Below are 567,111 nucleotides of genomic sequence, written 5' to 3'. Positions count from 1 at the left end.
ATTCATGCTGTGCAGCAAGCACTTTACTGGCTAAATTGTCTCTCCAGTGCCCCTAGTTCATCTCTTGTCCCCCTGTGTCCATTTTAGGACCAGACTCGGACAGGCTTCAATGTTTGATGAATGAGGGGCTACACTCTTAGAGCCTCTGAAGTTTGAAGCAGAATAGGACTAGATGCTCAAGCAGGACCAGACACCTGTGACCTTCTCCTAAGTCTGTCCTGTGATCACAGCCCCACCCTGGCCTGGGGTTTCTGGAACAGTTCCTATTTAAAAAAAAAAAAAAATCTTCCTGAAGAACTTGTCAGACCAGAGTCTGAATGTGGGTTTGGAAATGTCAACCATCCCTTCCCTCCACTACCTGGGAACCCAGATGGGCCATCCCACCCACCAGCCCCCACCCACTGCCCCATCCAGACCTTCTTCCTATGAGCAGGTCTCCAGGGTATCCCTAAGAAAGCAGTCTTAGGAAGCAGGAGGCCTGGCCTGGTAAGGCTGGTCTTTGAGACGGTGCTGCCCTCTGGTGGTGTTTGGAAGGTCGACCGTAAACTTAACCTTTCAGGCCAGTTTCAATCTTCTTTCTACAAACCTTTGTCTGGTATTCAGATTGTGTTGAATTGAGCCAGGATGCTGGCAGTGCAGAGGCGAGAGGACACCATTTCTGCTTAGCTAGACACAGTGCCTCTTAGATCACCACTGGGTGGTTGTAAGTGTTGAAAACTCAATCAGCCCACAAGTCCTGTTCCTACCTCCCCATGAAGCCTCTGCTTTCCAAAACCTCATGAGTCTTCTTCAGTTCCTTTCTTTCTTTACCTTTCCTTGATCTGGTTGGAAAGATGATTCAGAGGTTAAGAGCACGGACTGATCTTCCTGAGGTTCTGAGTGTAATTTCCAGCAACCACACGGTGGCTCACAACCATCTATAATGAGATCTGATGCCATATTCTAGTATTGCATACATAATAAATAAATCTTTAAAAAAAGTATTCTTGCCGGACAGTGGTGGCGCACGCCTTTAATCCCAGCACTTGGGAGGCAGAGGCAGGTGGATCTCTGTGAGTTCGAGACCAAGTCTGGTCTACCAATCGAGTTCCAGGACAGGCTCCAAAGCCACAGAGAAACCCTGTCTCAAAACAAACAAACAAACAAACAAAAAAAGTATTCTTACCTTTCCCTGATACCTATATTACATACCAGCCATCATCTATGTGACTGGCCTCTTTTCAGGTTCTCTGTCTCTCCACTGACTGAATTAAATTCTATCTTGACTGTCCTAAGGCCTGTGATAATGCCTGACCCCTTCCAGTGGGCTATGAAGCCCTGGCCTCTGCATCTCTCAACTGGGCACCCTCCATTCCTTCAGTCTTCGATTTCTCTGCCACTTGAACAAATCTGTTATATTGTCCACCCCCCAGCCTAAGTTAGACAGGCTACCTGTTAGGATCTTGCTCAGCCTGCTGCTTCCTGGGCTGAGATGGTTATGCGTAAAGGGCAAAGGGTTCAGGCATACTGTTCCTGTGCTGCATCCTTCATGGCTAGCATGAATTCAGGCTGGCCTTGAACCTATGACACTCTTCCTGGTTCTGCTTCCCCAGAGATGGGAACCAACTCCCCACTCCCCTAGTGCAGGGAATAGCATTTAGGAGCTATCAGTGCTGGAGAGGTTGCTCAGTGGTTAGCAGCATTGGTTGTTGTCTTCTAGAGGATATGGTTTTGATTCCTAGCACCCACATGGCAGTTCACAACTTTCTGTAACTTCAGTTCCAGAAAGTACAATGCTACCTTCTGACCTCCACAGGCACTAAGCAGTCACACGCATGGTACACATATATAATATAGGCAAAACAAACATACATATGAAATGAAATAAAATAAAATAAGGAATTTAGGACCTTTCACATATAGGCAAGTGCTCTAGCACTGAGAACTATTTCATTTGTTTTATACATGTGTGTGTGTATGTATTATATGTATATATAATTTTTAAAAAGGGTCTTACTATGTTGCTTCACTTTCTTGTCTGGAACTTAACTACGTAGCAGGCTAGCCTCAAACTCACATAGACTCCTTCTTTTGCCTCCCAAGTAGTGCTTGGATAGCAGGCATGCTACCACTAGTGGTGTGCTAGTTCGACTTATGTCAACTTGGCACAAGCTAGAGTCACCTGAAAGGAGGGACACCTTAAATGTCCTTATGATATCCAGCTGTGAGACAATTTTTAGTGGTCAGTGGGGGAGAGCCCAGCCCATTGTGGGTGGTGCCATCCCTGGATTGGTGGTTCTGGGTTCTATCAAAAAGCAGACTGAGCAAGCCACAAGAAACAAGCCAAAAAACCAACACTCCCCCATGGCCTCTGTCAGCTCCAGTCTCCAGGTTCCTGCCCTGTTTGAGTTTCTGTCCTGACTTCCTTCAATGTTGAACAATGACATGGAAGCATAAACCAAATAAACCCTTTCCTCCCCAACTTGCTTTTGGTCATGGTGTTTTGTCACAGCAATAGAAACCCAAAGACACGTGGCATAAAAACTTGTTTGTTGCCGGGCGGTGGTGGCATACACCTTTAATCCCAGCACTCGGGAGGCAGAGGCAGGCGGATCTCTGTGAGTTCGAGGCCGGGCTGAACCGACAGCCTCCAAAACAATACAGAGAAACCTTGTCTCGTAAAACCATATACCCTTGGCTGGCTTGGAGCTTGCTATACAGTCAAGGCAGTCTTGAATGTTCATCAATCCTCCTGCCTCAGCCTCCGAAGTAACTGAGTTACCATACTCTACCTTTTCCCCAAGACAAGATATCTCTATGTAAGAGCCCTTGATGAGCTGGAACCCATTTTGTGGACCAGGCTGGCCTCGAACACAAAGAGATCCTCCTGCCTCTGCCTCCTGAGCGCTGAGATTAAAGGTGTGCACCACCACCTGACTACCATATTCTACTTTTTGTATTGCTTTGTTGTTATTGTTATTATTGTGCATGTGTGCATGACGTGGTTGTGTGTGTGTGCCATAATACATGTGTGAAGGTGAGCAGAAACCTTGTGGGGTTTGCTCTCTCCTTCCACATTTACATAGGTTCCAGGGACCTAATTTATTTCCCCAATCTGGCATGACCTATTTTTTTGAGACAAAGTCAATGTATAGTTCAGGTTGGTCTCAAACTCAAGGTCCTCCTGTTTCAGTTATCCAAGCGCTGGGATTAGAGGTCCCTGACAGCAGGACACAGGTTCTTAGCTCCTTTGTAGATTCTCACGACCCTCTTCCGAGTAGTACCTTCCCTTGGAACCCTTAAAGTCTTGCAGTCCAGTCCTGTCCCGGCCCTAGTCCCAATCTGCTTTTCCGAGTTTTTGCAGAGGCCAGGACACCAGCTACAATCTTCCGAACCTGAACTACACCCTTAGTTTTGGCATCAGCCCGGTCCTAATTTTGTTTCTGCCCAGCCCCGCCCTCCCAAATCCAATGTGCATGCCTTCCTGCACTTCAAGTCAGCCTTGCTGGATAGTGTTCGTGGCGGGCCCTTCTCTCACTGAACACTTGCAACTGGCTTGTGAATGTTTACCATCTCTTAGCCCTCTCGCTGGTATTTGCTGTGGTGCGTTTGCAGCTGGATCTGAGAGCTATATTCTACTAACTCTGTCCAGTGCCTTGGTCAAATTTCTTATTCTGAGTTGGCATTGGTGAATCGGATTGAATCGTGAAGCTCTGGGGTAAGGTAGAATCTCAGCCTGCGGTCTCACTTGTTTTCCAGGCATCCTGTAAAGTCTTTTCTCTCGATTCTCTTTTGCGCTCCACCTGTTACTTACTTTTCTGGATCTCTCAGGGTGCATTACTGTCTTCCAGCACCCCTCTGACTCATTGCAATCAGCAGCTGGAGATCTCTGCTCTCTGGAAAGGGATTGACAGGACAGGGAGAGGCAGGTGACTGGGTCAGAACCTGGAGAGTCAGGCCTGTCTGGCTTCCATGTTGGCACTATATCTGTGTCCTGGAAAAAATGTATGGAAGAGGTAGGGCTCTGCATCCAGTGGGTATGAAGCATAATTTGCAGCCAGTATCCAAGCCACACTTAGCACAAAGTTGGCCTGGGAGGAAATGGGATTCCTCCCCCAAAAGTATATCACTTGAAGGGCCCTATGCAAATAAAATATTAAGTGTCCAGGCTAGAGAGATGGTTCAATGGTTAAGAACACTTCTGGCACAATCATGGGGCACCGAGTTCAGATTCCAGTACCTAACAAGCCAGGAGTCTTACAAATAACCTGTAACTTGAGGTCCAAAGGATGGCCTCTTCTGGCTCCAGAACGCACTGGCACAATACACCTTCCAGCTGACCACACACACACACACACACACACACACACACACTTTCATACATTCAAATGAACAGATTCATAAACACACATATATTTTTTCAAATAGCAGGCTGTAGGCTGGAGAGATGCTCAGTGGTTAAGAGCACATACTGTTCTTCCAGCGGACAAGAGTTGGATTTCTGGCACCCAAGTTCAACAGCTCACAACATCCCATAATTTGAGCTCCTGGAGATCCAATGCTTTCTTCTGGCTTCTGACGGCATTGCATGTGCACAAACCTGCACTCATCCACATACATATACACATAAATAAAAAATAAAAATCAGAGTTTGGTGATATGGCTCAGCAGTTAAGAGCACTGGCTACTTTTCCTAAAGATCTGGATTTAATTTCTAGCATCCACATGGTGGCTCACAGTATCTGTAACTTCAGTCCAGGGGTCTCATTCTTCTGTGGTTTCCATGGACACGAGGCATGTACATAGCATACAGGCACACACAGACACACAGAGTTCTAGTGGTACACAACCTAGCACTTGGGAGGTAGAGGCAGGAAGACCTCTGAGTTTAAGGCCAGCCTGTTCTAGGACAGCTAGAAAAAACAAAACAAAAAACCCTAAGTAAATAAAAAAAAATTGAAAACCTTTTTGAGACCATGCTATTTTGTGTAGCCCTGTCTTGGAATTCACTCTGTAAACCAACCAGGTTGGCCTCGAATTTACAGAGATCCGCCTGTCTCTGCCTTCTGAGTGTTGGGATTAAAGGTGTGTAACATGGCCTGGTCACTTTTTTTTTTGAGACAGGGTCTCTCTGTGTAGCTCTGGCTGTCCTTGTAGTCATTCTGTAGCCCAGGCTGGCCTTGAACTCAATGAGATCCACCTACCGCTGCCTCCTGTGCTTGGATCAAAGGCATGTGCCGCCACCACCTGGCCCTTGTTTTCTATTTTACTTTTTTGTTAGTTTGTTTTTTTGAGACAGGGTTTCTTTGTGGCTTTGGAGACTGTCCTGGAACTAGCTCTTGTAGACCAAGCTGGCCTCGAACTCACAGAGATCTGCCTGCCTCTGCCTCCCGAGTGCTGGGATTAAAGGTGTGCGCCACCAACGCCCGGCCAGGTGCCATCTCTTAAACACAAGTTTTAAGTAGGAAAAAGTACCACCTGGGTCAATCATTGAACTGTTCTTGCTACTGAGTTGGAAATGGAATTGGGACTAGTACAGTAGTTTTCAACCTTTCCAATACTGTGACCCTTTAATACAGTCTTCATGTTGTGGTGACTCCCAACCATAAAATTATTTTTGCTGCTACTTCGTAACTGTAATTTTGCTAGTTTTGAATCATAGTGAAAATAGTCTGTTTTAGGCACTGTCCCTAGATGCTGTTGATGACTTGAGATCCTAGACAGTGGTGGCAAGCCTAAGAATGTGAAACAGAGGGCAAGATATAATGGAGGCAAAACTGACAACTCCCTGTTCTCTGCTAAACCCAAACAAACTCATCTTCGGGAAACTTAACTACAGATCAACTTATCCAATGTCCCATCCGTTTCTGGAGCACACAGCAGACCTTAGCTGTCAGTTCAGGGCAGCAGGATGAGTAGGAATTAAATCTTACTGAGATACAGGGAGGATCTCTGCCAACAGTAAGTGCTTGTCTAGAGGTGAGAATTAGTTCTCAATTTACTAAGCAACAGATCTGGTCACATGGCTAAGCCAGAGAGTGGGGTAAATGTCAATCACAGCCTATCTGGAGGCTTCAGGCTGGCAGTAACCTCAAGCAGGGGCCAGCCTGTGGCTTCAGCAATGTCTTGATTATTGGAGCTGAAAGATGAGAAATGCCCAAGCTGTCCCCAGGCACTGTTCCAATTACTGCCTGTTTACTTTTGGGGATGCTAGATAACCTGAGCACATAAAATACTTAGGCATCCATTAAAAACTTTGCTGTGGGCCAGGCGGTAGTGGCTCACACCTTTAATCCTAGCACCCAGGCCAGCCTGGTCGACAGAGTGGGTTCTAGGACAGTCAGGGCAGTTACACAAAGATATTTTCTCCCCTCCTCCTCCACAAGCGATGGCTCACTGGGTGAAGGCACTTGCCAGAAAGCCTGACAACCAGAGTTAGAGCCCTGGAGCCCACTTGGTGATAAAAACATTCTTCCAAGCTGTCCTCTGACCTCCACAGGCATGCCACAGCATATGTACATGCCTGCAATCAAACACAAAACGTTTTTTAGGTTTTCCTTGAGAAGCAAGCGCAGCCTTTTGACGTTGAGAAAGCTAGTAAGCACACTGATTTTTACCAGTGCCAAGCTGTTTCTGCCCAAAGTGATGGGGCCGGCACTACCTGGTCTTGGTTGAATACCTTTGTCCATATGACCTTCTGAGTCACCCTTTCAGACATACGCATACACCAAAGGAGAAAGGGGTTAGTTTTTGTTTTTAAAGTATTTTTATTTAAAAACAAAAACAAAAAAAGGAAATAAAATCAAAATATTTCCCATAGGAGGCTATTTCTTTCTTTTTTTGTCTTTTAAAAATTTTATTACACAAATATCTCCCATTCCCAAGTGTCAGAAGAAAGACATCTTTGCTCTTTCTAAAACCAAGTGGGGAACTTTTAGAAAACAAAGTCCAACTAGTCTTCCTTCCTTCCCTGACCCAAAATAATGCCAATGTGTCAGCTGGTGGCCAGACTTGCTCCCTTAATGCTTACATTTAATTTAAAAATCTCAGCACAACATTGGAGAGTGACTCTAAATAAGCAACAAAAAAATATATATTTACAATATTTTCCCCCCAAAAAACAAACCTTTTAAACATAGTGACTTTAGGAGTTTTATTTATTGAGCAGTTATTTTTTTAATCACCAAGTGATTTTATATTATATATATATATAGTTATATATATATAATTATCTTCCTTTCCTTTGTGGTTTTTTGCCCCAGTATGTGGAAAGATGAAGGCAGAGGTCTGATCCTACAGTCTGAGGAAGCCAGGCTCTGGCAAGACCACAGCTAAGAGTAGATACAGGACAATGGACTTGCATGTTCTTTGCCCCCAGACACACTCCTCTCCTTTGCAAGGACCAACCCTTACCTCTAAAAACCATTCTCTCTCATAGTCCTAAGAAAAGAAAGACCCAGCAAGGGCATCAGTCCATCTGCCGCCATCCTGAGTTCCCTTTTCAGCTGACGAATCTGTGTGGCAAAACACTTGCTTTTTCCAAACCTAAATGCAAAGACCAAAACCCCAGACAAGCCATCAGCTTAGAAATTTCTGTGGATAAACTCTCCCAAAGGTCAGAGGCACTCTCCCGGCACAATCCCTGCTCTGAAGGGGTCTCTCCACCTCCCCCTTTATAAAAAGACAACAAACAAACTTAGTAATTTTAGTATTTCCACAGGAGCAACCAAAAAGAAAAAAAGAGGCAGGAAGCTTCTAATTATAGGTCATTAATAATATTAATAAGGTTTTTGCTCAACACCCAGGGTTCTTTACAGAAGTTCCCCTAACTGAGGCACTCTGGAATAAGTCACTGGCGTTTCCTCAACATTTCAGGCCCAGAATCCTGGGTCCTGAGGACCAATGGAATGGCAGAGGGTCATGGGAGCAGACTACTGTGTTTTAGGTGCAGACAAAGAGAATCAGCAGATTGGAAGAAACAATGCCACCCCTTGCCAGGACCCAGTTTTCCTGGAAAAAGTCTGGTTAATGCCAGGGTCAACGTTGGGCTAAGTGGCAAAGAGGGGACGCTTCTGCCTCTATTGCTTTGGCAGTGGCAAGGGTGCAGTTAGCATCTCTCCTTGGGCTGTTCACACTTCAGACTCATGGTGCCTGGCTCTGTCCCCTCCTGATGGAGTTTGGGAAAGCCTGAGGCTGGGTTACAGGAAAGTGGGGTGGTGAGTGGCAAAGGGGTATGGCTGGGGGAAGAGAAGGCGGGGCAAGGCTGTGCGATCAATCTCCTACAGATGGGGAGCAGAGTGCAAATTTGCATGTATCACTGACAAACTCTGACCACAGGCCTCTGCTGAGCATCTCCTCACACTCTAAATATTGACCCAGAATAATTCCGACCATTTCTTTTTTTTTTTAAAGTGCAAAAAAGCTCTCTGCTGCCCTAGAGAGAGGATCTTTGGACAGGCCGTTCAATGCGAAGTAAAAGGGGGCAGCTGATGGGGCTTGAAGAAGGGTGGTGGAGAGGGAGACATCATGCTCCCCTCCTTCCCTGCACACACGTGTAGCACACTCAGCCAGACACACAGAGGCACATGCACACACACTTCCAAGGCTGCAGGAAGAGGGCAGGTGACTGGCTTCCAATCAGGGCTCCCCTTAAAAGGTACCAGGTCAGTGAGCTGCTAGGCTCTACACAGGCCTGGGCTCAGAGGGCTATGCTAAATCAGAAGCCTAGAGAAGCCTGGGCTGGAGGCAGGCAGGGACTCAACCAGTCGTCTATTCCCCCAACCTGAGGAAACAGGCTGCTCCTTCTGAGGACATGCATTCTAGGAAAGCCCTGTTCAGGCAGGAAAGAGGACACGTGGAAAAGGGCAGTTGGTAGGAGGCATTGGGGGTGGGGAGGGGAGATGATGCCTGTCTTAGAATATGCCTGGGTGGCAATGAAATGGAGCATCTCTGGGGGTGCAGTTCCAGCTCCTTGGAAGAGCTTTTTTAAATAACCCCAGTAAGTGCAATAAGGAACTCAGAGACTAGTGGAAAATTTAGGGGGTGGTGTCAGGAATGGGGACTGTATTATGTGAATGAGCACGAGTGTTGGACAGCATCAAGCTCGGGGAAAAGAAAAAGGGCTAGTACAGACATGGAGCAAAGCTGAGACATCTCACAGCACCATTGAGACCTGCCAGGTCTGGTGTTCCTAGGGCTGTTAGCCCCTCCTGCAGAAGCCGGGAGAGTATAACGGAGGAGAGACGCAACGGACACCATGAGAAGTACCTGGCCAGGGAGGCAAGGCCACCTTCCTCCCTGGAGTTTGCTCAGAACCAGGCACTGCTGGGGGACCATGGGTGAGAAAAAAAGGGCTCTTGGCCCAGTGCAGGTGAAAGATGCACAAATTCCCCAAAACTGAGAGCCCAGCTTCCCAGCTGGCAGACGAGCAAGCAAGCAGGCACTGGGACAGCACAGCCTGTGCTTTCTCCTTGATCGACCTCTCCTCTCTTTTCCTTGGGAGGGAGAGGAGCAGGCAAGTGACCTTGGTGTCCACCATCCTCTCTGCCCCACCTGTGGGAGAAGGGCTCAGAGAAAAGAGAGCAGAGAGGGAGTGTGTCATTGGCCTCAGAGCCTGCGCAGGGAGAGACTCTCCTTGGTGGGAAGGCAGGGGAAGATTTTCCTGTTCAGTTCGGTCTGAGCATGTCTTAGCTAATCTTCTGTATCAGTTTCTCATCAGACAGGCAGTAGAGGCTGTTGATGGACAAGTCTGAGATGAAGTGCTCACAGGCTTTTCTAGTGATCTGTTTGCATCCTCGAAGGTCAATCAACGTGACATTAGCAATTCGTCTTAGGAAGAACAGGGTCTGGTCTGTCAATTTATTGCAACCTGTGGGCAACATGACCAAGAGAACAAAGATCACAAACATAGCCACAGATGCCCATCTTTGATGTTCAGTTCACCCACATATCTTTCTCCAAAATGCTAAATTAAAGCCCATTTTGTCACATGCTGAGAGACCAGAGGTACCATAAGTACTGCGGCTCTCTGTTTTCCTCCAAGCACTATAAGCAAGTGAGCAGCACAAGGGCCATTAGTTAACCAGACTAGCGCTGGATGGCAGCCACACACACAGGTACCTGAGTTTATTACCTGCCTCAGAGAGCTTTTGGTTAAAAAAATAGAAGTCTCTTGATCTCCTGCAGACATAAACTTTTCGTTTTGAGAAAGAGTCTCTCTGTGTAGCTCTGGCTGGCCTTGAATTTATAGAGATCTGTCTATATCTGCTCCCCCAAGTGCTGGGATTAAAAAAAGGTGTGTGGCACCATAACTGGTCAGGAATTATTCGCTTGTTTTCTGTTTTGAGATATGTTTTGGAACTTACTCTACAGACCGGGTTGAACTCAAATTCAGAGATTTGCCTGCCTTCTAAGAGTTTAAAGGCATGCACCACCACTACCTGGCTCAGATTTTAATTTTAATACTTAGTTTTTTTTTTTTTTTTTTTTTGGTTTTTCGAGACAGGGTTTCTCTGTGGCTTTGGAGGCTGTCCTGGAACTCGCTTTGTAGACCAGGCTGGCCTCGAACTCACAGAGATCTGCCTGCCTCTGCCTCCCGAGTGCTGGGATTAAAGGCGTGCGCCACCAACGCCCGGCTTAATACTTAGTTTTTTGAGACAAGGTTTCACTATGTAGACTTTACTGACCTCAAATTCAATAAACCTACCTTCCTCTGCTTTTAAAACACTAGGATTAGATTAAAGGTGTGTGCCACCATGCCCAGCTGTGAATTTTCAAAAGTTTTGCTTTGCTTTGTGTGTATGCCAACTTGTGTATAGATGCTCTAAGGCTAGAAGGTGTCAGGTTCCTAGGAGCTAGAGTTACAAGTGGTTGTGAGTACCCTGACATGGGGGATGGGGACCATTGAACCAACTCTATCCCCATGCAGATGTGAATCAATAAGTAGACACGGTTTAGTTCAGAAAGCGGGGATATCACAATATCCCAAATATAAAGACAGCAACATACCTGCCATATTGAGCTCTGTGAGAGAGTATCGAGTGGAAGACCCGACAGCAGTGAGTAGGTTGGAGGACTGATCTGTAAGGTGGCTGCAGTGACTGAGGTCGAGTCGAGACAAAAGGGGCATGTGGCGAATGATGAGTCGGAGAGTGGCATCTGTGATGTCAAGTCCTGCCAGCCGGAAGTCTGTCATGTTCCGGAGCTTGCTTCGATTGTCCTGACCTGCACACGCAAGAAACGAGTTTATGCTGGGCGGTGGTGGAGAATGCTTTTATAATCCTAGGCAGAGACAGGTGATCTCTATGAGTTCAAGGCCAGCCTGGTTTACATAGCAAGTTCCAGGATAGCCAGAGCTACATAGTGAAATCCTGTCTGGAAAAAACTAAAAAGCTTAGATCCCAACTTTTAATTCTCCATCAAAGTCCCAAGGTGGCAGCAGTTATGTGATATATGCTTGCTAGAACCCCCTTGATATGATTAAGAAGCAAAACGGTCACACTTTATCCTTCCATGGGAAGTGAACAATATTTCTAGAAAACAAGGTTAGTTTTCTGTCTTCTCAGTGTCAGATTGTATGCTCACTTCAAGGTGATGTGTGGAATGAGCCTTCCTTCCTCACAGTCCTGTGAATCTGTATACCATCCAGTGTGCAAAGAGCTTTCAATGTCCTACACTGACTGAGCAAGACTTTCTCAGGCTTATGCTCTCTGGGCCCAAACTAAATTCATAGAATGGACTGTCTCCTGTTTGTGGGAGTTATCTGCTTGTACATAGCCTCTATATTTTAGCCGTGTACTCTTCTATTCTTCCAGTTTAATTCTGAGACTTTAAGTGTCAAGGTCTGTCCAAAATGGCAGACACAGATCGTCAGGCAGGCCCAGATCATACCTGGTTTATCTGTGGGTGGAGTCAGTAAGTCCCGAATCTGAGGGTCTTTAATTCCTACTGCCCACCGAAGATCAAGTGTCCTGAGAAGGGGGCAGCTAGATGTGCTGAGGGCAGAGACTGCAGACCAGGAACAGCCTGCTAGAAGGAGGTCTTTTAGTCCTGCAACAAATGGAAACAGATATACAACATACTCAGCATATAGAAAGCCTTCAGTTACCAGCTGTTCTGGGAAAAAGGAATAGATCTCCAGTGTAATGGGAGAGGACTATGTTCTAATCTAGTAACCAAGTCTAAAGATTGTCATGGTGTCTAGACCTCCAAGTTTTTTTTTTACAAGACAGGGTTTCTCTGTATTGTTTTGGAGGCTGTCGGTCCAGCCTGGACTCGAACTCACAGAGATCCGCCTGCCTCTGCCTCCCGAGTGCTGGGATTAAAGGCGTGCACCACCACCACCCGGCACCAAATTATAACTTTTACTTTGGTTAAAATCAACTGTTGGTCTACAGAGCTTCCAGAACAGGCTCTAAAGCTACAGAGATACCCTGTCTCGAAACAAACAAACAAACAAAACCCACAAACAAAAAAATCAGCTGCTGGAAATCCAGCTTTAAACCCAGAACTTGGGATCAGAGGCAGGTGGATCTGAGTCCAAGGCCAGCCTGGTCTACAGAGTGAGTTCCAGAACAGCCAGGACTACAAAGAGAAACCCTGTCTTGAAAGGGAAAAAAACAAATCAAACAAGCAAAATAAACAAACAAACAAATAAATCAACCCAAAACAAAATAACCAACTGCTAGAGCTGGGTGTGTTAATCCCAGCACTTAGAAGGCACAGGCAGGCTGATGTCTGAGTTCTGAATAGTTTAAGGACACAAAGTGAGACCATCTCAAAACAAAACAAACAAAAAACAATTGCTGGGTGGGGTGCAGTAAGGGAAATAGCTAAGCAATTAAAACAAGACCAGAACTCATATTCCCAGAAACCACAAAAATGCCAGGCAGACATGGCAGCTTGCTAGTAATCACAGCATTGAAGAGAGATAGGATCTCTATAAACTGTATATCAAGACTAGCCAAATCATATGTAAGCTCTGGGGTGCGACAAGGTACACTTACCCACTTTCATATACACTAAAAGAAGGAAAATAAAGACCCAACTGCTAAATTAGAGCAACAGATGCCGTGTGGCTTATTCTTCTGGAACTTCAAGATGCTGAAGGGCTAATAGGGGACTGATGGAACCAAATATCTGACTCAAATTTCTTCTTCTATGCTCAGAAAATGTGCAGGGCCAGCAGTAGCAACCCAATCATTCTGTGTCTAGTGCAGTCACCAATCCAGCAATGCCTTAGAGAACGGCAGTCACAGTGCCCTAGGTAAGGAGACCTCTTATTATTCAGAAAGACAGATACGGTACATGACTACTGTCTTATACTCCTCTGTATCAGTTCTAAGCAGTGCTGGTCCTCTAGGTCTGGTGCTCACCCACCTGGCAGCCTATTGACCAACCACGTCAGCTGCTTTTTGGAGATGTTAGTCCAACTAAGGTCGAGGCTGACTGGCTGACGCTTGATGATGCCACTAAGGGCTTGGGGTACGATGGCCTTACACCTACTCAAGTCAATTTTTGTCCAGAGTCGTTTATCACAGCACCTGTAAGAGGGAAGAGAATTTAACTAATGATATTCCTGTCAAAGGCACACTTAAGGCACTCTGCTAGAAGGCTTCTGGTAAAGTCAGAATACCTGAAGGCCATTCCTTTAACTTCTCCTGTAAAAAACCAAGGATCACTGTCATTTTGTGCCTCAGAGTCAGGCAAAAACTGCCTTATTCTTTACAAAAACTAGACATTTTGCAAATCTAGGTTAACTAGGAAATGGTTTGGCTAGTCCACACAATAGCATGCTTTTCCTTTCCTTTATACTAAAACAGTGTGGCTTCTGTTGAAAGGTGTACAGGAACATTTAAACAATTTTAAAAAATACTTTGTTTCCATATAGTTTTTGTAATTTTTAAATTTCTTGATTTCTTACTGCCTAGAACTCCTTGGCTTGCTCCTTTCCCTTGTCACTTGCACTTGAGGAAGATGAAGGATGCTACTGAGCATCATTACATGCCATCTTGCCTTGGGCCTATTACTGTCTCGGGCTAAGAGAGACTCTCTTCCACATCTGCTTCCCTGCTAGCTTGACATCTTCTAGGCAGATCAGTCAAAAACTGAATGACAGAGGCCTTTCTACTGCAGTCGACAGATAGCACCGCACCATTCAGGCTTCTATTAAATGTTATAGTATTGGCCCCTGAGCTCCGTCTGCCTGGCAGGGCACAAGGAGATAATACTTAACAGGAGCCTTATGTGTCTTGGCCTGAAAACCAAGGAGTAGAGCCTGGCAGGCCCAGTTACTTGACAAAAAGAAATTAAGAGATTTTGGGTAGATCACATATTAATTCTAATTCAAGAAATAAGCTTTGTATTGGCAGTTATTAAGACACTGATGGCAGGAGTCCTTAAATAAATAAATACACAACATGCCAGAGTACATTGCTAGACCCATCCCAGAGGCTCTGATTTGGCAGGCTTGGGGATCTGCTTACCTTTCTTCCCCGACCCCTTCTTTTTTGCCTGTCTCCTAAATACTGGGATTACGTATGTGTACTATTACACTCTAAAAAAGTTCCCAGATATATACTGCTGGTCAGAACATCAGATTTTGGGAAAAACAGTAATATAGAGCGTGACCAAAATAAAAACTATACACCCTTATAGAAAACCTCACAAGGCCCCACAGCAATTTCCTTCATCATTAGCTCTAGGGATTGTCCCTACTAAGTGTCTGCCCAACTGGAGGAGGAATGGCCCACTAGGAAGGATTATTAAGTCTCAGCTTCAGAAGTGGGCTCTGCTTTTCAGTTGAAGAAAAGAATAAATCAGTTTTGGGGGATAATTCAAACTGCAAGCTGAACACAGAGGGGGAGACCAAAGTGTACTAGAACTGGAAAAATTGGAGCACTTTCAAGTTCATTTTAGAAAGTTCACCCATTCTTCCTGGCACAATCCTGCCAAGAGCACTGGGCCATTACCTAGCTTGTCACAGTCTCAAGCAGCATACAGTAAGTTAAGGGAGGGACGACAGGCTTACAACCCGAGACCCTACATTTTAGAACAAACCATACAAATCCATTCCTTAAATCAGTTTGCTTTTCCCTAGCAGAGAGACAGTGAAACAAAGCAGGGAGAGGAGACAAAGGGTCAAATTCCTCTAACATCTGCAGGTACAATGAAATACATCTTTAACAGCACCCACAGACTAGGACCCTTTACTCCTTAAAAGACTTTGACATGCCTACAGATATCAAGGTGCATACAGAAAGACCTGCCACCTACTCCCCTGCCCCTATTCCTGACCCCCTGAATCCCTGCTCACCATTTATACCATGTCTTGCACACTCGCATACATTCACAAAGTTCTTTGCGGCTGAGGTAGCGGAAGACAGACATCCAGACCTCCCGCTGCATCCAGCTTTCGTCTCCATCCTGAGCCCAACTTCCCCGGCCATTCAGCCTGGCTGCACCCCCCTCCTCTGCACTGTCATCTTCTTCCTCCTCTTCCTCCTCCTCTACCCCCAGCCCCTCCTCATCCCCACGCTGGGGATTTCGAGCTGGGCAGTGCTGCATCAGCACACGGGGGTTAGGGCGGAGGTTGGCAGAGGAAGCTGTGATGGCCTGCAGCTTGGGCACAATGGAGGTCCCGTGGAGCTCTTTGGTGGGCCTCTGTAGCGTGACAGTGAGGTACGATCCCCGGATCTTGGCTTTCTCAACTTCAGACAGCTCCTTTTTGCCGCTGGGATTGTTCTCCTTTTCCCGTACCATGGTGCGCTCTGTGGCTTGTAGGCGCAGCAACTGCCGCCGTTTGAAGCGCTCATCACGGCTGGCACTGTGGTGGTCACTGGGGCCAGCCCCAGGGGATGACCGAGTCACCATACCCCGGGGAGAAACCGGGTCGTGGATGAGCTGCAGCATGGAAGTAGGTGAGTGAGGCGGGGGTGTGAGGGGCTCTTCGCAGCTCCTCAGGGGCCGTAAGACTTTGGCTTGCACAGCTTCTTCATCACTCTCTTCTATTTTCCGCTTCTGCAAAATGCCCAGAAAATAAACACCAGTGCTTCCTTTTTCTACACCTTTTAAAGTAACAAGGAGAACCTGAGAGAAGCCAGGTTGCTGCTGCCTAAGGGTGCCATTTCCTCAGAGCCTATGATTCAGACTGCCAAGATCAGTAACTGAACTCATACCCAGGACATAGAATGCTGATTTCAGAACACAAAATCCGTATATGGTCACTTGGGAAACCAATCTTCAAGAAAAGGTTTGTGTCAAGTACAGAGAAATAAAATCTAGAACACAAGGCTTCTTGATTCTGCACCCTACCATATTAATTGCACCTCAAATTTTGGGTATGTCTTGGGTAAAAATACTATTTTAGCATTACAACTCATCCTTTGTGTAACTTGGCCATTTTTATTTATGTCTCTAATTTAGTTCTTTCACAAGCAAGTGATGCATCCATGTTGATGAGAGATAAACAGTTCATCTAACCATGGACAAAGAAGCAGGGGCAGGAGGGCTGGAAAGATGGCTCAGAGGCTAAGAGCACTGACAACTCTTCCAGAGGACCCGGGTTCAATTCCCAGCAACCTCATGGGAGCTAACAACTGTCTGTAACTCCAAGATCTGACACCCTCACACACATGCAGGCAAAATACCAATGTATAAAATAAGAATAAACAAAACAACAACAAAAATCCCAAAACCAAACAAACAAAAAAAGAAGCAGGGGCAGAGAGTACCAGACTTCACTGCCTCTCCACTGTCGACTCTACAGCATCTCAATTCAACTCTCCATGAGGAACCCTGTCATTTCAGAGATCTGCTTATTATTCAGTGAAGAATCCCACAAAGCCCATGTCTCATCCTGTACTACCTGCACTTTCCAGATGCCTATGCTTTCCTGTGATCACCTTTGCTATGCTGTGACAAAATTCAGTCAACTAAACACTCTATTCATAAATTAGATTTTCCATAAGGAAACATTCTGTCACCAGCAACAGTCCTGGTCTGTATTTCTTTTGCTTTTGACATTCTTCCTCGATAGGGAGGAAATGATCATCTTTGTTCTGGAGCTAGCTTTCATAGGATATTAAAATGCAATAGAAACAGTATTTGCTACCCTCTACTGCACCAGTGAAAACAAATTCAAAAGCTACATGTTCAAGAACATGGAATGAGAACTTAAGTCAGTTCCACAAAACCTCATTCTCAAAAATATTTCAACTAGCCTGACATGGTGCATACAACTTTAATCTCAGCATTGGGGAGGCAGAAGCAGTTGGATCTGAGTTCCAAGTCAGCCTGATCTTCATAGTTGAATTTCAGGTCAGCAAATATATTTGTCTCAAAATACCCAAAAAAAAACCCAAAAAAAACAAAAACAAAACAAAAAAAAAAAACACCTTGACTAAAATTTCAGCTGCCCCAGACACCAAGAGGAAGAAATTTCCTTCATGCTTCTTCCTCATGCCTATGCAGGATCCTTGAAGAACTGACAGGAGGCAGCCATCATCTCCTGCTGTCTGTGCCCTCAGCAGGTCCAGTCTTGCTAACATGAATAATCAGAGTCCTTTTGGCTTGCTGATGTTACTGGTGATCATTAGGGCACAACCTTTGATACCCAGGGCTAAGGTCATGAAGCTGGTCCCCACTCTCTCTGGGGCTTTGGAGTTGCTTCTGAATTGCACATTTGGGTGCATGCCACAGCTAAGGACAAAGGGAAAGATGACCAAAAAACTGTAAACTTGCTTAACTGGACACTCTAGTGTATAAATCCAATATGCAACAGCACCACAGGCTAAGCCTGTCTCTCCCACTAGCTACATTCCTCATGACAAAGTTGCATATCTAATTCTCCAACTCAATAGCTCATGGATGATGGTTCCTGTCTTTCTAGTACCCTACAGAATAAAAATGACACCAGGAATCCCAAGTGGAACAGTATTTAGTACTACAAAAAAAGCAAAAACTTAAAAAACTAAAAGCAAAACAAAACAAAAACAAAAAACCAAACAAAAACTAAAACTCCCAAACCCCAAACAAAACAAAACCTTGGGTCAGAGAAAGCCCGTGAATATTATTGTAAAGTCCAGTGCACAGCAACCTACCAGACTGAACATTTTCTTTACCTGGGCTTTCTCCGAGCTGTCTTCCTGGTAACACTTTGGACACTCCCAGCAATTTGGCAATTCCTCGTTAAGTAACCCCTCTCCATCCATCTACAGGCAGATAGGGATGTTAAAAAATAGTTAGTCTCCTCTGCCTTCTATATTACACACTAACACAGGTAGGAAGAAACTAGAAGAGTACTCTCTCTCTCTCTCTCTCTCTCTCTCTCTCTCTCTCTCTCTCTCTCTCTCTCTCTCTCTCTCTCTCTCTCAGTCACTGGTAAACGAGTGCACGCACGCACGCTCTCTCTCTCTCTCACTGGTAAACTGACTAATTTCATCTACTTTGATTCTAGGCTCCCTAGAGTTTCCTCCCCTAAACATCTCGTGTTAATGGCACCAGACCCTACCTTCCTATTTGGACAAACTAATAACTACTGAGATTCAAGATCAATGGTTTAGTTTCTGTGACTCAGAGTGCTCCACTGTAAAATGTAGATACATGTAACAATGCATCCACTCAATTGCTTGAGATATAGTAACACAAACCCTGGCTTGTGGTAAGAACTAAATTCAAAGTGTTCATGGCTGGATATGGCAGCATTTGCCTGTAATTTCAGCACTTGAGAGGCAGAGGCAGGATGATCTCAGTAAATTAAAGGTCAGCCTAACTACAAAGTAGTTCTGATGAAATAGAACTATACAAGGAGAATGTCTCAAAACAAAAAGATGCTCAGAAAGGTGCTTGGTATTCATTAAACACTATAACAATTTGCCACAGGGAGGGACCACTTTACCAATTCTGTTCTTTTTTCCTCCCGTGCCCTCTTGAGGTAGGGCCTTAAACTTAGAATACTTCTGCCTGAAACTACCAAATATAGGGATAGTGCCACTTACATCTAGCTTTTATCAATTCCAGCACACATATTTTTTTTTTTTTTGGTTTTTTGAGACAGGGTTTCTCTGTGGCTTTGGAGGCTGTCCTGGAACTCACTTGGTAGTCCAGGCTGGTCTCGAACTCACAGAGATCCGCCTGCCTCTGCCTCCCGAGTGCTGGGATTAAAGGCACATATTTGTTTTTTGAGACAGAGTTTCTCTGTGTAACCCTGACTGTCCTGAAACTCACAGAGATTCACCTGCCTCTAGCTCCTGAGTACTGTGTTCAGGGTGTGAGCCACCACCAACCAGCTGTTTTTCACATTTTTAATTTTTCTGAAATTGTGCAGATTGCCATCACTGATAATGTTTTCTAATCACTAGGTTGAAGTCCTTAACTGTTGATACTTTCTATTAAAGTCAAAGTACCAGCACCCATGCATATCCACCTGCCCACCCACTCATCCACCTACTCAACTTTGGGAAGGGGGTCTTATTATGTTAAACTTATAGGCTAAAGCCATTTTCTCACCTCAGAGTAACTGGGACTAAAGGTGTGTCTCACCACGCCAGTCACTCATATACCTGAGACCTAAATTTGACAGATCCAACATCACAGGCTTGTCATAGAGATTTAAGGAAGAAAACAAACAAACAAACATGTAAAAACACGCCTTCTCGTCTTTGGCTATGTATCAGAATCACTTGGGGGCATTCTGGGAATGTAAAATTTAAGGTAGATCACATAACTCCATCTTTGAGGTGGAGTTCTAAATCTCAGCCACAATGAGACACAATAGGAGCTCATATCCCGAGATATAAGGGACACAGCAGAGATGTCTGGGAGCTTGAAGCAAACAAGTGTTTAAGTTTTATGACAATGGCCTGGAGACTTAAAACATATTACCCAGAGGTCTCACTGTTCACTGGAATGTGAACAGGTCTATTTTGTATATTTTTCTGTCCTCAAGAATTATCACACAGCCTGAATCAAAGTAGACATATGAACAATGAGCTAATGTTAAATGGCTCACCCCTATAACCAGGGAGCTGGAAGTCCACAGTAGAAACAGCCTCTACTGACAGGTGCTCTACCCTTCTGTCAAGGGTCTTAAGCATCTCTTTACCTGGAGGCAGCCTGGATGAACTATCTCATTGCAAATGCAGCATTCCATGAGTTTCTTTTCAAAGTCTTGTGTCTCTTCATTCTGATCCACTTCTCCACAGAGGGAACACGTAACTGAATGAGGCAGTCTGGGCTACAAGAGGACAAAGATCAGGAGACCAGATTTAGAACCTTTTAATTTCATGTTCCCTTTAAATGAAGATGGGAGACATAGTTCACCTGGGATGCACAAAGACAAGGTAGTAAGAAGAAACCATCAGAGGCAATTAATTCATTTTTTGTTGGCTTGCCTTTGGTCTCATATAGCCTTTCTTACTAAGGAGGGAACAGAAAACAGTGAACTACTTTTCAAATGCTAGTGGCTCTGTTTGAACATTAGATTACTTTCACTACTAGATACCTTCCTTCTGAATTCAGGGAGAGAGGAACTTCATCTCAGCTGAGTCTCTCTGACTTACACAGAATGAATATTACATAGTCTCTCTGGCATGAATACCACTTCCAAAAAGTCTTTTACCCGGAAGATCACTTACTGCTAAGCACTGTCGGAGGACACAGGATTGCTTCATGCGTCCAGGCCCACCAAACTTCTTCATGTCCCTGCAATAGTGGCAGACCCCACATTCTCCTTGAACGCATGCTTTGCATTTCCTGCAGCGCACTCTTCTCCGCCTGGCTCCAGACACAATGGGGGAGGCAGCAGCAGGCCTCACAGGTGTTAAGCGCGGAGCTGGCTTCATGGTGTGAGGCTTTGTGATGGGAATGGTAGGAACCCTTACCTTTGGCCTGGTAGGGAACTTAAGCTGGAAAAAGAAAGCAGTGAGGTCAACCATATCTGGGCATAATATTACATGGCAATGTACCTGACCTAGGACTTGGCAAAGCCTTGTCTGTAGGCAAATCTGCCCACTGTCTTTTTTTTTTTTGTGGGGGTGGTGGTGGTGGTGGTGAGACAGGGTTTCTCTGTGGCTTTGAAGGCTGTCTGGAACTAGCTCTTGTAGACCAGGTCTTGAACTCACATATTTGTCTGCCTGTCTCTGCCTCCTGAGTGCTGGGACTAAAGGCGAGCACCACCACCGCCCGGCTCCACTGCCTATTTTTAATAAACTTTTATTGGAATACAGCCATATTCATTTATTATTTATTATCTATGGCTATTTCCAAAAGGTATAGAGCTATGACATTGTGACTGCTATATCAATCTACAGAATCTCAAAGTTGATAGAAACATCTGTCAACCCCTGTCCAAACACATACCCCTTTCAATGTAGAGAGCTGTAAGACTTGCCCCTCCCTAAAGCTGTAGGGGTTAAGTGCCTTGTACTGAAACCACCAAAAGGTCCGAACTCTCCATAGTTCTTTAACAGGTTGGCCAAGTCCTGGAAGGTGAAACTAGTCTTATTAATTTATCATTCCAAATGGCAACACACAATTTGTTATACTGCATCTAATAACATTTAAGTGTGGAATAAAGGCCAATGTTTATAATTTTAACACCTGTGTTTATTTACCTTGCTAGGGACCTTTCCAAGGATAAGAACCATATTTTCTATTTCTTTAATTTCTCATCATTTCTTAACAATTTTATAACACAAAATAATCAACAGCCAGAAAATGACTGACTTGTTTTGAGGCAGTCCCTCACAGCCACGTGGGACTCCTACACTGAGGAAGAGGGAGAGGTCTCTTTAAAGACATTATTCAACCCAAAAATGTTAGTGCTCTGCTTAAACACCTCTGAAATGTTAAGTCTTTGCAACTGCCAGCTAGGAAATACTGAAGAGCCTAATTTGGCTCACAGACAGAATATACCAACTCTGTCACAGACAGTAAGGTAAAAGATATACAGGATGTAAGCTACAAGGGCATGAAAACAATAAAAAAGATCATTGACAGTTTATTAGCTGATGGAAATTCTCTTTAATCTTAACTTGGTGTAATGGTAATCTACCTGATCTCAGAACATAGGAGGTAGAGACAGGCCGTGAGTTCAAGGTAAGCTCTGCATACTTTGTGAGACCCCATTTCAAAAGGGGGAGGATGGTGGTGGTAAATCTTGGGATCATGGTCTCACCATAAGAAAAAAACCTTTCAGTCTGCCTGGCATTGGTGGCACAGCATTTGGGGAGGCAGAGGCAGGTAGATCTCTGTGAGTTCAAAGCAAGCTTGGTCTACAAAGCAAGTTCCAGGACAGGCTCCAAAGCTACACAGGAAAAAAAAAGTTTTGGGGGAAAAAAAAAAAAACCAATAACCTTCTAGTCTTAGATACATATATACTGACTTAAATTAGCTTTAAGTCATATTTAGCTGAGTTTCTGGGTCAGAAGAATAGGAGGCTATCAAAGCCTCTGAACCTGGAGAGGGCCAAATACCCTGAACTGTATGAGTCAGAACAGAACCAAGTAATGACTGATTATCAGTATTTTATTTACTTACTCATTTATTGAGAAAGACCTGGAACTTACAGAATCTTTTCCCCTCTGTTTTCTGAGTGCTGGGATCAAAGAAAGGCCTTTATCACCATGCAGGCCTACCAGGGTTTTGTTGTTTTTGTGACACAGGGTCTCACTATGTAGCTCTAGCTGGCCTAAAGTCACAATGTAGTCCAGGCTGGCCTCAAAATCACAGAGATCCACCAGCCTCTATGCCATCTTGCCCAACTCTATCAAGGCACTGAACCCTATCTACCTCTAGCTGTCTTTTCTTTCCAGAACGGATGGTAATGATCAAGCAGAGGCTCTTACCTTATCCCTTTTTGGCCACTGCACTATAGGGACTCCAGTGAGGGCTAACTTGGGATCACTACTAGCAAGTTCCTCCAGCAAAATCTAAGGGTCAAAGAGAAGAATGAAAGGCTGAGTATGGTGAAAACAACATTTTTATTTAGATCTAGCCTTACCCATGCCCACTTCAGCACCACAGACAAGAAGAACAAGTTGGCTGCATTTCCCCTTCATACAGGCTTATTGCAAATCAAGTCAACAACCATAAAAGAGAAACCTTGGACTGCTGCTATCAAGACTTTAACCTTGGCTTGGGTATACTGCCGCATGCAATTAATCCCAGGACTCAGGAAGCAGACCCATATAGCAAGTTCCAGATCAGTCTTGCTACACAGTGAGGGCTTATCTCAAAACCACCAAAGATAGACTTCCTTGCTCAAGACTATATTTTTATATTTTTAATACACTGAAAGCAACTAGGTACTATGGTGTTACTTGTCAAGCAGTTCTCTATATAGGACAGTAAAACTTTACATTACTCCTACACTTTTCTATAGCAGCAATTTGTAACAGTTTTGTCTTTTATTTTCTTTATGCTAGGATCAAAGAAAGGCCTGCACCACCATGTAGACCTATCAGGGTTTTGTTGTTTTGAAGATGTTGCTTTGTAGATGTGGGGAAAGGAGCATCAAAATGAGTTGCTAATATTGATTTAGCAAGACAACATAACCTTAATGTCCTGGTTCAACAGAAGAGGGGGCAGTATTGGGGATTGAACACATAATCTCACACATGCATATTCTAGGCTAATGCTCTACCACTATATACCCAGACACAGACTTGTTCTAAGTCTGATTACAGACACAGACACACAGAATCTGCTTTGCATTTATTAAGGGGAAAGGAACAGTTTCAGATCAACAGTTCTTATGACTTTAATAAAAGTTTGGATGGCTTAGGAAGAAAATGCCACTTAAGTGAATCACAAAGATTAACTTTATATTGAGACAAATCATTTTGTCTTTGAAGGAAACTCTGAATCCCAAGTCCCCTAGTAAAATAAATCCCCCTTTTGATGGCATGAACTATAAAGAAATGCTACAGCATACGAATGGAAATCTAGGTTACCCTTGCCTTAAGTACACACACAGACTGTTTCAGCAAAAACTAAACTTTGACCTAGAAGGAACAGCATACTTGGGTCATCTTTAACAAGCACTTTCATAATCAGAACTTTTGTTTTCATCCTTACCCTAAAGACCATGCTCCAAATTCCAGAAATAGGACTCATAAAACCTGTTTACATTCTGAAAGGTTCCTCTATTAAGATCTCCTTTTGCCAAATCTCCAGATGCCTTACACCTTCCCCCATCTCATTTTCAGACGTTGTATTTACTTCAAGTTGCTATGACACCCTATTCTAGAGCCTCATGTTAGCGCCATACTGTGTGGGGGTGAGAGGCAGGGTGTGGTACCACGTGGGGCAAGGTTCTGGTCCCAGCTCATAATCTCCCTAGGGTGAAAAATTCAAGTCCATTCAAAATGTGCACTGAGGAGTGCCTGGCTCCCTTCCCCCACTTTGCATAGGGGAGGAGTAGGACTCTGCCCATTTCCTCTGCGGGAGAGAACTGAGCTGTCCACAAACAGGGACTTTCCACTTTCAGCAAAGCAGACTACACAGAAAAACCTGTGATTAAGAGAGTAGAAAAGGAACTTAAGTTCACGGGAACAGCCTAATTCTTCTACTTGCAAGACTTTTGTGGGGAGCATAGGAAAGGGTAGAGACAAACTGTGGGTTCCACTGGGTGGGGGCAGTTAACATACACACCACTCAATTACTGGGGTATGTGTGGGTGTGGAGGGAAATGCAGATTTCCTTCCCAGTTTAAATTTGCTGGGGCCGAGTCCGCAACGCTTTCATTAAAAAAAAAAAAAAAAAAAAAAGATTCTAGCAGAGGCCCTATGAGAAACCATAAAAAAAGCCACCACCCCTTGCCAGTGGGGATTTAGGATCAAGGAGCGGGGTGGGGGTGGGGGTGGGTGGAGTACGGAAAGGCTGCTGCTGCCTATCTAGGTTCCAGGCATTTAGGAAAACATTCAAACACAGGCCCACACCCCAGAGAACACAGGAAGAGAAAGGAAACTAAGGACTTTTGGTCAAGGAGTAAGCATCCCCCCAAACCAAGCAATTCAGTTCCAAAGCACATCTTACCAGCTAGAGAAAAAGTGTTAACAACGGCTTAAGAAGCACAAGTAACACAAGCATTGTCCTGGACTCGCCCAGCGGGCAGTTCTGCCTCTTCCAAGAGAAAAAGTCTCTACAGTTAAACACACCCCAAACCAGAAAGGGCTTGCCAACCGACCGCCTGACCTTGCGTTTCTTGTTGCTCTGGAGCTGCAGAGGCTCTTGGGTGAAGTTTCCCCAGCGCCTTTGTTTTGTTTTCAGTGTTGGAAGTTGTGCGGAAGGAGTTAGCTTTTCTGCTTCTAGGAAAATCCTGCTTTACTTGAAAATCCTGAAATCTCCCAGAACATGTGAGGCAGGGCAGTCCAGCTGTAACCCTTCAGGCTACTCAGAGCAGCGTGCACCACTCTGAGCTCCTTCTAAAGCCCTTCAGCTCAGCCACGGCTTCCTGTGCCTGCGAACAATGCTGCTGCGTCACCCACATGCAGCTCCCAGAAATGCTTTGCAACGGAAGATGGCAGGAGGGGGAGCTCAGCTCGAGTGAGCCAGCCAGGCAGAGGGCCTGGCCGTTCTGCTGCAGCACCCGGAGGGGGTGTGTTTGGCAGCCGCTCGCCTCCTTATGATTGGAGGAAGCGCAGCCGGGGAGGTTGGCCGGCGCTGGCCTCAGCTCCTTCCCTCCAACACTGCAACCGGAGAACCAAGGGCCAGCCCCCAGAGGGCTCTTGGTAGCTGACTTCAGGAGGCGCCAGTGGAAGGGAACGCTTAAACTAACTAATGCCTATGTACCATGGCCCATATCTGTCCTTACAGTGGCCCCACACCATTCGCCTTAGGGTCACAGATTTCTTTTTTCTATGAGATCCCATCAAGAGCCCAGTCTCTGGGGAGGAATGGCAGCAGCTTATGATATTCTCCAGCTCTTCTAGAGTCACCTGCCTGCTTGACACATGTCCATACTCACATAACCCCACCCTACCAGCAAGTATTTCTATCAACACCTTCAGAAATACATTACTGGCAATTGAGATAAAATATGGCGCTTCCCATCAACCATACACAGTACATACCCACTTCTGGTTCTGTATAAGCAGTAATCTTTTAGTAGTTCCAATGTGATCAGATCAAGGTACCCAGGTGCAACTTAAGGTCAGAACACTTTATCCTCTTGCCTCTGTACAAGGTACAGTGTCAGGGAATAGGCTTTTTCCCCAGCTGCAACATTCTTTTCTGTCCATCAGGTATCACCCTCTAGATATCACTCCCAGATTTCTCCTTCTCAATCAGCTTTGCCTGTTTCATTCAAATCCTGCTTCAACTTTCCCAGTGCTGGGATTATAGGCACAACTACCTTCTTGATATTCTCTACAAAGAAAACAGCCCTGAGTCCTATTGACACTTCAATGACACCTTCTACATTGTCTAGAGGTCCTGGAGCTAGGGTGAAGTTCAAAATTTGTTCATATACTCTTACTGTGCTATAGCAGAATGGGAAGGTTCACACGTGTCAGAGGCCTAACCACACTGTATATCAGGATGGGAGGAGAAGCTGGGCAGGAAAAGAAGGCTAAAGAGCAGTTTAGATTCAAATGTCTATTTCCCAGATCCTCATAACTGCCAGTGCTACTTTGACATAAACCTCTAGCTCCTACTACCATTCTTTTTCTCCCCCTTCAATCATATTTATTTACTTGTGCATGCATGTGGAGGTCAGAGGACAACTTCTATCATGTGCTAGGCTTGGCAGTAAGCACCATCATCATGTAGCTACCTTGCTTAAGAATAGTTATTTCAATGCATTTCTGAAATAGATTTAGTGGCCTAATAGGCTTTCTAGGATCTGGGCTGGTGTGTCAAGGCTGTGTTTGTAGATACCAATGCCCCCAGACATGTTTTCTCTGTGTAGCCCTGGTGGTCCCCAGAACTCCCCCTGACTGGACTCGAACTCACAGAAATCCACCTCTGTATCCCAAGTGCTGGGATTAAAGGCATGTGCCAACACCGACTGGCTGTGAATATACATTTTGCCAGACAGTTTCCCTCCCTGTGTTGCCTGCCCATGATCAGTTCCAATTCCTGGGGGATCAAGTGATCCTCCTAGATTTCACCAGTAGCTGGCATTCTGCACATGCTGCATGTGCTTATTTCCATACTAGCTGTGCTCTTCATTGAGTTCTTCCAGGAAATGCTTATGTGGTCATCCTGACCTCACATCTTGCTTTAAAGTTCCATTTTAAAACTTAAAGACCAAGCCGGGCGTTGGTGGTGCACACCTTTAATCCTAGTACTTGGGAGGCAGAGGCAGAAGGATCTCTGTGAGTTTGAGGCCAGATCGAGTTCCAGCCTCCAAAACAATACAGAGAAACCCTGCCTCGAAAAACCAAAAAAAAAAAAAAAAAAAAAAAGACTTAAAGACCAAGTGCATTCAGTTTATTTCATATGAAAAGTGAACAATGATCTAGCTATTAAGAAGTTTTCTTGGCTTTTAGTGGTAAAAAGAACCTTCCTGATTGGGCTAGAGAGATGGCTCAGTGGTTAAGAGCACTGACTGCTCTTTCCGAGAACTGAGGTTCAAATCTCAGCATCCACATGGCAGTTTAAAACTGTTCTGGTTTCAGGTGATCTGACACCTTCACACCAATGCATATAAAAGGTTAAATAAATTACTTTAAAAAAAGAAAACAAAATGCTTATCTATCCATCCTAGAGGGATGATAAAGCACTTTAGAAAAGCATATTACTTCAAGGAAAACTGTTTATAGCAAAATCTACCAGAAAAGATAAAGCAAAGACAGGTGGATTTTAATAATCTACCTGGACAGCCTGGTCTATATAGCAAGTTTCAAGACAGCCAAGGTTACATAGTGAGATCCTATCTCAACAATCAAACAGGCTAGGGAGTAAAGCGCCTGTCTTGCAAGTATGAAGGCTCAATTTCAGTTTCTAGCACCCATGTGGGGTGGCTTACTCTAGCTCTAGAGATCTGATGCTTCTGGCTACCAAGGGTACCTGCTCTCCCATATACATATCCACAAAGTCCTGCTGGGCAGTGGTAGTGCTTACTGTTAATCCCAGCACTTGGGAAGCAGAGGCAGGCAGATCTCTGTGAGTTTGATGCCAGCCCGGTCTACAAAGCTACAGAGTGAGTTCCAAGACATCCAAGACAGAGAAACCCTGTCTCAAAATCCAAAACAAACAACAAACAAAAGGGGGGGCATCTGAGGGAGAATACCTGAGAGTTGTCCTCTGGAATTTACACACACACAAACACACCCTGCACATACAAATATCTTGTTAGTGAAAATGGCAAATGAAATTTTATTGTATGGTGTTTTATTTTTAAAATTTATTTATTTTCATTTTGTGTGTATGTATGTTTTCCCTGAATGTATACATGCATACCATTTGCATGCTTGGTAACTGAAGTAGACAGAAGACAGAAATGGATTCTGTAGAACTAGAGTTACAGATGGTTATAAGCTGCCCAATGGGTGCTGTTACTGAAACCTGGGTTCTCTGAAAGAGCTGTCAGCGATCTTAGCCACTGACTGAGCCATCTTTTCAACCCCAGATAAATACTATTTCTATGGTTATTTGACACCATAACTCTGCTTCAGTACTATCACAGTCCTCAGGTGAAACTAGTATACATTTTTAGATAAAAGATAAAAATATTAGAATCATAAGTCAAAATAGCTTGAGTCTACTTATTGCACTACAAAGAACAGTTTCCCAATTTATAAACTGAAAGCTGTTACCATTTATAGAATGCTATTATAATCAATTTTTTTCATCTGCAGGACAGTTTCAGTGGGTATGAGAAAACTGGCACCTCCTCCATACTTAGGATAAGCTCCCTCACTTTCCTTCATGTTTGCTTTGGGCACAGGGCCTGCAAATGCAGACTGTATCTACTTCTTGGCCTACTTCAATGCCCACTCTACAAATGAACTTGAAAGTACTAGAGGCCAAAACCAGCACTGGAATAAATGAATTTCATAGATATGTAACTACTAATAATGTTACCACTTTTTAATCACTAACACTAAGGTTTAAATTTTTTGGTGCTGATACGGAAATACATTCTCTGACTCTGAGCTCCACTCCCAGCCTCTATCACTAATTTTAACAATTCCATAGAGATATTTTAGAGAGAAAGAACTAGATTTCATGTCTCTAGTAACTTAATGTCACAAAGTATGATTGGCAAGTTGATCAAAAAGCTTCTTCCATGTGCATATAACACTGGGAATAGACCAAAACAGATAAAAACAAAGCAATAAAGTCCAATTAAATTCTTCCAGTTGACTGTCATCACCCTTAGATTTTCCTGTTTAAAGCAGCTTAGGATATACCTTTCAAAAACCCTTTGTAATGAGCAAACTTTGATTCTATGAATGGACCTGTACTATACACACTGCATCATGTTCTGCCTTTTATTCAGTATATATATTAAGTTGCTTTAGAAACTAAGAATATCTTACAGTAGGAGAGCTGCTTTCTATATTACATTTTCTCAGGCACTTGAAGCAACTCATACATTTTCTAGTCTTATCCATGCTGATTCACTTTACTAATATGTCAATACTCTTTAAATGTTCTATTTTTCCATGTAATCCCATTCTAACTCTGTGATTGTCTTCAACGCTGTAAAACTTAACATTTTAGGATGTTCAAAGTCCTTTATCACAGCACTAAAAACGACATTTCTTTGGCGATTTCATCTCATCATTTTTCCTTTCATCTATCCTACTCACTGTATTTCTGAGAAGCAGATAGATTATAACAGGATACAATTCCTTTTGAAGAGTAAACTGCTTCCTTTTGTCCCTCCACTGCAACACAACCACAAGCATGAGTGCTAAATTCACCACTGTCATAGAGTTCCTATCTGTGTAGTAAGTTGAAACCTACCCAACCTAATTGTTCTAATGGTATTTGTTTTTGAGACCAAGGTCTCACTCCATAGTTAGGCTGGCCTCAAATTCAGCCTTGTTTCTTCTGTGAGCACCAGCCACCACCTGGCCTTTAAAAAAAATAGTTTACTTTTAATTATGTGTAGAGTATGTGCATGAGAGTAGGCACCTACAGAGTTCAAGTCAGAAGAGAGCACAAAGATCTGCTGGAACTAGAGTTAGAATGATCTGGAGTGAGTCAATCAACATGGGTGTTAGCAACCATATCTGGATCCTTTTGCAAGAGTGGCAAAGTGGCAAGTGCTCTTAAATGCTGGGTCACCATTCCAGCCCTTTATATAATAACTTAAAAAAAAAAAAAGGAGTCTTACTATGTAGCCATGGCTGGACTAGAACTCTGTTATGTAGAATGGGCTAGTCTTGAACTCATAGAAACTGATCTGGCTCAATGCTTTTTTAAGTGATGCTCAAAGCTCCAAGTAACTAAAGAAACACAGGATTAACCCATTTTCTTCTCTTAAATGAAACTACCAGTTTCTGAGCTCTAAATCTGCTATTTTTTGACATCAGCTTAAGTATTTTCTTTTTACTTTTGAAAGGGATCCTATTGTGTTGCCCAGGCTGACCTGAAAAGCCTAGGCTCAACTGGTCCATTTACCTCTATCTCTTGAGTAGCTGTTATTACAGGCAAACAACAATTGTGTATAAAAAGAGGCTGTTGTAGAAAATGAGATTATAATCAATCACCATAAAGGAAAATGAAGTTGGATTTGGTGGCACAAACTTTTAATACCAGGACTGGGAAACTCTATCTGAGTTCCATGCTAACCTGTAGACCAGCTAGGGCTATACAGATACTGCCTAAAAAAATAGGAAGACAGACAAACAGACTCACCACAGTGGAAAATAAAAAATTCAAAAATTCTTTGTTTACTCAAAGGTGTAAAGTGCAATCTAACTTAGAAGCCAAGAAAAGCATAGCTAAATTTCTTTTGCTATACACTAGCAATTTTAGAAATAGGACCACACCAACCTGAAAGCCCTGTCATTTTAATTCATTATACAAAATCAACAACAACACCTGCCTTTACTAAAACAACAAAGTAGTTTTATTCTTCCTATTTGAAATACAGTCTTATTCTATCGTCTGAAACCCATTTTGTAACTAAACTAGCACTAAACTTGCAGCACTCCCCCTACCTTAACTTCCTGAATGCTTGGATTACAGGTATACACTGCCATATCTAGCTTATGATCAAATCCACCCCCCCATCCCCGCCTTGGTTTTTCAAGACAGCGCTGGCTTGTCCTTGAACTCACAGAGATCCCTCTGCTTCTGCCTCCCCAGCACTGGGACCATAGGCTTGAGACACCACCATCGGCTAGCAAATCTTTAAAAATCAAACTGTCACTACTCTTGTAATTCCAACACCTGGGAGGCTTATGTAAGAGGACTGAGAGATCAAGACAGACCCAGACTATATACACAGAAAGACCCTTTACACCCCATTTTAACCTCTGTAATTTTCTCCCTTTTTACTAATACATTAAATATATAAGATGTAATTAAAATGTCAACCCTGAAAAGAAAACATGAGAGTCATCCAAAGTCTTTGCAATTCTTTCCTGAAGTAGCAGAAGTTGGAGAACAACCTAGTTAGATGACACAGCAGCCAAAGAAAATCTGGAACAAGAATTGGGAATGACTCAGCATCTAAGAGCACTGACTGCTCTTCCAGAGGACCCTGGTCCAATTCCCAGCACCCACATGGCAGCTCACAACTGTCTGTAACTCAACTTCCAGGGAGTACCATTACACATATTGTAGGCAAAACACCAGCGCACATAAAAAATTTTTAAAAAGAAGAAAGAACAAAAAAGAATTGGAGAACTAGACAGTCTTAGTGGTACACGCCTCTAATCCCAGTACTTGGGACGCAGAGGCAGGCAGATCCCTGTGAGTTCCAGGACAGTCAGTGCTATGTAGACAGAACCTGCTTCAAAGAGAGATAGAAGGAGATGAATAAAGAGGGAGGGAGGGAGGAAGGGAGGGAGGGAGGGAGGGAGGGAGGGAGGGAGGGAGGGAGGGAGGGAGGGAGGGAGGGAGGGAGGGAGGGAGGGAGGCTGGGTAGAGGCAGGCAAATCTCTGTGAGTTCGAGGCCAGCCTGGTCTACAGAGCGAGTTCCAGGACAGGCTCCAAAACAATAAAATAAAAGAACAAACAGCACTCAGGAGGCAGAGGCAGGCAGATCTCTGTGAGTTCGAGGTCAGCCTGGTCTACAAAACGAGTTCCAGGACAGCCTCCAAGACAATACAGAGAAACCCTGTCTCGAAAAAACAAAAACAAATGTTCAATGAATATTTGAGGTGTCCAAATTCTCAGTCATCAATATAAAGTAAATTAAAGCGCTGTGAGATTTCACCCCCCCCAATAAAAAAGCTATCAAAAAACAAACAAACACCCAATTACTGGAGCTAATTGCAGAAAAGTGCTTATCATGAATTCAAACCCCATTTCACAGCCACACATGTGCCCTCTTCCTACAATAATAATTATCCAAACAAAAGACAAAACAAAACAGTGACAATATGGAGGACCTGTGGAAAATGGAATTCTTGTATGTTGCTGGTGGGACTGTAAACTGTTGACTGGGGAAGTCAACAAGGGAGTTTCTCAAAAAACTAAAAATAGAGGTACTATATTATATTACGGGTATATACCTGAAAGACCCCCAGTCATCATATCACAGATACTTTTTGTTTTTTGGTTTTTTTTTTTTCTTTTGAGACAGGGTTTCTCTGTGGCTTTGGAGGCTGTCCTGGAACTAGCTCTCGTAGACCAGGCTGGCCTCTGCCTGCCAAGTGCTGGGATTAAAGGCGTGCGCCACCACGGCCCAGCTATCATATCACAGATACTTGAATACACATTTTTACTGTGGGACTATTCACGATAGCTAAGAAATAGAACCAGTTTAGATGTCTTTCAAGAGATAAATGGATAATGAAAATGTGGCACAATTACACATTGAAGTTTTATCCAACTGTAATGAAAAATAAAATGGCATTTCAGGAAAATGGATGGAACTGTAGAAAATTATGTGGAATCTGTATTTGTGTGTGGGAAGATGAGATAGAAAGGAAACCATGAGAGGAGAGGAAAAGGGAAGAGGAAAAAACACAGGGTAATAAAATATTTGTGACATGAAAGCAGAAAGGGGGACTATCTGGGGTAGGAAGGAAAATATAGAGGGTATGGTAGAGAAGGAGGGAAATCAGCTTCTGGCCAGTTCTCCTATGTCTGCCTCCCATTTCACCATAGGAATGTAGGAGTACACATGGGCTCTAGGAATTGAACCAAGGTCCTCAAGAGAATTTACCTGCCATACATACCACCAGGTCCCAAATGACCTTATGTTCACTACATTTTTGTTGATTTATTGTGGGAGCTGATCCTCCCCTTTCACCATGCAGGTTCCAGGAATTATACTTAGGTCATCAGGTCTACTCACGGAAACATCTCATCTGGCCCTCCACACTTTCTTTATTTTCGTGGTATGCTTCAAGTTTTTAACACTACATTTAAGTCAACACCGAAGACACAAACATTTCCACTTTCCAAATGGTGAGGTAATGTCAGTCTAGAAATTAAAACAGCACTGACACAAGCACTTATCAACTATCCTGTACTTGAGGCATCCTTAATCCCAATAACTTCTCCCTCCAAATCCAGGAACAACTCTCCTAGACAGGTCAACGGCTGCTTACCTTTACGTCAGCAATCAGAGCATCTTCGTCTTCTATCCCTGTGGGGACACACTTCTTGTGCAGTGGCAGTGACTCTAACTTATCTACAAGACATCGAAGACCTTCAAGCTCAAAGTGGGTCAGATGTACTTGCCTATCCTTTCTAGGGCTACATTGGGGATCCCAAACTTGGCCATTGTGGGATCCCCGGCTAGAGTCTGAGGAAGAGTCTCCAGACACAGTTTTCTTCAGATTTGGAAGACTTCGGCAGCTTTTGCCTAGTCCATCATAATCCAGGTTGACTCCATTAGCAACAGGACTGGTAAGCACAGATCGCTTACTGTTCAAGCGTCGGGCTTCTCTGTCCACCCCTTCCTCGTCACCATTTCCAGAGTCCAACTCATTTAATTCCATATCTACCAATGCAAAGGAAATAAATGCCAGTTGGCCAGTTGATTAATGAGAGAAATAACACAGCATACCCAAAGTTATAAAAGACAAGGTCAATGCTAAAACCATAATTGCAAATAGAAAAATTCCTGGAGTAGCTGGAAGTATAATACATGCCCTTAACTCCCAGCGTACTAGGAAGCAGAGGCAGGAGGATCTCTGTGAATTCTGGGCTACTCTGGTCTACACAGTGAATCCCAGGCCACCTAGAGTTGAGACCCTGCCTCAATAATACAAAACAAAACGAAACTACAATGTTGGGGCTAGAACAATGGCTCAGTGATTAAGAACACTTGTTCCTATTGCAAATGATTCCAGTTTCAATTCTCAGTACCCACATAACTGTCTAGAACTCTAGTTCTATGGGATCTGACACACTCTTCTGATCTCTGCAAGCACCTATAACATATGTGTTACAAATACATACATACAATCACACATAAAACCAATCTAATAAAATAACAAAACAAAAAACTACCATTTATCCAATTAAGCATTTCTCTTGATATTGGGTAAACATTAAAGCACACAGGTTAAAAACAAAGATAGTAGAGTCTGATCAGTCTAGTCCAAGGTATGACTTATAAAAAGTATAAAAATATTGAGTTAAAATTCTCATTTGTGCTGGGTGGTGATGGCATACACCTTTAGTCCCAAGCAGGTCCATCTCTAAGTTTGAGGTCAACCTGATCTACAGAGTTCCATGATAGCCAGGACTACGCAGAGAAACCCGTGTCTTGAAATGAACAAAACAAAACCTCCAAAACAAACAGACCAACAAAAAACACCCCCCCCCCAAATTCTTATTTGTAGAATCAGGCTAATTAAACCTACCACACAGATATATAGTTATGTTACACACATATAATGGCTGGAGGAAGGGAAAGACATAGAATCTTGAAATGCCAGTGGTTATGATTATTTATAATACACAATAACTATACAAGACTGGGCCATCAACTTCCATCACGGATAGGAGGAGATCACAAGACCTCACCTTCCCACAGGGTGGGAGTCAAGTATTGCTAGGGACCCCTATCCTCCCTGAAGATCTTTTGGCAGTTAATGGTTGTGGGGGGAAGGAGAGAAATTTTCCTTATTGGTGTAGCCACTGGTTGCCCATGTATCTGTAAATAATCCTTCACACATGCTTCTATAATAAGTCTAATTATATTAGTTGATAACCCCTCCCCCCCAGAGAGGCTCTCCTAGAGAGATGATGGCTCAGCTGTTAAAAGAACTGGCTGCTTTTCCAGAGAACCCAGGTTCAATACCCACACAGCAGATCACAAGATATCTGAAACTCTAGTTCCAAGGTCTCTGATACTCTTACATAGACATACACGTGGGCAAAATACCAATGTACATAAAATAAAATTACTTAAATTCTCTTTAAAAAAGAGTGGCGAGAGAGATGGATCAGAGGTTAAGAGCACTGACTGCTCTTCCAGAGGACCTGGGTGCAATTCCCAGCAACCACAGGGTGGCTCATTGTCATTTGTAGTGAGATCTGGTGCTCTCTTCTAGCCTGCAGGGACATATGCAGGCAGAGCACTGTATACATAATAAACAAATAAATCTTAAAAAAATACAAAACAAGGCTGGGCGTTGGTGGTACATGCTTTTAATCAACACTCAGCAGGCAGATCTCTGTGAGTTTGAGTCCAGCCTGGTCTACAAGCTAGTTCCAGGACAGCTAGAGCTGGTACACAAAGAAAACCTGTCTCAAAAAACAAAACAAAACAAAACAAAAAACAAACAAAAAAAACAAAAAGTAGAAGGGGACTAGCTAGGAAGAGGAATGTAAATCTGTAGGTGACAATGAGGGTAATGGGGGACAATACATGCATGAAACCCATATGTATAACTAATATTTGTTAATAAAAAACAAAAACAGAACAATGCTATCACTTATCTTGAGGAAATGAATATAGCAACCCAGTCAAATTGCAGACATAAAGTATTTCATTCAGCTTGGTAATTCATATCTAATTGGGTATTTAGTGTTCAATTACAGTAAATCAACTTGGAATTTTCAAACAGACAAGTACAAAAGTAAACAACTCCTCAACTGTAACTACTAAGTGACAGCTCAAGTGTGTCTTAAAAGTTCACTTACCCATGCTGAGGGATTCTTTCTGAAATTCCTTAGTTAAGTGAGATCGGTTGGTTATGCAGTATACATATCGCTCCAACACGTACCAACACATTTCATAGTAAAATGGGTAACGGAATTTATTTGGAACCTATACAGGAAAAGAATTATGAGAAAACGAGAAAATGACAATTTTCAAGGGAAGATAATAAGAAAGAAAATATATATCACCCACACTCTTTATAAACTGCAACTCAAGATAAAAAAAACTCAGGCCCCCCATGTCAAGGTGTCTTCATGAGCTGAAAATGAAAAAGGAATCCCTTTTCAAACCTTTCATCAGGTCGCTTTCTGATCATTAGACAAGAGGCATAGAACCAATGAAGCATATACCCCGACCCAAATCTGGATCTCTTATGTGATTATGGCTTTAACTAAGTTTCTTCTCTCCCACTTAAAAGTCAGTTTATTTCTTGCAAAAACAGAGTGAGGCGCTAAGAACTAATAGGTGCGGTGGTGGCACACGCCTTTAATCCCAGCACTCTAGAGGCAGAGGCAGGCAGATCTCTGTGAGTTCGAGGCCAGGCTGGACTGACAGCCTCCAAAACAATACAGAGAAACCCTGTCTCGTAAAACCACAAAAAACAAACAAACAAAAAAACTAATAGGCATTGGGTCTCCTTAAAACTAAACACAACACACTGTGCTTCTCTGTTGGTCTTTGAAGTATATTAATGCTTTTTGGGAAAGTTCTTGAGTTCAGGACAAGTAGAAATTCTAAAATGCTCAATATATTTGATGAGAACTAATTACCCTGGCACTTAGGATGGAGAGGAAAGGGCTCAACAGGATGGCCTTTACTAGTGGATAAAGTTGCTTGCTGCCAAGCCAGATGACCTCAATTAGATTCCTGGGACAGGGTGACAAAAGAACTGACTTCTGCAAGTTGTCTTCTGACCTCCACACATATGCCTTGGTATAGGAACCTAACATACATGACAAAATAAATAAAATTTACATTTTAAGTCGGGCGTTGGTGGCACAAGCCTTTAATCCCAGCACTTGGGAGGCAGAGGCAGGCGGATCTCTGTGAGTTCGAGACCAGCCTGGTCTACAGAGAGAGAGTTCCAGGACAGCCTTCAAAACAATAGAGAAACCCCGTCTCCAAAAAAAAAAAAGGGGGGGGGAGCTGGTAATCAGATTATACAAATACCTATATGAAGAACTTGATGGAGTTAAAAGTCCCTCAAAACAAGGGTCCAGTAAATTTTTTTTGCCATGCCCTCAAAACAGGTGGAAATTGCTTTTTAACGCAAAGAAAAATCTGTAAAATTGACAAATTATCCATGAATCCCTTCCTGGTGTATTTACTGTATTGGGGGGGAAGGATGATAGCGGTATATGCATATGAAAGTTAGAAGGCAATGTGCAGGTATTGGTTCTATCTTTATACAATCTGTGTTCTGGGGCTTGAGCTTTTGTTATCAAGCTTAGCATCAAGATATCTTTACCTGCTAAGCTATCTCACCCCATGAATCCCTTTTAAACTTGTCTTTTTCTTTTGATACACAGTCTTGCTACATAGTCCAAAATGGCCTCTAATTCACAATCTTTCTGTCCCTGAGTACTACAAAGATTAGAGACATGTGTTACTATACACATCTAACATCTGTCTTACACAGGGAAACATCTTCATAGAAAATTATTATATAAAATTACTCACCCGTGTCCGATCTTCAATGCTATATATCTTTAATTGCATGGGGATGTTGAAACTATGCAAAAAATTGCCTCCAAACACTAATGTGTCTGTAGGAGTATACACAGCATGAATCCAACCTGGAAGACAGGAAATGGAGGCAGGACTGAATGCACATGCTGCAATATGGTTTTCCTCAGAATACTGCAAATCTTCTAGATTATATTCTCTTTTTTTGGAAAACAAGACCTTGATGAATAAATAGCCCAGGCTCAAGTTACTTACCTCTCAAAGCCTCAATTTTCTCTTTAAAACTAGGATATATTGTATTTCATATAATAGTGAACATTAAATGTGAATATATAACTAAGGAACAGGTTTTATTTACTTATTTTAAAGACAGGGTCTTAAATGCTGTTCATGCTAGTCTCAAACACATGCAAATAGTCAGGACTATAATTGTGTGATTCCACAGTCAGCATAAGATGTGTAGGGTGTTTTTTTTTTTTTTGGCTAAAGATATACCACACGCTATTATGCATATGTAACTCTACCATCAAGTTACTTTCCCAGGGCAAGAAACTTTTGATAAATACTGCTACCATTTATTAAAGAACCAACTGTGTATACCGTTCTGTGCAAGATAGTTCATTAATACTCTCATGTAGTCTTTTCAACAACAACAACAAAAAAAAACCAGATTTAAGTATTTGGTCAAAGTAGTATTGGACAAGTAACTGCATATCCAGAAGTCTCAAACAGACCAGGGACCCGAAAATTTATACTCTTTATATGCATTTATTTTAGAATTAGTGATACAATTAAAATATCACTAATTCAGCAATCCCCATTCAGGTAGGGAAAGGTGGTTCTTCACTAGAGAGGATACATCACATGTAAAGTTTTTGAATTACTGGGCTTAACATGTAGTCCAAACAGGTTTATCCTTTGAGAAGCCACCACTGGCAATTCTAATATACTGTGCCAGAATAAAAGCACTGCTTTTATTTCATTTTATTTTGCTTTAAAATATACATTCTCTGCATTGCACTCCATAAAGAAAGAAAAACACATCATTGTTTGTTGCTGATTGTGCATGTATACACATGTATGTGTTTCTGGGGATTGAATAGAGAACCTCGTGCATTCTCAATTTTCTTTAAGAAAGCAAAGAGACTAAGTGCCAGAAAGCTACATACTTTCCCACTTTGCTTACCTGAGGGAATGACGAAGGTATAGCCCTGCTTGAGCTCAATTCGTTGACAATCTGACACCCGGTCACCCAGAAAGATGTCTCCCTGTTTCCCTGACAGCAGCCAATTCTCGTACAGCTCCAGGTTGTGGGCTGTAGGGGGGATGAGCCAGAAGACCTGTGAGTTAAAAAACTTCAGTCTGTTAACAGCCATTGACATGATCCAGTCGTCTCCCTCAACTGATAAACAAGTATAAAGAGGACTGGAAGGTATAAGACAGGCGAGCAATTACCCTAGCCTAAAAGACTTGACTACGTGTAGCTCAGGACCTAAACAAACAGATCTGGTCTCACAACATCTGTACTTCCTGGGATTATGGCTGTAGAAGAACCCAGAACCCATCTAGAATGCCAAGAGAAAAAGGGCCTTGGGCTTACTACCTGGGCAGTTTCTTAAAATCTCTGGCTAGAGGCTTAAGCAGCCCCATTATTTAGGTGTAATTAATAATTCTAAGAGACTGGCCTGGGGCTGCTCTGTCTCAAAGTAGTAACTAAAATCAATAGGACAAAACTTAACAGTTAACACTACAAACCTCTGCTAGTAACTCTAGATTTCAATTCTGAAAAAATGTTTAGAAAAACTTGTGAGAAGATAGGATATAACTCTTTATGACTAAAGGTACCTTTTCTTTTCTTTTTCTTTCTTTCTTTTTTTTTTTGGTTTTACGAGACAGGGTTTCTCTGTATTGTTTTGGGTGCTGTCGGTCCAGCCTGGCTTCGAACTCACAGCGATCCACCTGCCTCTGCCTCTGGAGTGCTGGGATTAAAGGCGTGCGGCCACCACCGCCCGGCTAAAGGTACTTTTTCAAATCCTCAAAAAAGAAATTGTTTTCTTTGGTCACATTTCAGACCAATATCTCTAGGCAGGGAGAGTCGGCTGAATCCTAATTTGCTGGATTTTTGTGTCAATATATCTGAAATTTATGTTCACTTCCTCTACAATACTTTTCTTCTAGATACAAAAAGGATATTTTCCTTCAAGAATCACCTTTTCAATTTTGCTTTGCAGTCTAGAAATAGTACTACTGAGATTTCCCAAGTACTGGGCAAACATTGGTGGAATGACACTGGCCTACATAAATACCAAAACTCCAATGGCCTATCCAACAAAGGCAACTGAATCTACAAATCTCTTTAGATATGAATGGGGGATGTTTCCTAATAGAATGGTTTCTAGATTATATCAAGCATGCAAATTACATAATCTGCTTCTAATTCCAATCCCAAACATGACCGTACCTTTCCACCTTGGTGGATATGATACCAAACAGAAGTACCACCAAAATCCACATGGAAGTCAGTATAGCAGCCTCGAACACTCATTAGACAGTACCTGATCCAAAGAGAAGCAGCACCATTAGTACACTGATAAAGAGAAACTACTGACCAAAATGACATTCTCCTCCCTAGTGAACTCTCCCTACTTTGCAACTAATAAACTCCCAGTAGGTTTTCTTTTTGTTGTTGTTTTAAAGTCTCACTATGCTTCTTGGCTGTCTTGGAACTCAATGCTTAGACCAGGCTGGCCTTGAAACTCAGGAGATCTAGCTGCCTCTGCCTTAAGGTATGAGCCACTATATCCTGTTAAAAAAAAAAGAAATGCAATTCTATGGCACATTTTCAGGACATACAGCTTTTTCCCTTACTCATAAGACCATGTACTAAGTAATTTCTCACAACTTTTGTAATCTATTGATTTCATGATTTAGCACGGAGCAAAGCTTGAAAGGGATGGACTATTCCTTGTTATCCCTTTTAGACCCCCACAGAACACTTGGGAAGGTACACAGGAGTGAATAACTTACTTTTGCACTTTAGGGTACTGCATCTCTAAAATGGCATTTGTTGATTCAGTCTGACTTTCTTTCAAGTGCCTTGGCCACATGTTATCTACCCAGTCAATGAAATCCACCTTCAAAAAAGGAAGAGACATTTAAGAGGTGGGGTTACAGAGAATTTCAAAGTCAAGAAAAAACAACTTCTTTAAATATACACAGCACAGTCGGGCGTTGGTGGCGCACGCCTTTAATCCCAGCACTTGGGAGGCAGAGGCAGGTGGATCTCTGTGAGTTCGAGGCCAGCCTGGTCTACAAAGTGAGTTCCAGGACAGCCTCCAAAGCCACAGAGAAACCCTGTCTCGAAAAACCCAGAAAAAAAAAAAATATATATATATATACACACACACACACACACACACACACACAGCACAAAAGAAAATTTAAAAATCTATGAGCCTTAGAGGCAAAAGACAAGCATTCTGTAAATAGATAAAAATGAGAACAACGACTAATGGTTACATTAACATGACTGTAAAGAAAATATTGGTCAAAATGGATTAAAAACAATAGTTTACAACTAGGAACTTTCTTCTGTCAATACTGGTATGGTAGGTTGAAACTGTGTGAATGTATAAAATTTTTAAAGGGTAGTTTTTGATGGTAACTGGAAACTCACTGTTAGAGCAGCTAAAATATAAAGAGATTTGGGTTGGCAAGATGGTATAGAAATAAAGGCACATGCCACCAAGCCCAACAACATCAGTTAAACTCTGGGTCTCACATAGTGGAAAGAGACAACTAAACCCCCTATATATGTACCATGATGTACACACTTATGCACACACACATACAAGAAGATTTTTTGTTTGTTTTTTTGAGACAGGGTTTCTCTGTGTAGCCTTGACTGTCCTATATCTCCCTCTGTAGATCCAACTGGCCTTAAAAATAAGTTCTTTAAAAAAAAAAAAAAGAGTAGTAGTTGGGCAGTGGTGGTGCACACAATCCCAGCACTCAGGAGGCAGAGACAGGCGGATCTCTGTGAGTTTGAGACCAGCTGGATCTACAAGAGCTAGTTCCAGGACAGCCTCCAAAGCCACAGAGAAATCCTGTTTCGGAAAAGAAAAAAAAAAAAAAACTAAAAAAAAAAAGTATTACTAGGCAATGGTGGGAAGCAGTGGCACGTGGATCTCTGAGTTCAAGGCCAGCCTGGTTCAAAGAGCAAGTTCCAGGACAGCCAGGGCTACATAGAAAAACCTAGTCTCAGGCCAGGCATTGGTGGTGCACCCCTTCCTTTAATCCCAGCACTCGGGAAGCAGAGGCAGGTGGATCTCTATGAGTTCGAGGCCAGCCTGGTCTACAGAGCAAGTTCCAGGACAGCCTCCAAAACAATGCCGAGAAACCCTGTCTCGAAACCCCCCCCCAAAAAAAAGAAAGAAAAAGAAAAGAAAAACCTAGTCTCAAAGAACCAATAATAACAACAAAACAACTAACAATAATAAAAAAACAGAGTATCTAAAAGAAAGGAAAGAAATTCAGTATGGATATAGAAACTACTGCATCATAAGCTCCTGATTTACCAAAATTGAGCTCAAAATAATTAAAATCTTTGAAATAACTGGGTATGTTAGTGCACACCTTTAATCCCAGTGCTTAGGAGGCAGAGGCAGGCAGGTGTCTGTGAGTTTGAGGCCAGTCTGGTCTACAGATCAAGTTCTAGGACAGCCAGGGCTACACAAAGAAATCCTTAGGGGGAAGGGGGGCAAAAGACTAAACAAACAAATAAATAAGTACACCTGCATACCAGAAGAGGGCACCAGATCTCATAGATGGCTGTGAGTCACCATGTGGTTGCTGGAATTGAACCTAGAACCTCTGGAAACGTAGCCAGTGCTCTTAACTTCTGAGCCATCTCTCCAGCCCCTGGTTAAATGTTTCTTTCTTCTTCTTCTTTTTTTTTTTTTAGACACAGGGTTTCTCTGTGTATCAACCCTGACGGTCCTGGAACTCGTTTTTTAGACCTCCAAAACTCAGAGATTCGTCTGCCTCTGCCTCCCAAGTGCTGGGATTACAAGCATGTGTCACCACTAGCCAGCTGGTTAAATGTTTCTAATTCTAATAATCAAGCTTTATATATATATATATATATATATATATATATATATATATATATATATGTAACAATAATTATCTTTAAATTATAATCTAGAACTACTAAAGTAATACCTTTATAAGCAATGCTACTATAATCCTCAACATTGTTTTCTTTTGTTTATGAGACAGCAGCTTATTCTGTTGCCCAGGCAACCCTCCTGTCTCTACCTCTGCAATGCTGGGATTACAGGCATGGACCACTATGTTTTGGCTTCATGTTTCCTTTTTAGCGAATTCTTTATTTAAAATGATTAGTAGCGCCGGGCGGTGGTGGCGCACGCCTTTAATCCCAGGCAGAGGCAGGCGGATCGCTGTGAGTTCGAGGCCAGGCTGGATCGACAGCCTCCAAAACAATACAGAGAAACCCTGTCTCGTAAAACAAAAACAAAAACAAAACAAAACAAAAATGATTAGTAGCACACAGCATTACTCTTAGCACTTTGGGGCAGAGGCAGGTACATCTCTGTGAATCCAAGACCAGTTTGGTCTATAGAGTAGATGCCAGGATAGCCAGGCTACACAGTGGTATCCAACCTCAAAACTGGATGGATGGATGGATGGATGGATGGATGGATGGATGGATGGATGGATGGATGGATGGATGGACGGACGGACGGACGGACGGACGGACGGAGGTGATTCTACTGTTAATAGCCTATTCATCAAAGAAGTCTTCTTCGTCAATCTTCTTTTAAATCCAACCAGGACAACCAGGGTTACATAAGATCTGTTACAGGGCTACATACACCCTGTTACATACCAATAAACTACAGTGATAATATTGCAAATTCATTATTAGGAGGTATATATCATATAAAGATATTGTTTTTAAGAAAATCTCATTTGATTTTACCAATAAAGACTCAGGAGCCAGATGCTGGGGTGAAGAGCCTGCTAGCTCAGAAAGGCAGAGAAAGCACCCAACAAACCAGTAGCCTGTCTCTTAACAAGCCCCTTCTTCTTCCTGTGTCTTCTTTCTTCCTGACTCCCCCCATGTTTTTTTCTTAATAATCCTATATTAACTTCCTGTCAACTGGTTCCTTGCTCTGTCTCTTGACCTATGTATGGTTGACTTAATTTAATTTAATCCTGTTTACAATAGTCAAGATGAAAGCTCTTAGATTAAAGGTAAGTACTAGGGTTGAGCCATACCACAACTAAGAACATGTTTAAGTAGTGAAATCTCAGGTTTCACAGTGGGATCAAATATCCTGCAACAATTATAAGCAATTAACACATATTAATTTTCTAAATCAAAGGGTGTAATTAGGCTTTTAACGGAAATAGGATAAAACACTGAGATACTGGCTTAGACTAAAACAGTCCAATTTCTGTTGTACTAGGTCGAATACCTAAGTGAGTTTTTTTGTTTGGTGTTTTCAAACAGAGTCTCTCTATGTACGCCTGGTTGCCCTAGAACTCAGAGATCTACCTGCCTTCGCCTCCTCATGTCACCAGGAACAGCAAGGTTTTTTTGTTTTGTTTTTCAGATGGCATCTCACTTAACTGAAGATGACCTTGAACCCCATCCTTTTGCCTCTAGTTCATACATGCTGGGACTGGATTACAAGTATGCACATCACTCTGCCCAGCTATTTTTAAGTGAAAGGCCTATATATAGACACATTCCAAAATTGAAGCCAATTCCACTTCCCCAATAGTTTCCTCAACATTAAGAAGATAGCAGCCACTTTACCAAAAGATAAATAAAATAAAAATTCTAGTCAAGAGACTAGAATATCAAAAACAAATGAAACCAAATCATCTATCACTACTAGTTACCTACTTGAACAACCTGTTACATAAAATGCTTACCTGGAGAAGTGGATGGGCTGGGATTACAAAATTTACCTTGCTGTAAACCAGTTTTCCCTTAGATTCTTTTATTTTAATTATTACTATCATCATCATCATCATCATCATCATCATCATCATCATCATCAGAGACAGGTTCTATCTTATGCAGAACATGCTATTCTAGAACTTGCTATGAGGACAAGACGGGCCTCAAACTCAGAGATTCACCTGCCTCTGTCTTTTGTGTGCTAGGATTGAAGGCCTATGCCATCACACACGGCACAATCCCCACCCCACCCCAAAATTCCTTTAAGTTTCTTAGCAAACATAAACCTACAGGACAGAAATTCCTTAAGCAAATTTCCTAGTAACATTTTAAGATTCTTCTCTATCACACAAAGGTCAAATTCCCAAATTAAGTTCTTGGTGATATAAATCAGAATGATTCTAATAAAAATTAACTGATTTCGGAGAATGAAGTCTTTTAAAAATCGAAGTTACCATTATCCAATACTCTTTTTCACATTTAGCTTAATCTTGGCATGTGCAAAGATACAAAACTTCTCCCAATATAAAGACCTTCTGGTGAAAATAAGAATGTGGGAAAATAATAATGACTAACCGTGGAAGGTCGCTGCACCATGTTCTCAAGCCTGGTGTGGCTAAATTCTAGGCTGATGACATTATAGAGTTTCTCTCGCTCCTCCTCTGGGGTCTCATAGTATCGTGTCCATTGAGCCATGGTCATTTCAATGCCCTTCTGTGTGTTCACATCCATGACATCTACCATCCGACGACTCCCTACATGAAAGAAGTCACAGTTACTCAAATACAAAACACAAGTCAAAATGAACTAACCTTTCTTACTTAAGGTAATTAGTAATATGCAAGGAAATTACTTGAGGATGATCATAACCACATCAGAGAATGAAAAGGACAACAGGCAAGGTTAGAAACACCCATTACCATCTAGGCCATGTTTATTACACTGTCAAGTCCTGAATCTTTTATTCAATACCTCACATAATCCTACAATTATACACAGTAAAATGTCAATATTTATTTCACAAGTGATAAAACAGGAATCAGGTAACTTTCAAGACAAAAGACTAAGATATACTGCTTCAGTGACAGTTTAAAGACTGACCTAATCTGTCTCAAGAATGTCAGTTAAAGGCTGGGCGGTGGTAGCACATGCCTTCAGTTCTGGCACTCAGGAGGCAGAGGCAAGCATATCTCTGTGAGTTTAAGGCCAGTCTGGTCTGTTACACAAAAACCCTGTTCTGAAAAGCCAAATAAATAGTTTAAAAATTAATAATATGAGGCCGGGAGTTGATGGCGCACGCCTTTAATCCCAGCACTTGGGAGACAGAGGCAGGCGGATCTCTGTGAGTTCGAGGCCAGCTTGGCCTACAGAGTGAGTTCAAGGACAGCCTCCAAAACAATACAGAGAAACCCTGTCTGGAAAAACAAAACAAAACAAAAAAAATTAATAATATGAGGTAAGGATCCTCTAGTTACTGAATACCAGCAGTTTAAATTTCTATCCTTCAGTTTAACAGCTTGTTTCTCTAATCTTGTCAATATTTTTTCTAATATAAGCCCTCTTTACATTTATTCCATATTTACAATCTGATAAAGTTACTATGTAGACATGAAGTTCCATGTCAGTCTCCTTCAACCATTAACAACAACAAAACATAGCATGTTGTAGAGTACTGGTGAACAACTTTAATCCCAGCGCTCAGTAGAGGCAGGCAAATCTCTATAAATGAGGTCACCTGATCTACAGAGTTTCAAGCCAGAGATACACAGTGAGAACCTAACCAAAAAGACAAAACAGCGAGCTTGTTGCCCAATTTATAAAACTAAACTGTACTATACTAGGTAGCATTAAAAAAAGATGCTGAGTTGGAGAGATGGCGCCGACTGCTCTTCCAAGGGTCTTGAGTTCAATTCCCAGCAACAACATGGTGGCTCACAACCATCTATAATGAGATTTGGCACTCTCTTCTCAGACATGCAGGCAGAATACTGTATGCATAATAAATAAATCTCAAAAAAAAAGAGGCTATATACTAAAAGGTTAAAATAATTCCAAGATTGAAGAGAGCAGGAGGAGAGGAGAAAGGGGGAACCAGCATTGGACTGTAAAAGATAAATTAAAAAGAAAAAGAAAAAGAAATTCCAGATCCAACACTAGATGAATGAATAAATGAAAAAAATTGGTGAATTATACAATAAAAGGGACATAAAAATGGGTAATGGCAGTGTACACCTTTAATCCCAGCATTCAGGAAGCAGGGGCAAGCAGATCTGAGTTCCAGGCCATCCTGGTCTATAGAACAAGTTCCAGGGCTACAGAGAGAAACCCTGTCTCAAAATTAAAAACAAACAAACAAACAAAAATTTGAAGTACTAATCCACACTACCACACAAATAAACCTGGAAAATATGTGAGAGAAGTAATTAGGTGAAAGGCTATATATTGTAAAATTCCATTTGTATGAAATATACATAGTAAACCCAGATGTAGAAAGCATCAGATCAGTAGTTGTCAGGAGAGTGCCAGAGAAGAGAATGAGAAATGACTGCTTAATAGACTTTTGTTTTGGGTATTAAGAAAGTTCTGCAAGTAGACAGTGATAATGGCTGCACACTGAATAGATGTAATGTCACTGAACTGTACAGCTTAGTGATTACAAAAGGTGATTTTCATGCTATATTTAATCACAACTTAAAAAAAATAAGATGGGAGAGATTAAGAGAATGTTACTGCTCTTGCAAAGAACCTGGGTTCAAATTCCAACACCATACATCAGGGGCAGCTCACAAATGTCTGTAGCTCCAGTTCAAGGGTATCTGATATCTCTGGCCTCCTTGGACATATGCACATTAGCACGCACACATGCATACACTTTCTCTTTTTATTAAAGATAAAAAGTAAATGTCTTCCTTCAAGAACTCTCTGGGCACAACAAAATAAGTTTTATTCTCTCAGTGTTACCAGAGATTCAGAACTCTGATGTACAGATCATTTACATGAAGAATACTAACAACCATAGGAATAGCTGGGAGGTGACGGCACACATTCTTTAATCCCAGCACTTGGGAGGCAGAGGCAGGCAAACCTCTGAGTTTGAGGCCAGTCTGTCAAGGCAGCTAGGGTTATATTTGACAGATCCTGATTTATAAATATATAAACAGAAATCTTAAAAGCTAACACAGGAAAGCTGTGGCTGTCTACTGCCTTACTTTCCTAATGGTTGTGGTTAGTTAAGAGCACTGGCTGTTCTTCCAGAGGACCCCAGTCAATTCCTAGCATCCATATGGCAGCTACAAACTGTCTGTAATTCTAGTTCCAGGGGGTCCGACACACTCATGCAGGCAAAACACATGAGAGGCTGATGATATAACTCAGATGCTGAAAGAATGCTTACCTAACATAGACAAAGCCCTGGATTTGATTCCCAGCTCTAAATAATCTGGGTATGGTAGCACATGCCTGTCACCGCAGCACTCAAAAAGTAGGACAGGTAGGTAATATTAGTTTAAGGTCACCCTTGGCTACAAGGAGAGTTTGAGATTAGCCTAATACATGAACCTCTGTCTAGCAATAACAATAAAATAAAAGGGGATAACAAGTGAACTTCTAAAATGGTAAGTACTCACAGAGTATCTAGGCCTCCTAAAGAGTTTAAAAGGCATGGTAAGGATATTGATTACACAACAGATTTACTGAGTACCAGGAAATACATGGGTGACAGGTCCTTAGAATAGCATACAGCATTAGGGAACGAATAATACAGGCATCAGAGAATTTAGCCTGTCTGTGACTTTCACCTTTCAGATTAACCAAGTTTACCCAGCAATTTAACAAGGGTCTAAGTGGCAAGAGGTAGTGTTACAATATTTAATTTCCAAACAAAATAACAGCACTATCGTATACAACAAAATAGCAAGCATCGGAAGAATTCCGTTTTTCCTTACTATGTTTGTAAGAGGCCAAAAGTTTGTTACTCACCCACACACATTTTGACATCATTCACTGTGAAGTCTGGATCTGGCATCCTATGAAATAAACACCAGTAAATGGGAAGCACTACTTCTCTAATCAGTATGAATCTTTTCTTAAAAGTATGGAGAACTCTGTCTACGGCCATACCACCGTGAACGCGCCTGATCTTGTAAAAGTATGGAGAACTCTACAAAAACATCAATCTTCATGTTTTGGTCTAAATGTTTTTAAATATAAAATAATTATGTATGTATATGAGGGCAAAAAGCCAAAATGTCAGTTACAATTATCTAAGAGTAACAGATTCAAGAGACTTAAGCTTCTTTAAGCTCATCTACACTTTTCATTTCTGAGTGTATGAATCACTTTTGAAACAAGAGCATACTTCACAAAGTAATTGGGAAGTTATTTTCAACTAGCTACTTTTCTGGGTTTTCAACCTGTCTGAATCCCTCAGTGTAACAGCCATTTTGTAAACATCTCAGGCCAGCACCAAAGCACTTACTTTATTCCAAGTCCATCAGAATTCTTGAAAATCAGAGGGTCTCTCAAGCCACCCCGCTGGATATACTCTACATTAAAATCTGAAACCACAGGGGAAAAAAATATTAGAGAGGAATCATTGAAAAAAGGTAAAAAGATTACAGTATAATTTTTTGTTTGTTTTTTTTTTCAGACAGGTATCTCTGTGTAATAGTCCTGGCTATCCTGGAACTTGCTTTGTAAAAACCAGGCTGGCCTCAAACTAGAAGACATCCATCTGCCTCTGACTCCCAAGTGCTGGAATTAAAGACGTGCATGACCACGAAAAATTTTAAGTAAAAATGTATTGATGGCATTTGTTACTCTTTGCATACAGTTGTGATCATGTAACTTTTGTGTATTGCTAAAAAGAATATCTTAGGAAATATGGAAATCACACTGAAAATCAGGGTTTGAGGGTAGTACTGTTAATGAGACACTTCATACATCCTAATTAGAAATTATCAACATGCCTCTTAACAGTCAAAATAGTTTGAATGTTGTATGTTCAATATCTTTTTGCTAAGGATCAAAACACAACACATGAGGAATTCCACCTCATAAAAGGGATTTCATTGTACTTTTCTCCTTCTTCCCTTTCACTAAGGTTTCAAGTAGCCCAGACTGGTCTTTATCCATTCCTGATCCTCTTGTCACTATCTACCAAGTGTTAGGATTACAAGCATGTGCCACAATACCTGTGCTATTTTTAATTAATCCCAAGTCAAGAAATGAGAAAAAGGCCTTATTCCCCAGTAGCATTTTTATTCTAGTGAAAGACTACTTCAAATTTAGCAGAGAATGAACATTGAGACAAAATAAATAAATATCCTCAACAGGCAATATTTTAAAGTTGTAAAGATGCTAAACCCACAGTTCTCAGAGTCAATGACTTCTTATATCAAGAGGCTCAGGGTCTGAACCAAAATGATACTGACCTTTTCCCTCCATAAAAGTAACAAAATTGGCATTATATTTGTTGGTGTGGAGCTTCTCTTCCAAGTCAAAAGTTCTTTTCCCTTCAATTTCATCATCTGAAATGCCATCATCTTCATAGCGACGTCGCATGGTACCACGCTGTAAAAGGATACAAGAATGAAATCGTACTTTTCCTTTCTCTCTACCAAGAAGTCACTGCTCCCTAGATGTAGACTATGACTTCCAGTTTTAGTTGCTAGTTTAAATCGTCCACTTTCCTTTCTCCAAACTCAAGATTAACTGATATTCTTAGAATACACAAAATAAAACAAAGTTATTGGGCTTCCAAACTGTGAAGTTTACACTTTGCTTTGTTTCTGTTTCGTTTTTGAGACAAGGTTTCTCTGTTTAGCCCAATCTACCCTGAAACTCACTCTATAGACCAGGGTAAGCCTCAAACTCAGAAGTAAGCCTGCCTTTGCCTCTGGGATTAAAGACATGACCACCATACCCAGTTGAATTTTATTTTGTTACCTCTTTAAGCCCAGAGATACAAATTCCAATAAAAGCATAACCAATTCAGACCTACTAAATATGTATCATGGCTTCTCAGACATTTAAAGACATTCAATTAAAGACTGGAGAGATGGTTCAGTGCTTAACTGCATATTACTTTTTCAGAAGACTTTGATTTGGATACCACTATTCAGGTCTGATAGCTCAACTGCTTTTAACTCCAGCTCCAGAGAAACTAATGCTTGTCTCTGTCCTCATATACCAGCACTCACATGCACAAATTTATATGCAGACACTTACATCCATATCTAAAAATAAATGAGTATACAATTTTAAAGACATTAAAATACATACACAAAATTTCTCATTGAGAAGAAATTTATCTAAAATTAAATTTGTAAAACAATCTCAAGAGTAGTCTAAATTAGGGGTAGGAGAGATGGCTCAGCAGTTAAGAGCAAGCACTGTTTCTTACAGCGTATACAAATTCAATTCCCAGCACCCAAATCAGATAGCTAGCCACTACTTGTAATTCCAGTTCCAGGGTAATCTAATGGCACACGCTGAAAGCCATGCACATATACACCTAAATAAAATTTTTTGCCTGGTGGTGTTGGTGCACACCTTTGTTCCCAACACTCGGCAAGTAAATCTCTTTTGAGTTTCCAGCTTGGTCTACAAAGTTAAATTTTTTTTTTGGTTTTACGAGACAGGGTTTCTCTGTATTGTTTTGGAGGCTGTCGGTCCAGCCTGGCCTCGAACTCACAGAGATCCGCCTGTCTCTGCCTCCCAGTGCTGGGATTAAAGGCGTGAACCACCACTGCCTGGCCTACAAAGTTAATTTTATAGGTCAGAGCTGTTATACAGAGAAACCCCCAAAACCAACCAACCAACCAACCAACCAACCAAACAAACAAACCCCTTGAGATTTGTGAAATTTCAGGTCCAGAAGCAGAAGTATTAGAAAGAAATGATTTAAGATTTGCATTTAAAATTATTCCTCCAAACACATACACTCCTGCCCCTTTCGCCTCTACAAAGGGTAGTTTAGCCAACTTCAGTTTCCTTCTAAGTATTTGTGTCACCCTATTTATACCAACTAAAGTTAAAATAGATAAAAAAAAAACTATGGCTTCATTTCTGAATGGATCTAAGAACTTTTAAAATTTTTGTTTTGTCTTTGAAATAAGATTTTTGTTTATCTTTGAAATAAGGTTTCATCTGGCTGGCCTACAACTCCTGGATTCTAGATTCTGTCTTTAACTATTAATAAGCTATTTAATAATGATGATAAAGAGACCACGATTGCTGGGCATTGGTGGCGCACGCCTTTAATCCCAGCACTCGGGAGGCAGAGGCAAGCGGGTCTCTGTGAGTTCGAGACCAGCCTGAACTACCAAGCGAGTTCCAGGACAGCCTTCAAAGCCACAGAGAAACCCTGTCTCGAAAAACCAAAAAGAGACCACGAAATAAGAGTTGTATTAGGATTAAAAGAGGGAAACAATGTAAGAAAACCATATAGGGGCAGGAGATGTGGTTCGGTTGGGAGAGTAACTTGCCTAGTACGCATGAAACTTGAGTTCTATCCCCAGCACCAAATAAAACCAATCTAGAACTTACAAGGTAGAGGTAGGGGGATAAGGATTAGCCCGGGCTATATAAAACCCAATCTAAACCGGGCAGTGGTGGCACACTCCTTTAATCCCAGTACTCGAGAGGCAGAGGCAGAGGCAGACAGATCTCCATGAGTTCGAGGTCAGCCTGATGATCTACAGAGTAAGTGCCAGGACAAATTCCAAAGTTACAGAGAAATCCTTTCTTGAAAAACAAAACAAACCCAATCTAAACAACAAACGCCCAACATTCAAATATATTAGCAACTGTCATTCTGAACACGAACCAACATTGTACTACACTTCTATTTTGCAAAAAGAATGGCTTAATTGTCTAGAAACAAGTCCTACATCATCTTCTCTCCAAATAGCAGGTAAGATGTCTCTTGTTCCCCCAGTAGGCCTCTAATGCTTTTTTTTTTTTTGAGACAGGGTTTCTCTGTGTTGTTTTGGAGGCTGTCCTGGAACTTGCTCTGTAGATGAGGCTGGCCTCGAACTCACAGAGATCCACCTGCCTCTGCCTCCCAAGTGCTGGGATTAAAGGCGTGCACCACCAACACCCGGCCTGGCCTCTAATACTTCTAAGTTGAGCCCTTATCTTCTGTGAAGATCTTTTATGAAGCTGCATTTAATTTTTTTTATTATTTTATGTGCATTGGTGTTTTGCCTGGATATAGGTCTGTGTGAAGGTGTTGGATCCCCTGGAACTAGACTTACAGTTTTGAGCTGCCATGTGGGTGCTGGGAATCGAACCTGGGTCCCCTGGAAAAGCAGTCATGGTTCTTAACTGTTGAGCCATCTCATCTCACCAGCCCCATGATGCTGTATCTTAAAGTATCCTCGTACCATGTCTAATTAAATTATAAAATTTACTAATTGCAATTTAATATGAAGTGGTCATCCTGATAAGGTGTTGAAAAAGCCCCTGTTTTATGTGGTAGAATTACTCCAGGAGAAGTATACCAAACAAAAATGAAAAGGTTCAAACATTTTAAATCCTGCCTTTAAAGATAACTGACATAGCTGAGCGGTGGTGGAACATGCCTTTATTTAATTCTACCACTCAGGAGGCAGAGGCAGAGGGGATCTCTGAGTTAAAGGCTATCCTGGTCTACAGAGTTGAGTTCCAGGACAGCCAAGGCCACACAGAGAAACAAAAACAAAACAAACACACAAAAGAAAAAGAAAGAAAAAGATAACTGACATATAATTGCACATGTTTCTGTGAATCTCAGAAATCATTTCAGAAGTGACCAGAAGTGAATGCTATGCATTTATGTGGCACTTTTAATGAGAATGTCCACACAGGCTCTTAAATATTTGATTTCCTGCTGGTAATGGGTTTGAGTAGGTTTAGGAGGTATGGCCTTATTTGAGGAGCTTTGTTTTTCCAGGCAGGGTTTCTCTGTGTAGCCCAGGCTGGCCTTGAACTCAGAGCGAAGTGCTGGGATTAGAGGTTTGTACCACCACCACCACCTGATGGCACCAGTCTTTTAAATTCTTAAAAGCCCTGGCTGGGTGGTAGTAGCAAATACCTTTAAATTCTAGAACTTAAAAGGCAGAATTAGGTGAATTTCTGCATTCAAGGTCAGTCTTGTATACAGAGCCAAAAAAACTAAGACTGGTATTATTTCTAGTTTGCTCTGTCTGCTTCCTGCTTGTGGTTTAAGATGTGAGCACTTATCTTGATGCCCCTGTCACTATGCCTACCTGTTATCACATTTCCCCACCATGATAATGATAGATTCTTATCTCTCTGAAACCATAAGCCCAAATAAACTCTTCAATAAATTACCTTGGTCATCATGCTTTATCACAACAATAGAGAAGTACTGATTACAATTTGCAACAGTAAAAAAGTTAATTTGGAGGAATGGAGAGAGAGCTGAGTTGCTCTTCCAGAGGACCTAGGTTTGATTCTCAGCACCCACACAGCAGTTCACAATCTACAACTCTAGTTCCAGTGGATTGGACACTCTCTCTTCTGGTCTACTTGAACATCAGGCACACATATACAGCACACAGACATATATGCAAGCAAAACATACATAAAGTTAAACCAGGAAATGGTATAGGTAAACACCATTTCTGGAAACTTTTATTACAACTGAGTATATCCATGTGTCACTATGTTAAATGCATTACGAGGCTGGGTGTAATTCAATGCTAGAGAATTCCTCTAACATGGGCATGGCCCTGGGTTTCATCCCAAGCAACACTTTGGGGGTTAAAAAAAGTTCTTGCTACTACAGATCAGCAAAACACTGCAATACAACACACTAATCTTCCTAGTCTGTAACTAAGCAAAATTACATATATATAATCTATAATCTACAGACTGAAAATTAAACATTGAAGAAGTCAATTCACCTTATCATATCATCATGCTGTTATTAATGTGAGCATTGAATCTCTTCTGCCACAATCTCATCTATAGCCAATTCAGGGAAAAAGAGGCAAAAGAGGTCATCCAAACCATCAACTACAGATACAGGCATTCTTTCCTCTCCTCCAAACAGATCTTGCTCACTCCATCCATGAAGGGTCTGCCTTGCCTGCATATTGATCAACTATTCACTTTAGAGCTGGCATTAGGATTACTCTTCCTATCCTGATCTTACAAAATTTCTCGGGTCAAAGCAATATTAAGTGCCAAGCATGGTAGAACACGTGTATAATAATTCCCCGTGTTTTTTGTAGACAGCATTTTAAGTTTGAGGCCAGCCTGGGCTACATGATGAGAACAGGCTATCAGATATACATAGTAAGACCCCTGCCTCTTTCTGTCCACCCCCCCCTTTGGTAACATTTAAATAGTGGCTCAATTTGTAGACCTGTTGCTCTTCTGATAACATAACCTAAAATGCAAATGCTCATCCCTTAAAGATAAACACATACTTATACTGATTTCAATGAAGGAAAAGGGTACAGCCTATGAGAATAGAAATCTACTTTTCAATTTAAAAGGAAACTATCTAGCCAAGTTCCAGGATAGCCAGGGCTACACAGAGAAACCCTATCTCAAAAAACAAACAAAAAACAAAACAAACAAAAGAACTGGAGAGAAGCAGAAAACAGTAAAGAACCAGACTGAAATAGGAGGTATTTCAACAGAATGGGAATCATGGGTTAGAAGAAGAAAGATTCCATCCACTATGGAATTAAGACAATATAAGAAATGTTTTTGTATTTTATACCATTACTGAGAAATGAAGGGCCAACAAATTTACACACTTATAAAATTAGATACCTAAAAACAAAACAAAACAAAAAAGAAATGGGGGGTATACTCAGTAAAGAGATGTACAAATAATTTTTTTAAGATTTTACTTATTATGTATACACTATTCTGCTTCCATGCCAGAAGAGGGCACCAGATCTCATTATAGATGGTTGTGAGTCATCTTGTGATTCCTAGGAATTGAACTCAGGACCCCTGAGTGCTCTTAACCTCTGAGTCATCACTTCAGCCCTGAGCAAAGAATTCTTGCATTTCTAAGTCCCAATCCAAATTAAAGGTGAAGCCTCTACTCCTTACTTTAAACAAACCCTCAGTGGTCCCCATCATCACAGGTAAAAACTTTTCAGACAGAATCCCAGAAGTCACAAGATAACAAAAGATACAATCAACTGAACATACTACAGTATAATCAATTCATCTGTATGGCTATAATTAACAAATAAAATAGATTAATAAAAAAAGACACAGGATGATTCTTACTGTTTGCTTTTGAGACAGGGTTTTTCTGTATAGCCTTGGCTGTCTCCGTAGACCAGGCTGGCCTTGAACTGACAGATCTGTCTGCCTCTGGCTCTATTTTTGTTAAAGGCAACACTATACCAGGTGTGGTGGCACATGCCTTTAAGCTCACCCTTTAATCTATACAGCTTAGTTACAGAATAGTCAGAACTATACAGAAACTATCTTTAAAAACCAAAATGGGGAAAAGGAATAAAAGAATAGTGGGTCACAGTAATACAACCCCTTAATTCCAGCACTTGGAAACCAGAGGTAGGTGAATTTTTATGAGTTAGAGGCCACCCTGGTCTACAGAGGAAGCTCAAGGCCATTCAGAACTATACAATGAAACTTTGTTTATGAAAAAGAAAAAGAAAAAGAAAAAAGCAAGACTATAGATTTTAAAAGATAGCTGCTGATGGAGATAGGAAGGGGAAAGCACAGTAGATTTCTAGGGAGTGAAACTACTCTGTATTGTACTATAGTAATACATTTGCCAAAAACCACAGAACTGTACAGAGTCCTTACTGTGAACTTTAGTTAGTAACTTGTTATCAGGGTTGGGGAGACAGTCCAGCTGTTAAGAGTATTAGGACTGATATCAAGAAAACATAGAAAGATAGGCATGGTGGTGTAAACCTATAATTTCAGCACCACAGAAGCCAATGACAGGTGAATCCCTGGAGCTATTCACCTAACCAGTGAGTTCCAGGGGGTAGGGACAGTGGTTGGGTATGCCTTGAATCCTTGTACTTGGGAGACAGAGGCAGGCAGATCTCAGTGAGTTTGAGGCCAGCCTGGTCTACAAAGTGGGTTCCAGGACAGCCAGGAGAGTAACAGAGAAACCCTGTCTCAAAAAGCAAAGCAAAGCAAAACAAAACAAAACCAACAAAGAGCAACAATGAAACAGCAAAACCAAAATGGATAGAGTAACCATCAAGGGAAATTTCTGACCTCTACATATAAGCATATACAAATCCAGACAAGTGGGAACATACATACAAAACTTATCCTAATTGGCCCATCAATTCTAATAAATGTACCACATTAATGCAAGAATGTTACTGGAGGACTAACGGCTAAGTTAAGAGCACTGGCTGTTCTCCCAGAGGTCCTGAGTTCAATTCCCAGCAACCATATGGTTAGTGGCTCACAACCATCTCTAGTGAGATCCATTGCCCTCTTCTGGCCTGCAGTCAGATATGCAGGCAGAATACTGTATTACTAAATAAAAAATCTTAAAGAAAACAAAAAAAGAAAGTTATTGGGGAAAACAGAGTGGGGAAATTGTTCTTTTTGCTCCATTATTCAACATACCTGTAATCCCAGCATTTAGAAAGCTAAAGCAGGAAGATTAATTAAGAGTTCAAATCCATAGGCTAGAATCCAGAGGACCTGGGTTCAAATCCCAGCACCTACATGGCAGCTAACAACTGGCTATAATTTCAGTTTCAGGAAACCTGACACCCTCTTCTAGTCTCTTCAGGCACCATGTATGCACAATATACAGACAAACAGGCAAAAACAGTCATAATAATAAAATATTTTTTAAATTAAAAAATTGTACTAAAAATAAAACAACTTAAGGCTGGAGGGTAAGACTCGATGGTATATCTACTTGTCTACCATGTAAAAGGCCCTGGGTTCCATTCCAAACAACACAGAAAATAGTTCATTAATTTGAAAAAGTTAATGCCAAGGAAAGGAGACACAAGTAGGAAATATTTTAAGCTTCATAGCCTATGTAATACCTATCACAACGCTTCAGCTCAGCCACTGTACCAAGAAAGCAAAGCAGCACAGACAACAAAGAGTATAGCCTTTTATTTATGGATGTTGAAATTTCAGTTTCATATAGTTTTCACGTCAAAAAAGTATGATTTTCCCCCAACCATTTTAAAACATAAGAAAGGAAAGTATTTAAATACATATACACAAACATTCATGGTGGCATTAAATAATCAGAAAGGAGAGAAACTACTCAAATATTCATCAATAGATACATAAATAAACAAGATGTGATTTAGCTACACAGCACATGTTCAATGACTAAAAATGGAACAAAACTTGCAAATGAACCACAAACCCCTGCTGTGTCAAAGAACCCAAACACTCAGCCTGGTCTACAAGAGGTAGTTCCAGGATAGCCTCCAAAGCCACAGAGAAACCCTGTCTCGGGGGGAGCGAGAGAGAGAGCGAGAGAGAGCGAGAGAGCGAGAGAGAGCGAGAGAGAGCGAGAGAGAGCGAGAGAGAGAGAGAGAGAGAGAGAGAGAGAGAGAGAGAGAGAGAGAGAGAGAGAGAGAACCAAAAACAAATTAAAATGGGATTTCAGAGACTAAGGGAGTAATGGAGAGTAGCTGTTTAATACAAGTTTCTTTTTTGAGATGCTTAATTAATGGTTACAAAACTAAATAAATAATGCTGTGAGTCTTTAAAACAACAAAGTAAGGGAGCATTAAGAGGGAGGAAGAGGCCAAAATCCTGGGAAAAGGTACATACTTATAATTCCAGCATTTTGGAGGCAAAGCAGATCTCAAGTTCAAGGCCAGTTTGGCCTATAAAGTAAGTTCCAGAACAGCTATAGCTAGGGCTATATAGAGGAAGCCTGTCTCCAAATATGGATGGATGGATGGATGGATGGATGGATGGATGGATGGATGGATGGATGGAGATATAGAGGCCAAAATTACTTCTGAAGCAGATCTATATATGAATTGACATGGTTTCTTCTCTATGAGGAATTAAATCAAAACTTGACAGTTGGTAATAGTAGGCAAATGTGCTAATTCTAGTAATTAGAGAGTGAGGGTGGCATAGAGGGTAGGGCAGAACATTCAGTTGGGTTTTGCAAGCTGGATTGGAGCTGAATACATACAGAGGGCATGGGTGGAGGGAATGTAAGATAGCATAATCTTGTGTCGTGATGATGATTTCTTTTGTTTAGAGGATACAGAAGTAAGGGTTGTATTTAGTTTGTAAGGTATACCTTGGAAAGTATAGGTTTGACTCAGTTATTGTACTGAAAATGAACAATGATTTTTAGTATATCTCCTTGGAAGATTTGTATAAATTAAATTTCTTACTTGGTGACTGGTTTTCTCAGTTTTGGTTCTGTTGCGTCTTTGAATTGTGCTGTTCAGGATACTAATCGTTAGCCCCAAATTTTGAGAGGTGGAGGCAAGAAGATCAGAATATAGAGAATTTGAGGTTGCTATGGGGTACCTGAAACCTTGTCTCAGAATACAAAAGCAAACATAATACAGGTCCTAGAAAATTTTAAACTGTGGGTATGGTTCCATTATTTTTCTGTCAGAATCCAGTGGCCTAGAACAACTTGCCTTAGAAGTATTTTTTTTTCAGTAGAGCATCTTATGGGTCCTCCAGAGATGATTTGATTTCAGTAAAATTAATTTCTTTCTTTTTTTCTTTTTTGGTTTTTCGAGACAGGCTTTCTCTGTATTGCTTTGGAGGCTGTCCTGGAACTCGATCTGGAGACCAGGGTGGCCTTGAATTTACAGAGCTCCACCTGCCTCTGCCTCTCCAGTGCTGGGATTAAAGGCGTGCACCACCATACCTGGTTTCACCAGCCTCCACTTGATGTTCCCTTATTTAAATGAAAATTCTGAAAGAACAACTAGCTTCAGAGACAGTGATGTCACTTGAAAATCAATCTCCTTTGCTAAGAGGCCTGGAACGCATTTACTAATGTGGACAAGCCACAAGTAAACAAAATACTAAACTGCTATAGTTTAACTATAAAAATAACACAAACACATTTTAAGAATCCATGGGCAAAACATATACACATACAAACAAACATGAATTTAAAAAATAGATGGCTCCTGAGGGATGATACCAAGGTTGGTCTCTGGCCTCATGCCCCACCCCTCCACATACACAGACAAATTTTAAAATTTAAAGTCACATAACTGTGGCCTAAGAATACCAGTCAGACTATATAGTACTGCTAAAGAAATGTGCAGAAACAGAAATTTTGTTTTTTGAGACAGGGTTTCTCCTGTATAGCCCCGCTGTCTGGAAACTAGCTCTGTAGATCAGGCTGGCCTTAAAAGTCAGAGATCAGCCTGCCTCTGCCTCCTGAGTGTTGGGATTAAAGGCATGGACCACCATCACCCACTCAGAAAAAGATTTTTAACTTCTGTTGTTAAAAAGCCAAGAAATGGGGGTTGGAGAGATGGCTCAGTGGTTAAGAACACTGGCAGCTCTTCTAGAGGTCCTGAGTTCAATTCCCAGCATCACATGGTGGCTCATAACCATTTGTAATGGGATTTGATGCCCTCTTCTGGCATGCAGGTATACATGCAGAGCATTCTTACATTAAAAAAAAATAGCTAAGAAGCACCTCTGCCACCCTAAAAGGGAACAAACCAGGGTCTGGCTATGTCGTTTTGGCTGATCTAGAAATGACAGTAACAGGGGTCTTCCAGTGTGCATCACCCTGATCAGCTCTTTTTCTGTTTTTCAAAACAGACTCACCCTCCCTGTAGCCCAGGGTAACCTGGAACTCTGTGTAGTACAAGATGACTTGGACTTATGGCAACCCACCCCAACACACACACTAGTCTCTGCCTTCCAAGTGCTGGAATTGTAGGTATGAGCCAGCATGCCCAGAATATTTTCTTTGTGAAAGGATATAAACAAAATACAATGGTATATATGTATGGAAAGATTATGGAACCCACTACATTGAATATTAACTTAAAAAAACATTCAATGGGAAAAACTTCAAGATACTTTTGTGGATCTAGCAAGATGTCTCAGTATGTAAAAATACTTGCTGTGCAATCATAACAACCTGAGTTCAATCCCTAGAACACATCATGTGAGAGAGGAGGGAGGAGGGAGACGGAAGGGGAGGGGGAAAGGGAGAGATAGAGAGCACTTGTGTGTGCGTGCATGTGTGTGTTGTTTTTAAACAATAAAATACTATCATGGCTAGGTAGATATAGCCTGGTATGCAAGACAATCCCCAGAACTGCATAAAATAACATATAAGGCATGATGATTCATGCCTGTAATTTTTTTTTTTTTTTTTTTTTTTTTTTGGTTTTTCGAGACAGGGTTTCTCTGTGGTTTTGGAGGCTGTCTTGGAACTAGCTCTTGTAGACCAGGCTGGTCTCGCACTCATAAAGATCTGAATGCTGGGATTAAAGTCATGTACCACTACTGCCTGGCACATGCCTGTACTTTTAGCACTAAAGAAGTGAAGGCAGGAAGATTAGATATTCCTGATCATTCTTTGCTACATAACATGTTCAAGGCCAACGTGAACTACATGTGACTCTCTCTCAAAGATGAAACAACAAAAGAAATCTACCACAAATGGAACATTGTTGAACAAAGTTTCCGTCCCAGCTGGTCCTGCAGCTGTTTAGTCCCAAATAAACACAAAGAGGCTTATATTAATTATAAACTGTTTGGCAGATGGCTCAGGCGTCTTAATGGCTAGCTGTCTCTCTTGATTATTAACCCACTTCTATTAAATTGTGTATCTCCACAAGGTCTTGGCTTGCCAATGATGCCTAGACCTCTTGCTTCCTCACAGCTACATGGCGCCTCTCTCGAGACTCCCTCTTCCTAGCTTTTTCCTAGTCTGATAGCCCTGTCTATACTTCCTACCTGACTACATCCTGCCTATCCATTGGCCAAAACAGCTTTAATCATCAGTAAGAGAAACATATATTCACAGCATACAGAAGGACATCCCCTATCACCTCCACTTTTCTGTCTAAATAAAAAGTAAGGTTTTAAGGTTTTAACTTTTTTTTGGGGGGTGGGGGGTTGTAGACAGGGTTTCTCTGTAGCTTTGGAGGCTGTCCTGGAACTTGCTCTGTAGACCAGGCTGGCTTCAAACTCCAGAGATCTGCCTGCTTCTGCCTCCTGAGTGCTGGGATTAAAGGTGTGTGCCATCAACACCCGGTAGAAGGTTAACATAGTAAAATTATATAGTTTACTATATTTATAGTGGTGGCACACTTATCTTTTATCGTAACCAAGGAAAACCATAACCATAGTCATAACTGTCTTCAACTCCATCAAAGACCTCAAAAGGATAATATGTCAATTCTAGAGTTTATGTCATCCAAAGTTTCCCTGTATTGTTGGGGCATCCATCTTCAGCCCATAGGCATTATAGTATCTGGCAGACTTTCTAATGAAGTAGGAAATCTCAAATTCTGTTCTGTCATATATTGGCAAAGTTCATCAGTTGCTTTCTTCTGTAAAGTAGGAATCCTGAAGGACCATCCTGTCTCTTGGAAAGTTCGGCAGTCACTTTCCTCTGTAACCTGCTAGTCCAGTTTGGGCAGCAGTTGAAGCAAGAGAAGTAAGTTCCTTGCCCAATAGGCCAGTTTTGCCACATTGAAGGCAAACTCTTATACCGAGTTTCTTCAATGCCCATCTTCCTCTGACTTAATTGGTGTTGCCAGGAGCAGTTGTGTCTCACTGTCATGAAAAACCCTAATAAACCATTTTAAATGCCATATTCTGTAGGTCTTTGAAAGTTTTGAATACCTATCCATTTGAAATGTATCTCTATATATATCTAGAAAATCTAAGTTTTGACTATTATAGGTGACTACCTACAATCTGTATTTAATGATACATTACATTTTTAAATGAGCTGTATAAACACAATACCTAAACAAGAGTAGAAACACACATATAACAAAATTGACCTTAAATTTGTATCAATAGACCAAAATCCATACAATGCAAAGTATTCATTTCTATATCACAGTCCCTTTTTTTCTTTAGAAAGAGACTGACTGTGATCATTAACCATTTGTAACCAACCCATTTAAATGAAAACATTTTTAAACATATATTCACAACATACAGAAGGACATCCCCCATAAGAGCATTATGATGCTACACAAAAATTATAAAGTTAAATGCATTATGAGGCCTAAGTATACAACAACAAAAATATCTATCACAAGTAGTTAAGTACACAATTGCACAAAACTATTTTCCTTTTTTTGTTGTTGTTTTAAACATCTGCCATGTACCAGGCACTGTTACTACTCTGATCAATAAGATTCATGGTTCTTTTCCTCAAAATATAGAGAGAGCAAGTGGAAAGACAATAGTGGAATTATTTTTTCCTCTGACAACAGAAAACCCACATTAAAATAGTAGAAGAGGAACCTTTATCTAGTAAGAATGAAGGTGTTAAAACTCTCAAGAGGCTACTGTAACATCTTAGCTAACCCTGATGCATACAGTTAAAAAAAGGAAATATAGTCAAATAAGAAGGAATTGCATACATAAAGATCCAAAAGACCGGGTAGAGAGCTTTAGGAAAAAGCAGCTGAGTAAAGTATCATTTTCAGTTAGTGGGAAAAGAAAAAGAGGTAATATGACAGAGAAATTAAACCAAGTAAAAAGACCTAGTTTCTCATCTTTGCCATTCAATAGGTGTTTAACTATTCTGGGCAAGTCAATTAACTTCTCTGAGCCATTTCCCTCAAAAAGACAGCTTTAAGATAAAGATTTTAAAAGCATGATAAAACAATAAAAAAGTATGATTTATTCTGTTTACCATAGCCAAGAATAATGGCACATACCTATCATCACAGTACTTCCAAAGCTAAGATCACCATGAGTTCAATACCAACCTGGGCTTCCCAGTGCTACTAAGATGCTATCTCAAAATAAAAATATAAAACCACCATTGATATGTAGTCAATGAATTCCAGAAAAGAATAAGTTCTACAGACTGGTGACTACTTAGCCAGCACAAGAAGAAAGAGAGGAGGTATCTACTGGTTAAGAGAGATTGAGGTACCAGACATTGATGGTGCATACCTTTAATCCCAGCACTTGGGAGGCAAAGGCAGGTAGATCTCTGAGTTCAAGACCAGCCTGGTCTACAAAGCGAACTCCAAGACAGCCAGCGCTATACAGAGAAACACAAAGAAACCCTGTCTTGAGAAGAGAAACAGACAGAGGCATTTATCAGCCACACAGAATAAGTAGATAGACCCTGACCCCTGGTTTGAACCAACCAGTCACTAGAAAAGTGGCAAATGAGCAATGGAAATATTTTAAACTATCCTGTTTTTCAGTGAGAATAGAATTGTTTTTAAATAACATTTTAAATTATTTTTTATGTGTAAGAGTGTTTCATTGCATGTATGTCTATAAACCATGTGCTTGCATGGTACCCTCAGATAACAGAGGGCAGCTCCAGATGCCCTGGAACCATAGTTAGAGATGGTTGTGAGTGAGCCACTGTGTGGGCTCTGGGAATGGAACCCAGGACCTCTGAAAGAGCAGCCAGAGCTCTTAATTGCTAAGCCATTCCTGCAGCTCCCTAGAATTATGCCTTTTGCTTTGTTTTGCTTTTTGTTTTTTCAAGACAGGATTTCCCTCTGTAGCCCTGATGAGACCTGCCTCTGCCTCAGTCTCCTGGGTGTTGGGATTAATGGCGAGTACCACCACACCAGCTGAATTGTGGTTTTTTGTTTGTTTGTTTTTAATGAAGTAGAGAGGGGTTTATCTGGAAGAGCTTCAAAAAAATTTAAGCACAGGAATTAACAGAGTGCTCAGGGGGAGTATAGGCATCTCAGGATAGGTCACTATGCTAATAGATATTAACCCCCACATACACACCATTTTTTTGTTGTTGTTGTTTAAAATCCAGAAATGGAGATGGTTCAATGACTAAGGGCTTCTGTGTAATTATGAGGGCCTACTCCTTAACCCTTACTTGAATGTACCATGGGATACCAAGTCAGTTAGGTATTGCAGCAATGACCTAACTGACTTGGTATCCCATGGTACATTCAAGTAAGGGTTAAGGAGTAGGCACAGGACAGGAAGATCCCTGAGATTTTGCTGGCTGCTAGTCTAAGAGAATTTGAACCTCAGGTTCAAGGAGAAACCCTGTCTCAAAGGAATACCGGACAGTGGTAAGAAAAGAACACCTCAGGCTAGGGAGTGGTGGTGCAAACCTTTGAACCCAGCACTTGGGGGGCAGAGGCAGTGGGTCTTTATGAATTCAAGGCCAACCTGGTCTACAGAATGAGCAGAATGAGTTCTAGGACAGCCAAGGCTACACAGAGAAACCCTGTCTTGAGAAACAAAATAAGGGAAAAGGGGGGGGATGGGGGAGCACGACACCTCTTCTCACCTCCATGTATCCCTACACGTAAGTGCATACTCATAAAGACCCTCCCCCCTTGCGTTTGTGTATGCACACACAAATCTTAAAAGAAATCCACTGACAGATGTGAGGGCGATCTGGCTGCGACAATGCCTGGCAATTTGAAAATATTTTAAATGAAATGGAAAATGTAGTTGAAAGAAGTTTTTCAAATGACGGCATCTGAGCTGGTGATGGAATAGACTTTTTGAGTACTTTTGAAACAGTATGATGACTGCATTTTGGATTTATTTTCTTTAACTTACATGTAACCTGGAGTGGTGGCACATACTTAGAATCCAGCTTTCAGGAGTCTGAGATTAAAAAGGATCAAAAGTTCCAACCTGGCCGGGCGGTGGTGGCGCACGCCTTTAATCCCAGCACTCGGGAGGCGGAGGCAGGCGGATCTCTGTGAGTTTGAGGCTGGGCTGGACCGATAGCTACCAAAACAATACAGAGAAACCCTGTCTCATAAAAATAAAAAAAAAAATAAAAAAAGTTCCAACCTGGTCTACCTAGAAGTTTCATCAGGACCGCCAAATCTACACAAAGAGACCCTGTCTCTCCAACCCCACCCCCTAAAAAATTCCAGGTCAGCCTGACCCTGTCCCAAAAATCCAAACAACAAACTTTCTAGTATTTATACAATCAGAGTATCTAACTTTCATCACTGGGGATGTGGGAAACAGTGGAAATCCTTTAATCTTCCACTTAAGTGGCCATAAACAGTTTTATGTTTATATTTATGTTTTACCAAATTGATGGAAGGGAGCAAGACAGATCAGTGCTGGGCACTCTGTAAGGGGGGTAGATCTCTGTGAGTTCAAGGCCAGTCTGGTCTACATAGAGTTTCAGGCCAGCAAAAGCTACATAGTGAAACCTTGTCTCACAAAAATAAGACAGAGACAAATTAATCAGCATGGAAAAAAAGGAAACATAATTATAGCCAAGAGAATATTTATTTGAATTTCTTTGAAGTCCTTTCTATTTTCTGTGTACTGAAGAATAGTCTTTCTAGGTGCTAGGGTTAAGAGCATTTAGCGCTCTTGCAGAGGACCCAGGTTTGATTCCCACCACCCACATGGTAGCTCACAACCATCTGTAACTCAAGGGGATCTGATGCCCTCTTCTTATCTCTGAGTATACTGCACATGCACTAGGAACACATACCTACATGCAGAAAAAAAGAAAAAAGGCCCTATACACATAAAAATAAATCTTTTTTTTTTAAGTCTTTTTTGGAGCCAGTAAGATGACTCATTGGTTAAAAGATGTCAAGTCTGATGAACCTAGTTCAAACCTAGGGCTGACATGGTAGGAGAAAAATGACTCTTGCAAACTGTCCTTCCAGCACTGTGACACCCAAGAACATACATAATAAAGTAGGAAAAAGATTCTTCCACATACTAAAAAAAAAAGTCTACTTAATAACAAATCAATTTAGGCTGGCTGTGGTGGCACAACAGTAATCATAGCACTTGTGAATCAGGGAGACAGAAGGATCAGGAGTTGTAGGCCAGCCTAGGCTACATGAGATTCTATCTCAAAAAATAATACTACTCGTCAATATATAATCTTTAAAATAGAGCAACATACAAAAAGAATTACATCTAAAGGAATTTTCCTCAGAAATTGAACAGGGACTATAAGACAGTGCTATTTACAATCCTATCACAAACCTTACCACTTGTGAAATATAGAGATTTCAAAGGACCATTCTATTCACTGATTTTTATGCCTATGTATGTCTGTGAGGTTATGTGCACAGGGTTGTGGAGTCTAGGAGCATATCAGACTCTACCCCCACCTCTGCCCTTGCACACCCCAAAGATGGAGTTACAGCCCCATTTACTATGCTAGGAACTGAACTTGGGTCCTTTCCAATAGAAGCAATGCTCTTAACATTGAACCATTCTCCAGCCAAGGCTCCTATTTATACATAGAAAAGATAAGCCAAGTAGCTTAGACACAATGGCTTCTCAAATCTAAAACTATCAACATGGACTTATTTATGTACCCAAAATACATAAGCAGACTAAGACATCTATCAATGGATTAAAACACAAAGATGGGACATATAAACATTTTCAGCTATAAAACAATAAAATTATAACCCTGAAAACTAAGATAGGCTCAGAAAGACAAGTATCTGATGTTTTCTCTCATTTTTGGAATCTATGATTTAAATTTAGGTAGAAAACAAGAAAAGTAGACAGCATAAATAAAAGTAGAAAGACAGCTGGGCGGTGGTGGTGCACGCCTTTAATCCCAGCACTTGGTAAGCAGAGGCAGGAGGATCTCTGTGAGTTCGAGGCCGGGCTGGACCAACAGCCTCCAAAACAATACAGAGAAATCCTGTCTCGTAAAAACAAAAAAAACAAAAACAAAAAAAAAAACAAAAGTAGAAAGACAGCTGGGTGGTGGTGGCACAAGCCTTTAATTCCAGTACTAGGGAGGCAGGGTCAGGTGAATCTCTATGAGTTTGAGGCCAGCCTGGTCTACAGAGTGAGTTCCAGGACACCCAGAGCTTTACACAGAGAACCCCTTTCTTGGGGGAAAAAATACAAATACAATTTTAAAAAATAGAAAAACCATGAGGGGATTTACAGTCTAAAAGCAGGGAAACAAGGTTACTAGAATTTGACATAACAAACGCAGAAGGGGATATAATTTAGAGGTAGAGAGTAGATTAGTAAGGGAACTGGAGGAGAAAGAGTAAGGCAAGGCAAACTAGAACAAAGGAATACAAGCACTGTGAGGAAAGAACTAGAAGTAGGTAGAGCAAAGAGACAAGTAAATATGTATGATGAGCTAGTTCCAGGACAGGCTCCAAAGCTACACAGAGAAACCCTGCCTGGGGGAAAAGGAAAGGAAAGGGATAGGAAAAAGGAAAGGAAAGGAAGGGAGGGAGGGAGGGAGGGAGGAAGGAAGGAAGGAAGGAAGGAAGGAAGGAAGGAAGGAAGGAAGGAAGGAAGGAGCCCCATATCTTTAATCCCAGCACTCAAGAGGCAGAGGCAGACAGGTATGTAAGTTTCAGAACAGAATGGGTGTTACACACAGAAACCCTCCCTGTCTTTAGGGTGAAAAAGAAGAAAAATTTAAAAGTAAATTAAAAAGCAAAAGGAGCAAATGGGGTAGAAGGTATACATGACTTTAATGCCAGCGCTGGGAGGCGGAGGCAGACTGATCTCTTGTGAGTTCAAGGCCAGCCCAGTCTACAGAACAAGTTCCATGACAGCCAAACAAAACATACAAGCAAAACAAAACATAACTCAAAAACAACATGGGGGCAGTGGTGGCCCACACCTTTAATCCCAGCACTGGAGAGGCAGAGACAGGTGGATCACTGCCTGGTCTACAGAGTGAGTTCTACGACAGGCTCCAAAGCTACATAGAGAAACCCTGTCTGGAAAAAATAGTAATAAAAAAAGCATAACCACTAAAATAATAAAACTATCAAAAAACACTTTTTTTTTGAACAAGGTTTCATATAGCCCAGGCTAGCCTTGAACTCACTATTTATCCAAGAATACCCTTTTGAAATACCCGTTCCTCTGGCTTTCATCTCACAAGTACTGAGATTACATGGTGTATCACATGCTCTGTTGCAAAACTTTTTTAAAAAATATTTTCTACAGCTGGGCGGTGGTGGCGCACGCCTTTAATCCCAGCACTCGGGAGGCAGAGGCAGGCGGATCTCTGTGAGTTCGAGACCAGCCTGGACTCCCAAGGGAGTTCCAGGACAGCCTCCAAAGCCACAGAGAAACCCTGTCTCGAAAAAACCAAAAATAAATAAATAAATAAATGCCTAGAATTAAATATGAAGGTCTTCTAGAGACTGATAAACCCATTGGATTTAACCCATGAAAAAACCAAAAAAAAAACCAAAAAAAATATTTTCTACTTTTTTTGAAGATCTATTTATTATGAATACAGTGTTCTGTCTGCATGCATGCCTTCAGGTCAGAAGAGAGCACCAAATCACATTACAGATGGTTGTGAGCTGCTGGGAATTGAACTCAGGACCTTGTGAAGACAAGTTAGTGTTTTTAACCACTGAGCCATTTCTCCAGCCTCTGTTCCAAAACTTTCGTTTTGACATTTATATTACTATGAACATCAGGCTGGCCTCACAAGAAATCAGATGGAATTCAGGTCATGAGGCTTGGTGGCAAGTGCCTCTTAACTCATCTAACTGGCTTTTGTTTTTGTTTTTTTTTAATTCCCTTCTTTTTCTCTCCCTCCTCACAGTGTTCCCACACACTCATATGACTAAGAGAGGCCTCAAATCTTGTCCTTTGGCCTCCATCTCCTCCCAGGAGCTAGGACTACAGGTATGTGACATTACACCCAGTTATTTTCAATATGTGGTTCATGACCCCATTATCTTGGAAATAGGTAGAAATAAAATGCTCAAATATTGTGCCAGACTTAATCAGAAGTTCTGAATATGGGGACCCAGCAAATCTGGCTAAGGTTGCTTCCAGGTGGTTCTGGTTTGTTTTGTTTTGTTTTTTTTAATAATTATAAATAAGTTATATTCCCTAAATACTTCCTTTTATGGAATCTATGTGGTCATTCTAATAATACATTCAAAAAATGTATGTACTTATGTCTGTGCTACCCTGAGTCAAACTGGAACTTGCAAGGGCTCACAGCAGTAATGAACCAAGGAACTCCATACTATGGGTCACAACTAGCTGTTAACTACCAATTCTAGTGTATCCAACATCATCTTCTGGCCTCTGTAAGCATATGCAGGCAAAACACCATTTTTAAAAAAATGTTTACTGAAGCAGAATTTAAGCAGGCAAGGTAGCTCATGCTTGTAATCCCTACACCAAGGAAGCTGCAACAGGAAGATTATCATGAGTTTTAGGCCACCTCGGGCTATTAAGAGAGCTCTTACCTTTTTCTTTTTAATTATTTGTGTTTGTTTATTCATTTATTTTGTTTTTTTGAGACAGTGTTTCTCTGTATAAAAGCCCTGGATACCATGGAACTCTGTAGACCAGGCTAGCCTTGAACTCAGAGAGATCCACTTGCCTCTGCCTCCCAAGTGAGGTGTTTGCCACCAATGCCTGACTGAGAGGGATCTTATCTTAAAATTGAAAAAAAGAAGGCAGCTAGGTGTGATGATGCTACATGACTTTAATCCTAGAAATACTGGGAGCTGGAGAGAAGGCAGAGGTTAAGAGCACTATTCTGAACAACAACAACAAAAAGCCAGGTGTTGGTGGCACACGCCTTTAATCCCAGCACTCAGGAAGCAGAGGCAGGCAGATCTCTGTGAGTTCCAGGCCTGCCTGGTCTACAGAACTAATTCCAGGACAAGCTCCAAAGGAATACAGAGAAACCCTGTCTTGAAAAACAAAAACAAACAAAAGAGCACTGTTCTACAGTCTGGATGGAATCATGACTTTAATCCTAGTGCTCAGGAAATAGAGGCAGGCAGATCTCAGTGAGTTCAAGGCTAGCCTGGTCTACAAAGTAAGTTCCAGGACTGTCCAACAGAAAAAAAACTGTCTCGAAAAAATAAAAAAAGAGCAATGTTGTTTATCAGCACCCATGTTGAGTGGCTCACAAGCACCTGTAACTTCAATTCCAGAGGGATTTGGGGCCTCTGGATGACAGCCTCAATTGTGGGCTCCTGAATTTACATAGATACACATAATTAAAATATATCCTCTAAGAACCAGGGGGCTCATTTGAGATAGGTCTCACTATTGGCTATCCTGGAACTCTATGAAGTTGGCCTCAAACTCCTAGAGAGCTACCTGCTTCTACCTCTGCCTCCCCAGAATAAAGGTATGTGCCACCACACTTGGCTTAAAAAATGCCAATTACTGTGAATTTGCCGGGCGGTGGTGGCGCACGCCTTTAATCCCAGCACTCGGGAGGCAGAGGCAGGCGGATCTCTGTGAGTTTGAGGCCAGGCTGGACCGACAGCCTCCAAAACAATACAGAGAAACCCTGTCTCGTCAAACCAAAAAAAAAAAAAAAAATATATATATTATATATATATATATATGGGGGCTCAAAGATGATTCAGTTGTTAAAATTACTTATTGTCATTGCAGAGGAACTAGTTCAGTTCCTAGGATCCATAAGGTACTCACAAAAGTCCTCAACTCCAATTCCAGGGCATCCAATGTCCTCTTCTGGCCTCTAAGGACACCAGGTATGCTTGCAGTATACTTATACACAGGCAAAACACTCATACTCATAAAATAAAAAAATAAAATCTTAAAAAAACCATAAAATAAAATAATAATAATAATTCAGATTCTGGTAAGTACTAAGCATAAGAGGTACTCTATGCTATAAGAACTTAACAGGAAGATCTGATGGGGTTGGAGAAGACACTTTCATAGGGCTGGAGAGATGGCTTGCTTAGTAAAGTGTGGAGGAGTAGAGGAAGACCTGAGTGAATGTGTAGGGACAGATTAAGTCCTGAGTATGTATTGTTGACATGGCATTGTTATGTCAAGGACTCAATATCTCAGACCCATGGGAAGGCAAAGCTTCTCCCCACTCAGCAAGGTTCAGAGGGACAACAAAGTCTTCCTCTGGTCAAGTTTGAATGTTGCAAAAACTAAAAAACTCAGCTCCTTCTTCCAATGTTTACAGTCTGTGACAGCTCACCTATAGACATCTACCAAGACTTGCTAACTCACCCTGTTCTGTATATAATAAAGGTGCTAAGATTATGGGTTGCTACATAGTTGGTGTCACCACCACAGTCCACCTGACTCCATCTTTTGTGTACATGTGTATGTTCTTTATTACCTAGAGTAGTCCCAGCCAGAGTTCCAGGACCCAAGGCATACTGATATTACTAGTGGTCAAGAGTGCTTAATGCTCCTTCAGCAGACTTGAGTTCAGTTCCTAGTGCACAAGTCAAGCAGCTCACAAGCACCTTTAGTCCAGCACCTACCCTTTTTCTGATCTCTGAAATCACATGCTCCCCATGCACACACGCACAAATAATTAATATTAAAACAAATTTTAAATATAAAATGCTTAGCTAGGCTTGATGAAGCACATTTTTAAACCAGGCACTTGGCAGGCAGAAGCAAGTGAATCGCTGCAAGTTCGAGGACAGCCTGGCCCATAAAGCGAGTTCCAGGAGAGCTAAGGGTGTTACAAATCCAGTCTCAAAAAAAGGAAGAAAAAAAAAAAAACCAAAAAAATTAATAAGTAAAGTAAAATAAAATAAACTGCTTACTGGGCATAGTGATATACCATTTTTTTTTTTTTTTGGTTTTTCGAGACAAGGTTTCTCTGTGGCTTTGGAAGCTGTCCTGGAACTCACTCTGTAGACCAGGCTGGCCTCAAACTCACAGAGATGCGCCTGCCTCTGCCTCCCGAGTGCTGGGATTAAAGGCGTGCGCCACCATCGCCCAGCTCCAACATGGTAATTTCTATAACCAAAACCACAAAAAAAAGGAATGAATGTAAAGGAGGCGTAGCTGAGTCTAGGTTTACTCTGTGTGTGATGGTGCATGCCTTTAATCCAGCATTCAAGAGGTCTACAGAGTCAGATCTCTAGGAGTTCCAGGCTAGCCTAGTCTACATAATGAGGTCTAGACCAGCCAAGGCTGCATAGTGAGATCCTGTCTCAAAATCAAACAAACAAAAAAACAGAAGGAGGAGGAGGAGGAAGAGGGGGAGGAAGAGAAGGAAGAGCATAGGAAATGCATGCCTGTGACCACTGAGAAGGCACAACAGGTAAAGATGACTAGTGTCAAGCCTGTCAACCTGAGTTCCATCTGTGTGACCCACATGGGAAGAAGAAAATCTTCTTTCACAGGTTGTCCTCTTGTCTCCATATGCATGCTTTGAAATAGCCAAATAAACTGGTGGTGCACGCCTTTAATCCCAGCATTCGGGAGACAGAGGCAGCAGATCTATGTAGTTCAAGGCCAGCCTGGTCTACACAGTGAGTTCCAGGACAGCCTTCAAAGCAATACAGAGAACCCTGTCTCAATAAGCAAAAACAAAATTTAAAAAAAGTGTTTAAAGATTAAAATTATTGTTAAATTGACAATGTTTTCTCCTTTAAAGTACAAAGGAAAGATCTTGGTAGACTAGCATTCAGCTATGCAAGACCAAAAGACTACCATATTAATATCTTCAGGTTGTCTTATACTTCAGTCATGCCTGTCTGCTATCCAGGGAAAAATTTTCCAGCATCAAGGAACCAGGGTAACCAAACTAATTATGACAGTAAACTGAACACAGTAACAGACAAAAGTAACTCAAAGGTTCGAAGAACATGAACAGTCTCTTTCTCTAATGTTCAGAAATGAAGCAAAAGACAACAAATTATCATTCCATGGCACTCCCCTTCCCTTTGACTCTTTTCTGACAACTACTCTCTTGATAATTATAGCATTAGCACCAAGCACTTTACCAGGGAACAAATTAAATTAATTGTGTTACATTATAGTTTGACCTTGGTGTATTCAGTTAACCAGCCAGCAATATGAGAGTTGATATAAATGGTACCATGTTATGTATATGCCATGAAAAAGAATCATACTTGGCTGCAGGAATATACTAAATAGACAAAACTTGAATTTTCCATCTTATATTCAGTTAGATATCCTGAGGCACAGGGAAAACAAGGGTCCAAGAGGTTTCCTTCAATATACAATTACTGAAAATTGACTTTAGAGAATGAAACAGTCTGACATGGTGGCACACACCTTTAATCCCAGTAATTAGGAGGCAAAGGCAGGTAGATCTCTGTGAGTTCAAGACCAGCCTGGTCTACAAAGTGAATTCCAGGATAGCTAGAGCAATACAGAGAAACTGTCTCAGAAAACAAACAAAGGTAAAACAGTGTGCCTTAATGAATGCACTACACTATGAGCCACAAAGGAGGAAACCTAGACTCAGCTACACCTACCTCCTTTACATTCATTCCTTTTTTGTTGTTGTTGTTGGGTTTTTGCAGCAGGGTTTCTTTGTGGCTTTCATTCCTGTACTCTGCCTGGGTTTGTGTAAGTATAGTAACTCCAATCATTTCTGCAATTCAGTCAGATACCATAATCTAAACATTATTACTCTGTTCAGTCCCTGTCTTCCCACCACATCCATAATACTTTGTCAATAGTCTAACTCCTTCACTTACATCTCTATAGTTATACTGACCTTTTTAGTTAGCATTTAATTGCTTGAGAGGTCTCTCAAAAATGTCAAATCCTTTCCAGCTTTAGGATTTTTTTGTATGTGCAATAATCACTCCTCCATTTTGCTAGTTACATCTTTCTCACCTCATCCTTCGGGTCTCAACATTAAACACTCTTAGCAAAAGTGTCTTCTGATACCCCATTACTAAGTGTAGACTAGATTAGGTCACTATTATACACTGACTATGTGCTAGATTACCTTGTAGCCCTCTGTATAACTATAACTAGTACATATGTTTGTTTAATGTTTGAACCAAAGTAGAGATTCCAAGGCAAACAATGTATATTTTGCATATTACTCTATCCTAAGAGCCTTGCATACAGTCTGATACATGGTTAAATGTTACTGATACTTTCTCATTCATTCCTATTTAAGACTTCGAATTAGCTAATTCCACAAGAGTAGCTTCAAGTCTCAATATAAAATGCCATCCTCTCAGAGAATCTTTCACTGACAACCCAATCTAAAAAAGCATTCCCAACTCTACAAGCATCTCATCACCCTCATAACTTATCAAAGTGTTCAGCAGTACCTGACACTACAGTATTTGAAAATTTAAGTGTCTGGCTCAGCATAAGTGCTCAACAAACATTTAATTGAATGGATCTCCTGAAAGAGAAAGATAATTTGGTAAATACCTGAAATTCATTCATCATCAGAACATAGAAAGTACCACCAATAAAGTTGAACAGTTTAGTAGAGCTTAACCAGACTCATCTTTGAATTGTAGCTCTGTCCCTTCTTAGCTAGATAACCCAGGAGAAATTACTTCAGGCAGTATGCCTGTTTCCAAATCTGTAAAAGGGAATCATAGAATCCACCTTAGCTGGGCAGTAGTGGTGCAAGCCTTCAATGGGTGTGTTTGTGGGTGGGGGGGGAGTGTGCAGGCAGATCTCTGAATCTAAGGCCAGCCTGGTCTACAGAGCAACAGCCAGAATAAGACAGAGAAATCCTGCTTTAAAAAAACGAAACACAATCAAAGAATACACCATAAAGGCTGCTGAAAAATAAATTAGCAAATCATTTTCCATCACTTAAAGACAGAGATACACTCTTAAAACAAGACATTGAGAATGTACCCTTAGGTGGGTAATTTCACTATCCTGCTAACATCATAGAGCATACTTACACAAATCTACAGACAATTTACTACACTGCTAACTCATGACAGGTACACAATACACATAGTATATTTGTCTTCAATGTTATTATATGACCTATTACTGTAATCATTAACTGAATTGTATGGGAATCTTAACAAAGATGTCTGTACATGGTCAACACAGACACATTTAAGTGTTAGTGGACCATGGCTGGTTGAATTAGCAACTCATAAAGAATCAACTGCACATTCAACTAATGTATGCTATTAGTCAATAACAATGAATCGTTTTTCCTATCACACTGATACTTCTTTTATCTTTATCTGTAACTCTTTAAGGACAAGAAAAAACAGAATCAGTATTTTCATTTTTTTTTTACATTTAGTGTGTGTGTATGTGTGTGTGTGTGTGTGTGTGTGTGTGTGTGTGTGTGTGTAGCATGTATTGTGTAGCATGTGCATGCAAGAGCCCATGCAGATGTTAACAGGGCATCAGAACCTCTGGAACCAGAGTTACAAGCAGTTGTGAGTCACCATGGGGTGGTGGCTGGGAAATGAACCTTCCTGTCTTAAATTTCACTTAAAAATAGTTTATCAGGACGGGCAGTGGTAACACACACCTTTAATCCCAGCACTCAGGAGGCAGAGGCAGGCGGATCTGTGAGTTTGAGACCAGCCTGTCTACAAGAGCTAGTTCCAGGACAGCCCCCAAAGCCAGAGAAATCCTGTCTCGAAAAACAAAACAAAACAAAACAAACAAAAAAAGTTCATCTTACTTAAAACCCAAGTATAGTGCTTCTAATTCTAACACTCAAGATAGTGGGAGAGGCAGGATCACTACAAACCTACACCAACACAGTGGCTCACAAAAGTCTGTACTCCAATTTCAGGAATCCAGAGCCTTTTTCTGGCCTCTGTGGCATCTGTATGCATGAGACAGACAGACATGTAAATTCATTTTAACTATATGTATTCATAGACAAATATTTGACTGGGTGTGGTAGCACATGCCTTTAATCCCAGCACTCAGGAGGCAGAGACAGGTGGATCTGAGTTAGAGCCAACCTGGGCCACAGAGTGAGTTCCAGAACAGCCAGGACCACACAAGAGAAACCCAGTCTCAAGGGGAAAAAGAAAAAAAAAAAAAAGGATTTTATGCATATATTGTACAAATATTTACTTATGGACGGGCAGGCAGGCAGGCAGGCAGGTAGGTAGATTTCCCCTGGCTGTCCTGGAACTCACTCTTGTAGACCAAAGTTGATCTCTAACTCAAGAGATCTTCCTCTCTCTACCTCCCAAGTGCTGCAGTATTTAAGGTGTGTGCCACCACCACCCAGCATAAAATCTTATAAATGGGTATGTATTTAGGGATATAAAACAAATCCCTGAAACACAACTGACCAGAACAAAACATATGTTAGATATACTTGCCAATACATGTCAAACCGTTAAAAATTAGATATTTATATTTTCTGTGTTTTGCCTTCTTAGTACCCAAGTGGTCAGAAGAAGGTACCAGAGCCTCTGGAACTGGAGTTACAGTTAGTTGTGAGTCTTCATGTGATCCTGGAAATTAAACCAGGTCCTCTACAAGAACAGCAAATGCTCTTAAACACTGAGCCATCTCTCTAGTCTTCCGCATCAAACCTTTTTAACAACAACATTAACAAAAGAAAAAGCAAAAAGAAAGCAGGCAAAGTAGTTCACACCTGAAACCCTAGCATTCATGACATTGAGAAAAGAGGACTGTCAAAAATTCCAGGTCACCCCAGGCTACAGTGTGATAAAGTATCTCAAAAAAACAAATTAAAAAAAAAAAAGCTACAGTGTTTTCTCTAAGAGTGAAGATCATCAGAAAATAGATTAGGGAACTATTCACTCACTTTTCCAAACACAGTCTAAACACAGAGCCAAATAAAACCACATAAATTCTTCACTAATAGTCTAAGTCATTCAGTTCGGCAGATTTCATATACCATTTTGTGGCTCTCCTCCTATTCCATTCTACAAATACATATTTAAACCTTCAAAACAAATACATGGTGAATAATACTAATAAAGGTCTCTATGACTAAGGAGAAAAAAAACCCCACAATTTCTTAAACTCCAATAGAGACAACCCTGAGAGGAAAGCAGAACTAAAAATATCCAAGTGCACGTATGCACATACAAGCTAATCCCTACAAAGTATGACAAAATTTTCTTTCAGTAACATGTCTCATAAATTCTTTCCAAAATATTAAGACACAGAACTTTATCAGCATCCAGTATTGTTCTCAATCAATCCCCTCAACAATCCTCCAAATTTACAAACTGTTAACTTATTAAAATAACCACTGGTAACTTAGCAAAAAAAAAAAAAGCTAATTATTAAACACCTCAGCTCAAAAACTACAAACTTTTAATAGTCAAGTAATACTAATATATTTAATAAAACTAGCCTTCTTTGGTTTGTTCCTAAAATTTACATTTTAATGTAATGTATTCAATTAAATTTACAACAATATCAGTATTCCACATTAATATTAGTCAAGTTGCAATCCACAAAAACCTTTGATTTGCAATATATGCAATGATTTCTATAAAAGTTTAGGCTGTAACTCCATTTCAAAACAGGATGAATTAAGATTCTAACTACTATACAAAAAAACACAAGATAATATTATACCTTCACCCCTCCTTTGGCACACAGCAAAGCCATCTAAAATAACTACTTCCAAAAGAAGAGAGATGAAAATACTAACCAATCTCTGGCTGTAACGAATCCTTTCTTCTTCAGGTTCCATCTCTTACTCTTCAAATGAAAGTACTGTAAAGAAACCACTCAGGGACTGCCTTCCTCTTCTTCCTCCTTAGGAATCAAATTGCAAAGGAAATGAACAGAAATAAGAACTCATTCTCAAACTTATCCTTTCTTCTCATTAAGTTAAAGGCTGAGAATCCTTTTCATGAATTTGGAACCTTTACCCTCTTGGGCAAATGGTGCCATGTCTTGTCAACATTAATCACATCACAAGTATAGGAGGCCTAAGGAAAAGGACACGTTGGTTTCAGTTCCTTAGGACCAGGCCACATCGTTTGTTTCTGCCCATGAGAATGCAGTTAGCAAAACCCTCCTTCCTGGCAACACTAGCAACAAACAAACAAACAAACAAATAAATAAATAGAAGGAGAAAAAAGACGACTCAGGACTTTTTTTTTTGGAGACAGGATCTCTCAACATAGCCTTGGTTGTCTTGGAACTACGTAGATCAGGCTGGCCTCAAACTTCAGAGACCCTACTGCCTCTGCTTCCCGAGTGCTGGGATCAAAGGTGCTCGCCACCAAACCCAACAAGGACTTTTATTTCTAGAGCCTGAATGATCAGTTGGGAAGTACGAACAAAATTAATCCAGATGCTAAACAAATGATTTCTCAAACAAGTAACGACAAACTATGAGCAAAAAGAGCAAGTTACTTTCATAAAAGGAGGGCAAGAAAGGAGGCTTTACAGATACTCCAAACCAATGCCCCACATCCTTCTAGCAAGGCTGTGCATAATTGTTGCTTTCCCAGTAGTACCATCCACCTCAACACAAGGTGTACAACTAGGAAACAAATTTGAGAGTTGCAATACGGCGGCAAAAACACCATCTGATCTAGACGGGTATAAATAATAAATCAAACGACTGAAACATCTATTAAATAAAGACAGGTTGGCGAGCCAATCAATCCATAACACCAAGCAAGGGTTTTCATTTCTCTAAATATTCTTTCTACTGGATAATGGCTTCCATTGGGAATGCAAATGTTTTCCTCTCTTTAAATATATTACGGCCACGTTAACGGAATCCTGTCAGAGGACCCGATGACATAGTTTTGCGAGAGCAGTCCCTGGCACTGCCCTCCTCTGCCTCGGTCGCGAGGGACACAGTCCGACCCCCTGGACGAGTGCCGCCAGGGCTGGACAGGAAAGCAGCAAATCTCGACTGCTCCCCCGGGGAAAAGGCGTTTCTATGGTTCACCCCTTGCAAAGAAATAAAAACTTTACATCAAGTCTTTAGATAAGACAGGGAACCAAACTTCCCAGGGCGGGGGAGGGGGGAAGGGAAATCTCACCGGGAATTTTGTTCTTGAGTTCTTGTCCAAGAGAGAAGATCCAAAACCAGAAAAAAATTTAATCCCTAACGTCGTCTTCGGTTTCTCTGTGTATTAACCCAGTATCCAGAGAAGGGTCAGAGCGACCCGGAAAAGAGGAAACAGTTACTGAATCAAACCTCCTCTTCTGGTTTTACGGACTCGGAGTCCGAGGCGTTAGGAGAGGAGAGCAAGACCACTCGGCGACTCCCCCGGGCCGGCGGTCAGCAGCCCCAACTCGAGACCCGGGCCAACCCGGCCGCGAGGAACACCCTCCTCTGGGTACCCCCGGCCGACCACAGACGCTTCCGAAGCCCAGAAGACGCGGCCGATCAGCTGAGATCCACCCGGCCGACGCTCCCCGCGCCGCCCGGCCCCCCGGAACGCGGGCCCCGGCCCCGGGGGGCGGAGGGGGCGGGAGCAGCGAAGTGCTCTGACTGGGGGCCCCCGGCTGCCTTTGCGTCGTCCCCTAAGCCGGGGCTCCGCGCTGCGGGACGATCCCCCCACCCCCCGGCTACTCCCCAGTCGCAGAGGAGGGACTCCGGGGGATGGGCCCCCGGTCGTTGCCCTTCCACCAGAAGAGCCCCCTGCCCGGGAGAGAAACAGCTGCGACAGGCCCAGGAGCTGGAAAGATGCTCTGCGACCCGCCGCTGCCGCCGCTGCTGCTGGGGAGGGGTGTTGTTTCCCTCACACAGGAGGATCCGCTGAAGCAGCCGCCGCCATTTTGAACCCGTCAGATTCTCACATACACACAGCTCCTCCGGGCTTACTGCGCAGGCGCCTCCCCTCGCCACCCCCCCCCACCCGTCGTCTCTCCACCCCCACCTCCTTCAAGCCTCCCTGCGCTTCTTACCGCTCTCCGGGACGCACGAGAACGCGCACGCGTCACTCCCCTCTAACGCGGACACACCGCCGGCGCGCGCACGCGCGGATGCGTCGGCCTCGAATCGCCCGCGCCCCGCGACGCCGACGCGGTTCCCCGCCCTCCCCACCTCGCGTCAGCCCGCAAGCCCTCTGGCCGGCCTACCGCCCCCGCTCCCTGCCCGCCTCCTTCCAGGTCTCCAGCACGGCTGGATGCCTGCGCCTGCGCGCAAGCTGCGAGCCGCCTCCGCGAGCTCCCTCCCCCACACTCGCACTCAGCACACACGCACACGCGGGCGGACGGGCACGCACGCGCGCGCACACACACACACACACACACAACTTCGCCTGTGACCCCGCCCATCGCCGGCCAGCTGCGCCAGCCGCCCTCCCCCACCACTCCAGGGAGGGCTGTGACCCTCGACCCCCACAAAACACAACATCCCCCCCACAAGCAGTAGGAAGCATCGCCCCTTCCCCTACAGGCGTCTCTGCCCTAGGCAGCCAGTCAGTCAGACGACTGAGGGCCAGGCGGCCTGGGCCAGGGCAGCCGTTGGCCGCCTCAACGCGGGGTGCCCCGGGGTCATGCCAGGGGAGTGGGCCAGACCCGGGCGCCGCGCTCGGGCCTGCTCAGACCGAGGGGGCGCAGAGAAGCACCGTATTCCCGCCGGGCGCCCTCCCTCACGCGCCGGCCGGTGGACCAAGGCCCACCTGCTCGCCATCCCGGAGTAGGCCCCAGCACCCCCGCTGCAGGGCCTGGCCGCCCTTAGCACTGGGGGCTCCTCAGTGCAGCGACCCGGTTCCGCCTCACCCACTCCTTGCCGCTCCGAAGGGGCAGGAAACGGGAGTAGTAGCATGTCTGTCCTGGGCTCGGCTCCCTCGGGGGAGCTCCAGACGCTTGACAAGGGCGTCCACAGGTGCTGTGCGCGAGAGTGGGATCCACGACGGCTCGGGGGTGGCGGCGGCCAGCGCACCCACCGCGGGTCACAGGCGCCTGGGGAGGTGGCCCAGGAAGCCCCCGCTGTTGGCCACGCTCAGGTTTCCGTAACGCCGGTGCCCTCGGCGGCCCGGGTGGGACGTGACCCCGCCCCCGGCGAGTCGGGGCGCCCCCCACTGAGAGGGGCGCGGGCCGCCCCTAACCCAAGGGCCGCGGCGTGTACGGGAGGCCCAGCCTGGAAAATGTCTCCAGTCTGTGTGCGCAGCTTCGCGCGAGGGTCAGCGATGGGGCAGCGGCGGCCCAAGCTGCCCGGCCCTGCCCACGAACGGGCTCCCATGGCTCGACAGCTGCCCGACGGGCTAGCAGGCTTCGGACGTCGACGGAGCCCAGCCAGAGGTAACAGAGCAATGCCATAAGAGCAGCCCAACTGCGCTCAGGGCAGTTCCCCAGCCAATCTCGTGCTTTGAGGCCCGTTTAAATTGTAAATCCCACAAAGGACGGTGGCCTGGACGCTACACATCCAAGTGCTTGAGGTTGGCACCTTCCCCTTGCTGAGTGGTGTCATACAAATCTTTTTCTCCTAGTCTTAGTTTCCGACTCTTCAGCTTGATCCTGATGAGTCTGGAATTGAAGAGCACGGTGTGTATCTACCAAAAACCGTTCATAAGCAGCCTTCTAGGTCTTCTAGGAAGACGTTAGTTATCGACAGTTGGAAAAATGATACTTTCTTTTTCTATCACAGTTTGAACTGGGGTAAAAACACTCCTTAAACCCAAAGTATTATTTAATAAAACACAAGGTTTTGCTAAAGCACACAGGATTTTTACAGGCATTCTCTGCTTTGTTTCACATCTTTGTGTTTTTAAACTTGTTTTAAAGATAGACAATTGGAATATAAGATTAAACCGCAGGCATAATTACTGGAAGAAAGAGGTCCACCGTTTCGCAACTGCCAACAGAAACCTCTCACAGCAAAAATGATTGGTTAGTATGGATTCATCATCTTGCAGCCAGTTACGGAGCAAAGTCTTTCTTTATTCTGATACCAATTGCTTTTCAGACTTAATTTTTTAGGCCATTGCTACTGAGAGATAATTGTTGAAACTTTACCAGATTTAAGGCTTTTTCAGTCTTTAGGCTACAATAAAATATGTTTAAAAGTATTATTCTTACCTAGGTGTGGTGCCTCACAGAGGTTGAGGCAAAAAGATTCCCATGAGTTAAAAGCCAACCTGGGTTAGATAACGAGTTCTAGGCCAACCTGGGCTACATAGTACAACCTTATCTCAACAAAAGACAATGGTCTTTTACATTCAATTACAGGTATAGCCCCCAAAGACATCTGACTTTCTGAAGCTACAAAACAAAAATCTCAGCCACTTGTTTTTTTGTTTGTTTTGTTTTGTTTTGGTGTTTCGAGACAGGGCTTCTCTGTGTTGTTTTGGAGCCTGTCCTGGAACCTGCTCTGTAGACCAGGCTGGTCTCAAACTCACAGAGATCTGCCCGCCTCTGCCTCCCAAGTGCTAGGATTAAACGCATGCACCACCAATGCCCGGCAGCCGCTTGTTTTAAAGGAAATTTTGCTTCTATCAGACTAATTGAGTGTTGGGTCTCATTGCTATTCCCTTTGTTTAGTTCTCTCTATCCAGAAATACTTAATACTTAGAGGGAAAAAAGGAAGAAAGAAAGGCCCCACATGGTACATACAACCTGTAATTCCAGTGCTGGGAGGTGAGTGATGCAGAAGGATCTTCAGTCTGAGCTGCATAATGATTTCAAGACTAACATGGACTGTATATAGCAAGATCCTGCCTCAGAGGAGGTTAGGATCTCTAGATGTAACTCAACTTTGTCTTCCCATTGTAAGGGACCTTTTGCAAGTTTAATTCATGTGTACTGTAGGAAAACCAAGGAAAGCCGGTCAGCGGTGGCACACGCCTTTAATCCCAGCACTCAGGAGGCAGAGGCAGGTGGATCTCTGTGAGTTTGAGACCAAGCCTGGTCTACAGAGTGAGTTCCAGGACAGGCTCCAAAACAATACAGAGAAACCCTGTCTCGGGGAAAAAAAAAAAAAACAAGGAAGGCTCCAGAATAAATTCAATTCAAGCCGGGCGTTGGTGGCGCACGCCTTTAATCCCAGCACTCGGGAGGCAGAGGCAGGCGGATCTCTGTGAGTTCGAGGCCAGCCTGGTCTACAGAGTGAGTTCCAGGACAGCTTCCAAAGCCACAGAGAAACCTTGTCTCGAAAAAACCAAAAAAAAAAAATTTCAATTCATAGTATTTATTTTGAACAGAACTACAAATAGAACAAGGTTTGCCAAATTATATCCCAACTCTTTTTTTTTTTTTTTTTTTTTTTTGGTTTTTCGAGACAGGGTTTCTCTGTGGCTTTGGAGGCTGTCCCTGAACTCACTCTGTAGACCAGGCTGGCCTCGAACTCACAGAGATCCGCCTGCCTCTGCCTCCCGAGTGCTGGGATTAAAGGCGTGCGCCACCAACGCCCGGCTTATATCCCAACTCTTTCAGTTGAAAATCATTTGTTGACTACTCTGCAATAGGGGAATTAACTATTTAAACAAATACACCTAATGATGTCTCTACAGGTTGGCTTGGTAAATGTACCAAAGCAGATGTACAGATAGAGATAGGCAGATAGGCAATAAGAGGTAGGCAAATAGCCAGTCATATCCCCCCCAGTCATAGTGACTCGATGGGTAGGGGCAGATCTATGAGGACAATTGTTTTGGCTTTAAAAAACCATTGTAGAAAGACTAGAGCTGGGGCAATTCCCCAAGAAGGGCACTAGACCTTTGAACTGTGTAGCTTCAACTTCAGCTAAAGGGAGAGGAGATAAGTGGTTTATAAGAAGGAAGGGAAAAAAATCTAGAAGCTTTGAGAAAATAGTTCATCTAGAATGACCTGGTGTCTTAATTTGTAAATTCATTTCTGCTTTTTATGCACACGTGTGCCAGTATCTGTGTTTGCATTTGCTCATAGAAAATATGTACACCCACACACACAATTACCTGTGAGCCTATGTATGGTGTATAGTGGCAAGGTATATATAGAGGACAATCTTGAGTGTCATTCCTCAGGCAGCATCTACCTTGTCTCTTTCTTCTTCTTTTACAGACAAAGTCTCCCACTGATCTGGAATTCCCAAGTAGACTAAGCTGGCTAGCCTGGGAACCCGAGGATATGCTTCGTCCATCAATGGTGGCACTTGACGTTAATCCCAGCACTCTATAGGCAGGTGAATCTCTGTGAGTCTGAAGCCAACCTAGTCTACAAAGGAAGTTTCAGGACAGCCAGAGCTGTGACAGAGAAAGCCTGTCTTAAATAAATAAATAAACAAGCATTCACTTTGAACACCCTTCCCTTCTTATATAGGTTGTGGGAGTCAAGCATAGGTGAGTACTTTATCAACTGAGCTGTCTTGCCAGCTCCAATGTCTGTCTGTCTTTGCTTGCTTGTTTGTTTTCTGAGACAAGAGTTTCTCTGTGTAACAGAGCCCTGGCTGACCTGGAACTCCTGTAAATCAAGCTGGCCTCTGAAGTGTTGGGATAACATATGTGTACCACCACATAGTTTTGTTTTCTCAGAAGTAATACCAGTAAATGCTGATAAGACTATGTGCTGCTCTTGCAGAGAATATCAGTTTGGTTCCCAGCACTCATAACAGCCTGTAACTACAGCTTCAGGGTATCTTGACACCCCCTTTTGGCCTTTACCAGTAACTGCACTCATGTATACATACCACCTCCCAAGACACAGGCATCCAGAGAATTTTTAAAGCTATTTTTAAAGGAAATCTTAAAAATACCAAGGCCACCCACTTTTTTGTGTGTATTTGGGGAAATGAAGAGGTTAAGGATGAAATAAAAGCTTTGTTTCTAACTGTATTAAGCTATTTCTAATTTATTCTTTAATTTTAAAGAGGAAACAAGGCTGTTCCCAAAACAGTAGATCTGATCCAGAACAGAAAAGGTAGCCTTGAAGATTACTCAGGAGACAACATGATCTTCAGTGGCTCAACAGCTCAGAAACAGAATGGCCATCCTGTAGGTTTCTGATACTCCTTCCTAATGAGTCCTTCTAGGTCTCAGTTGTGAAATGAATCACCTCTTAAAGTGCAGTGTCTGCCACATAATAGCTACTGTTCATGATCTCTCTCTGTCATAAAGTGTCACTATATAACTAAGATTAGCCCCAAAGTCTTGGGTTCAAAACATCTTTCTGTCTCAGCTTCCTAAAAAACTAGGATAATAAGCATGTGCTTTTTGTTTGTTTGTTTGTTTTTGTTTTTTGAGACAGGGTTTCTCTGTATTGTTTTAGAGGCTGTCCTAGAACTCGCTGTGTAGACCAGGCTGGCCTAGAACTACATAGATCTGCTGCCGCTGTCTCCCAAATGCTGGGATTAAAGGCGTGCACCACCAGTTTATTTGGCTATTTCAAAGCATGCATATGGAGACAAGAGGACAACCTGTGAAAGAAGATTTTCTTCTTCCCCATGTGGGTCACACAGATGGAACTCAGGTTGACAGGCTTGACACTAGTCATCTTTACCTGTTGTGCCTTCTCAGTGGTCACAAGCATGTATTTCCTATGCTTTTCCTCCTCTTCCTCCCCCTCTTCCTCCTCCTCCTCCTTCTGTTTTTTTGTTTGTTTGATTTTGAGACAGGATCTCACTATGCAGCCTTGGCTGGCCTAGACCTCATTATGTAGACTAGGCTAGCCTGGAACTCCTAGAGATCTGACTCTGTAGACCTCTTGAATGCTGGATTAAAGGCATGCACCATCACACTCAGCTTTTTATTTTTCTTTCCTCTTGTTGGGGAAGAGGTCTTGCATGTCATGAGTGTATGTGTAAGTATACGCTTGCGTATGTGTGTAGGTCAAAGAATAGCTTAAAGAGTCTGCTCTCAGCCAGATGGGGTGGTGCATGCCTTTGATCCCACCACTCAGGAGGCAGAGGCAGGTGGATCTCTGAGTTCAAGGCCAGTCTGGTCTACTGAGTGAGTTCCAGGACAGGCTCCAAAGCTACAGAGAAACTCTGTCTCAGAAATAAAAAACTAAAGTCCCAGGTATGGAACTCAGGTTATCAAGCTTGACAGTAAACATTTTTACCCACTTAGCCATCTAGTAGGCATTCTATGTCTGGCATCTAAATTTAAGGATAGTTTGAGAATTGTTGGCAGAGTATTTGCCTAGTAAGCACAAAGTTGAAGGTTCCATCCTAGCACTTCATAGAATAGGGCAAGATATTGCACACTATAATCCCAGCAGGATTAGAAGCAGAAAGATCAGAAGTTCAGGGTTGTAGTGCCTATGTATAGAGCCAGCCTAGGTTACATGAGACCCTATCTGAAAACAAAACAAACAAAACCAGTGTTGAGTAAAGATGTTTTGTATTTAAGCAAATTGAAGAGGGTTCACATGATGTACAAGCCTTTCTAGACAGCTGCACTCTTCAGTCCCAGTCTCTTTGCTCCCCATACCTTGTACCTGGTCTCCATTTTGTTCTCTTACCTGCCGTCCTTCTTTCCATCATTCTGTACTGTCTCTTTCTTCTCTGTCCATCATCGGACAGGCCTGTATGCCTACTCTCTTTTACTAACTGGTGCACTTAGACAAGTGTTATTTAGATTTGTTAGTGAATGTCTCCCTTTTCTCTCTTTCTACCAGACAAGCTCTTTTTGGAGGTGAACTGAGCCATGTGAGTATCATTCAAAGGCATTAATACTAGGAATAAAAACTGGATGTTGGATGATTGTGACCTAAAAGAATGATGGGTAATTTTCTTTTGCATCTGGAAAAAGAATCTAAAAGGATTGGGAAGAAAAATACCCTGTATCTTTGAACATGGATGACACATTGTGGTGGTTTGAATAAGATTGGTCCCCAAGGACTCATATTTGCATGCTTCATCCCACTTGGTAAACTGTCTGGGAAGGATTAGGAGGGTAGGTTTGTTGAAGGACTTGTATCACTAGGAGTGGGTTTTGAAGTTTCTTTGTTTTGTTTGTTTTTCGAGACAAAGTTTCTCTGTGGCTTTGGAGGCTGTCCTGGAACTCACTTTGTAGACCAGGCTGGCCTCGAACTCACAGAGATCCGCCTGCCTCTGCCTCCCGAGTGCTGGGATTAAAGGCGTGCGCCACCAACGCCCGGCTGGGTTTTGAGGTTTCAAAAGCCCTTATCAGGCCTAGAGTCCCTCTCTCAGCCTGCCAATCATTATGTAGCTCTCAATTACTTCTCCAGTACCATGTGCTTGCCACCATGGCCATGTTCCCCATCAAGATAATAATGAAGTAACTCTGAAACTGTAAACAAACTCCCAATTAAATGCTTTCTTTTCTAAGAGTTGCCTTGGCCACCTTATCTCTTCACAGCAATGAAAACCCTAAGACATACATGAAACTCATAAATTACATGGGATGCAGTTGACCATTTCCTTGAGATTATGAGACTTCAGCTCTCTGTGGCCCAGTGCCTCTCTGCTACTATCTCCTGGTATTTGGCCTTTTCTACAGATTAGCCTCTCTTAACTAGTGGATTGACTTTTGCTGTTGGAGCAGCTGGGCCAGCATCTGAGAGCCACCTGTTCTTTCTACAGTCTTAGCATTGCTTTGGAGCTAGGCTACCCTTACTTCCCATTTCTAAAAGAAGTGCTGCCCTGCCACAGATCATAACTGAGAAATACCTGTTTCAGCCATGTCCCCAAAGGCTACTTGTGCAAGTACTTATCTGTATCCAGACCCTCCTAGCAGGTCAGATCTTTGTGTAGCTTCTTCAAGGGTACAAACCACCTCTCCTCAGCTTCTGCTAAGGCTGCTTCAGCAGCTTTTCTTTTCTTTCTTTTTTTTTTTTTGTTTGTTTGTTTGTTTTTCGAGACAGGGTTTCTTTGTGGCTTTGGAGGTTGTCCTGGAAAGAGCTCTATAGACTAGGCTGGTCTCAAACTCACAGATATCTGCCTGCCTCTGCCTCTCGAGTGCTGGAATTAAAGGTGTGCACCACGAAGGCCCGGTTTCAGCTGCTTTTCAAGGACTGCCTACCAGTTTTGTGTTTTTAACCTCCTGCCTTAGCCTCAGTTCTCTTGAATAAAACAGATACTAATGCTTGCCATTTCCTTTCAGTATCATTGTAGACTCAGTAGACAACTCATGACTGTCCCTTGGCATCTGGAAGACAGCATGTTTATAAGAATTGCTGGTTCTGTCTGGCAGTGGTGGCACACACCTTTAATCCCAGCACTCAGGAGGCAGAGGCAGATGGATCTCTGTTCCAAGCCAGCCTAGTCTACAGAGCTAGTTACACAGAGAAACCCTGTCTCGAAAAACAAAAAATGGCTGGTTCTTTTTGGATTCAAACCTAGGAACTCCTATATGCTAGGCAACTGTGAAACACCCCCAGCCTACATGTGACACATACCCAACCCTGTCCTCTAACATATTTGTTTATATGAGAAAGAAATGGAAATCTAAGGAGATGCAACTCACCAATAAAACAACTAGGGCAACAAAAGCAGATCTAAAAGGAAGGAAAAATCAGAATATGAGCTCCAAGCTGCAGCAAATCAAGTATAACTGCAAAAACTATAATAGGAAAATCTCACCTTAAACACAGTCAATTCTATCTTGCAGTCACTTGCAGTTCCTCTCCAGAGACTGGGAAAGACAGACTGAGCTAAAAAAGACTTAAAACATTCCCGAGTTGTATCATTTAGCAAGCAATTGTATGTGTTTAGGGGGTATTTTATATACTTCAAATATAATGAATATTATTAATTAAAGAGTCATTTTGGGGCCGGGCGTTGGTGGCACACGCCTTTAATCCCAGCACTTGGGAGGCAGAGGCAGGCGGATCTCTGTGAGTTCGAGGCCAGCCTGGTCTACAAGAGCTAGTGCCAAGACAGCCTCCAAAGCCACAGAGAAACCCTGTCTCAATAAACCAAAAAAAAAAAAAAGTCATTTTGGGGAGAAATGACTAGAGGTATTAAGTCTATACTACCATAACAAAAGTCATGTTCTGGGCTAGGGATGGAGTGTTTGCCTGACATGCATAAAGCTCTGTGTTCCATCCTTAGCACTTTATGAAACTTGCTATGGTAGCACATACCTGTAATCCCAGTACTCAGGACATAGAGGCAGGAGGATTAGAAGTTCAAGGTCATCCTCAACTATCTATTGAGTTTGAGATTGGGCTGGGGTACATGAGACCCTGTCTCAAAAAACAAGGCTGTGCATAGTAGTGTATGCCTTAATCTCAGTACTAGGGAGACAGAAGCAGGTGAATCGTTGAGGTTCAAGACCAACCATGGTCTACATAGCCAGTTACAGACCAACAAGAGCTACATAATGAGATCCTGTCTCAAACAAAATAATGAAAGCTGTGCTCTGAAGGGCTGGGGTGTAGCTCAGTGGTATAATGCTGGCTAGTATTTTGAATACGACACAGTGTGGTGGCCCATACCTGTAATCCTACTAGAAAAAGTTTAAATTCAAGACTGTCCTCATTCACAAACCAGTTTGAGACCAACCTCAGTCACTTGAGATCCTATTTTAAAACTCAGAACAACGCTGAATCTTTGGATTGGGGACTAGCTTACTAGCTGAGCACCTGCCTTGCATGCCTGAGGCCTTGGGTTTATTCCTCAGAACAGAAGGAAGGACTCTGGTGTATATCTTATTTGTTTTTTGTTTTTCGAGACAGAGTTTCTCTGTATTGCTTTGGAGGAGATTGTCCTGGAACTCGATCTGTAGACCTGGCTGGCCTCAAACTCACAGAGATCCGCCTGCCTCTGCCTCCTGAGTGCTGGAATTAAAGGCATGTGCCACCAACGCCCAGCTGGTATAGATTTTAAAGATTCCCAGCACCCACATGGCAGCTCACAACTGTCTGTAACTACAGTTCCAGGAGACCTGACACCCTCATGCAGATATATACACAGGCAAAACACCGATGCACACACACAAAAAAAAATCTTAAGCAGAGAATGGTGGTACACACCTTTAGTCCCAGGACTTGGGAGGCCTTAGGAGGTGTATCTTTGTGAGTTCTAGGCCAGCCAAAGCTACACCTTGTTTCAAAACAAAGAATAAAGCAAACAACACCCCACCACCAAACCAAAAAAAAAAAAAACTCTCCCCTAAACCCAAAACCATGCAGGCCTTCTGGTAGGTGGTATACGTATCTATGATCTCAGTACTATGGAGGCTGAGGCAGGGGGATCTAGAGCTCTAGACCACCACTGGCTCCATGACACCTGTGGTAGTTTGAATGTAATTGACCCCAATAAACCTGTAGTGAGTAGCACTATTAGGGGGTATAGCTTTGTTGAAGTAGGTGTGGCCCTGTTGGAGGAAGTGTGTCACTGTGGGGGTGGACTTTGAGGTCTCCTTAGACCTCTTTCTATTGCCTGCAAGCCAAGATGTAGGACAGTTGGCTACTTCTCCAGCACCATGTCTGCCTGCATGCCACCATGTCACACCATGATGTTAATGAACTAATCCTCTGAAAATGTAAGCCACCCCAATTAAATGTTTTTCCTCTATAAGAGTTGCTTTGGGGGGGGCTGGAGAGATGGCTCAGTGGTTAAGTGCACTGGCTGCTCCTCCAGAGGGCCTGGGTTAGATTCCCAGCACCCACATGGTAGTTCACAACTGTCTGAAACTCCAATGGGGAGGGATCTGATACCTTCACACCAATGCACATAAAATAAAGTTAAATAAATTATTTTAAAAAAAGAGTTGCTGTGGTCATAATGTCTGGTCACAGCAATAGAGTCCCTATCTAAGACATAGGGAATCTGAGGCAGAAGACCTAGAGCTCTAGTCCACTACATGGTACCCTAATCTAAAGTTTTTTTCATTTCTCAAATCTTTCTTCAACTATTTAATATAAGGTACTCAGTGACTACAAAAATCCTTTGTGTAGGAAAAAAAAGAATTTGTTGTAAAAATGTATTAAGAAGCCAGGCATGGTGGCACATGCCTTTCAAGCCAGCACTCAGGAGGCAGAGGTAGATGGATCTCTGGAAGCTGGAAGCCAGCTTGGACTACAGGGTTGCAGACCGCCAGAGCTAAACAGTGAGACAATTTTATTGTGTAATGGAAGGAGGTATCCTGTTTCTACACCTCAATTTTTTATTTTCGGAGCTGATTACAGGATTGACCCGTCTATTTTGTGAGTATATATGAAGATGTGAATGAAAATGTATGCTTTATGTAAATATTGATTTTTATAATATATTTAATTCATCTTAGTATTTATTTTTCTTAAAATATATAATTAATATATGTGTGTGTATACACACACGCACACACATATAGTTTTTTATTGTTTAGTGACAGGGTTTCTCTGTAGCTTTGGAGCCTGTCATAGAGTTAGCTCTGCAGACTAGACTAGCCTCAAACTCACAGAAATCATCCTGTCTCTACCTCACGAGTGCTGAGATTAAAGGCATGCACCACCACCCAGCTTATTTTTTAAAAGATTTATTATGTATACAGTTTTCTGTCTGCATGTATGCCTGCAGGCCAGAAGAGAGCACTAGATCTCATTATAGTTATGAGCCACCATGTGGTTGCTGGGAATTGAACTCAAGACCTCTGGAAGAGCAGCTAATGCTCTTTATCTTTGAGCCATCTCTCTAGCCCCCCTAAAATATATTTTAAAAGTTTCTGTTTGTTTGTTTCTCAAAACAGGATTTCTTTGCAGCTTTGGAGGCTGCCCTGGAATTCTATCTGTAGACCAGACTAGCCTTGAATTTAAGAGATCTGCCTGCCTCTGTCTTCCAAATGCTGGGATTAAAGGCATGTGCCACCACCTCCTGGCTTATTTTAAGAGTTTTTATCACCAATAAATTCAGAAGCAAGAGGACTGCAGTTTCAAAGCTAACCTCAAAAACCCTGTCTCAAAATAAAATAAAAATGGGCTGGAGTCTGGGTGGTGACACACGCTTTTAATCCTAGCACTTGGGAGGCAAAGGCAGGTGAATCTCTGAGTTCAAGTTCAGCCTGGTCTATAGATTAAGTTCCAGGACAGCCAGGGCTACACATAGAAACCCTATCTTTTTTTTTTTTTTTTCGAGATAGGGTTTCTCTGTGGCTTTGGAGGCTGTCCTGGAACTAGCTCTGTAGACCAGGCTGGTCTCGAACTCACAGAGATCCGCCTGCCTCTGCCTCCCGAGTGCTGGGATTAAAGGCGTGCGCCACCAACGCCCGGCTTAGAAACCCTATCTTAAGAAACAAAAATAAGCAGAAAAAAAAATGACTTTGAGATGCTGGTTTAGTGGTAGAGCACTTGGTCAACGTGTGTGAAGAATTGAATGTAACCCCAGCTGTCTCCCCCCAATTTTTGTCTGAAAAGCAGACAAATAGAATTCATGATGAATTACTGAGAAAGAATCTGTGGGATTCTCTTTTCTGAGCCCAAGTTATTCCTGGAGACTGTTTCTTCCCATCCGTGCACTTAAGCTGCTCCTAACTGCAGGCACCTGCTCTAGATGCAGCAGATGGTGTAGTGATGCCCAATTCCCAGGACTGGCTCTCTGTTCCCTAGAGTACCTCACTTAAACCTGCTAGCTGATGCCTACCATTTGATGGATCGCTAATGACTATTAGCATCAGCATATGCCAATATCAGGATTTAAAATATAAGACATATAACATGTGGACCCTTTCCTTAAGAAGAGAGGGAAAAAGACTAATCATTTCACAAAATGCGAGCCTAGGTTTGGTGAGGTGACTCTTTGGTAAATGTGCCTGATGACCTGATTTTTATCCCCAGGACCCACATGATGGAAAGAGAAAATCTTGTCCTCTGACCTCCACATGACCACTGTGGAATACATAGCCCCTCCCACCTCCTACCTACAGAATAAATGTAATAAAAGAGTAATTTAAAAAAAACAAGCCGGGCGGTGGTGGCGCACGCCTTTAATCCTAGCACTCGGGAGGCAGAGGCAGGCGGATCTCTGTGAGTTTGAGGCCGGGCTGGACCGACAGCCTCCAAAACAATACAGAGAAACCCTGTCTCGTAAAACCAAAAAACACAAACAAAAAAACCAACCTACACATACACACAAATTGATACCACTCACAGGGGAAAAGTGGGGGAAAAGGAGGCCTCCATATCAAGCATGGAGACAACAGTTTGACAGAGGAAGGACAGGGTTCCTGCCCCACTTCAGAAGAAGCTGTTACCATCTTTCTCTCCAGGACCTGGTGCTACAGAAACCAAAGAGTGTCTGCTGGGTCCACATCTTCTAATGGGACCTTAGCTCTGTAGTCTTTTGGTTTTATTTGCTTAGGTTTTTTGTTTGTTTTTGAAACAAGGTTTCTCTGTGTAGCCCTGGCTATCCTGGCACTTGCTCTATAGACCAGGCTGGCCTCAAACTCACAAAATTCCACCTGCCTCTGCCTCCAAAGTGCTGAGATTAAAGTGTGAGCCACCTCTACCTGGCCAATTTGCTCATTTTTAAAATTTATACTCTGAGGTGCAATATGTTAAAACTCCTGGCCAAGGTCATGTAGCTAGGTTAGTGATACAGTTGTAACCATAAACCATGTCTTGATACCTCTTCCATTGCACCTCTGCTCTTCCTCAAACTGATAGCATTTTCTCACCCAAAGATCAGATATTTATTCATTAGGGCCAGATGTGGTGGTGCAGACTTTTAATCCCAGTACTTGGAATGCAAAGACAGGAGGATTTCTGGCAGCTTGAATCCAGCCTGATTTACAAAGTGAGTTCCAGGCCAGCCAGAGCTGCATAATGAGTTCTTATCTCAGAAAGAATAATAAAAAGTCTGGGGGTGGTGACTCAGACCTTTAACCCCAGCACTACCCCAGCACTTGGGAGGCAGAGGCAGGCAGATCTTTGAGTTTGAGGCTAGCCTGATCTACAGAGCAAATTTCAGGACAGCTAGGGATACACAGTGTCTCAAAAACAAACAGAAAACAAAAAACGGAGCTTAGTTAACTTGGAGAAACTATAGCAAATGATTGGGTCTGTGAATCTTACCAGGAAACTGCTAGTTTATCTGAGGCAGAGACATTGAAACTGTATGACAAAAGGAACATTCCTGGTAGAGAAAAGATACTGGTACACTCAAAAAGCAGCCGGCTGGTGCAGCCGGAGTAGAGTGGTGAAAGGGAATATTCCTATGAGTTACTGTGTGGCCTGACCAGGAGGCTGAGAGGCTCGAAGCCAGCTAAGAGTGGACCTCAATGCAGAACAACCTATGCTCTTAGACACAAGGAAATGACAAGGTCAAGTTTGTCTCAGAACTCTGATACAAAAGCAGAATGCTAGCAAGAAAGGTCTTCTGTTTGTCTCATGAGGGAAGTAAGAAAGCGGCCCCACACAGGACAGTAAGAGGAGAAGGGAAGAAATAAGAACCTGACATAGACCAGTGCCAGAAGGGTCATTGAGCCCAGGAGTCTAGGGTCAGCCTAGGCAACATAATGAGATCCTTGTGGGAAGAGAGAAGGAAGAGGGCTCAGTGAGATTTGTCCACACAGTCAGGCAGTGGTGGCACATGCCTTTAGGATCTCTGTGAGTTTGAACCATCCTGTTCTACAGAGCAAGCTCTAAGACAGCCATGGCTACACAGAGAAACCATGTCTTGAAAAACCAAAAAAAAAATTTTGTTCACACATTTGTTGTATAGAATGTGAAAGAGAGGGAGGGGACATGGGTGACAGTTTCTACATAAAGGACAAGATCAAATGTGTGTGTGAGGACTCTGTGAAACACCTGCTGGTTTTACAAGGATTAGAATGGAAGAAAGTAGTCTGTGATAGAGTAGGAGGTTGGAGACAACATAAACAGATCAAAATTACAGGAGAAATATGGCCTGTATGGATAAAGGAAGGAGGCCAGAATTCTTGGGGCTTGGGGAGGGGCTATAGAGCCCATTGTAGATGTCCTGTAACTGCTTCATGAATTAATGGATATACAAAGACGCCACCAGAGGAAGAGGAGCCTGTGAAACAGCTAAGAAGGAATGACCAGAGAGGTAGAAGAGACAAAAGTACCTAGAGGACAGTAGGAGGAAGAAGAGTCAGGATAAGAGGACCAAGTGTGGCTGTAGCTATTGAGACATCACTTGTAAAATTCCCCAAGCTGGGTGTGGTGGGTGGCACACTCCTTTAATCCCAACAGAGGCAGGTTTATCTCCGTGTTCAAGGTCAGCCTGGTCTACAGATAGAGTTCCAGGACAGCCAGGGCTACTTAGACTCTCTCCAAAAGAAGAGAAGGAAGAAAGGGGGTAGGGAGAGCAACAGCAGCAAGAAGAAGACTGAATAGAATGAGTGGGAAGAAGAGGAACATGAGTTTCCTTTTGAGGAGTTTGGCTGTGAAGAGCAGAGAGAAGAAAAGTGTGAACAGGGGATGGGGCAGGAGATAGTCACTGTTGCAGCATACAGAAGAATTGGGAGCCCTGAGATCCAAGAGCAGCATCAACTAAGAATGGACAAATTGAGCCAGTTGGTGGTGGTTCACACCTTTAATCCCAGCACTTGGGAGGCAGAAGCAGGCAGATCTCTGTGAGTTCCAGGACAGCCTCCAAAGCCACAGAGAAACCCTGTCTCTAAAAAAAAAAAAAAAAAACAGACAAATTATCATAGCTTGGGAGGAAGTTGCCATGACAAGCACATTTTGAAGGTAATGGCATGGGAGACTGAAGGAATTTATCCTTGGAAGCCTCTGTCTGGAATATTCCTAGATCAGTGTCAAAAAAGGGAGTGAACTGACTCTTTTCCGTATTCTGCCATGAAAAGACATATCAAGAAGGCCTTCAGGTATTGGCACCTTGATCTCAGACTTCCTGTCCTCTAGAGCTATGAGGAAATAACTTCCTGTTTTTTATAAATCAGCATGAATAGACTGGGATAGAAAGGGGCAAAGTTCTCCCAGCCCCAGTCCAAAACAGGGTTCCTCTTTGTAGCCCTGGCTGTCCTGGAACTTGCTCTGTAGATAAGGCTGGCCTTGAATTCAGAGATCTACCTGTCTTTGCCTCCCCAGTGCTGGGGTTAAAGGCATGTGCCACCATATCCTGTGGAGAACGCAGTTCTATTGCAAATACATTCTTTTTGTATGCCTGAGTGATATATATGTACCTTGTGCCTGTAGGAAGCCCAAGGTCAGAAGAAAGCCTCAAGTCTCATGGAACTCCAATTGCAGGAAATTGTGAGCCATCATGTGGGTGCTAGGAATCAAATCCTGACCTCTGCAAAAGGAGTAAATACCTAACTGCTGAGCCATTTTTCCAGCCCTGGCAATTCTATTCTCTATAGTCGTGTCATCATCACATTTGGTAGCTTCCCATTTTCTGTCCATAGTCTGTGGACCTGCGGAAGTGAAAGACATGGGTAGGTTTGAAACTCAGTATAAGGAGCCACAGGGAGCTGCCTTACTGTCTCCTCTGCTAGTGTCAGAGGTTCATGAAGACTTGGGCAGGTCCAGGCAGTCTAGAGGGTACCCAAACAGGAAGGAGAGCTGAGTTCAAAGCAGGATTCCCTAGCTCCTAGCAACTGATAAATAGGAATTTATGTCTCCCTCTGAACCAACCTGTACCTTTTTGCATGGGCTTTCTACATAATCTGGTTCTCATCTCCAGTGAAATCCTATGATTCTCACAACTTTAAATGTTGTCTCTGTGGTTTTGACGCCTGTACCTACTATTATGTCACACATGGTCAGATTAAGATTCCCTTGGTCAGCCGGGCGTTGGTGGCGCACGCCTTTAATCCCAGCACTCGGGAGGCAGAGGCAGGAGGATCTCTGTGAGTTCGAGGCCAGCCTGGTCTACAGAGCGAGTTCCAGGACAGCCTCCAAAGCCACAGAGAAACCCTGTCTCGAAAAACCAAAAAAAAAAAAAAAAAAAGATTCCCTTGGTCTCTGTGAAGCCTGGGCTCACCTACACTCATCCTTCACCACCTTCAAACAGGCTTGAGCCATTCTCCAGCCACTTCTTCCTCTACCTCCAAACTTCAGTCTTCAGGCCTCCCTGCTGCCTTTTTGTGTTCTTCTAGCCCTGCAGGTCCATCCTTCTTAGAGTGACATTTAGTGCTGCTTTCTTTTTTTGCTTTTTGACGGGGAGTGGGGGTGTGTTTTGAGACAGAGTTTTTCTGTGTACTCCTGTCTGTCTGTCCTGGAACTAACTCTGTAGACCAGGCTGGCCTCGAACTCACAGAGATCCGCCTGCCTCTGCCTCCTAAGCACTGGTGGTTTTTGTTTTTTTAATTCATTTTTTTTTATTTTTATATGTATGAGTGTTTGGCTTGCATAACCTTCTGGTCACCATTTGCATGCAGTGCCTACGGAGGCCAGAATAGGGTGTTGAATTCCCTGGAACTGGAGTTATAGACAGTTGTGGGCCTCTGTGTAGATACTAGAAATTGAACCCTGGTTCTCTGGAAGAGCAGGCAGGGCTCTTAACTGTTGAGCCATCTCTCCAGCCTCTCTTGTTTTTCAAAGTCTGATATCCCCTTACCAAACATTTGCATCTGAGCAGAATAAAATGCTGAGTAGCTAGAATGCTTAAATCTGGGTGGCTGCTGGGAAGGGTCAATCAATAGAAATGAAGTTGGCAGAAAAGGAGAAAAGGTTGAAAAGAAGGAGCAGGTGGGAGCTGAAGTTCAGGATGGGAACAGATTGAACACCAATGGCCTCCACAGTCTCATAAACTGAAGGGAAGAAGTAGGTGAAGTGATAGTCTTGGCCCAACGCTAGCCACCTGGCAGGCCTTTGCTGGGGTGGAAGAGGTGCTAATGAGCAGGGCTGAAAGAAACTAGAGTGAGACAGTGATGGAGAGATGGAAGAGCTTCAACAGTGGGTAGCAGAGAACATGAAGTAAGGAAGATGATAAATCAGTATAAGCTTTGCCCTGTAATCAAAAGAAAAGGATAGGCTGGAGAAATGGCTCAGTTGTTAAAAGCACTGGCTGCTCTTCCAGAAGACTCAGATTCTTTTTTTTTTTTTTCCAAGACAAGGTTTCTCTGTGGCTTTGGAGGCTGTCCTGGAACTCACTTTGTAGACCAGGCTGGCCTCGAACTCACAGAGATCCTCCTGCCTCTGCCTCCCAAGTGCTGGGATTAAAGGCGTGCGCCACCAACGCCCGGAGATCTCAGATTCCTTTTCTAGCATCCACATGATAACTCACAACTGTCTGTAACTCCAGTCCCAGGGAATCAAACACCCTCTCCTGGCCTCCAGGGGCACCAGGCACATACATGGTTCAGACATACATGCAGGCAAAACAAACACTGAAGTTTTAGAAAAAAAGGATCAAAGCTGGAGTATCTGCTCCACTTGCCTTGTTCCGTGGTCCCCACAATGCCATTCATTCAGTGATGTAGTTCCTACATGTGCCCAGTCTCTCTTTTGCAGATGAATCCAAGATGATCCTGGAAGAATTTAGAGTCACCTCCCTCTGTGTGTGGTAGGAAACTAGCTCCTCCTGGCCCTATCTGGGTGACTTTTTTTTTTTAAGATTTATTTATGACAAATGCCTTTAATCGCAGCACTCGGGAGGCAGAGGCAGACGGATCTCGAGGCCAGCCTGGTCTATAAATCGAGTTCCAGGACAGCCTCCAAAGCAATACAGAGAAACCTTGTCTCGAAAAACAAAAACAAAAGAAAAAATTTATTTATGTATTTTATATACAAGAATTCTCTGTCCAACTGCAGGCCAGAAGAGGGCATCAGATCGCATTACAGATGGTTGTGAGTCACCTTGTGGTTGCTGGAAATTGAACTGAGGACCTCTGGAAGAGAGCAGCTGGTGATCTTAACTACTGAGCCACTCTCCAGCACCAGCTTGACTTGTTTTGACCTAGCAGCCCCTTCCTTCTGGACACTAACTGAGAGGAAGCACAGAACAAGGATCCTATTCACCTCATAATTGCATTGATCCTACTAAGCCTTTAGCTGTGGAACTACAGAAGTCCTTGGCTTTCTGCCTTTCCCAGCTCTGATGTTCCCACTACCACCATCAGCACCATTGCTGCTATAGTTTTTCCACATTTCAGACTGAGAAAATGTTTCAAGGTTACCAAGGGCCCAAGGTCATGTGACTTTCATAGGAAGAACTAGGGTTTGAGTCCAGCTAGTGTGCTCCCTGAAAAGTTATTTAAAACTTCAGTTGGAGGGGTTGGGGATGCACCTTGGCAAGTTAGAGTGCTTATGCTGCATGCATGAAGTCTGGGATTCAATCCTCAGCCCTGCATATAAAAACTGGGTATCATAGCCAGGCTTAGTAGCACACACCTTTAATCCCAACACCAGGGAAGCAGAAGCAGGTGGATCTCTGAGTTTGAGGCCAGCCTGGTCTACAGAGTGAGTTCCAGGACAGTCAGCCAAGGCTATACAGAAAAACCCTGTCTGAAAGTACAAACAACAAAGACAACAAAAGATTATGTTTTTCCTCCATTAACATACAGATGGCTGTGTGTGTTAAATAAGTAACATAAGAAAAGTGTCACGGAAAGTGTTGGGGCTGCTGTTGCCAATGTTCTGAGTGCTGGGTTGGCCAGCTGCAGGTTGAGGGCAGGAGTTCACACTAGGAAGAAGTTTCTCTGGCACCAGACTGGGACAGAGCAGAGCTGAAGGGGACTAGCACAGCTGCTGGCCAGGAAATGAGTTGCCCCATGTGAAAGGGTGGGACACCAGAGACAGGAGTCATCCTGTGTGGGGCACAGCCATCACTAAGTTTGTGAAAAGTAGGAAGGAGTGGTCTCAACTGGACCACAGCCCTGAGCAAGCTGGGATGACTGCTAGAGATAACAGTGCTTCCTCTCTGAAAGCTGGCTGTTCAGAGAGACCTGGATTCTCCTGGACAAGGCCCTGAGACCACTTTATTCAACTTAAGTTCTGGTTGCTTTAGCACTCACACACCATTTCCCTAGCCCACTCAGAGATCACAGCTGGATGGGCCAGAGATTGGGGGAGGTGCAGGCTGTCATCAGGCAGGTGCTGGAGGGTAGCTATGCACAGGAGTTAATCCCAGCAGATTATAACCACAGGGAACCCTAAATTACTCATAAGGGAAAGTGGTTGGTTACCTTTCTCTTTTGACCCTAGCAGCCTCCTCTGTAATTGAGGCACTCCCCTTTCTGTGGGAGTAGCTTTGAGAGAGGGGGCAGGGACAACTCAACCTTCTCCATACTCTAGATCCTGACCAGTCTTCAGTCTAACATAGAATGGACCATTCTCCATCTGGACAAGACTCCAGGTGTGTCCAGCTCTCCTCCATCCAGCTTTGCTGCCCATCTCACACATACATGGTTATCTTTTGCCCTCCACCCTGCTTCAAAATTCCTGCAGTATGCCCTTCCCTGGCTCAGTTAGTAATCTCACTTCCATAGCCACCTTCCCACATCTTGGAGCCTGGCCCTTGCACAGGCTATAGATGTCACAGAGGCATACAGGCACCACCTCAAGCTCCTGGGTGCTAAGATTACAGGTGTGTGCTACCTCACTCTGATGTAACTGCTGATGGCTAGGCAAGCATTCTGACAACTGAGCCACACCCCCAGCCCTCATTGTAACATTTTCTTTTTTCCCATACAGGGTTTCTCTGTGGCTTTGGAGGCTATCCTGGAACTAGCTCTTGTAGAACAGGCTGGTCTTGAACTCACAGAGATCTGCCTGCCTCTGTCTGCTTCCTGAGTGCTGGGATTAAAGGTGTGTGCCCACCACCCGGCCATTGTAACATTTTCATACATGCTTGTAATGTATTTTGATCACATTCACCCTCTGTTACCCGGTATTACCAGCTTTTACCCTCCAGTGGGTTCTTTTTTAAAAAATATTTGAAAGTTGGGCTTGGTGGCACATACCTTTAACTCCAGCATTGTTTGATGCCAGCCTGGTCTACACAGAGGCTAAAGGGTAAAACCCCTGACTCAAAAAAACAAAGAACAGACTGGAGAAATTGCTCAGAGGTTAAGAGCACTGGCAGCATGTTCTTCCAGAGGTCCTGAATTCAATTCCCAGCAACCATATTGTTGCTCAAAACCATCTATAATGAGATCTGGTGCTCTCTTCTGGTGTCTATGCAGGCAGACATGCAGGCAGAACTCTGTATACGTAATAAATAAATCTCAAGAAAAAGAGAACAGGCTGGAGAGATGGCTCAGCGGTTAAGAGCACTGACTGTTCTTCCAGATGTCCTGAGTTCAATTCCCAGCAACCACATGGTGGCTCACAACCACCTTAAATGAGATCTGGTGCCCTCCGCTGGCATGCAGGCAGAAGACTGTATACACAATAAATACATAAAATATTAAAAACAAAACAAAGTCTGGCAATGGTGGCACATCCTTTTAATCTCAGGAGGCAGAGGCAGGTGGATCCCTTTGAGTTTGAGGTCAGCCTGGTCTACAGAGCATATATATGTATTTTCAGACTTTAGTGTGTGCACCATACAATTGCACATCTGTGGAAATCAGAACAACTTGAGGTTCTCTTGTTCCACTATGTGTCATTCCTAAGATGGAACTTGGGTTGTCTGAAGAGCCATCTCACTTGTTTTCTAGCAAGCTTTTAATAACTCATAATTTATTCAGCTAATGACAGGATTTGGTAAGAGGGCCACTTCTCTTGGGAAGGCCTTGGGAACTAAGGTGCCAGCAGTCTAGAACCCTAGGGTTTTATACAGACTGTTATATCTACCCACGGGCAAGACAGTCCCCCAGGCTCCAAATTGAGCTCTTTGGAATAAACTGCTCTGGTTTGAACTCCTGCTCTGGTTTGTACTCAAGCTCTTCCTAGAGCTCTATTCTGGAGGAGATCTTAAGGCTGATCTGCCACATCCATGAGGGAGGGGCTTCCACAAGAGGATCAAGTGGCTGAGTGCTTGCCTAGCATGTTTGAGGTCCTGGGTCTTATTCCCAGCATTGTAAAAATTAATAAATGAATAACAATTTTAGGATGGTCTCATTTGTTTGTTGATTGTGGATGAGCACACAGAGGACAGCTTGTGGAGTGGGTTCTCACCTCCCACTATGTGGGTCCTGGATCATCACACAGGCACCATTAGCCGAGCTATCTTTTTTGGAACTCACTATATTTCCCACAGACCAGTCTGTAGGAAAGCTCACACTGATGGAGGCCAGCCTCTGCCTCTAGAGTTGCCACTACACTGGCCCTCTTTGCATTTTTGAGGCAGAAGCTGTACAACTAAGGCTGCCCTTTGGCTTGGTGGCATCAGCTAGCGTCAGCCTCCTGAGTGATGAGATGGTAGGTATAAGCCACCATACCTGGATTTTCCTTGTTTTCGAACTTAATATTTTTCTCTATTTCATCATTCATTTCTGGTACCACATCACACTTGTCTACATGGTTTTTGTTTCCTTTTGTTTGTCACAATTTCTCAGACTCAGGGCTTGTCCCCCTCTCCACCCATGTTTGTTGGTGGTGAGAAATGTCTTTCTGTAGCCCATGCTGACCTTGAATACTGCACCTCCCAAGTATTACACTTGGTTTGGATGACCTTGACAGCTCTGAAGAGTGCTGGATTTGTTTGAAATTCTTTTGGAAGAAGTTGTGCTTTTGTTTGTTTGTTTTTTGTTTTTTTGTAGTGAGACGGTTTCTCTGTGTAGCTCAGGCTGTTTTTGGAACTGTAGGCTGGCCTCAACCTCAGAGATCCACCTGCCTCTGCCTCCTGGGATTAAAGGCATGCGCCACCACAGCCTGGCAAGAGAGGAAGGTTCTATCACAGGTCAAGTGCTTTGATTAACTTTAAATAAGTTGTTAATTCTCCTCTCTCCTCCTCCTCCTCTGACAGGGTCCCACTGAAACCCAGACTGATCTGGAACTCAGTCTCTTTTCTTTTCCTACATGCTCCTGCGTAGCCCACCACAGGCTCACACATGCCCATCAGGCTGTTCACTGAAAGAGCGCTGGGTCCCAACCAGGTCTCTAAGCAGGGCATGGTAGTACATAGATGTAATCCCAAATCCTAAAAGGCCAGCCCTGTAACTCCTGTCCCAAATAGGCTTTAAGGCTTGGCAGTGGTGGCACAGGCCTTTAGATCCAGCACTGGGAAGGCAGAGACAGGCCTGGTCTGAGTTCAAGGCTAGCCTGGTCTACACCAGGACAGCCAGAGTTACATAGAGAAACCCTGTCTTGAAAAACCAACCAACCCACCAACAAAAAACCAAATATGCTTCAATATCTAATGTGGCTAGTTTCAGCAGAAAAAAAATCAGGTCTAACTGGGTATAGTAGAACACACCAGTAGTCCTAGCTAAGTGGGATCAAGAGTTCAAAGTCATCCACTGGGTATATTCAAAGCCAGTCTGGTATACATGGAATCCTGTCTCCAAAAGGGAAGAAGTGAAAGACCAAGCTGTCTGTGGACCTGCTGTTGTCACCAGGATATTTTATCGTGGTCTGGGACCATCCAAGAAAACAAAAAACAAACAAAGGGGGCTGGAGAGATGGCTCAGAGGTTAAGAGCACTGACTGCTCTTCCAGAGGTCTTGAGTTCAATTCCCAGCAACCACATGGGGGCTCACACAACCATCTACAATTCAATCTGGTGTATATGTAATAAATGAATAAATATTAAAAAAAAAAAAACCTAATCCCAGCACTCGGGAGGCAGAGGTAGGCGGATCTCTGTGAGTTCGAGGCCAGCCTGGTCTACAGAGCGAGTTTCAGGACAGCCTCCAAAGCCACAGAGAAACCCTGTCTCAAAAAAACCAAAAACAAAAAACAAAAAAAACAAACAAACAAAAAAAACAAAAACCAGGGTAATAGGGGCTCTTCTGTGATCCTGCTAAAACCTCCTGAGATTTGAACACAGGTTCAAACTCCAGGGCCGGAGGTGTGGGGCATGTAGTTGAGAGGAATGGGAACTTTATGAGATGAATTGGGGGATGTGACAGGGACAACAGTATTCATCAAGCCATTCTTTTTTGACTCTAGCAGGAAGGACGTAGGGTGGTGAATGAATAGTGTTGGGAAACTGGAGGCTTCTGAAGTGACCAGTTATAGTGGGGCCAGATAAGCAGCATCACCTCCTGGTATGTGCTCTTTGCCAGCACTGGTGGGAGTACAGGAAGAACATTCATGGCCCACTCCAGGAGGCTTTTTTCCAGAACTTCACACAGGTTTATGTGGTGCTGGGAATTGAATACAGGACCTTTTTTTTTTTTTCCCCCGAGACAGGGTTTCTCTGTGGTTTTGGAGGCTGTCCTAGAACTTGCTCTGTAGACCAGGCTGGCCTCAAACTCACAGAGATCCGCCTGCCTCTGCCTCCCGAGTGCTGGGATTAAAGGTATGCACCACCAACACTCGGCTCAGAGCCCAGTTTTTTTTCCCCCGAGACAGCGTTTCTCTGTATTGTTTTGGAGGCTGTCCTAGAACTTGCTCTGTAAACCAGGCTGGTCTCGAACTCACAGAGATCCACCTGCCTCTGACTCCTGAGTGGGATTAAAGGTGTGCGCCACCAACGCCCAGCTGAATCCAGGACCTTAACGCTTAGTAGGTTAGCATTTTACCAACTGAGCTACATCCCCTGCCCAATACAAATATTTCCCTTTAATCCCAGCACTTGGGATGCAGAGATAGGCAGATGTCTGTGAGTTCTAGGTCAACCTTGTCTACAGAGAAAGTTCCAGGACAGGCTGCAAGGCTACACAGAGCAATCCTGTCTGGAAAAACAAACAAACCAAAAAAAAAAAGGGTATACAAATATTTCAATTATCTCCCCAAACTATGTCTCAAATGCTGGGATGAGTTGGGAGTGGACAGGACTAGTGACCCTCAGTCTCTGCTCTCCTAATGTGCATTGACAAAATTAAACTAGTCTGGGTTACCTAAACTCTGTCTGTAGTAGCTAAATGCAGGGTTCAGATTCAAATGCAGAGGCACTGTAGATTTAAGGCAGCATAATGTTCAGTCTAAGTTCATTCTGGACTGACCAACCCACAGGGTCACTCTGGACCTTGGGTAGTTTTCTTCAATAAAGTGTGGTAAGCCTTACCCCTCTGGTGATAACCAGTGGGAATAGTATGCTAAGAAATGAAATGCTGGAGCAAATCACACCTGTACAGGCTGACCTCCTGTAACTAGGAAATGCCATTCTTCTTGGGCCCTACTGCCCCCTACTGGTCCAGATCCAGCTACAATGCCCCAAAAGGAGCTGAGACTTCCTGTCCAGAATCTAAGCACCCAGCTCTGGCTGGCCTCACACTGCCTTTGATAATGTTCTTGGTCCCCCGAACCTTGGTTTCCTCATCTGTAAAGAATTGTGGGTACTGATGGAGACAGGAAGGCAAAACGTCACTGAGGTTGCCCAGCCAGATACAACTAATAATACTCTTCTTGAGTCAAACAGGAACAGCAATTCCAGAGCAATCCTGTTGCAGATACAAGGAGGCATTTTATTCAGTAGGAAGTACCTCCAATCCATCCTGTTGATTTTTGTGCCAGAAGTCAGCTGTGCTGTAAACTGCAGGGCAAATGTCATGCCACAGGCCAATCTGCCGACTGTGATCTTGTCCACAAAGCTTTCATGCAGGATTGAAGATGGGTCTTGGAGGACAAGGGATGTGTGCTGCTGTGTGCACTGCCATCCCCATCACAGTCAATGTTCAGAAGCTGCTAGTGCCTACAGCAGGGAGCAGGGCCTCATGTCCTTTCCTTCCAGAGGCTCCTAGAGGGTCGAAGTATCCTTTCTCCAAGGTAGAGATGAGAGAACCAGCCTTGAACATAGTCATATGTTTGCTATGGTTTCTGGCTTACACAGTCAGCAGCAACCTTGCACAATAAATAATCACATTTATTTTGTATTTCATAACTAGTTACCAGTGTACGCCGGGTGAATAAGTGGACAACACTATTAGCATTAGCTTAGATGTGTCTAATGTATACGGGCGATTTGCCTGCATTCAAGTCTCCTGCACCACATGTGTGCCTGCTGTCCGCTAAAGCCAGAAGAGGGTGTTTGATGCTCTGAACTGGAGCTACATCTAAGCCATCTCTCCAGCCCCACATTATCTCCCTTTGAGATGGGGTGTCTCTGTGAGTCAGGCTGATATTGAACTCCAGATGGTCCTGCCTCTGCCTTCCAAGTGCTGGCATTACAGGGGTATGCAGCCATGCTTTGTTAACTCTTAATTCAACCAGGCTTTAAAAAAAAAAAGAAGAAGCCAATGATGGCAACATACGCCATTAATCCCAGCACTTGGGAGGCAGAGGCAGGCAGATCTCTGTGAGTTTGAGGCCAGCCTGGTCTACAGAGTGAGTTCCAGGACAGCCTCCAAAACAATACAGAGAAACCCTGTCTGGAAAAAGCAAAAGAATAAATAAATAAATAAATAAATAATAAATATAGACAAGGAAACTGAAGAGAGCCTTAGTGACTGCAAGTTAAGAGCTAGAGTCCAGTATGGCAGCAAACATCTGCAATCCGGGGCATACGAGGCTGAAGCAGGAGGGTCTTTGCCGTTCAAGACTACACATAGTGAGACAGTATCTCAAAAAAAGGAATAGAGGAGCTAGAGAGATGGCTTGGGTTAAGAGCGTTTGCTGTACAATCAGAGTTTGGATCTCAGAATCCACATAACAAGCCAGATGTCTCACACACACCTGTTACCGCAGCTCCAAGAAGAGGCAGAGACAAGAGGCCATCTGGGGCTTGCTGGCTTCCCACCTAGCTGAAAAAATGCAAGTCCCAGATTTATTTATTTATTTATTTGAGACAGGGTTTCTCTGTGGCTTTGGAGCCTGTCCTGGAACTCGCTTGGTAGACCAGAATTGGTCTCGAACTCACAGAGATCCACCTGCCTCTGCCTCCCAAGTGCTGGGATTAAAGGCATGTGCCACCACCACCTGGCAAGTCCCAGATTTAAAGAGAGGTATTTCCTGAATGGAAGAGATGGAGAGTGATGGAGAAATCTTAATTCCTCGTCTAGCCTCAAGTAAGTACATCCAACATATGGACACAATAACTACATCTCTAAAAAAAAGAGAAAAGCCCCAACAACAAAAGCACAAAATAACATTAGCAAGGTTTTGAAGTTGGCCAGTTGTGCAGCTAGGTTTTTTTTTAATTTTTAGTGTGTTAGTGTGTGTTCATGTGTCCATCAGAGGACAACTTGAGTCTATTCCTCTATGTGGGTTCTGGAGATCTGGGATTCTGGGGTCATTAGCTTTTGTGGCAAATGTCTTTTGTTTGTTTGTTTTGTTTTCTTTTGCTTTTTTTTCTTTTTCGAGACAGGATTTCTCTGTGGCTCTGTAGTTCTCCTGGAACTAGCTGTTGTAGACCAGGCTGGTCTCGAACTCACAGAGATCTGCCTGTCTCTGCCTCCCAAGTGCTGGGATTAAAGGTGTGCGCCGCCACGGCCCGGTGGTGGCAAGTGTCTTTACCATCTTTCTGGTCCATCCTTTTCTTTTGAGACCAGGTCTCACTGTGTAGCCCCAGTTACCCTCCAGTTTGCTACATGGGTAAGTAGACAAGGCAAGCTTTGAACTTGCAGCTGTTCTGCTCCTGTCTCTCATGCACTAGGACTACAGCCCTATGTTACCATGCTTTGCTCCGGAGCCAGGATTTGAAGCTAGGAAAATCCCTTTCTTTTACCTATCTAACCTATTCCTCAGAAGCATCTAACTGCAGGGTGAGCACCCTCACCCCCACCCTCCCAGTGTAGAAGTGTGTAGTAGGCTGCTCCCATGTTAGATTTCACTGTTCTCTGGCCTGGTCACAGGGTTCTTTAACTCCCTCCCTGGCCTTCAGCTTCAGAATGCCTTCCTGGGGCTGAGTGTTCATACTGGGAGGCAAAAGGAGGCCAGAGAGCAAGGAGTGTGGCATGATCTGCAGCTATTGCTTTCAGCCTGGGCAGAGAGCTTTGTGACTCAGTGTAGGCTCCACCCTCTCCACCCAGAAGATGCCAGGGAGTGGCCTGTCCTGGAGGAGATGACTTGAGGTCTCCACCCCTGTCCCTGCCTTCCAGTAGACGACCCCAAGGCTGGGCTGAGGAACTGTGGTCTGTGGCTTCTGGGTAGCATCGTCTCAGGTTGGGTCCCACTGTCAGGCCCCACCCACCCTGCTAGCTGGGTGTAGGGAACTAACTGAAGTACGGCCCCGTGGGGGTGGGGTTGGTCTGTCCTCATTCTTCCTGAGCCCTGCTTTTACACATGGGATGCCTGTGTAGACATAGACACCTGAAATGCAGACCTGATGGGAAGATGTCCCCACACTGAGATCCCGGGGGATGTTTTTGGTGTTTCTCACCTGGGGGAGAGGCCACATTCTTCCCTCGCTCTCACTACCCCCCGCCCTTCTCACAGTCCACCGTCATACATGGCTTCCCAGCCCAGAAGTCACCAAGCTTTGACTTGTAGTGACTTGCTCCTTGTGTCTAGATGGCTGCAGTTACCCAACTTGTCTCCTGGTATCTTCCTCCACCCTCCCAGACTCTGTCTTGTCCTACTGCCAGAGCTGTTACCTTAGGGAATCCAGCATGGGAAGAAAGGCCCAGAATCCTTAGCAAAGGAGTTTGCAGAGATCAGACCAAGTTTTGGTCTGTGCATGTGTGCTCAGAGAGGGGGAGAAAGTAGCAGGGTGATGACCTCTTGGAGGAGATGGTGTCTGAGTTGGACCCTAAAGAATTTGGTGGTAGAGGGAGGGTAGGACCACACTACTTTGGTACCATATCACTAGGAGGATGTGGGGGCAGCCTGGTCAAAGGCTTTAAGGTCAGTGCCCTGTGGGTGTGGCCCTGTGTGTGCAACTGGAGTAGGTGTGGTCAGGTGCTCTTGGGATAAGGCCAGAAGGAAGTGGACTGGATCCAGATCCAGGACAGCCGAAGGTCCAGCTGGGGACTTTGGGTCTTCTCTGGGTGGGGAGACTGTGTATGGTGTGGTGCAGTGCTTGCTCTGGTAGTAGCTTTGCTTTTTTGAGGTGAGAACCTGGGGACTTGGCATGCCCCAGGCCACAGGAGGTAAGGGCTAGAGGAATGCTGTCCCACGACATTCCTCATTCTTACCACGCAGTAGACATTAGCAATGGGGCACAGCTCGGTATGGTGGCACAGCCACAGCCTGGAGAGATGGCTCAGCAGCAGTTAAGAACACTGCTCTTCCAGAGAACCCAGGTTTGATTCCCAGAATCCACATGGCAGCTCACAATCATCTGTAACACCAGTTCCAGGGGTCCAGTAACCTCTTCTGGCTACTGTGAGCATCAAGCATGCACATGGAAAACACCCCACACAAAAATAATATTTAAAAAAAATCTTAAAAATTATCCAACCATGACAGGAGAGGTGGCTCAGAGGTTAAGAGCACTGGCTGCACTTCTAGAGGACCAGGGTTCAATTCCTAACACCTTGGCAGCTCACAACTGTGTGTAACTTGAAGGATCAGGCACCCTCGATCAGACATGCATGCAGGCAAAACATCAATGTACATAAAAATAATCTTAAGGAAAAAACAAAAACAGGCAGGCAGTAGTGGCACACGCCTTTAATCCCAGCATTCAGGAGGCCGAGGCAGGCAGATCTCTGTGAGTTTGAGACCAGCCAGCCTGGTCTACAGAGAAAGTTCCAGGACAGGTTCCAAAGCAATACAGAGAAACCCTGCCTTGAAAAACTTAAAAAAAAAAAAAAAAGAATAAAAAAAACCAAACAAAACAAAAAACTTGGTAGGTGATGCACACCTGTTTTCTTGGCACTTTCAATGTAGAATAAGGAGAGTCAGAAGTTTAAGATCATCCTAAGAGGGCTGGAGAGATGACTCAGCTGTTAAAGGCTAGGCTCACAACCAAAAATATAAGATCATCCTAAGATACATAAATAGTTTGGAACCAGCCTAGAATAAAACAGAACTAAACAACCCCAAAACTCAAGAATTGGGGGTTGTAGCTATTGGTGGAGTGCTTGCTAGTCTGGCATAGCAAAAGCCCTGGATTCGATGTCCAGCAATGCATAAACCAGGTGATAGGGTGTATCTGTAGTCCCAATACTTTGGATATGGAGACAAAAGGATAAGAAGTTCAAGAAGCTATAGAGAGGTGGCTCAGCTATTAAGAACACTGGCTGGCCAGGCGGTGGTGGCGCACGCCTTTAATCCCAGCACTCAGGAGGCAGAGGCAGGCAGATCTCTGTGAGTTCAAGACCAGCCTGGTCTACCGAGTGAGTTCCAGGACAGCCTCCAAAACAATACAGAGAAACCCTGTCTCGTAAAAACCAAAAAAAAAAAAAAAAAAAAAAAAAAAGAACACTGGCTGTGCTTCCAGAGGACCCAGGTTTGGTTCTCAGCACCTACAAGGCAGCTCACAACTGTAACTCCAGTACCTGGGGACCTGAGACCCTCTTCTGGCCTCTTCAGGGATTCCATACAAGTGGTACACAGACATACATGCAAGCAACATACCCCCACACATAAAGCGCTAAAAAAAATATTTTTAAAAAGGTAATATATCTCTGGGCGTTGGTGGTGCATGCCTGTAATCTCAGCACTCAGGAGGCAGAGGCAGGCGGATCTCTGCGAGTTCGAGGCTGGGCTGGACCGACAGCCTCAAAAACAACACAGAGAAACCCTGTCTCATAAAAACCAAAAAAAAAAAAAAAAAAAAGTAGTATATCAGGAATCTGAGGGATCGGGGATTCCAAATACCCAGTTTGAGATGCTCTGGTTCCAAGGCCCTGTTCATTTTCTTTTCTGAAGTAGATGTAACAAGATACCTCATCAGTCCAGACCCTGGGGTTTGGTAGAACTGTGGTAAATTCCAGCCCATTCACCCTTTCCGCTGGGCTCCTTGAGCATGGCTAGAACTGTTTGTATTTTGGGTTTCTTTGTTTTTATTTGTTCATTTAGTTTTTTTTTGTTTGTTTGTTTTTAAAATTGCATTTCTTTCTGTGTGTCTACATGCTTAATGAGGGCAAGCACAAGTCATAGTAAGCATGTGGCAGCCAGAGTTGGTTCTTTTTCTACCACACCAGCACTGAGTCATCATGACGGACCCTGATGTTTCTGTTTGTTTTGAAGACAGGATCTTGCCCTGTAGCAAATTTGGTCTTGAACCTGAGACAGTCCTATCTCCCTGGTGTGTGCCCAGCAGATGTCTCTTTTTAAGACGGGGTTTCTCTGTGTAACAGCCCTGGCTGTCTGGAACTCTCTTTGTAGACCAGGCTGGCTTCGAACTCACAGAGATCTGCTTGCCACTACTCCTGAGTGGAGTACTGTGCTCCTGAGTGGATTAAAGGCTTGCTCTACCATTACCCAGCTTGGGAATTGAATTTAAAACTCAGGCATGTTATTTTCTAGGTTCCTCCTTCCTGCCCTGCCCCACTCCCAAACTTCCCAAACTGGTTGGATCTGGGCCCAATCACCTGCTTTCTCCAAAGAGGCAGTGGTTGACAGTGGGGAGCAACAGGAGGGAGGAGGCCAAGGTGGGGCTCCCTCAACTGACAAAAGGCAGTTCTGGTTTTTTTCTACCTAAACTGTGAGCTCTTTGGGGTCAAGACACATTGGTATAGGCAGGGCCCAAGGCTGGGGTAAAGGGTAGACACCTGGGGTCAGGGTCCAGGGATGGGTTGGCAGGTCTGATGCAGGTATATTGGACAATCCTGAGATTAATCCTGGCCCAACTCTGTTCCCTCATCTGTGAGGTGGGTGCAGTATGGGCTCTATCATATGTACCCATGAACTTTACATGAGGTATGTCATAGAAAAGGACTGTACAGGGTGTCTGGCACCTGGTGCTAAGGCCTTAAGTAAATATGAATTCAATGTGCTTTTACAACTGATTCTGCAAGAAAGTGTTCTCCAAATAGCACTGAGATGCCTGCAAGGGCTGAAGGAGATCTGAGGGCCCAGATGGAATGAGGTTTGAGCCCCTTACTGTTCACGTCTCTGACCCATCTACATGTTTGGTTTGAATGAGTGATTCTCATGCTTGAAGTCTTTTTCTGGACCAACCATGAAACAGAAGCCAGAGCAACATTGGTCTGTTTTCTGTCCAGGTGCTCTGGGCTGAAATCTGAGTTTCTTCTGTTGTAATTTGAAGAAAGTCAAGGCTTTCGGTAAGCTCCATCGACTAAATCCAAGCACGTATCTCTTAACGTTGCTGAGTCCTGACCTGGAACAGACCCGGAACATCACATTATGTTGTGAACCTGAACCTTGGGTTGACATATATGATACTCAATGAGAACAAGCCACCACCATCCAGCTCAGCAGCTCCGTTCAAAAGACCTCCAGGTGAGGGATCACAGCTCAGGTAACAGGGCTGAACCATAGCAGGTGAGTAGTGTTGAGCACGTGTGGAAAAGTCCACTGGACTGATTGGCTCCACTTTGGGTTTAGTCCAATTGCTCAGCTTCCAGGGCTGAGAATATAGCTCAGGGGTAGAGCACTGCCTTGAATGTGTGAAGACAAAGGTTCAGGTCCGAGCACCACACACAGATAGTCCTTCCAAATCCACTGTGGGCCACGGACATAGCTCCTCTTTCATCTTGTTTCAGCCTCCCAAGTTGTTGTGAATACGAGCGTATGACATCATGCCTGACAGAATTTAGCTGTAATATAAAGGCACTTGCCTTATATTTATCTCCAGAACACACATAAAAGAGACCCAATTCCACAAAATTGACCTCTGACCTCCACATCTTTGCCATGGCAATATGTGCCCACTTTCACACACACATACACACGGTGTTAACAATTAACTTGATTGCCGGGCGGTGGTGGCGCACGCCTTTAATCCCAGCACTCGGGAGGCAGAGGCAGGCGGATCTCTGAGTTCGAGGCTAGGCTAGACCGACAGCCTCCAAAATAATACAGAGAAACCCTGTCTCATAAAACAAAAAAACAAAACAAAAAAACAATTAACTTGATAAGCATATACAGAATAAAAAAGTCGAAAAGATGTTGGGTTGGAGAGATGGCTGAGGGGTTAAGAGCACTGGCCACCCTTCCAGAGGACCTGGGTTTGTTTCCCAGCTCCTTCACGCAGCTCATAAACATCTGTAACTGCGGACTCTGGGGCTCTGAGTCTTCTGCATTCTGTGGAGTTTACTGGAACTGAAATTACAGGAGGTTGTGAGCTACCATGTGCACCCTAGGAACCAAATCTAGTTTCTCTAAGCCACCTCTCTAGCCTCTAGCCTAAAAAAACAAACACAAACAAACAAACAAAAAACTTTTGAGATAGGGCTTCTCTGTGTTAACAGTACTGGCTGTCCTGGCACTCACTCTGTAGACCAGGCTGGACTGAAACTCAGAGAGCCTCCTGTCTCTGCCTCCCGAGTGATGGGATTAAAGACTTGCGCCACTACTGCCTAGCTGTGAGCAAATTCCTTAAAGGAAGTGTGTGTGTGTGTGTGTGTGTGTGTGTGTTTCTGGAGAAACCTGACTAATATACTAGATAAATAAGATTGTGTACCTTCGAGCCAGGTACCTGCTAAGCTCTTTGCATGTGTTAGTCCTTATGACTCTTACTCATGCTTGAGGTAATTTCTGATTGGTCATTTTACAGATGAGGCAGCTGAGGCCTAGAACTTTCCCAAGGTCTTAGAAATTGATGGGGGAAGTCCTGTACATTTGTTAATAAAGCACTGTTGGCCAATAGGAATCTAGATAGGAGGGACTAGGAGTCCAGGAGGATTCTGGGAAGGAGAAACACAAGAGAGTCGACATGTGACCACGGGGTAGGAAGCCCGGAACTATTCTCCGGTAAGAGACATACTTAGATTAACAATTATGGGGTAATTACTTAAGTCAGAGCTAGCCAGTAAGAAACAAGCAAAGGCCAACAGCTTCATAATTAATATAGCCTCCTGTGTGTTTATTTGGGACTGATGCGGCTCTGGAATCAGGCGTGGGAAAGCTTCTATCAAAGAAAAAGCTTCTCTTAACAAGAAATGATAAAGTCAGGATGGGATTCTTAGTAGTCCTACCCTAGAGTCTATGTGGGCGGGCTGTTCCCTACCTAGTCAAATGTAAAGATACTGTGAAGCAAGAGTCAGGACACAAATAACAAGTGATGTCATTTTAATTGCTACACTTATCAATGGGATGAATAAGATGACCAGGAAAGGGGCAGTTTTGTGTCTGGCAGGATGGTCCCAAGACCACTAGGTCCTGTAGGTACAGTTCACAGAATAGCCACAAGGTGGCGGCAAACCAGACAGCACAGACCCCCACTCAGGATGCAAGTCCAGGATTGGGTACAGGAAGTCTATTAACAGTTCCAGAGCTAAGGGTCTGGGACCGTCTGTCTCAGTCCAGAAATCCCTGGTCCAGAAACCAGACCTCAGAGGAGCCCATCTGTAGGGGTGTGGTTCTACCGGCTCAGCCTGGGGACTAGGTCCAGCCCAGTCAATAGAGCAGATCAGCTCCTGGGTCTTTCTCCAACTGAGGGAAGTGGGAAACAAGGTGGGTTCCAAACCAGTCAGGTGACCAGGCAAAAAATCCGGGTAATACGCCGCCAGAAGTTACGACTGCGACTGCTGAGAGCCACCTTAGCAGCTTCCTGGAAGACGGCTTCCACGTTGTCATGGAGGCGAGCCGAACACTCAAGGTAGGTCACTGCTCCCACTGACCTTGCCATATCGTGGCCCTGCCATGGATAAAGAGGAGCCACTATGAGTTGGGGGTACAGAGGTGGAACTCATGTTTGGTCTCTTTGCAGCCCTTCTGGCCATGCCAGGAGTCTTGAGGCCAATTGTAGGAAGTGGGACTTTCCTAGAGTACCCTTAGTGGGCAACTAACCTGTGTGTTGCAGAGAAAGTCCAAGATCAAATCACATGGGTCTCAGGGGCCCCATTTATGCTATACATATTCTATTTGTCCCTCTCCTGACAGAACCTTCTAGAGAGTACTCTGCTTTTTGCTTCCAATTGCTAGCAGTTCCTGACTGCTGCCTTTCTCCAAGACCACTGAGTGTGCCACACACCCGGCACAGTACCTTGGGTTTCCCTCCCTCCAGGCCTCTCACCAGAGAGAGGGCTAGCTTCCTACCCTGTGGTAGGTCACGGGCTCCGACCCATTCTTCCGAAGCTTGTTCACCAGCACCTTGTCCTTTCGTAGGTCTGTCTTGCAGCCCACGACGATGATGGGAACTCCTTTGCAGAAGTGTGTCACCTCTGGGTACCACTGCAGGGGGAAGAGTTGTGTGTGAGCCAGAGGGAGTTCTGACCCTCAGTGGGACACTCTTTGCCCTGTCAGTAAAACCGTAACAAGGATAATGAGCAGAACTAACGTTTAGGAAGCAAGTACTCAGTATAGTCTCTCATTTAAAAATTGCCATGCCCTGGTTTGGGATGTAGCTAAGTTGGCTTAGAGAGCACAAAGTCCTGGATTAGAACTGCACAAACCAGGCCTGTAATCCCAGCACTTGGGAAGTGAAGGTAGGAAGACCAGAAGTTCAAGCTCATCCTCAACTACACGGAGGGTTCAAGACCTGAGACACCGTCTCAAGAAAACGTAGGGGTGCTGGGCAGTTGTGGCACACACAACAGGCAGAGGCAGGTGGATCTCTGTGAGTTTAAGGCCAGCCTGGTCTGTAGAGTGAGTTCCAGGAGAGCCAGGGCTGTTACATAGAAAAACCCTGTCTCTAAACAAACAAAAACACATAGGGGTGTCTAAATACTTTAATTTTATGTATGTATGTATGTATGTATGTATGTACGTACGTATATATTTTGGTTTTTCAAGACAGGGTTTCTCTGTATAGCCCTGGAACTAGCTCTGTAGACCAGGTTGGCCTCGAACTCACAGAGATCTGCCTCTGGAGTGCTCTCTTTCTCTCTCTCTCTTCCTTCTTTTCTTTCTTTTTGAGACAGGTTTTCTTTACGTATCCCTGGTTGTCCTGGAACTTACTATGTAGACCAGGCCTGCCTGGAATTCATAGATCTGCCTGCCTCTGCCTCCTAGGTGCCAGAATTAAAGGTGTGTGGCACCATGCCTGGCTATAATTTTCTTTTTAAAAAATCTTATGTGTAAGGCATTTTGTCAGCATGTATATCTGTGCAACATGTGTGCCTGGTACCCTTGGAGGGCCTCTGATGCCCTGGAACTGGAGTGACAGACAGTTGTAAGCTGCTATGTGGGTGTTGGGAATCAAACCCTCTAGACGAGCAGCCAGTGTTCCTCCAGCTCCAATGTGTACTTTCACTCCCTACTACCAGGTTCTGTAGTTGAGCTCGCTTCCTATATGTAGTCAGTAAGGCATAGAAGATTTTATAACTTATCCTTGGTCACTCAATTGGAAATGAAGGGATTTGAGCCTAGTAGGTAGGCCCAGAGTCCAACTTTTCCCTCCATCCCTAGGAAGGTAAGGGCTTTTTTGGCTACCTTTAAAAATGGGCCAAATATACATTTATTTAAAAGTAAGTAAGCCAGCACTTAGGAGGCAGAAGTGAAGTAGGAGGATCTCTGTGAGTTCAAAGCTAGCCTGGTCTGCCAGCCTGGCCTACATGGTGAATTCCAGGATAGCCAAGGTTAGGTAGAGAGATCCTGCCTCAAAACAAACAAGCAAACAAAAACAAGGAAAGAAACTTGATGGGTGTGTTGGTGACACTCACCTTTAGCCCCATGAGCCCCAGTACTCTGGAGTTAGAGACAGGCAGATCTGAGTTTAAAACCAGCCAGGACTACATAGAGGACCTTGTGTTTGCCTCAACAGGAGGGAGGGCCCCTAGGACACCAGGGCTGTTATTTTAGCCTTGACCACACATCTGAGGCACCAGGGATGCAGAGAAGGCTTTTCATCTCCAGGAGTGCGTGGCTGCTTGGTGGGCCACTCAGGAAAAGCTGCTAAAACTCTCTGGGTCCTAGAACCTAATGGCACCAAGGAAGAAGCTCTCTGCACCTCACTATCCACCAGGTCTGTCCTAGGCAAGGGGCTCCATGAACCCAACTGTGAGGCCTCAGCTGGGCTGAGCCTGTGGGAACCTAGACACCATGATTACCTCCTTTAGGGCAGTCTGTACGAGATCTAGGACCTGCTCTTCTGGCTCTCCCGGTTCGTCCCATTCTGTCCTGCCTTTCCCATCAGCCTATGGTCTCTCCCTTAGTTGGTCTGGCTCCCTGGGTCCTTTGGCTGTACCCTACCCAACTGGCCAGCCCCACACTCCCTGCAGGTAACACAAAGATTCTGCCTACCATAGGCCCGTGACTCCCCCACCCCAGGCTGCTCCTCATCTGGTGGAAATAGTGACTTTCTGTTTGCTCTGGTTCAACTCCTCATTCATCAGCAAATCTGGGGCTCTGCCTTCTAGGAGGATCTGTTCCCACTGCACCACAGACACCACTACCCCTCCCCACCCCTCATGCCTGTAACATGGCGTGGTCCAGAGATGTGCTCAAGAAGTAGTTTTGAAGGGATACATGTAGCCATTGCCCAGGCCGCAGCCCCAGAGTTGCCACTTTAATAAAAGTGATTCAATCCTTGCTGGGTCATGGTGACGCACGGCTTTAATCCCAGCACTGGGGAGGCAGAGGCGCAGGCAGAGGCAGGTGGATCTCTGTGAGTTTGAGGTCAGCCTGATTTACAGAGTGAGTTCCAGGAGAGCCAGGACAGGCTCCAAAGTTACACAGAGAAACCCTATCTCGAAAAACCACACACATACAAAAAAAAAAGTGAAAAAGTGATTAAATCCAAAAATGACAGTATTTTGACTCTATATGGTTGTCACAAAGGTGAGTGAACAAATCCCTGTAAATGCCAGAACAGTGCAAGTTCTTTCCCCCACCTTTTATTAAAAACACGACAAGTTCTTTTTTTGTTTTGTTTTGTTTTTTTAAGACAAGGTTTCTCTGTGTAGTTTTGGAGCCTGTCCTGGAACTAGCTCTTGTAGAGCTGGCTGGCCTCGAACTCATGGAGATCTGCCTGCCTCTTCAGTGCTAGGGTTAAAGGCGTGTGCCACCACCGCCTGGCTCACATAGCAAGTTCTTAATAAATGTTATTACCATATCCTATTGTTGTCCTTGCTAATGCTTTCATTGCCTAAGGGAACCTTGCGATGTGTACCTTCTGTGGAGGTCTTGGCAAGCAGTGGGTGAGGGGCTGTGCCATGGCTGGGCAGAGGTATTGCCTCTGTGACTCTTGAGTAGGTAGCCTTGGGAACCCCTCCTGATTCTAGGGCATCATGAGAGGCCACTGACCATCAGTAGAAGGCATGGAGTGGAGTGCTAAGAGCTGCTAGAATTGGACTTTATAGTTCACTTGACCTCCCGCAGACCCTGGTTAGGGAAACAGCCTCTGAGTCACCCAGTGTTCTCAGCAGAGTCAGAAGGGAAAGAACTACCGGAGAGAGTCAGAGGACATGTGACCCCGGATAAGTCTGGACCTCACATCATCTATATATATAAAAAACCCAGCAGACTCATCTAGGGCCTGCCAAGCTTTTTATGTTTTTGTTTTTAGACAGGGTTTTACTATGAACTACAAGAACTGATGATGTGGCCTCAAACTCCTGGAGATCCGCCTGCCTCTGCTTCCTGGGCGCTGGGATTAAAGATGTGCACTACCATGCCTGGCACTTTAAAAATTTCTTTATTTTATGCATGTGAATGTTTTGTCTGTGTAACACATGCATGCTGTGCCCATGGAGGTCAGAAGAGGGCATTATAAACCACTGTGTAGGCGCTGGGAGTCAAACCAGGTACTCTGGAAGAGTAGCCAGTGCTCTTAACATTTGAGCCATCTCCAGGTCCCAGCAATTTTTAAAAATATACTTATGACAGGCTTGGTGGTGCAAGCACTCGGGAGGCAGAGACAGGTGCATCTCTGTGAGTTCGATGTCAGCCTGGTCTACAGAGCAAGTTCCAGGACAGCTTCAAAACAATACAGAGAAACCCTGTCTTGAAAAGCAAAAAACAAATAAACAAACAAAAAAAATGTATCTGTATGTGACTGTATAGTCCAGAAGAGAGTGTCAGAGTCCCCGAAGCTGGAGTTACAGGTGATTGCGAGCTCTCTCTCTCTCTCTCCTCCCTTTCTCGAGACAGGGTTTCTCTGTGTAACAGTCCTGGCTGTCCTGGAACTCACTCTGTAAACCAGGCTGGCCTTGAACTCACAGAGATCTGCCTGCCTCTGCCTCCCGAGTGCTGGGATTAAAGACATTCGCCATCACTACCACCCAGCTTTCTCTGAGACAGGGTTTCATTGTGTATCCCCGAATGGCGTGGAACTCACTATGTAAATCAGGCTGGCTTCTCAAACTCACAGAGTAAAGGGTGATGAGCAGTAGTTCGGGCTGGGTGCTGAAGTTACAACTCCCTCACCCCAGTACCTACCCTGTTGGAGACATTGTCAAAGCTGTTTGGACTGGTCACATCAAAGCAGAGGAGCAAGACATTGGCATCAGGGTAGAACAAGGGCCGGAGGCGGTCATAGTCATCTTGCCCTAGGCAAAGGAGAAGAGTTACTCACTCTAGTCCTGTCTGCTCTCAGCATCTTCCCAGCATCAGGGAGGGCACCTTAGCAGACATGGGCTTTTAGAGGGTAAGAGTCAAGTTTTGTGCGGCATGTGGATGTCACCTGGGGGAGGCTCTTACTTGGCTTGCCTGTGAGATTGGCAGCCTTGGCCTGGTGAAGCCATTGCTGGAAGACCCTGTTCAAGGAGTGAGCGTGAGGCCGAGGCCAGGCTTAGGAGCCCACTTTGGCTTTGCTAGTGCAGCGAGAGCAGGGACGATGTGACCCCAACAAAGGGGTTTTAACAGGTCGACAATAAGGAGGCTGCTGGGTCTCCTTGAGTTTAGTTTTGAGTTAACAAACCCATGTTGGGCAAGGCCAGGAGGCTGGAGGGCATAGATCAAGGTCAGGGGGTCTTAGAGAAGCTAAATTCAGGATGCAAAGCTTGGGACCCAGGACCAGCCTACCTCTTGAGGCTGCCCTGGTGGGAAGTGGGCACATACAGGTGAAGGTCAGGTTCCTGGGGCCCGGCTGATGCCATTGCGTGTGCCCTGGAGAATGGCTGATTTCCCTGGTTCAGAAGGCACTGGGGCTCCGCTTCTCTCTCCCACCCCTCCTAAAGACCCACACCTACCTGCCGTGTCCCAGATTTGGAGGTGTACGGGTTTACCCTTCATTTGCAGAGTGACATTATAGCGCTCAAACACTGTGGGGCTATAGCTCTGAAGAAAGAGAACAGATAAGGAAGCTTTTAGGGATCTGGTGCACGCCAGGCCCCCCGGAATGCCTACATACAACCCCCTCATTGTGGTTGTTTCTGAGAAGGCTCCCAGTTTCAGTAATCAGTCTTGGGGAAAGGCTTAGAGTCTGGTGCCAGGAAAGTCCCCATCATGCCTGGTCTTGTTTTCTTTGATTATAAAAGGGAGAGATGAAGTCCTTGTGGTAGGGGTAGAATATTGCTATAAGGAGTCAATGAAATGGTTCAGGCAGAGTACTTGGCATACAGCCTGGTACGAACAGTCACCCCATACATTAAATGCTTTCTGCCCCCAATTAAATGATTTCTTTTATAGGATCTGCCTTGGTCATGGTGTCTCTTTATAGCCAAAGAACAGTGACTAGGACAGCTCCTTTAAAAATTTTTTTATTTATTCATTTATTTTGAGATGGTCTCTCTATATATTCCTGGCTATCCTGGAACTCACTATGTAAATCCACCTGCCTCTGCCTCTCTAGTGCTGGAATTAACATGCCAGTCCCTTTTTAAAAAAAAAATATTTCATTAATTCATTCATGGGTTTTTCCAGACAGGGTCTCATTGTGAGGCTTTAGTTATCCTGGAACCCACCCTATAGACCAGGCTGGCCTTGAACTCAAGAGATCTGCCTGCCTCTGGAGTACTGGGACTAAAGGTGTGCACCGTTACTGTCCTCCAAGAGCAATATGTACTCGTAATCACTGAGCCATCTCTCTAGTCCTGTTATTATTTTTCTAGGACAGAGTCTAACTTTGTAGTTCAGGCTAGCCTGATGGGGTTACATGTGTGCACTACTGTGCCCATCATAACTCTTTTGGAGTGTTATGTATGGAGTATTGGGAGGTTTGTGGGGGCTATTTTTTGTTTGAGATAGGGTCTTCTGTAGTCTTTAAGGCTGCCCTAATCTCACTGTGTACCTGAGATGACCTTGACCTCCTTATCTTCCTATGCCTACTTCCTAGCTGGCCGTGCAGCAGGTGTGCAGTGCCATACCCTGCTGTTTTGCAGTTTCTTTTCTTTTTAAACATTTATTTATTTATTTGTTTAATGTGTATGAGTGAGCTGTCTTCAGGCATACCACAAGAGGGAATCAGATCTCATTACAGATGGTTGCTGGGAATTGAACTCAGAACCTCTGGAAGAGCAGTCACTGCTCTTAACCACTGAGCCATTTCTCCAGCCCTCTTTTTTTCTTTTAACCTTTAGCATGTGCACACATGTCTTGGAATAGAAGTCAGGGGACGATCCACAAAAGTTGATTCTGTCCTCTCACCATGTGGAGGTTAAGTTAGGGGTTAAACTCAGGTCATCAGGCTTGATGGTTAGAATCCATACCCTCTGAGCCACATCTCCAGTCCCTGTGCGTTTTGAGGCAAGGTCTCATTCTAGCTCATGCTGGTCTCAAACTCAAGTGTGAGTCTTCTGTCTCCCGGAGGCAGTGGTGCATGCCTTTAATCCTAGCCCTTGGGAGGAGAGGCAGGTGGATCTCTGTGAGATTGAGGCCAGCCTAGTGTGTAGAGTATGTTACAGGACAGCCAGGCTACACAGAGAAACCCTGTCCCAAAAAATAAAAACAAGGGGGCTAGAGAGATGGCTCAGAGGTTAAGAGCACTGGCTGCTCTTCCAGAGGACCTGAGTTCAATTCCCAGCAACCACATGGTAGTTCACAACCATCTGTAATGAGATCTGGTGCCTCTTCTGGCAGTAGATATACATGCAGGCAGAACACTGTATACATAATAAATAAGTAAATAAATCCTTAAAAAAAAAAAAGAACACACACACACACACACAAAGAAAAAAACACAAGACAACAATAATAAAGCCATGCACCACTATGCCTGGTTTGGCATTTTCTTAATTAGTGATTGATGGGGGAGAGCCCAACTCATTGTGGATGGTGCCATCTCTGGGCCAGTGGCCCTGGACTCTATAAGAAAGCAGGCTGGACAAGCCGTGGGAAGCAAGCCAGTAAGCAGTAGCCCTCCACAGCTTCTGCATTAGCTCCTGCCTCCAGTTTCCTGCTCTGATTGAGTTTCTGTCATTACTTCCTTTAACAATGTACAGTGACATGGAAGTGTAAGCCAAATAAACCCTTTCCTCCCCAACTTGCTTTTTGGTCACAGTGTTTTGTCACAGCAATAGAAACCCTGACTTAAGTAGTCCTTTATCCCATCCCAGGCCTGTCCTGTGGAGACTGGCTGGCCTCCCTGGTTCAGGAAGCACTGGGGTTCCCCTTCTGTTTCCTACTCCTCCCAAGACCCCACACCTACCTGCCATGTCCCTCTCTACAATGGCTGGAGTGGACCTGACACGTTTGGTAGCTAGATGAAAAGCTGGGAACTTCGGCAGAATGGGGCCCGAGTCACAGGTAATGAAGTATGCCAGCCTGCTACATCTGGGCCCCTTTGTTATGAGCAGCCCAGGACCTCCTGGTCTTGTTATTGCTTCATTATTTGAACCAGGGTCTCATATAGCCAAGGAACACCTTGAACTTATGACCCCCTGGCTCTCACTTCCTGAAAGCTACGAATACAGACAGGCACCTGGTTTACACATAAGCCACCCTGGTTTACGTGATGGTGGGTACTGAGCCCAGGACTTCATGTACACTGGGTGAGTACTCCACCAACTGAGCTCTATCTCTAGCCCGTTTGTTTGTTTCTAATTACATTTATTTATTGGGGGGGCACACATGCTGGAGGACCCATTGGTCAGAGGACAACCCTCAGGAGTCTGTGATCTCCTACTGTGTGGGTCCTGGGGATGGAAGTCAGGTGGTCAGAGTTGGTGGCAAGCGCCTTTACCTGAGGAGCCATCTCCTCCCTCTCTTTCTTTGTTAGACAGGTTCTCACTGTGTAGCCCAGGATGGCCTGGAACTTACTGCAATTTTCCTACCTCAGCCTCCTGAGAGTCAGGATGACAGGCATGAGCCACCATTTCAGGACTAACCTCCTGTACTGAACCCCTTAGGTTTCTATGGCTTGGCCAGGGCTGGCTGGTAGGGTCACAATGTGGGGATACCTAGTCTTCCTTTCCCATATCAGGCATGACTCAGGAGGGCTTCATGCCTGTCTTTCTGATGGCCAGACTGCCTGCCAGTCCTCTTAGTCAGGCCCTAGCCAGCCGGGAGGAGCAGTCATAGTGATGGGTCAGTGTGTTCTCTAGGGCATGGGAGGTCATGCGGTAGAGGCAGAGTGTCACCTGGAGAAAAACGGAGAAGTTGGCATGGCTACACTGTAAGGAGTGGATGGGAACAGACGAGGGCCCAAACCGCCTTCCTATCTCTCTTTATACGCTTAGGTTCCTCTTCCCTTTGATAGTTTTCCTACTGGGGAAGAGAGCGTGAGGACAACACAGACTTTGAGATCAGATCAGCCTGGTTTAGGACCCAGTTCTGACAGCCACCAGTTGTGTGTGGTGTTGGGCCTGCACCATCACTGGTTAAGAAAAAGAGTGTCACCATGGGATGCAAAGGGAAGACCTGGTCCAGCATGGATGGTCACTAATTGCCAGGTTGTCAGTATCCACACAAGCCCTACCCATCCCTCTGCGTTCCCTTTCCCATCCACAACTGTAGTCTCTGGCCTCCACCCTAGAGCAAGAGCCTGTCACTGTGGAGATACTGACCCTCTGCATCTGAGACCCTCACGCAGTTACCCACAGGTCAGTTGAGGGGCTCTCCTGATGGGAGCTTCAGGATGTAGGATGACCATAACACAGCTCTTCGGAGACAGACCAGCGCTTCACAAGCCTATGAAGATGGCCCCAGCCCACTGCTCCCCTAAGGCTCTTCTCCTGGACTACTACAACCTCAGCAGACTTCCAGAGGCTCTGAGGAAAGTGATTTGCCTAGGGCATGCACTAGCCGGGCTCGGCAGAGCCAGTGCTGTTGGTCTTTAGGGGCTACACCAGCCACTTGCCTCTTCATTAACACTCAAGTCTGACATCATACAGACCAGACATGAGTTGGAAGGGGCTGTGCTACCTAGTCACTGAGAAGTGTCACTGCCCTACCCCTGTCTTTGGAATGTGATTTTATCTATACCTTTTGTGGTGTTCTTTGACCCCCCCCAGGCAGAAGTGCCTAATCTTATCTGTTCAGTTTTGTTCAGTCAGAGACACATGGGCTGGCCTAGGTTGACCCAGGATGGAGATGACTCAGCCCTCGACCTGCCCTCCTGGGGTTCCAGACAGGTGACCACAACAGAATGAGGATAGGGTTCCCCAGGCTCTCGAACTGGAGCAGTCTAAGAGGGACTTTGGACTTGGTTGGCTCTGCAGGCTGGGTGCTCTCTCCCATCTCCTGGCCCAGTCTTGTAGGCTACTAGGAATGGTTGCTTTCTCAGTGCCAGCTGAAACTTTTTGGGGACTGATGTCTCTCCCTACCCCATATGATCTATTTTGCCCCTTCTGCCTTGAACTTGAAGTTGGGTGATAGCCAGCGAGGGTCAAAGAGGTTACCCCACATTTCCAGAGTGTTCTCTGCCCTTTGCTGCCATCAGAAAGCCTCAAGACTATTGGGCCCAAGCCTCCAGGCTGCTGGCTCCTTGGGCTTTTAGGGCTGCCTGAGGCAGACCAGGCCGGGACTGGGCCAACAGACAGCAATAGTGGCTTCAGAGGTCACAGAGTGCCCTGGGGAGGACAAGATGACCTGAGCCCCAGGTCTGAGCTACCACCATGTTCTCCTCAAAAGGCACAAGCAAAATCCCAGCACGGGGGAGGCAGATGCAGTTGACTCTCCGAGTTAGAGGCTAGCCTCATCTACAGATGGAGTTCCAGGACGACCAGGTCTACACAGAAAAACCCTGTCTCAGAAAAAAACAAAACAACAACCAGATGTGGTGATGTTACATACCTATAACCCTAGGACTGCAGTGATAGGAGTATTTGAGATGAACCTACGCTACATGAGGAGACTTTGTCTCAAAAACAAAATAGCTTGATAACTAACTAAAAAGAGCTCTCTCTCTCAAGCCAGGGAACTCCCCGATAAAGGGAGAACAAGGACAAGGTTGGTCCACTCCTGGTGACTACTCTCTTCTGTCACTCCAAGGTATTCTGTAAAACACAGTTCATGAGCTGAAAGATGTTTCTATGTGAAAATCGTACAGCCCCGCAGTCAATGTCACTACCTAGAATGTTGATGCAGGACAATGATGCTCTGTCTCTAGGTGCCTTCCTCTGATCCTCGGTTGCCACGATGGTCAGGTTTCCATGAGCAGCACCTAGAGACCTGGAAACTATCTCCTCGACTTCAAAAAATTGTGTAACTGGTCAAATGAGGTGATGTCAGTTTTGCAAACCACAAACCAAAGGCTCTGGTATGGTGGCACATACATGTAATCCCAGCAACCCTCAGGGAGAGAGCTGGGATGACTGAGCATTCAAAGCCTACAACATAACATCCTGTCTCAAGAACAAAACGGAAACCATAAGGTCCCAAAACATAAAAAACCAATAGCTCACTGGTGTAGAGTGGCAAGCGAGCCCTGGCACCATGTGCCAGACCAGCTTCTCGGACTCCTCCATTAGACCGCCCAGCTCTGTGCAATCCCAGAGGCTGGAAGGATGCGGGACAGGAAAGGAAAAGGCGCGTTGGGGGAGGCAAACTCAGGAGCACCTAGAAATCCCACTCCTCATAGAAGCATAGAGAGTGGGCTCAACCACTGTTCTGGTCCCTAGGCCTGCTGAGCTGCCTGGAGAGCCTGTCCTGGAGGACCCAGTCACAAGCCCAGAGAGCCAGGTCCTACCAGTTACTGCACCTGAGCTGTCCATCAGCCTTCTACCTCACCTTCCCTACTCCCTTCCCTCCCCTGAGGTTGCTCTGAGAAACAGGCTTAGAGTCAAAGCAAATCAGAAGGCGAATAGGGCTCTTCAGAGAAGGGTCCATGTTCCCCATTTTCCTCTCTGTGGTGAAGCATGGGATTTGCACCATAGTGGCCAGAGTTGGAGAAGAGCTGTGCCTCCCAAGGGACATCATTTATCAATTTTCAGTGAGTCCTTCTGCATGCAGACTTGGAGCTGAGCTCTTGACCTCTATCGGCTGGCTCGCTCTTCTATAAACTCAGGAAGGGACTGTCAGTTAAGGAAGCAGGCACAGAGAGGGTAGGGGACTTGCCCAAAGGCACACAGCTGTACGAGGCAAAGGCTTGGTTTGACTGCTGCCAGTCTGGCTCCAAAGTCCTCACTCTCTCTTAGCCAAGTTGTGACACCAACTGCTCTCTGATTTGCTGTTTTCCCAAGTGGTCTAATTCAGTCCCTGTGACACCCCTCCCCCTAAGTGCCATTAGTCTCGCTTCGATCCTACCGGGTAGATCTGAAAAACTCTCCCTTCGACCCCAGGCTCTGTTGGGAACCCCCCAGAAGGCTGGAATTGGGTATTTCGAGGCAGCTCTCGGCAGACCCGCACACTGGCGCGTTCCAACGCAGGGACAGCGCAAGGCCAAGGGTGAGGGCACTCACCTCTGGGAAGGCCCCGTCGGCGAAAACCATCATCAGCGAAGTCTTCCCGCAGCCCCCGTCGCCCACCAGGACCACTTTGACCGAGCACCCGCTTAGCGGCGCCTCTTCTCCCGCAGCCTGGGCCGCCTTCATCCCGGACGGGCGAGCGGACAGCCGAGCGCAGAGCAGCGGGGGTGCGCGGCGGGCTGGCTGCGGCGGGCGCGGGGCTGGCCCGGCGGGACAGGAATGTGGAAGGGGCGGGGCGGCGGGAGGAAGTGGGAGCGGGGCGGCCCGGGCAGGAGGCGGCCCGGGGGGCGGGGGACACCCAGCTCAGGTGAGAGGCTCTGACCAGGATGGGGGTGCGGCGGCCAGTCAGGCGTGGAGCGCTCCTGGGGCACGGTCTCCTGGCGTCCTATCTGGCCTTTCAAGAAACACTTTTGGAGTGCCTACTGTGCGCAGTCATTGAGGCCACAGGGGTGGGCGGAGACCTGTGCCTCCAGAGGGCACCCAGGACTCCTGGGAGAAAAGATAAGTAGACAGGTAGTTGGAGTGGAGTGGCAAGGAGGGAAAAAGCACCTGGCCTGGCCCATCGCCATGGGAGGGAGGTGATCTTTTATGAATGAATGGAATGAATGAATGGAATGAATATGAGTTTCTGTGCTTGGGGACCTAACAATCTAGGCTTCCTCCATATATAGGTCAGATGAGAAGGGAGTAGCCCGGGCTTGCCCTTGTGGGTCACTGCAGGACTTCGACTTCAATGATGGTGAATTACTACCTCTCTCATCCAGGCAAGCAGTGATCTAGGGAAAACTATGGAGCCTTCCGTCAATGGAGCTCATTGCAGGCTGTGGCATATGGGTAATGCCATGAGTGGTTCTTAGTACAATACTTTAAAATTTTATTTTTGTGTGTATGAGTGTTTTATCTGCATGTATGTCTGTGCACTACGTACCTGGTGCCCTCTGCCCAGTTATGAACCACCACATGGGTGAACCTGGGTTCTCTGGAATAGCAGTCAATGCTCTTAACCTCTGGATCATCTCGTCAGCTCCTTGATATAATATTTAATCAACACAGATGGTCCTGAGTTTCCAAGAGTCTGGGGGCCAGAAGGTGGTGGCGCATGCCTTTAATTCCAGCACTCAGGAGGGAGAGGCAGGTGGATCTCTGTGAGTTCCAGGCCAGCCTGGTCTACATAGTGAGATCCAGGACAGTCAGGGAAACCCTGTTTCGAAAAAAACAAAAACAAAACAAAAAATCTGGAGACATTGCACTGTTTAAGTCAAAACCTCTACTGTGAAAAGCCCAGAATGTGAGACATCAGTGTGAGAATAACTACCTGAGGCAGGAGGACAGGAGCAAGACAAAGGGACTCCTCTCCTGGGGTAGACAAGAAGGACCTTTCTCAAGGCAGAGGCCGAGTCCTTTTTTTTTTTTTTTTTTTTTTTTTTTTTGGTTTTTCGAGACAGGGTTTCTCTGTGGCTTTGGAGACTATCCTGGAACTAGCTTTGTAGACCATGCTGGTCTCGAACTCACAGAGATCCACCTGCCTCTGCCCCAAGTGCTGGGATTAAAGTTACAGGTGTTTCAAAGAGGCTGTCGAAAGATAGCCCCGCCCCCACTTTCCCCTCGATGGGATAGAGGGCGGGGTTTGGCTGAGGAGCTGGTATCTGGATGGTGGAGCATTTTGAATTTCAGGAATAAATCCAATACTGAGCTGGAAACTTACTGACGTCTAAGTCCCGCATATATACATAACCATATATTATATATTTAATTAATGTTTAGTGGGCATAAGTAGGCTGGGAATGTAGCTTTTTTGCTAGAATGCTTAACTAGCATGCACGAAAGCCTGGAGTCCATCCCCAGTACCACAAAAGCTGAACTTGGAGCTGCATGCTTGAAATTCCAGTACTGCTGAGGTGAAGGCAGGAGGATCACAAGTTCAGTCACTGTCAGCTTGGCTATACAGGAAGTTTACCGCCAGCCTGGACTGAATGTCCTGTCTAAAAAAGCGGGAGAAGGGTCTCTCTGTCTCCCCAGACCTCGGGCTGGATGTTTACATGGAAGCTAAGTAGAACTGAGTCGGAAGTCTTTGGGTTTCACCTCCCACACTGGTCATGACATCACCCCCATGGTGTTCAAAAGCAGGTGAAAAGAATCTTCAACCCTATTTGATCCCCACTGTGTCCCAAGAAAGCAGTTTCCCTCAGGGCGGTGGCCACAGGTCAGCTGCATGGAGGGAACCTCCCAGGACAGCTCCACCTTTTGGATGCCCCTTCCCTGAAACTGCCACAGGGCTGGGCAGGACGTGGCACGAGGCTGGGTGTGTAGCTGAGCAGGATGCCCCGTCTAAGGAGTGGCGGGGAGGGGCCCTGCTCCCCTCACCCCAGTCAGCGGTCAGTGTAGTCACCCCTGCTGCTGCTGTCACCGAGCCAGCCTGGGAGGCAGGTGGAGCCAGACCAAGGGTGGAGGAAGCTGAGAGTCAGGCAGAGGCAGTTGGCCTTGGTTGCTGTAGGGATAATCACCCTAATGACACACTTGACAACTGTCACACTTTACAGTTTCTCTGCCTGCCTCCTAATAATAACGGCACCCACTGATGGGTGGTAGCTGCTATGCAGAGACTGTCCACCAGGAGGCAGGAGTCGCTAGCTCCATTCTACAGAGGTGGAAACTGAGGCCTAGAGAGGATAACTTCTTGTTTAAGCTCCAATGATAATTAAGAGGCCGGTGGCAGCACATGGACCCAGGTAAGACCCTAAAGCTGCCCCCAAATATTACTTCTTGTGCATTATTGCTCTTAGCTCTCACACTGTGAGGCAGGCTCAGTGGATGGTCCTGTTTCTTGTTTTGCAGACTGAACCCCAGGGGGAGGCTGTGGTTTAGATTAAGCCACTAAGACATGGAACCGGGACTTGGTCTCCTCCATATCCGGCCCAGCCTCATCAACACTGTATGCTCAGGCTCCTGCAAGAGGCATATCAGTCAGTCATTGACCCATGGCCATCTGCCCTGGTGGCCAGGAATTTTCCCAAATCTGACATTACTGGACTCTGGACTGCACTGTTTTCCTGAAGTTTATTTTTGGAGTGGGGAGGTGGCCCAGGCCACACAGTTGGCCTCACCAGGGTGCTGTTTGCTGTTTTTCTGTTTATTGTAGCTGCGACTGACTTCCGGCCTGTGGGTGACTCAGCCCCCTCCAGGCCCCATCAATCCCAAGCCCAGAATTCTTTATGAACCCTGTGTAGCATGTGACTGCCCTGCAGACCTCAGAACAGCAGCGGGGGTGGGGCCAGCATCTGTCTGGAATGCTGTTCTTGGGGATGCAGGCCTCCAGCAGAGCCATGACCACCTCAAGAGCAGGGACCACGCTGACCCATTTCTGTACCCCAGACTATCTCAGGCTGGCGCCAGCTGTGGTTCCGGATATTATGTCTAATTGACAGCCTGGCTGGACAAACACAGGAAGAGAAAGAAAAGGACAGAATGAAGAAAAGAGGGGGGAAGGACAAGAGGAGAAAACCAGGGAGAGGGGGAGGAAGAAGGGAAGGGAGGAAAGAGGGGTTTGGAAGAACAAACTGGCCAAATGACTGAGTGTTGTCGGCGCCTGTAACCCTGGCACCCCGGAGACAGGCGGTTCTCAAGGCCAGTCTGGTCTACATAGCAAGTTCCAAGCTAGACAGGGTTACATAGTGAGACCCTGCCTCGAAAATAACAAACAAATCAATGAAAAATAGATGAAGGATAAGCACATATAAATGTGACCAGGGGTGGGGCATATTCTGCAGCCTCTGCTTGCTCCAAGGATAGACCCCTAACTTTCAACCCCGTTTACCCGTCTGCCTCTGCCCCTCCCTGCTGCTAGGCAGCTCAGGCTCTTCTGACTCTTTGCTGCCACTGTGTGGCCACTCTGCTCTCTGCAGGTCATCACCAGGGCTTTGCCCTGGGCTTTCTGGCGTGGGTGCTGGGTGTTTGTGTAGATATGGACTTGCCTTTGGGGAGCCTTAGCAGTGCGACCTGGGGTGCAGTTCTCCAAGCCTTTGTACGTGCGCTTTATGCCCCCCTTAAACCATTAGATCCCAGAAGTCCTTGGACTCAGACTGGACTGTGCCACTCAAAACTTTGCCCTCACATAAACTGAGCACATACTGTGTGCCAGACACTTGGCACATGCCACTTCATTCTGCCCTTTGAAGTACATGCGATTCCTATGCGCCTTTGGAGAATGAGGAAACGGAGGCCCAAAGATGAGAGATACTTTAGTCAAGGTCCAGTTGGCAGTTAAATCTGGACATTGAGTTCCAGAATTTGTCCATACAGAACCCTCAGAAATTATGCCAGGGAGGTGGCAATGCCTGTAATCACAGCACTTGGGAGGAGGGCAGGGGAAATAGGGGTTCAGTATTGTCCTTATCTCTATAGTGAATTTGAGGTCAGTCCAGGATTTGTGAGACCCTGCTTCTAAATAAAAGGGCAGGGGGCCACTGGAGAGATGGCTCAGTGGCTAACGGCGCTTGTTGCTCTTGCAAAGGTCCTTGGTTCGGTTCTCAGCACCAGATGGTGGTTTACAGCCAGTAAATCCAGTTTCAGGGTATACTATCCCTCTTCTGACCTCTGTGGGCACTGGGCACACACATGGTACTCATACATTCATATAAAATACCCACTCTACATATACAATAAAATTTTTTAATTAAAAAATAAAGTCAGAGCCAAGTGGTGGTGACACACGCCTTTAACCCCAGTACTCGGGAGGCAGAGGCAGGAGGATATCTGTGAGTTCCAGGCCAGCCTGGTCTACAATAGTTAGTTCCAGGACAGCCTCCAAAGCCACAGAGAAACCCTGTCTCAAAAACAAAAAACAAAACAAAAAATAATAATAATAAAAATAAAGTCAGAGGTGTGAGGAGCCCTTTATGGGCCAACTTGTCCAACACTCTTCATTTTTCAGTTGGAGAAACTGAGGCCCTGAGAGTGAAAGTAACTTCTCACGCAGCAGGTAAGCAGTCCCAGGCCTATGTTCAGGAGAACCCAGAGGGTGCCCCCTCCCAAACATCCTTCTGTGGGAGTCCAGCTCCTAGCTGCACAAGCCTCCTGCTTGGCTCCTCCCCTTCCCTTCTACTGTCTGGCTTTCCCTCTAGGAAGGGTGAGCCAGGAATTGGGGGAACTGAGCAGGGAGGGAGCACTGCGGCCCCATCTCAGCACTCATTTAGGCCCCTAATGAACTCACTTTGGGTATCTGCAAGCACAGATGGGTGGGCTTGGGCAGGGGAGAGGAACCAGTGGGTGCTGAAAGAACATGTCTTCCTCTTCCCACGGGCAGGCCTCCCTCTGGCAATACTATTTCAGCTACTGACATCTTTCCTCTTGGGTGAGTTCTTAGAGAGAGGGGCCCCAGACTCTGAAGGCAGTCCATAGACCTGGGCGGGAGGAAAGGGGGGAAAGGGTGGGAGCTTAGGGACTTAGGGACGGGGTTGGGGGCTGGGGAGGTGAGGGGGTCAGAAGGGGCGGGGACATCAGGTGAAGAGTCATAAAGAAGATGGGGGATGCTGGCATTGCCTCTGACAGCCTCAGCCACTCTGCTTCTCTCCAGGAGCACCTCTGATTATTTTTTTAGAAAAAAGATTTTATCTATTTGTACTTTATGTGTATTAGTGTTTTGCTTGCATGTATATAAGTGGATCACATGCATGACCTGGAGGAAAAAGGAGGGCTCCAGATTCTCTGGAAGCGGAGTTACAGACTGTTGTGAGCCGGGTGCTAAAAACCAAACTGGGTCCTCTGATAGAGCAGCAAGTGCTCTCAACCTCTGAACCCTCTCTCCAGCCCTGAGTACCCCTCATTTTGAGTACTCTTAGTGAACTCCTAAAGATAACTGAGCGGCCTGCCTCCCTGCCCCTCTCTGCTTATAACTATGCTTGTTCACTTCCTTTCCTGGTCCTCACCCCAACAAGACCTGCTGTTGCTCCAAATGTTTTCCTGGCTCCCTCCTGCCATCAGAACAAGGGATGCTGGGAGCATCCATCTCCATTGGCCTCTCAAGTCTCTGTCAGGCTACAGTTCTCCAGACATTCGACACCAGTCTGTGGTCTGTGACCTATGGTCTACTGGAAATGCTAGGAATTTAAAATTTTCTTTATTCTTAAATCAGGCCGTGGTGGCAGCAGTGGTCACCTATGGCTTTAATCTCAGCACTAGGGAGGCAGAGGCAGGCAGATCTCTGAGTCCAAGTCAAGACCAGCCTGGTCTACAGAGAATTCCAGGACAGTCAGGTCTACACAGAGAAACCCTGTGTGTGTGGGTGGTGGGGGAAACGACCAAAAATTTCTTTGTTCTTGAGAATTCCATACCCACATACAATGCATAGGATAAGATCTGCCTTATGGACCCCTTACTGAGGCTGGGAATTCTTTTTTTTTTAATTAATTTACTTACTATGTACACAGAAGAGGGCACTAGATCTCATTATATATATAGTTGTGAGCTACCATGTGGTTGCTGGTACTTGAATTCAGGACCTCTGAAAGAGTAGTCAGTGCTCTTAACCTCTGAGCCATCTCTCCAGCCCCAAGGTTCTGGGAATTCTTACCTAGCTTGTGAGCTCCCAGGGGAAAGATAAAAAGGAGAGGAGTCTGAGTATCCTGGGATCCAGAAAGTCCAGAAAGTTCTTTTTTGTTTGTTTGTTTTTTGTTTTTCGAGACAAGGTTTCTCTGTATTGTTTTGGAGGCTGTCCTGGAACTCACTCTGTAGACCAGGCTGGTCTTGACGTGGACTCAGAGATCCGCCTGCCTCTGCCTCCTGAGTGCTGGGATTAAAGGTGTGCGCCACCAACACCTGGCTATCCAGAAGGTTCTTAACTGCACTTCAGTGACTTCCAAGGAGTTGGAGAAGGGGCCGTGTGTCCTCCCGTGTGTCCTCAGGTTTGAGAGCATGGGCTTTTGAACCCTATAACCTGAACTTGAATCATAACTGTGACTTTCTGGCTGTGTGATCTTAGGCCTGTTACTTAACTTCTCTGAGCTGTGGTTTCTACATCTCTACAAAGGGAATGCCACAGTTGCCTGATTTTCAGGGCTGCTGGACTGCAGACTGAGTGCCAGTTCTCAATGACGTTGTAAGGGAGGCCCTTTATCCCTTTTTGGCCTATGTTCTGCCTCCCTGATCTTCTGCCCCTTCCCTCTGAGCTAGCAAGGCAGAGAACTCTGCCTAGTGTTGGTCCTTTCCTGCCCTCTTCTAATGTGTTCTCTACTGGGAATGCTTTTCCTGCCTTACATATTGAATACTCAACTAAGTGCCACTACTAAGAAGCCTTCCTTGATTTCACCATCCCTATCTTTTCCTACCAGGAATGGTACTGGGGACCTCTCTTCAGAGCCTCCCAAGTAGATCCATGACTGCCAGCAATCCGGGAAGTACAGCAGAAGTACCCTGTGCAGCCCACGGTCTAAGAAGGTTCCCAGTGAAGACAGTAAAATGCCTCTAGGCTGAGCAGGGCTCCGTGGAAGGCCCTTTCCTGCTCCGGCTTTATTTTGGTTCCAGAGTCATTGCAGTCAGCATTCCTGGTCACCGCCACAGCCATCTGAGCACACTGTCAACGTCTCATGCAGCACAGAAGGAAGGGACAGGGGGATGGAGGTTGGGGGATGGAGTCTGCCCTGCAAAGCCACTGGATTACAGTCTGGGGCTTCCAGATGACAAGGCCTGGCCCAGCCACCACTATCCTTGGTCCAGCAGTCACCTCTTGATATTTATTGAACACAGCCTGAGAAACCTGGCTTCGGCAGGGTCCAGTTGTGGCAGGTGTCCTGCCTCCAGTCCTATAGGCCTGTGTCCCTGTTCTAGCCGCCCTTCCACTTGTCATTGATGGTAATTGATTAGACCTGGGTCTCCATGGCTCCTCATTGGATCTGAGTATTCAAGATTCATTAGAACCAGAGGCAGCTACCTGAGCCCTCTTCTTGTCACTCCCCATGGCTACTATTCTTTTAAATCTGCAGGTGCCAGAGAGAAGAAGCCAAAAGCCACTTCTCTGGGATTGTCATTATCAAATGATATTTATGACACCTGTAAGGATGTGATACCCCCTCCACTAATCCTGACCAGATGGAGCCAATGAACAATTCTGGTAGTGACGTACAACCCGACCTTTGGCTTCTGAACACCATTTCCCCAGAGTCCCGACTGGCTCCAGACTAAGGCTAAGTATTCCTGAAATTTCAGTGTTAGGCAACTTGACCTAAGATGCTCGGTACTACTGGGAGTGAATTTAGGCCTGCCTGAGAGCTTCCTTTCAAGAGAGGCCGGGCCTGGAGGGACACCAGCCAATGCTGGTGGATCTGTGCTGATTTTCATTGGATTCAAACACAAGGGCCTGGATCTGGGCCTCTGGGAATTTCTGGTTCTCTCAGGGTAGAGGGTCGGGAGACCTTTCATGTGGTCTGCAGGATTCTGCTGGGCCTGGGCTCCTGGCCTTTTTGTCCCCACTACAATGGGTAGAGTATGTGTTTGGGATGGGCTAGTTCATACCCCTTCTATTGCTTGACTGTTCACTACAACTCCCACTACCCCCACTAAATCTGGGTGTTGTTTACTCCCTAATCCTCAAAGTGCAGCTCCTTCCTTGTCTGAGAGGTCCTCCCTGTCTCCCCAGACCCCAGGACTCCTTCCCAAATCCATCTGGCTGGGCAGTTATTTGATTAGCACTGAGCCGATCAACCAGAATGGGAGAGGGCCATCTTGACTTCCTGGCGAGGCATCCTGGGTGCTACGTCTTGTTAACTAGTGTTAGCCCTGTCAGTACCGGGACTAGCCCCTCAAGACTTACTAACATCTGGCCCCTAAGAGAATTGCAGAAGGGGGTTGGCCAACTCTGAAGCCCATATGCTTCTGCAGGCTAAGGGACATACTTCATTAGGCTTTCTAGGTCATTCTGCTGGGTCCCCAGCCAGCTCCAGGTAGTCATTAGTGGAGAAATTACCCTAGGTCCCCAGGTGAAGAGCCACACCCATTCCTCCATGACAGTCTGGACAGAGGGTTCAAGATGGCTGATGAGGACCCCCTGGGAGGTGGGGCAGCCTCAGTGTTCATAGCTCCAGCTGACTATGGAGAGGGCATCACTGGATAGAACTGAGATGGTGACAGGCTCTGGTGACTCTGCTGCCCATATTGCCTGCCCTGGCTGCTAGTTTCGCCGGACTGGGTGCCACATGGACACAGGTCTGCGCAGCGTGGCCAGCATCTGGTTCCAGTGTGTGGTGCCCATGCCGCTGGCCGCCGGCCCAATGATGACATGCCCCACGTTGTCCCCACGGCCATCACTGCTGCTCTCAGCCACTGTCACTCGGAGAGACAGGTCCTGGGGAGAAGGAGACATGGAAGATTGGGACCAGAACAGCTGAAGGATTCTCCCTGGCTCCAAGGTCCCAGCTTGTGAATACCAAGCCCTGTGAAGTACATACAGCTCTCGGAGTCTTCCCAAATGACTTGGGAGTGGAGACTTGTCCTAGTTGCTTAAAGATGGATAGCCAGCTATGATGTTGACCTCACTAAGTGCTAAAAATGACAGTTCCAGCAGGATTTAGAACCCATCTCTCTCTAGGTGATGGTGGCGTACGCCTTTAATCCCAGCCTCCAAAGCAATGCTTCATACCTCCACCCCCAAAAATCAAAACAAAAAACCCCATCTCTCACTTCTTTGTCTCAAAAAATTTTTTCTTTAAGATTTATTTTATTTTTGAGATTGAAAAGATGGGCCAGCAGTTAAGTACACTTGCTGTATTTTTTTGTTTTTTGTTTTGTTCTTTGTTGTGTTTTTTGAGACAGGGTTTCTCTGTAATCTTGTAGATCAGGCTAGTCTCGAACTCACAGTATAGGGTATAGGTCAGAAGAGTGCACTGGATACCTGGAGTTACAGGCAGCTGTGAACCATCTGATATGGGTGCTGGGAACTGAACTTGGGTCCTTTGTAAGACAAGTATGTGCTCTTCACCATTGAGCCATACCTCCAACCCTACTTATTCTTGAAATAGAGTATCATGTAGCCCAGGCAGACTCTGAACTTGCTATATAGCTGAAGCTGCACTTAAACTCCTGATCTTTCTGCCTTGGCCTCCCAAGTGCTAGGATTACAAGTGCATGCCACCATATCAGGCTTAGAACTTAGGCTGTTTATCTGTTTGTTGGTTGGTCTTAATTTTTTCGGTTTGTTTTGCTTTTTAAAAACAGGTTGTTGCCGGGCGTTGGTGGCGCACACCTTTAATCCCAGCACTTGGGAGGCAGAGGCAGGAGGATCTCTGTGAGTTCGAGACCAGCCTGGTCTACAGAGTGAGTTCCAGGACAGCCTCCAAAGCCACAGAGAAACCCTGTCTTGAAAAAAACCAAAAAAACTCAAAAACCAAAAACCAAAAAAAACAGGTTGTTGTTGTTGTTTTTGTGTGTGTGTGTTTCTTTTTTTTTTTTTTTTTTTTGGGTTTCGAGACAGGGTTTCTCTGTGGCTTTGGAGCCTATCCTGGTACTCACTCTATAGACCAGGCTGGCCTGGAACTCACAGAGATCCGCCTGCCTCTGCCTCTGCCTCCCGAGTGCTGGGATTAAAGGTATATACCACAGTGTTTTGTTTCTAAACAGAAAACATGTATCCCTGTTAGCCTGCAGATCATTATGTAGACCAGGCTGACCTCAAACACATAGAGATCAGCCAGCCTTGACCTCCTGAGTGCCGGAACTAAAGGTGTGTGCTGCCATGGCACCTCACTGTTTAAATTTATCTATAGTTCAGGCTGGCCTCAAAACCCCTACAGAGCAGAGGATGACCTTGAACTTCTGATCCCCCTGCTTCTGCCTCCTGAGAGAGAACACCAGCATGTCTGGTTTATGGGGTGTGTTTGTGCTGGAAACCTAGGATTTTGTGTGTGCTGAATAAGTGCTCTAGCATCTGGGTTTTGGGACTTAGGCCTTTGCTACCTGTTTCTTTGTCTTTAAAAAACGTGACAACATTTCCTACTTCTCAGAGCTGTTTTGGGAAGAAAATAATTAAACACATAGGTGGGGAGAAAAACCTAAAAGCAGATAATGTGTGACCTGGTACTGGCCCATCAACAGGGAGAGATCTCTCACTGGTACTGTTATAATCATGTGGGATCACAGTGGAGGGGTAGGGTTAAGTAAGAACGTATTTGTGATGTTGACCCAACTGATCCTACCTAGTTCCCCCGGAGCTTCATTTTTGGAGGTTGTAGGGAAGTGGCATTGTGACAAACAGGGCAAAGACAGGGGTCAAATCGGTAGACTGTCCAATAAGAGGCAAGATTATGATCCTAGGACCAGCCAGCTATGCTGGAATGTTTCCTGGATTCCTAGATTTGGAACACTCAGAGTGAGGCTGACACCCAACTTTCAAATCTACAGGGGCTGGCAGGGTAGCTCAGTGGTAAAGTGGATGCCTAGCATATGCAAAGCCGTGGGTTCATCATCAGCACTGCAAAACAAAGAAATCCCAAGAGCATCCCTAGGAGGGGAATAGGTAAGCTGTGCAGTCCCTGGGCTGCAGGACAGACTTCAGTACAAGGATAAAAGGACTATCTTATTTTTAGGTATGCCTAAGTATAGAAAGAGGCAGTGAAAGGAGGGAGAGAGATCCCTACTCTCCAACTGGTATGGCTTAAGCTATATATTCTCTGTGGTTCATTCCACCACCCGCTACCAGTATGTGATATCCCTATGTCAGGGGTGTTCTCACAGAGGCAAATAGTCATCTGGAAGCCCTAGGGTAAGAAGATCCTAGTGTGGTCCTTGCAGTAGGGCCTCTGAAGGCTTAGGCCCACACCCCAGGCCCTGGGGTTACCTTTAGCTCATCTTTAGGCAGTGCGGTTCCTCAGAGTTCAGCTCAGCTGTCACCTCCTGCAGAACGTCTCCCCTGACTGCCAATGCAGGGGAAGCTTCCAATGGGGTTTAAAAAGTCTGGGGACTTCCCTACCTATCCTTTGTAGGGATAGAGAAAGCAGTGCCTGGGTCCCCAACTCTCACCACAGGCTGGTGTGTAGTGGGCTCAATCAGTGACTAACTAGAAGAAGGTTGGCTTGAGGTGCCACAAGGCAACACTGGAGGGATGCGCTGGCCCAGAGTCCTGTGAGGACCCAGCGCACCTCACCTGTAACACGATGGCTGGTACTGAGAAGATCATGGCTTCATTGAACACCGGGTTGGGGTCATCCCTCTTCACAGCTGTCTTCTTCTTGCTCATCTTCCTCCCATCCTGCAGCAGGTATACTTTGACGAAGGGGTCTACAGGCAAGTATTTTGGGGAAGGTCAGTAACACGCTTGCTTGGCATGACCCTGTCTACTCTGGTTTGTTTGTTTATTTGTTTATATTACGAAACGGAACCAGCTGGGTGTCGGTGGTGCACAACTTTAATCCCAGCACTTAGAGGCAGAGGCAGGCAGATCTCTGAGTTTGAGACCAGCCTGCTGAGTGAGTTCTAGGACAGTCAGAGCTACACAGAGAAACTCTGTCTCAAAAATAAAAAACAAAACAACAACAACAACAAAAAAGAAATGGGACCTCATTATATGTTCCAGGCTGGTTCTAAACTCCTGAACTTAAGGGATCCTCCTACCTCTGACTCCTGAGTTGCTGAGATGAAAGTTGCAAATTACAATGCCTGACTTATTATTTATTTATTCGTTTGTCTTTCAAGGCGTTGTTTTATGCCACACCACCTGGCTTACTTATTTATTTTTAAGATTTACTTTTATTTTAATTTACGTATTTAGATTACATATATCCTAAGTATCTCTGTACAGGTGTATGAGTGTAGTGCCTATAGAGTCTAGAAGAAGGTGTCAGAGAGCTAGAGTTATAGGCAGCTGTAAACTGGCCAATGTCGGTGCTGGGAACCAAATTCCAGTCCTCTCCAAGAGCAGCAAGTGCTCTTAACCTTGGAGCAATCTCCCCAGCTCTGTTTATTTTCGAGACAGGATCTTGCTATGTAACACGGGTTGGCCTTGAATTTGTAATCCTAATGCCTCACCCCACTGATTGCTAGGAGCCATCATAACCTGGTTTGCTATTGGGCATTGATTGACTGATACTGAGAGACAAGGTCTCATTATGTGTTTCAGACTGGTTCTAAACTCCTGGGCTTAAGGAATCTTCCTGCCTCAGCCTCCAGAGTAGCTGGGCATATCTTGAGGCTAGATTAAGGATGACCTTGAACTTCTGATTCTCCCGTCCACATCTCCAGGGTGCAGAGATTATAGGCATGTACTACAATGTTGTGGTTTTTGTTGTTGTTGTTTTCGAGACAGTGTTTCACTTCTGTCCTGGAACTCACTTTGTAGACCAGGCTGGCCTCAATCTCATAGAGATCCACCTACCTCTGCCTTACGAGTGCTGGGATTAATGGCGTGTGCCGCCACCGCAGGGCCCCTGTTGTGTTTTATGCAGTGTGATTACTGAATCCAAGGTTTCATGCATGCTAGACAAGCACTCTATCAACTGAGCTACATCCCCAAACCCTTGAAATGATTTAAAATCCATTTCCCAGTTGAGAAACCCAGTGCGCTCATGACCAGTCAAGAGAGGGCAGCCTACTGCGTATTTCCTTCCCACATATTCCCTGGGAGGAGGCAGACCAGATGCTTCTCTTGCTGTTAGCGGCCTGAGTGCGGATAGCAGATCTGAGTCACTGAATGCCAAGACAGCAGAGTCTAACAGTGTGCAGCTCTGAGATACCAAATCTTCCTACTGCCTGGGGCCCTAGGCAGTCAAGTCCCAATAGGTCCCTGCAGACCTAGGATGTTCCATCTCATATGACACCCTCCCAAAGGTTGGGGCACCGCTCTGTATTTAAAGTCTGCGTTGCTGCCCTGTCTCTGAGCTCAGGTTCTGACGAACAGATGCTGACTCTCCATTTCTTGTCTGGTGCCACCACACCAGTGTGTTGATTCCTGCCCTCAGATCCCATCACTTCCCCTTTCTCTCTCCACTCCACACCCTAGGCTGCTTGTCACCCTCCAGGGTTCCCATGTTTCACTAGCTGAATTAACCTTTCCCTACCATGCCTGTCTTCTGAGCTTAGCTGAGTCCACAGGGCTCTGGCCCTGTGTCTGGGACCTGCTCGTGGAGGAGCTGAGTACATAGGCCCTCACCTGCTGTGGTCTTGTCATTGGTCCAGATGAGATTCTTGGCTTTCACCACAACCACAGTCAGACGCTCAGCTGTGGGCAGGTAACTGAGGGACAGCAGGATCTCTCCCACAGCATCGGCCACCTGTGAAAATAGGTACGGCTCAGGAGTCTTCTGCCCTCCAGGATCAAGGGGTCCAGGGAAAGGTGGATGCTTCCTTCTGGGGTAACTCTTAAACCTAGGCACCAGGCTGGCAGGATTGAGAAAAAGACAACCTACCACCCACCGCCACAGACCCTCCCTTGCTGTGGAGGTAGCCTATGCCTTGGAAGGAGGCCTAGAGATTGCCTGTCAAGTGCACCAATGAGATGCAGTTTTGTTCATTCAGGGTCAAGGAAAACATTCTATGACTAGCGCAAAGAGATCCAAGTTGACAGCATTTGCTTAAGCAATCATGGTCTCTGGCATTGTTATAATACTAAAAGTAAGAGTCAGCTTGGCCTCTGTCTGAAATAACCCTCATTATGACCAGACCTATGCATCCCTAACAGTAGCTTATAGGGATAGAACCTCTGATGATGTGGTAGTAAGCACAGAGATGAGGGACTGGAGAGATGGCTCAGCAGTTAGGAGCACTGGGTGCTTTTCCAGGGGGGCCCAGGTTTAGTCTCCAGCACCCACAATGCAGCTCACAATCATATGTAACTCTAGTTCCAGGGGACTGGACATCCTCTTCTGGCCCCCATGGGCATGAGACCTGCACATGGTACACATATGTATATCCAGGCAAACCAGTCAAAACACTCATAAGTTAAGTAAATAAAACATCAAGTAAAAATAAATAAATACTAAAAAATACAAGAAAGAACTGAGAAGCAGTCTAGAGAGAGGGCTCAGCGGGTAAAAGCACTTGCCACTAACCCCAATGACTCGAGTTCAATACCACAACCCATGTGGTACAGGTGAGAACCAACTTGTAGAAGACAAGGGGACTTCTGACTTCCACATGCCTTCTCTGTGTGTATATGCATGTCCATGCACACATGCACACAGAACATGCAATAAATACATTAATAAATGCAATGCTACAAAAAAATCAAAGAAGCCGGGCAGTGGTGGCGCACACCTTTAATCCCAGCACTCATGAGGCAGAGGCAGGTGGATCTCTGTGAGTTCCAGTATAGCCTGGTCTACAGAGCTAGTCTTAAGACAGTCAGAACTGTTACACAGAGAAACCCTGTCTCAAAACAACAACAACAACAACAAATAAATAAATAAATAGATGAATAAAATAAAAAAATCAAAGAAGAGCTATAAACAGTGGTGTCTATAGAGTGTTTTTACCACCACATGCAATAAGTTGTTTCCCCAGAGTGTGGCTTGGAACCCCTTCTCTGTTGTCCTAATGCTGTCGGGGTCTGAGTCGAGGGACAGGATAGTGGCACCTCCCCTAGGAAGTGGGTTTGGGTCTTCTCTCCTCAGATGAACGGGTGCTTGTGGTACCTTATTCTGGTCCTGTAAGTATAGCCAGCCGCTGAAGGGCTGCAGTGGGAGGTCCAAAACGGACAGCTTCAGCTCCACCACACCGGTGCTCACGTTCCGCTCATCCTCGTCGATGCCGAACACAGAAAATCGAAGGCTCTTCTCCTCCAGGGCCGTGGGATCCAGGGGCACAGAGAACTTCTCGTCGAAGAAGATGGAGTAGGCGTTCCTCTGGATCTACAGAGAGAAGGGGCCATGGAGGGCCTTTCTGGTACCCACAGTCTCAATTCCTGCCCTCCTTTTGTGTTCAGCCTTCAAGATTTGTTTTCTTAATTTTGTTTTGCTTTGAGACTGGGCCTCACATAGCTCAGGGTGAACTCCTGAGCTTCCTGCCACTAACTCCAAAAATTACAAGCATGGTCCTCCACACCTCTCCTCCCCCTCTTTCTCTTTTCTGAGACAGGATCTCACTATGCAGCTCTGGCTAGTCTGGAACTCACTATATTGCCTAGACTAGCCTTGAATTTACAGCCATCTTCCTGTCTTAGCCTTCAGAGCACTGAGATTATAGTACGAGTTACCAGGCCTTGTAGACCTGAAAGTTTTTGGTTGTTATTGGTGTTTTGATTGGTTTTTGGTTGTTTTGAGGCAGGATTTCATGTAGTTCAAGAGGGCCTCAAATTCATTATGTAGCCAAGGACAACCTTGAGTTCCCACTCTTTCTGCCTCCATTTCCCAAACATTGAGGTCACCTTGAAGGTTTATAAGCCCCAATGTCCCCTCCTTGGTTATGGTCAATCCATTGGCCTGGCATTAGAAGCTTCTGTAATTGAATCCCAGCAATCCTCATCCTCACAAGATGCTGTGCTGCTGCACTGGTCTCTGTTTCTCTTGTCTGCCCAACTTAGCACAGCCATGGGGCAGGCATAGAGTGGGAGCCAGATAATTGTCCATAGAGTAAACAGTCACTAATACCACAGTCCCCTGTAAAGCCTGGTGAAGACTTTGATTGTCATAGGATGGATGGATGAATGGACAGATAGACAGATGGATGGAGTGACTAGGCAGGGTTGGGCCTGCCTCATTCCCTAGCTCACTCCTGCTTTGGATGCCATTGGCCTTCTCCCAGGAAGCTGTGGGCAGTCCTCAGGGAGGTGCACGTGAGGCTCTGCTTGCCCTTCTGTGGGGGCCATATGAGTCACTGTGTGCTGGTATTTAGACAGCAGGAGCAGCTCTCATCCCTGGCATCTTCCCTGAAGCTGAGGGGGTTGTCCGACCTGGCGGCAACACCCCACCCCCACGGTGAGACTGCTAGGCTGTGATGTCATGGAGCCTGTCTTCCTAGGAACAAACCCTGCTAGCCTCTTGCTACTTTGATCTCATCCCTCTGTCTCTGACAGGCTCTAGAAGGTTCTTCCAGCAGCCACTCTACCCCAACACACAAACCAGGAACCATGTTACCACACAGTGCTCTGCCTCAGACTCTCCCAAGCTTCTCTCCGCCAATGTCCTTCCTCAAGGGACATGTCTTGAGTCACCCAAAGCCTCAGGTCAAGAGCAACATAACGTGTTAGCAGGCTCAACAGCAGCTCTTCACGGTCCTGAGAACTGGTCCTGGTCACCTACCAAGGACTGAGCTAAGCACTTTGTATGTGTAACCTCAGCCCTTCTTCATAACTGTGATGCTTATTTGACAGCTGGGGAAACTGAAGCTAGCTGCTTAAGGGACTTCCTCGAGGTCACACTGCTAGGCGAACGTGGACTTGGATTTTAACCTGATTCCTAACCACCACTGCCACTGTACAGCCAGTAGAAGATTAGACTCTTGATACCACATGTATAGAGAGCTGGTGGTTAGTTCTAGAATTACAGGGGTGCTATGGAGGGGTGAGGGTGGGATGTCTACCTCTGAGAGGCAGCCAGCTAATGTTCAATGTGGTATAAATGACGAGGCACAGATGTGTCTCCAAGAACACAGAAGACCCTGGTCCTGCAGGGCACAGGCCACTTAGGGTTGGCCTGACCCATCTCAGAGGGTTCAGGGTCTGGACTCCTACCAGCCTGCTGCCGGGCAGTGGGTATGGCACCTTTGAGGTATCCTGTGACCTCCTTATTGGCTCCAATCCCCTCTTTCCTCTTGATTTCTGATTGCTAAGGGCTATGTCAGCATGTTCCCTTGGTCTCTGGCTTCCAGCAGGGTGAGCCACTGGGGTCACCAGAAGAAAACAGATCAGAGGCAGATTCAAGTTTTCTTGGGGGTCCAACCTCACCCTCTCATGAAAGAACACAGCTCCATGAGGGTGACCCTTTCATCTGGGGTCTAGAAACCCACTTTCTTCTCATGGTTTTCTTAGTCCCTGGGGTTGGCTTCCCTTCTTGTTCACAAACCCAGAAACCATGCCACCATTGAGGCCACCCTCCATCACCCACTCCAAAGCAAACTGCAGATGAGTCTGTCATTGAGCTCTCTCCCAGATCAGACAAACGAGCAGACTATTTTTCTTCTTGCCAAAATTCCATGTTGACAGATGTGGAGGTGGACAGTTGCTCACTGTCCTTGATTATAGGAAGATTGAAATCTGCACACAGCAGACTGACATCTGTTCTATGCCTGGCTATTTTACTCTGGAGCCACATTCTGATCTGCTCTCCAGTGCTCCCTGTCTTCCTGTCTGATACTGAAGATCTGCCCACTAGTCCAGATGTCAGCTTCCCGGAAGGCTTTTCTCTGCCCCAACCCCACTTACCCGGGAGATGCCAACGATCTGTTCATCTGGCAGCAGACTGACACGCATGAAGCAGGACTCGAAGGTGGCTTCCTCCCGCTCCAGCAGGTCCTTGCCTTGCAGCACTGCCACGTGGAGGGTGTGGGAGGCTGCATCATAGTCCATGCTCACCTCTACCTGGCCCAGTGTGAAATCCTGCCCAAAGGTGTTGCTCACAGAGGAAATGGAGTTCAGAGAGTCAGCAGATTGTGATTTGCGGAGAGTACCGTAGGGGGCCAGGTCCAGTTCCCGGCCCATCAGCTCCAGGGGTCCCAGCTCACTGATGCTTTCAAAGGTGTCCTCAATACTGAGGCTGCCTTTGCGGCTGGGTGGTCCCCGAGGGTTGGTCTGCTGGGCATTCCACTGAGAGACTCTCTGCATGTGAACAAGGGACAGGGAAGCATCACATGGGCCACAGCACCATCTCTAAGGGACAGATGAGATGACCTTTTCCTGTTCGATCAAGGTATCCTAGGCTCTCCTTTCATAAAACAGCCCAGGGGAACTATTGTTTCAGGTCACTTTGTTTCTCTTTCTCTCTCTCAGTACAGGAACTTGCTTCATATTCCTGGCTGGCCCAGAACTCCCGACTCGGCTGCTTTCATGCCTGAGTGCTGGGGTTACAGTTCGTGCACCAACCACATCTAGCTTTGTCTTCTTTAACCAGAATGGAAGAGCCGGGCGGTGGTGGCGCACGCCTTTAATCCCAGCACTCGGGAGGCAGAGGCAGGCGGATATCTGTGAGTTCGAGGCTGGGCTGGACTGACAGCCTCCAAAACAATACAGAGAAACCCTGTCTCGTAAAACCAAAAAAAAAAAAAAAAGAAAAAAAACCAGAATGGAAGAAAGCACGTTTTGTTTTGTTTTGTTTTGTTTTTTGGTTTTTCGAGACATTCTTATTTTATGTGCATCAGTGTTTTGGCTGCATGTATGTCTGTGTGACAGCAATCAGATCTCCTGGAACTGGTGTTACAGACAGCTGTGAGCTGCCATGTGGGTGCTGGGAATTGAACTCAGGTCCTCTGGAAAAGCAGTCAGTGCTCTTAGCTGCTAAGCCACCTCTCCAGCCCAAGAAAACATTTTTAAAAATTACTTATTTGTGTGACAACAATTCCAAACATAAACATATTAACTGCAATGACATTTATAAAAAGGAAAAGCCGTTGGATGTAGAGAAGCACATATATAGCCCCAAAATTTGGGAGGCAGAAACAGAAGGATCAAGGTCAGCCTCAGGTTCCTGAGATCCAGTCTCAAAGCAATCAAACACCGATAGCCATCAAAGTGTCCAAAAGACAGGGACTAGGTTAAGAATCGTGGGATACAGTCACTCCACAGATGGTTGAGTAGCGTCAAAGGAAGATTACAAAAACAAAACACAAGAGCTAGTGAGATGACTCAGCAGGTATAGGTGTCTGCCACCAAGTCTGATAACCTGAGTTGGATTCCCAGTGTTCACATGTTGGAAGGAGAGAACTGTTTCCTACTAATTGTCCTCTGATCTCCACACATGTACCTATATAGCCAAGGACAGCCTTGAATTTCTGATCTTTATGACTCTGTCCCTTGAGTGCTTGAAGCAGGGTTTTTCTGTATAGCCCTAGCTGTCCTGGAACTTGTTCTGTACACCAGGCTGGCCTCGAATTCATAGAGATCCACCTGTCTCTGCCTGCTGAGTACTATGATTAAAGGTGTGTGCCACACTGCCTGGCACAATTAGCTTTCTTTTCTTTTGTTTTTTGAGACAGGGTCTCACTAAGTACCCCTGGCTGACCTAGAACTCACTGTGCAAACCAGGATAGCCATGAACTTGCTTTTACTTGAGTTCTGGATTTTAAGGCACATGCAACCATGAGCAGCCCTTAAATAGCTTCCTTAAATCCTGACTCAGAGGACAGTCCTTTTGACAGTTTCCAATGTGTGTTACCAAAAAGATTCTTGGAAAAGTTGTCCCAATTCACACTTCCCCAAATGTGTGAGCACCTGATCTTGTAACGGAGTCATGCTGTGCTCTCTGGAACTGTATGTCATGCCTGAAAAATCCTCTGCCAAGTATTATATGATCTCAGATTCAGCAGTGTGTATGAGAGCCTTCAAAATAAATCTTAGGGCAGAGACACTGCTCAGTGCCTAAAAGCCCTGACTGCCTTCTGGAAGATCCAAAGGATCAATTCCCCTCGGCCACATGGTGGCTCATGACCACTTCTACTTATAGTTCCAGGGGATCTGATGTCCTCTTCTGGTCTCCTCAGGCACCAAGCACTCTCATGGTACACAGACATGCATGCAGACAAAACCCTTATCTTGATTTTTTTTTCAAGATAGGGTTTCTCTGTGACTTTGGAGACTGTCCTGGAACTTGATCTATAGACCAGGCTGGCCTCAAACTCAGAGATTCACGTGCCTCTGCCTCCTGAGTGCTGGGATTAAAAGTGAGCAACAGCACCACCTGGTGGGAAAATTTTTAAAAATAATCTTACAACGAGCCGGGCGTTGGTGGCACACGCCTTTAATCCCAACACTTGGGAGGCAGAAGCAGGCGAATCTCTGTGAGTTCGAGGTCAGCCTGGTCTACAGAGCGAGTTCCAGGACAGCCTCCAAAACAATACAAAGAAACCCTGTCTCAAAAAACAAACAAACAAACAAAAAAACCCCAAATAATCTTACAACAAAGAAACTAACAAAAGACAAAGAAAAGTGCAGCATCCCAAACAATGACATAATTTTACATATTACACAGAGGCAGAGGCAAGAAGATCACTACAAATTCAAGGTCAGACTGGTCTACATAGTAAATTCTAGAAAGACATAGCAAGACAATATTTTAAAAAGAAACAAAACCTCTAAATAAATAGATAAGTAAAGTAGTTAATAGTTGGGTTGTAGCATTTGTGAAAATGTTTTCCTCTTATTTGTATTTTTCTACATTTTTTCCTGGTAGTCTTAGAATTTTTGTTACATTTTATTGATTTGTCTCTGTCTGTGAACCACAGCTTGTGGGAGGAGTCTGTTTTCTCCTTCTACCATGGCCCCAGGTCATCAGTTTTAGTGACAGTGAGCCTGTCACTTCACCTTCTGAGCCACCTCCCTGGCCCACATGAAAGTCTTGTGAGACAAGGTCTTACTGTGCAGCTTAGAGCTCATGGCTGCCTTGGACTTATTATGGTCCTCTTGCTTGAGCCACCAAAGGTCTAGGGTTATAGGTGTGCACTGTCACTTCATCCAGTGTCAAATGATACAGGTGTATCACATCATATCTCACAAAATACAGGCGTAAACTGTCACACTTAGTCTCACACGATAGGGGAGTTGGTTTTTTGGTTTTTTTTTGTTTTGAGACAGGGTTTCTCTGTGTAACAACCCTTTTTGTCCTGGAACTCAGTCTGTAAACCTAGGCTGGCCTCGAACTTGGAGATTCGCCTGCCTCTGCCTCCCTAGTGCTGGGATTAAAGGCATGTGCCACCATACCTGGCTTGGCTGTGATAGTTTTAAAAACTGTGATCAATCACTTACTCAACATCAAACATTTATTCAGCAAGCACAGGGCTAAGAGTTGATGATCTCCTAGGGTATAAGAGGTATGATCCCCTTTCACAGAGGCAGCAAGGCCTGGAGGCTGATCCCGAGTGATGGTGGGGTGTGCTCTGCAGAGTGGAAGCTCACCTTCAGCTTGGCCTCCACGTAGGCCTCTCCATATTTTTGCCGCAGGTACCTGTAGTCATAATTAGGGAACGGGGAGGGGCTGGGGAAGCTCCCCGATGTCCAGAGCTTCCACAGACTCACAGCTGCGATTCCAAGCAGTGCCAGGGCCCCTGCAGCGTAGACACCCACCTCCCAGCCAGCAGGGCTCTTGATGACTGCAAAGCAAGGACAGCCTGTCATTAGTGGGCTACAGTGATTGCCAGGAAAAAAAGTTGGTTGCCATTGATATTTATATATTTACATGTTTTGTGTGCTTGGCTTTTTTTTTTATTATGTGAGTATGAATGAGTGCGTGTACACAAATGGGTGTGCATGCACATGTGGGTGTATGCATGTGGAGCCAAAGGTCAACCCAAGGTGGTGTTCTTCAGAAGCCTTGGTTTTGACACAAGTTCTGCTAGCTGGTCAGCAAGCCCCAAGGATCCTCATGTCTCTGCTTCCCAAGTGATCGGATTATAAACATATGCCATCCTGACTTCACAGGGGATCATGGGATTCAAACTTAGGTTCTCATACTTGCATGGCAACCATTTGACTGACTGAGACACCTCCTCCTAAGGCCCTGTTTTTGTTTTTTGGGGGGGGGGTTTGGTTTGAGATGGGGGTTCATGTAGCCCAGGCTGACCTCAAACTTGCTTTGTAGCTGAGATGACTTTAGCTCCTAATTCTTTCTTCTACCTTCTCAGTATGCTATCTTACCTAGTGATTCTTATATACTAAGCACGATTTATTGAGGAAAAAAGGGACAGCAAGATGGCTCATTGAGTAGAGGTGCTCGCCACAGACTGATGACCTGAGTTTGACCCTGGGACACCATATGGTGGAAGAGCATAACCAGTTCCCACATGAGTGCCATGGCATGCCTACATATCCAAGACACAACTAAATGAGTAAATTAGTAAATATGTAGTAAATAAAAATGTAAATAGGAGCCGGGCGTTGGTGGCGCACGCCTTTAATCCCAGCACTTGGGAGGCAGAGGCAGGTGGATCTCTGTGAGTTCGAGGCCAGCCTGGTCTACCAAGCAAATTCCAGGACAGCCTCCAAGACAATACAGAGAAACCCTGTCTCGAAAAACCAAAAAAAAAAAAAAAAGTAAGTAGGAAAATTTAAATTTTTATTTAAAAAATTTACTTTTGCCGGGCGGTGGTAGAGCACATGCCTTTAATCCAAGCACTTGGGAGGCAGAGGCAGGTGGATCTCTGTGTGTTCGAGAACAGCCTGGTCTATAAGAGCTAGTTCCAGGACAGCCTCCAAAGCCACAGAGAAACCCTGCCTTGAAAAACTAAAAAAAAACAAAAACAAAAAACAAAAAAAAAAACCTACTTTTATACTGTGGTATGAAGCTATTCAGATTCAGTGCTAACAAGACATACTCTGCTTTCTTTCTTTCTTTCTTCCTTCTTTTTTTTTGAGACAGCCTTGCTATGTAGTACAGGCTGGCCTCAAATTCTAGGCAATTCTCCTGTTTTAGCCTTCCAAGTGCTGAGAGATTATGCATGTGCTCTACCACACCCAGCTTAAACACACTCTTGAGATCCCTGCTTCTGTCCCCTCTTCCACAAAACCATACATTTCTGCTGGGAGACACTTGGCCAGAGCAGATGAAAAGCCTTGCAGGGTGGTTAGATATCCCTTGGGTTTGAGACAAACAGAACTGCTCTTGCTTCTGTGGGTTCCCTGACCTCAAGTCCTCAGAGGACCTCTTGCTTTAGAGAACCAAAATGGCCTTTCAGTCTTGGGGAAGAGGATAAAGATTTAGAGGAGAAAAAGAAGTGACTATCTGTGCTTCAAGACTCATCTAGAACAACCCAGCGTCCATCAGCTGATGAATGGTTAAGCCAAAAAGTGCCACACTTGTGCATGGAACATGGCACACTCACTCAAGGAATGTTACTCAGAAATAATAGGGTCAACGCTAAAACAACAGAAAGTAGATGAACCTTGAGAACATCCTGGTGGCTGCAAGAAGCTGGTCTCAGAGACCACATGCTGTGCAATTCTATTTACAGTCAGCCTCTGTGTCTGTGGGTTCCTCTTCTGTGGCCTCAACTCATCCTGAATTGTGGACTGCAATCAGGCTGTACCTGTCCTGACTTCAAACAAACATTTTTCCTTTGTCTTTATTCCCTTGATAGAGCAGGACAACAAAAAGTTACATAGGATTGACATTTTATAAAGTGTTAGGAGTCACCTAGAGATGGTCAAAAGAACACAGGAGGATGTGTATAGGAACTGTGCAAACACTACATCATTAACTTGATCATTTGTGGATTTTCATATTTAGTGGGGGGATCCAGGAATGAAGCCCCTGAAGGGACAACTATATAAGAACCATTTAAAAGGCTGGAGAAGTGGCTCAAACAGTAAAGTGCCTGTTGTACAAGCGTGAAGACTTGAATTCAGATCTCCAGCACTGACATAAAAGCCAGGTGTGGTGGCTCATGTTTGTAACCCTGGGGCAGAGACAGGTGGGTCTCTGGACCTTGCTGGCCAGATAGTCAAGCCAATTGGCCAGACTGAGGGAAGACTGTCTCAAAAACTAAGGTAGAGAGAAAGTGCTGGAGGGAGACACACAACATCACACGGTGGCTTAGACATGTCACACACACACCCACACTCACACCCCACATAGCAGTAGTAATAATAACAATGATAATGATGATAATGATAATAATAATAATGATAATTAAAACCTATGGATCTGGAGAGATGGCTCAGCAGTTGGGAGCACTGACTGCCCTTCCAGAGAACCTGGGTTCAATTCCCAGAAAGCACATGGTGGCTCACAGCTGTCTAAAAGTTCCAAGTTCCAGTTCCAGGGGACTTGACACCCTCATCCAGACATACATGCAGGCAGAACACCAATGCACATAAAATAAAATTAATTAATTAAGTAATAATAATAAACTGTTTTGATTTGGTAAATGGGAACAGTTGAGGGGGTAGAGTTTCTTTTTGGGATGATGAAAATATCCTAAAAATTCATTGGCTATTCATTACATTAAAGGCCACATTTTAAAGTGGTGAATTTCATTCATGGTGGGTGTTTCTTTGTTTTCTAAAACAAATTCTCCTGCATCCCTTCTAGCCTGGCCCAGAGCTTGTCACATAGCTGAGATTGAACTTTTTTTTCTGAGATTGAATTCTGTTCATCCTGTCTCCACCTCCCAAATGCTAGTGTCGTAAGTCTTTCCCACCATTCCCAGTTAACTGTATAGTAGCTGAATTTATTTTATTTTGTTTTGAGATAGGGTCTCACTAAGTAGCACAGGAGGACCTCAAACTTGTAATCCTCCTGCCTCAGCCTCTCAAGTGTTGTGATTAGAGGTATGAGCCACAATCCCCAGCTTATGTAAGTGGATTTTAACTCTTGGTAAATCTCTAACCTCAAGTCAACACACCAGCTCTACTTAAGCAAGAGGTGACCACAGGCCTCAAGAGAACCCAGAAGCTCTGTTCCTCTGCTGACCAGGGCATAGCTGTCCCCACTGGGATGTCTCTGTTCCCACACATAGTAATTTGGTCCCTCAACTATTCCCCTGTGAGTCCTCACCTTGTACAGTGTATGGGCCATGACAGGGCCACATGCACTCGAGGACTGGCTTCATCCTGCTCATGATCCTGGCTCTGATGTCTTCAGGAAGTCACCGGGATGTTTCGTGTGGCAGGTGACAGTGGAGGCAGATGAGTCTAACCATTTCCAGTACTATTGCTGTACTCAACTCAAATAGGGAAACTGAGGCTTGGGAAAGCCTAAGAACTTGCCCAAGGCCACAAAACTGGAAATGAGTAGTGCTGGGGTTGCTTTTCTGGCAGCCAGACTCCAGATAGAGTCACACCTGGTCTTGACCTGGCTTAGCTCCCTCAAAGCAGCAAGGTGGAGATTGGCAGGAGGAAGGGAGGGTCTCTCTCAATGGAAACCGAGATCTAATGAATACATTAAAAAATAAACAAGAGCTGGGTGCTGGTAGTGCACACACCTTTAATCCCAGCACTCAGGAGGCACAGGCAGGCAGATCTCTGTGAGTTCGAGGCCAGCCTATTCTACAGAGCGAGTTTCAGGACAGGCTCCAAAGCTACAGAGAAACCCTGTCTCGAAAAACCAAAAACCAAACCAAACCAAACAAACAAACAAACAAAAAAACGAAAAACAAGAAATAACAAAAGCAGGGTGGAGACTGATCGCTGAACATTGGGTGCGCATCCATGTCGGCACCTTGTGGGCAGGGGAGCCAGCACTGAGTGAATAAGCCCCAGGTCTAGTTCCTGACCCTAATTAGCACAGAGATCAGAGTAGGGGTGTGCAGGCAAATGGATACATCAAACAGGATGCTGGATATTGTGCTGGGAGTACAGGAAGGCTGAGATGTGTGGGGGAGGGGTTGGATAGGTGGCTCAGCAGTCAAGAGTATCGGCTGGTTTGAATCTCAGCATTCACATGGTGGCTCACAACTGCCTATAACTCTAGTTCTGATACCCTCTTCGGGCCTCTGTGAGCACCATGTACACACAAGTAGTACAGACATACATTCAGGCAAAATGCCCATAAGATAAAATAAAATGAAAAGAAGTATGGCAAGGTATGCAACAGGCCCTACGAGTTGTGAGCCAGCAGAGGCGGTGGGTGACAAAGGCTCTGAGCTCAGTGGGAGGGAGAGAACAAGGTCAGGGAGGCTCCTTGCCTCTGCTCCCCAAAGTCCAGCACGTCACACAGCTGAGACACACACCATGTTGGTTCAGGTACATCACCATGTCACCAGCTTCTCTGGGCTCCAGTGTCCTCACTGGGAGAGCAGAGGTGCAAACACCCCCATTCAGTGGTCCCGCCACAGCAGATGTATAATTTGAAGGGAAAAAAATCCAACACATGTTATTTCTAGTGTGAGTCACATGGCTTATTTATAACAGGAGCTCTGAGAACATTCTGAAGGTCCCACCAAGGGAGTTCCTGGGGTCTGGCTGTTCTGTCGCAGGCAGGAATACCACTGGCTTTTGAGAATGACAACTTAGGTTGTTAGGATGGGGTGATAGGGGACATTGCCAGCATTGCGGGGGGAAAAAAAGGAATTCACTCCCCAACACGATAGATTTCAGTGTAACAATCACAGTGTAGGGACAAGGACTTGCAGAGCGGGCTGGTGTTTCAATCAGATGTGGTGCCAAGTGTGGCTGCACTTGCTTGAATCTCAGCACTTGGGAAGTAGAGGCAGGAGGATCAGGAGTTCAAGTCATCTTCAGTTATATAGAGAGCTGAAGGAACTGTAAGCATGAGCCTTCTATTTATTCTAGACTTTTCCTGTATATAGTAGAATTCAGGAGCCAACTGAAACCACAACCAAGGCGTCTACAGAACGTCTCAGGCCCAGGCATGTCAAGATTCGAGAATGTCCTCAGAGTCTTCAAACTGGGGGTGAGATGGGAAAGTACCTGGCTAGCTGGGCCACAGCAGGCCAGGCAGGAACAAGGGGCTGTCTAGAGTTTCAGAAGAGAGGCCCATGGTCCCAAGTGGATTATATCTAGGGACACAGCAGAGCCAGGCACTCCTCATGTGAGGTCTCGGTGCTAAGGTGTAAATCTTCAATGCTGGTGGATAGAACTGGGGAGAGCTAGGGTTGGCAGAGCTAGGGTCAGGAAAAGAAAAAACCCAGGCAGGTGACATGGAATGATAATGAATACACATTTATTGACTGATTTTACGGAATGCCAGGAGGGATAGTGGGTAAAACTAAACATGAGATGAGGGAGGACAGGAATTCTAACAACAGTTTTTTTTGTGTTTGTTTTCTTTTTTTAAAGACAGGGTCACTTTATATATTTGGCTGTCCTGGAACTCACTATGTAGACAAGGCTACCCTTGAACCCACAGAGACTCACCTGCCCCTGTCTCCAGAGTATGGAGATTAAAGGTTGCAGCATTACATCTGACCTAACAATAGCTCTCTTATTGTGTGCTAATCACTACTTCCAGGCTTTGCTTAAATTCTTCTCACATATTGGCCCTCTGAGTCCTGGGAACCAGGATGTCCCCATTTTTTAGATGAGGAAGCTGAGGACAGAGGAGAATCTACTGATTGTCTGGATCTGGATCTACACTCTGTAGATTTCCACCTGGGACACAAGGGTGTGGGTAGACAGAGCAGAGAAGACAATCACACCAAGGAATGACAGGTACAAAGGCTGGGAGCTGGGAGAGCTGTGTGACATTAAGGAAAGGCCACCACGTTCTGTGTGAAGACCAGTGGGTCTGTGATGGGAGATGTTAATCTGTAAATCTGTCTCTTATTGGTTGTTGAATAAAGCACTGTTGGCCAATAGGAAAATAAGATAGGTGGGACTAGGAGTTGAGGAGGATTCTGGGAGAGGAACAGTCAATCACAATGTAGGATATGGGAGAAGCAACATGTGGACCCTTCTTCAGGTAAGCGAAGACCACATGGAAATACTTGGATTAGCAATTGTGGGCTAAATACTTAAGTCAGAGCTAGCCAGTAAGAAACAAAGCAAACGACCAAAGCTTATAATTGATCTAGCTTCCTGTGTGTTATTTGAGGCCCAAACAGCTCGGCAGGGCCCAGGAGGCAGGAGGGAAGACAATACGTTACAGGGCTGCAGATGAAAAGTGAGGCCCTCTGGTTGGAGACTGAGAAAGGCAGTTTCTGCCCCATGCAGAAGTTTAGCCCTGGGTCAGTGGGGCGAGCGCTAGAGTAAGAGCTGGTGTGAGAGGGAATGCTGGACGAGGGGTTAGGAGATCTGAGACCACATCCTGACATGTTACTGTCCCTTCGCTCACTAAGACGCACTCCTCTAGTTGTGAATAGGGAGGGGAACATTTGGAAGAAAGATGGCAGCCATGTATCAGTCATGACACCACCCACCACCTGGTAGCAGGGCTATAGGAGTATGCTGGTGTGTTCAGGTCATATCCAAGTTTAGGACTACGTAGAAGCATTGGAGGAGGGCAAGGATGAGTCCCAGACTCTCATCTTCTGTGAACCGGGATAAATATAGCATTGTCTAACACGGACAGATTCCAGGAGGAGGCCCAGATGACTGGATTCTATGCCATAGGCTCATCCTCAGGGAATAGTACATCAGGGGTCTCCCAGGAACCCCTCATCTCAGATAGAGGGAATCTTTCTAACAGAAATGTTTCTAGGTGTGAAGGCACATGTCTGTAATCCCAGCACTTAGAAAGTGGGAGCAGGAGATCCATGAGTTCAAGTTCATCCTTGGCTACATAAATAATTCAGGGATGGGGAGATGGCTCAGTGGTCAAAGCACTTGTACAAGAGTGAGGATGAGAGTTTGGATGCCCAGAACCTATATAAATGCTGGTGTGGTGAGCATGACAAATGCCTGTAATTCCAGCCTTGGAAAACAGAGGCAGGGATTCCCAGAGCATCCCTGGGTTTTACTGAAAGACTGCCCGCCTCAATGAACAGGGTGCAAGAGCAATGAAGGGTGACTCCAGACATCTACAGTGGCCACCAGATGCACACCCACCCATGTGCACAGACATACCTCCTATGTATGCCCACACATATCATACATGCATCACACACACACACACACACACACTGCGAAAACATTTTTTGAAGCCAGCTTGAGCTACATGAGACCATGTCTAAGAAACAAACAAAACAACAATAACAAAAGCACACAAACCAAACCAAAGAAACAGAAAGGATCCACTGTAGTGAAAAGATGAGGAGACCCCAAATGGGTCCCAGGAGGTTGTCCCCATGGCTGTGTGACACCTCTCATCCCAGACTTGGTGCAATTGCCTGAGGTTATGGTTCTTGGAGGTCTTGTCTGGGAGACTCACCACTCAGATGATACTCTGTCACATCCACGGCCATGGTGTTCCCTGCAGGGACAAGGACTGAAAGGGAAAATAAAGTCAGCCACGAGCATGGTTCAGAGCAGCACATTCCTGCCTCAGTGGCTTCAGTGTGCCTGTCACTTGGGTTCACACCCAGCTGCTCAAGAGTATTTGGCCAGAGTGGTTGCTGCTCTACTGTTTCGTTTTATTTTGTTTTGTTTTTGTTTTTCGAGACACCGTTTCTCTGTGGCTTTGGAGGCTGTCCTGGAACTCACTCTGTAGACCAGGCTGGTGTCACACTCACAGAGATCCGCCTGCCTCTGCCTCCTGAGTGCTGGGATTAAAGGCGTGGCCACCACCGCCTGGCTGCTGCTCTACTGTTTTACTCCTTCTCCACCCTGTGTCCCCTACTCTTCTTAAGATTTATTTATTATTGGTCCAGATGTGGTGCTCCACGACTTTAACCCCAGCACTCTGGAGACTGAGGAAGAATTTCTGTGTGTTCAAGGCCAACTTGGTCTACAAAGAAAGTTCTAAGCCAGCCAGGGATACACAGTGAGGCATTCTCTCTCTTAAAAAAAAAAAAAAAGATAATTGTATGTGCCTCTGTTTTGCCTGCCTGTCTGCTTGTGCACCATGTACCTGCAGTACCAAAGGAGGTCAGATGAGGGCGTGAGGTCCTCTGAAATTAATTGTTATGTGGGTCCTAGAAACTAAACCATTAACCCATGAGCTGTCTCTACAGTCCCTGTCTCCTCCCTTTTTTAAATTTGTATTTTTAGTTTTTATCTTGAGACAGGGTTTCTCTATGTAGCCTTAGCTGTCCTGGAACAGGCTGGCCTGAAACTCACAGAAATCCACCTGCCTCTGCCTTCCAAGTGCTGGGACTAAAGCCATGTGCCACCATGTCTGGCCCCTCCTCCCACTCCTTTTCACCTCTCTCTCCTTCGCCACCTCTACCTTCTTCTTTATGAGACAGGTCTCACTGTGTAACCCAGGCTCGCACAGAACGCTCCATCTTCTTGCCTTGGCTGCCCAAGTGTGGGAATTACAATCACATGCTACCACATCAGGCTCCAAAGGTGCTCCTGTTCATGGTATTTTAAAAAACAGTAGATAAAGGCAGGCATGGTTGTACTTGTAATCCCAGAACTCAGGGGGTTGAGGTAGGAAAATCATCGGGGCTAACTACATAATGGGACTGTCTTAAGAAAAATGGTATTTTAATTTTTTTTGGGAAAGGGGCTGAAACAGAGTCTCATGTAGTTCAAGCTGGCCTTGAACTTGCTATATAGCCAAGGTTATTTACCCTGGGCTTACGCGTGTGCTCCATTATGTCTGGATATTAAAACCTCTTTTTGAATGTGTTCAGTGTGTGTTAAGTGTGTATGTGTGTGAAGGTACTCACACACATGACCCCGACATTACATGTGGAAACCAGAGACTAACGTCAGGATAGAGCCCTGGGATCTGCTTGTCTTCTTCCTGTCTTTGTATCTGTCTTCCCCATCCCCTGCATTCCACCTCTCCCTCCCTTGTCAATTACAAGCACACTGCCACATCCTGCTGATTGTTTTTTTTCAAGACAAGGTTTCTTTGTGTAACAGTCCTGGCTGTCCTGGAACTCACTCTGCAGACCAGTCTGACCTGGAACTCACAGAGATCCACCTGCCTCTGCCTCCTGAGTGCTGGCATTAAAGGTGTTGCCACCACTGCCTGGCCACACCCTGCTTTTTCTGTGAGTGCTAGGGATCTGTGCTTGGGTCTTCACGATTACTCAGCAGACACTCTGCCCCCAGGGCTATCTCCTACCCCCAAAGTCTCCTTTGAAACATTCTAAAACTCTTTTGGAGTTGTTAGATAAAGCACAGGATACCCAAGGGCACAGACATTTCAGATTCACTTTTAGTATAAGGCCCAAATACACATGGGATATTGATGTTAAAAATGATCGTGTTTACCTGAAGCAGTGTCAGCAAGTGTTTGTATCTGCCCCTTGCCAACCCTGCCTCATCGCCAACCTAAAGCAACAGATGGGAACCGAGACTGCTCATTGGCACAGGCCACTTAGTGCTTCAACTCAGGTCCCATGTAACTTGGGAAAGAGTCAAAAAGGCTGAATTCCCAGTGTTCCACCCCAGTCCTCTCCTGCGTGGGACGCTTTCTTCTCTGTACCCTCTTGTCTCCTGGGTTCCGTGAACAGCTGAAGTCTACATTTTTCTAGATTAAGACCTGGGAGCTCATACAAGCCATCACCTGAACTAAGATGACTACTTATTATTTTATTATTATTGTTGCTAAGAAGTTAATCTGCTTGGGATGTGTTCTGAGTGGGTGCAGAGAGGAGGGTGTGGAATGGGAGACCAGAATGAGCTGTATTCTTTCTTTTTTTTTCTCCCAACATAATATTTTTATTGATTATTTGGGAGTTTCACATAATACACCCCAGTCATGTTCACTTCCCAGGTCCAACCCCTTTGTGACCGCCCCCCCAAGTAGAAGAAAAATGATATAAACCAAGTCCAATTTGTGTTGCCCATGCACTCACCAGAGCATGGTCAAACTCCCAGTGGCCAGCCCCTTAAAGAAAACTGAGTCCTTCCTGCCTCCCCCTGCACTGGAAGCCATCACCTGTGAAGAACTCAGGTTCTCTGTCACAATTTTTAAGAGTTCTCTTCAGCAGCTTCCTGTTTTCTAGACTTTTTGGGGGGACTGTACTCATTTCACTCAAGGGTAAACAAGGCTAAATTACCTTGCCCCACTATTCGGTTCCCTTGAAGTTCCTAAGTGCTGGACCCACCCTCACCCTCACCCCCACCACCCCTACCCCCACCTATGCCAAGCCTGCAAGCCCCAGGCAAGGTAAGAGAGGGGGAGGTCAGAACCATAGAGCTTGAACTTGAGTTTGCTTGGTTCAGGGCACTTGTCTTCCCTTTCCAGGAGGAATTCTAATTATGAATGGCTGTAAGTTCCATCTTGTGCTGGCTAGTTTTATGTCAACTTGACACAAGATATAGTCATCTGAGAGAAGGGAACCTTGATTGACAAAGTACATCCATAACATCAGGTTCTAAGTGAGCCTATAGAGCATTTTCTTAGTCAGTGATTGTTGTGGGAGGGCCCAGCCCACTGTGGGTGGTGCCATCTCTGGGCCAGTGGTCCTAGGTTCTATAAGAAGGCAGTCTGGGAGTCCGGCGGTGGTGGCACTTGCCTTTAGTCCCAGCACTTGAGAGAGAGGCAGGTGGATCTCTGTGAGTTCGAGGCCAGCCTGGTCTACAGGGGCAGGCCAGTCAGCAACCCTTCGCTTCGCTGTAGTCTCAAAACTCCTGTCTCCAGGTTGCAGCCCTGCTTGAGTTCCTGTCGTGGCTTCCCTCAGTGATTGTGATTCAGATGTATAAGCCAAATAAACCGCTTCACGCTGTGTCATCACAGCAAGAGAAACCGGAAACCGCTCATCTTTAAAGACAAGCCAGATAGGGGTTGGAGACACAGCTCAATGGCTAAGAGCATTTGTTGCTTTTCCAGAGAACCTGGGTTTTATTCTTAGTACTCACTTGGCAGCTCACAACTGTCCCAGGGCATCCAGTGTCCTCTTTTGACCACCATGGGCATCAAGGCATACATGCTGCATACATGCACACATGCAGGCAAAACATTCATACACATAAGAGAATAAAATAAATCTTAGCCGGGCAGTGGTGGTGCACGCCTTTAATCCTAGCACTCTGTGAGTTCGAGGCCAGCCTGGTCTACAAGAGCTAGTTCCAGGACAGGCTCCAAAGTTACAGAGAAACCCTGTCTCGAAAAACCAAAAAATAAATATATAAATAAATAAAAAATTTTAAAAATCTTAGCATCTTTTTAAAAGAAAGTTCACAAATATTGTTTGAAAAAACTTAATCTTATCATTTATTTATTCATTTATTTATTTAGTGTGTCTGTGAGTGTGTGTGGAGTTTAGAGGTCAACTCACTGGAGTCAGTTTTCTACTTTCACCATGTGGGCTCCAGGGACTGAATTCAGGTCCTCAGGCTCCACAGCAAGCAGCAAGCACTTTCACCCACAAGTTATCTTACCAGCTTTGTTTGTTTTGTTTTGTTCTTGAGACAGACTCTCGCTCTGTAGTCTAAGGAGGCTTCCAGCTCACTATGTAGCCAAGGATTACCTGGAACTCCTGACCCTCCTGCCTCTACCTCTCAACTGCTAGAATTATACCCACTAATAATTTTAAAAATTATTTTTAAAGCCGGGCGGTGGTGGCGCACGCCTTTAATCCCAGCACTCGGGAGGCAGAGGCAGGCGGATCTCTGTGAGTTCGAGCCAGGCTGGACCGACAGCCTCCAAAACAATACAGAGAAACCCTGTCTCGTAAAACCAAAAAAAAATATTTTTAAGACAGGCAGAGAGGCTCACATACCAGGATGGGATGGGCTCAGATTCCATATGTAGCTGAACTTCTAATCCTTCTGCCTTCACTTCCTGAGTTCTGGGGTTACAGGTGTGTCACTATACTTAGCTTTATTTGATATTAGGGATTGAACCCAGGACTTCAAGCATATAAGGCAAGCACTCTACCACTGAGCTACATCTCCAGCACTCTTTTTTTTTTTTTTTTTTCTTGTGGCGATTCGAGACAGGGTTTCTCTGTATTGCTTTAAAGCCTGTCCTGGAACTCGCTCTGTAGACCAGGCTGGCCTCGAACTCACAGAGATCCACCTGCCTCCACCTCCTGAGTGCTGCGCCCAGATAACTTGTTGACTTTTAAGTGTAATCAATTCACAAACGTAAAGATGTCCACATGATTCAGGCACATTGGGCCTTGGCTCACCAACCCTTCTAAGCATTCTCTGGAATCAGGGTTCAGTAAAAGAGTGAAACTGAGACTTTAGGCATTTTTGTGTGTGTGGGTTCTCTCCAGCCTATGATTTTGGAGTCAAGAAGCTGGTTCTGCACATATAGGTCCTAGGGAATTCAGCCTTGTGATACAGGGCAGATGTGGGTTTGTAGCTGGCTTCTGGTTCCCTGATGTTGATGAGATATGAGTTGTCATGGTGATGGGAGGCAGTGCTAAGACAAAAAGGCTTCACCTTTATTGGCTTGAGTAAGCCCCAGGCTTGAGATAATGATAACAGTCAACCTCCCTGGGCCTATCTAAGCACCAAGCACAGTTCTAAACATCTATGCATATATGACCTCATTTAACCCTCTTAGCACTAGAATCATGTCTGCTTTGTAAGCAGAGTGCTGTGGAGTTAATGTGCTACGTAGCTAAGAAGTGTTCAGCTCAGGCTGTATGGCCCTGAGCTCCTAATCACCGTGTCTTACTGGAGATAGGCATAGGCTTTCCAAAAAGTTGTCTAAGAACTGTAGGTTCCAAATGGCTTGCTATACAAATCTGGGGCTGTCCTAGCCCCCAGCAGAAGAGGCTTTGCACACACCAAACACAGTGTATGAACACACACATTCCAGTCTGCCCCAGCCTGGCTGAGATTCTGATAATGCCTTTGTGGCACACATCTGGCACAGACTGGCAACAAAAAGGAAAGAATAACCAAAGCATAACACATGCTACAGCATGTCTGGTGCCAGCAGAACCTCAGAGGGTGTCAAACCTCGGGCTTTTGGTATGTGTGTGTGTGTTTGTGGGGGGCCGGGGGGGGGTTAGAGGTCAACCAATGCTGTCCAACTCAGACTCTACAATCTTAATATCTACTTCCCTTATTTGCCATGGGAACTGTGATATCTGGGAAGGCATAAATGACTGCTCAGCACACCCCCAGATAGAGCTTCCAGCTGTGCCATGCTACAAAGAGCTTGAAGTCAGGGTGCATCTACCCTAAGTAGAGGGAGGAAGAAATAGGAAGCCGTGCAGGATCCTGCAGGCGATCAGCCTAAACTCCAGGTTTGTAGTCAGCTCTGAATTTCAGATTGGCCCCTTCACTGACTCATGGCTTTAGATAATTTTCTTAGTCTCTCTTTCTCTCTGAGCCTCAGTAGTATCATCTATAAAAGGAGTTTGTGACTAGTCTTGGAATGTAAATCTGTTGGTAGAGTGCTTGCTTAGCATGCAAGCAGACCACCTGGGTTTGGTTCCCTAGTACTGAACAAAATTGGGTGTGATAATATACACACATAGTCCTAGCACTCAAAAGGTGGAGGCAGGAAGATCAGAAGTTCAAGGTCATGAGTGCCCTGCGAGGGTGATAGGTGGGTGGAATGAGTGCCCTGCGAGGGTGATAGGTGGGTGGAATGAGGCTAAGAATGAGGTGGCTTAGCAAATATTAGCCGCTGTGATTATTAGCCTGGCTCCTCGTCTGTGCAGAACTGTCATGGGGGCAGCACTGTCAATCTGCTGATGTGCTTTGCTTGTTTAAATTAAAATGAATTGTATGCTGTGTTTGTGTGTAAGGTGTTTTGTTTTTGTGCATGTCTGTGTACTAAGTGTGTGCCTGGTACCCACAGAGGCCAAAAGGGAGCCTCAAATGCCCAGGAATTGGAGTTGTGAGCCACCATGTGGGTGCTACAAATCCAACCCAGAATTCTTTTTTTTTTTTTTTTTTTTTTTTTTTTGGTTTTTTGAGACAGGGTTTCTCTGTATTATTTTTGAGGCTGTCCTGGAACTAGCTCTGTAGACCAGGCTGGCCCAGAATTCTATTTTGTATGTGTATGTACATGATTGTATGCAGACGGGAATGCGTGTGTGCATAGGTGTGTAAGTCAGAGGACAACCTCAGGTTTCCTTCCTTGGGAGCTGTCTAACTTGTTATTTTGAGACAGGGTCTCTTACTGGCCTGGGGTTGAGGATTAGGCTAGGCTGTCTGCAAGTCAGTCCCAGGAGTTGCCTGCACCGCCTCCCTTGTGTTTGCTTTTTATGCAGGTGCTGGAGAGTGAACTCAAGTCTTTACTCATACTTGACAAACATCTTACTAACTGGGCTATCTCCTCAGCCCGATATAAATATAAATATAAATACAAATGTTTTTTGAAACAGGGTCTTAATATGTAGCCCTGGCTGTCTTGGAACTTACTTTGTAGACCAGACTGGCCTCAAACTCAGAAATCACAATGCCTCTATCTCTTAGAGTACTATGGATTAAAGGCATGCACACCACCAATCAGTTTCAAAATAAGTTTGTTTGTTTTTAACTAAGACATTTTCATTTAAAAATGAGGTTCAGAAAAAAAAAGGCGGTGGTGGTAGTTGTATAAGTCAATGGTGGAGTGCTTGTCTAATGTGTGAGGTCCTGGGTTCTATCCCTGGTGCTGGAAGAGAGGAAGGGAGGGGAAGGGAGGAGGTGTTTCCTGCTTCCCTTCAACAGTGGTGAAGGACAGTGGGTCTACACTGCATTCCCTGCCCCAGGGACAGCAGGTGTTCTGACAATGGTGATATATATAGTCTCATGCTCTTGGGTTCAGACCTGGCCTCACCCCTCCCACCACTCACTTTCAGAACCTGCAACCTGCTACAAATATCCTTATTTACAAGCTAGACTTGACATGAGCTCAGAGAGGTTAAATGACTTGCCCAAAGCCAGAAGTGTGGGCCTATCTAGGGTTTCTGCTTCAGCAGCCACAAAGCCTACCCAGAACTTCCTTCCCCATACCCCTCAAATACTTTGGGCAAATCTTGTTATAATCCCCATTTAGTGGAGGAGGATAGAGAGGCTCAGAGAAAGTAATAAATGGGTCCAGCATTTCCTGACCCTGCATAGGGAGTTGACAACACCCCAGGTCTGCCTCTGCAGCAAGTGCCCTTCTTAATGGCTTTAGTTACAAACCAAGAGACCCTTGGCTCCATCTTACCTCAGGCAATACCAGTGGGTTTCTATTGGCAGCCCAGAGGTTGCGGCTTTGGCTAGGGCTAGGATGCTGACAAGGCATTTGAAGTCCAGGGCAGCCAGTGGCGAGAGCTGGCACTTCTGATACACAGCAGGGCCAGCTGAAGTTGCTCCAGGCCCTCATCTGAGCTAAGACCCAGCATCTTCCTCCTTGAGCACCCCTCCCTACCCAGCCTACTGTCAGCCCCAGTCTCCACTGCCTGGAGCAGTGTTCAGTGAGATCAGCTCCTGCTTCAGTTCCGCTTAATAGTACTCTCCTCGGTCCTGCCTTCACAGCACTGCTAGCTGAGGACCTAACTAACCAAGCCCAGTGCATAAGTGGTGTCTACCAGACCTGGTGACTGAATACATTACTGGATCCCCGTTTCACAGGTGAGGAAGATGGGGCCCACACACATCCCAGCATATAAAGTCTGGGCTCCTTATCAGTGAAGGCTCTGGGCCTAGGCACTGGGCCCCATGCTGACTGCTGACCAGGCCTTGCAGGTCAGTGGGATGGTTGTGAAACACCCACATCCTGCAGTGCTGGAATCTCCACGGCAGAGGCTCCCCCCACAGCTTGTCAGAAAATGGCTTTCCAGGAATTCTGTGTGTAGAGCTAGAGCCCCTGAGCTGAGGTTCTTTTCTACACTTCCCCTCCTTCTCCTTGCTCAGTGGCCTCACAACATGACCAGCATAGTGGTGGCTCCCTTTATCTCCACCTTGGTATCAGCAGGCAGTGGTGGCGCACACCTTTAATCCTAGCACTTGGGAGGCAGAGACAGGAGGATCTCTGCGAGTTCCAGGCTAGCCTGGTCTACAAAGTGAGTTCCAGGACAGTCAGAGCTATGACATAGAGAAACCATGTCTTGAAAAACCAAACAACAACAAACAAACAAATAAACAACAACAAAAGGATAGGAGGGGCCTTGTGGGGGAGCCCCAATCTTCCAGGCTGTGGGTTTCTTGAGGGACCTTTAGGCTTGAAAACCTTTGCAAGTGAGAAAGTGCTCCCCCACAGCACTTTCTGAGATAACCGCATCCTGGTGTCATCCCTCAGACACCCGCAGAAACCACAGTACAGACTGGCTGGGGGAGGGTGGTGGCTGACATTGGGCACCTACTGTGTGCCAGCATCACCTAGGACTTGTCTTGTGTTAGCTCAGGAAATCTTCCTGCAGCCCTGGAAATGAGGGGGAGGGGTGGCCCAGCAGCTGAGGTCCCAGCTTTGCTAAGTGTGAGAAGTGACTTGCCCAGAGTCACTGACAAGCATTTAGGTTGGAGCCAGATGTGGAGCTCAGGCTGGGAGCTTCCACTCTTCTAGGCTGCTTGAGAAAGATTTCAGATTACACTGTGAGGTGGGAGATGGGGGGGCTGGGAGGTAATTGTTATTGTCCTGTCCTTATTGGGTGGGTTGTGTTAACACCTAGGTGGATCTCTTTCTCTTGCAGAGCCTCTGATTTCCTTCCCTAGTTGCTAGTAACAGGGACTACTGCTGCAGCTCTTCAAACCAGGCACCCTGGCTTGACAATCCAGACGCAAGTTTCCCAGGTTCTTCCTTAGGATGTGGGATGTGGACTCACCGACTGTAAGGGGAGACACAGTCACTTGGCAGCTCTGCGGCCACCAAAGAGACAGGCACAGGGTCCCTTCACCCACAGTGCAGTTTGCTGGCCCCGTGTTCAGCCCCAGTAAACATTCAGTCTCAAGGAAGCTGAAGGTCCCCTTAGGGCTCTTCCCGCAGCCACCCTTCCCAGGCCTCCTGGAAATGAGATGCGGCGCGTGCCCCCTACGATGATGACAGTTCCTGCAGATCCTCACACCTTAGGATATCTGGGGACTGGAAGTTGGGGGAACAGACCAGGGACACCCCCCCCACCAAAGGGATGTAAGGCCAGGACACGGGCAGTTAGGACAGCCAGGAAGCTGACTGTGAAAGTGAGGGGTGTGTGCGGTGTGCAGGCTCAGGGGAGGCGTGTAAACAGCGGGGTGAACAGTGTGTGTGCACACCGGGGCCGGGCGCGCCAGGCGATGCGCAGTGCGCGGAGTGGCTGGGCCGGGTAAAGGGCGCTCGGCGTGCTGTGTCCCGCGTTGGTGTACCAGCGCGGCGCGGGGGTGCAGACGCACGGAGTATGAGGGGCCCTGGGTGCCGGGCGCAAGAAAAGGAACTGTGTGCGTCCGTCCGTGCCCAGGGCGCGTGTGCCTGGCGCGCTTTGGGGGTGGGCCGGGGTGCGTACTCACCCCGGGTTCCTCCGTGGGGCCGCGGGTCCGACTCCCGGCTCTGCCTCTGCTCGACTGCTCCAGTGCCGGCCTCCCGCCGTTGGCTAGCACAGGCGCCGGACCGCCAGCCTCTTCGCCACCCCTGCAGTGTCGCAGGCACTCGCCTAGCACCGGAGCCGCGCCTCGCGGATCGGGGGGCTCCGCGGGGCTCGGCGGCCGAATGGAGCAGCGCCGCAGTCCGGGCACGCTCCCAGGAGCCCGCCGCGCGCTCCCTCGCGCTCGCCCGCCTGCTCGCCCGCTCCTTCTTGAATTTAAAGTGACAACCCCGAGAGCTCTTTCTACTCCAGGGAGCGGAGCGGCGCTGCAAGGATCTGAGTCGGAGATCCCCAAGCGCGGGAGGTCCTGGGGGGTGGTCAACCCCAACCTCGCAATCGTGGGCCGGAGGACGTGTGGTGGGGAGCCGTGTGCCCACCAGGGGCGCCCCCGTCCCCCCATTATATTGTTCTCCTTCTAGGCCTTAGTTTCTTTATCTGTAAAACGGAGCCACAAGAAAACAGACCAGCGGGCAGCGCAGCCAGCAGTGTCCCCTTCTCTGAATGACCAATACTCCCTTCCATGACTGAGTTGTGATTCTAAGCTATACCTGTTCAGGTCGCTTACCGACATCATCTTTTGTAAACTCCGCAGTGACCTTCTCTGTAACCACTCCTTTTTTTTTTTTTTTTTTTTTTTTTTTTTTAAGATAAGGCCCAGGGTGAAGACCAAGGCCACAGTGCCAGATGTCAGAGTCAGAACTTGAACCTGAATCTTTGTGACATCAAAGTCATCCATCTGCCTGCCTTCCTTCCTTCCTTCCTTCCTTCCTTCCTTCCTTCCTTCCTTCCTTCGACAGAATCTCTCTATATGGCCTTGGCTGTTCTGGGATTCACTATGTAGACCAGGCTGGCCTCGAACTCACAGAGATCCATCTGCCTCTGCCTCCCAAGTGCTGGGATTAAAGGTGTGTGCCTTTTTAACCTCTTAGGGGTCATACTTTCTTTTCCAGAGGAATGAATGAATCATTCAAGAGATATTTATGACGCCCTCACCCAGGCTCTCGGCACAGTGCCAGGCGTGGGCGATTTTCCATCTTCCGGGAACAAGGGACAGGTCCTTTTCCTGCCTGCGCAGTCTGGCAGAGGGACAGAGGAGGGGCTGGGTGGTGCGCGCTTCAGGGAGGGGCGGGGTCAAGTGTTCCGGACACAGTAACCAGAACATCGGACTAGAAAGGTACCTGACTAGGTCTCAGGGAGGATCTAGGGTCTAGCAGAGAAGTTGAGAATCTTCTGGGAGAGCCAATATGGGAAGGCTGGGTTTTCTGAGAGCTGCGTGTGGGTACTGACTTCCCAGTAGAGGCTAGGAATTTGCATCTTTGTGGCGAGCAGATAGAAAAGCATGGTCCAGAAGACCACAGAAGGCTGTAACGTCACCCTCACCTACAGGGAGCACTATCATTTTCAGGACCTGAAAGGGAAACAAATGACTTTATGGGCCATGGGTGTTTGGTGCCATTTCCCATTTAATTAACCTTCATGGCTACTTGCAGCTTTGGTAAGACTGAACTCATTTTAGTTTTCTTTTCAATTTTGAAAATTATTCCATGTGTATGTATGTATGTATATATGTAAGCAGGTGTTCAGGAGGCCGGAACCAGAGTTGAAGGTAGTTGTAAGCTACCCCAGGTGGATGCTGGGAACTGAACTCTGGTTCTCTGCAAGAGCTCCCAAGTGCATTTTCTATGAAAACATGAAGGCCTGGTAAATGATTTAAGTTACTGCCTTAGGAGGGACTAGAGACTTAGGCAGATTTAAAAGGGCTTCTGTTGGAGGAGCCAAAGATAAAATATCTGCTGGTTCTCTTCTGGTATAACTCCAAGGACTGCTATACAAACTGAAATGGCCTTGGAATGAAATCTTGCTTTAAAACCTTCAACAACCACAAACAAGTCCACACATGCACCAAGAAATAAGACTAGAATGTTGACAGCAGCTCCAAACTGGAGACCACAAAAGCTCACTAACAACTGTGTGTGCAAAGACACTGTGGTACAACTGCGTGTGCAAAGACACTGTGGTATACTGTCACACCATGAAGTACTGTGCAGCAAGAAGAGGAAACAAACAAAACCCTCCAATGAATGGTGAGGGATGGCACAAACATAAAGTTTTGTAAGACACCAAAGAACACATGGCTGCTAGATTCCATTTATAGGATGCTCACAAACAGCAAAACTATTCTCCGCTTTTAGAGGCCAGAAGGATAGTTCCCATGGGGCTGGTAATGCAAAGAACCTTGAGGAGGCTGCTAGAGTTTGGATACGGTTTGAGTGCACTACCCCAGAGGTTCATGCGATGGAGCTTGGCCTCCCGTGTATCGATACTAAGAAGCAGTGGGACACTGAAGGGCTATGATCTAGAGGGGGTTAGATGACTGGGTGTGCTGCCCTTAGAGGGGATCAAGGAGCTTCTCAGGAAAGCCAGCTTAGTTCTTGTGGTACTTAGAAAGACAATGGCCCCCAAAGTGGCACTATTAGGAGGTGTGGAGTAGGTGTCATGTTGCTGGAGGGAGTGTGTCACTGTGGGGACAGGCTTTGAGGTCTTCTATGCTCAAGCTACACCCAGCGTGGCACACAGTCTCCTTCTGCTGCCTGGGGATCAAGATGTAGGACTCTCAGCTCCTTCTCCAGCACCATTCTGTCAGCCTGCTGCCATGCTTCTTGCCATGATGATAATGGGTTGACCCTCTGAAACTGTAAGCCAGTCCCAATTACATGTTTTCCTTTATAAGAGTTTCTGTGGTCATGGTGTCTCTTCATAGCAATAGAAACCCTAACTAAGACACTGCTCTTGAAAGGGTTATTTATAAAATAGCAAGGCACACCCCTGCATGGTCTCTTGGACTTTCATCTTGTCCTGTAATCTCTCTGTCCACACCATAACATCACTTGATGCAATGTGGCTTAGTTTAGGAGGCCCTAACCAGAAACAAAATCAATGGTGCCATCCAATTTTGATTTTTGATTTTTATTATGTTATGTAGATTGGTGCTTTGCTTGAATGTATGTCTGTGTGAGGATGTTGGTTGGATTCCTGAAACAGGAGTTACAGACAATTGTGAGCTGCCATGTGGGTGCTGGGAACTGAACCTTGGTCCTCTGGAAGAGCAGCCAGTGTTCTTAACCACGGAGCCATCTCTCCAACCCCCAATCTTTGAACAAAAAATCCACAAAGCTACTTTTCCTCCTTATCCTCCTTTTATCTATTTTATTTATTTATTTATTTGTTTATTTATTCATTTATTTAGAGCAATGGTTCTCAACCTTCCTAATGCTGCAAACTTTAGTATAGTTTCTTATATTGTGGTGACCCTAACCATAAAATTATCTTCGTTGCTACTTTGTAACCACAATTTCGCTACTATTATGAATCATAATGTAAATATCTGATATGCAGGATATCTGTTATTCCACCCCTGGACACCTAAAGGACATACATATTGACAACCACTGGTTTGAAGGAAGGTTCTTACTATGTATATCTGACTGTCCTGGAACTCACTATGTAGATCAGGTTGTCTTCAAACTCACAGAGATCCTTTTGTCTCTGCCTCTGGAATGCTGGGACTAAAGACATGCACCACCATGACCTAGCATACATCTAACTTAAAAATTAAAACAAACACTTAAAAATAAGAAATACAACCAGGTGATCTGGGCAGTGGTGGTGCATACCTTTAATCCCAGCGTTGGGGAGGCAGAGGCAGGTGGTCTACAAGAGCTAGTTCCAGGACAGCCTCCAAAGCCACAAAAAAAAAAAAACCCATGAAAGCCCTCCCAAAAAACAATTAGGAGTCAGTGTGGCGGCACACTCTTGTAATCCCAGCACTGATGCGATGGAGGCATGAGCATCAAAAGTTTAAGGTCATCCTCCACTCCATAGGGAGTTCAAGGACAGCTTGGGCTATAGGAGATTCTGTCTCAAAACAAAACAAACAATAATTAAATGTATATTGAGTTTGCCTCTGTGTAAAGCTTCCTGGCTCATTATTTCATGTAGTTATCTAAATACTCAAGGATGAGCTGTTTCCAGGCAAGTGTATAACTCTGACCCCAGCACCGTGGAGCTTACAATCCTGGCTTCAGATACTGCCCTGTTTTGTTCCCAATATGACCTTTAATTTACAGTAAGCAACAGAAAGCAGATGAAAATGGTGACATTTAGGAAATTTCCTAAAATTGTGGCAGGTGTCACCTGCAGGGTGTCTGGTCAGCCAGTTAGCATAGAGCCAGAAGAAGCCTTGAGACAGAAGGGTATGAGCTCATGGCTGAGATCAGGAGGGTTAGGGTAATAAAGCACAAGTATTGCCCACCTATAGCTCCATCCCAACGCTCTGTGTGTACACTGTCCACCTCTGGGCTGGAACCTGGACTTGGGTTAGGTGTCCACTCCAGAAGTTATGCTGCCATCTCTTCCCCATGAGGAGGAATTGGAAGAGTCAGCACTGGTGTTCCCATGGTGGAGGAAAGAAAGGGGGGCTGGGAGACAGCTCAATGGATAACGTGCTTGCCCTGCAGGTGTGTAACCTGAATTAGATCCCCAGAACTCATATAAAAAAGCTAAGTGTGGTGATGTCCACTTGTAATGCTAGCATCAGAGGAGTGGAGACAGGCAGATCCCTGAGGCTAGCTGGTCAGTCAGCCTAATTCAACCGATGAACTTCAGGCCAGTGAAAGACTGTCTCAGAAAACAAAGCGGGAGGCTAGAGAGATAGCCCAGTGGCTAAGAACATGTGCTGTGCCTCCAGCCTCTAGAGGACCTGATTTTGGTTCCCAGCACCCACTTTGTTGGGTGGCTTTAAGTCCAGCTCTAGGTGACCCAACCACCTCCTCTGGCTCCCACAGACACTTGCACTTGTACATTCCCACACACACATACACATTTACACATAATATCAAAATAAAAAAAATAGTAAAGCCGAGATTGAAGACTCACCTGAGGAACAAGAGCTGAGGTTGGCCCCTCATCCCCCCCCCATGCATATACACACAGGCGCACATACAAGTACCTGCATACATACATGTGTGCATACACAAATTCTGTGTATATATGAAAGGGTCCTCCTGATGGAAATTCCGAGGATTCTGTCATTTCTTTTTCTAGCCTAGAAGGCAACAGAGCATTTTCTCTAAATATCTGGGTAAGTGAGGAATGCCTGGGTAGATAGCTCTGTCACATTCCTTCTCACCTGTCACTCAGCCTGTCACTCAGCATCACCATCCCTCAGGCCGTATGTTTGAAGCTTCAGCCAGAATGCCCCACTCACTGTTCCCTAAACACACCAAACCCTTCCCTGTCTCCACACTCTACTCAATGCAGTTCCTTTCGCTCCAGATTTCCTTGGTCTGCTTTTCCCCAAAGGCCTCTTCTCCATCCTTCAGCATCTTGTGTATAGTGGCACAGGTCTTTAATGCCAGCACAGGCAGGCAAGTGAATCTGAGTTCAAGGCCAGCCTGGCCTAGAGATCGAGTTCCAGGACAGCCAGCACAACACAAAGAAACCCTGTCTCAAAAAGACCAAGCCAAAAAAAGAAAAAAGAAAAAAAGACAGAAAATCTGTCCTGTGAAGCCTTCCATAATTGCTCTAACAAGCGAAATTTCCCCTCTGCTATAGTGCTTGTACCCTCCCACTAACATAGTCATGTACACTGTCTATTCTGGAGTTATTCATTCTGTGCTACTCCTACTGGATGCTGGGTATTTGGAGAGCTGATGTCATGTCTTACTCATCTTTAGGTACTTTAGACCATCATATAGCAGCAGCTTGGCCAGTATTTAAAAACCAGAGCCAGGCATGGTGGTGCACACCTTTAATCCCAGCACTCAGGAGGCAGGGGTAGGTGGATCGCTGAGTTCAAGGTCAGCCTGGTCTACAGAATGAGTTCTAGGCCAGCCTGAGTTACGAAGTGAGACCCTGTCACACACAAAACCAAGAACCCACACACCCACACACATAAAGTCCTTATGTGCCAGGCAGAGTTCTGACTCATTTAATCCTCCCAACATCCCCATGACAAGGTTTCCTTGAACAGCCCCTATTTACACGTTAGAACCAGAAGCACAGAGAGACTAGGAAATATGGCCAAGAACAGGCGCCGGCAGATGGCAGAGGTGGGATTCAAACCAGTAATAACAGTAATAACAAGTAACAAGCTGGTGAGCAAACAGACCAGGAGAGGAACTAAGAGGATAAAAAAGTGCAACAAAGGACCTTTGAGATGGCTCACGGGGCTGGGGGGTTGCTGTCAAGCCTGATGTCCTGGTTTTTATCCTGGAATCCAATGTTGGGAAGAGAGGACTGGCTCCCAAATGTCCTCTGACTTCCACATGAACACCATGGCATATGTGTACCCCCCCTCACTAAATAAATATTTTTTAATGCAACGAGTGCAGTACTTCTCCAGGATGGGGAGGAAGTGCCCCCACCTCTCACTGAGGATTGAGAAGGAAGAGAGCCTTCTATCTAGACCCAGTGTTTTCATAGAGGAGTGTCTTCCTTCTCCCTCTCCCACTTTCTCCTATTACCGCCTCCCACTCAGGAACTGAGAACTCGGTGTAAAAATAGAAAACCTGGAGGAGTTTGAAGGCAGCACTGGGCAGGGAGCCCCACCCAACTGTGACCCCCCTGAGGGTGGTGGATCTGAGGTCCCATAGAACCTGACAGGAGAAGGTTCTTGCTTGTCTTGGGGGTGGCTCCTTTGGGATCACAGTGCGGTGTGTCTTGGCTTCCTGCTGGGTTCCTTTCTGTCTCCTACCTAAGGGGCCACATCTGCCTCTTTACGAGCTCTGGTCTCAGCTCCAGCCTGTTTCTTTCTATGCCATGTGTCAGTGTACCCCCTATTTCTTGTTCCTCCTTTACACCAAGCTCATTTACTGCCTGGGTCTCTGCTCTGGCCCCCCTTCAGGAACCTAGTCCCTGCTAATTCCGTGAAATGAATTCAGATGACACACAGAACATGATGTGGAAACAGGCAGAGTTTGTTACAGAATGACATGAGGCGACTTCCAGGCTGGGAGTGGGCAGTGATCAGGGGGGTAGTCGTGGAGGAAAACATTCTCTTTTTCGAGACAGAGTTTCTCTGTGTAGTTCTAGCTGTCTTGGAACTCACTCTGTAGATCAAGCTGGCCTGGAACTCACAGAGATCCACCTGTCTCTGCCTTCCAAGTGCTGATATTAAAGGTGTGTGCCACCACCTCCCAGTTAATACTAAAAAACTGGGGACACAGAGCTTTCCTGAAGGGTGTTTTCCTGATCATATATGATTGACAAGCCCATTTGAGTTAATTCAACTTAGGGAAGGAACCAATGGTATGTCTTTATTTTTTACCAGAAAGCCTCCTGCTATAGTAATCTTAGGATCTTTCAGATGTTAGAAAGTCTTGTGTCCACCCACTGCTAGGGACAAGATACGGATTTTACTCTTTTTGCCAGTGATCAAAGCCCTGTACTTTCAGATCCTGGTTTTACAAGCTGCTGATTATGAGGGATTCTGTTATTATGACTAATCACCTTCAAAGCCTACTAATGTCTGACTGGCTACCTGGCAACTTCTTCGAAGTCATTCCTAAGTTCCCAGTTCAAACTAACTGTGACCACAGAATAAGTTTAGCGAAAAATAAAAACAGCAGATAGCCATAAAGAACAGGGTCAGAGGTCAGAGACTGTCATGAGCCTAAGTACCAGTCAGTTTCCACTTTTCTATCTTCAGCCTACTCTGAGATGAAAATGCCCAAACAGAGCTGGAGAGCCCTGACTGCTCTTTTGGAGACCTGGGTTTGATTCTCAGCACCCACATGGCAGCTCACAATCATCTATAACTCCAGTTCCAGGGGATCTGACACCCTTTGGGTTTTATTAGAAGTTTGGAGACCACCACTCCATCTGGAGTGCCTAGCAGGGCAAACTTTACTTTTGATCATGAGGGTCTGCTTGGGAAAAGTGAATGCACAAAGACAGGAAGTTGATTTGGTTTTATTGTCCTAGCTCAGATAGTGGCTTATGTCTTTTCCCCATTGCCTGAGGTCAGACCTCAGTCTTAGTTTAACTGGATAGTCTGAAAAGAATTGGCACCCAGGACACGAAGGAAAGGGGAAGGGGTCCTTGTTCTAGGTCATCAAATTCCTGGAATATAGTCATGGACCTTTGTGTAAAAAAAGGTTTTACTGGGTGGAGGTGACGGGGGATGTCCTTCTGTATATATGTTTCTCTTACTGGTTGGTGAATAAATCACTGTTTGGCCTATAGCCAGTAGAGGCAAGAAGATAGGCAGGGCTAGGAGACGAGGAGAATTCTAGGAAAAGTAGGCGGAGGGAGCCCACCAAAACAGTCGCCGTCGCCGTGTAGACCACAAAGGGGTAGCAGGTCCAGACCCTTCTCTGATAAGATAAGACCATGTAGACATGCATAGATTAGTATTTATGGGTTAATAATTAAGAGAGAGCTAGCCAACCAGAAGCCCTAGACACCGGCCAACAGATTCATAACTAGTATAGTGCCCATGTGTTTCTTTGGGGCTAAAGCAGTGGTGACATTGAGGCAGGACAAAAGAAAACTGTTAGCAACAAAATGGCACAAACGCGGGTTGTAAGAATTTCCATGTAAAACTTAACAAAAGTTTAAAAGGGATTTTAGAAACAAAAGAACAAAGTCAAGCATGGCTTAGTAGCATTTCCTCAGGTGGTCTCTGTTTGCTAGAGGAAAGCAGAGGCTCGGGGCTCCTTTAAGGGAGGCTTCCTGATTCAGCATAAATGCAAAAAAAACAAAAACAAACAAACAAAAAACCTCAGCACAGTACCCGCCACTTTAATTTTAGCAATGCTGTTTAGCAGATAAAAGACTTGTGGCCAGAAAAAGCTAGAGATATACAGTAAAGACAGATTCAGATGAAGAAAAACCTCTAAAGGGTTTACAATGTGTTTAAAATATACATAGGCTTGGGAGAGAAAAGAAAAAGGATAAAGTGGTAAAAAAGAAATAGAGTATCTTGGTGTGGTGGTGCACGCCTTAAATCTCAACACTTGGGAGGCAGAGGCAAGCAGCTCTCTGTGATTTCAAGGCCAGCCTGGTCTACAGAGTGAATTCCAGGACAGCCAAAAGTACACAGAGAAACCCTGTTTCAAAAAATAAAAAAACAGCCCGGCATGGTGGCACACACCTTTAATCCCAGTACTCAGGAGGCAGAGGCAGGCGAATCTCTATGAGTTTAAAGCCATCCTGGTCTACAGAGCAAGTTTCAGGACAGATTCCAAAACAATACAGAGAAACCCGTCTCAAAAACCAAAAGAAAAAAAGAAAGAAATAAAAGTAAAAGAAATTGAGTAATAAAAAAGTCACGTAAAGATGGAAAATACGCGGAGAGTCTGGAATTGTGTTGTCTTTGAATTGCTTGATTGTTAAGAAAGGAGCAACAGCTGCTAACAGACATTTGATTATAAATGTTGTTGGATTAATACAACTTATATATTTTGAAAATGCCTTGAACTCTAAATTTAAGTATAAGGACATGTTACTTTGGAAAAGAGATTTTGTTTGTGTTTCCACAGAAAATGAAAAGCTGTGGATTCCTTCCAGACTAATATGGTTTGATCAAGCAAAACCCCCTGAAGCAGTGATTCAACATCCAAAACAGCTGAGATGATGAAGTCTCAGACTACTATAGCCAGGATTTGGACACGTTTTTGTGTTTCCCATGGTATCAACAGTGCCCCCAAACAGCAGGGAGCAGTTTGGAGATCATGACGCCCAAATTCCCAAATATTGTTTATAAATGTTTTTTATTTAAATGGGATTAATTATAAATGGTTAATGTTCAAAGTCAATCTCTTTTTAAAGAGGCAAAAGGGGAATATGATATAGAAATGAATACTTTGTATTGGTATGGATTTTGGCTTATTGATACAAATGTAAGGCCAATTTTGTTATATGTATATTTTTCCTCTTGTTTAAGTATTGTGTTTGTACAGCTCATTTAAAATGTAATGTATCATTAAATAAATACAGATTATAGATAGTTACCTATAATAGTAAAAACTTATGTTAGTTAGGTTTTCTAGATATACAGAGATATATTTGAGATGGGTAGATATTCTTCAAACCTTTCAAAGACCTTCAGAATATGGCATTCAATATGGCTTAGAGGTTTTCATGACAGTGAGACACAACTGCTCCTGGCAACACCAATTGCTTCAGAGAGGAAGATGGGCATCGAAGAAACTCATTATGGAGTTTGCCTTCAACATGGCAGAAATAGCTATTTGGGCAAGAAACTACTCTTGCCTGGAAAGTTTGACTGTATGCTGTATAAACTGGACATGCAGGACCCACAGGAAAGTGACTGCTGAACTTGAAAAAATAATATGGGACATTCCTGCAGGGTTCCTGCTTCATGGAAGAGTCTGCTAGACATTCTGCAGGACACAGAGAAAAGTGACTGACAAACTGTTCATACAGTGGACAGTTTCAAATTTCCTGCTTTGCTGAAATCTCTGCCAGACACACTGGGCCTATAGGCTGAAGATGAATGCCCCAACATTGGAAAAGAACTTGGGTGAATGTCCAGGCAGTAAGATGTCTCTGTCAATTCTAGGGTTTATATATTATCCTTCTGAGGTCTTTGATGGAGTTGAAGACAGATAGTTATGGCTACTGTTTTCCTTAGTTATGATAAAAGATAAGTTACGTATAAGACTTTAGACTCACAAAGATAGGATAGATGACAGAATTTTTCTTTAAATTTTGCCAAACCTCGGGGCTGGAGAGATGGCTCAGCGGTTAAGAGCACTGACTGTTCTTCCAGAGGTCCTGAGTTCAATTCCTGGCAACCACATGGTGGCTCACAACCACTCTGAATGAGATCTGGTACCCTCTGCTGGCATGCAGAAGATTGTATGCATAATAAATAAATAAAATATTATAAAAAATGTTTAAAAAAAATTTTGCCAAACCTCGAACTCACAGAGATCTGCCTGCCTCTACCTCTAGAGTGCTGGGATTAAAGGCATTGTACCACCAACGCCTGGCCAAATTTTGCCAAATGTTAATGGACTAAATATTGGTAACTACAATTCTTACTTGATAAATGTTTTGTCATATATAATTTTGCTGTGTTAAAGTTAAAGCCTTCCTTCTTATTTAGACAGAAAAGAGATGACAGGGGATGTCCTTCTGTATATATGTTTCTCTTATTGGTTGATGAATAAAACACAGGTTGGCCAGGCAGAAAGAGAGGCAGGACTAGGAGAATGCTGGGGAGAGAGGCCAGAGAGACGCGATGTGCCAGAAGGACTAACATGCTGGACTACGGGTAAGCCACAGTCTTTTGACAATACATAGATTAACAGAAATGGATTAATAATTAAGACAGAGCTAGTCAATAAGAAGCCCTAGCTATCGACCAACAGTTTAATAATTAATATATAGCGTCCATGTGTTTATTTGGGGCTGAGAAGGGTGGCAGGACCTGGTGGGACAAGAAACAATCCAGCAGCACGGTGCTGCAGGTACTGACGGCTGGTATAGACGTCTTCCTTATGGGTCCTCATGTGGCCTGTTTGTCTCTCTGGTGTCTCTTTCTCTTCCTCCTTCCCTTTCCTTTTTTGGTTGTTTGTTTTGTTTTTGTTTTTGAGATAGTGTCTTACTGTATGGTCCTGAGCAGCCTGGAACTTCCTATGTAGATCAGGCTGGCCTATAGCTCACAGAGGTTCGTCTGCCTCTGCCTCCTGAGTGCTAGGATTGGAGGAGGATGCCACTATGCCCTAACTTCTTTGGTTTTATGAGACAGTTTTCCTAAATAACTCAAGCTAGTCTTAAACTCACATGAAGGCCCCACCCTTCTAACCTCATTGTACCTAAAGACACTATTTCCCACTACAACTCATGGGGGATTTGTTCCAAGACCATAACTAAGCCCCATCGTGGCATCCAAGGACAAAGACTCTGGTTTCTTATATAAAGTATCTCAGTATTTGCGGTACCCCACACACTTCCTCCTGTGTGCTTTAACTCACTTTCAATTACTTGCATTATCTACCCCCAATATAATATACGTCAATACCTTAAATGGATATTATCCTATAGTTTTTAGAGGATAATGACAAGAAAGTCTGACTATTCAGTACAGATGGGACATTCCTGCAGGGTTCCTGCTTCATGGAAGAGTCTGCTAGACATTCTGCAGGACACAGAGAAAAATGACTGACAAACTGCCCATACAGTGGACAGTTTCAAATTTCCTGCTTCGCTGAAATCTCTGTCAGACACACTGGGCCTGTAGGCTGAAGATGGATGCCCCAACATTGGAAAAGAACTTTTATTCCCCCTGGGTGCATGTGTGGGGTGTATGTATATGTATATGCATGTTCACATGTATGTGGGCATGTATGTGCACTTGTGTGTAGAGGCAGGAGGTTAATGTCAGGTGTCTTTCTCACCAAACTTGGAGCTCACTGGTTTGTCTATTCCAGCCACCCAGCTTGCTCCAGGGAGTCCTAAATCTGCCTCCAGGGCTCTGGGATTACAGGAAGACTGGCTTTTGTGTGGGTTCTGTGGATCTAAACTCTGTTCCTCACATGAGCATGGCAAGTGCTTTATCCATTTATCCATCTCCCAGATGCCCCTCCCTCCTAATATTTTCATTCTGTATCAGGTAGAATCCATATACACAAACCATCCAGAGCTGGGGCTTGCATGTACTGTCATGTTGGGACAGAGTTTGCACAGCACTCATCTTGTCCCTTAAGGTTGCTCTTACTTTGGATTGTTTATTTTAGTTTTTGTTGTTTTGGAGGAGACAGGATTTTACTTTGTAGTAAAATGGCCTTGAACTCTTGATCCTACCTCGGCCTCCCAAGTGCTGGGATTAGAGGTGTGTTCCCCTTTGCTCCAGCTGCATTAGGCTCTTCAACCTAGACAGCACCTTGTTCTACTCAGTCTGTCAGGACCTGTCTGTCACAGCCCTTGAGGACCATGGGAAGACTGGGTCACTGTTTTTCTCCACTATATAAGACATTTGCATACTCTTCTGGGACACTGCCTCTGTCCACATGGTCTTCTACCAACAGGCCTGAAGGATACTCCTTTTCCAGAACTTGGCTGAGACGCATCTTGATCCCACATATTGTTTCTGCATTGTCCCAAGACTGGCTTAAGACTTCCTTCCTATGAGTGGGATCTTGCATTCCTCCACAGGTGCCCTGTGTCATGATGGCTCCTTTTATGATGATACAGAAAGTCATTAATTTTTTCCTCCCCCTCCCCCCTCCAAAAGTCATTAATTTTTATAATTTTAATTTTAATGTTAATAGGTGTTTGTGGGCATGCCTGTGTGCCACTTTCGTGCCGGGTACCCGAGGAGGCAGAAGCCAGTATTGGATCCCTTAACTGAAATTACAGATGGTTGTGAGCTCCCACAAGAAAAGCAAATCAGGTCCTCTGGAAGAGCAGTCAGTGCTCTTAACTACTGAGCCATCTCTCTCAGTTCCTCATTTAAAAAAAATTGAGACAGAATCTTTCTATGTAGGCCTGACTGGCCTGGTACTCGCTATATAGACCAGGTTGGCCTCCAACTCACAGAGATCCTCCTGCCTTTGCCTCCCCAGTGCTGGGATTAAGAGTGTGTGCCACCACACCTGGCATCCTTACTTAAATATATTATGCCAGGCAGAGATGGCACACACTTTTAATCCTAGCATTTGGGAGACAGAGGTAGGCGGATCTCTGTGAGTTTGAGGCTAGCCTGGTCTACAGAAGGAGTTCTAGGACAGCCAGGGCTACACAGAAACCCTGTTTCCAAAAAACAAAAGAATCTGTGCATGTTTATTTTGGATGATTAGTTTTTGAACCTTTTTGATTTACAATCAGTTAACTCAGTTAACTTTGCATACCAATAAGGAGGGCTGACTGTGTATCCTATTGTATTAAAAACAAAAGGCTAAGCATTTTTTTCACTTTTAACAAAAATTTGCATGAAAGTGTAGCTCTTCCCAGCTCTCTAAGCTCTTTAGCCTGCAGGTACGTTCAATGGTGGGCAAATTCCTGAGGTTGTCCATTTATTGTAGGTTACTTTCTTTTTAAAATTGGACTTCAGTCTTTTGAGTATACTAGGCTGGCCTGGAACTATGTAGACTAGGCTGGTTTGAATTCAGAGATCCAACTGCCTCTGATTCCCTAGTGCTGGGATTAAAGGTGTAGACCATCTGATCTGACTGCTATTTCTTAACCTATTCTTATTTTTTTGTTTGTTTGTTTGGCTTTTCTTGTTTTTTTGAGACAGGGTTTCTTTGTGGCTTTGGAGACTGTCCTGGAACTAGCTCTTGTAGACCAGGCTGGTCTTGAACTCACAGAGATATGCCTGCCTCTGCCTCTCAAGTGCTGGGACTAAAGGTGTGTGCCACCACTGCCCTGCTTGTTTTAATTTTTATTATTATTATATTCATGTGTGTACATGTGTATAAGTACAGGTATGTGTGCCAAGGCAAACAAGTGGAGGTCAGAAGACAAGTTTTAGAATCAATTCTTTCCTTCCACTGAGGGTTTAAGGATTGAGAAACCAAACTTGGGTTCTCTTGCTTACCTGCTGAGTGCTTTCCACAGGTGATTTCTGGTTTCTAGTCTAGTCTACGTTATTTTATTTGACTAGTCTATTGATCTATTGATTTTTTTAGGACCTCTGATTGATCTTGAACCAGTTTGTCTCCTTGCCTCTTTTTCTTAAAAAATAAAACAAAACAAACAACCCTCCCCCTCCTCCCCCATACACACACAGACATTTGGAGCTGGAGAGACAGCTCAGCAGTAAGAGAGTATTGCTCTTGTGGAGGACCTGGGTTTGGTTCCCAGCACCCACATGGTGTCTCACAGACACCATAATTCCTGTTCCAGAGGCTCTGAGGCTGCTTTCACTTCCATAGGCTGGATGGTGGTGAGGAGTCCCTGCAGCTTTCTGAGTTTCAAGAGCCAAGATCCAGCCTCCTGATCTGTCTAGTGTGAAATTAGATCCATTTAAGACTCTCTCCTGAAGAAGCATCTCCCCAGGCACCCTGTGTTCCTGGGGAGGCAGGACCTGAGATGGGCCTGTAGGTATGTGGGCTTGGGAGCATACCAGCCCACCTGGTGGCGCACACCTTTAATTCTAGCACTTGGGAGGCAGAGGCAGGTGGATCACTGTGAATTCAAAGCCAGCCTGGTCTACAGAGCGAGTTCCTGTACAACCAGGGCTAAACGGTGAAACCCTGTCTCAGAAAAAAAATCAAATAAAACAAACCAAAAGGAAACAAATGGCTGCAGTGAAGATCAGCAGTTAAGAACTTGTGCTGCTTTTGCAGAGTCCCGAAGTCCCCAGCACTAAGGTGGGCAGCTCACAACTTACAACCCAACTCCAGAGCATCCAACATCTTCCTGCGGACTCCCTGGACACCTGTTCTCATGTGTGCACACATACACGACAGACAGACAGACACCGACACACACACACACCACACTCCTACAGACACCCCCCCACACATACCACACTCCTCTGTAGCATGAGTTCTAATTGGTCTTAATAAAAACCTAGAGTCAGATATTAGGGGGTGAAAGCTGAAAGAACAGAGAAGCAGAGCAGCCATTCACTAGAGCTCTTACCTCTACGAAATCCTCAGCCTGAAGAGACTGAACTGCTGCCTTATATTCCTTTCTCCGCCCGGCCATCTCACTTCCTGTCTGTACAGACCTCCAGACCTCTATCACTAACTAGTGGCTAGCTTCACCCTCTGATCTTCAGGCAAGCTTTATTTGTTAGAGTACAAACAAGATAGCACCACACCCCTCTAAAAATAAAAGTAACAAAGAAACCCAAATCCCAGTGTCATGGCTCACATCTTTAACTTGGGAGGCAGACAAGGGAGAACTGAAGTAAGTTCAAAGCACATAGTGAGACTGTCTCAAAAACCAACCAAACAACCAACCAAAAACAAAAATAAAGGAAACCACAAGCTGAGCAGTGACTTCTCTATCTCCTGCATCTGACTTCCCAGGAAACAGCGGGGCAAGGGCCAGGCAGGTGGCAAGAATGTGAGTGTCAGGGTAGGTGGTAGGTGCAGGGCAGAATCAAATGAAAGGAACCCTCAAAATAACCACAAACCAAAGACACACTTGTCTACACAGCTCAGGTGAAGGCTCTAGCTCTCCTGTACTTTGCCCTGGAAAGGGAAGTTGCTTTCTAGGCTGTGGGCTGGAGCTCTTTCAGACATTCGTGTGTGTGTGTGTGTGTGTGTGTGTGTGTGTGTGTGTGTGTGTGTGTGTTCGTGCAGCCCTTTGCATCTGCAGCTTCCACACCCATGGCTTCAGTCAATCAAGAACAAACTCATTGCTGATGTGAGCTATGTAGTGAGGCCTAGGATCCTTGTATTTGAACTGAACATGCATAACCATTTTTTCTTTGTTATTCCCTAAACAGTACAGTAGAAAAACCATCTGGAGAGAATGTAAAGATTACAGGAGGATGTGTATACATTAATATACTGTGTGTGTGTGTATGTGTGTCTGCTCGTGTGCTCCCACGTGCACACGTGCATGTATGATATTCAAGAAAGTAGAGTTCCCTAAGCTCTGCCCCTTCTCCTGGGGGTCTGGAATGGAAACTGTGAGGGAACATGCTTAGTGTCAGGGCTGAATTGGTACAGGGGCTCCTCATCAGCCAAAGACTTCTCTCTTGCTCTTGTGTTATTGCTGGAGTGGGTGCTCCAGGGCTTCTTACTCCTTGGAGGTCATGTAGGCCATGAGGTCCACAATTCTGTGACTGTAGTTATCGTCATTATCATACCAAGAAATGCAAAATTGTTATTGAGAGCAGTTCCAGCCCCAGCATCAAAGGTGGAAGAGGGGTATCACTGTTAGTCACAGGAGACAGCGGACCTCAGTGTAGTCCAGGATGCCCTTTAGTGGGCCCTCGGATGCCTGCTTCGCCACCTTCTCGACGTCCTCATACATGACAGCTTTTTCCAGGCAGCATGGCAGATCCATGACAGACACATTGAGGTTAAGAACATGGAAGGCCATGCACGTGAGCTTCCCATTCAGCTCTGGAATGACCTTGCCCACAGACTTGGCAGCACCAGTGGATGCAGGGATGATGTTCTGGGCAATCTCAGGGCCATCACGCCTCAGCTTCCCAGAGGGGCCATTCACAGTCTTCTGGGTGGCAGTGATGGCATGGACTATGGTCATGAGTCCTTCCACAATCCTGAAGTTGTCATGAATGACCTTTGCCAGGGAGGCTAAGCAGTTGGTGGTGCAGGAAGCGTTGCTGACAACCATGAGTGAATTGTCATTCTTCTCATGATTTGCACCCATCACAAACATGGGGGCATCAGCAGAAGGGGCAGAGATGGTGACCCTTTTGATCCTACCCTTCAAGTGGGCCCCAACTTTCTCCACGGTGGCAAAGACATCAGCAGATGCCACTACATATTTGGCACCAGCATCACCCTATTTGATGTTGGTGGGATCTTGATCCTGGAAGATGGTGACAGCCTTCCTGTTGATGACAAGTTCCTAGTCTCATTCTTGACTGTGCTGTAGAACCTTCTATGGGTAGAGTCATACTGGAACATGTGGACCATGTAGTTGAGGTCAATGAAGGGATCAACAATGATGGCAACAGTATCCACTTTGCTGGAGTGTAAGGAAGCCCTGGTAACCAGGCACCCAATACTGCCAAATCTATTCACTCCAACCTTCACCATTGTGTCTTGGGGACAACGCTGCTGGCACTGCCCGAGATATGGCTGTCTCTAGAATGGGAAGCAGTAGAGCCTAGTACATCATTTTTCTTTTCTTCCTTTCCTTCCTTCCTCCTTTCTTTCTTTCTTTCTTTCTTTCTTTCTTTCTTTCTGGCTTTTTGAGACAGGGTAGCCCTGTCTATCCTAAAACTCACTCTGTAGACCAGGCTGGCCTTACACTCACAGATATCACCTGCCTTTGCCTCCCAAGTGCTGGGATTAAAGGTGTGCGCCACCACCCAGCCTAGTACACCATTTTATATGTGGGACTTGAGCAGTTTCAGTTTGTTTGTTTTGTCTTATATTTATTTATTTTTATTTATATGATTATTTTGCTTGAATACATATATGTGTACCATGTACATGTCTGGTACCAGTGGAGATCAGAAGAGAGTATAAGATTCCCTGGAACCAGGTTATAGATGGTTATGGGTTGCCATGTGGGTCCTGGGAACCAAACCTGGGTCCTCTGCAAGAGTAGCTGGTAGTCTTAACCACTGAGCCAACTGTTCAGCTTCTTGTTTGTTTTTTGAAACAGTATAGAGGTCAGAGGACAACTGATGGAAGTTGGTTCTTTTCTTTCTATTGTTTGGATCCTGGGCATGGAACTCAAGTCTTCAGGCTGGATCCTGGTTCCTTTATATTTTAGCCTAATGTCTTTCTTGTGTCACAGAATTTCATTTAGCTGTTTTGCAGACTATCTCTTAGATTCGTCTAAGATATTAGTTGTTACTACAATAGGGCTGTAGTTTTTGGGGGTGAAGACCATAGAGGAAGCACCATTTTCATCAGCATTGGCCTTGGCCACCTGCCTGGGAGAGCACAGCTCAGGCTTTGCCACCTAAAGACGCCCCTTTATTTCTGTTTATTGTTCCCTTCCCATAAAAGTCTGATGGGTCTCTTTCCTTGGCAGCTGCACCTTTGTCATCTAGGGGACATTAGGTTGTAGCAGTGGCAGATCCTAAGTAACCAGCACTCCTAGAACACATGACTTATACTAGATCATCGTTGTGTCCCTCCTTATGACTCCTCAGAATAACCCACTAGCTTGTTCTCTATTTCAAAGCTAAGGGCAGAATCTTCTAGCACTAGCCACACTAGAGCAGGCAAGACCAAGTTAGGAAAGTGCATTCCTAGTCTGTCCGAACCTGCGCCTAACTGTGCAGATGCAGAATACTTGCTCTAGCCAGGGACTCTGCCAGCACCATCTCTCTGGCCACTTTTTTGCTTTTAATCATTTCATTAGTGTTTTGCTTTCATGTATGTCTGTGTGAGCGTGTCAGAAGCCCTGGAACTAAAGTTACAGACAGGTGTGAGCTGCTGTGTGGGTGCTGGGAATTGAATCCACGTCTTCTGGAAGAGCAGACAGTACTTTCAGCCGCCAAGCCATCTCTCCAGTCCCTGGCCAGACCAGTTTTTAACACCAATTCAGCAGTGGTTTTCCTCCCTGGCTTCAGTTCTCAAACAGCCTACTCCTGACCCTCCAGGGTGTCTAGTACCCACAGGGGAAGTGACCCAGACTTCCCAGCAAATAAACCTGCCCACGAATTTCCATATATACAGAAGCAACTGTTTCCTCTCCCCACTGCTGGGAAGCGCTGGACTCTAAGCATCCCAGCCTGTTTTGGATCCTCCTGGTGGTAGAATCTAGGTCAGGAGTCCTTGTGGAAGGGAAACCTGCCCTGTGGTGGGACAGAACAGAGGTAGCAACAAAGTCATAAGCTGAGCCACACCCGCAGGCCGGATCTGGATACTCTTGATTTAACTTTTTGCAGTGTGGGGTTCAAACCCAGGGCTTCACACACGCTGCTGTGTTTGTTTGGTCTAGCCCCTTTTGCTACCGGAGTTCTTGTAACCAGGGTTAGCCTCCAACTGTGTAGCTCAAATGCCTGACACTCTGCTTCCCCTTCCAGATCTTTGCCATCAGGCCCACGATACATTTTGAAATCTATATTTTATTTTGGCCAAGTGTGGTGGCCCACACCATTAATTTCAGAACTCAGGAAGCAGAGTCAGATAGATCTCTGTCAGTTCCAGTCCAGCCTGTTCTACATAGTGAGTTCTAGGACAGCCAGGGCTACACAGTGAGATCCTGCCTAGAAAAAAAAAATCAGTATATGTACTTGTGAAAAACAAATAACTTAGGGTTCCTGAGAGAACATTTTACCTCATCTCACACTTTCCCAGGCAGGTGCTGTCACAGGTGCCTCCTGTGGAGTTCTCTTTTTAGACAATACACTGACATTCAGTTTCTTGGCTTTTCAAACACCTATCGCCTATTGATTGACTTCATACTATGGGAGGTAAAGACTTAATGCTCTCATGTTCTCCTCCCCAACATACACTAGAATGGTACTTTCCAGCGCTCTTGACAGTTTCAGTATAATTTGGTGTGATAAATATTCACTGATTACATTATTATTATTTCAGGTTTATTTTTAGTGCCCGTGTGTGTAGGCCAGAAGGTGTCACGGGATTCTCTGGGACTTCAGATACAGGTAGTTGTGAGCTGCTGTGTGGGTGCTAAGAACTAAATTCTAGTCCTCTGCAAGATCATCAAATGTTAAGAGAAGCTTTTTCCTTGAGAAGGAGCCGTTCCGCCAGCCTGGTTCCAGAGCCGCTTGAGTCCCAAATAAACACACAGGAGGCTGTATTAATTATGAAGCTGTTGGCCTTGCTTGTTTCTAACTGGCTAGCTCTGACTTAAGTAATTACCCCATAATTGTTAATCTAAGTATGTCTCTTACCGGAGAGGTTTCCGGGCTTCCTACCCCAATGGTGTTACATCTCGAACTCTCTTGTGTTTCTCCTTCCCAGAATCCTCCTGGACTCCTAGCCCCACCTATCTAGATTCCTATAGGCTCAACAGTACTTTATTGACAAATAACAGGACTTCCCCCAACAATCAAATGTTCATAACCACTAAGCCATCTCTCCAGCTAATGTTGTTTTTAAGTTTTAATTCTTTAGTTATCATCATTATTGTGAGGGGAAACGCTTTTCTGAGCTGTATCCTCAGTTCCTGGAGACCCCAGTCTGGTAAACAGAAAATGCTTGGGGATGTCTCATGTCTCCCAGGGGATTTTCCTCCCATCATCCTCAATGGGCAGCCCCAGGGAATCTTTCCAAGCTGGCCTCTCCAGAACAGCCTGCTGGAGCGCCCCTGCACTTCTCTCTTCCCTTCTCTAGGCCCCTCTGCACCCTCAGCTGGCCTGCCTGTCTTTCTCAGGCAGTTGACCTGAGTGGGCTTTGCAGGGAGTGCTGCCTCGCATCCTGTCTGAGATCCTCGCTGCTGGGGGAGCCTTGGAAGCGGAGGGGATGGGTTGGCTGCCTGTCCTGGAGCTCTGATAGTGCAGGTATGATCAGTGGCAGGCACAGTGGATGGGCGGTGCAGAGAGGAGCCAGTGTCTGCCCTCCTGTCATACCTATTCCCGCACATGCACTGCAGGCAGACTCCTCCTGGGAGGTCCGGTGCTGCCATCTGGTCTGCGGCCTGTTGGGCCCACTCTCCCAGATCCTGAAAGCTTCTCCCTGGCACCCACAGCCTTGCCAAGGCCAGGCACAGCCAAGGTGAACTGAGGACACGCCAGGCTTTCAGTGCCAGCTTTCCTCAAGGCTTGCCTACAGCAGGCACTTCCAAGGGCTGGCCTTGTGGGGCACAGGGTGTACCCTGGCCCATTGCATTTCCAGATGCCTTCAGCCAGGGGCTATTCTAAAACTCATTTCCCAGAGGTAGATGTGAGTTTTAGGAAGTGCTCTTGCCCTAGGTGTGTGTGGAGATCTGTCTGGGACTGGTGAACCCTGGGCTCACTAATGGATCTGAGGATCTGATGTTTTACATGTATTAACTCCAGGAGCCATAACAACCCTGCGGGAAGTGATGGCTCTTATTTTTATTCAACAGATAAGGAATTCAAGGCACAGAGAGGTTGAATGACCTGTTTGATATCACCCAGCTAGCAAGGGATAGAAACAGAATTCACCCTCCACCTGGCCTAGGTGTGTGTGTGTGCGCGTGCGTGCGCGTGTGTATGTGTACACGTGTATGTGTGTGCGTGCGTGTGTGTGTGCACGTGTATGTGTGTGTGCGTGTGTGCGTGTGTGTACATTCATCTGTCAGGGGTCCACCTCAGAGGTTGTCTGTCCTTCAGGTGTCATCATCTTGTTTTTTTTTAACGAAGGGCTCTTTTTTTTTTTTTTTTTTTTTTTTTGAGACAGGGTCTCTCTATGTAGCCCTGAAACTCTGTAGACTAGGCTGGCCTTTAAATCACAGAAATTCAACTGTTATTGCCTCCAAGGTGCTGGAATTAACGTTGTGCACCACCATACCCAGTTGACACAGGGTTTCTTACTTGGGACCCATGGTTCATGCATTAGGCTGGGCTGATTGGTCAATGGGCTCCCAGGATCCTCCTATCTCTGCCTCTCCAGTATTGGGATTACAGCATATGCCACTGTACCTGAACTTTTTATTAAATTTATTAATTTTTATTTTATGTGCATTGGTGCTTTGCCATGGGTGTCAGGTCCTCTGGAACTGGAATTCAGACAGTTTTGAGCTGCCATGTGGGTGCTGGGAATTGAACTCAGGACCTCTGAAAGAGCAGTCAGTGCTCTTAACCACTGAGCCATCTCTCCAGCCCCTGCACCTGGACTTTTATGTGTGTGTTTGGGATTGAGTTTGGGTCCTCAGGCTTGCACAGCAAGCCTTTTACTGACTGAGCTATCTCTCTAGTCCCCGACCTTGGACATTTTACACGCTTTGTTCTCTAGCTTGATGATAAAGGCAAATTAGGTATGTGTAAGTGTCCACTCAGGAGATACAAAACCCCAAAGGATCATAATTAAGACCAGAGGAGAGTGGGCTGGTGAGATGGTTCGTGTGTAGAGGTGCCTATCATGCAAGTTTGGGGACCTGAATCCGATCCCTGGAGCTTGCGTAAAGATGAAAGGAGAAACCTACTCCACTGCATCCACAAGTGTGCATGTCGTGTGTTTGCACAATACATCATGCACATAAACATGAGAGAGAGAAGAGAGGGGGGGAGAGAGAGAGAGAGAGAGAGAGAGAGAGAGAGAGAGAGAGAGAGAGAGAGAGAGAGAGAGAGAGAGAATGCAGCAGGAGTGGGGCATAAGCTCAGAGGAGGGAAGTGATTTCCCCTGAGGTCAAGTTACTTGAAGGAAGGAGGCTCTGACTGTAGCTTTGACACTGAGGCCTTGGCCTCCTCAGCTCCTCCCACTGTCTGCTTATACTGCACCCTAAGAGAGGAGTTTTGGACATCCAGCACAGGCAACATAGCTCTGACATGGAAGCAGCTCTGACTCAGTCCCAGCTTGTCTCTGGCCCACTGCAGCCTCGTTCTCCTCAGCTACAAGGTAAATAGCCTTGTCCAGATCCACAGCCCTGAGAGACACGGTGTTTTCTGTGCCACCGCCTCGGCTCACCGCTTCCCCATTTAGCACAGCCGAGGCCCCATTTCCCCAGCAGTTTTCTCCCCGCAGCCTGCTCCCAGCCTTCTTCCTTGCAGGAAGCTGAAGAAGATGCCTAGTCAAGCCCCGGACTCAACCCTAGTGCAGGGATCAGGCCTCCTGTGTAGTCCCCATCCCCAGGCTGCCCTAGAGAACATTTATGCCGTTTTGTAACAGAGCATCAGGCAGCTGTCTGAGCTCCATGGCCACGTTGTGAACCGCTTGAGGACAGGAGTGCTGACAGAACCATGCTAGATGAAGACCATGGCTCCGAGCTGAGCAGACTAAGAGGCTGCTGGAGGACCAGAAGGTGAACAGGGCAGACTGGGAGACAATGTAGTCCAGGCCCACTAGCTACAAACTGCAAGAGCCAAGAGCCCTGGACATTGACCGAGTGGCTCTGCCCACAGTGGACAGAGGAAGTGGAGCAAATAAGGGGGAACTGAAAGTTAAGAGCGAGCCGGGCGTTGGTGGCGCACGCCTTTAATCCCAGCACTTGGGAGGCAGAGGCAGGCGGATCTCTGTGAGTTCGAGGCCAGCCTGGTCTACAAGAGCTAGTTCCAGGACAGCCTCCAAAGCCACAGAGAAACCGTGTCTCAAAAAACCAAAAAAAAAAAAAAAAAAAAGTTAAGAGCGTGTAGAGCAAGAAGCCAGACACGCTGTCTGAGGGCCAGTGAGTGCAAAGCCCTGGCGTGTGCTCTGCGCAGGCCATGCTGACCCTCACACTGCGGAGGCCTCTGAATGCCACAGCCTTCATGTGTGCCTACACTGTCTAGAAGGTGGGGATGTATGCCCTTCATGAGGTAGCTAGCTAATTGCTTAGGAGTCACACCTACCCCCAACCAGCAAGCTTGTCTGGTCAGATTTAAGCCCAATCTGACCATGGTTCTAGTCCAATTCACTATGGTGTGTCCCCCCCCCTCAGGGGGGGCATCACCTCATCAAATCTGGCAAGGTAAGGCTGTCATCTCCTTTGATGGATGGGGCAGCTGAGGCTTCAAGCACAGGAGAGTATAGGCAGCTGCTACAGAGCCTGGCTCAAGGCTTCACTCTTCTCAGTGGCTTATACAACCATTGGAAATAAAGGATGGGCAGGGTATGAAGCAGGCACATGGGGACAGTGGGAAGCGGGGAAAGGGGTCATTAGCAGCAAACATATGCAGAGCACAAGCCAGGGCCATTGCTGTGTCTGAGACCTTTGCAGCATTGGTGCTTCCAAATTGCACCGTAGACTGTCTGATCTCTAGCTTTTGTCCATACTGACCCATGAGCCATAAACATTCCCTGAGCACCTCCAATGCAGCCAGTGCAGTCTGAGAAGAGATGTGCACAATGAGTGCAAGGAGAGGCAGCCTCACCCGCTAGGAGCTTCTGGTCAGGACAGGCTGTGGCTGTAACCCCTAGTCAGTGGTTCAGAGTGACAATGTCCCAGTCCTACTGTGTGGCAGTGGTCCCTGCTCCAGCTAAAATCCTCCAAACACATGAGATTGCCATGTCTTCTGTAACCACGATCCCAAATTCCAAATTCTAAGAAGCTGAATCACAGTTCCGGAAGCCAGGACAGAAGGTTATGAGTCAGGTGTGTGCAATCCCAGCATCAGGAGCACAAGGCTAGCATTGGCTTCCTTGGCTATAAGAGACCTTGCCTCGAAATAAACAAATAGAGCAATGTAGGAGAAACTGTGGCCAGCCTATGGCCAGGTGCCCAGGCTAGCCTGCTTGAGCATGTGAGGCAGGCACTTCCTCCCTGAGCCAAGCCTGCCTCTATGCCCAGAGACTGCTGACGAAGAGACACCTGACCAGAGACACCAATGAGGAAAGGACAAAGCCAACAGAGTCAGCTACCTGATCCAATGGGACTTTGGGAAGGGGTATAAAGGCAGGTCTAACTTCCTTAATAAATGAGTCTGCAGGATGCTCTGCTACTCCCTGACTCCCAGTGCCTGAGTTGTTCGTACTGGGTCCTCTCACCCCCTCTCCCAAGGCGGGCCCGAGCAGGGTCACCCACAACAGAGCAAGATTGCTCAATAGGTAAAAGCACTTGCTGTGTGTCCGTGATGACCTAAGATCTATCCCTAGGACTCACAGTGCAGAGTGAGCCAACTCTGAAAGCTGTCCTCTGACCTTCACATGTGCAGTTATGAGTGCACACACACAACACACACACAACACACCACACACATACACAATACACATACATACACACACACCACACACATACACACACCACACCACACACACACACCACACACATACACACCACACACACACCACACACACACCACACACACACACACACACACACACACACGCACACACACACACCACACACACCACACCACACACACACCACACACACACACACACACACACACATACATACACACCACACACACCACACCACACACACATACATACACACCACACACACATACATACACATACACAAATAAAAATGTGATAATTTAAAAAATTTTTACTGTTGCCACAGTCGAGCTTCCAGGCCAAGTTCCCAATGGCTGCCAAGGACAAATATTGTCCAGGACCTCTTTTGTGCTTGAGTGGTCCTGCCAGGTTTCTGAGCTGCTGGAAAACAAGGAGCCTATCACTGTATCTCCTGGACTTACCCAACCCCTCAGTGGACCCTGTGCCAGGACATCAGGCTGGAACCTGAAGAACTCAGAGGACCCACCAGAAGGCCTGATACCTTTCATAGAGCTCAGACCCGCTCTCTGTGAGGCCCTAGGAGATCCCTTTGCCCTCTCAGAGTGAGACCTTGGACTCTGGACTTGGCCTGTTTCACAGGAGTTGGGAGAGGCTCAGATCTTCCATCTTAGTCACTATACAAATAGTTTCCCCTCAGCTCAGTGGCTTTATTAATGTGTTCAACCCCAGCATCAGGTACTGGGCATGTGTGTGTGAAGGCAGGAGGTCTCTTCTCTTCTCTGGACCTCTGTTTCCCTCTGTCGTACAGGGAGGGAGGGCTTCCCTGCTTCCTTCATTAGGATTCAATGAGGTCCAAGGCAGCAATGTGCATGTTTGGGCACTCAGCACCCACAGTGAGGACAGTCCAGATTCGGTCCTGGCCTTAGAAGGCTCATTGACTGTGAGGGAGACCCAAGTCTTGGCCTGTCACTAGCAGGCCAAGGTGGAGTTTGGCCCTGTGACCAGGTGATATTCAAGAAATTCTCAGCCATGTTTGGCTTCAATGAACTCTATCATAGAAATGGATGGCTGGTTTGTGTGGGGTCAAGAGTGTTGTTGACACTCTCATTTCTGTGTAGGTTCCCTAGGACCTTCAAACAGTCAGTCCAGAAGGCAGAGAGCTGAGTGCCTTCTCCTCAGGCCCATGGAGGTCTTTGCTAAGAGTTAGCTGCCAGAACAGAGAAGGGCAGCCACACAGGGTCTCTAATGGCCTAGTGACAGAGGCTTCCTTGGGTCACACGACAAAGGCTGGAGCAGTTCTGAGTACAGAAAAGCCACGAAGAGCAGAAGAGGAGACATAGGAGTCCAGCGGGTGGAGTGAGGGACAATCACAGCCGCTCTAGCTGTTGGCGTCCAACAAGGTCTCCGGGGAAGCTGGTCGATTCAGGGTCACACTGGGGAAACTGGCTACAAAGCTCTTCCATCTTCTCCTTACCTGCTGGAAGACCAAAGTGGGGAAAATGACAACATAGTGGTGGGCTTCAGGTGCTGTTCCACACACAGCCACCAGGTGGGGGTAGACGCATGAAAGAGGCTAAGCTCCCGGGGGGAAGGCTACTCTGCACCCTGGGAGGCATGGCCGGGTGGGGTGGGGAAATTTATTCTTCCCTGGTAAGAAGGCAGACCAGTAACTTGCCAGAAGTCGCACTGGCCAATCTCCATGCCTTCTGTTCTAGTCACCCTTCCAACTTAGTATTTCATTAAGCATCTTAATACAGCTCTGAAAGGCTGGCATGGTGATACATGCCCGTATTCCCAGCACATTCCTCAGGACACAGTAGGATCAAGATGGAGTTCCAGGCTACTCCTATCTCAAACACACAGAGTTCTATTGGGTGGTAGTGGTGCATGCCTTTAATCTCAGCACTGGGGAGGCAGAGGCAGGCAGATCTCTGTTCAAGGCTAGCCTGGTCTACAGAGTCAGTTCTAGGGCTGTAACACAGAAAAAACACTGTTTCAAAAAACCAAAGAGGGGAAAAAAAAAAAGCCGGGCGGTGGTGGCGCATGCCTTTAATCCCAGCACTCGGGAGGCAGAGGCAGGAGGACCTTTGTGAGTTCGAGGCCAGCCTGGTCTACAAGAGCTAGTTCCAGGACAGTCTCCAAAGCCACAGAGAAACCGTGTCTCAAAAAACCAAAAATGGAAAAAAAAAAAAAAAGAAAGAAAGAAAAGAAAAAGGAAAACCAACCAAACAAACCCACACAAAGTTCTGACCACATCCCACCCAGGCTCCATTCCATCCCTCCTACAACCTTCATTGACTCCCAGTGCTCACTGAAAAAAATCCCAGCTGCTTTCAGAATGCAATCCACCCCTGGGTCTTTTGCTTGGCTTTCCTCAGGGCAGCTGTGCTGTTAACCCTTTGCTGCCCAGGGTCTCCACCATCTCCCATGGAACTGACAATTCAATTAGAAGCCGCACCTGTTGGTATTGCCTCAGCCACCGCTGGCTGCCTTCTCTCTGAGTCTGGATCAGCTGCTCTGTGTCTCCCGGGGTTCCTGGCGGCCGCTCCTGAGCAGGGGCCTCCAGCCGTTCCATGCCATCAAGGCCCTGCGGTCTGGACTTCTCACGGACCTGTCTGAGGCTCAGTGCCCGGTGGAGTCGGCCCTCCTGGGTCCTCCCCTGGGACTCATGGAGCTTCCCATAGCAAGACCGTGGTTCTCGAAAGGACCGACTGCGATGGCTGGTCCCCATGGTTCTGGAGGCCGCAGCTGCTCTGTGACTTGGTGAGGTGGCCTGGTGCCTCCACTCATATGATGGAGGCAAAGGTCAGTGCTGCTGAGGTGGCTGTCATAAACCAAAGGGCAGGCCACAAAGACCAAACATCTCTGAGTCATTTCCCCATTGTCTCCTCACCCTGTGGGACTATATAGCCCAGGCTGACCTCAAACTCATAACCAGAAGCGTGCTGACTGGCTCCTGCTGTCTTTCCTCCTCGATCCACAGGCTGCAGGCTCTGACCTCGCTCTGACCACTGTGCTCTCGGGAACCTTAGCCCCTCTGAACGTGGCCGTGGCCGTCCGTACCACTCAACTCACCGACATTAAGCAAAGATGTTTCCACAGCAGAGCAGAGAACAGAAGCTTCAACCTAGAGCTGTCAGCTTCATAAATACCAGAGTGAAATTGGCTAAGGCAGCAGGCTGGAACAGTGGACAATGATTGTTTAATGGCTACAGACTTTCAGTTTTACAAGGTGACGAGCTCTGGAAGCCAGTGACACACATAAAAAACCATGACCCCTAGGGGCGTGTCTCATTCATAAAGTGCTTGCTGTGCAGGATCTGAGTCCACTCCTTGGACCCATTTGGAAAGTCGGACATGCAGCACACACTGTAATCCCAACACCAGGGAGAGACAGGAGTCTCCCTGGGGCCTTCTGGCCCCCTCATTGAGTTGCTTTGGTGAGCTCCTAGTTCACTGAGAGACCCTGTCTCAAAAACTGAGGTGAAGGCTGTGGGAATGGTGGCGTGGGTAAAGGCACTTGCCACCAAGCCTGACAACCTGAGCTGGTCCTTGGGACCCATGAGGTGGAAGGAGAGGACTGACTCCTGCAGGTTGTCCTGTCTGTCTCCACCACTCACGTGCTGTGCACTCACAATCCAGCTCTCAGGGATACACAATAAACAAACAAATAAATAAATGTAATTTGACATCTAAAAAGGTGAAGCCAGGAGTGGTGGCACAGCTCTTTAATCTCAGTGCTCAGGAGCCATAGTCAGGGGAAATCTCTCATCAGTTTGAGGCCATCCTGGTCTACACAGCTAGCTCATCTCAAAACAAAGCAAAAAATTAAAGCTAGAGAATGAGAGAGAAAGACACCTGATGTCAACTTCTGCCCGCCCCCACATACCTCCCCTCACATACATAAGCTACACAGAGACACAAAGAAAAAAATGATTCATAGTAAATATTATTTCACTACACCAGACTTTTGTTTGGTCTGATGTAGCCCATACTGACCTCAAGCTTGCTATATGTCAGTGGATGATCTTGAACTCCTGATCCCCCTGTTTCCACCTCTTGAGTTCTTGGATTACAAGTATGAGTCACCATGATTTGTGTAGATAGTGCTGGGATGGAATACAGATCCTTGTATGTAGGAGTGAACCCCACAAAGCTATCCGCCCATCAGGGCGGGGTCAAGGTAGAGATAAAAGGAAGTGAAAGGAAAAGGGGCTTCCCTTTTTTCTCCTGGAAGCCAGCCATGCTTCTAACTCCTGGTCTGTGCGACTCTCTCTCTCTCTCTCTGGTAAATAAATATATTGTTTTCCTTATATAGCATCCAATATTGTTATACTTGTACATGCTGGGCAAGAACTGTATGAACTGAGCTACATTCTCAGCCCAGAAAAAAAAATGAAGAAAAGAAGCAGGGCAGCTCCTGGAGGTGTCAGGAGGCCTGGATTTTTCCAGCCTTAGCTTTGCCCTCAATAGTCTAGCAAAGCACATGGCCAAGAGCTCAGGCTCTGGGGACACTGTCTTCTCAGTGAACTGCAGTCCCCTCAACTCCAACAGGGACAAAGAACTCAAGGCATTGTGCGGACAAACTCGGGTGCATAGGTCTGGAGCACTGAAAATGCTCAATTAGAGTGAGTTGATGGCATTTCTTTTTTAAAATTCATTAATTATTTGGTTTTTGGCTTCTCTGTGTAGCTCTGGCTGTCCTGGACCTCACAGAGATCCGCCTGCCTCTGCCTCCCAAGTGCTGGGATTAAAGGTGTGCACCACACACCTCTTTAGTTCAGTGTACCTGTGCTCCTATGGTTAAACCAGTCACACCCCTTTTCAGGTTAAAAGACTTCAGAACCATCAGCACCCTTAGCTCAGCACATGTAATCAATTCAGACCTCCAGTCCTTGGTCGGGACGGCCTCAGGGGTAAAGTGCTTGCCTGTAATGTGTCAGGCCTGGCTTCCATCCTCTGCCCCGCAGAAACTTCTGGCTGTGAGAATAGGGCGTGATCTGAGCCCAGAAGGTACTGCTAAGGAAGTGCTGACTCACTGGCCCCTGTACCAATGTTTAGTAGGCTTTTTTTTTTTTTTTTTTTGAGACATGGTCTCATAACCCAGACTAGAACTTCACTAAATAGCCAAGGCAGATTTTGAACTCTTTTATTTTCTTATTTTGAGGCATGTAGCATTGGCTGGCCTGGAACTCACTATGTAGACCAAACTGGCCTCAAACCCGGAGATCCACCTACCTTAGCCTCCCAAGTGCTGGCATTAAAGGCATGCACCACCACTGCCAGCTCCTTACAATATTTTTCAGATTTATTTTATGTACATGAGTATTTTGCTGACAGTGTGCATGTGTACCACATGTGTGCTGGTGTCTGCTGAGGCCAGAAGAGGCAGTCAGTACTTTGGAACTGGAGTTATGATTTGTCGACCCCCATGTTGGGAAATGAACCAGGGACCTCTGTAAGAGCAGAGTCATCTCTCTACCCCTCTTCTTCCCAGACCTAGATCTGAGTGGTACCTCCCAAGAAGTCTGCTTGACCCCTGTGGCTGGGTAAGGTGGACTGTCAGCTCACAGACCAACAATGCACAGCCACCTTAACCCTTCAGTGACTATCCCCTGAAAGCTAGGAAACCGCCATCTTCATCTTTGTGCCTTCAGGCCCAGACACTGTTAAATACTGAAGAGTGTTAGTTACTGATTGCCGCATGACAAATTACCTGGGGTAGGAATGCAGGCCTTGCATGAGACCAAATGTCTCCTTTCTCTTCTATTTGTTTTGCTTTGTTTTGCTTTTTGTTTTTTATACAGAGTCTCACAGCCCTGGCTGTCCTGGAACTCACTCACTATGTAGACCAGGTTGGCCCTTAAACTCACAAAGATCCACCTGCCTGTCTCCCCAGTTGGGACTGAATCTCTGCACCGCCCGCTCTGCTCTCATTTGGTTTTACCCATTATCTTTCAGGCTGTTTTCACTAGTTCTGAAGCTAATCCCTCCCATGGATTTCATCTAAATCTCCAGAGAGCTTAAATGAAATCTAGTGGCTTAAAACATTAGTGGCATAAGATGCACATGCACACCGTTATTATCTCTGTTCCTGTGGGTGGGGGGACGGGGAGGGGCTTAGCCTGGTGCAGACCTCTCAAGGGCTCCCATCAAGGTCTACTGTCTCCCCCAGGTGGCCCAGTGGAGGCCTAAGTGCTGCAAGCTCACTCACTGGGAGCTGTTCACTGAATTCTGCTCTCGGAGCATTTTAGGCTAAAGGCCTCAGTTTCTTATTTGTTGTTGCCGCTGATCCTCTTTAAAGAGCCACTCACAACAGAGCAGCTTGCTTCAATCAGAGGCAGCCAGTGTAATGTTTCAAGTGGCATTCACCGCTTTCGGCTATATTCTGTTTCTTAGAAGCAAGTTGCCAGGCCCAGCCTGGAGTCAGTGGGGAGGGCTGCTCGTGGAGGCTGTGGTGTGTAATTATTGTTAATTTTTATTAAAAATTTAAATATATATACAATATATTTTGAGCATATTCTTTCCCCTCCCCCAACTCCTCCCAGAGCCCCCTCACTCACTTAACTTTATGTTGTTTCTCTCTTCCTTAAAAAGAAAACAACCAAAAACAAGACAAGAAAAGAGAAAATCAAAACATAAATTAAAATAAAGGAAAATAAGTACTAGAAAACAAAACAAAAAGGGCACAAAACAAACAAAAAAACTATGGAGTCTGTTTTTTAGGTCAACTACTCCTGGGCCTGCCCTAGAGTGTGGTTGATAGATCCAGTGACTAGTTTTTTGGTTTTTGTCAATTTAGCACAAGCTTGAGCTAGAATCATTTAGAAGAAGGAACCTCAGCTACAAAAACACTTCTATCAGACTGACCTGTGGGCAAGTCTGTGAGGGAATTTTCTTGATTAAGAACCGATGTCAGAGCCGGGTGTTGGTGGCGCACGCCTTTAATCCCAGCACTTGGGAGGCAGAGGCAGGCGGATCTCTGTGAGTTCCAGGCCAGCCTGATCTACAGAGTGAGTTCCAGGACAGCCTCCAAAACAATACAGAGAAACCCTGTCTCGAAAAAACAAAAAACAAACAAACAAAACAAAACAAAACAAAAAACTGATGTCAGGTGTCTTGAAAAAAAAAAAGGAAAAAGCCCAGTCCACTGTGTATGCTGCCATCCCAGAACAGGTGGCCAGGGTTGGATAAAAAAGGAGACTGAGTGAGTTACGAAGATCCAGTCAGTTAACAGCTCTCCTTCACAGTCTCTGCTTCAGTTCCTGCCCTGACTTCCCTTCACGATGGGCTGTGATCAGGATGTACACGTCAAACAAACCATTTCTCTCCAAGTTGCTTTCTGGTCATGATGTTTATCTTGGCAATGGGAAGTGAACTCGGCCACAGGTGAACACCAGCAGGCCAGGGCCACTGCAGCCATCCTGGAGAGTCCACTGCACAGGCTTAGAACTCCAAACCCAGGGCACTGTGTAAGTCTAGGGCCTTGTTCTGTTTTGTGGTCTAGGCTGGTCTGGAACTGTGTCACCTCAAGGAGGCTTCAGACTTGCACCATCCTCCTGTACCTGTCCTTTTAGGGAAGGAGACAATCCTAGAGAGACACTTGTGCTATCAGCCCTGTGAAATAACAGACCCCAAAGAATAACATTGCTCCAGGAATCTCATGCTGGGCGGAAGGAAAGGCTGAAGGCCAGCTGTGAGCTAGAGGAGAAGCCTGCCTCCCAGGAAGAGATTTCGCATAGCTTTGGCAGTTTATCTGATCACTCCTGGCTCAGCTACCTAAATGCTGAGATTGCAGATGTGAGTCACCATCCCAGCTAGAGTTCTAGTTTCCTTAGTTCAGACAACTGGTCTACAATTTTGGTTTTTAAATGCTCACAGAGAGGCTGGGATGGTTCCCAGGTTCAACATCACCTATCACTTGGTGACAAGTGCCTTTAGCCACCAAACCTTCCACAGGCCCTCCAACTTATCACTTGGGTGAATCAGATGAATACTAAACAATGACACCTTTACTGAAAAAACACTGTGAAAACTTAAGGTTTCCTGTATGGGACGGAGCTTAATGTACAGAGCCAGGAACACAGTGTGCTCCAATACAGCAGGGGCTGATGTGGGTATGTCCTGCCTCCCAAGCTTCTTCCCCATCTGGGTGCCCAACCCTTAGTTAACAAGTCTAAAAGCATGCCCTGTTGTAAGTCCACTGCAGAAACAGGTCTGGGCAGAGGCCAGAGAAAGTATCTGTACAACTGGTCCCAGGCACTTCTTATCTTATGGGAGATCTTGGAAGCCCATTGTTCAAAGCTCTTCTAGATTTAAGGCTGTCCTTAAAGAGGCAAATGTTAAATAAAGCAAAGCCTTTTGTTTGACACCTACACTTTTTTTTGTTTGTTTGTTTTTTTACCTTATGTCTTTCCAGGTGATCCAAGGTGGCTGACCAGTGAAATACAAAAAAAAGCACAGCCCAAGAGTCCCAGGCTGTGGGATCCAGAGAGAAGTCACTTCTTGTTCTGGGAGCCTCAGTGTCCACATTTATCAAACTGGCACAGAATCCCTTCATACTTGGCAGGGCTACTAGGTCAGTCAGAGGGGCTGTGGCTCTGAGTGCGTTGGAGATTCATCCCTCTTCTCCATCTCATCCTATGGGCAGTAACATGGTAGCTGTGGGGAGGTGTCTACCACAGGCTTTGTGTACTTGGGCATTGAAACAGCAATGTGATAGGGCAGAAATTTCATGTTCGTTGTGGCTAAGGAGATGTTATGGTCACCCCAATAAGATTGGGAGGCATTTTGCTTGTTGGGGGTCATATGTTCAGAGGAAAAAGAGAGGATCTCAGAATTGGCAGAGATGTCTACAGCCAAGCAGTACACAGGGAAGATATAACCCAAGGCTCCCCATTGCTGGTGAAGGTTGGTACATTTTGTGGAGATGGGAATGTTCATACCAAATCGCCAGAGCAGGAGGAAACTTTAAAGGGGAGGGGGTGGCAACAGGGTTAAAGGAACCTGAAAATCCCAACAGGGGAACATTGAGATTTAAGTTTCCTCCAACCCCAAAACTGCACCCAGGCAAAGTCATAGGGCAGCCTTGCACAGCTGTGGGGTAGGAGGGACTACAACCTAACTTGAGGGGGCTCTAAAGGTGTCAGGAAGAGAAATGAACCTCAAAGAAATGAGGATGAAAACTCTTGTCAGATTGACTTCATCAATCTGGATCAAGGCTTCTAAAGAGCCTGATATCAGAGCCAGGCAAGCCTTTAATCCCAGCACCGGGGAGGCAGAGGCAGGCAGACCTCTCAGTTTGATGCCAGCTGGGTCTACAGAGTGAGTTCCAGGACAGCCAGGGCTATACAGAGAAATCCTGTCTCAAAAAACCCAAATAAATAAATACATAAAAAACAAGAGTCTGATATTAAGTAGTTCACTTCCAACATAATTAAAGCCCATTACCATTTTGAAAATAAGTTTCCTGTTGTAATAAAATCCTCAGTGTACAAGGAAGCATAATTATATCAAAACTCAACTCAGGGTATATGTCACTTCTGACAATAAGATGGGTCCTAGAGATAGGCAACTTGTACTAGCTTAAGGTTCTAAGGGTCTGGCCTGGTCTGAGTCATACAGATATCTTAGAGGTCATTTGGACTACTAGCCACCTCTGGTCCTGGTTGTAGGAGTTTGATATGCCTGGCCCAAGAGATAACACAGATCACAAACCACCAGGATGTTAATCATGTCCAATTCTCAGCTTTCTGGATGGAAGAAGAGATCTTTTTTTATTGTTTCTTTTGTTTTTCATCTTTCCCATTGGAAAGACGATTAAATCTATGTGCTTAACATTTCTAGTTTCTTTCGGAGGTCTGTGGGTGCAAGGACCTTTGTGTTATGCTCCCAAAACTAACCCATGTCTGCTTGGTCATGAACTGGTGGGACACTGCTATGGACCCAGTGACTTCCAGAGGGCCACCTTTTCCTCATTTTCATGAAGGCTAAGGCATGGCTTAGCAGTATTGATATACAGAAATCATCTCAAGAGACCCAGTCCTGTGGCCTGGGTCCCTTGAGGACCCGGAGGAGGGAAAACATTGAAGAGAGAAGAGCTGGGGCCCTTACCCACTGCTCTTCCAGAAGACAAGGGGTGAAATCTCAGCAACCACATGACAGCCATGTGTAACTCCAGTTCCAGGGAATTTTTTACCCTCTTCTGGCTTTTGGGAACATTAGGCAAAAAGCCATATACATAAGATGATACTACAAGGAGAAGAGCTATCTCTCTGTGGCTCCCCCTCACAGCATCTTGCTTGCCCATGCCCCAGTCTCGACCTGGCCTGTTGTAGGGTGCTGGCTGTGGCTGACCCTATAGAGGTCTGGATTCTTTTGTCCTATGGGCCTCTGTCCAGTTTCATTTACTCCAATTCAGTTAACTACTTACCATGAGCTTATTTCTATTATCAGGGAACTACTGTTTGTAAAACTCAACTCTTCAAGAGGCTCTATTCGAAAGTGAGCAGGAGGTTAGCAGACCAAAAAAAAAAAAAAATCACTCTTTAGGAAGTAGAAGACACAAAGAGGTAAGAAGGCCCTACAGGAGTCCCTAATGCTGGGCACACTTCCCTCTCTACCTGTTCTGGTCCACATCCTATGTGTCACAGCCAGACTCCTAGTCAAACCTGCCTAGGCCAAGCTCTGCCCTTTTGTTTGGTCTTGCTTTCTGTTGAAATCTCCTAGGATTCCAGCCAAGTTTCCCAAGAACTCAGCATTCAGTTATGGGTTGGTCAGAAAGTGGAAAAAAAAATCAGTAAAAGAGTTTTGGGCTCCACCCCAGATTTCCTGGCACATAATCTCTAAAAGTGGGTGTGAATATAGAAGTCAGATTGGTTTTGTATTTATGTGTACCAGGAAGCTTCTTTTTTTAATGATTTATTTATTCTTATTTTTATGTGCATTGGTGTTTTGCATGTATGTCCATGTGAGGGTATCAGATCCCCTGGAACTGGAGTTATAGACAGTTAGGAAATGCTATGTGGGTGCTGGGAATTGTACTGAGGTCCTCTTGATGAACAGCCAGTACTGTTAACCACTAAACCATCTCTCCAGCCCCACCAGGAAGGCTCTTATCACCATAGAAATCTGGGAAATACTTCTCAAGTTTCCAAGTGTGTCTCAACAGTCACAGAAGACCCGTTTGGAGAGCTTCTAAACCAGCATGGCAATTGAGGGGCCCTCAGTCCCCAGGGATGGTCTCAGGTGGCTTGGGTAATGCTGCTGGTGTTTCTAACTTCTGGATCCTCTCAGAAGGTAGAGCTCAGGCTTCCGTCATCATCCTCAGTGGTACCTTTGGGATTCTGACATGAGTGGTACAAAGTCCAGGCTGTTTCCAGCCATGCTAAAATTTCTCATCCCAGCTTTTGGTCACTTGGCTGCTGGGGCCTGGAATGGAATCCATTCCCAACTCTTTCAAGGTAACTCATTCAGGGGGAGGAGAAAGCCTAGGTAGACAGGTGTCTTGTTTCCTAATCTAACCTGAGATACATAATATAGGTGCTGGAGCTCACTGCTTGAACATACAGTTCCATTGTCTGCCCGCTTTCTGGTTCTGACTTCACCAGTTTCTTTGTTCAGGAATGAGTCATTTAGAGTGGATGTGGACAGCATGTGAACCTCTGAGGAACTACATGTCATCTGCTCAGACCTCACAGGAACCAAGCAGAACAAGTCACCCCATCTCACTCGAAGGCACCGTTGTACAGCCAGGTAAACCTTTCTGAAGGACGCAAGGAACACAAGTATGTAGTGGAGATGAGTTATAGACAAGAAGTGAGGAAATCACAGGTATTAGTGGACTAGAAGAGTAATTAGGGCCAGTAATTAAAAGACTCAGCCACCATTAAGTGTAATCGTGTGGAAATTCAGGTAGAGAAGCACAGGCCTTTGCTCAAGGTCACACAGATTTCAACTCTCCTGATTTGGGGCTGGACGTGGCTCAGTGGTTGAAAAGACCTATTAATTTTGCAAAGGACAGGAGTTTGATTCCCAGCACTAATTTCAGGTAGCTCACAACTGCCTGTAACTCCAGCTCCAGGTGAATTAATACCCCTCTGTCCTTGTACAAAGACATACATATAAGTAAATAATGATAAAATGGTTTTTAAAAAGTTAGAGACCAGGTGAGGTAATGAGGTCTCCAATTTACAGCATTTAGAAGGTAGAGGAGTTTGGGGCTAGCCTAGGTTACACAGTAAGACTTTGTCTCAAAAGCAAAAAACAAAACAACTCCAAAACATGAACAACAACAACAACAACAAAAAGGAATGGCCTTGAACTTGAGCATTCCATTGAATAGACCTCTTGAGGTTATAAAAGGAGCTCTGTAGCAGCTATTATAAGGAATCCATACATAGGACAATATGAGACCCTGTCTCAACAACAAAGAAGTGAGCTGCTACTCTTTGTCTTTGGGTATTTTTTTTTTGAGACAAGTTCTTAGGTAGCTTAAGTTGACCTAAAACTTCTGATCCTCAGATGAGTATGGTGGCACACATCTTTAATTCCAGCCCTCAGGAGGCAACTGAATCTAGGAATTCCAGGACAGCCTGATCTACATAGAGTTCTTGGTCAGTCAAGGCTCATAGAAGGGCTTGCTGTCTCAAACAAGCAAAAAACCAACCAACCAAACAACCAAACAACCAAACAAACAAACAAACAAAAAACCCAAACCCATACTTCCTGATTCTCCAGCCTTTGAACAGCCAAGTGCTGGGATTAGAGGTTTTTGTCATTGTGCCTGGCTTTTTGGTCATTGTTATTAGGAATATGAAGACTTTGATGCGATGCCTGAAACTAGGTCTTGCTCATCACTCTCTCTAGCGTAACACCAAATACATACTAAGTGCTTAAAGTGAAAATGTGAATCTGGAAATCTGTAATTTAAACGCATATTCTCCCACTAAATAGCTGTATTGAATCTATGCAGGGTAGGGTTCTTCCAGATAGATGAAAGGAGGGCGGGGAGGTTAGAGTTGACATTTTTTTTTTTGAGACAGGGTTTCTCTGTGAAACAGTTCTGGCTATTCTGGAACTCACTCTGTAGACCAGGCTGGCCTGGAATTCATAGAGATCTACCTGCCTCTGCCTCCCAAGTGCTGGGTTTAAAGGCGTGCGTGCACCACCAACTCCCAGTCTTTTTTTTTTTTTTTTTTTAAGAGAGGACATACTGCAGAGACTGACCTCAAACTCGAAATCCTCTTGCCTCAGTCTTAAGTACTGGTGTTACATATCTGTGCCAGCTTGCTTAGCAGCCCAGTGGCAAGCTCTACACAGCAGAATCGGAGTCGATAAGCAATTATTGGTTAACGCAATGTTCTCTTAATTCTTGATTGTCCTATCAGGACATGGCTTATTTTTCTCTTTTTGGCCTTGGATGATGATGAAATGTAGAATTTATTTGTTAACTGTCTGGAATCCTGTCATCATTGAAAGGCAGGACTTTTGCTTTGGTGACTTCCCAGTCCTGGTTTGGCACACAAATTAGGAAGCTTTCCTTTCGTTAGCTAACCGAACCGTTTAGAAAGAAAACCTTTAAGGTTCTGAACGGTTCGGCTTTACAGATCAGGAAACGGAGCTCAGAGACGTGATGCTGCTGCCCCAAGGTCACACAGTGGCAGGATCCTGACTACCGTTCTCACTCACGCAGCTTCTAAAGGACGCAGACACGCAACCCCGAGTGGTACCGGCGCTTTCTCCTTCCCCGTGCCCTTCGCTAACGCTTTTCCTGCGACCTGTTCTCTATCCGCTAACGTGTACCTGCGTCTGGCAGCGCGGCCCCAATCCCCGTGCATCTGTTATGATTGCGGTTTCAAGAGACACGTGCTACCCAGTGAATGAATCGCACGTCCCCACCCCCACCGACAGCCAATCAGGATGAGCTGAAGCCGGACCACTTCCGCCTATTGCGGGCCCGGGCCACGCCAGACGGCCCACGTGAGGCTTACAAGAAAAGGGTGTAGGCGGTGGCGCGTAGGGGGTGGGCTCTCCATGCCTCCTCACCAATCAGAAGGTCCTCTAGGGACGCGGAAGGCGGGGCCGACGTGAGGCGCCAACGCTTAAACGAGAGGGGTAGGTGGGTGCAGGGAGGAGTCTTGAAAGGGGGAGCGGTGAATGATAGACCGGTTCACCCAATCCTAGGAGGGGTTGGGCTGTATCAACCAATAGGAAGTCCGATAGGCGGGGCCGGCACCGCAGCAAGTTCGGTTGCGCGGAGACCGCAGCTGTTCCCTGTCAGTGGAGGCAGAGGCCGTCAGAGGCGGCGGCCACGGCTTGCGGCGGCTGGGCGGAGGTGAGTGTCCGCAGCGCTCCGCACCTTCCTCTTCCTGCTGCAGGTCTCTGTGGGTGGGAGTGCGCCGGCGCCGGGGACGCTTATGTAAGGGTAGCGCGCTAAGGCGGCGCGGGCTCCGCAAGTGACTGCTGGAGGAGACTGCTGCGGGCTTTGCACGACGCGGCGCGACACGACGTGCTCAGTCCCTCCCCCTCCCCAGGCATCGGGTCGCCGTGGACCCGCCCCCTCCCTTGCCAGGGATGCCTGGGAGCCCTTGGCTGCTAGAGCATCCTTTAGGCTCAAGCGACTTGTCCCGCCCCCCTGGTGGCCCGCATTGGCTTCAGTCATGCTTTCGGGTGCCCATTTTTCAGATAGAGAAACTGATGCTCTAAGCCCTGCAGTGCTTCGCGTCAGCTTTCGAGGGCTCGAGCTTCAATCTGTCAGAATGGGGCACCTTAGTTGTCCTCATAATACTGGATGTGTGAAATCAGTGCAGGTAGAGTGAGAGAGACTTTTCCTTGTTCCAGATGTGTACACTAAGTCTCCCAGGGAAGCCCCTGAGAGCCCCTGGGTTCCACTTTGATTCAGGTGTGGAAGGTATTCTGAGGCTCCTAAGATGCAGTGAGGTTTGCCTGGGCGCAGCCCGTTATTTCTACAGCTTCGAAGAGCTTATGAAGTGCATTTGGGAAGAGCCCTTTGGCATGAAAGCCCTGGCTTTGAGGACTTGTACTTCAGGTTCCTCCCAGAGTTACTGGCCCTGTGTACTTTGAGAGAGTTGATTTACCTTTGCAGGGCTCTTTCCTCATCTCACAAACTTTGGAATTAAGCAAGATTTCTAGGTCTCTTGCAGCTTTGAAATTCTTAATAGTCTGAAGGTCTCTTAACGTTTTTCCTTTTTCTTTTTTGTTTTTCGAGACAGGGTTTCTCTGTATTGTTTTGGAGGCTGTCCTGGAACTCACTCTGTAGACCAGGCTGGCCTCGAACTCACAGAGATCCGCCTGCCTCTGCCTCCCCAGTGCTGAGATTAAAGTCGTGGGCACCACTGCCTGTCTAGGTCTCTTAATTTTAAGAAAGAAGCTGGTCAAAGCTAATTACTACCATTTTCCATCTGAGAAAACTGAGGCTCAAAGAGCCAATTATCCTAGTAGTGGTGGCTCATATCTTTAGTCCCAGCAATTGGGAAGCAGAGGTAGGTGAATTTCTGCCTTTGAGGCCAAGCTTGGTGTACAGAGAGAGTTCCAGGGCAGCCAGAGATATATACAGAAACTCTGTCTCAAAAACAAAACCAATCACCCAAACAAAAAGAGCAAACTAGACAGACGCACGCCCCGCGCCTTTGTCATGTGCTTTCTCAGTTGCTCCCTCACCCAGTGCCTCCAGCAGTCCTGGCTAGCCTCCTGCTTGTCACCCTTTCCCTGTATGATGCAAATACTCGTGTGTGTGTGTGTGTGTGTGTGTGTGTGTGTGTGTGTGTGTGTGTGTGATGCTGAGGTTACAACTACATGCCAACAGTTATATCCCTAGATCTTTAATTTTTTTTAATTAAAAAAATTTGTTTTTGAGACAGGTTTGTGTGTGTGTGTGTGTGTGTGTGTGTGTGTGTGTGTGTGTGTGTGTGTGTGTGTGTGTGTGTGTGTAGCCCTGGCTATTCTGGAACTCACTCTGTAGACCAGGCTGGTCTTAAACTCAGAGATACTTTTGCTTCTGCCTCCTGAATGCTGGGATTAAAAGTGTTCCACACCCAGTCCCAATGAATACTTCTACAAAACACTCTTTGCAACTAAGGTTCTGGGAACATTGCAGAAGAGGGGTTGGAAAGATTATAACAGCCAGAGGATCAGGGAGTTTGCTGTGAGATTGTGTTTCCTAGTAATTAATGTTAGAAGCTACACCATAAAATCTCAGCAACAAGCCAGTTGTGGTGGTGGTGCATACCTTTAATTCTAACACTTGGGAGGCAGAGGTAGGTGGATCTCTGTGAGTTCAAGGCCAGCCTGGTCTACAAAACAAGTTCCAGGACAGCCAGGGCTATTACACAGAGAAATCCTGTCTCTAAAAGACAAACAAATAAACAAAAATCTCACCACCATAACTGTCCAAATGTGATATGAACAAGGGTGACATGCCAAAGTAAATGGGGGTAGGGGAGCCAAAAAAGCCTCGACCCTTCAGAAAGAGCTATAGGCAACTCAGGAAAGCTGGTAGAGGGAGAGGTGGTCTTCTCCAGGAAAGAACACACTAAATGACCAGCCATGAAAATATGTATACAAGTGACATATGGACTGAGTATGTTATATTTAGGAATATGTGTGTATAGACGTATACATATATGCATGCAATGGCAGTTAATGAAAAAAGAGGCCATGAATTTGAAGAAGAGTGAAGTGGAGTATATAGGAGGGTTTGGAGGGAGGAAATAGAAGAGATGTAATTATAATTTCACACTGCTCTTTCAGAAAAAAAGGCATGTGCCATCATGCAGGTTTTTGTTTTCATTTTTTAGATGAATTTTTATGTAACTGAGGCTGGCCTTGAACTCTCCTGATCCTTCTGCCTCTACTTCCCAAGTGCTGGTATTATAGGTCATACCTAGTTCATCCTTGCTTTTCTCTTGCAGTACTCCGAATGCTGTGCTGGGTGCAGTCCTCCCAAATTCCACATTTCCACTGTCTGTCTTCATAGTCCCCAATACTGTCCTGGGAACAAAACGGTGCTTAGTAAATGTTTTGGATAAATTCGAATGGTGTGTGGTGAGAAACAAGGAGATTAGTGGGCCAGAACCTGGGGAAGATAGAAAGAAGTTAGTTTGGGGCAGTAACAGTGACAGAATCTCTAGGAGAAAGTGAGTAAATTTGAGCGGGAGTGCCATATTGCTGGGACACTCTTCTGCCTGAGCCAGATGCCCAATCTGGGTCACTGTCTTTCTGGAAAACCCTCGAGGGCCTTCTCTGTTGTTGCCTTTGGTAGCAGCTCACCTCCTTTGGATGAGCCTGGCTGCTCCTCTGTTAGTGTTGAGTTGTGTAGTGAGGTGTAACCAGTGTCTGAGCCTCTGGAGCACAGGCTGTTCTTCAAGTTAGAGGCAATTATGTGGAGAAAGAGCCTTGGGGCTGATTCCTTGTCCAGAGGCTCCTGTGCAGAACTGGGACCTTGTACCTACTCATTCTCTGGGACCTCACCTGAGCCTGTGGCTGCCTGCCATGGAGGAGGGCCTGCAGGTGGGAGCGGGGAATGAGAAGTTTGCCTCAGCTTGGCTTTTCAAGTGGCTGGACATGATGGCTTATGCCTGCAGTCCTAGCACTCAGGAGGTGAAGCTGGAGGGTTAGAGGTTTGAGGCCAACCTAGGTCCAATAATGAGTTCCAGGCCAGCCTCAGCTACATAGTAAGACCCTATTTCCTCTTTAACAAAACAAGACTAGTGCTATTTTACTGTTGACCTGTTGACCTCAAGGTCACTTCTGCTTTAGCCCCCTTTGAAACTATCCACTTTTTCCTCAAGCCCTTTATTTCTTCTTATTTCTAGTGACCTTGTTTTTTTTTTTTTTTTCAGGGTCTTTGCATCTTGTTCTGTCAAAATTAAACTACTCTTCAAGATAAGGGGCTTTCCTGAATTAAGCTTGCCAAATCTATTCAGTTGGATATGACTCTTTATTTTAATATGATGATGTTATTAATTATGAAAGCCAACTTGCCGCCGGGCTTTGGTGGGGCACGCCTTTAATCCCTGCACTTAGGAGGCAGAGGCAGGGGATCTCTGTGAGTTCGAGACCAGCCTGGTCTACAAGATCGAGTTCCAGGACAGCCTCCAAAGCCACAGAGAAACCCTGTCTCGAAAAAAAAAAGAAAGCTAACTTGCACTCAGGAGGCAGAGGCAGGTAGATGGATCTTTGTGAGTTCAAGATCAGCCTGGTCTACAGAGTGAGTCCCAGGACAGTCAGCGCTATACAGAGAAACCCTGTCTCTAAAAACCAAACAACGACAACAAAAAAATGTGTGTATTTTTGTATACATGTAAGTGTTGGTATGTATATGTGTGCTGTCACTGTGATAGGGACTTTGCATACAGAGAGGTGACATAATTCATTCAAAGTCATACAAGTAGGAATGGCATAGCTGACACTAACCTGGGCTAATGTCCTGCTGGCTGCCTTTTACATTTCCACTTTTGCCTTGTAAAATTGATCTGTAACAGCTTATTGGCACTTTTTGGGAGAACCTGTGCCTTTTGGCATGGATCTCTATGCAAGGCAGTACTCAGTAAATGTTTTATTGAATTACATGCCCCAAACATTCTATTTTATTTTGACATAATCTATCATGGTAACTGGTTTTCTGTGGACAATTGAGCTTCCTGGACTGTAGCTCTTATTTTGCTGTTTATTGACCAGTAGTTGGAACTGCCCACAAGTGGTCTTTGGAAAAGAAGTCCTATACAGAATCCCCAAAGTAACTGCACACTCCCAGTGCATTCCTGGGGTGGGGGTGCTTAAGCAGTGGGTGTGCTCTTAGGTCTGGAAGGGAGGGGCCTCAGCAAGAGAGGATTAGCGGAAAGAGTAGGGGGTGGTGGAAACAGAAGATGCCTGGCAGGTCACGTAGGCCTGTGCCTCATTAGTGTCAAGTTGCACAGTGAGATAGACCAGCATCAGAGAATCAGGAGCACAGGTAACTGTTGAGGATTAGACACAGCTGCCTGGAGAAAGTGCATCTGGAGCTGGATGGAGGAGGGAGGAAGGAAAAAGCACTCTGGAGGAAACAAACTGTGAGTTTTGTTCTTTCCTAATGCTTCCAGACAAGAGCATGCCTTTTTCCTCCTCTAGTGCTGGGGATTGAGCCTAGGGTCCTACACATACTGGGCAAGTGCTGTACCAATAAGCTACCTCCGATCTTGTTAATATTTTTTATTTTGCCTGTATGGGTGCTTTGCCTACATGTATGAATGTATGTATGTGTACCATATGTGTGCTTAGTGCCTATGTGGTACAGAGGTGTCATATTCCCTGTAACTGGAGTTACAGAAAGTTGTGAACTGTCATGTGCCTGTGGGAACTGCACCACTGGCCCTCTGCAAGGACAAGTGCCTTTTACCACTGATCCTGTTTCCAGCCCCATTTTTACTTTTTATTTTGAGACAGGAGCTTTGAATCTGATTTGTCTGTACAGGCCTATGTGTAACTCCAGTCTGAAGCAGAAAAATCACAGATTCAAAGTCCCCGTCTCTCTCATCAGTTACTGATACTGCCCCACATTTTATAGGTGACTGTATAGCAGAGCAGCAAGGTGTGGGGTGCAGGTAGCAGGGGTCCCTGGTGGCCCTTATAGAACAAGCAGTTCTGTGAGCTCCCAGTGTTCCTAACATTCCTAGGTTCTCTGGGGAAGTGTCTGGAATAATGAGGATAACACATTCTCCCCCCCTCCCCCTTTTACTTCAGCTAGCGTCTGCCTTCTGGAGAGCTGACAACACCAAGGGTGAGTTTTTAGCCTGAACCCAGGCCATCATCCCATTGCATGGGGGTCCTTTTAAAGACACTGTAGTCCTAGCACACACACACACACACACACACACACACACACACACACACACACACGTCATCTTTCAAATTCAGTCAGTACAAAAGGCCACACTCTTAACTTTTGGAAAATCTCTACTTCATCTTGATCTCCAGTTTTTTTCTGGGTTATCAAAGGAAGGTGACATCTGGTTCCCAGCAAGCTCCAGTTGGCAGCTGGCCAGCTGCAGCAGGAGGACCTTTTTCTGGAAGGGTGTGGCTTGGGAAGCTGGAATGGGGATGGTGGTACTGACCTACAGGAAGCATCCCTTCTGTGCAGTCTTTGAGAAGACTCCATACTCAGAGACCAGCCGACATCTTGGTGGTGGCAATCAGCTGTGACATGAGAGAGGTGACTTTAGCAGCTGGTTGTAATACTTGGCCCACTTCTCTGATGTCTAGCAGTCACAAGGACAAGGGGTAAAGGCAGAATTGTGCCTTTTTCTTGCTACCTAGTGCTCAGAAGCATTGAACATTGTACTCTATGACCTGCCACCCCCTCTTTTTTTTGAGACAGGGATTCTCTTTGTAGCCCTGGCTGTCCTGGAACTGGCTCGGTAGAGCAGGCAGGCTTCAAACTCAGAATTCCACCTGCCTCTGCCTCCCAGGTAAAGGCATATACCACCATGCCCAGCAGACCTGCCACTCTGAAGGTCTGTTGCTTTGGAGCCTGTCTTGGAACTAGCTCTGTAGATCAGGCTGGCCTTGAACTCAGAAATCCACCTGCCTCTCTGCCTCCCGAATGCTGGGTTTAAATGCATGTACCACCCTCACCTGGTCAGACCTGTCATTCTTTTTTTTTTTTTTTAAGATTTATTTATTTATTTATTTATTATGAATACAACATCCTGCCTCCATGTCTGCAAGCCAGAAGAGGACATCAGATCTCATTGTAGATGACTGTGAGCTACCATGTAGTTACTGGGAATTGAACTCAGGACCTCTGGAAGAGCAGTCAGTGCTCTTAATCTCTGAGCCATCTCTCCAGTCCCCAGACCTGTCTTTCTTAAAGCATTTCCTTTGGGGCTGTCTCTAGGTTGTGGGTTGTGGGTAGTTGGGAGCTGTAGGTGCTCAGCCTGAGTTTTGAGGCACTAGGTTGGGCCCCACATCCTTCTCCAGTCCAGTCTTCCTCTGGTTTGCAAGAAGAGATACTCTTCTCCTCTCTTTGAAGACAGGTGTGCTGCTTTCTTTCCTTGTTTCATAGCTAGGGACCCTGGGGATTACGTGGCTCAGCTTTCTTTAGTGCTCGTATTTGTTTATCGTGGGGTAGAGATTCTTTTATTTAGGAATTTTTCTTAGTTTTCTACTCATTGTACAAAGAATTTTCTGAGGGTGCCCTTCTAGACCTATGAGTGGTCCCCCCACCCCCCTCCAACCCCGTCTCTCTCTCAAGATTTTATGTGTATAGTTGGTTTGGCGTGCAGCACATGCACAGTACCTGAGGAGGTGCGAAGGTGCCATACCCTCTGGAACTAGAGTTACAGATGATTGTGTGTCATTGCTGGGATCCAAACCTGAGTCCTCTGGAAGAGCAGCCAGTGCTCTTAGCTACTGAGCCATTTCTCCAGCCTAAAATTGGTCACTTTTGAGCTTTTATATTCCTCTTGTCCTTGGATCACCAGTGGGTGTTTCCAACTCTACCACAGAGTCTCCTTAGAAAGTCTATGGAGAAAAGGCAGGCAGATGGATACTTGTTGGAAATAGTTTATTCTGTGAATATGTGACACTCTCTGCCATGTTTTCCATCATCCTCTTCGCTTTGTTGACTCTGTACAAAATGAAAAATGAAAGGCCCAGAGATTGATATTGGGGTTCAAGTTTCAAGCTGAAGATCATCTCTAGCTCAGGCTGAAAGAGCTGATCCATGAACGAGATCTTTACCAAGTCTCAAACTGCTGCTTCTCCTCAGTGCGTCTGGAGAGCAAATGCCTCTACTGAGCCCTTGCTTCTGTCTTATATACTTCCCCAATGTTGGGATTAAATGTGTGAGCTATGATTCTCTTTTAGACAGATTCACTCTTGTGTGTAGATCTGGGTGGCCTTGAACTCAGAGAGATCTGCGTGTCTCTTAATCCTGAGTCCTAAGATTAAAGGTGTGTACCACCACCTCCTGACTTCTGGCTGCTGGGATTAAAAGTGTATGCCTGGTCTTCTATGACCTGTGGCTGACTTTGCTTTCTGAATCCTCAGGCAAGCTTTAATAAATCATAAACAATATCTCACCACAGCTCTGTACACTAACTTTTTTTTGTCAAGACAGGATTTTACTGTGTTGTGTAGCCCTGACTGTCCCAGAGCTCACTTTGTAGACTACGCCTTGAGCTCACAGAGATCTGCCTGCCTCCTGAATGCTGGGATTAAAGTCATGAGCCACCATCGCCACCTGGCTATTACTTCTTAGTTTGGAGCATAGTATAGGAGAAAATGAAGCCTGGAGAAGGTTCATGAGTCAAATCCAGGATGCTAAATCCTGTTGTTTTTTTTCCCCCAAGACAAGGTTTCTTTGTGGCTTTGGAGCCTGCCATGGAACTAGCTCTTGTAGACTAACTAGGCTGGTCTCGAACTCCCAGAGATCCGCCTGCCTCCGCCTCTCCTAATGCTGGGATTAAGGGCATGCGCCACCACTGCCTGTCCTATTGTTCTTTTTTTAAGGTTTTCGTCTTTTATGGATGACAAATCCATCCCAATTCCATCAGTTAGAAGAGGAAATTAGTCACCAAGAAGGGCTACTCCCAGGCCATTTCATTTGTCAAAGCTTGTTCTGCTCATCGGTTCCCAGGGCCCTGCTCCTTCCCTACAGCTTTCCTTAGTTACTGTAACCAAGACTCCCGTCATCTTAGCTGGGGCCTCCCTGCGCTGTAGCTTTCTCCTGGGGATATCTCAGAGGGAGGTGGGTGTGGGTTGTAGTGATTAAATATCCCACCACAAGGCAAACCCAGGTCTTCCAACCCACCGTAGTCTGCAGCTTGCATGTTACTCTTTGTCTTAATTTGCCACCAAGGCTGGGGGCTCCAGCTGTGCAAGTGTGGGGTCAGATTCCTGTGGCCGCTGCTCCTCTCCTGACCAGCATGCAACATGGCATCCCAGGCTGAGACTTCAGGGAAAATTCCATGAACTGGCTGTGCTGAGTCATGCTTAAGTCTCCTTTCTCCTGTCTGTCGCTGGTCAGCCCAGGGTCTGTTACACCTACGGTTAACTAAGAATATCAGGCTGTGACTTCTTAGAGCTGCACTGGCTTTGCACTTCTGCGTGGTTTTTTTCCCACTGATGTGCTGTCCATTGATAAGAAATTTATTAATAATAAATCACTAAAGTAAATGTAGTATTTATTTTGATAGATGTTCCTTTCATGAATAAGAGAACTGAAATTCTGAAAGCCTCAGTACTTGGTGAGTTTCGGGTGACAGGAGAAAGGTATGTTTGGGTGAGGCTATAGGTACCACACCCTGCCCTGACCTGTGGAGCTTTGAGGAATCTCAAAGATCATTCATAGTGACTTTGGTTGAAAGGTTTTTCTGTTTTTTTTTAAACATATTTTTGTTGCATATATCAAACTCATAGAGATCCGCTTGCTTCTACCTTCTGAGTGCCAGGACTAAAGGGATTAAAGTTTGAGTTTTGATTTGTTAAAATTGAAATTTAAAAAATCTAGTTCATCCTTTTAAGGACTTTTAGGTTTAATTATTTAAGAGTAACTTCTGAAACTTTCCATTCTATTTATGAGTTTAGAAAAATTTAGCAATCATTTTGAAGGGCCTTTTGATTAATGTTGGTCTCCTTTGAATAATTCATTAAACTTACTTGAAAATTTTAAATTGAATTTATAAATTATAGTCACCTTCCCTTAATTATTTTATTATTTCTTTCAATTGCCTGATTAAAAATCCCTTATTATTTTAATTACTCCTGTAAATCTAATAATTAAGCCATCTTAAATTTTCTTAAGCATTCCTGTTATGTTTTATTATTTATTTATGTCTTGGTATTTATTTATTTATATATATTTTGTTTGTTTGTTTGTTTTTTGAGACAGTGTTTTACTCTGTTGCCTGGCACTTACTATGTAGCCCAAGCTAGCCTTGACTTACAGTAATCCTGTCTCAGTTTCAGGAATGTTGAAATTTACTGGCATGAACAACTATGGCCAACCCTGTCCTGGTTGATTTAAGATTTGTTTTATTTTAAGCGTGTGTGCGTGTGTGTGTGTGTGTGTGTGTGTGTGTGTGTGTGTGTGTGTGTGTGCATGTTTGCATGTCTGTGCAGGTACATAGGAAGTCAGAGGAATCAGATCATGCGGAGCTGGATTTACAGATAGTTGTGATCCTCCTAACATGATGTTTGGAATCAAACTTGGATCTTCTGGAAGAGTAGTGCTCTTATCATTGGAATATCTCTCTGATTCCTCCACCCCAAGTGACCACAAAACTGCTCTGTTTCTGGAGATTTGTTTGCATATTTCTGGAATTTTCCACAGGGAGACTGTTGCATGATTACTTCTACTTTGTCTGTCTCCTTTCACTCAGTATAATCATTTAGAGACATGTCCATATTTTTGTTGCATATATCAATAAATCATTCATTTTTACTGCCAAGTCACTATACTCTTATATGGACACCATGCAATTAACCCCTTCAGTTGTTACTGGTCATCTCAGTCACTTCCAGTTTCTGGCAATTACAAATTTTTACAAATGAAAGCTGCTGTGATCATTTGTGCTTAAATTTTTGATTTGGCAAGTGGCTGGTGAGCTATGCCCAGCTCTAAAAATTGAATTTCTACTCTGTGAGTGTGTGTGTGTGTTTATGTGTGTGCATGCTGGTTAAGCACTCTACAAACTGAGCTACATCCCCATGCATGGTGCATGTGTTCAAGTCTTTTTTATGGGCATGTATTCCTTTACCTAGGAGTGGAGTGGTTGGATCAAGCAGGTAGCTGTTAAACCCTTCCAGAGTGCTTATTCTGTTTAGTATTCCCATCAGTAATAGAGAGTTCTAGTCACTTCCCACCTTCCCATCAAAGTCTCATTAGAGATTGGGACTGGAATGATAAGCAGATGTGGGATTCTTGTCTTGGTTCCTGAGTTGGTCTCAGGAAACTTGTGGGGGTGGAGGGTGGACCTGCTTGAGAATTAGTTCTGCTGTTGTGTCTCTCTCAATGTCTAGTGCTTTGTACCTCATGTGGATGAGTATGGAGTTCCATAGAGTCCTCAAGAAAAAGATCTTTGAGTTGGGGAGAAATTGGCAGGATTGCATTATGGATTCTCCCTCAGCAGGATTCCCCCACCATAATTGTTTTGAATATCTTTTGAAAAAATGTTTATGAATGGGTATTTTGCCTCCTGCCTATATATGACTGTGTACCACTTTCATGCCTGATGCCTGAGGATCTTCCAACTTTCTGACTTTCTTGGGTATCAGGCATGCATATACATACATACAGGCAAAATATTCATACACATAAAATAAACCTTAAAAAATCATTGTCAGGTGACATTTAGCCTAGTTCCTTGTAAGAGTTTCATGGTTTTAGGCCTTGCATTTGGGTCATGAATCCATTTGAATTAATTTTCCTATCCAAGGTTTTGTTTTTGACTGTTTCAGTTATCTGTGGTTAACTTGTTCCCAAAAAACATTAAAATGTAAAATTCTATAAATAATTTATGTTACAAATTACCCACTGTTCAAAGTAGCCTGTAGCCTGATAAAGTCTCTTGGGTGTCCTGCTCTTCACTGCCTAGGACACAAATTACCCCTTTGCTCAGTAAGCCCATACCATAGGAAACCCACCTGTCAGCTACTTCATGGTCATCAGACTGACTGTGTTGCAATGTAGAGCTTGAGCAAGTGACCCTGACCCTTGTGTAGAAGCCTATAGGACATTATGCCACAATGCATGTGCTGTCTATTTTGCTTTATTTCATCATGTAGATTGAACACTGTGTGATCTGACATCAGCATAAGAAAAGTGAGAACAAGCCAGGTGTGAAGCTGTGTGCCATCACCCCCTGTTGATTGTTCACATTTTTAATCCCAGCTCTTGGGATTTCTCTGTATTGCTTTGGAGCCTGTCCTAGAACTCGCTCTGCAGACCAGGCTGACCTCGAACTCAGAGATCCACATGCCTCTGCCTCCTGAGTGCTGGGATTAAAGGCGTGCACCACCAATGCCCGGCTATAATTTTTTTTAAAGTATGTGAGAATATAGTTGACCTTCCATATTTTGGATCCCACATCTGTAGATTTAGACAGGTTTTTTTCTTTGACACTATTCTCTAAGCAATACAGTATAGTAGCTGTTTTCAAGGCATTGATGTTGCCACAGGCATTATAAGTAATCTAAAGATGAAGGCTACAAGAGGATGTGTGGGGTTATATGCACATATTCCATTTTATGTAAGGAATTTAAGCTTCTGAAGATTTTGCCATCCAAGGTGGGACCTGCAATGAATTCCTCCTCAAATACCTAGGGGTGACTGACACTAAGTGATAGATTTTCTTCTTAAAGAGAGGGATGTGCTATAACACAGGATAGGACATTTAAATAGAAGGAGGTATAGAGATTAAAGCTTAAAAAATGACCGATAGCCTCCAAAACAATACAGAGAAACCCTGTCTCGAAAAACCAAAAAAAAAAAAAAAGCTTAAAGAATAAAACGGCAGTCTAATTTGAGAGGTGCAGCCCACAGCGAAGTGAATCAAATGAGTGTGTGGAGGCAGTCACATGACTGTTCTTATGGCAGAAGCTGGGAAGTCACCACATGTCCATCAGAAGATGCTTGTTCTATATGCAGTCTGTTTGGGATCACATGATACTGCTTTTAAAAATAGCTCCCTGTGCCCTAATCAAATTGTCACTTCAGTTTTATTACCACAGAACAAGACCTATGGAACTTTCATATAAAATCTACACCATCTCTATTTTGGTTATATTTGAATGTTGTATTGAATGTTTTTCTGGATGCTGGAATTACAACTTTGTATATCAAGTTTCTTCTCTCCAGTGTGCTTTAATCTAGCTTAGTTTTGATTTTGAGTTTGTGGGGATAGAACCCAGGACCTTGGGAGTCCTAAGCAAGCTAAGTAAGCATTCTATTTCTGAGCTGTACCCCCCAGCCCATTTTAAAAAAAATTTGTTTATTTATTTTATGTATTTGAGTGTTCTCTCGACTTTATGTCAGAAGAGGGCATCAGATCCCACTACAGATGGTTGTGAGCCACCATATGGTTGCTGGGAATTGAACTCAGGACCTCTGCAAGAGCAGCCAATGCTCTTAACTGCTGAACCATCTGTCCAGCCCTGCCCATTTCAATTTTTAAATAATCAACTCAAAGTATTTTTTATTTCCTTCTTTTCCTTTCTTTCTTTTAAATATTACTCTTTTTATGATTTATTTATTTTTACTTGATGTGCATTGGTGTTTTGCCTGTATTTATGTCTGCATGAAGATGTCAAATCACTTTGATTTGGATTACAGACAGTTGTGAGCTTCCATGTGGATGCTGGGAATTGAACCTAGGTCCTCCAAAAGAGTAGCCAGTTTTCTTAATTGCCAGCAATCTCTCCAGTTCCTCTTTCTTTATTTTTTGAGACAGGGTTTCTCTACATAGTACTGGCTGTCCTGGAACTCACTATGTAGATCAGGCTGGCCTTGAACTCACAAAGATCCATCTGCTTCAGTCTCCCAAATGCTGAGATTAAAGATGTATGTCACTATGCCAGGCTGAGAAGAATATTACTTTGTAATAGTACTTGGAGTTTAAGATTGAGTACAAGGTACTTAACTATTAGAGTTTTGCTTATTTGTCTGCTTTCTTTAAAAGTTTGTTGTGAAGGCACCCCCCCCTTCTTTTGTTTGTTTGAGACAAGGTTTCTCTGTGTATCCTTGGTTGTCCTGGCATAGAACTCACAGATTTCCCTGCCTCTACCTCCTGAGTGCTGGGATTAAAGGCAGAAAGTGTCGGTAAGGAAGCCCAGATGGTAGACTCTAGACCAGTGGTTCACTACCTTCCTAATACAGTGACCCCTTAATAAGCTCTTCATGTTGTGGTGACCCCCCACCATGAAATTATTTCTTTGCTACCTCATAACTGTTATTTTGCTACTGTTATGAATCACAGTATAAATATCTGGCATGCAGGATATCTGATATGTGACCCCCTAAAGGGGTTGTAATTCAGATTGAAACCACTGTCCAGACAAAGACTTAAATGTGTCATTTCAAATAAATCAAGAGAAACAAAGGAAAATATGGAAAGAACAAACTTCTCTGAAAAGTGATCATCAGCATATGTTAGACTGGACTAAAGAGAACCACAGAGAGGCTCTAGAGTGGAAACTACCACTAGAGGGGAATCAGCAGCAGAGCAGGAAGATGCATGAACCAGCAAACCTGAGAACAGGCAGGTGGAGCACATCCCACCTGAGGATCAGAAGGAAGAAAGAAGGGAAAGGAGCAGGAGTTCAAAGGCAAGCAGATCACCATCAGAGGGGCAAATGAACCCACACTCACGGCAGAATTCTAGACAGAAAAGAGATGGTCAGACTATTTGAAGAAATAATAGCCAGAAACTTTCCAAATTTGTTGAAAAATGATCTACACATCTCCATAACCCAGTGGACTACAACTAGAATCAACCCAAAGAGATACCATAATTAAACTGAGGCAAAAGTGCTAACTAAGCATGTACAAGGGGCCACCAATAAATTCAATAGCTTATTTTCCCCTTTAAGCCAAGGGGGCTGAAGGTGAATGTAAGTGCCTTGTGAGGAAAAGCTTTCAACTATGATTATTTCATTGCTTGAGTGTAGATGGTCTGGCCCTCCCATCTTTAGTAATGATTAGTTAACATTCTAAATAATAATAAGTCAAAGTGCTTTACATTTTTTTGTGGTGCTGAGACTTGAATCCCAATGCCTTGCGTATGCCGGGCAAGCTTTCTGGCACTGTGCTACATCCCTAGCCTTTTATTTATTTATTTTTTTAAAGATTTATTTTTATTTATTACATATACAGTGTTCTGCCTATATGCCAGAACAGGACACCGGATTGAATTGTAGATGGCTGTGAGCCACCATGTGGTTGCTGGGAATTGAACTCAGGACCCCTGGGAGAGCAGTCAGTGTTCTTAACCTCTGAGCCATCTCTCCAGCCCCCCTAGCCTTTTATTTTTTATTTATTTATTTTTTGGTTTTTCGAGACAGGGTTTCTCTGTATTGTTTTGGAGGCTGTCCTGGAACTAGCTCTGTAGACCAGGCTGGCCTCGAACTCACAGAGCTCCTCCTGCCTCTGCCTCCTCAGTGCTGGGATTAAAGGGCATGTGCTACTGGCTAGCAATTCGTTCCTTATTTAAGAAAAAAAGAGACTAAATGTAAGAATTTAATAATGGCAGGCTCTCCCCTGCCTATCAGCCATCCATATTCAACCAGATACTGAGATTTGATCTCAACCTGAGGTCCCCAAAACACTCTCATGGAGCTGGCTATTCTGTGTTGGTGCTATTCTCTTTCTCTGTGTGATTTTATAGTTAATATTGTTTCACGGAGCAGATATCACTAGAACTGGTGAATGCTGTAGTTTCTCTGTTGTTGACAGACCTCAGGTTCAGAGAGATTAAGTGACTCAGCTTTACTAGGAAGAAGCTCTTGGGATAAACTTGTGACAGTCAGTTTAAGACTCTTAATTGGCTTTGTTTTTTTGTTTGTTTGTTTTTGTTTTTTGTTTTTTGGAGACAGGGTTTCTGTGTGGCTTTGGAGACTGTCCTGGAACTAGCTCTTGTAGACCAGGCTGGTCTCGAACTCACCAAGATCTGCCTGCCTCTGCCTCCCGAGTGCTGGGATTAAAGACATGTGCCACCACCGCCCAGCTGGCTTTGTTTTTGATCCAAGAACCAGGCAAATAAAATATATGTTCCAGTGAGCCAGGCTGGAAAATTTTTTTGTTTTGTTTTGTTTTTTAAGACAGGGTTTCTCTGTATTGCGTTGGAGCCTGTCCCAGAATTCACTCTGTAGACCAGGCTGGCCTTGAGCTCACAGAGATCCGCCTGTCTCTGCTTCCTGAGTGCTGGGACTAAAGGCGTGCGCCACCAACACCCAGCGGAAAAATTGGTTTTATAGACAAAAAAATGACTGAAACAGAAGAAACAAAAACCAAAAGGCAAATTGGTCATTTTCAGGTTTTCTTATGAGATGGGGACTTTGGGGTCGGAACAATAGAAAAATAAATGATTAGTTACCATTAGATCCCTGGAGGAAGGCCAAGAGAGCCTCAGCGTTATCCCCATCAAAGCTGGTCTGTTTGCAAAATTTGGCAGTTAGTTCTCTAATCCTGATTGTTCTGAAGGTTGGGTTGATGGCTTAGTTTTAGCTTAATGGAACATCAACGAGTGACTCCACTTTGATTTTTAGTCAGTAGTCTTTTGGGACCCAGCTTAGGAGCTTAAAATTCAAACTAGTGGTCTTCTATAATTTTTATTTAACATATTAGAACAAAGTTTCTTTTTTCTTGAGACAGGGTCTTGGCTGGCCATGCAATTGAGGATGACCTGATCTCCTGATCCTGTTACCTTAGCCTCCTATTTTCTGGGAATAAAGGCATGTACCCCACACTTGGTTTAGTAGTCCAGATTTGTTTGTTTTTCAATACAGGGTTTCTTTGTGTAGCCCTGGTGGTCTTGGAACTCTGTCAGTAGACCAGGTTGTCTCTGCCTACTGAGTGCTGGGATTAAAGACATGTTCCACCACACTTAACTCAGTCTTGATATTTTACAAGGATTCTTGAAATATGTCACATGTCAATAGGGTCATTGGGTCATCCTTATGTGGTTGTTGGAAGAGATCAAATGAAATAACTCATGTGCAGTGTCACACAGTTATGCCTTGGACTTCTGGGAAAGTCACACTGGTGGCTGTGTGAAAGGTCCCTGTTGGAGGAGGTACCATGGGATTCCCTGTGGAGAGTAGACTCTGAGTACAATGATCTGTGGGCTCAGGGTTATCTGTGAGTAAGAGTGCTCAATAGGAGCAGGCCCTTGAACTATTGCCACAGTGGGGTTGAGCAAGAGGAGAGGAGGGCCCCTGGGCAATGGCACCCTGAGGGAAGACATGGTGGTCAAAAAACCAGCCTTGCAAACTGGATCAGTTGTTCAGGTCATCATTGACTACAGAGTTGTATATCAGCTAACCTGGGCTACAGGAGATCTGATCTTATCTTTAAGGAGTCAAGTGTGGACCTGGAGGTGCTGGAATCCCTACAAAGAGAGGCTATTTGTATGTCAATGCAAGAATACAGCTCTTGCCAGGCATTGGTGGCACACGCCTTTAGTCCCAGTACTTGGGAGGCAGAGGCAGGTGGACCTCTGTGAGTTCAAGGCCAGCCTGGTCTACAGAGTACAGACAAGCAACACAGAGAAACCCTGCATTGAAAAACCTATTTAAAGAAAGAAAGAAAAAAAGAAGACAGCTCTCTCTCACCTCAAAAAGGATAAGAGACGGAATGTCATGCTAGCTTCAGCAGCACATATATTAAAATCGGAACAATACAGAGAAGATGCGCATGGTCCCTGCGCAAGGATAACACGCAAATTCGTGAAGTGTTCCATATTTTTTTAAAAAGAGAGAGATGGAATGTAAAAAATAAATTAATAAAAGTAAAATAATAATATTTTTTAAAAAGGATAAGAGAAAGTTTATTCTGGAGCCTAGTAGGAATGAGCAGTCATGGCCCAGGAATACAGATTTAGGTTGCATCAAATCCATGTTCTAATGTGGAAGTAATTTTATGAAGTTTTCTTAGTAACAGACAAAGTCATAAATCAAGAAAGTTTTCAAGTACGTTGGTGGAAATGTCAGAGAGGTACATACCAGTAAAATGTAGGAGTCTAAGCTGTACACACCAAATGCTATCTGATAACATTCTTGGCATTTAGGTTGGTGGAAGGTAGTAGTCTGCTAAGTTAATAGATTTCAAAAGGGCTGGGCGGCAGTGGTGTACACCTTTAATTTCAGCACTCAGGAGGCAGAGGCAGGTATATCTCTGCATTCGAGGTCAGACTAGTCTACAGAGTGAGTTCCAGGACAGCCAAGGCTACACAGTGAAACCCTGTCTTGAAAAACCAAAATCAAGAATAATAACAAAAAAAAATGCCTTCCCTAATGTTTTTAATGTGTTAGTCACAGAATGTTAGGTCTGACACATAGGTGGACAACACATGACTTCTTAGGGGTGGAAGCTAGCCTGAGATAAATTGTAATTCGGCCCTGGACCTGCAGTGTCTCAACCTTTTCATGTCATTGCATTTCTAGGCAGTCAGTCAACCTTTGCAGACACAGCTTCTTCCCGGGGATTCTGTCAAGCTCACTACTGCATAGCACTCAGGAGGCCTGGAGAGTGGTGCTGCTGTGGGGTAGCAGGTGCCAGGGCTGGAAAGCCATTGTGTGGGCCTCAGCTGTGTTGCAACTTAGAACAGTAAGAAGCCCCTGAGATGCTTGAGCTGAGGACCACCCTGGGGTACATGAGGTTTGGGAAGCTTTTTGGCACTCTGCCACTGAGCTACATCCCCAGCTCTCTAGAGGGCTCCCCCACTTGTTTATTTACTTGCTTGCCTATCTACTTCTTTATTTGAGACTGGGTCTTTCTACATAGTCCTGATTGTCCTGGAACTCATTGTGTAGATCAGGCTGGCCTCGAATTCACAGAGATCCCCTTTCCTGAAACTGCCTCCTGAGTGCTGGGAATAAAGACATGTACCACCACAACAGGCCTAACTATTTTAACTTGAATGTGGTTCAAACTAGCACCTTGAGCTTGTTAGAAAAGTGCTCTGCCACCAAGATACATTTCCAACCCTTTAAAAAATCTTTTATTGGGTCAGGTGTGGTGATGCAGGTTTTTAATCCTAGCACTTGGGAGGCAGAGGCAGATGAATCTCTAAATTCAAGGCTTGGTCTATAGATCGAGTTCCTAGACAGCTAAGGCTACACAGAGAAACCCTCTCTCTTAAAAACAAATAAACAAGCAAGCCCCAGTACTATTTTTTTATTGATTTAATGTTTCTAAGCTTCATTTATTATTTGTGTTCATATGTGTCTATGTGTGTGTGTTTACATGTATGTGGAGGTCATTTTGTAGGAGTTGGTTCTCTTCTACCAAGTAGGATCCAGGGATCAAACTTAGATTTTAGGCTTGGTGGGAAGTCTCTTTTCCCACTGAGCCATCTTGTTAGCCTCCTTTTTAATAACATTCTCTTTCCTGTTATTCTTTTATTCTTGATTTCATGGTTCCTGTGCTGGGACACTGGAAGAAGGTTTGTCAGCTGAAATGACAGGTGGGGCATCAACTGTCATTTTGAGGTGAAAGTCATAAACTAAGCCGTGTCACCTGCATCTGGCCTGTTTGACAGCTCTCTCTGGCTGACTTGCTTCTCAGATTAAGGGCATTTCTGGGGTAAAGGGCAAATGAGGCCATTCTTCAGACTCATGGATCCCAAAGAACATTTTGGCTACTGCCCCTCTGGAAGAGATTTTTCCCAGATCAGCCCACCCAGCAGGGCCCAGGAACTCCATCACTTGTAGAGTCCATGCAAGAAGTATCTGAGGGACCCTGTGCTTGGATGGAGTAGAGTTTTTCTTTCTGGGTAGTCACATGAGATGGTGGAGTTGCCTCCACTCTAAAACTGGTGAGACCAAGAAGCCAGGGCCACCAAGGCTAGTGTTTCAATGACACCCTGCCTAGTAACAGGTTACCAACTGGTGGTCCAAACAGTATTTAACTTTTAAAATGCCTCTGGTTTTTGGCTGAGTAATACTTAGATCTGGAATAAACATCTGGATATATCAAAGCTTCTTTTTGTTTTCCTTAGGGAGTTATTCAGTTCTCCCTGTAGGGTCACTCTGGCTGAAATGATCTTCTCCAGTCTTTTAGAGACATCTGTCTGTTTAAAATAGAAACATGGCAGCTGGAAAGGTGGCCAGAGCTTAAAAATCACTGACTGTTCTTGCAGAGAACCCCAGTTTGCTTCCCACCACCCACATGATAGCTAACAACCATCTAAAGACAGTTCTAGGGGATATCATGTGCTCTTCTGGCCTCCAAGGGCACTATACACATATGTGCCACTGTTGTAGGCTTTCCCACTATACCCCAGTGCATTTTCCTTGGTCTTGCTGAGGAGTCCTTTGGCTTTTACCTTCTTTTCTCCTAGAAATGGTACTTCTGTGAAATTCTTGTCCAGGGCTTCTAATTTGTGTGAGCAAGTGTTGCTCCAGGATATAAATGAGAGGACTGGCTGGCCCCACCTGGTAAAGGTTGTGTGAACTCTTCTTGCCACCAGTAGTGCACAGCACTGAACATTTTGTGGTCTCTTGGGTGTGGGATTTGGATTTCAGATCCATGTGAGAGTCACCTTGTAATCTCAGATTATTAGGGTGAGTTATTTTCTGTTTCACTATGTGATGGGATCACAGTTGGTTTCTCTGAAGATAGTTCTTGGGGGAAGGGAATAGATGAGGTTTATTTCTGGCTGGCTCTCACCCTGAGGTCTATCTTTTGGGTCTATCTTTTGGAAATCCCAGCTGAACTTGGGGTAAACTTTTCTTAGGTTTCCCATCTTGGCTGGGCACTGGGGTTGTACCCTGCGCCTTTTGAGGCTTCGGGAAAAAAAAAAAAAGAAATCTCAGGTTTCCCTGGTTCTGCAAAGGCCTCAGGATAAAAGTTAACAGCAGTTACCTGCTTCTGGGTTTCTCTCTCCTCTTAGGTTTCCTCCTGAGTGGTCCTGATTTCCTTGCTGACTTGCTTATACTTTTAAGAAGTATGTGTAGTTGAGCGGTGGTGGCGCACACCTTTAATCCCAGCACTAGGGAGGTAGAGGCAGAGAGATCTCTTGAGTTTAAGGCCAGCTGATCTACAGAGAGAGTTCCAGGACAGCCAGGATTGTTTCACAGAGAAACCCTGTCTTGAAACAAACAAATAAATAAACAAAAAAGTATGTGTATGTGGTATGTGCCCCTCTTCCTTAATACAAATAGTTTATGTAGGTTTTTTTCAGCAAGAAGGATAGACAGTCATTTATCTACCCTTCTGGGAAACTTCTTGCCCATGGGCTCTGTGTCTTACAGCTCTGGCTTCCTTCCCAGGAGTCTCCAGTTCAGAGCTGAATGGTGAGGCAGCCCCATCACAGGGACATGGTAGAGGCAACTTGCCCAGTTTCCATCCAGAATTGTAGAACTGCAATGTTTGGGCCCGGAAGTCTGATTCTCACATGTCCTAGATTTCTGAATTATAATGAGAACTGGAGTCTTTGGAGTCCATCCATTCCTCAGGTTTTAAAGTTTTTTGGTTGTTCCACTTGGCTTATGTTCCTCTGGCCTGGCTTTGGGGCTCAATCAACTCTAGCTTTGGCTAGCATGGGCAGATTACTTAGCAAACAGGCTACTACACAGGCAATGATTAGGAAGTGTCTGAGGGATTTGGTTTAATGAGATATTACCCCATATCAAACCTTGATCCTTCTTGTCCTTTGTTGCACAGTTATAGTGACTTTTTTGTTTGTTTGTTTGTTTTTTCGAGACAGGGTTTCTCTGTATTGTTTTGGAGACTGTCTTGGAACTAACTCTGTAGAGCAGGCTGGCCTCGAGAGATCCGCCTGCCTCTGCCTCCCGAGTGCTGGGATTAAAGGCAGGAAGAAAGCACTTTTTAAAAAGATTTTTAAAAACATTTTAAAATGATTTATTTATTCTTATTTTATGTGCATCAGTGTTTTGGCTGCATGTATGTCTGTGTGACAGCAATCAGATCCCCTGGAACTGGTGTTACAGACAGCTGTGAGCTGGGATTAAAGGCGTGTGCCACCAATGCCCGGCTTATAGTGACTTTTTTAAACAACTATTTTGCTAATTTAGCCTTTTGGATTTTGAAATTCCCATATTTTTTGCAGTCCTGGGTAGAATTCCTGGGTGACACCCATTGTTACTCTGGTCATTGTTACTTTCATTCTGGCTTCGTTCTTGTTTTCTAAGAACAATTTACATTGTACTTACATCCGCTACCAGAAAGGCTTCCTGTTGTTTTCTACACACCTCCCTATGCCATCTTTTAGTGGTGCCCTCGGCCTTGAGAAGTGCCTGCCTGTGACTTGGTTAGGGTCGCTGTGGCTCCATGCAGGTGGACCAGGCCACAGCTGCCTCAGCCCAGGGAGACTCAAAGGCCTGCCCATTAGACACACCAGAATGAGGGACAGCTTTCACTTCCCATGTTTTTCCTGGGGAAGGAGGCAACGCAACCTCCGATGATTTGTTCTTAGGCTCTAAATATTACTTCTCAGTCAGTGTTCCTGTGTAGAGTCCTACCATACTGATGATCACTCTAAAACAGTGACACAGCTATCTTCCAGAATGCCTGCTGCTTTTCCATTGTATTCTTTTCTTATGGGCCTTTTCCCCTTTCCCTTTTCCCTGTGGACCTTTTATTTTCATTTATTTTTTTCTGTGTGGTGCCTTCTGTACAAACATTAGGCTAGCAGGCTAGCACTGAGCTATATTCTCAGTTGAAATTTAAAAATATTTACTACTACCTTTGTATAAACTGCCTTCTAAGTTCAGCAGTTGCAACCATCCCCTTTCTAGCATGTTCTGTCTGTTATGCTGCTCTGCCCAGTGCAAGCACTCATCAGCTTCCCCTTGTCCTACCTGTGTGGTCTCTGTTTCCCTTGCTAGGCCCCTGTTCTTTGGCTTACCCTGTCTTCCCAGGGAATGCCCTGAAAGGGAGGTAAGCCCCAGGTCTCCCTAGCTTTTCAAAGGATCTATCCCCTGCCCTGAGCTAGTTTTGATATCAGCTTGTCATTCAAGTTAAACCGGAACATTGCTGCATTATAAACTGATAGCATTAAAGAAAATTATAACGCCGAGTAACAGGTTCATTTCTTTAATTCCAGCATTCAGAAGACAGAGGCAGGTGGATCTCTGTGATGTAGGCCAAGTATACTTAGTGAGTTACAGCCATAGTTACATAGTGAGACTCTGTCTTAAAACAACAACAACAACAACAACAAAACAAAAAAACCAAGCCAAAAAAATTGTGTCTGTTTGAGTGAAAGTCACAATGCCTGTGGAGATCAGAAGAGTGTGGTGGCACAAATGGCATTGGAGCAGCAGCTGAGAGCTACGTGTACAAGCCAGTCTGATGGAGACATTTTCTTCATTGAGGTTCCCACTAGAGTTGTAGTAACTTAGAGGAAAACACACTTAGCATGAAGGAGACTCTGAATTCAATGCTCTAGCACTAAAACAATAGATATTTAAAATGTAATATACATGTGAGTATTCATGGTATTATTATTCATAATAGCCCCCAAATGGAAAATCACCCTGGAGGTTCATCCCCTGATGAGTGGATTATTATTCAGCTGTAAGAACTGATGCTTGCTGCATCCTGAGTGAAGCTTGAGAACACTGCACTTCTGTCATAGAGGCCAGGCATAAAAGGCCACATGTTGGATGACATTTCTCTGTAATACTAGGATGGACAGAGAGCCAGAGTAATGAATCCAGGGTTTGGAGGAACAGAAAACAGGATGTCTGGTTTCTTTTTGTGAAATGAAAATGTTCTGAGGCAGATATTGGTGATGGTTGCACAGTGTTGTAAATCTATTAAAACCTTCTCAGTTGTGTACTTACAGTTTCAGTGGTGAAGACGTAACTTAAAGCACTCAACAGAACTAGCAAACTCAAAGTGTAATCACCTCCCAATACACTTGTCTTTGTGAGCCCATCTGTAGGTCATGTGTGTTCTTGTAACTAGAGTAAATGCACTTAGAGGATATGTGCCAAATGGTTTTTTGTTTTTGTTTATATTTTTTTTGTTTTTGGCTTTTCTAGATAGGCTTTCTCTGTGTTGCCTTGACTCTCCTGGAACTTGCTCTGTAGACCAGGCTAGCCTGGAACTAACAGAGACCTGCTTCTGCCTTCCAAGTGCTGGGATTAAAGGTGTGCACTACCACATCCAGCAGTATAGCTTTAAAATTTTTTCCTCCATTGTGCCAAGCACTTAAGAAGCACTCTATAAATACTTATGAGTTATCTATGTTTGCTATTTTCTATTCATTAGTGTGGACACATTTCAGACTAGTAATAATTACCTATTGTTCTCACAACAGGTAATATTTTTTAAGTGATGTGCTTTTTGCTGCAAGTTGTCTATTTTACATATGTAAGCTGTGTATATATTTTCTTAGATGGAAAACAGCTCGCTTTTTTTTTATCACAAAGGCAGTGTCTGGCACAGATGTTCAGTTCTAGCCTCTCTGAACAGGCCTTTATCCTTCAGAGGTTTCTAAACAGTTCCACAGTTTGCAAATAATGAGGAGAAATAGAGTGATGTTTGACTCACCAAATCAGTATCCTGATTTCTAACTTTTTTCTTATCATTTTTAGCTCAAGGTTTTCTGTTATCCAAACCTGTCTGTGTTTCCTTGACTAATTTAAAGAACTCAGCTATTGCATATCTCTTGTGGGGAAGGCAGTAATGGAATTCTATGACTCTTCCCTTTGCTGTGGTGCTCAATGTACATCTGGTTAAGACATGCATTGTTGCAATGGTGGGTGCTGTTTCCTTGTAAAGCAAACGCTACTGACTTTTCTTTTTGGAGTTATTGTTCAGGAATGATCTTCATTATCTGAATCCCCTTTGTAGCTAATAGCAAGTTTGAATGTATTTTATCTGAGCCAGAGGGAAAGCCCAGGTGGAGAGAATTCTTCATGATGGTCTTTGGGTGATGGTGATTGTCTTAGTCACTATTCTTTTGCTGTGAAGAGACACCATAACCAAGGCAACATTTATAAAAGAAAACATTTAATTGTGGACTTGCTTACAGTTTCAGAGGACTATTTCATTATCATAATGGTGGGAACATGGTGGCATGAATTGCACTGGAGCAGCAGCTGAGAACTATATCCTGATTCACAGGGAGAGAGAGAGAGAGAGAGAGAGAGAGAGAGAGAGAGAGAGAGAGAGAGAGAGAGAGAGAGAGAGAGAGAGAAGACGACTTTGGGCTTAGTGTGGGCTTTTTGAAACCTCAAAGCCCATCCCATGTGACACACTTCTGTAACAAGGCCACACCTACTCCAATAGGGCTACACCTCCTAATCCCTCTCAAGTAGTAGCATTACCTAATGACCAAACATTCAAATATCTGAGCCTATGGGGCTGGGGGTGTAGGGTGAGGGGGTGTGTCTTTCTTATTCAAACCACCATTTTTTGGCCTCCATAGGCTTGTAGCCATATCACAATGCAAAAATGTATTCAGTTCTTCTTCAAAAGTCCCCATAGTCTATCAGTCTCTGAGACTCATGGCAAGCTCTGTAACCCTTGGAAATTAAAATAAAAAAGCGGACCACATACTTCCAATATAAATGGCACAGAATATACATTACCATTCCAAAAGTGAGGAAAAGAAGCACAGTGAGGAAATACTGAACCAAAGCAAGACTGAAGATAGCAGGGTGTCGTTTCCATGTCTGATGTCAAAGCCTTCTTTAGAAGTCCAACTCCTTCCTGCTATGTTGACTGAAACACACTTTTTTTCTCTTAGTCTGGTTCCACAGTTGTCTGCAGCTCTCTTTGGTGGGTATCTCATGACTCTGACATCTCTAACATCTTTGAGTCTCCAACACAACCCAGGGTTCATCTTCACAGTTTCACCCAATTATCTCTCTAGGCCTCCATGAAGGGGTACCCTTGACATATGTCTGACCTCAGTGGCTTTTTTAGATGTGAAGGGAAATTCCACAGCACCCCCACCCCATCCTCATTTTTTTTAAAGACAGGGTGTCTCTGTGTAGCCCTGGCTGTCCTGGAACTCACTCTGTAGACCAGGCTGGCCTCAAACTCAGAAATCTGCCTGTCTCCCAAGTGCTGGGATTAAAGGCATGTGTCAACATTGCCAGGCTAACAACCCCTTTTTTGTATATTCCTTGACTCCACAGCCAGAAGCATGAAACAGGAACTTGGCCTCTTCCTTCAATTGCATCAGCTCTCTGTTGTCGATGGTTTCCTTCACTCCTTAAGCTTTTCCTTAATTTCTTTTCACAAGTTGGAAGCTTAGCTGGGTGGAGTCTTGCCTGAGCATGGACTTAGCTCCATTACACTTTCTGGACTTCTTTTCTCCTCAAATTGTACATTTTATATTTCTCTTTGTCCTGTTTGCTCCTTTTCATTATATATTGGTATAAGAGTGATTACTAATAACCATATGACAAAGTCAATTCTAGGCTGTCTTGAAATCTCCTCTAAAAATGCTATTAAATCCAAGGTAGATCTTTAGGACAAGGGCAAACAGCAGCTACATCCTTTGCCAAAATATCATAAGAATTGCCTCTAGGCCACTTATTAATATTTTTCCTCTCTGAAATTTCTTGAGCTAGGCCCCCACAGTTCATCCTCAGCACTCTTTTATGTTCCTACTATGATGTCCCATTAAGCCCTATTTAAATCATCCAATCACTTTCCTAGTCCAAAGTCCCAAAGTCTTCCATATTTCTCCAACAGCATGATCAGAGCTGTCAGAACAATACCCTGTTATGGAGTTCAGATCCACTGGGAAAAGACCACAGATTTGATTCCTATTACAATTAATTTATTAATTACTGCTAGCAGACCAACATCCTTGAAGCCAAACAAGGTGTGTTCAAGAAAGAGGCTAGAGGAAGGGTTTTTAAAGGTGAATACCATAATTATCTCATTTGTGTGGAGTGTGTAGCTGAGTGAGCAACTGCTTCTAGTCCTCTCAGCTGTGAGAAACTCCCCCTGTGTATAGCAATAAAGTTGCTGTCTCATTTCCTGGTACACAGTGATAAGTGGGTTTACAAAAGCCAGAGAAATTGGTTAATTAACTCATAGGAGTTTTAGAATTTAAGGGAGGGAGGCAAGGAGTTGGAGTTAGTGGGAGCTTATCTTATAGGAATTTAGATTGGGTGCCTAACACAAAATGGAGTTTTCCTTAGTCATCACAACTCCAGTTTCTGGTACCAATTTCTCCTCCTCCTCCTCCTCCTCCTCCTCCTCCTCCTCCTCCTTCTTCTTCTTCTTCATTTATTTTATGAGCATTACAGTTTTGCCTGCATGTATGTCTGTGTGAGGGTATCAGATCTTGAAATTACAGACAGTTGTGACCTGCCATGTGGGTACTGGGAATTGAACCTGGGTCCTCTGGAAGAACAGTCAGTGTTCTTTTCCACTGAGCTATCTCTCCAGCCCCCTGGTACCAACTTCTATATTAGACACTGTTCTGTTGGTGTAAAGAGGAACCCAGTTGCAAAGAGAAGTGGCGAGCAAAGAAATCAAGACCTGGCTGGTGAAACCCACAGAGGCAGCTGACCTAAACAAGGGGGAACACATGGACCCCAGACTGATGACTGAGAGGCCAGCATGGGACTGATCCAGAACCCCCACCCCCAACCTGGGTGTTAGAGAGGAGGCCTCGACAATCTATGGGACCTTGGAGAGTAGATCAGTATTTATTCCTGACATACAAATTGACTCTGGGAGCCCATTACACATGGAGGGATGCTCTCTCAGCCTGGACACATGGGGGAGGACCTAAGCCCTGCCACCACCACCCTCTGCTTTCTTACAACCATGTTGGAGGAAAATGACCCTTCAAGGGGAAAGCTTCTTGTTCAGGATGTGGCAGAGTCCAGACCTAGAATCTCTAACACTGTGCCAGCAACCAAGCCATCCCTCTACCATCCTGCCCACAAATGGTGACCAAACAAAGCATTCCCACCCCTGAATGCTTGACTTTGTGCCAGTCTCTGAATGGCAGCTGTTTCTCTGTTGTTTCTGTGCTTGTGTGCTTTTCAAAGCCAATGAGGCCCTTCTTTCCCTTCCCTACACATGGTGCCTAGAGTCTAGGAGCAGGGTTTTGCCGAGGTGCCTTGCTTTTCATCCGTTTTTAACTTCCTCTCTAGAATGCAGCTTTTTGTTTGTTTGAGACGGGGTCTTGTGCAGCTATATATTTACATCACTTCCTGAGTGCTGGGATTGTAGGTATATGCATGCACCAGCTTTAGAATGCTCTTCTTAAGGACTTTAACATAGACAATCTTTCCCAAGGGTTTGAAAAAATACAAAGGAGTTTTTTAGCTAGTGGCCAAGTTTCTTCTAAGGCTCTTTGCACACTCCTAGCTGCTCAGTGAAAGTGGGTTGTTTTCCTCACATGCACAGGAAAGAGGGTATAAATGGGTACAGTCTGCTGGCAGCCCAGTCAAGGGCCAAGAAAGGCATCTCCTCCTTAGCCATGCTTCCTGTGCTGCACACTGGTGATTCTGAATATTGAGCAAATTAAGTTTGGATCTAGGCTCAACTCTGTTAAGGAGAGAATCCTGAGGAGGAGGGCTACTTGGAGGAGAGTGTGTGGAGAGAGAGGGACAGCTTGAAGAATCAGGGTTGAGGCAAGCTCCTGCTTAGATCTGGTGTGCTGTCCCTTCCCAAGGACAGGCTTCCAGTGACTGCTAGTCCATCTGGTTTTGGCCCATTCTCCTGTCCCCCTGTAATTGTCCCATCTTCCAGAACTGAGTCTATGTTTGTGGTTTTCCTTTCTTCTCAGCTATTAGGCAGGAGGCTTTGGCAGGAGAAAGAAGACAAACCCTCTGTTACATACTCTTCTTATAGGGAGTAGAACTGTCTTTAGATATCTTTGGAGTCCCTGGGTCTGTGGGATCTGAGAATACCATTGCCCTTGCTCTCCCCTTCCACCCCGCCCTTACTCTGCTCTTCCCCTATTCCAGCAAGAAGCATGGTGTGTTCTAGTCATCCTCACATACACCTTTTGCCTGCCTGCCTATTTGATTACTTTAGACACAACCAGCCTTGTTCTGAGACCAGTCATTCATATATTTACTCAATAAGCATTTTTTGTGTGTGCAGGATTGTTGTAACCTACATTCTCAAGGCTCCAAACTGCTATTACTAAGCTGGTATCACTTGTCACTGATGGCTGATTTTCATAAACCCAGGTCTTCATCTTGAGTAATAGACTAACTCTATTCCAAAGAGTTATGGCCTACATTTGAGTCCACTGTCACACAGGAGAGCCCTGGGATCAGGCCCTTCATGCTCATGCCTCATGCTTTCATCCCCTGCCCTGTTAACCTACTTGTTCTTCTTAGCACAGATCCTTAAAATTGGTTCATTCACTTCTTCTGGCCTGTCACTGCACTGTCCCACTCTAGACATCTCAGAGAGTGTATAGTGTTGACACAGACCCCACCTGGGCCCTACAGAGTACTCTCTGAAGGAGAATTTGCAGACAAAATTTTCCCTTTCATTGTTCCTTTTGAGAGTACTTCTCAGAGCATGAGGAGTCAGTCTACCTGGGCTTGTGGCACTAGGCATGGGAATCTATCCGGGAACTTCCCCGACAGCCTCTTGATAATATGGGCATTGGAACCTCACTGGGCTTTAGCTCGCTGCTTCTCAGAGCTGACCCATTCAAGAAGCTCCTGAGTAGAAGAGCTCTTCCTCCATGCAGATGTTTTAGTGTTGCTGAGGGCCACTTGAGGAGGACTGTAGAGGCTACTGCCTCAACGTTGCCAGAGGGGTAATCTTTTCTTAAACCTGTGTGTGTGTGTGTGTGTGTGTGTGTGTGTGTGTAGTAAGAGGACAATTTTACTCTATTTGATCCTGGAGATCAAACTCTGGTTGTCAGGCTTGACATCAAGAGTCTTTACTTGGGCTGGAAAGATGGCTCCTGAGGCTAAGAGCACAGGCTACTCTTCCAGAGGTCCTGAGTTAGTTCAATTCTCAGCACCCACTTGGTGGCTCACAACCATCTATAGTAGGATCTGATGCCCTCTTCTTGCATGCGGGTATACATGTAGATCACTCATACATAAAATAAAATTAAGGAAAAAATACCTGGAAAACTTGTTCTTTTTTTTTTCTTTTTTTTGGCTTTTCAAGATAGGGTTTCTGAGTAGTTATGGAGCCAGTCTTGGAACTTGCTCTATAAACCAGGTTGGCCGAGAACTCACAGACATCCACTTGGCTCTGCCTCCCGAGTGTTGGGATTAAAGGTGTGCACTACCACCACCTGGCTTTTTTTGTTGTTGTTGTTGTTGTTGTTATTCTTCTGCTTATTCTTCTATCTGTCTGATCTCCACACTAGTGTTCCCAAGAGAGATGGTTAGAAGTAGAATGTTAATAGTGGAGTTAGTTCGGGGGAAACCACGGAGGCTTGTTCATCCCCCCTGTACAGGAGTTACATGGAGGTGGTGAGTGTCTCACTGATGCAGCTTTCTTTTATTAAGTACTGTTGGGCAGATAAAAGAAAATCCCACTCATTGTTTGTGTCACACCATAGAGGGTATATAGGCTTCTGTGGGAGCGTGGACTAGGATATTTGACTACAGATTTTATAATTGATTGTGGCTGCTCAACTTGGATAAGAAGACTGTTAACCCAGGGGAGAGCTGAGCATTTCCACTTTGTTCCCTTCTCTAGTACAGGTCCTCTTAGGCTGTCTTGGACAGCAGACAGCCCGTAGAGGGCCTTTTGTGCAGCCTGCCCTGGGCAGGGAGTGGTGCTGCCAGGAACCCTGAGACTGGGTAAAGGTGCCTCTTAACCCAGGTCACCTTAGTCCAAAAAAACCTCTCCTTCAGGGTTGAGAGTGCCAACAGATTTGCAGACCTTTCCCTCTTGTAGCGACCAGGCCAGTGGATATGTGTTGATTTAAGTGTTGGTGTCCTGAAGGTTGAGGCAGAGCCTAGTCAGTGACATTAAACAGCAACTCTCACTCACTGGAAACCAGAATCAGGCTGCCCTGGCCTGCCTCAGTCTTCCCTTGGAGCTTAGTTCCAGAATTCCACACTTAACCTCTTTTCTTAGTTCCCATACCCTCAAGTTCCTTTCCCTTAGGTAGGAAAAGGAGAAGGCTATTTCTGGAAACCTATGATGATTTGCAGAGATCCTTCTCCTAAGCAGACCATTCCCACATCCTTTCTTGAGTGGACTATGTGTTTTGCATTGTAATGGTTTACTGGAAGTCACAAAGGGTCAGGTCCATCATGCATTTTCTGCGATACCATAGTATTCTCCCTTTAGGTTTTTTTCCATAACTATTTACCCAGTTGGAATTGACAGAGCCAGCAAAGAGAACCTGCCCCTGCGCAAAGGTCATTTCTTTTTGCCAAACCCTGCCAGCAATAGTGTGTATTCCAGCAGACCCAGTGGCTAAAGAAATGTAGGTTGGTGGACTTGTTTGCTGGGATAAGGGGGCAGAAGAGCAGGATAGAAAGGCTATGAAGAGCTCTGGTGGGGAGGGCGAGACAGGGTGGAGAGATAGGAGCAGTTGCTGGCACCAGGACAGAAGAGAAGAGACAGACCGAAGTGGGGCCTTGGGCTGGAACCAGGCATCTCCCACCAGTGCGTGCTTGTCAGAGCTGGGACTGCTGCCTGGTTACCCTCTCTGCTCCTTTAGCACGAGACTTTGAGATGTGTAGTGGGAACCTTGGAACCTGGCATCCTGCCCCCTGAGGTCCCTGGCCCATTTCCCTAGAGTTCCCCTGAGGAGAGGCCACCAACATAGCCCTTTGTGGGGTGGCGATGAATCATCCCAGACCCTGGTCTCTGTGTAGCTGCCTGGCCTGGAGCACTGTGCTGTAGACCTAGCTCTGGGCACTGCTGAGTAGCTGAAGGAGTAAGTTTCAGACCCTGGCTGGGAATACTGTAGGGAAAGCAAGGCCCTGCTATCTCCTGTCATCAGAGAAGCCAGCAGAAGGCCAGAGCCTGTGTAGTCACTGCTGTGATCATACTGTGGGGAAAAGCACAGTGGCTCATGAGCACACCCCAAGCCTAGGGGCCTCTGGGGAGCCTCCCTTCTCCGTAGCTATCTGCCTCCCGCAGCTGGCAGCTTCAGACCCACAACTTGGCAGGACACCTGAACCTTAGGCACATTTCAAACTCTGAGTTATCCCTCCCTGTGAATCGTGGAAGAGGAGGCTGAGCAGCCCCTCCTGTTGCCCTGCTAGGCCCATTGCTGGTGCTGTCTGGTGACATGGTGAGCCTCTTTTCACTGACCCAGTTCAGGGGCTTGCAGGGCATTTCCTTTAACCAGCTCTGGGTAGTGTCCCTAAGGGTGGCAGAGTTGAATTCAGCACTTCAGCTGTGGTTACCTGCCCGAGAGTTATCTGTTCTCAATTCATGTTGCTTGATCCCAGCCTCTTAGTGAAGTCTTCCTATGTGCTTTCTTCCTGGCACCTCACCTGTGGGCCTCACTGAGGGGCTGGCCCAGTAAGATGGCACACTCCAATCAAAATACCCTGTTCCCCAGTAGGAGTGAGCATTGAAGGCCCAGGCACTTACTGAAGTTTGGTGATTCCCAGGTGGCTGGATAACTCTAGCGTGGGAACAGGAAGTACTTAGGCTTTGAATTCCTAACCCATTTTTGAGGACATCCCTCATATCCCTTCAAATTCATGATTGCTGACTGTGTTTTTAGAAGTACCTCCATTGGCCTGAGAGTGGTTCCTGGCCCAGGCTGCACCTCAGGGCACACTTTGGGGGTTTCTTTGTCCATATGCTCACAGTTCCCATCTTGTGCCCTTTTGGCACATTGGCCCTTTGGGATGCTCTGAGTTGTCCACCTGTGTAGGAATAGCTAGTGTCCCATGTGATTATTCTTCTGGTCTGTGTCTAAGCCCTTTCCCAGGAGACAGTTGTGACATTTCTACATGAACCCTAAGTTACTGGGCTATCAGAATGGTGTTGGCATAGTAATATTAAGTTCTTCATATGTACAGATCACACAAAAAATTCTTGCCTGGGGCCCCACACATCTAGGGTGCCCTGCCTGGGGCTGCTCATTGTGTCTTCTAGCTCTGCTTGCAGCTCTGGGCCTGGACCAGGAAAGAGGATAAGGGCCTATTGTTTCTCCCTGGGACTTGAATGGCACTTTGTTTTCCTCCTTCAGCTCCAGCCAAGTGGCTTCACTGTGGCTACGGGTGCTGGTATTACAATCTCATCTCAAATAAGAAATCCATTCCCAGCAGAACTCATGCTGCCTACTGAATATTATGGGCTTTGAGTCAACTGTGGTGTCTGCTGGGTAAGGGCCCATTATGGGGCCAAGAAAAAGTATCTTCCCTATTAAGTGCCTGGTTGGGTCTAGATGAGAGAAGTATTTGCAGGGAGGGTATGGTGAGGTGTAGTGGATGAACCAAGCTGGGGGCAAAGGCAGGAGATGGGCTGTGCTTACCTTCCCTCTGTCCTCCAGCCCTTTGTCCGTAGCCACGACTGTCACACGGGCCCTCTAGTTGGAGGTACCTGTTTTGACTGGCGGTCAAAAGAAGAGAAAAGTTACACAAGGCTGGGTGAGTTGGATTTGGCAGTCAGGAAGCAGGGCTGTTCAGCCAGCTTTGTGCTTGAACACCCGTCCTGCAGGTGCAGGTCAGCTCCCACCTGGCCCAAGAATCATGTCTGCTCACTAAGCTTCATAAGTTACACAGCAGAGCTGACTGTTTGCTTTGTTTCCTACCCTCAGGACAGAAGGGAGTACTGTCCTCACTCAGTGGTTCCCTTGTAAGCCCTCAAGCCCAGGTCAAGGAAGTCTTCAGGGCAGAGCAATTCTCCTAGCTATACTGACACATTACTTTTATTTTTACTAGTAATGTAAAATTAGGGGAGGCAAAACTACTGACACTTTTTCAGTAATCAGGCTGCACATCCCAGACCCTTACCCTCCACCTCATTTAACACTGGCCTTAATGAAGCAATGAGGCAGATTCATGTAATCAGCATTAGTGTGCTGTGCTTGGGTACATATTCTGACCTTTCTGTGTGATAAAATGGGAACCAAGCATTCTATTTACCAGCCATGGGGGTTGTGTGGGAAAAGAGCTCATCCGGACCTATGAGTTGCACATTGAACTTGATGGGTTTTCAGAGTGCACTGCTGTAAAACTGTGGTTATGACCATGGTTACACAGATTTGAGTGCTTTCTAATCTGTTTTTCTCCCCCCAAAAGTGAACATTGATGAGTCTGTTGCTTCAAAGGAAACAGCTAACAATACCGTGGCCTGTGTTGAAGTTAGAGCTTGCAAGAACAAATTAGAGTTTGTCCTGAGCTGCTTACCTTTGAAATATCTAAAGGCTTTTTTGATGACATTCACCTTGGTGATGGTATTATAAGGTGGTATTCTCTTAATTCATTTTAGTCTGTACTGTGTTCCTGTCCAGAAAAGCAGCATAATTCAGAGAGCCAATATTTTCCGGATGACCAGCACATGAGATTGTAAAATCATGTTGAGCAAAAAGATCCATTTACAAATTGAGACAGGCCAGTGAATTTTAAAGTCACAGAGTCGGAAAAGTGCATGAGGTTTGAGATTCCTTGTCATAGTGAACTGCTTGTCTGTTGAGTTTGGATGTAATGTCAAAGTGAGTGACCTCAGTCATCAAGAGGTTATTAAAATATTTTTCTTTTGCAGCTACATGTCTGGATGAGTCTAGGCTTTCCTCATAATCAACATCACAGTAGATTAAGGCACAAGTATACATGTGATGGGTGCTAGGGACTGAACCTAGGACTTTATACAAGTAAATGCCCAATCTTCATTAAAATTTTGGTAATTTTTTTTGTGTTGCTGTGGGTATAACCCAGGGCCTCATGTATGCTGGGTAAGTGCTATACCATAAAATTAAACTAAAGCCTTAATTTTTTTTTTCGAGACAGGGTTTCTCTGTAGCTTTGGAGCCTATCCTAGAACTCACTCTGTAGACCAGGCTGGCCTAGAATTCACAGAGATCCGCCTGGCTCTGCCTCCCAAGTGCTGGGATTAAAGGTACATGCCACCACCACCTGGCTGCCCTAAAATTTCTCTAAAAAAAGAACATCTTTATTGATATGTAATTCGTGTAAGATTTACTGTGTGTGTGTGTGTGTGTGTGTGTGTGTGTGTGTGTGTCTATGGTAGTGGGTATGCAGGGTAGAGGTTGATATCAGTTATCTTCTTCAGTAATTCTCCATCTTAGTTTGGTTTTGTTTTGCTTTTCAAGATAGGGTTTCTCTGTGTATAGTACTGGATGTCCTAGAACGAGCTCTATAGCCCAGGCTGGCCTCAAACTCACAGAGATTACCAATGCTGTTAGTTTAACTGCTCAGAAAGCCTTAGGGACCCTCCTGTCTCTGCTTCCCCAGTGCTGGGTTACAGGTGTACACTGATTCATGAAGCTTTTCCATAGGTGCCAAGAATTGAACTCAGGTCCCATGCTTGTGCAAAAATCAATTTGCTGACTGTTTTTTGAGACTGGGTTAGAATTAGGATTGCCCAGGGAATATGCATTTTAGTCTTAGCTATCTATTTTTTTGAGACAGTGTCTCACTCTGTATATCAAACTGACCTGGAATTCACGATGAAGCTCAGGCTGGCCTCAGATTTGTGGCAGTTTTTCTGTCCCAACCTTCTGAGCTGTGTGATTATAGGCATGAGCTATCATGCATAGCCCCGCCCCTTTTTCATACAAGACTTCATTATGTTGTTCAGGCTGATCTTGAACTCAAGAACTCAAGTGTACCAGTCTAGTGTCCCAGTCAAATGTCCCTGTCCCAGTCTCCTAAGCAGCTAGGACTACAGGTACAAACTAATTTGTCTGGCTAGAATTTACCTCCCACCCTTTGTTTTGAGACTTGAACTTGCCTTCCCCCATTTTCCCCCATCTCTGTCTTCCAGGTGCTGGCAAAATTTCACCTCTAAAAGTATATAATTCAATAGTTTAAAATTCAGTGTTTTTTAGTATATTTACAGAGTTGTGTAGCCATCTTCACTATCTAATTTTAGAACATTCTTATCACTCCACAAGGAAACCCTGTGCCTATTAGCAGTCACTCTCTGTTCATTTCCCTTCCTGACATCTACTACGTACTTTGTGTCCCTGGGCTTTCCCATCTGGACACTTCATTTATTTATTTATTTATTTTTTTGGTTTTACGAGACAGGGTTTCTCTGTTTTGGAGGCTGTCGGCCGAGCCTGGCCTCGAACTCACAGAGATCCGCCTGCCTCTGCCTCCCGAGTGCTGGGATTAAAGGCGTGTGCCACGAACGCCCGGCTGGACCCTTCATTTAAGTGGTTGTATTATTTGTGTCTGTTTGTTTGTTTTATTTTGGTTTTTCAAGACAGGGTTTCGCTGTGTAGTTTCAGAGCCTGTCCTAGAACTACCTGTTGAAGACCAGGCTGGTCTCAAACTCACAGAACATGAACATGAACATGTTTCCTTTGGTTCAGACCTTTAATTTCTTTAAATGATATATTATAGTTCTCAGTGTGTATGTCTTCTTTTAATGAGTCTGATCCTCAGTACTGCATTGTGTCTTCAATGCTTGTGTTACTCTGTTTAGATTTCACTTGTGCTGTTTAGCCTCCTCCTTACCTTGACTCCTTTCTCAGCTAGACTGAGGACAGGACTGGGTCTCCACAAGGCCTAGTACCTTGTAGCACGATACCCCAAAGTAAGTAGTCCAAAGTTTACTTTTTGTTCCTACTGCTCTATGAAAAAAGCCACCTTTCAAGCCAGGTGGTTGTGGTGCACTCCTTTAATCCCAGCACTCAGGAAGCAGAGGCAGGCAGATCTCTGAGTTTGAGGCCAGCCTGGTCTACAGAGTGAGTTCAGGACAGCCAGGGTTGTTAGAGAAACCTTGTCTTGAAAAACAAAAACAAACAAACAAATAAAAAAGCTACCTTTTTTCTAATGATGCTCAGGATGGTGGATTACTCTCCTTGAGACACAGTTCTGGTTAATGGAAGCAGGTGGAAAATAGAATTTTTTATTTCACAGCTACTGCTCCCTCCAGCTATCACCCTACTTAGGGCTATTACTCTATTCTTAGACCCCTGTGGCTTGTGTCTGGGTCTCTGTTTCTTTTTGTTTGGTTTTTTGTTTTTTGAGACAGGGTTTCTCTATGTAATTGTCCTGGCTGTCCTGGAACTCACTTTATAGATCAGGCTGGCCTCGAACTCACTGAGATCCACCTGTCTCTGCCTCTCAAGTGTTGGGATTAAATAAAGGTATGAGCCACCACCACCCAGCATGGGTCTCTGTTTCTAATATATTGTAGCATGATTGAATAGAGGGTTTTCATAAAGACTAGCTATTGGGGGGTTACTATGCTGAGCATCTGTAATCTGAGTTTCCCAGGTACTGCAGAAAATACCCCTGCACTGCGGTGTTCTTCTAGCAACTCCATAAGATTGTTTGATTATTCTGCTTCTATAGATCAGGAAACTAAGGCGCAGAAGGTGACATAAATTCCCAAGTTGTCCAGGCAGTGATGGCAGGTGGATCTCTCTCTGTGAGTTCAAGACCAGCCTGGTCTATAAAGCCAGTTCCAGGGCAGCCAGGGCTATGCAGAGAAACCCTGTCTCAAAATGCCAAATGGACAAAAGAAATTAACAAGTTGAAGAGCAACTTAAGCATTGAACTTGTATTAGTTAAGGCTCTCTATAACAGTGGTTTTTAACCTTCCTAATGCTGTCACCCTAACCCTTTAATACAGTTCCTTATGTTGTGTTGACCACCAACCATAAAATTATTTTAGTTGCAACTTCATAACTTTAATTTTGCTACTATTATGAATTATAATTTAAATATTTTTGGAGATAGAGGTTTGCCAAATAAGTCGTGACATACAGGTTGAACAGATGCTCTAGAGGAGCAGAACTGATGGAATGAAATATATATATATATGTATATATATATATATATATATATATATATATATTAATGGGAAGTCCAAGAATCCAGCTGGGCAGTTCATGAGGCTGAATGTCTCAACTGGTCTTCAGTATACACCAGAATCCTGAGGAAGTAGGCTTTAATGCCAGTGAAGGAATGGACTTGCCATGGAGAGAGTGGTGGCAAGCAGGCAAAGAGTGAGAGCTTCCTTCTTCCATGTTCATTATATAGACTGCCACCAGACTAAAGGTGGATCTTCCCAACTCAAATGATTTAATCCTAGCACTTAGGAGGCAGAGGCAGGCAGATCTCTGAGTTCCAGGACAGCCTGGGATACACAGAGAAGCCCTATTTTGAAAAACCAAAAAGAAAAATATTTCTCATAGGTGTGCCCAGCTGATTGGGCTTTAGTTAATTCTATATGTAGTCAAGTTGATAACCAAGAAATAGCCATCCCCAAACTATGTACAGTTAAGACAATTCCAAAGCTCAAACTGTGATGCTTGGAGAAGGGAACGAATGGTGAATCCATATAAGCTTTGTGCAGGAGGCAGGGTTGAGGACTTGATGGAGATGGAGAGGCTCTGTCAACACTGGCCTAGAACATTCACTGCTTTGTCTAGAGGTCCTCTTCTTGGGATAGTGAGACAGCAGAGGCCTAGAAGCCTCAGCCCGGCGTCCCCCACTGTCAGTGCCATCCATGCGCCTGTGGTGATAAACTCTAAAGGATGGAGTGGCCCAGTGGTGGTGGGCTCTGCTAGTAGACACTCATTTGCCACATGTAGAGCTCGCCTTTGTCAGCACGTGGTGAATTTGTTAAGTGTGGTGATCATTTCTTTCTGTTTCTCCACAGCACATGTCATTTCTGCTTTGTAGTAGGATCTTCCTTACAATTTCTAAATAAAAGAAATTCTCCCTGTCCTCTACACAGAAGTCATACAAGTTCAGTGCATCTTAGCTGGATTGGGGGTTATGGGGTAAGCAAAGAGCATTGTCTTTAGAGGGTTCAGCTGCCCTGGTAGACAACTATTTGAATAACATTTGCCTTGTGTCAGGTATGGGTCATAGAGATGGTTTACGTGTATGGAATATGGCCAGGGAGTCACATGCGTGAAGCACATCACTTTTTGAAAATAGGTTTTGGTGTCTGAAACAGTCTTGGAATCAGTCCTGTTTTGGTACCAGATGATTGCAGTACTGTTGGTGTTTTGGGGTATCTCACAGTTGAGGGGGAAAAGATTTACTTATTTGTTTGTATGTGTGCATGGGTGTGCATGAGTCTGTGTACTACCTGAGTGCAGGTACCCACAGAGACCAGAGAGGGCATTGGATCCCCTGGAATTGTGCTATGAGCTGCCTGGTGCAGTTTTCAGGTTGAATCCTAGGTTCTCTCTAAAAGTTTTAAGTGTTCTTAACCACTGAGCCATCCCTCCAGCCCTATATTATTGGGGGGCAGTGCTAGATTTTTTGTATCAAAATTGAAAGCAAAATGAGTAAATGTCAGGCCCGTTTTCCCTTTCAGCCTGGTGCGCCTAGGTTGATCCCTGTGCCACCAGAGTTAGAGTGTCACCCAGGTTGAGCCTAAGCATTGCCGGTATCTCCTGAGAATCCTGGGAAAGGGATAATATCTCCTTCCTGCCTGAGGCCTCTTCCCAACCCAGGGAGACTCACCCTAGAGCTGGCGCCTTTTCCCATCTAAATTGAGCAAATCATGAGATTCTCAACTCTCCCCTCAATGCAGTGGGGCGGGGGATCTATGTCCCATCCTATGTTTTGTCTGTGGTATGAGAATGAGAGGGTTGGTATAACATATCTAAAGGAGTTCTCAAGACAGTGCTAAGGTCTGTTGTACAAGTGTCTCCTAGGCTTTGCTCCTGGGTGGTGCTCAGGCCCCACATGACTAGACCCTCCAGCTCCACATCCATCCAGTGACTCACCCCCAGCAGCAAGTCACAGACCAGTGCAGCATTAGGAGCAGAGATACTTGTGGCTTCTTAGTGGAGCTTTCTAGATGCTGCTCTCCTCTCATCTTCCTGGGTCCAGCTCTGGTTTGAAAGACTTGGCTCACCTTGCAGAATCAGTGTCTACTTGGCTTTGTCAAGATTTCTTAGTGGAACCACTCTTCCTTGGTGGAAGAAAGGGAAGCAGAAGCTGATATGATCTACTCTAATGAAAGATGAGAAGAGATGGAGGCTTGACACTGCCAGGTGAGGCCCTGGAGGCTTCAGCTCCCACTGGCTCTTCAGCAGATTTGCATCCAGACTGTACCTACACAGGACCCTGGCCTGGCTCAGAGCAACCTGTATTTTATTAGCAGTTTCTCTGGGTGTGGCGAGAATCGGGAGAAGAGGAGGTCTATTTAGTACTTACCCTTCAGTTTAGGAGGTCACATAAAAAGAACAGTGGGGTGTTGACTATGCTGCCCCAAGTAACCCTGTCAAAGCTCAGCTGCTATGTTTTTTGTGATGGCTATGTGCCTAGTGGGAGGGGCCCTTCCTGTCCTCAGTGAGTGGTCTTAGGACCAATACTACAAAGGCAATCTTTGTATCATGTAGCATTTAAAAGGCTACTTGTTGATGAAATCTGGTACAATCTCTCAGGTGATGTGGCCTGGCGAGGGATTGTCTCCTGGACCCAGTGGGAGAAAGCACCATCTTGTCATGTTCCCAGATGGACAACCTGAGGTGACATTCAGTGTCAGCAGGAAAAAGGAAGCTCTTAGCCTCCTCCACTGCTTCTCCTAGACCAGTTGCCTCATTTCTTTCCTGGCTGGCTTTTCCAGTATTCCTGCCTATGAAAATTCAAATGTCATTGCCCTTTACTCCTTCCATGGGAACCCATGAAAAGTACCTTCCTACTACTCTCTCACAGCTCTTCTCCACCTGGTTTTGTTTCTGGTTTGAGGCCTGTGTGGGTGGGTGGGGCATTGTTACTCTTCCTCTGGAACAGATAGCTTTCTAGACATTCTGGGGACAGGTCTTAGGGATGGAAATTGAGTAGAGGGTGGACTAGATCATATTTCAAGGGCCTGTGGGAACATCTGTGGTTGGAGATGGCAAAACCCTGCTTTGGACAGAAGCTGTAGATCCAAAGCTCTGGGCCAGCCTGCCTTCATGTAGTGATAGCTGTTCGAGGAAGGCAACAAGGGTCCCTTGTGGAACTGATACAGCTGCTGAGATCAGGGGAAGGTCTATTCTCAGTCTAGTTCCCAGTCAGGGCCACCCTGGGCCATGAGGTGATGTCTGTGAATAGTGGAGCCGAAGACCCAGCTTGTGCATGTGGACACTGGAGGACAAAGGCCAGCTTCCTAAGGCATGAGGCCTCCTGGCCAGCAGTGAGGGAAAATGCTGCTACTAGCCTGTGAGTAACACTCACCTCCGTGTAGGATCAGAGAGCTCTCAAATTTGCTTGGGAGGAAACCTTTCCCTCAGTTCAGGAAAGCCGATAAGGCCCCATGGCTTCTGGCTCTTTATCTAAACTGCAAACAGTCCAGATGCCTGCCAAGTCATGGTAGCAACTCAGGAGCTGGAAGGCTATGTGTGTGCGTGTGTGTGCAGGAGGCAGGTGAGGGTGGGGTGGAGGTCAGTGTGCCTTAGTTTTCCTCTGCTGTGTCCCAAACTCCCTACATCAACACTTAAGAGGGACCGTATCATTTCTCAGTGTAGACTAGATGGGACATGGGATTTACTCCTATCCTACAACTTTGTTCAGGAAGCCTATCATCAGGAAGGGGTCTGAGGCAAAGGTACAATCTGTATTAATCTGGAATGATCTTTTTGTTTGTATCCCCCGCCATACTGGGAATTGAACTAGTGACATCATTCATGTTGGTTAAGCGCTTTGTCACTGAGCTGCATCCTCCAGCCAGAATGATCCTGATGAGAATGAAATGTCAGTTTCACAAGGGCCCTATTATCTGTTCAGTTTATCTTCAGTCCTAACAGACCTCAGGCTTTGTGAAAGTCTCTCTCAAGATTGAATGAATGCCTCCTCCCCCACTTTTGTGCCTTAACCCTGTCACCTTCTGCTGGTGCCACTGGGCCTCACCACTCACCACCCACCTACAGCTGTCCTCTGCGGCTCTGAGTGCTCCCACACCTAGGGAGTCCGCTACCTGCTTCAGCTCTTTCTGAGCTCCTGCCAGGTGACACCCCAGCAGTGTTCATTTGCCCTGCTCAGCCCGCCTGCATCCCATCCCTGCATCCCATCCCTGACCTTAGCTATTCTGGGAAAGGGTTGTTTTTGGTTTCTTGGTTTGAGATGAGAACAGTTGGCAGAGAAAGGCTGTAAAAGGCCTGAGCACTGTTTAATAGAGGTTGATTGCGGGGCTTGAGGGCACATGGCCCCTTTCCAGCTTGCCAAGATCCAACTCTCTGTCATGGTTTGCCTGTCTCTATGCTGATCCCCCGTTACTGGCACCCGCCCCCATACTGAGCTGATGAACTTTCCAAGCCAGGCTTTGCCTGATGGGATTGATTATTAGTTGGTAGCATGTTTTACATCCCTGCCAAAGGCAATTTACATTCTCATACTTAATGTCCCCAAATGAATATCTGAGGCTGAATTATTCTTATTTTTCAGTTTCAGGCAAGTTAGCTTCCCCTACGCAACCCAGTTTATAAACACTGGGGGTAGGGATTAGGATTTGCTGGACCCTGACCTGAAGCAGAGCCTGTGCAACAGGAGCTGTTGGGGGATTGTTTTCTCACTCTGGTGCACTCGCTGTGCACGTGTTGGTGCCCTGTGAGCCACGGTTTTGTGCAGTGGCCCTCCCTCTGTGACCCTTCCACCCTCCTCAGCTGTATCACAGCTTCCTCCCACTCTCCCTCCTCCCATGGTGGTACCTTGGCTCCTTTCTCGTATGAGGTACTTTCTCATGTACAAGTTGTTTCAAACCCCTCCCGTTTGAGATTCTAAGTTTCTTGGAGAAACAGAGGCCATGCTTCATCTTACTCTGTCCCCCACCCCCAAGTGAGATATTGGCAAGATGCTCAGTCAGTAAGGTGACTTTGATCACATGGAATCTAGTCTTCATCCTTTGAGTACACATTATCATTTACAGTCGATGAAGAGACAAGACAAACAGCCAGCAGAGGAGTTGAGGTTTAGTTTAGTTCAGTGGTAGAACATTTAGGCCTGATTTGGTCCCTAGCTTGGGGGTAAGGGTGGTAGACAGACATGGACAGAAAAGATGGGACAGCAGGCAGTGGTGGTGTACACTTTAATCCCAGCACTTGGGAGGCAGAGGCAAGTGGATCTCTGTGAGTTCGAGACCAGTCTGTTCTACAGAGTGAGTTCCGGGACACCTAGGGCTGTTACATAAAGTAACCCTGTCTCAAAACAAAACAAAACAAAACAAACAAACAAACAAGCAACCCCTCCCAAAAGAAGAAAAGATGGGACAAAATCACAATCAGCAGGTTTATGAGAAAATGATCAGTATTCACCAAGAAGCTGTAATCAAAACCAGGAGACACCTCTTCTCTCAGGAATGAGTGCTATCAAAGAGACAAGTGATGCTGATCATGTAGCAACATGCCTGTAATCCCAGCACTTTGGAGGTAGAGGCAAGAGGATCAGGAGTTCAAGGTTAGCCTTGACCACATAGAGAGTTCTAGGTGGAAAGGCATACACCACCAAGTCCACCTAGCCCTTTATTTTATTTATTCTTTAAATTTATTTATATTTTATTTTATGTGTATTGGTATTTTGCCTGCATGTATGTCTGTGTGAGGGTGTCAGTTGTGACATGTGGGTGCTGGGAATTGAACCCATGTCCTCTGGAAGAGCAGTCAGTGCTCTTAACTGCTGAGTCATCTCTATAGCCCCCAACACTTTATTTTTTAACTATTACAAATTTTTGGTAAATTTTAAGATTTTCCTATGTTGACTTTAGAACTTAAAAATTTATATTAAAACTGTATGTGTATATTAAAACTATAAGAATAGTCAATATATGTACATACAATGCAATTTCTTTTCTTTTTCTTTCTTTTTGCTGTTGTTGTGTACTGAACTCAGAGCCTAACATACACCAGGCAGGTGCTGGACTGATGAGCTATAACCTTACCACTGTGTAACATATAAATTGTTATGTATATTACTTCCTCAAACATTTCTCATCTCTTTAAAGTAAAAACACAGAGTCCTTCCTAGATCTTTGAAATAGTCAATGCTAAATTGTACTGCTGTAGCCACACTATTGTGGAACCATACACAAGGTTGCTTTTCTCTACTTGGGTGTAGCTCAGTGACCACCAATGACATCTCTCCAGCCCTGTCTCCACTGCTTTCCTCAGCTTCTACCATGAAGTCAGTTGTTTACATTCTATACTAGTCTTTTTGTATTTTATATAGCATAATGCCCCCAGTTCTATGGTGTCACAAATGACAGGACTTCATTACTTTTTACGGCTCAATAATGTTCTGCTGTATGTATGTACTGCTGTTTTTAACACATCCCTCCACTGACAGACACCTAGGTTGTTCCTTTGTCTCGTCTCCTGAGAACAATGCTGCAGTAAATGTGGAGTGCGACTGCTTCTTCTATTTGAATTCATTCCTTTGTCCCTGTATCCAGTAGTGAGAGTGCTGGTTCATACTGTAGTTCTTTTGTTTGTTTGGTTTTTCGAGACAGGGTTTCTCTGTGTAGTCCTGGCTGTCCTGGAACTCACTTTGTAGACCAGGCTGACCTCAAACTTAGAGATCCACCTGCCTCTGCATCCGAATGCTGAGATTAAAGGCGTGTGCCATTCCTGACCCGGCTTTGTTTTTTTTTTTTTTTTTAAAGATTTACTTATTTATTATGTATACAATGTTCTGCATCAGTGCACCTGCAGGCCAGAAGAGGACACTAGATCTCATTATAGATTGTTGTGAGCCACCATGTGGGTTCTGCGAATTGAACAAAGGACTTCTGGAAGAGCAGCCAGTGTTCTTAACCACCAACCCATCTCTCCAGCCCCCTGTTTTGTTTTTGAGACTGAGTATTGCTATGTAGTTCTGGCTGTCCTGGAGTTTGCTATATAATCCAAACTGTCCTCAAACATTACTGAGATCCTCTTGCCTCTGTCTCCTGAGTGCTGTAACAAGTTAAAGGTGTATGCCACTGTGGCTCAGCCATATTTCTCTTTTTAATCTTTTTTAAGCCTCCAATACTGTTTTTCCTTGTAGCTGATTAGTTTACATTCTCACCAATAGTGTGAAGGGGCCTGTTTCCCCACATCCTTTACCAACATGTCTTGTTTTTGTTTTAGTTGTTGCCCTTGTTTTTCTTTTTCTTTTTTTTTTCGGTTTTTCGAGACAGGGTTTCTCTGTGGCTTTTGGAGGCTGTCCTGGAACTCACTCGGTAGACCAGGCTGGTCTCGAACTCACAGAGATCCGCCTGCCTCTGCCTCCCGAGTGCTGGGATTAAAGGCGTGCACCACCAATGCCCGGCTGTTGCCCTTGTTTTTCAAGAGGGTCTAATGTAGTAGTAGCATTTGGGAGGCAGAGGCAGGTGGATCTCTGAGTTCAAGGCCAGTTTGATCTACAGAGTGAGTTCCAGGACAGCTAGGGATACACTGAGAAACCCTGTCTTGAAAAACAAGCAACAAACAAAACAAAAAGTTAGGCCTTTTTATGCTCAGCTGGAGAGATAGTTGAGCCTTTAAGAGCACTTAACTGCTCTTTTAGAGTGTCCTGGGTCTAAAGGGGAAAGAGCTAATTCCCTGAGCTCACTTCCTGTTCTCTATAGCCACTGCTTTGGCTCACTGGCCTCTAATCTTACAGCATGGCTCCAAGAGAACATTTGCATTCTAATTTGATTTTATTTTGGTTCAATTAAGTATGTTTGGAACCTACACCATTGTAGGGAGAGATCTCATGTATCTGCAACGTTGACCATGCCCAAAAAAGTATCCATAACACACCATGAGTAGGCACCAGGCCAGGTTCTTTGGGTGGGAAAATGGACTCTGACACTGAATGGAAGTAATGATATTGGAGTTTTGCTACTTCCTGTGGGTCCCTCTGAGTCTCATTTTTCTTATCAGTAAAATTCGGTTTGATTTTACCCCCATGGGATTATGGGGGAAATTAAATGAACTAAAAGGTGCCTGGCATACAGAAGGCAGGAAATGAACGTTCTTTTGCTGTGTCCCTGGAGCTACTTGTGTATGCCACATTTACATGACAAAGATGAGGCAGATGTGTGTGGGTGAGCAGCAGACTCTTTATCTTTTGTTATTTTGAGACAGGGGCTAGCTAGTCCAGACTGGCCTCTGCCTCCTCAGTGTTGGAAGTGCGCGCGCGAGCGCACGCGCACACACACACACACACACACACACACACACACACACACACACACACACACACGCTCCAAAAGCTCTCACTGTACTTGCCCTTCTTGTGCTACTGTGAGATGACATAGACTCAGGGATGGCATGAAAAGGACATTTGCCCTAGTACCTGGCCCTGAGTTTTGCAGTTTGAGGGACAGCAGCAAAACATTCTTGAATTTCTTTTCTTCTTCTTCATTATTTCACAAATAGAATCTTTTTTGCCAAAGATCTTAGCAATTTCAGCCTATGATTCTTTTTCCTTATTACTAAGAACTGTCACTTAAAGGAAGCATATCATGGCCTCTTGCTGCCCTTGTACTTGGGGCCATTGGTAAATAAACAAAAGTACTGTACAATCTTTGATAATTTAGACTGCCAAGTAACTAGCAAGGTGGGTAACATATGCAACATTGCTGGACAAAGGGATGATTCAAGTCTACTCAGGGCTGAACAGGACCAAATACTACTCAGAATGCACAGAGTAATACTTTAAGAATCGCCAGGTAGTGTTGGCGCATACATTTAATCCCAGCTCACAGGACACAGAGGCAGGCAGATCTCTGAGTGAGTTACATGACAGCCAGGCTTATACAGAGAAACCCTGCTTCAAAAGCAAAAAGAAAGAAAGGAAGGAAGGAAGAAATGAAGAGTTAGAGAGATGGCTCAGCAGTTAAGTGTGTGCATTGATTTTTGCAGAAGGTTCAAGTCTGTTCCTGTCATCCACCTCTGGCAGCTCACAACCACCTGTAAATCTAGCCTCTGATCACAGAGGCCAAAGCATCTTCAGGAACCTTCACTATGTATACATGTCACTTATGTATACATGTCCATGAATACCTACTCTATTACTGTTCTCTTGCTGGAGTAGGGCCCACCCACAGCTGCTTCTAGGGACAGTGGTTAGCCCTAGTCTTACTCCATTTATTTAAGAGACATGGTTCGTGTTTTTGCTATGTTGCCCAGACTGGTCTCCAGAGTTTCCCCTGCCACTGTGTGTGTGTGTGTGTGTGAGAGAGAGAGAGAGAGAGAGAGAGAGAGAGAGAGAGAGAGACTCACAATATAGATATAGCCTGGAACTTACTGTGTGGACCAGGTTGGCCTAGAACTGATAGAGATCACCTCTGCCTTCCCAAGTACTGGTATCATAGCCCTGCACCACCACATCTGGCATGCTTCTGCCTCCAGTTTTGTTTGTTGGTTTGTTTTGAAAGGGGGACTCACTATATAACTCTGTCCTGTCCTGGAACTCATTCTGTAGAAGACCAGTAGATCCACCTGCCTCTGCCTCCTGAGAGTTGGGAGAGCTGGGATTAAAGGCATGTGCCACTAACTAAGGCCTCCAGTTTCTTAATCCTTCCTCTAGAGTCTCCTGGGTACTGAGATAGATAGGTGTGCACTGCCACATCTGGCTTATTTTTTTTTAATCTTTGTTGTTTTACTTTCATAAGTGATCTGTAGTTAGATGGAGAGGACCATTCCAGATTGGAAGTAATTTTTATTTGACAAGTTTGAAGACATGCTTTGTACTTTTGTAGCTTCTCAAACTGCTGAAAAATCCAAAACTTTTCTGATTTGTGACTGCTCTATGCCCCTCAGCACATCCTGACTCTGGTGTGTTTATCAGGCTCCCATTGTCTACCCTGGGAGTTCCTTGAATTATTATTAATTTTTCTCTTTATTTTCACCACTCCTTCTTTTGGAAACTTACTTAGCTTTTGGATCCCTTGAACTGACCCTCTTATTTTACCCCATTCATGGCTTATGTGCAGTTTCTTTGTCATTTTGCTTTAGTTTCTAGATTTCCTTTCATCTCAGCATCCCAACCCTTCTGTTGATGTTTCTGTTTGTTTCCAACATACTTTTAATTTCCTAGTGCGCTTTTCCCTGAGTAGTTCTTTAAAAATACATGTATAATATCCCATTGTTTCAAGGATATGGTTTTATTTCCCTAAGGATTTTAATGATGTGGTTTTTCTTCTCCCTGCATAGTCAACTGCCTCTAAATTGCATTTTCCCTGCAACTATCTTTCCATTTCTGTCCTCTTTGAACAAACCAACCCAGTGGTCTTAGCTTACCTGTATGTTTTAGGAATGGAGGGTTCAAAAGCTGCCTTAGTCCATAGTGCAGGGGACTCGATTTTGTCTTATAGTAAGTGACAGGGTGAACTGTTTGTGGGGGTCTTACATCCAGACAATTTTCTTCCTCTCTTACTGGTGTTCTAGAAATGGCCTGCAGGATGGAGCAGGATACAGAGAGTTACTTATCCCAGCCTCCAGCCCCAGCCCCATTTTTGCGAGATTTTCAGTCCTTCCACTATGCATTGTGTCCCCAGCCCCAGTACAGAGACCCCCACTTTCCCTCTCCAGGGGTGTGTTCTGTTGTCCCTGGGATGATTAAGAGGTTGTAGTTGTCTACCTGCTGGTTGGCTTTCATTCCACCCCATGGTTTGATATCTGCTTCTTCCCTGGCAAACCTGGAGTCCAGGGTCAGTGGGGGGATAATCAGCCTTTACCTGACCTGTGTTCTGGCTTTCCTGATTACATTATTGTTGTCACCTCTCCTGTTATCTCTGTCCTTGAGTGGTTTATATCTTTAAGAAAATCTGCTAGTTGCAGTGGTGAATCTGCTAGTTACAGTGGTGAATGCTTATAATCTCAGGAGGATGGGGTGGGGAGGAAAATTTTGGATTACATAGTAAGATTTTTGTCTCACAGAAGTCTATTCCTGTTTCCTGGATTGTGTTGGGGCTTCTGGAGGGAGAAGTGTTGGAACACATAGCTCAGACCCCAGCAGCAGTCATACACAGGGAAAGGGAGGGTGTTCCAAGTTGGGACATCTAGAGGGAAGGGAGATGGTGATTAAAGAACCATAGGGCAGAGAGGCAGGTAGGCTGCATGCATAGGAGCCAGAGGGTGGGAGGATGGCGGAGACAGGCTGGAAAGCAGGTGCTGTTTTCATGAGCACAGTCTGCAAGTGCCACAAGGACACCCTACCCATCCTGAGGTGATGGTTACAGGATTTTACACTGGTTCAGAACATCAGAAGAGGGTGAGCAGTGTGCGTTTTCAGAAATGGAAGGCAGCAAAATCGTGAGAGACTCAAGAGGTAAGGTGGGTGAGGGAAAGGAAGAGCTAAAGGTGATGCCAAAATTTAGTCCTTGAGGAGATGGTGTTGAAAAAGACCAGAGGGAGTTATTTGGCCTGGTCTTATGTGCATGTAGGGACATAATGGGGGAGATGAAGGAAAAGCCAAGTTCAGCTATAAAATAGATAGATGTTTGTACTTCAAAAAGCTGTAATTCTAACCCCCCATACTTCAACTTGAAAATTCCTGTGGTTGAGAGAGTTGTTATCAAGGATAGCAAGGAAGAAGTCAGCCTCTTAGAAGACAGGACAATATTTAAGTTGTTAAAAATTATCATCAAAGCATGTGTATTTTGTGATGCTCTCAGGCTAATTAGTACTGCCAGTGGCTTTTGGGTACTAAACACATCTACTCATCAACAGAGGACCTGTTTCCCATCTTTAGCTCTTTGCCGATTTTGACTGAATTCTAGGCCCTTAAACAGAGAAAGAAATTTCTTCATTTGAATTCTGTACTTGAAAGGAAAGCAGAGAAGGGGCTGTGTTTGTTGACCAGGCCCCACTGTGGAGGTGTTCTGCCAGTGGTAAATAGGGAGGGGAGAAAAGGGCTCTGATGAGAGGTTTTGGTGATTCCTAGGGAATAAACAGACTAGCTATGGCCACATTCCAGATACTGACATGATGCCATTAACATGGAGCCAGAAAGCAGTAGCACAGCTGGGTGAGCCAGGGAGATGAACAAGACCAGGCCGATGGCTCCCTGTTGGCAGCTTGTGGTGCCAGCAGGACCTTGTCTTTGAGATGGTCTGAGCAAAGCTTCTCCCTGCTGCCACCTCAGCCTCTCTGACAAGCCTCTGCTTTCTTCTTTCCCCATTCCTGCCTCATGCTACCTTGGCAGCACCCAAAGAACCACCATTTGAGTGAAGGTTGACTGTGTGACAGGCAGTGGCCTAGGCACTTTACATTTGATCTCAACCAACCCCAGAGGTAATTATTATTAACTCACACTTTCTAGGTGAAAAAAAAAATTGAGGCTTAGAGGTGAAGCAGTTTCCTGGGTTTTCCCTGTCATGTTGTATTGACAGTTGGGAGTTCTCTCTACTAGTTTCTTTCTTGTACTGTCCCTGTAGGATCTCAATTCCAGTGACTTGTTAGAGTTGTCAGAAAAACTATAGGATGCCTGGTTAACTTAAATTGTGATTAAACAACAAATAATTCTACAGTATAAATATACCCTAAGTATTACATGGGATTTACTTATACTTAAATGGTTTTTGGTGTTAGTCTGAAATTAAGGTTAGGAATGATTGAACCAGGGTTTTGCTAGTAGACAAGTACTCTATCACTGACTGAGCTACACCCTAGCTCATCAAAGCCAGATTTCAATCAAGCATTTTACATTCTATTTTACTGTTTCTGGTATGGCCCAGTAAACTTATTTGTTTGTTTGTTTTTAGATAGGGTATCATAAAACCTAGGTTGGCCTCAAACTTGCTAAGTACCTGAGATTGTCCTTGAGTTCCTGATTCTCTTGCTTTCTTCTTCAGAGGGCTAGGATGGCAAGCATGTACCACTTGCCTGCAAGATTGGTGAGATGTGGGAACCACAGTCATACTGCTGGGTTTCTGTGGCTTGGTGGTCCTGGCTTCAAACCTCTAACTCTTGGTACATCTTAAATTAGAACAGACTCAGTGTCTGAACCCCAACTCTTGCTTTTTGTCTTTAAAGAAAGACTATTAGGGCCAGGGATGTGTGAATAGTGGCTTGCCCCTGGGTAGCACAGGCAAAAGGAACACTGCAAATTCCAGGTCAGTATGGTCTACACTGCAAGCTCCAGACCAGCTAGGGCTGTGAAGTGAGACCCTGTCTCAAAATAACAGCAACAACAATCACCTCAGTGCTCTATAGAAACATGGCAGGATATAGCCAAAAAAAATGCCATGTGTTCCTCATCAAGACAAGAAGGTGACCACAGCAGAGATCTTGTCTGGCATTGCTCTTTGCTTTTCTACAAAAGTCACTTGACCTCAACCTTTGGAAAGTGAGTTCCTTAAACTCCCTCAGAGGCAAGTGCTGTGCATTTCTAATCTCAGTGTTCGCTGTTCTCAGTGGACCAGATGTTGTCTCCAAGTTTAATCTCAGTGCAGCTTGTCCTCATTATCCCTGCTCTTGGAGCAGCTGTGGCAGGCAGGCAGCTTGCATGTCAGGAGGAGGCCATGCTGTCTGCTCATGGGTCTGCCCTGGGCTGCTGTTATGCTCTTTTGGCTATACCTCCTGGCAGTGACTCTTGTGCCTTAGCCTGGGTGCCAGCGTTTTAAAAGCTGTGTCAGTCATTGGGTGATGCCTCCGACCAGATACAGGAATGTTTTACCATTGGGACCGTCCCAGAAAACCCAGACATTTGTTCTTTCGAGGAGGTTCTTGTTCTTGCTCAGCTCAAGGACAGCTTTTTACCTGAGCCTGGAACTTGTTCTTCTCTAAATTATTTCTCACTTCAGCTCTTTCTTTCTCCTAACACTTGCTAGACATCCTCCATGCAGGAGGTAGTCTGCCACATAGGAAATGGAGAATGACTGGAATAATGTAAACATTTATTACAGCTAGCAAAAAGAAAAGGACAGCCAGGTCAGCAGAAAAGTGCAAGTGAAGTGAACAGGTAGTTCACCAAAGAGGGAACCAGCATGTACCCATGACTTTGAGATCATCTCTAACTTCTCTAATAGAGAGCTCACAATGAAAACAGCATGGGAGTAGGGGTTTAGCACAGTGATATGTGCTTGCCTGGCAAACATAAGGCCCTGTGTTTAGTTCCCAGCACACTCAAAAATATGAAATGATAAAAGTAAAAATGTAAACAAAATATCATTTTATACCTACAGAGTTGACAGAAGTCAAAAGTCTGATGTTGTAGGAGTCAGTAATGACTTGGAGGATATCTAGGAGTTCTGTTGTACTTCAGTGGTTGTGCAGATTGCTAGAACACTGCTCTAGAGAGAGTTTGCTACATTGACGTCGAAGTTTACAGTTGTCTAACACAGCAGTTCCAATGGTAGGTCCGTTTCTAAGAGAAATTCTTACACTCCTTTGATAGGAGTCAAGGTTTTTCTTTTTAAATTTTATGTGTATAGGTATTTGACTGCATGTGTGTCTGTGTACCATGTGCATGTCTGTTGCTGCTAAGGCCAAAAGAGGTGGTATGATGTCCTGGGTCTGGACTTAGATAGTTGTGAGCTGCCATGTGGGTGCTGGGAATTGACCACGGATCCTCTGGAAGAATAGCCAGTATTCTTAATGCTGAGCCTCTCGCCAGCCACAGCTTTTCATTTTTAACTTTTGGTTTGTTTGTTTTGATACAGGGCTTCATGTAGTTCAGTCTAGCTTCAAACTTGTTATGTAGCTGAGAATGGCTTTGAACTTCTGATCTCCTGCCTTGCCCTCTTTTGTGTTGGAATAATACTACCACAGATGGCTATTTTTTGACATTTTTAATTGATTTTATTATGGCTTTTCAATCATTCACAAAAACAGAGCAGTTAGTATATTGGACTCAGTCTGCCTGTCACCCTGGCTTTAACAATCAGTCTTAAGCCTGGCATTGGTGGCGCATGCCTTTAATTCCAGCACTCAGGAGGCCGAGGCAGGCGGATCTCTGTGAGTTCGAGACCAGCCCGGTCTACTGAGCGAGTTCTAGGACAGGATCCAAAACAATACAGAGAAACCCTGTCTCAAAAAACCAAAACCAAAACAAAACAAAAAAAATCAGTCTTAAAATCTGTGGGCTATGGCTTTGTGTTGGACCTTTAAGAAGAAGATGCAAGGGTGTGTTGGCACTGTCTCGGTCTGTGTGTGGTACTCTTACTCTAATGCTGTTAATAGCATAGACACTATGGTATAGGCAGTGGATTTTGTCCTCATTTCCTAGATGCCGGAAGTCCAAGACCAAGGTGTCTATATGGCTTCTGCTTGGTTCTTACATCATTGTTCTTTTTTTTTTTTTTTTTTTTTTTTTTTGGTTTTTACGAGACAGGGTTTCTCTGTATTGTTTCGGAGGCTATCGGTCCAGCCTGACCTCGAACTCACAGAGATCCGCCTGCCTCTGCCTCCTGAGTGCTGGGATGCACCGCTGCCGCCACCGCTGCCACCACCACCGGCACATCATTGTTCTGGAGCTGTGGCCCCCAGGACCTTTTCACCTTCCAAAGGTCACACCGATAACACCATCGTGCTGAGGCATAGAGTCATCACTTGTGAGTGTGGGAGTACAGACAGAAATAGTCAGTCAATGAACAGTGAGTGGGTCCTCATTTGGTCATGACTCAACTCTGTTATGTAGAGCAGCATAGAGCCACAGAAATTAACAAATTAATAAGAAAAAAATGAGAGCTGGAGGGATCATTCAGTGGTTTGATCCCAGCATAAAACAGACAAATACAATATAATAACAGAACACAGTTTGTGTGTGTGTGTGTGTGGTATATGAGTGTGCACACATATTTGCTTGCCTGTATGGCAGGTTGTGGAGGCTGGAGGTTGACATCAGGATGTCCTCCTCTATTGCTCTCCACCTGGGTTTTTGAGACAGGGTTTTCGTTGAATCTGGAATTCACCATTTCAGCTAGACTGACTGATCAGTGAGCCCCTGCGATCTTCCTGTCCCTGCCCCGAAAGTGCTGGGTTATAGGAACATGCTTTCATGCCTGTCTTTTCATGTGGGTGTTGGGGATCTGAACTCAGGTCCACCAGAAGCACTTTACCCCCTGGGCAGCTTCTAATGTCATTCCTCAGGAGATATCCATCTCATTTTTGAAACAGCATATCTCCTTGGCAGCCAAGACTTGCTGATTAGGCTGGGCTAAGGAGCCTGTGTCCATCTGTCTCCATCTTCTCAGTGCTCGCATTACAAACTCACCACTCCATCCAGCTCTTAGACAGGTATTGGAAGTCAAGCTCAGGTCCTCATACTTGCATGGCAAGCACTTTATCAATGGAGGATATCCAGTTCTGTATTTATTGATTTTTTTCTTATGAAAGATTGAGTTAGTGTACCACTCCCCTCAGTCTCAGATATGTACCCCATTTCTCTTCCTGCAACCTTCCAGCACAGTTATAGGCATACTTTTTCATATATTAAATTATTCAAATTAAGTAGTCACGTCTGAAAGTGTGTGCTATGGTAGTATTTTCTTGTCTAACTTCTTACTTTGCTGGAGTTGATGTTTGCAATTCCTTCCCATCAGCTAATCTGCCTTTTTGTTGTCTAACAGCTACGCCACTGGGACATCTGAGCCTTCCATAGTCTGTTACCTTGTAAATCTGCCTTGTAAATCTGCCCAGCAAGCCTTGCTGGGCAGTGGCCTGGGGCTCACCAGGTGGTTCCCTTTGCTTCTTCTGGTGGCAGACAGGGACTTGGCATGCCTGAGATCTGTATTTTATAGACATTTATTGATCGATTGAAACAGGATTAAAAAATGGAAAATTAAGGGGACATGGGAACCGTGAGGCAACGGTTGAAGTCTTTCATCAACTGATAGTCAAAAATTACAGTATAATTTGCTAAGGAGGTGGTCTACACAGTGATTTTCTTTTTTTAAATAGAGATATTTCAAATGAGAATGTTAAAATAGTAATGAACTTAAGGCCTAACTGTGTATGACCAAGGATGACTTTCTCCTTTCTTAGCTATAAACTTGACATTTTCTGAGAATTTCACAAACAAGTCTAGAAGCTTTCATAAAGATAAAAATTAAGGCCGGGCGTTGGTGGCACACACCTTTAATCCCAGCACTCGGGAGGCAGAGGCAGGCGGATCTCTGTGAGTTCGAGACCAGCCTAGTCTACCGAGCGAGTTCCATGACAGGGTCCAAAACAATACAGAGAAACCCTGTCTCAAAAAACAAACAAACAAACAAATAAATAAATAATAAGATTAAAGGGGCTGGAGATATGGCTCAGTGATTAAGAACACTTGTTGCTCTTGCAGAGGGCCTAGGTTCAATTCTTAGCACCTACAACTCGCAACCATCTATAACTGTAGTTCCTGGGGAATCTTCTGTTCTCCACAGGCACGGAATACACATGGTGTATTTACATGAAGGCAAAAGATAAATAAACCAAGACTAGAAACTCCATTTGCAGCAAAAAACATAAGACATGCCATAACCCCTTGTGAACTTCTTAAGGTTTTACCTTACCAGACTATAACCTTACCTGAAGCACTGAGGAGCCACCCTTTGAACTCATTTACCAAAATGGAAGGAAAAACATTTCCTTAGAAACCTTTTGAATAATGGAATTTTAGGGGTTAGAAAGCTATCTCTGTGGTTAGGAGCACTTGTTGCTTACACAAAGGACCTGGGTTTAATTCTCAGCACCCACATGATGGTTTACAACCATATGTAACTCCAATTCTATGGAATTCTCTTCTACCCTCCATGGGGCCAAGCACATACCTGATGTACATGTAAGCAGAACACCTATATACATCAATTAAAATGAATAAATCTAGCTCATGCCTTTAATCCTAGCACTTAGGAGGCAGAGGCATGTGGATCCCTGTGAGTGCAATGCCACCCTACAAAATGAGTTCCAGGACAGCCATGGCAGTTACACAGAGAAACTCTGTCTCAGAAAACAGGCAGACAGATAAATCTAAAAACAAAAACAATGGAATGTTAAGAACCATAAGGTAGGAGGAATGGCTGTCACTAAGACACTGAGATACAGCTTCACTGAGCTTATCCCACACTGGAGTATGTGCTTCTCTGTGTTAAAGCCCCATCTTGTTTTTGATGCTTTCTACCAGCTCATCCTGAAATTCTTCTCTGTGGTGAAGTCAAGAATTCTAGGCTTACCTAAGCAGAATTCTATGAAAGCAACCACTCCGGCTGCTACAGCAGGAAGCATGGAGTCCTGGCCTATGTCCTACTGCCGCAGATGTGATGGTCTGACTGGGTAGGACATTCCAGGTTAGAAAGGGCTTCCCTGAGGAAATTGAAGGCATTGGTCTAGGAGCCTGCCACATCCCTGTTGAAGACTATTCTATACAACTTTTTCTCTCCCTGCTCAGAGGTGGTTTAGGATGCCAGACACCCCTCGAGATATAAGATATTAATCTCAATGTCACCTTAAAAGAGGCTTCAGTATGTGGATTAAGGATCTTGTCAGGGAATGGGCCCTACATACTATTTCAGGGGCCCATAAGAGAGAGAGAGTTATACCAAGAAGGTGATATGGAGGCAGAGGCAGGCAGATATTGAAGTGATGTGGCCACAAGCCAAGGAGTGCCATCTGCCACCAGAAGCTGAAGAAGCAAGGAACGAGTCCTTCCCATAGACCTGTACAGGAGCAGATTTCATCTAAAACTGATCCTGAATTCTGGCCTCCCAAACTGCAAAAGGATACATTCCTGTTGTCCTCAGACTCCAGGCTTTTGGTCATTTGTTAGCATCACTTTAGGAAACAACCACAGGAAGCATATCAGGTTCCTCCCAATCCCTTTCCAGTTGGGACTTTCAGCAGAGTGTGCCACAGAACCCTTCAGCAAGGAAGGAAGTGGGTGTCTGTCCTTCAGCCTCCCAGACTGCTGCAGGTTGTTCCCATCCTCTAGTTTTCTTCCTCTCTGGCATTCTCAAGTAGCTAGATAGTAGATTCCCTGGATGAGTCCTTAATTTTCTCCTGTTTTCCATAGGGCTAGCCTTTCTGGGTGAAGTCCTGAACTGTCTTGTGATCCCACTTGTTACGTTAAAAACCTTTCTGCAGCTCTATTTTTATTTTTTATTTTTTGGTTTTTCAAGACAGGGCTTCTATGTGGCTTTGGAGGCTGTCCTGGAACTCGCTCTGTAGACCAGGCTGGTCTCAAACTCACAGAGATCCGCCTGCCTCTGCCTCCCCAGGGCTTGGATTAAAGGCATGTGCCACCACTGCCCCAGCCTGCAGCTCTATTTTTAATTTCTTAGAGCTCTCTGTTGTTGCTTTTTAAAATAACAGCCGCCTCTTAATGGATGTAATCGCTTTTCTTATTTCTCTGAGGAGATTAATTATAGTTTTTCTACGTGTCTGCTCTCCATATTATTTTTGTCTTCAAAATCTCCATTAAAACATTCCTAACTTCATCCAGTGGCATTTGGCCAATAATTCCTATGAAATACAGTAACCCAAAGTGCACTGGAGGTGTGGACAGGTGAAGGTTGGAGAAGGTTATAGGTATGGACCGTGGTCTTCTCTCTGGGATAGCGGGTTGTGGGTAGGCTTTTCCAGACACCTGCAGCAGTGGGACTGGGTTGGCTTCTGTCATTGTATTGGCTTGGGAAGGCAGTGAGCTTAAGAGAAGAGGGCTACTTCAGCTCATCCTTTCAGAAGTGGTCCCTGGCCTGCTGGGCCTGACTTCAATGGGAACATGTGGCAGAGCAAAACCAGCTATCTCGTAGCCAGGAGGGGAAGCTGGGAGACCATGGTCTCAGGATGCCTTTGGAGAACATCCCCCAGTGACCCAAAGTCCTTCCGCTGGACCTTACCTCCCAGACTCTAGCACAGTGGTTCTCAACCTCTGGATTGAATGACCCTTTCACAGGGCTCACATATCAGATATCCTGCATATCAGATTTTTTTTTTTTTTTTGGTTTTTCGAGACAGGGTTTCTCTGTATTGTTTTGGAGGCTGTCCTGGAACTCACTCTGTAGACCAGGCTGGTCTCGAACTCACAGAGATCTGCCTGCCTCTGCCTCCCAAGTGCTGCGATTAAAGGCGTGCGCCACCAACGCCTGGCGCATATCAGATATTTACAGTACATTTTTTTATAACAGTAACAAAATTACAGTTATGAAGTAGCAATGAGAATAATATTATGTTCGGGGTCATTGCAACATGAGGAACTGTATTAAAGGGTCACAGCATCACCAAAACATGAGGAGCTGTACTACAGGGCCCCAGTACCAGGAAGGTTGAGGACCACTGCTCCAGCACTTTCACATAGTGCCACTTGGGATCAAGTCTTTAACACATAGGCCTTGGGGGACACAGAAGAACCAAGGGAGTAATCTTCTGCCTTGCTCCCTAAGAATGAGCCTGCTTAGCAGTCTGTGGAGCTGTGGGGCTGCTGTCTCTATCTTATTCTTTGGTGGCTGGGGTTGCAGCCTCTCCAGGGATCAAGCTTCCTTCCCATCTTCAGAGAACACCATTACATAGTGGCCAACAGCAGGATGGTAGGTTCCCATGACCAAGCTGTGCACTCTGGCCCTGACAGCCTGGCAGCATTCCTCGGGCATGTGGCTCAACCTATGCTGCCAGAATGTCTTTCTCCATAGTTCTAGACCTGGAAGCGACAGGTTATTGTGAGGGGTCAGAAAGTGAATGCAAAGGGCACTCATCTGTGGGGTGTTTGCTTTCACTTTCACCCCCTGGACACTGGAGCATCCCAGGCTGTATGGAAGACAGACATTTGTGCATTCTGAATCCCTCAGACTTCAGCTGGACTTTCAGGTCTGCAAATTCTCTCGCTGGGAGGGACTGCCCTTTCTTTTGTTCTCCATCCCCTGCATCATGACCGCAAGTCTACATGCTGCCTACCTTGTAGAGTGCAGCCTGTGTTGTCTGCTGTTACCAGTCCTCATTGGAGATAGAAATAAGTCCTTACGTTTGAGTTTACATCCTATTAGATCTTTTCCTGTTTTACTGAAAAGGAAGTCTTCTGAGGCCGGGCCCTCTAGCTTACCTGCCTTTCTTTTCTTTCCTAAACTTTGTGAAGGTTCTCATTGAAACTTCAGGAAGCTTGATGGAGACTTGATCTCCTTAGCTTTCCATTTATCATTGCCTGCCCTCTCCTCATAGTCTCCCACCCCTCCCACCTCTCCAAGACAACTCAGGCCACCAAGGAGCTACTTCTGTGGAATCTGGTGGCTGGTTTGCTCTTGTTTCTCAGAACCCTGTGCCTCAATTCTGCTCATCCTCTTCCTTGCATCCCTTTCTCACAGCAACCCCTTGGTGAGTGTTGGCTACCTTCTTTATACTGTTGTCTCTCTGTGCGAACCTTGTCCATAGGTGTTTCCACATGTCTCACTGGGGACAACTCCCCCAGCTAGCTCCTGCTGAGTTCTCGACCCACTTGTCATCTCCACCTGGAGACTGGCCGTCAACACCAGTCCTCTGAGCTCTCCAGTGAGCTCCCAGCTTCTACCTCCTGTGTCTGTGATCATTGGCTTGTTGTCACTGTAAGTCATCTTAAACCAGGAACCCAGTCTGCCTCACACCCTGGATCTTTGCCTCATCTAACAGGTGCTGCCAGTTTCCCCTTTTGTTTCCTGTCCAGTCACACTGTCTCATCCTCCCTGCGTCCCTGCTACCTGGGGCCCTTATTCCCTCTCCCAGCGGTCTCACAGGCGTTAGAACACCTTCCTGACTTACCACCTACTTCCATTCTTCCCTTCTCAAACCCAGCTTCCTCAGACCCTGCAGAATGGTACCTGCCAATAGCCACACTTCTGCTCTTCCCTGCCAGGCTGTTCCACAGCATCCCCTGAGGTTGGCCACAGCCCACTCTCTCTGCTAACATGCAAACTCTTGACTTAGAGTCCAGATATCTTCCCATGGGCTCCTTTTTTTTTTTTTTTTTTTTTTTTTTTTTTTACGAGACAGGGTTTCTCTGTATTGTTTTGGAGGCTGTCGGTCCAGCCTGGCCTCGAACTCACAGAGATCCTCCTGCCTCTGCCTCCTGAGTGCTGGGATTAAAGGCGTGCGCCACCACTGCCCCCGGCTCCATGGGCTCCTTTTTAGCATCCTTGTTCTCCGCTGTGACTAGGACACTGGCTAGGAGATTTACTCCTGTTGCCCCCCTACCCCCACCCCAGCCTCTTTCCTATCACCCTTCCTCTGCCTAGCCTCCTTCCTCTGACGGTCTCCTCTCCCTCCATTAATTCCTCCTGTTATGTCTTTGCCCTTAGAGGCTTTCCTGCTGGCTCAACCCAACTTTCCCAGCAGCCTCACACACTACAGCCACAGCCTCACTGTTCACTTCTTTCTGCTGCCTCCCACTCACCTTCCCCAGCTGAGCCAGTCCTAAATAGCTACACGTTCTGAAACCTGGCTGCAGCTGTGCCCTGCAGCAGGAGCAGAAGAGAGAAGGACACACTTGTACTACTGGATGTGTTCCCAGTCAGTGGTGTTAGGGTCTGTAGAGGTCTGGCCACCTGTTGGGAGTCTGGTTGATTTTCCATGGTCATCACTGCAAAGGACCAACTCGTGGAAGCTTAAGACAACTGAGATTTTGGTTCTCAGATTTGAAGGTTAGAAGTCCAAAATCATGGCATCAATAGGGCCATATCCCTCTGAAGGCCTTAGGTCCTTTCTGACCTCTTCCAGTTTCTTATGCTTGCCATTGACACCTGGCTTTCTAGGCTTGTAGACCCATCACTATAGTCATATGGTCAGGAGCATCTTCGTATTATCTTCTTCCATCTGTGTGTCTCACTGTCCATATTTTCCCATTTTAAAAGAACACCGGACATATATTGGGTTAGGAATGGCGTCCAGTGGCTATCAGAGTTTCTTGGTAAAGATTCCTTTTGTAGATGAGGTCTTATTCTGAAGTACAGGGGCAGGAGTTTAAGGTATCTTTTTGAAGGGACACACTTCAGTCTATGTGTCCAGAACTTACCAGGCCCCAGAGTCTCTCAAGACTTCTGAGAGTCTTGCTCCTAACCAGCCAGTTTCACCTTCCATCTTAGACAATGAAAGAAAAGCGTATGAATGGAGAGCAGGCCAACATGACTCTCTGGAAACTTCCTGGGCCATCTGTCAATACTTGCCGTGTGCCATCCCTTTCTACAGACATGGTCCAGTCAGGTTTAGGATCAAGACTTTAGTGCCTCTCAACGCTGCCCACAATCAACCCTGAAACTTAGCCCCCCACCCCCGAGACAGGGTTTCTCTGTGTAGCACTGGTTGTCCTGGAACTCGCTCTGTAGACCCGGCTGACTTCAGGCTCACAGAGATCCTCCTGCCTCTGCCTCTGTCTCCTGGGTGCTGGGATTAAAGGTGTATCCCACCATTGCCAGGCCGAAGCTTGCCTTTCTTAGTTCCCACCTTTACCTTGTCTCTGAGTCCATTTGGGCACTTTAAGAAAATTCCACAGACTATGGAGCTTATAAATAACACCCACTATTTCTTGTAGTCTGAGGTCAGGGTTTCAGCACATGGATCTGGGGCAGAAACAAACATCCAGTCTGCCAGGTGCTCTCTACTGCGCTGCCCTTTGTCCTGCCAGCAGCACACTGGGCTCTCAGCTTTGTGGAGGGGAGGCTTATATGCACTGTTAACCTAGGCATACTGTTCCCAGAAGGAACTGGGCCTTATTAACCTTTGCTACGTGGACCATAATATTTTTGAATGAATTTTAACTGCCACGCTATTTTGTAAACTGACTTTGTGGCCTGCAATATTATTCCTTGATTCATTCATTCACCATGCATTCATTCTTCATTGCCTGCCTCAGGCATATATTTAATTTTGGTGCCAGGCACTATGCAGAATGTTATATAGAGAATCGAGGGGTAGATAGGCCAAGGATATTGTGCCCGAGGAGCTCACAGTACTCAGGGAAAGCAGACAGATAAGTCAGCAAGTTGTAACATTCAGTATACCTTGATAAGGACACCGGTTCATATCTGCAGGGAGATGGCCTCAGCAGGAGCCCAATGGATGAGAATGAGGTGGCTGAAGGGAGATGGCTGTCCAAGTAGGGCTGTCAAAGCCAGCCGGGGAGATGACGGTGTAGGAAGGCATTTCTGTTCAGAGTCCTAAAGGATGTGGAGAAATCAGGACAAGTGCCCTTTCCTGTTGGGGGTGGGGTGTGGGCATCAGGTTGGCAGTGATGGCTTCTTGCACCAGAGGGCAGTGTTGGCCTTGAGTTTTTCACTCTCCCTAGGGTCTGGGACAAAGTGGCCATCTCCATGCCAGCAGTGCCCTGTGACCTGTCCCTTTTCCTCTTTCTGCTGTTCTCCAGGCCCTTGAGATACCTTCTTACCTATCTCTGACTTTTTGCACCGATAGAAGCTCTATGTAGCAGCAGATAGTTGGACTTCCTCCTTCTGTAGCATTTGAATAGAAGCTTGCTGAGCACTGTTGAACCACATAGGCACTGGTGATTGTAAGTGGTCCAGCTCTGCCTAGAGCCACTTAGAGCCTTTTAGGCTCAAGCTGCCACAATGTTCCAGTGTTTTGCTGAAGCTCAGAGATCTCCCAGTGCCTGCAGGCTGGGCCTCCCTGTTGTGCTGTTCTCCTGTCTTCTCTGTTACCTTGTGACACCCCCTACCCATACCCTCCCACCCTCCATCCCCACTACTCAGAAATCTCAACCTCAGACTGTTCTTTCCCCTTGCTCTGATATCAGCTACTGTAGCCTAAAAAGCCAGACATATCCTCCTTTAATCTGTCCCTTTTGGCTGCCAGTTCCTGGGCCCCCAGCAGACATGTTTAGGATCCTATGGAACAGCCTTGAGGGAGCAGCATATCCACCAGAGCATGGTGGCCAAGGAGGAATGCTCTGCCAAGGCTTTCTGATCACCCAGCCTGCAATTGCTTGCAATGGCCTAGGATGGCTAGGGTGGGCTGAGCTGGGGCCTGGGAGGAAACAGGCTTTGTTGGTAGATACTTGGGCCTGTTTTTGAGTTGTCCGTTCTTCTTACTGCACAGCTGGCTGCTCTCAAGTATACCCAAATCAGCACAGGTAGTCAGGACCCCTGGCTCTTCAGAGCCACTTACTACAAGCGCCTCAGGCAGGATGTCACCTTTCCCTTCCTTGTGACCCCTCTCCTACTTACTCAGTGAAAGCAGATATAGTTAACATCAAAGCCATGTAGGTTCTAGAAGGAACATCCCAGGGCCTACCACTTGACTGCAGCACTGACAAGGCTGTTCTGTCCTGTTACCCAGCTGGGCTGTTTTGTTGGGGGCATCTCTTTGGCAGCACAGTGGCCATATTATGTGGACCCAAACTGGCCTGAAATGGAATTCTGTTCTGCTTCTGGTTATAGGAGGCAGCCTGCAAGCTATATTTTAGGTCTGAAGGAGTGGAGTTTCTAGGGACATTTGATGGTTTATTGGGCAAATTGAAACTGCCCTGGTATTTCTGGGATACATGACTACTGGCATTGTTGCTGTTTTTAGTGTTCAGCACAGAGTACTGATGGTCACCCTGTGCTGCAGGTCAGGAATTTTTTTATTTTTTATTTTTGGTTTTTATGAGACAGGGTTTCTCTGTATTGTTTTGAAGGCTATCGGTCCAGCCCGGCCTCAAACTCACAGAGATCCGCCTGCCTCTGCCTCCTGAGTGCTGGAAATTTTTGTTTGTTTTAAATCATAGGTTTTCTAGTTTGGGTATTTTTGGTGTTTAAGTGTCTGTCACCTGTGTTTCTGATAAAAGTCACAGCTCAGTTCCATACTTGGGACTTAATTCCTATCAGGTCAGAGCTCCCGTTCTGGGGGAAAGCATTAATGTTGGACTCAAACATGGCTGGTGTTAGTTAACCCTGAAGCGCCCAGTTAATGATCTGTGAAGAAACCTCTTAAGGGGTGGATCCCTTAGAACCACCCGCTGGCACCAGGAGGTTGGCATTTGCTTTGCATTGTAGAATCCACAGACCTATGCCTATGATGTTGGGACCTTTCCCTGCCTCATCCAGCATTTTGTTGTAGGCACCATCCCAGCTCCATGATTTTCTGTCTGGAAGGGGGAATGCTGAGTTCATAGATGTAGTGTTGGAAAGCTGAAGCAGCGATAGGTGAAAAGTCTCCATGAGCTGCCTTGAGAGGGGAGAAGCAGGTGCTCCAGATGCTCCTTGCTTTTCTGTGGTTCATTCTTGCTCGGGAGGAGTTATTTACACGTCCCCAGTGACAGTCACAGCAGTCTGATTTCCCTGTTCCTAATGCACAACCTGAGACCAAGGAAGGATCTGTCAGCCAGCATTTGCAGAAAATAGCAAACAGGCCTCTTCAGGCTGCTGGTTCTCTGAAGAGGAACATGGGGTGAAGGGTCTTTGGGCAGTAGTGGGGTGCTTGTCCTTTTTTGTCATCTCCTCCATCTCTGTGGGCAAGAAAGGAGTTCTGCTTGTGTGTCATTCAAAGCAAGCAAGACTGTGGTGTCCCTGAAGCATGTGCCCTGGGCCAGTTGCTGTGCCTGCAGGATCCGAGAGTGCCTCCCCCATGTCAGAGGAAAAGCTTCCTTTCTGGAAGCTTCAGGCTTAGTGCAAACTCCAGGTGCTCTGGTGTCAGTTGAGTAGGAGGGCTTTCCCTCAGAGGATTTAAATCAGATACATTCTCAGTCACATTGTCAACCATGAGACCATGATAACCATCCAACCAAGTACCTCCCCCAACAGGGCACTATGTGGGCTAAGTGGAAGCCTGCTTCCCGTTCCCACTTCTCTATCGATGCCATTATTTGGAATGAGAGTGACAGGAGACATCTGGGACAGTGCCAGTCTTAAGGTCTGTGTCTGAAAACACCTTCTGAGATGTGCTATTGTGAAAACAGAAGCTGCTCACATCAGCATGCCAGGGCTGAGCTTGAACAGATTGGGTCACCATTATTACTCAAAACAGGAATTCTGGGGAACCTAGAGGCATCTCACACCTCAGTGCCCACCCTAGGTCTTCTCACCACCCTAGGTGTCCTGCTTCTCGCTTACCTGACCCCCCAAGCTTTATGACACCCCTAAGCTGTCCCTTCAGCTTTGGGGGATATGGTGAGGCAACATGGTCAGCCTTGTTAGCTGCTCTCTGGGACCCTCTCAGACCCTCAAACTCAACACTCCAGTTAGCTGTCACATGGGTTTGTGAGGCCCTCTGATGGGACACTGTCCAGAAGATCCACAGCTGTCCTGTAGCGCTGTAGCAGGGTGTCTCTGGTTGATCATGATTCTGAAAGGTCTGTGAGGGCAGTAGGATTCAGTGAGGGCAAGGCTGGATTAGCAATGGAGATGCTTCAGGAATAAGGTGGTGTGTTCTCTTTTCTGTATCGGCAAGGCCTTGCCTTGTGTCTAGCATTGTGTTGAAATAGGGAAGAGGCAGGTTGGAGCAGAGGTCTCCTGTGACTGTAGTAGTGAACCAACCTTCAGGGCAATGTGACCCTTGCCCTCTGTCATGTCCAGCACAGCCCCTCCCAGGTACCACTGTACCCTCCGGTTGACATTTTTCTGCCTTGAACTGCAAGTGACAGTATGTTCTAAACCTACCACGTAAGTGTGCAGCTGCTTCCTAGCCTTAGAATACCTTCTTGTAAGCCTGCCCATCTGTGAGGGCCCAGGATACAGGCTCTAGTCCACTGCTCATTTACTTTAAGTGTGACCCACTGCCCCGCCTCCCTAGCCTGGCCCTCCCAGGCAGCCAGTGGCCCAGGTTGTCCTCAGGAGGGGGCGCCCCTTCCCCTGATTTCAGCCTTGGCTACAGCCCAGGCCTCCAGCAGCCTAGTGCTGGAGAACTTTGTATTCTGGGGCCAGTGACCTCAGGTGGAACAGCTGCTGGCTGTGGGTCATCTACCACGTCCTCCGTGCAGCATGCTTAGGTGCTTGACTAGGACAGGGTGACTGTTCCGGAACAGGTGCGGCTCTTCAAATCTGACTCAAGGGTAGGTTTTTACATGTGATAAAAGCATGCTGTGTGCCTCAGGACTGGATACATTGTGCTGTGGGGTGTGTGTGTGTGTGTGTGTGTGTGTGTGTGTGTGTGTGCGCTCTCTCTCTCTCTCTCTCTCTCTCTCTCTCTCTCTCTCTCTCTCCTCTCTCCTCTCTCTCTCTCTCTCTCTCTCTCTCTCTCTCTCTCTCTCTCTCTCTCTCTCTCTCTCTCTCTCTCTCTCTCTCTCTCTCTCTCTCTCTCTCTCTCTCTCTCTCTCTCTCTCTCACACACACACACACACACACACACAGGAACCAACCTGCTGTTCCCACAAGGTGGCCAGCCTTTTGACACAAATGTAAAGAAGTCTCTTTATCTGGAGAAAGGAATGCCTGCGAGGTGGAGAGTGGGGATGGGATGGGGGGGGGCGGTAAGGGCACCAAAATGGCCTGTTTACTCATAGGATGAGAGTCAGGTGCTCAATGATCAAACCCATCAGGTGAAGGACAGGCAGAACCTCCCCAGAAATAGCTTGAAACCTCCCTGGCAGTTTAAGAACCATAGGCTGCTTGCCACGGATCAGATCCATCCAGCTGGGCAGTAGGGTGGGAATACAAGAATAAAGGTTCATGCCCAGCTCTTGGGGACCCACCAACCTCATCTTGCTACCAGGAGGAAGCCCAGGACCTCCCCTTGACCTTTCTCAGGAAAGTCTGCCTCCTTTCTTCTTTTCAATATGTTGCCTAGCCGTGAATTTGAGATTGTCCTCCTGCCTCAGCCTCACAAGAACTGTGATTACAAGTACAGTTTGAAATTACTTTAAAGTTTTTTTAACATTTAGTTTTGGTAACGAGTGGTCATGAGTACCACAGTGTTGGTGGAGGCTCTCTCCCACCACATGGATTAAACTCAGCTAATCAGATTTGGCAACAAGCACTTTTACCAGCCAAGTTATCTTGCCAGCCCTATTTTCTTTTCTAATTATAAGTAATATACCCCAGCCTGATCCAGAGCCAGCAGCAGTCTGACCTGTTGTTGGCCTGGAACATACCTTGGAGTGGGCAGTCAAGATGAGTGAATGATAAGCCAGGCTTATCCAAAGTGGACAAGTTTGACTAATAGGGGGGAAAATACTCCAGTCAGAAAAAACTAAACAGCAGGAGAAAGAGTATGTTAAAGGATCATGACATGAGGGTGTCCTTCCTAGAGCAATCAACACTGACAGTCCTGGCTTTAGGCTTGTTTTTATAAACCTACGTGTCTGTAGACATTTAAGACAACCGCTGATGGCTTCTCACTTGTGCTAGAGGGTTAAGCGTAACCAGGATCCACTGATCCCTTCATTTGTTTTTAAACTTATTCGTTGATGCATGAATTCCAGATGGCAGATGCTGACAGTCATCTCGCCACTGATGACCATTGTGCTTGTAGTCCTTGTGTCCCTACAGCAAAGCCAGTTTTAACCTATAATGGGGTGGCTACATTGCATTGTCATTGTTCTGAGGGTACATGTTCTTGCAGCTTCTCATGTTTATTTTCATCTCTAATGTAGCAATGAAAAAATAAGTATAGTTATTAGAAAGTAATGTACTCCCATTGGATAAAGTATGGGGATTTCTGGATATGGAAATATGTAGATGCACAAAGGTGGAATAAACACCCTGCACCCCTCTAAGCCTATGGCAGTGAGGTGACCTGCCACAATCTCACCAGTTTGCCACCCTTGTTTCAGAAAAAGAACTTCCTAAGTGGCATCGTTTACCTTTCACTTACTTCACATTGTATCACAAACACTTCCTATGTTGTGAACACCCATGCAAAGTCATCATCGATGGATGTGTAATGTCTCTCCAGAGCTTCCAATTTGGACTTTAAATCCCTTCCTGTTTACTCTTGTAAATGGTATTGTTTTGAACACCTTCACACACACATCTCAGTACCTGTTTTAGAATATGAGTATTTGGATTCCTGGAGTAGAAATGATCCAGCCAAGGAACAGGAGACCTACATTTAAAAAATAATTTTAACTTTATATTTTTATATTTAATGTATTTAACGTACCTTGATCACATCTATCCCAACTCCCTTCCACTCACACCTTCCCAACACTTCCCCTCCCTCTTTCACGTGGTGTTGCAAGTATTGTGGAAGCTTTTGTTTAGCTTTAAAGCTAGGTTTAGTGGCCCACACCTATAATCCCAGCCCTTGAGATGTTGATGGAGGATTATACAGTAAATTCAAGTGGCCCTGGGTTATATTATAACAAGACCTGACATCAAGAAATGAAGGAAACCGTCATTTTGCACTGTAGCCCAGACTGGCCTTGAACTCTTGGCCCACTTTCTCAGGCTCTAAAGTGCTGAGATCATTCATTGTATCAGTGACCCTGGCTTGAGGGCTCTGGATAGATTCAACCGGGGCTTCCAGGGTAACTGGACAGAACCTGGGGTATGACCTATGGGTGTTCTCAGTGAGGAATGTTCTCCTTTATGAAGTTGTTGTGACTTCATGGGCAAGGGCAGCACCTTGCTGTATTTCAGTATCTGGATATTTGATAAGGGAAAGCCTCATGTGTTGGCCATTTTGTTTCTGTCAGAGCGTTTCCTGACCATCAACTAACAGCAAGATCATGAAGTGAACATCGGCACCATACTGTGTAACTTAGAGACCTTGTTTAAACTCTGTCAGTAGTCTCTTTGTGCCCTTGTTGCCAATAGAAGTCCAGGGTCCAGTCAGCGCCTAGTTGTCTTTTCGGCTTCCTTTCATCTGAACTGATTCTGGAGTCCATATGAACTTTTACAAGTTTGTTTTTTGTTTTGTTTTGTTTTTTTGAAATGGGGTCTCTCTCACATAGTTCTGACTGTCCTGGAACTCGCTCTGTAGACCAGGCTGGCTTCAAACTTACAGAGATCCACCTGCCTCTGCTTCCTGGGTGATTAAAGGTGTGCGCCCTAATACCTGGCATCTTTCACATATTTGAAACATTGATTATGAAACATTAATTTTACATATTTGAAGCAATAAATAGTTATCTTGGGAAAAATAGTGTGTCTCCATTGGACAAAATATGGGAATTAGGCTTTAGTTAAACCTGGGTTGTGTATCTGAGGCAGAGCCCTGTAGGAGTGTGGCTTCCATCTTGGTGGATAACTTCAGGAAGCACCAACAGTGTCTGTTTGGTGTTGATGCTGGACAGTCAGTGAGGAGCTGGCCCTGTCTGTCCACACTGTGGTTAGCATTCGGATCCACCAATTCATCTTTCCTCAGTCAGTTATCCATGGCAAATTATAGTCCAAAAATATTAAATGGAAAATTCTAGAAATAAGCAAGCCATAAGCTCTAGGTGATATGATGTTCTGGGTATGTAATGAAATCTTGCCAGCTCCTACTTCCTCCCACCCAAACTGAGAATTATCCTTTTGTGCAGGGTCTCCATACTGTCTTTGCTACCTGCTTGCTGGTTGGTTAGTAGTGTCTTAGTCATCATTGACTACTGTGGAACTGCTTGTGCTGGGTAACTAGAGTCTTACTTTAGTAGCCCAAACACAAGAGAAACGAGACCGGCAACTGAGATTTGCCAGGGGAAGCTATCTTTTGTTAAGTAAAAAGGTGAAAGCTCTTGAGTTACTGAGGAGAAAAACATATGCTGAGTTGCTAAGATCCACAGGGAGACCTGAGAGAGATCACATTCACATAGCTGTGTTATAGCATTTGTTATGGTTCTATCTGATTATTAATTCCTGTTAATCTCTGTTTGTAATTTATAAGTTAAACTTTATTATGTAACATACATTAAAAGAAAAACTATTGCAGCCAAATGTGGTAGTATATTCTTTTAATCCCAGTGCTTGGGAGGTAGAGGCCTGAGGAACAGGAGTTCAAAGTCATCCTTGACTATTTATGGATTTTTAGGCTAGCCTTGGCTACATGAAACTTAAAAAAAAAAAAAAAGAGCCATAGCCACCATGGGACTTAGCACTATCCAGGTAAGACACAACCACAGTAAGGTCAAGATATAAGCTATTTTAGAAAGACTGGAGTCTGGAGTCTAGCGAGGTGACAACCCACTTTTGAAGCCTGAAGTTCAGGAAGGTGACCCCCCGAGTTTTCAAGCCTGGAATTCAGCAAGTGTGTGTCATCTGCCCCCCCCCCACACACATATACTTTTGTGTAGGTAGGTTATATGTTCCTGCCAGCCCTGGCTGCCTCATGTTACCTGGGACAGACACAAACTTGAGGATTGCCTCAAAACCATCTTATTCTGCCTGTCAGAGATCATGGCTGACCCCTGTTTCCTAGGGCATGAGTGCTGGCTCAGGACCAACGCTATGATCCTGGCCTCTGACCTTGTTCTTGGGTAGCTGTCTCTTTGTTGGCTCTTCCTCCTAGTCAAGCACAAAAGGACAAGCCTTCTCGATTCTACACATCCTCAACCTGGATTCATACGTTAGCTGTATCACGGTGCCAGGGTCCCTCCCTTGCTCTCCGCTTGTCCACCAGCTTCCTTCAGTCTTGTCGCTGCCTATACCCGTACAGTCTTCCTGTGTTGGCCATCCCCTGGACAGGCTTCTGTCATTCCTCAACTCAGTGGGCCTCTTAGTGAATGTTGCCTGCTGTACCCTACACCCTTCCCTGACACCAGCCTGATTCCATGGCCCACACCATTAGTCAGAAGCTATGTGTCTTTCCTCAGCCTCTGGGATGGTCTGATGACACCCTCTGTCCCCATCTCTACCCTGCCAGGATGTTTCCAAATCCTTTTAGACCCGATCATGGTCTGAAGGAGGCAGTGACCAGCATGTCTGTCCGTGTCTTCAGCCTTACTTCACACAGGGCTCCTTGCCCTCCAGCTCCTGTCTGTCCAGCTTGCTTCACTGGACTAAGCTTGTTTCCTTGGGGCCTTGGCGATGGCTGTTTTCACCTGCCACCTGTTTTTCTCTGGTCAGGTTCCAGCTCCTGTGTCCCCTCCTCAGAAAATCATCTGTGACACCCAGCTGCAGTAGCTATCTCTCCCCCCAGGACATTCACAAGACGTGTGACCTTTGAGGCACTTTGTCATGGCTTGTTTGGTCAGAGGTGTTCTTGTGCGTGTTTCGCTCTCTTTGCGGTGGGACCTCAAAGGAGATCAGGCTCCTTCTGTGCCTAGTGGGTGGAGGTAGCCTGCAGCCACCCTCCTGCTCCTCCTCTGGGTAAGACTTACTCATGCCTTCTCTTTCTGCTCTGTGATCTCCCTCCTTTGTATTGCTGGCTGTCCCTGTGACATTAGGGTTCTTGCAAAGTTTGTTTTATTTATTGAGTTTGCTTTTATGCTAAAAAAAAAAAAGTGGCTGAGTCAAGCATTTTTACCTTTTACCAAGAACCGAATCATTCAGTTACAGAAAGGCCGAAGTCTGAGTGTAGAGGCCAGATGCAGACTTGGGCCCTGTCTTTTCCTTCTTTCCTGGGCCTGGCTGTCTCTCCTTTCCTTCTCTCCCTCATCCCTCTCTCCCTTCTTCCCACCTCTGTAGCTTCCTTCTGTTGTTATTGTTGTTGTTGAGGGAGTGGGTGTAGAATCACACTGTTTGTAAGTCAAGCTGGAACTTACTACATAGCTAAGGATAGCCTCAAATCCAGCAATCCTTCTGCCTCAGCTTCCTGAATACTGGGATTACAGGAGTGAACCACTACATTTAGCTGTGTCTTTAATTTATAAAAGGAGCGGTCAGCTATGAAACCTATTTGTGGTATATAAGTTGTCTTCAGTTGACTTTTAAAAATTATGTTGCTGTATAGGGCAATGCCAGATTTCCTGTCTCAGCCAGTGCACAGTTCAGCCATTCCACCATCATCTACAAAGCTCTTTCCATGTTACAGACCTGAGACTTTGTCTGTGTTAAATACAGCTCCCTATCCTACCCTCAGCTTAGAGCAGTGCCTCTCCCTCCTTCATTAGCCCGTCGCACCACTGTCAGTGGGATCCAAGGCATGTGTCTCTGTGACCAGCCTCTTGACTTGCCGTTTGTGCATGAATATGTCACTTGCTGTCCTTCAGGAGAAGGAAGGCCCGGCCTCTGTTTGAAGGAAGCTGTGTGTTAGTTGTGAGCCAAGGCGGCCTCCTGAGATAGCAGGTTGACAGCATCAACACGTGGAGGAAGTCCACCGTGAATGTTGGTGGAGAATAGGGAGTGAGCCTGGGGCAAACAATCAAGAAGCAGACCAGCAGGGCCACTGTAGCCTTTGAAATGTGAACACTGGGCTTAGTATGAGCCTGTGAAGTTGAGCCGAGCTCCACTCGGTTGGGTTTGCTTGCTCTCCTGAAACCCACCACAAACGGAATTGGAAATGGCACTGTCTTCTTTGCGGTCTTCTGAGGGTTAGGGTCCCTCTGTCTTCCTGGATGTGGGGTGCTCAGTACCTAACCTGCCCTAACTGGACTCTGATTGCCCCTCCTCAGATGCTGAAGTTCCAAACAGTTCGAGGAGGCCTGAGGCTCCTAGGTGTCCGCCGTTCCTCCACTGCCCCAGTTGCTTCCCCAAATGTCCGGCGCCTGGAGTACAAGCCCATTAAGAAGGTCATGGTGGCCAACAGAGGTGAGTACTACCAGTATTCAGGGCCTGGGCCAGCCTGGTCTGGCCTCCTCCTCACTCTGCCTTGCCTGTCTCCTGTGTGTTTCTTTCCGGACCCAGGAGTCTAACTGCTCACCCTGCTTGTCCTAGGTGAGATTGCCATCCGAGTGTTTCGTGCCTGCACAGAGCTGGGCATCCGCACAGTGGCTGTCTACTCGGAGCAGGACACAGGCCAGATGCATCGGCAGAAAGCTGATGAAGCCTACCTGATTGGTCGTGGCTTGGCACCCGTGCAGGCCTACCTGCACATCCCAGACATCATCAAGGTGGCTAAGGTAGAATCAACTTGGCCTGGGAGATGCCAGCATCTCCTGAGGCTGGGCAAGATCCTGTGCTGTGCCCTGCACCCACGCCCACCAGCAGGATGTGTGTAGGGGGTGGAGATAGAGCCCAGCACAGCAGGAGAAGGAGAAAGAGGAAGGCACACAGGTGTTTATCCTACCACTTACAGGAGAATGGTGTAGATGCTGTGCACCCTGGCTATGGGTTCCTCTCAGAGCGAGCAGACTTTGCTCAGGCCTGCCAGGATGCTGGAGTCCGGTTCATTGGGCCAAGTCCAGAGGTGGTCCGCAAGATGGGAGACAAGGTGGAGGCCCGGGCCATTGCCATCGCTGCAGGTGACATACAACTCCTCCTGGGGCTAGTAGAGAGGGACCAGTTTGAGATTTTGTTTCCCTGACAAGATGTAGCAGAGATTTAGCCTATTACAGAGACCCCTGTACCTTCCCAACAGGTGTTCCAGTGGTCCCTGGCACTGATGCCCCCATCAATTCCCTGCATGAGGCCCACGAGTTTTCCAACACCTATGGCTTCCCCATTATCTTCAAGGCTGCCTACGGAGGTGGGGGCCGTGGCATGAGGGTTGTGCACAGCTATGAGGTGAGCGGGACAGCACATATGGTAAGGGCTGGGTGCCCGGCAGGCATCCCGGGGTGGGCTCTGGGAACTGTGCAGAGGTGGCCACAGAGGATACACAGTGTTCCTATGTCTGCCTGGCTTCGCCTGCCCTCCTAGGAGCTGGAGGAGAATTACACCCGAGCCTACTCTGAGGCCTTGGCGGCCTTCGGGAATGGGGCACTATTTGTGGAGAAGTTTATTGAGAAGCCACGACACATCGAGGTGCAGATTCTGGGTGAGTGGGGAGTTGTGTGAAACAGGAGAAGCCTAGATCTCCCTCAGTTACAGCAACAACCTTTGGGACGGCCTTTCCAGGGACGACCTCCCTGGAAAGGGACCCTGGGACAGAGTAGGAGTCAGGTGGCCAAGTAGCCACAGTGTCCAAGGGACCAGAGGGCATGTAGGAGGAAGCACCTGAATTCTAGGAATGGCTGAATCCAGTTTCGTGTATGCTCAGGGGACCAATATGGGAACATCCTGCACTTGTATGAGCGTGACTGCTCCATCCAGCGGCGGCACCAGAAGGTGGTAGAGATTGCTCCTGCTGCCCACCTGGACCCCCAACTTCGTTCACGCCTCACCAGTGACTCTGTTAAACTTGCCAAGCAGGTGAGGACTTGCTCCTGCAGACATGAGTCCATTTTTGAAAAATTTCTTGGTACCTCTGCCCAGATTTTCTCATGGCTTAGAGGTATAGGTGTTCCCAGTTGAAGGAAGGAGGAAGGCCCTGCAGGGAGGAAAGGTGCAGATATCTTCTTGAGGCTGGAAGCAGTGCTTGTCACCCTCAGCGATAGCAGAGGTGCCTGGCCCCAAGGGAAGGTGTGCTCCTTGTACTCTTGCTAGACAGACCAACTTTTCTGTTGTACCAGTTCACCCTGGCCACTGTAAAGAGAATGACAGTCCTTGGATTCTGGCAGTTATGGAATGTCCTCATCCCTGGCTCCTAACCTCTGCTGCCCATTCCCTCACCGACGTGTCTCTGCCAGTCTCCACTTGGCTGATGGAGTGGATTCTGGGTGTGGAGGTGGGGGTGTGTCCATAAGCAATGACCTGCCCCAGTCTGGCCTGGGAACACTGGCCATGGCAGCAGGGTATCCTATGCCTTCCCCACGTAGACTCCCCATCTCCATGTGTCACATTGTCCCAGGTTTGAGCCCTATGGCCTCCAGCTGTAGGTAGCCAGGGTTCAGGCCAGTGGGAGCAGAGTGGTTCTGAGACAAGGCTCAGCAATGTGAGCAGAGTGCTTCCAAGGACTGGTTGAGCTGGGGCTGCCTCAGAGGAGCAAGCTCACCTTGGCCTTGCTCTGCTCTTTTGGCCAATGCCAGTATCACACCAGCTCAGACTCTACGGAGTAGGTGTGTCACTCTGGAAGGACCAGAAGTGGAATGAAGTAGGGTTGCATCACCATTGCTAGTCCTGAGTGGCATCACTTGAGGTGATGGCCAGAATGAGGACACTGGTCATAGATGACAGCAGAGTAGCCCAGGGAGAAAGGAAAACCCCTCTGTAGTGGAGAAGTGGGTTGGGAGGCCCAGGACTGCAAGAGGGAGGAGAGGTCTAGGGTGGGTTGGGGTATGTCTTCACCCAGACTTTCTGGGTGTGGCCTGGACTTAGTAGCTTCCAGTGGAGTCTTGAGCCTGTAGAGTGTAGGGTGGAGGTATGTGCTGGGCCCTGGGTGCTGGCCACTGCAGAAGAGCTGATGGTAGGTGGCTGGATTGCCACAAGATGCTCTGTTGCACAACCTGTGTGGTGGGCAGGCTTGTGTGACATAGTCCTGACCCTGGGAACCTCTACTTACCCGTCACCCCGCAGGTGGGATACGAGAACGCGGGCACTGTGGAGTTCCTGGTGGACAAGCATGGAAAGCACTACTTCATCGAGGTCAATTCCCGCCTGCAGGTGGAGCACACAGTCACTGAGGAGATCACAGAGTGAGCCTGGGGCATGGGCAGGGGCAGGGTAGGAAAGGGGCTCCTGGAGGCATCAGCCGAGACTCATTTGCTCTCATTTTAGTAAACCTAGGGACTTCACTAAAAGAATTCTTATGAGGGTTTTATGTGGTTATTGTAAAAAAAAAATGACAGAAAATAAAAACAACCCAGAACTTATCCACTGCTCACAATGAGGATGCTAGGTACTCCAAGCACTCCATAGAGCCCTCCTGACTGTATTTGTGAGGAAGGGACCTATCACCCCATTTTACAGATGAATAAACCAAGGCTCAACGAGAGGTTAAGAGAATTACTCAAGTCCACATGGTGGAGTCAGTCTCTCTAGCCTTGCCTTCAGTTCTGTGACATTCCGTATGCCTAGGCATAGCCTTTAGGTATTTTTCCATCTTTGTTTGTAATGCCATATGATGCAGTGCCCATGGAGACCAGAAGAGGGCATAAATCCCTCAGGACTGGAATTACAGAAAGTCATGAGCACTAGGTATGTGCTGTGAATTGAACTTAGGTCCTCTGGAAGAGTAGCCAGTGCTCTTAACTGCTGAGTCATCTCTCCAGCCCCTTAGATAGATTTAAAAAAAAAGATTTATGTATTTTATCTTTATATGTATGTATTTGCCTACATGTATGTTTACCACAAGTGTGCTATTGCCTACACAGGCCAGAAAAGGGCATCTGACCCTCCAGAACTGGAGCTACAGAGAGTTTTGAGCTGTCATGTGGGTGCTAAGAACCAAACCCATGTCCTCAGCAAGGACAGCCAGGGCTGTTAGCTGCTGAGCCGTCTCTCCAGCCCCTAGAAATTTTATTCTCCTTTAAAACTTGCTATTTGGCCAGACATGGTGGCTCACACCTTTAATCCCAGCAGAGGCTGGCATATCTGGCTAACCTGATCTACATAGTGATTTTAAGGACAGCATGGGCTAGAGGAGACCCTGTCTCAAAACAAAACAAAATGACAACAACAAAAAACTTATTTGCTGAAGGCATTCCCAGACCATTATTCTCATGAATACTTTTAGTGGCTGTAGACTGTTCCATTATCTGTACATGTGGTAATTCTGCTATCTTGTTTTCTGTTGAACAATGTACTGTTCTGGCTTTTGTGGTTCAGGGTTGTCTGTTAACATCTGTCCAAATGGGAGCCATGGCTTCCTAGAAAATTTGTACCCGAATATTGTTCCACAAGCTTTGGGTACAGACTTAGAAAATCTACTTATTTTTATAAATTGTGAAAATAGCTTTCATTATTCCAGAATACATTTTGGGGGGGCGGGGTTCAGACAGAGTTTCTCTGTATTGCTTTGTAGGCTGTCCTGGAACTCACTCTGTAGACCAGGCTGGCCTTGAACTCAAAGAGATCCGCCTGCCTCTGCTTCTCGAGTGCTGGGATTAAAGGCATGCATCACCAACGCCCAGCTTCAGGATACATATTTTGAGCCATTTAAGTATTAATACTTGGCATTGAACCAGTCTACCTTACCATGGAACATTCCTGATCTAGTTTTCTCAGAACTAATGATGCTGCTGCCCAGTAGCTGCCTTTGCCTAGTACACATCCAGAAGCCCACAGAGTCCTAGCTCACTAGAGTCACAGTGATACTCCAGCCATGTTCTCTGGTCTATACTTTGGTGTTGTTCTACCAAGGACTTGTTTGCTCAGGTGTCAGAGTCCCCAAGTCTTGAGCCATGTGCAGGCTGGACTAGCTGTGGCCTCTCTGATCCTCAAGCTCTTCTGATGGGGGACTACTGCCTTGGAGATCTAGCATGCAGGCAGTGTCTGTGGCCCGCAGAGTGGGTGCCATGGTGACCATCATTACCACTCTGCTTTCACAGGTGACATGGAGTATGGAGGACAGTCTGCCAGTAGAGTACTAGCCATGAGCCTCAGAAACAGTACATTAAACCTGGAGGGCCTTGTATTAACAGCTTTTGCCTGGATTTGATACCATCCTAGAGAGTGGCTGTTGCTCAGGCTAGATTCACACTACCATGCAAGCATGGAGAGCCTTCTGCTCTGCATGTGCCTGGGGAACATAATGTCTTGACCATGTCTACCCTTGCAGGCCTCCAACTAATGCAGTTCCCTGTTTTTGCTTGTTTGGCATTTGGTTCTGTTTTGCGGTTTTGATTATTTATTTATTTATTTATTAGATGGGGTCTCCTGAGGCCCACACTGGCCTCAAGCTTGTTGTATAGCCAAAGGTAACCTTAGACTAGAATTCTAATCTTCCTGCCTCTACCTATCAATACTGAGATTACAGATTTATACCAACATACCTGGCATTATGGTTCTCATTTTGCAGCCTGCCCTCCCTGCATACACAGTGTAGCCCCCATGCTCCAAGGATGGGTGTTCCAACCCTGTGACTGTGACCTCTGCCTATACTTCCAATCTTGGTGTCACATGGAAGTAGGAGTTACAGACCTTAGGGCAGGGGCAGGCAGAGGACAGGCTGTTGGAAGAGGCCATCAGGAGGGTGATGGGCAAGTAGATACCTGTCTTCTGGAAGCTTCTTAAGAGGCTGTTTTCTTCCAGTGCTCTGGGGCAAGCAGGGCAGGCTGTAGCACCACCAGGTAAAGGACCCTATGGTACTCGGGCTAAAAGAAGGGTGCAGTAGCATTGGCCTGTGTGGGTCACAGAACCCCTCCTCTCTGCTTTACCTCATTCTCCTCCCTCCCTGGTGTCCTCCTCATTTGCAGTGTAGACCTGGTCCACGCTCAGATCCATGTGTCTGAGGGCCGGAGCCTGCCTGACCTGGGCCTGCGGCAGGAGAACATCCGCATCAATGGTTGTGCCATTCAGTGTCGAGTCACCACTGAGGACCCTGCACGTAGTTTCCAGCCTGACACTGGCCGCATTGAGGTAGGTGACAAAAGTGTGATTCCAGCTCCAGCCTGGATTGATATTCTTCACAGCCTCTCCATGGTGCCCAGGTTATCACCCAGGGGTCTAGGTACAGCTGCTTAGAGCATATGGGAGCCAAATAATGTCCTAGAGTAAGTGAAGAACATTCCATGGAAAGCTAGCAGAAAGCAGATCACCTGAGAATGGGGGACGCCCAGATGTGAAGCCTTGGCCCTGATGCCCTGCTGATCTCTATCCTCCTCCTGTCAGGGGTGAGGGGTGGTTGGCAAGGCAAGACCTTTGGGGAGCAGAGGACTGGGGTCTGTGGCAGGGTTAGTCAAGTAGAAGGCCCCTTGGGAGTGAGCAAAAGAGTTCTTCAGAGGGCAGCCCTGAGGGAAGGAGAAGTTCACCTCAGCTGTCCATTTTCCCCATCAGGGTTGGAGCCTTTGGCCCTTGCATTCCTTGTCTATGGCTCCAGCCTGCTCCCTCCCCCTGCATGTTGGCAGCACTGTCTACTGGTCAGGGGATGCAGGACACCAGAGGCACTCGGGGTTGTCACTGGTATCCAGGGCACAGGGGCAGCAGTGATGAGCATGAACTGGACTCCAGAATTGCAAGAATGTCCAAAAGTAGTATGATTGAGTATGGGGCAGGGGCAGGGTGCTAGGTCCGTTCTGATGGCCTCGAGAGCCCAAGGGCCACCACAGATGACCACCCGTGTTCATTTCTGAGTCCCTAGTGGAGGAGCCTTGGGCTGGTGCTGCCTTATATATAGACCTGGTTCTTTTGCCCTTGTCTGAGAAGGGGCTGCAGGGCTACTGGTTTCTCTCCACTTCCATGACCAGGGGCTAGCATTAGAGCCGGTCACCACAAGGTATTTTTAGCTGGTGGTTCCTGCACACAGCTGAGTGTCCACCCTTAAATATTGCATGAAGTTCTTTATTGAACACAGCTTGTGCCCTTAGTAGCTGAAGGGTGATGCTGAGGGTGTTCCCAGGTCAGTTCCTCTGGCCTTACCTCCCTCAATTTTTCTGTGAACCCCAGCTCCCCCAACTGCCCCATGCCTGTCCTGAGCACTCACCCATGTGTGCAAGTGTAGCTACCCCAGACCCCAATCCCATCTGTGTCTGCCATTTCCCTTCTGCTCCCCTCTCTTGTTTCCTGATGAGCTTGGGTGTGTGTTCCTCCACTGTGTGTTTCGTCTTCATGTCTCCTTCCTTCCTCTCTGCTCTTTCTCCCACTTTCCCTTCTCTCTCTACACTAAAAATAAAAATAAACAAACAGCAAAAACAAACTGGGTGTGGTGGTGCACACCTGTGACTTCAGCAGTCAGCACTCAGAAGGCTAAGACAGGAGAATCATCATGAGTTCAAGGCCAGCCTAGGCTACATTGTAAGTTCAGGCTGGCCTGGACTACATAGTAGTGTCTCAAAAACCAAAAGGAAAACCAGGCAACAGTGGCTTCCTTGGTCAGCCTGCCCATTGACCTGTGCACTTCTGTCTGTCCCAGGGTTGTTAGGCCAGGGACTACTTCAGCTGCTTCATCACCAGAGAGCAGCTAGTAGTGGGCATTGCGTGCTACTCCTGAAATGATGGTGAACACAGAATATGTCTGCAAGGAGGGTGGTCAGGCAGTCTTGGAAGGCTGTGGGATCTGGCCCCTTCCTCCCTGGGCTGCTGGGCATGAACTAGGAGCCTTGTGGGGCATTTCCTCCTGTCCCCTCCTTGTTACAGCACAAGAGTGATTCATGGACTCAGGACTGCGGCCTAGGTCTATTGGCTGAAGTAGAAGGAAACTTGACTGGTCAAGGATGGGCTCTCTGGGTATCCCTGAGCTCAACCCTCTGGGGGCCATGTTTCCATCTCAGCTGCTGAGTTGGGCTTCCTTCTGCCGACAGGTTTTCCGGAGTGGTGAGGGCATGGGAATCCGCCTGGACAATGCCTCTGCCTTCCAGGGGGCTGTCATATCACCCCACTATGATTCTCTGCTTGTCAAAGTCATCGCCCATGGCAAAGACCACCCCACAGCTGCTACCAAGATGAGCAGAGCCCTGGCTGAGTTCCGTGTCCGAGGCGTAAAGGTGAGAGGTTGTGCCTTCCCCTGCCTTTGTCCATGGTGGGTCATTTGGTCACAAATTACCAAGTGGCAGGTGTGGTTTGCCTAGTCCTTGCCTTGCTCTTAGTCTCAGTGGCATAGTAATCTCTCCGAGCTGTTCTCAGACTGCTGGTGCCAGGACCCTGCTGGGTCTCCGTGTAAGCATGGATCCCTGGGCAAGAGCCCTGATAGATGAGGTCAGACCCTCTGCCAGTTCCCAACTCTCCTGTCCTGGCATCTGGAATGGCAGGTGCTTCAGAGTAGCCAAGAAACATATAAGGGACAAGGCTCTGGCCACAGTGGCTGCCTGACAGCGAGGGCCTTGAGGTGTCCATTACCTCCTTGTTGGGCTCTGTGTGTAGCTGGTTTCTGCAGCTACAGACAGATTCACAGCCGGGAAGTGCTGTACTGTCTGTCCTTTGAAGGCAGCACCTGCTCACATATCCTGTGGGGCACTTGGGTATAAGCTTAGGCCCCCAGCCCGTTGTGTTCCTCCCTCCTCTTCCAGAGGCTCCTACAGGGTGTTTCAGCCCTGTGGGCAGTGCTAGGTGCTGACCTCCTATTCTTGGTGACCTCTTCCAGCCCCCGGCTGCTGCTAAAGCTTGGTGGCTCATAGACCTACCATGACAGTGCTGTTCCCATAATGTCCAGTACATTTTTTTACTGTTCACAGGACCTGTCAGTGATATAGTGGGCTCAAAGACCCTTTTGAAAAACCTCGTGTGAAGAAGGGCTGTTCTGAGCCTGTCCTGTGGGGTGGGGCAGAGCAGCCTGTCTGCCACAGCCCATCTTGGGAGAGGTCAGGGTTTTCCCAGATGCTAGGGTCTGCACTCTGCTGTTCAGAGCCCACAGGTCCATGTTTCCCTGGGGGCAGAGGTGTGCTGTAAAACCAGCTCCCTACATCCTGGATTCACTGTCTCTTGCTCTGGGGCCTGTCTTTACTGTGACTGACCAGGGAAGGGGGATGCGGGTATATACTGGGCTTTCCCTGGGTTTGAGGTGGAACCCTGATACTTCTGTGTATCTTCTCCACCCTTAGTGCCAGGTACCCTGAGCCGCGCAGCCTTACACACCTGTCCTATACCCCAGTGCACTCAAGATCCCATTATCCTCTTCCAAGGGTGAGAACAGGGACAGCAGGATCCATGACCACAGGAACAGAAGCAGGATTTGGGGCCTGTGACTGTCCCCTTTCTACACACATGGCTTCCATATTTTGCATATTTCCCTCAAAGGCCTTAACCCAGCATTTCTCTAGGTAGGTTTTGGTGCCAGGAGGCTGGGTGTGTGTAAGCTTGGCTGCATGTTGTGGATGCATAGTAGAATGCTCTTTAGGCTGTTTGGCAGGTCAGGGATGCCAGTGTCTACTTCTGCACTTACATTAAACATGCAGGTGCCCATGCAGGACCCATCTGAACAGTTATCAATTATCAACAGGCTGTAGGGCCCAGCCAGGCATCACCCTACCTAGCAGGCAAAGCCAGCTTTCCAGGAAAGTCCAGCATACAGCTGTGTGTCTTAGAACAGCTGGGTGGTGACATCACACAGAACCTTCCCAATCGTCCTGGACTAATGCCTGCCTTCTGGCAGGACCAGCACATACCAGCTCTCGACTATTGTCCTGAGCTTCCCCCAGAGGCTAGCTGCAAGTCTTGGGCTATGAGACCACCTCTGCTGGGCCTCCTGGTAGCTTTAGCCTCGACACCTCTATTGGTCTGTGTGCTCTAACAGCCTGCCTCCCTCCTTCCCAGGGACCAAGCAGAATAAGATCAAAGACCTACACTGAAGTGTCCCCAACAATTTTATTATAAATAGAAACAAGACTCCCTCTTGGTGGCTGCAGCCCCTGCCTTGGTGGCTCTGAGCACCTGTTGGTGGGACCTGTCCCTTTAGTCTGGAGGCCAAAACCAAGGAAAGGGCTTGCTGTCCCACCAAGTACTTGGGGAGCCTGAGGTACTGAGGATAAACAGCAGAGTGGGGCCCAGGGCCGTGCTGCCCACCCAGGCTGGGTGCTGCCACCTGGGCCCAACAGTGGCACTGCTCCTTCCTCAGGGCACAAGAGAGGCTGCACTTCCTGTCACACCACACTCTCCTCCAGCCGCTCTGTACTGCCTCCCACACCCCGGCATCCAGCTCCCAGCAGCCCCCCATGTACAGAGTGACTCCGCCGGGCCCAGGCTCCTCCCAGGCGCCTGGCATACCCGTAGCACCCACCAGTGTCTCCCAGGTCCAGGGAACAACTGCGCTGGGGACGGGGTGGAGGGCTCCGTGGTGGGTGGCTCTTGGGCATGGGGCTAGTGCCACCATTGGTCTGGGATTGGACATGGCTGAGCTTGAGTGGGAGTCGGCCATTCCCAGCTCCCCGGCCCCGAACCAGCAAGGCCACAGTGAAGACCAGTAAGGCGGCCACCAGGACCCCCCCCACTGCCACAGTCAGGGTCCCGCCCAGAACATGGGCCTGTAGGGCATGGCACAGGGGTGTGGCTGGTAGCGTAGAGAAGTGGGCACAGCCCAGCAGTCTGGTGGCTGTGAGATCGGAAGGCCCAGCAGCAGGTGACAGGGCCAGCAGGCAGAGGTCATAGTCAGCACCAGGAACCAGGTGCTTCAGCAGGAAGTGGTGGCTGGAGGCTGGTACAATCCTGCAGGCAAGGGCAGGTGGTCAGAGCCGCAGTGTGGGGTACAGCCCCCACTCCCATGTTTGCCCTAGACAGCCCCTCAGGCCTGTAAGCCCTGTCAGTACACAGGCCTGTGCCCCCTCAGGAAGGTAGAGATGACAGGCATTTGTAGGATAGTGTCAGGGTACAAACGGATGTGTGCACTGACACAGGCCTCAGGCAATAAGAGTTGGGGTCGGGTGGCACCAAGCACAGACAGAAATACCCTAGTGTGAGGGGCAGGTGCTTCATTAGACACCCCAGCTGCCATCACTGACCGTCAGCAAGGCTGATGCACACACAGCCCCACCTGAGCAGCTTATAAAGCAGGTGCCCCCTTCCTCTGCCCCTGGCAGGTGGCCCAGCTACGCTCCAAGAGCTTAGACATAGAGGAGGAGCAGGTACAGGCCTGGAGGGGAGCAGGCAGGACTTGGGGTACAGGGTCATCAGGGAGGCAGAGTGGGCTGAAGGGCATGTGCAGGGCCATCCTCACCGGTAGATGAGGGTCTCATCCTCGCTGCTGTTGTATTGGATTTGGAACATCCACACTGGGTCAGCTGGCCTCCCCGGGCCCCAGCTCACCAGGCCAGAGGTGGCAGTCACCTCCGTCACTTGCACGGCTGGTTCAGACTCTAAAGTGCCCTCGCCTTCAGCAGCCGTTCTAGCAGAAGCAGCAATGTCTGAGGGCCCGGGGCGGCCCCCCTCAGCACTGGTGTTCCCACCATGGGGCAAGGCCAACACCCGGAGCTCCACTCGGGCTGTGGCCTCACCAGCGGGGTTGGTGGCAATGCAGGTATAGGCTCCTGCATCTCCAGCGCCCGTCACCCCAATCTCTAGGGTCCCATTGGGGAAAGCCCAGGCTCGGGAAGAGTTGCCAACTAGCCGGTCATCAGGGCCAACCCAGTGCATGGTGGGCACAGGGTCGCCAAGGGCCCTGCACCGTAGAGTGGCCCGCTGGCCCTCTAGCACCCACAGGCGCTGTGTGTGGCGGGCAATCAGCGGAGGCTCACAGGAGAACTCTCCCTCAGGCACTGCCCAGAAGTAGCGGCCTGCCAGGGCTGGTGGAGAAGCGCAGGTCTCCAGGTCGTCAGGCCGGGCCAGCCGCCGCAGCCACAGCAGCTCACAGTTGCAGTGCAGTGGGTTCCCGCTGAAGCTCAGCACCAGGGGAGAAGGTGAGGCTTCGGCGTCCCGTCCCCGGGAGAAGAGTGGGTCAGGTGCCAGTGTGGCCAGGCGGTTGGAGGTGAGGTCAAGGCGGGAGAGCTGGCTGAGCTGGGCAAAGACACCTGGGGGTAGTGCATCGATGAGGTTATGGTCCAGGTTCAGGGTGTGCAGGGCAGGCATGGCACCTATGCCAGCCCAGGGGACCTGCCGGAGATTGTTATAGGACACGTCCAGGTCCTCAAGACTGTCGAGGAAGTCATCAAAGGCCCCTGGCGCAATGCGTCCCAGCTGATTGCCACTGAGAATGAGGTGCTGCAGGTTGACAGGGCCCCGTAGGCTGCTGCTGCCCAGCTCCACCAGCCTGTTGCCGTCCAGATGCAAGGAACGCAAGCTCTCCAGGTCCCCAAAGGAGCGGGCCCCAATGCGGGTGATGGCATTTCGAGACAACGTTAGGTCCACCAGCCCTGTCATGTTGCGGAAGTCAGGTGGTCCCAGGGCCTGGATGAAGTTGTCGGCCAGGCGCAGTTCAACTGTGCGCCGGTCCACGTTGGGTGGCACAAACAGCAGGCCTCGGTGGGCACAAAGGGTGCTGAGCGACTCCGACAAGTTCTGGCACACGCAGGGCAGCGGGCAAGCGGCGGCTCCACTGGCCAGCAGCAGCAATAGGAGCGGCGGGGCCATGGTGAGCGCCCTGTGGGAAAGGGCCGCAGCCCCAGGCACAGGTGGGGCTAGGGCAAGTGCCCACTTGTGCCCAGGGCACGGTCCCAGGAACTAGTTTCCAGAGTCTGGACTGGGGAAGGGTTGGGTAAGAGGCTCAAGGAGGACCCCAGGGAGAAAAGATGGTTAGGGCAGCAGCTCAGGCCCCCCTCCAGAGTAAAGGTCACATTTCCCAAGCAGCTGAAGAGTCCAGGTATCCAGGACAAGGTGAGGCATGAGGCAGGAAGTGGAGGAGGACCAAGAGCAGGGAGGGTCCCGGAACTTCCTTCAGGCATCCTCTGGTATGGCCAGCCCCCTCCCCCCACCGTGCCTTCTCCTTCGTGGCCGAGGACTGCGTTCCCCCAAATCCCTGGCGTGGACTGTGGCTCCTCCCCGGGCGGGCCTCCCGCTGTACCCTGTCGGGGCGGGGGAGGGGGACTCACCTGGTGTCGTCGCTCAGGGGGCTCGGGCCGGCCTCCCCGAGGGCCCAGCCGGCCTCTGCCGACTCCAGGCCGCTCTCTCGCGGGGGGGAGGCCCAGCCCGCCAGCCGCGCGCCCTCCGGCCCATGGCGCTCGGGCCCTCGGCCCCGGCTCTTTCGGCTCCGGCACCTTTTCTCGGCGCCGTTCGCGGTAGCGGCGGCGGCGGCGACAGGCAGGCGGGTGCGCGCGGGCGGACACGCGCGCCGCGGACACGCACGTGGAGGGCGGACCGGGAGGGGCACGGGGATTCACCCGAGCCCCAGCCCGGCTCCCGAGGTCACGGGGACACGCGGCCACTGCAGCGCTCACGGGTGGCGCCCAGTCACGCCCAAGGCCCGAACCAGCCCGCCGCGCTTACCCATGGCGCTGCCGCAGCGCACTCACCCTGGCACGGGCGCGCGCGCCCCAGGCCACCCTGGCGCCCAAGCATCCTGCACCGCTCAGGCGGGCGCCGCGGTTCTGCAGACAACCAGACAAAGCGCCAGCTCGCAGGCCCCTTCACCATCTCCCAGAGACGGGTCTTTGTCACATGTCTCTGTGCACCCTCCCCAACACGCCCACATATGCCCACACACCCACACGTCCCCGCACCCACGGGCAGGGCCGGGTGCAAACCCGCACAGTTGCTGGGACCCTCGCATTCACAGACACACACTGAAGGTCACAACCGTTCTGCATCACCGAGTCACGTGAAGGATCCCCCCACAGGCCCGGGCCCTGGGGGGCTCGGGTGGCGCCCCCAGCAGGGCTTCCGCGGGTGGGGCCTGAGGACTCGGCCACGGGACCCGCGTCGCGCCCCGCCCCACCGCGCCCCTCCCTCCTCGGCTCGGTCTCCCTCCCGCCCTGCTCGGCGCTCCCCAGCCAACCGGCCTCCGCCTCCAGCCCGATTGGTCTGTGCTTCGCGGCTTCCCAGCAGGCTGGCGGTAGCACGCTGTTTGAAGCTGTGCGTCAGCTGTCCTCTCCGTGTCGCTGCTCCGCCTCCTCCCACCCCCACCGCCCCACGCTCCCGCGGGGCCCCTTAGAAAGTGTGGCCTGAACCGTCTAAGATGTGAGGTGGCCTCAGAGCTCGTCTTGGATTCAGAAACAGCATGGATATCGCAATTCTTGTTTGTCTCCACCATCAGGAGTGGTTCACCTAGTTGGCATGGACAGTTGTCGCTTCTTTTGGGGCTCAGAAACAGCATGGATATCGCGATTCTTGTTTGTCTCCACCATCAGGAGTGGTTCACCTAGTTGGCATGGACAGTTGTCGCTTCTTTTGGGGCATCTCTTTGCCTCTAGGGTACCTGGGCCCCTTCTGCCTTTTCTTCTCCCTCCATACCTGATTCTCAGGAACGGGTGGGTGGCAGGAATCCAGGGAGACAGAGGCTGGATTCTAGTCCTGCCTGGTACAGCTCTGTGCAGCCTTGAGCAAGTTAACTACAAAACAGTTTTCTAGTGGAGACCTAGTGCTGTTAATTGCCTGTCCTAGTCACACCTGAGGGAGTAGAAGCCGCCCAGCCTGAGGGCGTTAAGTTCTGGCAGCTGGAAGCCGCTGCCTGGATCTTGCTTTGCTGGTACACCTCTACTTTTACAGAACTTGCATCCTTCGTCTGGTCAACTGTGATGTGAGCTGGTGCCAGATAATTTTGCTTCCCCTGAAGAGTTTCCTTCACTCCAAACACATACGTGTTCTAGCATATGCTGTGCGTTGCCCTGTGCTGGGAGCCAGGTGGCTTCTGGCCCTGCTCCTACCACTATGGAGCTTCCAGTAGAGACAATGGTGGTTCATCGGGTAGCAGCGAGTGGAAGGGATCTATATGGTGATGGGAGGCTCTGTCTCACTCACTGCAGCCCTGAGTTCTTCAGATGCTTTGTATTTTTTTAGGGCATGGGTAAGCAGGAGACAAGCAGTGCAAGGCACTGGTAAAAAGTCCTGCTTTGTAATGGTCAATGACTCCCTGCCAGAAGCTGATGGACAAGGCACCCCACTTGTCCAAACTGCTGGGCAAAGGTGGCAGTGTCGAGGCAGCTAGGGAACGGTGTGGGCTGAGCAGAAGAGATTAAGAGTCCAGGATTTGTCATGGGACGGGGCCCACTATGCCGGGTAACACAGGAAGGTGGGGAGCCCAGGTAGAAGGCAAGACATCCTCTACCAGATAGCTGGGGAGCATAGGTTGCGGGGCTCTGTGAGGGATGTGGAGCTACTGGCCACTTTCCACGTGACTCTGCAGATGGAGGCCGAGCAGCAGGTGCAGACCAGGGTACCCTGAGGACAGGCATGTGAGAAGTGGAAGGGCAGGGGGAAGAGGAAGTCAGGGAGGGCTGCAAGGTGGGCAGTTAGTAAGATGGTGGAGGGTGCTGTTGGAATTAGGCAGAGGTGATCTCACGATAGTGGGTTCAAGAAGCATGGCTGGTGGAGGCTACAGGGGGTGTGTGCTGATACAGGAGAGGCAGAGCTGGGTTCTAGGCTGTGTGTGTGGGGGGTGTTAGATCTTAGTTTGTAGACCCAAGCGAGAGGGGGTGGCATTGGCGTGTGTTCTGGGGTGAGCAAAGATGGAGAGTGTGTATCTAGCCCTTGGCCGCTTCAGGGACTGCCAGAATGATGGTGAGATGGGGGAAGCCTCAGTGCTCCAGGGTAGCACTTGTGGTCTCTCTTACTCTCTTGCAGACCAACATCCCCTTCCTGCAGAACGTGCTCAACAACCAGCAGTTCCTAGCAGGCACTGTGGACACCCAGTTCATTGACGAGAATCCTGAGCTGTTCCAGCTGCGGCCCGCACAGAACCGGGCCCAGAAGCTGCTGCATTACCTTGGTCTGCCCGCCCTTCTCCCCTCCTGACTGTTCCTTGTCTCCCACCCCGTAATCCTGTCCTTGTTAAGGTCCTGTACTCTCCTTTCTGTCTAACATGGCCCATGATATGTTTCCATTGCCTGGACCCAAGAGGCCTGGGTGTCCTGGGGAGAGTTTCCATCCCAGAGTCTACCTGCTCACACAGCTGTCCTTGACTGACTTACTCTGCCTAGCTTGCCTGACATATTGTCCATTCCCTTCCCAGGACATGTCATGGTAAATGGCCCTACCACGCCAATCCCTGTCAAAGCCAGTCCTAGCCCTGTGGACCCCGTTGTTCCTGCAGTACCTATAGGTAGGCGAGATCCAGTTTTACCAACTCGAGGGGATAATGCTACCTGCAGGATAGGCATTGATGTTTTGTCTGCCCTAGGCCCACCCCCAGCTGGCTTTAGAGACATTCTCCTTCGTGAGGGGCCAGAGGGCTTTGCCCGAGCTGTGCGGAATCACCAGGGATTGCTGCTGATGGACACAACCTTCCGGGATGCCCACCAGTCACTACTGGCCACTCGAGTGCGCACACATGACCTCAAAAAGATTGCGCCCTATGTTGCCCACAGCTTCAACAGGCTCTTCAGCATCGAGAACTGGGGAGGTAGCCAGAGGAGGCTGGGATGTGGGCAGTGCTAGCAGGAATTGAATGCTCCACCCAGAAGGCCCAAGACACTAGGGACAAAAACCAGCTACAGCCCGCTTCTGTTGGAATAGCACTGGGCTTGAGGCAGCAGGGCTGGGATGCAGACCCTGTCCTGAGTAGCTTGAGGGCAGGGAGGAGCTCATCACAGCATGCAGGAGGCACAAAAAACCCTGAGTTTCCTGAGGATCAGGGGAGGGAGAGGCTGGTGGGGGCTAAACATGAGGAACCCTGGAAGTGAGCAGGCTATGTGGGGCATTATATAGGGTCCTTGTGACATGGAGTGACCAGCCTCTCTCCTTGTCCAGGAGCCACATTTGATGTTGCCATGCGCTTCTTATATGAGTGCCCCTGGAGGCGGCTGCAGGAGCTCCGGGAACTCATCCCCAACATTCCGTTCCAGATGCTGCTGCGGGGTGCCAATGCCGTGGGCTACACCAATTACCCTGACAATGTGGTCTTCAAGTGAGCCTGGGTTGGCTGGGACCACACTGCAGTGGGCTCCAAGTGTCTTTGACGATGCTCTATGGGGACTAAACACAAAACTGCAGAGGCAGAGCTTCTGGGTCTCCATGGCGGCAAACACTGAGGGAGAGGACTTGTCCCAGGAATCACCACATGCAACTGGGGTTGGAACCCAGTCCTTAGGGCTTTGCTCAGATTCTCCCCCTCAGCCACTACTCCTTTGCCAAGAGTCTTACTAACACTCCAGGCTCAGTCAAGCTGGGCAGTGACTGTCACACTTCTGGCCCAGGCTGACCTGGAAAAGGCCTTTTTTGCACTTTGAAGCCCCTACTTCCCTGCCAGGCCAGACTTCATTCCCTAGAAACTAGGAGCTAGAGAAGAAAGTGCAGGTAGGATTTACCTGTTTTCTCACCTACCAGGTTCTGTGAGGTGGCCAAGGAGAATGGTATGGACGTCTTCCGAATCTTTGACTCCCTCAACTACTTGCCAAACATGCTGCTGGGCATGGAAGCAGCAGGCAATGCTGGGGGCGTGGTGGAGGCTGCCATCTCATACACCGGTGATGTGGCCGACCCCAGTCGCACTAAGTACTCACTGGAGTACTACATGGGCTTAGCTGAAGAACTGGTGCGAGCTGGCACCCACATCCTATGCATTAAGGTGCCCGGGCTTCTTGCCCGTCTCTTCCTTCCACCATACCCACCACGACTTGCAACACGGAAACACATTGTGTCCCTCCTCACCCTATTTTCTTCGCTTTTTAGGACATGGCGGGGCTACTGAAACCTGCAGCCTGCACCATGTTAGTCAGCTCCCTCCGGGACCGCTTCCCCGACCTCCCGCTGCACATCCACACCCATGACACATCAGGGGCAGGCGTGGCAGCCATGCTGGCCTGTGCACAAGCTGGGGCTGATGTTGTGGATGTGGCAGCGGACTCCATGTCTGGGATGACTTCACAGCCCAGCATGGGGGCCCTGGTGGCTTGTACCAAAGGGACTCCTCTGGACACAGGTAGGATGGAGTGGCCCGTGCCCCTCTCAAAGCTGTGGTTGCAAATAATCCCAGTAGAGTCTGGGACACATAGAATCTAGATGCCTCACTCTGCTCCCACCCAAGTTTGAGATGGGATCTGGGCTAGCCCTAAGTCCTGGAAGGAGCCCCTGCCAAGCTCTCCTGACTCTGGCTTCCCTGCAGGGGTACCCCTGGAGCGTGTGTTTGACTACAGTGAATACTGGGAAGGGGCTCGGGGACTGTACGCGGCCTTTGATTGCACGGCTACCATGAAGTCTGGCAACTCAGATGTGTATGAGAATGAGATCCCAGGGGGCCAGTACACCAACCTACACTTCCAGGCACACAGCATGGGGCTCGGCTCCAAGTTCAAAGAGGTCAAGAAGGCCTATGTGGAGGCTAACCAGATGCTGGGGGACCTCATCAAGGTGAGCAAGCCCTTATCTAATGACCCTGCACACTATTCTCCAGCCTCTGCCTAGCATTCTTACTACCAGAGACCTTTCTCTTCAGGTGACACCATCCTCCAAGATTGTGGGGGACCTGGCCCAGTTCATGGTGCAGAACGGGTTAAGCCGAGCAGAGGCTGAAGCTCAGGCAGAAGAGCTGTCCTTTCCCCGCTCTGTGGTGGAGTTCCTGCAGGGCTACATTGGTATTCCTCATGGGGGTTTCCCTGAGCCCTTTCGCTCTAAGGTAGGGAAGGTGCCTTGTGATTTGAGACAGGGACTGAGCACAAGAACCTGGCATGACCTCTGCTTTGCTCCTCAGGTGCTAAAGGACCTGCCGAGAGTAGAGGGGAGGCCTGGAGCCTCCCTTCCTCCTCTGAACCTGCAGGAGCTGGAGAAGGACCTGATTGAGCGCCATGGGGAGGAGGTGACCCCAGAGGATGTCCTCTCTGCAGCCATGTACCCTGATGTCTTTGCCCAATTCAAAGACTTCACAGCCACCTTCGGCCCGCTGGACAGCCTCAATACCCGCCTCTTTCTTCAAGGACCCAAAATTGCAGAGGAGTTTGAGGTCAGTGGTCCTTGGGTTTGTCCACACTCAGCCCCAAGGACTACAGCAACCCTGCCAGACAGCCCCAAACTTGGTTCCCACAGCTTTGTGAACTTAGAGCAGAAGGGGTCCTTGTGTGACCAGAGGCTAGGCCTCTCCACATGAACTACTCCAGGCTGTGTAACTTCTGAGTCAGGACCCAGGGCCTGTTCTCCTGACTTTCCCCCGATCTGGTCTCCTACCTTTTCTGCAGGTGGAACTGGAACGGGGCAAGACTCTGCACATCAAAGCCCTAGCAGTGAGCGACCTGAACCGGGCTGGCCAGAGGCAGGTTTTCTTTGAACTCAATGGGCAGCTTCGGTCCATTCTGGTTAAGGACACCCAGGCAATGAAGGTACAGTGTCCTCAGGGCCAGCCAAGTGGTAGGGATGGGCCTGACCTGCTGTCTCATGTCACCTTTGTCATGTCTGCAGGAGATGCACTTCCATCCCAAGGCTCTGAAGGATGTGAAGGGCCAAATCGGGGCCCCTATGCCTGGGAAGGTCATAGACATCAAGGTGGCAGCAGGAGCCAAGGTGGTTAAGGGCCAGCCCCTCTGTGTTCTCAGTGCCATGAAGATGGAGACTGTGGTGACCTCACCCATGGAAGGCACTATCCGCAAGGTTCACGTGACCAAGGACATGACACTGGAAGGTGATGACCTCATCCTAGAGATCGAGTGATCTTGCTTCATACTGGCAGCCTGGCCAACCCTACCCCAAACCCCCCAACAGAAGCTGTGCAGCCAGGGCAGGCCCAGGCCAGCCAGTACCTGAGAGAGGATGGCCAGGCCTTGAGGTCCTGTCCCATGGGACAACACACACACACACTACCTGCAGTGGTCCATTCCCTTCAGCCCATCTGTCCTTCCGTACTGGCAGGCAGTTGCTCACATACTCATCTCTTGCCAAATAAGGGTCTGCTCCTTATGGGAGACTTCAGGTGTCCAGCAGGTGACCTTGGGACCTGGGGGAGGTGGTTTAGGGGTTCTACCTCTGGGGGTAGCGGGAAGACCTAATTCGCTGGTCCTGGGAAATTTGCTCAATAAAAGTGGCCTTCCCTTGCCCTCCATACTGGGTCATATATAGTCTATCCTATCCCTAGTGCTGTCCTCAGCCCGGGGCAGTGTGAGCCCAGGGTTCTTTCAAATTCCCATGAGATCCTGGTCAAATGTTTTACTTACAAAAACTTCCTGAGCTGGGCATTGGTGGCGCACGCCTTTAATCCCAGCACTCGGGAGGCAGAGGCAGTCGGATCTCTGTGAGTTCGAGGCCAGCCTGGTCTACAGAGTGAGTTCTAGGACAGCCTCCAAAACAATACAGAGAAACCCTGTCTCGAGGGGGGAAAAACCTTCCTGGATCTCAGGAAAGTAGATCCCTATAGCCTGTCTGCCCAGTGTTCTCAGGCTCCTGGCACTTGACTTTGGGGAAGGACAAGTCAGTAAGCCTAAGCTGCATCCTTTCTGGACCCCAAGTTCTAAGTGTACTATACCCCCTTACCTCGTGAGCACCAGCATCTACATAGGCTGGAGAAGAGAAGAGCTCAGCAGGGAGGCAGGTGTGTGAGTGTGGCTATGTCACAGCCAACCTTGGGGGTGGGGGAGTCACTGGGGAATGACTACATACATGTCCATTCTCTCCTCAATCACCAGCTTCTGGGAACAGGTTTCAGAACAACCTTGAACAAGGGAGACTTAAAAGTATATTCACAAATTTAAAAAAAGGAAAAAGGGCTAGCTGGGGAAACAAGAACCATTGTAGAGGACAGTGAGCAGGTAGAAGACTGTGGGTCCCAAGGAACCTTGAGATGTTGTGTTGCTTGGCAGAGTCCTTGCCACTCTCAGGGCTGTGACCTTTGTCCTGGGTGAGGCAGAGGGGCAGCTGTCCAGGTAGACCCAGAAGCCTCTACTGCTGTGAGACGGAGAAGGGTCCTCTTGTGCTCTAGACCTACACCCTTGTATGGAGTAAGGCTCTGGGGCCACGCTCCCAGCTCACAGGCCCCATGATGAAATGGGTTTCCACCTGTAACTCAGCCACGTGCTCAGGAAAGAGTAAACCACAGCCTTGGCAGCTAAAGGCCCCACCCATCCTCTGCTCTTAGAACCTGACCTGCTTGCCAGGCTCACCTGCCCACACCAGCAGGTTCAAGGTAGCCAAGGGAGGGAGGGTACATATTCCCAAATGTGGCTTGGGTCCTCACCTAGGGCCAGGTACACAGATTCCCAAAGGTTCAAGACCGTGTTACCCAAGTTAAATCTCTTTAATGTCCCAATACAAAGTCTTGATGCAAAAAGACAATGAGAAAACCCTGGGAAGTTGGGAGGAGGGGGTTTTATAAATAAACCCACTGAGCAGCTTTGTTTGGGGGGGGGAGAGCAAAGGCGCTAAGAGAAGCAGCAGTCCAAAGAGGGAGTGCACAGCTCCTAGCTTGTCCTTGTCCCCTCACGTCCAGCTGCTCCTCAACTGCTCTTTGAGAGAGGCTGCACCCTTTGGATATCTGCTCCTTTCTCTTGGTCCCTGGGGTTCAACTAGCTCTGGCTTCAATCCCCTACAAAAATTCCTGAGATCTCGGGGACCCCAGCCAGTCCCTCCCTTGCAGTATTCCGTGATGAGGAGGGACTGCAGAGCCCGTCAGAGTTCACTGGAGTATGCACATGAGGGACGGTCAGGAGCACAGTAGGGTCTCTGAGGCCCCTGTTCGTTCCAAAAGCACACAAAGGGGCAAGCTGCCGTAGAGCTTGGGGTCCGTCAGGGGTTGAAGCAGCAGCAGGAAGAGTCCCACACCAAGAGCATAGCCTGCCAGCAGCGGCCACTTCTGTGGATGCTCCAGGGCTGCACACACGGCAGGGAAGCCCATGTAGTTGCAGAACGAGTGACAGAGAACCGGCCCAATCAGGTGTCCTGGAGAGGGGAGATGGCCCAACGTATGAAGCAGCCCCACCACTTCTGGCCCTTTCAGAGTTAGTGACCCTAAACCCACCCGTTCATGTGCCCCACGTCAGGCCCTCTACTCCCACATTTCAGGCTTTAAAAAGCTGAGAGCCCCAGCTTAAGTCTGCCTCAAGGAATGGGGTAGAAGAAACTTTGACACATCATAGTATTCCCCTTGTCCCACCCATATGCGTGGGCCCCTGGGAATGCAATAAAAACTGAGGACCAACCTGTGCGGATGAAAAGGAAAGCCGTGTAAGCGCCAAAGACAGCGGTGTAGGAGAACTGGAACGCTGGAGATGGAGGCTTTGAGTGACCACACCTGCATGCCCACCCTACCCACCATCTATGGCTGTTCTCTGTACCCTACCTCTCAAGATCAGTGGTCCCCATGCAATATTTATAGCCCTGTATTTCCAGTCCTTTATACTGTAACACCCCAGCCCCCGACTATGCTGGGAAAGTTCCCCAGGCTCACCTGCAGACAAGAAGATGCTTCCCACACTGCTCTGGCGGAAGCGTAGCTGCTCAATAATGTGATGAAAGTGGGCTAGGAGGAAGGTGAGAACATCACATCCCTCTGGTCTGATACCTAGCTCTTCCCTCACCCCAAGCCCCATTTTTAGCCCTCATGCTGGAACATCTTTGCTGGACCAGTTAGACTCACCAACTCCAAAAAAGAGTGGGCAGGTGAACACAGCAGGGCCCAGCCCTGTGCATGGCGCTAACATGGGCAGCATACAAGCCCGGAACACCAACTCCTCTGTCAAGGGTGCAATAACTTGGTTTCGTAGCCAGCGCATGTCTGTGAGGCAGCGGGCCCAAGAACGAGGGGCTAGGGTAAACATTCAGGGTCAGTAATGAGTGCCTAGTTACTAAAAAAAGACTCATTCCCCTCCAGGGGCCTCTCCCACAGATTTATTCTGGCCAAACTTAGGTCAGGAATCCTGAGAATCAGAACGGGGAAGGGAACAAACCTTCTAAGACCTAATTTCAATGTCTTGAGGTACAACTGACAACAGGAAGGGAAGGCAACAGTAGATGAGGGAGTCAAGGAAAATTCTGATACCAAAATTTAATCAAGGCCAGTATTTGGGGAAGCCAGAGAACAGAAGAGCAAGGGAAGGTGCTGTCTGACCCGTATCAAGTACTGTTTTGGGTCCTGAAAGGCCTTCTTGATTATCATAAATTACAAGGTACCCAGCAATTCGATCCATTTTATTGATGAAAAACCACACCCAGAAAGGTGACATCTCACCTCTTCAGTCCAGATCACATCTCACTGACTCCTTTCCCCAGTGTCCTGGACTGCCTGTGCCTACCTTTTCCTCAGTCTTGAAGACTCACCCAGGACAACCTTCAGCCCATCTGTCAGGTCACACGGGCAATCCATAGAGAGCTGCATCAGTGGACCCAGGAATAGGATCTGGGGGCAGAAAAACAGATCAAATGAAAGACTCACCAAAATCCAATGACCTTGCTCACACCAGGGCCCTTGGTCAGTATCAGACCTCGGGTTTCACAAGTTCTAGGATTTCCCAACCATGCACACCAGGGGGCTCAAGGGTCACATCATAATTCCTGTCTGTCATCTGCCAAATGCTGGCTGGACTCAGGGCATTTCATTACTAGTGGCAACGGGGCAGGAAAAATGAAGCAGGACTCACCATAGTTAGCAGCAGGGGCAGCAGAGCTGCTGGGAAAATGCCCTCCAGCCTGAAGCCCATCAGGGTGAGCAGTGATGTGCCTGGCTGAGCCACAGGAAAGGGGGCATCAGTGATGTTCCCTCCCACAAAAAACCCTTGGATTCTTTCCCTGGTTACCCTGTGCCCCGCCTCCTTCGCACCTGGATGCCAGTGAGTTCCCTCCAGAGCAGCACGCAAAGAGGGGACAGGCTGGAGACCACCAGGACACTGGTGAAGCGCCGCTTGATGACAGCAGGGTGGTCCCTAGGAAGGGAACAGTAAGTTGAGGGGGCCTGTAGCAGCCACTTGCCAATGCGGCCCCACCCCCGTCCGGCCGAGCTCCGCCCGCAGCCCCGCCTCGCGGGGGCGCGGATTCCGGCCGCGCGCGCAGCCCCCGCACCTGGGCAGCTCGCTCTTCCACACGTAGAGGCTGCCCACGTAGGAGCAGGCGAGACTGAAGCAGGAGAACACGGACACCCAGCAGCACAGCCCCGGGCCCGGGCCGCTCAGCGCGGCTGACTCGGGCTGCCGCTCCGGCCGCGACACCGACAGTAGACGCAGTCCGTCCCCGCCCAGCGCCGCCATCACGCCCGGACCCGCGGCGCGCAGCAGTGACGTGCTGCGTGGATGACGTCAGGCGACGGCGCGAGCGGCCGGCTCCACCGGGGCGCCCCTCCCCTTGCACTGTAGCCGATATGCTGTGCTTGGAGCAGCTTTATTGAACCCTAGAAAGCGTGACACACATGTCCCGGGCTTCTTTGCCCGCTGGGATTTCTCAGTAGTGGACGCTTAGGACCTGTGTCCCGGACTCAGCCACTCGGACAGATTGGAGACCTCTTGCAGCCACAAGTCCTGCGGGAGTAGAGGAGACAGTGGTGAGGACCCAGCGGCAGCAGCCCAGGCCCGCACCCGTCCTGCGGCCGCCACGGTACCTCCAGGCCGCCCGCAGGGCTCGCTGCGTTAGGCGCCGGGGCCCCGCCGTGGGCTGCTTGGGCCTGTGATCCTCCGGCATTGGGGGAGGCCACGGTGGGCTCGTGGTGGCGTGTGGCGGACTCTGGAGGGCTCAGGGCCTTGACGGGGCACAGAGCTTGCGATTCTTCTCTGCCCTGGCTGGGGCTTCTTCTCTTGAGCCCCTTGTTTTCTGCTCGCCCGCTGGTCTCTAAGAGAAGACAAGTTCATTTCATCTTGCTCCCGCATTCTTGTGCTAGCGCTAGAGTCTTGAGGCGGGGGGGGGGGGGGACTGGGCGAGGGAATATTCTAAATGAACTCTCCCACTCTTCCGTAGCGTTCCAAGCTCCTATTGCTTTGGGCAGAAAACATTTCAGTCTCTCTGGTGTTTACGCAGTTACTACGGAGGCATCTTTTTTTCTTTTTCTTTTCTTTTTTTTTTTTTTATACTTAAACAGGTTCTCATGCAAGGCTGGCCTTAAACTGATCATTCTGCTTCTATCTCCCAAATCTGGGATTACAGATAAGAGTCAACATGCTTTAGCCCAGTGATTCTCAACTTGTGGGTCGCGACCCCTTTGGGTTGAAGCCCTGTTACAGGGATTGCATATCAGATATTTAATTGATGCATAACAATAGCAAAATTACGGTTATGGAGTAGCAGCGAAAATAATCTTACGGTGGGGGGGGGGGTCACCACAACATGAGGGTTGCATTGCAACATTAGGAAGGTTGAGAACTACTGTTAGCCTATCCGGAGCAGGTTCCCTTGTGGAATAACAAAAAGGGAGGAGAATAAAACTCAGGGTCTTAACAATAAACACTCTGCCACTGAGCTGCACACCCCCCCACCCCACCCCACCCCCACCCCTTAGGTGCAAATTTACAGCGTCTTTGCCTTAGCACATTTCTCTTCAGCAGGTCCCTGGGGATGTCAGCCAACAAATGCACTTTTCCTTAGAAAAGTTAATGCACACGCTAATAAGTACAATACACAGATTTCTAGTCCTCAAAAGTAGTTTTAAAGTAGGAACTAATGCTGCTGTTTCTTAAGACCCACAGACCTGTGAGAGCCACCAATCCCAGCAGGTGGCAGCATAGCCCAGGTGCAGCTGGATAGATCATTTTTACTTCTCGGCTTTGAGCCCAGGGCCTACCCATAAACCTGGAACCTTACCTACAAGGGACTCCGGGCCGATATTCTCATGCCAGTTTTCTGTGCTCTGGGTAGAATGCCTTTTCTCTGGAATCGGGTGCTTTAACAGAAATTCCAAGTGAGTTTTGCAGAGGCCTAAGTGAGCCTTAGTGAGACCTGTATGCCTGGAGGCTTAACTGATTTATAGGGATGCTGTTAACCTGAACTCCTCCTCCTCCCAGCTCCTCAGTCTCGACTTGGCCCCCAAACTCAAAGCGTCCTCCTTCTGTGGACCCTCGTGCAGCTCATACTCTAGCCGTTCCCAGCATATCTGTTCCCTGAACTCCAGACACTTGCCGACAGCCTGCCTCACCTCAGGCTTTGAACTATGGTACTGTTCATCACTTTATGTGCTTGTGTCCATCTTTCTACTCAAGATTTATTTTTACATATATTTGTGAGTACCTATGTGAATTACGTGTGTAGGAGGCCAGGAGAGGGTGTCAGGTCCTCTGGAATTGCAGTTAACGTGTTTGTGCGATGCCTGATGTGAGTGCTGGGACCCAAACTTGGGTCTACTGCAAGAGCAGCATGGTCCCTCTCAAACACAGCCATTTCTCCAGCCCCTCTTTATGTAGTGCTGGCTGTCTGGAACTTGATAGGCAGACCTTGGTAGGCTCAAACTCACAGAGATCCTCCTGCCTTTGCCTCCTGAGTGCTGGGATTAAAGGCATGCATCACAATGCCTAGCCATGTCTATTTAAAATAAATATTTTTGGGGGGGAGGAACAGGGTCTCGTATTTCTCAGGGCTGACCTTGAATGTCTGCCTGATCATCTGTATATGTATGTATATGTGTACATAATTAAAAAGAAATCTTTAAAAAAGATAAAAATGACTACTTGCATAGCTCAGAAAAGTACATGAAAGCTGCAGGTACAACCCCTAGCACTCTCACGTAAACGCAGCACACAGGAGATGGAGGCAGAATGAGTTCAAGATCATTCTCAGCTACATAAGAAGACTAAGGCCATATATAAAGGTCTCATACACAGTGAGGCCCTGCCTCAAAAGCAACAGCAAAAGTCCCACCTACAATCTCTTCTTCAAAGAACACCATGGGGAAGTGAAAAGTAAAACAAGATTAGGAGAAAGTGGGCTGAGGTTTAAGAGAGGGAAGCTGGGGCTCAGTGCAACTCAGCGTGTACAGGGCTTGTTTTCAGTGTGATGGGTTCTCCAGTTTGGTGGGAGGGGACAATGTCGTGAATATCCTTAAAAGCACCTTTAAAGTTGCATATCTTAGAATGATAAATCTTAGCTGGACGGTGGTGGCAGCTCAGGAGACAAAAGCAGATAGATCCCTGTGAGTTCTGAGGCCAGCCTGGTCTACAGAGTGAGTTCCAGTATAGCCAGGGTCTCACAAAACAACAAAAAAGGTAAATCTTATGTAAGAATTACAGTACAATGAAATACATTTTTTTTTGGTTTTTTTTTTTACGATACAGGGTTTCTCTGTATTATTTTGGAGGCTGTGGGTCCAGCCTAGCCTCGAACTCACAGAGATCCGCCTGTCTCTGCCTCCCGAGTGCTGGGATTTAAGGCGTGCGCCACCACTGCCCGGCTGCACAATGAAATACATTCTATAATACACTGCTTTTTCTTTCTCTCCCTCCCTGCCCCCTTGAAACAGTTTCACCATATAGGTCTGGCTGTCGTGGAACTCACTATGTAGGCCAGGCTGGCCTCTGTCTCCCAAGTGCTAGGGTAAAAGGCATGCATTACCATACCTGGCATCCTCATTAAAACTTTATATTATAGAAGCTATACAGTTAGTCATTGCTTATCATTTCTGCAGATGGGTTCCATAATATCTCCCAATATACCAAAATCCTCAGATGCACACATCCTTAAAGGGGTGTGCCTCTATACCTGGCCTATGTTGCTTATTAATACAAGTCCTAAGTTGTGTAATTACATTTCCAGGAACACACAAAGGGTGAAGATAAACCCCAAGAAACAGTGCAGTTTCAGTTTTACTCTAGCCTGGGAAGTCTTGTATAACAGACATGTCTTTCTCCTTTTAGAAACTGGTCGTACTGAGGGATGACCCACTGAGATGGGTAGCACTATGAGGGCCTTGCAACCCCATCAATATCTGGATGCCGAGAGAGCCATCCCAGTCCTCAAAATACAGCTCCTTGGAGCATTCAATTCTAGTTTGCACCCTGCAAATGAAACCCTTCTTTAGAGAACTGCCCATTTCTCCTTAAACTATAGATGGGTTGATTCTATATTAGGTGAGTTGGCTAGTTAACATGAAAACAGAGTGATTGTCCTAACATCTTGATCATGTAGCTTACAGCTGAAGCCACTGGGTGCCACTGTTGTACCACGAATGAGCGATCACAGCGTGGCTAGTACTAGAGGGGAGACCGAGGATCTGTGCGCACGCCTCTTCCTTGGGCTTGCCTCGTCTACAATGCACAGTGTGACCAGGCTTTGAAGCCCTGTCAGCTCCTAGCTGTAGGACGAGCAGCTTTTAAGTCTTACAGTTACCTTATCTCTAAGATGGACAACTAAGAACATCCTTGTGAGACTGGAGTGGAAATACACATTAGGTATTCTGTAAATGCTTTTTCTTCATGATCCCTGAATTCACTATGGATGGCCCTGCGACCACTAGCCATCACTAGAGCCACAGGCTCCAGTGGTCAAGAGACCAGGGAGAGTCTTTCAGATCTCACTGGGATTTCAGAGAGGTCTGCGCAGAAGATCTTCAGAAGCAGAGGCACTCCTGGACTCTGAGGGGTCTTCCCAGGTCCTAATGGTGACTCATGCTGTACTCTCAAGATGTGCCTGGTTGTAGTTGAGCTGGGCTATACCCTTCCCCACGCATTTATATTCTAACAGCAGCGCCTGTGAATGTGAGATTATTCAGAAAAAATGGTCTCGGCAGATATAATTAAGGATTCAAAGATAGGACTGCATGCTGGATTCAGGGCAAACCCTCCTAAAACTAAAGAAACAGTTGGGTAGGGAAAGGATAGATGAAAATGGAGGCAGAAACTGGAGTTACATAAGCCACAAACTAGGAAACCAGAGAGACAGATGGATTCTCTCTTAGTGTCTCTGAAGGAAGCACAGCCCTGCTCACACCTTGACTTTGGACGTCTGGCTCCCAGAACAGAATAAATGATGTTTTTAAGTCGTAAGTTTCTGGTAATGTCTTAGAGCACCTCTTGGAAACAAATACAGTAGTTATGAGCTTTACATGCTTGAGGTGAAGCCATCAGCTCTCCAGCGTGGTGAAAACCAGTGAGGTTTTTGCAGTGAGCCAGCTGAGAGCCCCAGACAAGTGCAAGGAAAGCAGTGAAGGGGGCAGTCTTTGTCCCGCCCCACCGCAGAGAAGGGGCGGAACCCAAGAAATCCCAAGATCCTTCCACGCTGAGCACCTACCTTCCCTATCCAATGAGGTAGACCAGGGCACAAAGGGGAAACAAATGCAGAGGGCATGTTTGAAGGTCCTGTTCTTTCAGGAAGCCTATTAAAAATCACTCGAGGGAGTGAATAAGATACAGTTTGAGTTGCTGGAGAGATGGTGCAGCAGTTAAGAGCTCTTGTTCTCTTGGAGAGGGCAGGAATTTGGTTTTCAGTATCTCACAACCACATACAACTGCAGCTCCTAGGGATCACATGCACGAGTCAATAGTTCTCCCTTTATGGTTGAGCAGTACTCCACCATATGGATATACACCAAGCTGCTTAGTCACAAACTCTAGACACAAGATTGTTCCCGGCTTGGGGTTCCAACAAACAGGTACTGTGAACATGGACGCACTGGATTCTGTGTGGCATGGTGGGTAACTAGGGCAGATAGGTATATGTATAATTTCTACAGAAACTGCCAAATTGCCTTCCAAAGGATTTGTCTGCCTCTTCCTGTTTTTGAGATAGGGTTTCACTCTGTTGCCCAGGTTGGGCCTAGCTAAATGATCCTCCTATCTCAGCTGCCAGAACTGAGGCTACAGACAAATGTCACCATGCCCATGATATTCCTAATACCTGTTTTTATTTGAATTTTTATACTTCTAATGATGAGTTTATGTATTTATTTGCAGCTTATATATATATATTGTATGGGCACTTTTATTAAGTGCGTATTCACTAGATCTCTTCAAATATTTTCTGGAGCCCACGACTTGTTTGTTTGTTTTGTTTTCTTTTGTTTTGAGACAGGGATTCTCTGTGTAACAGATCTGGCTGTCCTGGAACTCACTCTGTAGACCAGGCTGGCCTCAAACTCATTGAGATCCACCTGTCTCTGCCTTCCAAGTGCTGGGACCAAAAGCATGCACCACCACCTCCATGGCTATTTTTTAACTAGAAATACAATTTCTTCCATAGGGTATGGAAAGGTTAAATGGTGTCTCTAACAATGCCAGCAATGACTCAGTGGTAGAAATGGATCTCAGTGCCCTGCCATGCTCTCTGGGCTTCTGCAGAGTGCTTGGTTCTGTGATTTTCTCTGGGAAAAGGCATCTTTGTTGAAAGGCTGGCCACATGATCCGAAGCATTTGTACTCATCCACCCTGAGTTAAGGGTCCCACATCCAAACAGGAGATGTCCCCTAAAATACCGAGTATTATCACTATACTTACCTGTTCTGTGTCACACGAGCAGTGGTGTAGAAGTCGGTGCTGAAGGGTATCATAAAACATTTTGTGTAGTTTGGTCCCAAATTCCTGTGTGTCAGCTGCCTGAAATTCATGAGAAACACAAAGTGCTGAGCTCACTGCTGGAGGCCAGAGGGGAAGCACTGCAGAGTCTGCGGAGGACCAGAGGCTGTACGTAGTGTAGACATGAACACTGCGCTGCATGACAGCTCTGTCTCTAAGGGGCCACAGAGGGCCCAGCAGGGCCTGAGATACTCGGTATGTCTTCCCACCTAAGCAAGATCATTCAACCGAGGTCTTTGTTTACAGCAGATAAATATTTCAGGAATCCCTCTGTCTATGACTGGATTGTAAAAAGACCCCCTTCCATAAGATGAGTGAGAAAGGCTGTGGAATTCCTCAGCAAGGCTGAGGAACAGGTAGGAAGTCTTTCTCAGACAAGCCTCTGGAGAGACAGCCAGAGAAGGCAGTCTGTATCAGGCCCATGGACCCGCCTTTGACGCTTTGATACAGGTCTGTGGGTATCAGAGGTAAAGAACATGAGGAGTCACCTGAAACCATACACTAACTTAAAAAAAGATGCATCTTTATGTGTGTGCTTGCATGTTTGTAAGCCATGTGTGTGCAGGGTCTGCAGAGGCTAGAAGAGGCGTCGAATACCCTGGGGCTGGTTGTAAGCCATCTGATGTGGGAAACTTGAAACTAAACTTGGGTTCTCTGGAAGAACAGCTGAGCCATTTCTCCAGCCCCTGACACATTAATTTGCAGATGAGAAATTGAAATTCAGAAAGAAGTGATCCTCTCAAGATCAGGTAGTACAAAAGCCAGGGCCACTACTTCTTAGTCCATCATCCCCATGCCCAGAGGTGAAGCCATGACTTAGAAGCACTTGCTTATAAAGGCATTAGTCTTTGTGTCACTAGTTGGAAGCACTTTAGTCTAGGAAGCAATTTTAGATTAAACAAGATACCACATGAAGTATTAACTGAAGCACTGCTTATATACAGCAATAAATGTTAACTTAAATAGCCAACACTAGAAGGCTGGGTTATTTAAGTAATAAAGTACGCTATCAAATTCTGACCTTGTTGAAATTGGTAAAATGCCATTTTATATACAAAAATACAGTTCTTTGGTTTTAACTAAACAATATGAGATGTGTAAAAATTAAAATTATAGTGATAGAAATTAGTATTTAAGTTTTTCTATGTGTTATATTACTTTTATGGGAAAAAGCACATAAGAATGAAGGAACAGCCAAGTATGGAAAGCAAAGGCAGGTAGAGCTGTGTGAGTTCAAGATCAGCCTCATCTACACAGAGTTCCCGAGCAGCCAAAGCTTGTCTCGGAGGAAAAAGGCAGCAGCAACAAATGGGGAGCCTGTGATCTGCTGCCGATACCATCTGTCACCATACAATGCCAAAGGAGAAAGGAGAATAACACCTACTGAGAACCACCAAGTGTAATATTCTTTCAGTCTCAGTTTCTTCAGCCACTACAGCACATTTTGTAAACTAAGATAAATGCTATAAATTTCTTACAGTTTCAGGTATGTGATGGTGATGGTTAATGTTAATTGTCACCTTGACAAGATTTAGAATCACCTGAATGCAAGGCCTCTGGACACACCAGTGATCATTCTGATTACATTAGCTGGTGTGGGAAGACCCTTCTTGATTGTGGCGGAATTGTTGGTTCCCCCAGCAGATCATGAACTGTATAAAACGGAGAAGACAGCAGACTGCTGGCATGCACACACACATTCATTGCTCTGTGTCTTAGTTTCTATTTCTGCAATAAGACACCATAACCAAAGCACCTTGGGGAGGAAACTGTCTACTTCTTACAGCTCTCAGGTCACAGTCCCATGGAGGGAAGCCCGGGTAGAAATTCAAGGAAGAAGCCATGGAGGAACACTGCTTACTGACCTTCCGTGGCTTGCTCAGTCCACCTTCTTTATATGCCCCAGAACCACCTGCCCAGGATAGTGCCCTCCTACCACATCAATCGTTAATCAGGAAAATGTCCCACAGGCTTTGCCTACTGAGCTCGTCATTCTCAGCCGAGAAAACATTACCCAGCACACTGCCCTTCTGAACACTGATGCAGCAAGAGCAACTGCCCAAGCTTCTGCTGCCCTGACTTCCGTGATGAACTGTGCTGAGGTGACCCCTTTCCCTCAGGTAACTTCTGTCAAAGTATGTTAGCACAGCAATGTTAGAAACCAAGGTCTGTGCCCTCTCCAGGGTTCCTGTGTCCTCACACTGCAGAAGGGTCAAGGGTTTCTCTGGAACCACTTGATTTTTTTTTAATTTACGGGATGGAGTGCCATGACACACATGTGGGGAACAGAGTACAACTTGTGGGGTTGTTTTCTCCCTCCCAATGATCAAACAGTTGTCACGCATAGTAGCAAGTGCCTCTACCCACTGCCTTCTCACCAGCTCATGAGGCTACTTAATTGCCCTGGCCAGGTAGTGGTGGCTCATACTTTTAATCCCAGCAGAGGCAGTGTTAGGTGAATCTCTGAGTTCAAGGCCAATCTGGTCTATGGACTGAGTTCCAGGACAACCAGAGCTATACAGAAACTCTGTTTCAAAAAAACAAACATGGGGGTGGGATGGGCGTTGGTGGGGGGCATGGGAGGACAGGAGGGAGAGGGAACTGGGATTGGTATGTAAAATAATTAGATTGTATTTAATTTAAATGAAAAAATACAAACAAACTAATCCTGTTGTGGAGTATTCACCAGAAAACTGCTCAGACATGGGTTTAAGCCAATAGAAAGTCTGTATTAGCTGGCTGGTGACTATACTGGGTGTTTGGGATCCTAGTGTAGCCCCGAGTCTTTCTCAGGGTGGGCACAGCAACCATGTCCTGGGTACACACTTTAGTTAACAGGAACAGTTAGCCAGAAGCAGAACTACAGAAGCCAAAAAGCAAGGCTAGCTCACTGAGAGACTTTCCCAGAACTATGGACTTCGATAGATTAGGTCTTTGCTTTAGTTTTGGCAGGTGGTGCTGTCTACATGCTGAGTTTTACAGCCTGAATAGTAGTTCTGCCATGGAGTCAGTTGTGCTAAGGCTTTGGGGCCTACTAAGGTCTGGGGCCCTGTTACAATCCCATTTATATGACCACCTCTCAGAGAATATAACAGCCAACTGAAAAGCACAACCCAAACTATTAAAAGTTTCCTTTAGGGCACACACCTTTGATCCCAGTACTTGGGAGAGAGAGGCAGAAGGATATCTATGAATTCAGGTCCATCCTGGTCTACATAGTGAGTTCCAGGACACCCAGGACTTTTTACATAGAAAGATGCTGTTTCAGCTGACCCAAGCTAGTGGGAGTTCACTGACTCTGAACTGATAGCTGGGGCACCTACATAGGACCAAACTAGGCCCTCTGAATGTGGGTGACAGTTGTGTGGCTTGGACAGTTTATGGGGCCACTGGGAGTGGCACCAGAATTTCTCCCTAGTGCATGAACTGTTTTTTTGGAACCCACTCCCTATGGAGGGAAACCTTGCTCAGCCTAGATACAGAAGGAAGGGCCTTGGTCCTGCCTCGATGTGAGGTGACAGACTTTGTTAACTCCCCATGGGAGGCCTCACCCTCTCTGAGGGAGTGGATAGAGGGTGAGGTGGGGAAAGATAGGGGGAGTAGGAGGAGGGAGCAGGAGGAGGAGAAGGAGGGGACACTGGGATTGGTATGTAAAATAAAAAGATTGTTTTAAAAAAGAAAATTTAAAAAATCATATCTAGGTTCATATCAATATGACAAAACGAAAAAAAGGACTCTGTTTCAAAAAGAAAAATATTTGTTTTGTGTGTGCATGAACACAAGCATGTACAATGCACATGTGTACATGTACAACCAGAGAGTGCATTGTGCAGGTCAAAGGACAACTTCCAAGAGTTATTTTCTTCAATTATATGGGCTCCAGGGATCAAACTTAGATATGATCAAGTTTGGCAGCAAGTGCTTTTACCTGAGATATCTTGACAGCTCCAAAAACTTAAAAATATCTTGAGCTGGGTGTGGTAGCCTATGACCACCACAGTAAGGGGTAGAATTTCAATAAGTGAAGTTTAGGATGGTACAAACATTCAGACTGTTGCATACATTTAGCTCCCAACCTATGAGGGGCTCATATTTGCCCCCAATTTTTAAACAAGTTTCAGAGAAGTTCAATATAGGCCTTATTCCACATAGCGAGTAAAGGAGTCAAAGTCAACTGACCCCCAGACCCTGATGCCAATTACATCAATCACTCCATTCTGTCACATTTACATGGCACTATGTCTGCTCGGTTATTTCTAGTGACTGTCACCATGAGGTAGTGAAGCATTCTTCAACAAGGAGCTGGGAACCAATGATCAATTCTAGCTCTCTCTGAGCTAGCTGTGTGATCTAAAGAAAGTGCAACTCCTAAACAACTTTCTCATTTATAAAAATGATACATATACTGCTATCCTTCAACAAATTTTTAGCTAATTATTTTTGGAGACAGGGTTTCTCTGTGTAACCCTGGTTGTCCTGGAATTCATTCTGTAGACCACTTGAACTCATATCTGTCTGCCTCTGCCTCCCAAGTGCTGGCACCAAAGGTGTGCACCACCATGGGATTTTGCCTGCATATACCTGTGTACACCACATGTATGCCTAGTGCCTAGAGGCCAGAAGAGGGTATCAGATGTCCTGGAACTGGAGTTACAGATGGTGATGAGCTGCCATGTAGGCGCTGGGCATTGAACCCAGGTCTTCTAGAAGAACAGCTTTTTTTTTGTTTGTTTTTGTTTTTGTTTTTGTTTTTGTTTGGTCTTTCAAGGCAGGTAGCCTAACTGTCCTGGACCAGGCTGGCCTCAGATAGATCCCCCTGCCTCTGCCTGCAGAGTGCTGGGATTAGAGGCATGTGTTAAGCCATCTCTCCAGCCCCAACAAATACCTGAGAACACTGGAAGCTGGTACTAAGTAGGGCAACACTAGAGGCGTTTCTCTCAGCACTGCACAGGTGTAGGCCAGCTGCAGTGTCACTCCACTTGGTCTGCTGACCCCACCTGCATCTGCTAACCTCAAGAGCCTGGAGGCACTCGTTCCTGAAGCTGCTGCAGGTGCTTCCAGTCAGAACACTCATGATGGAATTCACAGCCACAGAGAGGGAGCCCTGCAGTCTCTGATGAGCCTGGAGCAAAAGGAAGAAACCGTATTAGTCCCAAAGCACTGGCTCTGAGAATGCCAAAGGGGCGAAGATTCCAGTCAAGGCAGAGCATCCAAAGTCCCACCACCAATACTTAATAAGATAGTAATGTTGTTTTCTGTTGTGACAAGGACTTTACAATTCAAAACATTATCTTCTTCCATAGAGATGGCATAATGATATGACATACTAAGAAAAGACAGTAAAACACTGGGTAGGGATGGAGGGATTTGACTCACTTGATAGAATGCTTGCCTAGCATGCATGAGACCCTGGACCAGCACAGAATAAATCGGGTGTGGTAGCACATACTTGTAATCCCAGCACCCTGGAGGTAGAGGCAGGAGGATCAGAAAGAAAGTCAAGGTCATTTCCCACAAAGAGTTTGAAGCTAGCCTAGGCTGTATGAGTTCTGGTTTCACAAACAAACAAAACAATAAAACAGATATTTAGCACTGAGAGATGGCCCAGGTATGAGCAAGTACTGCTATTGGAGAGATTTGGTTTCCAGCATCCGTGTCAGGCAGTTCACAGCCACCCAACTCCAATGGCCTCCACACCCTCAAGCACATAATAAGATATTTTATTTGCAGGTTTGTCGCTATGTATATAACAGGGTCTCTCTGATAGCACTGGCAGGCTAGAAACTCACTGTGTAGACCAGACTGGCCTCGATTTCAGAGATCCACCTGCCACCACACCCAGTTTTTATTTATTTTTATTTTGTGTATATGTGTATATGAGTATTTCTGCATGAATATTGGTTTACCATGTGTGTGCCTGCCAGCAGAGGCCAGAAGAGGGCAAAAGATCCCCCTGGAACTGGAATTACAGTTGTGAGCGGCCTTATGGATGCTGGGAATTAACCGGGTCTTCTGGAAGAGCAGCCAGTGCTCTTAACTGCTGAGCCATTTCTCCAGCTCTAAAAATAAATCTTTTTAAAAAGCAAACAAAATATAAATATTTTGTTTTAAATTTAGTTTTGTTTGAGTGCATGATATGTATGGATTTTCACAGGTCACAGTGCATATATGGAGTCAAAGAACAACTTCACCAAGTTGGTTCTCTCATTCCACCTTTATATGAGTCCCTGGGGTTAAATGCAGTTGATCAGGGTTGTGTGGCCAGTGCTTTGACTGCTGAGTCATCTCACTGGCCCCTTACTGGCCCACACTATAGACTAGGCTGGCCTAGGACTCATTCTATAACTCATGCTGGCCTTGAACTTTCTTTCAGTATTCCTGCTGCAATCTTCCAAGTGCTATGATTGCATACAGAAGCTACCAGACCCAGATCAACTTTGGCTTTGTTGTTTTTAGTTTTAAGCTTTGCTCTTTAGTTGGCTGTTTTTCCTAAGGGGTGGGCATAGGAAGCAGGAAATATATTACCAAAAGTGTACAGATTGGAAGAATTCAGTCTGGGCAGAAGCAAGTGTGACATTATGAAAGAATTTGGAAAATATGGGACCAGGGTAAGGTTTACTGAAGCATCAGCTCCAGGGACTATGTGGGATCAAGATATGCAGATACAAAAAGGCATGGCTGGATGGTAGTGATGCACATTTATAATCCTAGCACTTGGGAGGCAGAGGTAGGCAGATCTCTGAGTTTGAGACCAGCCTGGTCTACAGAGTGAGTTTCAGGACATCCAGGGCTACACAGAGAAACCCTGTTTTGGAAGAAAAAAAAGAGGTACAGGTGTGGCAGCGTGTGTGTGTGTGTGTGTGTGTGTGTGTGTGTGTGTGTGTGTGTGACTACTCAATCATAAACTGGCCCACCTAAGTGAAAGCTTAACTCTCTGTCCAGAGTCAGGGTTGGAACCTCACTAAGGTGTTAGACTAGCAGATGCATCAAGGGAGACTATACACTCCCAGGTTGTACTTTATCACCTGGGCGGCCTGGTGATGCCGTTCCAAGACCTGGTCCATGGCTGACTGGATGGAGTCTTGCACTGTGCTGTGGCTCTCTGAGAGGATGGCACTGAGATGAGCTGTGAGCAAAGTATGGAGTCCTAAGAAGAAGAGAAAGTTGGTATTCATGAATGAGGATGAGAGCTCAGGACTTCTGACCACATGCTCTCTGTCAGGACGGGCTGGGGTAATGCTTCCTGAAGAAGCTACTTCCACCTCTCCAGGAATAACTAATTTTAGAGACAGCCCCTCCCAATTCCCATTTGCAAATAAAGGCAAGCTTAGGTAAAGTGAGTTATATTGTTTTTGAAGAAATAAACGCTTGACCCATGCTACAAACAATGGTAGTGGTATCTTGCAAAGGAGAAGGAAGCCTCTTAGCAGTGTTTAACCCTCTTCCATTCCTACTTGAGCATCCTTGTTAAGTGAGCCTCCATTGTCAGCAGTGTCATTTCTTTCCACTGTACTGTGGTAAAGAAAAGGCTAAAACTTACAACAATGACCCAAGGAAGACAGTTTAAAATGAGGCGAGGGCTGGGGATGTTGCTCAGTTGGCAGAGTGCTGGCCTAGCATGTAAAAAGCCCTGGCTTTGATCCCCAGCGTCACATAAACCGGGCATAGTTCCACACAGAGCTTGAGGCTACCCGAGGAATACACGATCTTATCATTAAACATAAGCAAAATGGAGGTGATCTCAGATAAAGTAACCATAGTTACCTCACTTAACATCACTCAGAAACTGACATAGGGGCCGGGCATTGGTGGCGCACGCCTTTAATTCCAGCACTCGGGAGGCAGAGGCAGGTAAATCTCTGTGAGTTCGAGGTCACCCTGGTCTACAGATCGAGTTCCAGGACAGCCTCCAAAACAATACAGAGAAACTCTGTCTCGGAAAAAAAAAAAAGAAAAGAAAGAAAGAAAGAAACCGACATGGGGCTGGAGAGGTGGCTCAGTAGTTAAGGGCACTTACTCTTATAGAGGACCATGCTCAAAATACCCAGCACCCACCTGTGACTCCCAACTGTCTGTAACTCCAGTTCCAAAGGATCTAACTCCTGTTATGAACCTTTGACCTGAGGATGCTAAGCACCCATGTCGTATATATACATACACGTAGGGGAAACACTCATCATGCCCATCACACACATACACACTTTTTTAAAAAGTAAAAGAAGGACCAGTTCCTCCAGGGAGAGAAAGTTGTATATGGATTTAAAAGGAATCTGGAACTAGAAGTAAGAGAAATAGATTAAAGGTCATTTTTTATTTTTATCACCAGCTAATGGTGATGAGGTAACTTCCCTTTTCTCATTTCAGTGCAGAAAATAGCTTTGCTTGTGTGTTCTCTCAGATGTTGTCTAGATAAACTGGGGTCATGTAAAATGAAGTATTCTGAAACACACACACACAATGTTCAAAGGGGAATACTGCTGTTGCTATGGTGATGGAGCATGTGGATTCTATTTTATATACTCTGGACCCAAGAAGAACCCAAGAAATGAGAAATTTTTGAAGGCAGACATTTAATTTTAAAAAAAACCCAAAGTTATTCCTAAAACTGCTCCTACCACCAGATGCTTTTGGCACTGTGGCAAAATAAGGAGTTAATCATAGAAGTTACCATGACAAGGTGGGCAGGAGGCCAGCGACTGATTTCTTTTTTAAAGACACATGAACACAGACTAATTCTGCACAATCTGTTTCCTAAAGCACAGAGCTCTGGAGAAGGCATTCAAGGAGGTAAGGAAGGATGGGGAAAGACAGGTCAAACTTACCCCACTGCCCCTCACTGTATCTCCCCCAGAGGTCTAAGCCACAGGATTTTTGATGTTGTTTTGTTTCATTTTTCGAGACAGGGTTTCTCTGTATTGGAGCCTGCCTTGGAATTCACTTGGTAGACCAGGCTGGCCTCGAACTCACAGAGATCCGCCTGCCTCTGCCTCCCTAGTGCTGGGATTAAAGGCGGGTACCCAATGCCGGGCGCCACAGGATTTTAAGATACCTGCTATGCAGCAGTTTTTAAATTTTATTCTTTTTTTAAGATTCAAAACTTCATGTTTATCTGTATATATACATGTATGTATGTATACACACATGCCTCCAGATGCCACAGAGGCCAGAAGAGGGTATCAGATTTCCTTCCTGGAACTTGAGCCACTTTACATAGGTGCTGGGACCCAACCTCTGGTCCTCTGTAAGAACAGTACTTGCTCTTGACCACAGAGCTATTTCTTCAGTCCTGGCAGTGGTTTTTGTTTTGAGACAGGGTCTCACTATGTAGCTCAGGGTAGCCTGGAACTGGCTGTGTAGACCAGGGTGGCTTAAACTCACAGTGATCTACCTGCCCATCTCCCAAATGTAGGGGTTAAAAACATGTGTCATATACTGAGTGGTGGTGTTGCACACCTATACTCCCAACACTGTGGTGGGGAGGGGGGACGGGGACAGATGTAGGTGGATCTCTGCATTTGAGACCAACCTGGTCTACAGAGTGAGTTCCAGGACATCAAGGGCTACAGAGAGAAACCTTAGCATGTGCCACCACACCTGAATTTTTATTTATTTTATTATTTTTAGCAGTGAATTTTTAAGTTTTTTGTTGTTGTACTTATTTTGAGACAGGGGTTTCTGTGTAGCGTTGGCTGTCCAGGAATTATCTCTGTAGACCAGGCTGGCCTCGAGCTCACAGAGATCCATGTGCCTCTGCCTCCTAAGTGCTGGGATTAAAGGTATGCATCACCACTGCCCAGCAGCAGTGAATTTTTAAATCTAACACTGAGTATAACTACTGAGAAGTTGCAGGCCTGTAGAGATAAGCTAAACAGAGGTGTATAAATTATCCTGGCTCAACAAAAATGATAAGTAACACTGTTTTCAAGGCATCTGAGTTCTTTGGGAATGTTCAATAGTACTTGGAACATGGTGTCAAACTCAAATTATCCTCTGGCAAACATTTTAAAATGCCAGAACTGCAGCTCTTAAGTCTCAGGCGGGCATGTAGCCTCTGAAGGGCCTTTGATATCTCCTAGTTTAACAACTCATGTTAAAGACTGAAGGGAGGCTCAGATGAGCTCTGTGACTTGGTTTTCAAACATCACTGAGGAAGCTGGAGTCAGAGGAAAGGAAACACAGACCCTCACCACTGCTTTGCCATCAGTTTGCCTTTGTGTGCACATGCCCAGAGTCTTCACAGAGCTCTCCTTGCTCAGACTTCCCAAGCCCCAGCCTCTTCTTTCCCATTCTCTTGGCCTTAGTCAATGAAGCAGGGCACCAAGAACATTGCTTCTCAGAGTTGACAGCCTGAGCCTGGGAAAACAGTGCTTCCTCTTTAGAATATGAACACACCAGGAAAGGAGGAGAGGCTTGGGAGGCAGGCAGGTAGCAGGAAGAATCAATCTCACTTCTGACAGCCACAAATAATTGGCACCAGTCACTGACAGAACTTCTGATCTGGGTTATAAGCAGTATGTTCATGTGGGGACCACCACCACATGAAGAACATAATGAGATTGGAGCACTCCATAGCTCATGGAGAAAGGAGCACTCAAAAGGAGTCTTAGAGAGCTTTCCTGAAGCATGTCTAGGTGCCATTGCTTGTAACTTTCCTCAGTTTAGGAATGTGATATCAATTCTTAAAACCTTCTGCCCAGGGTTCATTGGATTAAAGCATGTAATTAAAACACTCAAAGGTGCTGGGTGGTGGCGGCACACACCTTTAACCCCATCAATCAGGAGGCAGAGGCAGGCAGATCTCTGTGAGTTTGAGGCCAGTCTGGTCTACAGAGAGAGAGTTCCCGGAGAGCCAGAACTGTTTCACAGAGAATCTCTGTCTCGAAAAACAAAAACAAACAACTAAAAGACACTTAAAGGCTTCCAAATTTTACTACATTTGATAATCAAGTTATGGAAAATGTATGTTTTAATAATTCTAGATTTTTATAACATAGCAAAAATAATAAATTAACTCTGGCCCAGGAAGTTGTACATCTTCAAATAACCTAGGTGATTAAGATATTTGTGTTTTGTGGTTCACAAACTGAAACCATCACATTACCCATAGGAGGTTTCTGACGACAGACTGTGCACCTAACAGACACATACCAAACCATTGTAACTGTGCTTGCACAAAGACCGGATTCTTCCCTTGACTCTAGAAAGGCAGTGATAATTCTTTACATATTACACAAATATCCAGTGTAGGCAGATATTTGCATTATTCATATAGCCCCTTCTTTACCTACTTAGTATACCCAACCCAGCTGCTGCATTTTCCTACACATACCCCAGATTTCCACTTGCTGGACTGGGAATCCACTGTGGAAATCCACAAATAGGAAAAGTAGCAGAGTCAGTCCCTGTGAGTCCATATCCTGAGACTGATTCCCCTCACTGGACTCCACGTGATAACTCACATCTGGAAGCACCAAGTCTAAAGAAAAGATAAAAGACAAATTTGTAAGCTATGTCCCTTAGACACTAACTGACCCAGAACCATATCCTGACACAGTTTGACAAGGAGTGATAAATGAGGGGATATTCTCCTGTATTGTTCATTTTCAAAGTTAACTGACCAAAAGTTAAGGCACAGTTGATGGAAGAGGTCCTTCTGTATGCTGCAAATATGTGGAGGCTAATTTCTTAGATACCCTCAAGATGCTGCTTTATCCCAAGATGCAGCAAAATCTTCATGCTAGTGAAAATCCTAGAACATCCCTTTCTCTATTAGCTATTTTCTCATAGGGCTCAAATAGTTAAAATCAGAACTGAAAACCTCCAGGACCTTCACCATGGTTGCAGCCCTTTCCCCAGTTGTATTTCTTGATCCAGCTATTAACTATTCAATTTCTGATAAGTATGCTAATTGACTTATGTGTATGTATTTGGGCATCCATGTGCTATGGTGCATGTGTGGAAGTCAAAGAATAACTTGCAAGATAGATCTCTCCTTCTACCTTGGGTATCCCAGGGGGAAAAAACATAGATCATCAGGGTGTGGTAGCAGGTACCACTGAGCCATCTTGCTGGTCCTACCCTTTCAACATTTAGTACAACCTACCCAGAATTAACATGGTTAGACCCTACATGAGTACCACGGCCAGCTTTCTAGGTTTAATGTCATTAAAGTTGGCATTTGTGTTGCATTTAATTTCCCCTAAGTAGTTTTCTGTGCACAAACACTCATTTCAATAGGAATAATTTCTCTTCCATGTACAGAAGAGTGGTTGTTCCCTCATCTACTGTTCTAAAGCTCCCAAGTAAGGCATAAACCTTTTGAGAAAGGGCCTGGGAAAAGCATGAGAAAGAGAGGCACCAGTGGAAGTGAGAGAAAAGTGCCAGACTCCATGCCCAAGCAGGCTTCACTGCTGTGTGTGGAGCACACTGCCTTTCTAAGTCTCAAGTGTGGTCACATTGCCATCCTCTTGTCAAGCCTCAGTATTACTAGGGCCTATTTTCACAGACATCTATCTGCTTATATATTCACTTCTTTAGTTCTTTGGGTTTCTAAATTTTGGTACAAAATATAGATACATACCTGTGTCCAAATTGAGATGCAAAGTAGGCACCATAAACAAACTGTGTTTCCTCAAGTCAATGAGATAAGAGGCATCTCTGAAGATGGTGGTGCTTGGCTGCTCCTGATCTGACATCAGAGGCAGACCCAGAGGTCCATATAGAAATATGTATGCTTGCTAAAGAAAACTGTCAAACTTTCTTACGACTATGTTCTTGTATAAAGTAAGCTTACATACTGGCTTGGCTCACACGCACAAGAATAAACACATATGCTATGCTACACAATTACATGTTTAGCTTTTTCCACAGCAAAGACAGGCATGATGTGCCAGAGGTCTACCAGGATCCTCGGACTTTTGCAGGGGGTTAATGAATGACAATTTATTGATTCATTTATCCATCTGATCATAAATTTGAGTGGCACCACAAGCTAAACACAATGCTATGTTCTGGAGGTATGAAGATGAGTACCTGGATTCTGTTCTCTTAAGTTTTGCCATATCTTAGTGTGCAAGACACATAGAACCTAGTAAATTTCCATACAAGGTAGTACATGCATGTAAGGATAGAACTGCATAGAAAGGAGTGTTTTCTAGAAAGTAATTGAGTGAATTTGTATTGAGAGAAACTTCCTCTCATTTTATCCAAACCTATTCTTCAACCAAGACAAAGGCCTGGAAATAATCACTCCCCTCTGGCTTTTGCTTTCTTGTGCTCGTTCTGCAAACAAGCTTTCTCAATATGATCAGCACCTGACACTTGGATGTTCCTTGTTGGGTGAGGGCTGACTGTCTACTATGGGATGAAATGTTTTGGAAGGTCACAGAACAAAGGGAGACTAGACTCTCAAAATCTCTCACAGAGCTCAGCAGGCATTAGCACAGGGACTAAGTCCACCACACTCATTGCTCATGGTCAGAGAATCTTTGAGTTGCTTCACATACAATGTGAAGAATTTTAAAAAAAACAGAGTATTTGAAGTTTAAGCATATGATTGCCTTATGATTGGGTGTTTTTTTTTCTGCATAGCCCTGGCTGTCCTGGAATTTGCCCTATAGACCAGGCTGTTCTTGAACTCAGAGATGGCCTTCCTCTGCCTTCTGCCTCCTGAGTGCTGGGATTAGAGGTATGCATCACCACTGTCCAGCTGGTGTTTTACTTTTAAAAATCTCATCTTCATTTTATTTTTATGGGTGTTTAGTCTTCGTGTATAGCTGTGTGAGACACACATGCAGTGCCTTTCAGGCCAGAAGAGGGCATTGGGTCCCCTGGAACTGGAGTTACAGACAGTTGTCAACTGCTATGTGGGAGCTGGGAATTGAACCCAGGTCCTCTAGCTGCCAGGGTTCTTAACCACTAAGCCATCTCTCCAGTTCTATATCTTTTGAGGCAGGGTTTCATGGAGCCTAGCCTGGCCTCAAACTATGTAGTCAAGGATGACCTTGAACTTTTGATCCTGTCTTCACCTCCTGAGTACTAAGATTACAGTATATTCCACTATTCTCAGTTTATGTAGTACTGAGCACGCTAGTCAAGCAATCTACCAGCTGAACTATATTACCAGCCCTTAATTGGATGCGTAAAACCATTTACATTCAATATGAACACAGCCATAGATGGACTTAAATTTATCCCCTTGTATGTTTTCCATTTGTTCTCTTTACTATTTTTGAATTCTATTTTAGATTGAGTATTCTATCTCCATCTTGGCTTATTAGTCACGATTCATTGCTTTAGGCTTTAAAATTATATCAGAATTCAACAGTTGACACATATAGAAGAATTCAACAATACATTTTCATTTCTTCCTGATTGGCTCTGTGTTATTTTGTTGTCAAGTAAGATTTGGAGGTGGATCAAGACATATATACAAGCATGAAATGGTCAAGGAATAAGGTTTTTGTTTTGTTTTTGTTTTTTTGAGACAGGGTTTCTCTGTGTAGCACAGACTATCCTGAAACTTGCTCTGTAGACCAGGCTGGCTTGGAACTCACAGAGATCTGCCTGCCTCTGCTTCCTGAGTGCTGGGATCACAGGTGTTCATTACCACCGCCTGAATAATCATGACAAATTTTAAAGGATTTCCTTATGCGTTTTTATAATACTGCTTGTTAATGAATTCTTGACTCTTTTGAAAAAGTCTTAATCTTGAATTCACTGGTTTTTGTTTGGGGTGGAGGATTCTGGGGAGAGGTTCTCACTCTGTATCCCAGGCATTTTCCAACTTCAGGATCCCACGTTCTTGGACTATAAGAATGAACCATCAGGACCAGCCTTTGTCTTCACTTTGTGTGCTTGTGTGTGCATGTTTAGGTCAGAGGACAACCTTGGTTGTCATTCTTCAGATACCATCCTCCCTGTTTTGAGACAGTGTCTCGCTGGCCTCAAATTTGTCAATTAGGTTGGACAGCCAGTGGGTCCCAAGGATCCATCCATTATTCAGAAAAATTTTAACTCCAATGTGATGCCATGAAATTTTTCCACTTAGCCTGATGGGGTTGGAAACTGTCCTGGCTTTGTGTGGGCCAGCACTGGCCTGGCTAGAGCTCTGTATCTGCATTTCTCTTCAGTTTTCCTGTAAGTTCTAGCTGCCTGGCTCTTAATCATCTCATGGTAGATACACCAGACTCTAGGTGAGTGTTCCTGCCTGCTCCACAGCCTGAAGATTCTCTTTGGAAGTCTGGCAATGCAATCTAAGTTTTCTCTTTAGAACACTGTTCTGCACAACATGTTATATAACAGCCTTACTATTTGCCTTGACAAAAAAGTGGTCATCTACTTTGTGTTGAACAGTTTTCTTTCATCCATAATTTTGGGGGCTCTGTTTTCTAGGGCCATTGTAGGGGTCACACTGGGATTAAAATAATGCTAATAGAGAAAAGACAGCATTTACTTTTATCATGAAAATTAGCTGATAGGAAAACAGAGCAAAGCTTAGGTCTTTCCACATTGCAGCTGCCTATTGCTGATGTTCTTTGCCTTACAAATGCTTTTGATTTCATGAGGTCCCATTTATAAATTATCAGTCTTAGTGACTGTGCTATTGGTGTTCTGTTATGTCTCCTGTGCCAATGCTTTCAAGATTACTTCCCCTTTCTCTTTTAACAGGTCTAGTGTATCTTGTTGTCTTTTATCCACTTGGACTTGAGTTTTGTGCAGGTGATAAGATTTAGATTGACATGCTGAGATCCAATCAGATCGGCACCATTGTTGAAGATGCTTTTTTTTTCCATTGTATAATTTTGACATCTTTTTCAGGTGTTCATAAGTGTGTGGATTTATGTGTGGATCTTCAGTGAAGCAAAAGGCTGATTGTAAAGCATGGTGGGGTATTAATGAGGCACAAAGGAGGTAAGGAAAGGTCCATAGTAATAAAAAAATTACTTGACTTGTGAATAACATTAAACGCCTATGGTTTGCAACAATAAGTTAAAATATTATTGCTAATCAGGCTTGGTGGTGGTGGTGGTGGTGCACACCTTTAGTCCCGGCACTCAGGAGGCAGAAGCATGTGGATCTCTGTGAGTTTGAGGCCAGCTTGGTCTACACAGTGAGTTCCTGGACAACCAGGACTACATAGAGAAACCTTGTCTCAAAACAAAATATTGATAATCCATCTATTTCATGTGTCAAGTTCCCAAAAGCATGTAATGTCTTATGGTACCAATTTGACTGTCTGCACAAGGAAGGTAACCTGGGAAGCTACACACCACCATGCATGCCTACACAACACACACTTTTATTTTGTGTGGTGTTGCAACACGATGTGGCCATCTACAAAATCCCCATTGTGACAAAAACACAAAGGGTAAAACTCATGATGTTTTAAGTAAGCTTACAACTTGGTGCTGGGCCACATTCATAGCTATCCTGGGCCACAAGATATCACAGCCATGAGTTGGACATCACATGGATTATAGTTATCCATCTCAGCAGGAGTAAAATCAATCCATGAGATGCGCTCATCCTTACTGTAAAGCAGAGGAGAGTTAGGCTGGCTAAATCAGTTGCTTCTACCACACAGCATTTATACCCCTGTGTCCCAGTCTCAACAAGAACATTTATTCATGGGATAAACCAGAGGTGGTAGCTCACATCTATAATGCTAGCTCTTGGGAGATGGAGGCAGAAGGACCATAAGTAAGTCTAAGAGTATCCAAAATTACTGAGTTTGAATCCAGTCTGGGATTAAAAGCAAACAAATAAACAAAACCACTCCTTGCCCTAGGCTCTCTCAACTTCAGTAATGAATACTGGTTTCCTTATATTAAGCTCTTCCCTGTTAACTCTTTTTTGTTGTTGTTGTTTTGTTTTTTGTTTTATGAGACAGGGTTTCTCTGTATTGTTTTGGAGGCTGTTGGAGGACCAGCCCCAGCCTCGAACTCACAGAGATCCGCCTGCCTCTGCCTCCCAAGTGCTGGGATTAAAGGTACCAACACCTGGCTCCTACAGCACTCTGAACATGCTGTGAAACACCCTTGCCAAAGCATTCAGTGTTTTCTCACCATAGAGAAGGTAGGCCACATTCCTTAGTAAGGCACAAAAGATCTAGATTTACACACTTGACTCGAACCATTTTTTTCTGGCCTCATCTCTACCTTTCACTATCTCTTGTAGTCTTCAGTTCTTTGACTGCTAGCCTAGCATTCACAATGGATTATACTTTTGTACAAATTATACAGTGTTACAGATAAATAATTCATATATAAAGACTTGCCTAAAATTAAAAATTTTTTAAAAACCCTCATTTTCAAAGGCAATTGGATAGAACCTGTCAAAAGGATATGGAAACTGAAGAAATCCTATTTAGTTGGCTGGAGAAGACCTTGGGGCTGGGGCACAGAGCAGCAGCTGGAGTCAACATCAGTTCTCCCAAAAAGTCCATGTCAGCCATTCCATCAGGGATGAATAGCAGTGCTGGATGTCCCAGCACAGGGTGGATTCTGCTGCAGTGTGATTCAGTTGAATTCAACTTTGGCTTACTATTAAAAAACATACAAGACACCGGGCATTGGTGGCCCATGCCTTTAATCCCAGCACTCGGGAGGCAGAGGCAGGCGGATCTCTGTGAGTTCCAGGCCAGCCTGGTCTACAGAGCAAGTTCCAGGACAGCCTCCAAAGCCACAGAGAAACCCTGTCTCGAAAAACAAAAACAAAAACAAAAACAAAAACAAAAAAAAAAAAAACAAAACAAAAAAAAACCATACAAGACAAATTTGGCTTTTTTTTCTTCAAGAAATTATTTAATGGGCATTTAAAATTCCTTAATTTCTCAGTATACACATAGCCATATGGCCCTCCACCTCATCTTATTTGCATAAGATCAGAAAAATTGGCATTTCAAAGACTATATCATGGCTCCTGTTTTTGTTGTCTCTCATGATATTCCTTGTTCTCAAACTGAATTTTCTCCATTACTATTATACTCTATGGTTCCAAGCTTATTATTCAAAGATCAGCATTGTGTGTGACAACTGTGAGCAAACGGCCTAACCCTGGCCCCATGACACTTAAGAATCTGCTTCTGTGCATACTGTACTTTCCTCTGGGTAGTCTGAACAATGAGAAAAATTAGGCTCTCATTCTCTCCAAAAAAGAAGGTAGTTGATTTGTTTTCTCCCCACAGTTCTCCTATAAATAAATACAAGAAAAGAAGAGAGAAGAGGAGGGGAATTGGGGGAGAGGAGAAGGGGAGAGAGAGAAGAGGAAAAGAAACGGCAAGGAGACCATTTCCAGCTTCTACCTCACATAATGCTGAAAACCCACAACAAGAGTGATGCCATTGGACAGTCTCAAAGTAGGGTCCTTCTCTGCCCTGCAAAACAAAACAAAAGTCATCTCTGAAATAGGGCTCTAGTTGACTCATGATCACTGGAATTCAGCAACCAAAAACCAAAGGAAAATCACAACTTTTAAGCTCATTCCTCTCAGTGACAGGAAGAAACACGTAAGGTTAGGACAAACATATTTATTGGTTAAAGCTAATATAGGATCAGAAAGTGTGACGGTCTCAGGATTAGTGTCAAGGAGATTTTGGACTAAGAAGTCAAACTATAAAGCTGTTGGAAACACAGGGCAATCATGCTTAAAAATCATTCAGAGCCATAAAACCATTTACAGACCCAAAGATCTCTGCAGAGTGGATTCCGTTCACAGTTAAACTGAAATTAAACTTGAGCTGCAAAACAACAAATAAAGGGTAAGGTTTAATACTAGTCTGGATAGAGAGTTAAGAAACGTCCACACACAGAGCAGAGGAAGCTACAAGAGAAGTGCTGCTGCTCACACCCAACCTGCAGGACCAGAAGAGGCCTCAGTGGACTGCAGGGATCCCAGGGAACCACAGGGGATTTAAAGTCTCCCCTCCCCCACAGACCAGAACCCCACTAACACTGAAGCTTCAGAGGCCAGTGCCCTTCTCCTTGGCCCCCACAGTACCATATGGAACATGCTAGAATCAGAATCTGAGAACTTCATTTTCAGCTCAGCACAGTTGCACAAGCAATTCACTTCATAAAAACTCTTCCTTCCTGTTCTTTTTTTTTTTTTTTTTTTTTTTTTTGGTTTTCTCTGTGTAGCCCTGGCTGTCCTGGAACTTGCTTTGTCATCATGGTGGCCTCAAACTCAGATCTCCCTGCCTCTGCCTCCTAAATGTTGGGATTAAAGGCATATGCCACCACTGCTGGGCAAGACTTTTATTTATTTATTTATTTATTTATTTATTTATTTATGTTTTTTGAGACAGGGTTTCTCTGTATTGTTTTGGAGGCTGTCCTGGAACTCACTCTGTAGACCAGGCTGGTCTCGAACTCACAGAGATCTGCCTGCTTCTGCCTCCCCAGTGCTGGGATTAAAGCCGGGCGTTGGTGGCGCACACCTTTAATCCCAGCACTCAGGAGGCAGAGGCAGGCGGATCACTGTGAGTTCGAGACCAGCCTGGTCTACAAGAGCGAGTTCCAGGACAGCCTCCAAAGCCACAGGGAAACCCTGTCTCGAAAAACCAAAAAAAAAAAAAAAAAAAAAAAAAAAGGAATGCAATGAATGATATAAAAGAGGGATTCCACGAAAAAGAAATACTGAATAAAAAAAAAAAACCCAAGCTGAAACAGTGCATAGAAAAAACATAGTAAGTCAAATAAAAGAACTCTGGAAAGTTTCTTCAATATAATGGGTGGTGGCGAGAACAGAATGTCTGCACTTAAAGATAAAGTGGGAAATTGGAACAATTCAACAAGGACAGGGATGAAATAAGAAGAAAATGCTATCAACAAAATAGACAGACAGACAGACTGATGTACTCACGAACACCACAAATAAACCACACCAGAATAACAGCTAAGTGAGAGAAGAATAAAAAAAACAAATACTATAAAATCAACAAAATGGCAGGAATCAATACACATCTCTCATTAATATTAATGGTCTCAATTTCTTCCCAAATGGAAAAGACTAGTAGACTGAACCAAAAACTAGGAATCATTTATTTGTTAGCTCCAAAAACTTCATCTCAAACCAGGCAGTGGTGCATGCCTTTAATCCCAGCACTGGAAAGGCAGAGGCAGGCAAATCTTTGTCAGTTCAAGGCCAGCCTGGTCTTTGAAGGACAGAAAAAGGAGTTCCAAGTAAATGGACCTAAGAAACAAGCAGGTGTTATTATTGTTAATATCTGAACAAACAGACTTCAAACAAAAACTAGTAAGAGAAGACACACGAGGTCATTAAGGAAAAAAATCTGCCAAAAGGATATAACAATTTAGACTTGTATGTTCCAAATATAGATGCACATAATTTCATAAAATAATTGTAAGTAGATGTAAAGTCACAGATTAACTGCAGCACAATAGTAGTGGGTACTCTTGCCAATTGACAGGCAATACCAACAAGAAAATAAATAATCTGAATCAAATGATATTATGATAATGAATATAACAGAAATCTACAGAATATTCCATACCCAAAATTGCAGGATACAGAGCACCCTATGGAACCTCTAAAATGCAACATAGGTTAGGACACAAAGTCTTAAAAAATACAGGAAAACTGAACAAATTCCTCATGTTCTATCTGATAACAGTGGACTAACACTACACACCTAAAATAAGAAAAACCCTAGAACACATACAGACTCATGGAGAGCAAACAACACACTACTGAATGATGGATGGTCCTTGAAGAAATCAAGAAGGAAATAAAGGCTGGGTATTGGTGGCACACACCTTTAATCCCAGCACTCGGGAGGCAGAGGCAGGTGGATCTCTGTGATTTCAAGGCCAGCCTGGTCTACAGGGAGACAACCTCCAAAGCTACAGAGAAACCCTGTCTCAAAAATCCAAAAACAAAAACAACAAAAGGAAATTAAGACATTCCTAGAGACAAATGAAAATGAACACAGCATATTGAGATGTATGGGGTCACAGTCCTAAGAGAGAAGTTTAAAGCTCCAAGTGTCTACATTAAGAAGAAATCAGGCCGGGCATAGGTCGTGCACACCTTTAATCCCAGCACTCTGAGGCAGAGGCAGGCAGATCTTTGTGAGTTCAAGGCCAGCCTGGTCTACAGAGCGAGTTCCAGGACAGCCTCCAGAACAATACAGAGAAAGCCTTCTCAAAAAACAAGAAGACGAAGAAGAAAGAAGAAGAAGAAGAAGAAGAAGAAGAAGAAGAAGAAGAAGAAGAAGAAGAAGAAGAAGAAGAAGAAGAAGAGGAAGAAGAAGAGGAAGAAGAAGAGGAAGAAGAAGAGGAAGAGGAAGAAGAAGAGGAAGAAGAAGAGGAAGAAGAAGAGGAAGAAGAAGAAGAAGAAGAAGAAGAAGAAGAAGAAGAAGAAGAAGAAGAAGAAGAAGAAGAAGAAGAAGAAGAAGAAGAAGAAGAAGAAATCAGAACAGCTGGGTAGTGGTGGAAGATGCCTTTAATCTGAGCACTCAGGAGGCAGAGGTAGGTGGATCTCCTTGAGTTCAAGGCTAGCCTGATCTACAGAGAGAGTTCCTGGGCAGCCAGAGCAGCACAGAGAGACCCTGTCTTAAAAAAACAAAAACAGAAATCAAAGCAATCTCAAGTGACTTAACAACATGTCTTAGAGAAATAACAAGCCCCAAGTCAACAGAAGAAAAAAGTCATTTAAGATCAGGGCAGATTTAACTACATGAAAACAAAAAAATAAATACATATTTGGATCTTTGATAAACAAGACATAAAGTCCTAGCCAAACTAACCAACAGAGAAGACTCGAATGAAACTAGAGTTAAAAAGGGAACTATAACAACAGATGTCTATGCAATCTAGAGAATCATTGGTCTTATCTTTAAAAAATGTATGTTTCTCTAAACTAGATAACCTAAAGCTCATTATCCACCAAAATTAAATCAAGGTGAGCCTGGCATCGGGGAGCATACTTTTGACCCCATATTTAGGAGGCAGAGACAGCAGACCTTTGAGTTCTAAGCCAGCTTGGTCACAGCCAGGGCTACTCAGTGAGGTTTTTTGTTTTTGTTTTAAAGAAACTATAATAAATTGATATGATTTAAAGAATGAACAGTTTTACCTTGTGATGAACTATGATGATTTTTCGCAAAAAATGCTTTATAACCAGACAGTCTGTGGTCAAACTTTGAGGACTTTCATCAACCTGTAACAAGAAAACACAGCCTGTAATTCCACATATGTAAATCCAACAGGATTTACTATAAAAGTAAATATCCAGGGTATCCCAGCCCACAACTCCAGTGGAAGCCCCTGCTCCACTAGGGATCAAGTTGGCAGCCAGAACTCATGTAAGTGCCCCCAACTCTCTCAATGCCTGTTGGGCCCACCCCTTATCAGCCCTCCCCTCCTTGTTACCATATCCTGACCTCTGGAGGATCCTTGGATGAATCAAAGGACATACCGGCTGCCAGAACATCAGCCCCCAATTCAGGTGGAAACTCCCTGTTCAACCAGAGGTGATCCCAGCCACCAGAAGTCTGTGGGTAGAGACTGATCTACTCAACCACAGGCCACTCTAGCCAGAAGACCAGAGAGGAAACAGAAACCAATGGAATAAAACACCCATCCAACAAAGGTAAACTCAGAAATTGTCACCTAGACCTATAATCACCTCAAACCTAGATGCCTATTAAGAACATGATTGGCAGCAGCCAGGGTAATATGTAACCACCAGAGCCCAGCTATCCTACTACAGCAAGCCCTTAATATTCCAACATAGCTGAAGCACAAGGAAATGACCTTAAAACCAATATTATGAAAATTATAAAAGTCCTTAAAAAGGAAATTAATAAATTCCTTAAAAACTTGAGGAAAAGACAAACAAACAAATTGGAGGAAATTAATAAATCCCTTCAAGAAATGCAGAAAAAAACAAATAGTTAGAGGAAATGAATAAAATGCCTGAGATTCTCTCTTCCATCTCTTGTATTTTGTTGGTAATGTTTGCTGTGGTGTTGATGTCTGTAGTTCCTGTTTGCTTACCTAGATTTTCTTTTCTTTCTTTCTTTTTTGTTTTTTGTTTTTTTCTAGACAAGGTTTTTCTGTATTGTTTTGGAGACTGTCCTGGAACTCCCTCTGTAGACCAGGCTGGCCTCAAACTTTCAAAGATCCACCTGCTTCTGCCTTCTGAGTGCTGGGATTAAAGGCATGCACCACCACTGCCCAGCAGCAGATTTTTCTTCACTTCTTCAAACATTATTTTTAAAGTATCTACATTTGAATCAGCTAGTAATATATCATGCATGTAATGATTAAACTATAGACTGAGGAAATTGCTTACATATCATTTATAATGGCTATCATATAAAATATTGGCACAAGGTGAGGCTTTTTAACATTCCTTGTGGGAGAACTTTCTATTGATATCTCGTAACAGGCTGAGAATTATTGTAAGTAGGCACCATGAAGGCAAATTTTTCTCTGTTTTTTTTCTTATAAAGGTATAGTGAAGAAACAATCTTTTTTCCCATTTTTAATTTTTTATTTCATTTTACATTCCAACCACAGTTCTCCCACCCATCCTCCCACCCCTCTCCTCTTCCCACCCCCTTCACCTCACCCCTTTTAAATCAATAACTATAGGAGGCCATCCACTAGGCAATAGGGAGGCAAAGGAATTCCAGTCTGTAGACAGCCCACTGGCTGAGTCACCTTATTAATAGCTCTTAGATCTATTACCATTCTCCATTTCCCAGATTTCTTTTTAATAATAAATACAGGAGAATTACAAGGCCTGGTTGATTCTTCAATATACTGAACATTTAGCTGCTCTTGTACCAGCTGTTCTAAGGCCTGCAGTTTCTCTGTTGTTAAAGGCCATTGCTCAAACCATACAGGTTTGTCCATCAACCATTTTAAAGGTAGGGCTTCTGTTGGTGCCTTTGAAAATCATCTGTTGTGCCCTGTTCTTGTACAACCTGAAAGGTCGATGTTCTTTATAATACTGTTCTTTATAATACCTTCTAATATTTTCCTCAGAAACACATGTTAATTTATGGTTTGTTCCTAAGATTGGAGGAACGTTAATCTGAGTATTCCATTGCTGCAACAAATCACGTCCCCATAAATTCATTGCTATGTTAGACACATATGGCCTTAATTTTCCTCTCTGTCCTTCTGGCCCTACACATTCAAGCCATCTTGTGCTCTGTTTTACCTGAGATAACATCCCAGTTCCTAAAAGCTGAACATTTACCTCCTGAAGAGGCCAAATTTAGATGCCAAAATTCTGGTGTAATTGTTGCTACATCAGCACCTATGTCTAAAAGACCTCCAATGACAACACCATTTATTTATATTTTTAATTTTGGTCTTTGTTCACTTATAGAAGTTTGCCAAAATATTTGCTTTATGGTTTCTCCTGAATTTTTGCTCTCTCTTCTATAGCTGTTCTATTATCCAGAGCAGCAAGATTTCTTACACTAGACATTAGGTTTTTTAATTGCTCTGGGGAGGAGTCTCTTCCATGGTGACAGGAAACACCTGAGTAGAATTTGGCATGGGGGCCTGCAAGAGACCCTTCAAGATGTTTCCCAATGTCAAAGAACTATCTTGACTGTCTCTTGTTGATCTACATTCATTAGCCCAATGCCTTCCCTTGCCACAACTTCTGCATAATCCAGAAGGGAGGTGCATTCTGTTTGGATTATGCTTAGAATAAACATTATTTCTAGGAATGCCCTGTTTACAGTTCCTTTTAGGTGACCTTGTTTGCCACAATTGTAACACTTGACATTTTGATTTTTCTTCAAACTTCGGGAAATCATCTCTTCTATCCAAGAATCATCATAGTCATGAGATGCAATATTGATTGTATTTTGGATCCATTCCTCCTAGGCCTTTACTGGCCTAATTACCCTTTTACATTACGAATTAGCACTTTCAAAAGCCAAAGATTCGATTATTATTTGTCTAGCGTCTGAATTTGGTATCATTCTAGTTACTGATAAAACCAGTCTTTGTAAGAAATCTGTGAAGGTTTCTTTTGGGTCCTGTATAACTTTAGTAAATGACTCAATGTTCTTTCCTATTTTTTCAATTCTGTACCAAGCATTTAATGCTGCTGTGTGACATAAAACCAGGGTGTGGCTGAGCGGTGGTAGCACATGCCTTTAATCCCAGTACTTGGGAGGCAGAGGCAGGCAGATCTCTGTGAGTTTGAGGCCAGCCTGGTCTACAGAGAGAGTTCCAGGACAGCCTCCAAAACAATACAGAGAAACCCTGTCTCATAAAAACCAAATATATATATAATCCAGGCTGGCCAGAAATTCACAGAGATCCACCTGCCTCTGACTCCTGAGTGCTGGTATTAAAGGCATGAATCACCACTGCCTGGCATGTTTACCTTTTTTAATAGTGTAGTGGAAACTCCCTGAAATCTTCCAGAGTCACTCTAGAGAAGACTCCTAATAATGGGGGATACAGAGCTTAACTGGCCATCTTCTATAATCAGGCAAGGCTCCCAGCAGTGGAATTGGGACATCAACCTACAATTCTGACTCAATCTGACACCACACCACAAGAGAGAGTCCATGCCTGACACTTCCTGGCCAGGGACCAGAGCTTGAACATCCCAGAGACCCAGGATAGAACAAGAAACAACTGGCAAAAAAAAGGGGGTTGATGAAATGATTCCTAATGATATTCTGCTATACTCATAGACTGGTGCCTAGCTGAATTGTCATCAGAGAGGTATCATCTAGTGACTGATGGGAGCAGATTCAGAGAACCACAAGCAAATACTAGGGGGAAACCCCACAGTAGAGAGATAAGAGGACTATAGAATCCAGAGAGGTCAAGGACACCATGAGAACACAACCCACAGAAACAACTAAGCGAGGTTCATAGGAATCTATAGAAACAGAAGCCATAATCATGGTCCCTGTATGGGTCTGAGCCAGGTCCTCTGCATATATGTTATGGTTGTGTAGCTTGGTGTTCTTGTAGGACTCCTAACAGTGGGTGAAGGGCTCTAGCAGGCCCAAGCATGGCAAACATGGTTCTGGCAGGCCTTGCCATTCTCTTTAACCTGTCTTGCTAAACCATTAGACTGCACTCCTAAAGCTGCCCCCAAGTTTATTCCCTAATTTGGCCACTTCCTCCTCCTGAGGCTGACTACCAAGGGCCCAGCTATCAAAGTACTGAAGTCCAGTAATCAAAAGCTCCTTTGGCTACCTGAATTAATATACTCAATAAAAATTAACCAATTCATCTTAACATAGGTTTCCCCCTTTCCCTGTCTTGAAAAAATAATATTTAGTATAGAATGTTTAAATGGTAGATAAGCAATGGTATTTTAAAATCATTTTCTGTACTTGATACTTCCAAAACAAATTCTTGAAACAGTTTCAAATCTTTGAACCTTGGTAATTACAGGGTGTATCACAAAGCAGGCGGATTACATCTAACAGTAAGGCAACTAAGTAAAGAGAGTTCATCAAACAGATCTAAAAGAGAGACTACAACTAATGATGATGACTACCATTTACTCAGAACATGCTACAGGCCAGGAGTCAAGAGGAAGTAGAAATATTTGTTAGTATTCAGGCATCTGTACTGCCCTGTCCTTGGAGTTCTGAAGGATACGCCCTCAGTTGCAGTCACTAAGAACACCCCCTGTGCACATTCACTATGTTCCCTTGTAAAGGGTGGGCAAGGCCCACCTCCCATCTTCCCCTCTATCTCTCTCTCCCCCTCACTCCTTCTCTTTTTCTCTCTCCCTCTCTCTTTTTCTTTTACCACTCTTGTCCCTAGGGACCAGACTCTGCCTCCCTCTCTGTACATACTCCACTACATGATGCTATGTCTCTAAGAATGTCCATTTTCTGTTAATATAGCTAGCTATGTGGACAGGGCAATATATACTCCACCATTTTTTCATGGAAAATGACAAGCGATGCCTATATGTGACTACTCAATATTACATTCATTTATTCACTCACAAAACATTAACATAACTTATTTGCATATATGAGTCTATAGAAATAAAACAACCTACAAATTAGGAATGTTCATGGTTCTAGGAGAAATAAGTAATTCATATGACAATGTAAAAAGTTTTGATAGCCGGGCGGTGGTGGCGCACGCCTTAAATCGCAGCACTCGGGAGGCAGAGGCAGGCCGATCTCTGTGAGTTCGAGGCCAGCCTGGTCTACAAGAGTTAGTTCCAGGACAGCCTCCAAGACAATACAGAGAAACCCTGTCTCGAAAAAAACCAAAAAAAAGTTTTGATATCTCTCTCTCTCTCTCTCTCTCTCTCTCTATATATATATATATATATATATATACGTATATATATACGTATATATATATGTATATATATGAGATTTTAAAGAAACACAAAAACAGGTACTGAAACTAAATCGGATTAGAACACCAAGAAAGTTACATAAGGTCAGGGGAGAATAGTAAATTGTTCCCTTTAAGAGCTGGTCATATACTGGAGGCTCTGCTGTGGTTGGTAAAGGATCCTAAGATGTAGGATGTAAACTTGCTCCAAAAGCCATACACTGGGTAGCTTTTGGGGAGATCATACCCTGAAACCAAAAGATTATTGTAGTCTCTCTGAATATTTGGAATAAGACCTTCCATTCCAGGTTGACTACTCTGAGAAATCACTAGAGAGTGACTGGGCTTACTACAGGACAACGTGGCCAAGACCAGCTTGGTGAATGATTATGAAAAGATGTTAAATGCCCTGGAGATAAATATACTGTCCTGATGGACACAGAAGGAAAGGAGGATGTGCAGAGCTGTGCCGAGTTCACGTGTGGATTGAAGGTCATGATCCAGGAATGTGATAAGCAGCTTGAAAAAGCAAAGATGATAATTCCTTCTAAACAGATAGCAGTAAATCTCAGAAATCAAGTTTGACAAGAAGTGTCCCTATTGGCCTCACTAGCAGGAGACAGGAAAAGCCAGTAAAGCCTTTTACACATGTGTGTCAGAACCTCAATACCCCAAGTTTGGCATCTCTACAGAAGCAGTGACCTTACTTAAGGGCTATTATAAAAAAACAGAAACTTCCAGCCCCGGGGAACAGTAACTACTGTTTAGCTGAGCATTGTGGCACACTTCTGTAATCTCAGCACTGGGAAGATGGGGCAAGAGGATCAGAAGTTCAAGATCATCCTCAAAATTGAGGCCAGTTTGTACCACACGAGACACTCAAAAAAAAGATATGTCTGATACTGTACTGGCATATATTCATATATGCAATGATGGGTTTCACTATGATGTCCTAATTACCTATTATAAGTATATGGTGTTTTTAATCATAGTCATTCCCATCAACCATCTCTTATGCCCCTTTGGGCCCCTTCCCTTTCCTATCCTTCTCACCTCCCCAGTCCCCTTCAGTGTTTATGTCTTTTAAAAAAGTGAACCAATCAGTTTATTAACTGTTATATACAAGAACATGACAACATACCAGTGGCTATACCACCAGAGAAAATGTCTCTCTTCCTTACCCATTAACTGCTTATAGACCCTCAGGGAGGGCGCAGAACCTTATGTGCCCTGTTTAGAAGTCTATTTTATTTATTTGGGTTTTTTTTTGTTGTTGTTGGGTTTGTTTTGGTTTGGTTTTGCAACAGAGTTTCTCTGTGTATCCCAACAGTCCTGGAATTCAACTCTTTTTTTCTTTTTTAAGTTTTTCCAGACAGGGTTTCTCTGTGGCTTTGGAGTCTGGCCTGAAACTCGTTCTGTAGACCAGGTTGGCCTGGAACTCACAGAGATCCACCTGCCTCCACCTGCTGGGATTATAGGCGTGTGCCACCAACGCCCAGCTGGAATTCAACTCTTTAGAACAGACTGGCCTTGAACTCAGAGATCTGCCTGCCTCTGCCTCCCAAGTGCTGGGATTAAAGTTGTAGGCCACCACAACTGGCTAGAGGTTTATTTTCAAACATGAACTAATGCAGTAATATTTTGGGCTACTTTCCAGAATAAAGTATTAGTTTCCCTTTCTTCTCTTCCTCCTTGATAGGTGTAAGTAAGATAGATGATGATAGGCAGACAGACAAGATAAATGCATACATACTCACATGCAAAGGTATAAATACACAGATGTTTGTGTATACGTGTTTGTACACATGCATATCTCCATCCCTTTTACCACTTAGTACTATACAAAAAAATATAAAACTGGACAAAGGTTTTTTGTTTTGTTTTGTTTTGTTTTGTTTTAAGATAGATTCTCTCTACATAGTCCTGGCTGTCCTGGAACTCACTATGTAGAAGGCTGGCCTCAAAGTCACAGAGATCCAGATCTACCAGCCTCTGCTTCTGAAGTGCTTGGATTAAAGGCGTGCATCACCACCATCTGGCTCTGGATATATTTCTTAAGGTTTTTGAAATCATACTGCCTCATGCAGGGAGTCATATACACACCAAAGTTACTATCTCTTTTTTTAAAAGATTTATTTAATTATTACATATACAGTGTTCTGCCCACAGTCGAGAAGAGGGCACCAGATTGAATTGTAGATGGTTGTGAGCCACTATGTGGTTGCTGGGAATTGAACTCAGGACCCTTGGAAGAGCAGTCACTGCTCTTAATCTCTGAGCCATCTCTCCAGCCCCAAGTTACTATCTCTTTTACACAAGGCATTTCCCAGAGATTAACTTTCCTCATATGACCAAGCTAAATAGATTATTTGGTATATAGTCTTTTCATGGATGTCTCAACTAATGTTTGCTGTAAATCTTGCTACTTGACCTGACCTTATACACACACACACACACACACACACACACACACACACACACACATCTCTCTCTCTCTCTCTCTCTCTCTCTCTCTCTCTCTCTCTCTCTCTCTCTCTCTCTCTCTAAAATCCTACAATGAAATCTTAGGCACTCTCTTATCACTCTCTTCATTTAAATATCTTTTAAATAGATATATGATATTGGAGAAGCAATGGTAGTGATACTTTAAGGAAGTCCTTACTCCTTTAAGGCCAATACCACCGGGCTATACTATTCTTTTACCTTTCATCTCTAGTACTGACTTACTCCTGGTCATTAAGCTCACAGATCACAAGGAGCTAGGAGTGTAGTGACAAACTGCTTATCCAGCATGCTTGAGGCCCTGGGTTCACCCCCGGCATAGCAAAAAGGTTTCATTTGCCTGTCAAGATGACCACACTAAAGCCGGGCGTTGGTAGCGCACACCTTTAATCACAGAACTAGGGAGGCAGAGACAGGCGGATCTGTGTGCCTTTGAGACCATCCTGGTCTACAGAGTGAGTTCCAGGACAGACTCCAAAACCACAGAGAAACCCTGCCTCAAAAAACAAAAACAAAACAAAACAAAAGATGACCACACTAAACAACAATTCAGTCAATTCCCTGATCTCTTCAATGGCCACGACCTTGATTTTCATTCATTTTTAGTTATTCCCATTGTTACATCTTAGAACTTATTCTGGAAACTTTAAATCAGAGGTTCTCAACCTTCCTAATACTACAACCCTTTAATATAGTTCTTCATATTATGGTGACCCACAACCCTAAAATTATTTCATTGTTATAGCATAACTATAATTTTGCTACTGTTATGAATTGTGATGAAAATATCTGATATGCAAGCCCTGTGAAAGGGTCCTTTGACTGAAATGAGTCACAATCCACAGGTTGAGAATCACTGCTTTAAATTTAAATGCCTCACTCTAACTGGAAAAGATATACACCAATATATGAACAGTTCTTCCTTGATAAGAAAATTATATAGCTGGGAGGTGGTGGCACATGACTTTAATCCCAGCACTCGGGAGGCAGACACAGGTGGATCTCTGTGAGTTCAAGATCAGCCTGGTCAACAAGAGCTAGTTCCAGGACAGCCTCCAAAGCTACAGGACTGCCTCAAAAAACAAACAAACAAACAAACAAAAAAGTATATGTACTATAAATATTATATATGTACTCTAAATATTTGACTTAATCATACTTATATTTTTCTTTTTTTAAGATTTATTTATTTATTACATATACACCAGATTGAATTGTAGATGGCTGTCAGCCACCATGTGGTTGCTGGGAATTGAACTCAAGACCTCTGGAAGAACAGTCAGTGCTCTTAACCTCTGAGCCATCTCTCCAGCCCCACTTATATTTTTCTTAAGGAAACAGTTTTTCAATAGGAAAAAAAGAGAAACTTTATTATGTAATTCTAATTGTTATAACCTCTTATGTCTAGCGTTTATCTAATCTAAATTCAAATCTAGTTTTCGATATCATCAAGACCTCTAGACCTGAGCCACTTCTGGTTGGGTTAGGAGTCCTTCCTCTGAGCTGGAACAGCACTCAGTGCTTACTTCATTATGGCATATATGACAATGTTTTGTAATGTTTGTTGACATGTGGGCTTTTCCTTTACATTCCAAGTTCCTTAAGATCAAATAACACATCCAGAGAATATATACCCATAAAACCTAGCTCAGTGTGACTAATTTGAACAGACACTGGCTTCTAAATGAATAAATACTGAACTTGCATTGACCTATATGAATCAGACAGTTTAAGTTCTAATTGTTCCACTTTCATACGACACTAGAAAACTCAGCCCAATTCTCTGAATCTCAATTTTGTCATCTTTAAAAAGGGGGTGATAATCCTTTCACAGAGGTGTCAGAGGCTTAAATATTTGTAAATGTTGGTCATGTGAGTTATTATTTGCTCAAACTGGCTGAATCACGTGCTCTCATTCTTAGCATTGCTTTCCTTGGTTCACTGGAATCACCTTTTTATTGCTTCTTGACATCAGCAATTTCAGAGATGACTAACCATTAATTGCTCCAGACTGTTTACTTTTCCTTTCCCTAGAGAAGATAAGGCACGGTCAGGGTATCCTGATGTTGTGCCTGTTCCTTCCAGAAAGAATATGCAGTTATTCAAACATGGAGAGATGCTTCCCAGTGCTTCCTGGAAGATTTTGTTTTTTGTCTGCTTGGGGGACCAGTTTTATAAAGCTCAAGCCAGTCTAGAACTTGTTATTGTTGCTGAAGATGCTTTTGGACTCATCTCTTCCTGTCTCTACCTTCCAAGGCCCTAACTTCCAAGGCAAATAATTTTTATTTATTTTATTTTTTTTCCGAGACAGGGTTTCTCTGTATTGTTTTGGAGTCTGTCCTGGAACTCTCTCTGTAGATAAGGCTGGACTTGAACTCACAGAGATCCCCCTGCCTCTGCCTCCCAAGTGCTGGGATTAAAGGCATGTGCCAGCAACGCCTGGCCAAGTTGGAACTATTTTTAAACATAGCACCTTAAAGAGTTATTAAAGGTATTTTTACACATGCAAATAAGAGAAATCTTTCTTTTTACACACATTAAGGAAAGGTCATGTAAGGACTGAGTGACAAGATAACAGTCTGCAAGCCGGGAAGCAATCCTGGAGGTACCCCACCTACCACCACCCTGTCTCCAGAGCTGAGTTGATCCCAATGTCTTAGTCTCCAGTGCACAGGAATTGCAGACACAAACATCACACCTGATCCAGATGGCATCTTGGCCTTTGACTTTCAGCTTCCGGAACTGTGAGAAAGTAGATCTTTGTTGTTTAAGCCACCTAGACATTGGTATTTTGTTTGTAAGCTCAGACTAATGCAGCTCCCAAGGTCAATTAAATATCAGCCTCTCAGTAGGACACAGACATCAGCATTTTGGAAACTCCTAGGTCATCTAATGTCTGCACATTAGATGCTTACTTTACCTTCAAACTCTGATGGAACTAGGATTTCTTTCCTGTAATTGTAGTTGTGTAAAAATAAGTCAAATGATCAGAGTGTATAGAACCACAAGAAAACTTGCCTTAAAAATCATCTGGAAAGGTGTTACACTTGATGTGTCTTGAGAACAGTCACCATCCTCTGAAGCCCCAGTCAGTTTTGCAGAGAATCTGGGCAGCACAGGTTGTATTTCTATATGAGAAGAAATGTCAACAAATCAGAACATCAGTTTGGGTAAGCAACAGAATCTGTGTATATTTTTTAAACTGGTAAGTCGAGAAGGTCTTCCCCTGATGAAAGATTACCTGCAAAATATAAAATATGGGAACTGGTCACACATCAGTTAATTGTCTTAATATTCAAAATTACTTTCTGGAGGAAAGATACCTAAATCTCATATTTTTAACTTTTTAGATTTGTTAAACCAACCTGAAATTTCAAGTTCTACAAAGTTATGTCCAGTGACAGACATTCTAGCTGATAGTCCTACATTTTTCAACAAATCAGTTCATTAATAAACACAAGTCCATTAAAGGAACTAATTTAGAGCTAAAAACTTAAAAATTAAAGAATGACTATTTCAGACATGAGCATTTTAAAATTTCACAGTCAAGCCAGATGGTGGTGGCCCACACCTTTAACCCCAGCACTCCGGAGGCAGAGGCAGGAGGATCTCTGTGAGTTCAAGGCCAGCCTGGTGTACAAAGCTACACAGAGAAACCCTGTCTCAAAAAAAAATAAAATAAAATTTTGCAGTCCTTAAAAAACTCAAGTTCTCACCAATTTTAAGAATTAACTACTTGATATTCTGTATGTGTTGACTGATAGCTAGCTTTCCACAGAACACCTGTGAGTTGTGGATTATCCACCACAAAGGGAGCATCAATGCATATACCATCTTTCTTCTCCATTTCCTGTACCTGAATTACAAAAAACAAAACAAGGAAACCAAGCAAAACACCCTCCATTTTATAAAATACCCCTACTTCTTAGTGCAGGAACAGTAAGGAATTAAGCCACAGTAACAAGTTAATTCAACTTTAAAAGCCTAATAGCAATAAAAAAAACACCTTGAAATAATAGTACAAGTATTCATACTCATATCTAATAGCGTTTTAACTATTAAAAAAAAGTATGGGCTTTCTCTGAAAGTGGTAAACTAAACTCAAGGGTTTCACTTCTAATAATTTAGAAATAAAGGAACCAGACCCTCACTCAGCCCCCTGCTTTAGTAGCCAAGACAGGCTACAGAAAAGACATGTAGGCCTCTGACACAAGGAAACTCCAGATCCTCTGGCCTCCTGGAGTCTAGGGCCAAAACTGAACATAAAGAAACTCCAGACTATACCCCCACTCCCCAGCCTCCTAGGTTCTTGGTTCCTGGGAACTGTTTGGCCACAAAAGAAACTGCAGGGGAGACCAAAACCTCCCCTGTAGACTCCAGGATATAGTTCTGAAAACTATCGGTATCTATGTGCAACAGGCTACCTGCAAGTAACAAGAAAAGCCATAGAAACTACAGAATGTTCCCTCTCAGCACTGACCAATGAAAATAATTGGCACACAGGTATTTCATGCCAAAATATGACTTTGAGAAATTCTCCTGATTGTTTCCAAATGTCAACCAATCAGAAACCAACCCATACCTACTGATGTAATCCTGTAACTTTTGTCTTTAAAACCTAACAGTAGACTGGGAACTTCACTCCCTCTGGAGGCTGCTGGTCAGCTTGCCAGACGGGGTCCCTGTTATGGGTGGATGAACAATCATTAAACCTTGCTTTTCCAGTTTAGTGGGTCTGTCTTCCTGGTGGTCTCTGAGGACTTTGCAACTTGGGCACAATGTCCCCAAGATAAAAATACAGACATCTGGCCGACTGGTGGTGGCAGTGACGGCGGCAGCGGCAGCAGCAGTGCACACCTTTAATCCCAGCACTCGAGGCAGAGGCAGAGGATCTTTGTGAGTTCATGGGTAACAATTTTCCTGTCATTGTGTTCTTCAAATCTAATTCAGTCACAAAGTCCTGGATATAATGGCAGCAAGGTTATGCTACACTGAAGCTCAGTGACCTTGCTGCTGAACCCAGATACTCTGTGTCAGTCTTCAGTTTCCCATTGACTAACTGCCTGACTTTAGAGAAATCTCTCTTTACTGATTCAATTACTTTTCTGTGAAATAAGATCCGATGTTACTGAATCCTATGTCTCTATGTATCTTACTTAGTAAGATAGCATAGAGATAGGGAAATGTTAATGCAGGAGAAAAATGGTTATTAAATATCTCTGACTTCTTTAGAATAATCTTAATAACAATTTAAAATAAGTTGTTTAAAAAATAAACAAAAATAAATTGTGAACTTAAAAAATGTCTACTCCAACTATCTCATTTTACATACCAAAAAAGAAATGAGGAATCGAACAAGATATAGATTAAATATAAAAAGGTAAAAGAGGGCTGGAGAGATGGCTCAACAGTTAAGAGCACTGACTGCTCTTCCAGAGGTCTAGAGTTCAATTCCCAGCAACCACATGGTGTCTCACAAATACCTGTGATGAGATCTGGTCCCATCTTCTGGCCTACAAGGACAACAGCAGGCAGAACACTGTACACACAATAAATAAATAAATAAATCTTTTTTAAAAAGGTAAAAGAATCAGAAGCAAATTATTTCGAAATAAATTTAGCCTATGTTGAAATTTCATGTTCCTATTCAAATATATAGAACAAATATTTTTAAATTTAATAAAGAGACAGTCATGGTGGGGGGGTAAAAGGATAAGGAAGTAGACCAGAAATAGAAAACAAAAAGAAAGAGGGCTACTTGCTGCTAAGCCTGACAACCTAAGTTCAATGCTCAGGTCCCATACGGTGGAAAATGAGAACTGACTCCTACACGTTGTCCTTTGATCCCCATACCTGTACCTGGCATGAATAAACACTGCCTACTCACTTGAGGGATGGCTGGACCAAAAGAAAGCTGGTAACCCCAACACTGATGTGTGACAAAGGCTTTAGCTGTGTGATGTAAACAATCACAGGACTCAGAATTACACAATTCATTACATCCAGGAGCTTTGCAACTCATTACCCAGGTAAAGTACAATCTAAGATACATACCATGCAAGACTAGGGCTCAGCAACCCTGAGAACTTTTGACCTACCCTTTGTCAACATGGGATGTATTCAAGCAAACAGATATGTATGATTAACTCTAAATTACCAAGTAATGAAGCTTGACACCATCAAATGTATAACACAACAAACAACACTTGTACCTGAGGAGTTAGTAATGAGACATTTAAAAATGCATATCTGTACCTCAACAAAGAAAAAGAAGCCATGAAACAAGAACTCACTGTAAAAAATTAAACCAAAAGTAGCTGGGTGTTGGTGGTACACACCTTTAATCCCAGCACTCGTGAGGCAGAGGCGGGCAGATCTCAATAAGTTTGAGGTCAGCCTGGTCTACAAAGGGAGTTCCAGGACAGCCAGGACTGTTACACAAAGAAACCCCATCTTGAAAAAATCAACCAACCAAACAAAAAGTAATAGGGGAAACCTTATCAGAAATCTTGGACTTTAAAGATGTAATGTTTGAAATTAAGACCATATAAGTCGGGGTCTGGAGAAGTATCTAAATGGTTAAGAGCATTTACTGCTCTTGCAGAAGACCCAAGTATGATTCCCAATACCCACTCGAGTGATTGACAACATTCACTCGAGTTCCAGAGGATCTAACATCCTCTTCTGACCTCCACAGGCATCAAGCACACATGAGATGTATACATACATTCAGACAAAACACAGATAAAATTAACAAATAAAAAAATAAGTCTTAAAAAAATGGTTCCGGGGCTGGAAAGATGGCTCAGAGGTTTAGAGCACTAGCTACTCCTCCAGAGGTTCTGAGTTCAATTCCCAGCAACCACATGGTGGCTCACAACCATCTGTAATGAGATCTGGTGCCCTCTTCTGGTTACAAGCATACATGCAGGCAAAATACTGTATACATAATAAATAAATAAATCTTTAAAAAATGGCTCCACTGAATAAGAATAAACCAAAAACTAGTTAGGATATGTTTTTAGCAGTATTATTCATAATAACCCAAAATGGAAACAACTCAAATATCTACTAAATGATGAGTACTGGCTTAATGAAATGGAAACTATCGCGTGAACTATAAAACAAAGTATACACTGTGTACTGGCTAATCTTACATCAACTTGACACACAAACTAGAGTTATCTGAAAGGAGAGAACATTAATTGAGAAAAATGCCTCCATAATATCCAGCTATAAGAATTGGAGGGATGGTTTAGTGATTTAGAGCACCTGCTGCTCTTCCAGAGGACCTGGGTTCAATTCCCAGCACCCACAAGGCAGCTCATGATTGTAACTCCAGTTCAAAGGAATCTGGCACCCTCACACAGACATACATACAGGCAAAAACACCAATGTCCACAAAATTAGGATAAATAAATCTTTTTAAAAAATTCAGCTATAAGGCATTTTCTTAATTAGTTATTGATGGGGAATGACCTACTCCACTGTGGGTGGTGATTTCCCTGGGCAGCTGGTCCAAGGTTCTATAATAAGCAGGCTGAACAAGCCACAGGGAGCAAGCCAATAAGCAGCTCCCTTCCATGGCCTCCACATCAGCTCCTTCCTCCAGGTTCCTGCTCTGTTTTGGGTTCCTGTCCCGACTTCTTTTGATGATGAACAGCAATGCTGAAGTGTAAACCAGATAAACCCTTTCCTCCCCTGCTTGCTTTCTGGTCATGGTGTTTTGTTGCAGAGATAGAAACTCTAGCTAAGACATACTTAGATGAAAATCTAAGCTTAGGCAAAGCATCAGACATAAAAGGCTATTTATCATACAATTCTATAATGTTCAAAATAGGGAAATCAATAGAGGGAAAAAATAGTTAATGTTGCCAAGGTATAGGGATTGAGGGCAAGCAGAGTGATTACTGTTGGAGTCAGGTTTATTGTAGTTGTTTTTGGTTTTTTTGAGACAGGGTTTCTCTCTTTAGCTTTGGAGCCTGTCCTGGTACTTGCTCTGAAGACCACAATAGCCCTGAACTTAGAGATCCACCTACCTTGGCCTCCCAAGTGCTGGGATTAAAGGTGTACCACACCACTGCCTAGCAATCTAGGTTTATTTTGGTAGTGGAGAAACAAAAAAGACAGATGAAGACACCAAGTCATGATTTCCCACTTTTCCTTTTGGTTCCTTCATCACATTACATCAGCAAAAGAAAACATAAATATGTTCAAATACTCAAAGTGATAGGGAATATCAGCAGAGAAATGAACATCATAGAAAATCAAGGGGGTCTTTTCCTAAGTCAGCATTCACGAAAACATGTTTAGTTCCAAGTGCCAGGACCATGAGCCCTACCAAGAAGGAAAACAGACAAGTTTGAGTTGGGTATCAAACCAGAGACAGACTTGGGCCTCACAGCCAGCAAAAGGAGCTCAACATCACAGCAGCCAAGGATATATATCACATCTGGGAGTGGTCAGAAAGTTATCATAAGTTTTGTTACAGTTCCTCAACAGAAATCTTTCCAAATAACCCAAAAACCAAAATAGTGCATGATTTGTAGGGAACATTCAGTGGGAAGCATGTAGTCTTTCTGCTCAGAAAATTCTGCCTAAGTCAGCTTGAAAAGCTGTATGAAAAATAATCCCAGCACTAGGGAGGCAGTGGCAGGTGGATCAGGCTAGTCTACAAGAGCTAGTTCCAGGACAGTCTCCAAAGTCACAGAGAAACCCTGTCTCAAACCCCCACCACCACCACCAAAAAAAAAAAAAAAAAAAAGAAAGAAAAGCTGTATGAAAAATAAAGAAAAAGTGCCACAGACTGCATCCTAACTACTCTGCATGATACAATACTTAAGGTGTTGCCTTCCCAAGTGAAACTGGGGGCAAGAAAATTTGTGAAACTGGAAGACTGCTGGCTCATAAAGTTTACTGAGACACAGTACAAAAGAATAACGTAGAACACAAGACTGACACTTGGTTTTTTGGTTTGTTTGTTTGTTTTGGTTGTGTGTGTGTGTGTGTGTGTGTGTGTGCCTTTAAGAATTCACCAGAGCTTTGAGTATATATAAATAGGAAAGCTGGAAAGACGGCTTAGTGGATAAAAGTGCTTGCTGCCAAGCCTGGACTTGAGTCCTCAGAACTCATGTAGTAGAAAGAGAACTAATTGATTTCTGCAAGTTGTCCTCTGACCTCCATGCACACTATGGTACACACATACCCATACACTTGCTCTCTCACACAAACACACACATGGATGCATACACAAATAAATAAATGCAATCAAAATGTAATGATAACTAGTATTATTCACAGGAAAGAACAAAGAAAAGGAAATCACATGGACATTCTATAACTGAAAAGTTGAGTACTACTACAGAATCCACTGGGTAGATTTATCAGCAATGTAGACATGAAAAACCAGTCACTGAAATCACTAAAGACTGGCACCAAAAAATATCCCAAACAAGGCACAGTGTAATGCATATGTAACCCAGCTACCCAGAAGGCTGAGGCTCGAAGAACGTTTGAATCCAGGAGTTCAAGGCCAGCCTGAGCAGCACAGTAAGACACCATCTCTGTTAAGAGAAGCTTTTCCTTTGCTAGCCGCTTTGGTTTATCTCCCGCCAGTTGCCTGGGTGTTGGCGCACACCTTTAATCCCAGCACTCAGGAGGCAGAGGCAGGTAGATCTCTGTGAGTTCGAGACCAACCTGTCTACAAAAGCTAGTTCCAGGACAGCCTCCGAAGCCACAGAAAAATCTTGACTCATAAAACCAAAAAAAAAAAAAAAAAACTTCAACTGTATCATAAGCAGTAGTTTAAGTCACACTTGGTTAATCTGACTGTTGAGGTTGTAGAGAGGCAGGTGTAGGCTTAAAAAGATAATTGAATTTGTACCCACCCCATTCTCAGTCCATATTCCTTTTGTGTGGGCCTATGGTAGTAAGTAGTTCAGGTCCCTTTTCTTTTGTCCAAGACTGAATGGCTGAGCACATCATGGTTGATGAGTTTCTTGGCTAGGTGAGCTCTATGAACATGCAGTCATGATCACTGACTCCTCTGCATTTGAAAGTAGTGAATGAAGATTATATACAACATTTCTGAAATATCACTTACCTTGATGTTTTTCCTTTTCTAAAGTGTGTCTAGGGTTGTTTTATAACATAGAATAATAGCCGGTGTAAATAATGACATCAAACCACAGTCACCGAAAAAGAGTACCTGTGTTGTCTTAGTTAGCCTTGTTTTTTAGAAATGCAATAGTACTGCCACTTTATTTACTAGTGCATTCTTTGCAAACATTATTATGGTATTATGGCAAAGTACAGGGGTCAGGCCCAGCAAACCATGAGTTTGCTGAGTCTCTTGAAGAAACAAAACAAAACAGCAACTGGATCTCAACTTTGCCACCATCACAGGTTTCATTATGTAATCCTAGCTAGCCTGGGGCTTCCTATGTAGGCCAGGTTGGCCTTGAACTCAGAGATCCACTAGCCTCAGCCTTCCAAGTGTTGGGATTAAAGGCATGCACCACCAGACCCAGCTTTAAGCCTTTTCTTATAAAACATAGTTCATTTTAGAAATGTAAAGGAGGCTAGATATGTTGACTCACACCTGTAATCCCCATTCACAAGACTGAAGTAGAAGGATTGTGTATTCAGGGCCAGCCTAGACTATCTCAACATAAAACAGAAAGAAAAGGTGAAAATAAAGAAATAGAAAAACAACAATAAAACTTGGGCTAGCAAGATGGCCCAGTGGGTAAACTTGGTCTCCACACAAGCCTGATGACATAAGACCTTTGTTTAATCTCCAAGATCTATGGTGAAAAAGATAAAATCAACTCCTGAAAGTTGTCCTCTGGCATCTACATGTGTTCATGTGCTCATACTCAACAAACATATATAGATACTACAAAAATAATTTTTAAAATGTACACAATGATAAATATTAGCACCTTACTGCATTCTTTTTAGAATCCACATCCATATGTATTTTGATACAGTTATAGTCATAACATTTACAATATATTCTATTGTTTTTTTATTTACTACATTGTATGTATTTTTCATGTTATAGCATAGTCATCTAGTCATTAATTTGAATTGCTAAACTGTTTATGCAGATGTATCATATGGCCTGGTTCAATAGTAGAACATTATGCTCAATATTTAATCCTCAGCATAAAGAAAAAAGATATAACCATAAATTAGCCACTTTTCTTTTTCTTTTCTTTTCTTTCTTTCTTTTTTTTTTTTTTTTTTTTTTTGGTTTTTTGAGACAGGGTTTCTCTGTGGCTTTGGAGGCTGTCCTGGAACTAGCTCTCGTAGAACAGGCTGGCCTCAAACTCACAGAGATCTGCCTGCCTCTGCCTCCCAAGTACTGGGATTAAAGGTGTGCACCACCACCACCTTGCAATTAGCCACTTTTCTATCAATAGGCATTTAGTAATGGCCATACTTCCCCCACTCACTTCTGTTAGCATGAACAGCAGAACACTTCAGGAGCTCATATGATCTTTTAGAGACACCTACCTCATAAAGTTGTTTTGGGAGTAAGTGAAGTAATAATGTGTAATTCATTCAGTATAGTGGCTACTCTGAGTATATGGTTCTTAATACATGCTAATTAATGTTAAAGATCCTGGAATTAATATCTTAATGCATACAGTTTTTTATTCCAGTGAAAATTTTGGGGCTAACTGAAGTAGAGTTAAGTTTATCAAACTCCATTTTTTTATGGTTCTTGAAATTGTTTTTTTTTAAAGGTGTGTCATGTAATAATAGCATTTGTAATTTAGATGTAAGTTCCATGATACTTTGCTAGCAATTGGGAGCCAAGCTTAAGGATCTGTGTTCAATCCCTGAGCCCTACCTAGTTAAAGGAGAAAACAGACTTCTGCAAATTATCCTCTGCAATTCGCACATGCACTAAGGCATGAGGTACACAAATATACTTGAAAAAAATAAAACATAATAAGAAATATTAAGGAGGATGCTGGAGACATGGCTCAGCAGTTAAGAACATTGGCTGCTCATCCAAAGGATCCAGGTTCAATTCCAGCACACACGTGACATCTTACAACTGTTGTTAACTCTGGTTCAGGGGCTCTGAGAGCCTCACACAGACATACATGCAGGCAAAACGCCAATGCACATAAAATAGAAATAAATAAAATTTAAAAATCTTTTAAAAGTGCTTTTAGGTTCCTCCCTGAATGATTTCCTATTTGTTTATTAAAAACAAAACAAATCAGGCATGGTGGCATATGCCTTTGATCCTAGGACTCAGAAGGCAGAGGCAGGTGGATCTCTCTGAGTTCATGGCCAGCTTGGTCTACAGAGTGAATTCTAAGACAACCAGGGCTGTTACACAGATAAATTCTGTCTTGAAAACCAAAACCAACCAATCAAAAACCCTGAAAATTGAAGATCAGATTTGATTCCACCTATCAATTAGAATAGTCCCCTTGATTTCAAGAGCAATGCCACTGTATTGGGTAGTTTTATGTTAATTTGATATGAGCTAGAGTCAGTGGTACTTCCATTGTGAAAATTCCTCCATGAAATCAGGCTGTAGGCAAGCCCTAAAAGCACTTTTAAATTAACTCAATAAGCAATATTACAAAGAAATAATTAACAAAAATGAGTTTGTTGGAGAAGAAAAAAACTAAGAAACTCACTCTTCTTTTTTTTTGGCAATATTTCTAACCCTGAAGAATTATAAGAATGTTGACATAATTAAAAAGGAATCTTGACGCCTTTAATCCCAGTACTCAGGAGTCAGAAGCAGATGGATCTCTATGAGTTCGAGGCCAGCCTGATCTACAAATCAAGTTTCAGGACAGTCAGAGATGTTACACAGTGAAACCCTGTCTCGAAAAACCAACAACAACAACAAAAGAATAAGGAATAAAAAATAAAATAAATAAATAGATACATCAAATAGCAATTTAAGAAAGCATGTCACACATATTTCAGAGTAACTCCCAAACAGAATAGTTTATTTGACAAGTGATTCCATTGGTGTTTTGCAGACACATCAGTGATAGAAGAAAAAAAATGTCTTCAGTATAGAAACAATAAAGCTTAAAAGAGGGAAAGCAAAAAAATAATATTAATAAAATAAGAAGTATTAAAAAATTAAAAAAAGAGGGAAAGCAAAAGCTGGTGAGCCAACTCAGTGGGTAGATGTCTGCTGCTAAGTCTGAAGCTCTGAGACTAATTCCTGGGGCGTACACACTGGAAGGAGAGAACCAACTCCTGTAAGTTATCTTCTAAGCTCCACATGTATGCCATGACATGTGCATCTCTGTCCTGGCCAACACACACACTCTGTCTCTATCTCTGTCTCTGTCTCTGTCTCTGTCTCTCTCTTAAAAAAAAGAAAATCAGGAAAGCTGTCTGAGATTAACATAACTAAGGGAAGAAAGGCATACTTGTGATGGATCTTTGAAGACTATTTTCTGGGTTACCACAAAAACTCTGTGAACACAGCTCCCTTAGAATCCTATCACATCATCTTTTACTTGCAGAGCTGATTCTCATTTCTGTTACTACATGAAAAGGCAGATATTCAATAAAGGTTTACTGAATAAAAGCTTGAGTCGCTAGAAACTGGAGAAGGATAAAAAGAAAACAAGCTGGATGTTGGTGGCGCACAACTTTAGTCCCAGCACTCAGGAGGCAGAGGCAGGCAGATCTCTATGAATTGGAGGCCAGCCTGGTCTACAAGAGCAAGTTCCAGGACAGCCTCCAAAACAATACAGAGAAACCCTGTCTCGGAAAAAAAAGAGAAAGAAAGAAAAGAAAAGAAAAAAAAAACAAATCTAAAGAGACAGGACACTTGGGAAGTTTCCTTGGTCTACTGTTTATTTGCTCAGCATAAATGAGCCCATTTGCAGAAAATGATCTAGAATGCCCAGATGGAAGAAGCCAAAGAGGTGAAGACAATGGAAGCTGGATTACCCCAGCAATTCAGCATCCTTAATAAGGTACCTTTTCAGGCACTGACAGAAATCAAGTGAGGGATGAAGATGACAATGTGCTCCCACTGAACTCAGAGGTATACTACTAATTTTGAAAGATACACAACTCTTGAGCACTTGGACCCTGATGATTAATGAACCAGCTTCCAGAAACTCCCTGATGAAGCTAATTAAACAGTGTAAAGACAGTGGACCAATTTAAAGCAGTTTGCTAACAGTGTTATAGGAATGTTAAATAAATAATAATAGTAATAGGGGCATAATTAATGATGTGTAAGTCAAGGAGCTAAGGGATTTGAGTCTTAGTCTTGGCCAATTTCATTTGTGAGCTTCACTGAGCAATTTATGCTACTAATTAGTACGAATAAATAGCATTATGGAGTGAAGGTTAGTATCATGAGCCCTAACAACTAAGGAATTAAACTGAAGTTGGCTACTAAATGTGCCTGACAATGAACAAATGACTCAATTTTTACTGTATATTTTATCCATAATATTTCATATTTGAACAAAGAGCCACTCACTCTTTATCAAAGTCATATAAAATATATTAAACAAGATTATTTGAGCTTTAAAAATTAGCAGTTAAATCTAAGTCACCACGACACTATCTAAATTTTGTACTAGTATAAAAATGTGATTGTTCTATAAATGACACTTGATGCCTCTTCCCTACTAGTTACAATGGCAATAACCTACTTCTTTGTTGTTATGGGGTTTCATTTTTCAAAGCACTTCCACAAATATTAGTTGAGGCAGTCTTACCTATAATCTGACCACTCCTTGCACAAGTATGAGTATGAGTTGATGTAACAGAAAATCCTATTACCTTCCCACTGCTCATAACACATTCCTTCTGACTGTAGGGAATTTCTACTTCCATATGTGTGAAAGTGCTTTCTTTGACTGGAGCAGCGGCATTAGGCATGATCTTTCCATTGTCTGTTTCATCTCATGGAAACAATCCCCAAAAGAAGAGCAACTAACAATAAGTAAGAGAAATGATTTTGAGGCTGGTGATCAATGATTCTTTTTTAGGAGGGGAGGGGATTGGGTTTTTGAGACAGGGTTTCATGTAGTCCAGGTTGGTCTCAAATTCACTAGGTAGCCAAGGATGTCTTTAAACTTCTGATTCTCCAATTCTCAAGTGCTGTGATCATAGCATGTACCATAATGTCCAGTCATAACCCACCACTGTGAATTTAGATTCAGATCCTCAAAGGCTTGGAATTAGAGGAAATCTTCAGGACAGTAAATTGATGCCACCTCTCTTATAGGATAGTTTAGGAGGCAGTAGGGCAGAGTAATTAAAATATAAGTATGAACTGAGCTGGGGATACAGCTCAGCTGGTAGTGTGCTTGCCTAGCATGCAAGAGGCCATGGGGTCCCATCCCAGCACATCATAAATTGGACATGGTTTTTCAAAAACAACAAACAAATAGAAATAAGTGGGCTGGGCATGATGGCACACACCTTTAATCCCAGAATTCAGGAGGCAGAGGCAGGTGAGTTTGAGGCCAACTTGATCTACATAGCAAGATCCCAGAACAAATCAAGAGGCTCTGTCTCAAGAAACCAAAAACACCTGGGCAATTGGTGGTGCTCGCTTTTAATCCCAGCACTCAGGAGGCAGAGGCAGGCAGATCTCTGTGAATTGCAGGCCAGCCTGGTCTACAGAGGGAGTTCCAGGACAGGATCTGTAGGGAAAAGGGACCAGTCAAAGAAACACACCCTGAGCAGAGCCAAAGAAACACACTTTGGCCCTGCAACCAGAACCAAAGAAATGTACCCTGACCCTGAAACCAGTGCCAAAAGAACACACTTTATCCCTGGAATCAGAGTCAGTAAAAGAAATGCACCCTGGCCCTAAAATTGGAGCCAAAAGGCTAAAACGGACCAGAGAAAGAAACACACTGAAACCAGAGCCAAACCAGACCCTAATCCTGTGCAGAAAACTAACCAATCCTGGAGCAGAGCTCTAGTCAATCTGAGCTCAGCACTAAAATCTGACCAATCCCCACCCTGGAAGCACTATATAAACCCTGTGTCTGTTCAGCTTGTGTCTGTTGGCGCTACCAGGCTGTCCTCTGTCACTCTGGCAGAGGGCAGGCCACTACCTGGATTCTTCCTTCCAATAAACCCCTTCAATGAGCTTTGGTTGAAGATCTTCTTTTGCTTTGGTGACAGAGCAGGGGCGACCCTGGGCAGAGCAGAGCAGAGTGAGCAGGGCTGTAACACTTGCCCTGGAAACCTTCTCTTGGCAGAGCAGAGTGCCCTGCTCTCCGGGAGGAGAGCTGAACTGTAGCAACTTCGCCCAAGAAACCTCCTGCCGAGCAAAACTGCTACACTGGGCTAACATGCCCAGTTGGAAGACCCTGTCCTGCCTGAGCAGAGCCCGTACACTGGGGAGGCCTTTCCCTGAGGCTGGGCTGTAAGCAGCTAAGTTTACTGCAACCTGTGGTGGTCCTTGGCTCCAGAGCTCCAGGATACCTTTCCACCTGAGCTGTGTAACACTCAGTATTTTGTGGCTCCCGAGTGCCAGAATACCTGACCCACTCCTGTTCCATCCCCATCCAGCCAGAAATGCTTACAGGGTTACTTCCAGGGAAAATGCTCTAGCTCTAAGAGCAGTTTATGCTCATGTTTAATTACTATGCAATCCTGAGTGACAGGCATGTACTCTCTAAGAAGAGTGGGATATACTGCCTCCCCAAACATGGTGTGCCTCCATGGGTGTGGTCAGCTGTCCCCAAAATGTATGCAACTGCAGGCACTAAGAAACTCAAATCTCGAGAATGCTGTTGTGAAGCGGAAGAAGAACGGCAACTTAGATGCTTGATAACAAACTAGTAAATAACTACTAGGAGCTACAAAAAGATCTAGATATTTTCCTCATAAAGTTGCAGATCAGTTCCTATGAAAACTTTACATAAATGCTCATTTTTGTTTAATTTGTAAGTTAAATAAAAAACATTATGGGGACTAGTGTCACTCCAATTCCCTGCTCAAATTATCAAAATTATAACTAGCAGAATAAGATATATGCATCTAGTTTTAAGTACCTTCAATATGCTTATAATTAAATATGACTATCTGGTTAAAAGTACCTTTTAGCATGCACATAACTAGAGTATTAAAGTAAAATTCTTTTGTTAAGATTTGTGGGAGTTTTTTTTGCTGGTTTTTTTGTTGTTGTTGTTTTTAATTTGTGTAGCAAGCTGCCAGTGTGTTTGAAGCTACAGTGCTACCATACTTCACAACAATCCGAGGCTAAGGGCTAAGGATGAAAATAAAGACAAAGACAACGGCTCATTCTTACAAGGAGAATGGCATTTATTATAACGAGGGTAGAGCCTTATATACCAAAGTCAGGCATGGTGGAAAAAAACCAAGGTCAGAAGCCTGTGTTCCGATGGCCCTCCAGCAAAGGGTGGGCCAAAAACAGGAATTAGCTTTTAGACAATAAACAGGAACTTGCATGCAGGCCTTACTGGAAGGAGGGGACAAGAAGTGTTTTGCTAAAAGCTCCCAGTAACAAGCAGTCAACAGAATCCCATGGGGGAAGGTGTAAGCGTTTCCGGGGGATAGGGATGGAACAGGAGTGGGTCAGGCACTAGGGAGTCACAGAATACTGAGTGTTACACAGCTCAGGTGGAAAGGTATCCTGGAGCTCAGGAGCCAAGGACCACCACAGGTGGTAGTAAGCTTAGTAGCTTACAGCCTTGCCTCAGAGAAAGGCTTCCCCAGTGTATCGGCTCGGCTCCACTTTGTTTGCTCAGTGTAGCAGTTTTGCTCGGCAGGAGGTTTCTTGGGCGAAGTTGCTACAGTTCAGCTCTGCTCCTGGAGAGCAGAGAGCAGGGAGCTGGAAGCCAAGTGTGACAACTCCGCTCTGCCAAGGGACGGTTTCCCTGGCAAGTGTTACAGCCCTGTTCTGCTGTGCTCTGCTCTGCTCTGCCCAGGGTCGCCTCTGCTCCCTTGCCACCGTAGAAAGCAAATGAAGATCTTCACCCAAAGCTCATCCAAAGGGGTTTATTGGAAGGCAGCTGGACCAGCCAAGCTGAACATACACAGGGTTTATATAGGGATTCTTGGGGGCGGGGAAGTTTTTCCAGGGTAGGGATTGGTCCGATTTCAGTGCTGAGCTCAGATTGGCTAGAGCTCTGCTCCAGGATTGGTTAGTTTTCTACACAGGATTAGGATCCGATTTGGCTCTGGTTTTAGGGCAAAGTGTGTTTCTTTCTCTGGTCTTTTAGCCTTTTGGCTCCAATTTTAGGGCCAGGGTGCATTTCTTTCACTAACTCAGATTCCAGGGACAAAGTGTGTTCTTTTGGCACTGGTTTCAGGGTCAGGGTACATTTCTTTGGTTCTGGTTTCAGGGCCAAAGTGTGTTTCTTTGGCTCTGCTCAGGGTGTGTTTCTTTGACTGGCCCCTTTTCCCTACAGAAGAGTGCAACAGTTTGTTTTTGTTTTTCAAGACAGGGTTTCTCTGTGTCTTTGGATGCTGTTCTGGAACTAGCTCTTGTAGACCAAGCTGGTCTGGAACTCACAGAGATCTGCCTGCCTCTGCCTCCCGAGCCCTGGGATTAAGGGGGTGTGCCACCACCACCCAGCTAAATTTAACTTTAAAGTTTTTTTATTTTAGTGAGTGTTTTGTTTGCATATACGTTTGTGCATCACAGGCATGGCTGGTGGTAAGAGGATAAAAGAGGTACTATGATCCCTAGATCATAGTCAGTTGTGAGCTGTCTTGTGGGTGCTAAGACTGAACTCACTCCTCTGCAAAAACAGTCAGTGCCCATGTTGGGCAGCCCACAACCACCAGCAGCAGGAGACGTAACTTCCTTTCTGAACCCAAAAGACATCCACACACAAGTGGCACACATGCACATGGAAACATACACATAACTGAAAAATAAAATACATCTTTAAAAAGAAGCCTAGTGTTTATCTGAAAGTCAAATTTAAGTGGGTGTCCTATATTTTTATTTACTAAACCAAGGAATTCTATCCTTAAGAATAAATATATTTCAGAAAACACCAAACTCATTGACAGAAAGAGATGTAGTATCCTGGAAGTTAAGTAATTGTTTACCTTGTAGAAACTTCTTGAAGACCAAGCCACCACAAACACTTCCTGTAGAAGCAACTGTAAGAAAAAAAATGCCAAAAAAAATGTAAAACAATTAAGTACATTTGACTTAAAAAAATCAGTGGAACTCTGAAAATATTGCTTTTAGATATAGAACATTAAACCTTATTGAGTTCAGTACAAATAGAGGGCAAAGGAGGTAATATAAGGTACAATGACTATGTGGGGGTTGATGATAACAAATGCCAATTCTTTGCACCTATATTTAGCACCTATAATCAACACCAGGACTGTTCCTTTAGATGCTATTATATTTAAAAGAACAGGATTATAGAAAACTCTAAACTGCAACTACTGATCAGAATACATGATGCCAGTAACTAACATTTGAGTGTAAGACTTGAAATACTGGCCATTTTTGAACCAATTTTACTCTGAAATAGAAGACATTTTGTCAGTCAATTTGGTTAAGAATTATTTGTACCTAGATACCTAGATTTCAAAGAAGAGCCAACGTTTTTTTTGTCCTCTTTTTAAACTGGATTTAATTAGAATTTTACCTCCTCTTTTCAGCATCTGTGAGGCTGGCCCTCCCTAGCCCTGGGACAGGGAGAAGCTGCTCTCTGAGTGTGCTGAAGCTTCTGTGAGGAAAATCAAAACTGTCTTTTTAAAAATGGATTTAACCCTCCCTGGGGAATGGAGTGAAGATTGGGTGGGGGCATGGGGGAGCTGGTAGGGGTGTGGGGGAGGAGGGGAGGGAGCTGGGATTGACATGTGAAGCAAGCTTGAAATAAAAAAATTAAAAAATAAAATAAAAATGGATTTAGTGAATCTAAAAATGGAGCACTGAGATAACTAACATGCCTCTTCCTCTGCTTCAGAAATGTTAGCTGTTAGGTTTTTACCCAGTAAAATGAAAAATCTGACCATTGTAAGAGCAAAGACATAACAATACTGATACTGAACAAAAATGAAGTTTCCTCAACTAAGAGTTGGAAGAAAAACTGGAGGAAATTACCTCAAAAATATGAAAATAGGGAATAAAACTTTAGAAAAAAAGTATGACAAATCCACTATGTAAGTAATAGAAACTTATGTAGAAGAACCACAAGCAAAATTTCCCATACCTGGAGGCTAGCTCAGCAGTTAAGAACACTACTGCTTTTCCAGTGGACCTGGGTTCAGTTCCCAGCACCCACATGGTGATCACAAAGATCTGTAACTCCAGTTCCAGGGTACTCAACACTCTCACAAAGACATACATGCAGGCAAAACACTAATGCACATAAAATTAAAATAAATAATCTTAGTCGGACGTTGATGGCGCACGCCTTTAATCCCAGCACTTGGGAGGCAGAGGCAGGCGGATCTCTGTGAGTTCAAGGCCAGCCTGGTCTACAGAGCGAGTTCCTGGACAGCCTCCAAAGCCACAGAGAAACCCTGTCTCGAAAAACCAAAAAAAAAAATTTTTTTTTAAATCTTTTTTTTTTTTTTTTTTGGTTTTTCAAAAACAAGGTTTCTCTGTGTGGCTTTGGAACCTATCCTGGCACTTGCTCTGTAGTACAGGCTGGCCTCGAACTCACAGAGATCCGCCTGCTTCTGCCTCCCGAGCACTGGGATTAAAGGCATGCTCCACCACCACCCAGCTCAAATAAATTATTTTTAAAAAGTTTCCCACACCTGGGGGTGGAGAGGTGACTTGGTCCTGTCTCGATGAGATGATGGAACAGACTTATCCTCTCTGAGGAACAGATGGGAAGAAAGGAGGAAGGGGGAACTGGGATTGGAATGTAAAAACTAAATTAATAGCAAAAGAAAAAACAGCTTCTCACACCCAAAGGATGAGAGTTTCATGGAAAAGGCTGAGCCCTGGGCATGATGGAGGAAAGCTGATCCCACAGCAAGGCACAGTGTTGTGAATTTTCAGAAGAATGAAGATCAGCAACTTATGGTTATTCTCTTCTTCCTAAGTACAATTAGACTACAATACATAGGCACCTTGGCAAGTACAGAGCAATTATGGCAATAAACCTAAGTCTAAAAAACAAAAAGAATAAAGAGTAAGTCTAGGCCAAAAGAATGGGAACAGGACTAATCTATGTAATTTCTAAGCCTAGTCTTAAAAATATTTGACAAAGCTGGGCGGTGGTGGCGCACGCCTTTAATCCCAGCACTCGGGAGGCAGAGGCAGGTGAGTTTGAGACCAAGCCTGGTCTACCAAGGGAGTTCCAGGACAGGCTCCAAAACAATACAGAGAAACCCTGTCTCGAAAAACCAAAAAAATATATGTATTTTTTTTGACAAAAAAAAAGCAAAAACAAAAAAACTTTGAAAGCCAGATGTTGGTGACTCATGCCTTTAATCCCAGCAGAGGCAGGCGGGATGCAATACAGAGAAGCTCTGTCTCAAAAAAAACAAAAAACAAAATTGAGTTATAAGCCTTGTTCTCTTTCTCTTTCTCCATCTTTAGCTGAATGGATAGATATCAGAGGGCCTAGAGGAACATAAAGCCACAAGACTTTATATATATCCCTGTACATAGTCACTTAGTGGTAAAATAAAGGAAAAACAAACATCGGATGTGTTAAATCACTGAAATTTGATCTATTATATCTAATAATACAAAGATAAAGAAAATGTTAATAAGCTTACAGGAAGAAAATGAAAAATAGGTCATATACAGAATAATCATAAAGACCAGAATTTGGTTTGTTTGTTTTTCGACACAGGGTTTCTCTATATTGTATTGCTGTCCTGGAACTCGCTCTGTAGACCAGGCTGGCCTCAAACTCACAGTGATCCATCTGCCTCTGCCTCCCAAGTGCTGGGATTAAAGGTGTGCACAACCAACACCCAGCTTTTTTTTTTTTTTTTTGGTTTTACGAGACAGGGTTTCTCTGTTTTGGAGGCTATCGGTCCAGCCTGGCCTCGAACTCACAGAGATCCGCCTGCCTCTGCCTCCCGAGTGCTGGGATTAAAGGCGTGCGCCACCAACGCCTGGCCCAACACCCAGCTTAAAGACCAGAATTTTCAATAGCAACAGAGGAGTTAGTAAACAACATTAAAACATCAGCAAAATTCTGAAGAGAAATCAATTCCCTGCCAAACTATCAGTCAGATATGGGATAAAGACATTTTTCAGAACTATGAGTGTTGGGGAAGTCCTTTGTCAATAAAGCACTGCTGGCCAATAGGAATCTAGATAGGTGGGACTAGGAGTCCAGGAGAACTCTGGGAAGGAGAAACACAGGAGTCCAGATGTAACGCCATGGGGTACGAAGCCCGGAACTATTCTCTGGTAAGAGAAATACTTAGATTAACAATTATGGGGTAATTACTTAAGTCAGAGCTAGCCAGTAAGAAACAAGCAAGGCTAACAGCTTCATAATTAATATAGCCTCCTGTGTGTTTATTTGGGACTGATGCGGCTCTGGAACCAGGCTGGCGGGAAGGCTTCTCTCAAGGAAAAGCTTCCCTTTACATATGAGATCTTGAGAAATTTACCTCCCTAACCCTCTTTGTCAGGGAGCTGCTACAGCCTAAAAGCCATCAAAACAGTGAGTAAGCCAAGAAATAAAGAGATTGGGATCCAGAAAACAAAATCCAACACAAGAGAAAAAAAGCAAGAGATACTCAGAGAAACCCCCAAAATAAATAGCTCTATATATACCAGAAACAGAAGGTATCAAAACTAAAGCAGGTTGGAGACCATCATGGTGGCTTATTCCTGTAATCCTACGTACCAGAAGGCTAAGGCCAGATGACTACTATGAGTTCAAGGCCAGCCTGGGCTACAGAGTAAGACCCTATCTCAGAAAATCAAAACAAGGATTGGAGCTGTAGCTCAGTTAGTAGAGTGCCTACCTAGTATGAACAAAGCCTTATTGTGGATCCCCAGCAGCACATAAGACAGGTGTGGCAGCATACACCTGTAATTCTAGCACTCTGGAAGTAGAGAAGGAGAAGCCCAAGTTCAGGCTACATGTTGAGTCATAGACCATCCTGGGTCACATGAGACTCTTTCTTTAACAGTCAGTAATAACAATGCCTTTAACAAAATTTTTAGTCAGTTGTTGGTGGCGCACACCTTTAATCCCAGCCCTTGGGAGGCAGAGGCAGGTGGATCTCTGTGAGTTCAAGGCCAGCCTGGTCTACAGAGCGAGTTCCAGGACAACCTACAAAACAATACAGAGAAACCCTGTCTCAAAAAACAAAAAAAGAGGTAATATTAAACAATCAGTTAATATGGTTAAAAATATTAGCCTTTAGGAGGGAAAATCAGGGGGCTGGGCCATCTCATAGCTTTTGGTGTGTGTGTGTGTGTGTGTGTGTGTGTGTGTGTGTGTGTGTGTGTGTGAGTGTGTGAGTGTGGATGTGTGTGTGTGTATACCATGTGGATGTATGTGTAAGAAATTGTGTGCATGCATTCATATATTCATGTGAAGGTTAAAAGTTGATATTGTGTTTCTTCCTTAATTATATCTCTACCTTATTTTCCCCCTTCTTTTCATATGTATGTGATGTTTGAGGCATGGGAAAGATCAAGACTAATGTTAGGAATCTTCAATTGCTCTTCCATTCAATTGATCTTCCATATTCTATGAGATAGGGCCTTTAGTTAGCTCCTGGCATCCTAGTCTCTACCTTCCAAGGCTCAAATTATAAGCAGCTCACCACACCCATCTAGAATCCACATAAATTCTGGATATCTTCACTCTCAGTGTAGGCTGACCTGGAACTCATTATATATGCCAGGTTGAACTCAAATTCACAGCAACCCTCCTGCCTCAGCCTCCCAAGTGTTGTGACCCACCATGTCTGGCCTGAACTATCTCACTACTAAAATTGTGGGCCTATACAACTTATAAAACCTAAAACAAAGTAAGCCTCAAAAAATGAAGTTAATTTCTGTATGTTAATACAAAACACTGCCTACTTTTACTCAGAAAGTATGTGAGACTATAATATACTAATTTTATTTTTTAAATTCAATAACTGTGCACAAGACACAGAAAAATATAGAATATATGCTGAATGTTAATGATTATTCCAGGAAGTGAGATAACTAGAACGTTTCATGTTCCATAGTATGTTTCTGTAATGATGCACTATGTCATGTGAACATCACCTTTTTTCTTAACATACTATAAACTCACTACATGAAGTTCAGAGATAACAGAGTATTACCATCTATGCCAGACATACTGAGGAAGTCCATTATGTTCAAAAAGTCTGTGGAATTGGGTTTCTATACACTAAGAGCATACACTATTCATCATTTCTTTTCTTTTCCCTTTCCTTTATTTTTGTGTCTTTTGCAGTTATCAAAGTCCATACATGAAAAAACATGTAAAACTCAATACAATTTTGTTTCAAAAGAGTAACTTAAGACCAAGAGCAAAAGCAAAATTGTTTTGAGTAATTTTTTAAATTTTTATTTATTTTTATTTCATGTGCATTGGTGTTTTGCCTTCATGTATGTTTGTATGAGAGTGTCAGATTCCCTGGAACTAGAGTTACCGACAGTTTTGAGTTGCCATGTGGGTGCGGGGGATTGAACCTGGGTCCTCTGGACGAGTATCCAGTGCTCTTAACCACTGAACCATCTCCCTAGTTCCTGTTTTAAGCAATTTTAATTTAAGAGAGCTATATAGTCTCATAACAAGAATAACTCTTTTTACCTTCCCTATATCGAACACTTATAAATTCCTTACCATATATTTATTAAAAATCATTTTGGCTTTATAGCTACACTGGAAAAGATTGTAACAAACTGGGAACTTTATACAAACTATGACAAAACAACACCAGAGAACCAATGATTTTCTTCCTTTACTTACTAGTGATTGCACAATGAAGAGAATTTGGCAAGTGCTTAGAATTTAGTGCTTCTATGGAAATTGTTAGCTGCCCTTCTAGCAACGCTCCCTTTAATATTCCTGTTTCACACTTCCAGTGAATGATTAAATACCTCAAAATCTGAAAAGAACACAATTCAAATAAGACACAACCTTTAAAATCCTAACACAAATCTGTAGGACAGTTAAAACTCTAATATAAAATACTGTATTCCTGCTTATGAAATCTCAGATTTACATTTGTTCAGAGTACAACATTGTATCTAAGTACAAAAAATAGCTGGAAAATGGCATGAGTAGACAGTATAATTCAACATAATTTCGCACCATGACAGGAAATTACGATGGTAAGTTTCTGGGTAAGTTCATCTGGAAATGAAAATTAAAAATTAAACAGCAGGGTTTTTTTTTCTTTTCTCCCCAAATACAAGCCAACTATGGAGAAGAGTAGCATCTAATTCTGAATCATCTTTGCCATTCTAGTGAACATTTTTGAGTATCAGAATGAGAGAAATGCTTAGCTACATTATTTAAGAATGCTGGGAGAGCCAGGAGGTAGTGGTGCACACCTTTGATCCCAGCACTCAGGAGGCAGGGGAGGTGGATCTCTATCTCTGTGAGTTTGAGGCCAGATTGTTCTACAGAGTGAGTTCCAGGACAGCCAGGGCTACACAGAGAAACCCTGTCTCAAAAAAAAAAAATGCTGGAGAGGAGCTGGAGAAAGTGTTCTAAGGTTAAGAGCACTTGTTATTCTTGCAGAAGGCCAGAGTTCAGTTCTAAGCACCAAGTTGGCCTTGAACTCAGAGATCCACCTGCCTCTGCCTCCTAAGTACTGGGATTCAAGGCATGCGCCGCCGCCTCCTCCGCCTCCGCCTCCTCCTCCTCCTCCTCCTCCTCTTCCTCCTCCTCCTCCTCCTCCTCCTCCTCCTCCAGAGAGTTCTGAGTAAACAAATTTGGGAATTAAGATCCTGATTTGCCCCAGAGTTGGTGAAGACAGTTTCCAGGCTCCTCTACACTCTAACAGCCTCCTTCACATTTTCTTCTGATTCCCTCTGTTCAGATTTTTCCAGCGTCTTTATGTATAACGATAGCAGTTGGGAAAAGAATACTGGCTGGTGAGTCAGAGCCCTGGTTCTATCCCAGGTTCTGTCATCTGTGAAATCTAATACCCCAACTTCCTTTGACGATGACAAGGAAGACAAGGGCCATGAATACTCTAAGTTATCTCAGAGCCTGTGATATTCACCTGTGTCTATATTCACCTGTGCGGTGTCCTTTAGAAGGTTTGGAGCTGGCCGGGCCGTGGTGGCTTGCACCTTTAATCCCAGCACTTGGGAGGCAGAAGCAGGCGGATCTCTGTGAGTTCGAGACCAGCCTGGTCTACAGAGCGAGTTCCAGGACAGCCTCCAAAGCCACAGAGAAATCCCGTCTCGGAAAAAAAACAAAAAAGACGGTTTGAGCTAAGTGCTCCTTTAGGTAATGACTGCAAAGTTGAACACACGTGGCACCAGGTGTTCATCAGGGACAACCTCCAGAACTAAGCAGTTCACAGTCCACAGGTATAGAAACCTAGGATGAGCCCTTGGATTCCACCTTTTGTCGTTCAGCCCAGGACTCTGCACCTCATGGTGGCAGCCCCGGGGTCGAATCACACCTTGTTCTCGCATTCCCATTTTGGATGGAGTGGTGCCTCCTTGCATACCATCTGACTCCCGGTCCACCCTTTCATGGCTGCACATTTCCTTCCTGCCTTTCCGAGTCCCCTCTCAGCATAGGTGGGTAGAAACGTTGGGAATCTAGCTGGCCTACTTCCGCCCCCTCTCAGAATCATCTCAGGCTTGGCAAACACCATAGTTCATGAGCCTTCGCATTCTCAGCTTTAGGTGGTGGTGTAAACTCGCACGAAGGCAAGCCCAGAATACACGTCCCTCACAAAGGACCCACGAGGGTGACGGATAGTCCAGCACCTCCGAGCCTCGGGCCTCACGCCCTCCCCACAATCCCAAAAAAAGCGAGATTTAAATTTTTCTTGCCATTCACAGCATTTTCTCCTCCACCTCATGAAATGCCAGATACCTCCGCCCAAACTTTGAGGTCTCCTCACAATACCCTCTTCTCAGAAAAGTGTCTTTCTCTCCCTTCCCAGCATCACCTCACACACAGCCAAAGCCGTCCTCTCCATTCTGTAAGGAGAGCGGCCACAGCACTCAGGATTGCTAGCTGGTCACAACCTCTTCCTCAGCTAGGAATTCGACCTGGACTAGCGCCCCGCCAGGCCGCCGCGAGCCAGTCCCTTCCCGCCGGACAGTGCGATCGCCCCGCCCCCAGGCCTCGCGCCTGCGCACTGCGGGAGCTGCCCGAGGCCGCCCGCCCCGGTAGGCGGATGGGTAGGAGGACAGGTGGCACAGCTGCCAAGGTTGGAGGCGAGCCGGGAGGAGGCCGGGCGGTGACTCCTCCCGAGGAGACTTTCCCACGGTCTCGCCAAGACGCGGCCCTCGGCCCTTTTCAAAGCGCTTGGATTGCCCTCGGCGTTTTCCAGGGCCGGTACCTGGAAAGCTGCCGCTGCGTAGTGCAGAATCCCAAGCTGGCCCTAGACCCCAACCGGCTTCGCCTTCTGTTCTGAGGGTGGTGCCTGGGACCAGACTTTCCTTCCCACATCTAACACAGGGAAATATGGGTGGCTAATTAAATCTGAATTTTAGGTAAACGATCTTTTTTACTCCATATTATGCATGCCATGCAATAAGATTTGGGATAAATACTAAGAAAATTGTTTTGAAATTCAAAGCTGGAAGCTGGGGACCCTGTATTGTATCTGGCAACCTGTCCCCAGGCCTCTCCCCAGTCTATTCTAGGAGGAATCTCGGAGCTTTCCCCCAGATCCTTCCTTCCCCACGTTTGACTTCACAAAACGTGTGGCTGACAAGCAGTTCTGAGTGTCCCTGGCTGGAAGGAAGTTCTACAGGCTGCAGAAGCAGCTTTGTGAAATGGACTTAGGCTCACAACTACCGAGAATCTGACAGATTGTTCCTTGGGCTGCCAAAAGAAGACACTGGTATGAGAGATTCTTGCCTGGCAACGAGTTACCCAAAGAGAAGGGTGGAACAGGGTGTTGGCTGCTTTCCTTCGGAGAAAATTCTTTCACTCCAGAAGCTGGGATTGGACAGAACTGAGTGGAGCTGGCAGGGTGCCTGCCCAGGACAAACCTTAGTGCTACTTCAAAGAACTTGTCTTCTGGGACCAAATCATACCCCCTTCCGGTATGCTCAGGGCTCTTGCCCTGATTCTCCATCTCAGGTGTTCACAGCTAAACATATTGGAGAGATGGCTTTTATTTCTGAAATATTCATTTTAATAATCAAAATTAAAATCTGACATTTGGGAAGTCACTGGAGTCTTTCCCTTCTTTTCACATTTCATTTAAAATATTTCCCATTGAAAATGTCAGCTCAGCAGAAAAGCTCCACCTTGAAAATACCACTGGAGATGAAGGGTGGGGGACAGTAGCTAATGGCAAAGTACTTGAGGTGAGTTGGTTGTCTTGGCTACCAGCCCTCCTCCTTGGAATGAGCCTCAGGGATGAAGGTACAGGGAACACCCAACACTATCCTATATGTAGGCATATTCCTAACAAAGTAGCCTGGTAGAGAGCGCCATCACATTGAATCTAGACCAAAGGTGGGGAGCCTTTGATATGAGGGTCTGCCTTCAGGACTTCCATAGTGTTTATTCTTGTAATCAGGCAAGGTTTGATACAGACTTGACAGTTGCTGAGACTCAACACTGCATGTGTTATATACTCTCTACCTCTGTCTAGCTCCACTTGTTAAAAGTAATCCTGAGTAACAGGTACTACTAAACAATGAAGATGAGGCTCTAGGGAGAGGTTGTGTAACACTCAATTTGTAAATGTCTCAACCAGAATCTTAGAACAAAAACATCTCCTAAATCCTCCTTGCACCTCTCTGTATCTACCCAGTGTTTCTCCTACCTGGACGCGGCCTGCCTAGCTGTCTGAGAGTTCCTTAGTGTGACATTTGTCACGTCTGCTCTGCGCGGCCTGTGTCCAAGAACGTGCGGAGGGTGTCGGGTATTGAAAACACAGAGACTCGTTCAATGATATAAAGAAAACTTTAAACAGGCTCCAAAAAGGTTCAAGAAAAACTTCCTAAGAAAAGCTCCCACCAGAGAAACTTCTGCTCTCTCCTCTCCCCTGGCTGGTTCTGCTCTGACACCAGAGGTGGATGTGTGTGGGTTTTTTAAGGTGCGGTTAGTCTTTTGACAAGGTCGAGGTCAGGGCGGTTTCCGTGGGAAGGCCTTTCCCAGGAACTTATTGTATCGTTTTTAGTAAACATGTTATTGTCTTACAGCTGCCTACTCCCAGGCAGAAGGGGAAGTGGCCAGGAACTTATTGTATCGTTTTTAGTAAACATGTTTTTACTAAACATTGTCTTACAGCTGCCTACTCCCAGGCAGAAGGGGAAGTGGGTCTCTGCTCAAGGTCTGGTGTTCCCACAATTCACCCCTTTTTATTTTCAAATGAGGCACTCCTGGCTTAGGTCAAGTAGGGTCACCCTCCCTTTCCCGTCTTTGGGAGACCTTGAACCCCTGTTTTAGGTGGGAGGGGTCTTCCCCACAGGTTGCCCGTCATCGGAGATACCCCAACCTTAAATCATCTGTAACCAACCTTCATGGCTATCGGGATTGCCATGGGCTAAGCTAAGCAATACTTGGTTACGGATCTCTTGTCTCTGGAACAAGGCACGTTTGAGCTCGGCATAAAGCCATAATGCCTACCGCCACTGCCACCATTTCCAGGACCCCCATTGACATAGCGCCTCTCCATCACCATATCCATCACCAGATCTGGGCCATAACATTCTACCAGCCTTCATCTGTTACAAGGGTAACCCGCATGTGATTTACATTTACAATTTGATAAAGTTTCCAATCGTTTCAAGATCTGCTCAGGAAAGCATTTAGAAAGTGCACTTGCACAGATACATTAGGTATAATCATTGATGTTACACATGTAGCATTACGAAAAATATGAACAATAGTTGTCGCATTAGGACAAGTTGCATTTCTCCAGAAAAATACACTGGCCTAGTCGTGATTCCAGAAACAGGAACCATCAAGTGACCATGTCCTGTTCAAATACTGAAAAGAGGCTTTTGCCACTCATCATAGTCCATACCAATGTCCAAATGCTTTAAATGGGTCCTTTTTTCTCTGTTAGCTTCATGATGAAAACTCATGGGTCCGGAAGGTTGATGCAGCAGGTCTGTTGAGAAACTGGAAATCTCGAACCGACTGTTTTCTTTCTTTTTTTGGGCTGTAGATTCGATGACATCAAGGGTCAGGAACACTGATTTAGGAGATCTCACTCAAACTGGCTTAGGTAGGCTCCCATGGTCTCAGGTCCAGTTTTTCTCTGCTCCATGCATCTCACTAAATGGTCTGACAGCTGCCGAAGCTTTATTCTTTTCCTGCAAGAAAACACAAACATGCCCTCGACCCCAAATTAGGGTCTTCTCCACTGTCTAGTGTATGGATGTCTCCATTTGACCTGAGCAATGGTTGCTCAAGTTCCATCATGCCAGAATCTGTCTGAAACTCACTGGCATTCACATTATAAAATTTTTAAATGAGGAGTGTATTATTTGATGAGTCATGTGGGGACTGGGGGCATTATTTCTCCTTTTTTATTTTCTAAAAAATTTTTTTGAACTGTTGAAGCTGGGCCATAACAGTAGAAGGATTTGTCTACCCTCCTTGGTTAACTATCTAGGTAAATTGGGCTTATTACTTAGATTATTTGTAGATGTCCATTAAAAAGGACATATCCTTTGAATATTTCCCAAAAACTTCTGAAAAATCACTCAAAGATTGTAAACTATACTGTGTCCAAATAACTTTTTGAAAATTATTTGAAGTCTGTGAGCAGTCTTTCCCAATCTAACCTGTAGAGCTCTCACTAGCTGACAAGGCCTCATTTGCATCTTAAATTTTTCTGTTAAAACATTAACAGACTGGCTGGATGTTCCTTTTGGCTATATTTAAAGCAATCTAGGTAGCTTCTTAACTATTTTTGAAGGGATTTAAGTATCCTTTTAATCATATAAGCAGTTTACACTCACGCATTCACAATCACATTTCATACATACTGGTGTGGCCACACCATACATTCAGAACATACATGCATCTTTCAGTCATCCTTTTTCCCTAGGTCATGATTAGTCTGTTGCAATGAAGCTTCCTTAATTGAAATCTATGTAAAAGAACAACTCCAGCCAATCCTTGAACTAAAAAGGTTAAAAAGTCCTATATGTTTTTATCATTCCTCCATTTGAGCTACAGTCATGGGGTACAGCCGTACCTACTCCTTGTAACTCTGTAGATGCAAGGTAGAGAGGCCAGGCTTTTGGCCAAAAGTTTTTAGAGATGACTCACAAAATAGAACTTAAATGTAAACAAAATTTTTCATTCCATATACCTTTGTCTTTGTCTTTTTCTTTAATTAATACCAGTACCAGTTTTTTTTTTTTTTGAGTCAGGGTTTCTCTGTATTGTTTGGAGGCTGTCCTGGGACTTACATAAAGGTGTGTTGGGATTAAAAGCGTATGCCGCTGGGAATCTCTTGGATTCCCCTACTTCCTGACCCTGGTATCAGGCTTAGGAGGGGAAACTCAGAATGTCTAGTTTCTGACTTTTTAATCTCATTGGCAGCAGCCGCTTCCAATGTATTATTGGTGTTATAAAATGGATGAACAGGGAGCTGGCATTAACATGGGGGAATCCTCACCAACGCCCATATTTCCCTTACCTGAGTGTTCAGCAATGGTTGGATCATCTTTATCATGGTGAGCATTACTAGTATCCGGAGTAGTATTGGGGTCGACATGCCTGATGCACCGTTCGGGGACCCAAATGGGCTTCTCACTTCCTGGAGGGAAAACACAAACAGCCCCTCGGACCCTAGCTAGTAGGGAGTGGGTGGCTGCCATTTTCCTGTAATCAAATCCTTCCATCTGACCCATCCCAAGGACTGGGAGGGTTTGTTCCAATGTCTCTCCATAGCAGACAAATTATTATGGTCTATGGTCAAAAAATTTAAAATGTAAAGTATGGTGGATAACTGAATATTGGGGAGGTAACATACTCCCCTTTTTTATTTTCTTAAAATACTGTTTGAGAGTGGCATGGGTGCGCTCCACAATAGCCTGTCCCGTGGGGTTGTGAGGAATACCAAAAGAATGGACAATGTGATGTTCCCTGCAAAAGGCAGCAAAGCGATTGCTGGCATAGGCAGGGCCATTGTCCGTTTTTAGGGCATCTGGAACACCCATGTAGGCAAAGGCCTGCAGGCAATGAGAAATAACATCTTTAATCTTCTCTCCTGAGTGGAGAGAGGCAAAAATCAGTTTAGAATACGTATTCACCGAGACATGCATGTATTTTAATTTCCCTGCCTGTGGCAGGTGAGTGACATCCATTTGCCAGAGATGGTTGGCCCTGAGGCCCTGGGGATTTACCCCTCATTGGGAGAATTATGATAAGGGGCACAATCAGGGCACTGAGAGGTAATCTGTGTAGCTATGGATAAGGGGCACCCAGTGTGAAATTTAATGGAGCGGGCATTTAGATGATACCTCTCATGGAGCTGGTGGGCCAGCTGCTCCTGAGTAAATAAGACCCTAGGGCGGGTCAAGGAGTCAGCAATTTCATTGCCCTGGGCAAGGGGTCCTGGAAGGTTAGTATGTGCACGAATAAATCCCACATAAGCAGGGTGGATGCGCTGCCAAATAAGATGTTGGAGCTGAACTAATAAGGAACGAACCTGGGAGGTTGGAAGAACATATGGAGAAGTTTCTAAAGGTCTAACAATGTTGGCAACATAAACACTATCCGTATATAAATTAAAGGGCTCTCCCTCAAACATTTGGAAAGCCATCAAGCATGCAAACAACTCGGCGGCTTGTGCTGACATCTGCCCTATGGGTACCCTCTTCTGCACCTGAGAAGAAACCACCACCGCGAAACCCTTGGAGGAGCCGTCTGTAAAGACTGGGCGAGCTCCAACTAGAGGGTTCTCCTTTAAAATCTTGGGAAAGATCACAGGGTGTTGTTTGAAAAAGACATCAAGGGGCTGTTGGGATATTGGTTATCAAACTGTGCACCTGTAGATGTAATAAACAGGGTCCACCCATCATGGAAGATCTGTAGATGTTCCACCTCCTCCTTACCATAAGGAAGGATAATTTTATCAGGACTCTTTCCAAAGGTTTGAATGCTAAACTTGTGTGCCTTCCACAACAATTGTAAAATGAGATCATAGTAAGGGGTCACTACCTTCTTAGGGAGGCTGACAAATGTACCCAATAAATAGGACCAGTCTGCCAAAACACGGCAGTGGGCGAAAAGCTAGATGAAAGTACAACCAGAACAAGGGGCTGCCCATAATCTATACGCCGAAGGTGGGCTTGCTCTATACTTCTTAACAACAATTGTAGGGCTTCCCTGGCCTCTGGGGTAATCTGTCTAGGGAAGTTGGAGCAGGGTCCCCAGGAAGAATATCATAAAGCGCTTTAAGAGCCCCTGTTTTAATAGAAAGAGAAGGGCGAAACCATTGCACCTCTCCCAAGAATCTCTGCCAATCATGAAGTGTTTTTAAATTTGAACAATCGATTTGGAGTCTTTGTGGCCGGAGGCCAGTTTGTTGAATTTGATGACCCAAATAAGTATAAGGGGGTCTCTTTTGGATCTTTTCAGGAGCCAAAATAAATCCTCGGGCCTCCAGAAGCTCCTGTAGCTCTGCAAAGGCTATGTAACATTGTCTTTCTTCGGCCGCGGCCAAAAGAATATCATCCATGTAGTGGATAATGTAAAGATCAGGGAACTTACGTCTGAGGGGATCTAAACAGGCAGCTACATAAATCTGGCATATAGTTGGACTATTAGCCATCCCTTGGGGAGCACCACCCATTGGAAGCGAAGGGCAGGCTCCCTAAAGTTAATCGCAGGAAGGCTAAACGCAAACCGAGGACTATCTTGAGAATGCAAGGGAATAGAAAAGAAGCAATCCTTCAAGTCAATGACAATCAAATGCCAGTCTTTAGGAATGGCCACAGGCACGGGCAAGCCAGGCTGCAGAGCCCCCATAGGCTGCATGGTCGCATTCATGGCCCTCAAGTCTTGTAGTAACCTCCATTTCCCTGAAGATTTTTTTATTACAAATATAGGGGTATTCCAAGGGGACGTGGAAGGAACCAAATGACCTGCCTCCAATTGTTCTTGAACTAGCTGGTGAGCCGCCCTTAGTTTCTCCGCTGGTAAGGGCCACTGTTCCACCCATACCGGATCATCTGATAGCCATGTGATGGGTATGGGGGCTGGCGGCGCAACAGTGACCCTCATCAAAAATGGCCAAAACCCTTCCTATCCCCTGGGGCCCTGGTCTCCAAAGGGAGGGATGCCACAGGGCAAACCTCTCCCTGTTCTAGTTTACCTAGTTCCCTCCCCGGGCTCCAGCCCCTCCCTTGCATCATCTGGGGGCCCCTGCTTTTGGACTTGGGTGCCTGAGTGGTGAGGACCACTCCCATTTCTTGCATGAGGTCCCGTCCCCAGAGGTTAATAGGGAGGCCAGGCAAAACATATGGCTGGAAAAGCCCTGTGTGGCCTTCAGAGTCTTGCCACTTTAAGATTCTGAGGCTTTTTGGGGCACAGCCTGTCCTATTCCCTGGAGGGTCACTGTCCCTTCCTCTTTCGGCCAGGTGGGGGCCAGAATTTATCTGAGAGGACAGAGAAATCTGCCCCAGAATCTAAGACGCCCATAAAGGACTTGCCTTCTATCTTTAATGTAAGCTGGGGCGGTTCTCCATAGTGGCTACCCAAAATGCTGCCGGGCCGGTACTTCCAAAACCTTGGTTGCCCCTTTTCTCTTTAATTTTTCTAGCCTCACAAGGAGATGTAGGGAGAAGGAGTATCTGAGCAATCCGTTCTCCTGCAGGGATGGCAACAACCCCACTGCCCACTGATGTCATTATTTTAATCTCCCCCTCACTATCCTGGTCTATAACACCAGGGTGTACCTGGATGCCTCGAAGAATAGTACTGGACCGTCCCAAAAGTAGTCCGACCGTGCCTGGGGGCAATGGCCCATGCACCCCAGTAGGGAGGGCCTGGATCCCCATTTCCGGTGTTAGGATTGCCCAGGCAGAGGGAGCGAGGTCCAATCCTGCACTCCCCGAGGTGGCTCTAAGGAGGTCTGAGATATGAAGGGGTTGCTCTGGGGGAGAAAATGAGTCCTGCCACTGCCCAGAGCAGGGGTCATTGCCCCGTACAGATTGGTTTTGGGGCCCTGGGGCGGGGCCCTCCTCCCGTTTCCCTGATTATTATTAGCAGAAAGGAAATTTCCCTCCCGGTCAGTTTTAGAGTAGCAGTTATTGGCCCAATGATATCCCCTTCGACAACGGGGGCATAAACCAGGTCTCTTGAGACCCGCAGTACTATTTTGAGGGCACTCTCTACGGAAGTGTCCCTCCCTACCGCAGCTAAAACATGTTTTTCTCCCTCCCAGGGTAGGTCTTTCTTTCCCCACTTGGGGCCGAATGGCAGCAGCTAACACTTGGCCCTGGATGAAGTTCCCATCAATGTCCCTACAGATCCGGATATAGTCATTTAGACTTTTATTGCGATAGGGGCGAAGGGCTTCCTTACAATATTTATTTGCATTTTCAAATGCCATCTGCTTTATGACTGGCATCGCAGGCCCAATGCCCCCAAATATTCTTTCTGCTACCTGACTGAGACGGTCTACGAAGTCTTGAAAAGGTTCGGAAGGTCCTTGAAGGATTTTGGACAGATGATCCCCTCCTCCCTTGGAAGGCAATGCTTTCCAAGCCCCTTGGGCCGCTGCTGCCACTTGGGCATAGACTGCGATGTCATATTGCATTTGTTGCTGAATGGTGGCATATTGACCACTTCCGGTAAGCATCTCCACATTTCTCTGGGGCTGTCTGGCCTGTGCATTTCTTTGAGCTGTCTGGCTGCATCTTTCCTGAAACTCACCTCTCCAAATCAAATAATCTCCCCCCGACAGAGCTGCTCTGCAAAGCTGCTGCCAATCGCCAGGTGTCAAATTAAGAGACGCAAAAGATTCCATTAAGGAAAGTGTAAAGGGAGCCTGTGCTCCATAATTTAAAGTTGCCTCTTTAAGTTGTTTTATATCCTTAAAATTTAAAGGGTTATGACGCCTAATGACCTGTCCAGAATTGTTCGGATCTGTAACTTCCATTACTGGGGCCACCACCGGGCAGCATTGGACCCCTCCTCTGGGTCTTCCCTCCAGGTCTGAGAAGGACTGGGTTATCTCATAGGAGGAGTCCCTTTTTTCAGAGTATGGGGAAGGGTTTCTCTCCCTGTCCTGTCTTTCCTTAATTAGAATCTTTTTAGTTCTTTTTTAAGGGCCGCGATCTCAGCAAGTAACCGTTCCTTTTCAGACTGTGACGAGTCTGAGTCTGAGCTACTTCCATTTTCTAGGTCTGATAGAGAAGGATATAACCGATTCTGACCGGAGTCCTTCTTTTTGGGTTGCGCCCGGAGATGTCTACCCGTTTTTTTGTTGTTACTAAGAGACTCCTCCTCATCCTCACTAACAATGGAGCCTCTAGTTTCAATCACAGTCTCTTCATCATCACTCTCTGCCCCTGAACTCAAGGAGGCTTGAGTCTCAGTCTCTTGTAACTCTAAAAAAGCCTCTTTTGTGTCCTGAACTACCTGGCGGTGACGAACCTTATCTGTCAAAAGTGCTCCCCTCACTAATCTCCATAAGGAGAATGTCGTAGGGGGCAAGGACTCAGATCCCTCTTTTTGTAAAAGTCTATGAAGATCACGGCGAACCTCCTCCCAATCTGGAATATTTAAGCTTCCCCCAGTAATGAACCATGGACTGGCTCGTTCGATCGATTTTAGAAAGCCTTCTAGGGTTTTAGACTTGACTGCAGTCCCATGTTCTTTAAGTAACTTTTTTAGTTGATACTGCAATGATTCTAGCTTCCCGGAACTATTCCCCATAGTTTCTTAACCCCGTCCACTTACCTCGCTTTCACGATCTCAGTGGGACCTCCAATTGTCACGTCTGCTCTGCGCGGCCTGTGTCCAAGAACGTGCGGAGGGTGTCGGGTATTGAAAACACAGAGACTCGTTCAATGATATAAAGAAAACTTTAAACAGGCTCCAAAAAGGTTCAAGAAAAACTTCCTAAGAAAAGCTCCCACCAGAGAAACTTCTGCTCTCTCCTCTCCCCCTGGCTGGTTCTGCTCTGACACCAGAGGTGGATGTGTGTGGGTTTTTTAAGGTGCGGTTAGTCTTTTGACAAGGTCGAGGTCAGGGCGGTTTCCGTGGGAAGGCCTTTCCCAGGAACTTATTGTATCGTTTTTAGTAAACATGTTATTGTCTTACAGCTGCCTACTCCCAGGCAGAAGGGGAAGTGGCCAGGAACTTATTGTATCGTTTTTAGTAAACATGTTTTTACTAAACATTGTCTTACAGCTGCCTACTCCCAGGCAGAAGGGGAAGTGGGTCTCTGCTCAAGGTCTGGTGTTCCCACAGACATTATTGATGTTACCATAAAATGCGAACTCCCTCTACAAGATCCAATGAACCAAAGCAGTGATACCCTCCTCTCCTGCAAACTGGGATTTGAATAAGCCATGGCTTTGACCCACTTTTTTTTTTTACTCATCAGCTTGTATTTCCAACCTGTTTGGATCTAGTAAGTAATATGCTGTTGGATATCGCATTATGAAACCATGTTTACTCAAATTCCTTCCTCGGGTCAACAAATGCTATACTCAGAAGGGTCTGACCAATTATCTTCAATAGATTAAGATGTGTAAGGCCTAAAGAAATAGTCCACCGATTGACTAAGAAGCTTTTGCGTGTAACTTTGTGTATTTTCTGCCTGGTATCTTACTTGAAGTATTTTTAGGGACCCATTCTCACTGATTCCTAGACTGTGTGACATGCTGGTTGGGTTGTTATTTCTCTACTCACTCAGAAATTGGACTGGTGTTTCATGCCTTCTTTGGATATTGATGTTCTGAGGCAAAAACAAAAACAAACAAAAAATATTGCCTGGCCAGTAAAAATCCTCAGAACTCCAGATTGACTCTGAAGACCCCAGAAGACAAAAAGGGGAGTTTGACATCACAAGCAATGCTGCCAGATAAACAGTAACATTTAAGCTGCCTTTTCCTTTTCAATGTGTTCTCTATACATATTCCAGACACTTCTTAGGTTGTACTTTATTCTCAAGTTCCTCCAGATCATTCGCATGCCTTGAAACAAGCCTACCTTAGAAATTTAGATGGAAATATCCCTGGGACGTCCCCCCTTGTTAAACCATTGTGAAATAAGGTTCATTTGAGGACTTTCTCTCCTGGGAAACAAGCAACTATAACAAGAGGTCATTTCCCACATAGACAATGAGAAAGGGTTAACTGCTTCACTCAGTCCTGAGAGAAGTCTGTCCCCCACCAGTTCCCATAACCGGGTTTCCTGAAATGGAGCAGGTCCCAGGTGCCTCTCCACTAATCACATCCTTGCAAATGGGGCCATGAGCTCAGATTAGCTCATCCCTTCACCTTCTTGAGGCCTTCTCCACCTGGAGCACAGAATCTGGGGCAACCTCACCACTGACTTCCTATCTGGGGTCAGATAGGAATGCTCTCACAGAGGGAAGTTAGGTTAGGGCGCACCAGAGGCCAGAGTAGTGCTGACTTCCATACCAGTTCATGGCTAAGACATCCATTCTAAGACTTGCAGGCAAAGAGCAATACCAAGGTTTACATGACTAAAATATTTTTCTCTTCTCCCCCATTCTTATGCTTTTCTTCCTCTCCTTCTTAAAGCGACTGGCTCTGGTACAAAGTGGCTTCTGTTTTTCCTGGCTGAGTCACCCGTCACACAGTCTGACTCCTCATCTACCCGTACCAAGTGCTGGGCCAGCCAGGAGACTTCCTTCCTTTCCTTCTCATATCAATTCTCCTCTGCTGGGGGAAGAAAACACCTACAAAATCTGTATCACAAAGTGGTTCATCCCTCCATAATTGGATTTTTACCCTCTCTGTAAACATAGATGGATTTGTCCTGACAGTTGATACTCGTTGGAAGGGAAGTTGGCTTTGTGGCTAAGAGTGTGGAAGCAGCTGGGTGACCTGGTCACATGTGGCCAAGGGCCTGTTGATCCGAAGGTCAGACAATCACCTGGATTTTAAGACAAGTAGGCTAATTGGGACAAAGATCCATTTTGTAGGAGCCCTGCTAAAAAAGATGTTAGTGCCACAAGCTTAGTCTTGGTCAGTCTTTGGGAACAGTATCCTAAGTACTTTACCAGGAACCCAGTCATGCCCAGCTTAGAGCCAGAAAGCTGGGACATGGCTGATTCTTCACTCAAAAGATGACTTGATTTTATCCATTCTGACTTTGATGGCTGCCTTCTGTTTCTCCAACTTTCATTTTTCAGGAGCTGAAAAGAGGATGTGGGATCAAACATTAAAAGTGTCAGGATGACTAACTCCTTCCCGTTTTACTACTTACTTTAGGTGTTATGTTCTAATTTTCTACAACTAAAATAGTAAAATTCTCCAAGGAATATAGTTAAAATAACATCTATGAAATAATGTTAGGATCTTTAAATTACAAGAAATTTTAGAGGCATTTAATCTAGTATTTCCCAAGCAGAGAAGCAATGTTCATTCCAATTCCTTCCTTTCTCTCTTTCTTTGTCTTTTCCTGGTACCCAAGGTAGAGAATCAAGCCAGTTTTGTAGTGTAGCTCAGAATGGGAAGCAATCGACCTGTTTCACTTCCCTATTTGGGCAATAGTTAAGCCATCACCCACTCAAGGTAATATCTAGTGTTTACTTGAATGTCTTGTTGGGAAGTCTGCCACCACAAACCATTCCACTTTGGAAAATAGTGGTTTGTAAGGGTTTTTCCATCACAGGAGCTACCATCTCCCTCCATTTCCCCAGTCCTGTGTCTTCCACTCATTAGTCACAAATCTGCCCTTTGAAACCACAGAGAATCCATGTAATCCCCTTATAAAAGGTCCTGGGGAATACTCGGATGGTTATTGTTAACCTGTCACAGTGGTTCAGACCTGGCCTGAATGATTGTATTATAGATGACCTGAGCTTGGCACACATGTTGTATTCCTAAAACATTGTATAAACCAGTTTCATTCGAATCAGATCATTTTAGACATACAGGGAAGTCGACTGCTTTAAAAAGCCTGTTATCAGTTCTTTCATAAACGGAAGTGGGGGTTGGGCATTGAACCTGGGGCTTTATACATGCTAGGCAAGCACTCTGTCACTGAGCTACATACTGCTTCTTGTTTCACTTTTTAGTTTTGAAACGAGTGCTGTCCAAGTTGCCTAAGTTGTCCAGGTTGGCCTTGAGTTCACTTTCTAGGCCAGGCAGGCCATGAACGTATCATCTTCATCTTAGTCTCTCAAGCAGCTGGTATTATAGGTTTGAGGTCCACCAGACCAGATTTGGACAATCTTTATCTAATGCAGAAATCTCCCGTTTGACTTTCATACAAATCTAAATTTTCATGCATTTACGTTTTCCTTATGGCAAAATTTGTGTGCATACAAAGTATGCAAAATAATGGTAATAGACATAGCAAACCCTGTCAAGTGCTTATCTGACACCTGGTGCCTCACACCTGCCATGTATTATTTAATTTCTCACCACAACTTCCTTCTGTAAAATTTTCCTGATTATTTTGTAGATGAGGAAATTCAGACTTATGGAAGCTGCATTCCTTTTCTAAGGTCACTCAATTAGTGATAAACCTGAGTTCAAACAAGATCTTAGAGTTCAGAGTCTCTTGTCTTTATCATCAGGAGGCTCCAGATGCCAGAGCAGTTAGAACAGCTAAGTATACCACAATATGAGTAAATTGGGCTAAGATGCTTAAAACTGACCTAAATGTTTAAAGCTTCAAAGATAGACATAAAACTGACTGTTCTTGGATATGGGCACTGTAGGTCTCTCAGAACAATTCACATATTCCAGTACAGCTTAGCTGATAAGCCCTCAACAACGTCTCTTCACCAATTAGTATTAAATAGATGCTGCCAAATTTTATTTTTATTATTATTATATTTTTAGACAGAGTTTCTCTGTATTGTTTTGGGGGCTGTCCTGGAACTTGCTCTGTAGACCAGGCTGGCCTCGAACTCACAGAGATCCACCTGCCTCTGCCTCCCGAGTGCTGAGATTAAGGGTGTGCACCACCAATGTCCAGCCAAATTTTATTTCTGGGGTGTGGCTTAGAGTGGTTACTTTTTTCCAGAGCCTTTGTACTCCCAGGGGTTAATGGCATGAGCTTTTTAGAAAAAAGAAATGACTCACTATTGGTAAAAAGTTACTGGATATCATGGTTGATCCCAGCCTGTTCCTAGATGGGTCAAGATCATTCAGATGAACCCAGTTTTTAATGACAATTAGGTTTTCGAGTTAAAAATAGTTCAGCATGGATGGAACGTAATAAGTCCTGTTTTGAATCCAAACTGGGCAGAGATAAATGGATGTGATATCTCAGTGTTCTCCAGTTCTAGTTTCCCCATTTAGTCAATACCAGAATGCAGCCAAAGCATCACTTAGAGCAGAATACAGCCCTTGGGGTTCCTAGGACCCCAAACTTTCTTACATTGTATAAGGAAGTTTAAGGTGGGACCATCCTTCAGTCCTCTAAGCCGTACAGCATATGCCCCCACCAATCAAAGGGCTCCATTGGACTAAAACATCACCTGCAGTCTCATGTGAAGACTTGCTTTCAAACACATGTTGATCCTTTGCAAATCATGCCTCAAGCTGGCAAGCCTGTGTCCTGGTCCATGCTAGTTACAGCTAACCAAGCTTGTACTCTGAAGGTGCATGCTCCCAGGGAGCTCACCTCTCTAACCTTTCCTTGGGCAGTAGGCTTATTTACAATCCTAAGTCAAAGACTTATGTGGAAAAGAATGCAGTTTTCTTTATTTCTCAGCCCCGGTATCTATGAATGATTGATAGAAGAATGAACTTGACTAAGTCAAGACAACTCAATCAGTCTTAAGCTTTAAATTCTGTCTCTTAACGATCCTCTTACCTGCCCCATCTTATGGTTTTCTACTTGGGGGTTATATATCACTCTAACATCAAGGCCAAGTGTCACTTTGTGTGTGTGTGTGTGTATTTGAGACAGGGTTTCTCCGTGGTTTTGGAGCCTGTCCTGGAACTAGCTCTTGTAGACGAGGCTGGTCTCGAACTCACAGAGATCAGCCTGTGTCTGCCTCCCGAGTGCTGGGATTAAAGGTTTGCACCACTACCGACCGGTTACTTTTTTGGTCTTGCCTGATAAAAGTGTGACTTCCCTCATTTGGTCTTGGCTGTTGGGCCCTGAGGCTACTGATTCTGCAGCAGAGATCTCTCCCAGGTGGCTTCTGTGGTCTTGGTATAGCTGGAGCACAGTATTGGCTTCTAGTGCTACTTGCTGCTACAGCTCTTCCTGTCTGCTGAATTTCCATCTGGACCCTGGCCTAGGCCATTCATACAGTATCTCTCTGGGGTTCTTGGCCCTTACTCCACACCAACCGCACAAGCAACCTGGCTTTTAGTTCCCATCATGCCCCCATACACCCATATATACCTCTAAGGGATGGGTATCAAGGAACTTTTCAGAATTTCCTTCAAATATCAAGGAGCCAAGGAAATCTGGGTTAGGGGATGAGATGGAAGAGCAGGGCAGGGTCAACAAGGAGGGTTACACCAGACTTCCTTTGCCAGCACATGGCTACATGGACAGTGCTACTAACAGACTAAGGCATCAGGATTTTTGTTTTGTTTTTTGTTTTCTGAGACAGGGTTTCTCTATATTGTTTTGTAGGCTAACCTGGAACTCGCTCTGTAGACCAGGATGGCCTTGAACTCACAGAGATCAGCCTGCCTCTGCATCCCAAAGTGCTGGGATTAAAAGCGTGCGCCACCAACACCCGGCTGGCATCAGGTATTTTGAGAGACTGTTTCTTCTTAGAGTTCCAGGAATGAAGTAGTCCTGGCCTCTTCTGCCCACTACTGGGCCGTGCTAAGAGCAGCAGGACACTCCTGATGTCATGTCCTCAGCCAATCCCAAAGATTATATTTCCTGTGTGAAAATTCACATGTCTTTTCCAATCCAACAGATGGTGGCATAATCTCTGAACTTTAGGCTTACTGAGTCTGTCTGTCTCTTGATATTTAGAAGAAGCTTCTGGAGAAAAACTTAAAATCCTTCTCAAGTACCTGGCTCTTACAACTGAAGAGCCAAACGTCTTAAGAATAGTATCCCACAGACTTGATTCAAGACAAACTTCTAACCTCCAGCAATTCTCTTGTCTCAGCCTCCTGAATAACGAGCTATAGGAATGCACCACCAGCATGGCTCTTGGTATAGCTTTTAAAAGGATTGGATAAGAGTTTAAAAGCCAAGGATGAGAGATAACTCAGCCAGTAAAGTACTTGCCTTCCAAGCAGAATGACCTGAATTCTGAGTTCAATCCCCAGAACATAGCTTAAAATAAACAGATAGATAGATAGATAGATAGATAGATAGATAGATAGATAGATAGATAGATAAAACTAGATAGATAGATAGATAAAACTCGTCATGGTGGTATCTCCTTATAATCCCAGCATTGGGGAAGGTGGAGACAAGCAGATCCCTGGGGGCCTAGCCTACTTGGTGAGTTCTATGCCAGTGAGAGACTCTGTCTCAAAACAAACTGTCAGAACATGGTCCAAGAATGGACTTTGTGAGAAAACTCCAAGAAAACAAGTCTTGTGACCTCATTTTTTCAAAGCATGGAATTGATGCTGGGAGGTGGTGGCATAGGCCTTGAATCCCAGCACTTGAGAGGCAGAGACAGGCAGATCTCTGTTAGTTCAAGGCCAGCCTGGTCTACAGAATGAGTTCCAGGACAGGCAGAACCACACAAAGAAGCCCTGTCTCAAAAGAAGAAGAGGAGGAGGAGAAGGAGGAGGAGGAGGAGGAGGAGGAGGAGGAGGAGGAAGAGGAGGAAGAGGAGGAAAGGAAGAGAGAGAGAAACAGAGAGGAAGAAAATAAAAGAAAGAGTAGGAGCACTAGCCTTTAACAACCGAGCCAGCTCTCCAGACCCCAAATGTCTTTCTCCCTGTGTTTTTTTTTTAAGATTTATTTATTTATTACATATACAGTGTTCTGCCTACATACCAGAAGAGGGAGCCAGATTGAATTGTAGATGGTTGTGAGCCACCATGTGGTTGCTGGGAATTGAACTCAGGACCTCTGGAAGAGCAGTCAGTGCTCTTAACCTCTGAGCCATCTCTCCAGCCCCTCTCCCTGTGTTTTTAGACAGAATATGTAATCAGGCCAGCCTCGAACTCTGTGTAATATAGTTGGCCTCAAATTAGTTGTTGAACCTCCTACCTCTGCTGCTGTGTGCTGCGATCATAGGCCTGTGCTACCATGAATAACATGTTTAAAAATCTCACACATGTTAGGAAAATATCTAGATTTCCCTATGGTTATGATATAAATTAAGGAGGAGTGAGGTAAGGCTGGAGAACTACACAAGGCATGTAAGCTCTGCTACAAAGACCCTAAGGATCTCAGCAGGTGAACGTTCTCTGTCAAACTGATAGATTAATAATGCCATTCAAATTGCCCAGTGAGTAAGATAGCCCAGGAAGAAGACATAGACTAGAAACAAGCCTAAACAAAACCCTGCCACCATCAGAAACAAGTGATAAGCAGGAAAGAAAGAGAAGAAAGAACCACAGAAACTGAAAAAAATCACAAAAAAATAAAAACAAAACAAAACAACAAAACCCACTACAGATTATGGAAACCATAACCAAAGAGAAGAGTTGTTATCGTGCCAAGAGGGACTATAACTAGCAACTAGAATAAGAATAGGATCACTGGTGACCATTTTGTAAGCAACCTAGAGGAGTAAAAGATACATTTGGGTTGCATTAAATCAATGGCAGGGACATTCGAGGTCACTCAGTGGGTAAAGTGCTTATTGTACAAGCATGAGGATCTGGGTTCAGATCTTCAGCAGTCATGTAAATGCCTGGGTATTGCACAGACAGACAGATCCTCCAGTTTAACCAAAATGCCAGGATCAAGAATAGATTTTTCTCAAAAAGTAAGGTGTAGAGTAATAGAGGAGGACTCCCAATGTCAACTCCTGGCCTCCACACATGTTAAGTGAGCACACGGAGATTGAAATGCATTTGATATGGGTATGTGTAAGAGGAAAGGGACCTTGTGGACGATGGACTGAGCAAGTGGAAGGAGGGAGGTGTCACTTCGTGATATGCAGTATGACCAGGTTTGAGTGAGGGAAACTGTATATATGTGTGTTCATGTGCACATTAAATCAATCACATCAAGGCATCTCCTTCAACCTCTGCACTGATGTCTTTCAAACGCATTTCCTAAATGCAGCTGACTACCTGATATCTCCACTTGACTCAAAGATACTTTAAACCCAAGTTTCTGAAACCAGTAGTCTCCCCACTTTTAAGCCTGGTCACCCCTCCTTCTATTTTCTCATTAAACCCGTCACAAGCCCTCTTCCTCTCCAGCAGAACTATGTAAGACATTTCTAGCCACGCCTCACCAGCTTTCCCTAACCATGCACTCGTGACTCACTGCCACCACCTGAGTTCTAGCTACCATCTCCTCACTGGCTTCTCTTGTAAATAAATAGATGCCCTTCCCACCACTCCCCAAGGAAAAACGAAGGCATCTATTTGACTTCCTTATTTCAATCTTTCAATAGCCTCCAGGACACTAAAGGTTAAAAAAAAAATCAAAAATTTAAATGCTATAGATATCTCTATTAAAACCCCAGCTCTATCCCTTCCCATTTCATTGATCATAGCTGTAAGGTGTTCTGTCAATGTCTCTACTTTCTTATCTGTGAAATGGGCTTAATGTTTCTCTCTCCATGTTCTTAAAGGAGTTGAATAAGGGGACTAGAGTGATGGCTGAGGGTTTAAGAGCACTTGTTGCTTTTGCAGAGGAAAAAGATTTGGTTCCCAGTCCCCAACTGGCAGCTCAGAATCATTTGTAAACTCCAGTTCCAAGGGATCCAACACCTTCTGGCCTCTGTGGGCACCAGGCACAAACATGGTACATATTATGTACATTCAGGCAAAACACTCATACGTAGAAAATAAAAATATCTTTTTAAAAAATTTAAAAAGACAGGTTTGTATTCAGCAGGAAGAAGCAGGAGAACCTTAAACAAGTCTGGGTTAGTTCTAGGCTGGCCATGGCTACATAGTGAGATTCTGAGAGAAAGAAGGAAGGACTAAGGAAGGGTGAGGAGTAGAGTTTAAACTGCAAGAAATAGATAGTCTTCAATTAATGTTAGTGACTGCGATTACTGTTCCCCATTCTCTGACTTGTCAGTACTTCTCATTTCCAACCCAGGTGACATGTTCTGAGCGAGTCTCCTTTTATCCTCTCTTTAACCAGGTTACTGCTCTCTGTTAAACTCTCTTACGACAGCTGAAGTTTTCATTCATAACACTGATTGTACTTTGTGATTATAATGAAGCAATCATTTTATTACTGTCTGTGATCCCCACAAGAGGATCCTCCAAGGTCCTAGCACAGTTCCTGGCACATACTAAGTCATAGCATTTTTTTAATGAATGCTTGATAGAGCTGAGGAAATGGAGTCAATGGGTGTAGATGACTCAAAGCTGTATCTCAGGGTATACCACTAGCCAAGCAAGCACAAGGTAATGTGTCCCGTGCCAACAAAAGGGAGGACAAGGAGAAGAGAGGACGAAGATGAGGAGGTTTCCTAACCCTGGAAACAAGAGTCCCTGCCTAGTTAGTTGGTAGATAACTAAGCATGTTTAAAAGCTCACCAGGAGTGACGCCATAAGGGTTGGGGGGATGAGACTTAGAGCAGGAACCAGAAGAATCAGCCTCAGATGGGAGAAGGGAGATGCCTCTTCTGTGGCACAGGGAGACAGTGTGACAGTGCAGCCAAGACCTTCCCCTGAATCGTCCTCCCCTGAATAGTGCTGAGCCTGAGCAGGAAACTTGAATCCTGTGAGCAGCTCAGCATGCTTGGTGGATGTCATTCCATTCACTTTTGCAACTCACAGGAAAAGGAAGCAGAAGTTCTCTTTGTCATTGACTATTGATTCACTACAGTGCAAAATAACAAGTTTCCAGAGCAACCCAGTCGCAGAGCTGAGACAGTGATCTCAGCATTCACTTTACTGAGCATGCTTCCTTTCCAAATTGGGAAACAGTACAGTGCAGTAGGGATGTGGTAAAATAATGGCTGCCATGGAGTAAGCATGACTGTGGGCAGAAGACTGTTCTAACACTTTACCTGCAATAATTTACTCGGGCCTCACACCTTTTTTTTTTTTTTTTTTCCCCGAGACAGGGTTTCTCTGTATTGCTTTGGAGCCTGTCCTGGAACTTGCTCTGTAGACCAGGCTGGCCTCAAACTCACAGAGATCCGCCTGCCTCTGCCTCCCCAGTGCTGGGATTAAAGGCGTGCACCACCAATGCCTGGCTTCGATCCTCACATTTTACAAGTGAGAAAACTCAGTCACAAAAAAGGGAAACACATATCTAAGGTTGTACAACAAAACTGGTTTGTATTTATTATTTATTTTGAGACAGTCCTTGTAACCTTCAAGCTATAGCCTCCTGATTGCTTGAATAACATGTGTGAACCACCACTCACAGCTCCTAACTAGATATTAATCTCAGGGGTCTAGCCCCCAAACCAGTGCTGCCTTCCTTCTGGTGCTAGGGATTAAACTCAAGGCCTTGTGCATGCTAGGCAAGTGATCTACCACTGAGCTACCCCAGACTCCAAATCTACACTTTAATTATTCTGCCATCCTCTTGCTCTGAACAGACTAGGGATTAGAAGATAAGGAGTCCACTGTGAGTTGATTCTGTTAACATGGACTTCCACTTAGGTGTCTAAATAACATTTTTCCCATCAATAAATTAAGGATAAAAATGAGAATGCTCGGGGCTGGAGAGATGGCTCAGAGGTTAAGAGCACTGACTCCTCTTCCAGGGGTCCTGAGTTCAATTCCCAGCAACCACATGGTGGCTCACAACCATCTACAATTCAATCTGGTGTCCTCTTCTGGCATGTAGGCAGAACGCTGTATATGTAATAAATAAATCTTTAAAAAAATGAGAATGCTCATCTTACAAGGCTTTTTAAAAGGTCTGCTGAAAATGGGAAATTAATCTATAAAAGCTATTATTTATGTCAATCATAAGACCTAATGACACCCTTGCCCCCTCCCAATGGCCACAGTTCCCATAATTATGAGCAGCAACAATAAATGGTTTCCAGTTTGTTTGGTGGTCAGCTAATTCCCATCCCATCATCAATTTTAATGTCCTTGGCCAAGTTTCCACAATAACCATTATGTACACCTTGGCTTCTCTTCCTGAACATCTGGAATATTTTGACCTCTGGGGACAGTAGAAGCTTGTGTCCTATCTTGATTCCATTGCCTGAAGAAGAGTGATGTGGGTTTTTTGTTGTTGTTGTTGTTTATTTTGTTTGTAGTCCTGGCTGGCCTGGAACTCCTTTGTTGACCAGGCTGGTCTTGAACTCACACAGATCTGCCTGCCTCTGCCTCCCAAGTGCTGGGATTAAAGGTGTATCACACCCAACACAAGTGACTTTTTTAAAAAATCATAAATACCCGAATTACAGCTTACAGTGAGCTGTACCAGAGAAGGCTAAATTCCAGTTTAATAGTAGAATCTCAGGTCAGAATAGCAGTCTTTAACAAAACCAAGGCCAGATAAGTGAAGCAATGCAACTGTTTAGTAGTGGTAACAGGATTGTGTTTTACCTTGCAGATTTTTAAAAGTACATTTAGTACAGCGATTCCATGTGTGAAAATCATACATGTAACTGTCTTAGTTATGCATCTTTCCAGAAAAAAGCAAAATGCTAAAATCTGACTAACAATAAAGCCATTATAAAAACCTTAAGCCTAATAATTCACTGAACAAGCATTCTTTTTGTTGGCCTTACTTGTCCATTTCAGACACTCCCCAGGTTTGAAGGGGCCTACCTCTTCTCTGGAGTATATAACCCAAAGGCTCTACAAAATCCATCCTGGTTTTAGCCCCCCTTCCCCCTTTCTGGTTCCTCCCGGAGCTTAGCTCTCCAATCTGGAAGAACAGTACTTTCAGAGCTGGAGTGGGGGTGGGAGTGTCACATGACATAGCGCACTTTTAGCACCCACTGCGAGCACCCACTCTGTGCATTTGCTCTGATTTGGGCATATTTCCTTCCTCTCCTAAGCAGATAGCAGCTCACCTTGGCTAAGCCATTAAACCATAGACCACTCAGCAGCTAATAAACCAAGAAGAAATCCAGCCGTGCCAGGCCTAGAAATGTCCATCCCTGCCCCCAACCCCCTTAAGACAGTGACTAGGCCAGAATTCTCCTGGTTGATAAATGAGAGGAGCTGAGGAGCCGCTGTGATGACGGTTCCGAGAATCTGATCTGTGAGAAGGCAAATCTCCAGGAGCACCATGGAGATGCTTTTGGAAAGCGGGCCAGCCTACCTGCCGGAAGGAGGACGAGAGAAGGGGGGCGAGGCAGAGAGAAACGCTTAAGCGAGATGGCCTGGAGGTGCCCAAAAAGGGACATTTGAAACGGAAACGGAGGCCGCATCTCGGGGAAACCTCGGAGGTGAGTGACATTAAAAGGACTGCGCATCCCAGCAAAGGCGAGTCAGAGACAAAGGTGGAGTGCCCAAACTGGGAAGAATGAGCCCCGTTAACTGTGGGTGGTATCCAGATGCCCAAGAGGTGTCGTGGGGCAGGCAAGGACCGGAAGGTGGGGGTCAAGTAGGGCGTCCACGCGGAAGACCGTGGGGGGTCGGGAGCCGGCAGAGGAGCGGCCGTCCTGAATTTGCCCCGGGGAAGGTCAGCGACCCCCGGCCAGGGAACCACTGTAGGAACCTAGAGGGGCCGCAGTTGCCATGGTGCCGGACGGGGAGGGGGTGCCTCGTGCCCCGCCCCAAGCCCCGCGGGGCCCGCGAGCTGCAGATGGTCCCGGGCCTCCCGCGGGAGCCGGCGGCCTGCGGCAGGGGGAGGCTATTGTCCTCCTTCCGCGGCGCCGCAGTCCCGCCGCTCGCGCCCGCGCGCAGCCGCCACGCGCCCCGCGGCCGCCGGCCCCGCGCGCCCCCCGCGCCGCTCGCGCCCTGTGACAGCGCCCGCCTGTCGAGCGCCCCGCGGCCGCCCCTCCGCCGCCGCCTGTGACCGCCCGCAACTACCCCTCGCGACCCGGCTGTGGGCGCGGCGACTACTAGTGCGCCCCGACCAGCCACGCTCCCGCTACCCGGCAGGCGCTCCGCACCCAGGTAGGTGCTGCCGGCGACCCGGCCCGCTTTGTCCCGGCCGGTAAGGAGGAGCGCTTTGTGCGGCCGCATGCAGGCGGCGGGGTCGGTCCTGGGGACCCTGGGAGGGAGGATGCAACGGCGAGTGCCCGGGTTCTGTGCTGGCCAGCCAGGTACTACTGAAGACCGTGGGGGTTGAGGCTTGTGACACGCGGACCTCAATGGAGCGCAGAGAAGAGTCTGGAAGAGTTGGGCTGACAGACGCGCTGATGGATCGGGGTCGCCTGGGCTCTGAGCGCGTCTGGCAGCGCAGGCTTTTCCTGGTGCGTCGGTTCCTGCGGTGGACCGGTCTGCGTAGGACTGGGGATGCGCTCGGGTCTGTCCCGGGCCTGGGAACACCCGTCTTCCTCCAGCTCTGCAGCTTATTGGCAGCTGGCTATGGGGCTTCGTGGGGCTTATTGGCCCCTGGCAATGGGGCTTCCTCACCTCTGTGGTGGCTAACTCCGTGCTGCCCTTTAGGTCTCACATTGGTATGAGAAGTGGACACGATTGGTGGAGATGACTGTAGCTGCCAGAGAGGATGAAACCTCTTCTGCTGTGAGGAAGCGTTGTATAAGGTGTTTTGGGGCTCAGTACATTTACAGGGCTGTGGAGTCTGCCTATCATACAGCTATCCAGCTGGGTTGCCTAGCTGGGGTTCCAGTTCCACCATCCATTTACACCAACCACTCCGGCTCCAGCCTTCCGCACCCCAGGATCCCCATGACACTGCATGCTTGTCTGAGATACAGGCTTGCCCCTGTCCTAACGTGATTTCTCCGTGGGCTGTTTCTCAGCTGCTGCCCCCATTACAATGCCAGTTTTGAGAGTCTCTGCTTGTAGGCATTGTCAGTCGCTATCCACAACCCTGTTTCTCTTGACGGTGAAGAGAGCAGAGTGAGTTCCATGTGTGTATCTCTGCTTGATCGTGGGGCAACCTCTTGGCATGTTGAGAAGAGCACAGGATCATGGTGAGGGAAGAGCTAAGATGGAGCTTAGACTTTTCTGGTAAAGGAACTGATGTAAGCTCACGCTCAGGGACGGGGGTGGTAAGGGAGGGGGAATGAATCTGAATAATTATGCCTCGGGTGGAAGATTTTTTATTTATTTAGGTTTTAGACCAGATGATCTTCCTGCCAGTTTCTTGGGTGCTGGGATTACAGGTGTGCAGCACCATGCTCAGCCTAAATAGCAGATTCTAAAGGAGAAAACGAAAAACCCTCTCCTTAGCCCAGTTCCAAATCCCTCACAGCAGAACCCTGAGCTTTATTAAGAACACTGTTTGGGGAAAGGCAGGGGTTTGTTTTTCTTCTCCTCTTATCCGTTCTGGAACTTCTTTCTTCTGCTTTCGTAAACACCCTGGATTTCACTGTGATTCTGTCCCCTTTTCTCTCCCTGCCAATCCATCCATTTATACTTTGAGTCCTAATGTATTATTCACCCTGTGGTCATTTTTTCAACTCTGACTTCTCAAGTAATGTTTAACTCTGCCCTCCTTCCTCTCGGTATCCGTCAGTTTGATTTGTGCTAGAGCCCATTTCATCTTCATTTTTCCTCTGTTGTAGCCTGGGGCTCTGGCTCCTGTCCTGAGAGGGAGAAGATATTTAGTTTAGCTCCCTCCAGACAAGGCCTGCACACACTCAGAAGCCATCTACAGTCACACTCACCCCTGAAACGTTCTCAGTCCTCAGAGCTTCTTTAAGTAGTCCCCGCTGCTTGCTCAGTGGTCCTCTGAGTACAAGTCTTTCATGACCATCCCCCCCCCCCAGGCAGGGTTTCTCTGTAGCCTTGGAGGCTGTCCTGGAACTAGCTCTTATAGACCAGGCTGGTCTCGAACTCACAGAGATCCACCTGCCTCTGCCTCCCGAGTGCTGGGATTAAAGGCATGTGCCACCAACGCCTGGCGCATGAGCATCTTTTAATGAATTTGATATGCAAAGTCCCAGGCCCATTCCAGATCTGCCATACTAGAAGTGAGGTGTGGAGGGAGGCAGTGATCTGTTTCAGTGGTCCAGCACTCAGGCCATGTGATTTGTATTTGCAACTCCTTGGTTGGATGTTTGGTGCTTAGCCCTGAAAGTCCTCTGGTGGAGAGGCATCCTCCCATCTTCATTCTTTCTACGAGTGTTTTCTTCACCTATAAGGAAGACATTGATCCAGTGACCAAAATAAGAATTATGCTGAATTCATGTCATATCTTTTTATTGAATACCTATTCTGGGCCCAGGAAGAAATGAGAGAGAGAGAGACAGAGACAGAGACAGAGACAGAGACAGAGACAGACACACAGACAGACACACAGACAGACACACAGACACAGACACACAGAGACACACACACACACACACACACACACACAGAGACAGAGACACAAGGAGAGATGTCCCTGTCTCTTCTCAAGGAGTTAAGCTTGGAACAAGCGGAGACATAAACAGCTAACGATCATAAATGTGATAAGCACAGTGACAGCTGCATTCAGAGTGCTGAATGGGGGGGTGGAGAAGGAAGGATCACTCTCTAAGGCAGGTAAAGAATTAATCTAGAGCAGGATGTGGTGAGAGGAGGAATCAGAGGACAAGGCAGGACAGGAAATAGGTTTCTAGTTTTTCAAACCAGTGCCAATGGAGGAAAGTGAGAGGGCCCAACTGCCTACAGGACCAACCCGTGGCTAAGCAGAGTCTACACCCTGTAGTACTTGGTGGGCATAGGTTCTAGCAAAACCTCTGGCCTGAAGCTAGTGGGAGATAACACTATTCTGACGTTAACCAACCACATAAGCTTCTTGGTCCTGGCTGAGGTCAGTGGCTAAGAATTAATGGTGGCACCTCCCTTCTGCCAGAGTGTAGGAATCCTTGGAGGAGAATAAAATTGAGGATTCTCCATTGAAGGGGGATGGCAGTCATGTGGCTGGGGATTGGCTGGAATTCTGTGTGAGTATGGAGACCCAGGTCATATGTAAGGCATGATCTGGGTAGGAAAATCTCAAGCAGAAAACTGTAAGACTGTGAAGCTGGCAGCTGCTGGAACACAGAAAAACAAATTGTACATGATGATGTGGGGTCCAGAGCTAGAATGTTTAAAAGCTGTCAAGGCACAGAAATGGTGCTTGTAGTGGGTTTTTCCCCCTATAAAAGGAAAATAGCCGGTTGTGTGGTGCATGCCGAAAGGATTTGCTGAAGGAGGCAGAGGTGGGAGGATCAGGAGTTTGAAGTCAGTCTGAGCTACACACTTTAAGCCTGTCGGTGGCAGCGGAGCATTCCTTTAATCCCAGCACTTGGGAGGCAGAGGCAGGCAGATCTCTCTTGAGTTCAAGACCAGCCTGGTCTACAGAGCAAATTCCAGGACAAGCTCCAAAGCTACACAGAGAAACCATTTTTTAAAAAAAGTAAAATAGTATAATAAACTAATGAGGGGAAACTGGATGTCATATGCAGGTGCTTTTGTTGGATGGTGAGATTGTTTGGGTTCTAACACCCTTCCTTCAGATGAACTGAGAGTGGCTGCTGATTAGGAGATTTTTTTTCCTTTGGTTTTTCGAGACAGGGTTTCTCTGTGGCTTTGGAGGCTGTCCTAGAACTAGTTCTTGTAGACCAGGCTGGTCTCCAACTCACAGAGATCCACCTGCCTCTGCCTCCCGAGTGCTGGGTTTAAAGGCGTGCATTATCACTGACTGACTGGTTAGGAGATTTTGATTTTAAATACAGAGTAGGGCCAAGGCCAGTGCTTCTGAGTCTCTATTCTCTTGTTCAAAAACCAAAAGTGTTAGGTGACAGGTTCAGGTCATGCCTGGCTTATAGTGTTCTTTGCTCAGGGTGATTCAACTCTGCCCTACAATTCAGTTTTATATAAATATTTACAGAGCAAATCCAGTGACTCTGTTGGTAGAAAGTGATGGGAAAGAAGTCCTAGGTCTAGTAGAAATTAAATTCCCTGCCCATCTATAGGGTAATGAAAGACCAAATCTGGGAACTAGAGGCCTTTATTCTTCACAACTTGGCCTACTTAGCTTTCACTATCAGTGTGATAAACCTTCGAGTCATCTGAGAGGAAAACTCCATTAGTGAGTTGTCTAAAGGAGACTGGCTTGTGCACATGTCTGTCGGGGCCTGTCTGCATTGTTATTGATATAAGAGGCTCCAGCTCACTGTGCACAGCATCATTCCTGTGCAGGTGGTGTTGAGGTATATGTTTTGTTTTTGCTTTTTTCAGACAGGGTGTCCCTACAAATTTGGAGCCTGTCCTGGAACTCACTCTGTAGACCAGGCTGGCCTTGAACTCACAGGGATCTGCCTCTTCCTCCCGAGTGCTGGGATTAAAGGCATGTGTCACCCCTGCCCAGCCTCTGGGATGTATTTTTTTAAAAAGCCAACTAAGCATGTTCCTAAAAGGAAGCCAGCTAGCAGGGCAGTCCTCTGGTTTCTGCTTCTCCTGCGAGTTGCTGTCCTGACTTCCCTCAGTGATGGACTACAACTTGAGAATATAAGCCAATAAATCCTCAGAGGTTTTATAACAGCAGCTGAAAGGAAACTAGAACATATCTTCTTCATTTTACTCCCAGGAAAATACTGGCACGAGGCAGGGTTGACTAGGCAGGCACTTAGAGAGGGCTATGTTTAGCTCTTTGGAACCAGCTGATGATGGTTGGTAAGTTCTGCGTTTGTATGCCCATGTGAACGCACAATCCTTCCCACCTAGAGTCTCACCATCCAGCCTCCCCCAATCCACAGGACTTTTACTCACCTCCTTCTTCCCCAGATCAGGTATTTTTTTTCCAAAACAGGGTTTCTCTGTGTAACTCTGACTGTCCTGGAACTCAGTTTGTAGACCAGGCTGGCCTCGAACTCACAGAGATCACCCACCTCTGCCTCCTGAGTGCTGGGACTAAAGGTGTGCACCACCACCATCCAGATGAAGTAGTTCATTAGTTTAAACTGTCTTGTGTTGGACAGATATTGAGAAAATGTGGGAGTTAGAATTCTGTTAAAGTTACAACTCAATGCTCCCTATCCCCTTGAGTGGTGAGTAAATGTTGTTTTACACCAGAACTTTGGACCTTACAGACTTTCAAAAAAATCCCCAGCAGCTAATCTGAAGCAAGGACAGAGTGTGTTTGCTTAAGTTAAGGTCATAAATAGTACTGGCAAGAAAAATTATACAGATACCGTAGCCTAGGTCATGGAACCCTGGGATGTGTGCTAATCCCTCAGGGCACTGCTTAAGGACCCCAGGATGGTCAGGGGAGATGTTAATGTTGTCTGTACCAGAAACTATGATGAAGAATTAGAGGGGCTGGAAGGGTGGCTCAGTGATGAAAAGCAGTGGTGTTTCTTTCAGAGGACCCAGGTTCCGTTCCCAGTACCCACATGGTGGCTCATGACTACCTGTAACTCCAGCTTCAGGGGATTCAGCATCCTTTTCTGGCCTTGCTTGGTTCCAGGGAAATATAAGGCACACAATATGTACCAAAACATCCATAGCCGTAAAATAAAAGTCTTTCAAGACAGGGTTTCTCTGAGTAGTCTCTAGTAGCTGTCTTGGAACTTGCTCTGTAAACCAGGCTGGCCTTGAACTCACATAGACCTGCCTGCCTCTGCCTCCTGAGTGCTGGGCCTGAGTTTTTTTTTTTTTTTTTTTTTGGAGGGGTGGAATTGGGCAAGATGCTCTTTTTAAAAAGTCAGAAAGAATCTTGCTTCAAAACCTAGTACTTGCCTGGTGGTGGTGGTGCATGCCTCCAATCCTAGCACTTGGGAGGCAGAGGCAGGTGGATCTCTGTTGAGTTCGAGGCCAGCTTGGTCTATAAAGCAAGTTCCAGGACAGCCAGGACTGTTACACAGAGAAACCCTGTCTGGAAAAGAAACAAAAAAGAAGAAAGAAAAGGAAGAGAGAGAAAGAAAGGAAGGGAGGAAAAAAAAAAAGACAAAAAGAAGGACATCATGAGCAGCAGGCTCAGTATCTCCAAGGTGCTCCTCACAAGCCATGTCTTCTTGTAGGAACAGGAAGCCACCCACCACCATGAGCAGCACTCTGTCACCCACAGACTTCGACAGCTTGGAGATCCAGGGCCAGTATAGTGACATCAACAACCGTTGGGACCTGCCCGACTCAGATTGGGACAATGACAGCAGTTCAGCCCGCCTCTTTGAGAGGTCCAGAATTAAGGCCCTGGCAGGTAAGGAAGGGCAGGGAGGGGCAGAGGGGTGATGAGATTGGTGGAGATGGGTTCATGAGCTCGGAAGGCAGAATCTTCTGTCTCCATGAGAAGGAAGACTGACGTCATTTTCTAAGCTGCTGCTCTGCAGCAGATGCAGACCCCTTCATACAAGTACAGCATTCCTCAGCTTCCTTCTCCCCCTAGCCCAGAGATGCCACCCAGCTGGAAGTGCCCAGCTGGATGGATAAGCTTACTTTCATGGCCTAAGCCCTGAGTCAGGTCTCTGTCCCTATAGTGCTTTGTCTTTTTACTCCAGTTGTCATTTCTGTCCCCACCCACCCCTCCCTTAGTTCTACTGTCCCACATCTGTTCTCCGTCCGGCCCTATTATCTTCCTGCCACTCTTCCCACCTGTCCTGCTACCTGCAGCCTGCTACTCCTACTATTTTATTTACCTGTTCCCTGAAGCAGTTCTCTTAGCAGCCGCCCTTCCATTCTCCCAGGGTTTGCTCTCCACCCACCCCACCTCAACCCCGCCCTCCCCTATGGCCAGGGCTCTCCCCTTAGCTGTGCTGGGCACAAACAAACCAGTCTGACAGGCCTTCCCGAGGGGAGGGGGGGGTCATGGCAACAAGAGTGCAGCTGCCACCTGACACCACCAGTTTTGGGACTGAGTCACCCACGCACCCTAAGGCCACCCACCCAATCTGCCTTCCACATTCATCCCACCCTCTTCATAGCTGCTGACCTGCCCATGGCCCAGCCAGTTCCAATACGAGAGACCATTACTTCCACTTAAGGAGTGATCGCCCAGTAGGGTGGCTCCCAGCAGAAGAGATTCGGAGGCCTTGATTTTTTACAAATGCAGGTTCTCAAGGGAGATGAACTTAAGAACCTTTAGACATATAGTTCAGAACTCATGATTCTTAAGAGCTTTCCCAGGAAATTATACTCAGCCAGCCCAGCACCAGATAATGGCTACAGCTTGTAGGGTTCATGGATCACTTTCTCTTGGCATCTTCCTGGCTGGGACTGAAGACTGGCTGATGAAAACTCAGAGGATGTGGGGTACGGAAAATGTCATGTCTTTAGGGAAGTGTATCTAGCTCCCTGGTTTTAGATTCGTGTATCCTCTGGTACTATCATTGATGTCATTGTGCACATGCTACCCCAAACTCTGATGATATCAGCAATGACACATACCTCCCGGAACTGTCACTGTGTCTGTACAGGTCACATCCCAATCAATGTGATCATCATTATATCTGTGTGTACATGCTATATGCCACCCAGTAAATCTTCCAGGTCTAGCTCATGTGACAGGTACTACTCTCACCATGTCTGTGCGCATGCCACATGCCACCCAGTGCTGCTGCCGTGTCTAAGCATGTGACACATACGCCCCAATATTGTCAACTCTGCACACAAGACTTGCGCCGATCAGAGCTGTCACCATATGCACACACCACCCAGTGCTCTTGTCAGGTGTTTATCCCTGCTCGAGGCCGGCTCCCCCGAAGAGGCATCTCTGGGTTTTTTTTGTTTTGTTTTGTTTTTTACCAGACAGGGTTTCTCGGTATTGTTTTGGAGGCTATCGGTCGGTCCAGCCCGGCCTCGAACTCACAGAGATCTGCCTGCCGAAGAGGCATCTCTGAATGGGCTTCGCTGTGCACAGTGCCACTGACTCAGTCGGTGCCAAAAAAATCCTAAGTGGTTCAGGATGACGAGGAACACGTGTAGGCTGCCAGTGACAAAGCAGAAGCCCAGGAAGAGGTAGGAAGGGCATCTCGTAGTTGTACCCAATGTTAGGGTGTATGGGGCTGGGATGTTGACTGAGGAAGCCTGGGGGACAAAGGAAAATGCTGGAGGACACTCACAATACTTACTCCCTAGAGGAGGCCATAGAAGTCAACAGGAGCCCACCAGGTTTCTCTTCCAGGATCTCCTTGCTTCCGTTTTCTCTGTTCTCAGGGGCTGAGGTCAAAGTTCAGGTGTCCTGAAACAAGCCCACCCAGAGACGCCCAGAGAGGCCTGCCCAAGGCAGACCTTCTGAAAGCAGGAGTTTGCTTTAGGGCCCCCTCTGGCAGGTTTCCTCTAGTCTTGGGCAACTAGTGGCCTGACAAGCAGGTCTCTGAGTGCTGGCAACTCCCTCCTCCGCCCCTGCAGGGCCTGGCCAAGCCCCAACTGGCTCCGCCTCCTGAGCCGCGTGCCCCTCCCCCGCCACTGTCCGACCTGTTTGTCTGGAGCAGCCTCTGTCTCCTCTCCCCACAACCAGGTGTGCCCTACTCACTGTCTCAGAACTCAGGCATCCCATAACTTTCCCCCCCCACTCCTTGAAACTCCCAGCATCCTTGAAACAACTCCACCCAGCCAGGTACGGAAGCCTTTTTTTTGGATCCCCTGCACAGGCTCAGGGGACACACACTCTTGGCCCTGCCCTGGCAGGGGAGCATGGACTCTGGGCCACAGGCTGAGTAGGAGGTAGCCAGCACCATGAGTGGGAACGGAGTGGGCAGGATACATGGAAATGGCCTGAACGGGGCTGGTGAGTTTTATTATGAGGCTGTGGAAGGGTCTCAGAACCCTGGGGGCGTCCTGCTCTCACCAGCTGCCTTCATCAATCCTGCTCAGTATGCCAGTGTGCTGGAAGGACGCTTCAAACAGCTTCAAGGTGAGTTTCCCAGGGCAGAGGGGAGCCTGTGTGCCAAAGGGGACTTGGCATAGGAAGAGCTAGCATGCCCGGAACCCTGTTTCTCAGGTGTTTATGTTCAGGGACAATGTGGCGAAACTTACAGGGAATCTAGACATGTGGACGGCTGAAATTCCACTGAATGAGACCTGGGGTGGGGGTGGCATAAGGGGTGTGACCTTGAGGTGCCTGCTGGGTACAAAGGTGATGAGGATGAAGGGAGCTTGTGGGTTCATGTCATCAGTTAGAGAGGTCGTAGCAGTCTCCCCTGGCGGCTCACCCTCATGGTTTGGCCATGCTGGCCTTGTTAAGAAATGAGGAAGGGGGAATGGGCTAGAGGCCTAGGACCTTGAACTTTTATGTGTTTTCCTGGGCTTCTGAATAACTATGATGGAAGGATGTGTAGAAAAATGGAGAGCGTGTGTCAAGTGAGAGCATTTGTTTGTTTTCGTGGGCTTTTTTTTTTTTTTTTTTTTTTGAGACAGGGTTTCTCTGTTGCTTTGGAGGCTGTCCTGGAACTCGCTCTGTAGACCAGGCTGGCCTTGAACTCATAGAGATCCGTCTGCCTCGAGTGCTGGGATTAAAGGCGTTCGCCACCAACACCTGGCAAAGGAGAGGGTTTGTACGTACACACAGGTCCCATAGGTGTCTGAATAGGAATGTTCATCTTGGCACAAAAGTTTATTTCATGGTGTGTGTGTTAAAATGCTACACTTCGGTGTCTGGCTTCACCAGGACTTTCTAAGTACTGTTTCCACTTTAGTCTACCTATGTGCCTCACACCGGCCTGCCTGGTGTCAGAGAGGTCTCCCTGGGTTCAGTAATGGTCAGATGACTTAATCTGTCCTCAACTCATATAGGGCCTGGGACCCTAAAAGAGGTCCAGAGTCACCATAGGTATCACAAATGCTAGGGGGTATCCCACATGGTGATTAGGATCCCAGGTTTGGCATAGGCACAGAAATTGGAGGTGAGAAAGTCAGGAATAGACTTGGGTGTGTGGCTGTTTTATGGGGGAGGTGCACAGGAACATGAAACTAAGGTATGAATCTAGATTTCTGAGGTGCTGGTGCTGAGATGGAGGTAAATGTGACTCTACACAAGTACTACTGGGGCTGGGTTCCCACAGGGTTTCTCCGACCTCTATAAAGTAGCTTACAGTGCAGAGCTTGCCTGTCCCTTTCCATTTACAACATTTTTAGTCACCAGTTTCCTGTGCAACCTAACAGCATCCTTTGTTAGGAGTCCTCTGGGGACTAGGCTTCCTGGCCTTGCCTACCTCTCTTGAAAGTTGGCACTCAACTCCACCTGCATTGCTCCCTTAAACTTGCAAGTTCTTTATTGTTGTTGTTGTTTGGACTTTTGAGACAGGGTTTCTCTGTAGCTTTGGAGGTTGTCCTAGAACTCACTCTGTAGACCAGGCCTTGAACTCACAGAGAGTCACCTGCCTCTGCCTCCCTAGTGCTGGGATTAAAGGTGTGTGCCACCAACGCCAGTGAACTTACAAGTTCTTGTTTGTTTGTTTGTGTTTGTTTTTGCTTGAGGTAAGATCTCACTGTCTGTTGAGATCTGCCCTGGCTGGTTTGGAATTCATAGAGATAGGCCTGCTTCTGCCTTCCAAGATTAAAGGCATGTACCACCATGCCTAGCCTAAATTCTTATAAATTCTTTCTGAATCTTGGGGTATTGGTGTTCTAGGTCTGGATCCACTATAGCCAACTGTGCAACCCTGCCTCAGGGTGGAGTAGCCTACCTTATCTGTACATGACCTGAAACAGGGAGCTGCCTTAAAGGCCCACACAACCTCTCCACTGTCAAGTCCAGTTTGCTGACCATCTGGGAGATGTGTCATATTTACAGACCACATCTTCTCCCTTGGCCACATTTGAAGGAGAAGGAGAAGCTCCCCAACAGGGAGCCACATCACACTGGACAACCACGAAATGTGTCATACCCAGTATCTCATTTAATTGCTACAGTGACCCAATAAAGTAGGAAGTAATATGCTCATCCTACAAGTAGGGAAACTGAAGCTCTGAGTAAGTTGTCAGTATTTCATCTCTGTTACAGCACAAAGCCCAACCCCAGTCCCTTCCTGGGCATTTCTTCTTGAGGCCATTTTTGTCTGTCTTGACTTTCCTTTTTGTTTGTTTGTTTGTTTTCAGAGACAGGGTTTCTCCATGTAGCCTTGGCTGTCCTAGAACTCTCTCTGTAGACCAGGCTGGCCTTGAACTCACAGAGATCCTCTTGTCTCTATCTGGGATTGAAGGGTTTGTCTTGCTCCTCTTACCCTTTCTTTTGCTCATGAGCTCATCCCAGCCTCTTCATTTCTTAGCATTTTTTCTCTTGGTCATCCCTAACCCTGCCGATCCCAGCTGTCACTTCTACTCTCTCAGGCACCCCATCCCACACCATGCCAGTTGGTGTTTAGAAGCAAGCATACTGTTCTTGAAGGACAGAAATGACTCCTTGTTACTACTGCAGATGAACGAGAAGCTGTGCAGAAGAAAACCTTCACCAAGTGGGTGAACTCCCACCTGGCCCGGGTGACATGCCGGGTGGGAGACCTGTACAGCGACCTGCGGGACGGGCGCAACCTCCTGAGGCTCCTGGAGGTGCTCTCGGGAGAGACCCTGGTGAGTTGGGGCAGTGGACAAAGAGGGAGCTTCAGGGAACAAACCACAGGGGGGCCATAGAGCGCTGAGCAACATACCAGGGTTCCTCTGACTAGAGGATGGTCTCATTCCAAGAGGCTTTGCTACACAGATTACATGGGAGCCATGCTTTGCAGAGACACCAACAGTGGCCCCATTGAAAACATTTCTTCTGGGTGTAGTTAATTCCCTTGGGAATCTTAATCTGCCCAAGTTTCATCTGTAACCTTGCTTGGGCTCCATGACCTCTGGCATGACCCTAGGGCTATCCTTGTGTTCTCAGAGGAGATCATGGGAGGTATGGGGCAGGTTGCTGAGGAAACTGGGAAGAAAGCAAGCAGTGGTCCTTGCCACTCTGTCTGCCATCCACCCACAGCCAAAGCCCACAAAGGGCCGGATGCGGATTCACTGCCTGGAGAACGTGGACAAAGCACTGCAGTTCCTGAAGGAGCAGAAAGTACACTTGGAAAACATGGGCTCCCATGATATCGTGGATGGGAACCACCGTCTGACCCTTGGGTTGGTGTGGACCATCATCCTTCGATTCCAGGTATCCTCCAGGTGTTATCTAAGGTGTGCGCTGTGCACCAACAAATTTTATACCCCCACGCTGATGGTCCATGACAAGATAAAAACAAAAATTGAGGGGCTAGAGAGCTGGCCCAAGAGTTAAAAGAACTATAAAGGCTGTTCTTCCAGAGGACCTGGGTTCAATTCCCAGTATTCATATGCAGCTCACAACCACTTTTAACTCCAGTTCTAGGAGATCTAATACCTTCTTCTGGCCTCTGAGAACACCGGGCACACACGGTGCACAGACAAACATACAGACAAAGCACCCTACACATAAAAATAAAATAATAAATAAATTTAAAAATTGAGCATATAGAACTTCCTAGAGCAGTTTGCCCTTGAAGCATACCCATGCAGCTGATGGGGGGGGGGTGTCACTTTCCGTGTTATACTTAGCTCAATGTCATCTCAGCTCCTCTAACTGTATTGTCCTTCCCCAGCTGCTCTCTCCCTCTTTCACCCAAAGCAGAGCTCTTTCAGCTCTGACTTTGAAAGCCAGCTCTCAGAAAACATTGATTCCCCTGCTCATATTCTCCACCTGGAAGAACCAGCTCCCTTACTCATGGGTACTTCCGCTCCACTGACATCCTTCTTCAGATCCTCTGAACCTGATAATATGTGTTACTAGCCCAGGAAATACAGGCCCAGATTCTGTCCCATCACACAACATTCCTAAAGATCAGTTTTCTGTAGTTTTTCTGAGTGTCTCTGATATAACCAAGATACCAATGGGGAGTGAAGGTCCTGTTTGCTACATTCTCAGATCCAAGACATCAGTGTGGAGACAGAAGACAACAAGGAGAAGAAGTCAGCCAAGGACGCCCTGCTGCTGTGGTGCCAGATGAAGACCGCAGGGTGAGGATCCAGGAGCATGGCTATCGAGATTGGCCACACTGAGATAGACTCTTGGGTTCACAACCTGCCCACTGTCCTTTTATCACAGGCCAGGGCTCTGAAGCACTCACTGTTTTTTCCTGATCTTTCTTTCTAGGTATCCCAATGTCAATGTGCACAACTTTACCACCAGTTGGAGAGATGGGCTGGCCTTTAATGCCATCGTGCACAAACACCGGTAAGAAGACGGGTTTAGTGAGCACATGGATTAATGGCCCAGGAGAACACAGCAGAGGCCAGGAGAGTGGCTGAGTAACAGCATAACTGTAGAGAAAAAAAATGAAGGGAAATCTCAGTCTTTAGGAAGCGGAAGCAGAAGAAGAGCAAATCCAAGGTCAGTCTGGTCCCTAAGTGAATTCCAGGCCAGTCAAGGCTGCATAAGAAGAGACCCTGTCTCAGAAAGAATGAAGGGAAAAAGAATGTGGGAGAGGACCCAGGAAGAAGGATGATATACTCCAACCAGGAATGAATTTACATTTTTTCTTTAGGCACTGACATGTTTTTGATGTGTTCTGTGTCATCCCACCCCCACCCCCACCCCCACCCCCACCCCCAGGCCAGACCTGCTGGATTTTGAGTCCCTGAAGAAATGCAATGCACACTACAATCTGCAGAATGCTTTCAATCTGGCTGAAAAGGAACTCGGCCTGACCAAGCTCCTGGATCCTGAAGGTGGGCCAAAGCTCTTCAAAACAGGTGTAGGGAAGACAGAGGCAAATTGGGTTGTCAGGGGAAGACCAGCAGCTGTGGAGGAATGCAAATATTCTGGAATCAGGTGTTAGCAATGATTTCCACAACCATGTGAACACACTCCAAGCTGCTGAACTACATACTTTAAAATGCTAACTTTTATGGTAAAAAAGTTGCATCTCAAAAAAAGAAAAGGTACCTGTGTGTTGACTTACACCTGCAATCCCAATACTCAGTAGGCAAGGGTAGATAAAAGGGTTAGGAATTTAAGGCCAGCTTTCCTATATAGCAGGTTTGAGGACAGCCTGGGTTACGTGAGACTGCCTCAAAACAAAGTTTGTAAGAATAAAGGGAACCTGCCTCAGAGAGAGCACTGAGCTGTAGGTTGTTTCTCAGCTCAGAGCACCTATATGATTTAGAGGTGGTCACTTAGCCTGGCTTAGTTTCCTCATTTTCAAAATGAGAAGACCAGAGCTGGGAATGAAATTCAGAGACAGAGTGGTCATTGTGCACACTCTAGCACCACAAAAATAACTGAACATTTAAAAAATAAAATGAGAACTCTGGTTCACATGAGCTCTGATGTATTCTAAATTCCAGGCTTTTGATTAAGCTGTATGGCCTTTGGTTCTCACTAAGATCTAGCCCATAGCCAGGCATTGGTGGCACACACCTTTAATCCCAGCACTCTGAAGGCAGAGGCAGGAGGATCTCTGTGTGTTTGAGAACAGCCTGATTTATAGAGCAAGTGCCAGGATAGGCTCCAAAGAGAAACCCTGTCTCAAAAAAAAAAAAAAAACCAGAAACAGAACTAGCCCATGGTCAGTTGTCCTTGCTGCCTGCCTCTCATGGTGCTATGGTCAGTTATGGCTACTGGGCTCTTTGAATCTGGTGCTGCTATGCACTTGTGCTAACAATGCCCTCTGCCATTATTATCCTCAGTTTACAGAAGAGATGGGGCCTTGAAGGATCAGGTGACTTTCTGAAGGTCATAGACCTGGTACAGCTGCAGTTCAGGTTCAGTCCAGCTCTAGAGCCTGTTTCCTCCATTGCCTCTGCAGGGCAGAGCAATCTGGGTGCAGCCAGAAAAGGGAGGAGAGCCAGACCGCAACCTCTGTTGGAAATGTTCCTTCTTAGCTTGTCTGGCTGGTTTGATTCTTTCTCCCTGATTTTCATCCCATCAGTAGCCCTCTGAGTTCAGAATGACAAACATGTCATTCAGAGTATCTTGGCTACTTAAAGACAGAAGCAGGCTAAGTGCAGAGTTCCTTGGAGAACATTTGCAAAGCATGGCTATTCTGCAGGACACAGGAGTAAAGCAAAGGCTCCTATGACTTGACTGAGATGACTTCAGGAGGTCCAGCTTGCCTGGGTGCTTTCTGAAGGCTGTGAGGGGCTTCCAGGCTCCTAGTCTGGCCTTTGAGAGGAATAGTGTGTGGCCTAAGTCAGACAGCCCAGGGATCCCAAGTCATCATCAGCTGTGGTTGCATGGAGGTAATACTTGGTCTGAAAGGATACTTGTCTTCTTGGGTATACCCAAGGCTGAACTTTGGGAACCAGATTGGAAGCAGCAGCAATGACCATGCCCCGAAATGGTACTAAATGCTGGTATCTGCAGTGCTGTACTGCACCCAGGTTCAAGGGCTTGGCTTGTAGTGTCTGTCCCACTGACCCTCAGTCCATTGACTTTTTAGACATTTTTCTAGCCTCTGGGGACCATGATCCACCAGATGGGAAGGCTGTTTCTTTGCTTGTTTAGTGTATATCACATATACTGAGTAAAGTCTCCTGGGCTTCTAGATTTTTCCCTCTCTACTTGGCAGGCCCTTCCCATAACTACGAGAAAGTTGGAATGATTGAGTTGTTACTTGGCTGTAACGCAGTGGTTCTCAACCTGTGGGTTGCAACTCCTTTGGTGGGGGTTTGAACAAACCTTTCACAGGGTTGCAAATCGGGTATCTTACATACCAGATATTCACATTATGATTCATAACAGCAACATAACAGTTATGGAGTAGCAGTGAAACTACCTATGGTTGGGGGCACCACAACATGAAAGGGTCACAGCATTAGGAAGGTTGAGAAACCGCCGCTCTAAAGGAATCTGAAAAGATCTGTTAGCTTTGGCGGGCTGGGGGGTCCCCAGCATGAGGTGAGTCAGTCATACTTCTGGAGGGGAGGCAGGTGAGGTGTCTGGTGTCTGCTTCCTCTCACCTAGATGGTCCTTCTTCCTCAGATGTGAATGTGGACCAGCCTGATGAGAAGTCAATCATCACCTATGTGGCCACTTACTACCACTACTTCTCTAAGATGAAGGCCCTGGCTGTGGAAGGCAAACGAATTGGCAAGGTACCCTCACTGTGACACAGTAGGCTTAAGGGCCAAAGAAGGCCTTGCTTTTGTCAGTCTTACTCCCCTAAAATGGGACAGGATAGAGCCATAGCACTGGGTGAGACACCCACTAGCCTATCTCCTGTCCTACAGGTCCTGGACCATGCCATGGAGGCAGATCACCTGGTAGAGAAATATGAGTCCCTAGCCTCTGAACTGCTGCAGTGGATTGAACAAATGATTGTGACCCTCAATGACCGGCAACTGGCCAACTCCCTGAGTGGAGTCCAGAACCAGCTGCAGTCCTTCAACTCCTATCGCACTGTGGAGAAACCACCCAAGTAGGTGTCCCCTAGGTCCCAGCCTGCCAGAGCATGCCTACACAGAACTGTGCTCACTTGAGAGCCTAAATGAGGGCGGCCTTGTGGGAGGGGCATTTGGCAGTGGAGAAATGCAGCCAAGGCTCATTTCCCTTAGCTCAAAGTGCTAGAAGCATCCAAACAGCACAGCTGTTCCAAAACACATTTTCTAATGACTAGCCATTTTTTAAATGCATGCCATGGAAGAATGATTGCCATGGCATGTCAAGTCAGTGCAGTCCATCAGATAAAATGACTGGTTGCAAGCCAACTGTGGTGGCTCACACCTGCAAATCCTAGCACTTGGGTGTCTGAGACAGAAAGATTGGTATGAGTTCTAAGACCAGCCATACTGAGTCACAACCTAGGCATCAGAGTCAGACTATGCCTGAAAAAAGAAAAAATACTGGTTGGGGTCATGTAACATTGTAGTCTCAGTGTAGGAACAGACAGGACTGGACCTGACAGGCAAGTCAGCAGCTGGTAGTGTGGTGTGGCTGATAGCATGAGCATCACAAGGTAATTAGCAATCATTTTTTTCATGTGTGGGAGTGCTGTTAGCAATTCTGTATAGCACAGACTAGGGAGGGAGGAAGAGAAAGACACACACACAACACACACACACACACACACACAGAGAGAGAGAGAGAGAGAGAGAGAGAGAGAGAGAGAGAGAGAGTGATCACCATTGCCAAGCTCTTTTGGAGTTAATAGTTAGCTCCAAAACTAATATTCATCTAGAAAACAACTATCCAGGAAATGGTTTGAGGTGTCCTTTGCCTGGAAAATCCTTTCTGGGTATTTAACAAAGATGTAAGCTCAAGGACACTCAGTAAAATTAATAATAAGTCATGAAGTAACCACTGAAAATAGTATCTCCCCAAAAAATAGTATCCCCCAAAATAAGTTTTGACATTAAAGATTGTTAGTTGAAGCTACAAGAGTTCTTCATAAGCCACAGTAAACAAAGTGCTATGCACCCAAGTTTAAGGTGCCTGGTTCAGATTCTGGCTCTGCCACTTGGCAGTTGTGTTGGATGATTTACACAGCTTGTATGTGTTAAGTGTTCTCATCTGAAAAACAAGGATGAGTCGATGTAGACAGTGATGGTAAGTTACCATGTGTGAAGAGCCGACAAGTGTCAAGAGTCATGGTCTTGGTCACAGCTGTTGAGTTGTTGACCGCTGAGCTCTGGTTATACTAGCTCCCCATTGTGCGGGAAGAAACAAGCGCTTCCATGGGTGACAGCAGTTACCATATCTGTAGAGCTTTTGGCTTCTTTAAAATGATGTTCCTGCTGGGCCTGGAGTTGCAGATTTATAATCCAGGCTATTCAGGAAGTTGAGACAGGATGGATGATCACAAGCTCAAGTTCAAAGCTAGACTGGGCAGCCCTGTGAGACCCATGATGACACAGAAAGTTTTCTTTTTCTTTTTTGGTTTTTTGAGACAGAGAATTTGCTCTGTAAACCAAACTGGCCTCAGTCTCACAGAGACCCACCTGCCTCTGCCTCCCAAGTGCTGGGATTAAAAGCGTGCACCACCACTTGGCAGACGGTTTTCTTTTTTTTTTTTTTTTTAACAGAAGGTCTTCTTAAAGAGGTGGAGATGTAGTTCAGTGGTAGGAAATTTGCTTAGCATGTGTGAAGCCCTGGGTCCCATCCCTGGTGCTGAAGTCAGTAAATAAATTAGTAGATAGAAAGAAAAATAAATAAATGATGTTCTTGGGCTAAGCATAGTGATGCATACCTGTAATGTCAGATCTTTAAAGGCTGAGGCTGGGGATTTTGAGCTACATAGCAAGACCCAGTCTCAAGAAAGGAAGGAAGGAAGGAAAAAAGGAAAAACAAGGAGAGGGTCAGGCATGGTGGCACACACCTTTAATCCCAGGCCCCAAGAGGCAGAGGGAAGCAGATACTTGAGGTCAAGGCTATCCCAGTTAACATACTGTGCTCCAGCAAAAAAGGAAGAAGGAAACCAAAGTGTGTTCTTTTGGCTTACTTGCTAGTATTTTCTGGCTTTCACACAAAAAATGTATTACTTTTGCAAGAAGAAAAGAAGCATGAGTATTCTATGCTGTAGAGTCAAGGCTTTGGGTTGCCTCTGATCTTTTTTTTGGTTTTTTACGAGACAGGGCTTCTCTGTATTGTTTCGGATGCTATCGGTCCAACCTGGCCTCGAACGCACAGAGATCCTCCTGCCTCTGCCTCCCGAGTGCTGGGATTAAAGGCGTGCACCACCACCGCCCGGCTGCCTCTGATCTTGACTTGGTTTTGCTTCAGGTTCACAGAGAAAGGGAACTTGGAGGTATTGCTCTTCACCATCCAGAGCAAGCTGCGGGCTAACAACCAGAAGGTCTACACACCCCGTGAAGGCCGGCTCATCTCCGACATCAACAAGGTCCATGTTTCCTTTTAACTTCCACAGATGGCCATCCACCATCATCCCTAGCTTAGGCACCGTTCATGCCTCCTATGACCCAGGGCCTTCTGGACCGCCACCAAGCCCTGATATCCCCCCGTCCCCCGCCCACACCCTTAGACATGACTCTGGTATCTTCTCATGATTGTGGTCTTTTGCCCATTCACTCTCCATACAGAGCCAGTAAATCAGACCTCAAGTCATTTATCTTGTTCAACATGTCCTCATTTCCCTATCTCTACTTCTGCTTTATATTTTTCATAAACAGAATTACAAGGCTAAATCAGGTAAACTAAGGTTTACCCACAGAATCCCACCACTGCAGACAAGTCAGGCACTTTCCATAAATGACCTCATTTCTCATCCAGAAGCAAATAGTTATTATGTGGGTTCACAGTGTGCCTGGCACCTCTCCCTTTTTCTCATATTTTCAGGCACAGGTGCCTCACTGATGCCATTCTGTGAATCCACTAGACCAAGTTTCCATATACACATCCAGCCCTGCTCATTTCTACCCTGGTCCCGTTGTACTAATTTAGTCTCTACCTTAATAGGCCTGGGAGCGGCTAGAGAAAGCTGAACATGAGAGAGAGCTGGCCCTGCGCACAGAGCTGATCCGCCAGGAGAAGCTGGAGCAACTGGCTGCTCGCTTCGACCGCAAGGCTGCCATGCGGGAAACCTGGCTCAGTGAGAACCAGCGCCTCGTGTCCCAGGTGGGACTCATGTTCCAGGCAGATCCAGGCTGGTGGGGAGAAACAGGAGAGAGACAGTACCAGGAGGGTTCCTACAGGGTGGAAAGGTGATAAAACACAGCATCTGTCATGCAAGAAACTCAGGGTCTGGGGGCCCAGGGCTTCAGGAGAAGAGACAGTGAGGCGGGATGAGCAAGCGGAGGTACTGCCCGGGTTCCTGACCTTGCCCTCCCGCCTCTGCACAGGACAACTTTGGGCTGGAGCTGGCAGCTGTGGAGGCTGCAGTGCGGAAGCACGAAGCCATCGAGACAGACATTGTGGCCTACAGTGGCCGGGTGCAGGCAGTGGATGCCGTGGCTGCAGAACTGGCCGCTGAGCACTACCATGACATTAAGCGCATCGCAGCCCGGCAGCACAACGTGGCCAGGCTCTGGGACTTCTTACGGCAGATGGTGGCTGCCCGCCGTGAGCGACTTCTTCTAAACCTGGAGCTGCAGAAAGTGTTTCAGGACCTGCTCTACCTCATGGACTGGATGGCAGAGATGAAGGTAGTAGCTGCTTGCGGCATGACTCACCTGGGCAGGAGTCCTGAGGTGTGGCTGTCCACCTCACTCACCCCCTCAGCCATCTCTTTATAGCATGTACTAATGCAGAGCCAGCCCCTCCTACTTCTGATGAGAAAGCTGACAGATTGCCCCTGTGGGGCACACAGCCTAGGGGGCAAAGAGACCATAGACACCATAGCAGGTGGTTCTAAGGCCTGGGGGCATTGGAGCAGGTGATTGGGCAAGACCTGAGAGACGGCCATTTGAATTGAGGCAAGGAGCCAGCCCAGAGCACTCTGATGAGAGCAGGTTCTGGTCAGAAGGAATATCGAGGCTACAACCCTTGACAGTGCAAGTGGGGCACATGGGGATTGCAAAGGTAGACCAGTGGCTGTAAACGGGCTGTGGATGACTCCCTTAGAGGCCCACGGGATTGGTCAAGGAATTTGAGTTTTATTCAAACAGAATATTTAAAGTGTTTGGAGGATTGCAAAGAAAGAAGAGGTGTGATCCCACCTCATATTTTAAAAAGGTCCTTTGGGCTACTGTGTACAGAAGGCCTGTGGGCAGCAAGAGTGGGAGCAGAAACAGGCTGCCATCTTCTAGGAGGGAGGTGGGCTTGGGGGTGGGTCTGGGAGAAGATACCAAAGGGCGCTGGAACAGAACAGTACAGTGGTAGGTATTTATGATTCTGGAGCTGAGATGACTCAATAAAAATTCCAGAGCAGGATTTAATAAGAAAACTGTTCCATGGGAGGGCAATTGAGGATAAAGGAGAAAGTGTGAGACCAGAACTGGGGTGTCCCCGTGTGTGAGTGAGCAGGCACGCTCACCCGGGTGTAACATGGAGCTACCTACAGAGGGTGGAAGGAAGACACAGTGACTTGGCATGCTGGCAGGGTGCTAGGCAGTTTTCAGACAGGCACTGGCATGCCGTGTGTGTCTGGCAGGGCCGGCTGCAGTCTCAGGACCTGGGCAAGCACCTGGCTGGAGTGGAAGACTTGCTGCAGCTACACGAGCTGGTGGAAGCAGACATCGCAGTGCAGGCTGAGAGGGTGCGAGCAGTCAGCGCCTCTGCCCTGCGCTTCTGTGACCCAGGGAAAGGTGAAAACTGGGGGGGGGGGAGCTGGAAATGGAAAGACTGGGAAACAAGAAACAGGCTTGTCACTGGGAAACCCTGGGGGCAGGATCACTGATGGGGCAGGTAATGGTAATAGCTAGATCCAGAAGGGAGATCCAGAGTGAGCTGCAGTGATTCGTGACAAGGGTGCCTGGGGAGCAACCGAAGCTCTGGCCCTGTAGCTTGCATTTTTCTTTTCAGAGTATAGACCGTGTGACCCACAGCTGGTATCAGAACGGGTGGCCTCTCTGGAGCAGAGCTATGAGGCCCTGTGTGAATTGGCAGCAACTCGAAGGGCCCGTCTGGAAGAATCACGTCGTCTCTGGAGGTTCCTCTGGGAAGTGGGTGAGGCTGAAGCCTGGGTACGGGAGCAGCAGCACCTCCTGGCCTCAGCTGAGACAGGCCGGGACCTGACCGCCGTCCTCCGCCTGCTCAACAAGCACACAGCTCTACGGGGTGAGATGAGTGGCCGTCTGGGGCCCCTGAAGCTCACCCTGGAACAAGGCCAGCAGTTGGTTGCTGAGGGCCACCCTGGAGCCAACCAAGCCTCAGCCCGTGCAGCAGAGCTCCAGGCCCAATGGGAGCGCCTGGAGGCCCTGGCGGAGGAGCGAGCCCAGCGGCTAGCACAGGCTGCTAGCCTCTACCAGTTCCAGGCAGATGCAAATGACATGGAGGCCTGGTTGGTGGATGCGCTACGCCTGGTATCCAGCCCCGAGGTAGGGCATGATGAGTTCTCCACACAGGCCCTGGCTAGGCAGCACCGGGCCCTGGAGGAGGAGATCCGAGCCCACCGGCCCACACTGGATGCCTTGAGGGAGCAGGCTGCAACCCTGCCACTTGCACTGAGTCATACACCTGAGGTTCAGGGCAGGGTGCCCTCTCTGGAGCAGCACTATGAGGAGCTACAGGCCCGAGCGGGCGAGCGTGCACGAGCCTTGGAGGCAGCCCTGGCTTTCTATACCATGCTCAGTGAAGCTGGAGCCTGTGGGCTCTGGGTAGAGGAGAAGGAACAGTGGCTCAACGGGCTGGCCCTACCTGAGCGCCTGGAGGACCTGGAGGTGGTACAGCAGAGGTAAGGCCTGCCTGTTTCTTTGAGATACATCACTTGTGAGCTGGTACAGGGATGCAAGGTACCGCTCGCTATAAAGTGCCAGTGACATCCCTCTGAGCCTTAACTGTATTGTTTGAGTCATAACTATCATCTTTTTATGGGGTTCTGTTGTTTTCCTCTTTATACATACATACATAATTACCATACATACATATATATTTAAAGATGTATTTTATGTGCGTGTTTTGTGTGTGTGTGTGTGTGTGTGTGTGCGCGCGCGCGTGCGCGTATCACCTATGTTGCTCTGATTGTCCTGAAACTTGCAATGTAAGCCAGGTTGCCCTTGAAACACAGAGATTCTCTTTCCTCTACCTCCTCAGTGCTGGGATTAAAGGCATATGCTACCATGTACAGCCAAAAGGACATTTTTATTGAACTTGAATACCATTATCACATAAAACAAAATTAGTAACTCAGATATCAACACTGTCAATCCATAATCAAATTTCCTAGCAGTTTTTGAAATGTAAGAACATTTTTTAAAAAGTTTTTAAGGTCTCCTATTACAGTGTGGGTTTGCCAAACTAGTTTTTGAAATGTAAGTACATTTTTAAAAAAGTTTTTAAGGTCTCCTATTACAGTGTGGGTATGCCAAACTATAACCCGTGGGCTAAATCCAGCCTGCTGCCTGAGTTGGGTTTTTTGTTTGTTTGTAAATAAAGTTTTATTGGAGCAGAGCCACGCACTCTCGTTTATAGATTTTTTGTGGCTGTGTTCATCCCACCCAGCAGAGTTGAGGACTGTGGCTCAACTCAAAGCCAAAAGTACTCACATGGCCCTTTACAGAAATGTCAGGTGTTCTCCCCCCCAAAGACGTTGTAGTTCATACCGTTATGCTTAGACATTTGGTTTTTGTTGTCTTTTTAGCTTGTGATAGCTGGGTGGGGCATGGGTAGGTGGTTAGGGGATAAGAGTCCCAAGAGGGACACTGAGGCTCTGATGAAGGTGGGGAACCATCTGTGCTACAGTTGAGTTTTACTTGCTGTCCTCCTGACTTTGGCCCTTCACTATGTTTCTGAGTAACGCTACAGTGGATACTTGTTCTCCTCGTTTTGACGGGATTGGGGGCTCTGACCTGCAGGTACTGTGGACGTTGCAGGCTGAGAAGCACAGCATTGCTGGGACAGTAGCCTCATGTTTTAAGTGTAGTGAGTTTCCTTGTCCTGTCAGCCAGCTCCCAAGTCACCACATGGAGATTTATCATTAATTATAAAAGCTTGTCCTTAGCTGAGGCTTGTCCCTAACTAGTTTTTATAACTTAAATTAACCCATGTCTTTAATCAACGTTCTTTTATGTGGCTCAGTTACCTTTGCTCGGTACTGCCCATCCTGCTTCCTTTCTGTCTCCTGGTGTCTCCGCCCTTTGTCTTCCCAGTGTTCTCTGTGCCTGGAAGTCCTGCCTAGCTATTTGCCATTCAGCTTTTTATTAACCCATTGAGAGTGACACATCTACACAATGTGCAAAAAGGTTCTCCCACAATGCTTAAGGGACAGTGTGTCTGTGGCATCTGAGGGAAGCTACCTGGGTGCCTTGCTGCCTCACATCCTTCCCTTGCCTCAGGTTTGAGACCTTGGAACCTGAAATGAATGCCCTGGGTGCACGGGTTACTGCTGTAAATGATATTGCTGAGCAGTTGCTGAAGGCCAATCCACCAGGCAAGGACCGCATCATCGGCACCCAGCAGCAGCTCAACCACAGGTGGGCTTGAGGTGGGGAGGCAATCCCAGGGACTACTAAACAAAGAAAGACAGATTTTACTAGGCAGTGCAGATGACAGTTGGAGGAAGAATGTGGGGCTTGGAAAGGCAGCTGAAATTGAGAGAAGTTAACATTGAGAGAAGTTATAAAGGGAATAGGTCAGGGCAGTCCAGAGAGGCTGGAAACTATCAGAAAAGGAAGCAAAGAGCAGGGGTGAGTAACCCTTATGACAGTAGAAGCATGAGGTGTATTCAAAGAGCAGTAGGAAAAGGTTTCCAGGTACATGGCCAGGGCAGGGAAGCTAAACCCGTTCCACATGTAGACCTTTCCCTACCCACAGGTGGCAACAGTTTCGGTCCCTGGCAGATGGCAAGAAGGCAGCTCTGACATCAGCCCTGAGCATCCAGAATTACCACTTAGAGTGCACAGAGACCCAGGCCTGGATGAGAGAGAAGACCAAGGTCATTGAGTCCACCCAGGGCCTGGGCAATGATCTGGCTGGTGTGCTGGCCCTACAGCGGAAACTGGCAGGCACCGAGAGAGATCTGGAAGCCATCTCTGCCCGGGTGGGTGAATTGACCCAAGAAGCAAATGCCTTGGCTGCTGGTCACCCAGCCCAAGCCCCTGCCATCAACACCCGGCTTGGAGAAGTACAAGCTGGCTGGGAGGATCTTCGGGCCACCATGCGTCGCCGAGAAGAGTCCCTGGGTGAGGCGCGGAGGCTACAGGATTTCCTGCGCAGCTTGGATGACTTCCAGGCTTGGCTAGGCCGAACACAGACTGCTGTAGCCTCTGAAGAAGGGCCAGCCACCCTGCCTGAGGCAGAAGCCCTCTTAGCCCAGCATGCAGCCCTGCGGGGAGAAGTGGAGCGAGCCCAGAGCGAGTACAGCCGCCTCAGGACCTTGGGTGAGGAGGTGACCGGAGACCAGGCTGACCCCCAATGCCTCTTCCTCAGGCAGAGGCTGGAAGCCCTCGGAACCGGCTGGGAGGAGCTGGGCCGCATGTGGGAGAGCCGGCAGGGCCGCTTGGCTCAGGCCCATGGCTTCCAGGGGTTTTTGAGAGATGCTCGCCAGGCTGAGGGCGTGCTCAGCAGCCAGGTAAGAGCCCCGGGAACATAATCCCAACCAGGAAAATAGGGATCAGGGGAAAGACAAAAGTGGCAGAAGGGGTAGGCAGTACTAGTGGGTGGCGTAGTTGAACAAGCAATATTGCAGGAAGAACATACTAGAAAAAACATTAGAAATGTTTTTTTAAAGATTTATTTTTTAAATATGTATATAGTGTTCTGCCTGCATGTGTCCCCATAGGCCAAAAGAGGGCACCAGATCTCATTGCAGGTGGTTGCGAGTGGCCATGTGGTTGCTGGGAATTGAACTCAGGACCTTTAGAAGAGTAGTCAGTGCTCTCATCCACTGATCCATCTCTCCAGCCCCTAGAAATATGTCTGGTAACATATTTTATATGTTATTACAGTGTTGCTTAACCTTCCTAGTGCTGGAACCCCTTGATAGTTTCTCATGTTGTGGTGACCCCCAACCATAAAATTATTTCATTGCTACTTCATAGCTATAATTTTGCTATTGTTGTGAATTGTAATATAAATATCTGATATGTGACCCAGGAAGAACTGCTGTGTACTAGAATATAATAATTGTAACAAAATTTTAATGTAAACATAACCAAACTGACTTTAGAAGAAGTGAAAAGCCTGGCTAGCCCTGTAACTATTAAATAAATCGATAGTTACAAATAAGGTAGAATGGGATTTGGACTGATCAAAGTTCTCCAGCCCAGTTGCCTTGCAGTGTTATAAGAGCCCCTTGCCCTGTCTACAGAACCATCTGGACCACCTTGTTCCTCACCCTGTGTATGTACCTCTGAGCAAGTCTTCTCAGAGGAGTAGAATTTACATGCTATGAGAAGTAAGCTTGCTACTGTCTGTTCTACACAGGAATATGTTTTGTCTCACACGGAGATGCCAGGGACACTCCAGGCTGCAGATGTGGCCATTAAAAAGCTGGAAGACTTCATGAGCACCATGGATGCCAATGGAGAGCGCATTCGTGGACTCCTGGAGGCTGGACGCCAGCTGGTGTCCAAAGGCAACATCCATGCTGAGAAGATCCAAGAGAAGGCAGACTCCATTGAGAAGAGGTGTGACGATGGTGGACAAATGAGGAACTTAGAGGAAATAGTAGGAAAGAGAATAGCCTAAAGCTTCAGACAGCAGAGAACCGAGTTCATCTGTATTCAGATGAACTGACAGATGGCAGGGATTGGAGGCAGATGGCCAAACAGAGGAATATCAGAGTGGTTGGAGAGGCTGGACCAGGACCCATGAGGGTCTTGCTACATTGAGGCAAATTGGAGCTTACTACAATGGCAGGCCTAGAAATCAAGATTCCTGGGGTATCTTTTGAGACCCCTGGGGGACATTATTCACGTAAGAGGAAGACTGGGCTTTCTAGGTGAGTTGAGGGTCATGGTTTCATCTTGGGCTGTCATTGTAGACACAGAAAGAATCAGGAAGCAGTGCAGCAGCTTTTGGGCCGCCTTCGGGACAACCGAGAGCAGCAACACTTTTTGCAAGACTGTCAGGAGGTGAGGCTCTCAGCTCTCTGGTATCCCTGTAGCATTTCCTAGCTATCCATCCCTTTCACACACGTACACACCCTTCATGGCTTCCTCTGGAATCTCTTGCATCTCCTGGCTCATCTGCCCTACCACTCCTTCCCTCTAAAAGATCTCCTTCATTCCTGCTTTTTGCTTGTACCAGCTAAAACTCTGGATTGATGAGAAGATGCTGACAGCTCAGGATGTGTCCTATGATGAGGCCCGCAACCTGCACACCAAGTGGCAAAAGCACCAGGCATTCATGGCTGAGCTGGCAGCCAACAAGGACTGGCTGGACAAAGTGGACAAGGTAACTAGTGTGACCAGAACTGCAAGATGAGTGAGCCTTTGGAGCTGCTTCTGGCGGATCCTGGACACAGTATAGGCTGAGGGGGCCTAACCCCAGAACATAGTCTTTCCAGAGGCTCACATTGCCAAAGTGGAAGGTTAGGGCTTAGGGGTGTGCTGGGATGTCTGCAAACATCTATAAAGGGCTGACAGGAAATGCTTCAGGCTTTGTAGGTCATATAGCTTGTGTTGCAGCTCCTCATCTCTGCTGCCACAGCACAAAAGCAGTCACAGAAACTAATGGGCATGGCTGACCTCCAGTACAACTTTCTTTATGAAAACAGGCAGGTGAAGATTTTGTCCATCTGCCATGGTTTGACAACAATTGTTTTTTTAAATTTTTTAAATTTATTATGCATAGTTTTTTTTTAATCTGTGTACATGCTTGTAGCTCAGGAGAAGGCATCAGACCTCATTATAGATGGTTGTGAGCCACCATGTGGTTGCTGGGAATTGAACTCAGGACCTCTGGAAGAACATGCAGTGCTCTTAACCTCTGAGTCACCTCTCCAGCCCCGGCAACAATTGTTTTTGAATCTTGTCGTTCCTAGGACTTTGTCTCCCACACAGCTCTGCCTCAATTGCTGAGGACAAGTGAATGTCTACTTCTACTCAGCAAATATTCCTAGAGATGGTAATGTGAGCTAGTATGTTGCTAGGTGGTACATGACATATCAAAAGACATTTCCCTCCCTCAAAAACATAGTAACTGGGGAGAGGAGACCAGTTTTCAGTGTTTGTATTTGCTCAGCAGATACATACTTAGTACCAAAGCACTGAGAGGAAAAGGAGGTGGTAACACTGGTCAGACTTCCCTGTAGCCAGGATGTGAGACATATGTAGACAGCTAAGTCAGATCCAGAGCAGAAGGTCAGTCTTGTGGCACAGGCCAATAACACCAGCTACTAGCTACTCTGAAAGCTGAGGTGGGATGATTCCAAGTTCAAGGCTGTCCAGGACAACTTAGTGAGACTCCCTTTCAAAATGAAGAGTAAAAAAGAGCTAGGGCTTTGCCTAGCATATACAGGGTACTTTCAATGCCCAGAATTGCAAACATAAATGAAAAGATCCAGAATAGAATACAGTGAGTGCCAAAAGGTAGAGTCCACGAAGCTCTGAAATTAACCAAAGTAGAGAAGCGGGGATAGATACATTAAGGCCATCTGTGGAAGGTAAGGAGAATCGTGAGCAAGCAGAAATATTCAGTTATAAGTAGAGAGTGAATGATAAGCAGAAAAACCAGAAGTGTGAGGAGGAGGTCAGCCTGTGAGGAGCACAGATTGTGTGACAAGGCTCCTGGAAGCAAAGGTAGGGAAAGTGTCCTGGGCAAGGTCAGGAAAAGCCTGACTCACTATGCAAGGAATGTGCTAAAGGCCACGAAGCCACACAAGCCAAGCTGTCCTTTGACCCTCTTCATCCCAACAGCCATAAAGGGTCTGAAAGCATCTGAGTCACAAGCAGACCCTGAAACCCAAATTTTGGAATAGCCCGACTTTAGGAGAGGTGGTGCCACAAAACACCAGGAGGGCAGTGGGAAGACGAGGCAGAGAGAGTAGTCTAGACAGACTATGCTGGCTGGGGTAGAGATGTAGCTCAGTAGTAGGACATATGCTTGCCCAGGTTCTGTCCCTAGTACATACGGAAGTGGGGAGAAGGGAGGAAGAAGATCCTCATGCCAGGCTTGCGGCAGGTTGTTGGAACTCGGTGGCTGGAGCACCCTTGGAGACAGCAGAGAACCTGAAGCAGCATTATCCCTCCTGCAGCCTGAGGTTGCTGATTATTATCCGTCACCTCCCTGTCTGCCATTGGCTCAGGGCACTTCTGATTCACCACACATGCTTCCTGTACTCCCACAGAAACAAGTCTTTAAGCTGAGACGCTAAAAGATGGAGAGACCACTTTGCTGTAGTGCAAGTGAGGAGGTATGAACTAAGACACATGAAAGGACAGCAGGATTCACGTGCAGTGTAAGGCTAGAAGCTGTGAGAAGTAGGGAACTCAAAATAAGCAAGGATTGCAAGTGGCTTTTAAGAAAAAAAATCTTTAAATAGGATCTTGCTATGTAGACTAGGCTGGCATTAAACTCACAGCAGTCTTCCCATCTCAGCCTCCCAAGTGCCAAAATTCCAGGCCTAACACACAATGCCTTCTTCAGTGAGAGTCAAATTGGATCTTGAAAAAGGAGTGAAGTATGATCAACAGTGAAGAGGAGTCTAGAAGGCTTAAAAACCTCTGAAGGGTCTACTAATAAGGCCGCCTTACATAGGAAATTAGAACTAATTGGTACACTTCAGTTCGCTGCTGCTCAGATCCCTGATGAACCTGCAACATTCAGTGCTGTCTAACTCTGGTACTTACATCTCCTTTGTCTTGTCACCCAGGAAGGACGGGAGCTGACTCTTGAAAAACCAGAACTCAAAGTCCTAGTGTCAGAGAAGCTGGGAGACCTGCACAGGCGCTGGGATGAACTGGAGACTACCACCCAAGCCAAGGCTCGCAGCCTTTTTGATGCCAACAGGGCAGAGCTATTTGCCCAAAGCTGTTCTGCTCTGGAGAGCTGGCTGGAGAGCCTGCAGGCCCAGCTGCACTCAGATGACTATGGCAAGGATCTTACCAGCGTCAACATTCTACTAAAGAAGCAACAGGTATGCCAGGGACCTTTGGGGAGCATGAATAGCAGGGGAATTGAAGAGGGTACCTAGCTCTTGAAATTCAGGAGGCCTAGTAGATGACATCTTTTAGCATTTCTGAACAGTGATTTCAGTTAGAGACTGCATCACAGTCTACAGGGCTGTGTGTCAGTCAGGGAAAAGTCAGGCCACATTGATAACTTGGACAGGGAAACTTTAGTTCAAAAAAGTAAATGGTGTTATTACTAAAGGTGTTATCTCAGCCTGTTTTCTATTGCTACAATAAAATACCTTAGATGGGGTGATTTATTTATTTCTCAAAGTTGATTTTGGCTTGCGGGCATAGCATCAGTATCTGTTCAGTCTTGTACTGTGTCATAAGATAATGGAAGAACAGGATGGAAATTAGCTCGAGTAAACACAAGAGGCAGCCTCACTTTACAACCTGCTCTTGTAACTAATCCAGTTCCATGGGAGCTACATAAATCTCTTTAATGGCCTACTCATCTCTTAAAAGCCCCTCTGCTGTCTGTCAACATTTTGTCTTGAGGACCAGATTCCAGCATAAGTTTTGGAGGAAACAAACCACATATAAGCTGAATCAAGTTTTAAAAAGAATTCTACAGCAGGTGTCAGAAGATCTTTTCTCTGTAAAGAGACAGTAGGGCCAGCAATGGCTCTGTGGGTAAAAATGCTTATCATCAAACCTATAACCTACATGGTGGAAGGGAAGAAACTGCTCCACAAATAAATAAAATGTAAAAACGACAAAACTCAAACAACATTTTCACCATAGCCAAATGATAAATATTTTGCATTTTATAGGTCATATGATCTCTATCACAGCAATAACCTTATCATGTAAAAGAAAAAAAATCATATACACAATGCATAAGAGGAGTGGAGTTGTGCTCCAGTACACTTTATTTACTAAGTAGGCTCTACTTTTGCTGATTTCCTGACCCTTAGAATCCTGGAATAGCAAGTGTAGAGCCCTGAACTTGGAGGGGAAAGAGCTACCAGATACCTTGTTCTCTATGGATAGTTTTGAAGCCCCAGGGAAAAGCAAATCATGCTTCCTCCAGTGCAGTGTGCTATGCCTCTAGCGCCCTCTTCTGACAAGGCTGACATTGTACCAGTTGGCAAAAAAAGAAAATGTATTGGTCTAGTTTCAGCATCTCAAAGTAAGGCAGAAGTGGATTTGGGACTCAAAGATAATGAATTCATAATATGTGTAATTGTTCCACAGTCCTGAAATTCATGTATATGTGTCTGGAACCCATATTTAATATATTATGTATACTAAATATTTAGTATATATTTAATATATATTGAAGTTTGGGACTGACCTATCTCGGGGGATCAGGAATCATGACAGGCTATGCTTTCTAAGTTTAAAGGTGACAGTGGCGTCTCTTTTCTGTGTTTGTAGATGCTGGAAAGAGAAATGGCTGTGAGAGAGAAGGAGGTGGAGGCGATCCAGGCCCAGGCGAAGGCCCTAGCTCAGGAAGACCAGAGTGCAGGGGAGGTGGAAAGGACCTCAAGGGCCGTGGAGGAGAAGTTCAGGGCCCTGTGCCAACCCATGAAGGAACGCTGCCAGCGCCTGCAAGCCTCCCGAGAGCAGCACCAGTTCCACCGGGATGTGGAAGATGAGATAGTGAGTCCCCAGGCTGGGCGGGAATGACAAGCTGCGCTCAGCCATGTGACTCTTGAGCCCCTTTCTGGGCACTGGGGATGTCCACAGTGCTCCATTCCCTCTTCTCTTCTATGTTGAGAGTGTCCCCTCCAAGGATGTTCATGGGTGCTTAGAAAGGCCCTCTACCCTAGAATGGGATGACTGCTCCCTGCATACACAACTATAGCCCTAGGAAGGTCTTCTTTGCACCTCTATTAACTTTTTCTTTCACTTCAGTTGTGGGTGACTGAGCGGCTACCCATGGCCAGCTCTATGGAACATGGCAAGGATTTGCCCAGCGTCCAGCTTCTCATGAAGAAAAACCAGGTGAGGCAGAGGGCAAGGATAAAAACCAAGTTCCCAAGAGCCTCTTCAGAGCTTTGTTTTCTCTTTTGGGGCATGATAATGAGAGGTGGAGGATGGGTGCTGTTGTTTTGAGATAAGGTTTTACTATGTATCCTTGACAAGCCTGGAACTCACAGAGATCCAAGTGTGTCTACTGGGACTAAAGGTGTATGCATGCTGCCATGTCCAGCTCCTTTGTTTTCTCCTATGATAGGGTTTCTACGGCATTATCTTGTTGCTATGCAGTCCTAGACCTGGCTATTTAACTTTTCACTAGCTCAGGAAGGTGGCCCCTATTGGTAGGAAAGCATGAGGATTGAAGGGATATCACATTGTAGCCCTAAGCCTGAAAAAAAGAGTCTGCAAGAGGATTCAGGAAGGAAAAGAATGTAGGGAAGGCTCCAGGTGGAACAGGTGTAAGGGGATATAGGCTTGGGGTTCCTTTTGCAAGCCTTTCAGTGTATTTTTTGTGACTGGGACAGACCCTGCAGAAGGAGATCCAGGGCCATGAGCCCCGGATTGCAGACCTCAAAGAGAGGCAGCGTGCTCTGGGAGCAGCAGCAGCAGGTCCAGAGCTGGCCGAGCTCCAGGAAATGTGGAAACGCTTGAGCCATGAGCTAGAGCTTCGGGGTAAGCGACTAGAGGAAGCCCTTCGAGCCCAGCAATTCTATCGTGATGCTGCAGAGGCCGAGGCTTGGATGGGTGAACAGGAGTTACACATGATGGGCCAAGAGACAGCCAAGGTGAGAACCAGAGCAATGGCTGTTTGTGTGGCCAATTCTGCCCTGGCCCCTGCTTTCGGATGCCCCCTTTTCCTTCTCCCAGGATGAGCTGAGTGCCCAGGCAGAAGTGAAGAAGCATCAGGTATTGGAACAAGCCCTTGCTGACTATGCCCAGACCATCAAACAACTAGCAGCCAGCAGCCAAGATATGATTGACCATGACCACCCAGAGAGGTGAGTGTGTGAGTATCAAAGAACCTAGACACTAGTGGAGAGGAGGGCTAGTTCAGAAAAGTATAGCATTTGTGGTGTCTTTTGAACCATGTGCATAAAGAACAGACTTAAAAGTTAGGAGAAGCAAGGGACTAAGAGACAAAGCTCCAACAAGCCATTCTCCCTACCCCTGCAGCACAAGGCTAACAATCCGCCAAGCCCAGGTGGACAAGTTGTATGCCAGCCTGAAGGAGCTGGCAGGAGAACGGCGTGAGCGCCTGCAGGAGCACCTCCGGCTGTGCCAGCTCCGCAGAGAACTGGATGACCTGGAACAATGGATACAGGAGCGTGAAGTTGTGGCAGCCTCCCATGAGCTGGGCCAGGACTATGAGCATGTGACTGTGAGTCCCACACACATCAGCACCAGGAAGGATCAGGGCCCACAGGGAGACCAAAGCCTTGGCCCAGGCAGAGTGCTGAGAGTAGACACAGAGCCAGACAGAGAAGGCATTGTTCTCGTGGGTTTCAACTTGAGCAATTGTGCAGAAAGAGGGTTGTAGGGGTCACCATAAGTGAGGATAAAAATGAAATTGCTAGTCTTTTCCAACAGACCTCAACAAAACAGAGTGAGCTTCAGATTCTTTGCTTTGGTTGGAGGTTTAGGCCCCTGGTACAGAAATCCAGACCATAGTTAGGATGTCCTTGTCAAGGACTAAAGGTTCAAAGTGCCTCTAGGTGCCTTTAGGATGTCAGGTGTCATATAGAACTGTGCTGTTATGTCACTCTAGCCATCTTAGTTCACATGTGCACCCTGGTGAAATTCCCAGTGATAACATTTCTCAGGATGTGTTCTCACTGTTGAGCAACATACAAGTGTAAATTTAAAACTGCCACAACTGCTCACTGACCAGTGGATTCTCAGTTTTGGGGAGAGAAATGACTGCTTCATGAGTCAGGGACCTCACACACTAGGTCTCACCTGTCTCTATAAATGCTTCCTCCATCAGATGCTCCGGGACAAATTCCGAGAGTTCTCCCGGGACACCAGCACCATTGGCCAGGAGCGTGTAGACAGTGCCAATGCACTGGCCAATGGGCTCATTTCTGGGGGCCATGCTGCACGGGCCACTGTGGCTGAGTGGAAGGACAGTCTCAACGAGGCCTGGGCTGACCTGCTGGAGCTGTTGGACACAAGAGGTCAGGTGCTGGCTGCTGCTTATGAGCTGCAGCGTTTCCTGCATGGGGCCCGTCAAGCCCTGGCACGGGTACAGCACAAGCAGCAGCAGCTTCCAGATGGGACTGGCCGTGACCTCAATGCTGCTGAGGCTCTGCAGCGCCGGCACTGTGCCTACGAGCATGACATCCAAGCCCTCAGCACCCAGGTCTGACCCTAGATGGAGCAGGTGGGGATGAGAAAGCTGAGAGGAAACTATTTGGTGGGAGGGGAGTTTTGTGTGGTAGGGAAGATCTCTGAGGGGCTGGGAGGATGGTACGCATGGAGGGGCATTTAGAGAAAAGGTTAAAATCACCCCAGGAATGGACATCGGCTACCACATTCAGGACTGTTGTATAATGTGTGTGCGAGCACATGCATCAGAGTACACGCACTTCGATGTGTATATGGGGGCCAGGGGACAACTTTGATTCTATCCTTGGGCTTTAGGTTCTGTTAATCCAGGCTTGGGCAAGTGCTTTTTACACATTGAGGCATCTCACTGGCCAAGTTCACACTTGTGATGAAGATCCATGACTTTTTTCTAGTGGTCCTAATAGCTGCAAGATCCTTCATGCTATGTCCAAATCTACCTGTTGATGCCACTCAGGCCAGAATTCTGGATTTATGAAATTAATACAGATCATTCCTTCAGCCCCATTGGACCAGTCAGTCCCCAACCCAAATTGACTCTGCAGGCTACACCTCTCCTTCTAGTGATTTTTCGATGTCCTATCCTAGTCTACCCTGGGTAGGGACAGCTCAGCTTGATTTTAGGGCTCTGAACCTTGGTTCTTCCTACTACCTTTTTGGCTGGTGAAACAAACAGGAGGTAAAAAGCAGTGCAGGGACAAGAGAGGCTTCAGCTCCTGTCTCCCAACTCTGCCTGACTCAGACCTGGGTACCCACAGGTCCAGCAGGTTCAGGACGATGGCCACAGGCTACAGAAGGCCTATGCTGGAGAGAAGGCCGAGGAGATCGGCCATCACATGCAGGCTGTGGCTGAGGCCTGGGCCCAGCTCCAGGGAAGCTCTGCTGCCCGTCGTCAGCTGTTACTGGACACCACAGACAAGTTCCGATTCTTCAAAGCTGTCCGGGAGTTGATGCTGTGGATGGACGGGATTAACCTGCAGATGGATGCCCAGGAGCGACCCCGGTGAGACCCACAGTGCCTGGCATACTCCACAGGGTATGTGATACTACTGGTGGCTGTGGTGGAGCTGAGGCAGCTGCTGATACCATCTTTGTATCGGCCTAGGGACGTGTCCTCTGCAGATTTAGTCATCAAGAACCAACAAGGCATCAAAGCAGAGATAGAGGCCAGAGCAGACCGTTTTTCCTCCTGTATTGACATGGGGCAGGAGCTGCTGGCCAGGAGCCACTATGCTGCTGAGGAGGTGGGTGAGACCTGGAGAGAGCCTGGCCAGCCACACTGACCATGGATTATTCCTGAAATTTCTCTTTCTGTTCATTTTGTTTGTTCGGTTGGCTTTTGGGTTTGGTTGGTTGGTTGGCTGGTTTTTTGTTTGTTTTGTTTTGTTTTTTGAGACAGGGTCTCAACCATGTAGCTCAGGATGGCCACAGTTCTCTTGGTGTGTCCTCCCAAGTACTGGGCTACAGGTGGGCACCATCATGCCCAGCTTTGATTTGTTTCCTGTCTTCTTCTTGTCATTCTTTCATAGAATTCTTTCACTGTTCTGACAATGCTATCCAGGATTTCTAAAGTCCCGTTTCTCCCCCCTAGAACTATTTTTCTTTCCTTTTGACACTAGAAATCATTGCTGTATTTCAGTGGTTCCAAGGGACCTTGGAAAGGCCCTATTAAGCCCTAAGTCAGGCCCCCTTCCCCTCCCCCAGATCTCAGAGAAGCTGTCACAACTACAGTCCCGGCGCCAGGAGACAGCTGACAAATGGCAGGAGAAGATGGACTGGCTGCAGCTGGGTGAGCCACTGTGGGAGTGTCAGCAGGAGGGAGGGGTTGTGAGAAAGGCCTGGGCATTGCCTATCTGTGGTGGCGCAGGGCATGATACCAAGCACCCTGGGTATGGAATTCCAGGGTACTGTACGTGGTACCTCCTGACAGTACACTGGGACAATGATGTTCTGTCCTTTACTTGAGGTTGCCATTGCTACCATGCCCTACTACTATGTACTCTAATTTTCCATCTCTCTATGACACCCCCCTACCATGGCAGTTTTGGAGGTGCTTGTGTTTGGGAGAGATGCAGGGATGGCAGAGGCCTGGCTATGCAGCCAGGAGCCATTAGTACGCAGTGCAGAGCTGGGTTGCACCGTGGATGAAGTAGAGAGCCTCATCAAGCGGCATGAAGCTTTCCAGAAGTCAGCAGTGGCCTGGGAGGAGCGTTTCAGTGCACTGGAGAAGCTCACTGCGGTGAGGACTGTGGGACCTCAGGAGTGGCCGACCCCACTGCAGCCCCAGCCCTGTTCTCTCTCACCTCTTCTCTTCCACTGCACTGCGCCTCTGAGTGTGAGCTCAGAGTGCTCGTCTGTTATATGACCGCAGGCGTCAGTGAACCTGGGTGCTACTGAGACCACTCTGCTTCTTGCCCTACCTTCTTTTAGATTCTCTTCTCCATCCTTCCTGTTTTATTGAGCTAGAGCTGAGACATTTCAGCTTTTCTCCTTACCATGATACTTGCTGACCTCAGCATTTCTTGACAGCTGGAAGAGCGGGAGAAGGAGCAGAAGAGAAAGAGGGAGGAGGAGGAACGGAGCAAGCAGCCCTCTACTCCAGAGCCCATGGCTAGTCGGACCGAAGGTAGTCTGATAGATGGCCAGAGAGCTCCAGACACTGCCTGGGATGGGTAAGAGCTAGACACCTGGGCCAGGAGGCTGAGGCTGGGCCTAAGCAAGTCACAGATAATTATTCTGTGACACATTTGATCATTCTAGATCCCAGTCACAGTTGCCATCATCCACACAAGCACCCAGTATTAATGGGGTCTGCACAGATACAGAGTCTTCACAGGTAATTTAATGTCTGTGAATATCCCTTTTGACTCTGCCAGCCACCACATCCTCACAGCTTCTTATCTTTGCAGCCCCTGTTCGAACAGCAAAGACTTGAACAGAGCAGTGTCCCAGAAGGGCCTGTGAGTCTCTCTGGAGGGGTGGATGTTGGTACCTGGGAGATGAAGGGACAAAAGAAGTGGGTAGGGGTCCTGGGTATGAAGCTCAAGCTTGGCCTGAAAGACCAGCTCTTGGCCATAGAACTTCTTGACTCCAAGGCAAGGTACCGTCCATATCACCTACTAGCAATGACATTGCTTTCCCCCACAGGGATCTGGCACAGGGGACGAGTCCAATGGGCCCCGGGGAGAGAGGCAGAACCGGCCCCGGGGCCCTGCCCCCTCTCCAGTGCCCCAGAGCAGATCATCAGAATCAGCCCATGTTGCCACCTTGCCCACACGAGGCCCTGAGCTCTCTGCTCAGGAACAGATGGAAGGGATGCTGTGCCGCAAACAGGAGATGGAGGCCTTCAACAAGAAAGCTGCCAACAGGTATCAGGCCTGGCTGTGCAGAGCCTTTAGCCTCCTGCTTTTGAGACGTTTCCTGGAAACTTCCTAGACAGAGGGAAGCACTTTATAGGAGTTTGTCCTTTGGAGAAGGGCTGGAACTCAGGACTCTCACAGCCTCAGAGGAGGGTCACAAGTGACCTAACAACTGTATTGTGGAACTTACATGTTATAGGTCCCACAAAGCCACTGGTCTACCTGTCTACCAGGTTTCTGACCCTGCCATGTCTCCCCAGGTCCTGGCAAAATGTGTACTGTGTACTTCGGCGTGGGAGCCTCGGCTTTTACAAGGATGCCAGGGCAGCTAGTGCAGGAGTGCCATACCATGGAGAAGTACCTGTCAGTCTGGCCAGGGCCCAGGGCAGTGTGGCCTTCGACTATCGGAAACGCAAACATGTCTTCAAGCTGGGGTAGGAACCAGGGCTGTTCTCAGGTTGGGATGGAAGGAGTCAGAAATAAGGCGAGGTGGATGGACCATGAGCAAGGTCCAGAGTGAAGGAAGCTACCTGAAGAGAGCACATGAATGGTACTGCTCTGCTAGGTGCTTGGGCACATTTGTCCGTGGAAGAGAGTGGAGATTCTGGGTCCTGAATCATAGTAGAATGGAGGAGCTAAAACATAGGCTGAAAAGTTATCTTGGGAAATGTGAGGACAGGATACTAGCTCACTCTAGCTTCCAGGGGACTACCCACTGCCAGCAAGAGCCTGCGTGGCCTTGGATGGAAATGAGCTTAATGTTGCCCTCTGCACTCTTAGAATCTGCTTTTGCACATCTGCAAAACCCTGAAACTTTGAAGAATGTGTAAAACATGATCTGGCCATGAGGGCTATGCTCTCCTAGTCAATCCAGTCCTGGGGGAATACTGAGCTCACAGAAGCACTGATATGCTAAGTAAAGATTCTTAGCTCTGCCCTGTGCCTTCTCCTAACAGCTTACAGGATGGCAAAGAATACTTATTCCAGGCCAAGGATGAGGTGAGCCTCTTGTCCTACTGTGTGTACTCACGTGCGCTTTGTCTGTCTGTGTCTGTGTCTCTGTTTCTGACTGTCTCTCTGTCTCTGTCTCTCTCACTCTCTCTCTCTCTCTCTCTCTCTGCCAGCATTTTTTTTGTTTTTGTTTGTTTGTTTGTTTTTTTGGTTTTTACAAGACAGGGCTTCTCTGTATTGTTTTGGAGGCTGTCGGTCCAGCCTGGCCTCGAACTCACAGAGATCCGCCTGCCTCTGCCACCGCCTGGCTGTTATTTTGTTTTATGAGACAGGGTCTCACTCTGTATGCTTGGTTTCCATTCCAGAGTGGCCTCGAACTCATAGCAACCCTTATGTCTCAGCCTACTGAGTCTGGGTTCACCAAGTTCACAGCCTCACCATGGCCAGCTGAAGCTCTCTATCCTAAAGGGGTTCTTTTTCTCCTTCTAAAACAAAAAAAAATCAATCTCTTCATACTTACTCCTATCATACTTTCCTTCTGCCTACTACATGTGGCCTCCAGTCAGTCTTTGAGTATGACGTGATGCCTTCCTGTCCCTTACAGGCAGAGATGAGCTCATGGCTGAGAGTGGTGAATGCAGCTATTGCCACTGCATCCTCTGCCTCTGGAGAGCCAGAAGAGCCAGTGGTGCCCAGTGCAGGTCGAGGTCTGACCCGGGCCATGACCATGCCTCCAGTGTCGCAGCCTGAGGGCTCCATCGTGCTTCGCAGCAAGGATGGCAGAGAAAGAGAGCGAGAAAAACGATTCAGCTTCTTTAAGAAGAACAAGTAGTTGGGGGCAAGATTCCCAGGTCAGCTCCCTCCCTCCGTTCAGGAAACTGCCAGGGACTATCGACAGAGACCACCCTCTTGTCAGGACAACTGCCTGCTGCTAGGGTCTGCTGCTAAGGTCAGCCCATCACCAAGAACTATCACTGGGGACAAACAAGTGTTCCCACAACCTTCTCTTCTGCTATTTAATTCAACTGGTGGTGGGACCCAGGCAACCCCTAATATCACTCTTCCCCACCTTGTCACCTCTTCCCAAGCCTTATGCCTCCACCCCCACCATGGTGCAGATAGTGTCACCCTCAAAATGGGCTATGTGGGAACCACTGTCCCTGCCTCAGGGTCATTGTGCCACCACAGTCAGGGTGTGCGGTTCACCATCCAGTTCTTTGCCTCTGAGATCAGCCAGGACCCTCTCAGAGCTGAAGCAGGGCCCAAGGGCAGGAGAACCAGATGATGGAGACGGGGACACTGAAGCCTTCCCTGCCCATCCTGCCTCATCCTCTGACTCAAGTGGCTGCTCCTCTAGCCACTCGAGGTGGCTTCCAAGTGTGAGTTGTTCAGGAGTAGCCACATCCTTGAGTCTACCCAAGGAGGTGAATTAAACAGCTCAGCTTCTCTCACTGCCTCTTGGTGTTGTTGCTTTTCTGACCATAGCCTCCCTGGTTCTGATATCCTGTGTGTCCACTCTACCCCCCACATTTTGAGCCTCAAAGAATTGTGTGATCCTGAGAGCCTTCTTGTCTGTCTCCCCATGACAGTGATCTGTTTCACTGGGTTGACTTCTGTTTAGACCAAAGACATTCACTGTGTTTTGGGTTGATGTTAATTAACAGTATTCATGTTAAAAGGCAGTAAGTCCCTCTCCCTGGTGCACACTTTTCTTTTTTTAAAAAGTTGTTGAATTTCTAGCAGTGCTGGGGATGGAACACTGGGCCTCATGCATGCTAGGCAAACACTCTAACATGGAACTACACTTCTAGCCCCCACACTATTCCTCACTCTCAAGTCTATCAATTGTTTTCAGTAAGGGGTGATAGGACTGTTACTACAACCTACTCTCGGCAACTGCTGAACCAGCAGTGGATAGGGGAGCACCCTACTTTTTGTCTTTCCCATAGAATCAAGGGAGCTCACACAGAATTACAGGAGTGCCAGGTTCCCACCTCCTGAACTCTAGAGGAATATCACCCTAGGAATCCATAAGGTACATCCTGAGCATGTAAATAAACACACAATATATTCTAGAGATGGAAAGAAGTATTTTTTCTTAAAGTTTGCAGTATTGAAAAAGAAGGTATTAAATTTGTAAGTTGTGGGTCTGTTTGAGAAAACTAGCCTGTCTCAGCATAACTGGCCAAGGGCCCCAAGTAGCCATGACTGACTACTGTCAGTCAAAACAGTGACAAGCAGAGTCAGGTGTATGCAGGCTAGGGACTAGCATCACACAGCCCCTAATGGGCCCTATACATCACATGTGGCATGGCAGATAATTCCCAGGGTTTTATTCTCGCTCTTAAGTGGATTCGGTACTCCCCATTAAACATGCATATGTACAACAGTAACAGCCCATCCACAGACAAAACAATCATCAGTAGGTCTCAGATGTCTTTTCTCATAATTCAAGTATAGCTGTGAAACCTCCCCTGTTAGACATAGGAGAGTCCTTGTGGTGGGTTCAGATTATGTGGCTTGGGGAAAAACAATAATTGGAAAGTGTAGAAGCAAATGTAGTATGTGTGAGAGAAATTAATAGAGAAATTATTACCTTGATCTAAAAGTAGTTCCACCAACTGATGTGTTCCTTCAGAAAAGTCATTGTGAATGAAAAGGAAAGACAGGAATAAGATTAGAATCATCTACACACATGACAGCTGAAGCTACTTCATGGTATGATTCCACATGGGCAGAATGGAGAAGAGGATAAGCATAGGGCTAGGAAGCAAGGCTTCAGGAGAAAAACTTGAAGATGTTGGTGGAAGAGAGGGCAAATGGTAGATGGAATGGGGCTCTCATGGATATGAAAAGGGTTGAAGCACAAAAATATCAGTAGTGTTGGCCCTGTGTACTGGTGGGAAACAAACAGAAGTGGATAGGGTATACAGGAATGAACTTGTTTGAATTTTTACTGGACACTACTGACAAGGGTGGATTTAACTTGTATTGACTCACATGATTGGCCACATGGGACTACAGAGTACCCAAAGTGTGGTAAACCTAAACTTTGATGTGATGAAGGTATAAAATAACGTATTTCTGGGACTTTAGGGGAAATTCTAATATCTCAAGTTTTATATTGAATACATGTTGAAATGTCAAAATAATTAAAATAGATTTAAAATTTTTATATTTTGATGTTTAGTATGTTAGATAAATGCTTTACCATTGAGTTGCACCCACAGGCCATTTACCCAGTTCATTTTGAATTATAAGTATGGTTCATTATATCTCCATTGGCTAGCACTGTTCAAAATGGACCACAAACCTAAAAGTGAAAGGTATTGGGAATGGAAGAGAACACAATAGTTAATTTTGTTACATAAAAAGATCTATACCCTGTCTCAAAAAAAAAAAACAAAATTTACTTTCAGAGACAAAGATATTAGTGGAAAGGCAAGATATTTGAAGCTAATAAGAAATATCAACAATATTCAGGAAAATCTTACAGCTCAACACAAAGCCTGCAACCTGAAATATAGGCAAAAGATAGGGGCAGGAAATGTATATGAGCACACACTCCAAGACCTTAAGAACAAGAAGTTATTTTCAAAATCATTAGTCATGATTCAGAAAAAAATCAGAGCAAGTTGGGGATAATACCTTTCATCTCTTTGACAAAAATTAGGAAAGTGAATGTCAAACCTTGATAAAGATAGAAAAAAACAGTGCCCCTTGGGTGTTGCAAGAGGGTATGCTAGTAGAGATTTTCTGGGAACTTAGACATGTTAGTTATATATACTCATGTGACCCAGCAACTCAGCAATTTTACCTCTGAATTTACTTACACACACACACACACACACACACACACCCTGAATTAGAGTACACAGACTGCTATTCACAACCTAGTTTATGATGCTGAGGAACTGAGGCAATTCTAGCATCTTATCTCCAAAAAGGGAAGGTGGAATGCATGGCTGGAGCAAGGAATATCACAGAAATTAGACTTAACACATCATACTTAGTGGGGAAAAGCAAGAAATAATTAGCTACACAACATACCATTTACATATTTATACAAACGTATGAAGGGTGAACATTATTTAGGTCTAGCAAAGAAGCCAACAATAAAAGAGAATTTGTGACAATCTAGGGACGTTAGAGCATAAATGTCAGATGTTGACATAACACATTGGGTGGCAGTATAGTTCAGATAAGGTCCTGGGACTTGGTCCTCAGTATTATGAATAAAAATGGCAGATTGTGAGGTACATAGAGGCAAAATTACACTGTGCATAAAAGGCTAGGTAAAATGTTGAAGCTAGACAAAAGGTCCAGAGGAATTACAAGTCTATATTTGTGGGTTTGTTTTTCTTTTGTTTTGAAATTTTTCCACAACGAAAAGTTTTAAATGAATTGAAAAAACACATATATTAAAAGGCATGTCTCAGGGGCTGGAGAGATGGGTCATCAGTTCAAACAATTGCTGCTTTTGTAGAAGACCCAAAAATGGTTCCCAACACTCACATTTTGAAGCTCACAAGATACCTAAAACCTAAGCTCCAGGAGATCTGACACTCTCTTCTGGCTTCTGTGAGCACCTGCATACACTTACACAGACACAAACATACACATAACTTTCTTTTTCTCAACAGGGTGTCTCTGTGTACCCCTTGCTGTCCTGGAATTGTGTAGACCAGGGCCTCTGCTTCCTGTATTCTGGGATTAAAAGCATGCGCCACTACCACCCAACTCACATAATTTTTTCAATATTAAAAGGAAAAGAGAAAAATCAGAGACTAGAAATGGTGGTGCACACCTGTGATTCCCAGCACTTGGGAGTCTCAGGTAGGAGGATTATGAGTTCAAGGCTGTTCTGGGTTACACAACCAGTTTTTGGCCAGCTTTGGCTAAATGGTAACACCATCTCAAAAAGAAAAAAAAATGAAATAGTGAAATGAAAATGTTAGAGAAAGATGGTATCTGTTAGCAGAACATTGGTTGTGGAGACCTCAGGGAATTTGGGAACAGTACAGTTTGACGGCTGCTCAGAAGGGATTCTGGCATATGGGTGCCACAGAGTACCACAGGCCACAGTAAGCATAGCAGCTTGCAATCCTGCTTCAGGGAAAGCTTCCTCAGTTTAACAACTCTGCTCAGGGAAGCTGTTTCAGTTCAGCTTGGGTCCCCTGGACTGTAACAACTCCACTTCCATAGGAAAGCTTTCCCTGGCAAAAAGTTCTGCTCTGCTTGACTCTGCCCAGGGTCGTGTCTGCTCTAGTGAAAGGTCTCACCCAAACCAGTCAAGAGTTATTGGGAGTGAAGAGTCCAGGAGAATGGCTGCCTCTGCCAGAGTGGAAGAGGACAGCCAGGCAGCACGAACAGCCACAAATTGACAGGGTTTATATAGGGCTTCTTAGGGTTGGAGTTTTCCAGGGTGGGGATTGGTCAAATTTCAATCCCTGAGCTCAGATTGACTAGAGCTCTAGCTCAGGAATTGGTTGGTTTTCTGCTCAGGTTCAGGGTCAGATTTGGCTCTGGTTTCAGGGCCAAAGTGTGTTTCTTTCTCTGGTCGTTTTTTAGCATTTTGGCTCTAGTTTTAGGACCAGGGCGTATTTCTTTTTCTTTTTTTTTTCCTTTTTAAAGATTTATTTATTACATATACAGTGTTCTGCCTACATGCCAGAAGAGGGCACCAGATTGAATTATAGATGGTTGTGAGCCACCATGTGGTTGCTGGGAATTGAACTCAGGACCTCTGGAAGAGCAGTCAGTGCTCTTAACCTCTGAGCCATCTCTCCAGCCTCCCAGGGCATATTTCTTTCACTGGGCGCTGGTGGCGCACGCCTTTAATCCCAGCACTCGGGAGTCAGAGGCAGACGGGTCTCTGTGAGTTCGAGGCCAGCCTGGTCTACAAGAGCTAGTTCCAGGACAGCCTCCAAAGCCACAGAGAAACCCTGTCTCGAAAAACCAAAAAAAAAAAAAAAAAAAAAAACCCAAAAAAACAAATACCAGAACTCAAAATGCAAAATTGTGTGATAGCAGACCCAGAGAGAATTCCAGGACAGTCAAGGCTACACAGAGAAACTGTTTTGAAAAACAAAACCAAATTTTTTAATTTAAAAAATGTGTCTGTTACTACAATTAGAAAGACAACGGCTTCTGAAATGACTGGGAAACATGAATTTGGTGACAGAAATATTTCCAAGTAGCTTGGGGAACTGGTCTTTATAGTATTGGAGGAGCTGGTGTTGAAACTACCACAATGGGGAATGGTGTTTAGCAACCATCCTAGAATCTCTACTAGGAAATAAATTCAACCCATCAGTCTCTCTAAATGGCTACTCTTTGTTGAATGGGACAGTGAGTAACCCACCTAGCCAGTACCCTGCTGCCACCAGGAGGTGCCCTTGGACCGCAGCTGAAAGTGCCTCTTGCAGCTTGAACTGGATGTGGCGCCCCTTGTCACACTCACATTCCCAAACCCGGACACTCTCTGGATTTCTACACCACGTATTTTTTGGGAGTGCTCACCACAATTCAGGAACCATGACAGACAGATACACAACGAGAGAGGGAAAACCCAACCCACGTATATTCATGAATAAACGTGACATAGTTTGAATAGAGAAATACCTTCCTCGGTCCTAACTCAGCTCTGTCACAGATCATCTTTTCGCCCCTCGATTCTCAGTGTCTATTTGCTCGCCAACGAACAACACAATCGCAGTGAAGATTAAGTTGTTTTAAGGGAGTTCTCGCTCCCTCCCACCCAAATAAGGGAGAGACTAGGTTAAGATGCGGTGCTTAGACTTCTGAAGTATCGCTCTCAGTCGCCACGGAAGTTGAGAAAACCCCCTTCTAGGGGGCCCAGTGAGACAACCCTTTGTCATCAGCCTCCCTCGACAGTGGGCCTAATAGCACGATCCATTGTGATGGTTAGATACTCCCCCTGGGCTTACGGTTTCGCCAAGGCAGTGGTGGCTTCCTGAGCTCTTTTGACGCTCAAGCCGCGACCCTCTCCCAAGGTGGTGATTGGCTAGCCGGGGCTGGGGGCGGGCTGACCCCCCCCTCTCCGCAGTGCCGTCACCACATGACCCCGCCCCCGCGCGGGGGCGGCCATTTGTGTGCGGCCGCAGGATTGGTCGCCCCGCTCCTGCGAGGGGGAGGGGAGGCAGGCAGCGCGCACTCGCGCGTGCGTGAGCTGGCGCGCGAGAAAGCGCTCGGTCGCGCCGAGGCTCGAGCGGCCGTCGCCATTTTGTAGGGTTCTCTCTGACGCGGGACCCGCCGCCACCGCCGGCACCACCCGGAGGTAGGAGAGGATACTGTGGGTGTGTGGGGAGCCCGGGAGCGGGCCGGGCCGGACCTCGGGAGGGCCGGGAAGGCCCAGATTTGGGGCTCCTCATCTTCTGAGGAAGGTCCCGGGAAGACAACGAAAGGAGGCGGGGCCGGGTCTCCGGAGGGGGCGGGGCAGGGGTCGGGCTGAGTCTTTGTTGGGATGTAGGAACTGGAGGTTGGGCTGCTGAGGAAGGGGGTTCAGGTGTGGGGAGAAAGAGGGCTTTTCGTTCCTAGAGTATGGTGGGAAGTGATACCGCGCTGTGGAGAGGCACACAGATTTCCCTCCAAAATCTTGTAACTAGGAACATTCAGATGTTTCTTGCTCTCTGCTTGTCGTTTCCTTCCCTGCGCTTCTAAGCCTTGAAGCAGCTAACCTTGTAGATAAAATGTACCTGACCTCACGGAGGTGTTGAACCTAGTTGCGCGTTCTGACCTCCGATCTTCTGCTGGCATTGTCACACAGCTTGCACTACTTAGGAACAAACTGCTATTTCTCTCTCAAAAGGACTAAATTACCTATGTGAGAGTCGGGGATATATTAATAATTGGGCCATTAAACGGAAATGCTGCAGTGCTATGCAATGTCTCACTTCACGCCTGACTTTTGAAATCTTGTTTGTAATGTGCCAGGCTCTTTGTCAGAATGGTGAAGCTGTTCATTGGAAATCTGCCCCGGGAGGCCACAGAGCAAGAGATCCGCTCACTCTTCGAGCAGTACGGGAAGGTGCTGGAATGTGACATCATTAAGAACTATGGCTTTGTGCACATAGAGGACAAGACGGCCGCTGAGGATGCCATACGCAACCTGCACCACTACAAGCTGCACGGAGTGAACATCAATGTGGAAGCCAGCAAGAATAAGAGCAAAGCCTCAACCAAGTTGCATGTGGGCAACATCAGCCCCACTTGTACCAACCAAGAGCTTCGGGCCAAGTTTGAGGAGTATGGCCCAGTCATCGAATGTGACATCGTGAAAGATTACGCCTTTGTACACATGGAGCGGGCAGAGGATGCAGTGGAGGCCATCAGGGGCCTTGACAACACAGAGTTTCAAGGTGAACTGTTCTGGGGCTTGGGTGGCAGAGGCAAGAACATAAGACCATGGGGCTGTGAGAGCGGCTTCCTCCATTCTCTTTTAGTTGAAATGAACAGGTTATGTTTACTATTCTTAAGTATATAATTTACTCTTAGGAAAGTAAACATTTTCTGTTTTGTTTACAAAGATGTTTCTCCACAACTGTTGGGTTACAAATTGTGGGTTACTTTATTTGGTCTTCATTCACTTGAGTGCTGCTAGAAGTCTAAGCTGTATGGGCATCCACAAGCCTTGGTTTTTTTATATTCTGATGAATTTATATTGAATGATGGGTGGTGGTAGCAAAGTGGAAAAAGAGTAGCATATCTAGAGGAAGCACTGGATGAGAAATCTGAGGTGTGTCTGGTTGGGGGGCAGGGATAGGTATCTTAGCAGTGTCCAAATTTGTTGAGTCTGTGGACTACAAGCAAAGTCAGGTAACATGTCATAGGTTCTTCTGCTCCACTTATTACTTACCTCTAACAAGTTAAAAAATGTTTTTGCTTTAGAAATTCAAGGTTGAATGGTGAAAATCCAATGAGGGCATCATAGAGCTTACGTGTTGCTTATATTGACTGTGTGTGTGTATATATACATACACACATACATACATACATATATATATTCATTCATTCATTAGTACCACAGAACCTTGTCTGGAAACCCTGGAATTGTGTTACTATAATAGCCATGTATAATAGCCATGGCTAATAAATTTAAATTAATTGAAGTAAAATTTCAAAATTGATTTTTCCAGTGTGGACATATTTCAAGAATACAGGAGTCATATGAGGGAAATGGCTACCATAGTAGGAAATATATAACAGACTCACATTGCAGAAAGTTCATTGCTTAGCACAGTTAGTTCTACAAGGCTTATTGAATGTCATATTCAAGGCTTCTTTTCTGTTCTTTCTTTTTTTTTTTTTTTTTTCCTTAAATGAAAAGACAGGGTTTCTCTGTGTAGCTTTGTAGACCAGGAAGACCTCAAACTCAGAGATCTGCCTGCCTCTGTCTCTAGAGTGCTGGAACTAAAGCATGTGCCACCACCACTGCTGGGCTCAAGCCTACTTTTCTAGTTTCTAAGTTAACACCACTAAAAAAGTTAAATATACAAAGGTCCTCTGCTAAACTAGAAAACAGTGAAATCATGGGAAAAGGGAAGGTTAATCAGAAAAATCTAAGTATACAAATAGTGAAGCTTACTGGAGGCTCACTATTTATGTATTCTAGATTCATCACTAATGCTCTGGCCTTTAGCTACTGAAAGCCTAGGGCACAAGTTGCAGTTAAATCCCTATCCTTAACCAGCAAGTTCACAAGTATACACCCCCCCCCACTACCCCTGCAGTGCTTTTCCCTATTATAAAATAATGATCTCTGATGTGGCTCCCTCAAAGAATGGTAGTGATATCAGAATGAGGTAATAAGTACATTTTAGCAATAAAAAGCAATTTATAATGAAAGATGAGTGCTATTTGCAACCATTATTTTTTTCTACTCTAGTTAGAAAAATATTTAAGATGTGATAAATACTACCACAGGGTTTCTTTGTGTAAGTCCCGAATGTCCTGGAACTAACTTTGTAGACCAAATTGGCCTCCAAGTCACAGAGTTTAAGCCACCATCTCTCGCTCGCTCTTTTTTTTTTTTTTTTAAATTTTGAAACAATGCTAGCACACTTTAACTTTGAAACATTCCTGATTATTTTCACTTGCTGTGGAAGATAGTCATTGATGGACAGGGGAAAGGAAGGAAGGAGTTTTCTTGCCCCACCCCCTCGGTTCTGGTATCATCCAAGGGCCCCACAAATGCTGGGAAAATGCTCTACCATTTGCCTGTATGTTCCCATCCCTGAAGAAGGGTTTGCTTATCAAGTAACAAGCAAAATGAAAAAAAAAACTTAAAACCAAGTACTAACTTGGCATGTAAATTCTATTAAATGCCCTTTTAAAGGAGATGGGTAAATAGGAGTTAGCTTTAAAAAGATGAGTAATGTGTGTTTTTTTTTTTCTTTTGGTTGGTTATGGGGTACTGAATATTGAACCCAGGGTCTTGAGCATGCTATGTACACAGTACCCCTGAACTTATCCTCCTTGAACCTTGTATTTGTTTAATAACACATATAATTACATAAGAAACGGGAATCTGAATAATGCAATGAAGGTATTTTTATTATATATGTTCACATATATAATATAAATAATCACTTCCATAGAAAATACAGACAATAACTGAGTTGAAAAAGAATAGTCATTTATTTGGTTTCATGTTCTTTTTCTGGCTTTTCTGGAGAGAGTGGTTTACTCCAAGCTATTTTTTTATTACATGCAGATATTTTTTCTAGTGAGCTAATTTTTTTCTCCCAGGTGGCAACAAAGTTTAGTATTGGATAATGAATTTTGTCTGTTGAGACAGGTTCTTAATATATAGCCTAAGGTGGCTCTTAACTCAAAATTATCCTGAGTGCTGGGGTTGTATATATAATTCAGTCACATACACATTTTACAGATAATATAATCTAGATGCCAATTTGGCATTTTGTTCAAATTAAGGCCTTCTTAGTCTAAAGGGTGCCGCTATGAGCATCTTTTGAATCTTTATTCTGTGTATTAATGGTTGTCTCAAAGTTATGTTTCTGCATTGTATAACTTCTAAAGATAGAATCAGAGTTTACCTGGGTCTTTCAAGATGTTTCCTCTCCACAGGCAGCAGTGAATGCAGTTTGAATTGGAAACCATAACGAAGCTGTTCCCAAGTAACCATCCGGGCAGCTGAATTGGGAAGGATATGTAAGAATTTAGGGGTGTTGTTTCAGCATTAAATCAGTGGATCATTATTATGTCAGCTACATCTCCAGTCTTCTTTGGACTCTGACCCAAGATATAATTTCAGAAATTAGAATTAAGTTTCCCATCTTTTAGCATTTTTAATACTCTTTTGTTCCAGCCTCCAAGAGAAAATACTTTTAGTGGACTGGTTTTCTAAAAATACTGGCAAATGTCAGTAACTTGGAGGCTTGAGAAAATTTAAGAGTTCTATTTGTCTGTATCTGATAGAGTGGTGAAACTTCTACCTGTTTCTAAAGATAACAGAGAAGCACAATACTCTTTCAGAATTTGAGAGATTCTAAATTGAAAGTCCTTGTAACCTTTGGAAAGAATGTAAAACAATAGAGACACCTATCTCTTATAATGCAGGTGTTTTTTAACTCTAAGTCAAAAACAAAAAAATTACCGGCATCCTTTTCAAAATTACAGAAATAGATTTTGCCACAGAGTTGATAAAGTATTCCCATCCTCATAAGTTACAAGTAGGAGTAGGACTGAGATACCAGGTAAAATCACTCTACTTCTCAGAATCTATTGGAAACTAAAGAGCAATCGATCCCCCCTTACAATGACTTCTAAGTCTCTCTGGATTGGGTATTTAGATTGGCATGGTTACTAACTTTAGAATTGGAGTAATTACATAGTTCAATGTAAGTATGTATGACTGTTTGAAAGCCAAATGGCTTATAATCCTCTAAATTATAGAGAACTCTACATATGAAGTATAATGAAGTATAAATGGAGACACAAATGTTTCTGATAAGCATAGGAAGCATTGTGGCTCTTAATAACTATATGATTGGGAATCTGCTTGCTATCTGTCAACTGCATCAATGGAAACCATCTATTAGCATCTGGGGTCAGAAGCTTGAGCACTCCTCCACCACCATCACCAAAAGACTGGCTTCTGTGTAACCCTGGCTGTCCTGGAACTCATTCTGTAGACCAGGCTGACCTTAAACTTGGAGATCCTCTTGCCTCTGCTTCCTGTGTGCTGGGATTCAAAACACTATACCCAGCCCAAAATGCTGATTATTCTTTTCACATGGGAATACAGACCCAAAAAACTACTACTGTTTTCACTTTGTTTTTGTGTAGTGCTGGGGATGGAATTTGGCCTTACACACAGTAGCAAAGTGTTCAACCATTGAGATGTATGTCTAGTCCAGAAGCTGGTAGTTTTAATATCTAACTCCTCCAAGAGGCTTTGCTCAAGTAGTTCTGGTCCTGAGGAAAAACTGAGGTGGAGGTAAAATCTATAGAGGTTCTTTTAATTCTCACAGGTAAAGATGAAGCCAGTGATAAGCAAAGTTATGATTTGGGTATCCAACATAGCACCTGCACACATTCCTGGAGGAAACATGGTAGATTGCTGTTGAACTGGGATTGTTTGTAGGGTTTGGGGGTGATGCAATACTAGAGGTTGAGCCCAGGGTGTCATACATGCTAAGGGGCATGTGTTTTTTCCATTGAGCTCAGACCTGACATGAATTGTTTATAGAGAAAAAAAGATGCCTTCTAAAATTGCTGTTACGTTTTGTTAGATATCTAGTTTGAGTTGGAAGTAGTAAGTCTTAGAAAAAACCCCAGCAGTCTTTGCATGGGGGGAGGGGATAGACTGTGGAGATGAAAGAAGGGGGAGATTCTGATATGCTACTGGCATTAGTTTGACTGGTCTCTAAGGACTGCCATATTCTAGCCCTCGTCTCTGTTGAAATTAACTTTTTTGGAAGGGATTGCTGAATTAAGTAATCACTGGAGTGTATGTATATGTATTCTATGTTTACTTTCACTTAGGTAAGCTTGGAAAGAATGTTAATGAGTAATAATTTTTATCTGTTTCTCCAAGGCAAACGAATGCACGTGCAGTTGTCAACTAGCCGACTTCGGACAGCCCCTGGGATGGGAGACCAGAGTGGTTGCTATCGGTGTGGGAAAGAAGGACATTGGTCTAAAGAGTGTCCAGTAGACCGTACAGGGCGTGTGGCAGACTTTACTGAGCAATACAATGAACAGTATGGAGCAGTGCGCACACCCTACACGATGGGTTATGGGGAATCCATGTACTACAACGATGCCTATGGAGCACTCGACTACTATAAGCGCTACCGGGTCCGATCTTATGAAGCTGTGGCGGCGGCAGCTGCAGCTTCTGCATATAATTATGCAGAGCAGACCATGTCTCATATTCCTCAAGTCCAGAGCTCAGCTGTACCCAGTCACCTCAACCCCACTTCTGTTGATCCCTATGACAGACACCTATTGCAGAACTCCAGCTCAGCTGCCACCTCAGCAGCCATGGCTGCCGCTGCCTCTTCCTATTATGGAAGGGACAGGAGCCCACTGCGTCGGAATACACCTGTGCTCCCTGCAGTTGGAGAGGGCTACGGGTATGGGCCAGAGAGTGAGATGTCTCAGGCTTCAGCAGCAACACGAAATTCTCTGTATGACATGGCCCGGTATGAGCGGGAGCAGTATGTGGACCGAACACGGTATTCAGCCTTTTAAAAACTGGAGGTGAGAGTGGGGTGGATGTGGTTGAGATTTGCATTTAATTCCCTACAAGAGACCTTTGCTTCACTGAGGAGCCAGAGCACCAAATAAGACAATACCTAAAAAGCACAAATTACTTGTTTTCAATATTTTTTATAGTTTAGGCCACAGGTTTATTTGGCCTGTTGAGGAGTTGGTATGATTCCAATGTACTACGTTTGAAATAGGAACAAGCTCAGTTAATGCCTTAAATCCCAGTACTGGGGATACAGAGGCAGGTGGATCTCTGTGAGTTCAAGGATAGCCTGGTCTACATAATGAGTTCAAGGACAGCCATTGAGACCCTGTCTCTGTGAAAAACCAAAAAGGAAAAAAAAAAGTTGTAAACAGATACATGGTATGGGGCAGATATGGAGAAGCTAACACATATTGGCCCCTTGTTTTATAAAAAGCTATTTCCTCATTCAGAAAGAACTGAGTCTCAGCATCAGTACTTTGCATATGATCATCTGGTAAATGAGAGGTAGAACCAAAATTCAGACTCAGGCCTCTTAAATTCATACTCTTTCCAGCCAGGCAGTGGTGGCACATGCCTTTAATCCCAGCATTTGGAAGGCCGAGGCAGAAGCGGGCAGATCTAAGAGATCTAACTTTGAAGCCAGCCTGGTCTACTAGAATGAGTTACAGAACAGCTAGGGCTACACAGAGAAACCATCTCAAAAAAACAAAACAAATAATAAAGTCATACTCCCCCCCCCCCAATACTAAACTACTGTGGTAGTGATGGTGAGGGGCACATTAGGGAGCTAGAAAATGGACAGCACAGTAAGAATTTTAACTCTAAACTTCAAGAATTTCCAGTTTGCCTATACACCACTTCTTGGACGAGCACATGGTGTACATACCTGTAATCCCAGTACTAGGGAGGATGAGGCAAAAAGGATTATGCTAATAGGACAGCCTAGGTTACACAGCAAGTTCTGGCAAAGTCTAGGAAATATAACAAGACCCCTGTCACAAAAAAACAAAACTCAACTACTTCTTGGGTCATCAACTTTTATTAAATGAAGCTCTTAAGTGTGTTTCTTTGTAAATCAACCAAAGCCCTAATGTTTTAAGACACTTCAGTTCTCAAATGTTTTCATGATGTGTTCCATGAAGTACTTATTCCAGCAAGTGCATGTTGATGCAGGCACTTAAGCCCTATTTCTTTGTAGCCTATGATAGAATTCCTGTTTCTTTCAGCAAGTTTTGTTTTTTAAGGCCACACTCAAGGAACTGGATAAATTGATAATTTCTGATGTGTATAAAATCTTGTAGGTGGTGACATTGGATTTGTTTATTTGTTTGTTTGTTTTTTGTGACAGGATTTCTCTGTAGCTTTGAAGCCTGTCCTGGAACTCACTCTGTAGCCCAGGCTGACCTCAAACTCAGAGCTGCCTGCCTCTGCCTCCTGAGTGCTGGGATTAAAGGCATGCGCCACCACCTCCCAGTATCATTGGAAATTTAATGTTTACCTATTTCAAGAAATGTGTACAGAGTATTGGAATGGCAAGAATTGGGGATATTCAAAGACAAGTAAACTTCATTAGAATGGAAATGGCATTTACAATGTACAGTTCTCTCAATTTTCCTTGTACTTTGAAGTTGAGTGTCACTTAAGTTAGAGCCCTAGCAGTTTGGTTAAACAAGTTACCACTGAGACGCCAGTGTTCCCAACTTACCCTGATTTTGTATACATGTTAAAAACAAAAAAACCAATGGCATGTATGTTTGTTAAGTTATATGCTGTACAGTTGGGTCAGTAAGACTTGGGATTTCTTAAGACCATCATTCAGCCATGCGTTAAGCATGTCAGTGGATTTTGCCATTAATTCCTATAGCTGGATCTACCCTGTGAGATACCTCTGGTAGTATTAGTCCGTTAGATAACTTTGTTTATCAAGAATGTTTCAAAGTTAAATATTAAATTAGTATAATATAGCCTTTAAGGGTATTGTTAGGATATTTTAAAAGTGAATTTTAACTTCAATCAGTAGCTGTTCAACTAACCTCTTTTTAGTGATGACTTTTAAAGAAACTTACCTTCCAGGTGTGAACCTCAAATGGACTGAATAACCCTGAGTTGGTTGCAGTCCCAGGAGCCTGATGTTAATGAGGCTGCCAGGATGAAATACTCCACAACTGTTGGGGATCCAAATTCGGGTCTCACCCTAACAGAACTGATCCAAGAACATCACAGCTTTTGAAGTCGATTGGCACAGATCAAGACCAAGATTTGGCCCTGTGTCTGTATTAAGTAGAGGAGCTTGGTGTGAGTTAACTTTTTTTTCCCCCCAGCCATTGGTGTCTGGATTTCCCATCATCAATGGAGGAATTAGACAATCTTAGCAGTGATTTCTTCTTTTGATTTGTCAAGGGATATTTGTTCAATTAGGAAACTACTGCAACTATGGCTCTGAACTGACAGTGTGTCATGTAGATTCTTTAAAGGGTGAATGACCAACTGTTCTTTGACACTCTAGTCTTTGTGACTTTTTTGAATGTTTTCTTTGGAACATTTGTAATAGGAAAATTGGGCTGGGCATTGGGTGGTGGATGCCTATAGTCCCAGCTACTCAGGATTGCTTTAGAACAGGAGTTCATGGTCATCTTGGGCAACATAATTTAATCCCATCTCATCTCTTTAAAAAAAATAATTATATCTGATATCTTAGCATCTTTTGTTTTTTTTCTGAACAAAAATTTCTACAAAATTAATCTGTAGTTATTGAAAATTTATACCTTCTTTGAAGCAGTGGTAGCCTTTTACTACAGGAGTTACCTAAGATAAAAGACAGGAGAAAGCTGTTTATCACTACTAGCAAATTTTGCATCTTATGCAGCATACAGCTGTAAGTAGGTTCCTAGATATAGCTATTAGATTCCTGGGTGATTTTGTGGGATATGCATTCAACCCAATCTGACTTGTTTTTGTTTTGTTCTTGTTTCCCCCCTTCTCCCCCTGGAATACAGGACGGGACCAGGGCCCTTGTACTCGGAACCAGGCTGGTGTCCAGGCATTGTGTAAGCCTCTTGTGTTGTGCTTTCTTTCAGGTAGGATAATTGCGGACTGAACCCTCGGGCTGCGGTCATATATGAGAACTTGGTCCTCGAGGTCCCCTTTGCCGGGATGTTTCCATTGCTTCATGTTTCAGTAAACAAAGGAATTTGTGACCAACTATGTTTTCTTTCTTAATTTAATTCTTCTAAATTGACTTTTCTTTCCTTGATGATAGTTGTCTATAGCCTTTTACTCTGTTCTTTATATTCTCAGCCTCTGAACAGCCCTAGGTAAGGATTATGCTGGCATTCCCTTTTTTCCTGTACAGTGGAGCCCCTCTTAATCTTGTTTTCCCTAGGAGTTGAGTGAGCCCTTCTCCCTGCCATCTTGCAGCATCTCCTTTCCCTTTAAAATGACCATGTAGTGGCAAACAGTCTTTAACTCTTCTGTTAGCTCTGGACTCTAACACTGAAGCTAATCTTTTGAAGTTGCTAGGACCATTGGGGTTTTGTTGTTGTTTTGGTTTGTTTTTTTGTTTGTTTGTTTGTTTTCCTGGTTTTGTCTGACCTGTGATCGTGGTACAGCATTAGCTGAAATTTTAGCCTTGTTTTATTCCACTCCCATTTTTTTTTTGACAAATAAATGTTTCTAACACTTAATCTTTTCCTAATTGAGTGACTGTTATTTACCACTAGTGTCTTCTGATTTTTTTCCCAGTTGTGCTTGAGCTACAAAATTCAAATGAATGAATGCCTAAAACATAGAAGGAAAAATTGAATGGAGCAATATGGTTTCAGAGTAGTTAGCTAGTCTTGAGACACTGGTCACTTTGTGTAGCTGGTGGTCAGGCTCCTTTCTCCAGATAACCAGGGCTATCCTACAGCTAAAAGGCTAACCCACGGAACCCAGAGCACTAGTGATAAAGCCCAACAGGAAGTCCTGTATCATAAGAAGGCTAAGCTAGAGCACCTACTAATTCTATTAAGTGAACTTAATTTAACATAGTGTGCTGCATAGGTAGCTCACTGGTTTAAAGCAAGCAAGAGGACCCAGTTCAGTTCCCAGCACTCATAGGGTGGCTAACAACTACCAGTTCCAGGGGATCTGATGCCTTCTTCTGACCTAAGCAGATACACACACACGTACTTGTACACACACACAAAATTTTTTTTAAATTTTGTTTGAGAGCAAACACTTTCAGCCTTTTTGGGGGGGGGGGGGGTTGTGGCTTTGCAGGCTATCCTGGAACTAGTTCTTGTAGACCAGGCTGGTCTCAAACTCACAGAGATCCACCTGCCTCTGCCTTCTGAGTGCTGGGATTAAAGGCGTGAGGCACCACTGCCTGGCTCATTTTCTGCTTTCTTAACACCCCCCCAGCAGGCTTGATAGATACCCCTAACCTTGCCACTCTTTCTTGTGGTCTATCTTTCACCACTCCTGTGTGTTTTGAGACAAACTGCCCCTATGTACCCCTAGCTGCCCTGGAATGTACCATATAGAGGGACCAGTCTCATATTTGTGTTGATCCTCCTGCCTCTGCCTCCCAAGTTTTGGGATTAGATATAACCCATCATTCCTGGATGCTTGCTTTGTTTATAGTGGGAGGGAACAGAGGGATGAGGGTGAGATGGTGCTGGAAAGATGGCTCAGCAGTAAGAGCACTGACTGCACTTTCAGAAGACCTGGGTTCAATTCTCAGCACCCATATTTGTGGCTCACAACTGTCTATAATTTCAGTTCCAGGGAATCTGATGTCCTCATTCTGACCTCCAAGGGTAAAACATCCACATACATAAAAATCTCAACTAATATTTCTGTTCACCAAAAAACAAGGGGGGAGGGACTCATGTAAATTTGAAATTATGTAGCTGAAGCTTTCCTTGAATTCCTAATCTTACAACCTCTTTTAACCTTTAATGTGGTAGAAGTACTGGTCTGCATCAGTACACCTGGGTCACTAAGACATTTTTGCTGGATTAGAAAAATATACTTTGAGCTGGGTGCTGGTGGCGCACGCCTTTAATCCCAGCACTCGGGAGGCAGAGGCAGGTAGATCTCTGTGAGTTTGAGGCCAGCCTGATCTACAGAGCAAGTTCCAGGACAGCCTCCAAAACAATACAGAGAAACCCTGTCTCAAAAAACCAAAAAAAGAAAAATATATATACTTTGAACAGAGAAATAAATAGGCTGACTCCATAGCATATACTCTTAATTCTAGCACTCAAGAGGATTATCAGGAGCTGAAGGTCAGCCTTAGCTACATAGCAAATGAAGCCTGGACTGTAAGACCAAATCTCAAGAAAACTGTAACATCTCTCTAGCTCCTCTGAATGTTTAAGTTTTATATATTTATTGTGTGTTAGAGAGAGACTGTAGCAGGGGCTTGAGTGCTAGGGCAGAAGCTCAGGTGGGGAGGTCAGAAGAAAACTGTCAGGGGTTGTTATGTCCACCATAGAAAACTCGGCCATCAGGCTTCTGCAGCAAACACTTACCTCATTGGCCCTTCTAAAAAAATTTAAGCTGCAAAAACAAAACAAAAATTGGGCAAAGGCAAGTGCATCTGAAGTCAAGGCCAGCTTGGTCCAAAAAGTGAGTTCTAGGATAGCCGGAAACCCCGTCTCAAAAAAGCAAAAATAGCTTTTTGTTGTTGTTGTTGTGATATCTATCTGCATATGTATGCACACAGGCTGAAGTAAGAGGTCAATACAGCTTATTTAGGTAAATTAGATGACCAACCAGTCCTAGGGATCCTCTTGTCTCCCCTTCCTACATCTCCCAACTCTGTTGTTCACCACAGCACCCAGTTTTCCAGGAGTCCTAGGGATCTAACCTCTGGTCTTAATGGCTGAGCAGTAAGCATTTTAGTTTGAGACAGACTCAGGCTCACTATGTAGCTGAAGAGGACCTTCTTGTCCTAATCATCCTGCTTCCCAAGTACTGAGATTATATGCATGCACCACCAGTTCTATGCAGCCCTGGGTATTAAAACAAAGCACCCTACCAAGTTTTTTTTTTTTTTTGAGAGTTTAAATTACCACAGGGTGGACTCTAACTTGCTATGTAGTTAAGGCTGGCCTTGATCCACCTCCTACCTCCCAAGTGGTGGAATTAAAGTCATAAGCCTCTAAAACTAAACCAGAGTTGGGTTTTTGTTTGTTTGTTTATTTTTCCTCCTTCCCTGAGAGTTTTTCTGTGTAGCCCTGGTTGTCCTTGAACTCACTCTGTAGATTAGACTTGCCTCAACTCCAAGATCCTCCTACCTCTGCCTCTCCAGTGCTGGGATTAAAGGTATATGCTAATTAAAACTTTATAAATCTTTAACTCCTGTATATTGAAATTGAATGATGGGATAAGTCTTGCTTAAACTTTACTGTCCCCCATATGGAAATAGTGACATGAACTACGTGTGAAATTTTCCTCATTTGGATGAGGGTGTTAGAGATCAAATACAGAACCTGTGCATACCAAATATACCTGCCCCTAAATTAACCCTACCCCACCCCACCCACTTTACTTTTTAAAAAGATTTTATTTTATGTGAATGGTTGTTCTGCCTGCATGTATGTGCCTGGTGTCTATGAAGGCCAGAAGAGGGCACTGGATCACCTAGAACAGACATAGACTGTTCTACCACATGGGTATTGAAAATAAAACCCCAAATCATCTGCAAGAGTAGCTCAGTACAGCTGAGCCAACTCTCTAGTCCCTTTTATTTTCTTGTGAAACGGGGTCTTGCTTGCTTTGTTATCTAGGCTGACCTCAAACTCTGTCACCCTGCATCATCTTTCTCTCATGCTTTTATTACAAGAATATTCTACTTCTTCTGACTCTACATATGTTATACTTAGCAATTGTCTTACTTTTGAGTAGAGGCCAGAATGACAATATACAGAGGTCTATGCCCACACTTCAAATAGCAAATGCAGTACAAAAGGCTCATGTTGAGGTCAGCCTGGTCTACATAGAAAGCTCCAGAATAGCCAGGACTATGTACAGAGACCCTGTCTCAAAAAACAAAACAAAACAAAAATGTGCAGGTATTGACCTCACAAGAATCTTTAGTGGTATTCTGTGTTAGATTTTGATAAACTGGTAGTTTAATATATCTCGATCCTCTATAACCTCAAATCATTGGCAGAACATGCAAGAAAAACATATGCAAATAGGTTTATAGAGCCATGGTGAGATAAAACTTGCAAAACTTGTATTGAATTTTCAGTCTTCAGCCACATGTAACGCTTAAGTATTTATACCTAGTAGTACTCAGAAACTCAATTTTTAAACAAATTTACATTCTTTTTGTGTATCTATGTGACTATATGCCATTTTTAGGCAGATGCCCATGAATTCCAAGAGGGCATTTGATACCCCAGAGCTGGAGTTATAGGTTGCGAGCCACCATGGGGGTGGTGGGAACAAGCTCAAAACCTCTGGATGAACAGCATGCTAAGCCATCTTTCCAGCTCCACAAACATTTATATAATTTAAGTAGCTAGTTAGTGACTACTACAACAATGATAGTAAAATTATGATTTTTTTTCCTTTCACTTCTCTGTAATAACCCCTGGGAAAGCCTCAAGTGTTTAGTCAGTTAAAACTGCCAAGGAAGCCGGGCAGTGGTGGTACATGCCTTTAATCCCAACACCCAAGAGGCAGAGACAAGCAGATCTCTTGTGAGGTTGAGGCTAGCCTGACCTACAGAGCGAGTTCCAGGGCAGGTTCCAAAGCTTGAGCTGCCATGGAGTAAACATGGCATGTTGTAGGTACAAAATTGCTTTCATTCACCAAGATGAGGTTTCTCAACATAGACTATATTTCCTAGTCCCATGATACCTCTCACTCTAAATGCTCCTGAACTCCTTTATCTGCTGTTTGAACTCCTGCTATGTACCAGGATATGGTGAGCAATGTTCCTACTAAAGATGTTAACCTTAATTCAGTTGTGCTAAGCACTATGAAGGGCAATATATAAGAGTACTAGAGAGGGTGGCTATCCCAAATGGAGGGAAAAGAGAGACACACCCATTAGCTTTGAGAATGGAGCAATTTCCACTGTGGAGGAAACCAAAAGAAGTAAGTAATGGGAGCCACTTATGCTGAGCCCTGTAGTGGACTGTGAAGGAATTTCTCATAAGATACAGGTTTATCATAAGCTCATTAATTTTTCTTCAAAGATCACCGATGGAAAAGTATGAACAGATTGTAGATGAGGTTGAAAAAAAAAACACCTTGTAGATAGGAAATAAATGGTTCACAGATTCAAGGTGGCAGTCTGGGAAAGGGCTTAAATCTCTGAAACCGATCAAGCTGACTTTTCTGTTCAACAGTGGCTGAGCACCTGCTGTGGGCCAGGCCATGTCTGAATTGAATAGTACAGAACACAGTACAACAGTCACTTGGAGATCTTAAAGAGACTACTGAGATGAATATGACAGGTAGGTTAGGAATGTAGGTCTGATTTCAAAGATCTGGGGTTAATACTGCATTATCACCACTTACCTGCACTTAAAGATCAAGAATGGAAAGCCTAATGAGGTGAAACACACTTGTAATCTAACACGTGGGAGGTAAAGGCAGGAGGATCAAGAATTTAAAGTTACCCTCCACTATACAGTGAACTTACAGCTAGTCTAAGTTACATGAGCACCTGTCTCAAAGGAATGAGAACCCAAGTTCCATTCCCAGCACCCACATGGTGGCTTCTAATTTTAATCCCAGTCCCAAGGGATCCAATACCCTAGGTACCAGACACAAATGTGGTCCACATACACACATGTAGGCAAAACACTAATAATAAAAAAAAATTCTTAAGCAGAAGTATACTGGCCAGGTATGGTGGAACATGCCTTTAATGTCAGTGGTAGCAGGTGAATTCCTGAGGGTTCAAGGCCAGCTAGGATGCACAATGAGATACTGTCTAGGATGCACAATGAGATACTGTCTCAAAGACAGAAAAACAAAAATTTTTTATTTATCAGTTGCCTACAGAGATAGTGAATGTAAGAGATGATGAGAACTGAGGGAAGTTGCTGGTCCATTTTGGGGGGAGTGGTAGTGAGAGGCCTTTTGCCTCCATGATTTTTTTCCTGTGCAGTTGCTCTGTGAGGCAGAGCCCTGGGTACCAACCCAAGCAAGGCCCAGCCACAGCAGCAGTATTCTGTGAAACACTGAGTACAAGAGAAAGAAAATGCCAACTTAAATCACTGCCAGGTTCCTTGAAAACTTCCTGATGTTAATACAATGCCTTTGTAGGATTGGGAGAGAGGCACAGAACTAAGGCTCAGCTCTGCTTGGCAAAAGCTCTTGTAACAAAGCCTTGCTTCATCTTTTAGGTCTGCCTGAGACAGCCTATGACCTACTGCTTTCCTCTGATTTCCAGCCACACAGTGAAGACAGACACAGAAAAGCATGCAATGTACTGCAAGGAGCTTTTCCCCAAGGACAGAATGAGGTTGGTTGTCTGCAAAATGTCCCCTACCACGAAGGAAAGCAACCTGCCTAAGACTGGTTCATGGTTTTTCAGAATTTGACTCACTAGGATCCTCAGGGAGTTTCCTATCCTTGGAAATTAGAGGGAAAAGAAAAGCATACATATCCCAGGGAAGAATCATTTATTTGTTAAAAGAATCTGTGCCAGGGATCCTTTTGTTAGAGTGGGGCTATGCCAAGGGAACGTAAGTACAGGAAACAGAATCAGCTCCAAGAATTCAAAGGGCAAACAGGTAAACTCTGGAGAGCGCCTTCAGCTTGATGCAGACCAAACAGAAAACACATATCCATCATCTCCTCTTGGCTCTCCCAGTAATTAAAGGAGCTAAAGTTTAGAAATGCTAAATGATTTGCCACTCCTCATAGCAAAGGCCCCCACCCCAATTTCTGGTGCTTGTTTACCATAGGAAACTGAAGGACAAACTAAAACACAAATCAGCAACTAGCAAAGGCCCTGAAAAGCTAGAGTCTTGCCCATACACGCATATTAGAAACAGAAAGTCTCATTCTTCATATGACAAGGCCAGCTGGGCAACTGGCAGTGGCCCAAGCTGGCCAGGATGGAACTATCAAGAAAGAGATGTGAACCAGGTGTAGTGGCACACGCTTTTAATTCCAAAACTTGGGAAGCAGGAACAAGTGGGTCTCCTGAGTCTGAATCCAGCCTGGTCTACAGTGGTTCCAGAACAGCCAGAGCTAAACAGAAAAACCTATGAAAAAAATAAAATAGGAGAAATGAAGCTTCAGGCAGGACCCAAGATCAGGCTGAGAGAAGCAGCTCTGTCCTTAGGGCTCACATCTCCAAGTGACTGAGCACTCCTAGGAGATACTTCCACCTTTCTATTCAATCTCAGGAACTTACTTGTAGACTTGGCTAAGATCAAATTTGTGGCAATCCTCAAGTTTCCAAAGTACTAGATACAAGGGGTAAACTTACACTGGCTTTAGGTTACTAAACTCCTAAACTCATTGGCTGGCTGAGACGATTCTAGCCTAAAAGTGACCATCCTCGAGTCCTGTAGTACCACTCCAAAATTCAGAATCTGGCCCTCAACTGTCACGTGGGTTTCTTTTGCATAACAAATGGATGCTAAGGCAGTTAAAAGCACTGGCTGCTTTTTAGCCAGGTGAAATAGTACACACCTTTAATTCTACATGTTAGAGGCAAAGGAGGAGAATCTGTGAGTTCAAGGCCAGCCTGATCTACAGAGAGCTGATCTACAGCCAGAACCTACATGGACACTGCTGTCACCACTACCACCACCAGCAACAAAGATAAACTGAAAGAACACTGGCTGCTTTTGCAAAAGACCTAAGTTTGATTCCTGATACCCTCATGGTATTTCGCAACAATCTTTAACTCCAGTCCCAGGGAATCTAACACCCTCTGTTTTCTGGCCTCCTTGGGCAACACACGAATGCACGCACAACATAGTCTAAAAAAGGAAATGAGCCAGTTGGGGTAGAAAAAGCAGGGGTGGTATATTCAAGGGATAGTTTCTATAAAACATTTACTAGCAATTGCCCATTTTATGTGCTGCAGGAAATAAATTAGACTTACAGTGTGGTTGGAGCTCAGTAGTAGACACTGGGGCATATTTTTTTTATGGCAGAGAATTTCCTGTCTCAGTTTTCTGAGAATGGTCAATGAGTAAACAAAGAAATTGGGCAAGTACCACAAAATATACACTCTAGGCACACTGGTAGCCTTTAGACATTGTCAAAAGTCACAGCAGAAATGGAGCCATACAGAAAAAAAAAAAAATAGGGAGATTCCCACTGCCCTTTGGTAAAATACAGGGACTAAATCTAGTGTCTTACTATGCCATATGCCAAGTACTCTTCTGCTTGTTCAGACAGAGTCATAGGCTTGAAACCTCTAAGTTCCTAGGCTGGCCTTGAATTCACTTCATATAACTCAGGTAACCCTTGATCATTCTACCTTAGCTTCATGAGAATTAAAGATTACAGGCATACACCAGTAAGTCTGGCTTATCTTTTCTTATTCCTCTTTTTTCTCAACAACCAGTAAGATTTACTGAGGACTATTGTCTGCAAAGAAGAGTTATAAATATGTCCCAGATGTCTTGGTACTAACTCAAATACGAGGGAGAGCTTTTACCCACTTGCCAGCCCCAGGAAATACATACTTGAGAATGCAGAATAGTCTCTTAACTGTGGGACATGAAGTGGTATAACATTGGAAAGGGAACCTAAATTAGTGTGTAGTATGCCTGAAACAGGGTAGAAAAAACAAACAAAACAAAAAGGATCTTCTAGGGCCCTGGGATAGACTTTACATATATTTAAAAAACAAAAAACCCTTACGTGTTGTCACTAGTGGTCAGGGTTGTGAGATTATCTAATTAGAAAAACTGTATTTTAGCCGGGCGGTGGTGGCGCACGCCTTTAATCCCAGCACTCGGGAGGCAGAGGCAGGCGGATCTCTGTGAGTTTGAGGCCGGGCTGGACCGACAGCCTCCAAAACAATACAGAGAAACCCTGTCTTATAAAACAAAACAAAAAAAAAAACCCAAAACAAAACAAAAAACAAACAACTGTATTTTGGCTATTGTAGTGTGAATAGCTGGTGCTATGGACTAGGATGCCAATGGTAGAGTGGACCTGTACTTTTCCTCCTTTCTGTTGTAGCCCTGGCTGTCCTGGAACTCACTCTGTAGACCACACTGGTGGCCTCAAACCCAGAGATCCTCCTACCTCTGCCTCCCAAGTGCTGGGATTAAAGGTGTGTGGTACCACCTCACGGCTTCTATTGGATTTCTCCCCAGGCCACCACCAATGCTTTGTTCTGAATGAAGGATGCAGCCACTATCAACTAACATGGAAGGATACAGGAGGGTGTATACTGAAGGGAATACTAGAAATTTAGTTATGAGTTGTAGAGTCATATTTGAAACATCACACAAAAAAGAATGTCAAATGAACAATAAGATGGAATTCTGAAGTTTTTCCAGGAGAATCTGAGCTGGAGATATAAACAAATTTCTGAATATAGCTAGCCCTTGAATTCACTGTATCACGTATGAGTGCTGGAAACAGGAAGATGACAAGGAACAAAATATAAGAGTTCTGGAGTCTCCTATATCAAGAGGTTAGAAAGGGGAAGATAAAACTCAGAAGAGATTGGAAGGCAAAGTAATGTTTCAAGCAATAATGGAAAATGTCAAAATATTAGAAATGCCCAAGATACAAGTATATTAAAGCTAAGATTAACTACTTTAAAGCACCACAAGAGTTTGTAGACAAAAGTGATCTTCATTTTGATTGTGGTGACTGCCAGCATCACTTGTTAATGTGTGTTTGTCAAAATATATTGACCAGTACTAGAATCTAGTATAGTGCATTGTATGAAATAAAGTGAATTAAGTCAAGTTTAAGGCAATGGGCCTGTGAGTCTCAGCACTAAAGAAGTATAGGCAAGAGGATCAGAAGTGTAAGTAATCTTCAGTTACAGAATGAGTTCAAAACCATTTGGGGAGAAAAGTAATCAGCAGGCTCATTCAGCTGTGTGTTACATTTATTTGCCAACCAAAATATGCATACTGGTACAATAATGGCATGAGTTCTGTCATGAGGACAACCAACCACTTTCTGATTGGATTAGAGCACCACTACACAGAAGGCAATTCTCATCAAGTCAAAAGCCCATGAGTGGGAAGGGAAAGCTACTGCTGGTTTGACTTTGACACAGACACAGACACACACACACACACACACACACACACACAGAGAGAGGGGGGGAGAGGGAGAGGGAGGAGGGGGGAAGGGGGAGAGGGAGAGGAGAGAAAACAACAAAAAAATGTAGGACTGGGTTTAGTGGCAGGAAGACCTTGTCTTAAAGTCTGGAGATGTATGTATCTCAGTGGTAGGGAAATTATACTTAGCATGCACAAGGTACTGAGTTGATTACTCAATACCAACTTTTCTTTAAATTTACATCACATTACTAATCTGCTTAAGACCCCCCCAACAGAGAAATGACCCCGACACAAATTCATTCTATTTTTTTAAAGGCCTGAAATGAGCAGTCTCATCCCTGCCTTCTTGACCATTCTTGTTACCTTCCTCCTTACAGTTTAACTTTGGAGCCTCTGCTAAAGCTATCTTACCTACAACTCTCTCTCCAGGTATCTGTTTGCCTCTCATTTTAAACCTTACCTACAATCTAAAATCATGGACATACATTCACTGTTTAAGTTCTCCACATCCTCTAACTCTAGCATGTACTATAATGCTATACATCCTAATTTTCAATTTTACTTACTGTCCTTAATATGTACAACAAACAGAACAGGAATAAGATTTAAGTCTTTTTTGTTGTTGTTGCTTTTCGAGACAGGGTTTTCTGTGTAGCTTTGGAGCCTATCCTGGCACTCATTCTGTAGACCAGGCTGGCCTCAAACTCACAGAGATCAGTCTGTCTATGCCTCCCGAGTGCTGGGATTAAAGGTGTGTGCCACCAATGCCTGGCTCAAGATTAAGTCTTTTATAATCAAACATGACATGGCTTAGTGCAAAACTAACTCTGGAATAGTAGAGACAGAGCCTGGATTAAAATAGGTTCTGAAAAAATGAAGGAAGAGGCTCAGCCACTAAAGCACTTGCCACTTATCCTGACAACCTGAGTTCCATCCCCAGAACCCATGAGAGAACCAACTCTTGGAAGCTGCCTTCTGATCTCCGCACATAGCCGCAGCAAGCAAGCACTCCATACATACAATAAATAAATGTAAAAACAAAACAATTGAAGGGATGACTGGAAAGAAAAAGTTTTACAGACTGGAGAGATGGCTCAGAGGTTAGGAGCAATGACTGCTCTTCCAAAGGTCCTAAGTTCAATTCCCAGCAACCACACAGTGGCTCACAATCATCTGTAGTGAGATCTGGTGCCGTCTTCTGGCCTGCAGGCATACATGCAGACAGAAAACTATATACATAGTAATAAACAAATCTTTAATATAAATAAAATAAAATGAATATATATAGAAACGGTTTTGTTCCAAACAGGATGAAAGAGTAACAAAGACCAGGTTTCAGCCCTGGCTATCCTGGAACTTGCTCTGTAGACCAGGCTGATCTTGAACTCAGAGATCTGCCTGGCTCTACCTTCCCAGTACTGAGATTAAAGGTGTGCACCACTACCACCCAGCATAAACACGAAATTTAAAACTTTAAAAAAGATGAGGCTGAACACGTTGGTGCACACTTTTTTTTTTTTTTTTTTTTTTTTGGTTTTACAAGACAGGGTTTCTCTGCATTGTTTTGGAGGCTGTCCTGGAACTCACTCTGTAGACGAGGCTGGCCTCGAACTCATAGAGATCCGCCTGTCTCTGCCTCCCGAGTGCTGGGATTAAAGGCGTCCACCACCAACGCCCAGCAGGAAAACGTGTTTAACATTAAAACAGTTTTCTTAAAATAGACTCCTGAGGTGATACCAGTACTATTTACACAACAATGCAGCCTCATGGAATACTCACTCACTTGATTGGAAACATAGACCAAAATAATTGGAGAGCGCTCAGTGGTTAAGAGCATGGCTACTCTCCCAGAGGACCTGAGTTCAATTCCCATCACCCACATAGCAGCTCATAACTGCAATGCAATTAAAACAAAGTGATTTAAAAAAAAAAAAAAAAGACCAGCCGGGCAGTGGTGGCACACGCCTTTAATCCCAGCACTCGGGAGGCAGAGGCAAGTGGATCTCTGTGAGTTCGAGGCCATCCTGGTCTACAGAGCGAGTTCCAGGACAGCCTACAAAACAATACTGAGAAACCCTGTCTCGTAAATAAAAAGACCAAAATAATTTCAAGCCACTCTAATGCTTGAAATCAGTTATATTCAGTTTCTGCAAATTATTGAGGCAGGGTCTCATAGTTTGGGTTAGCCTCTAACTCAGTAGTTCTCAACCTATGGGTTGCAACGCCTAGGGGTTACAACAGCCCTTTCACAAGGGTTACATTTCAGATATCCTTCATATTTACACTACAATTTGTAACAGCAAAATTATTTTTATGGTTTGAGTCACCAAAACATGAACTGTATTAAAGTTCCACAGCATTAGGAAGGTTGACACTGCTCTTAACTGGTTATGTAGCTGCAATGACCTAGAACTCTGGTTCTCTTGCCTCAACCTCCCCAGTGCTAGACTTTGTAAGTGCACACAGTGTTCTAAAGTGCTAGAGATCAGGGCCAGGGCTTTGAGCAGGATAAGCAAGTATGTTATCAACAGAGCTACATCATCAGTCCTGACTTGTAATTTTCAATTCACTATTTTCCCATTATACTTCCTAAGAGTTTTCCAGCAATTCAATGAATAGATTTTTGTTTGAATCATATTATGCAGCAAGGTTAGTCCTTGCTTTCAAGAGAGTTCAGCTTTCAAGAGATTACATGCTGCTGATATTAACAACAGTATGCCATCACACTCAGCTAACAGCTTGTTCCCCCTTTGTGCACGCATGTGTACCGAAGTACACATTTGTGGGTTCCAGGTCATCAGGCTTGGCAATAAGCACCTTTACTTATTTACAGAGTTCAAAGTCAGTCTGGGTATGTACACAGCAAAAGCACATCTTTTATTAAAAAAAAAAAAAAAAAGCTCTGAGCCACATAGACTGAGTGATGAAAACAATGCTTTCACCAGCTAGGCTGTTATAGGAACTTAAAACAATGAGTCAGGTAAGCTTTAATCACTCTGCATGTTTTAATAATGTTAAAAGCAGAGCACAGTGTATCGTGCAACACTTTTGACCCCAACTACTCAGAAGGTGAGGCAGGACAAACCACTTGAGCAACATGGTGAAAAATCACCCAGGTCTACTCTAAACCGGGCTGGAGAGATGGCTCAGAGGTTAAGAGCACTGCATGTCCTTCCAGAGGTCCTGAGTTCAATTCCCAGCAACCATATGGTGGCTCACAACCATCTATAATGAGGTCTGATGCCTTCTCCTAAGGTGGGTACAGGCATGTACACAGATAAAAAAACTGCATTCATAATAAATAAATAAATATGTAGGCCAGGCTGGTTTTGAACTCTGAGATCCATCTGTCTCTGCCTCCTAAGTGCTGGGATAAAAGGCATGTGCCATCACACCCAGATCCAAGTGCTAAGAGTTAACATCAAATGAACATGTCACAAAGCCTGGCTTGAGGTTTCTTTTATTTCTACCCACTCTACAAAAAAGCTCTAAAATCCCCAACACCTGGGTCACCTTCTTTGAAAGTACCCTCAAATTGTTGAATCAACAAATACTAAGTCTCCACACTGAAGATTTGCTATTCCCAACCTTCACATCAAAAAATTATGTTAAAACTCTATGTGCACAACAGTAATTAGATCTATTCATTAAAAGAAAAAGGGACCAGAATAGCTATGAACCTTTTTAAGACAGGCAGCAGTGGCAAAGAAAACAATTCAGCCCAGAAGGAAAAACTTGCTAAGAAAAACTTTTCCTGGAAAGACTGAAGAGCAATCACCTAGCAGAGTCTCACATCAAAAAAAAAATTACCTGTCTACAGAGTGCTGTCACAATCCCAGCCATCTATAAATTAGAATGAATCAATGGAATAGAAGCAGTTAGCAGAAAAATGTGAAGTCACCCAAGTCAATATTGGCCCCTTTACCATCTTTACTTCCTATCTTTATCATTTTGACCCCTTCACTAAAAGCATGCCTGGTATGAAACAGTACTCAGTACTGGCCAAGCAAATGATTCTGAGACATGGCCCTATATATGCTAAAACATGGGAGGCAAACTGTTGTAATAAAAACATTTAACACTAAAACAATGGCTCCTCAATGCATTCAAACACTTGTCCTAACAGTTGATAGTAAGTTTATCAATGACTTATTAAAAGAGCTGCTAGGCCCTTTATACCTCTCATCTGAAGTCATTAAATACAAGCTATGAGATGCTTGTGGAACTATTCATGTAGACTTTTGATTTCAGCAGAACCATATGAATAGTGAAATGCACCACAAAGTAGTACTGGCCAATGGAGTAGTAAAATACACTCTGGTGGAAGCCATACCATCATTTTTCCCAAAGATGAAAGCTACCTCATTTCCCTCAAACCTTCACCTCTTTCCTGGAAATAAGGGAGATAAATTGACTGAGTGTTAACACCAGTTACAAGTATACACAATGATTATTTCTCAAAGTAAGTGACTAGTAAGTTGGCTTTATAACAAAAATTGGAACATTAGGAAATGTCTTCATTAAAACAAGGATGCCTACTTGAATTCTTCTGCATAACCTCTTTTCCCTTTATTACCTATAGGTCCTATCTGATATTTAAAAAAAATTTTTTTTAAACCTCTACAGTGTTACTCACCCAAAGTTAAGTAGCTTACACTTTAAACATGCCCCATCTTCTGTTCAGGGTGCAAATAAACAAAAAACCCAGAAACTAGTCCAAATAAGAACTTTGTCAAAGCACACATACCCTAATTTGAAAAACCATTTATTTCACTGGAAAGGGATCCAAATCTCTAGGACTAGCCTTTGGGCCAAAAAAAGAAAACCTGGAGCAGTGATTCTCAGCAAGGTCATTCCCAAATCCAATACCCACTACAGTCAGAAGGCAGGGAAGAGACAGCACAGCCACCACCAGTTTTCTGCAGAGGAGGCATGCTGGGAGAACAGAACATGAATGGGAAGCTACAGAAGAATAAACAGGAGAACAGGAAATTGAGCAGGATAGAGAATAGGAAGAAGAAAGTCTGAACTTAACAAGGTAAATTAAGGTCCATGGTTCCTGAGGGACTGAATGCACAGAGCCGAGAACGTCCCGGAGATGGGGTACCACGAAGGGTGTATTCTCATGCACAACCGCAGCTCGGAATTTCAGCCCACACACATCCCACCTGAAAGAGAGCACAGTAGAGGGGCTTTACAGCAAAGCTCAAAAGCGCTTTCCCACTTAGAAACTTCAAAGAACATCTTACAAAGTCATACCTTGATACTCACTTTCAAGTTTATTTGAACCCTTCCCTAGTATTAACATAATTTCTAAAATGAGAACAGTCTGAAGATCAGAGAATCATTGGGAAGGCTAAACAGTCCCTCAATAAAGGCCTTTCTCCAAATTAAACAGCAAATTTTTCATGATAGTAGGCGAAGACATTCTATTAATTTTGATGTTAACATTATTAGCATTCTCAAGAGAAGTTAATTCCAAAAATTCAGAGAACAGAGAAACAGGAAAGTTCCAATTAGCCTCTGAGGTAAAAAGTCAACAGTATGTTTCAACCTAAGAATTACTAACAAGGACACAGTATCACTCAAGAACTAGAAAAAAGTTGCATCAACTGAACAAGTTTGAAGGTTTATATATCCAACCTTTAAAAGAAGGCACTGGAGAATGTGTAAGCTACTTCAAGTCACTCAAGTTTCTCTTCTAGCACAATCCAAATCTATGAACCCAACCAGTCATTTGGACCAGCCAATGAACCTGGGCAAGCCACATACCTTTTGCCTTAATATGAAAGATGACAAAGATTCTGTATACAAGATTTAGGGTCTATAACAATGTCAGGAACACAGTAGGGCTCCTCAAAATTAAAGAACTGAAAAGTACCCCAAATACAACAGCAATCTCAAAAACCTAGAGCCCAAAGCTGACAGAAACATCAAAAGAGAATGCATTCAAAACAGAAGCACCACCGTGGTGGTAAACACCTATCTCAGCACTCAGGGTTGAAGCACAATTGCCGCAGTTCAAGGTCAACTTAGGCTACAAAGTGAGACTGTCATGGTCAGGTAAAGTTGTTGAGTATTAAATGTCCTTAACTAATGGGAAGATGAAGAAGTGATATGCTCATGATAAAGTTCCTAAGCCTCGATGCCACTATTACCAAGGAATAAACACAGGTATGCATGTAAACTTGCACTGCCATATTACCCTAATCTAAAGATGTCGAACCCAGGGTCAAAAATTAAAAATTTGAATACAGTAAGAGAGTATAACGCAATAGAATAAAAGATAAAAAATGGACTCTTAAGCACATGAAGCTGAACTGGGCAGCTAAGTTCAACTTTTAAGTTCATGCCACACTTCCTTACTCTATGAGAAATGTTTTCTACTATTCTCTGCCTCAATTTATCACTAAGTTCTTTAAATGCCTAAGAGAAACCTTTGAGAAATATTCAAGATTAAGATGATGCCATTTTGTAGGTTTTCATAGGACTTGAACAATAATAATCAGTTAACTAGTTATGAACTTTACATTAGTGATCCTATCAAACCCTTTCACAGCATAATGCAATACAGCAAACTCAAAAAAAAAAAAAAACAACAACAACAACAAAAAAAAACTAATACCACACAGCTAAGAAACTCAACAGACTCTTGAGAAGCAGCTCACCTAAGTCTGAATGTCTGGGTCCCGGGTCAATTACAGCACACAGATTTGACCCAAGATTCACCAGTACACCATTGTTTGCTGTTCCAGACACAAATACAATGAGAATGACTCCCACTATTAGAAGTCCTGGAAAAATAGGCACAAGAACAAAGGATGTTTACTTCATACTTAAGCAGTTAAGGACTTGTCTATAAACTGAACCATGCTAGTAACTTCACATTAGCCCTACAGAAGGCAAGCAAGCAGAGCAGCCTAATTCAAGCCTTCTGAGGCTACAGGAGGGATGGCAAAACCAACAGAGGACACCCCACCACTCTCACCTCAAACTTTAAAAGGCTGAGTACCGCGCCCGATCCGCATACTGCTCCCGCTCATACCGGGCCATGTCGTACAGGGAATTCCGCATGGCTGCTGAAGCTTGGGACAACTCACTGTCATGCCCGTAACCGTAGCCCTCTCCAACAGTGGGGACTGGGCCTGTAGCGCGACGCAGGGGGCTCCGATCCCGCCCATAATATGAAGTAGAAGCTGCAGTACAAGCAGCAGCTGCTGCAGCAGCAGCAGCTCCTGAAGGCGGCAACAGATGTCTATTGTAGGGATCAAGAGAGGTGGAGGTGAGGTGACTGGCCATGGCTGTGTTCTGAACTTGTGGCAGCTGGGACAGAGTCTGCTCTGCATAGTTATATGCAGAGGCAGCTGCAGCTGCCACTGCCTCATAGGACCGGGCAGCACGGCAGCGCTTGTAGTAGGCATCGAGCGCTCCGTACGTGTTGTTGTAATACAATGTATCCCCATAACTCATGGTGTAAGGCGTACGCACAGCTCCATATTGCTCATTATACTGCTCAGTCAAGTCTGCCACGCGGCCCGAACGATCTATTGGACACTCTTTGGACCAGTGCCCCTCTTTCCCGCACCGATAGCAGCCGCTCTGGTCTCCCATCCCGGGCGCAGTTCTAAGCCGGCTGGTGGACAACTGCACGTGCATTCGTTTGCCTTGAAGAAACAGACGCAAGAAGGGTTGCTATCACGAAGTAATAGCCCAAGCCCCTACCCCAGCCACTGGTCACAGCAATGGCTTTACCTAAAAAAAAAAAAAACTCCTGGTTTATGAAAATTTGTCAAAAGTATTTTCTTTGGGGAAGGGAGAAGCCCAACATATAGACCCAGTATAAATGACCTGATTTCAAGCAAAGGGTAACCAGATGAAGAAGAAATATTATAGCTATCAACACCGGCTTACTATCTAAGAACTCTACTCTTGCTCAAACAGGAGAGATTTTATCCACCGCTAAGTAACTAGACAAACAGCTACCCCAATGGCCCAATACAAAAGAAACTCAAAACTAAAAAGTGCTCCAAAAATCTGACTTACCCATCTTTTAAATCAAGATTGCATTAAGAAAAAAAAACCTACCGAGCCCATTTTATGCATGGATACCCCAAATCAAAGAGATGCTAAAGTTACCATCACTTAAGAATGATCAGGGTTTGTTCCAAAGCTGAGCCTGGCAGCCATGTTTCAAACTAAATCTTTGGAATAGTCATGAATTAAGAAAGTGGGGGGGGGCGGGACACGACACAAGATGAAAGTCTTCTCTTAAAACTGTTCTTTTTAATAATCATCCTAGTAGGGATTATCTACAATTTGAGTTTCCAGTCAGAGGATCAAAAGAAAACTGGGCAAGCTGTCAACATATACACAGGAAGTGCATTTTAATAAAAGAGGACAAGAAAGGAACAAAGAATAACCGACAGTGTTAGTGAAACAAACTGCACGAGAGTGGCAGAGTTACAGTGCTTTTTCCTTTAAGAGTAAAGATGAAAAATCTGAGCATGGTAGCACACCCTAACCCCAGTGAGGTTAGAGGATGGTTAAACTTGAGCCCAATCTGAGTTACATACAAGCCTGTATCAAAATCAAGAACATGCTTCAAAGCACAGCCTTTCTTTGAAACTCACAATTGATATTCTGAAATTGAAAAACAGTTCTAAAAGCCCTAATAAAATAAAAGAAGCAACTTTTACAATAAAGGTTAAAACTAAATTCTCAATCTTTCACCTAAGAAATTTCTAATAATGTCAAAGAATTTTACTGGCAAATGAATTAAAAAACAATCTAAATACAGCAAATTCTTTACAATGTAATGACTCTAATGCACCCAAACATGTATATTAAAGAGATGAGAAGGGGGCTGGAAGAATAGCATAGTGGTTAAGATCACTGGCTACTCTTCCAGAAGTCGGGTTCTATTCCCAACATTCACATGGGAGATCACAATTACCTGTAACTCTTCTGGCCTCCAAGGTACCGAGCATACATGTGTTACACATAGCTACATACCTACACACACACACACACACACACACACACACACACAGAGACGAACACTCATTTAAAAAAAAAAAGTAAAAATAATTGGGGGGGGCTAGAGAGATGGTTCACTGGTTAACAGCACTGACTGTTCTACCAAAGGACTTGAGTTCAAATTCCAGTACCCACATGGCAGCTCACAACTGTCTGTAATTCCAATTCCAGGAGATCTGGCACCCTCACACAGACATGCAAGCAAAACACCAATGCACATAAAATAAAAATAAAGTTTTGCCAGGCATTGGTGGCACACGCCTTTAATCCCAGCACAAAGGAGGCAGACTCAGGCAGATCTCTGTGAGTTCAAAGCCAGCCTGGTCTACAGAGCAAGTTCCAGGACAGCCTACAAAACAATACAGAAAAACCGTCTCGAAAAACAAAAAATAAAATAAAAAAATAAAAATAAAAAATAAACAATTTTAAAAAATGACTAGAAGGATGGGTTCTCTAGCAGCAGAGTGATAAATAATTTCACATGAAAAGTCAAAATTCTATCCTAACAAAATAGGTAAACAGGTAAACTTAATAAATCTAGGCTGCGGATCATCAAAAGAACAAAGATAGGCAATTAGTTATTTACAGGCCATAATAGACTACCCTGACATTTCCCCGGGGTAGGGGAACTTTAGGACATAACAAATTAGGGGGAAAAATGCAACTAAGAAACAAGCAACAAACACATTTAAGACAGAGTCACTCACTGATAAATGCCCTAATCTATAAGTCTGTTGACTCTTGGAGTTCCAAAAAGGAACTGACTCTTTTAAATCTAAACTCACATTTCCTTCATGTAAGCAAGCAAAAAAGAGAATATACCCAACTGTAATAACCTGAAAGGGAAAAGACCAGTCAGGTAAATTACCATGACTCAACACAAATTTTTTTTTCTTTGTTTTTTGAGAAAGGGTTTCTCTAGCTTTGGAGACTGTCCTGAAACTCGATCTGTAGACCAGGCTGGGGCCAAACACTGCCTCCCCTGTGCTAGGATTAAGGGCCGCCGCCGCCTGGCTCATAAAAAGAACTTTCTTTAGTCCCCAGTGCTCAGGGCAGAGGCAGGAGGACCTGTGAGCTTGAAGCCTAGTCTAACCAGGGCTGTTGTTACACTAAGAAACCCTGTCTTGAAAAATCACTCACATACTTGCACACACCACAAAAGAAAGAAAAATGCTTGGGGCTTGGGGAACACACACCTAGAAGAGGCTAGAGGCAGAAAAATGCCTTGAGCCTAACTTGGGTATATAAAGAAAGGAAGCTAAGAAATGGCCTCCAGTTGTTGCTCTGTAGCAGAACACTTTAGGTGGATAGCCCTGGACTCCATCTTTAGCACCATATTTTTAAGAAACATGACATTAAGGGATATAGTATAAAATTAACTAAACATAGGTTAGCATCAGAGCCCCCGAGTTTCAGATACCCAGTTATAATATTTGCCCTCAAACCACCACGCTCTCTTCCCCTTACACACGTAACAGCCACCAGTAGACACCACCTGTTTTGTGATTAAAACCAAGTATTATACAGAACCCTCCACAAAAAGTCTTTGCTGCTTCCAATTAAGTTGTTGACAAAATAACTCCCAGCTTTCCAATTAAAAACGGAAAGCAAACTAGACCAGAGAGACCTGTGACATTTTTAGTAACACACAGTAATGCCCATGACACAGGGCACTTATCACATGAGGGAGGGAAGAGGAGAGGTGTCATCAGACTCTCAGGTTCAATTTAAGGGAAATAAACAAAGGTGACAGTAAAGCACTGTTCAACAAAAGTAGTATTGTAAAAAAGAACCAGCACTACTTTGTGTTAATATAGCCAGAACCCAGGTTTGAAATATAATTCTGGGGGGAATCTGCACACATGCTGTACACATACACACCACACACACCACACTCAAGCAACACACATAAAGTTAAAGATTGAAGGGGGAAATAATACAGTTATGGGTTTGGTGGGATGGTTCAGCAGTTAAGAGCACTTTCTGCTCTTCCAAAGGACCTGAGTTCAGTTCCTAGTACCTATATCATCATATGGCTGACAGCCACCTGGCTCCAGTTCCAAGGGATCTGACACCCTCTTCTGACTTCAGTAGGCCACACATAAATATTTCAAAATCTGTGTGTGTGTATTTTCCCCCTTAAGAAATACAGCTATGAGTTCCAGGATCATGCTGTAAATTCGAAGTTTGTCAGAACCTTAGGAAAAACTGTTTGACTCTTGGAACCTAAAATCATGGGAAGAGTTGAAAGTTCACCTGGCAATTCAACAGTCTTTTAAATGCCACTCTTGACAAGAAAGTTTTGATCTTAAAATAAAACTAAATACCTTCCAAATCAATCGATAGTCCACATCAACACCGAAGCTGCCCTCAGGGCACAAAAACAATTCAGCTAACCAGGGCTTCACAATAACACCCAACCCCCCCCCCAGATGTCTAAACCAATCTAGTCACACATGCACATGAAACTGACTGGAAGACATGCCATTTATTGCTCCAAATCCCAATACCTCCTTCACTAGATTCTTAAAATCAGTCTTTTGATTCTAAGTGGTTTTCAAAATGTAACTCCTTGGCACAGGTGCAAAGCAAAATTAACTAGAGCCACAACCTTTCAAAAGCTTGTTATTTTTACTGAAAAAAAAAAAACTGGGACAAGAGGGAAGCTTAACCCAAATTCTTACATGTTGCTTTCTCTAGATTTCCCTCTATTGAGTGCAACACAATGGTGATGCTGTGTTGAGTCAAGTAAAATCAGAGTAAAGCACTTTGCTCTGTAAAAGACGGAAAAAGAAGACAAAGTCTTCAGAGAAATGATCTCTTCCCCCCAAGGGTTTCTCTGTGAAATAGTTCTGGCTGTCCTGGAATTCATTCTATAAGCCAGGCTGGTCTTGAACTCAAGATTGGCCTGCCTCTGCATCCTGGGGACTGGGATTAAAGGCGTGCACCACCACCACTGCGGGGCAGAGAGAAAGGATTTCAGAACAGGCTCAAAAGCCTTAAAGGTTACAAATGAAAACCAACTGTGTTTTTTTCCCTCCAAAACCACCATTCTCCTTTTTTTTTTTTTTCCGAGACAGGGTTTCTCTGTTTTGTTTTGGAGGCTATCGGTCCAGCCCAGCCTCAAACTCACAGAGATCCGCCTGCCTCTGCCTCCCGAGTGCTGGGATTAAAGGCGTGCACCACCACTGCCCGGCCCATTCTCCATTTTAAGAAATTCATCACCCATTTCCTGCATTCGTTCTGAAGGTCAATGGACTGGACAAAGAAGCCTTTGTCATCTGACTTGTCAGCTAGGCCTGACCACCTGAGTTCCATCCCTGGGACCACAAGGCAGGAGAGCACAGACCCTCCTCCCAAATTATTCTCTGGTCTCCATATACATGCTATGTCTCTCTCTCTCTCTCTCTCTCTCTCTCTCTCTCTCTCTCTCTCTCTCTCTCTCTCTCTACACACACACACACACACAATAATGAATAAACATAAAAAAATTTGCTGAAGAAATGCATCTCTCACCATCAGGCAGCAAAAAGCTTTCTATCCCAAACCCTTTCTTTACTCATGCAATTTCTTCCTAATAACCTTGTGTTGAGCTCTCTACCACCAAAAGAAAGTGGTTCACCTTGAAACTCTGTGTTGTCAAGGCCCCTGATGGCCTCCACTGCATCCTCTGCCCGCTCCATGTGTACAAAGGCATAATCTTTCACGATGTCACATTCGATGACTGGGCCATACTCCTCAAACTTGGCCCGAAGCTCTTGGTTGGTACAAGTGGGGCTGATGTTGCCCACATGCAACTTGGTTGAGGCTTTGCTCTTATTCTTGCTGGCTTCCACATTGATGTTCACTCCGTGCAGCTTGTAGTGGTGCAGGTTGCGTATGGCATCCTCAGCGGCCGTCTTGTCCTCTATGTGCACAAAGCCATAGTTCTTAATGATGTCACATTCCAGCACCTTCCCGTACTGCTCGAAGAGTGAGCGGATCTCTTGCTCTGTGGCCTCCCGGGGCAGATTTCCAATGAACAGCTTCACCATCTCCACAGCCTGAAAGTAAATGACAAGATTTTCAAAGGAAGACCTAAGTCCATAGCAACTACCAGATAGATAGACAAGATAGATAGAGATATACATAGATCACTGCTATCACCTCTTTTTCCTCTAGTATATTATGCCAAAAAACAATCTTATGGGTGTGCCTACACTCACACATCTCCAAACAATAACCAATGGGAAGTTCAACAAGAGTGCCTGCTATACTCCCCACAAGAGGTCTCTAACAGGGCAGTCTTTTGTGTTGCCGGGCATCAAATCTACAATACAGCACAGCAATTACAGGCAAGAGTTCTGCCACTGGGTTACATCCCCTGCCCCAGAGGAAAATAGGGCTGTAATTTCTGAGTACAAACGAAAGCTACATACACTGAGCATTTCAGCGCACTATGATGACAATTAGAAAACAAGATCCTAACCATTAGACTTTAATTAGCTCTTCCTTTCTTAGCAACTGTTTCTGGAAACGTGGGCCTTGCAGTAGCTAAGTTTAGACCTTTCCTTAGGAATAGTGAACACTGGTATCAACCAGACAAAAAGTATGGGAAATACAGAAAAGTGCCCCAGTAAGGGAAATCCTCTTGGGAGATACATCATTACAATGAAGCTCCTACAGAACGAAAATCTGCCTGGTCAAAGATGGGTGCTATAGATTAATGAGGCAACAATGCCCTGGGGCATGAGAAATTCTCATCTCTAAATCTAATCGTTATCTAGGCGGAAACCCCTAAATAGGAAAGTGAATAAACTAGAGGATAAAGTGGACAAAAGGAAGGTATTCCAGAGACTGGGGGTGGGGACTTGGGGGAAGGCTGCTTCAGGCTTACCGCACAAAGTCGAGGACCGAGGTCAGCTCTCAGTGACAGGGGCGCAGACCGCGACCCCACTAGAAAAACCCTGACGCCCAAGGAAGTCGGTTAAGTTTTAACTGAGTAACGAACACAGTAGGAGGACTTGGAGTCTCTCACCACATGGAAATCTGCAGGTCCTCCTCCTCGCAGCGCGGAAGGTTCTGACAAAATGCTAAAATGGCGGCGGCCACAGCAGTGACTCTGGGTAGAAAGGGGAGGGGTGAACCTACCAAGGGATTGGACGTTCGGTAAAGTTAAAGGCTGGCGTTCCCGGCGATCCTCTTCCTGATTGGTTACCGCGAACGCCAATTACCTGAGAGGCCAGGAAGAGGTGGAAACGTCAGTAACCCGGAGCTTTTATATGAAAGCCAATGAGTACCCAGCCTAGTGAAACCGAAGCCGCTGATTGGGCAAAAGGTCCATGTGAGGGAGGAGCTACAAACGTGGGTTTCTTCGAAGTGCGGCCCGCCATTAGGCAGAATAAGCTAGAGTCTCAGTTTAGCAGTTAGTAGCTTCATGACCTCAACTTTTTACAACTTGCATATTCCACCATTTCCACGTGCACACCCTAACAGAATTCAGTCCTCTATTCCAAGATTTCGCATCCCTTCTCAACTGAACGTTACTACCCCCCTCATCATGGATGCTGCATCCGTCCAGTTTACACAGACCTTGGTTCAGCCTACATAGACCTCTGGCAATAAATAGCCAAGCGCCCGCTCCTACTTAAAATCAACCTGTGTCCACATTGGGCAATTTCTACTTTAGCCCTCCTGAGTGCCATAAACTACCCAGAAATTAAGACTAGGTAGTAGAAGAACTTCCAAACAGTTCGTAGATCCAGCTACAATTACGGTGTAATGACCCAGAAATAAGCCACCAGAGATCTAGGAAGCGCTGGCATTAAAGATCCCTCTAGGTAACTGCCTCCCGCCGCCCAAAAATGGTGTGTAAACACGAAAACTGAAAACTGATCCCCATCCCAACCTCACCCCAAGAGAGAGGGGGGGAAAGCAACAAAAAACAAAAACACAAAAACGGGAACAGCAAAAGTTTGGTTTGGTTTTGTTTTATTGGGTGCCATCAACCAGAGCTTTAAATTTAAACTCCCTAGAACTGACCTTAGAATAGGCTTTGTCACAATCAGCTGTAAATAAGTACAAACGAACATTCTTCACAGGGTCTAATTCCCTCATCACATTTTTCTCACCCACTGGCTGTTTCACAGAATCCCATACTCAATGAGCAACTTTTGTTATGACCCTTTGCAAAGCAGATTTTGAAGACAGGGATAAAAGGGAAAAGTGCTGAATGGATAACTTAAACATGAATAGGCAGAAAGCAGAGTAACTTCGTGAGAACAGGATGGTCAGGGGTGAAATAACACAAACAGCATACTACCACCCAAAACTTAAACACACCTTAAAACAAAAAGTAGAAGACAGAAAATAAGCCTAACTCAGTGGCAGAAAACCAGTCAATTTAAATAGGGGAAAAGTTATCTTTTTTTAAGATTTGTTTATTTATTTTATTTATTTTTTTTGGTTTTTCGAAACAGGGTTTCTCTGTGGCTTTGGAGGCTGTCCTGGAACTCACTTGGTAGTCCAGGCTGGTCTCGAACTCACAGAGATCCACCTGCCTCTGCCTCCCGAGTGCTGGGATTAAAGGCGTACGCCACCAACGCCCGTGATTTGTTTATTATGTGTTCTGTCTGCATGTACCCCTGCAGGTCAGAAGAGGGCAGCAGATCTCATTATAGCCACCATGTGGTTGCTGGGAATTGAACTCAGGACCTCTGGAAGAACAGCCAGTGCTCTTAACCTTTGAGCTATCTATCCAGCCTCGGGAAAAGTTATCTTTAAGAAGTTAAAATATAGCCGGGCGTTGGTGGCCCACGCCTTTAATCCCAGCACTCGGGAGGCAGAGGCAGGCGGATCTCTGTGAGCTCGAGGCCAGCCTGGTCTACAGAGCGAGTTCCAGGACAGCCTCCAAAGCCACAGAGAAACCCTGTCTCAAAAAAAAAAACCAAAAAAAAAAAAAAAAAAAAAAAAAAAGTTAAAATATACCTGCCTCAACAAGATGATGGGACAGACTTAGTAGGCTTCCTAGGGGAGGCCCTCTCTTGTGGAGCAGATGGGAGGTAGGGTGAGGGAGGAAGTGGGAAGAGAGGGGGTAGCAAGAGGAGAGGACAGAGGGGGACCTGGGATTGGAATGTAAAAATAATAATAATAAAAGGAGAGGGGAATGTGTTTTTTAAAAAAGTTAAAATATAGCTAGACAGCTCATGACTTTAATCTCAGCACTCGGGAAGCAAAGCCAGATGAGTTCTAGGGCAGCCTAGAACAGACTGAGTTCCAGAATAGCCAGGGCTACACAGAAAAACCCTCTCAAAAAAAAAAAAAAAAAAAAAAAAAAAAAAAGCCATGGTTCATTTCACTCTGATGCACTTGAGCCTAAATAAAAGTCACCTGAGATCAGTAATCAATATAATCAATTCTACTGTCCTTCACTGGGCCTTTCTGAGGAGGTCTAACACTACCTTCCTTCCCACAACTCATATGCATCCAGAAATGCATATGGTACAGAAATCCTTTTCTCTCAGTTCAATCCTCTAGGTTTTCTTATACTAAAATCCCTGAAAACCTTGCTATAGCATACAAGGCCAATTCATCTACTAAACTAGAATCTCTACAGGTTCGAAGTAAGAGACTGGTAACAATTCAAGGATCACAATTCATGTCCGTGTGCAGGCATTAGGACTACCAGACCTCACCCTATGACCAACCCCCAAATTGAAATCACCTCCTTGGTTTTTGAAATCTATTAGTTGACTAGGCAATACCAGTGCATAAGAGGAAGAGGCAATTGAGTCTCTGCACGTTCAATGCCAGCCTGGGGTCTACATTCCAAGTTTCAGGCTAACCAAGCCTACATAGTTTGATACTGTGGGTGTATTCAAACTTCTTCATGGCCTAACAATCTACCCAACCTGGTTCTCACTACATTCTCAGTTTTCTTGATCAGCCCTCCAGATAAAGACTGGCTTTTATCATCCCTAGCTATTCAGAATAGAAAATTCTTCAGATCTTTCACTGGCCACTCCCATCTAAAGGCATGGACCCAACCTTGTAACTCATCACTTCATGCTACTTTTGCAAATAATTACTATCACTTGAAATTCTACCTTGTTCATTTTTCCATATTATATACCCTCAATGTTGGAACTACTCTGGTAACATAAAAGACATTCAAATATTTGTTGACTAAGAAACCAATGCATGAGATAACTTATCATGTTAAGATCTTGGGACACAGGTATGCTGGCTGGAGAGGTATATTGCTCAATGATAAGAGTCTAACATGTGTGTGAAAGTCCTTAGTTTAGAATCCCAGTGTGAAAGTCCTTAGTTTAGAACCCCAGTACTTCAAGGAAAAAGTTATCAGTACTGTTGTTAAGCGTATACCCTTATTCTTATCACTACCTAGAATAAAGTTCCAATCTCTTTCAAAACAAAATCTGGTAATCAAGTCATCATAACGTTGACAAAAGCAAAATGAAACCTTAGGCAAAGAGGTTAACTATAGACCAAGTGTCTTCACACAGCTTACTCACAGATAAACTTGGTGTTTTTCCTAAAAAAAAAGAAAAAGAAAAAAAAATTAAGGTACCTAATTAAACCCTCTACCTTATCTATAATCATACCTACAGAAGCACTTTCACTGCCTGAACCATTTCACTGTCCTGGAATACTATTTTTAAATCATCTTGTCTGTCAGGGTTAGGGAATGTAGCTCAGTCACAGAATACCTGCCTAGCAAGAAGGTTCTGGCCGGGTGTTGGTGGCGCACGCCTTTAATCCCACCACTCAGGAGGCAGAGGCAGGCAGATCGAGGCTGGGCTGGACGACAGCCTCCAAAACAAAACAGAGAAACCCTGTCTCGTAAAAACCAAAAAAAAAAAAAAAAAAAAAAAAAAAAGGTTCTGAGTTCACTCACCAGCAGCATGACAAAAAATAAAAAATCCTCAGCCTTTCTAGTGCTAGATAGAATTATAGCCACAAGTCAATAATATATCCATCTAATAATTTACACTTCTAGTAAATAACTGGTCCCTGGTCCAAAAAATGAGTTACAAGTTTGACAAAGGTTCAAATTAAAAACCAGTATCCTTCAAGGATGTTCACAGGGCGCCAACAGACTGACTGAAACCAAGTGTGCCCACTCCAATCCCACTGTCAGCTATACTACTTCTACCCCCTCACATTCAAACTTCTTTATTTTCCATAATCAAGAATGTGATCCGTGAACACAAAATAGTGTCACCAGAGACTAAAACTGGTATGGTCTAGTAGCTTAAGCTACTGCTATGCACCACTCACAGCAAAAATTTAGATTTCAATGACTTGTATGTGCTGCATTCATACCTATATCCCATGTGCTTTGCACAACTAAGTGCTTCACTAGGTCATCTCAGTGTCCCCAAATTCTAATGGCTCATTATTAAGATGAATTTCTTTCTGTGTATGTGTGAGCCTGTGAGAATTCATGTGTACCATGTATGTACAGGACCCACAGAGAGCACCAGATGCTCTAAAACTTGAGTTAAGTGTTGTGAGCTGCCAAGTAGGTTCTAAGAACCAAACCCAAGTCCCACTGCAAGAGCAGAAAGCACTCAACCAATGAGTCATGTCTGTAGCCATGAGGGATGAAACTTAGTAACTGATTACAATATACTCATTTGTCATATGTTCACTCACTATTTCCAACACTAATATGGAATAATAATCACAAGAGAGGCAATTCATTCTGGTTTTAATGAACATTAGCATATAAAAATTAGTGATAACTTTAGTACCAAAAACTATTTTACATTTCTGAGTTGGTTAATAAAAAAAATGACTCTTTTTGTTTTGTTTTTTGGAGACAGGGTTTCTCTGTATTGTTTTGGAGGCTGTCCTGGAACTTGCTCTGTAGACCTAGCTTCAAACTCAGAGATCCACCTGCCTCTGCCTCCCAAGTGCTGAGATTCCACCAACACCTGGCTAAAAAAATGACTTTTAATGAAATACTTAGAACCATGATCATTGTTGGATGAGTAACAGTTCAGCTGATATAGTGCTTCCCAGGAAGGAGTCCCTAGAGTCATTCAAGTCCCAAGCACCATATAAACTGGGCATGGTAGTAGCTGTCAGTAAACATAGCACTTGGGATGTAAAGACAGAAAGATATGAATTCAAGGTCATCCTCAGCTCCATATGGAGTTGGGAGACCAACCTCAGACAGGCAAAGACATTGTCTCAAAAAACTAAAGACGAAAAGAAGACGCTGAGAATGGTAGTGCATACCTTTAATTATAGTACTCACGAGACAGAGGCAGGCAAATAGCTGATTCTGAAGTCAGCCTGATCTACCTATTGAATTCCAGGCCAGCCAGGGCTACACAGTGACATCCTGTCTCAAATTTAAAAAAAGAAAAAAAATATCTATTGGATGACAAAAAAAAACAAGGCAGGCAGAAGTACTAACATGTCCAATTATCACACAGCTAAGAGGTAGGGCCAAGATTTAAACTCAAACCTGAGACAAGTCTTACTAGAGAACTCTCAGTACCAAGTTTTCAAATCAAATCCCATCTCAAAAAAAAGTATTCTCTAGCCATTGACATATCCTCTTCTCTTCAATCTACCCTTTGCCTAGCATTGCCTATTAACTCTAAGTAGTTCACTGGGGTAGGTCCTACTTATCAGTGTAGAGATCTCTGGTCAACCAAGAATAAGCTCCCAAGCACTGTTGTCTCAAGCTTTATAGATACACATTTCAAATGACTCAGAGATAGACCTGAAATCAACTTTAGAGCTTTCAGAAGAAAAAGTCTCAATGTAGCATCTTTTTAAAACATAATGTAAATATTAGTTTTCCATGTGCTATATTACTCTATTACCCAAACTTCTATTAAATAATATTTCCATTATGACTGTACCCATCCATGCTACTCTACTGTCCACTGACTTGGCTTGATAGGACAAATGAGACCAACAGACTATGGAGGGACTCTAACACAGCTTAACTGGGGATTTGAGGTCGCAGGAGGCGGGGCTATATGTAGAGATATTAGAAAAGTAGCACACTTCTAGAGACTGGCTCCTCATTGGCAGTCTCTCATTACCACCTCAATTTCAAGAAATGGAACCCCTGGCTACCCAACATAATTTAAAACAAAAGCCAAACCTCGGAAGAAGGCTGGCTGACAAGGCTAGAAGCCTCTATTTAATCTTGTTCCAGGAATAAAACAATAAAAACTTCTCAAATGTGGCAAAGGTAAAGAGGTAATATGTGTAGAAGTTGAATGTTCTGAAGATACGATGAAAATCCGTTTCCCAAAAACACTCATTTCTGTCTGACCATTCACCAAATCCAAATTTCCCCAAGTTATAAGAACCTGAAACTCAGAAATCTATAAAAAGCAAAGTATGAATGAGTGGGTTAGAGAATTAACACATATGAATAATTTAAATAAAAAGAAAACGTTTTTAAACAATCTGCAAGAGAAAGAAAATGACAAATGTAGCTCTGTAGCTCCTTCTGACTTGAATGAGAATCTTGAGGGCTGAGGCAACAAGGCAACAAGATCTAAAGATGGCCAACAGACTTATTCAAAAAGACAAACCACTTAAAGAGTTTGGGTTCAACACTGGCCTTGGGAACATAGTAAGCTGGTTTTTCGGGAGGGGGGTAATTTTTGATTTTTGCAGGAACCATGAAATTTTGACTGTGGCAGAACAAGGACTGGAGAAAAAGAAAAATGACAAAGAAATACTGCAAATACATAGGCCACAATCCCAGCCCTACATTCAACACTCTGTTCCCCCCAAAGTAGTCACGCCGAGTCTGTAACTTAGCCCTCAGATCATTCTACCATCACAGAGAAAAGTATCAAGAACCCCATCTTCCCATTCTACCCCATGCCTGCAGAGGAATGAAAATGAGCAGCAAAGCACCTGAAGGCGAGGCGATGAGCAGAAAGAGAAGCAAATAAAAGAGCTCTGACCCCAAGACTTCCTGAGATTGATTCCAGTTAGCCACAAATAAGAACTTGTGATTTTGAGGCATATTTTTACATGATGGGCAGAAGGAAGAAGACGTTTGGGGCAAGCTACTGTCACAGCCAAGTTCCTATGAAGCCAATAAAGGAGGCAGACAACACACCCACCCAATCTATTTGGCAGCTGCAGTCACACACACGCACACATGCACAGCCTCCTTTTGCTAAGGCATCTTAATCCAGCAGGTCCCCAAAAGTCCCTAAGCACCCTTCCCCAAAGAGTATCAGGTTTCTGTTATCAGTCCACTGAACCAGTCTTCATTCATTTACCCAGCAAGTTCAAGCCTCCATCTTATCCCTGGTTGAAACTGCCCAGATCTTCCACCCCTCTCCCAGACAAGCTCAGAGCAAAAGAATTTTCAATTCTCAGTATTCCTACTTGATTATGTTTGCACCCCAGCCCCATCTCATGAGTATGTCTTATAACACCCTCAGATATAAACCCAGCAAGAAGACATCTAAAAATCATAACAGATGCAGACAGGGAAAAGGAGTCGCAGGTGTTGTGATGACCGAGGTTGGCAGGACACAGGACGGATGCTCCGTGGTGAAGTTCAACAGGCGAAGTACCAGGATTGGCCTGAATGCCCAATATGCTTCAAATTTTCCTTGTCCCTCATTTTTCCAACCACAGGGCAGTGCCGGATAATGACATCACCCCCACCCCACTATGGCTCCTTTCCCAGGTCCCAGCCTCAACACTCACTCAAGCCTACTGCCTTCATTAGCTTTGTCAACATTGCAGCAGCCCATTACCCAATCCCAGCCAGAACCATCCTGCTAGATCATAGTTTTTGCTTTTTGCTTTTTTCCTGAACTGGGAAAAAGTCATGGACATCAGTCAAACATAAGCAGAGGAAAATGGGCATTGTTTACTGAATTTGATGTGACCGACTGAAACTGATGGTTAAGAAAGTTCAACCACTTGGTCTGAACTCTCCAGTTGTAAAGATGGCATGCTATTTAAGACGATAATGAGCTGAATCCCATTGGGTACTTAAGAATCATTCTAATCCCACATTCAAGCACCTTTCCGTACCCACTCTGGGTCTTCCGGCTGCCTTTCTTCTAGCTGTCATGTCTTCCTGGATGTCAAACTGGCTCACCTGACACTGAGTGCAATCAAGACAATGACAACCAGGTTTCCAAACCACAAATCGCCCCAAGTTTTATTTGTAGTCCATACAAAAGAGAAAAAAATTAAGGTTTCTAACACCACCTACTTGGGCAGATAGGGAATTGGGACTATGCCAGTCACCATCAGCTAAAACTTCAGTGGTAAGCAGGGATTTGGACACATACCAACTGACTGTCCCAACAGGATCTCAGTCTCAACAGTCTCTACAGAGGACAATCAGGGCCCCCCCCTGGACTGCTGGCATAGTTTGGCCCATAGGAAATGGTTAAAGTAACCCTTTCCTGGCCTCCCTCACATCTAAAAAGAAAAACGCGCCGCCCGACCTTAGCTGCAGGTTTTATCACCCTCCAGGCAACCATAAGTATCGCGCAGAAAAATAAAAGGGAGCCAGGAAAAAAATAAAAATATAAAAGAAATACCCATTCTGGGGAGATGGCAGGGTAGAGGGAAAACCACAGATCTAAAGCCAGTAGCAAGATGTGCTGCTGAGGCAAAGAAAACAAAGCAGGTTACTGCCAAACACAAAAGGGTCCTCTCCTGGGGAAGGCCCACATGGTAGAGGGAGGGAATGAAAAACCACCATAGGGAGAGGTATGAAGACAGGGTGGTGATAACCTGGGTCTGCACCCTACCCTACCTCTTCCTCTCTCTCCCTTCCTGTGGCGCCCCATCCCCAGGATGGCCCTACATGCGGCGCTGGTAGCCAGAGTGCATCTGAGCTGCCCGCAGGTAATCATTATAGGAGCCCGAATAGCGTGCGTAATCGGAATGGGCATCGGGCAGGCGACGGTAATCCAGCGAGGACTTTGTCGGCGAGCGGCGGAACGAAAGCTGCGACTCTGATAAACGGCGGTAATCAGAGAGCTCGGCTAAACGCCGGTCGGAACCATACCTAGTCGAGAGAAGAAGACAGTTGGTGAATGAGACAGTTGAGGGGAAGGCTCCAGGTGGGCCTAGGGGAGATGCCATTGGGGACAGGGAGGGCGTTATCAGATTTGTCTCAAACCATTTGGTTTCCTTGTCAGAAGGCTCATCATCCTATCCAGGCCAAGAAATCAAACCTGGGTTCAATCAGTGGGAAACCAAGCCCTCTGCTGAAGCTCTCCCTTCCAAAAACTGTTCAAAGTGAATTTTGGTCTACATTCCCAAACAAACTATCCCCATTCATGGGCCCTGCACAAAAAGACCTTGGTTCATCAACAGAACGACGGACGAAAAGCAGGGTCCCCAACTTCCCAGGGTGAACGCACCTCATAAGCTTGCCTTCAGCCAGTGAGTGCCAAAAGGACTACTCTTTCACATCTACCCATCAAAACCAGGACAACAAGGGAATGGGCTTACAGATCCTTCAGACAGTGGGAAAAGCTGAGTCATTCCTGCAGAAAGTGGCTCCAATAGTACAACAGGCTATCCTAGAATGGTGACGTTTCCTGGCCCTAGGTTGCTGGTATCACCCCAGACTGAGCACTATGCTCCACCTAATCCTTGATGGCCAGAAATGTTCAGACACTCACCCGCGTGACCTTTGGACATCCCATAGAAGACCAAGGGAGGGGCCGATGGCTCCTGTTTCCCTCCCATGCCAACCTCAGCCCCTTGCCCTAAGCCCCAGCTGGGGGCTGAGGCAGGGGGGGCATACAGTACCTTTTCGACATGGCGACAGCCTTTTTGTAGGGATCGTCGTAGCTGGCCCGGGGTGGGGAGAGGCGGGTACGCTCATAGGGTGGCGGGGTGCTGTTGGCGTTGGCAACGGCCCCCTGGGACATAGACAGGTAGGCTGCTGACGGCTGGCCTGTCCCATCGTAGGCACTGCCTGGCTGGCCACGGTAGGAGGCAGCAGCCTGGGGATGCTGCTGAGCAGCATAGGAAGCAGCCAATGAGGCTGACGACTGAGTGCGGTAAGGAGCTGCCAGGGTGGCAGAAGGCTGAGCCCCATAGGCAGCTGCTGCACCATAGGAGCCAGTGGCTGCAGCAGCAGACTGAGCTCCATATGAACCTGACAGGCCCATCGATGCTTGAGCCCCATAACTATTCAACTGGGTCTGAACAACTGGTTGAGCCCCATAGGAACCAGCCATTGGGGTAGTGGCTTGTGCAGCATAGGCAGCTGGTTGGCTAGCATAGGCAGCAGCTGTGGCTGGCTGTGCCACATAAGCAGCAGGCTGGGAAGAATAGGAAGCAGCCTGCTGTGCAGCATATGGGGCAGACTGAGCACTGTAAGAGGCTGAGGGTTGGGCATTGTAAGAGGCTGCCTGGGCTCCATAAGCTAGTGAGGAGGCTGCAGACTGGGCACCATAGGAAGCTGCCTGAGCCCCATAGGAACCTAAGGAAGAAGCTGCTCCTTGTGTGTTATAGGAAGAAGCAGCAGCACGAACCCCATAGGAAGAGGCAGCCTGGGCGCCATAAGAGGATGGCTGGTTACCATAGGAGGCAAGGGAGGATCCCTGGGCCCCATAGGAGTTAAGCGAAGAAGCTGCAGCTGCCTGACCCCCATAGGTGGAAAGGGCTGAGGCTGAGGGCTGGGCTCCACCATATGGGCCAAGCGAGGAAGCTGCAGCAGGCTGGGAACTAGGGCTAGCCAGCTGACCCCTGTATGGGGCCCCAAGGGAGACAGAGGGCTGAGCACGGTAAGAGGCTGCCTGGGCTGTCATGGGCTGAGTCCGATAGCCAACACCCAAAGAGGCAGAAGGCTGGGCCCTATAGGCAGCTCCCAGCGACACTGAGGGTTGGGCCCGGTAGGTGGCTGGCTGGGCCGTCAGAGGAGCCACATAAGAGGCTCGAGGAGGAGAACGGCGCAGGGGGCTGCGGTCGCGACCAAAGAATGGCGGTGTGGGCTGACGGGCTTGCCCATCAAAGCCACCAGTGCTGTTGCCAAAAGCCTGTTGGTAGTCGAAGGTGGCAGAGAAGCCACCAGTTCCAGGGAATGCTGTATCCCCAGCCCCTGGTTTCTTGGTCTTGTCCCCAGACTGGATAGCCAGGGCAGGCCCCTTCTTCTGCCCCTTGGTTGAGAGTTCCACGTTGATGCGCTTGCCCTTCACTTCTTTGCCGTTGAGCTGCGCGATGGCGGCTTTGGCATCTGCTTCCTTCTCCATGTGAACAAACGCGTAGTCTGATAAAGCAGCAGACAGAGGGTTAGCAATTAGGGGGGCAGGGCATGCTACCTGTTGGGTCCCAAACTGGACACACAACAGCACCCAGCTGTTGCCAGCTACAACCAGGCCTCCAAACCCTCCTCTACATGAGTATGCCATGAAATGTAGCTGATGTATAACAAAGCTTTTGATTGTCTCAAGCAGTCACCTTTGACTATGGTCTTCTTCCCTTGTCCCCCTGCCACCTCAATCAACTAACTTCCTGTGAGAAAGGGAGAAGCAAAGGCGAACTACAAAACAGGATAAAAATCTTCACAGCTTCTATAAATATAAACCAGCAAGCAAACGCAGAAAGCAATTCGAGATCACTCAATTACTACTAATTCAAGCACATCTAATAACTACTTACCACTCACCTCTAAAGCTAAGAGCTTAAAACACTAGAAACAAACACTCACATTTTGGCATGACTCAATTCTCAATCTAAGTCCAATTACCAAAAACAGAGTGACTGCAAAAAGCAAGCATTCATAAAACTCCTCCTATGAAACCTTCCCTCTTTCATACTACTTTCCAGTTTTCACACGCACCTTCAAGTATAGGACCTCTCAACAATCCTGTGAAGCAACAGGAAAAAGGACCATCATCTTCCCTTTTAGGCACACATGCTCAGAGTTTATATGTGGCTTGCTATAAATCAATGTATTAATGCCAGGACCAAAGTCCCAGCTAGCATTTCCATGCCCCTTTGTTTCATCCCTGAGAAGTCCATGGACAGGAAGGACTGTGTAGTATGACTAAAAATGTTAACTTGGACAGAAGCTAGACCCTATGTATGTCAATAAGATATGGGAATGGAATCTAAGTCTGCACTGCTTCCTCTGCTATTTCCTCTTTAAAAGACAGTAGAATACCTTCTCCTTAAAAGACTGTTTACTGATTTTTCAGATTTACCCTTAAGGGGCACTTGCTTTTTGGGGGAGAGGGGGCCCATAAAGCCAGGGACTGAGCATAGGAAGGACCTCACAAATGCCAGTTCATGACTAAGCAATATCACCAACCACCTACCTAGGCTCTCTCATTAAACACCTGAGTAAATTATGTTGGGAGAAAGTCTAAGACAGGATATTGATCTGAGAACTCTAGTCATCTACAATATAGGGAAAAACTTTAACGGGGACGAAATTCTTGAGAACATCCATACCACAAATTGTAATAGTGTCATCAGCAGGATGTGAAGAACAATGAAAGGAACATGTCCTTGAGAAATAAGGTTTTGCCCCTAACCCCATTTTGGACCTGTGACTAAACTTTAAGTAATCCAAGAGCCAGGATTCAATCTCTATCCTATCAATTCAAGAAATGAAAAGTTATCTGGATGGAACTACTAAGGCTCCATTTTTATAAAATAGATTACTGCATAGGCCCCCCCAACTTTCAGAACAAGTCATTTCCTGGATTTTAAGCCAAGTACAGTATACTGTAAAGGGTCCTGGGCTATATATACTACAAGGCCCAGGTTTAGAACCCTTCATCTCTGACTTGTTAGGTGATCTTACAGAACTTACCATTTATTCCCCATTGGAAAAATTTATCCTACCGACCTCAGGTTAGAGGTTCAACAAGACATAAATGCCTTATGAGGTCTAAATGGCTATAGGAGAATTATGACAGTTCTTCAAACCTAAACCAACCACAGGTTTATTTCCCTAGAGAATGTTATTTTTCATCTCTAATAAAACATGTCACATAAACTTGAAAGCTGTTTAATACAATAAAATAACAACATGAGGTTGGAGAGTTGGATAGGCAGTAAAGAACACTTGTTGCTCTCACAGAGGATCGAGGTTTGGTTCTCAACACCCACATGGGTGACTCACAACCACCTGTATATAACTCCAGTTCCACACATCTTCTGAACTTTGTAGGCACACGTATGCAGGCAAAACATTCATACACATAAAATATTCTTGGGGAGGGGGGGTTGAGACAGGGTCTCACTATGTAGCTCTGGCTGTCTTGGAACTCACTACAGAGACAAGGCTAGTCTCCAACGCACAGAGATTATCCCTGGCCTAGGGATTAAAGGGGTACACCATTATGTCTGGCTTAATTTTTAAGGACAAGATGAACACCAAGTTTGATACTCCTGGTTCAAACAATGACACCCCCTACCCCCGGCCAAAATCTGACTTCTTTCTTTAACAATTATGAAAGGGTAAACGTTCCTTCCCACATAGTCATAGGGTATCTGAATTGCTGATCTCCACTTTGAGTTCAATGAACTAAAAACAGCAGTTGTGGTCTAAGGTATCTTTAAAAACAGAGACCAGGTGTGATGAAGCTTGCCTACAACCCCAGCACTCAGGTGAAACAGAAGATGAGTTAGAGGCCAACAAGAGCTACAAAGACACTGCCAAAAAAGAAAGAGAAAAAAAGGCTGAACTCACCTCAGGAATGGCATAGGTACCAGGAAAATGCAATGACAAGCAGAAATACCCACTCAAAATGAAAAGAAAACATTAAGATTAACTGGAGCTTAAAGGTAGATAGATGGGGCAGGAAGGTGAGGTGGGAAGAGACACTCAACACTAATGAAGGACAGGGGAACCTCGCTGTTGTCCCCATCATTATATAACCCTGGCTGGCATAGACCAGACTAGCCTTCAACAATATCTGCCTGACTGACTCGCAAAATGCTGGAATTAAAGGCTACAATGGGAGCTGAAGAGATGGCTCAGTGGCTAAGAACATGTACCAGACACCCATATCCAATGGTTCACAATTCCCTGTAACTCCAGCTTCAGGGAATCTAATGTCCTCTAGTTCTAGACTCCATGTATACATATAACTTAAAAATAAATAAATCTGCCGGGCGTTGGTGGCGCACGCCTTTAATCCCAGCACTCGGGAGGCAGAGGCAGGCGGATCTCTGTGAGTTCGAGACCAGTCTGGTCTACAAAGCGAGTCCCAGGACAGCCTCCAAAGCCACAGAGAAACCCTATCTCGAAAAACCAAAAAATAAATAAATAATCTTAAAAAATAAAGGCATGCACCACCATGGTCACCCACCTGTTTCTTTATCATTCTATTAAAAAATGAGCTAAGAAAAACACCTGACAAAAATTTCAATGGATTTAAAAGAAATTGCATCTCTCATCATCTACACCTTAGATGTGGTTTTGAGTTTAAAAGACCAAGTACTGCACAGCATGTGATAGCAGCCATGTAATACTAACAATCAGGAGGAAAGGTAAGGAGGACCAGAGGTTGGAGGCCAACCTAGATTATTTAGTGAGGCCGTCTCAAAAAAAATTTAAAAAAGAGGGCTTAAAATAAGTGACAAATCAAAAACTTGAGATTTAAGAACTGAGGGAGCAAAGGAGGGTAGTGGTGAAGGGACACCTTTAATCCCAGCACTTGGTTGGATCTCCCTGAGTTTGAGGCCAGCCAGGTAAACACAGTTGAGTTCATCCTACATAGTGAGACCCTGTCTTGAAAACAAAAACAAAAAAAGGTGGAGTACACCTTTAGTTCCAGCACCTGGGAGGAAGAGACAGGAAGATCTCTATAAATTCAAGGCCAGCCTGGTCTACAGAGTGAGTTCCAGGACAACCAGGGATACACAGAGAAACCCTGTCTCAAAAACAAAAACCAAAAAAAAAGGGCTGGAGAGATGGCTCAAAGGCTAAGAATACCGCCGGGTGGTGGTGGTGCATGCCTTTAATCCCAGCACTCGGAAGGCAGAGACAGGCGGATCTCTGTGAGTTGGAAACCAGCCTGGTCTACAGAGCAAGTTCCAGGACAGGCTCCAAAGCCACAGAGAAACCCTGTCTCGAAAAAACAAACAAACAAACAAACAAAAAAAGATTAAGAATACTGACTGCTCTTCCAGAGGTCCTGAGTTTAATTCCCAGCACCCATATGGTGACTCACAATCATCTATAATGAGATTTGGTGCCCTTTTCTGGCATGCAGATGGAGGCAGAATGTTGTATACATAATAGATAAATAAACCTTAAAAAAATACAAAATTAGCTGGGCATTGGTGGCGCACGCCTTTAATCCCAGCACTAGGGAGGCAGAAGCAAGAGAATCTCTGTGAGTTCGAGGCCAGCCTGGTCTACAGAGTGAGTTCCAGGACAGCCTCTAATACAATACCGAGAAACCCTGTCTCAAAAAACAAACAAACAAAATTTAAAAAAACAAGACTGGGATGTGGCTTAGTGACAGTGTATAAATAACAAGTATAAGGACCTTGGTTTGACCCCTCCCCCATACAAAAAAAAAAAGGAAAGGAAAAGGGGTGGGGGAGGAAAAAGGAAGGAGAAAAGAACAGTACTTTCAAATGAGTAATTCAAATGACTGCCCAAATGAGCTATAATAAGGAAAGGGCTCTGATACAAATATAGTCAACTTTTATCAGGAAATGTCTAAGTCTATTATTAGAAGGAAGTGTGAGGTAGGCATCAAAATACATACGTATCTCACAGGAGGTTAGAGACAATTGTGATCAGGCCTGGGCTGCATAAAACAGTCTCTAAAAAGGGACAGGGACTGGAGAGGTGGTTTCTGAATTTTCTACAAGACCTGCAGCTCTACAGGTCTTGTAGAGAATCCACAATCAGTTCCCAGCACTCACACTGAGGCTCACATCCATCCCTAACTCCAATTGCAAGGGATCAGACAACCTCTTCTGATCTCTGTGGACATCAGGCATGGATGTACATATATGCAGGCACTTATATACATAAAGTAAAACAAACCTAAAGGGGGGGTGCATGCTGAAGACATACCTCAGTTAGTAGAAGCCCAGGGAGTCTGTAACCTAGTTAATGAGACTGCACCAGGGCTAAGTTTCACCGCAATAAGCAGTCGACCTCAGACTGCCAAAGATGTTCAGAAACCAACTACTACTAGGACAACAAAGATCCAAAACTCTGAAGAACTCCAAAGACCCACTTGCCTGGTGAACCACTCCAAAGAAACCACTGACATATCACTACATTAAGAGTATCAAGTAAGGAGACAGAAGTAGGCAGAACCCTGAGTCCGAGGTCAGCTTGTTCTACAGAGAAGTTCCAGGATTACACAGAAAATCTATGGGGGGGGCGGGGTAATTAGCAAGTAATGTTTTCAGGACCTCCTATGGTGTGATGGCACCACAATCTCTCTAGCACCAAAGCTAAGAGAATATTAGAAACTGAGTTTTCCCAAACAAAGACTAAATACTTTCAACTTAAATTTACAAAGCTGTGTACAGAAAAGAATGGCTGACATTCAGACCTCCCCTGAAACTTGTAATGCTTCCTGACTGAAACTGTTCATCTTTGAATATCTTACAGTATACAGCTGTGGAGAATAGTTATCATTGTTGCTATGGAGATTTTTGTTTTACAAACCATACCTAGGCTCAAGTAACCAAGCAACTATGTTTTTTTTTTTTCTGTGAAATAAAACAGACCTGGTCACTCTGTGTAAGATCAAGCTTTTGCACTTTTCAAAGACTTGACAGCTCAAGCAAATGCCCACCCTCACCTACCCTCCCAAAAATGAGTAAGGTATTCATAGAGCCAGTCTCTTCTATCCACTCCCAACTTAAAAGTTTTTCACCCCAAAAGAGAATGGCATCGGTGGAAACACATTCAAATCCTCACCAAATCTTTTATATCAAAGTATAGAGGTTATGTCATATCAGTCTAGAGTGTAGTTCTGCTATGATTATGTTTCCAAAAGGAAAAAATGCACAAAATCTCTAACTCTCACAGGGAATCTGCCTAGAGTTCTACACCACATGTGAAGTTATTATCAAACATCATCCTCACTACCACTTAATGTCAGTCCCAAACAAAGTCAAGTAAGTTACTGGTCTACATCTGAGGAAAGTTTGCTGATTCATATGAATTCCAATGGAGGTTGTACCCTGAGGTACTGGATTCTAGATTTCCATTGTAGTAACCAGCCTACCTAAGAACCACAAAAGAAACTAGGTCAACTAAACACAAAACTCTCATTAAAAACTCATATATCCCATCCTGGCCAAGCCACAAACTGAGACCCACTTTTTACTCTAAACAGAAGCAAAAATCTATGCACCAATCTGCTTTAAAGTCTGCAGGAAAGTCTCGTTCCAGATATAATCTGAATTGAGGAAAACAGAATGCAGTATCGATGCAGATTAAAAATTTTGTTCCTAGTAATGCACACCCTAGGACCCTTTAAACACCCCATTATAGAAAAGACAAGGAACGGTCCCAAAAGTTGTGACTTTCCTGGATAGCAGCAAATGAACTTTCTGATGGGAATAAGCAAACACCTACACCCACATTTATTTTCTGGCCTCAAAATTTCCCACAGGGCATGAGCAGATAGGAATACAACAGGACATCACTCCCAGGTTGCATTGTTGAAAATGACAGGGCAAAGTTAACTCTGATCAGTGAAACAGACACTAGCCTGGGTTGTCTCAGAGAATCTTGCCAACGAAAAAGAATAGCATTGAGAAGATAAGGTATAAGACCCCAACTTGAGAAAGCCAACGGGGTCTCAAAATGACATTTCCTCAAAGACAATGAAAGCTAGGGAGATGTCCTAAGAATTATTCAAGCAAGACTACTGAATAAATGTTGTTTAGTTCAAGTTTAACAGAGACTTCACATGCCTCTCAACGTCCCCAAAAGCCAGAGAATACAAACCCCTTTGCAACCTCACCAAGCTTATAAAACACGTGTGCCCTGAGGCACCAACTTGGCAAGTAAAGGTTACCTGGGAGGGTTCATAACACAACCCCCTTCCACATGCATTAAAAACAAACAAAATCAAGGCTTCCAGCTGGTAAGATGTAAAGGGAAGGGGCCGAGAATTGGAAAGCACAAAACTACCAGTGCTAACACACAAAATATTGAAAAGCCAAATGTATTTGAAAAAGGCCCCTCTGGTGCCCACAAGCAGATCCACGACACTCAATACTAATAAAGATTGCAACCCGAGAAACGACCAAGGGCCCCATTACCTTCCGCTTGGGAGCATTCGTCTGGAGGGAACCCCAGAGAAGCCTAGGGGCTTTAGTCCCCACCTTTTCCCTCTTCCCTTGATCTGACCGATGTCTGGAGAGGAAGTGGGGAAGTGGCGAAAAGCGAAATCTTCCCCGCTTCACGGTCCGGCTGGTGCCCATCATTTCCCAATTTCAGTTTGGTACCAGACCCTTGCAACCCGGAAATGCACACACACACCCCCGCTCCAACCCGGCACACTCGGAGATCTCTGGCGCGTCCCCAGCCCCGAGGCTCGCAGGGGCACCGCACCCGCCCAGAGACGACTCCTCCCACTTGATGAGCGTAGCCTCCAACTCGCCCCCAGCACCTTATGCCCGGCTCCCGAGCACTTCCCCACCATTCCCAACCGCAAGGACCAACCCCTAAGTAAGGGGCGTGGCTAATAGGCTGAGAGCACCGCGCGCGTTCCCTCCCCCGAGCGCGCTCCCGCGTTACCTTTTACCACGTCACACTCTATGACGCGTCCACGGCGCTCGAAGAGGCTGCGCAATTCCTGGCTTGTGCATGCAGCCGACACATTGCCCACGAAAATCTTCCAAGTGTTCAAGGGCCTTGGACGCGACATCTCCACCACGAGCGCGCGACCTGGACGCAGCTCGTGGCCATGCAGGGCCTCGATGGCGCGCACCGCGCCAGCGTTCTCGCGCATGTGCACGAAGGCAAACTGTTTCATGACGGCGCAGCTCATGACCGTGCCGTAGGGCGCGAAGAGAGCTGCCAGCTCCTCCGGCGTCGTATCTGCCCCATCGACATTGCCCACAAAGATCTTCATTTTGCCGCCGTAGCCGCCTTTCGGGAGAGACAGGATCTCTCCTACAGCGACAGGCAAAAGGTCCGAACGACCCGCAGTCCTCCACAGGAATGGCTGGCGACCGAGAACCCCGCCGCGCAGGCGCTCTAACCTAGCCAATTAGGGACTGCATCCCGCACCCACAGCAGCCAATCAAAGAGGTTGACAGAAGATGCCCTTTGACGCAGCCAATCCCGGAGGGCCTGGAGCCCGCTTGTTATCGGAGGGGGTGGAAAAGGCATGGAGGCGCGCGACCAACCGCCGCCGCCGGGGGGAGGGGAAAGGAGGGCTCGCGGCGAGGGAGCGCGCTCGGGCTGAGTCGGCAAAGGCCTAGTCGGCAGAGCGTCCCTTGGCCGGGGTGTGGCAAGCCTGCAGGGCCTCCAGGAAAACTTTGTTCTCTCAGGGAACTCAGAGCTCCAACATTCCAGCTGCCTCAGCCAAGCCACGAGCGTTGTGGCAGTGTGAGTGTCTTCCGGAAGGCCAGGCCTGGCGGGAAAAACCAGAACAGTCTAGGATCTGTACCCGATACTGTACTCGGCGGTCTGAGGGGACCAGAGAGGCGCCTCTCCTAGTTCGTTATTTGCAAGCACATTACTTGGGGTTACTAAGGCTCAGAACAGTGAAAACTGAGCGTCTGCTAAAACCTGATGGACTTTCCAATCGAGAAATACAGAGATGACTATTTATTGTATGCATGAAGTTTTTCACAGTATGTTTCATAAAGTAGAAAGTCATTCTAAGAAAGCCAAAAGTTGGAGCTTAAAAAAAATACGAAGAGGGGGCCGTGCAAGCTGGCACACCCCCTTTAACTCCAGCACTCTGGAGGCAGAGATGCATGGATTGTTCGAGGCCAGGCTGGTCTACATAGTGAGTTCCAAGTCAGCCAGAGCTATGTACAAACCTTATCTCAAAAAAAAAAAAAACAAAACCACTGGGTGTGGGTGGCATAAATTCAGCCGGACGGTGGTGGCACCTGCCTTTAATCCCAGTACTCGGGACGCAGAGGCAGGTGGATCTCTGTGAGTTCGAGGCCAGCCTGGTCTACAGAGCAAATTCCAGGACGGCCTCCAAAACAATACAGAGGAAAACTTGTCTCCAAAAACAAAAACAAAAAACAAAAAGCGTAAATTCATTAACTACCTGCCTACATTTTCACTCACCATATTATTGCACATCTTCCGTATGGAGAGTGCCAAGTAGAAGGCATTGAACAAAATGACAACCTCAACTGTCTTGGAGTTTATATATTATAGTGAGGGAAAGACTAGCAATAAGTGAAATAGTGCCAATGGTGGTAGCTCATCCTTGTAATTCCAGCACTTCAGAGTCTGTCACAGCCGGGCGTTGGTGACACACGCCTTTAAATCCCAGCACTCGGGAGGCAGAGGCAGGAGGATCTCTGTGAGTTCGAGACCAGCCTGGTCTACAAGAGCTAGTTCCAGTACAGCCTTCAAAGCCACAGAGAAACCCTGTCTCCAAAAAACAAAAAACAAAACAAACAAAAAAAAAAAAACAGAGTCTGTCACAAGTTTGAGGCCAGTCTGAACTACAGAGTAAGACCCTTCCTCAATAATTCAATAGATAATAAACAAAATACATCGTATTTAGATAGTGATAAAGACTTAAGGTAGCCAAAGGATAATGCCAACTAGAAAGCTGAGAATAGGAGCAAATCTGTCTGGTTCAAGGAAGAGACAAAGTCGATGTGCCTGGAGTCAGGCACGGTGACTAATGGAGCAGAATGGAGAAGGGTTGTGTGGTTCTGTGGATCACTGGGATGATGGCCTCTTACTCTGAAGCTGGACCTGTTTGGAGAACATCAGGCAGAACTGAAGCAATAGCACAGCTTCTTGGCTGTAAGTGTTTTGGCTGCTCTCGAGATGGGCAGAAACAAATAGAGAGCAATGTTTGCACAGGATAATATCCCTACTGTCGAAATCCAGGAGATGGTGGTGTTATGAGTGTTGCTATGGTAGAATAAAATTCGGTCAGAAGCCACACCATGGTAGCTTGTGCCTTTAATCCCAAGCACTGGGAAGCAGAAGCAGGAAGATCTCTTGAGTTCAAGGCCAGCCTGGTCCACAGAGTTCCAAGGTAGCCAGGGCCACACAGAAAAACCCTGTCTCAACAAACAAAAACAAACAAAAAAAGTAATCATATCTGGGGCTATTTAGAGTCCTTGCTGTACATGAGTAGATGTGCATTGTGAAAGCAGTGAAGAGTGACATGGAGCAAACGGAAGCATGCAGTTAGCATTTACTGAGAGAGAATATTGTAAGAGAAACAGTGACTTTCATTTCCTATGATCTGAATGTTTGAATTTCCCCCAAATTCATATGTTGAAACTTTTTTATTGTTTTGTTTGCTTTTGAGAAACAAACACTATGTACAGCTCAGGCTAGCCTGGAACTCATGATGTAGGGCAGACTGGCCTTGAACTCAGATCCACCAGTCTCTGCTTTCTGAGTGCTGGGGTTAAAGGCAGTGTGATATTTAACACACTCCTTTACTGGTTAATAAAGGAAAAGAGGTCCTCACAGCAAGGACATGTATTTCAAGAGTTACTCTATCAGCTGCTGAACAGGAGGGACGCACACACGTTCTGTTGGTAATGTGAATTTTACCTCCTTCCAGAGAAATACCTGTCACTCCCATCTGGAAAGACTACTATTCACTCCAGACAGCAAAGAGAGGCACCTTTAATCCCAGCTCTTGGGAGACAGGGCCAGACAGATCTCTGTGAGTTCAAGGCCACCCTGGGCTATGCAAGAGTAAATCAGTCTGAAAAAGAGAAACAGAGCCAGGCGTTGGTGGCACACGCCTTTAATCCCAGCACTGGGGAGGCAGAGGCAGGCGGATCTCTGTGAGTTCGAGGCCAGCCTGCTCTACAGAGCTAGTTCCAGGACAGCCTCCAAAGCTACACAGGGAAACCCTGTCTCGAAAAACCAAAAAGAAAAAAAAAAGAGAGAGAGAAACAGAGCTCACACAAAGGTGATATCAGCACTTGGGATCCTATGCCTTTGATCCAAACACTAAAGAGGAATATAATTGGAGGAGACAGGAACTCGTTTTCAGTCTGATGTTTGGTAGAGACAGATGCAGTCTGGCGATGCAGTCTGCGGTCAGGCCCTTTCACTCTGAGCATTGATAGAGGTAATAACTCTCTAATGGCTGACCTCTTTGCTTCTCTGATTTTCAGCATTGTAATGTGAACTCTTCCTGCCAGCCTGGTCCCAGTCCCAAATGAACACAGAGGACATTATATCAATTATGAAGCTGTTGGTCATTTGCTTGATATCTTATTGGCTAGCTCAGACTTAATTATTAACCCATAACTGCTAATCTGAGTATTTCCATGTGGTCTTCTCTTGCTGGAGAAAGGGTCTCGACCTCTTCTCTCATATGCAACATTGTGACTCACTCTGCCTCTCTTTCCCAGAATCCTTCTCGACTCCTAGTCCCACCTATCTTGCTCTTCCCTATTGGCCAACAGCACTTTATTTAATCAACAAGTAAGACAACATATACACAGAAGGACTTCCCCCAACACAGCATTAACCCCAATATCTGACTCTGAGTTTTTATTATTAAGAATCATTACACCAGGTGTTGGTGGCACACACCTTTAATACCAGCACTCGGGAGGCAGAGGCAGGAGGATCTATGTGAGTTCGAGGCCAGTCTAGTCTACAGAGCTAGTTCCAGGACAGCCTCCAAAACAATACAGAGAAACCCTGTCTTGAAAAATCAAAAAAGAAAAAAGAACAATTAGAATTTGTGCTACACAGATTGCTGAGCCCATAGGTTTATTTGTTACAGGAACAGAGGTGACTCTTGAGGAGTTGTACTACTGAAAAGCCCTCCCTCAAATGAGTAATGATTCAAAAAATTGGCATCAAGATGGTCCTTTACCCAACTTGCAGACAGCTACATCACTAAAGTGTTTCCCTTCCTAGCAGTTGTTTACCACTTAAATCACCTTGGGTTGGGAGGTGCCAGGGATGTAACTCAGTTGGTAGAGTGCTTGCCTAACATGCATATGGCCTATGTTTCATCCCAGCACTACATAAATTGGGCATAGTGGTGTACCCCTGTAATACCAGCACTGGGAAAGAGGAGGAGGCAGAAGGATCACAAGCTGAAGATTATTCCAAGTTGTAGGATAATCTGAGATACATGAGACACTATGATAGATGGATAGATGATAGACAGACAGACAGACAGACCTTGGAGAGGAGTCTCTTAAATCTTGTAAATTTCCTTTAATATATTAAAAGTATGAATGTTTACCTGTATATGTCCGTGTACCACGTGCATGTAGTGCTGGTGGAAGCCAAAAGAGGACAAGCATGACCGGGCGTTGGTGGCGCACGCCTTTAATCCCAGCACTCGGGAGGCAGAGGCAGGCGGATCTCTGTGAGTTCGAGGCCAGCCTGGTCTACAAGAGCTAGTTCCAGGACAGTCTCCAAAGCTACAGAGAAACCCTGTCTCGAAAAACCAAAAAAAAAAAAAAAAAAAAAAAAAAGGACAAGCATTGGTGGCACACAACTTTAATCCTAGCACTGGGGAGGCAGAGGCAGACAGATCTCTGTGAGTTCAAAGTCAGCCTGGTCTACAAAGAGAGTTCCAGGACAGGGAACTGTTACACAGAGAAACCTTGTCTCAAAAAAGTTAATTGTATACTTGATGGAGAAGTCCTGTGTATATGTCAATAAAGCACTGTTGGCCAATAGAGAAGCAAGATAGGTGGGACTAGGAGTCAAGGAGGATTTTGGGAAAGAGAGGCAGAGTCAGATATCATGTAGCTGCCATAGAAGTAAGAGGTCCAGAACCTTTCTCCGGTAAGAGAAATACTTAGATGGGTTAAATACTTAAGTCAGAGATAGCCAGTGAGAAACAAGCAAACGGCCAACAGCTTCATAATAATAGCCTCCTGTGTGTTTATTTGGGACTGATGTGGCTCTGGAACCAGGCTGGTGGGAAGACAACACTCAACATATACTAAAATTGTTTTAAAATAAACTTCATAATTATTAGTAAATGTTTAATTTTACTACTTATTTTATGTACCTGTATACCAGGAACCTTATGGAAAAAATAAACCCTGATTTAAATACCCTTTGAGGGCCAGTGAAATGTCTCAGTTGATAGGGGTGCTTGCAACAAGTCTGATGACCTGAGTTTGCTCCCCAGGAGCAACATGGTGGAAGGAGAAGACTAATTACCTAGTGTTTGAAGAGCCAAAACTCTGGATCAACCCTTCCCCCAGACTTCGCTCCTAGAGGCTATGTTGTATGCATGCTGTTCAGCGTTTCTGGGAAACAGTATTCTACCTCAACCTTTGAATCTTGAATTCTTTAGCCAGACTCTGTGTGTGTGTGTGTGTGTGTGTGTGTGTGTGTGTGTGTGTGTGTGTGTGTGTGTGTGTGTTTCAAGGTAGGGGTTCTCAGATTTCACCTGCCTCTGCCTCCCAAGTGCTAGGATTAAGGCATGCACCACCACTGTCCAGTGAGATTTTTAAACATTTTTTTATTATTTACATTCCAATCCTAGTTTCCCCTCCCTCCTCCTCCTGTTCCCCCTTGTGGTTGATCCCTACCATAAAAATTGCCATACTGATTTCACAGTGACTGTACAAGTTCACACTTCAACCAGCAATGGAGGAATGTTCCCCTTTCTCTACATCCTTTCCAGCACAAGCTCCAGGACAAGTATTTCCTCAAGTGTCTTTCCACCACTTGAGATTGCTCTGTTGAGAATTCTCTGTTTAGATCTGTACCCCATTTTTAATTGGATTATTTAGTAGTTTGATGTCTAGTTTCTTGAGTTCTTTGTATTTTTTGGAGATCAGTCCTCTGTCAGATGTGGGGGTTGATTTTTTTCCATGCTGTAGGGAGTCATTTTGTCTTGTTGACCATGTTCTTTGCTTTATAGAAGCTTCTCAGTTTCAGGAGATCCCGTTTATTAATTTTGGTCTCAGTGTCTGTATTACTGGTGTTCTATTTAGGAAGTGGTCTCTTGTGTCTATGTATTAGTGTATTTCCCACTTTCTTGTCTATGAGGTTCAGTATGGATGGATTTATATTGAGGTCTTTGATATATTTTGACTTGATTTTTGTGCATGGCAATAAATTTTGATCTATTTGCATTCTTTTACATATCAATAGCCAGTTATACCAACACCATTTGTTAAATATGCTTTCTTTTTTCCATTTTATAATTTTAGGTGTTCATAGGTGTGTGGATTGTTATCATCTGTATATAGGAGGACTACTGATTTTTTTTAATTAATCTTGTATCCTGCTACATTACTGAAGGTGTTTATCAGTTGTAGGAGTTCTCTGGTAGAATTTTTGGGGTCACTTATGTAAACTATCATATCATCAGCAAATAGTGAGAGTTTGACTTCTTTTCCAACTCATATCCCCTTGACCTCTTTTTGTTGTCTTATTACTCTAGCTAGAACTTCAAGTACTATATTGAATAGATATGGAGAGAGTGGACAGCCTTGTCTTATTCCTAGTTTCAGTAGGATTGCTTTGAGCTTCTGTACATTTAGTTTGATGTTGATTTTTGGGTTACTGTATATTTACTTTATTATTAGATATGTTCCTTATATCACTATTCTCTCCAAGACCTTTATCATGAAGAGGTGTTGAATTCTGTTGAAGACATTTTTGGCATCTAATGAAATGATCATGTTTTTTTTTCTTTCAGCTTGTTTGTAAGGTGGATTACACTGATGGATTTTCATATTTTGATCCATCCATGCATCTCTGGGATGAATCCTACTTAGTCATCTTGGATTCGGTTTGCAAGTATTGAGTATTTTATGTTCATGAGGGAAATGGGTCTGTAATTCTCTTTCTTAGTTGTGTCTTTGTGTGGTTTGAGTATCAGGGTAACTGTAACCTCATAAAAGAGTTTGCCAATGTTTCTAGTATGTGGAATAATTTGAGTATTGGTATTAGTTCTTCGTTGAACATCCAGTAGAATTCTACACTGAAACCATCTGGGCCTGGGCCTTTTTTGGTTGGGAGACTATTGATAACTGTTTCTATATCCTTGATTTAATTTGGTATGTGGTACTTATCTAGAAAATTGTCCATCTCCTTAAAGTTTTCCAATTTTGTGGAGTACAGGTTTTTGAAGTATGACCTGATGATTCTCTGGATTTCTTTAGTGTCTATTGTTCTGTCCTCTTTTTCATTTCTGATTTTGTTAATTTGGATACTCTCTCTGTCTTTTGGTTAGTTTGGATAAATATTTGTCTATTCAGTAGAATTTCTCAAAGAACCAACTCTTTGTCTCATTGATTATTTGTGTTGTTTCTTTGTTCCTATTTTATTGACTTCAGCCCCAGCCCTCGATTTGACTATTTCTTGCTGTCTACTCCTTCTGGTTGAGTTTGCTTCTTTTTGTTCTAGTGCTTTCAGTTGTTCTGTTAATTCAATAGTGCACGATTTTTCCAGTTTCTTTATATAGGCATTTAGTGCTATTAACTTTCCTCTCAGTACTGCTTTCATTGTGTCCCATAAGTTTAGGTACATTGTGAGGTCATTTTCATTAAACATTAGTAAGTCTTTAATTTCTTTCTATTTCTTCCTTGACTCAGTGGTGGTTCAGTTGATCATTGTTTAATTTCCATGTGTTTGTGGGTTCTCTGAAATTAATGTTGCTGTTGAATTCTAACTTTAAGCTGTGGTGATCTGATAGGATGCAGGGCTATTATTACAATTTTTTTCTATTTGTTGAGGTTTGCTTTGTTACTGAATATGTGGTCTATTTTTGAGACAGTTCCATTAGGGTGCTGAGAAGGTATATTATTTTGTGTTTGGATGGAATGTTCTGTAGATGTCTGTTAAGTCCATTTGAGTCAGAACACCTGTTAGTTCCCTATTTCTCTGTTAAGCTTCTGTCTGGCAGATTTGTCCAGTGGTGAGAGTACGGTGTTGAAGTCTTCCACTATTAGTGTGTGGGGCTTGATTTGTGATTTAAGCTTTAGTAATGTTTCTTTTACAAGGGAGGGAGATTTAAATAAGTTTCCCTAGTATCTTTGAAAGAGTCAGGTGCCTGAGGCTTCCGCTCTTGTGGCCTGGATTTGCAGTTGCTGAATAGGAAGGACTGCCGTAGCCTAAAAACCAGTTCCAGGACAGTCAGGACTGTTACACAGAGAAATCCTGTCTCAAAAAAACAAAACCAACCCCCCCCAAAAAGACAGCAACAATTAAAAAAGACAAGCAACAAGATTTTGTTTGTAAATAAGATAACTGAGTTTTTCACACAGATTCAACCAACCACAGATTGAAAATATTCAAAAAGGGTAGGTGGAAATGCAAATACAGTACTCAAGTGTGAAATTCTCAAAAAATAAATTTAAAAAAATCTTCAGGAAAAAAAATGTGTCATGTAACCTTTGTCTTTGACATTGTTCCCTAAATAATAACTCTAATATTTACCTATAAAGGCAACTATTTTATGGGTGTGATGCTTTAAAGTAAAGCTTCTTAAATTGTGAGTCAAACCTTATATGGGGTCATGCAACTTAATGTTGGAGAGTGGGTCCCAGAAATTTTGGCAAAAGTGAAACGTTTCTAAAAGCACAATGACAAAAAAAGCAATTCAAAATCATGAGTCAGGCTGGGAGTGGTGTCACACTCCTTTATTCCCATTACTCAGGAGCAAAAGCAAGTGGATCTCTTGTGAATCTGAGGACAGCCTGGTATAGCAAGTTTCAAGCTAACTGGATTACACAGTGAGACCCAATTTCAAAAAGTGTGAGTGTGTGTGTATGTGTGTTTTGGGGATGGATGGGAAATGGGACTGGAGAGATGGTTCAAAGTTAAGAGCAGTCATTGCTCTTCCAGAGGACCCTGGTTAAGTTCCTAGCACCCACATGGTGGCTCACAACCATCCCTTACTCCAGTTCTGACAAGGAATCAGATCATTTCATCTGAACTCTGTAAGGACCAGGTAGGTACACATGGTGTACAACATTCATGCATAAAATAATCAAAAATTTATAAATTTTATATACTAAAATTTTAAAAAAATAAATATAATTTATTATTATTAGTGCTTCATTATTTTATATACCTTTATACAAGGGGCCTCATGGAAAAAATTAAGACTTGAATTAAAGTATATTGGAGAGGTGCTAAAGAAATAGCTCAGTGGTTAAGAGTACTTGTTGCTCTTGCAGAAGACCCATATTTAGTTCTTAATACCCATATGGGTTCACAACCATCTGTAACTCCAGTTCCAGAGGTCAAATGATCTCTTCTAGTCTCATAGACACAAGATATGTATGTGGTACACAAGCAAACACATTTTTTAATCTTTTAAAGAGTCAAGCATGGTGATAAATGTCTTTAATCTCAGCACTCAGGAGGCAGGGGCAAGTGGATCTCTGTAAGTCCAGGATGGTCTACATAGCAAGTTCCTTGCTAGCCAGAGCTATATAGTGAGATCCTGTCTCAAACTATTTGGGAGGAAGGGCATGCACGGGTTCATTGCAAATACCTTACCATTTTATGTGTGGCATTTGAGCATCCATGAATTTTTATAATCTACCAGGACCCAGAATCCAAGCCATGTGGATACTGAGGAATGATTGACTGTAAACTAATCATTCATGTAAATTAGATGTGTTTTTCAGCTACAATTAGTGGATCACTTTACCTCCAAATGACCAGGAACTAGGGAAAGAGATCCTGGGCCCCAAGCTTTAAAAGACTGGCTCCCTGGACCCAAGGGGTGATGGAAAACCAGCAGAACCACCAGAAGGAACTGAGTCCAAGGCCTGTCACTGCCAGTAACCTTGAAGCAGGAAAGAGGCAAGGCCTGGGAATTGGGAGTAGAGCCAGGAGGCTGAAAGTCAAGACCAACTATAAAAACCACTGCCCAGTTCTAAGCATGTGACAAAGGGGACAAAGTTTGCAGTCTGACAGCTCACCCAATCATAAAAACCAATTTGTCAGGATGAGCGAGCCTGTTGTGGCTCAGGGAATGCTGTTAGGCACAGAATAGGTAAGTAGGGAGCTTGGATTTAGGAGTCACACACTATTTCCTAGTTAGCAGCCATCTGCCTCAAGAGATCTTTGTTGGGATTCCCTCTAGCACTCCATATAGCCACCATGGCCTAAGATTCTGTTTGGAAGCTGTCCTGGAACTCGCTCTGTAGACCAGGCTGGCCTCGAACTCACAGAGATCCGCCTGCCTCTGCCTCCCTAGGGCTGGGATTAAAGGTGTGCGCTACCACCGCCCGGCTGGAAGATCAGGAGTTTAAGGTCATCCTTAAACTCAGCTATTGAGGGAGTCAGATGACTACAAGAGACTCTGTCTTAAAAAAGAAAAAAAAAAAAGAGGAAAGGCTAGAGAGATGAATCAGATTGGTGGTTAAGAGCATATAGTGTTCTTTCAGAGGACTTGAGTTCAGCACTAACATGACAGTTCATAACTGTCTGCAATTCCAGTTTCCAGGGGATCTGACACGCTCTCCTGGCCTCTAAGGGTACCAAGGATGCATGTGATACACATACATACATGCAATGCAGCCAAAACAGACAGACCATAAAATGAAAATAATAAATCTTTTTTAAAATGAAATAAATGATTGACTTAATTCGAGAAGTACAAGGTATAATGGTCTATGTGGATGAAATGTCCTCGTGAAGTTAATTATGTACTAATTCTAAAAGTTCCTTTTAAAAGCCAGATGGTGACACCTTTAATCCCAGCCCTTGGAAAGCAGAAGCAGTCAGATCTCTTTGAATTTGAGGCCAGGGTGGTCTACAAAGAACGGCTAGAGCTGTCTCTAACCATCAAAAAATAAATAAATAAATAAATAAATAAATAAATAAATAAAATAAAGATCTAGAAGGAGAGCCAGTCTTTGTGGCACACTCCTTAATCCTAGCACTTGGGAGGCAGAGGCAGGTCTACATAGCGAGTTCCAGGACAGCCAGAGCTATGTAGAGAGATCCTGTCTTAAAGCAAACAAACAATATATTCTGGGAGAAATAGAAATATATTTTAGTAATCTGACAAATATGTATAATACAGAAATTATTATAATACAAGATAATATGTAATAAAGGGCCAATGACAGGGCTCAGTGGGTGAAGGCACTTGCCATGAAAACCTGGTGCTGGGCGGTGGTGGCACACGCCTTTAATCCCAGCACTCAGGAGGCAGAGGCAGGCGGATCTCTGTGAGTTCGAGGCCAGCCTGGTCTACAGCAGCTAGTTCCAGGACAGCCTCCAAAGCCACAGAGAAACCCTGTCTTGAAAAGAAGGAGGAGGAGGAGGAGGAGGAAGAGGAGGAGGAGGAGGAGGAGGAGGAGGAGGAGGAGGAGAACAACAACAACAACAAGCAGCAGCAGCAGCAGCATAAAAGGGGCCGGAGAGATAGCTTGGTGGCTAAAGGGCTTGCCACACAAGCTTGAAAACCTGGGTTTGGATCTCCAGGATCCATAAATGCTGGGGAGATGGAGATTTGTGGAACAAACTGGTATAGGCAAATAAGAAAACTCTGGGTTCAAATGAAAGACTCTGCTTCAATATTTAAGATAGGAAATAGCTACAGATGACATTGGATGGTGCAGCAGGAGATCTTGAAGAGCATCGCACCTGACTGCAATTCCGGAATGTTGGCAACTAGGCTTCGAATTGCCTCTTGTAATTGTTGCCTTTTGTGATTGTTACCCTTTGTTTGAAGTGTTTGATTGTTATCTGAGTTCTTACTGGAGGAATCAGAGCCTTTGTAAAACTTAGTTATGGAAGTACTTGGAAAACCAAGATGTCTCATAGCTGAGAATTGCTTGGGCAAATGGTTCCTTCAAACAACTCCAGGTGTAAATTGTGAAACAATAAAAGAAGGTTTTTGTGAAGCAATGGGCAGTTGGTTCACCAGAAGTTGGCTCCTCTGCTGCTCTGCTAAGCCAAAATGCATCTTGGAGTGACCCTAATTCTTCCATGGACCCAGGCAAAACAGAACACCAACAGGATGTCAACTTCTCCTCTCCACATGCATGCATACACACAGCCATGCATACCAATACACATACACCCAAAAAGAGTAAAAGAAAACAACTCAAGACATTTTTTTTTTCTTTTTTGGGTTTTTTTTTTTTTTTTTGTTTTTGTTTTTGTTTTTCGAGACAGGGTTTCTCTGTGGCTTTGGAGGCTGTCCTGGAACTCGCTCTGTAGACCAGGCTGGCCTCGAACTCACAGAGATTCGCCTGCCTCTGCCTCCCCAGTGCTGGGATTAAAGGTGTGTGCCACCAACGCCCGGCCTCTTTTTTGGTTTTTTGAGACAAGGTTTCTCTGTGGCTTTGGAGGCTGTCCTGGAATTGAGGCTCTTGTAGACCAGGCTGGTCTCACAGAGATCCACCTGCCTCTGCCTCCTGAGTGCTGGGATTAAAGGCGAGCGCCACCACTGCCTGGTGACATTAAGTTTTTAAAGGGGAAGAGATATGCATTGCAGGGGGACATAGGAGTATGTCTTGAATCCCAGGACAAGAGGCAGCTGACCACACAATGACCTGATTTGGGGATTGCAGGGTGATCAGAACTCTCCAGCAGCTGTCAGGTTTTCTCTGGGCATCTGTCTCATTCCTGTCTTTGGGCCTGGCTTTTTTTCTGATACTCAGTTGACAAGTTGAGAGAAAAAGGCCACTGTAGTTTCCCTTTTCCCACATTATGAGTCCATCCACAGAGAAAAGGGACCTAATGGTAAATTCAGATTTCTTGGAGACACAGGCCCAGGTTAGGTCAAGAGTTCTTTGAGTTCTATTCAGTAACAGTGAGGGGCATAGGGTGATCACACATAAACATGTGGCTCTTTATCATGACTCCAAGGAGGATGAGGAATTCTCAGGATATATATGGATTTAAAGTTAGTTTGGAGCCGGGCGTTGGTGGCGCACGCCTTTAATCCCAGCACTCGGGAGGCAGAGGCAGGCGGATCTCTGTGAGTTCGAGGCCAGCCTGGTCTAGCCTCCAAAGCTACAGAGAAACCCTGTTTCAAAAAACAAAAAACAAAAAAAGTTAGTTTGGTTCCAAATCCAATGGGTAGCTCTGGATGCAGACAGCAGACAGACTCTACTCACCAAGTCCATTAAAGGACACAGAGACACAAAAACACAAAGTACCATATGAAAATAACAATTTAATTTGCTAAGAATGCAGCAACCCCTACCTGCCCTGTACTTAGTCTGCCTAGGTCTACACAAGCAAAGCCCCCCCTGTTCCCTATGCAGTAGATGTTCAGCTAGGGGGACAAAATAACCCGAGGCCTTGATCAGAGGTGAGCAGGGGGCTGGACTGAGTCCTTTCGGCCTTCACCAGCAATGGGCCGGCCTCGCTCCTCCCAGATAGTGAGGCCATCACAGGAGCAGATCTGCTTGGGGTTCTGGAAAAGGCCCGCAGAGCGTGCAATGATGCCACAGGCCAACCTGTGGAAAGATGTATGGTCAGCATGGCCTTCTCTAGGCCTCCTAGGGTTTCAAGTCTCCTGCTGGGGGTTGCACAACTCACCTCTTCCCAGAGTTCCCTGTGATCTTGGATAAGGGATGGCTTCCCCGGCCCAGGTCATCTTCTCCCTCATCAACAACCAGGCTGCGGCCAATCACATCCCACACCTTTGAAGGGAAACAACAGCCTCAACTCCACTGTCTTTGGAGGAGGGTCCCCACATTCTTCCCACCTTACCTTCAGCTGTTTATCCTCTATCCGGAAGGTGGCTCGACCATCAGCATCAGCCAGGACATTCCCTAGATCTCCCAGGTGCTGGAATGAGACCCCATGGGAAAAAGAAAGTTACACAGTCATCGCTGGTATCTTTTGCCTTCCCAGGATCTGATTCCTCATCCCATTTCCCCAAGCTTCTAATTTCCTTCTGCATGTACCAACTGGGAGACAAAGAAGACCACTGGACATTGCCTTCCCTGGAAGTGAAATCCTGGCAGAGAGCCATGCTGCAAAAACTCAACTTCCTTCCCTGTTTTCCATCCCCTATTAGCTAAGTTCCTGTTTCTTCTGAAGCCCAAATGTCCAGTTGCTCTGGGAGCCCTGGGTAAGCCTCCATTTCTCAAGGCTTAAGTTAGCTATGTTTGGCTTTTCTAACCATTACAGTGGCCAGCATTACTTTCCTGACTCTCAGCCTCAAGGAACAAGAGGGAAGAAATATGAGGGGACAAAGAGATGGCTTTGCCCACTTTTCTCTTGAAAGTAACAAAAGGTCATAGAGGCTGAGGAGATGGCTCAATGGTTGTTATGCAAGTAGTATGGAGACCAGAGCTCAGATTCCCAGCAACCATGTGAAAGCTTAGTATGGTAGCACATGTCCATAATCCCATTGCTAGGGGTACAGTGAATGGTAGATCCTGTGGGCTCACTAGTCAGCCAGTCTAGTGAAAACAGCAAGCAAGTATCAGTTTCAATGAAGAGACCCTGTCTCAAACAAATAGTGAGGAGCTATAAAGAAAGATAACTGAAGTCAACCTCTGGCCTCCACATCCATAGGACACAAACACTGTGTGTATGTACTCCCCAGTGCAGACATTCTGCCAGGCATAGTGAGCAGTGTACAGACCCCCCACTTTTATGAACCTCCATTAAAAAGGAACACAGTGAGGACAACAAACATTATGTTTTAAGGCAGAAACTACATCTGTGCAAAAAATCATTTCCAACCTGATTCATGAGCAGATACAAAGGCCTAGGCTGGAGTGAGCTGGTCCCCATAGTCAAGAATGTCAATGGCTTCTCAGGTCATAGTGGCATATACCTTTAATCCCAGCACTTAGAAGGCAGAAGCAGACAGAGCTCTGTGAATCTGAAGCCAGCCTGGTCTACACAGAAAGTTCCAAGGACAGCCAGGGCTACATAGAGAGACTATATCTTAAACAAATACTCCCCCCCCAAAAAAAACAAAACCCAGAAATTTGGCTTTTACTTTATCTTGTGTAGGGGACCAGCTGGCACCTGACATTTTTTAGTCAAATTCCTCTATGCTAAAGACTTTAGTGGTAGAGAGTTCAAGGTAGGGAAGATGACAAGGACCTTGCCAACTGTTTCTGGTGTTGAAGAATAAGCCAGGCAGTATGACTCAAGGCATGACCTTGCAAGGGGGGCAGGGAAAACATCCTCTTCAATCCCTACTCTAAGGACTAGTCAGAGGCTGTCACCCCAGGATGCTGGGCCCAGCCTTTACTTTTGGGTCCTAAGGAACCAAGAAGGGTTTTCACACAGTGCATGGCAAGGCTCCTTTATGTGTCAGAGGAACCCCACAGTAGAATAGAAAAGACTAGAGAGACTATGAAGGGAAGGAACCTGATGAACTGTTAGCAAGTATGCAAGAGACAGACAGGCTTGGATGGAATTTCCCATGCTGATTTTAATTTTATCTGGACAAGCCAGATGCTGACACCCAGAAGAAATGTGCTGAATAGCATGCTGTCTTCACTACTCCATTCTTGCTCATTTTTAGTTCATCTTCTGGAGAGAAAGCTCAAATGGTTTAAAATTCAAATAAATTTAGAGTCTTATACATGTTAAGTATATGCTCTACAAATAGGCTATACCCATAACTTTTTGGTTTTTATTTATTTATTTATTTATTTATTTATTTATTTATGTGTGTGTATGTATGTATGTACACATGCACACACATGAGCACATGGAGGTGAGATAATTTATTTATAGGTGACAGTTTTCTCATCATGTGGGTTTCTGAGGTTAAATTTGGGTTGTCAGAGTCAGAATCCAATGTTTTTGCCCTGTTTTGTTTTTGTTTCCTTTTAGAGACAGGGTCACATGTAACCCTGAGTAGCCTTAAACTTGCTGTGTAGCCAAGGCTGGCTTTAAATTCCCAATCTTCCTGTCTCTACCTTCCAACTGCTGGGATTACAGGCATGTGTCACTATACCTAGGATAATTTTCTTTGGTTTGGTTTCTTTGGTCTTTTCTGATCCCCTGTCCCAAGTGGGGTCTAAGGGCAAGGACACAAGTCCTAAGGTAATCTTTGCCTTTTAGGAATATTCCTGCTCTGTTGTGACTTAGATGGTTTCCTCTGCTGGATCTGCCATCCCCAGTCTCACCCTGTCTCCATACAGAGCTCCTTCTCCTCATCCTTTAAATCCAAGGAGGCAGAGACCCTATGGATGCCCCTTCTTGTATTCACATTCTTTATGATTTACTCACTTTTGTGTGAATATCAAATACCATTTCCTGGATTAGATTACAGCATGAATCTGACTTCATGTTGGATGCCCTCTCATTCTCTCACTAACATGTCCTGAGAGACACCAGCTGCTGTGTGGTGAGCTCTAGGGAGAAACTCATGTGGCAAAAGACTGATATCTGGCCAATAGCCATCAGAGAAGCAGATCTTTCTCATGTTGAATTTCATGACTGAGGCTCCAAGAGACTTTGAGCCCAGAGAAACTGGAGATAATAAATGCTTGTCACTTTATACCCCAATATTACAGGCATTTAATTCAAGGCAATATCACTTACCTCCCGAGCAGAAGCATGGCATTATGTAATGGACCAGACAAAAGAACGGGTCTCTTCCACCTCAGAGCAGGGAGGAAGAACTTTGACCATTTGACTGTAAGAAAAGTATGAGCCGGCTGGGCGGTGGTGGCACACGCCTTTAATCCCAGCACTCGGGAGGCAGAGGCAGGCGGATCTCTGAGTTTGAGGCCAGCCTGGTCTACAGAGTGAGTTCCAGGATAGCCAGGACTATTACACAGAGAAACCCTGTCTTGAAAACCAAAAGAGAAGAAAAAAGGAAGAAAGAAAAGAAAAGATAGACAGACAGACAGACAGAGGCTGTGAAATGCTCTAGACTAGCATGTCTTATGCCCATGGATGTTAGTGGTGGTGTTTTGTTTTTACCCTAGAATATTTTCTTTTTAAAAAAATTTTTGAGCCGGGCAGTGGTGGCGCATGCCTTTAATCCCAGCACTCGGGAGGCAGAGGCAGGCGGATCTCTGTGAGTTCGAGGCCGGGCTGGACCGATAGCCTCCTAAACAATACAGAGAAACCCTGTCTCGTAAAAACCAAAAAAAAATTTTTTTGAGACAAGTCTCACGATGTATCCCTGTTTGGTCTGGAACTCACTGTGTAGACCAGGCTAGATTCAAACCTAAAGTGTCTGTGGTGGGAGAAGCCCTCAACCCTGGGGAGGGCACCAGGAGAGGTAGGGGAGTAGTGGTAGGAGAAGCTGCCTGAGGAATGGCTACTGCAGGGGTAGGGAAAAGCGGCAGCTTCAGAAGCTGTTGTGTAATCTCGTGCACTTGTGCCGTGTGTTGCACACAAAATGTTTTTTTGTTTTTTTTTTGTTTTTTTTTTTTTTGGTTTTTCGAGACAGGGTTTCTCTGTGGCTTTGGAGGCTGTCCTGGAACTCACTTGGTAGTCCAGGCTGGTCTCGAACTCACAGAGATCCACCTGCCTCTGCCTCCCGAGTGCTGGGATTAAAGGCGTGCGCCACCAACGCCCGGCCACACAAAATGTTTTTATCTAAGCTGTTCTATTACCAATAAAGACTCAGGGCGGAGGCAACAGATGACCTTCCTTTTTTGACCAGAGACCCAGCAAGCATGTCTTTCCACACAATCCAGACTAAAGAAAAACAGGGATCTCTGAGTCCCTTCCTACTCCTTCTTATGCATTTTGCCCATCCACCTCCCTGGGTCCTCTGTACCCTCTATGGCTAATTCTTGTCAACTAATCACAGGCTCTGCCCCTGACCAAAGGTTAGTTTTAGTAACACAATGAGATCAAATATCCCAAGAAACAATCTGTATCCCTAGCTGGCCTGTTATTAACTGTGTAGACTAGGCTAGATTCTAATTTAGAGTGCTCTGCCTTCCTTTGCCTCCCAAATACTAGGATTAAAGCGGTGCACCATGATGCCCAGCTCTAAAGATTTATTTAATTTTACTTATATGTATATATGTTTACATATGTGTGTACAGCACATTGTATAAGGTGCCTGTGGAAGCCAGAAGAGGGTGTATGTGTGTGTTTACATGTGTGTGTACAGCACATTGTATAAGGTGCCTGTGGAAGCCAGAAGAGGGTGTATGTGTGTGTTTACATGTGTGTGTACAGCACATTGTATAAGGTGCCTGTGGAAGCCAGAAGAGGGTGTATGTGTGTGTTTACATGTGTGTACAGCACATTGTATAAGGTGCCTGTGGAAGCCAGAAGAGGGTGTATGTGTGTGTTTACATGTGTGTGTACAGCACATTGTATAAGGTGCCTGTGGAAGCCAGAAGAGGGTGTATGTGTGTGTTTACATGTGTGTACAGCACATTGTATAAGGTGCCTGTGGAAGCCAGAAGAGGGTGTATGTGTGTGTTTACATGTGTGTGTACAGCACATTGTATAAGGTGCCTGTGGAAGCCAGAAGAGGGTTATGTGTGTGTTTACATGTGTGTACAGCACATTGTATAAGGTGCCTGTGGGAGGGTGTATGTGTGTGTTTACATGTGTGTGTACAGCACATTGTATAAGGTGCCTGTGGAAGCCAGAAGAGGGTGTATGTGTGTGTTTACATATGTGTGTACAGCACATTGTATAAGGTGCCTGTGGAAGCCAGAAGAGGGTGTATGTGTGTGTTTACATGTGTGTGTACAGCACATTGTATAAGGTGCCTGTGGAAGCCAGAAGAGGGTGTATGTGTGTGTTTACATGTGTGTGTACAGCACATTGTATAAGGTGCCTGTGGAAGCCAGAAGAGGGTGTATGTGTGTTTACATGTGTGTACAGCACATTGTATAAGGTGCCTGTGGGAGGGTGTATGTGTGTGTTTACATGTGTGTACAGCACATTGTATAAGGTGCCTGTGGAAGCCAGAAGAGGGTGTATGTGTGTGTTTACATGTGTGTGTACAGCACATTGTATAAGGTGCCTGTGGAAGCCAGAAGAGGGTTATGTGTGTGTTTACATGTGTGTACAGCACATTGTATAAGGTGCCTGTGGGAGGGTGTATGTGTGTGTTTACATATGTGTGTACAGCACATTGTATAAGGTGCCTGTGGAAGCCAGAAGAGGGTGTATGTGTGTGTTTACATTTGTGTACAGCACATTGTATAAGGTGCCTGTGGAAGCCAGAAGAGGGTGTATGTGTGTGTTTACATGTGTGTACAGCACATTGTATAAGGTGCCTGTGGAAGCCAGAAGAGGGTGTATGTGTGTGTTTACATGTGTGTGTACAGCACATTGTATAAGGTGCCTGTGGAAGCCAGAAGAGGGTGTATGTGTGTGTTTACATGTGTGTGTACAGCACATTGTATAAGGTGCCTGTGGAAGCCAGAAGAGGGTGTATGTGTGTGTTTACATGTGTGTGTACAGCACATTGTATAAGGTGCCTGTGGAAGCCAGAAGAGGGTGTATGTGTGTGTTTACATGTGTGTGTACAGCACATTGTATAAGGTGCCTGTGGAAGCCAGAAGAGGGTGTATGTGTGTGTTTACATGTGTGTGTACAGCACATTGTATAAGGTGCCTGTGGAAGCCAGAAGAGGGTGTATGTGTGTGTTTACATGTGTGTACAGCACATTGTATAAGGTGCCTGTGGAAGCCAGAAGAGGGTGTATGTGTGTGTTTACATGTGTGTGTACAGCACATTGTATAAGGTGCCTGTGGAAGCCAGAAGAGGGTGCTGGATCCCCGGGAGCCACCCATAATGGGTGCTGGGTACTGAACTTGATCTTCTGAAAGAACAGAAAGCACCCTTAACCACTGATCCATCTCTCCAGCCCCACTATTCTAAAATACTTTCATACACTTTACTGGTTGAGTATTCCTAATTAAAAAGAATCTAAACTCTTATTACCATCTTAGAATTTTTTTAACATTTAAATGTGGAATCTACGGCAGGAATGTTCGACTTGCCCCACAGTTTCATGGGATGGGGATGCCCAGCTTCTGCCATGGTTCCACTGATTTTGTGCCAGGAAGTTGTGGAGTAGCATCAAGACAGAAAGCAGGGCATAGTGACCTATGCCTGTCATCTCAGCACTTGAGAGGCAGAGGGAGGAAGAACAAAACCTCAAAGGTCATCATGGTTACATCATGAACTTGAGGCCGGCCTGGACTACTTGAGACCCTATCTCAAACAAAAAATAAAATGACAGAAAATTAAAACAAACTCTGAGTCCTGAGAGGATCTAAGAAGGAATCAGAATTCACCTTAGGCCTTTATCTACAAGAACTGGAGGGGGCACACTCCCCTGAGAAAGGAGGAGCTAAGAGATGTGCAACAGGGCACTAAGGAACATAAATCTCTGAGAAAGAAGCAATGCTCTTGTATTGGCTAGTTTTGATTATAAACTTGACTGCATTTACAAACACCTAAGAGATATGTAAAGCACACTTCTGGGGGGTGAAACCATGAGCAGTCAGACTTATCAATCAATTAATCCCTTGATGGATGCATGATATGTTGGTATTACTGGGAGATGGTGAAGGGTAGGAGCTGGGGCTTGGTTGGAGGAAATAGATCTCTGGGGAAATGTCCTTCAGGGAGGTATCTTGTCTGTCCTCTACCTGTGACTCTTCTCTCTATTTTCTGACTACCAACATGTGAACTTTCTCCACCATGACCTCATTGCTCCACCCTGACCTTCCTGCTCAATCAAACAACGGAATAATTAACAGCACAGATGCAGTCAGTTAAGACAAAGAGAAGTAAGGTGGCAGGAAACTGAAGACAGAAATTCTATGGTGGGCCAGGTAGTGGTGGTGCTTGCCTTAATCCCAGCAGAGTCAGGGGCAGGCAGATTTCTATGAGTTTGAGGCCAGCCTGTCCTATAGCACAAGTTCCAAGACAGGTGCCAAAGCTACACAGAGAAACCGTGTGTGTGTGTGTGTGTGTGTGTGTGTGTGTGTGTGTGTGTGTGTGTGTGTGAGAGAGAGAGAGAGAGAGAGAGAGAGAGAGAGAGAGAGAGAGAGAGAGAGAGAGAGAGAGAGAGAGAGAGAGATTTTGGTGGAAAATGAACCCCAGTGTTACTGGGAATGGGAGTGCAGCTCAATGGCTAAGCCCTTGAGTAGCATGTATGTGGCCTTAAGTTCCATGCCTAGCACTACAAGAAAGGAAAGGGCTTCCTACAAGAGGGAAAAGGGATAGAAGGGACAGGGAAGGAAAAAGAAGCCCCAAGGGTTCTTGCTAAGACTATCTTTTACACAACCACAGATAGAATTCCCCCACTAGCCTGTGAATTTCCCAAGGGCAGGCACTGGGCCATTCTGTATCGTATACCTAGGACCATGATCACAACAAGTATCAAGTAAAGTTACTAAGCTAATCAACATCAGATGAGAGGGAAAGACTGGCACATAAAGCAATCATAGTCCAAGACCCAAGAACTGCCTGTCTACCTCTGAGTCCCTGGATTCTCTCTATGCCCAAACCCAGTCCAAACCTACACTTACCCGATCAGTGTCCTGAGGGCCCCCATGAGATGTTCCATCAGGGTTAAAATGGTCCCCACAGCTAAGGATGAAAATTAGCAAATAGGTATCCAAATAATAGTATCTAGGTCCTCTTCTCTGACTACCTTTATTCAGTCACTCATTCATTCATTCAATAAATAGACCTATTCCATACCACGATTCAGGCAAAGAACATGGATTATGCCTTCCTTGAGTTTCTGCTTCAGGAGACACAAAGGAATAAACAATCATATTACAGAAGACACCGATAAGCACAGGGCCTTTTCCTTCCCTGTGTCCATGAGCCACCTTGATTAAATCCTCTGAGGCCTTTCATATGCCATGTAACTAACCTCTTTAAGCCTCATCTGTACACTGGATCTGTGTGTATGTGCCCCCACCAAAGTATTTTGGGGGACAGAAAGTGAAAGTGTGTATCTATAGGGATATTACAGATGACTTACCTATTGCAATCCTTTGTGAGATCCCCATACTGATGAACATGGAATCCATGCAGCCCGGGCTCTAGGCCGTCAATGGTTCCCTCAATCAGGCAGAGTTCAGAGTTCAGCTGTAGGAAGCGGACCACGCCCTGTATGGTGTTAGAGCCCTCCAGAATGGCTACTGCTGCTCCCAGATTCTCTGCAAGGTATGAAATGCTCAGTCTTTCCATGTCTCCCAGCCCCTGATGGACCAGCCTGACTCCATTTCAGATTAGAAGCTATCTGGTGACAAGGTCAAAATAAGTTCATTCCTGTTTTCTGTAAAACTTGGGTTTGACCATGTCTTGACCTGTTCTGGAATTTGGCATTTTTTACACCCTCTGCTCTGATCTCCACCCTGATAATATAAAATGTTCTGCCAAATATTTTTGTTTGTTTGCTTGTTTGTTGTTTTTGTTTTTTGAGACAGGGTTTCTTTGTGGCTTTGGAGCCTGTCCTGGAACTAGCTTTTTGTAGACTAGGCTGGTCTCGAACTCACAGAGATCCACCTGCCTCTGCCTCCCCAGTGCTGGGATTAAAGGCGTGGGCTACCAACCCCCGGCTTGCCAAATATTTTTTATATGTTCTGCCAAGTTACGAAAAGCCTTGGAACCCTCCTAGCTATGCAGATTTTTGGGCTATATAAGCCCCACTTTTTCCTATGTTCAAAGCTATTTCCTCAAACTCCACTTTAGGGAAACAGCCCTATCAAACAGAAAATAAAGCTTTCTTAATTTGACTAAAATAATTTGGGTATACTCTGTGCTTTCAGCAGCTCAGGAAGGGCAGGAAAGGAACTCACATAATGTTCATAAATCCCAAAGCCAATTCAGCCCAATCCTCAGACTGCTGGGTTAGATTTTATACCAGCTCTTGCTTCCGCCCTCCAGCCCCAGAGGCCAAGGCCAATACTATAAGCAGTCACTCACGTAACTGGCTGCTGCCCATGCCCTTGAGTACAGCCTGCCTCCCTGTGCTTTCCAGGAGTGCTTGCACCTCCTGGCTGGGAAGAGTGGTCTGCACCAACACCATTTGGTTCTCCAATTGCACTTCTACACTCTGAACACCTGGCAGAGACAGAGGAAGAGGTCAGCATTGGGCTGGCATCACATGTTGGTAGCACAGCATTCCCCCATCCCCATTTTTACAAAGCTTCATATGACCAGAGGGAAGCCTGGAAGCTTCCATCTATTACTAAGAGCTTGGGCATGGTATTTTTGTGAGCTCTCTCTCTCTCTCTCTCTCTCTGTGTGTGTGTGTGTGTGTGTGTGTGTGTGTGTGTGTGTGTGGTGTGGAGTGGAACTCAAGGCCTCTCACACACTAGGCAAGTGCTCTATCACTGAGCCACACTCCATCCCTTTTTTGTGAGTTCTTACTACATTTCAGATAGTATCTTACTCTGTAGCCCAGGCTGAGATGGAATTCAATATTCAGCCCAGCTTGGCTTTGAACTTGAGGTGATTCCTCTGCCTCAACTTTCTAAATTCTAGGATCACAAGCAAGTCCCACTACACCTGGCTTATAACTTTTTTTGTTTGTTTGTTTTTGTTTTTTGAGAAAGGGTTTCTCTGTGGCTTTGGAGGCTGTCCTGGAACTAGCTTTTGTAGACCAGGCTGGTCTCAAACTCACAGAGATCTACCTGCCTCTGCCTCCCCAGTGCTGGGATTAAAGGCGTGGGCCACCAATGCCCAGAAGCTTATAACTTTTAAAACATAGAAAATTCTTTCTAAGATTTTTTTCAGTAAGAGTGTTAACCTGGAGCCTATATACAGGCAGAAGAAGAGAACTGACTCCACAAAGTTGTCCTCTGCCCTCCAAATACATGCTGGGGTATGGGTGTCCCCCACTAAGTAAGCCAATAAATTAAAATTTTAAGTAGACTAATTATATTAGCAATATTAATGACAGTTTAAAGGTGAACACTACCCAAATGTCCATCAACTGCATGGCGAGATATGAAGTACAAATACATGCTGCAGCACAGATGAGGGTGTCACTCTGCTACATACAAACCAGTCACCAATGGCCACATATAGTATATTACATGGACAGGAAACAGATTATAGAGGACAGGGTTGCAGAATAAGAAGGTGATAGAGGATACAGGATTTCTGTAGAAAGTAACAAATAGATAACCAATAGAGGCAATGACTGCATAGCTCACTGAATGAATTGAACTGTATACTTCAAATGGGTGAATTTTTGAGCATATTAATTTTAGCTCAACAAAACTGTTACACACGCCAGGCAGTGGTGGCGCATGCCTTTAATCCCAGCACTCCAAAGGCAGAGACAGGTGGATCTCTGTGAGTTTGAGGCCAGCCTGGTCTACAGAGCAAGTTCCAGGACAGCCTCCAAACAATACAGAGAAACCCTGTCTCGAAAAACAACAACAACAACAAAACAAACAAACAAACAAAAAACTGTTACACACATTAAGAAAGGGAGGATCAGCTGGGCGTTGGTGGTGCATGCCTTTAATCCCAGCACTTGGGAGGCAGAGACGGGTGGATCTCGGTGAGTTCGAGGCCACCACGGTCTATAGATAGAGAGTGTCAGGAAAGGCTCCAAAGCTACACAGATAAACCCTGTCTCAAAAACCAAAAGAAAGAAAAGAAAAGTGGACACACACACACACACACACACACACACACACACACACACACACAGGACACACCGGCTCCACCCTGGTCCTCCGCAAGACCAGCCAGTGCTGTTGCCACTGAGCCATCCCTGTAGCCCATTAAACCCTTTTTGATGTGTTTTACATATTCATAGTAACCCTGAGAATGTTTTACAGATAAGGATATCAAGGCACAGAAGTAGGAAGGTTACAGAACTGCAACTCAGTCTAGGCAGCCTAGCTACAGAGCAAAAACAATTAATCCAAACCTTCTACTCACCTAAGAAGAGTTGCTAGCCCAGGCTTCCTAGGACTCCCTCAACCCACACACACATTCTGCTATAACTCCCACTTCCGTTGACCAATCCACCTGCACTGATTACAATCCTTTGTGTGTTTGGGAATGGTAAGGGAAAATCTAAAGGAGATGGAGCCATTCCACATTCTGCAGCACATTCTGGCCAAAGCTTTGCCAAGATGTAGTAGGGCCTACTACTACCTGTAAAGCATTCTCGCTGGGAAAACAGACAAGAGGGACTTCAGCTGGACACCGAGCAATTCAAGGCTTCCGTGGGTTTTTTAAGCACCAAAAAGAGACTTCTGATAACCATGTTTTCTGGTATGAGTAAGTGAAACCAGTTTGACTTTCTCAAAGCTAAGCAGGAGAGTTTCAGTGCCCAGAATATACTGAGTGAGAGAGTTGCCCAAGGCCTTGGGAAAGAGAGCCTTACTCTCCTCCCTGGGGTTAATGGCAGGAGCTCCAATTCACATCTGCCCTACAGTAACTGTGGCCTCTCTTTTGTCCTCACTGAACCCTAACAAAGCCTGGCCTGGTCATACGCCAAGATCCACCTGGCAAACAGAACTGCTGCTCTGCTGGAAACACCACCTTCTTGTTCAGACTGAGGTACGAATTTAAGAGGCATAGTCATAACAAAAGCATTCTGCTCTGGTCCTCCCACATCAGGAACAATTCTTGGGTCTGGGAATCTACCCTATGCCCAGGCCAGGCTATCAGGAAACCTTATCTGCTGTGTGTGCAAAACACATTCAGGCCTCAGCACTTATCTAAGATGCCTCACTTCACCATAGCCTGCTCAAGAAACCTATCTATGGGCTTCCTGTTTGCTTTGTTGACTCTTTTTTTTCTTTTGGTTTTACAAGACAGGGTTTCTCTGTATTGTTTTGGAGGCTGTCGGTCCAGCCCGGCCTCGAACTCACAAAGATCCGCCTGCCTCTACCTCCCAAGTGCAGGGATTAAAGGTGTGCGTCACCAAAGCCAGGCAATTGTTCTCTGCATTTTATGTTGAGGCAGGTTCTGTCAATTGAACTCAGAGCTCACTGATTTGACTAATCTAGCTAACCAGCTTGCCCTAGAATCCCATCTCTATCTTCTGAGTGCTGGGACTACAGGTGTGCTGCTTTGCCTGTCTGACATTCATATAGGTGCTGGGAATCTCACACTGATGGCAGCTATCACTTTTACCAGCTCAGCCATATCCCTAGCCCCAGTATACATGTAAGCAAAATGTATGTATGTATGTATGTATGTATAAACAAATTTTAAAAATAAAAAATAAGAGCTGGGTGTTGGTGGCGCACGCGTTTAATCCCAGCACTGGGGAGGCAGAGGCAGGCGGATCTCTGTGAGTTTGAGGCCAGCCTGGTCTACAAGAACTAGTTCCAGGACAGCCTCCAAAGCCACAGAGAAACCCTATCTCGGAAAAAAAATAAGAATAAAATAAAATAAAAATAAATAAAAAATAAGCCTTTAAAAAATTTGCCCCAGACCAGCCAAGTAGTTCAGCAGGTAAACTATTTTTAGCACAAAACTGACAGTTGGAAGCAGAGAAACAACTCCTCAAAGTTGTCCTCTGATCTCTACATGTACAACTCCACTCCCACAAACACATCATACACAAATTCACTAGTAATAAATTAAAAATCAGTTTCAGGGTGAGTGTGGTGTCACACACCTTTAATCCCAGCACTAGGGAGGCAGAGGCAAGCAGATCTCTGTGAGTTGAAGGCCAACTTGGTCAGGAAAGCCACGGCTATGTATAGAGACCTTGTCTCAAAAAAAGAAAGGAAGGGCCGGGCATTGGTGGCGCACGCCTTTAATCCCAGTGCTAGGGAGGCAGAGGCAGGCGGATCTCTGTGAGTTTGAGGCCAGCCTGGTCTACCAAGAGAGTTCCAGGCCAGCCTCCAAAACAATACAGAAAAACCCTATCTCGAAAAAACCAAAAAAAAAAAAGGAAAGGAAAGAAGGAAGGAAGGAAGAAGAAAGGAAGGAAAGGGAGAAAGAGGAAAAGAAAAAAAATCAGTTCCAAAGTCTCCTCCTAGCTCATCACATCTGCCTGTAAATCTTTCTTCTTTACAATCCCCTGAGATTAACTGGGCTCTCACATGCTCAAGACTTGCATCAACTAATTCATTCTTCATGACAATCCTGAATTATGAATATCATTCAAACACTGCAGAAACAGAGACATAGAAAGTAAGCATGAAGTCCTTGTGATAGTATGTGACAAAGAGGGCATTTGATTGCAAACATCTAACTCCAGAGTGCATCTGTCTCTGTACATTACTGTGTACACTGCCCCGCACCCCGCACCCCAATGTCTTGGCTTCATACCTTCTAATCTCCTTCCTTCCCATTCCATAATGGCTTCCCAATGAAGTGCTCTGCAAATGCTCTTTTGGCAAAGCTAGTATGATCTCTACCTGAGCACAGGGGTAATAGTTTTTCCTAAGAAGTCCCCAGTATCTAACCTATACTTGCTGAAAGGTTAGATGAACATTAAAAAAAATTTTTTTAAAAAGCCAGTTTTCAAAGTGTCCTGAAGATGACTCTGCCTTTTATCTTTCTAGTTGTGCTAAGTGACCTGCAAATCTACTGGCTTAAGCTCCTAAGTTAGGCCAAGATCCGTGTTAGCTTTATCAGAACCGTGTTGTTTCCCAAGCATGACCTCAGGTGACCCGACAGGAGGAGGAGCTAAACCCTGGGGCTAGCTCCTGAGGCTCAGCTGGAAACCCTCAGAGTTAGTAGAGAGCTCTGGCAAGGCAAACTTGAGGCCTGCACACTAGGCTCTGCCTCTGGGTCTCTGTGTGGCTCTGAGAAGTTTCCTTTCGTTCTCTAGGTGTCTTTCTGGATCTGTACAACAAGAATACGGCTAAACACAAACCTCTGGACTCAGCCCAGAAAGGTTTATTTTGCTCCTACCTGCCACCCCTTTCAGGGTCTTGTGCACCGCGTCCACGCAGCTCTGACAGGTCATCTGCACTGCAAACTCCAGCTGTAAGGGCAGCAGGGCCGGGATACATGTCAAGTACTATCCTGATTCACCGCCTTCCCTATGATGACTCTGGGCACACGTCTCATATTGACTTCTGTTCAAATTCCTTCTTCATTATCTCATGAGCATTCCAGTATGGTGGTCTCACCCTCCCACACCCACAATGCAAGAAGCATACCTATCCTAATCCCGGGATTTCATCCCTCCCCAGGAGCCTGCTCTTTCCTGACTTCTCAAGATAACGATCACCCCAAGAGCCGAAGCTATGCGAGGCTCCACACGAAGCTTTCACTCACTGCACACATGGTTCCACCGTCCCCGGAATCCGAAGCCATCCTGGATATAGTCAACCGCCTGGGCCGCAAAACAGTTAGGGTCCAGAGAGCAACACTGCTCAGTCTTGTGGGGTGGGCGGAGCCTCGGGAACCACCCTTTGCTCCACCTCCTTGGCGCGTGCGCATGCTATGCCCAGGTCTGCAGTCTATCCAGTAGGGGCTGCGCAGGCGTATTAATGCCATCGGCCCTGGTTTCCTTAGTAACCATTTGGCGTCTTGTACCGGCTCAGCGGGAGCCACCTGCGAAAGGATGGAGCTACATAATCAAGATTCTGACCTCAAGCAAATTTACCACCGGTTGCTGAGTCCACTGACGCTCTTCCCCAAGAAGGCGACGCCTCCAGAGCCTCCAAAGCGCCCCTCGCAGGAGGTCTCGCCTTTGCAATCCATCCCGCTCGCGAAGCTAAAAGTGGGGCCACTGTGCCGTCAGGTGTCCAAGCGGCTAGCAGGCAGTGGGCGGGCGGCGCGGGTGACTCCCAAGGATCGACTCCGTCTCACCCAGGTTATCCTAGAGGAGCTGAGGTGCAGCTGGCGGGAACCTCCTGCAGAACCTATTTTAAACTACGAAAACAATCAGAGGCTGCGGAAGCGGCTGGAGTCCTACGTGCTGATCTGTAGTGAGCAGCTCTTCATACGATACCTGCACCTGCTGGTGACCCTGCCGGCCACTAGAAGGGTCTTCACTGAATCAGCCACCCTCAGCCGGTTGGCAGTCAACCTTGCCAGGGATTGCACAGTTTTCCTCACCAGTCCCGATGTTTATCGCTTCCTGCTGGCTGATTTCCAGACCTTGCTGAATTTAGAGCAGACCCGGGGAGGTATTCTCAAGCTGCGACCCCCAGTTTGCCCCCCTGGGACTTTCAAGCTTTGTCCAATCCCCTGGCCTCACAGCACCGGCTTGGACCAAGTGCCATGCTCTAGCCTCAACCTGAACTACCTTGTCCAACTCAGCCGCCCATATGATTTCCCCAGTGAGCCCGAACCTGACCCAGTAAAGGAGTTGAAATCCATCCCCGAGCTGAAGAGTAGAAAGCAGCTCCTCTGGGTGCTCTCCGCGAAGAAGGAAAAAGAAGTTGAAGTTAGTCCCTCAACGATGGTACCACTGCCTAGCCATTCTCCTCGCAGCAGTGAGATTTCCCCCTTCCCCACTTCACCAATCTACCCCAGGCTCCCGAGGGGCCAATCCATGCCCTGTCTTCGTGAGGGATGGAGTCTGGCAGATGAGTTGGGCCTCCCCCCTCTCTCCCCTCATCCCCTCACCCCACTGGTCTTGGCTCCAGAGAGAAAACCACTGCTGTTTGGGGACATGGTGGCTGAGGATCTGAAGCAGACGACAAAGAGCATGGCAATGGAGTGGGCTCACTACTCACCACTGGAATCGAGCCTGCCCCCCCTCCTTGGGGTCCTTACCAGGCGCTTGACTGCCCAGGAGCACATAGAGAACCTGCAGCAAATGCTGAAGAGCCTGCAGGATGAAGAAGCCTCGGGGCAGTGGGATCTGCACCCCTCAAGAATCAGTCCACTTCACCCACAGCCAGTGACAATTACCGTGAAGCTACAAAATCAGGTTGTGGTACAAGTAGCTACTGTGCAACTCTCAGACAGATACTATTCTGACACCTTTCACGTTGAGGGGGCTGGAGTTCTATACAACCATCTGACTGGGGAGCTGGACTGCAAAGCCATCGAAGAAATGGATGCTGATCGTCTTGTTGGCAATAGCACCAAAGAGATATACAAGGAATTGATGAGCCGAGTCTCTACTAGTCACTTATCTTTTGATGAAGGACCCCAGATTGAGCCCTCAGCAGATAAAGATTGGTCCACCTACCTGTCCTCAGCTTTTATATACCAAGATAAACATTTCCCAGTCATCAACCACGATCTGGTTGGATTTTACTCCAGGAGAACAAGCATGCAGCTGTCGTGCCCTGAGAAGACACCTTCTCTCACATTACTCCAAAGGCGCAAAAGCTGGGACAAGCGGCCAAACAAGGGTGTATGGGTGAACTGGTGGAAAACCTCTGTGTCTAGCGAAGACTATTTAAAGTACCTCACCACTCAGCAGACGGATTTCCTCCACGTCATCTTCCAAATGCATGAAGAAGAAGCTGCTGTGGAGATACCCGCCCCTGTGAAAGACTCGGTGGAGATTCAGCACCCTCCTCCCCTGTTGGAAGATGAAGAGCCGGACTTTGTGCCAGGAGAGTGGGATTGGAGCTCAGTGATAGAGGACAGTTCAGGACCTGGGAGAGCCAACATCTTAACCCTGCAGCAGCGTCTAGAACGACTGTGGGTCATGTTGGAAGTCCCTGACCAGAGCCGGCTGGACATGGTTGTTAAGTACAGCTCCAAGGCACGCCTACAGCAGCTGCCGGCATTGATCAGGGCCTGGGAGCGGGTCCTAAAGCCCATTCAGAAGCGGGAGCTGTTGCTAGGGAGACTGGAGTGGTTTGAACGTCAAGCCTCTGACCCCAACCGCTTCTTCCAAAAGCCTGATTTGGTGCTGAGTCGACTTCTGGAGGAGAATCGATTCCGTAGCCATATCCAAAGGCAGCTCAGTTTAATGGAGTCTTCTTTGGTTTCCTTGCTAGAAAAGATAGAGTCAGTCTTTGAGGAGCCAGTGACCTTCAAGGGGCGGCGCTATCTAGAGAAGATGAAGCAGGACAAAGTGGAGATGCTGTACTGGCTTCAGCAGCAGCGGCGGGTTCGAAATCTGATCAAGGCCCAGAAAGCCTTCCACCAATCGTCCGTGTTCACAAGGGGCAGCAGTCGGGCTTTAATAGCTCCTGGGAATACTCCTACTACCCACTAAGGGGCCAAATGTCCCCAAACCCCTTCCTAACTCGCAAACACCCAGACACTCACATAGACCTCTCAATAGCTTTAGAACAACTATGGATATTTCTACAAGGGACTGAGAATCTTTGTCTTAGCAGTCTAGATAAAAGGATTCCTCAAATCTGGTATTCTGTGTATGTCAACAGTGCTATACAATACAACCTTATCAAATGGTCCCTTGGAGTCCATTATAACATAGGTCAGACAGAGCAAGTCGTGATCTTTAAAATAATTCAGTTTAGTGTCATTGTCCTACTATATTAATTGCCTGATTATAGCTCCAAGTCACTCTTGTTTAGGCTCAATAGAGTAACACTTAAGCACGACAGCTCTGAAATTAACAGCTGCCATCTTAAAACATTCTTTACTAGATTTTTACCAAAACAAACAAACAAACAAAAAGTAAGTTTCCTTCCTACCTCCAATCCTCAATTTCCTTCTTACAGATAGCAGTTGTTACCATATTCTGTATTTAACAAGTGTTTATTGAGCATCCACAAGGTGTTAAGCTCATAATCTGTATGCTGCTTTCCTCTTCGTTCTTTTGTTTTGTTTTGCACTCAGTTCCAGGGAATACAGTCATCATGAAAGGGAAGTTATGATGACAGGTACAGGATGTGGCTGGTCACATTACATCCATAGAGAAAGATGAAGGCTGAGTCTGAGGAAGCTTCTTCTTTTCCACTGCTGCTTCCTTTGTTTGAGACAGGGTCTCACTCTGTAGTCCTGGCTGTCCTAGAACTTACTTTATACACCAAGATGAACTCATTTCACAGAGATCCACTTGCCCCTGCCTCCTGTGTGCTGGATTAAAGGTGTGCACCACCATGGTTGACCTATCTTTCTTCTTTTTATGCAGCCCCAGACCCTTGTCTATGGAATGATGCTGCCACATTTATCATTGCCCCTCAATCTAATCTAGATAACCCATCTCATATATCCAGAGACTTGTCTCTTTGGTGATCGTAGATCCTGTCAAGTTAACCGTATTAATGATGATGTCATCAGTGAGTGAATTAAAGATTTCTTTGTTCATGTTCCACTCTCAATAAACAGACTGTAAACATGTCACTAAGCACATGGAATAATACAGTGTTAGATGGTGGTGAGTACTATGGGGGAAAGAAAAAAATTACAAAGGAAGGGGAATTAAGGGTGAGTAATATTTTAATAAAGGTGGTCAGAGCAGTCCTCACTGAGAAGACCAAATTTGAGCAAAGGCAGAAGGTGAAAAGTAAATCCTGTAGACACCTGGGGAAACTTTCCTGACAACCATTGATGAGCTAGCTCCAAATCAACAATGCTCAGGCTGCTCCAGGAACAGTGAGGTCCTGAGCCAGAGAGGGAATAAGAGGAAGTAGGGCTAGATAGATGGCTCATTGCTCTTCCGCAGGACCCATGTTCAGGTCCTAGCATCCACATCAGGTGGCCCACTACTGCCTGTAACTCCAGTTCTTGGGTGATCCAATGACCTCTGGCTTCCTCTAGGCATACACGTGATGCACATAAACCCATGAAACCACATACATACAAAAAATTAAGTCTTTTAGAAAACAAAGATGCCAAAATGCACACTAGACTATGTGAGGCCTGTTAGGTCATTGTAGGCACTGTTTCAGAAACAGCCTATGTACACAGGAAGCATGTATGTATGCATTATGAGTGCAAGTATTTACAGCTATACCTGTTGGAGAATGGTACACTATTTTCTCCCTGTCCCCTTTTTAAATAAAGTGCATCAAGTTCATTATATATTTCCTATATATAGGTACATATACTGAATGTATCCAATATGTAATACAGCTGCTTCATTTTTTTTTACTGTGGGGCCCAGGCTTGCCTAGAACTCTCTCCATAGCCCATTACTTTACTCTTTTGAAAGTTATGGAGCATTCTTCTGTGTGTATGTTTTATTTAATTAGTCCCTTGTTACTGGACATTTTCAGTCAAAAAGAATGCTCTAAACTAGGCAGTAGTGGTGCACAACTTTAATCCCAGCACTCCGGAGGCAGAGGCAGGTGGATCTCTGAGTTTAAGGCCAGCTTGGTCTACAAAGTGAGTTCCAGCACAGCCAGGACTATTACACAGAGAAACCCTGTCTTGAAAAACCATAAAAAGAAAGAAAAATATTATACATGAAGTGTCTTCCTTGTGGGCTGGTAAGATGGCTGAGCAAGTTAAGACATTTGCTGTTAAGTCTGATTACCTCACTTTAATCACAAGACCTACATGAGCGGAAGGAGAAAGCTGGCTCCCACAAATTGTTCTCTGGCTTCCATGAGCACAGTGTGTGAGTGTGTGTGTGTGTGTGAGTGTGAGTGTGTGTGTGAGTGTGTGAGTGTGTGTGTGAGTGTGTGTGAGTGTGTGTGTGTGTGTGTGTGGTGGGTGTATGTTTAGACTGGAGGTCAATTTTAGGAGTCCTCCACTTTGTTTTTTGCACAGGATCTCTCATTGGCCTAAAATTCAGCTAGTAAGCCAGACTCTGGACAAATGATCCCCCTATCTCTGCCTCCCCAGCCCATGCCTAACTTTTTAGACAAGAACTGGCTATCAAACTTAGGTCTTCAAATTTCCATGGCAATATTTTACCAACTGAGTTATCTCCCAGCCCTGAATTTTCACATTTCATCTATTTAAAAGTTTTCTATTTCTATAAAATATCAATATCTTTGTCCTCTCCCACTTTGTTTTTTGGACAGTGTCTCACAATGTAGCCCTGGCTTGCCTAGAACCCATTCTGTAGACAGGCTGGCTTCATACTTACAGAGATCCACCTGCCTCAGCCTCCCGGGTGCTGGGATCAAAAGGGTATGCTCTCACACCTAGCTTCCTGTATTTTTTTGAGGATGTCGCAATGAAACGTTTATTGTACTTACATTTTATTTCCCCTATCTTTGAGATTATAATATAATTACAACATTTCTCCATCCCCTTTCTTCCCTCTAAACCCTCTCATATATCATTCCTTGCTTTCTTTCAAACTGTAGCATCTTTTATCACTAATTGTTATTACATGCATTTATGCACATACATAGCTTGCTTAGTCTGTATTATGTTATTTTTTGTTTGTTTTGTTTTTTTTTTTGAGACGGGGGTCTATTATACAGCTCTGGCTGTCTTGGAACTGACTATATAGACCAGACTGGCCTCAAATGTACAGAGAACCACTTGCCTCTGTCTCCCAAATGCTGGGACTAAACATCATGCCTGGATGAGTAACATTATCTGTAAGTATGTTTTTAGGGCTGATAATTTGGTATTAGACAACCGGTTAGTATGCTGTTCCCTGGAAAATACTGTTCTCCACTCTCAGTACTCCTTAGTTGCCTGTAGTACTTTGTGTAGGTTTGGGGCCTTGTGGGCATTCCCCTGTTCACTTTAACTTGTCTATTAGTGTTGTTCTTGTTCAGTTTGTGTTTAGGGAGTCATGTTGGTGAGACCTTATGGGTATAGTTTCTGAAGTTCCTAGAAGACACAGTCTCACATTAGAAAACTCTCTAATCTTCTGACTCTTACAATATTTTCACCCCCCTTTGCCAAAATGTTCCTGGGCCTTAGGTCTTGGAGAGTGTTTTGTAAATGTAGTCATTTGGGATACATCTCTACACAACTCTACACTTTGATTGGTTGTGATTTTATGTATTAGTCTCTGTTGCAAAGAGAAGTATAAGGACAAATATTTAGATTATTGTTAGGGATTATGCTGGTTTAGAAAGTAGTGGTTGTAGGTTCTCCTCCAAGATCCACGACTTCCCTAGCCCGGAGTAGCTGGCTGGGTTTCCAACACCGGGCATTGTTTCCCTCTTGTTCAGTAGGTCTGATTATAGAGCTTTTGGTTACCACCAAGGTATACAAGTCACTACTGCACCCTTAGTGTTATCATGCCGTGTTTCTTGTTGATGTAGTACATAGGTGTCATAGGACTGTTGGTTGCCTCCCTCCTACCATGGTATGTAACGTGAAGGCTGGTCCTCAGGAAGGTGGCAATCAGGTTGCTTCTAGGATGTTCCCGGCAAGAGCTCCTCTACCAATGAGCTGAGGAGAATGACTGCCTTCCTGCTCCAAGACCAGAGGTGTTTTTTTTTTGTTTTTTTTTTTTTGTATCCAAGCAGTTTACCAAGTGTACCTGAGGCTTACACAACATGTATCTCGGGTTATGGTCCTTTTGTTTATTCCCACATGCACTTTTACACTTTGGAGATTCCCCCCCCCCCATTTTCAGTTGTGATGCTGTCCCTGGGCAGCCCTGGAACACAGTGCTTAAGGCAGGTCCCACCCTGTGCACATCATTTTTGTTGATTACTTGTATGGTTGCCTGATAACAATCAATAGTATAGGCGGGTGGAGGGTGTGGCACTCAGACCCATGTAGTCTAAGCTCAAATTCACTATGTATCCAAGAATGATCTTGAACTTCAGATCTTCTTGTCTCTTCCTTCAGAAAGCAGGGATCACAGACGTGCCTCACCATGCTAGGTTTATTCCGTACTAGGGTCGGAACCCAGGGGCTTTATGCATGCTAGACAAGTACTCTATCAACTGAGCTACATCCTTGGGTCCCAGAAGTAATATTACTGATCATCTGTTGAATGACAATAGGGAGCCTCAAAGGAGAGATCAAGCCTCGAAGCCAGGCTCTGTAACCAATTGCCTGGGTTTAAGTTCTACTCTTTTTTGTTTGTTTTTCGAGACAGGGTTTCTCTGTAATGTTTTGGAGGTTGTCCTGGAACTCGCTCCGTAGACCAGGCTGGTCTCGAACTCACAGAGATCCGCGTGCTGGGATTAAAGGTGTGTGCCACCACTGCCAGCTCAAGTTATACTCTTATCAGAGCCATCTGTAACTTCTCTTTCCTTCCTTGTGAAACCAGACAGCACCTACTTCACAAGTCTGCTATGATTAAAGGATCTGGCTTTCATTGCTTAAGATAAAGATGGTGTAAGTGGTGAAGTCTAGTTTCATTTCTCAGTCTAGTGTCCTTCCCCACCACCGCCACCATCCCCACGTGCTCCACGTGCCTCGCGTAAATAAGTGAGCGCGCAGGCGCCAGGAATCGGTGCCCATTGGCCGCCCGGAGCTGTCCAGAGCCGTGAGGAGACACTCAGTAGCCTCTGACTGCAGGCTCCACCCCGGGTTGGTTATCAGCGAGTTTGTGGGTCCCTGAGTCCCGGCCAGGAGCTTTGCCCTTGTCATGGCGCCGATGCTGCAGATGCTGTGGCTGCTGGAGCTGCTCCTGGCCGTGGCCCTGGTCCCAGTCCCTGCCAAGCCCCGGGCCGATGATGAGCAGGCCTGGGATCTGTCATCCTCGGAGCTGCTGGCGCCTGCCCGCTTCGCTCTGGATATGTACAACTACGGCCGTGCTGCGGGGACGAGGGCCGTGCTGGGGACCATACGCGGGCGCGTCCGCCAGGTGAGGACGCGTGAGGAGCGGGCGCGGGGCCTGGTGCCAGGGATGATGCTAGGTGGAGTTTGACTTAAATTTTGGGTGTTTGCCTGAACGGTGGAGGAAGGGACTTGTGCAGGCTAAGACTGGGTAGGGAAGCACAGGTGGACTACTGGCTCCTAAGAGGAGCAAAGGGAGATAGATGGCTGTGCCAGCCTCATCTCCTCCTCCCTCCAGGCGGGTCAAGGCTCTCTCTTCTCCCTGGAAGCCACACTGGAGGAGCCACTTTGCAATGATCCACTGGCGTGCCTGCTCCCTGTGACCAAGAAAACCGTGGTGAGTGTTGGGGTCCCAGCTATTTTTGGCCCTAGGCCGGCAAGCGATTGGAATGATGGGTCCTGTGAAGAGGCAGAGGTTACACCACCCTGAGTTACTAATTAGAAATCAAGATACTCTGAAAGGGTGGGTGTTTGGGTGCTGGGTGTCTGCTGCTGGCCAGGGCCTCCTCCCCCCAAGTTATGATTGCCTTTCTCTGGGCCTCCTTTGAGGAGCTTCTAGCTGCTCTTGCCACGATCTTGTTCCAGTCGGTCCCCAGACTCTTCCTTCTCTCCCTCCAGCTCTGCAGCTTCGAAGTCTTGGATGAGCTAGGAAAACACATACTGCTGAGGAGGGACTGTGGCCCAGTGAATACCAAGGTTACAGGTGCTTGGATAGCTCAAGGAGACTGGGATAGCCCAGACCATGCTTGACTCAGAATTCAGCCTTGATTGCTTCTCTGTTCCAACCCTATCCAGAGTATGGAAATGAGACTTTCAGCTCATTCCTTCCGATGCTGAACAAGGAACCCCTGCCTCAGGTGAGAAGCCTGTATCTGGGAGAGCCAGCTGCCCCCTTATTTCTCCTTTCCCTGTACCCTGTGTTAGTGTCCTGGGATCAGGCTGAATTCCTTGTAAACAAACACCCTTTTGCCTTCTCAGGACTTTTCTGTAAAGATGGCTACAGTCTTCAAGGACTTTATGATTACCTATAACCGGACTTACAAATCAAAGGAAGGTAGGACCCAGCCTTATTTGTACCTGCCTCAATCAGACTTGGCACCCTGATATTGAGGAAGGAAAGGACACAAGGACCTTGTGTCTCTCAAGGACCCCCAATCCCTGAGTTCTTATCCAGCTTTCTAGGCAGCCATCTTGTCAAGGAAGAGTGGACTGTCTCCTTACATCTTATCTTCCTGGCCAGAAACCATGGGCATCCATCCCTCCAGACAGGGTGGGGTAAGGCAGAGACAAGATGTTCTCTGTTGGATTCCCTCTGTCATCATGGCCTTTTCCATGACCTCTCCTGTGTGTCACCGTTAGGTCTTATTTTGGTTACTGCTGTTATAGTCAAGAAGTCATTGCTCCAGTTTGGGTCCCCAAAGTTGACCACACCTCTCACTTTGTCACTTTGAAGTCTGTTTCCCTCATGTCTTCTTCTGCCTGCCCCAGGGATCTGTCCATACAAGCAGCTTCAGGGACTAAGGCAGTGAGTCAGTTAATAAAGCCCTTGCCTTGAAAGTGTAAAGATTTGAGTTCAATCCCCAGATCCAACCAAAAAAGCCCAACATGGTGGCCTAGACAGCAGTGAATGGGAGGCAGAAATAGACTGCTGGCCAGCTAGCCTGGCCTACATGATGAGGTTCTTACCTAGAAGAGATCATTTGTGAAACAAGAGTGAATGAGGAATGACCCCTGAGGTGGTCCTTTGATCTACACACACACACACACACACACACTTACACGCTCAAAAGTTTCAAGCTCAATCCAGTCTACCTCTCACTGGGGGAAAACTAACCCCACTTACCTCTCCTATTATGGTGTGGTTGGGTTCTGCCTCTCTCCTTCTCTTTGGTCCTCAGAAGCCCAGTGGCGCTTGACTGTCTTTACCAGAAACATGGTACGAGCACAGAAGATTCAGGCCCTGGACCGTGGCACAGCTCAGTATGGGATCACCAAGTTCAGTGACCTCACAGGTAGGAATGGTGACCAGAGCCTTCACAGAACTTGGGTCCTGCTCCTGAAGCTCCTCATTTGGGCTATTGTAAAATATTCACCCCTCTCTGCCTTGCCCCCCTCTACCTACAGAGGAGGAATTCCATGCCATCTACCTGAATCCCCTCTTACAAAAGGAGCCTGTCAGGAAGATGAGTCTAACCAAGTTCGTAAATGATTCCGCCCCACCTGAATGGGACTGGAGGAAGAAAGGGGCTGTCACTAAAGTGAAGGACCAGGTTGGAGTCCCAGAAGTAGGGGTGAAAAGGCAGACTGCATGGGGCCCTGAAGGAAGGTAGAGCCTTGACCATGTGCATTGTCTTACAGGGCATGTGTGGCTCCTGCTGGGCTTTCTCTGTCACAGGCAATGTAGAGGGCCAGTGGTTCCTGAACCGGGGGACTCTGCTGTCCCTTTCAGAGCAGGGTGAGCATCCTGCTCCAGTCCCCTGGTGTTCAGGCTAGCCTCTCCAGAGGGTCCCTTGGAACCAGCCTTCTGTCTCCTAGAGCTCTTGGATTGTGACAAGATGGACAAGGCCTGCTTGGGTGGATTGCCTTCCAATGCCTACACAGCCATAAAGAATTTGGGTATGCATTATTTTGGTCAGGAGGGGCAGAACTGGATTCTGGTCTTTGTGTTGACCCTTTCTGGCTGAAGATGTACAACAAGTCGGTTTTGTCAGAGCTTCAGCTATCTCAACCGAGCAATGCTCACTTTTGTGAATGTCTCCAGTGCTTTCACTTCCTGGAAGTCTGTGTTCTTACTTTGCTGCTAAACTAGACAGCAGCACATCTCTCTCCTGAGGAGAGGCATTAAATTCAGCCATGGACTGCAGTGGTAGAGGGATGGTGAGTGAAGGAACTGAGGTAGCTTAGAAAGAAACTGGTCCAGGAGCCTAACAAGGGTCTGAGCTCTGTTAGCAGTGGACTGTGAGAGCAGGACAAGCAGCAAAGAACAAAAGTGCCAGGAAGCCTGGGATGAGACCTCAGCAAGGAGGCGGAGATGGGAGTGGAGCCCTGCCCATGCTCGTTAATGTCACTCTCTCCCCCACAATCCTTTCATCCCTAGATGTGTCATCTGTAGTCTGAGGAGATTCCTCAGGGGCCTGGGGCCTTGGGCATATGTAAGGAACATGTGACTTCATGTCTATGGGATGCTTATCACTCTTCTGTCTGGGAGAACATGAGTGAGTGATAAACAGGAGTCTACTCATTTCCCAGGAGGGCTGGAGACAGAGGATGACTACAGCTACCAGGGCCATCTTCAGGCCTGCAACTTCTCAGCACAGAGGGCAAAAGTCTACATCAATGATTCGGTGGAGCTGAGCAAGAATGAGAACAGTGAGTGGGGAGCGGGGGCGGTGGATCCAGGTTGATACTGCTGGGCCCAGGTAACCACTGACACTGCCTTTCCCTCTCAGAGATGGCAGCCTGGCTGGCCCAGAAAGGACCGATCTCAGTTGCCATCAATGCCTTTGGCATGCAGGTGAGGCCCTGGCCTCTTCGTTCCTGCCCCATCTCTTGTCTATGCCTCCCTCACTTCTTCAAACTGACCCTCTCTCTACTCTGTTTTCTTCTCAGTTCTATCGCCATGGGATCGCTCACCCTCTCCGGCCCCTCTGCAGCCCTTGGCTCATTGACCATGCTGTGTTGCTGGTGGGCTATGGCAACCGTGAGTTCCACCGGCCTCCTGCTTATCCTTCCATCCACTTCAGGCCATGACCAGGGCCTAAATAGCAGCCTCTTGGACCTTCTGAGGGGAACCTTGGGATATTGCCTTGTCCTGAATCCCAGCCTCAGAGAAACACCATGCCTTTTGTAGTCAGGAAAGCTGGGGCTATGGGAGGTTGAAGGGTTATTATAGAGGCAATTGGACAAGTGCTGTCTCCGAGCCTTATAGGTGCATGAGGTCTCAATGAGGATGGTGGGTGGACATCATTGGCTCTTTGCTATTTTCTTAGTTCCTATTCCACTGTAGGCCCACTGCAGATATTTGAAGGGTGTAGTGTGTATGTCTCCAAGTGGAAAATTGGGGACCTCTGACTCCTTGTATTCTGTGTTGCTACCAGGCTCCAACACTCCTTATTGGACCATCAAGAACAGCTGGGGCAGTAACTGGGGTGAGGAGGTGAGTTTTTGCCTGGTTGGCCCCTGACCCTCCAGCCTCATTGTACCTGAGCACCCTCACCAAGTACCACTGTCCCTCAGGGTTACTACTACTTGTATCGTGGGTCTGGAGCCTGTGGTGTGAATGTCATGGCCAGCTCGGCAGTGGTGAACTGAGGGACTTGCTGGCAGAGGACTGGATGCTGACCACAGTGGCCCCTTCCTTAGCCTGACTCATGCCCACGCCCCTCCTCAGGAGGTGCAGCTGGCTGAGGGGTAGGCTCTTAGTATCTCAGGGTGTGCAGTGGGCCCTGGGCCCCTTCTTCGCTCCCTCTCATGCTCACTTGAAGTTTCTCTGCTGCATCTTTGTTGAATTGTGGTAGCTAGGAGGATCCTGAGGTGAAGGAAGCTTTCATGGAAGTCAACGCTGGGGCAAGAACCCCAGGCTCTGGTAAGGTGCAGAAGATTCTCATCAAAACCTAGCTTTGTCCTCAGCGGGCTCCAACTTCCTGCCTTAGTTTTCCTCAGTCTGATGCTGTAAAATTTCCAGTCCCTTTCACACCCAGGAAACTTGTAACCAGCCTTTACTAAGAGCAATAAAGAGGTACCCTGCCCCCCAGAGTGGTGTGAGTGCTTAGTCTCTGAAGGAAAAAATGGGTCTTAGGGATCCCTGCGGGTCAGAGTGGGGTGGGTGGCTGGCTGGTCCTGCCCAGGAGCTCCAGGGTCTAGCCTCCCCTTCAGGAACCAAGAGGAAATGGGAGCGGCCACAGCCTGGTCTTTATTCGGAAACAGTGCTGGATGATCTTGAGGCCCTTGCTCTGAGGGACAGTGCAATCCGTCACAGGAAGTGCCCTCTCTCCTCTGCTAAGAATGTCAGAGGTCACTCTCTCCATAGAGGGCACTGGAGAAAGCCACATAGTCCAGGGCTCCAGGTGGAGCCCCAGATCCTTTGTAGGGTGCCATCCGACGGATGCAGTACTCAGCCTGCTCGGCTGGGAGCTCTCGCCGCAGCTCTTCTGGGGTAATATAGTTCTGGAAAAGAGGAGACATTAAGGGCCCACGGGTCTTGGGTCATGCCCTAGGCTGCCAGCCCCTCCACCACACGAGATTCACCTTGTCTCCTGCCAGGATTTTGAAGGAGGCTACAACTTGTTCTGCTGTGTCTGTCTCGGCAGTCTCTCGAGTCATGAAGTCAATGAAGGCTTGGAAAGTTACAACCCCAGCTGCGTTAGGGTCCACCATAGTCATGATGCGAGCAAACTCCACTTCCCCCTGCAGAGACAGAGGGCAGGCACTGTGTCCACAAGTGAAAAAGTCAAGAGAACTCCTCATGTCCTCTCCTGGGGGTTTTTTCATACTTGGTTTGTATCACCACAGTGACAACGTGCCCTCTTCTTCCCAAGACATTAATCAGCTTGCTTGGCTTTAGGGAGTCCTTCATGTTAAGCAGAAATCTGTCTTTTGCCCATGGCAACTCCCCCCTTGTTTGCTTGATAGTTCCAATATTTTATGATTTAGCATTTTTTCTTGGGGGGGGGGGGCATGGTCCAAGCTAAGATCTTGAGGTCATGTACAACTAATTAGTTTACCTCTGTGCTTTAGATATCCTTTGTGTGGGTGGGCGTGATGAGCAGAGATGATTTGTGTGAAAAGGGAGCCAGACAGGGGAACTGATGATACTTGTAGAAGTGGTTAGGAGACTCACCAGGTCATAGCCCATGGAGATGAGGCAAGCTCTGAAGTCATCAGGCTCCATCATCCCATTTCGCTTCTGTGGAGGGAAATGGGTGTCAGGCTTGGTCTCCAAATCCCACCAGCCACCCCCACCCCACCCTACCCCCGTGTCTTAACCCAGGACTTGGGCCCTGCTGACCCGGTCAAAGTGATTGAAGGATGCCCGGAACTCGTTGAGCTGCTCCTGGCTCAGGCCCTTGGCATCTCGGGTCAGTATCTGGTTCTCTACCTCATTGATGGTGCGAGCAATGGAGGTGAGCAGCTGCTCCCAGCCCACACGAATGTGCTAGAGAGCAAGAGACAAGGCAGTGGGTGGCCAGCATTTTGTCCTTACTCCAGGTTTTTGTTCGTTTGGAGACAGGGTCACTCTATGTAGCCCTGCCTATACTAGAACTCTATGTAGACCAGGCTGGCCTCAAACTCACAGAGCTCCACCTGCCTCTGCCTCCCAAGTGCTAGGATTAAAGACACTCACCAACACACCTGGCTGTCTAGTAAGTTGTATTCTTAATCCATTATGTGGCATTGGACAAGTCCTCCCCCTTATTGGGCCTCTGTCCCCATCTTGAAGTTTCTCTAAGTGACTCTAAGTGGCACTTTCTATCTTATAATGGCTTATTATATATTAAGTATTGAGCAACCAGCCATGGCCAGTCCTGGGATGGGCTTTAGGATGCTTTGTGACTCCCAAACAGGCCACTTATCATTTTCCTTTCCTTTCCTTCCCTGCCTCCTTCTTTCTTGCCTCATGAACCCCAAACTGCCCTTGAACTTGCTATGTAACTGAGAATGACTTTGAGCTCCTGATCTTTGTGCCTCTACCTCTCAAGTGATGGCCTTATAGGTGTGCATCAGACCTGGCCTGGACTAGTCACTTCCAATTTCTGGATAGCCATATTGCCAAGGGGTACTGGAAAAGCTTGCCAGGCTCTATTCAGTTATGGTCACATCAGGCTCCCCTTCCCTTTCTCCCTAGGGTGAGACCCCCACCTCCATGCTGTAGACCGTGTGCTTGTTGTCAAAGACCAGGCTCTCCTGCAACAGCTGGTGGTCACCCTCCAGCCGGTCAATGTTGCTCTTGTAATTGATGATGTTCTGTTCCTGCTGCCGTAGACCTGCCATCTGCTCCTCCAGAGAGCCAGCCAGCCCAGCTGCCAGTCGCCCTACCTCCTGCAGGGGTACCCAGGCAAGATAAGAACTCTTAACTCCTTCAACCCCATTCCCTGAGCTGGCCCAGCTCTCCAAGCCCTTACCTCCACCTTTCCCTGGATCCAAGGTCCTATGGCATTGGCCTGGGCTGCAAACTGTCGCCGAAGCCTCTCATTCACCTGCTGCCGTGCCAGTTCCTCCTGTAGTGTCTGGTCACGGCTGGGTACCAGTTTTCGGACCTGAGAAGGAGAGTGGTTGTACCATGGCCAAGTCTGAGGGCCAAGAGATGGTTCTGAGGCAAGATGGCCTCATGAGCCAAATTGGGATAAACTCTGAGGCAAATGGCTTCATATTTATAGGCTCCAGGTTCCTTACATTTGCAATGGTGCCCAGTGACATAACTAGTATAGGTGGGCTTGTGGATGATATGCACACAGTGAATGATATGTCTGTTAGTCCTGATAGAGAAATGGTGTTCCAGCTTATCCAGTGCCATGAGGAATCTGTGGCAGACCCCTGATCTGGATAGAGGTGGGCTTTATTCCCCATATCTTGGGACACCAGAGGTTTCATTGATTCAGATGTGCATGTGGGGACCATACAGAGTTGCCAGTGACACTGACCGTGTCCCACTTATTGTTGATATCCTGTGAGCTGAGGGTGATGTAGGGGTTAGTGGACTTTGGCCGCAGTCCGTATGTTTGGCAGATCTTCTGGATCTCTCCTTGGATGCCCAGGATGGCTCCTCGCTCTCGATCAGCCTCAGGCAATGTTGCCTTGAACTGTTCATGTGCTGTTAGCAGGCTCTGGGGGAGAACAGGAAGAATCAGCCAGCACACCCATTTATTGCAAGCAACAGAGAAGGCAGGACAGGGAGCTAGGCCACCTAGTAGCTGGTGCAGGACTGCTTTAAGAATCTGGGCCTCTTGCCTGCTAGCCCAGCACTGCATAACTGGGTTTTTTCCTGCATCCTATTTGTGTTACCCAGGAGCTCAAAGGTGTGATTGATGGGATGTGAGACCAGTTTACTTCTCATTACGTCCAGTGCCTCCCAAACTTCTCCCCTAATGCCTGCACTCACCTGAGTCTCTTCCACGGAGTGCACTAGCCAGACGTCCTGCAGGTCCTCAATAGCCCCATCCAGCCAGTTGTTGAAGGGGGCTGCCCGCCGAGCAAACTCCAGTTGCAGCTGGTCAATGGTTTCCAGGAGTTTCTCCATCCTCTAGGGGCCAGGAGGACCATGGATCAGACCCTTTGTTGCTTGCTGGACTCCTCACCTTGTCCTCAGTTCCCTGGTCCACACGCCCACCTCTAGTGCATCTCTCCTCTTCTGGGTCAGTGTACCCAAGTTATCCCACTGGTCGCAGATGGCTTGGCAGCGACTATTCACCGAGGCTGCCTCATGGTAGTCCAGCTCACTGATGAGGCAAAAGTGGAAAGCATATAGAGGCAGACTCTGGCCTGAATTGAACCCTGGTGAAACCCAAGGTGGGGTGAGGATACAAGAGTGACTGATAGGCAGCCAAGGTAGGTGCGGGACAGAGAGGAGCTTTTTCTTTCAGGGGTCTCAGTGTGTTCTTGCAGGAAGATTGGCACCCAGGATCCTCAGTTCCAGCCCCTGGACGTGTCCTGGGGTTTCAGAAGCAGGGCTGTGGGAACAGGGGAACTGAGGCCAAGGCTGACTGGGGTGGTGGGCTAATATCCATGCGGTGGAACTGGAAAGTGCCAATGGATAAATGTAGGGGTTGGGAATGGTGTTTCAGGAAGGGCAAAGCAAGTAATGGTGTGAGAGGAAACAGGGTGCCACCACTTGGTTACCAAGGGTCTGACAGAGGAGTAAGGTGGGGCTCAATGGGGAAGGGGCTGAGCCATGCCTCTGCTCATGCCTACTTGAGTTCCTGGGCCAGTGCAGCGATGTGCTCCACCCGGTCTTGGTGTGCTGCCAGGTCGCTCTCAAAGGCCTCATGGCGCCTCAACAGAGCACGCACCTCATGCAGTGAAGCTGACTCGTAGTCGTGCTGGCCCAGCATCTCCTCTTTGCCTGCTCAGAAGAGAACAGGGTCCTGTCCCAGAGGCTGCCATGGCTGTAGTGTGACGTCTCCCAGCATACCCTGAGATGCCAGCCAGATCTTTGACATTGCTTGCCAATGAAATGAGTGTCCCCTGGCCCACTGACGTTCAGGATGATCTTTGCTACAATTTAGGAATTACTTGATAATCGACACCACCCCACTCCTCTGTTTTTTTTCTGAAACAGGGTCTCTCTACATAGTCCTGGCTGTACTGGAACTTGCTATGTTGACCAAGCTGGCCTCAAACTCACAAGGATCCGCCTGCCTCTGCCTCCCTAGTGCTGGGATTAAAGGCGTGCGCCACCACTCCTTGTTTAACAGACTCATTTTAAGGAGCCATTCTTTTTAATATTTACTTCTATGTGTATGACTTTTGTCTATACAACACACATGTGCCTGGTGTCCCAGGAGGCCAGAAGAGTGTGTTGGATGCCCTGGAACTGGAGACACAGATGCTATGAGCCACCGTGTACTGGAAATTGACCCAGGTCCTCTGCAAGAGCAGCCAATGCTCTTAACCGCTGAGCCATCTCTCTAGTCCCAAGGACTCATTCTTTTGTAGGACTGAAATCTCTGATAGAATCCTGAATGGATGACACTATTTATGGAAAATGATAGATATAGTTGACTTACACAATATTCTACATCAATATACTTTGAATATAACATAGTGATGTTGAGATTAAGTACTTATCTTTGCACACCTGTTCCATATACAAAAGCTAAGTGACAAATTAATCAGAGAAGACTACAAAGGGCCAGAGCCTGAGGGGAGGGAGATTAAGTTTATAGGTAACAAAACTAGCCCCAAGAAGAGCCCAGATTACACTGCAAGTCAGGATGGAATGAAAAATCTGGCCTCCAGTCAGGCTTGGTAGCTTATGTCTTTAATCCCAGCACCCCTGGCACTCAGGAGGCAGAGGCAGGTAGATCTCTCCCTGGTCTACATAGTGAGTTCCAGGCTAGTTAGCACTATATAGTAAGACAATTTCGAGGGTGGGACAAATTTGGTCTCTGGTTCCCTGCAGAGCATCTGCCCCTGCCCTGTGTATTTTGTCCTAGGAAAGAGTCCAGTCCTGTGAGATATACCTACCCCGAGTCCAAGCTTCATGCAGGGAAGCCTTCTGTTGGAACTTCTCAGCCAGGTGCTGAAGCCTCTGTAGACGCCTAATCTCTGAAAGCAGCCAGTCCTCATAGCCCTTCTCCACCTGCTCCAGGCCCCGCCATGCATTAGCAATGTCCTGTGTGGAAAGCAAAAGTGGCCTCCATCACAGTTCACCCATTATGCAGATGGGGATCAAGAACCCAAGGTCACCCAGGGTATGTGGGCACCCTCATGCCCAGCCTATCTCACCGAAACAAGTTTGCCCTCAGAGGGCATGAAAGCAGGTCTATGGCTCAGGCGCAGCTTGGTCTGCAGTGTGTTGAAGTTGATCTCCAGCTGGCACTTCTCCTGCACACGGGGAGGCTTGTGCAGGCGTCTGTAGTCCCGGAAGTCCTCCAGCTTGCGCTGCATTGCACTCATACTGGGTTCACCCACTCTGTTCTCCAGCCATGGGACAGTGCGGCGGATCCACTCCAGCAACTGCCAGGACCAGAGCAAAGCAGAGAGTTCTCAGCTGACCTTCACACCTCACCCACCCATCTCCACTCCACACATAGGCTGTGGCCAGAGGGCCAGGCCTCATATACGCAGAGGGGACTTTCAAAACTATGGAGAACAGAATAGGGTAGTCTGTCTTACTGGTCAGAGGATTAGGATGCTTAAGAGTGTGGGGGAGGGCTTGAATCTAGGGTTTCCAATAGTCTAGACAAACACTCTACCACTAAGCCATATCCCAGTTCCAGGACAGTCAATCTTTGAGTCCAGGGGCAAAAATGGCTTGGCATAAAAGGCCATATTGTGCCTAAATATAAGGGAAGGATAGGATCAGTGAGTGTGTGGGTAATAATTGAATCAGGAATGACCAGGAGTTTTGGTTGACAGAAGGGCAGGATATGGTGAGGAGGCGGAAACAGAAAGAACTAGGAAGGAGACTCTGCAGACTCATGCCAGAGGTTAAGGCTAGAGGAGTTAGGACGGGGGCAGGGTAAGGAGGACAGTGGGACAGGGTAAGGACAGTGGGACAGGGTAAGGGGTACAGTGGGAAGGGGCTCTCCCGCCCTAGCCTCACCTCACTGGCTAGTTTCTCATACTCCTCCATCAGCTTCTCGTTTTCCTGGTTGACAGCTAACACCTTGCAGATCCTGTTGGCAGCGGTCTCTGCCTGTAAGTGGGGGCAGCAAGAGGGCTTAGGACAAGCTACCCTAGGCCCCCCAACCTAGCCTTCCCGTGTGAAGCCCTCAAAAACTTCACCTGTACAAACTGAGGAGGGGTGGTCATGTCTCTAAGGTGGGAGGGCGCTTTCAGGACAGAGGCCTCTGTCCCTGAGCTCCCTGAGGACCCATTGTGTACAACTGAGACAGCGGTCTCTCTTCCCACTTGGCACCTCCCACTAATATTGGGGTAACACAAAGGTTGGGCCCTTGGATCCTACCTAGGCAGCAATGGCCTTAGTGGGGCAGCAATGGGGTCTCCTTTACCTGCTCAGCCCCAGCAAACGCATGGTAGAAGCAGGAAACATAGGTCATGATGGCTTTCTCATCTGGTTTGGGGGTGTTCACAATGTCTAGGGGAGGAAAGCAAAGTGTGTGTTTTTTTGAGGCATGGGAATCAAATCCAGGGCTTTTCTCATGATACCACTTAGCAACATCCTCAATTCTTGTCTTATACAGTGCATGCTGACCAAAGCCAAGGTGGGGAATGAACTCAAGTCTCTCCCCTCTATGCAAATAATACGCTCAGGATGACAAAAGTGGAGACTTCTAGTCATTAACTGCCAGTGCCCCCAAGCCCAGTGCTTTCCTCTTTCAGGAAGCCCTCTGTGGTAACCCTGGGGCTTGGTGTAAGACCATGCATGAGTGTGCAGATACTGAGGCCCTCATGAGGGACCTCTGAACTCTGCCTGGTTACCCCAGCCATCTCTGCCTTTTCTCTAAGTCTTTTTTTTGTTTTGTTTTGTTTTGTTTTGTTTTGTTTTGTTTTTTGTTTTTTTTTTTTCGAGGCCGGGTTTCTCTGTGGCTTTGAAGGCTGTCCTGGAACTAGCTCTTGTAGACCAGGCTGGCCTCGAACTCACAGAGATCCGCCTGCCTCTGCCTCCCAAGTGCTGGGATTAAAGGCGTGCGCCACCAACTCCCTGCTTTTCTCTAAGTCTTATGATTTCCTTGGAGACCAGAAGCAGTTCTCCTTGGTACAGAGACATCCAGGGTACTACACAGCAGCTGCTCAGAAAATATTTGCTGTTTCACTGACTAAACATTGCTTGGGGCTCAGGGACCACAGGCAGAGAAGCTTCCAGTCTTGGGAACCAATATTACCCTGGGTAACCAGGAGGCTGGCTATGAGACAGAGAGCAGGGTCATTCCACAGAGGAAACCAGGGAGAAGGAGGGCAGGGGTGTGGAATGGAAAGCTTCTGGGGAAGAGGAATGATGGTATGAAACACTGTGAAAAGAGCTAGGAGCGGTAGCTCATGCCTGTAATTCCAGCACTTGAGTGGTGGAGGCAGGAAAATCAGGAGTTCAGGGGTAGGCTCAAATATATATATATATATATATATATATATATATATATATATGTGTGTGTGTGTATGTATGTATGTATGTATGTATGTATATATGTGTATGTATGTATGTATGTATGTATGTATACTAGGTTTGAGGCCAGCCTGGGCTACATGAGGCTCTGTCTCAAAAACTATAAGCTTCTGAAAAGGAAGAAGGGTTGGGCGATGGTGGTGCATGCCTTTAATCCCAGCACTCGGGAGGCAGAGGCAGGCGGATCTCTCTGAGTTCAAGGCCACCCTGGTCTCCAGATCAAGTTCCAGGACAGCCTCCAAAACAATACAGAGAAACCCTGTCTCAAAAAAACAAAAAAAGAGAAAATGGAGAAGGGTAGGGGTAGAATGGGGGTAGGGGTAAAATATCCCTGGAGGAGGGGAGAGCAGGCCACTGTGTGTAAGTTAGACTGGTCAAGTGCACACTCAACACTGTACTCATCCATTGATCTCACCTTCTGCATCCAGCATCTTAGGGATGTCCAAGTATTTCTCTGCCACCTCAAAGGCAGTGTTCAGGTTTCCAATTGGGTCATCCTAGAGAGGAATGAGGGGTAAAGGTGAAAGGTCAGCCGAAGGCAGAGACCACAGAATCGGATCTGCAACTTGTAGCGGCCCACCTTGCGTAACTTGGCGTAATCAATGAGATCTGGCCGGTGGCGGTGAATGAGAGCACAGAGGGCCAGGCCATCCTTCCAGCTGGACAGACAGAAAGAGTTGTCAGGTTTGGGTTCAAAGGGAAACCATGTCTCACCCTCAGCCTAGAAGCACCCCAGCAGGACTGCCTTTACTATGAAATGCAGTCAAGTACAGTTTCTTGGCCCCTCATTGCCAGATGGTCTCCTTACAGTTCCTTAAAATCCCTCCCCTCTCCTGGGCTCAGACCAGACCAGTTTCTAGGTGTGGAGTATCCAGGTCCTCTCTGGCTGAAATATGTTTCCATGGATGTCACAAGTGCTCCTTGCTCCAGGGGTATACTGCAACCCTCCTTGTTCTGTCCCAGTCACTGCCCAGTATCCTGAGTCCTTGTTTCAGAGGCTGTTTCAATACCTGAACTGGAGCCCCTCCGACCACTGAGGTTTGGGATGGGGCCAGTCTACACCTTCATGGACCAGAGCTGCTCACCATACTGGCGATGCCATCTAACAGACCTGGTATGGAAGTTCTGTACATTGACATTGCGGTATGGTGCTGTTTTCCGCTGACACCAGAGAAGCAAGCCTTCTTTGGCTGAGGTCTCTGGGGGGTAAAGGGACAGAAGTGTTAGCTAGGGAAGGGTCTGAGCTGGCTCTCTCCACCACCTCCTCTTCTGCTCACCCTCTACAGAGATGTCCTGGATGGCAAAGCGGAGGATGATGGTCCAGATCATGCCCAGGGTCATCTTCAGATTCCCATCAACAATTTCTGCCAGGGGCAGGGAGTCAGAGTTGGATTCCAGGCCTCAGCACACGGTCCTCCAGCTCAGCCTCCTGACCCTTGTGTCCCACCCAAGACCTGGAGCCTAGTAAACACCTAACAAGCGCTCAATAATCACTTAGTGTTTTTTTTTTAAGAATGATTTGCTGAACACCTGCTATGTACCAGGTGCTGGGCTGGCATTTTGGGTACAGTTACATATGATAGATAGTAATAATTATCTCCACTGGGTTTTGCAGAAGAAACCTATTGATTCCCTCTGAGTCCTTGCCCAGGCTCCCTCTGTTTCCTTCTTACCTTCAGCGCCAATAGACACAAGCTTAACTCCTTTGCTGGCAATGAAGTCAAGAGCCTTATTGACATTGGCGATTTTGTGGAAGCGCATCTTGCCTTTGTCTGGCCTGGGCAGCCTCTCTCCTGAGTATAAGAGGAGAGGATGAGGGTAAAAGATTATTGGAGGGGGCCGGGAATGTACCTCAGTAGTAGAGTGTTTGTCTAACCTGACTGAAGCCCTGATTTGATTCTCAGCACTGAAAAAAATGTTTTAATTTAAAAATGCTGTTCCCAAGCTCTCTCTTCTCCAACACAACTCCCTCCCAGCACTCTGCTGCCACCATCCCACAACTCTCCAGATTTCCCTGGCCAGAGGTGTGAGCCCTCACCAGAAATGACCTCCAGGAGCAGCATGAGCTTCAGGCCATTGCGGAAGTCCTCTTCAATGTTCTCAATCTGAGTGCCAGCCTTGCGCAGGTGTGAGTTGCACCATGCAGTGAAGGTCTAGGGGCAGAAGAGAGTGATTGGACAGCAGGAATAGATCTAGGGGTGAGGAATGCCTGGAACTGAGTCTGATACACACAGACCTAGCTCCTCCATTGAGATAGGTCCTAGAGCTCAAAGCCCTGGGTGTAAATCCTGGTTCTACCAGGCTTGCTATATATCCTTCTCCAGTTTCTTTCCCTCTTGGAGTTTTAGAAATGATGCTGGGGCCTCTGTAAGTACCAGTCTCGACTTGGGACCTCCCTGTTGTCAGCACTCCAGCTTTGTTGCAGAATTTTCCTTTACACTGTGTGAAGATGCATCACTGTGATTGGTTTAATAAAGAGCTGAAAGGTCAATAGCTAAACAGGAAGAAGTTAGGCGGGACTTCTGGGTCAGAGAGGTCTCAGGGAAGAAGAAAGGCAGAGTTGCCAGCCTGGTACGGAGGAAACAGGATGGACAGTAAGAGTAAAAGTAACCAAGCCACATAAAAAACGTTGATTTAAAAATATGGGTTAATTAAGTTATAAAAACTAGTTGTGAGCCGGGCGTTGGTGACGCACGCCTTTAATCCCAGCACTTGGGAGGCAGAGGCAGGTGGATCTCTGTGAGTTCGAGGCCAGCCTGGTCTACAAGAGCTAGTTCCAGGACAGCCTCCAAAGCCACAGAGAAACCCTGTCTCGAAAAACAAACAAACAAACAAAACAAAAAAAAGAACTAGTTGTGAACAAGAATAAGCTAAGGTCGAGCTTTCATAATTAATAATAAGTCTCGTGCCATTTTTTTGTGAGCTGGTGGCCCAAAGAAAAAGCATGCTCCACAGCCTTGTCTGATCTTAATCACTGGCGATGGGAATAGAAAGCACACTTAAAAGTGTGGAGTTCCCTGAGGGTCCAGATAGTCCAGAGATGTGGTCTCCAAACTGAGAGCTCCTCAAGGGAATCACATCTAGATAAGAGATGGGAATCAGCTGCCAGGGAGACCTGGACATAAAAAAAATTGCACAGGTGAGCTACAGTCTATTGTTATTTCAGAATGATTCATTAAACACATTATTATCCCTGCTGGGTCCCATGGAAGTAAAGGGTTGACCAGGTACTGTGATCCACATGACCTCTTTCCCAGCACCAATGATCCTCTTCCTTACAACCAGCCTCAGCTTCCACCTGAGATGAGAGGATTGGGACATGGCCATGTCTGTTGGGAATGGGGTTGTCCTATGAGTATGCATATACTTGCCAACCAACCAGGCCTTCAGACCCTGAGTGCTACCACTGCCTCTGGATCCTTGATAGAGTCCAAAGCTTGCATCCTTCTCTGTGATCTGGAGCAAGCCCTAGACCTGTCTGTGGTTTGGTTCTGTATTTGACCAAGTAAGGGTGGTCAAACTCTATTATGTGTCTGGTCATTCTTCCTTTGACCTGGCAGGATCCTGGAATTCAGAACACGCCTCTGTTGTGGGACACTTTGATCCCACTCTGACACTCCCAAAACTTGCCAATAAAGTTAAACCTTGAATCATGGGACAGAGGCAGTGACTAGCTGACTGGTATTGGCTACAAAGGAGCCAAATTTGTATAGGTAAGAAACACAGAAAGGAAAGGACGGGGACTTGAGTTTGGCACTTCTTTTTGGTTCTGAGATGAGGGAAGTGACATGTCTTTTGCAGCGTCTCTCTGAGCCAGCAGGTTTTCACCCCAGCCTTTGATGCCCGAGTCTTATTGACAATTAGAATAATAGAGACTTAGTGTGGCTGCAGCAGAGCCTGGCAGAGGGACTGGAAGCCCCAACAGGCTCTGACCTGAGTGGTCTGGGACAGTGGGGCTGCAGATGACAATTAAAATGTCAGTAGATTCATGTGCAGCAGCTAACCGATAGAAAAACATAATTCCTCCCACCATAAAACAGATGCTTCTGAGAGGTGGCCCTGGAGGCCATTTGTAATTCTCTCTTCAGCCAGATTTCCAGGTATGCTGGGAGCTGGAGTAGAGGAGGGGCCTATAAATACTGGACAGCTGTCATTGCTGAGGGAACATGGTGAGCTTCTGTTACAGGGATGTATAAGTGAGTCCTTAGTCAACAGGGACCCAAGAACAAGAGATAGCATTCTTATTTTCTACAGCCACTTCTACCACTGGAGTCTGGATGCCTTGGGTCTACAAATGGCAGGAGGCTTGGCTGGGACTTGGAGATTGGGGGTTAGGGAGTGAGGGAGCAAACATGAGGGTTTTTTTTAACCAAGTCATATGTATTCCAGTGTTTTGTATATTTTTGAACTTACTATATAGTCAGTGGTGACAATGAATTTCTGATCCTCCTGCCTCCATCTCCTGAGTCCTGGGCTAACAGGAATGCACTACCATACCCTGTTTATTTGATAATGGGGATTCAAGCAGGGAATTGACTCATGCTAGGCTAAGTTAGAAATTAATCAACTGAGCTACATCCCCTCTCCCAAATATGAGTTTTAATGAGGTGTAGCCCCACCCTGAAGGAGATCACAGCCAATCAGAGTCAAGTTGGTCTCTGAGGTGTACTAGCAGAGACATGTAGAGGAATTTGGGGTGGGGAAGGACTGTCTAAATTAGGTGGAGGCTCACATGAAGGAGCAGGAGTTAGTACAGGCCCAGGAAGGGCAGACAAGGGCATGTCAGGCAGGGGCAGACACAGGGAAAATGTGTAGTCAGAAACAGTTGCTCTGTTTGTGGGACTGCAGCATTGTGGGTGCTGCTGGAATGAAACTGGAGGTGTTGCGGTATCGGTGGTGACAGGCAGACCGGAGGGGTGGCAGGGGCCAGGTCATGCATGGACCTGAGTGCTAATCCAGGGAGTCTGAACTTGATCCTGAGAGCCACAAACAGTTGGCAAAGCTCCAGGCAAGAGGGAGGCATCAGAACTTATTAATTATGTTTGAGACAGGCCTCTTTATGCAACCCTGGCTATCCTGACACTCATTATGTGGAACTGACCATCTGAGAGAGAGCTACCTGCCTCTGTCTTCCAAATATAGCCCAGAACTGCAAATTTAAAAGTTAATTCTAATTGTAGAGCATGGACAATGATTGTCAGAACAGAAGAGAAAACTGAGGTGAGAATGGATACAAGGGATAGAGAGAGATGGGAGTGTGTGTGTGAGGAGGTGTGGGAGTGTACTTCGTTTCATTCTGATTTCAGACCTTCCTATGGCCTGTTTATGGGTTTGGAATCATGGTCCAATGATTAAGAGCACTGGTTGTTTCCCAAGGAACCAGACTAAATTCCCAGCACCCATGTAGGAGGCTTAAAACTGCCTGTGATTCCAACTCCAGGGATCTCTGGACACCCTCTCTGGTCTCCATGGTCACCCATGTACATACTCAAAAATAAAAATACTCGGGAGGCAGAGGCAGGCGGATCTCTGTGAGTTCGAGACCAGCCTGGACTACCAAGGGACAGCCTCCAAAGCCACAGAGAAACCCTGTCTCGAAAAAAACCAAAAAAAAATTTAAATAAATAAAAATAAAAATAAATAATTAAAGAAAAAGTTTTTTTTAAAAGATAAATTTATGGAACATCTGGGATGTAGCTCAGTTGGTAGAGTGACTGATTGTCTTGCACACAAGATGCCTGGGTTTGACTCCTAGCACCACTTAAAACCTGGTGTGCTAGTGCATACCTGCCACCCCCAATTTAGAAAGTGGAGGAAGGAGCCCAACAGAGGTGGCACACATCTTTAATCCCAGCACTCGGAGTTTGAGTTTGAAGCCAACGTGGCCTACAGAGCGAGTTACAGGACAGCCAGGGCTACACAGAGAAACCCTGTCTCGAAAAACAAAAAACAAAACAGACACACCAAAAAAAGTGGAGGAAGTTCTGGAGAGAGATCGACGAGTGATTAAGAGCAATTGCCGCTTTGTTGCTTTTGCAGAAGATCAGGGTTTGATTCCCAGCACCCACCTGGTGGGTCATTACCACCCTTAACTCCAGGCCCAGGGAGTTTGATGCCCTATTTTGACCTCCTTAAGCACCAAGCATGGATGTGATGCACACAGGCAAAACATTCACACATAAAATAAAATGAATTAATCTCATAAAAACTTTAAAAAGAAAGAGGAAGCAGAGGTTCAGAAGTTGAAGGTCATCCTTGGTTACATGGCAAATCAAGACTAGCCTGGGATACACAAGACTTATTTATGAACCAATTGTTTTTGAATATGATCAACCTTCAGTTGATCAGGACTCAGGTATCAGGGGAGAACATGAGGGCTCCAAACGGGAGACCCTGAATACTGAAGTCACTGGTAAGCAAGGAAGCAGTTACCAGGAAGCATGGAGGAGCAGGGATGGATAGGCAGAGCGGTATCTGACCACAAGGATGTCACAGCCCTGTGGTAAGCAATGTGGAATGAGAAAGAAATAACCCATGTGGCCATCTGCACTGGCCTCTGACTGGTTTTCAGAGCATCCACTGGTTCTGTTGATGAATTAATGGTGGACTTGGGTTGTTGGTGGATGGACATGGGTGTCTGTAAGCTGAAATGACAGCATGGTTCTAACATTGCAAATGACAAAGTCAGGAAAGAGGCTGCCAGACGTCACGGTAGAGACACATAGACTTGAGTCTGGGAGAGGGCTGGATGGCTGGGGGTAGGGACAAGAGTTGTTGGGCAAATGGCAGCTGGAGACGGGGCAGGGATGACAACATCCCAGGATTGCCGAACTCCGGGACCACAGCCATGCTTGGAGACAGGTGCAGGGGGTTGAGGGAGAGCAGGGTGGAGGGTGGATCACCCAGGCACCTCAGCCCAGTCAGCTCAACCTCCCCACCCCTGCAGTCTACTTCTGTCATCTAACCCAGAAGAAATGCCCTGGTTCTAAATTCTGGAGTTCTCAGGCTCTACAAATTCCACTGGGCACACCAGTGTCCGGCCCTTTCCTGGCATCAGGCATGGCTGGCAGAAGGCACGTCAAATGGCCTCGTGGTGCCTTCCCTGTGCCTGGCCTGCAGCTCCTCACAATTTTCTCAGTCCAGCTGGAATCATTTTCTCTTTTAGGGAACCCAGGTGTCCTGCTCCCTCCACTGAGGAGCTAGGAGTGAAAATAGTTCAGGGAGGGGGGCAGTGCCCTACAAGGCTGGGCCTAGGCAACAGCTGCCCACATGGCCCTCTTGGGCTCCCCCAAAGGCGCTGCGTCAGCACAAGCATTCATCTGGGCCCCCGGGTTAAGTTACTGGTAAGGGGACCCAGGGCTCCCCTCCTCCCGACCTTCTGATCTTTCAGCAGACTCAGGGCTTCTAAGGCAGGGAGGAGTATCTTGGGAAAGAGAGTGTTGGGGCCAGGGACAAAGACCCTCAGATGGGGGGGCATTTTTCTCATAGTATGTAAGAGGCTGCCTATCTCGGCTGTTTTCTGGGTCTCAGTTTCTTCAATTGCTAAGCCAATAGAGGCACTGTGGACACCAACCTGAGCAGAATACATAGTAGAGGATGGAAAATAGTTCCAGATGGTTCTTCTCCCCTGCACCACCCACTGGTTGCATGTCTGGCATGTTTTCAGGATGGGGTCTGGGGATACTTAACTGGAGAGTGGGGTGGGTTTATTAGAGGGACACAACTTCCTGAGAACCCTTCACCTCCCACCCAACAAGTAGGATCTTCTGGACCTTGTCCAAAATCCACTTTCACCGGCAAAAGTGGGGCAGTGGGCTCAAGAGAGTTGGGGACAGGGGTCATTAGGGACTCGAGGAACTCCTTGACATCCTAAATCCCTCATGAGGACTCCCAACCTTTCTTCTTACCCTCGGGGACATCCGATAGCTGGTAGGCAGAGCCTGGGTTGGGGAATGGCATTCTAGATAACAGGAAGGCACTGCCCTTGAACTGCCCAGATCCCCAGGAAGAATTTCCTGGCCTTTCAGCCTCAGTTTTGCCTTTGGGAAATGGGTGAGCACTCACTTTCCGCTGCTGTTTCTCCCAGGCCGGGTCCAATAGCAAGTCACGGTCCCAGTCCTCCTCCTGTTCCATGTACTCGCCGCCCCCGACGCCCGAGAAGGGCCCCTCCCCGGCCCCCAGACCCTCGGGCTGCATAACCATCATCATCTTGCTCAGGTTCTTGGCTCTGCTCTGCTCCGCTGGGCAAGATCTTGACCGCTCAGGCCGGGTTAAGTAGGGTCCGGTTCAGCCCCAGATCAGATTCTTACTAAATATGGGGGGGGGCGGGGCCAGATAGGGGGCGAGAGAACTTGGGTCTGAACCAGAGAAGAGATTGTGCTGGAGTCAAAGATTGCGGAATCTCGGAGGATGCTGGAGTGACTACTAGCTTGGATAGCGGGTTTACATTTCAGTTGTGTGGTTAGCCTGCTATGTGATCTTGGGAGAGTCATGGATCTTGTCTGTTTCTTCATCTATAAAGTGGAGTCCAGGTGGTGGCTGCGGGCCATTCTAAATGCTGCCCTTTGAACCTGAGTCTACCCGGGTTCCAGCACTGCACACGAGAAACAGACCTTATTTCTATCTCACAGTCAGTAACACCGAGGCAACAAGCTGTTTGAGGAGTTTTCTAGGTGATGGAGACACCCGAGCATGCGGAAAGGCTCGGGGCCAGATGATAGGGCCAGCCAGACCTATTAATACCTGGTCGGCTGTGGAGGAGTGTGGTGAGAATGTGCTGAGCCGGGAAACCCCGACGCCACAGGGGCTGCAACCCAATCCTCCGGGTGTGGCAGTCAGCCACACCAGAGGGCGTGGCCCCTGCAGTTCGCTGGGCGACCACTTCTCTTTGACACTGAGCGGCAGCACCAACCGGATTTTGAAATCTGGTCTGTCAGCCAATCACGTCTCTGCATCTGTGGCCCCGCCCTGTGAAACTGAGACGCAACGCAACCCCTGCAGAGCTCCCATTGGTCACGGCAGACATCCGTCCGCCGCTATGCCTTCCCCAATACGGAAGCGGTGGGGTCCCAGGGATCCGACAGCGGGTGGGTGGGAACCATGGGGGAGCCCTGGGCGGCTCGAGGCGCAGAAGGAGCGTCCGCGCGGCTGCCACTGGTGCTCACCGCGCTGTGGGCCACCGCCGTGGTCCTGGAGCTGGCCTACGTGATGGTGCTGGGGCCCGGGCCTCCCCCACTGGGACCCCTGGCCCGGGCCTTGCAATTGGCACTGGCTGCTTATCAGCTTCTTAATCTGCTGGGCAACGTGGGACTCTTCCTGCGCTCAGATCCCAGCATTCGGGGCGTGATGCTGGCTGGCCGCGGCGTAGGCCAGGGCTGGGCGTGAGTGTCGGGCACCGGGGTCCGCGGGCAAAAGGGCGGGGGGGGGGAGCAACAGGGGACGCGGGACGCTGGGACCAAGAGAAGCCCCAGAACTTGAGTTGTAAGAAACCAGATGACGTTAGCATTCGAGTTAGAGCCAAAGAACTCCTTTAGAACCTGGCATCCGCTACTTACTCATTCAGATACCGAGTAGGCACTGACTGTTCTGGGGACTCAAGTAAAAACAGATGTCTGACCTTCTGGAGTTTATTTCAGTGGTGGAAAGGGCAGATAATAAATTATAAGCCCAATAAATAAGCAAATTACATAAAATAGACGGTAAAAGATGTTTTGAAAACAAAAAAACAGAGCAGTGTAAAAAGAAGGCGAGGAGCACAAGTTTCCGTTATTTTATCATTTTTTTGTCTGAATGTATGATGTGTGTCCAAATCCCGGCACACATGCCACGGCGCACACGTGGAGATCGGAGGACAACTTTAGGGAGTTCGTACCTTCTACCATGTGGGTTCTGGGGACTGAAAAAGTCTTCAGGCCTGTGCAGCAAATGCCTCTAACCACAGAGCCATCTCCCCACCCAAAGTTTTCATGTTAAATACATGGTCAATTTTCAGTACAAGACATTTAGGTGGTGAATTTGTTAATTGGCTTTATTTAATTATTCACATTTTACTAAAGAGTCACAGCACCTGCAAATCTATTAAGACTAACATACATTTGCAAGTAAAAACTAAAATATAAAGATGAATAAGTGGTCAAGGTGGACCTTGTTGAGGCATTTGCACAAAGAGGTGGTGGAGTCATTTGGGAATTTTTGAACTGGTTTCTGGGAGGAGGACACAGACCACGAAAAGGCAGAAGCCACCAGAATATTCCAGAACCACAAGGGCAGTGACTGGAGTGGAGAGAAGGAAAGAGATGTTAGTGGGGGAAGCACTCCCCAGCCATTGAAAGCTTTGTGTTTTAGTGGATATGTCACAGAAGGTGGCCACCTCAGACCTGCAGTGCTAGAGCTGGAGGTGCCTAGCAAGGACGGTGGCCGTTCCTGCTCTCCAAGATGGCCTCTGGGGCTGAGGTTGGGCATGGTCTGGGGTACTGACAGATGTTGGGTGCACTAACCCATGGCTCTTCACCCTCCTCTGCAGTTACTGTTACCAGTGCCAAAGCCAGGTGCCACCACGTAGTGGGCACTGCTCTGCCTGTCGCGTGTGCATCCTACGCCGTGACCACCACTGCCGCCTACTGGGCCGCTGTGTGGGCTTCCATAACTACCGGCCCTTCCTGTGCCTGCTGCTTCACGCTGCTGGTGTCCTGCTCCACGTCTCAGTGCTGCTAAGCCCTGCCCTGTCAGCCCTGCTGCGCGCACACTCAGCCCTCTACACGGTGGCTCTCCTGCTGTTGCCCTGGCTCATGCTACTCACAGGTGGGCAGCTTTCTGAACCTTGCGGGAGTCGGAGACCCCATGGGAGATGGGGTGTTCAACTGGTTCTCTTGGGCAATGCTCTGGGCACCCAGTCCCAGTCATTTAAGGAGAGATGGAAACCTCATACCTAACTGTGTGTGAAGTACTGTGCTTTACATGGGGCTCTAAGACAAGAGCAGAGTTCTAGCTCCTAAATCAAGGATCTCAAGGCTTACTACAGAAGAGAAAGGCTAGTATGAGAGTTCATGGGTTGTTGGGATGCTAGAAGGTCTTAGAGGAGATGGGCCTATCTTCTGTCCCAAATACCCCTCGCCACCCCCTAGCCTCTGGAAGTCACTGAGGTGCTCATGCTGGCTTCCTTTACAAGATCTTCTGTACATTTCTTCTTCTTCTTCTTCTTCTTCTTCTTCTTCTTCTTCTTCTTCTTCTTCTTCTTCTTCTTCTTCTTCTTCTTCTTCTCCTCCTCCTCCTCCTCCTCCTCCTCCTCCTCCTCCTCCTCCTCCTCCTCCTCTTCTTCTTCTTCTTCTTCTTCTTTTTTTTTTGGTTTTACGAGACAGGGTTTCTCTGTATTGTTTTGGAGGCCGTCGGTCCAGCCCGGCCTCGAACTCACAGAGATCCGCCTGCCTCTGCCTCCTGAGTGCTGGGATTAAAGGCATGTGCCACCACCGCCCGGCTTCTGTACACTTCTTGATGGTTCTGTTTTCCAAGGCTAGGTGCTTTCCTCCAGCCATCATAGCCTACCTTTCTGTTCCCAGTCACTGCCTGCCTCCCTCCCCCCTCCCTCCCTCCCCTCCCTCCCTCCTACAATCTTGCAGTGTAGCCCCTTCCTCAGCTTCCCAAGTATTGAGGTTGTAGGCATATGCTCACTCCTGGCTTCCATTTCTTGGCCTCTGTGTTTCACTTCCCCAACTCTCATATCCATAACTACTTCTTGTCAGAACCCAGAATGTGTCATCTCCATTGGCCATCCCTCTTTGTACCCTCCACCTTCCCCCTTTCTCCCTGGTTAACGTTTCATCTTCCCTATCCTTCACTGTTCTTGCCTAGAGTCCTTCATTTCCACCTTTCTCTTGCTAATCTTTCAAGCATCCTAGCTCATCTTCCTTCCCCTGGCTACTGAGAGCTGCCAGATACACGTGTTCATGGTTAGGTTCACCTTGTTCTCCATTTGAAACCCAGGCTGGCAGAACATTGAGAGTTGTGGTCAACTTGGGTTACATTTGGAGCTTAAGGAGAGCCTGAGCTATATTTTTTGAGAATATTGTCTCAGAAACAGAGAACAACAATGTTCCTATGTTCAACTTCCCCAGGTGGGCAGGAGGGCCCACAGCCTTTGAAAGCTGATGCCCTCTTTGCTGGAGGCCTCTGCTTGTTTTGTCCACTCCTATTCCTGTGCCCCAGCTCTCATTTGCTTTCTTGGAGTTCCCTTATATAGACCGTTTCCTTATTTTGTCTCCTCTTTCCAGACAGAGACAGAGACAGAGAGGTCAGAAAACAACCTTGGGTACCTTCCACCTTGTTTGAAAGTCTCTCATTGGCCAGCTAGCCAATAGGCTCGAGATCTGCCTGTCTTTGCCTCCCATCCAATAATCGCTGGAATCATAGGCATATGGTACCACATCCAGATTTTTATGTGAGTCCTGAGGATCTGAATTCAGGGTCTCATGCTTGCAAGGCAAGAAGTTTGCTGAATGAGCCATTTTCTCAGATCAAGTACTCTTACTGATACAAAACATATCATTTTAGTTATTTGGAAGTGTACAATTCAGTAGATTTTAGTATTCCAAATATACTAAGTACTTAGTATATAGTGTAGTGCAACCATTACCACTAACATTTTCACTCCATAGAGAAATGCTGTAGCAAGCAGCCCTCTCACGACTCCCTAAATCCCCTCAAGCCCTGACAATTAGTCTGTGTTTTGTGCATGTGTTTGCCCATTGAAGACAGCTTACAGGAAGCACATCTCACAACCCATAGCCCTCGTGCCTGACTTGGCACAGTGTTTCATGACCTCTGGTGATCAATTCAGTAGGAACTAGCTGCCGCTGAAGCCCAGATGGTAGAAGATGCTTCGCTTCTCCGCTTCTCCATGTAACACAGATCCAGGTGTAACTGAGTAATTGAATTTGCAAAATGGAGGGATGAATCCCACTTCTTGGGTGGGAGGAAGGCAGGATTTGGGTTTGGGAAGGCCAGCCAACTGCTATCCCCTGAGACCCTTTCTGTTTTCTCCCCACAGGCAAAGTGTCTCTCGCCCAGTTCGCCTTAGCTTTTGTGGTGGACACGTGTGTGGCAGGTGCACTGCTGTGTGGTGCTGGACTGCTTTTCCATGGGATGCTGCTGCTGCGGGGCCAGACAACCTGGGAGTGGGCTCGGGGTCAGCACTCCTATGACCTGGGCACCTGCCACAACCTACAGGCAGCCCTGGGGCCACACTGGGCCCTAGTCTGGTTCTGGCCTTTCCTAGCCTCCCCTTTGCCTGGAGATGGGATCACTTTCCAGACCCCAGCTGATGTGGGTCTTGTGGCTTCATGAGTCCGGATAGAGCCAGAACCGAATAGGGAGGAAGGGAGCAGAGGAGGGAACTGGGAATTTGCTTTCAGTTCCATGTCGGCCACAGGAAGGAGGCCAGGTTGGCCCTTCATGCCTATAGTGGCAGCTCTAGCTCCTTCCATGGACCTGTCCAGTGTGGGCTCTTCCATATGTAGAGTTCAGACACAGCAACTCAGTCACTTTTGGCAGAGAAGGGTCTGGCAAGGGGGCTACTTGGCCAGCCTGTCTGCCCGTCTGCCAGGCTGGTAAAGTGCCCATCAGTTTCTTGGCCTCCCGGTCTTTGCTGGGTTCCCACCCCTCACTTTACTGTTGTGCTCACTGTTTTCCGGTTCCCATGATTATCAGACCTGGAGACGACAGAAGGTGTGAGATGCTAATGGGCTGGGGCTCTGCCTGCTCCGGCCTTGGAAGGGTGTAGTGGGGTTCAGGCAAGGAGAATCCAACTGTACTCTAGAGGGTAGCACTCCACTGAAACATCTCTGCAGCAGGGGTTTCAAGGAAGACCTTTAGCTCACCTGTATGTGGGGCCAAAGTTAGGATCTTTGTTCTGTAAAATCAAAGTACTGCCAGGCCATGTGACAAGATTGTAGGATAGAAATGTAGATCTTGCAGGCTGGCTGGCCTTCACTCAAAGAAATCCACCTGCTTCTTGCTTTTTTGTTGTTTTGGTTTTTGACACAGGGTTTCTCTGTGTAGCCTTGGCAGTCCTAGAACTCACTTTGTAGACTAAGCTGACTTCAAACTCAGAGATGTGCCTGCCTCTTGCTCCCGAGTGCTGGGATTAAAGGCATGCACCACCAAAACTGGCTTGCCTCTGCTTTCTGCGTGCTACAATTAAAACATTCACCACCATGCCTGGCCTAAGAGGTTAGATTTGAACTCAGGTCTTTGACTCTGCTTTACTTTTCACAGCTAAAGTGAGTAGAAGAAACATCAGAGCAAAACCAAACAGCTTCCAGAGCCTGCGAAGGATGTTTTTAATGTGTGTGTGTGTACTTTCATGCATGCATGGGCATGTATATACGGGTGCCCATGGAGACCAGAAGAGGGCACTGAATACCCTGGAGCTGGACTTTTGTGAGCCACCTGATGTGAATGCTGAAAACTAAACTTGGGTCCTCTGCAAGAGTAATATACACTCTTAACCATTAAGCCATTTCCAGCCCCCTTTTTGCTTTTGAAACTTATTGAGACAGGGACTCATTTAGTATCCCAGGCTGGCTTGGAACTTACAGCAAACCTCCTGCCTCAGACTTCCAAAGCCTGGGAATTACAGGTGTGGTGAATCCACATGCCCAGCTCTCAGCATCTGATGTAAATATAGTTAACAGGTAAACACAGCAGGCTTCAGAACCCCCAGTTAACTCTGTTTGCCTTTAGACTCAATAAAATAATAGAGAAGTAAAAATAATATAAATTTATAAGGGGAACGGAGATAGATGTTTGTATACCAAAGAACCTAACAATGTTTTGAAACATGACAGAATTTGGGAACGTGTTTGTCTTAGTAGAGAAAATAAAAATAAATCAATAAAAATTACATATTCCTAAAGAGAAGGGAAGATAATCAAGGCAGAACTTCCCCACTTGGAAGGTGAGGTTCGGCTTTGGTTTAATCTTGGGTGGGGTGTTGGACAGTTTGGATCAGGAAGTGTGGACTGCTCTCTCCACAGACTTCATCCACCCCTGCAGCCTCCCTCTGGGAGGTGGTGGTGGAGTGGTAGCTAATAGGGAAGACAGACTGGACCAGAGCAGCTCTGGGTCTCAGGGCCAACAGGAAAGGAAGGACTGGGGGGAGGGGCTGGATAAAAAATAGAGCTAAATCCATAGAAAATGTTGGCTGTCATCTGCAGATAATGTGCCAAGTCCCCGGAGTCTACCCTCCTGACAGGCTTTGCCTGTCCTCCTAGAGGCCATTGATTGCCACTCAGCACGCTGTTACTTTAGAAAGACATTAGGAACACTCGGTGCCGAGTGAGGCGTTGGCAATCTGGTGTCCTGTGTTGCCCCTCCCCCTGCAGAATATTTAATTTTCATGTGTTTCTGAGATATGAAAGGTTCCTTGGAACCCTCACCACAGCTAGTCTGGGAAAACAGCCACTCTCTGAAGTCCCTGCTGTGTCCTCCCTTTTCTCGCTACAAGTGTTTGTATTGGTTCTGCATGTTTGGTTGTATATGAATGGAATCATACCAGGTTTTTTTCCCCCTGTGGCTTGCCTTTTCACTCAATATTGGTTCTGAGATGTGTCCAAATTACTGCATGTAGTGGTATGGTACTTTTTCTCCCACAGGGAGCTCTGAATATAACACAACTAAACTTTGTTTTGCTCCACTGATCATTTTTTTCTGCCCCTACTTAGTGAGAATCACACACGAGGAGCCCTTGCTCTTCCACACCAATCTGAGAGCCAGCTCCTCGGATCTCACCAATAAAAGCTCACCTTGTATTCAGTAGAGCCCAACAATTGTACCTCAGCTTGGCGAAAACCAGCATCTGTGAGATTCAGCTGTCCAAGTTCATGAACATGGTTTATCTCAATGAATATTTTCTTAGTATTTGAGACAGGATCTCACTTTATAGCTCTGGCTGGCCTAGAACTTACTATGTTGACCAGGCTGTCCTCAAACTCACAGATCTGCCTGCCTCCTAAGTGCTGGGATTAAGGACGTGCACCACCATATCAGCTTTAAGTGTTTTTTTTTCTCTGATAAACATGCTTTTTGAGTGGGTTCACTTTTGTATTTGAAAATGAGCCTTCCTGAATTCTGGGATTAAAAGTGTGAACCACCATATCTGGCTGCTGCTGCTGTTTTTTTTTTCTGTGTAACGGTTCTGGCTATCCTGGAACTCGTTTTGTAGACCAGGGCTGCCTCTGCCTCTCAAGTGCTGGAATTACAAGTGTGTGCTACCACCACCTGGCTTTTTACTTTAGTTTAAACTTTTTAAAATTTCATGTGTATAACTGCCTACATGTATGTGTGTGTACCATGTGGGTGCCTAGGGCCAAAAGTGATGGTCTGGTCCCCTGAAACTGGAGTTACAGACAATTATGAGCCATACCATATGGGTGTCAGGAACTGAACTCAGATCCTTTGCAAGTGCTCTTAATCACTGAGTCCCCCCTAGCCCATTTCTGACTTAAAGGGAATAAATTGTTTAAAGTTCACTATGAATTTTTAAAATTAGATAATGTTAGGCTACACACACACACACACACACAAATAAATGCAAAAGTTAAATACATCTTTGAATGGATACCATGAGGACTGAACAGAGGATGAACTGTGGACTAAGGAAAACGGTTTGAAACTTAAAAGCCAACAAAATTCTCAGTCTCAGAAAACAGAGCAAACAATGAACGCGACAGGAGAGAAGAAAATAAGGATCAATCCAGTTCTCTCAGGAACAACCATTTATCAGCTGTTGGGCTTAACTGGAGCTCCAGAGAGAATAGTACAGCTCTGGGAAGGAATGCCTATCTATCCCCACCTCACGAAGCAACAATCAGGACCCAGGAGAAACAGCACAGAAGACAGAGGACCCTGGAGCTTTATCTATGGAAAACTATTCCCAGCTTGTGAGCTGAATACAGCAATGTCCAGAATACAGCAGTGGTATAAAGGCTTGGATTCTAAAAAGAAGTCACCCATGGATATCTTTTACCAAATGAGGGCAGAATAAGAAAGAAGACATGAAGAAAAAAGAAAAAAAAAAAAAAGGCCAGGCAGTGGTGGTGCACACCTTTAATCCCAGCACTCGGGAGGCAGAGGCAGGTGGGTCTCTGTGAGTTCGAGACCAGCCTGGCCTACAAGAGCTAGTTCCAGGACAGCCTTCAAAGCCACAGAGAAACCCTGTCGTGAAAACCAAAACAAAACAAGACACAGAGCTCAGAAATCAGGGAAAAGGGAACTCTCTTACAGGAGTCTACACAGAAGTAAGGTATGAAGGAAGTGTGCTGAGAAAAGAACCAAGATTGGAGAGGAAAATTTTCAATTGTATATTAGGAAACTAAGCAATAAAATAAAGCAGGTACCAATTCCATGAAAAGATCTAAAAGTTCAAAAATGGTTATTTAGTTAATTCTCAGCTTTACTAAAATTTTCATATATCAATGCAAACAGTGAGTATAGATGACCTAAAACACGGAGAGCAGGGGAGGGGTCTCAATAGCACTAAAGCTTCATCTATTACAGCAGAGTCAAAAGATGTTTAAGATGGATAACTGAATCGAGAGTAGTACAGGGGCTGCAGAGATGGCTCAGTGGTTAAGAACCCTTGCTCTTGCAGAAGACCCAGGTCAGCTGCCAGCATCCACACTGGGTAGCTCACAACCACCTGTAACTTCAGTTCCTGAGGATCCAACACACTCTTCTGGCCTCCTCAGGCACCTGTACTCATGGACATAAACCTTACATACATAATTAAAAGGAAAACTTTTTTAAAGTTTATACGTATTTTTAAAATATTTAATGAAGTTGGGCGGCGGTGAACACTTTTAATCCCAGCACTTGGGAGGTGGAGTCTACATAGTGAGTTCCAGGACAGCCAGGGCCATTACACAGAGAAACCCTATCTCAAAAAGAAAAAATAAATAAATAAAACAACTTAATGAAAATGGCTGTTGAACGGGATGGTCCTGTGGAATAGGAAGAAGGCATTTATTTTATATTAAATAGTCTATTCCAGATCACTACATAGGTGTGTACTTCAAATGAAGTATTATGAAAACAGATATAGACTCTTCTCATCCTTAATGTTCATAATTTCTTAGCATTCTCACTCCTGTGTGTACTGGGCACTCTGCACTGTTTAAGTTCATGTTCCTTTGTGTCCATAAGGGGCAGGACATACATTTCTTCCCCCTCCTCTTTGTTTTTTTTTTTTTTCTAGACAGGGTAACAGTAACAGCTGTCCTGGAACTCACTCTGTAGACCAGGCTGGCCTAGAACTCACAGAGACCTGCTTGTCTCTACCTCCCAAGTGCTGGAATTAAAGGTGAGCACAACCATTGGCCCAGCCACACATTTCTTGCTAACCAGTGCATAGAATGATACTGTGTTACATCGTAGGGCCTGGGCATGTGTCTCTCCTTTGTATCATCATGAACAGCTATGGAGAGAGAGCACATTAAATGTTTTGTTCTTATTTCACAGCTTGATTGGGGCGAAAGGGACTAGAATGTCATTTGACCCCATACACAACTTGTAACATCACAACCCCACTCACATAGTACCTGTGCCACACACCAGGCTGAACCTGGTCAGACAGGAGAAAATATTGGTCTCCATGGAGCAGGGCTCCTGGTTCTCAAGTGGTTCAGAATGGTTTTTGAGGAGGGCCAGAGGTTGCTGGCCCTTGTAATTTAAACACATTTAGCCTTCAACTTCGTTCTATACCACTCATGTGTACCTTTTCAGGGACCTTGTGCATATTCTGGCCACTGCACAGAAACATTTGACCCTCTGGACCATCTTGTGTTCCTGGGCCTAAGTGTACCCTGACAGGTACTTGTAGGCACAGCTTCTTGGGCCACTTCCCAGGTCTTCCTGGTGTCGTCAGCCCTAGCTCTGCTATCTAGGCTGGTATTCCATTTCAGGAATGATGCTGTGGATGCGAGCGTTCAGGTCAGGAGCAGCTGCAGTGTGGGAGCTTTGGCTGGGGCTGGACCACTAGCCCCTCACAGGGATCTCCTCTACCTCTTGCCCCACCTCCTCTGGCAATCTTTGTGGCTGGTCTAAGACTTGTGGACAGCCCTGTGTCTCCTGGCTGCAAGGTAGAAAGAGGAGTCCCTTTATCATGAGGGAGCTTAGCGCATGTGTCTGCCCCCTGAAACCTTAAAGGGCAACAGAGCAGTTGCAGCCGAATTCCTGGCCAAGACCTTGAGCTGATCTCAAACAGATGAGTGAAGTAAGGAAGGATGGGGCCTCTGCTCACCTTGGTCACCTCAGGTCTCTTCCTAGGACCTGAGGTTTCTTTAAAGAGCGGGGAAGGGTGGTAGGCAGCAGGTCAGTGCTCTAGAGGGTTCCCAGGGAGGAGTTGCTGATTCCGAGCACTCCCTGTCTTGTGGGTCAGGCCCAGTGGCGAGAGTAGGGAGCAGGGACTATTTCAGAGAGGCACAGAAAGCTGATGCCTCACTACCCTGCAGTGTGGGGGCATGGCCTGGGGGCACTGAAGTTGTGGATCTGGCTGGCTCCATTGTGTGGAGGCTTGAATGCTGGCCCAGGGCTCAGGCAGCTGCCATGCCCTCACTCACAGGCATGTTGATGTGGGCACTCAGCAGGGGTGCACTCTGGCCTTCCCGGAGCACCAGCACCTAGGGAGGAGAAGACATGGCAGAGTGGGCACACACCTTGACCTCTCCTCTTTGCTAATACCAAATCTTCTGTCTGTGCTGCCTCAAATGATAGGCTACCAGCCTATCTGTCAGAGGGATGGGAAGGCTGGGAGGCCTCTGCTGTGCTGACATATCCCACTGCAGATATGTCCCAGAGTCCCAGATCCCAGAGTCCTGTCCACCCTCATCCTACAGCCTTCCCCAGGGTCCCACTTGCCTCTGAAATACCAAAAGGCAACCTACCTTGATCATGTCTGAAATGCCCTTGCTACTGAGACTCTCCACAAAGGTCTCCAGCGGGTAACTGAGTCCTGGCACCAGCAAAGGGACCTATGTTTGAGGGACAAAAATAAACTAGACCTCAAAGCCCACATACCCAGACAGTATTTGGCAGCCTTCAAAGCATTTGTGCCTGTCCTCTTAGCTGCTTCTCAGGATCTTTCAGCCTGGGTAGGGATGACTAGCCAGATCCAGGGAGCAATGCGCAGGGAGGGTAAGTGCATGCCTGGGGCTCATATATATCCATGGTTAAACCTCGACCGATGGACAGATACATTAAACCTCGACCCACGGACAGATACATTAAACCTAGACCGACGGACAGATACATTAAACCTCGACCCACGGACAGATACATTAAACCTAGACCCACGGACAGCTACTAAGGTCAGGGTTGATTCCTCCCTATCCAAGAGTCTTGGTTATTACTTCTCCAAACTTGAGGACACTTTGAGCCCTGGGGAAACTGGTCCTTTGCTTCTGTAGTGACTGAGGCAGAAGGTGGCTCATTTTCTCCAGCAGGAACAGCTAGGAAGCAGCATGAGTTCTGGAGCTATCCTCCTCCCCAACAGCATGGGGCAGGGGACAAAGGAAGAGCTCACTCTGCTCTTTTCCAGCTCCTCTGTGTGGCTCCCTGGGGTCTCTCTGGCCGGGAGAAAGGCATTGGAGACAGGAACTGAGCCTGGTCTCTGGCTTGTGTTGGTCTGCTGGCTACTCCCTTACCTCAGCCTAACAGGAGCATCTCATCAGCTCCAGCCCTGACTTTGGAGCCCAATAATGGCGTCAACGTGGAGACCCAGTACCTTGAAGAAGGCCCGGGGCAGGGCATAGAGGGCCTCATTGTACAGGAAGCAGACCTGCAGCCCCAGTGCTGGCCGAGCTGTCGAGGTGTTCTGTAGGTGAAGTGTGAGCTTAAAGGTGGGACCCAGGCCTTGAACCTGTGTAAAGAGTAGACGAGAGGCCCTCAGGACCCATTGGCCTTGAACACTGAATACCACACCACCTTGCCTGCTGCTTCCCCATCAATGCCCTCAAGCCACCATTTTCCAGTTCTGTCCATCTGCTTCTTAAAGGACACAGAAGTCCAAGATGGCGAAGGCACAAATCAGGAAGGTCTTGATAGAGACTACTTAAGGAGCTGTGAATAAAGATGGCTTGGGGCTGCAGCTGTGCTCATCACTGACTCCAGGGCCTGATGGCCTTCTACTCTTATCCCAATGGCTCAATGATTTAAACGCCCCCTACAGCTCCATTCTAAGTGGCTACGTAGCCCTTTCTTCTCTCTCTAGCCACCTGTTCAGAAAAGAAACAACTGAAGCTGGGCATGGTGGCACACATCTTTATTCCAGCACTCTGGAAGCAGAGGCAGGCAGATCTCTGAATCTGAGGCCAGGCTGGTCTACAGAGTGAGTTCCAGGAAGGCCAGGGCTACAGAGAAACTCTGTCTTGGTGGGGGAAAAGAAGAAGAAGAAAAAAGAGCAATTAGAATATGGGTGGCTTTGACAATACATTTAGGCTCACTGAGAACTGGTTGAACTGGTTGGGGCCCTATGGGCCTTGAGGTTGCTCGTGTGTGTGTGTGTGTGTGTGTGTGTGTGTGTGTGTGTGTGTGTGTGTGTGTGTGTCTGTCTGTCTGTCTGTCTGTCTGTCTGTATATGAGTCTGTATCTGTATGTATTTGTATGTGTGTCTATATGTATGTGTCTGTGTGTCTGTATGTATGGGTCTGTGTGTGTGTACATGCCCAGGACACCTATTCACAGTGACTCTTCCCTGTACCAGGAAGTCCTACTCCCTTAGGCTGCCCATGCCAACATAAGTCACTCTCTTCCTTGAACTGTGGCCAACAGAATCATTCCGATTCCTGGGAAGAAATGTCCCATTGTAACTACTCTGTGCTTATACCCCACTCCAGTCCAGGGGTTTATTTGAGGTACAGCATGGAGCAGAGGTAGCCAGCCACAGAGAGGACAGTATAGAAGACTGAGCAGCCCTCCTGAGAAGCAGTATGGGAGGTAAGAGCAGCCCTCCAGGAGGACAGGCCTCAGTCTCTAGATCTGTGGGGAGGTGAGAAGGGAGCACACGGCTGGGTGGCTTGGCATTGGCTCTGGGTGCTCACCTATACAGCAGGAGTATTGAAGAATATAATTTTAAGATGTGTTACATTTGCATATACTGTGGAACAGTTTAATGATGCAAAGATGTGTTGCATTATTTTATGTTGCATTTGTTTAACTCTTGTTACTGCGCCTGTCTAAAACACCTGATTGGTCCAATAAAGAGCTGAATGGTCAATAGCTAGGCAGGAGAAAGGATAGGCGGGCCTGGTAGACAGAGAGAATAAATAGGAGGAGAAATTTGGGGGGGTGGTGAGGAGATCGAGGAGCAAGAAAAGGAGGAAAGGAAGACTCCAGGGACCAGTCACCCAGCTATACATCAAGCCACGGGTAAAGAAAGGCATACAGAAATAGAGAAAGATAAAAGCCCAGAGGCAAAAAGTAGACAGGATAATTTAATGTAAGAAAAGCTGGCTAGGGGCTAGAGAGATGGCTCAAAGGTTAAGAGCACTGGCTAGTCTTCCAGAGGTCCTGAGTTCAATTCCCAGCAACTACATGGTGGCTCACAACCATCTATAATGAAATCCCATACCCTCTTTTGGCATGCATGCCAGAACACTATACAAAATAGGTATCTAGACAGATAAATAGATACACAGATAGATATAGATAAAAAAGAAAAGCTGGCTAGAAACAAGTCAAGCTAAGGCCGGGCATCCATAAGAAAGAAAAAATCTCCATGTGTGTTTGCTTGGGAGCTGGGTGGCGGGCCCTCAAACGAGCAAAGACTACAACAACCAACGACACAGGAGGATCCCACTCACCCTTGCCCCTAGTGTCCCTACACCTGGTGCTTACCACAGCATGCAGCTTGAGTGGCTCCCGAGCTGTGGTTGACATGGGGCTCAGGCTGGACTCCAGGGCCTGTACGTAGGCTCTGGCAGCCCGCAGGCGCAGTAGGTAGAGGTCTGTCTGGAAGGTTCGGTGCATGGCTGCAGGGGGAACACGAAGGCTGAGTGAAGCAGTGGGGGGAGAGTGCTCTTGTTCAGATTATGTAAGAATGGAGAAGGCAGCATGATAGGCAGGGGCAAGGCCTGCAGACGCTGGCATTATAGGGACAGGAGTGCCACACTGGATGCTGTGGACCATACCCTATTTCCTCCTAATCTTGGTCTCCACCCCTGGCTCCTTCTGTCCAGCCCTCAAGACTGGTGTTCCCCGTTTCAAGGCTGGTCTTGGCTTTGGTCTTCTCACCCACCACCTTGTTCTCTGGATTACAGGACCTGCATTGCCTCTGGCCACCCCAAAGAACATCAGCTTCCAGCTCAAGACTTCAAACTTGCTCCGATGTCTACATGCCAAGCTCCAGATATGCAGATAGTGTTGTGTAGTGTGTCCCCTGCAGCTTTTGGGTGCCCAGGCCTGCCTCAGCTTTGAACTGCCCCATAGCCATCTCCATCTGAGGTCCTATCTACCCTAAGTTCAACATAATGGAAAACAGTCTCACCCCAAGTCACTCACTGCACCTGCCCCACCCACTGCACCCGTCTCCATGTCCCCTTGGTTCATCTCTTACCCTAACCATTTGCCAGGTGCAGATGACCCTCCTTCAAAACCACTCCTAGAGTCACAGCCCCCACTTTAATTGCCTTGGTACTGTCTTTTGCTCTTGTTTTTGTTTTGTAATCAGGGTCTCACAGCCAAGGCTGAACATGAATTTGATATCCCACCTTCCACCTCCCAAGTGCTGGGATTAAAAGTGTGTGCCACCACATCCATCATGAAGATAGATTTACAATTTTCTTTACTAGACTTTATGCATTTTCTCACTATATTTATTTCTAGGGATCTCTTTGCTATTGTAAACAGAACATTTTCTGCCATATTTGTTAGTCAGATATTAGTGGTACATATAAAAAGTGTCCAAGTTTTTCAATTTTTATTTATTTTTAATGTGTGTGGACCTAACATGTATGTGTATGTGCACATAAGTACAGTGTCTGTAGAGGCCAGAAGGTGGCATCAGACCCACTGAAAAAGACCTTAAGATGGTTGTAAGCTGCTATGTGGGTGCTGGGAATCAAACCTGGATCCTCTGGAAGAGCATTCAGTGCTCTTAACTGCTGAGGCATCTCTCTAGTTCAAGGTTATGAGATTCTAAGATTTTTATATCTGGTCATCTGATAGGACTTAACTCTCTTTATCCATTGTTTCATTTATATATTTTGTTGTATTTTGTTTGGTTTGTTTTTGAGATAGGGTCTTACTGTGTAACTTCTCCCTGACCTCAGACTCATACAGATCTACTGTTCCTGCATCCTAAGTGCTGGGATTAAAGGGAAGCACCATCATCACGCCCAGCAATAGTTTTCACTCCCTTTGTTTATGCTCCAGCAGCCCTTGGGAGAAACCATCTAGCACCAGACATAAAGTTGGCCAGATGGATTGAGCTCCCAAGATAAGGGATGGCCCAATTCAAGACACCCAGTGTGCCTGGTTATCATCACAGGTAACAAATGAATGGGTGAGCAGGAAAACTTAACAAGAGGAAGAATCCTGATGAATCTCTCCTTTTCTCTTGAGAAGTCCTGCATTGGGAAGTAACTGCTGGCTCTGAATGGTGAGGCCCTGAATGTCACTAACAGCATTCTCTGCCTTGAGGATTAGTTGTTACTTGATGCCTACACTTCTGACCTTTACTGTTGGCTAAGGTCCCTCTCATACTCAAGGGTGGGATTCCCTGTGTTCTCCAAGTCTTACCTGTGCCAGCTTCCCGCTCTCGCAGGGTCTGATCCACATACAGCCGGGTCTTTCGGGGCACACTGAGTTTTGTGGTCTGTGCTAGTGGTGGGCCCGTCTCACCTGTCCCTTCCACAAACACTGCTGTACGCTTCAGGATCTTGATGATCAGGCCACCCCCTAAGAAGTGGGCAAAAGAACCAGATTCTTTCCCCTGTCCTACCTCACATTCCCTTTCCTCCCAAAACAATTATGCACATACATGTCTGTCTTTATGATGAGACTCACTTGCTAGAAGGAATGAAATATCTTGAGCCTGTTTTTTCTCCTAAGGAATTCAAAGCTTAGGAGAGCCTTGAATTCCCTCTGTGTCAAAACATGGCCCTGACCACCTCATTCCCCTGCCTCCACCTTCCCAAGTGCTGCACCTGCAGTGTGTAACAGCACACACGGCTTCCATCAGTCCCTATCACCAGTTCATTCATGTATCTTGTAGCTGTTTATGAAGTACTGTGATGTTCTTGGCACTATGGTGGGTGCTGAGGGTGCTGGGTAAACTGGAGAGGCACCAGCCTGACCAGGATTAGTTCCTAGGCAGAAAAATCCAAGTGCTGATGAGCTGATCCAACCTTACACAGGACATGTCTGAAGGCCTGGCTTTCCACCTGTCTCTATCCACACCCCCTCCCCCATCTCATCCTCTTCACTCCATGCCTGCTCCATTCTTCCCAGATCTGAGTACTTACCTCGAGTGGTCATGATGAGGGTGTTGTCTTCTCGCCCGTATCGGCCAAAGCAAAGGCTGGTTACAGCATCCTATGTGGAGAAACTAGATTTTACCTGGGAAAGTATCTTGAGAAGGAAAGCAAGATAACCCTAGAGGGGAGAGCCCAGATGGAAGTAAAAACAGGTGAGATGTGAAGAAAAGCTATGGCAATGTTGCTTTGGAAATATTTCTTGGATTTTCCATCTCTCATCCAATCTACCAGCCTGCTGAAGTTCTACACTAAAGTTCTCTTTTGGGATGGCCTTTTATTCAGTCTCTTGAGCCACCTAGTCTCCATTGTGTCCTTGGTGGCCTCCACTGCTTTTCAAAACCACAAACCTCTAACGGCTTTTGGTTTTCTTGGCAGGATATTTAAGATATTCTACATCAGACTCCAATTTATCTTACCCAGTTTTCTCCTCTTTATTCTCCTAACCCCTACCCTCTTGGTACCATCAGGCCCAACAACTGTTTTTAGATTTTACACAGTGATCATAAAACCACCTGGATTTTTCCATTAAGAATGTTCACTTGGGGCTAGTGAGATGGTTCAGAGAGTAAAAGCTCTTACTGTGCAAGTCTAACAATCTGAGTTCAATCCCCAGAACTCTTGGGGGAAGTAGAACTCATCCCTGAAATTGTCCTCCGATCTCCCTGGCACTGGCCATACACACAAAATTAATTTAATAAAAAAAAATCCCAATCGGTTATCCAATACCAAGTACTCAGCCCTGAAATCATATACATACTAAAATGAACTGATCAAATTGTGTGTGGAAAACAATAACTAAAGAAAGAGAGGCCACAATTTTGAGGTGGGGGGAAAGGAGGATGGGTATGTGCAAAGGATTGGAGGGAAGAAAGGGAAAATGATGTAATTATGTTTCAATAATAAAAGTAAAGTGGCATAGTGGCACAGGCTTTAAATCCCAGCACTCAGGAGACAAAGGCAGGTAGATCGCTGTGAGTTAGAGGCCAACTTGGTCCATATAGTGAATTCCAGGTCAGCTAGACCCTGTCTCAAAAAAAAAAAAAAAAAAAGAGAACTTTTATGCCCTGCAGCCTTTGTTCATGCTGTTCCTGGTCTAGAATGTTCCTCATGTAGCAACTGTACACACCATGATGGGTTCAACCAGCATTTCTGAGACTTGTCCCTATGGGGTCAGGAGAGGCAGTGAAGAAGCAGGGCTAGATGGATGAGGGAGGGCTGATGAGGCTGAACCCAAGCTAAGGAGCTACTGGCAGTCAATGGCTGCTGGAGGTAGGGCTGTAGTCACTGGTAAGTTGGTCATGATTCAGTAAATACACCCACCCCATACACGTGCCAGTTAAACTCAGTACATTATTTAAAAAAAAATAAAAGACATGAAAGTAGAAGAGACCTGCTGGGGAAAATGGTATCAGAGGGAGTTGGGTATTAAAAGGGGAATGTGGGTGAATGAGATCAATCACATACATGTACAAAATTGTCAAAGACTAAATAAAATACTATAAAAGGGAACATATAGGTCTGGGGTAAGGAAGAGTCAGGGGAAATGCTGGAGGTATGCTCACAGGGGCATGGATGACATTAAGCAGGGCCTTGTCACGGTAAATGCGGACTTCCCCATTGGCCAGAGCAGCCATGACAGCTTGGAGGCCCCGGGAACGCTGCTCCAGAAGGTTCATGGTCAGGATGGCTGCAGGCATCTGCACTGTCCACAGCTTCTTACCCTAGCAAGAAACAGCCAGTGTGTCTGCAGGGAGCTCAGGGCTTCAAGTGGAAAGTAAGGGTAGCCGGAGCAGCAGGGAAGGGAAAGCTTTGGGATCACAGGGGAGGGGGAGGGGGTTGCCAGATACCACACCTTGTGGGTGAAGCCATGCAGACTCTCTTGGGTGCTGCCCACCACCAGGATCTTGTGTACCCGGACCAACCCCACAGGTTGGGCACTCAACTCGATGCAATACTTGGGGTGTTTTGAGTCTCTGTGGAATAAACACACAATCTCTACCCAGAAGACTTGCCTCTATTTCCCTGGCTGACCTATCCCTTCTAAGTACCCTCAGATTAACCTGAAAGCAACCCTGGTCCTGAGTATATAATGGAGTTATTTCTCCATCTACCACTTTGTATATGTGTGACCTTGGATAATGTATTATCCAAGGTATGTTTCCCTACTCTGTCCCCTCCTGTCCTTCACAATGGTGACAAGTAGAGTCTGGGATTTCAGAATTGTGAATATGTTTACTTTAGAATAGTCTAACCAGTGTTATTAGACCTGGGAAGTTTACTGGTTTATCAGAAAAGTATGGTGCATTTACTATTGATGTTACCTTCAGTTTTCCTGTCTCTCCATCTTAGATTTTTTTTTCCAGAAGAAACTGTTAATTCTTGGTTAAAATCCTAGTCTCTTCATTCACTTCCTGTTAGTCACAACTTAAATTCCTACACAGCTTTAAGTCTATACCATTTGGCTAAACTCTGCCACCTCTACAAAATTATCAGAATTATTTTAGTAGACATACAAAGCTTGTCTGCTTTGTTTGAACATGGAAGACCACTATAGCAGCATTAATAATAATGAGAAACATGTAAGTGGACACCAAGTGGCAAGGTAAATACATCTGTATGTGTGTTTGCATATGTAATTATCCCAGTGGGTAATTTCTGCCTTTCAAGCACTGGCTGTGACACACTTTTCTTCAGGCCATCTAATGACTATAAATATCTACTGACTTCTGGGCTCTTGTTCTGACCCAAGTTGGTGCAGAATCCCAGGCTCCAGGAATTCTCCGTTCTCAGCCTTTCAAATGCTGGTACTACAGGTGCACACCCCTTCAAGCTACCACCACAGATGATGTTTCTCCTCCCAGTGAGCCTCCACTGCTTCTCAATAAGCACTCATCTGACTCTCAGTATCTTTAGTATCTGTCTTCCTTAGGAAGGCAGGAACCATATTTACAGCATCCCATCATCAGCATCTTTCCAACGCCCTGTACAATGCCGAATGCATAGTAGATGCCCAATAAAAGTCTTGAATTAAGACTGTCTGGAATAATGCCAGGCGTTGGTGGTATATGCCTTTAATCCCAGCACTCAGGAGGCAGAAGCAGGTGGATCTCTGTGAGTTTGAGGCCAGCCTGGTCTACAAGAGCTAATTCCCGGACAGCCTCCAAAGCCACAGAGAAACCCTGTCTCGAAAAAAAAAAACAAAAAACAAAAACAAAAACAAACAAAAAGACTCTCTGGAATAGCAAACTAATGCATATATTATAAAACAATATAACAAATACAAGAGATTATGTCATCTGGGCAGTAGTGGTACACGCCTTTTATCCTAGCACTCTTGAGGGAGAGGCAGGCGGATCTCTGTGAGTTCGAGCCCAACCTGGTCTTGAAAGAGAGTTCCAGGAGTCTCCAAACTACAGAGAAACCCTGTCTCGAAAAAAAGAAAGAAAAAGAGATTATACCTGTTTCCTCTACCTTTGCGCTGTTAATGTATTACAGCCATCGAGCCAGGCTCTCACCTTGCCAGCCTCCTCCTTCTCCCTTCAGCCCTCACCAATTCAACCTCCTTTATAAATTCTCATTATCTGTTCAATCCCAAAGTCCAGCCCTCAGACTTCCCGTTCATCCTGCAAGCCTCTGAAACCACCAGTCTCTGGGGCCACAGCCGTGGCTACCTTCTCAGGATATAGATGCTCCCATTTCGGCAGGCAGCAGTCAGCCGGAACTCCACATCAAACTGGCCGGAAACCTCCAGGAAGACAGGGACACTGGGCAGACTCATCTGCAGAGAAAGGATTCAGAACATACTGACCCTATTAATTCAGGGTTAAAATCCTAGTCTCTTCATTCACTTCCTGTTAGTCACAACTTAAATTCCTACACAGCTTTAAGTCTATACTATTTGGCTAAACTCTGCCACCTCCAGGAAAGCTTCAGAATTATTTAAGTAGACATATAAAGCTTGTCTGCTTTGTTTGAACATGGAAGATCACTGTAGCAGCATTAATAATAATGAGAAACATGTAAGTGGACACCAATGGCAAGGTAAATACATCTGTATGTGTGTTTGCATATGTTTCTACATAGAGAAGGGCTATGTGGGGCCTTTAACCGTGCTGATATGAAGTGGGAGTGGGGATATTACCAAATACCAACACTTGGGAGACAGAGCAGGTTGATGTGTTTTTGTAAACCTAGGGAAGACACTGATATCATATGGTAATATAGAAAGAACAAATTGTCAGATTCTGCACGTGAGCCTCTTTATCTAAGGATATTATATTGCTTGCACTTAACATCAACTTAACAAAACCTGGACTCACCTGTGAGGAGTTTCAATTGAGGAACTATCTAGATCAGGTTGGCCTGTGGGCAACTGTCTTGATTGTTAATTGAGGTGGCAAGGTAGACCTTAACTGTGGGTAGTACCAATTCAGTGGCCAGGCTCTGAGCTGTGTGAGTGAGGAAAGCCAGCTGGAGATTAAGGACAAGCAGACAGAGGACATAGGTGTGTTCCTTCCTCTCTGCTCTAGACTGCGTGTGATGTGACAGCTGCTTGACTTCCCTGAAGTGATATGTAACCTGGAGCTATAATTTAATCAAACCCTTTCTTCCCAGAGGTGCTCTCAGTCAGGGTTTTTTTGTTTTTTGTTTTTTTGTTTTTTTGTTTTTTCGAGACAGGGTTTCTCTGTATTGTTTTGGAGCCTGTCCTAGAACTCGCTCAGTAGACCAGGCTGGCCTCGAACTCACAAAGATCCGCCTGCCTCTGCCTCCAGAGTGCTGGGATTAAAGGCGTGCGCCACCAACGCCCAGCTTGGTCAGGGTATTTTATGACAGCAGCAGTAATGAAACTGGAACAGAAGTATACCTCGGTATAATATTACAATGTTTGAATCAAGTTAGATAACTATGCCACTTATGAAAACATCTGGAAGGATCCATGCCAAACCTCTCATACTAACCCAG

The 567,111-nt window shown here is 45.5% G+C and overlaps 19 protein-coding genes, 2 long non-coding RNA genes and 1 other non-coding gene across 51 annotated transcripts in view; 9 read left to right on the top strand and 13 right to left on the bottom strand.

Annotated features, from left to right (window-relative positions):
• Positions 1-7,118: 7,118 nt before the first annotated feature.
• On the bottom strand, positions 7,119-81,483 carry Kdm2a (lysine demethylase 2A). Of its 2 annotated transcripts, none has more exons than XM_040750141.1 (21): positions 81,350-81,483; positions 78,406-78,512; positions 50,342-50,480; positions 49,387-49,465; positions 48,888-48,934; positions 45,486-45,664; positions 40,943-41,049; positions 40,377-40,470; positions 39,102-39,255; positions 37,910-38,025; positions 36,211-36,337; positions 33,663-34,057; positions 22,824-22,907; positions 20,613-20,882; positions 20,081-20,212; positions 18,099-18,188; positions 15,293-15,996; positions 13,357-13,520; positions 11,869-12,027; positions 10,987-11,202; positions 7,119-9,847 (listed from the first exon to the last, which is right to left on the bottom strand). In XM_040750141.1, the coding sequence occupies exons 2-21, from the start codon at positions 78,445-78,447 to the stop codon at positions 9,666-9,668; spliced, it is 3,480 nt and encodes a 1,159-aa protein (XP_040606075.1). In that variant the 5' UTR covers positions 78,448-78,512; positions 81,350-81,483; the 3' UTR covers positions 7,119-9,665. The 2 variants fall into 2 exon arrangements, with proteins under 2 accessions (XP_040606075.1, XP_040606071.1); XM_040750137.1 differs by lacking the exon at positions 81,350-81,483 and adding an exon at positions 79,760-80,535.
• On the top strand, positions 80,632-87,358 carry LOC106021491 (translation initiation factor IF-2). Of its 4 annotated transcripts, XR_005878562.1 has the most exons (4): positions 80,632-81,971; positions 82,455-82,559; positions 83,211-83,306; positions 84,708-87,358. XR_005878562.1 is itself a non-coding variant. In XM_013116536.3 (2 exons), exons 1-2 carry the CDS (start codon positions 81,494-81,496, stop codon positions 84,722-84,724), a joined length of 495 nt encoding a protein of 164 aa, XP_012971990.1. In that variant the 3' UTR covers positions 84,725-87,358. The 4 variants fall into 4 exon arrangements, 1 of the variants encoding a protein (XP_012971990.1); XR_005878563.1 differs by lacking the exon at positions 83,211-83,306 and having other exon boundaries at positions 82,459-82,559; XR_005878561.1 differs by lacking the exon at positions 83,211-83,306.
• Positions 87,359-114,572: 27,214 nt separating this feature from the next.
• Rhod (ras homolog family member D) lies at positions 114,573-127,403 on the bottom strand. Its single transcript, XM_005064062.4, has 5 exons — positions 127,178-127,403; positions 120,590-120,677; positions 119,838-119,947; positions 115,557-115,691; positions 114,573-115,155 (listed from the first exon to the last, which is right to left on the bottom strand). Exons 1-5 carry the CDS (start codon positions 127,307-127,309, stop codon positions 114,988-114,990), a joined length of 633 nt encoding a protein of 210 aa, XP_005064119.1. The 5' UTR covers positions 127,310-127,403; the 3' UTR covers positions 114,573-114,987.
• Positions 127,404-129,011: 1,608 nt separating this feature from the next.
• Positions 129,012-134,593, top strand: LOC110340861. Its single transcript, XR_002382689.2, has 3 exons — positions 129,012-129,912; positions 132,114-132,161; positions 134,509-134,593. It is a non-coding gene; the product is annotated as an uncharacterized LOC110340861 (long non-coding RNA).
• Positions 134,594-134,642: 49 nt separating this feature from the next.
• On the bottom strand, positions 134,643-167,370 carry Syt12 (synaptotagmin 12). The gene is made up of 8 exons (XM_005064061.4): positions 167,121-167,370; positions 157,066-157,122; positions 149,199-149,392; positions 145,518-145,910; positions 142,792-143,007; positions 141,312-141,432; positions 139,311-139,444; positions 134,643-136,517 (listed from the first exon to the last, which is right to left on the bottom strand). The coding sequence occupies exons 2-8, from the start codon at positions 157,097-157,099 to the stop codon at positions 136,344-136,346; spliced, it is 1,266 nt and encodes a 421-aa protein (XP_005064118.1). The 5' UTR covers positions 157,100-157,122; positions 167,121-167,370; the 3' UTR covers positions 134,643-136,343.
• A 16,696-nt stretch (positions 167,371-184,066) lies between these two features.
• On the bottom strand, positions 184,067-184,531 carry LOC101825098 (glyceraldehyde-3-phosphate dehydrogenase-like). Its single transcript, XM_040731137.1, has one exon. It carries the CDS (start codon positions 184,529-184,531, stop codon positions 184,067-184,069), a length of 465 nt encoding a protein of 154 aa, XP_040587071.1.
• Positions 184,532-192,880: 8,349 nt separating this feature from the next.
• Positions 192,881-195,846, bottom strand: CUNH11orf86 (chromosome unknown C11orf86 homolog). 2 transcript variants are annotated; one of them, XM_013124120.3, is made up of 2 exons: positions 195,044-195,846; positions 192,881-194,059 (listed from the first exon to the last, which is right to left on the bottom strand). In XM_013124120.3, the coding sequence occupies exons 1-2, from the start codon at positions 195,314-195,316 to the stop codon at positions 193,964-193,966; spliced, it is 369 nt and encodes a 122-aa protein (XP_012979574.1). In that variant the 5' UTR covers positions 195,317-195,846; the 3' UTR covers positions 192,881-193,963. The 2 variants fall into 2 exon arrangements, with proteins under 2 accessions (XP_012979574.1, XP_021082660.1); XM_021227001.2 differs by having other exon boundaries at positions 192,881-194,062; positions 195,044-195,798.
• Positions 195,847-206,811: 10,965 nt separating this feature from the next.
• On the top strand, positions 206,812-298,601 carry Pc (pyruvate carboxylase). 2 transcript variants are annotated; one of them, XM_005064058.4, is made up of 22 exons: positions 206,829-206,920; positions 212,326-212,362; positions 278,599-278,734; positions 278,861-279,045; positions 279,222-279,387; positions 279,504-279,649; positions 279,785-279,902; positions 280,125-280,276; positions 281,480-281,598; positions 284,320-284,482; positions 286,363-286,545; positions 294,200-294,344; positions 294,588-294,677; positions 294,756-294,977; positions 295,325-295,481; positions 295,901-296,141; positions 296,246-296,495; positions 296,679-296,923; positions 297,009-297,188; positions 297,264-297,512; positions 297,745-297,885; positions 297,965-298,601. In XM_005064058.4, the coding sequence occupies exons 3-22, from the start codon at positions 278,599-278,601 to the stop codon at positions 298,211-298,213; spliced, it is 3,537 nt and encodes a 1,178-aa protein (XP_005064115.1). In that variant the 5' UTR covers positions 206,829-206,920; positions 212,326-212,362; the 3' UTR covers positions 298,214-298,601. The 2 variants fall into 2 exon arrangements, with proteins under 2 accessions (XP_012969206.1, XP_005064115.1); XM_013113752.3 differs by lacking the exon at positions 212,326-212,362 and having other exon boundaries at positions 206,812-206,920.
• Positions 223,939-224,045, top strand: LOC121135738. The gene has a single exon (XR_005872846.1). It is a non-coding gene; the product is annotated as a U6 spliceosomal RNA (small nuclear RNA).
• On the bottom strand, positions 288,343-291,643 carry Lrfn4 (leucine rich repeat and fibronectin type III domain containing 4). Its single transcript, XM_005064057.4, has 3 exons — positions 291,514-291,643; positions 289,707-291,065; positions 288,343-289,198 (listed from the first exon to the last, which is right to left on the bottom strand). Exons 2-3 carry the CDS (start codon positions 291,053-291,055, stop codon positions 288,637-288,639), a joined length of 1,911 nt encoding a protein of 636 aa, XP_005064114.1. The 5' UTR covers positions 291,056-291,065; positions 291,514-291,643; the 3' UTR covers positions 288,343-288,636.
• A 1,169-nt stretch (positions 298,602-299,770) lies between the features above and the next one.
• On the bottom strand, positions 299,771-302,768 carry Rce1 (Ras converting CAAX endopeptidase 1). Of its 6 annotated transcripts, none has more exons than XM_040750105.1 (8): positions 302,546-302,765; positions 302,307-302,409; positions 302,128-302,211; positions 301,808-301,886; positions 301,128-301,295; positions 300,939-301,010; positions 300,691-300,766; positions 299,771-300,430 (listed from the first exon to the last, which is right to left on the bottom strand). In XM_040750105.1, the coding sequence occupies exons 1-8, from the start codon at positions 302,728-302,730 to the stop codon at positions 300,070-300,072; spliced, it is 1,128 nt and encodes a 375-aa protein (XP_040606039.1). In that variant the 5' UTR covers positions 302,731-302,765; the 3' UTR covers positions 299,771-300,069. The 6 variants fall into 6 exon arrangements, with proteins under 6 accessions (XP_040606039.1, XP_005064111.1, XP_021082639.1 ...); XM_005064054.4 differs by having other exon boundaries at positions 300,691-300,753; positions 302,546-302,764; XM_021226980.2 differs by having other exon boundaries at positions 300,691-300,753; positions 302,128-302,207; positions 302,546-302,578.
• A 73-nt stretch (positions 302,769-302,841) lies between these two features.
• Positions 302,842-366,370, bottom strand: CUNH11orf80 (chromosome unknown C11orf80 homolog). The gene is given in 18 exon segments (XM_005064053.4): positions 302,842-303,304; positions 304,271-304,349; positions 308,887-308,985; positions 313,976-314,086; positions 315,990-316,111; positions 320,294-320,440; positions 321,545-321,692; positions 326,312-326,507; positions 327,269-327,340; positions 327,648-327,703; positions 331,063-331,146; positions 341,811-341,920; positions 357,858-357,911; positions 363,695-363,833; positions 365,865-365,921; positions 365,923-365,997; positions 366,000-366,298; positions 366,301-366,370. Coding segments are annotated over 18 exon segments (2,268 nt in total). The 3' UTR covers positions 302,842-302,954.
• Positions 366,371-378,220: 11,850 nt separating this feature from the next.
• On the bottom strand, positions 378,221-487,553 carry LOC101843260 (RNA-binding protein 14). Of its 13 annotated transcripts, none has more exons than XR_005878509.1 (5): positions 468,238-468,480; positions 466,984-467,404; positions 438,428-438,524; positions 427,870-429,981; positions 425,862-426,031 (listed from the first exon to the last, which is right to left on the bottom strand). XR_005878509.1 is itself a non-coding variant. In XM_013111833.3 (4 exons), exons 2-4 carry the CDS (start codon positions 467,393-467,395, stop codon positions 378,236-378,238), a joined length of 516 nt encoding a protein of 171 aa, XP_012967287.1. In that variant the 5' UTR covers positions 467,396-467,404; positions 468,238-468,478; the 3' UTR covers positions 378,221-378,235. The 13 variants fall into 13 exon arrangements, 10 of the variants coding, with proteins under 10 accessions (XP_012967287.1, XP_040605989.1, XP_005064098.1 ...); XR_001196327.3 differs by lacking the exons at positions 425,862-426,031; positions 427,870-429,981; positions 438,428-438,524 and adding exons at positions 459,075-459,493; positions 460,994-461,119; positions 461,314-461,989 and having other exon boundaries at positions 468,238-468,481; XM_013111833.3 differs by lacking the exons at positions 425,862-426,031; positions 427,870-429,981 and adding an exon at positions 378,221-378,242 and having other exon boundaries at positions 468,238-468,478.
• Positions 388,055-428,797, top strand: Sptbn2 (spectrin beta, non-erythrocytic 2). 3 transcript variants are annotated; one of them, XM_005064049.4, is made up of 37 exons: positions 388,055-388,511; positions 395,190-395,368; positions 400,523-400,674; positions 401,069-401,242; positions 402,029-402,120; positions 402,257-402,337; positions 402,716-402,831; positions 405,086-405,198; positions 405,334-405,521; positions 407,822-407,939; positions 408,515-408,673; positions 408,898-409,200; positions 410,148-410,301; positions 410,519-411,389; positions 412,990-413,127; positions 413,468-414,224; positions 415,079-415,281; positions 415,638-415,728; positions 415,904-416,050; positions 418,470-418,733; positions 420,151-420,375; positions 420,631-420,720; positions 421,221-421,481; positions 421,564-421,694; positions 421,870-422,074; positions 422,681-423,055; positions 423,798-424,042; positions 424,145-424,283; positions 424,744-424,828; positions 425,082-425,278; positions 425,569-425,711; positions 425,800-425,875; positions 425,949-425,999; positions 426,187-426,407; positions 426,659-426,832; positions 427,355-427,397; positions 427,954-428,797. In XM_005064049.4, the coding sequence occupies exons 2-37, from the start codon at positions 395,212-395,214 to the stop codon at positions 428,179-428,181; spliced, it is 7,167 nt and encodes a 2,388-aa protein (XP_005064106.1). In that variant the 5' UTR covers positions 388,055-388,511; positions 395,190-395,211; the 3' UTR covers positions 428,182-428,797. The 3 variants fall into 3 exon arrangements, with proteins under 3 accessions (XP_005064106.1, XP_021082592.1, XP_012967261.1); XM_021226933.2 differs by lacking the exon at positions 388,055-388,511 and adding an exon at positions 389,047-389,184; XM_013111807.3 differs by lacking the exons at positions 388,055-388,511; positions 395,190-395,368 and adding an exon at positions 397,542-398,020.
• Positions 391,101-397,516, bottom strand: LOC106020945. The gene is made up of 2 exons (XR_005878527.1): positions 397,236-397,516; positions 391,101-391,336 (listed from the first exon to the last, which is right to left on the bottom strand). It is a non-coding gene; the product is annotated as an uncharacterized LOC106020945 (long non-coding RNA).
• On the top strand, positions 434,416-450,530 carry LOC101822619 (RNA-binding protein 4B). Of its 4 annotated transcripts, XR_005878521.1 has the most exons (5): positions 434,416-434,649; positions 435,306-435,730; positions 440,431-441,098; positions 443,167-443,388; positions 444,090-444,776. XR_005878521.1 is itself a non-coding variant. In XM_040750067.1 (4 exons), the coding sequence occupies exons 2-3, from the start codon at positions 435,319-435,321 to the stop codon at positions 441,087-441,089; spliced, it is 1,071 nt and encodes a 356-aa protein (XP_040606001.1). In that variant the 5' UTR covers positions 434,416-434,649; positions 435,306-435,318; the 3' UTR covers positions 441,090-441,098; positions 450,450-450,530. The 4 variants fall into 4 exon arrangements, 3 of the variants coding, with proteins under 3 accessions (XP_040606001.1, XP_012967309.1, XP_005064107.1); XM_040750067.1 differs by lacking the exons at positions 443,167-443,388; positions 444,090-444,776 and adding an exon at positions 450,450-450,530; XM_013111855.3 differs by lacking the exon at positions 443,167-443,388 and having other exon boundaries at positions 434,417-434,649.
• Positions 487,554-500,588: 13,035 nt separating the features above from the next.
• Ccs (copper chaperone for superoxide dismutase) lies at positions 500,589-515,706 on the bottom strand. Of its 2 annotated transcripts, XM_005064039.4 has the most exons (8): positions 515,584-515,706; positions 515,215-515,287; positions 510,298-510,435; positions 509,351-509,528; positions 508,887-508,947; positions 501,151-501,228; positions 500,977-501,080; positions 500,589-500,894 (listed from the first exon to the last, which is right to left on the bottom strand). In XM_005064039.4, the coding sequence occupies exons 1-8, from the start codon at positions 515,620-515,622 to the stop codon at positions 500,741-500,743; spliced, it is 825 nt and encodes a 274-aa protein (XP_005064096.1). In that variant the 5' UTR covers positions 515,623-515,706; the 3' UTR covers positions 500,589-500,740. The 2 variants fall into 2 exon arrangements, with proteins under 2 accessions (XP_005064096.1, XP_012970842.1); XM_013115388.3 differs by lacking the exon at positions 510,298-510,435.
• Positions 515,707-515,847: 141 nt separating this feature from the next.
• On the top strand, positions 515,848-519,538 carry Ccdc87 (coiled-coil domain containing 87). Its single transcript, XM_005064038.4, has one exon. The coding sequence runs from the start codon at positions 515,873-515,875 to the stop codon at positions 518,435-518,437; it is 2,565 nt and encodes an 854-aa protein (XP_005064095.1). The 5' UTR covers positions 515,848-515,872; the 3' UTR covers positions 518,438-519,538.
• A 4,008-nt stretch (positions 519,539-523,546) lies between these two features.
• Ctsf (cathepsin F) lies at positions 523,547-528,595 on the top strand. The gene is made up of 14 exons (XM_005064037.4): positions 523,547-523,870; positions 524,081-524,179; positions 524,461-524,545; positions 524,638-524,699; positions 524,821-524,896; positions 525,741-525,854; positions 525,967-526,112; positions 526,201-526,297; positions 526,378-526,458; positions 527,092-527,211; positions 527,292-527,356; positions 527,452-527,542; positions 527,940-527,998; positions 528,079-528,595. Exons 1-14 carry the CDS (start codon positions 523,652-523,654, stop codon positions 528,151-528,153), a joined length of 1,389 nt encoding a protein of 462 aa, XP_005064094.1. The 5' UTR covers positions 523,547-523,651; the 3' UTR covers positions 528,154-528,595.
• A 136-nt stretch (positions 528,596-528,731) lies between these two features.
• Actn3 (actinin alpha 3) lies at positions 528,732-544,884 on the bottom strand. Its single transcript, XM_040749995.1, has 21 exons — positions 544,691-544,884; positions 538,665-538,779; positions 538,300-538,419; positions 537,904-537,990; positions 537,738-537,825; positions 537,207-537,285; positions 537,042-537,123; positions 535,515-535,600; positions 535,106-535,198; positions 534,286-534,516; positions 534,025-534,172; positions 532,750-532,900; positions 532,169-532,277; positions 531,941-532,081; positions 531,483-531,665; positions 530,964-531,098; positions 530,701-530,880; positions 529,850-529,996; positions 529,682-529,747; positions 529,090-529,248; positions 528,732-529,008 (listed from the first exon to the last, which is right to left on the bottom strand). Exons 1-21 carry the CDS (start codon positions 544,832-544,834, stop codon positions 528,850-528,852), a joined length of 2,703 nt encoding a protein of 900 aa, XP_040605929.1. The 5' UTR covers positions 544,835-544,884; the 3' UTR covers positions 528,732-528,849.
• A 797-nt stretch (positions 544,885-545,681) lies between these two features.
• Positions 545,682-550,737, top strand: Zdhhc24 (zinc finger DHHC-type containing 24). Its single transcript, XM_040749987.1, has 3 exons — positions 545,682-546,006; positions 547,149-547,426; positions 549,669-550,737. The coding sequence occupies exons 1-3, from the start codon at positions 545,726-545,728 to the stop codon at positions 549,962-549,964; spliced, it is 855 nt and encodes a 284-aa protein (XP_040605921.1). The 5' UTR covers positions 545,682-545,725; the 3' UTR covers positions 549,965-550,737.
• A 3,880-nt stretch (positions 550,738-554,617) lies between these two features.
• Positions 554,618-567,111, bottom strand: part of Bbs1 (Bardet-Biedl syndrome 1) — a 19,137-nt gene continuing 6,643 nt past the window's right edge. Inside the window, exons 9-17 of the mRNA XM_040749984.1 lie at positions 565,821-565,927; positions 564,002-564,122; positions 563,712-563,870; positions 562,138-562,207; positions 561,413-561,571; positions 559,511-559,644; positions 557,400-557,534; positions 556,561-556,647; positions 554,618-556,296 (exon numbers count right to left, since the gene is read on the bottom strand). Of these exons, the coding sequence (XP_040605918.1) occupies positions 556,210-556,296; positions 556,561-556,647; positions 557,400-557,534; positions 559,511-559,644; positions 561,413-561,571; positions 562,138-562,207; positions 563,712-563,870; positions 564,002-564,122; positions 565,821-565,927 (1,059 nt within the window). The 3' untranslated portion in view covers positions 554,618-556,209. The remainder of the gene's footprint in view (positions 556,297-556,560; positions 556,648-557,399; positions 557,535-559,510; positions 559,645-561,412; positions 561,572-562,137; positions 562,208-563,711; positions 563,871-564,001; positions 564,123-565,820; positions 565,928-567,111) is intronic.

The sequence above is a fragment of the Mesocricetus auratus genome, unplaced genomic scaffold (assembly GCF_017639785.1).
Source record: "Mesocricetus auratus isolate SY011 unplaced genomic scaffold, BCM_Maur_2.0 Super-Scaffold_4256, whole genome shotgun sequence".
Taxonomy (NCBI): Eukaryota; Metazoa; Chordata; class Mammalia; order Rodentia; family Cricetidae; genus Mesocricetus; species Mesocricetus auratus.
This window is presented reverse-complemented; position numbering and strand designations above follow the sequence as displayed.

Bases quoted from the DNA above. Each gene is read 5' to 3' on its own strand.
- Kdm2a (XM_040750141.1), bottom strand. From the start codon at position 78,447: ATGGAACCTGAAGAAGAAAGGATTCGTTACAGCCAGAGATTG. The intron at 50,481-78,405 runs GTTAGTATTTTC...ATCCTTTTACAG, and splicing joins TTCGTTACAGCCAGAGATTG to CGTGGTACCATGCGACGTCG. The intron at 36,338-37,909 runs GTGAGTAATTTT...TTTCCTGTATAG, and splicing joins GCATTGAAGATCGGACACGG to GTTCCAAATAAATTCCGTTA.
- LOC106021491 (XM_013116536.3), top strand. From the start codon at position 81,494: ATGTCTGTCCTGGGCTCGGCTCCCTCGGGGGAGCTCCAGACGCTTGAC.
- Rhod (XM_005064062.4), bottom strand. From the start codon at position 127,309: ATGAAGGCGGCCCAGGCTGCGGGAGAAGAGGCGCCGCTAAGCGGGTGC. The intron at 120,678-127,177 runs GTGAGTGCCCTC...CTCTTTCTTCAG, and splicing joins CCGACGGGGCCTTCCCAGAG to AGCTATAGCCCCACAGTGTT. The intron at 115,692-119,837 runs GTAGGTACTGGG...TTCCCCCTGCAG, and splicing joins TTGACAATGTCTCCAACAGG to TGGTACCCAGAGGTGACACA.
- Syt12 (XM_005064061.4), bottom strand. From the start codon at position 157,099: ATGGCCGTGGATGTGACAGAGTATCATCTGAGTG. The intron at 145,911-149,198 runs GTGAGCTTCCAC...GTTCACATGCAG, and splicing joins ACGTGGAGGCCAAGCTGAAG to AGAGTCTCTCAGTGGAATGC. The intron at 139,445-141,311 runs GTGAGGGCCTAT...ACTTGCCTGTAG, and splicing joins CAATGACAAGACCACAGCAG to ACCCCTTCGTCAAAGTATAC.
- LOC101825098 (XM_040731137.1), bottom strand. From the start codon at position 184,531: ATGTTTGTGATGGGTGCAAATCATGAGAAGAATGACAATTCACTCATG.
- CUNH11orf86 (XM_021227001.2), bottom strand. From the start codon at position 195,316: ATGGGGACCAGCCATCGCAGTCGGTCCTTTCGAGAACCACGGTCTTGC. The intron at 194,063-195,043 runs GTGCGGCTTCTA...TTGGTCTTCCAG, and splicing joins GGCTGAGGCAATACCAACAG to CAGGTAAGGAGAAGATGGAA.
- Pc (XM_013113752.3), top strand. From the start codon at position 278,599: ATGCTGAAGTTCCAAACAGTTCGAGGAGGCCTGAGGCTCCTAGGTGTC. The intron at 278,735-278,860 runs GTGAGTACTACC...TGCTTGTCCTAG, and splicing joins GGTCATGGTGGCCAACAGAG to GTGAGATTGCCATCCGAGTG. The intron at 279,388-279,503 runs GTGACATACAAC...CCTTCCCAACAG, and splicing joins GGCCATTGCCATCGCTGCAG to GTGTTCCAGTGGTCCCTGGC.
- Lrfn4 (XM_005064057.4), bottom strand. From the start codon at position 291,055: ATGGCCCCGCCGCTCCTATTGCTGCTGCTGGCCAGTGGAGCCGCCGCT. The intron at 289,199-289,706 runs GTGAGGATGGCC...CCTTGCCTGCAG, and splicing joins GATGAGACCCTCATCTACCG to GATTGTACCAGCCTCCAGCC.
- Rce1 (XM_040750105.1), bottom strand. From the start codon at position 302,730: ATGGCGGCGCTGGGCGGGGACGGACTGCGTCTACTGTCGGTGTCGCGG. The intron at 301,296-301,807 runs GTGAGTCTTCAA...TGTTTACCCTAG, and splicing joins TGGGCTGAAGGTTGTCCTGG to CCCCTCGTTCTTGGGCCCGC. The intron at 301,011-301,127 runs GTGAGTCTAACT...CCTTCCTCCTAG, and splicing joins CCCACTCTTTTTTGGAGTTG to CCCACTTTCATCACATTATT.
- Sptbn2 (XM_013111807.3), top strand. From the start codon at position 397,843: ATGAGTGGGAACGGAGTGGGCAGGATACATGGAAATGGCCTGAACGGG. The intron at 402,121-402,256 runs GTGAGGATCCAG...CTTTCTTTCTAG, and splicing joins TGCCAGATGAAGACCGCAGG to GTATCCCAATGTCAATGTGC. The intron at 422,075-422,680 runs GTGAGTCCCACA...TTCCTCCATCAG, and splicing joins AGGACTATGAGCATGTGACT to ATGCTCCGGGACAAATTCCG.
- LOC101822619 (XM_040750067.1), top strand. From the start codon at position 435,319: ATGGTGAAGCTGTTCATTGGAAATCTGCCCCGGGAGGCCACAGAGCAA. The intron at 435,731-440,430 runs GTGAACTGTTCT...TGTTTCTCCAAG, and splicing joins TGACAACACAGAGTTTCAAG to GCAAACGAATGCACGTGCAG.
- LOC101843260 (XM_005064040.4), bottom strand. From the start codon at position 487,420: ATGAAGATCTTTGTGGGCAATGTCGATGGGGCAGATACGACGCCGGAG. The intron at 479,611-487,083 runs GTAACGCGGGAG...CTGCTTTATCAG, and splicing joins AGAGTGTGACGTGGTAAAAG to ACTACGCGTTTGTTCACATG. The intron at 477,394-478,145 runs GTACTGTATGCC...TCTCTCGACTAG, and splicing joins GCTGTCGCCATGTCGAAAAG to GTATGGTTCCGACCGGCGTT.
- Ccs (XM_005064039.4), bottom strand. From the start codon at position 515,622: ATGGCTTCGGATTCCGGGGACGGTGGAACCATGTGTGCA. The intron at 510,436-515,214 runs GTAGGAGCAAAA...TGTCTCTGCCAG, and splicing joins GACCCTGAAAGGGGTGGCAG to GTGTTCAGAGTGTAGAAGTG. The intron at 501,229-508,886 runs GTAAGTGTAGGT...GTCTCATTCCAG, and splicing joins GCCCTCAGGACACTGATCGG to CACCTGGGAGATCTAGGGAA.
- Ccdc87 (XM_005064038.4), top strand. From the start codon at position 515,873: ATGGAGCTACATAATCAAGATTCTGACCTCAAGCAAATTTACCACCGG.
- Ctsf (XM_005064037.4), top strand. From the start codon at position 523,652: ATGGCGCCGATGCTGCAGATGCTGTGGCTGCTGGAGCTGCTCCTGGCC. The intron at 523,871-524,080 runs GTGAGGACGCGT...TCCTCCCTCCAG, and splicing joins TACGCGGGCGCGTCCGCCAG to GCGGGTCAAGGCTCTCTCTT. The intron at 524,897-525,740 runs GTAGGACCCAGC...TTTGGTCCTCAG, and splicing joins GACTTACAAATCAAAGGAAG to AAGCCCAGTGGCGCTTGACT.
- Actn3 (XM_040749995.1), bottom strand. From the start codon at position 544,834: ATGATGATGGTTATGCAGCCCGAGGGTCTGGGGGCCGGGGAGGGGCCC. The intron at 531,666-531,940 runs GTGAGTGCAGGC...GTTCTCCCCCAG, and splicing joins ACTCCGTGGAAGAGACTCAG to AGCCTGCTAACAGCACATGA. The intron at 530,881-530,963 runs GTAAGGGCTTGG...GTACCCCTGCAG, and splicing joins GGATCCAGGGAAAGGTGGAG to GAGGTAGGGCGACTGGCAGC.
- Zdhhc24 (XM_040749987.1), top strand. From the start codon at position 545,726: ATGGGGGAGCCCTGGGCGGCTCGAGGCGCAGAAGGAGCGTCCGCGCGG. The intron at 546,007-547,148 runs GTGAGTGTCGGG...CCTCCTCTGCAG, and splicing joins GGCGTAGGCCAGGGCTGGGC to TTACTGTTACCAGTGCCAAA. The intron at 547,427-549,668 runs GTGGGCAGCTTT...TTCTCCCCACAG, and splicing joins CTGGCTCATGCTACTCACAG to GCAAAGTGTCTCTCGCCCAG.